At 41.5% G+C, this 487,587-nt stretch overlaps 1 protein-coding gene across 3 annotated transcripts; it reads left to right on the top strand.

Moving 5' to 3' along the window:
* Window positions 1-276: 276 nt before the first annotated feature.
* On the top strand, window positions 277-350,811 carry tusc3 (tumor suppressor candidate 3). Of its 3 annotated transcripts, none has more exons than XM_080198162.1 (10): window positions 277-403; window positions 124,670-124,839; window positions 161,915-162,032; window positions 172,648-172,788; window positions 177,325-177,465; window positions 179,428-179,517; window positions 240,488-240,551; window positions 275,976-276,050; window positions 347,022-347,112; window positions 350,525-350,811. In XM_080198162.1, the coding sequence occupies exons 1-10, from the start codon at window positions 299-301 to the stop codon at window positions 350,538-350,540; spliced, it is 1,011 nt and encodes a 336-aa protein (XP_080054288.1). In that variant the 5' UTR covers window positions 277-298; the 3' UTR covers window positions 350,541-350,811. The 3 variants fall into 3 exon arrangements, with proteins under 3 accessions (XP_080054288.1, XP_080054290.1, XP_080054289.1); XM_080198164.1 differs by having other exon boundaries at window positions 277-441; XM_080198163.1 differs by lacking the exon at window positions 347,022-347,112.
* Window positions 350,812-487,587: the final 136,776 nt, after the last annotated feature.

Here is a 487,587-nt window from a genome sequence, read left to right as displayed (position 1 = left end):
GACTACTACCTCCAGCTACTTTGTATCTCCGATTCAGTTGCACAGAAGCTCCAGCTCCCATTGCTGTATCACCAGACATCTCGCTGGATGCGCCTCAGCGCCACCAACCGGCTGGCCGTTCTTCCCCCCACCCCGGTAAGACAGGCCCTGACGCGCTGCATTCTGGGAGTTGTAGTCCGCTTCTCCCTTCGCTTCCGCCATCGGCGGCCGTCCCCTGACTACAGCCCCCAGAATGCCATTCGGTACGGCGCTCCCCAGCCAATTGGGACGCGGAGTTGGCGTTGCCCCAGTTATCGGAATGGCGTCTGGCCGGAGGTTGGTGCCGCTGCCCCTGGTAACGGTGGGCTCCTGGCTGCTGCTCCTGTCGTGTGTTCAGTTCGGAGGCGGACAGAAGAAGAAAGAGGTAAAGGGAACGGACCGCGGCTCCTCCGTAATCATTCTGTAAGTGATGGGAGAAAAGGGCCCGATTCTCCTTGGATGCTGGTGCTGATGGTGCAGATGCTGAGGGGGGCTGGAGCAGGGAGAGTGACACAGCACACAGCTGCCCAGAGTTACACACTCATTCCTCCTCATTACATAGCTCATGTTGATGGATCTCACTCTCATAGCGACAGTCTCCAAACTACATGTATGTGGGTTTGCAATCTACTGCTCAGTTCTCAGTACCACCCTGGTGTGATTGGTGTAACTGATTGGCTTTGATAGTTTTGTAAACATATGATAAGATTTCAGTAAAAGCGAACGTGTTTTAATGGAAACAAACCTTTTTTTCTAAAACATTATAATCATAATATCTTGTGCTATGAGCATTTAGCATTGGTGAGGCAATTGATATTGAGTTTATTTGGATATGGATCATCATTTGCATTGCTGTCAATTTCTGGACAGAAAAACAATATCAGATAAATTTACATAATGCCTATTACAGATTTTTAAAATAAACTAATAAACATGCAATATAAAGTAAAGGTCGTTTTTTTTTATAAATTAGCATTCCAAAAGTCATTTAACATTCAAATTCCTTGCTCCGCAGTTTATTTTGAGAAAGTAAACTATAATTGTAAACATGTAATAAGTGAAATGGTTATATCTGATTCTATGAATTGTTTTGCAGATTTGAGATTTATCGTAGATACCTGTTTTGATTCAGTGCAAAGTGTGTCCCAAGTCTCTTCTGGAATTCTGGAGTAGACTGACATTGCATAGAAATAAAATACTGCAGTTGCTGAAAACCTGAAATAGAAAAAGGAAGTGTTGGAAATACTTAACAGATCTAAAGTTTAAAGTTTATTTATTAGTTGCAAGTAAGGCTTACATTAACACTGCAATGAAGTTACTATGAAATTCCCCTGATCGCCACATTCCAGTGCCTGTTCGGTTCAATGTACTTTTTTTTGTTCTTATTCCAATTCAATCAAGTGAAGTCCAATTCAGAGTCTCAAAAAGTTGAGACACTCCTAATCCAAGCTGACAAGACAGTGCTCCCAACCCCCGCCCCAGGCCCGATCCACATGATCCAAGCCGATCGGAGCAGACACAGCCTACCACTCCCCGCAACGCCCGACCCCACCTGCATCCCAGCCAAAAGACCGAGATGCTGCTCCCAAAAACTGCCTCTGATGAAGCCAAAATGCAACCCAATGACCCCCACCAAGCACAGCACGTCGTCACCACACTTCATCCCAGCCAACCGGAGCACCTGGAGGAAACCCCACAGACATGGGGAGAACGTGCAAACTCTACACAGTGACCCAAGTCAGGAATCAAACCCAAGTCCCTGGCGCTGTGAGGCAGCAGTGCTACCCACTCTGCCGCACCTGGCAACATCTGAGGAGAAAGATACAAGAGTTAACATTTCAGGTTGAAGATCTTTCATCAGAACTCCTAACTAAAGGTCATTGACCTGAAATGTTAATTTTGTTTCTCACTCCAGAGATGCTACCAGATAGGTTGTATATTTCCAGCATTTTCTGTTTACATTTTATAGAATTTATTTAAGCAATAATGTAATCCAGGGTTGCAACACTACATTTTGTAATCAGAACTGGATATTTGTGTTCTTCACATCTACCTCACATGCCACTCCAATGCCTTTTGAAGAATTATTATAATTAGATACACTTAATTGTCTTTCACAATGCAAATAAGTGAACATTAGTGGATCAAAAGATAAAATCAAAGTACTGCAGATGCTGGATTAGTGGATCAACTTTACTTAAGGATCTGTTAAACTGTGTCAGTTTTTGGCTCAATTGGTAGAATTCTTGCAGTAAGCTTCCTGGTTCAAGTCCCACTGAGCATAAAAATTACAGCTGACACTTCACTGCAGCACTGAGGGACTGCTGCATTGTTGGTGACGCTGTTTTTTGGATGAGGCATTATACCCAGGCCCAATATATCCTCTCAGGTGGATTTTTTTTTTAATATATCCAATCCAGTAAAAGTCCAATTCAGAGTCTCAACAAGTGAGATATTCCCAATCCAAGCTGACAAGACAGGGCTCTCACGTCCTATCTTGGGTTTGATCTACATGTTTGGAGTAGGCACCGCATCCCCTCCAAGGCTTGATCTCATTTGTATCTTAGACAAAAGGCTGAGATGCTTCAAATGAAGCCACAATCTAACCTTATGACTTCAACCAAGTACAGCATGTTGATACTACACTTGATTTTAGCCAAAAGGCCGAGAAGTCATGCTCCATGTGAGGCAGCAGTGCTAACCACTGTGCCACTATGCTGCCCAACCACTTGATGTCCTGGAATGTTTTACACCCAGAGGAACACTTTGACTTTGCAACATGGGACACTCTGCAGCCAATGTATGCACAGCAAGCTCCCACAAACAACAATTGAGGAAGACATATTGGTCAGGAGACCAGGAATAATCCCCCTGATCTTCTTTGGGACAGAATCCCTACAGTGCAGAAAAAAACCCATGACCCCATGAAGAAGAGCAGGGGAGTTATTGCTGATGTCCTAGCTGATACTTACCTTTCAATCAACAAACACATTATAACACTGGTGTTTGTGGGAAATTTTTGTGCACAAATTAGTGTTTCCTGCATAACAACAGTACTTCAAGAAGTACTTCATTTGATGTAAAGTGCTTTGAGACATCTGGTGGTTATGAAAAATGCTATATAAATGCAAGTCTTTCTTTGTTTGAAATAATGCATGTAATTCTTTGAAAACTTCCCCCACAACTTCCTGTCTGAAATGTTGACTGAAAGTGTGTTTTTGTTGCTTTTTTGTCCCTTTGTTTATAAAAGTGAAGGGTCATACGAGACAAACCCTGCTCATTGATTGAGAACAGAGACTTCTCAACACAATGGGTATCAACTACTGAGACTGACAAATGAACTGTTTAATAGTTATGCAAGCAAGGAAATAATCACAACATCTAATTCAATACATTTAGATATATTTTGAATCTGTCTGTCAATACACTTTGTTTAAAAACACAGTCATTCAAGGAAACTCATTTTCTCCCAAAATCTGTCTGTGGAAAACTGGTGATAAAAGTTGCAATTTTAACTAATGTTGGTCATGTTTCCTGGGCTTCTGGCAGTCCAGATGATAAAAGGAAACGTGAATGGCTGGATCCATAAGGTAAGTATCTTTGCAGCATAGATTGTGGGCCTATTTGTTGTGATTTGGATGCATTCTTGAACTGCTGGCTTTCCACCTGACTGACAGCTAGCTTGTTTTTTTCTAAGAGCAGATTTTTTTTTGTTTTTATTCCAATTGAATCCAATCAAGTCCAATTCCGAGTCTCAACAGGTTGAGACATTCCCAATCCAAGCTGACAAGACAGCGGGCTCTTAGCTCCTGTCTTGGGCTTTATCTACATGATCCAAGCTGATTGGAATAGGCATTGCTCCTCCTCCAAGGCTTGATCTCATTTGCATCTTAGCCAAAAGGCTGAGATGCCATTTTTAAAAATTGCTTCAAATGAAGCTGAAATGTAACCTAATGACTTCAACCAAGTGCAGCATGTTGATACTACACTTGATCTTAGGGCAGTAAACTTGCAGAAAGAAATTATTGGTTTTATATTCAAAACTCTCCGCAGCTCTGAACATGTGGCCTTTTAAAAATTAGGGTCGATTTCTTACTATTTCTCTCTTAAACAATGTCTAATGGTATTTTGTTCCAAAAAAAAGGTTACTTGTATATCATCTTAATGCAAACACATTTTCTTAAATGTGGGAGAGCAATGTGGAATTTTGAGACTTTAGTGAAAAAAAACCCTGAAATTCTGCACATATATTTCAATGGCGACACGGTAGCTCAGTGGTTAGCGCTGTTGCCTCACAGCGCCAGGGACCCAGGTTCAATTCGTGGTTCGGGTCACGGAGTGTGTGGAATTTGCATGTTCTCCCTGTGTCTGTATGAGGTTCCTCTTGGTGCTCTGATTTCCTCCCACCGTCCAAAGATGTGCAGGTTAGGTTGATTGGTCATGCTAATTTGTGCCTAGTGTCAGGTGGTTAATAGGGTAAATAAGTAGGGTTATGGGGATTGTGGTTGGTGCAGACCTAATGGGCTGAATGGCCTCCTTCTGCACTGTAGGGATTTTATGGATTCTATGGCCTTATTCTTCATATACTGTACATATATAAACCTTTTAATCTCTGTGCATCTGTTTCATATGATATGTATTTCCACATCATGAAGGAATAGAATATTTTGAATATATCTGTAATTTTTGATTATCCAGAAGTCTTGGGGAAGTTTTCTGTGGAGGGTGCTCTGAATGAGGTAATATAAAACATGGAAACTTGTTGGTATACTCCAGGATCAATCATCCTTTCCTTAAGTTCAAAATAATTTACAAATGCAATCATTAAAATAATGCAATTCGAGTTATACAAATATATCAATCCTCAAACACATCCTTTTAATTGAGAAATTGCATATAATTATTACATCCTTTTTAGCTGTAATCATGGTGGTATCTGTTTACCATTCTGTTATATGTACTAATTTATATTCATATTTCTATAGGTTTCAGGTTGAAACTTATGATAAAACAAATTGCATATCAGTGTAGTGCTATGTGTCTAGGCAATGTGGAAAAAATTGAATATAGAACTGGATAGATATTCAACCAAACATATTACTGTGATAAGCAGATTCATTTGTTTTCCAGTTGAGTTGCATCACTGGCTATATCAATTTATACAATAACTTGTGATGATGCAACATGATTCTGCATGTCTGTTAATACTTGTTCCATGATAACTGAGGAAATGACTTTAGTGCATTGAAGTCCGAAGCCAATGATCCTTTCACCATCTTACATTGCTGTATGTTCCCAAAAATATGCCTATAAATCTAATTTAAAGCAATCTTAGAAGTTCTGAGAAAGCTAAAAGCAAGTGCCTGTGACCTTAGATCACAAGTTTAAGTATGTTTTATACATGCTCTATGAATTTTATTCATGTGAAACAACATTATTGTGCCTTAGTTTTTAGATAGCTTAAAGGTGGGCTTCTTATGCAGGTTTATTCAGTAGCAAATAGTTTTTGTCAGCTCATCTCACTACAGTTCAGAATTAAATATAGACACAATATGGAACCTAAATAGTCCTGAATGCAGCATCTTTCTTTGAATCCCTGAAACATATGGAGTCTCTCCAATGTTCTTCTACACAAACCATGGGTGTAGCAAAGAAGTTCATAATAAAATCTCTGTCAAGATTGTAACTAAAAATTCCTTTGAAGTTCATTCCTTAAACTCTTCTCTGGCTGATCAGCACCACAACTAACCCAGCTGGTGCTTCTCTATACTTACCTCAAGCACTTGGCCTTTTCTGTGCTTTCATCTTTCATGCTGCTTCCTTTTATTCTTCCCGTCAGGATAAATTTTGTGGCATGAGGCCGTTCTCAAATTCTAGCTGATGTTAAAATTATGATATTTCTTTCACTGGTATTCAGAATGCAAGGATAGCCACATAAAATGGCAGAAAATTTAATTGACTAAAAACAAGAACGCAGAAGTAGTGTTCTAAAGTGGCTATTATGCCCAAGCTGTTGAATGAATCATTAAAATAGCACAGAATATTGATGTGGTACCTGATGTATAAACTTTGAAGTTTTAAGGTAAGAGTTCTTACAATTAGCAATCTCTTCTACCGATGCATGTTGTATATTTAGTACACTAGGTGTTTCTTTGGAATTTATAAAGTGCCTGCAGCACCTGTTAGTCCTGCAGGTGGCACTATATTAAGCATTTTCTATATTAAAGATGTCAGATGTGTGACGCAATAGCTGCCTTTTTCGATCAACTGAGATTGTGCATTAGGTAACTGGGTACCAGAATTTACTCAAATTGCTGTGCTGTTTTTTTTCCTTCCCAGCTGCTATATTTTTCCTCAGTTATTAAAATGTATAACACCTAAAGCAAGGCAACAAAGTAAAATAATCAAAATAGAATTTTGCAATATTATTACATTTATTATTTATAGTTTTATTAATCAAAGTTGTCCTCATCCTCTCCCAAAGGCATGGACTTGACATGGTTTTTACCTCAGTAAATTGAAATTGGATTCTGCTGTCTGAGCAAATGCACTGCAGGAACTCATCAAGGCTTTCTTAGACGGCATCTTCCAAACCCATGACCACTACATCTGGAAGGACAATGGCAGCAGATACATGGGAACGCCATCACCTGGAAATTCCCCTCCAGGCCACTTATCATCCAGACTAGGAACTATACTGCTGTTCCTTCACCATCATTGGGCCAAAATCCTGGAATTCTCTCTGAACAGCCTTGTGGGTGTTCCTACATTATATGGATTGTGGTGGTTCAAGAGGCAGCTCACCACCACCTTCTCAAGAGCAATTAAGGATGGGTGATAAATGCTGGTGTAGTCAGCGATGCCCATATTCCTTGAATTAATTTTTTAAAAAGTGTACCTAATTTCTGGAATGTTTCAGTCCCATTTGGTCAGCTGCACTGAAGGCATTTCGTTCGATTTTGTAGAACTTTATGCTTGATAGCTATGTCTTCTCGTTCCAATAAGTTCAAAATAATCACATTGTTTGACTCAAATGCTGGAGATTCATCAACTTTTTACCACACTCCATGCAACCTATGGACATATGCATTGCATTGAATGCCTGACTGAGGTGCAGCAGTAATAGTGGCATCTTGGATGTCCAGTCTCCTGACAGTTAGTTCCTAATCCTTATGAATATGACATACATAACAATGTAAGAATTTAATATCCCTCTTTCTTAAAAAAAAATCCTCGAAATCAATACCACTGTTCCAATTATTAACTTTTTTAATTAAAGATTAACAATTGACTTTAACAATTTAACTGAACATTTCCAAGTCTCTTATAGCCTGTTTCCTCAACTCACGTTCATGGTTTCATTAAAGTTGCCATTCATTACTCACTGGTGAGTTCTATATTGCACAGGCGATATTGTACCTGTTTCTCCTGATGTTGTAGGACTTGTGCTTAATGCTGTTAATATTGTGTCATTTGCATATTGGTAATATTGTTGATGATGTCTCTGGTTAGTAATATCGCTGGTATAGTTGATTATATTTTCTACTATTCCAGCTCAGGTGTAAGCTAAATATGAACTCTGTTCCTTCTCTTTTGCTTACTAGTTTCAGTCTCAGTGATATATGACCTTGGAATCTCAGCTTTACTAATAATGTTTTCTGGATTCCATGTTTTTACAATTGGATCCTGTACAAGTATAGTTTGTCCTTTTAACATCTCGGGCATGCTTGTTGAAGCGTTGATCTCCTTACACTTGGCATCAGTGAGTTGTTCCTCCAAGCTACCAGGAGGAAGTATCTTGCTTGGCAGAGCTGTCTTATGCTTCCAATCAATGGCTCTGCAGATGATTTCATGTCAGCCTGGAGGTGAAGCTCAGGGCGATGAAAAGGCAAGGTTTGGGTCTTCCTTTGTCTCTTAGCATTCTGAAGGTTCTCTTAACCATCTGAATCTGTCTTTGCCCCTTGGGTAATCAGGTGATGGTTTTGAACCCAAACTGTTCAGCAAATTTCTTAAATTCTCTGGAGAGGGATTGGGTTCCATTATCCCATGTTACTACTTTGGAAGTCCCTTGCTCAGTGAACAGTGTATTGGTGAAATGATAGTTGAAGCTCGCAAATCTTTCACGTTTTGGTTAAAAGGGAATTGGAATGGAAGTCTGCAACTATGCAATATGATTTTGATTGTGCATGAATAAATCGGCTCCCGTTGTACAATTCCTCACTTCTTTAAAAGTGCAACTTTTAGTTAAACAACAATAAATAAATCAGAAAAGGAAGCGAGGCAGCAAACAGGACGTAAACGAGGCTGAGTGGTGTCGCATGCAAGGTGGGAGAGGCAGTGAACGGGATTGGAGGGAGGCAGGGTGTGGGCTGGATTGAACCTCTGAGCGGGATGGGTGCGAGACTGCAATTGCCCCAATGAGGTGAGACAGTGAGCAGACTGGGAGCAGGGCAGTGGTGAGGCTGCAAACGGGGTGAGAGCGAGGATTTCAGTGGGACAGGAGCGAGGCAGTGAGAGTAGCAGCCAGAGAGTGGGAGTGAGACTGCGAGTGGGACATGAGTGACATGGTAAACGGGATGGGAGTAATGTGTGTACAAGACACAGTGTGGCGAATGCAAAGCGACGAGTGGGTGGGTGCGTTCGAGCAAGGCAACGAGTGCAGCATCTAGTGGGATCAGAATGAGGCAGCGATTGTAGTCGTGAGTGGGATAGGGTTGAGGTTGCGAACGAAGCAGGGATAACGCAGCGAGCAGAGAGGGTGCACAGCTAGCCTGAGAGTCTGCCAAGACAACTGAGATTGTAAACAAATCTTCCGACTTCAGTGTTTCATTGCTGTGCCGATGGTGACGACGCATGCAGCCCTAAAGATCAACGAAGTAAATAAGAAAATGGTGGCACAAATTGGAAAAGCAGGCCCCGAATAATAATTAATTTAAAAAAAATGCAGGGCGCCTTAAAGCCAGGACTTGCCATATGCTGTGGTTTGAGTGATACTCTGTCGGTATGATCTCTTTCTTCTGTACTTCTGGTATAAATTGCATGTAGACATCTTTCTTTTGATGATTTGCAGATGCCTACTCAGTACACCTCTGATTTTGAGCTTACGCTTCTCCATTCCCATGTGGTGGTCTTATATCTTCTGGAGTATTCTTATTTTGGGCGTAACTATTCTGGATCCAGTCAGCGGCATGCCATCTTCCAGTGAGATGTCATTTCTGATAGATCAGTATTGCTGGCTGAATTTGCTGTATTTTGACAGGACATTCGTGAGTCACTCGCTCAAGAGAGCATTTGTAAGTCATTGTCTTTGTTGGTCTCATTTATAATTGGACTCCATTTTGGGGTGTCACGTCCACCACACATAATGAATGTCTCCTTGTATCTCAAACTTTTTAATCTTATGTTTCTTTATGGTGACAACCAAGTTGGGAATCTGCCAGCATAATTTCTCTTTTTGTCTTGTATTTCAGAGTGAAATTGTAACTCTGAAGCCTCAAGGATAATCTCTGCAGTCTCCCTGGTGCTTTACTCAGATCTTTCTTGTCAACCTGACCTAGTTCAGAGCGGAAAGTCATCTACTATCAAAAGCTCTTTCTATATTTGCATATTTGGTCTCATCAGATTTTAGAGCTTTTGTACCAGGACTACTGCTAGTTCTTTTGTAGAAATATCTACTTTCAAATTAACATGTTTCTCTCTGCTGTACTCTGTATGGTTGTGCATACTGCTTTTTGAGTTTGTAACTCCTTTCATATGTTTCTTACCACTGGCACTCAGGATTCTCTCATCGGGGAGGTAGTGGCATAATGGTATCTTCATTGGACTGGTTATCCACAGATCCAGGGTAATGCTCTGGGGACCCAGGTTCAAATATAAAATTGTTGCTGTCTCACGTGCTCCCTCATTCACTCCCTGCTCATAAAAAAAATGAAACTGGAAAGATCACCGGCATCATCCTAGGCACCAGAAACAGCAATGGGAAACCCAATCCTGTTGACCCTGGAAAGTCTCATTATTAAACTGGGGGGATTGTACCAAAATTCGGAGAGCTCTCTAACAGACTAGCAACAGACTGACATAGTCATACTCATGGAATTTTACCTGTCCCATTGGGTGAATAGTGAACACAAGATGGGAACCCTTCATGGTTCTGGAGGAAGGGGAAGGAGTGAGAGCAGAGGTGTGAGAGATGGATTAGACACAATTGAGCACTTTGTTAGCCATTGTGTGAGGAATTCTTGGTTTAGGAAAAAGACAGATATGTCAGAAGCGCTGTTTTGGAAGGTAACGTTATCTGAAACTTGGAGAATGGACTGGAGTCCTCATAGGAAGTAGGGTGTGAGGAGCTTTCGTCAAGGTAGCTGTGGAAATTGGTGGCTTTGCAATAAATATTGGTGACAGTCTATCATTGGAATGGACAGATATCAAGGAAGGGAAGTGTCAGAGATCGACCATGTGAAGGTGAAAGACGGGTGAACGTTGGAAGCAAAGTTGATAAATTTTTCCAGGTTCAGATGAGAGCAAGAAATGGCATGGATATAGTTACTGATGCAGTGGGAGGAAACCTCTCTCAGCTCAAGGAAAAAGCGGTGAGACCTCAAACCATCCTAGTAGGGGTTGGAGGTGTAGAGGGATTGGACAGCCATAGTGAAGGGGAGGAGGTCAGGACCAGGAATCTGGAAATCATTGATTATGACATAGGGCAGCAATGAAACTTTCTAATTGTGTAATTCTACTTGTGTAAAATATATATATATAATGTATGCATTTCTGATAATTCAGTTTTAAATGCTCATTTCCTAATCTTTATTTCAGTCTCTGCAAAATTTATAAGAAGTGAAGAATAATCAATACATTTTACTTTCTGGTTTGTGAGGATTCTTCAGTGTGATTGGCTGTTTACTATGCTTAATGGCACCACTGTGTCTAGATGCCTGAAATCCCATATAGTTGTTGCCAGTCGGTCTTTGTGGGCATCTCTCCTCGAGATGAGTCCGTCACTTCATCGCTGATACAAATTAGGGCCATTGTACTTTTTCATGTCAGGCAGAAGAGAGTGAGAGACAGAGAAAGACAAATGACAAGGAAGGTAAATGGATAATTTTCTCCCTCATTCTAATTTTTAAAGTTGAATTTTGTGGGGAACCAGATACAAAGGCAGGTGTGGGCTGTTGGAGAGGAGAACAGATTGAATTTGAGAGTGAGGGACTTCATAGAATCATAGAATGTCTACAGTAGAGAAGGAGCCCATTCAGCCCATCGAGCCTGTACTGACAACAATCCCACCCAGGCCCAGTCCCTGTAACCCCACATTTCTTTTTTCCTTCTATTTGTGACATGAAATCAGCAGGAAAAGAGTAGATAGAGGATTCTCCTTGAAGTGAATAACAATGAAGCATTGGGGAGACGAGTATCAAAACGTTTCTCAAAGAGGAAGAAATACTGTGAGTACTTTTACTATCAGGCTGTGTTTTGGATGAGGTCTGAAATTGCTGTCTCAAGTCGATGTTTGAGATTGCATGGCACTATTTTGAAGAAGTGTCGCATAGTTCTTTCTGATTTCCTGGCAAGTATTTATTCTTCCTGTGCAAATTGGCTGCTCTGTTTCACATGTTATAACAGTAACAACATTTCAAAAAGATACTTTATCGGTTATAACGTGCTTTGAGACATCCAGTGTTGTGAAGGTCACAACATAAATTAAAGTATTTTTATCTTTTACACAAAGACATTGAAGGCAAATAAATAGGTAACCATATTCCTTGGCTTACTACGCACAATGCCACAGGATCGCAACTGACATTTTATTCAGTCTTGCATAAATGCTCAATTTTCACTGGTGTGCATTTACTTCTCATTATAATTTCACCGCATCACTTTGTTGATTTGTTCAAATGGATGAACAATACAATAAAACTAAAATGATTAGGAATGCATGAAGCAAAAACAAAGTAGCTGGATAACATTTTACAATCCTCCCAATATCTGACATTTCGAATGTCCAAAATAAGTTAGGTAGAATGAAAATATACAAGGTACATATTTTGCAATAACATGATTAAACCTAATTAGTAACTTGTCTCTTCCATGTTTGAATACCTTTGTTAATGTTTCTAAGAGTAAAATATCTGTTAGTTTTCACTGCAAACTTAGTACTTTTGTTCAGTACTATGTCTCTGCCAGCTGAAGGAAAATTCTGCAGTTTGACCAGGTGTATTGATACAGAAGCATTCATTGAGGGTGATTTTATGAAAAATATTCTAAGTCAAGAATAAGTGTGAAAATGGGAGAATTTCTGATTTTTTTTTGGGCAAGTCCAAACCTGTTCTTCATGTAGTTAGAGCAAAAAAAGTCAAAAACTGCTCCTTATCTGTAAGGGGAGGGAGGAGGGCTTAAATCACCTGAAAGTTGGCTGAGAGCAGCAGAGCCCATTGTACGTACACAGGTTCCTCTGCTACTGAGAGCAGAGAGACCTGTCACTCAACTTCTCCCTTTCTCAACCAACCTCCATGGCTTAAAGCAGGCCTCAAACCCCTCCCCTCACCAGCTTGCAGGGGCCTGCGGCCAGTCGCCCCCTACTCTCCTCCCACAATCTCTAATGTAGAGTGGCAGCAGGTCTGCACACACCCCCCCACCCCTCATCCATGATCATATTGCAGAGTGCACAGCAGGCCCCAGTGGTAAGTTCCAGGGTGCCAGGCTGACATTGCCCAAGAGACATCGCCTCCCTTGCCCTTGACCTCTCGGTGGATCCCAGTGGCCTCCAGTTCTACTGGCGAGGCCATCGCATCTGGTATGCTTTGCTGGGGACTAGGCTGACCTCGTGAGGATATCTGGTGCAGGTAAGATTGCAAGAGGTAAGAAATTGGGACTGAACCTGATTTCTTTGCACTTCTGTGATCTTACTGGCTTGTCCCACCCATTAGCCAGTGGGGCACAATGGTAAGCTCATCCCCATAATATTTTATCAGTCAATTGAAATAATGGGCACAATTTAATTACATGCCACATTGCAAGTTTGGAGGTGGGTTTTTTCGGGTGGGAGGATGCAAAGTGGGAACCCTGCTGCCCACTCAACTCCCAGGACATGAATGGTGGAGGGCAACCATTCCATCTAGAGGCCAATTGCCACTTGAGGGCCTCATCTCACTGCTGCTGACATTCAGTGGGTGACATTGATAAAGGAGTAAGGTTTGTCAGCAACCTACCATTGGGTGTCCCTTGTTCTTGGGCACTCTAGGCTTGATTATGGGACCTGACATCAGAAAGCTTGTTACACACACACTTTTTCTGTTGATCCAAAAACCCCCCTCCCTAGCCTCTGATTGCCTGGCCACCCTTGGTGATGGGAATTCTGATTTCCTGGAGTCTTAATAAATTGGAGATCCGACACTGTCCAGTTAGGTTCCAGATTATCTGATAATTGCAATAAGTCTTCTGGAAAGAAGTGATGTAGGGATCTCGACTGTCTCCCAACATGGTCATCAGATCTTGCCCTATGTTTTTCAAAAACACCATACTAGATTATTAATTTCAGAAGCATTCATAATAACCTCAGCTGTAATAGTAACCCTTGGGAAATATCAAAGGACTGAATCAGAACTGTGAAACAAGTGGTCATGTTTTTTTTAAACATGCATCAAATATCCTGTCACTCAAAACAGTCTAGCAGATGGTACTTTTGTTCTGACTCTTACTGGTGGCTTCAACCTGTTTCTTTCAAGTTAAGAGACCTGGGGATTAAAAAAGAAGTAAATCATGACACTTAGATTGTATTCATCCTTCAAGAGCATTTATCTCTACTCCATCAATTCATGATTCCCATATTGTGGGTTAAGGACCTTGAAATAGTGAAAATGGGGTCTGTTTGAATTCAGCAGTTACTTCAAATGGCCCTCCTGAGTTTGGATTTCCCTCCTGTATGATTCATTTCCTACATCCAAGTTCTGACTACCAGTTTTATTAAAGACCTCTGAAATTGGCCTGATCACAGAAAAATCCAGCCCAAAGTTAACATTCACAATGTTATGATAATAGGTAATTGATCTGAAATGTTAACTTGCTTCTGTCACCATAGTTGTTGCCTGATGTGCAAAGTATTTCGGGCATTTTTATATTCTTATTTTGATTTCCAGCATCTGCAGTATTTGGCTTTTGATCCTAGCACATCTGCATTACATATTCTTGATGCCTTTAATATCCTTTCTGCTAAGTGATATCCAAAATTGCATGCACTAACTGGGCCTAAACAGGTATTGTGTCAATATTTATTATTACTTCTTTACGTTTGTGCTACATGATGCTCTATATAAACCCAAAGTTCAGCATCAATCTAAATGGTGACAAAATAGTAATTGAATCAGTTGATTTGCAATTTCCTCTCACCGTGCGCTTCTATCTGTCACGTTAAAAACAAAAGTTATATTTTAAGAGCCTCCTTCAGTGCATGCAGTCAGTGGAAACTCAACATGTACATTATTTTGATCTGGAGGACATGTCTAAGCTGGGTTGGACCAGCTTCCAGCATAATATTGTTTAAAACAAAATTAACGCTAATAGAAAATCAATTTATGCTTGATGTAACTTGTATTTAAACTTCCACGATCTTTTGCATATTTTGGCTGATTTCAGTTGGATTGTATTGGTAAAGTCAGCACAAACTAGTGGACATTTTTGGCCTTGCTTTTTTTTTAAGAATCTCATTTTTGATGCTTGTCTTTTTAATTACAATTCTCCTGTCTTCTTTTCATCCAAATCATGGTGTTTGTTTTCTTTTAATCCTTTTCTCATGTTTTCTTTTTAAAACTTAGCTCTTGCCAATTCTTAATTTGTACATTTCTGCTTCTTTGGTTCCCTTTCCTTTTTAAACAATGCACAAATTTGACTCCCATCCCCATTTGGACAAACAATAAGGCTGGATTTTCCCCACAGTGGAGGCTCTCCACCATGGCAAAAGTGGCTGAAAGTCTTAAGTCTCACCTCTGAACAGAGCAGTTCCCATTTTTGTGTGGGTGGGGTATGTGTGTTTTGTGGAGGCAGCTGTCCATTTAAACCATTAGCCACCTCCACGTCATTGGTAGCTTTAGATTGGGAATACATGAAGGTGAGACTTGGTATGAGCACGTCAGAACTTTGTGGAGTCATTTGGGTGCCCCTTTGAAGAAGTAAGATACCCCTGTAGATGTGGCTCCAGGCCACCTTTAGGGGGAGTAAGGTAACCTTTAGTGGATGTCAGGTGGTCTTCAGAATTGATAAAAGTAGGCATAAGTATGTGTAAAAAGTGCATAAACCCATTACTGTCAAGCTCATTGGAACTGTTGATAGACCTGTCAAAATCAGCTAGCAGAAGCACTTTTCAAGAAGGTCTGTCCAAAGTGTCCAGAGGACGTATCAAAGTGAGCTATTCATAATGTTAATAGGACCTCTCAAAAGTACCCTGCTATTGGAGCTGTTAAGGCATTTCAAGGTCTTGCTTTCTAAAACTTTGAAAGGATTATGTGTCCTTTAAAAACATGCCTGTTATTCCACTCTGTTGAGGTAAGCCTGAGAGTATCCATTACTAGATTAGTGCTGCATGACTGATTTCATAGTCATTAATTATCACAGGGTGCTTGCTATTCCACAGTTTGATTGACAGCTACACGTGATTATAAGCTCTTTGAAATAGGACTATGAATTCCAGCGCTTGTTGCTTTAAGAGATTATGTACATGAATGAAATGTTTGTTGTATCAAAGCTTTATTTAGTTGAAGGAAAGTAAATGCAATAAATGGGTTTTTGAGTTTTTTAATATGGACATTTGTAACTTTATTTGATGGAACTTTATTTTATCTCATCTCTATGTAGGCCCTGAGGTCTGCCCATGGTGGTTATTCAGTGAGTTGGCATGCTAAGGGCAAAGGGTGATGGGTGCAGGGCATGCTTTGGCATGATTTAGCACTAAACAGGCACAGAGGATATAAGAGCAGCCTGGGGCTGGTTACAGGAGCTTAGGTTGGCATGGATGGTATGAGGTACCAAGGGAGTGGGTACAGGGGTACAGGTTCACATGGAGTGTGGGTGTTATGGGGTGGGGCATGAGGTGGCATGGGTTGGCATGAATGAAGAGTGTTGGGCCATGGACTGGAGGGATGTTTCTTGTTTTATTCTTTATTTTTAAATTTTGGCCATAATACTGGATCCTCACGGTAAGTCTCCCACCCAGTTACCTCTGCACCCAGTAGCCTCTTCAGTTCTTCTGGGATGGCCTGACTTCTAATCCAATCCACCCCCTTAGACCAGTAATCCCATAACGGGACAGCTGGTTTAAAGGTCAAGTTTGTAGAACGGTGAATTCTTCCAATTCTGTGCAACTGACCGATGGCCAAAAGTCCAGGCCCAAGACTTCCATCTTCAATTGACCATAGCTATTTTCTTTCCGTTTTGTGTATTTCATGCTTTCTTACTTCAATTTACACTCCCCAATCTACACCCATCTGCCTCTCTCATAGTCTAATAGCAAACATATAAACTCCAGCATGATCCCAACCACTTTAAAATACATCTTCCAGTTGAGCATTGTATCTCAACTTCGTGTCTTGATGCATCTGCTTTTACACAGTTGCCAAAAGGAATATAACCGTTAGCATCACATGTTGACACCCATGTAAATATCCAAATCTAAATATTTTTGTTACATATACTTATTGTTCTACAAAAAAATTGAATTGAATATTTTGTAGAAAAATATTGCACAGGTTTCATCTGTACTTTACAGAGCCACTTCATATACTATTTGAATGCTTTGTGTTCATTAATTGTAAATGTGCACAATTATGTAAACCTTTCAATATATAATTAATGTGACTTCAATTACTTTGATTTCTTTCCACCATTTAATCTATAATACATTTATTTATTTAGATTTAAGCAACCTGAAATATATGAACACAGTAATGCATTATGTAATGCAACTTATAATTATTTCCTTATCAAATACATGATTGAATTTTGCATGAAGAATGCTATAACAAATGGACGACAAATACAAAAGATCCATTGGTTTATTGTTCCTTTAAAAAGAAATAAGGAAATTTATGTCTGCTAATTGAGCATTATAGTGCTGAAATTTCTATGATTTAATGACAGATGTATGTAGTCTAATAATAAATAGTGTTAAAAGCTCAAGTAATACTGACATCATGCTATAGCAGAACATCTTGCTCATTTCACAATTACTCACACAGTTTACTGGTTTGTTGGCATACAATAAAAGAGATTTATTCGGTAGCATGAACTTTCGGAGCACTGCCCCTTCATCAGGTGAGTGGAGGCTCCAAATGGGTCCACTCACCTAATGATGGGGCTGTGCTCCAAAAGCTTATGATACCAAATAAACCCTTTGGACTTTAACCTGGTGTTGTGAGACTTCGTACTGTGCCTACCGCAGTCTGACGCCGGCATCTTCACATTATAGTAAAAGAGCTTACGGTATCTAGGATAATGACTGACACACATTAGTCTGATGATAGCTAAATTGCAGTCTTTATAGCAGATATGTAGATCTCTTGGTCTGACTTTCAAACAAATTGGAATTAATGTGGAATATGACAATGTCATATAACAAACAATTATTGTTGTTGGTGTGTATAGCACACCATGGGATTGAATGGACTTGCTGCTGTTTTATATCATAGCAAATTAAACCATTTTTGCTTTTCAATTGGTTTGACCCGAGTAAAATGAATATGACTAACCCTTCAGTGTGTTTCCAAAAATAATTAATTTCTTCTTTTAATTTATTAAAGGCATGAAATAAATATATGCAAGTGTTCTGTTGGTTCTGAGTAAATTGGTGTCCTCTTTTGTCATTTTGCATTTGATCCATTATTACACATTGATCAGAATAATTGGAACATGGTTTCAGTTGCCTAAGCTCCATGCTATGAATGTCTATTCCAATTAGGCATAACTGTAAAACTTGAGCGATGCTGTTCAGGGGTTATGCCAGAAGACATTTACCGCCGAGTTCAATGTATAAATAAGGATCTGTCTCCCTCATAGAGCTATGAATTGAAAATCTCAGAAATGGGATTGATGACTTGTTGTTCGACAAGAGTATTAAGGCTTAGATTTTTAAAAATCTGTGCAAGAACACAAGAAATAGGAACAGGAGTGGAACACAGTGTTCATCCTGCCTGTTACACCATTTGACACAATCATGACTGATCTTGAGTTTCAACTCCATTTTCCTGCCCATGCCCCATAACCCTTAATTCCCCAAGAGACCAAAAATCAGAACCAAGGTGAGTAGATAAAGTGAAGCTACAGGTCAGCAGTGATGTAATTGAATGGTGAAAAAGGCTTAGGTTATTACACAGAAGGAGGTCATGTGACCCATCATGCTCATCCTGATTCCCTGCAAGAACAACATAGTTAATTCCACTCCTCTACCTTTTCCCTGTGGCCCAGCATTTTTTTTCTCTTCAGTTAATTATATAGTTCTCTTTTGTAAGCCACTAATGAATCTGCCCCTGCTGTACAATGAGCCAACACATTACAGATTCCAACACGTGTGTAAAAAAGGTTTATTCTTTGGTTCTTATACTATGCATTTTCAATCAGTCCCCTCTGGTTCTCGGTACATCAGTGAGAATAATTTCTCCCTGTGTACACTCCCTCATGATTTCTGTCAAATCTCCTTTAAATCTCCTTGAGAAAAGTTGGAGCATTTGCAATTTTTCCGGGTAGCTGAAGTCCCTCATCCCTGGAATAATAAACCTTTCTGCACCCTTTAATTCCTTCACATCCTTCTTAAGGGTATGGTGCCTAAAATTAGGTGAAATACCCCAGTTGAAGCCGAACCAACATCTTATTAAGATTCAGTAGAACTTTCTTGTACTCTGTACCTCTATTCATAGAACACTACAGCACAAACAGGCCCTTCGGCCCACAAGTTGCGCCGATCACATCTGTGCCTACCAAGCCATAGAACTATCTGTAACTCCCAATGCCGTTAGATCCCATATACTCACCCAGAAGTCTTTTAAAAGACCCCAGCGAGTTCGCCTCTACCACCACCGACAGCAGCCGATTCCACTCACTCACCACCCTCTAAGTGAAAAACTTACCCCTAACATCTCCTCTGTACTTGCTTCCCAGCACCTTAAACCTGTGTCCTCTCGTATCAATCATTTCAGCCCTGAGAAATAGCCTCCAAGAATCCACCCTATTTATTCCTCTCAACACTTTATAAACCTCTATCAGGTCGCCTCTCAACCTTCGTCTCTCCAGGGAGAAGAGACCTAGCTCCCTCAACCTATCTTCATAAGGCATGCCTCCCAATCCAGGCAACATCCTTTTAAATCTCCTCTGCACCCTCTCAATTGCTTCTACATTTTTCCTGTAGTGAGGCAACCAGAACTGCGCACAGTACTCCAAGTGGGGTCTGACAAGGGTCTTATAAAGTTGTAGCATTCCCTTCTGACTCCTAAACTCAATTCCTCGATTAATGAAGGCCAGTACACCATACGCCTTCTTGACCACATCCTCCACCTGTGAGGCCGATTTAAGAGTCCTATGGACCCGGACCCCAAGATCCCCCTGCTCTTCAAAACAGCTAAGACTCCTACCCTTGATATTGTACTCCTGCATCCCGTTGGTCCTGCCAAAATGGACCACTACACATTTATCCGCAACACCCAAGAATCCCTATGCTTTATTAACGACCTTCTCAACCTACCATTCTACCTTCAATGGATTGTCTGTGCTAAATTGCCCCTTAATGTCGAAAGATGTGTAAGTATGGTGAATTAGCCATGGTAAATGTGCAGGGTTACAGGGATAGAGCAAGAGGTTGGGCCTGGGTGAAATGCTTTTTTGGAGAGTTGCAGACTTGATGGGCTGAACAGCCTCCTGTACTATAGAGATTCTATGATCTCTGCCTTTAAGAACCTTTTTAAATCCCACAGCTATGGTTCTGCATTTAGTCCTGCTTATAATATTCTCTGCCTTAGCTTGGTAACCATTTTTCATTGCACTTCTATGTAATGTATTGAGTCACTTTCTGTGTTAAACGTGCTTACAGTAATGAATGTTATTGTCCTTTTTGATATAGATATAGTTCAAAAAATAGCTTCATAATAAAAAATTCTTCTCTCCATGTTCATACAAGGGAAAATGCTATTTGTTTTGGATAGAATATTGGTGACTTATATATGGTGTGTTTAATTAAATTTGCATAGTTTCATCTTTTAAACCATCCATTATTATGTAATGTGCACACAATGTTGTGCTGTTGATCGATTTTAAACTGCTTTCACTCGAACCTACAGTGTGACACCTCAATGTGTTTCGTCGCTACAGCAATAGGGATCAACAACAGATAAAACAGTTGAATGTTGCATGGTCAGAAGATCTTAAATCTTGTTAGAAAATTGTGAACATTGTACAAGTCTGAAAGGGACACAAATAAAGGAATTTATACAAAGCACAACAACTAAACCATATATTTCCCAAACGTTTGTACATTCTCATCCTAAGCAAATATTGTACAACTGCTACTTACAAAACAAAAAACTCTTCAATAAATATATGTATAAGATTAATTACACATTTCAGAATAGTCTCACTGTTGAGCAAGTGTAATTCAACACAGTGAAAACTAGCAAGTTATTTTCATACCCAATGTTTTATTGCTGAATTATTTACACGTAAGCACGTGAGAGATTTTTCTGGTTTGCCATGGTGCAGTGAAAATGGGAAATGTGAGCTGGTGGGAATCTCAAACCTCTTCAGAAAAAAGTCTGATTTTATTTCAAATTGAGGAAAAGTGAAACTTTGATATAGGTATAGGTTGCAGTAGGTGTGAACTTTCATCTGCCTGATTTTCCCATGTTCGTTGTGGTCAGATGGTCCACAGCACTAAGATATAAATAAGGTGAAAGCTCCCGTGTGGAATCCTGGCAGTGCTTTTAATCTGCATCACTCGCATCACAATCAATATTTAGATTCTGCTATGAATGAGCTTTCAATAAGAGAGTTTCTTGAAAAAAGCACGCAAAATAAACAGAAAAGAAAGCAAATGTAATGCTTTAATGCTACAACTCTGTATTTGCACCATTAGGAAAATTTTCCACCTTGACAACTGTGAATGCTGAAACACTTCATATTTTCAATTTTCAACAAGCTGGTTCTGTGTACAAACTTGCAGATGACACAAAAATAGGTAGTAAGTTGCAATAAGAAAATAAGAACATTACAAATGAATATAAACAGGTTAAGAGAGAGGGACAAAATGTGGCAGATAGAGTTTAATGTGGATAAGTGTGGGGTGATGTATTTTGGTTGACAGAATGGGAAGGTGACTTATTATTTAATGGGGAGAAACTTTGGGATGCTTTGGTGCAGAGGGATCTGGGTGTCCTCGTTCATGAGTCACAGAAAACTAGCATGTAGGTACAGCCACTCATAAAGAAAGCAAATGGAATGTTAGCATTTATAGCTAAATAGAATATAAAGGTAAGGAAGTATTGTTGCAACTGTACAAGGCATTGGTGAGATTGCACCTGGAGTATTGCACACAGATTTGGTCCCCTTATTTGAGGAAAGATGTAGTGGCATTGGAGGCAGTTCAGAGGAGGTTCACTAGATTGATTCCAGAGATGAGGGGTTTGTTGTATGAAGAGAGATTGAATAGTTTAGACCTATATTCTCTGGAATTTAGAAGAATGAAGGGAAATCAAATTAAAGGTATACAAAATGATAAAAGGTATGGAGAAGGGAGATGCGGAGTAGATACTTCCTCTTGTGGGGCATTCTAGGACAAGAGGCCATAGTCTTAGGGTAAGGAGTAGCAAATTTAAAAGAGTTCAGGAGAAACTACTTCTCCCAAAGGGTTGTGAGTCTGGAATTTGCTATCCTAAAGTGCGGTGGATGCTGGGACAGTGAATAAATTTAAGAAGGAGTCAGACAGATTTTTAATTGGTAATGTGTTGAAGGGGTATGGGGCAAAGGCAGGAAAATGGGAACAAGGAGCATATCAGCTCTGATCAAATGGCGGAGTGATTCAGTGGGCGGAATGACTTATTTTCTCTTATGTCTTGGAACTTTTAAACTTGAGATGTGAAAGAGGAATACCATGTTGGAGACATATTTGGAGTTGAGGAGGAAGAGGGGAAAATTCAGAGAAATGCAGTGGTATCTATAATATAGATTAACATGAAGTGTGTGACCGGGAACCAGAGGGCAACTTCTGGAATGAAGAAGAACAAATATAAAACAGTCTTTGGAATATTCAACTGAATGCCAAAGAATAGAGAACAGAACAACTCTGGCATAAAAATACAAAATCAAAATTGCAATTTATCGACAATGACTATTGGGAGCCTTTGATTTAAAGAATAGAAACATCAGTTCTCATTGAATATGTTGGAACCTGACAGCATTGCCACTCTACAACAAAGGTTGTACTTGATATAAAACTCCATCTATAGCAACAAATTATGTTTAATATGAGAAATATATGATATATTACAAATATATCCAGCACTACCTAGAAAACACATTATGAAAGATACAACTAAATTAAAATTCAAATAAACATCACATCCAGTATAACTGTGATGGTGGACAAAGCATTGATTAATAATCACAATCACAAAAAATATATCATACTTAGTCAGCAACACAACTCTCCAATGCAGAAATAAAAGTCATCTTCAAACTACAATTGAAACCCACAACCATTTCAAATTAGAAGGAAAAGGGCAGCAGATACACGGGAACACCATCACCTCCAAGTTTCTGTTCCCAAGCCACAAACCATCCTGACTTGAAAATATATTGCAGTTCCTTCACACAGGCTGGGTAAAAGCCCTGGAATTCCCTCCCACTGTGTATCAACAGACAGCACGTGAACTTCGGCATTTTAAGAAGGCAAGAGCTAAAAATGAGCCAGCCAGATCTGGTGTTGGAGAGCAGGTGGCTCAACCAGTTATCCACCAAATCATTTCAATTTTTTGTCTCTTCGACTTAGGAGAGCAAAGATACGGACAATACCACCTTCTCAAAGACTACTATGGATGGGCAATAAATGCTAGCTAGACAATGACACGCATGTCCCATGAATGTATTAATAGAAGTGACTTCTGGAGACAAAGTCCTGTTAATGACTGATTTACCCAACATACCCTCACCTCCACTGTTGGTTCCAGATTTCCATGTTCGAGACAAGAATTATGAATCAGGCTATTTGCCAGCATCATAATCTGGTTTCCTGCACAGCAGTGCCTGCTCATACTGTTTTCATTATGGGGTGGTTGGGTGGCTTGGAGTTGGGGCTGAAGCAGGGCACAAGTGAAAACAGGCAAGTGGATACCGAGATAGCCTAGAAACTTGCATCAGTTAATGTGAGACATTAACCTAGTGCTGCATTGAAGTGCAAGACACCTTAGTCTTCATCCCCCTACCTCACCATACCCACCTCCACCATGTCCACTTCATAACCCATCCCCTCACATATTCCTTCGATGCTCCTTGTATCACTCCTATCCCTCCATGCCCCTCATAACCCTATTCCACTGTATATACGTCCATGCTATTCCCTATGGAATGTTTCACTGTTTGAAAGGCTAAACAGATGACTGACCTGACAATCATTGAAAAGATCAAAGTAAGTGGTTCAATTAACAAGTTAAATCTAAAATTTCATCATTGTTCAATGCAAAAGAGCATTCGTGGACAATGTACTGTAACACATTTGAATATTTTTTTCATTTTCATAGGCTAATTTTATGTCAGTTAACTTTTCTAAACAAAAATCACTCTTATGAACCTATTTAACGCGTATTATGAAATGTGAAGTCAGCGATGTTTTTTGAACGTAGCTGTCATTATGTTCTCTATCTCATACTGAGATTTCCACATGGTTTACGACTTTGTTGAATTGCTGTGAATTATGTTGTATGCCAATTGGGTCACGTAGACTCGAAACGCCAGCTCTTTTCTCTCCTTACAGATGCTGCCAGACCTGCTGAGATTTTCCAGGATTTTCTCTTTTGGTTTCCGATTCTAGCAGCTGCAGTAATTTGCTTTTATGCTAATCACCTCAATGGAGCTAGCAAGGTTGCAAGTGCTGCACGTGAGCTTGCTCCCTGTCCCTTTAACCTCCTGCTAATAATGGCTGGTGACAAAAAATCAGCATTGGACTACTGGAACCTGGTTTTGCTGACCATTTTAAAGCCTCCATTCCTCTATTCTGACACAAACTGAGGCACAAAATCTGGCTCTTGAAGCTCTAATCTTTAATAAGATAATTATTCTTCTTCACCTTGACCATCCCTTGCTATTGTCCCTATCTCTGCTCCCCTAAGTCAAAGAGACAAAAAATTGAAACAATTTAGTGGACAACTGGTTGAGCCACCTGCCCTCCAATACCAGATCTGGCTGGATCATTTTTAGCTCTTGTTAGCCAAAATTGACCTATTTCAACATCAACAAATTTTGCAACAAATTCTAGCATTGGACTTGAACCTGGAGCTTCTGGTCCAGTGGTAGTGATGCTACCATTGTGCCATAACGCCTCATGCAATCACATTCAAGAGACAAGAAGTGAATCTTTCAATAGTTTTTTAACTGAACATCGCATGCTTTTGTTCTATTTTCTGACCACAGTGTACCATGTTAAAACATCAGATGGATTAACCAAATGCCGCATTTCATCGAATCACAGAATCTTTGCAGTGCAGATGGAAGTTATTGGCGTACCATGTCCACACTGACTCTTTGAATGAGCAATTCACCTAATCTCTCACCTTCTCCCCACATACTTTTCTGCACTCCTTTCAATGCCTTCTCATTCCTTCTAAAGTGGGGTGCCCAGAACTTAACGCATAACTCCTACTGAGGCCGAACGAGTGTCTCATACATATGCAGCATAATCTCCTTACTGTTGTACTGTATGCCTGTATTAATAAAGCCTAGGATACTGTATGCTTTATTAATGCTCTTTCAACTTGTCCTGCCACCTTTATTGACTTCTGCACATGTACACACAAATCCCTCTGCTTCTGGATTCGGTTGAGGGTTGAGAGTTGTACCCTTTAGTTTATATTATTTATGCTCTTCCTCCCAAAACAAATCACATTTTTCTGTATCAACTTTATTGGCTACCAGTCTGCCCATTTCGCCAACTTTGCTCCGTCGTCTTGAAGTACTACACTATCCTCTTTACAGTTCATAATGGTTACAAATTTTTTATTGTCTGCAAATTTTAAAATTTCACGAAGTAGCTCATGAGTTCAATTCATACTTTGTGGTTGAAAGCTGATATTAACTGTGTTCTGACTCGGAGAATGTTACCAAACAATTTCAAAGGTTGAAGCAAATTACAGCGGATGCTGGAATCCGAAACAAAATCAGAAAATGCTGTAAAATTTCAACAAGTCTGACAGCATGTGTGGAGAAAGAACAGAGCTAACATTCTGAGTCTGGCATCTCTTCTTCACAGCCATTTTGACAAATCTGAACGATTCTTTGTCAGAGCCATTTTGATGAGAGTCATCCAGACTTGAAACGTCAGCTCTGTTCTCTCCTCACATATGCTGTCAGACCTGCTGAGAGTTTACAGCATTTTCTGTTTCTTGCTTTGATTTGAAAGGTTGATCTGTTCAATAGAACAGGCTGGATTTACTGATCCTAGTGATGGGAATCTGCATGCTGGACTGCAAAATTTGGAGAGCAATCAAAAGTCCGTTGATTTTGGACGGGAATAGTGGCAGAACCAGAAAATGCTGCCCATAGTTGATTAATGGTTATTTCTTCTAAGATTCTAAACCCAACAGAGCGCTTGCCAATGAGTTATTGTTAAATGTGTTTATCAGAATACAGTGCAATTCACTGTCACTGTGCAGTACTACACTGTAATGTTGATTCTGTTTTATTATTTGCCTAATTCTGCTGTATGCTAGGAATTTATAAGAGCCATGCCAGTTGGTGATTTCATTATGAAATATGCTAACAGAGGAAAACCTTTTGTTTATTCAATTATGCTTTGCTTGGGGCTAAGGTTAAGGCAATATTAGTAAGTTAGTTCCTTTAATGAAGGAAGTAAGTAATTGTTTTACATTTTGGAATGAATGGATGAGCAGAAAATGGTCAGCAATATAGATTAAGCATGCAAAAGTTTGTGGTTATTGCTTATATGTCAGAAAGAAACAGTCATTACTTTTTAATACTTGGATGTTAAGTTCTGAAAATTTCAAGGAAGACAGGGACCATTTGAATAGGTTGAGGACTAAAAGATGTATTTAGTGCCTATAGATTTTTAACTTGAATCTGGAGATATAGCAGCTAATAATAGTTTCAGTTACTATAGAAAATCAAGTCAACTTGTGCGATGCTGGGCTCATTAATTATACAGCCTGGAGTTTCCTGATGTTTTTGGCATGGTGGGCAGGAAGTGTGTGTTCCAGCCATCATATCCAGGTGCCTAAATTAAATGATACAGCTTTATCGGACCAGGCATGGCAGGCAGACTCCAAGGACCTCTGGAATATAGATTCAGCGATTCCTCACTAGAGATTCTGGTGACTGCTTTGAAGGAGAGGAATGATGTCCTCTACCTGAGGATGGAAACAGGCAGTTTGCCCAACTCCCTTCAGGGATGGCAGTTGCCAGGTTTGTAAGTGCACCAGAAAACAATCCTGCAATGCAGGAAAAGGATGAATGACCTCTTGTGCACCACCAGAGTAAGTGAAGTTTTCACTCCATATATGCCCCTCACTGAATGGGAACAGAGACATTGGCCTCAATGGCAAGCTACCATCTGAGCTGCCCATGCATAAAAGCGCATCTCAGCATGATGCAGTGTTGTCTCATAGTCGCACTGCAATCTATGCAGTGTAGAGAGGTAAGGTTAACATCCAGTCTCCATCTAGTAAGGAACCATACTCACTATCTTGACAGAGAAGATATCTTGACGCATACGCACTATTTTGACATAGGTTTGCAAAACCTCACTAACTGTCCTGACCGGAGACAATACACATCTCTTTACCTTGTCTCAACACAAAAACCCAAATATCATTCTTGTGCCGTGTTGGAGGCAGCCCTTGCAGTCATTCACTTTCTCTTTCTTCGATTGCAAGTGCCAGCAAGAAAAAGGTGAGGCTGATCCTGAAACAGTGTCCGGCATCAGGTCCACATGCAGAGAACAGAGGGGGATAAGGATGATGAAGAACTTGCACCTGTAGAGCTGTCACCACAGTCACATGTCCCTGTCTGTGTCAATGGTGAAGAAATGGAAATGGTCAAGAGCTTAATGTTTCTAGATGTCCAGATCGCTAACAACCCATCCTGGTCTCTCCACGCTGATGCCATAGTTAAGGAAGTGCACCAATGCTTTTACTTTCTCAGTAGGTGAAGGAAGTTCGGTGTCTGCTCTGACTCGCTCCAATATTTACAGATACATCTAGAAAGGATGCTTTTTATGGTGCATCACTGCTTGTTATGGCTCCTGCTTTGACCAAAACTGCAAGAAATTATATCGGGTTGTGAAGGTAGCCCAATCCATCATGCAAACCAGCCCCCCATCCATTGACTTTGTCTGAATAGAGTGCAAGAAACAATACTTTTCACTGTATTCCAACACGTGACAATAATGAAACAAATCAAAAAATCAAAACATTACATCTGACCTAAAATTGCCAATTTTGTCAAAACATTCTGTATAATTTGTGTTTGGTCCTGAACTGAGACATAGGAATAGTTTTTGAGGTTGATGTGCCTCATGAAACTTGATTAGTTCCACGGATTATCACTGGTGTGAGATCACAGCATGCTGGTAAACCTGTGATTGCTGGATCTTTAATCTGCATGATGTAGAACATCTGTGACACCAGAAGATTGCTTGTACTTATACTTCAGGACCATGAATCCTACACTTTGAATGGCAAGGTGTTATCTATGTTTTCTACAAGATTGATTGTATAAAACATAATAATCACTCTTTGCTGTAAGGGGACTAAGACCTCACTTTTTTTTATCTGTAATATATATTTATATAGATATCCTTATGGTTATTTCTAATTTTTTAAAGAACTGAACAAAGATCTTTTGAAATAGCTGAAGCTACATGTGTCTGTGACCATTGATGAAAAGGAGTACATGGCATATTAGGAAAACTTGCACCTGATCATCTCTGAAGTGACCCTAAAGATTCCTGTGGGCTGCACAGATCAAATTAACTGTGTAAAGCCTGGGTGCATTTTAGAACACAGATTAGCTATCTGGAGTCTATTTATCTGCTACGAAAAGGGCCCTACAAAGGGGGAGATGATGGCCTCGCGGTATTATCGCTAGACTATTATTTTAGAAATTCAGCTAATGTTCTGGGAACCCAGTTTGTATTCTGCCATGGTAGATGGTGGAATTTGAATTCAATAAAAAAATCTGGATGACCATGAAACTGTCATCAATTATTGGAAAAAACCAACTGGTTCGTTAATGTCCTTTACAGAAGGATGCCTGCTGTCCTTAGCTGGTCTGGCCTACATGTGACTCCAGAGCCACAGCAATGTGGTTGACTTTGACTGCATGGTAGGTGTTGCATAAGGTTAAATCTTATGGGATCCAGGGTGAGTTATCTAAATGGATATTGTGAAGGGGAGGTCATGTCTCACGAACTTGATCAAAATAATTGATGAGGGTAGGGCAGTGAATGTTGTGTACATGGACTTCAGTAAGGCCTTTGACAAGGTCCCTCATGGCAGACTGGTACAGAAGGTGAAGTTGCATGGAATCAGAGGTGGATATAAAACTGGCTTGGTCAAAGGAGACAGAGGGTAGCAGTGGAAGGGTGCGTTTCTGAATGGAGAGTTGTGGCAAGTGGTGATCCTCAGGGATCAGTGCTGGGATCTTTGCTGTTTGTAATATATATAAATGATTTGGGGGAAAATGTAACTGGTTTGATTAGTAAGTTTGCGGACAGTACAAAGGTTGGTAGATTTGCAGAAAGTGATGAGGACCATCAGAGGACATAGGTCAGTTGGAGACTTGGGTGGAGAGATGGCAGATGGAGTTTAATCTGGCAAATGTGAGGTAATGCATTTTGGAAAGTCTAATACAGATAGGAAATATACAGTAAATGGCAGACCCTTGAGAGTATTGATAGGCAAAGGGATCTGGGTGTACAGCTACTCAGGTCACTGAAAGTGGCAATGCAGGTGGAGAAGGCAGTGAAGAAGACATATGGCATGCTTGCCTTCCTCGGCCAGGGTGCTGAGTTTAAAAATTGGCAAGCCATGCTACAGCTTTATAGAACCTTAGTTAGGCCGCATTTGCTTCAATTCTGCTTGCCTTGCTACCAGAAGAATGTGGAGGCTTTGGAGAAGGTACAGAAAAGATTTACCAGGATGTTGTCTGGTATGGAGGGCATTAGCTATGAGGAGAGGTTGGAGGAACTTGGTTTGTTCTCACTGGAACGACGGAGGTTGAGGGGCGACCTGATAGAAGTCTACAAGATTATGAGAGGCACGGACAGAGTGGATAATCAGAAGCCTTTTCCCAGGGTGGAAGGGTCAATTACTAGGGGGTTTAAGATGCGAGGGGCAAGGTTTAAAGGAGATGTACGAAGCAGATTTTTTTGCATGGAGAGTAGTGGATGCCTGGAGCTCGTTGCCAGGGAGGTAGTTTTAAAAGTAACTCAGATCTGGAAAAGGCAAGGTGTCACAGATTTTTTTAACGCAGCTGTGATGCTGTTGCTGGTGTTCAATAAATTGCCTGGTATTAATTGTGGATAAGAGTGTCTCAAGATCAGAGGACAGTTTCATTCTGTCAGTTGTCAAGGTACACGATGGTTGGCAAATGGTAGTGAAGAATGTGTTTCAGTCACAAGGTCAAAGCCACTGACATGGTGTTTCGCACTTTTTTGTGACTACTTGCTCTAAGAGCCATCTTTTGTTACATGGCAGATCTAGAGTCAGAGAGTCTGGGTGTTTATTGTTCCAGTGTTTTGAAAAGTAAGCCTTGACAGTTATAGATGTGAAATTCCACCAAAGAATGCTATTTTGGTATGTCCATTCAAGGGAGTCCCCTGCTCATTATTATCTAATTCAGAACTTTTGAGAAGACTTGCTGGACTGCTAGAGTTGAAAAGGTCAAGTGCCCTCTTGACAGTCATCTTCCAGTTCATCAGGATTCGTTCTGAAAAGGAGTACAATTTTTTTAAAAAACTTGACATCTTTATGTACATGCTAACATGACAAATAACATTAACAGGAACAAAAGCATCATGGTAACTGATGAATTGGATACTTAGACCCTTCATTTGCGGTTACTGATGATACACAGTTAGATTGGAAAGCAAGTATGGAGGATGCAAAGATGCCACTGAGAATTTTGGTCTTTTTGGATGAGTGGGCAAGGACATGACAGATGGAATAAAATGTGGTGTGAAGTTGTTCACAGTAAGAAAAATAAATACAGAATATTTTTTGAATGGTGAGAGGCTGTGAAATGCTTGCCTTGCATTCAGAGACACCTGGGTGTCCTCCTTCATGAACCATAAGAAGTTAACTAGCAATTACAGCAAATAATTTGAAAGGGAAATGGTATCTTAGTTTTAGTTATAAAATAATTAAGGTTCATGTGTAAAGGCATCTTAATACAATTACACAGGTCAGCCTGCAGTACAATGTCCATTTTTGTCTCCTTATCTAAGGAAGTACATACTTGCACTATCGAAGTGAAGCAAAGGTATAATAGACAATGTCAAATTAGGAAAGATAAGTGGATGAAGTCTCTTAAGTATATTCCGGAGGTTTAGAAGAATGAGCAGTGATGTGAATGAAGTGTACAAAATTCTTAAGGAAGATTCTTAAGGACAAGGTAGATGCTGAGAAAATGTTGAGGAATCTAAAACAGTCACAAACTCAGAATAAGAGGCCAATCATTTAGGACTGAGATGAGGAGAAATTTCTTCATTCAGAAGTCTGTGGATCTTTTGAATTCTCTACTCTCAAGAGTTGGAATACTTAGTTTTTGAGTATATTCAAAATAGTGATTCATAGATGTTTGGAAACTGATTTTCTTCAATAGTAGAGCAAGCTCACTGGTTCAATGACTGACTCTAGCTCTTCGTTTTATTTTCAAATATTTTCTTATTCTTCTTACCTTTCTCAGGAATTAGCATTGCTAAAAATAGCTGATGGTACGGAAGGTTAGTTTTTAACTAGATAGGTCCAATGTGTCTTTTATCACCCTTTTTCATGTTGTATCCCCTTCATGCATACTCTTTGTTATTGTACAAATTCTTTATAGTGTCCTACTGGTCCTAACTAAAATGTAGAGAGAGATAAGCAGGTAGTGCAGGAATCTCCTGTGACCATTCCCCTGCAAAACAGATGTACGGCATTGGATACTGTTGAGGGGATGACCTCTCGAGGGAAAGCAGCAGCAGCCAAACTTGTTGTACCATGGTTGGTTCTGCTGCAGAGGGAAAGGGTAGAAAGTGTGCCAGCGCAATAGTTATACGGGATTCAATTGTAAGGGGAATAGACAGGCGTTTCTGTGGCCGCAAGCAGGACTCCAGGATGGTATGTTGCCTCCCTGGTACTAGAGTCCAGGGTGTCTCAGAGCGGCTGTAGGACATTCTGAAGGGGGAGGGCAAACAGCCAGTGGTCATAGTACGCATTGGTACAAACAACATAGCTAAAAAAAGGATGAGATTCTAAAAGCAGAGTACAGGAAGCTAGGAAGAAAGTTAAGAAATCGGATCTTAAAGATAGTGATCTCAGGATTACTACCAGTGCCACGTGCTAGTCAGAGTAGAAATGACAGGATAAGAACATAAGAAATAGGAACAGGAGTAGGCCATCTAGCCCTTCGAGCCTGCCCCGCCATTCAATAAGATCATGGTTGATCTGTCGTGGCTCAGTTCCACATTCCCGCCCTCTCCCCATAACCCTTAATCCCCTCTCTTATCAAAAACCCATCAACCCGTGTCTTAAAAATATTTAGCGAGGTAGCCTCCACCGCTTCAACGGGCAGAGAATTCCACAGATTCACCACCCTTTGAGAGAAGAAGTTCCTCCTCAACTCCGTTCTAAACCGCCCCCCTTTTATCTTGAGGCTGTGCCCCCTAGTCCTACTGTCTTTTTTGAGCGGGAAGAGTCTCTCCACCTCTATCCTATCCATCCCATTCATCATCTTATATGTCTCAATGAGATCTCCCCTCATTCTTCTAAACTCTAACGAGTACAAGCCTAATTTATTCAGCCTCTCCTCATAGCTCAACCCCCTCAACTCCGGCATCAGCCTAGTAAACCTCCTCTGAACTCCCTCCAAGGTCAAAATATCCTTGCGTAAGTACGGCGCCCAAAACTGCACACAGTACTCCAGCTGCGGCCTCACCAATGCCCTATACAGCCGCAGCAAGACCTCCCTACTTTTATATTCAATCCCCCTTGCTATGAAGGCCAGCATCCCATTTGCCTTCCTGACCACCTGCTGCACCTGCAAGCTAGGATATATCGGATAAATATGTGACCGAAGGGTTTCAGATTCCTAGGGCATTGGGACCAGTTCTGGGGGAGGTGGAACCTGTGCAAATTAGATGGGTTACACTTGGGCAGGACTGGGACTGATGTCCATGTTGAAGTGTTTGCCAGAGCGTTTGGAGAAGGTTTAAACAAAAATGCCAGGGGGATGGCAACCTGTGTAAGGAGTCCAAGAAGGAGGGAGCAAGGACAAATATGGGGAGAAGATTCCAACTACATTAAAAATCAGGAAAAAAGTTAAAAGGAAGGAGAACTCAGGAGATGTGATTAATGGAGATATTAGAATTCAAAAAGAAGGTACAAAAGTTAGCATAAGGGCACTTTATCTAAATGCTCATAGCATTTGAAGCAAGATAAATGAGTTGACGGCGCAAATCATTGCAAGCGAGTATGATTTGGTGGCCATAACATGGTTGCAGGATGGGAGTTAAATATCCTAGGGTATCAGACTGTTTGGAGGGACCGACAGGAAGGTAAGGAAAGTGGTGTATCTCTGAAATTGAAGGATGACATCAGGGTGGTCATGAGAGATAATCTGGGTTCTATGGAAAAAAAGGTTGAATCCATTTGGCTGGAAGTTAGAAATAGTAAGGAGAAAATGTCACTGGTAGGCGTATTCTATAGGCCAAATAATAACATCGTAGCAGGATGAGAAATAAACAAAGAAGTAACTGATGCACGTAAAAATGGTACAGCAATTATCATGGGAGATTTTAATCTACATGTCAATTGGCCAAACAAAGTCAGTCAAGGCAGCCTTGAGGAGGAGTTCATAGAGTGTATCTGCGATAGCTTCCTTGAACAGTATATAATGGAACCTACGAGGGAGCAAGCTATCCTAGATCTGGTCCTGTGTAGTGGGACAGGAATAATTGATGATCTTACAGATAGGGACCCTCTCAGAAGAAGCGATCACAGTATGATTGAATTTAAAATACAGATGGAGCGTGAGAAGGTAAAATCCAATCCCAGTGTCTTGTGCTGAAACAAGGAGACTACAAAGGGATGAGGGAGGTGTTGGCTAAGGTAAACTGGGAGCAAAAACTTTATGTTAGGACAATTAAGGAACAGTGGAGGACTTTCAAAGTGATCTTCACAGTGCTCAGCAAAACTATATACCAGTGAAAAAGAAGCTCTGTAGAAAAAGATAATTAGTCATGGATATCTAAGGAAATAAAGGGTATCAAATTGAAAGAAAATGCGCACAAAGTGGCAAAGTGGGAAACTAGGGGATTGGAAAATCTTTAAAAGTCAACAGAAAGCCACGAAAAACTCTTAAAGAAAAGTAAGATGGATTATGTGCGTAAACTAGCTCAGAATATAAAAACAGATAGCAAAAGTTCCTACAAGTACATAAAATGAAAAAGAGTGGCTGAGGTAAACATTGGTCCTTTAGAGGATGAGAAGGGGGATGTAATAACTGGAAATGAGGAAATGGCTGAAGCATTGAACAAGTATTTTGTGTCAGTCTTCACAGTGGAAGACACAAATAACATGCCAAAAATTGATGACAGAAAAGCTATGGCAGGTGAGGACCTAGAAGCTATCACTATCACAAAAGAGGTAATGTTGGACAAGCTAATGGGGCTAAAGGTAGACAAGTCTCCTGGCCCTAATGGAAAACATCCCAGGGTACTAAGAGATGGTGGAGGAAATAGCAAATGCACGAGTGGTAATTTACCAAAATTCACTGGACTCTGGGGTGGTTGCCACAGATTGGAAAGCAGCAAGCGTGACGCCACTATTTAAAAAAGGAGGTAGACAAAACTATAGGCTGGTTAGCTTAACTTCTGTAATAGGAAAACTGCTTGAATCGATCATCAAGGAAGAAATAGCGAGACATCTGGATACAAATTGTCTCATTTGGAAGACGCAGCATGGGTTCATGAAGGACAGGTCATGTTTGATTAATTTGATGGACTTCTTTGAAAACATTACATGTGCATTGGACAGTGGAGAACCGATGGGTGTGGTGTTTCTGGATTTCTAGAAGGCATTTGACAAGGTGTCGCACCAAAGACTGCTACATAAGATAAAGTTGCATGGTTTATGGGTAATGTATTAGCATGGATGGAGGATTGGTTAACTAACAGAAAGCGAAGCGTGCGGGTAAATGGGTGTTTTTCTGGCTGATGATCAGTGAATAGTGGTGCACCTCAGGAATCAGTGTTGGGACCGCAACTGTTGAGGATTTACACAGATGATTTGGAGTTGGGGGCCAAGTGTAGTGTATCAAAATTCACAGATGACACTAAGATGAGTAGCAGAGCAAAGTGTGCAGAGGACGCTAAAAGTCTACAAAGGGATATACATAATCTAAGTGAGTGGGCAATGGTCTGGCAGATGGAGCACAATTTTGGGAAATGTGAGGTCACCCATCCTGGTAGGAATAACAGCAAAATGCACTATTATTTAAATAGTAAAAAATTGCAGCATGCTGCTGTGCAGAGGGACCTGGGTGTCCTTGTGCAGGAATCTCGAGGTGTTGGTTTGCAGATGCAGCAGGTGATTAAGAAGGCAAATGGAATTTTGTGCTTCATTGCTAGAGGGATGGAGTTTAAAAACAGCGAGGCTATGTTGCAGCTGTATAAGGTGCTGGTGAGGCCATCTGGAGTACTGTGTACAGTTTTGGTCCTCTTATTTGAGAAAGGATATACTGGCACTGGAGGGGATGTAGAGGAGATTCACAAAGTTGATTCTGGAGTTGAGAGGGTTGGCTTATGAGGAGAGATTGAATAGACTGGGGCATTCAGAAGAATGAGGGGAGATCTTATAGAAACATATAAGACAATGTAGAGAATAGATAAGATAGAAGCAGGAAAGTTGTTTCCACTGGCACGTGAAACTAGAACTAGGGGGCATAGCCTCAAAATAAGGAGGAGCAGATTTAGGACTGAGTTGAGGAACTTCTTCACATAAAAGGTTGTGAATCTGTGGAATTCCCTGCCCAGTGAAGCACTTGAGGCTACCTAATTAAATGTTTTTAAGGCAAGGATAGATAAATTTTTCAACAGTAAAAGAATTAAGGGTTATAGTGAGCAGGCAGGTAAATGGAGCTGAGTCCACGAAAAGATCAGCTGTGATCTTATTGAGTGGCGGAGTAGGCTCGAGGGGCGTGGCCTACTCCTGCTCCTACTACTTATGTTCTTATATGCATGAACAGCCTTCAGTAAATTATAAGATTTATCTTGCATTGGTTTTCGCTATTCAACACTGAAGCAAGTTTGATAGTAAAAAGTCAAATATTTATAGAACTTTGATATCTGCAGAGATGAAAATTTAGTGGTTTAATGGGTGGCACGGTGGTACAGTGGTTAGCGTTGCTGCCCTCACAGCGCCAGTGACCCAAATTCAATTCTGAGCTCTGGTGACTGTGGTGTCTGCATAGGTTTCCTGCAGATGCTCTTGTTTCCTCCCACACTCTAAAGATGTGCAGGTTATGTGGATTGGCTAGGCTAAATTGCCCCTTGGTGTCAGGGTGACTAACAGGATAAACTCATGGGGTTACAGGGATAGGGGTTGGGTGGGATTGTTGTTGGTGCAGGCTCAGTGAGCCAAATGGCTTCCTTCTGCACTGATCCTAAGAGCAGTAGTGAGTGGTATTTAACATTACTGATCTCACTTGGTAGTACAGGAACAAAAACTCAAAAATTTTGATTCCTCAGGGCTTTTTGTTTTAACTCACGATCTCTGCAAAGATGAATTGCAGAAACCTTTTTTTTTTACAAGCCCAACTTTGAATGTAATGAATGGAATTTGGTGTGCCTAAAGACCAAAACTCTAACCTTTAATTGCTGAGATACACCTGATGAAGTATGGGTTACCAAAGCATACACTTGAGCTGTCCAAAATGTGAGGATTATGCTAACTGACCTTGTATTTTAGCCTGAAATATATGTGAACAAAATGTACAAAAAACAAGTTTAATGAGCAGTTAGCATGGCAGTACGAAACTCATGTTTCAGGGCTAAATAACAGAGATGTTCTTACATTTAGTTTTGAGAATACTTTAATCTGAATCTTTTGATGAACTACTGATGAACTTTGAAATGTAAGCATTCCTCTTGATGCTTAAGGCATTCTGTCTTGCTTCAGTTACTTGGAAATCTGGATTACTATAGTGAACTAAAGATGAACAGTTATGTCAAGGCCTTTCACTTTACGGATGCTAACTTTGACAGAACCATTTCTTACAGGATACCTCCTGATGGAGTATCCTGTATAGATTAAGGCTATGACTGTTTCTTGCAGTGGCAAACCAAATATATTGTCGGAGGAATTAATTAGTTTTGAGCTAATAAGGGCCTGCTGCAAGTAATTAGTAGAGGTATATGAAACAAGCACATGTATATCCAGCAGTATGTGTTTGCCTCAAACCACACTCAAAAACAACAGAATTCTCTGTTAGATTGAAAAAACACAGACCAAATTGAGCTTGTCATTAATATAATTCATCTGGACAGAGGTGCTTATTTGTTTTAAGCTACAAATTGTTGGGTCTAATCTGGCTTCATAATGTACTTGGGATTCTGATCCGGGACCCTAACAGGCAGAAAAATCTTGCAAAATTGTGGAGGAGGAGGAACGATGGCAGAAACAGGAGAAACCGAGTGGTGGCAAATTGGAGCCCGGGAAGCGAAACAGAAATGCCGACAAACAAGAGGGTGGATAGGATACCACATGTGTGAATGGGAATGAATGCATGCAGGCGCTGGAATAGGAATTGAGCGGGTGTGTGTTGGCATGGCATAAAAGGTTATTAACTCCTCAAGAAGTATTTCACAAAGGGTTTTGTAGGTGGCTTTCATTTTAGGTGCCTGTACTTACTGGTCAAAAGCAAACTGCTTTAAGCCTCTGAAATCCCAGATAGGTAAGGTCAGACTGTTTTCTGGAATTTCTGATGGTATACTTTTGGCACTAACTGATGCTTGCTTAAAAATAGCCCTTTTTGCTCCCTCTTTGCTTGAGGGAGTAAACCTTGTGAGCTTTTCCTGAAAATTTACTTTGCAATAGGAGGGACCAATGTTGGACTGGCCACTTCATCTGCTGTTCTAACCATTTGAAAGAGATAATGAATGCATCCATGCTGTTTCATTAAACTATTGGTGTTTTCAAGGGACAAAATGGGGTCTTCTCAGTTCAAGATTTTTTAAATGTAAACTTGCTTTTCCTTTTCTGGAATTCTTTCTCTTTTCTCCATTCCTTTTTCTCTGTCTTGTTCTCTGTCTCTTGTTTCCCTTTCTTGAAATTCGAGTTCCAGTTTCTGCTGCTCCCAATCTTAATTTTGCTAATTCTAATTTATCCGTTCCAGTGTCCTTAGTTTCCACTGCTTTTAAAATGTCTGATTTTCTGGCTTTTGGACAAAATTCTTGCCTATTGGAAAAAAATTAAAATAATTTTTACAGAGCAATCTGGGTGATGTTGATATGTATTTATTTTCATCCTGCCTCAACTGTGACAATGCAGTCAACAGGTAATGGAATTATTTCATCCTCTGCAAAGGATTTTGATTTGATTTGATTTATTATTGTCACACATACGGTGAAAAAATGAAGTATTGTTTCTTGCTTGCGGTGCAGAAAGAGCATACCGTTTGTAGAGTTGGAAACAAGAAAGTGCACTCATAGCTGTCTTAGGAGCACCTGGCTTGTTAGCAATTTCTATTGCCTTGATAGAAGCTGATCAAAGCAATTTAATGCCTTAATTTGAAGCAACTCCCTGTTGAAGTCTACCTTGACTGTCACCAAGGTGTGAAATTCCGTGCAACAGGCCTGCAGTGCAATTTGCATAGAAATTTTGCAGAGTAGTGGTGAACTTATCAGAGATCAGGTGACATGTGGCACTCATTTTTTGATCCGTGCCTTTTCATGTTTGTTTTTAAGGTTTTATTTAATCTGTTCTGTATGTTTATGGTTAAATAATGAAGTTGTAAGTAGATTTCACTCAGTGACAATTTCCTGTCATTATGACAGTGTGTCTCATTGCTCGACACCTACATGTCTATTTTTCAACAGAGGTCACAAATGCATAGTTAATAGTGCCAAGAACCTACTTTTTATCAACTCTCCCAAGCCAAAGGTGCTGTCAACAATTGTGGTGCCTCAATTGTTGTGTGACTGATAGCAGTTAGGGTGAGTTGATAATACTGGTCTGACAGAAGTAGCTACATAATCTATTCCAATTTGGTTTCTGCTTATATGCAGACACAGAGCTGCGTTCAATGCATGTTACATTTAGAATGTTTTCAAAATGTTCAGTGAACACTTCTAAAATCCGATTTGACACTAAACCCAGGTAATATAAACTTTGAGAGCGTTCTGCACCTCTGCTCTTCTGAGTTACAGTTAGAAGTTATATGACACCAGGTTAAAGTCCTACAGGATTACTTGGCAGCACAAACTTTGTTTTGGCAGCACAAGCACAAGACTCTGAAAGCTTGTGTTACTAAATAAACCTGTTGGACTTTAACCTTAGAACATAAGAACATAAGAAATAGGAGCAGGAGTAGGCCATCTAGCCCTTCGAGCCTGCCCCGCCATTCAATAAGATCATAGCTGATCTGAAGTGGCTCAGTTCCACTTTCCCCCTTTCTCCCCATAACCCTTAATTCCCTCGTCTGTCAAAAACCTATCTACCCGTGTCTTAAATATATTTAGCGAGGTAGCCTCCACCACTTCAACGGGCAGAGAATTCCAGAGATTCACCACCCTTTGAGTGAAGAAGTTCCTCCTCAACTCCGTTCTATACTGCCCTCCCCCCGCTTATCTTAAGGCTGTGCCCTCTTGTCCTGCTGGCCTTTCTGAGCGGGAAGAATCTCTCTACCTCTACACTATCCATCCCTTTCATTATCTTATACGTCTCTATAAGATCCCCCCTCATCCTTCTAAACTCCAACGAGTGCAGACCCAGTCTATTTAGTCTCTCTTCATAGTCTAACCCCCTCATCTCCGGTATCAGCCTAGTGAACCTCCTCTGCACTCCGTCCAAGGCCAAAATATCCTTGCGCAAGTGCGGCGACCAAAACTGCACACAGTACTCCAGCTGCGGCCTCACCAATGCCCTGTACAGTTGCAGCAAGACCTCCCTGCTTTTACATTCTATGCCCCTCACTATAACGGCCAACATCCCATTCTCCTTCTTGATCACCTGCTGCACCTGCAGACTGGGTTTTTGTGACTCATGCACAAGGACCCCCAGGTCCCTCTGCACTGTAGCATGCTGCAGCTTTTCTCCCTTTAAATAGTAATCCCTCCTACTATTATTCCTGCCAAAGTGGATAACCTCACACTTGCTAACATTGTACTCCATCTGCCAGGTCCTCGTCCACTTGCTTAGCCTATCTCGATCCCTCTGCAGACTTTCCACACCCTCCACACAATTTGCTTTTCCACTCATCTTTGTGTCATCAGCAAATTTCATCACCCTACACTCAGCCCCCTCCTCCAGATCATCTATATAAATGGCAAATAGCTGAGGCCCCAGCACTGATCCCTGCGGCACTCTACTAGTTACCAACCGCCAATCAGAATAGCACCCATTGATACCAACTCTCTGCCTCCTATTAGACAACCGATCCTCTATCCACGCTAACACTTACCCCCAACTCCACGTCCCCTAACCTTCTGAAGCAACCTTTTGTGCAGCACCTTATCAAATGCCTTTTGAAAATCGAGAAACACCACATCCACCGGTTTCCCTTTGTCTACTGCACTAGTCACATCCTCATAGAATTCCAATAAATTCGTCAAACACGACTTCCCCTTAACGAATCTGTGCTGCGTCTGCTATATCAAACAATTCTTTTCTAGGTGCCTCGCTATTTCTTCTTTGATGACGGATTCAAGCATTTTTCCAACAACAGACGTTAAACTAACTGGCCTATAATTCCCTGCCTTTTGCCTGCTACCTTTTTTAAACAATGGCGTAACATTAGCTGTTTTCCAATCTTCTGACACTTCCCCGGAATCCAGCGAAGTTTGGTAAATAATCACTAAGGCATCCACTATCACCTCTGCCATTTCCTTCAGAACCCTGGGATGCATTCCATCTGGCCCTGGGGACTTGTCCACCAACAGTCCCGCTAGTCGATCAAGCACTACCTCTCTAGTGACAGTAATCGCATTCAGGCCCTCAACTCCTACCATCCTTCTATCTTTAATATCCGGCAAATTATTCGCGTCCTCCTCTGTGAAGACCGAGGCAAAAAACTTATTTAAGGCCTCAGCCATTTCCTCATCTCCCACTACTAAATCCCCCCTCTCATCCTCTAAGGGTCCAGCATTCACTCTAGAATATTGGTGTCGTGAGACACCGACACCAACCTGGTGTCGTGAGACCTCTTTCTTTGCTTACCTCAGTCCAATGCCAGTGTCTTCACGTCATGGCTTCTGAGTTACATCAAGGTCTGACTAAATTTCCCATTAGGACTATTTTGAAGCAGATCACCATTTCAAATTGATATAATTTAATGACAGACTTTATGTTTCGTTGCATCAGCTGGGCATTGGGAAAGCTTTAAACAGTAATGCTACTGTAAAGTAATGAGGGCGATCTTGAGCTCTCGTTAGCCATCAGCATAAATGGCAGTATAAATGGTGAGATTCTTACTAGTGAGATCTCGTTTCCTGATTTTTCCATGCCCTTCACCTGTGACATAGTGAGTGGGTACCTCATTTCAACAAATTTTAATAAATAAATACCATGAGTGCACTTCCCTGCAAATGTTCCCTCCTCACTGAATATTCATACCTCGCCGATGTTCATAACTGGTTTAGAAAAACTTGATGGAGGTAAGAGGAACCTGCTAGGGAAACATAAGTAAATCCAGCCATTGGGGGCGAGGGATATGCCCTAGCAGTGTGAATCTGGCAGTGTCACATGGGTGATTTCTCTGGTGAGCCTCATTGGAGAAAGGGTTACAATCTGACAAATGTTTGTATCCTTCAACACAAATCATATTTTCCATCAAGGTAATTTATGAGAAATAAGCCAACAGGTACCACTGGCCAAATACGTTTAAGGATTCACGCATTGCTATAACATAGATGAAAAAGGAACTGGCAAGGGATCTTCAAAATGGCACAATTAATCCTATGAATCAAATCATATATTTAGTACAAAATGTTTACTTTTTCAAATTCCAGTTGCTCTTTTGTATTAACTAGTTTGTAGCATTCTCACTTTGGAGTCATCAAGTACAAATTGCATTCAGAGTCATAAGTTTGTGATTTGGACAGCTATTGCATTGAAATACCACGGGCATGCTGCATTGTCCTGTCTGTCCTTTAGAAGAGGTGTTGACTTAAAACTTTAAATGCATATTCAAATGGATGTTAAAGATCAAATTTCACCATTTGTAGAAGAGCAGGTTTTTCTGTCATAGCCGACATTTATCCTTCAAGAGCAGGTTAAGTAATCAGCGTGCACTTTACTGTTAGATTTCAGCTCTCTGTATCATGCGTGCCTTGTTGCATGCATGACAGTCAATATTTGAAGCATTTTTGGAATGTTTTCAGGAAATGAAATAAGAATTCTTTCAAATAAGTATGTGAAGGTTAGAAAGTGAATTTCATTTTTCAATGCTAGAGATGTTATTAAGCAACAACAGATTGATAAAGTTTTTTTTCCTCCGATTCAGTGATCCGTTTATGAAACATGCACCGGATTCTTTGCATTTTTGTATTTGTATTCAAAGCTATGCAAGTAATATATTGGAAAAGTAGAAGTTTTTCAAATAAATTACTTCACAGATTTCTTCTGTAATATGTAGATAAAAGCTAAAGAAATGTACAGTTAAGAATGAATGTAGCTTTTTATCATCTATTTGATTTAAGAAATCAAATTATTATACTTTTTATGTAACAAAAGCTTATGAATTAAAACATCAGCAAAAAGCTGCATTTCTTTTAGTATGATCCCAGTAACAAAGTCACTTTGTGTCATGTCATGCCATATAAACACTATCCAAAGGCAGGTCCTTGGCTCACTGTTTGCTGATGCTTCATCCTGAGCTGTTTTCTTGTTAGATGGTGTTATACCATGTGTTTCACTCTCAGGGACAAGGCGAGGAGGCAGGTCTCAAGTCTACCATTGATGGAACAGGAATTGAACCCCTGCTACTCTAAGACACACGCTAACCATTGAGCCAACTGAGCTAACTGGCCCCAAATTACTTTATGTGAAGTGTAAAATTCTTCAATGACTAACGTCTAGCTGTTTCTTTTCAGAAAATTGTTGAATATTCCCTTTGTCAAATAATTTTGAGCAGGTTAGCATCCTAATACTGAAAAATTGCTTGTTCAATTTCAGAAATTGTTTCCACTGTATCTACGATGATAATTACATTAAATTACAAGAGATTCATGCTGATCTTATTGCAGGTTATTGCAGAAGGTCAGGGGACATGGAGTTGGGGGTAGGGTGTTAGCGTGGATAGAGGATTGGTTGTCAAATAGGAGGCAGAGAGTGGGGGTCAATGGGTGCTATTCGGATTGGCGGATGGTGACTAGTGGGGTGCCCCAGGGGTCGGTGCTGGGGCCTCAGCTATTTACCATTTATATAGATGATCTGGAGGAGGGAACCGAGTGCAGGGTGTCGAAATTTGCTGATGACACCAAGATTGGGGGAAAGGCAAATTGTGCGGAGGGTGTGGAGAGTCTGCAGAAGGATCTAGATAGGCTGGGCGAATGGGCCAGGAAATGGCAAATGGAATTTAATGTTGGCAAGTGTGAGGTGGTCCACTTTGGTAGGAAGAATGGTAGGAAGGACTATTACTTACGTGGCGAAAAACTGCAGCAGGCGACGGTGCAGAGGGACCTCGGGGTCCTTGTGCATGAGTCGCAAAAACCCAGCTTGCAGGTGCAGCAGGTGGTCAGGAAGGCGAATGGGATGCTGGCCTTCATAGCGAGGGGGATTGAATATAAAAGTAGGGAGGTCTTGCTGCAGCTGTATAGGGCATTGGTGAGGCCGCAGCTGGAGTACTGTGTGCAGTTTTGGGCGCCGCACCTGCGCAAGGATATTTTGGCCCTGGAGGGAGTGCAGAGGAGGTTTACTAGGCTGATGCCGGAGTTGAGGGGATTGAGCTATGAGGAGAGGCTGAATAAACTAGGCTTGTACTCGTTAGAGTTTAGAAGAATGAGGGGAGATCTCATTGAGACGTATAAGATGATGAATGGGATGGATAGGATAGAGGTGGAGAGACTCTTCCCGCTCAAAAAAGACAGTAGGACTAGGGGGCACAGCCTCAAGATAAAGGGGAGGCGGTTTAGAACGGAGTTGAGGAGGAACTTCTTCACTCAAAGGGTGGTGAATCTCTGGAATTCTCTGCCCGTTGAAGTGGTGGAGGCTGCCTCGCTAAATATTTTTAAGAAGCGGGTTGATGGGTTCTTGATAAGAGAGGGGATTAAGGGTTATGGGGAGAGGGCGGGAAAGTGGAACTGAGCCACAACAGATCAGCCATGATCTTATTGAATGGCGGGGCAGGCTCGAAGGGCTAGATGGCCTACTCCTGCTCCTATTTCTTATGTTCTTATGTTCTTATCTTACACTGAGTAAGAAGTCTGACAACACCAGGTTTAAGTCCAACCGATTTATTTGATAGTAAACTCACAAGCTTTCAAGGTTTCTCACTTCATCAGGTGAATGGAGAGCTCTGGCCTCAGACAGTGCATACAATAAAGGCCAGAGCTCTCCGTTCACCTGACAAAGAGGAAAACCTTGAAAGCTTGTGAGTTTACTGTCAAATAAATCGGTTGGACTTAAACCTGGTGTTGTCAGACTTCTTACTGTGTTTACCCCAGTCCAATGCCGGCATCTCCACATCATGATCTTAAACTGTGCAGGATATGCACAATAGTATTTTAATATTCCTGTTTTTTAAAATGTAAAAGAGCTTCATATATAATTTTCACAAGAGATTTTTATTTGCCAACAACCTACAAACATTATTACAATCAGGAGGAAAATGTATCTAAAAATTGTCAAGAAATATTTTTAGTTAAGATATCATAGGGTCCCAGCTTGTTGTTTATTATTTTGCATTGTTGTATTTTACATATCTGTACTTTTAGATGTTGAGCAATTTTAACATAGATCTGCTGAACCATTTATGATTCAATAATAATTAAGCACATTATAGAAAATAATACCAAGTATGATCTTCAATTGACATTAGTGGCATTCATTTCCCAACTCTAGATGGTACAGCACCACAAATTAGTTTTGCAGTCAGACATAGTTAAGACATTTGCATTCCATTTTCACATTAAAGTAGCATGAGTAGATGTTTTTCTGTAAAATTAATTATAAACCATTTAGTAAAATAGTTCTAAAAATCTTTTCATCTTTTTTATTTTACCTTCTGAACGTGATATTACATGAAATTTGATATTTTAAATGTTACAGAAAGGTGAGAAGGGGTAAACTGAGTCTCCTCTATTCCGTCTCCTTGGTTAGTCACAGCGAAGGTTTAAATTTTTTTCTACTTATGCAGTAAGCAATAAGGAGCCAATCAAAGAAGATTTCCTTGAGATAAAGAAAGAGCAACTTTGTTATTTTTTTTCTTGGGTTTAGTGGTTAACAAAGACATCACGTCAAAATAACAAATCTCAAAAATTGGGAAGTTAGAGCTCAACAAAAAAAAAGTTAGAAGAATATACACTTAAGTGTCTTTTGATTGTCCTTTAGGTGTAATTTTTAAACGTTGTGACCAATTTAGGTTAGCTGGTTTTGTGAATGCAGTCAGATGTAGAAGACGTTGCAATTATTACGAAATCTCACTTTACTGTTCAGATTCTCACAATATTGGCTTCTGAACCAGGTAATACATTTGCTTCAAAAGAGAGCTAGAGTCCATTTTTCAGCCCGTTTCCACTGCTGAAAGCGTTTGTACAGTCTCCATGTAGTGACTGCAGCCTGGCCTATTAAACTTCACCCATCGTGCATTTCCAAAGAACAAAAACTCAGCAGGTTTGGCAGCATTTGGGGAGTAGAGTAAAGAGAGAAATCAGGAAGGCAAAATTGCAACGGAAGATTGCTTTAGCAGATAAGGCAAAGGAGAATCCAAAGAACTTCTACAAATACATAAAGGCCAAAAGAGTAACTAGGGAGAGAGTAGGGCCTCTTAAGGATCAGCAAGGTCATCTGTATGCAGAGGCACAAGAGATGGGTGAAATCCTAAATGAATATTTCTCATCGGTACTTACTATTGAGAAAGGAATGGATGTTAGGGAACTTGGGGAAATAAACAGCAATCTCTTGAGGAGCGTATATATAACAGAGAAGGAGATCTTGGAAGTCTTAAAGCGCATCAAGGTAGATAGATCCCCAGGTCCTGATGAAGTGTATCCCAGTTCGTTATGGGAGGCTAGGAAGGAAATTGTGAGTCCCCCAGTTGAGGTATTTGAATCATCGACAGCCACAGGTATGATACCTGAAGATTAGAGGGTGGCAAATGTTGTGCCTTTATTTAAGAAGGGCTGCGGGGAAAAGCCTGGAGACTACAGGCCAGTGAGCTGTTGTTGTGAGATGGTATTCTGAGAAACAGGATCTACTGGCATTTAGAGAGGCAAGGACTGATTAGGGACAGTCAGCATGGCTTTGTGAGTGGAAAATCATGTCTCTCGAATTTGAGTTTTTTGTTGGGGAACCAAGAAGGTAGTGCAGTTGACGTTGTGTACATGGACTTTAGCGAGGCCTTTAGCAGGGTACCACATGGTAGGTTGCTGTGTAAGGTTAAATCTCACAGGATCCAGGATGAGGTGGCCAATTAGATACAAAATTGTCTTGATAACAGAAGCCTGAGTGTGGTTGTAGAAGGTTGTTCTTCAGACTGGAGGCCTGTGACCAGCGTTTGCCTCAAAGATAAATGCTGGGTCCATTGTTATTTGTCACTTCTGATTTGGATGAGAATTTAGGAGACATGGTTAGCAACCTTGCAGATGACACCAAGACTAGTGGCACAGTGGACAGTGAAGAAGGTGATCATTAGGGCCAATGGGCTGTTGAATGGCAGATGGAGTTTAATTTAGACAAATGTGAAATGATGCATTTTGATAAATCGAATTGGAGCAGGATCTACTCAGTTAATGGTAGGGTGTTGGGGAGAGTTATAGAACAAAGAAACCTAGGGGTACAGGTTCATAGCTCCTTGAAAGTGGAGTTACATGTGGACAGGGTGGTGAAGAAGGCATTCGGCATGCTTGGTTCATTTGTCAGAACATTGAATACAGGAATTGGTTCGTCTTGTTGCAGTTGTACAAGACATTGGTAAGGCCACACTTGGAATACTGTGTGCAATTCTGGTGTCCCTGTTATAGAAAAGATTTTATTAAACTAGAAAGAATGCAGAGAAGATTTGAGGATACCACCGGAACTTGATGGATTGAGTTATAAGGAGAGGCCAGATAGACTGGGACTTTTTTCTCTGGAGCTTAGGAGGCTGAGGGGTGATCTTGTAGATGTCTATAAAATAACGAAGGGCATAGATGAGGTAGATAGTCAATATCATTTGCCAAAGGTATGAGAGTCTTAAAACTAGAGGACATAGATTTAAGGTGAGAGGGGAGAAATACAGAAAGGGTCCAGAGGGGCAATTTCTTCACACACAGGGTGGTGAGTGTCTGGTACAAGCTGCCAGAGGTAGTGGTAGAGGTAGATACAATTTTGTCTTTTAAAAGCATTTAGTTACATGGGTAAGGTAGGTAGTAAAGGATATGGGCCATATATGGCCAATTGGGACTAGATTAATAGTAAAAACTGGGCGGCGTAGACAAGTTGGGCCAAAGGGACTGTTTCCATGTTGTAAACCTCTATGACTTTATAACCAAGATGTCAATGAATGCCTTATCCAAGAAAGACGAAGATAAGTTTATAAAATACTTTTCTGTGAAAACATTGTGAGCCAGGGAGGGCAGATGTGCTCTCTTGGGACCTGCACAGTCTATGGGTCTTTGGAATTTTGGTCTTGAGTCTTTCTCCCAGTCCCTGCTTCGACTGCCAAAGCTCTGCTGATTTTATGTTGGGCATTTTTTTGGGTCCACAGGCCCTGATCTTTGCTTTCATTCACTGGTCTTGATATTACGGTGAGCAATTTTGAATGAGGAACTGTCACAACTACTTCAAAACCATATGCTAAACACCTCTGAAGGGTGTCGCTCTAACCCTGCATCCCTGCTCTCTCCACTTAAATCACCTCTCATTTTCATGCAGTTTTCTTCACCAAAATCATGAAGCAAAGTAAGAATTTCCCCAAATAATTTCTGTCTCAGCATTTGTATGGTACTTTTCAAATTGCCACCACTAATAATAGTTATATAGTCATGATGGGCAGACAGTGAGATCATTGAAAGCAAAGGGAAAGCTCGCTGACTCAAATATATTTTTAACAAGTCCTTAAAGACTAATTTACTTTAAAAGTGGGCAGTAACAATGTTCATTTATGGAGTACATTTAGTAAAGAAACTGCCCCCCAGGTACTGTATGGGAGGGGAAACCAGTAACAAATAGAGATAAAGGAATGGAAACTGACATACATATGCTGACCAGCAGCTTTTCATTTTGACAGCATTTTTAGCATTAAGAATGATTTGTTCACTGGGATTGAAAGTTGCTGATATGAAGCAATTTGATCAGTGATAAGCCACAACTGCAAGCTGCCTGAACTAATCGATCAACTGGGAGGTGGAACTGAAGTTTGCTGGAACCAATTTTTATCCACTGTTGGTTGCTACAAACTTTAAGCAGAAATATTTTAGCATGAGTGATTTTTTTAGATGAGAATCTCATTTACGGGTGTTCTTAAAGAAATCCTATGAATTAGCCTGCAAAATGCGACCATAAAAATTGCAAGTCAGTATTCTGGAATTACCTGAATGCTGTCCTAATATGAAGTTTTGTTCTTTTCAGGACTTGATGCAGATGTTTCTTGAGATGAGGAGGATTTTCCAGATTGATTAGCGTTGCTGAAAATTCTATAACCGCACTGGGGATGTTTAAAAAACATACATTGAACATTTTCATTTAGATTCCAACACTTAAGATTTTACTACTGAATCATCAAATCCCTACAATGCAGAAGGAGGCTATTTGGCTCATTGAGCTTGCACTGACAGCAATCCCACCTAAGCCCTATCCACTTAACCTCGTGTATTTGTCCTTCTAACTCCCCGGACACTAAGAGGCAATATCGCGTAGCCAATAAACCTAATCTGTACATGTTTGGACTGTTGGAGGAAACAGGAGCACCTGGAGGAAACCCACACTGACATAGGGAGAACATGCAAATGCACACAGATAGTGACCCGAGACTGGAATCAAACCTGTCCCTGACACTGTGTGACAGCAGTGCTAACCACTGTGCCTACTGTTATGAGATATTGTTAGGAAATAGAGATAATTTAATAGTTCATATTTGAGGTAAATTTAAGCTTAATTTGTGTTTCTATATTTCATAGAACCATAGAATTCCTCCAGTGCAGAAGGAGGCCATTCCGTCCATTGAATCTGCACGCATTCTTTGACAGACTAGCTTACCCAGGTTCTCTCACTCGCCCTATCCCAGTAACCCCACAAATTTACCATTGTTAATCCATCGAACCTACACATCTTGGGACACCAAGGAGCAACTTACCATCACCAATCCACCTAACCTGCATACCTTTGGAGTGTGGGAGGAAACCCACACTGATAGAGGAGAACATGCGAACTCCACACAATCACCCGAGGCTGGAACTGAACCTGTGTCCCTGGCACTGTGTGCAGTGCTAATCACTCTGCCACCATGTGCACGTAGAAAGAGTTAAAACTCCAGTTAAATTCATGTTAAACAAAAGTGCCTGCATGCCTATGGGGTTTTATTTTAAACTTTGCCTGCATTGTAATTAACATTTTACCACATAAAAGCAATTATAGGGATAAAAGCTAAACTGTTGCTTAGCAACTAGAACCCATATTGAAAAGTAAAAGCATTTTGAGTTTTTCTGGAACTAGAAGCAAGGAGATATTCAAAGAGGCTGCCAGTACAGGCTGGTCAATAAATAAGACAGTAAGAAGTCTCACTTCTTACCTTCTTACAATGGGGAGCATTCCTTCAGAAATTTGCCAGATCTGCTCATGTTGATCCGAAGGCAACAGGACAGGTAAATAAAGTGGTAAAGAAGGCATATTGGATACTTGCCTTTATTAGCCGAGGTATAGAATATCAGAGCAGGGAGATTATGTTACAAAATACTCGTTAGGCCACAGCTAAAGTACTGTGTGCAGTTTTGGTCACCTCACTATGGGAAGGATGTGATTGCACTAAAGGGCATGCAGAGAAGATTCACCAGGATGTTGCCTGTGCTGGAGTGTTTCAACTTTGAAGAGAGGCTGGATAGGCTAGGATTGCTTGTGCTACCAAATAAACCTGTTGGACTTTAACCTCATGTTGTGAGACTTCTTACTGTGCTTGCCCCAGTCCAATGCTGACATCTCCACATCAATAAAATAGAAGACAGAAAGCAAGTTTCAGAAGCCAAGGAATGAAAAGAGGTTTCCCCAGGAAGACTGAAGCCAAAGGGACATAGAATTGGAGCCTGAATAAAGTACTGTTCACTGATGTTGTAGAAAAGGACAGAGTGAAGCTTCCCATTAAAGACAGAGCTGCAAGATACAGACCTGGAGAAGTCGGCTAGTGAGAAGCCAAACATACAAAGTAATTCTAAGATTGGTGACACCTTAATACAATGACAAAGCAGTAGCATTCTGTTGGTATTGTTGGGTACCAGATTGATTGTGTAGAAAATTGAATCCAGGGCAGAGGAATACTAAAAGGAGAGTTTGAAATCCTGGATGTGGTTCCTTAGCAAAGGCATCTGAGAGAGAGAGCTTGTGTGGGAGAAAATTCCAGAGTGCGTCATTCAAGAGCAGTGATTGAAAACCTTCATGTGGAAGCCAGGGTTCAGTGAAACCAGTTTACTTACAGTATGACAAGCATCTGGCAGGGTTTGATGAGAAATCCACAGAAGTTATTTTGGATGGCGCCTGTCACTTGGTTTAAGTGTGAAGTTCTGATGATATTTCACCTATCAGTTTACATGGACTGTGTAATTGCTGAGAACATTAGAGTGTAAGATATGCTTTGTGACTTGTGTTATTCTACAAACTGCATATCTGTAAAAATGATGAAGGAATAGTGTATTATAGTTAATATTTTCTTGTTTTTTTTGTTAAAAGTTAATCAGCAGTCCTGTGACTGTTCATCCATGTCTTTAAACAAATAATACAAGTTGGGATCTGTTGATGTGGGTTCTATTCTGGCACCTGACTATCCAGTAATTACATCAACTGGAATCATAAGTGTGAAATTGATTATTTGCGAGTCATATTACCTCACCGCATTTTGTAATGTAACAATTCCAAGGTTTATTTACAATGCATGGTTGAGGTTCATTTGTTCCTGTGAACTAACCAGAAAAGAGCTCACACCACTGACATTAGATCAACCAGTACTGTTATGCTATTTGTGGAAAAAAACAAAGCAAACAAAACAATTTTACTGAATGGCCTGAATGAAACAAAACAATTGACAAGATTTCAACATAAATTAAACACAATTTATCAGGCAAATCACAGGCTGGGATTTTCTAGCCTCATTATGGAAGGAGCTGCCATGGGAGATGCAGCAGCCCAGCCAAAAGTCCATTGCCTTTCAGTGGGACTGGACAATCCTGTCGGTGTGTAGGGTCAGAAAAATTTAACCACAGTCAAATGTAAAGTATAAATTAAGCGTGAAATAATAGATACAACAAAGATATATTTCACAAATCTGGCAGCTCATTCAGCATAAATTACACCAATTTCAACCAGAGTCCTTCAAGGTACCCCAGGTTGCAGCTTCTTTGCTTCAAAGATTTAGCCACTGATTCTCATCAGATAGCCCTTGAAGGACTCATGTGGGACATTGGTGACCCTGATCAGATCATTTTGTTGTGTAAATCACATAAATTTCTGAGCGGGCCTAGGGCCATCACAAAATATCCTTGGAGAACAGGATTAATGAGAATCCTAAGGCATTTTATACATATGTTAGGAACAAGAGGGTTGTCAGAGTGAGAGTCGGACCTCCCAAGAACAAAGGAGGGGAGTTATGCTTAGAACCAAGGAAGTAGGTGAGATCCTGAATGAATACTTCGCGTCAGTATTCACAAAGGATAGGGACATGTTAATTGGTAGTGTCTCAGAGGGATGTGTAGACTCATTAGAACAAATCGCAATTACAAGGGAGGAAGTGTTAGATGGTTTAGGAAGCATTAAGGTAGACAAATCCCCAGGGCCGGATGGCATCTGTCCTAAACTACTGAGAGAGACAAGAGATGAAATTGCTGGGCCTCTAACAAAAATCTTTGTTTCTTCATTGGACACAGGTGAGCTCCCAGAGGATTGGACAATAGCAAATGTGGTCCCGTTATTTAAAAAGGGTAGCAAGGATAACCTGGGTAATTATAGGCCAGTGAGCTTGATGTCCGTGGAAGGGAAATTGTTGGCAAAGATTCTGAGAGATAGGATTTATACACATTTAGAACTGAATAGTCTCATTAGCAATAGACAACATGGTTTTGTATGAGGGAGGTCATGCCTCACAGATTCAATGAGTTTTTTGAGGAGGTGACAAAAATGATTGACGAGGGAAGGGATATCGTCTACATGGATTTTAGTAAAGCATTTGACAAGGCCCCTCATGGCAGGCTGGTGCAAAAGGTTAAATCTCATGGGATCAAAGGTGAACTAGCTAGATGGGTACAGAACTGGCTTGGCCATAGAAGACAAGGTGGCAGTGGAGGGATCTTTTTCTTATTGGAGGTCAGTGACTAGTAGTGTTCCACAGGGCTCTGTACTGGGACCTCTGCTGTCTGTAATATATATAAATGATTTGGAAGAAGATGTAGCTGGTCTGATTAGTAAGTTTGTGGACGACACAAAGATTGCTGGAGCTGCGGATAGTGATGAATTTTGTCAAAGAATACAGAAGGATATAGATAGGCTGGAAAATTGGGTGGAGAAATGGCAGATGGAATTTAATCCAAATAAATGCGAAGTGATGCATTTTGGTAGATCAAATGCAGGGGGGAGCTATGCAATAAATGGCAGAACCATCAGGAGTATAGACACACATGAATGTGGGTGTGCAAGTTCACAAATCCTTGAAGGTGACAACACAGGTGGAAAAGGTGGTGAAGAAGGCGTATGACATGCTTGTCTTTATTGGACGGGGCGTAGAGTATAAACGTTGGCATATGATGTTGCAGCTATACAGAACGTTGGTTAGGCCACACTTGGAATACTGCATCCAGAAGGACTTGGAGGCTTTGGAGAGAGTGCAGAAAAAGCTTACCAGGGTGTTGCCTGATATGGAGGGTCTTAGCTATGAAGTGAGATTGAGTAAACTAGGGTTGTTCTCCCTGGAAAGATGGAGGTTGAGGGGTGTCCTAATAGAAGTTTATAAAATTATGAAGGGCTTAGATAAGGTGAACAGTTGGAAGCTTTTTACCAGGTCAGAAAAGACAAACACAAGGAGTCACAAGTTCAGTGTAAGGGTGGGGGTGGGGGGCAAGGTTGAATACAGATGTGCGGGGGACGTATTTTACACAGAGGGTGGTAGGGATCTGGAATGCAGTACCAAACAAGGTGGTTAAGACAGACTCGCTAGGATCATTTAAGACTTACCTAGATCGCTACATGAGAGTAGAGGGATATAAACGGATGGTAAACATAGGAACACATAATCGGTGTAGGCTTGGAGGGCCGAAAGGCCTGTTCCTGTGCTGTATTGTTAGTTGTTTCTTTGTTTTGTTTGTTCTTTTGGCCTCAGAAATGTGTAGTCTACCTCATATTACCCTTGAAGGGCAAGTTATCTCAAAGGTTTGAGCAACAGTTTCTAGCTGCATCATACTGCTACTATGCAGTAGCAATACCACTAAAGGGATGCTGCTATCCAGCCAAAAAATATGTTCTTTCTATCACATAAATGAATAATATGGTACATGAATTTCAGTGCCAGTGTGATGCTGGGTTTGTAGGCTGTACATCCCAAAGAGTGGTGGGGTGTACAGCCTGCATTATATCAAATGCATGTTCCAGCTGCAGTTTGTAATGGCCGTACCCAACAAGCCTATGTTTCCAAAATTCAAAACAATGTTCAACATTGAATGTGATTCCCCGATTGGACAACAGTTACTAAATAATTCTCACTGTGCTGAGAATCATGCTGACAATCACATTAAGCTTGTTAGTTAAGCCTGCAGCGTGGCACTTTGCACATACTGGAAGCTACATACTGGAAGACACTGGTCTTTGTAGATGGAAAGAACATGTACACACGTTGCACCTGTTTCAGCTAACAAAACAAGAAATATAAAAATGATTCATTTCCCAGAACAATGCCTTACCAATCTGTGCCAATCTGCCTGGTTTAAATTTCAAACAATTCTTGTCAGTTATCGGTCAGTTACAATCAACTGATACATTCTCTGCGGCAACACCTCTACCAATAAGAGTCCACTTGCCAGTCATTCAGCACTTGTTTCTTATATATAAATTGCTAAGTCGTTGTTTGCCCCTTATATTGGCAGTCTTGTGAAGTATCCTGAGTGCAAGGTGAAAAGCTTTGACACTCCTTTCTTTCAGCAACAGTAAAACGTTACTTTAAATCCCTGAGCAGACTGCTGTCGGACCAGCAGGACACCAACTCTCTGTTAAGATTAAATTGTCCAGCTACTCAGCCAGTCTGAGAAGTATCGATTTGAGGTTTTCTCAACATTATTGAGTTTTTGTGGCAAAAGCTCCTATCTTTGTACCGTATTGAGTTGAATGTGTCATCCTTAGCATGTGTTGCATCTCTGGTAAGCATCTCCTTTTACTTAAGCTCCTGTCATTCCTTATTATTGGTCAACTGTTTAATTGTTGAGGATTGCTTTATTAGAAACTAGGAGCGGGAATGGGCCATTCAGCCCTTCAAGCCTTTCTGCCATTCAATATGATCATCGCTGATCCTCTATTTCAATGCCATATTCCTGCTTTCCCCCCATACCCATTGATGGCATTAAAATCAAAAAACAATCCATCTCTTCCTTGAATACATTCAACGACTTGGCCTTTACAACTTTCTGTGGTAGAAAATTCCAGAGGTTCATTACCCTTTGAATGAAGAATGTTTTTCTCTTTTCAGTCCTAAATTGTCTATACCATATTCTAAGATTGTGTCCAGTGGTTCTAGTTTTCCCAGCCAGAGAAATCATCCTTCCTGCATTTATTCTGTCCAGTCCTGTTAGAATTTTATACATTTCAATCAAATGTCCTCTTATCCTTGTAAATTCCAGTGAATACAGGCCCAGTCGAACCAATCTCTGCTCATACAACAACTCCATTAACCCTGGTGTCAGACTAGCGAATCTTCACTCGACAGTTTTTATGTTTATGCAAGCCTACTCTTGTATTCTATTTTCCCTTTCCAAATTCAACTTTTCGCCCTCCTCTGCTGGATTTTAAATTTTTCCCACTTCTCAGGCTTGCTGCTTTTTTTCTGGCCAACCTATATGCCTCCTCTTTGGCTTTAGCACTACCCCTGATTTCCCTTGTTAGCCATGGATGAGCCACCTTCCCCATTTTACACCAACAGGTATGTACATTTGTTGAAGTTCATCCATTTGTTATTTAAATGTCTGCCATTCCTATCCATTGTCAACCACCTAAGTATCCTTTGCGAGCTTATTCTAGCCAATGCAATCCCATACCATCAAAGTTAACTTTCCTCAAGTTCAGGACCTTAGTCTCAGACTTAACTGTGTCAGTCTCCACCTTAGTGAAGAATTCTACCACATTACAATCACTCTTCCCCAAAGGATTTCACACCACAAGGTTGCTAATTAATCCTCTCAAGAAAACCATTCCTTATACATTCTAAGAAATGCTCCTCCAATGCATTGCTGCCAATTTGGTGAGCCTAATCAACGTGCAGATTGAAGTCGCCCATAATAACTGCTGTACCCTTACTGCATGCATCTCTAATTTCTTGCTTGATGCCATCCCCAACCTCACTAGTACTGATGGGTGGTCTATACACAGTTCCCACTAGTGTTTCCTGAGGCAGCAGGAACTGTAGACGGAGTCAGTGGGTGGGAGGCTGGCTTGTATGATGGATTGGGCTTTGTTCACTATCCTTTGTAGCTTCTTGCGGTCTAGGTCCGAGCAGGAGCCATATGTTGTTGTGATATTATCTGGAAAGGACCCTTTCTTAGCTTTCTGAAAAAGTAGAGGCTTTCTGAATTATAGCACTGATATTTGTTTCTTATCATCATAATCTGTGCTTTATAAAAAAAAAGTTTTTTGAACCTTAATACAAAAAGGTAATTTTTGAATGAATTAAATTAAAAAAATCTCAGTCCAAAGCCCTCTTTTTTATGGTTCAACTCAGGGTGATTCTTGTAAGAGTGATGCAGAATATTCCACTTAAGTTGACTGATTTTAAACTAGTTGATAATAGTTCAGTGGTGATGATACCATCTAGAGCTGGCTTTCAGTGAATGCCTTTTAAAATAATTTTAAAAAAGTCATCTTTTTGCAGGCAGAGGTATATGACGATACCCTTTTTTAACATTCCTTTCCTAAAGGATGTCATTTAGAATTGTAAAACAGACAGGATGTAAGTATTCCTAAAGTTTTAAAGTTTATGTATTAGTGTCATAAGTAGGCTTGCATTAACACAGCAATGAAGTTACTGTGAAAATCCCTGAGTCACCACACTCTGGGTACACTGGGAGAGAGAATTTAGCATGGCCAGTGCACCTAACCAGAATGTCTTTCAGACTGTGGGAGAAAACCAGAGCACTTGGAGGAAACCCACTCAGATACGGGCATCTAGGCATTATTTTTTCTGGACCTTAACAGGTGCTTGGGTGGCATAGTGGTTAGCACTGCTGCCTCACAGCACCAGGGATCTGGTTTCAATTCTGGCCTTGGGTCACTATCTATTTGAAGTTTGTACGTCTATGTGAGTTTCCTGTGGGTGTTCCAGTTTCCTTCCACTGTCCAGTGATGTATGGGTTAGGTTGATTGGCTGTGCTAAATTGCCGCTTTGTTTCAGGGAGACTAGCAGGGTAAATACATGAGGTTGCATGTATAGGGCTCGGATGGGATTGTTGTTGTTGAAGTCTTAATGGGCTGAATGGCTTCCTTCTGCACTGTAGGAATTTGACGATTACCAGAAAGAATGCAGAAACAAAACTATTTTGATAAGAACATAAGAATTAGGAGCAGGAGGAGGCCATCTGGCCCCTCGAGCCTGCTCCACCATTCAAAAAGATCATGGCTGATAGTTTTGTGGACTCAGCTCCACTTACCCACCTGCTTACCATAACCATTAATGCCTTTGCTGCTCAAGAATCTATCTTTGCCTTAAAAAAATTTCAACGAAGTAGCCTCAACTGCTCCACTGGGCAGGAAATTCCACAGATTCACAACCCTTTGGGTGAAGAAGTTCATCCTCAACTCAGTCCTAGATCTGTTTCCCCCTTATTTTGAGGCTATGCCCACTAGTTCTAGTTTCATCCACCAGTGAAAATAACCTCCCTGCTTCTACCTTATCTATTTGCTTCATAATCTTGGATGTTTCTATAAGATCTCATTCTTCTAATTTCCAATGATTATAGTTCCAGTCTACTCAATCTCTCCTCATAAGCCAACCCTCTCAACTCTGGAATCAACCTAGTGAATTCCCTGTCATCCCCTCCAGTGCCAGTATGGAGAAGCCAGATACTGTATGCAGTTGTCCAGATGTGACCTCACCAGCACCATTAACACCTTTATTAATAACATCTCCTGAGTCCTCCTTCCTCTGATAAAATTATATACTGCATTGAAAGTTTCTAGAGCTAATTACAAAGCTTGAATGTTAAGCATTGTCAACTATTGGTTACTCTTTGTGATATACAGAATAAAGAATATTTTCAAAGAGTAATATGATTTCCGATTTATTTAGCAATATGGCATGATAGAATCAAGGCAAAATAAGTCAAGAATAATGTCCATGATATATGATCTGAACTTGTGTAGACTTAAATAATTGATGCTGTAATAAGAATTTTTGTTTCTCAGCAGTAGATTATAAGTATCTTTGACAGAGGCTCGCCTATAGCATCATGAGTAAAGCCACAAACAGCATAGGACTAAGCCATACAGCCTAGAAGGCCTTGGGTTTAATTCAATGTGCTGACTTAGCTAATAAGGCAGTACAGTTAACCTTTATTTCCTTTTGTTGCTGGCGTTGGACTGGGGTGGGCACAGTAAGAAGTCTCACAGCACCAGTTAAAGTCCAGCAGGTTTATTCAGTGTCATGAGCTTTCGGAGCGCTGCTCCTTCATTAGACCTGTGGAGAATTGGGTTCACAAACAGGGCATATATGGATTCAATTGCAAGATAATGATTGGACTGTGAGGCTTTATAAGTAATCAAGTCTTTACAGGTACAGACAATGTGAGTGGAAAGAGGGATAAACACAGGTTAAAGAGGTGTGAATTGTCTCAAGCCAGGACAGTTAGTAGGATTTTGCAAGCCCAGGTCAAATATTGGGTGTTCCACATAGTTTAACATGAACCCAAGGTCCTGGTTGAAGCTGTCCTCATGTGTCCAGAACTTGGCTATCAGTTCTGCTTAGTAATTCTGTGTTGTGCGCCTTGAAGACTGACATGGAGAATGCTTACCCAAAGATCAGAGGCTGAATGCCCTTGACTGCTGAAGTGTTTCTCATGATGTGGATATGCTGGCGTTGGACTGGGGTAAACACAGTAAAAAGTCTGACAACACCAGGTTTCAGCCCAACCGATTTATTTGATAGTTTACTATCAAATAAATCAGTTGGATTGAAGTGTTTCTCGACAGGAAGGGAATACTCCTGCCTGTCGAGCGGTGTCCATTCATCTGTTGTCATGGTGTCTGCATGGTCTCGCTGATGCACCATGCCTCGTGATATCCTTTCCTGCAGTGCATGAGTAAACTTTGGCTAAGTAGCATATAGACTTGCACTCCAAGCATTATTTTGTAAATTGAGTTTGTGTCTTTATACGCCTTGTTTGTGAACAAAACTCCCACTTACCTGACAAAGGAGCAGTGCTCCAAAAGCTAGTACCTTTTGCTACCAAATAAACTTGTTGGACTTTAACCTGGTGTTGTGAGACTTCTTACTGTGTTTACCCCAGTCCAACACCAGCATCTCCACATAAAGTATATACAGTGTACCTGGTGGATGGTGTTCTCAAGTGTGATGACAGCATCCGTGTCAATGATCCGGCAGAGGCTGTTACGGCAGGATTGTGTTGTATCATGGTCGCTGTTCTCCTGAAGGCTGGGTGGTTTGCTGCAAACAATGGTCTGTTTGAGGTTGCGTGGTTGTTTGAAGGCAAGTAGTGAGGGTGTGGGGATGGCCTTGGTGAGATGTTCCTCTTCATCGATGACGACATTTGGAAGGCTCCAAAGAAGATGTCGTAGCTTCTCCACTTTGGGGAAGTACTGGGCGATAAAGACTGTTCTATCGGCTGTGTTCCATTTTGTCTTCTGAGGAGGTTGGTGCAGTTTGTTGCTGTGGCGCGTCGGAACTGTTGATCAATGAGTCGAGTGCCATATCCTGTTCTTATGAGAGTGCCTTTCAGTATCTTTAGGTGTCTGTTGCATTCCTCCTCGTCTGAGCCAATCCTATGTATATGGAGGGCTTGTCCATAGGGGACTTCTTTAATGTGTTTAGAGTGGAGCACTGTGAGGTTATCTGTGGGCTTGCGGTACGTTGAAGTGCTGAGTTGACCATCCTTGATGGAGATGCATATGTCCAAGAATGCATCCGATTCTGGAGAGTAGTGCATGGTGAGTCTGATGGTGGGATGGAATTTGTTGATGTCATCATGTAGTTGTTTCAATGATTCTTCGCAGTGAGTCAAAAGAAAAAATATGTCATCAATGTATCTGGTGTATAGTGTCAGTTGAAGGTCCTCTGTGGCAAAGAGGTCTTATTTGATCTTGTGCATAAAGATGTTGGTACACTGAGGTGTGAATTTGGTGGCCATGGCTGTTCTGTATGTCTGGATGAAGAGCTGGTTTCTGAAGGTGAAGATATTGTGGTCCAGAATGAAGCGAATTAGTTGCAGAATTGAATCTGGAGATTGGCAGTTGTCGATGTTGCAGCAATGCCATCATTGTGAGGGATGCTGGTGTAGAGTGTTGAGATGTCCATTTTGATGAGAAGTGTTCTTGGTTCAACTGCTCCATGGATGCTGCATTTCTGTAAGAAGTCTGTAGTGTCGCGACAGAAGCTGGGGGTTTCTTGTACAATGGGTTTCAGGATACCTTTGATGTAGCCAGAGAGGTTGTCACAAATGATCCCATTTGCTGATACAAAGAACAAAGAAAATTACTTGGAGGGTCTCCTTCGGCCCTCCAAGCCTGCACTGACCACGCTACCTGACTGAACTAAAACCCCTTACCCTTCCAAGGACCATATCACTCCATTCCCATCCTATTCATGTATTTGTCAAGATGCCCCTTAAAAGTCACCATCATATCTGTTTCCACTACCTCTCCCGGCAGCGAGTTCCAGGCACCCACCAGCCTCTGTGTAAAAAAAAAATTGCCTTGTACAACTCCTTTAAAGCTTGCCCCTCGCACCTTAAACTGGTGCCTCCTAGTAATTGACTCTTCCAACCTGGGAAGAAGGTTCTGACTATCCACTCTGTCCATGCCCCTCTATCAGGTCTCCCCTCAACCTCCGTTGGTCCAGTGAGAATAAACCAAGTTTCTCCTCACAGCTAATGCCTTCCGTATCAGGCAATATCCTGATAAATCTTTTCTGTACCCTCTCTGAAACTCCACATTTTTCTGGTAGTGTGGTGACCAGAACTGAACACCATGTTCCAAGTGCAGCCCATCCAAGGTTCTATAAACCTTCAACACGACTTGCCAGTTTTTAAACTCAGTGCCCCAGCCAATGAAGGCAAGTATGGGATACAGGTACAATAGGATGGTCGGGTGTGTTGGCCTTGTGTACCTTCGGGAGGCAGTAGAAATCTCCAATATGGGAAATAAACCTGATAGAGGTTTATAAAATGTTGAGTGGAATAGATAGGGTGGATTCTCAGAGGCTATTTCCCCAGGTTGAAATGGTCGCTACGAGAGGACACAGGTTTAAGGTGCGGGGAGGAAAGTACAGAAGTGATGTTAGGGGTAAGTTTTTCACTCAGAGGGTGGTGAGTGAATGGAATCGGCTGCCGTCAGTGGTGGTGGAGGCGAACTCGCTGGGGTCTTTTAAAAGACTTCTGGATGAGTATATGGGGTTTTATGGGATTGGGGGTTATAGATAGGTGTTGATGTGATCGGCGCAACTCGTGGGCCGAAGGGCCTGTTTGTGCCGTAGTGTTCTACGTTCTATGTTCTATATGTGGAATGACAGTGCAGAAAGCCCTTTGAAGGTCCGGATCAAAGATCTTGATCAGTCTGTTGAGTTTGCAGGTGTGTTCTTTGGTTGGAACTGCAGGTAACTGTCTGTAGTGTTCCTCGTTGTTCAGTTGTTGGTATACTTCTTTGCAGTAATCAGTTCTGTTCAGTATGACAGTGGCTCGCCCTTTGTCAGCTAGTTTGACGGTGTTGCGGTTGCTCTTGAGAGCACGGATAGAGTTGCATTGTGCTTGGGTGATGTTCGGGGCTGTCTTATTAGTACGGCTGGCATTGACGCATCTCCTGATGGCTTGAGCATACATATCGAGTTGAGGGCAGTGGCCTTCTGGAGAGGTTCAATTTGACTCTTTTCTCTTCGGTTGATGCACCATGTATCTCTCTGGCTGTCCCGGTTCGTTGGCTGTCTCATTGGGTTCGCTCCTGGCCTCTTGGGGTTTGTGGAAGAACTGCTGGAGCCTCATTTGCCTGATAAATTCCTCTGTGTCTGGCGAGAGACTGATGTCTGTACCTGTAAGGACTTGGTTGCCTGTAAAGACTCGCATTCCAACCATTATCTTGCAATTGAATCTTTGTCTATATATGCCCTGTTTGTGAACCCAACTCTTCATTCACCTGATGAAGGTGAATGAAAGCTTGTGATACCAGTTTAACCTGAGGTTGTGAGACTTCTTACTGTCCTTTAGTTGGACAGGCAAAAAACCAGTCCAGGTTCTTGATGATCATCCAGTGCTTAAAAATATGCCCTTGTATGTGTTGGGTGGAAGTAAAAAGTAGGTTGTCAGTCATCCGTTTAAGTGTAAAACCAGCTATTTTCTTGGGTAACATATAAAGAATAGCCAGTTGAGTGAGGATGGGTGCTGGTGCTCATACATGTGTGTCTGCAAAATTTAGTGACTTCAGGAGAAAAAAGTGGAAGAAAAAATATATATTGTGTGTTTCTGGTCCTCTGTATTACCCTATGCAAAATCTCCTGCCAAAATTTGAAGAAAACCATGTGACTGTTATAATAGCATTAAAAGTAATGTAAGTAGATAATCTCACCTACTTCTTTTATCATATTCTTGGATTGCATGATTTTTTTATTCATTCATAGGTCATGGGTATCATTGGCAGGCCAGCATTTATTGCCCATCCCTAGTTACCCTTAAGAAGGTGGTGGTGAGCTGCCTTCCTGAATTGTTGCAGTTCCCATGCTGTGGGTTGACCCACAATGCTGTTGGGGAGGGAATTCAAGGATTTTGACCCAGTGATTGCAAAGCAATGACAAAATATTTCCCAGCCTGGATAGTGAATGGCTTGGAGGGGAACTTGCAGGTGACAGTGTTCCCATGTTTCTGCTGCCCTTGCCCTTCTAGCTGGAAGATGGGTTTGGAAGGTGCTGTCTAAGGATCTTTAGTGAATTGTTGTAGTGCATCTTGTAGATAGTACACACTTCTGCTACTGAGCTTCGGTGATGGAGAGATTGAATGTTTGTTGATGTGGTGCCAATCAAGCGAGCTACTTTGTCCTGGATGGTGTCAAGCTTCTTGAGTGTTGTTGGAGCTGCACCCATCCAAGCAAGTGGGGAGTATTCCATCACACTCTTGACTTATGCCTTGTAGATGGTGGACAGGCTGAGGGAAGTCAGGAAGTAATTTACTTGCTGCAGTATTCCTAGCTTCTGACCTGCTCTTGTAACCATGTTTGAGAAGTAGATGGTGTGTTGTGATGTATGGCTGGAGATCAGACATAGAATGGCACTAAGTCTTGAAGGGACTAGAGCACAAGGCTAACAGACTTTCTAATTAATTTGTAGGGGTAGATGAAGTCAGTATGAAGTCATTTGTAGGGGTAGATGAAGTCAGGGGTGGGGTCTTGAGTAGCAGGGGTGAAAGTGAGGGGGGCACAGATGGGGACTGCAATGAACGGCATCGTGGGGGTGAAGTGGAGCAGGGTTTGAAATGTGTATACTTTAATGCGAGGAGTATTCACAATAAAGTGGATGAACTTGCAGCGTGGATCAGTACCTGGGACTTTGATGTTGTGGCCATTTCAGAGACATGGATAGAGCAGGGTCAGGAATGGTTGTTGCAGGTTCCGGGGTTCAAATGCTTCAGTAGGAGTAGAGAAGAAGGTAGAAGGGAGGGAGGGGTAGCATTATTAGTCAAGGATTGTATCACGGTGTCAGAGAGGAAGTTTGACGAGGACTTGTCTGTTGAGGTAGTATGGGCTGAGGTTAGAAATAGGAGAGGAGAGGTCACCCTGTTGGGAGTCTTTTATAGACCTCCTAAAAGTTCTAGAGAGGTTGAGGAAAGGATTGCGGAGACGAGGAGTGAAAGTAATAGGGTAATTGTTATGGGGGACTTTAACTTTACTAATATTGATTGGAATAGCTATAGCTCTAACTCCTTAGAGGGGTCAGTTTTTGTACAAAGCGTGCAGGAGGGTTTCTTGACTCAGTATGTTGACAGGCCAACTAGAGGTGAGGCTATATTGGATTGGGTGCTGGGAAATGAGCCAGACTAGGTGCTAGACTTGGAAGTTGGGGTGCATTTTGGTGATAGTGACCACAATTCGGTTATGTTCACCTTAGTGATGGAAAGGGATAGGCAGAAACCTCGGGTCAGTAGCTTTAGCTGGGGGAAGGGTAATTATGAGGCTATTAGGAGAGAATTAGGAAGCATAGGTTGGACTAGGAGACTACAGGGTCTCGGGACGTCCGAAATGTGGAGTTTTTTCAAGGAGCAGCTACTGCGAGTCCTTGATATGTATGTCCCTGTCAGTCAGGTATTGGTCGAGCTAGGGAACCGTGGTGAACTAGGAAAGTTGATTCGCTGGTTAAAAAGAAAAAGGAGGCTTGTGTCCGGATGAGACTTGAGGGCTCAGATAGTGCACTAGAGAGCTTTAGATTGGCTAGGAGGGAGTTAAAGAGAGAGTTAAGAAGGGCTAAAAGAGGACATGAGAAGACTTTGGCTGATAGGATTAAGGAGAATCCTAAGGCGTTCTATAGATATGTTAAGAACAAAAGGTTGGTTAGGGCAAGATTAGGGCCAGTTAGAGACAGCAGTGGGAATTTATGTGTGGAACCAGAAGAGATTGGAGAGGCATTGAACCAATATTTCTCTTCAGTGTTCACGCAGGGGCACATAAATGTAGCTGTGGAGAACTGGGTTACAGGGTTGTAAACTGGACAGTATTGCAGTTGACAAGGAGGATGTGCTCGTTATTCTTGAGGGTTTGAAAATAGATAAGTCCCCTGGGCCGGACGGGATTTACCCTAGGATTCTCTGGGAGGCAAGGGAGGAGATTGCAGAGCCTCTGGCTCTGATCTTCAGGTCGTCGTTGGTCACCGGTATAGTGCCAGAAGATTGGAGGTTAGCGAATGTTGTCCCGTTGTTTAAGAAGGGGAACAGAGACTTCCCCAGGAATTATAGACCGGTGAGTCTTACTTCTGTTGTGGGTAAGGTTTTAGAAAAAATTATTAGGGATAGGATTTATAGTTATTTGGAGAGTAATGAAATGATTAGAGATAGTCAGCATGGTTTTGTGGAGGGTAGGTCGTGCCTTACTAACCTTATTGAGTTTTTTGAGAAAGTGACCAAAGAGGTGGATGGGGGTAAGGCAGTTGACGTGGTGTATTTGGACTTTAGTAAGGCGTTTGATAAGGTTCACCATGGAAGCCTTCTGCAGAAATTGCAGATAAGAACATAAGAAATAGGAGCAGGAGTAGGCCATCTAGCCCTTCGAGCCTGCCCCGCCATTCAATAAGATCATGGCTGATCTGTCGCTGCTCAGTTCCACTTTCCCGCCCTCTCCCCATAACCCTTAATCCCCTCTCTTATCAAAAACCCATCAACCCGCGTCTTAAAAATATTTAGCGAGGCAGCCTCCACCACTTCAACGGGCAGAGAATTCCAGAGATTCACCACCCTTTGAGTGAAGAAGTTCCTCCTCAACTCTGTTCTAAACCGCCCCCCTTTTATCTTGAGGCTGTGCCCCCTAGTCCTACTGTATGGGATTGATGTATGGGATTGAGGGTGATTTAGGAAATTGGATTAGGAATTGGCTGGCGGATAGGAGACAGAGGGTAGTGGTTGATGGTAAGTATTCGACATGGAGTTCAGTTACGAGTGGTGTGCCTCAGGGATCTGTTTTGGGGCCACTGCTGTTTGTAATTTTTATAAATGATCTGGATGAGGGTATAGCTGGGTGGATTAGTAAATTTGCTGATGACACCAAAGTCGGAGGTGTGGTAGATAGTGAGGAAGGGTGTCTTAGTCTACAGGGAGACTTGGTCAAGTTGCAGAGCTGGGCCGAGAGGTGGAGGATGGAGTTTAATGCGGAAAAGTGTGAGGTAATTCACTTTGGTAGGAATAACGGATATGTAGAGTATAGGGCTAACGGTAGGACTCTGAATAGTGTGGATGAACAGAGGGATCTAGGTGTATGTGTACATAGATCCCTGAAAGTTGGGAATCAAGTAGATAGGGTTGTTAGGAAGGCATACGGTGTCTTGGTGTTTATTGGTAGGGGTATTGAATTTAAGAGCTGCAGCGTCATGTTGCAACTGTACAAAACTCTGGTGCGGCCACACTTGGAGTATTGTGTGCAGTTCTGGTCCCCACATTATAGGAAGGATGTGGAGGCTTTGGAGAGGGTGCAGAGGAGGTTTACCAGGATGTTGCCTGGTATGAAGGGGAGGTGCTATGAGGAGAAACTGAGGGATTTGAGGTTGTTTTCATTAGAAAGAAGGCGGCTGCGAGGGGACCTTATTGAAACATATAAGATGATCAGAGATTTGGATAGGGTGGACAGTGATAGCCTTTTTCCTTGGATGGAGAAAGCTAGCACGAGGGGGCATAGCTTTAAATTAAGGGGTGGTAGTTATAGGACGGATGTCAGGGGTAGGTTCTTTACCCAGAGGGTGGTGAGGGATTGGAATGCCCTGCCTGCTGCAGTTGTGGATGCGCCTAGTTTGGGGGCGTTTAAGAGATCTGTGGATAGGTTTATGGATGGAAAGGGTTTGGTTTAGGTTAGAGGGTCATTGTTTTTTAACTGGTCGGCGCAACATCGTGGGCCGAAGGGCCTGTTCTGCGCTGTAATGTTCTATGTTCTATGTATAGTTTAGAAAAGATATTGGCATGGACTTTTGGTATTTTATGTAGGAATATACAGTTTTTGATGGCAAAAAGAAAGCTCTATTAGTAGAGGCTTGAAACACAAATAGGCATGGGGATGGGTTTCTGTAGCAGTAGGAAAAAGCCCAGATGATGTAGGCAGTATTTTGGTGGTGATAGAAAATTATGTAGTGATTGTACAGATGTGGGAAAGAAGGCTCAGCTCCGTGTCAAGAATGGCTCCAAAACTTTGAGTTTGTGAAGTAAATTTGAGATAGCAGCTGGGTATGTGCACCATTCATTGGGCACTCGTCATAGTTCAAGACAATGGAATGAAAGACATGATGGGACGCAAGGAGAATAGAATCAGCTTTACTGATATTGATTTGAAGTAGCTTCAGAATCAACCAAGCTTTATTGTTAAATTGGCAGTCGAAGACAGGGGGAATAATGATGGGGTCGATGGTAGAGACGGAAAATAAACTGATACCATTAGTATACTTTTGAAAACTAACTGCTTGTTTTTGAATGATGCTGCTGAATGGTGACAAGCAAATGACGAAAAGCGTTGTATTTTGGGTTCTACGAAAATGATGGTTAAAAAGTCAGATTGGTTTATGAACAGATATAGGGAAGGATAAGGAGGCGATGGAGTGATTTTGTTCTGATAATTAGGAATAGAACAAAGAGAGAGCAATGCCAAAGAAGTGTGAGCAGGCAGCTGAAGATCAGAAGATATGTGAAGTTCATTTTTAAAGGATCTTGTTATTTTGAACAGTTCAGGGTGGAAGCTGAATTGGAGAGAATTTTGAGTGAGATGGGTGTGTGCTCGTGAGGCAGTCACATGTTCCACGGCTATGAGATGCAATTGTTAAGGAGATCTACTGATGCATTTGTTATTGCACTTGTATGAAATGACAAAACAGCTTAATAAATTGACTGATTTCATAATGATACAAAAAAAATCCAGAAAATCAAAATATGGCTTGCTATCAAATTCAGCAATGACTGGAGATCCAATTTGGCAGCTGCTTCATTGTAGTCAATGTAAAAAGATGCGGCAGAACATGTTTCTTCATGTTGTCTGGAAATATTTTCCTTTTGCTTACTCTGAATTTGTTATCTTATTGGTGCATAATTCATTGGGCACTGGTCAAGGTGTGACACATTGCCCAAAAGTGAATTTGTCATTTCAGAGTTTAGACCATGATTTTCAACTTTTGACCCAGAGAAATTGCAGGAGAAGATGAGCAAAAAATCATTCTGCTTATGTTATATGACCTCAGCCTTATAATCTTATCAGAAACTGAACGTCCCCAGAAACACCAGCTACAAAGTCTTTTGACCAACTTTTAATTTTAGTTAAGGATCATTATAATCCTACACCACTTATCATCTGGCAGTGTTTTAGATTTAACTCTTCTGTAAAAGACCCAGGGGAGTTGATTGTGTCATATATGCCAAGACTAAGATTGTGCCATGCAAAATTGCTCAGTGACATGCTGCAAGACAGGTGCGTTTGTGATATAAATGACTTAAACATACAAAAGAAACTATTGACAGAGAAAAGGATTTCCTTAGAGAAAGTCATGGAAATAGCTCAGATAATTGAGAGTGTGGGGAGAAGTATTCTCGAGTTACAGTATCTGCATGCAGGCGAGGTGAATCAGCTATGGTGTAAAGTCAGGAGGACAGAGTTAAATGCGTAGAAGACAGCGCAGAAACTCAATGAATGTAGAAGGGGGCAGAAGAAAAAGAAAACTGTTCAACAAACCAGAAATTCTGACAAATTTTGTAGGAGTTGGGGAGCTCACCCAGAAAAAATGTAAATTCTGGGATCCCGTCTGTTTTGACTCCACTGGGGAGGCCACATCCAAATCAAAGTCAAACAGAATATACCAAGTTTAAACCAAAACAAACCTGGACTCTAGCACAGAATTTAGAACATAATTCAGAAGAGGAATCTGAGATATATCATTTGAGTAATATAAAAAGGAGTAAATTGGATCCCTTAGTAATAATACCTTTGGTAAATGGGTGGCCACTAAGATGGCTGTGAATACTGATGCTTCTGTAACCATTGTAGAGGAGCAGGCATTTAAATATCTTTGAGGCAGAATTCATCCCTGAAGTTAAGTAATTCAACAGCTAGTTTGGCCACATAAGTGGGGGAAGCCCTAAAGGTGTTGAGATCTACATCTGTACCAATGACTTATCAACACCAGTCTACTGAACCACCATTCATTGTCACAAAAGGCTAAGGGCGTACTCCCATGGGATGAGACTGATTACAGCACATAAAGCTAAATTGGTTAGATATCTACAGTAGATCTGATGATAGTTTACAAGAAGTATTTACAAAAAGCGGATTTTCAAAATGAATTAAGCAAAATTTGGCGAGTAGAGGTTAAACATGACATTAATTTGGATGGTACCCCATAATGTTTTAGAGCTCGCATTGCATCAAAAAGTTGAGACAGAATTTAAACGTTTGGAAGAATTAGGAAACATTAGACCAATGTAGTTTTCTGAATGCAGTAAAATGTGACAGGACTCTCCACATTTGTGGGGCATACAAATTAACAAGCAACTTTGCAGCCATGGTTGACAGATATCCAATTCTAAAAATTGGAGATCTTTACGCAAAGCTAGCGGGTGGCCAAACTTATACAATGTCATGCCTATCAACCTCTTGAGCACCTCCTTGGGATTTGCCAAATGCTGTTCTGGGGAAACTCCATTTTGGTATATCATTACCTTTGACTATGCCTTGCAATAAACTTTCCAGGTATGTTGCAAAATAATCCTCATGTGTTGTTTTACCAGTTGGTATGGGAATAGGACTGTATTACCCAAACATTTTCAAAGTTTTGTCTATTCCTGTAAATAGTTGCTTGTTCATAAGTTTGTTTGTAAAGAACTTAAAAGGGGAGAGTGACGTGGTAGTGCAGCAGAGTGTGATAGGCAGCAGTTGAGCGTGACTTCAGGAGCGTGGAGTAGCAGTGGAACACGGGGCCGAGAGTGTGGAGAGATAGTTGAATGCAAGTCCAAACTTGTGTTCTTTGGAAGTGGAGTCCAAGCTTGCATTGCGGTTGTTAAAGGGTAGGCGGTTAGGGATCGCCGGTTATACTCTGACAGTTGACCCTCAGGAATTGAAGAGTATGGAGATCTCTGTTGTCCTCCTTTGCCCATGGCTTGCTTCAAATAAATAATTCAATTACTGTCACTTGCCAAGTCATTGGAGAACATTGCAATTATTACATGTGGCTTGGGGAATTTGGAGGTGGCGATGTCTCCTTGATCATTTTCTTTAAGTCTCTTCAAGAGGAAGATCAGGGGAACATTGTTATCCCCAGGTTATTGCAGTTGTGGTATGTCAACAGTAGAAGAAATGGATATTGATTCCAGTGGCAAACAGTTACACTATCTCGGATGGTGCCAAATTACTTGAGTGTTACAGCTGAATTTATATAGATTTGTTAATTGTGTTAATTGTTTCAAATTTTTGTTACCAGGATTGGGCTGGAATAGAGGTGGGAGACAAAATACATGGCACCATCGTCATGCACAACCTCATTTCCAATCTTGCTGGTTTTCATGAGGATTGGAGAGGGGTGGATAGGCAGAAAAGCAAAACTCATCTGCATCATTATTTGGAGTTATTTAGTAATTAAGAGCTCCTACGGTCCAGAAATTAATTTAAGACTGGGCAGCAGTTTGAAACTGAATAGTTCTGACTTATCAGGAACAAGGTTGGCAGTGTGGAAAAAATCATATTTTATTGAAAAAAGGGGAATTTTGAAAAAAATCAATTCCATACCAGTGAAATTTTAATAACATTAACATTTCCCTACCTTACCCGGGGTTCTAACTCCCATCTGCCCTACCTAATGTGAAGATTCCGATGCTTTCATTTTTTTTTAAAACCAAGAATAGACAGCAGCTACTGCGACAACTGCTAAGTCAGAGTGGAAGGTGGCCTTGATTCCCATTAGCCTGACCTCTAATTGGTGACATCTCACCCATGCCTCCATTAGAATTGGAAGATTTGTCTGTTTGGCCAGAGGTGTGCTTGCGACCAAGAAACAAACCTGACTCCCAATGCTGCCTTATCAGCCAAAATGCAGACCCTTGAGTCTTGTAAATGGTAGATTTTGAGAAGTCAGAACTAAATGTCTAACATTAGATGTAATTTCATGATTGGATAACGTTTGTTGAAAAATCCCGAGTGTGCTAAGAATTACACGAACAACCAATTTAAGATTATCAGTTGGCCTCACCATATACCCACATACTTTTTCTAGATGCTACATATATTCTTATGCAGGGGCCTTTCTCTGTAGGAAAAAGGAATATGTCCAAACATTGCAGCTTTTCTGAATAAACAGAAGTATGGAGGACAATAGATCCCCAACACATTCGCTATGACAATGACTCAACTAATTGAAGCTGACAGCACCCTTTTCTCTAGCAATATAAATTATTGTTCCCTTTGAAATTTGACATTCCTGTGTCTGTCCTGCTGAGTGCGAGATTAGAAAAAGATTTAACAACATGTCTCTTTTTCCAGCAATACTCAAAGTCTGATTGTATTTTTTCCTTAGATTTCTAAATAGTTGTCTGTAAGCTTCTGTAAGAGACTGATACACATTGAGAACAGCAGTTTCCACAATATCATAGTCACTAGACGGTATATCTGAAAGATTTTCTCTCAAACACGCTTTGCAATAAAATTGTCTGTTTTTTTGGTGTTTGCAAATTTTTATTAAGTTTCAAAAAATACAAAATACATTTGTACTTCTTCCTCACTGAATTTAGGCACTTGGCAATTATTCCTAGCTAAATTGCTGGAGTTAGATATGAATTTTTAAAAGTTCATTTATGGGATATGGGCATTGCTGGCTAAGATAGCATTTATTGTCCATCCTAAATTGCTTTTGAGAAGGTTGTGGTGGTGAGCTACATTCTTGAACTGCAGTCCCTGAAGTGTAGGTATACTGACTGTGCTTGTTTTCTTTCCAGCTATTGGATACAACTGAGTGGCTTGCTAGGCAATTTCAAAGGGCTGCTCCACCCCTTCTTTATACAGTATGTAATCCATCCTTTTTCTCCCTCTCTTTTGCTCTGAAGAAGAATCCAATAGACTCAACATTCACTCTCTTTGACCTTTCACAGATGCTGCCAGAGTTGCTGAGTTTTTCCATAATTTTCCCTTTTTAATGTATTTTCTTGGTTCTCACTATGAACATAGGTTTGTTGTCCAACTACAAGGTTTGGAGTGGGAGCACCCTATTTTTGTTCAATCGGCAGCTATCAATCTGGTAATTGAACTTTGATGCTACAACTTCAAGAAACTGTCCTTATTTTTATCAATCTACTTAGATTGCCTAATTTTGTTAAATTAAATTTTAAATATGCCTGAAATCACAAGTTTATGTCTTTGCCTGTTTTCTATTTTGCATGTTGATTTTATTCGTTTGTTTATAATTAGTTTTTCATTTTATTCTATTAATAGATACCTTGGTGGCAGGACCTCAAAATAACTTTTCTCAGCAGAATTGAGAAATTTTTTTTGTCCAAAAACAAAATTGATTCTCTCAGCAATTGTTGACTCCAGCTCTGGCCTGTAATCTTTTTTTCATGACTCTTTGCCTTCTAGGCTTAATTATATTCTAAATTGCAACAATTGTTGGACTCTGTAATGGATTTAAATACAGTTTCATGTGCCTATCAATACTTTCTCTACCCCATCAATCACTTATTCAAATTTGCTGTTTCTATTAAAACTATGTGAACATGCTTGTTCAAATATTTTAAGAACTCAGCATTGAAACTTGTTAAGTACAGTGTGTTATTGTCAATATATTAGGCATCAAAACTTTAAGAACTGTTGGACATTAATGGTCAATTTTGCATGTAAAGAATCATCTGATAAAACCTTTGTTTATCAGAGTCAGCAGTTCAGCTGAGATTGTACAGTCCCAAGAAATCTCAGACATGGTATGCCCAGTTGTCCACAACTTTTCTTATAAATAGCTTTGCTTTGTTTAGATATGTTTAGAATGAGCTACACATGGTTTGAACAATGATCTTATAGCAGCACTTTGCAGAAATGAAGCAACTCATTTTCACATGCAGCAAGATCTGGAAACCATTGAGGCTTGGGCTTAAGATGGGCAAATAACATTTGTGCCACCCAACTGTCAAGCAACGACCATCTTGAACAAGACAGAATATAATCATTTCCCATCGATATTCAGTTAGACTCTAATTGGCAAATTCCCCACTATAATCCATAGATTACTGTTGCTCAAAAACTGCACAAATTGCAGAAATGAAGTGGCCACGTTCGCAGTTCAGAACTTGAGCATCCTGCAGCAAGTGACTCACCTCCTTACTCCCTAAAACCTCTCTACCACCTTCTTGGTACAAGTGGCAGAATGTGACAGAATACTGTACGTTTATCTGAATTCATGTAACTCCCAACAACATTTAGGAAGCTCAGATCTATTCAGGATTAAACAGTCTGGTTGTTCAGCACTCCATTCACTACATTCAATATCCACTCACTTTATCATCAGTGTACTTGCACTGTGCAGCAATGCACCAAGACCTCTTTTCTAACACCTCCCAAACCACTGAATTCCATTACAAAGAAGGACAGAGCCAGCAAGTGTTAGAGAACACCATCAGCTCCATGGTCTCCTACGTGCTATTTCATATGTTGTGACGAAGAAGGCCTATGGTATGCCTGCCTTTATAGGGAGGGGTATAGAATATAAAAGTTGGCGCCTAATGTTGCAGTCGTACAGAACGTTGGTTCGCCCGCATTTGGAGTACTGCGTCCAGTTCTGGTCACCTTATTACCGGAAGGACGTGGAGACCCTGGAGAGAGTGCAGAGAAGGTTTACTAGGACGTTGCCTGGTATGGAAGGCCTGAGCTAGAGGAAAGATTGGGCAAATTGGGGCTGTTCTCCTTAGAAAGGCGGAGGATGAGGGCAGATCTAATAGAGGTGTATAAGATTATGAAAGGTATAGATAATGTGAACAGTGGTAAGCTTTTTCCTACGTTGGATACAATAATTACGAGGGGCCACGGGCTTAGGGTGAGGGGGGGAGGGCAAGGTATAACTCAGATGTTAGAGGGAGGTTTTTCACACACAGGATGGTGGGGAGCTGGAATGCACTGCCAAGTAGGGTGGTGGAGGCAGGCATGCTGGGGTTGTTTAAGGCTTACTTAGACAGGCACATGAGCGGCCTAGAGATGGAGGGATACAGGAGACTTTTCTAAATAAAGATCAAGAGCTTTGGGACGTCCTTGGGAATCAATTGATTCCTATGGACCTTCCAAAATATTTCATGGCTCACTTGCTTTATTTCTGCGCTTCTGGGGATTCCGTAAATGACTGTCTAAGTTTTACATGTTTATTGATGTCTTTTCTTTTACTTCACAGGTGATTCGGTCCGCCTTGTTGCCCAACAAGGGGCATACACGCGGTGGGTCGTGCGAGGGCTGCTCTTGGATGTTACTTCGAGAGTTGCCTAGTGCTTCACGCCGTTAGTGTACGCTTAAACTGGACCATCTGACGGGCAACATGACAGCTCAGTGACTATCACTGTTTGCTGTGCAGATACATGGAGTTGGGCCAGTGTCTGCGGGAGTTTGCACATTCTCCCCATGATTGCGTGGGTTTTCTCCGGGTGCTCCGGTTTCCTCCCACATCCCAAAAAACGTGCTCTTAGGCTGATTGGTGTAACAAATTGTCCCTAAATTAGTCTTCCTTCAATCTTCCCCAATAGGTGTAGACAAAGGTCATGGGTAGAGGAGGGCACTCATAATGTTAAAATGGCGGCGTGGGCTCGTTGGGCCGAAGGGCCTGTATCCCGTGCTGTGTTGTTCTTTGTTCTTTGTTCTTGTTCTTTGTGGTCATGAAGCCAATCTTATACTGAGTAATTTTACTCTGAATTAAATAGGTAACTTTGAACTACTTTAGTAACAATAAAACAAATTGGACTACGAAGCAGATATTGTTAAAGTATGGATCGGAAACCCCAAAGTATGTTCTGAAAACCCCCTAAATCCCAACAGTTTTTCTGTTTTGGCTTAGTGTGAGGATAAGATATTTCACTTCAGGTGTGATTCTATTGACAGACTAAGAAGCTTTTATCAAAACAAACTTTACTTTAACAATACTGCTTAACTATAACGAAAATATTAGCTTAATGTTTACCAACTGAAATTCTTAAACATGACAAGATACAATTCTTATCAGCTAACCCATCACAATTAGTTCCAATTCAAGAAATATTCCTTTTCAGCTCCTCTTCAAAATCAGTTAGCAAAACAGAGGCTTACACGCTTGTACTTGAGCTCCCAGCCCTCGAACCTCCAGAATACTTCTGGAGGGAGAGAGAAACCTATTTCTGCTAGCAGGCCCCATGCAGCAGCCTTCATAGAGGGACAGAGAGACAGACACTTGCTTTTTTCAGAACCCGGCAGTAACTGTCTACTTTTCCCTGCAGGTTTGGCTCTTCCCCTTAAGCACGTGATTGCTTTTGTCAATCAGCCTAATCACAACTCTACTCTGAAATTTCCGAGGAAAAACTAGATAAATAAAAATGCATGAACTCAGACTAAAACAAACACATTTCAAGCGAAAACCAACCATTAGCCTGCATTCTCAATGTGTGAGCTGCCTGGTAACCAGACAAATCGGCATCCTGTAGAACAGCTGAATTTTAAACATACTCGTCACAAGAAACATGAAGTGAATGCATTTCATAAAGGCACAATATCTTCACAGTATGTCTCACAAGGACAGATTGTCCGCAGATTCTCTAGCACATGACTGCTGATGTCACTGGTATATCATGATATACACCACTTGCTCATTTCTATAATTATTCTGTTAACCCGTTATACTACATCTTCCCCAAGGTAAAGTATCAACTTCTTTAGTAACAATACTCTCTTACTGTGTTCATCCCAGTCCAATCTTGGCATCTCCACATCATCTCTAATAACAATGTTAAACTATGTCTTAACCTATTTATATTACTTCTGTATAACTTCCTTTTACTATTATGGCTTCTATTCCATTCCTACTCTTAATTCTGCCCAAGTTACTTTATAAGAGATCAATTTCCCAGAGTGTTCTCGACTCTCTGGGGAAGATGTCTCTGAAACATTTGGGTTTTCCCCGTGATGAAGACATCATTCGCAAAGTGGGACAGGAGCTTTCCAGGATTGCTGAGAATTGCAGTGTGATCTTCACATTGCAGATGAACTGTAACGATTGTGACACCTTTTCAAATAAAGGCTGATCCATGAGAGAAGGTTGAAGGACATTGACACTTGTACACCCTTAAGTTGTAAGAAGATAGATTAGGACTCACTCAAGAATCTTCTGCCCCTTCGTAACATACTGGGGAAAAATCTGAAAAGATGAAGTTTCAACTCTAATATAGAATTAAACAGCTATATCATTCACTGTTGCATTGAGGATGAGAAGGTATTCAGCTGTTGAGAATTGAACAAATATGGATGATGTAGGCATCGAAGGAAGTGAAAAATGCCACAGTGACATTTCAGAAATGGCAATTACTTTCTATAGGCAGTGGTAAAATTGTCAGACATTCCTGAGTGTGAGGCTGCTCCACTGTGGACAATGGGGACACTGTGAAGATAAGAAGATAATACAGCAAGATTTTCAATGATGGAATGGACCTTCAGAGCAACAGCAAACTGAAATTCTAGAACAGGATTCTGAAACTGTAGAAGCTCTGAAGATTTGACATTCACTTCAGATCTGAAGGGCAGCTTTAGTGAGAAGATGATTTTTTGATGTGATTGAAATGTGAGCGTGAGTGTACTTTCACCCAAATTAATAGTTTGTACCAATGCTCTGGCAGCGTGATCCCTTATAGACTCATTTTTCTTCCCTGGGCAATTCTTAATATACATCAATACGCAAGGCATTGTATTGTGGATCCAGTGAGGCAAAAACACAAATACTGTTCTTCCACAGCAAAAACAGCTGATTGCTCAAAAAAAAAATGTTCTGGAAATTCAAAAAATTGCTGTAGAAACTTTGTTCCTCCAATTTGTGCTGTCCGGTGTTATGTATGCGTCTGTGCTATTATTAGAAGAATGGGGTAATACACATGTTTTCTGGTAAATTGTTGTGCTCATTAGTGAAATGCATTTGGGAAACTATTTTGGTTTGTCATGAGTACAAATTTGAATTTTTCAGTTTCCTAGTGACCAACCAGTGCTTGGAACTGATACCAAAAGAGAAAATGCTGGAAAATCTCAGCAGGCCTGGCAGCATCTAAGGAGAGAAAAGAGCTAACGTTTCGAGTCCAGATGATCATTTGCCAAAGCTTCGAATTGGTACTCGTGGTCTCTTTGTGGTTGAGATTACATGCCTTAATCAAAAGTTTGAAACCATCTGTGACAGTATGAACAAGCCAGTTTCAAATTGCTATTGTTGATTGACCAGCTTATCTAGATTATCTGTCTGTGGAACCCTCATTCTTTCCACTCATCTCAATATAGTCTTACAAGCGAATGACTTGAACAGTCTCAAAGGACAAGGACAGCAGATGCATAGAAACACCATTACCTACAAGTTGCTCTCCAAGCAAGATGTTATCCTAACTTTGAACTAAATTACATTCCTTCACCGTTGCTGGGTGAAAAACCTGGAGCTCCTCTCCTAACAGTACTGTGGGTGTACTTATACAAGATAGATTGCAGTGGTTTATGAAGGTAGTTGTATGATACTTTCTCAGAAGCAACGAGGGATTGATAACAAATGCTAACATATCAGCAGCATTTACATTGCATGAAAGAATAAAAAAATGCTGCAGAAAATTATTCCAGACACACTGTAGGAATTTCTAACCTTTCTGATATGAACTACTCTGCTTGTTTCATTTTGTATGAAGTTATACTTCCTCCCCCTCCCATCAAACATTTGCTATATTATAGAAGGGATATTATTAAACAAGAAAGAGTGCGGAAAAGACTTACTAGGAGAGGCTGAATACACTGGGACCTTTTTCTCTGGAGCGTAGGAGGCTGAGGGGTACCTTTATAATAAAATAATGAGGGGCATTGTCAAGTTAGGTTGTCAATATCTTTTCCCAAAGGTAGGGGAGTCTAAAACTAGAGGGCATAGGTTTAAGGTGAGAGGGGAAGAGATACAAAAGTGTCCAGAGGGGCAATTTTTTCACAGAGGGTGGTGAGTGTCTGGAACAAGTTGCCAGAGGTAATAGTAGAGGCGGTTACAACTTTATCTTTTAAAAAACATTTAGATAGTTACACAGGTACGATTGGTATAGAGGGATATAGGCCAAATGCGGGCAATTGTGATTAGCTTAGGGGTTTTCAAAAAAAAGGGGCGGCATGGATAAGTTGGGTCGAAGAGCCTGTTTCCATTCTGTAAACTTCTATTACCCTAATCTGTCACTATGAGGCTACTACTTTCGGCAGGATTTTCTGGCACAACTACCGGCAAGATCTTCTGGTTCTGTCGAATTTGACCTCCCTACCCCGCAGCAGGCAAAAGCTCACAGACTTCGGTGGGACCAGAAAATCCTGCTGGCAGCCACTGCAGGAAAACCTGCCATGATGGGGCCGAAAAATCCTGGACTATGTGCAGCTCCCACTACAAACTTAAATCCTTTTCTGTTTCTTAATTATACTCAAAGTCTCATTTGCCTGTTTACCTTTTGTTATTGTTGCAATGATGAGGCTTCTAAAATTGTTATGTTTTGGGACTGCGTCTTTAAGGTAAAATGAAGTAGGTTATGTGATTTGTTCTGAATGCTGCCTCATGGTAAACCTGAGTGGTTTAGTTATTCAAGGTTGAAAGAGGGCTCAAATAGTTTTACTTGGAAAGAAGATGCATGGTATTTACACTGGTAGATAAGGGAAGAAGCCTTTATGTTAACAGAGGAAATACTGAGCCTTCAAAGCATCATAAACATTTTAGTCTGTTTATTGTAGTAAAGGTCTTAAGATGTAAAATATCGTCGTGCCACACATTTCACTATTAACTGGAAGTTTTTTTTCGGTTCAGTTCAGTTGGCTGGACAGCTGGTTTGTGATGCAGAGCAATGCCAACAGTTTGGGTACAATTCCTGTAACAGTTCAGGTTATTCATGAAGTCCTGTTTTCTCACCCCTGTCGCTTGAGGTGTAGTGATCCTCAGGTTAAATCACTCTCCCCCTCAAAGAGAAGAGTAGTTTATGGTCATCTGGGACTAGGATGACTTTAGCTTTTTTACTGATCCTACAATAAAACCTTATGTTGGCAGAAGGGGTGAAATAACACTGCAAAATGTTCTTTTTTCAAATATTTAAAGTGCAAGAGATTTAAATGCCTTGACGGTTCCTTTTGGCAATTCCCTTTGATACTTCCAATGAGCTTGACAGTTCCAATTATTTTTGCATTCTTTATGCACTTTCAATTACCAATTTTAACAACACAAAGGACACCTTTTCTCCCAAAGGAGACCTGAGTTATCGTGAAGGTGTTTCAAGACCATACCTAAATGGTAGTTTAATTCTCCAAAAGGGTGTCTACTTTGCAAAGAACTCCACTAACTTCAGACTTTCATCTGCTAGATCTAAAGTGCACAAGTTGTGTTCTGAACATCCTACTAACAAAATCAGATCTGACTGAAGACAGCTGCATTTTTACATCTGCAGTCTCCACGTGAACCATAGATGTACAAACCATAACCTGACCTCATTCTCTCTCTTCCTCCCCCCCCCACCCCCCCACCCCACCCATCTCCACCTCACACACTGAATGGTGGGGGCCATGGTCAGGGTTAGGTCTTCAAGAATCAGTCCGCAAGCTCTATTTACACTATGACAGAGAGCCTCTCCATCTACTTGAACATTCAGGCTGATAAGTTTTGCATCATTGCAATAAATATTCTTTATAGTTAATTTCATTAAAGTGAACCCATTATTTCTGTTATCTGATTAAATTCCTCAGAAGTGTTTCAGTGGTCTGATTAACTCTTCTTGTCCATGTTTGGCAGGCACTTCAGATCCATTAGATTATTCAGAATGGAAATCTTTAGAACTAGCTTACATTACACTGTAGCAAGAAGAGGGTTCCAATATGGCTTATAATCCATAATTAAACTGTTTTCCATATGCACCTCTTTGAAGTATGTAATTTTCTTACCTTGTGCCAGTTTGGTAAGTTAAAAGTTGGAATAGGAAAGATTTAGAATCCACCACCATCTTCATCACCAACACTGATGCCCTGATTCTTGATCACCTTCGGTCACTTTTCTTTGTTGTTTAGACTTGAACTTATCAGATAATTCGGGAACAGAATGACAGACAAGTCTGGCTTCTTGTGTAGGCCTGCAAATTGGATTGTATGTATGTAGTAATGTAATTTTTAAAATATCTTTTTCATTGATATTGAAGCAAATAATTGTGAAGCATAATTTTGATATCGCAAGATTCTATTCTAGTAGCTGAAAACATTTTTTAACATTTGTTAAGAACTTGAATCAGCCTAAAGCTCCAAAACTTTGCAGTCATTTTTTTAAAAACAGGAACATGAGAGCTGGGGCAGATTTAGACTGTTTTGCACTGAATCTGTTCCACCATTCATTAAGACTGTGCATGATTTTCTACCTCAACGCCACGTTCTTGCAATATCCCCATATCCATTGATGCCCCTGGGATCCTAAAAAATATCAGTCTTGAACTCAAACATTCTCAACAACTGAGCACTCTTTGGAATGGAGATTTCCAAAGATTCACAACTATTTGAGTGAAAAAAAATTCTCAGTTCTAAATGCTGTATTTTAAATGAGACTATGACCTTTAGTCCTAGATTGTCCAGCCAAGGTAAACATTCAGCATCTATCCAATCAAGCCTGTTAAGAATTTATATACTTCAATGAAATCACTATATATAGGCCCAGTGTTCTCAGTTAAGAAAGTTGATACCATCCAGAGCAAAGCAGCTCACTTGATTGGCACTTCTTCACAAACATTCAGTCATCCACCACCAATAAACAGTGTAACCATGTGTACCATCTACAAGATAAACTGCAGAAATTTACCAAGGTTCCTTCGGCAGCACCTTCCATCCCATCACTGCTACTGTCTAGAAGGACAAGGGCAGCAGATACATGGAAACAGCATAAGCTGCAGTTTCCTCTGATGAGCAATAAATACTGACCCAGCTAGTGACACCGACATTCTGAGAATGAATTTTAAAAAAGTCGCCTGACAGGAAGCTTCCCTTACACCTAGAACCATTCTGATGAATGTTTCTTGCACTTGTTTAAGACAATTATATAATGATAACAAAACAGTACATAATACACCTGGCGTGGTCTCACCAATGCATAATTATAATCCTTTTTCACTTGTAGTCCAATCCCTTTATAATAAAGACTAACATACCATTTGCTTTCTTAATTACCTGCTGTAGCTGCATGTTAACTTCATGTACTAGGATATTCAAATCCCACCATTTAAAACACATTCTGCTTCTCTTTTTTTCATTTCCAAAGTGGATAAAGTCACTTTATATTCTGACTCTTTTAATCTATCCATTTTCTTTAGTAGTCTCATTGTGTCTTCCTTACAGTTAACCTTCCCTCCTAATTTTCATTGTGGGAAACAGTGGCATTGTGGTAACGTCAATGGACTGTTCATCCAAAGGCCCAAACTAATGCTCAGCTGACAAATGTTCAAATCCCACTTGTATGCTTGGTGTCCCATCCACCACCTTCAACGTTCACTCCCTCTACTACACAACTGGAGTTTTTCAGATGCAGGGTAATTTCCCGTTAGATGTACAAACCTCCCAGTTATTTCTGAGTTGTCAGTGCATGGAGACTCAAGAAGGATCTCCCAGCATATCTTGAGGGGTATCTTCAGGTTACGAGCAAGGCAAGTGTATAGATAAGTCTATTGCTGATCTTAGAAATGGAGCAGAATTTTTGTTTCGTACTTTCTTTTAGAATGCTAGTTTCAATGTACTGATAATCTTGGAAAATAAGGTAGTGTTTCTTGCTGCTTACAGAATTTTGAATATTTGCATCTACAAGCAAGAAAGAAAGCTTACCATTTAATAAAGTTATTTAATTTTACTAAAAAATTGCTGCAACAAAGCATATAAATTATGTGGGTAGAAGATTTGATATGGCCTGAATAATTTATGTTGTAAGGTCTTCATGGTTCTGAAAATGGAAACTTTATTTCTGGCATGCTTGAAGCAGAGCTGTTCATTGTTGTCATCTTACAGTCTCTTAGGTGTTCTGTTAAAACATGAGGTGAAAAAGGCTGCTGTCAGTGATTTAGTAATGTAGTACAATGAAATGTCTTAATAGCACAAGTAAATCTGTAAGCAGACTTAGTAAATTTACTCAAAAATGCTGCAGCAATTGCAATTTAAGAACATAAGAACATAAGAAATAGGAGCAGGAGTAGGCCATCCAGCCCTTCGAGCCTGCCCCGCCATTCAATAAGATCATGGCTGATCTGTCGCTGCTCAGTTCCACTTTCCCGCCCTCTCACCATAACTTGTATAATTTGTATGGATATTTCTCTTCCTTCACTTAAAACAAAATCTCCTGAGCTCAACAATAGTGAAAAAAAAACACCTTGAATAAAATTACTCAAATAATAAATAACATATTTTGCTAACCTGATAAACTGCCATCATTTTTCCAGGACACCTTTAGTTTTCACCAAATGCATATATTTTAAAATGATGATGTAAATATTTTGTTCTGCTTTCAAAGGTTTTGGACTGCTAGCTCACATTGTGGGTAATTCAGATGATTCAATTATGCTGCACTTCTAATACGTTGTTAATGTGGTAGTCTGTTACTATTTATACCATAAGTGTGAGCATGTAAAGTATGGAACAATTTTATATTATTTCAAGTCACCCAATTTGTATAATATATTCACTCATGGGAACTGAAAAGTATTTCCCACTATCTCAAGGCTATGGTTGTGCAGCTTTTAAAAATGTATTTTCAATAATCTCTCATAGAATTATTCTAAATTTGTATCACTATGATTCGTTGAGATTGTAACTGTTTAAAAAAAAATGGTATTATTGTAATCTCACTGGCATAGTGAAGCATTTACTATTTCAGTTCTTTTAGAAAAACGAAATGTGTGGGGCTGAAGAAAGATGTGGATTATATATATCAGAGCTTAGCAGTTATGTCTTAATATAAGAACCTATTCACAATTTTTGTATGTATCCTCATGGCTCTAGCCACTCAAGTTTATTTTGCTGCACTGTGTAACTGTTCCTTTGCAAGTTTGAGAGAAACGTTGTTCCCATCCTACATAGAAACAGATAAACACAGAAGATAAAATAAGAAACAATACTTTTCACTATATTATAATACGTGTGACTATAATAATAAATCAAGGAATCAATCTGGTAAACCTTCTCTGCACTTCCTCTATAGCAAGAGTGTTCTTCCTGAGATAAGGAGATCAAAACTGCACATAATATTCCAGGTATGGTGTCACCAAGGCCCTGGTTAATTGCATTGTGACATTCTTGCTCAAGTATTTGAATCCTGTTGCTATGAAGGCCAACTTACCATTTATCTTCTTTATCACCTGTTGCACCTGCATGCTTACCTTCAACCACTGTTGTACGAGCACACTAAGGTCTCGTTGTACATTCCTCTCTCTTAATTTAAAGTCATTCGGACAGTAATCTGTTTTCATGTTTTTGCTCCCAAAGTAGATAACCTCACATTTATTCACATTATACTGCATCTGCCATGCATTTGCTCACTCACTCAGCTTGTCAGGATCACACTGAGACATCTCTACACCCTCCTCACAGCTCACAACCCCCCACTTCGGCTTTGTGTCATCTGCAAATGTAGTAATATTGCATTTAGCCCCGTGATCTAAATCATTAATATATATTTTGAACAGCTGGGGTCTTACTATGGGTCCTTGCAGTACCTCACCAGTTATTGCCTGCCATTCAGAAATTGCTCTTTTATTCATATTCTTTCTTGCCCATCTGCCAACCAATTCTCTCTCCATTTCAATACAGTACCCTCAATCGCTTGCGCTTCAGTTTTACACACTGATCCCTTAGTTGGGACTTCGTCAAAAGCCTTTTGAAAGTTCAAATAAACCACATCCATTAGCTCCCCCTCTTCCAGTCTGTTAGTTACATTCAGAACTCATGTAGATTTGTCAAGCATGATTTCCCTTGTATTGGATAGTGATTCACAACCATTCTTTTAGTTCCCCAAAATCTGAACAAAACCAGCAAAGTATTGCAGTCTCAGTCATTGGCACAATGATTTTTGCTCATAATGAGAAAGGAAGGTAAAAGAAACATAATTGCACCAACAAGATTATAGAGTTCTCCAGGTTGAACTCAGGCCTCTGATTGATTGACTGGGGCTCTTGTGAGCACTATTTCCACTTCTAGGATCCTGACTTCCGAGGAAAAGCTGCATAGGCTAGTTATAACTACCTGGTGGGCACTAAGGTTTGGTGGGCTTTTCCCAGTGAAGGCTGTACGGGCTACCACCAATTTTTCCATCCCTAACATTAAATTCCTCCTCTAAGAGAAAAGAAAATTGTTCAGTGTCATTCTAAAGGTGGTACCTCTGATCGATGGAATTCCCTCTTTAAGGGTAGGGTGTTCAGACCAACAGCTGGCAGGTTGGGACCTGCAAAGGAGGTCACAGCCGTTAAATTAATGGGACATGAGCACCAGCTTAGGAGTTTTCCTGATGGGAGAAGATTTTGGTGCAGTGTGTGTATATTTGCAAGCATTGGCCCAGGTAAATTTGAATTTTTAAATCTTTTGGACTGTTTACACAGAGAGGCAAGAATTAAGGACCTTTGGCAGGGACAATACAGAATGGAATGTATTCTAAGCATAACCATGATGAAAATATGGATATGTGGAGCAAAAGACTGATAACTACCTTTCTCTCCCCATAAATGGCTCCAAGAAGGGAATCAGATGATGAGTGTCAATTTATCAGCAATGCATACTTTGGCAATTACAATGTTAAGTTAATTGGGGCGACACAGTGAAACAGTGGTTAGCACTGCTGCCTCACAGCCCCAAGTACCTGGGTTTGATTTCTAGCTTGGGTCACTGACTGTGCCTTTATGTGTCTCCGTGGGTTTCCTCTGGATGCTTTGGTTTCCCTCCACAGTCCAGAAGATGTGCTGTTTAAGTGCATTGGCCATGCTAAATTCTCCATCAGTGTACCCGGACAAGCGCCAAAGTTTGGTGACTAGGGGATTTTCACAGTAACTTCATTGCAGTGTCAATGTAAGTCGACTTGTGACACTAGTAAATAAACTTTAATTACCTTATTAAAGGCAGGTGATGATTACTGGCTCAACCTGCAAAAGAATATAAATGGACACAGCTGGAACAGTTGATGAGGGAGGAAAACCATAAGTGGTTTGTATCTCTATCGAGTTAAATGCAGAATAAACTTGCTGAAGGTAAAATATAATCCGCTGCTGGACTCCTCCACCATATACTAACACTGAAATTAACAATGTAAGGGAGAAGGACTAGGATGAACCTAAAGTTAATAGTGGCGATTCCCTCCAAGCCCTTCTCCAGGCTATAAGTAACAGGTGGGAGGTATTCATGTCTGCCAATAGAAAGAGAAGTCCTCCTGACATGACCAGAGCAGACTGGACAGAGGTTTCAGTGGAGTTCAGTAGCGTTAGGGTCACCTGGAGAACCTGGATTCACTGTCAAAAGAGGACAAATGATTTTTAAGATCTGCATGGGTAAGTCTCCACAGTGGACATCAGTGTACACAGAAAGATTGTTGCAAATGCTTCAGCCTTATCTTTTGCACTGAAGTGCTGGGCTTCCCTATCATTGAGAATTTTATTTTTAATTTGTTCAGTGGATGTGACAATACTGCAGAGCTTAGTTCTGGGATTACCTAGCTCTGTCTTATCGCATGCCGCAATTGCTGTTTGACATTCAAGTGGTCCTGAGTTGCAGTTTGGCCAGGCTGACACCTCATTTTCAGGTATACCTAGTGTTGCTCCAGGCATGTCCCCCTGCACTTTTCGAATGTGTATAGTTCCAATTAACTCACAAAAAAGTTCTCATGTATGCATCATTCTCTATACATAGGGCAGAATTTTGCAAAAAAAATGACGGTGTCACCTTGGTCAAGAAATGTAGTTCGATTCCTGCCGGCTTGGGTGACACAATCCTGTTTGTGATCTTTCAACACTTTGTCAAGGGGTGTGTTTTGCACTGTCATTGAGAGGGTGGGGCCTAAAGACCTTGGCAAGTATGGCTGCTCAACAGATCAATCTTAAATTAATGTAAAGACTCCCATCACTGGCACCATTGCCCCCCTCCTCCTCTGATGTGAGCAAACCCCCACCAATATAGTGGTGTTTGACAACTTGAGAAGGTTTAATTGCAACACAGGTAGTTTGTTATATAGAACGTTCATAGAAAAGAAAATCAATTGGAATCTACTTCACAAAAAATACAAGCAATGCTATAGAGATCAAAATGTCGTTACGGATATGGTATTACACTGATATGAAATTGGTGGTACATGGAACGATATACCCCCGGCACTGGCAGATGGTAGTGCTAGCTCACCGCCCAGCTATGCCTCTGACCACCCAGATTACACTGGCCTCCGAGCCCTGCCGGGGTCATCACGTCTGATTTCAGTCTTTGGAGATCAGTAGCGTTTCCATGGAATCTTACATAGCATCCTACAGTGCAGGAGGAGGCCATTCGGCCCATCAAATCTGCAGTAACCACAATCCCATCCAGGCCCTATTCCTGCAACCCCACATATTTACACCACTAATCCCCTGACACTAGGGTCAATTTAGCATAGCCAATTCACCTCACCCACACATCTTTGGACTGTGAGAGGAAACCAGAGCACCCAGAGGAAACCCACGCAGACACGAGAAAGTGCAGGCTCCACACAGACAGTGACCGAGGCTGGAATTGAAGCTGGGTCCCTGGCGCTGTGAGGCAGCAATGCTAACCACTGCGCCACCGTGCCGCCCCTCTAGCATTGGGTCATGCTGGGTGGGAACATTCCCAGACGATATGGCATTATTCCTAATTTTGAATTTGTAAATATATTTAAATTTATGGTAATCAAGTCATGCCTTGCAGGGTCTGAAACTGATGATGCTACTGTTTGGAGGTGGTGAGGATCTCACCTTGAGATCTTCCTGTTGCACATCCCATTATGGCCCTCTCGCGAGTGTTTTCAGCTATAATGGGATTTGCGTGTGTCAGAAGGGGTCAGAAAATTGCATGAAAAAAATAACTTCTGACATATTAAAATAATTTTAATTTCTACAGAGACACATAGCATTTTATTTTGACATTTTCTTAAAAAAATAAGGAATGCAAATATCTGCTGCAGAAGCTGTTTTCACATACTTTCCTTCAGAAGTGAATTGGAACAACATAATTTATTGGATTGTCTGTAGTGGGAAGACAAAATCTTGGGCTAAATTTTGTTGTAAAAATAATGATATGTTAATGCTGCATGACTTTATTAATGCACAACTTCTCCAGCATGTTCAGGGGATAAAGAGAAACACACTGAGTTGCAAATGTCCCAAACTTTCAGTTCAATTCACCTTGCTTCATTTGCATTGCACAAACAATATCTTGCCCTTAACTTGCCTGTTACTTTGTAATCATGCTGAGTCTTTATATTAATTGCCCATTAAACTAACTTCAGAAAGTTGAGGCTCAAAATTTATTATAAAACTGCCCTTTCAGTTACACAATAATTGTTAATGCAAGCTGATTAGTTTTTTTCAATTTAAACTGTTAAATCTATATAATAAATTGCATAGAATAATTGAGATTTTTAAAACATCAAAATGAATATATTTTCTTGCTTTTGCTTTCTATCCTTTCTTTGCTTTCTCAGTCCAGTTATTCTCTCTGTTTCTGTCCCTAATTTGAATCTAATTCACTCACTCTAATTCACTCATTTTCTCTCATTCCTCTTTTTTCTCAATCCTTAAATATCATTACTTAGGGAAATAATCTACTATCTGCATCATTCTCTCTGGTGTCAACCCTCACCATATTTATATCTGTTCACACTTCCGGCAAGCTACGGCACAAACTTTTCACAAATTGAAAGGTGCAGGAAAAAAGCATGTGCCACGTGGATGGCTGGCTCCAGCAAGATTGACACTGTAGCTTTCATTTTAAAATGACCCAGCAGTCAAAGAGTTCAATTCTGAACTGGTTTTGAAGATGATAAATTGTGTTCTTGTTTTTCAGTATGACGGTATCGTGGTGTTTGACAACCTGAGGAAAGAAATGGTTTAATTGCGACACAGGTAGTTATTTGGAGTGTTCACGGAAAAGAAAGTCAATTGACATCTACTTCACAAAAAGTACAAGCAAACACTGTAGAGATCAGAATGTTGTTATGGGTACGATATTACACAGTAATATTGTGAAATTGGTGGCACATGGAATTATATACTGAATTAATCATTGTCAAAAGCAGAAATGGGTTCAGTTTTCTGGACAGGTAATTGTTATAGTAAGCTTCAGGGAGTAGCTTTGTTACTAAAACAGTAGAATTAGGCTAGCTGTGCATTAATTTTGCTGATGCAGAACATTTTAAGACTTGCCTTGCAAGCATGCAGTACATGGTGGTACTCCAAAAGAAATTAGGCCAAGAATTGCTCAATAATTTAGGAAAAAAATAGCTATTCTGGGTAGGATACAATTATCTGGAGCATTGATTATTCCAACACCCCTGCAGGGGGTTGACCTATCAAGAAAGACTAAATAGCCTGGGCTATATTCCTTGGAGTTTAGAAGAATGAGGGGTAATCTTATTCAACATATAAGATCCTGAGGGAGATTGACAAGATAGATTGTGGGATATTTTCATTAGTGGAAAAGTCTGGAACAAGGGGCAGAGCTACATGATAAAGGGCCAGTTATTTAAAACGAAGGTGTGTAGAAATTTTTTCTGAGTGTAGTGAAGCTCTGGAATTCTTTATCCCTAAGGGTGGTGGAGACTGGATCATTAGAAGTATTTAAAGTCAAGGTGGATAAACATTTGATAGATTGTGGAATAGAGTGCAGTGGGGAAATGGCACAGAAAAGGCATTGAAGCTGGCATAGATAGCCATGACCATATTGAATGGTGGGGTGCGTGCATGCATACGTGTGTGTTCTTGTGTGCAGAGAGATACACAATTAAAAACAGATTTGATAAAAACCTCTTCCTCTTCCGTACTTCAGTGTAAGTTTCTACCAATGTGTTTGGAGTGTTTGATATTTTGTATGAAACTACTATCCAATTTTATTAACACTTTTGAAATGTAACTTCTGGGTTTAGCATATTACATGATTTAATTTTAAAAAGTGAGTGCAAAAATAGAACCGATCAATTTTTAAAAGTCCTTCATCAACCTTCTATTTTAAATGTAAGACTTAATATTTATTACCTACAGTATATCATAGCAGAATAAAATCCTTACAGTGCAGAAGAGGCCATTTAGCCCATTGAGTATGCACCGACTCTCTGACAGAGTAAGTTATCCAGATCCTCTCCCCCACCTTATCCTAGCAAACCCACATGTTTAACATGGCTAATCCATCTAACCCACACATTTTTGGACACCAAGGGGCAATTTAGCACTGCCAATCCAACTAACTTGCACACCTTTGGACTATGGGAGGAAACTGGAGCACACAGAGAAAACGCATGCAGACACAGGGAGAGTGTGCAAACTCCACACAGTAACCCAAGATGAGATATATGGGATGTATACTATGAAACATTTGGATAAATAAGCATGTAATATCAACAAGTTAACATACATTGTAGAAGAGAATGTAGACAAAAACCAACCTGTACAGATCCTCATAGCTTCAAGATAAATACAAAAAATGCAGATCCATGTTAGAGTGAGCAGGGACATACAAAACCTACAAAACTCACTGGCTACTTATAGCTGTGTAAAGTAATGAAGGCCATAAAGGAAATGACATAAGCAACGTGTTTTCCAAATAATAATCAAAGTACGATAAATGGCATTGAGAGCTGAATGGTAGAAATATATGATTGATTGCACCAAAAAAGATTAGGCGATCATCTGCTCTAACACCTTTTGTCGTTTGGTGTCTTATTTTATATTGCTCTTGCAAAGTGTCTCAGGACATTTTATTGTGTTAAAAGCTGCAAATAAATATAAATTATGGTTTTAGTGGACAAACCTTCCTAAACAATTCTCAATCTCTGATGCTGGTGTTTTGCTCATAAAATTCCATGAGATTTGTCAGAAAAACAAATCTTCTTAAATCCATAGAGTCTGATCAACTGTTATCCACATGCCCTGAGAGATGCATCAGACAGACTCTCTTTATTGAAGAACATTAATGAACCACTTGGGTTTCAAGATAATCCAGAACTTCACTGGATTTATTGAATTCAGCTTCTCAAGTTTCACAAGTTGTATGAAAATCAGTTTAAGAAGACATTCCACCACTCCCACCTTCTCAAGGCAATGGGTGATGTACAGTTACCCTTAACACCAGTGCTATGCAAACTCCTTACTATACCCCTTGTACATTTATGATTGTGTGGTCAAATTCTGCTCCAATTCCATTTTCAAGTTTGCTGATGACCTCAAAGTAGTAGATCACATCTCAAGCAATGGTAAGATAGAGTACAGGAAAGAGATAGATAATTTGGTGAACTGGTGCAACGACAATAATCTCTTAATGTCAGTAGAACAAAGGAGATAGTCATTGACTTAAGGAAGCGCAGTGGAGGGCATGCCCCTGTCTATATCAATAGGGATGAAGTGGAAATGGTCAAGTGACAATAACAAATCAAATCAAATCAGAAAGTCTTCTCCACTTCATCCATCTCCCAGGAACAATTGAAAAATGAGTTAGGTTTTTTCTCTGATAATTAAGAATGGATGAAAACTATGGCTCAGGTGTGTGAGAGGTGGAGGTTTCATGGCTCATGGAACAGTTCAAGTCTATTTTCAACAATTATTGAATAATTATTAAGTACTGTCCTGGCCGTGACAACATTGCATATATTAAAAAGAACTGCACCTGGCTGAACAGGACTCTCCTTAAGGCCAGATAGAAAGTTCCATGTTGAGATGAGAGGATTTGCTTAAAAATCTACTTGCAGTACAATTATTTAAATGATATTCTCAAAACATAAATCAGATATATGCACAATAAAATTGTAGTATTAAGTTAATAAGGAATACTGGCCAGACCACTGAAGAATGCAATTTTAGTGCACCATTAGCAATTAATTGATATCTTCTCACCAGAATGTTATCTACTGAACACATTGCTGCCAAGGTCTGTGATTTCTCTCATTATTATGCACATTTTTATTCAAAAAAGTTCTCAAATACTTCCTTTAGTTCAATTATTTATTTACTTTATAACTTACCAGATGGAAAATATAGATTGAGTTTAGTTATTTAATAGTCACAAGTAGGCTTATATTAATGCTGCAATGAAGTTACTGTGAAAATCCCATATTCCACATTTTGACTTGAGTATTTGGTTATTTATTTGTTTCAATGATACTCTCAAAACATAAATTAGATATATGCATAACAAAATTGTGGTATTAAGTTAATAAGGAATACTGGTAAATTTCTTACCATCGTATAATAATATCCTATTATATAATGAGAGCTCAGGATGCAGTAGAGTGGCCAATGCTATCATCGTTTGCTCATGTGTTGTGAGGAGAGGGTGGTGTGGGGTCTTGCCAAAGCAGCATATGATATTAGGATTGGATATCAATGTTGTGATGATGTGGAGATGCTGGCGTGGGACTGGGGTGAACACAGTAAGAAGTCGCACAACACCAGGTTAAAAGTCCAACAGGATGATTTGGTAGCAAAAGACACGAGCTTTCGGAGCACTGCCCCTTCATCAGGTGAGTGGGAATTCTATTCACAAACAGTACATATAAAGACACAAACTCAATTTACAAAATAATGGTTAGAATGCAAGTCTTTACAGGTAATCAAGTTTTAAAAGTACAGACAATGTGAGTGGAGAGAGGGTTAAGCACAGGTTATAGAGATGTGTATTGTCTCCAGCCAGGACAGTTAGTCAGATTTTGCAAGCCCAGGCAGGTCGTGGGGGTTACAGACAGTGTGACATGAACCCAAGATCCCGGTTGAGCCTTGTTTTCATGTGTGCGGAACTTGGCTATCAGTCTGTGCTCAGCGACTCTGCGCTATCATGTGTTGTGAAGGCCGCCTTGGAGAACGCTTACCCCAAGATCCTGTGAACTCCATGTTCCATGATGACCAGAGTACTGGATGGTGCACAATCATCTGAGGCATTCCCAGTCACCAATGGCGTCAAACAGGGCTGTGTGCTCGCACCTACACTGTTCAGCATGGTGTTTACTGCCATGCTGAATGATGCCTTCCAGGACAGTGTTGCTGGAATCAGCCTCAAGTACAGTGTGGATGGGAAGCTCTTCAACCTGAGGAGACTTACAGCTATTACCAAAGTGAAGGAGACTGTTCTGAGAGACTTCCTCTTTGCTGATGACTGCACCCTGTATACTGGCTCAGAAAAAAGTCTGACAGCACCAGATTTAAGTCCAACCGAATTATTTGATAGTACACTCACTAGCTTTCGGGGTTGGTCCCTTTGTCAGGTGAATGGAGAGTTCTGGCCTCAGACAGAGCATATAAAGCACAGACAGTTTACAGGTTACTGATTAGAATGCGAATCTTTACACCTAACCTGCTGTTCAAGTCTTAAAGTGGCCGCACTATCTGTAACCCCCGTGACTTGCCTGGGTTTGCAAAACCTCACTTACTGTACTGTCTGGAGACAATACATATCTCTTTAACCTGTGATCAGTGCTCCTTCCATTCACATTCTAATCAGTAATCTGTAAACTGTCTGTGCTTTATATGCTCTGTCTGAGGCCAGAACTCCATTCACCTGACGAAGGGACTAACCCCGAAAGCTAGTGAGTCTATTATCAAATAAATCGGTTGGACTTAAACCTGGTGTTGTCAGACTTTTTACTGTGTTTACCCCAGTCCAACGCCGGCATATCCACATACTGGCTCAGAGCCAGAGATGCAAGTCAGTATGGACAAATTTTCCAAGGCTTGTGACAACTTTGGACTCACCATCAACATTAAAAAGACCAAAGTCATGCACCAGCCTGTTCCTCATGCACCATACACACAACCCATAATCACAATCAAAGGGCAGAAACTACAGGCAATGGACTAGTTCACTTGGCAGCACCCTTTCCCAAGCAGTGACTATTGATGCAGAAGTTAACTGCAGAATAGCAAAAGCAAGATCTGCTTTCGGTAGACTGTGCTCTACTGTATGGGAACGTCGAAGAACCAGCCCAGCAACAAAACTGAAGGTCTACAGCGCCGTGATACTCACTACCCTCCTGTGTGTTTGTGAAAAGTGGACTGTGTATCGAAGGCATGCAAGACAGCTCAATCATTTCCACATGACTTGTCTTTGCAGAATATTACGCATCAGATGGCAAGACAAAATACCAGACACTGAAGTTCTCTAGAGCAAGTCTACCATCAGTCCACACACTGCTGATGAGAGGGCAGACCCGGTGGGCAGGTCATGCTATCCATTTGTCAGACGAGCACATACTCAAGCAGCTCCTTTTTGGGGAACTCTCTGCTGGAAGATGCTCGCATGTAGGGTAGAAGAAACATTACAAAGACACTCAAGGCCTCCCTGAAGTCGCTTGACATGGACATGACCACCAGGGAAATGCTGGCACAAAACTGCCTTACCTGGCGCTGCCTCATCCATAAGGGCTGTCAAGCTTACAAAGCAAGGTGCATTGCTGAAGCACAACTTAAGTGCGAGCTGCAGAAGTCCAGCGCCACCAGTGCAACAACTACAGTACCTACACAAGTCTGTCCAATACGTGTCAGGACATTCCTTGCCCGAATTGACCTGATCAGTCATCTTCGGACACATTGCATCCAGTCTCAAAATGACTAATGGTGTCGAGGTCCTCATTGACGACGGATGAACAATGAACCTTTAAGACTTGATTATCTGTAAAGACTCACATCCCAACCATTATTTTGTACATTGAGTTTGTGTCTTTATATGCCCTCTTTGTGAATAGAGCTCCTACTCACCTGCTGAAAGGACAGTGCTCCAAAAGCTTGTGGTTTTTGCTACCAAATCAACCTGTTGGACTTTAACCTGATGGTGTGAGACTTCTTAGTATCAATGAGCTTTGAGAGGCAGCTTCCGATAATTTACGGGTGGCACGGTAGCACAGTGGTTAGCACTGCTGCTTCACAGCTTCAGGGACCTGAGTTCGATTCCCGACTTGGGTCACTGTCTGTATGGAGTTTGCACATTCTCCTCGTGTCTGCATGTGTTTCCTCCAGACGCTCCAGTTTCCTCCCACAGTCCAAAAATGTGCGGGTTAGGTTGACTGGCCATGCTAAAATTGCCCCTTACTCCTGAGATGGTAGGTTAGAGGGATTAGCGGGTAAATATATAGGGATATGAGGGTAGGGCCTGGGTGGGATTGTGGTTGGTGCAGACTTGTTGGATCAGATGGCCTCTTTTTGCAATGTAGGGTTTCAGTGAAAGTTCTATGAATGGACAAAGCATGATCCTTAGGAGACAAATGCTAACCTTCAGGTCTCTCTCTTTGATACTGCAGTGAGGAGACACCCAGTGATCTTGCTATTGTTCTTTTTGTTTGTAGGCAGTAGAGAACAAGAAGAAAATATCAATAGTAGTGCATGGCTTGCCAAAGGCAGGAACAGAACCAACAAGTGGAAGGGGAGCAGGGCCTGCTCTGCACACAGACGATGATCCAGAGAGCCATTGCTTGGAGGCACTTCACTAGACCCAGAGTCTATAGACAGTGCCTGACATATCTACAAACGTCCAAGAATCAGTGTTCTTGAAGACCAAGTCTGTCCAGGGAAGTGGTTGGTCAAATGTATCACCTAGTGCAGGATTTGGCACCACAGATACATGGAGGGCATCTGCTGCCAGTGTTGCTGAAATTTACCGCAGAACTCAATTTTCACACCAATGGTCCTTTCTGGGACTCCACAGGTGACCTCTGGGATTTCGCCAGCACCTGCACATAAGCACATCCAGAAGTTGACGAATGCAATCTTTGCGAGGGCACACAACTTCATCCATTTCAACTGGGATCAAGCAACTTAGGACGCAAGAGCAATGGGATTTGTGCAAATTCCTGATTTTCCACAGGTGCATTGACTCCACTCATGTAGCATTCAGGGCCCCATGACATCAAGCTCTGAACAGTGTGAAGCACAAGGGCTTACACTCACTGAATGATCAGCTAGTCTATGGCCACACCTGCAGGTGTGCACAACTTCTACATCCTGAGCCACTCTTAGATCACTGACATGTGTCAGGATCCATAGAGGCTGCAGGATTGACTCCTCAGGATCAAGAGCAATGCACTGAGAAGATGGTGATGATGTCTGTGCGGTGACCAGAAGAGTGCAGTTGAGCCAAGGTACAATGGGACTCATACTGCAACTTGCACTTTGGTGGAGCAGAGGCACAGGGATGCTGAAGATGAGGTTTTGGTGTCCAGTTAGTTTGGTGGAGCCCTACAGTATAAACCCCAGAGGATGTCACACATTGTGGTCACTTGCTGTGCCCCAGCCTGGCACTGCAACATGGGGAGGAACTGCCTGAGAAGGAGGAGCAGCATGTCCTCTTCGATGAAGGGGATGAGACTGAGGAGGTCTTTGAGGGAGACAATGTTAGCCATGAGGCAATGCCAATGTCCAAACAAGGCAGATGAACTCGGGACCTGCTCGTTTCTGCCAGATTCATGGATGGTGATGAAAAAATCGATTGGGGACATTCACTTACCATGACTTCTGTGAACATTGCACTCCTGTCTCACTGATGACAGTGCACATACCCTCTGTGATAATGCTCCAAGGGGATGATGATGATTTGCAGGGAGGACAGTTGATTGACCCCCACAGAGCTTCTGTGAATGTCTGACTCCTGCCTGGCTGATGGCAGCTCGCTTGCTTTCAATGACAAGGGTATATCATGGTGGTGCAGTTTAATCTCTCCTGATCTTATGATGTTCTTGAGAGCTGCACCCTTGAGAAATGGTTTCACTGGAAGCAGAAGCAAATGGGGTGGTTGGGTGGTGGCTGAGGGGGAAGACAGCCATATCTCACTGGTACAGAGAACACACATGAACATTAACTGCAATGTGTGATGCTAGCCCTGTACTTTGTGGCAGACATCTTCATTCCCAAGGCGATAAAGTATAACTGAGATGTTCAGACATGATGAAGGGATGCCATGATTGGGGAGCTTGTACAAAGCCTTGGGGGTGAAGCCCTGGATCGAGCACCTCTGCCTTTATCTTATTCAGGGATGGGAAATTTTCACTTCAGAATTACAGGAGCCCACCTCATCTGAACAAGGAGCCATAGAAAGTGTGCAATTAGGTGGAAGTTATTTACAGAGATGAAACATTATGTACAAGTGATTAGCCCACAGTGTGCGACTAGAGTTGCTTGACCTTTCTAACCACGCCACTATATATTGGTGCATCCCAACATTCACAGTGGAGGTGGAGACAGCCTACTGTCTGCCATGCCCTGTTATATCTGATGACTCTGGTAGGCATTCTCTGGAGGACTGATATCTGGAGGGCTTTAACCTGCTTCTGGGGTCCCACTGTGTGACAGTACCGCCCACCTCAGCCTGTGGAGCTGAAGTTCATAGGGTCACCAGAAGAGGTGATTTGGATGGGCCAGACACAGCCAGAGCCATCTGGTTGGGTGTTTCCAGGGTATATATCAGATGCTCCCCATCCTTGTGGGTGTATGACGGCCCTTGGCATCTTCTGTGGGATAATGGTTTAGTAAAGTGAGCTCCAGAAACCTCTCCCTGACATTGACACTGATGGATGCCAGCAAGTGCTTGTATCATAGAGTGCATTTTCTTCAGCAGTGCAGGACAGAAGTCTTGGACTAAGATTTTCATGGTGGCCGCCGCTCTACTGTGCTGACCTTAGTGTGTTGGACCATCAGCGAAATCACCTTGGACAGAAGTTGGACGCATTTTCACTACCTTGCCTTTTGACCTCCAGCAACTGAGGCTTGACTGAGTTCAGAAGCCTGTAAGCTGACTTGGACTCAGCAGATTCCTGGCCTCCAGCAATCCCTGAGTGCTGGTACTCTGGGAAGTCCGTGGCTCTGCCTGCTGTGGTTCTGACGATGTGCTGTGATCACCAGATTGTGCCCTGAGGTGGCTCTAAATTTAGGTTCTATTGAAGTGTGTGTCTCTGCATTGGTGGAGGGTGTGGGTGACCTCTGTGATGGTTATATTTTGGGCATTGAGTCCATACTGCTGTCAGTGATGTCAAGGTTCTAGCTTGTGGCCCCCTTGGCTGCATTCCAGCAGTGTTTGCAAAGAAAAGATAGAGTTCATTGCTTGCAAAAGAAAGGACAGTTCAATAATTCATGGCAAATGCCTGAAAAACTGGAGTCATGACTCATAGTGGTGTTGTTTAATGGCTGTTCATTGCTGCCCATTTCACCATTAGCACATGAATGGTTGACATCCTCCCCGGCCAGATAAATGGACATCTTCCCAAAGTCCTTGAGGACTATCAGTTTTGGCAGCTGTCCATCCATTTGGGATCTCTCCCTCTGTTGTGAGCCAGCTTTTCCTGCATTAAGACAGATGGAGAGAGTGAGCAGGATGTGTGTCAAACAGATGATAAAAATGCCTAGCATGTGTGGACAGTGAGTTGGACCAGCGAGGTGATAAGGATGCAACCCACAGGGGAGATAAGGATGTGTGTGGGAGAGCAAGTGGTGGTGTCCGTGAGCTGGTGGTGAGTGAGGTCCCTTTAGTTATGTGATAGCTGTGTGAGTTGAGAGTGATGAGAAGTGTGATTTACGCAGGCAGATTGGAGGAGCACATTCTTTCTCTTCCTGCACTGGATGGCCCTGCTATCTGCAGGATATTGGCACTGACTACCAGTGCCACCGTTTTCCACACTGGGTTATAAATTTTTCTGCCACGTTTTCATCCTGAGCGCAAGTAGATAACCCCACAGTGGGCATCCGCAGAAGGCATTTGGAAAACTTCAAGGCAGATTTCCTGACATCTATCACTTCCCATCAACCTACGAAGTGTGGCTGCTGTGTGCTGGGCCGGCTTTTAAAAATGGTGCCCTGATCATTAAAGTGCTGAGGTAATGGGGGTCAGGCAAATCAGAGGCTGCCTCACCAGCATTACTGCATGGAATTTGCTTGAAAGGTTTTGGCACGGAGTGTGAGTACTATGTGGCCTGTTATAACTGGACAGGAAGATCCCAAAGTGGAACCCTGGTTCAGAAATCTTTCTTTTGTTTATAAAATGTGGAAGCACAAAGTCAAAGGACAATTGATTAGCTTTAATAAGAGAAATGCATTTATTAAACATTTAAAAATTGGATTATGATAAAATACTCCTTTACTCCCCTGTTAGTTTAACAATTGCACACTGATTTTAAGATTAACATGAATTACAAAGTACATCTTAAGCTACAATGGTCTCATAAGTGCATAACATCTCCATTAAGCACACAAGATCATTGTGGTAAGACATGCTGCTTTCTGAACTCAAGTGAGTATCTGGATTTCTCTTCAAAAAGAGTGAAATTGTTAAGCCTTGCGAAAGGAAATGTAATTGAGTTTTTAACAGTATACTGACTACTGCGAAACAACCTCTGTGGCCTTAGAAATTGAACTGTGTCATGTGTTGAATCTTATTCTTTCCATTCCATGCGGTGGCACAATAGTTAGCATTGCTGCCTCACAGCTTCAGGGCCCCGGTTTGATTCTCAGCTCGGACACTATGTGGAGTTTGCACGTTCTCCCCATGTCTGCGAGGATTTTTTTGCGAGTACTCCAGTTTTCTCCCACAGTCCAAAAAATGTGCTAGTTACGTACATTGGCCATGCTAAATTCTCCTTTAGTATACCCAAACAGGTGCCAGAGTGTGGCAACTAGGGGATTGTCACATTAACTTCATTGCAGTGGTAATGTAAGCTACCTGTGACACTAATAAGCTTTATAAAAAAAAATAAAATTCCATAGATTTTCCTTTTTTAAAGTTGTTTATGTTACTTCACCTTTCAATTTAAGCCCACGTGTATGTCCCAATTTTTATTTTCCTTTTCGTAAAATGGTTAAGAGAGAATGACAGTTTGTATTTTTTTACTTACTGGTTTGCTGTCTGTGAAAGTTCTTCAGTCTGGCTGCTCAACCTGCTTGATGACATCACTATTCCAAGATGACGCCGATCACCTATGGATTGCACCAGATTGAATATATCCAAATAAGACCTACTAAATCTGTATAGACAGCTTTCTTAAAGGTTAGCAGCAAGTGTTGTTCTTTCGCTGCTGATAGGAAATTCCAGGATAATATCATAAATAGGATTGTAGTTCAAAAATATTGCATTTCACAGTCTTGAATAATCCAAAAATGCATGCCCCTTTACTTAAAATGCAGCTGTTAGTTCAAAGTTTTTGTGGTTTTAGTCCAAAAGAGAATTTAATTGTACCAATAAAAAGTAGGGAAATTACAGAAGGGAACATTATCCAATTTAGTATTAACAGCAGATAGCAAAAATATCAATTCACGCTATTAGTGTGCAGTGCTACAGTAACAAATTTGATCTTATGCAACTCTGTGAACAAAGAACAACCCAGCATGGGAAACAGGCCCTTCGACCCAACGAGCCCGCACCTCTATTTCAACGAAGCATTTTCCGACACCTACCCTGCCCCGTGTGTATGTGAATGGTACCCCTAATGTAGCCAGATTCAGGGGAGAATAGTGTAGGGTCAATTTGGTACACCAATCAGTCTAACAGCTGTGCTGTTAAAATTTTTGATCTGGCTGCAAATTTTATCATAAAGTTGGTTATCTCATCACTTGTGGTTCCATTAACTGCCACAGTACACTGTGTTGTAAAACTCTTGCTATTCCCATTTGTCAACATCATAGTTTATTTCCCGTTTTACCCAGCCCTTTCTTTTTGTAGCTCATCTTTGTTTGCTCCGAGTGTTACTTTCCGTTCAGATCAATACGTTGAGATATCTGGTCGTGAGTGGTCAAAACCTTCAGTCTAAACTCAATTTAATACTTGATATTAGCTAATTTAAGAAGGATCTGGATGGAAACAACTAATTTTAATTGCATTTTTATACATGATAGATAGTAGTAAATTCTTTCAGTATAACAATGTAATGAAATCCATATAAATATCTTCAAATCTGTTTAGAATTAAATCTTTATCCTTCCTCTTAAATTATAATGGAAACATATAAAATAGAAGCAGGAGTAGATTATTCAGCCCTTTGAGCCTGTCCCGCCATTCATTTTGATCATAGCTGATCATCAAATTCAATATTCTGATCCGACTTTTCCCCCCCATGTCTCTTTAATCTCTTTAGCCCCAAGAGCTATATCTAATTTATTTTTGAAATCAGAACATTTTGGCTTCAACTACTTTCTGTGGTAGTAAATTCCATAGAGTCACACTGTCTGGGTGAAGAAATTTCTTCTTACCTTAGTTTTAAAAGGTTTATTCCTTATCCTCAAACTATGACCCCTGGCTCTTCTAATCAGTATTCTGTATACTGTATGTGTCTTTATATGCCTTTCTCTGATCAGAACCTTCTGCTCACCTGACAAAGGAGTACCGTTTCTGAAAGCTTGTGGGATTACTATCAAATAAACTGGTTGGATTTAAACCTGGTGTTGTGAGACTTCTTACTGTGTTTACCCCAGTCCAACGCCTGCATCTCTACATCTTGGCTGCCCCACCATTGGGAACAATTTTTCTGAATTTACCCTATCTAATCCTTCAAAGAACAAAGAAAATTACAGCACAGGAACAGGCCTTTTGACCCTCCAAGCCTGCATCGACCATGTCGCCCGACTGAACTAAAACCCCCTACCCTTCTGGGGACCAAATCCCTCTATTCCCATCCTATTCGTGTATTTGTCAAGACACCTTTTAAAAGTCACTACTGTATCTGCTTCCACCACCTCGCCTGGTAATGAGTTCCAAGCACCTAATACTCTGTAAAATATCTGCCTCGTACATCTCCTATAAACCTTTTCCCCTGACACCTTAAACCTGTCCCCCTTGTAATTGACTCTTCTAGCCTGGGAAAAAGTTTCTGACGATCCACTCTATCCATGCCTCCCATAATTTTCTAAACTTCTATCAGGATGCTCCTCAGCCCCTATCATTCCAGTGAGAACAAACCAAGTTTCTCCAACTTCTCATAGTTAATGCCCTCCATACCAGGCAACATCCTGGTAAATCTTTTCTGTACCCTCTCCGAAGCCTCCACATCCTTCTAGTAGTGTGGCGACCAGAATTGAACGCTATATTCCAAGTAAGGCCTAACAAACATTCTGTAAAGCTGCATTTAGGAAGCTGCACATAAAGTTTGCCTCCTTGACTACCTTCTCCACCTGCATTGCCACTTTCAGTGATCTATGTGCTTGTACACCCAGATCCCTTTGCCTGTCAATACTCTTGAGGGTTCTGCCATTTGTCCAGATTAAACTCCATCTGCCATCTCTCCATCCAAGTCTCCAACTGATCTGTATCTGCTGATGATCCTCACCGCTATCTGCAAATCCACCAACCTTTGTGTTGTCCGCACACTTACAAATCAAACCAGTTACGTTTTCCTCCAAATCATTATATATATTACAAACAGTAAAGGTCCCAGCACTGATACCTGAGGCTCGCCACTTGTCACAGCCCTCCATTCAGAAACACATCCTTTCACTGCTACCCTCTATCTTCTTTGACTGAGCCAGTTTTGTGTCCACCTTGCTAGCTCATCACTGATCCTAAGCTACTTCATCTTCTGCTTCAGTCCGCCGTGAGGGACCTTGTCAAAGGCCTTACTGAAGTCCACGTAGACAACATCCACTGCCCTACCCTCATCAATCATCTTCGTCACTTCCTCAAAAAATGCGATCAAGTTCGTGAGACACGACCTCCCCTTCACAAAACCACATTGTCTCTCACTAATACGTCCACTTATTTCCAAGTGGGAATAAATCTTGTCTCAAAGAATCCTCTCGAATAATTTCCCTACCACTATGTAAAGCTCACCGGCCTGTAATTAACATGGACTATTCTTGCTACCCTCTTAAATAAAGGAACAACATTGCCTATTCTCCAATCCTCTGGGACCTCTCCTGTCACCAGTGAGGATACAAAGATTTCTCTCAAGGCCCCAGCAATTTCCTCCCTTGCCTCTCTCAGTATTCTGGAGTATATCCGATCAGGCCCTGGGGACTTGTGTACCTTTAATGTTTTTCAAGAACACCAATATCTCCTTTTTGATCTCAACATGACCCAAACGATCTACACATCCTTTCCCAGATTGATCATCCACCAAGTCCTTCTCTTTAGTAAATACTGATGCAAAATACTGATTTGATACCTCGCCCATTTCTTCTGGCTCCACACATAGATTCCCTTCTTGTCCTTGAGTGGGCCAACCCTCTTCCTGGCTACCTTCTTGAAAATATGAAAATAGATAAGTCCCCTGGGCCGGATGGGATTTATCCTAGGATTCTCTGGGAGGCTAGGGAGGAGACTGCAGAGCCTTTGGCTTTGATCTTCATGTTGTTGTTGTCTACGGGTATAGTGCCGGAAGACTGGAGGATAGCAAATGTTGTCCCCTTGTTCAAGAAGGGGAGTAGAGACCATCCTGGGAATTACAGACCGGTGAGCCTTACTTCTGTTATGGGCAAAGTCTTGGAAAGAATTATAAGAGATAGGATTTATAATCATCTAGAAAGAAATAAACTGATTACGGATAGTCAACATGGTTTTGTGAAGGGTAGGTCATGCCTCACAAACCTTATCGAGTTCTTTGAGAAGGTGACCAAAGAGGTGGATAAGGGTAAAGCAGTTGACATGGTGTATATGGATTTTAGCAAAGCGTTTGATAACAAAGGTTCCCCATGGTAGGCTACTGCAGAAAGTACAGATGCATGGGATTGAGGGTGATTTAGCTGTTTGGATCAGGAATTGGCTAGCTGATAGAAGACAGAGGGTGGTGGTTAATGGGAAATATTCAACTTGGAGTTCAGTTACTAGTGGTGTACCGCAGGGACCTGTTTTGGGGCCACTGCTGTTTGTCATTTTTATAAACGACTTAGATGAGGGTGTAGAAGGATGGGTTAATACATTTGCTGACAACACCAAAGTCGGAGGAGTTGTAGACAGTGAGGATGGATGTTACAATTTGCAGAGGGACATAGATAAGCTGCAGAGCTGGGCAGAGAGCTGGCAAATGAAGTTTAATGCAGAAAAGTGTGAGGTGATTCACTTTGGAAAGAGTAACAGGAATACAGAATATAGGGCTAATGGAAGGACTCTTGGTAGTGTCGACGAGCGGACAGATCTTGGTGTACATGTGCATAGATCCCTGAAAGTTGGCACCCAGGTTGATAAGGTTATTAAGAAGGCGTATAGTGTGTTAACTTTTATTGGTAGAGGGATTGAATTTCGGAGCCGTGAGATCATGTTGCAACTGTACAAAACTCTGGTGCGGCCACACTTGGGGTATTGCGTACAGTTCTGGTCGCCGCATTATAAGAACAATGTGGAAGCACTGGAAAGGGTGCAGAGGAGGTTTACCAGGATGTTGCTTGATATGGTGGGAAGGTCTTATGAGGGACTTGAGGTTATTTTCATTAGAGAGAAGAAGGTTAAGAGGTGACCTAATTGAGGCATACAAGATGATCAGGGGGTTAGATAGGGTGGACAGTGAGAGCCGTTTTCCTCAGATGGTGATGGCTAACAGGAGGGGACATAGCTTTAAATTAAGGGGTGGTAATTATAGGACGGATGTCAGAGGTAGGCTCTTTACTCAGAGGGTAGTAAGGTCGTAGAATGCCCTGCCTGCTGCAGTTGTGGACTCGCCAACTTTAAGGGCATTCAAATGGTCAGTGGATAGGCATATGAATAACATTGGAATTGTTTAGGTTAGAGGGTCATTAGATTCGTTCCACTGGTCAGCGCAACATCGAGGGCCAAAGGGCCTGTACTGCGCTGTAATGTTCTATGTTCTTGCTCTTTACATATGTATAAAAAGCCTTGGGATTTTCCTTAATCCTGCTGGCCAATGCTTTCTCGTGACCACTTTTATCCCTTCTTACTCCTTGCTTAAGTTTCTTTCTACTTGTATTCCACACTTGCTTTGTGTGTTCCCAGCCACCTAGCTTTACAAATGCCTCCTAACTTTGACAACTTCCTGTTAGAATTTTATAAGTTTCAATAAGATCCCCTCTCATTACTCTAAAGTTCAGTGAATATAATCCTAATTGACTTAGTCTGTCCTCACACGATAGACCTGCTATCCCAGGAATCAGCCTGGTAAACCTTTGTTGCACTCCCTCTACAGCAATGACAATCTTCCTCAGAGAAGGACACTGAAATTGCACACACTACTCCAGATGTGGCCTCATCAACACCCTGTACAATTGTAGTAAAACATCCCTATTCCTACACTTAAATTGTCTTGCTATGAAGGCCAACATACCATCTGCCTTCTTTACTGCCTGCTGTACTTGTACACTTGCTTTCAACAACTGATGCAAAAGATACCAAAATCTTGCTGAGTATCCACCTCTCTCAATTTACACCCATTCAAATAATAATCTGCCTTCCTATTATTGCTATCAAAGTGGATAGCCTCACATTTATCCACATTATATTGCATTTGCCATGCATATGCCCACTTATTCTGTCTGACTAAATCATGCTGAAGCATCTCAGTATCCTCCTCACAGTTCACCCTCCCAACCAACTTTGAATAATCTGCAAACATGGAGATGATACATTTAGTTCCTTCTTCCAATCATTGACATATAATGTGAATAGTTGACCCCACTGCCTGTCCTATCTGCTAACCAGTTTTCTTTCCATCTCAAAGCATTATCTGCAAATCAGTGCACTTTAACTTTACATGGTAGTCTGCTATGTGAGACCTTGTTGAAAGTCTTCTAAAAGTTTAATGTATTGTTTGCTTCTTAACTTCCATCATAAGCATTCTATGGAACCTGTATTGTGAATTAATATAAGGTGACAAAGATGAAATCCAAAAATCTATGCAGACTTCTATGCCTTGTATGGCAGTAAATAAACAGTCAAAAACATGTAAAGAAACAATTCAAAATGTTCAGTAAAAATACGTTCCATAGAAAAACAAACACTCAATGAGAAACATCCATCTGTGGCTTACTAAGGAGGCTAATGATAGGGTTAGATTAAAAGAAGATCTTTTTAATGTTGCAAAGAATAGTAGTAATTCTGGGGATTCGGTGTTTTGGAAACCAAGGGCCACCAAAAAGTTGATTAACAATTAAATGAAAAGACTATGAAGAGTAAACTAGCCAGGAATATAAATACAGATTTTAAGATCTTTAGAAGTATACAAAAAAGAGAGGATCTGAAGTGAATGTTGGTCTCTTAGAAGCAGAGACAGGAAAAATTATCATGAGGAATGAGAAAATGCAGAGGTATTGAACACACGTGTTTGTCTTCACAGTCAGTCATAATTTCATGCCATAGTGGGTAACCAAAGAATAATGAGAGTGAATAAATTTAACATAATTAATTTCAGCAGAGAGAGACTACAATCTGACAAATCTCCCTGACTCTGGCCTATGTCATAGAACTCTAAAATAGACAGCTGCGCAGATAGTGGGTGTGCTGACTTTGACTTTCCAAAATTCACTAGATTCTGGAACAGTCCCAGCAGATTGGAAGGTTACAAATGTAACACTCTATTCAAGAAAGGAGGGAGAGAGAAAATAGGAACTTACAGGCTAGTTAGCCTGACATTAGTAATTGGAAAAGTACTAGAAAATATTTTATTAAGGGAGTTTTAACAGTGCAAGTAGAAACGCATCATATAATTTGAACAAATTAACATGGTTTCATGACCGGAAAATCTTGTTTGTCAGATTTATTACAAGTTTTTAAGGACATAACTAGTATGGTAGATAAAGGGAAACCAGTAGATACAGTCACCTGGTTTTTGCAAAAGGCATTTGATGTGGCATCACACAAAAGGTTATGAGGCAAAATAAAGATTTGATTTGATTGTATACTAACACGTTGCAATAATCAATGAAAAGTATTACCTCAAGTGCACTATACAAACAAAGCATACTGTTCTTAGAGAAGGAAAGGAGAAAGGCTCATGAAGTTGAGGAAGCACAGAGCAAGGATAAAGTCCTCAGACTGTGAGTAGCAAAATGCCAGGCCTCGGTTATGTACACTTAATATTAATGATTTAAACAAAGAGTATGATGTACTATATTTGCTGATGATCCAAGCTTGGTTGGGAATACAGGAATGAGGAGGACATAAAGATGCTGCAAAAAAGATATACAGGTTAAATGAGTGGACAGAAGGCAACAGATGAAGTGTAATGTGGGAAATTTTTCAGTTTCATTGCGAGAATGGAAATGCACAATATTATTCAAAAGTCATGAAACTTGTAAATGTTGATTCAGAGAGCTTTGGATTTACTTATACAAGGAATGCAAAATTACATCACAATTAAGAAACTAATGACTTTATTACAAGGGTTTTGGAATACAATGAAGTCTTTTTACATCTGTATGAAACTTTGATGAGATTGCACCAGAAATACTGAATATTTTGGCCTCTGTATTTAGGGAACAGTGTACTTGAATTGGAGGCAGTACTTTTACTAAATTGACTGCCAGGTTGAAGGAGTTGTCCAGTGATGAAAAGCTAAGTAAATTGGATCAATATTCTCTGGAGGTGAAGAAGAAGGTGAGGTGATTTCCTTGTAACATCCAAGATTATGAAAGGCCTTGACTGGATTACTGAAGGATTGTTTTGTTTGCCTGGGGAATCTAGAACAGGGGTGCACAGTTTCAGGATAAAGGGTTGATCACTTAGGACTGAAATTGGGGCAATTTTCTTCACTTAAAGGATTATGAATCTTTTGAATTCTTAACCTTAGAGGGTTGTTAATGTGACATCATTGACCACATTTAAGGCTGTGAAAGACAAATGATTGGTCTGTCAATCAATCAAGGCATATAGGGGGCAGGCGAAAAAGTGGACTTGAAGCCCAAGATCAACCATGACAGTACTGAATGGTGGAACAAGCTCAACAGGCCAGATGGTCTTCTCTTGCTCCTGATTTGTATGTTCTTATGTTGACATTTAATTGTTTTCATTGTTTCATTGCATGCAAATATGCAAGTTATTGGAAATCACTTTTAAATGGAGCTGGCACAAAGTAGAAAATGATGTAAATGCAGGATTGAGGAATTCATTTTTGTAATATGTGCAGGATGTACAGTGCATTTCATCAGTTAAAACCTGGTGTGATACTCTAAAAGGATATTTCAAATTTTGCAGTGAAAGAATAGAACTGTTTTTCATTGTGTATCAGGTTCTAATTCTGTACCCTCAACTTAAGGATTGTATTCAAGAAAATTATCATTCTTATGTTTGAACTGGCCTCTTCTACAACTTTGGATTTCCTTTGTTCCCTGAGATTTTCTTATTTTTACAGTATTTAAGTCTGGTGTCAAATGGTTGTCACAATTTTCTGGATCCCAAACTGAACAAGGATGCGGTCAAGTAGGAAATGACATAAAATTTAAGGGCCTCACAGACCAAAACGTGTGCATCCGTGAGACAGGTTGGAGGCTTTACTGTCATAGCCTGATTTATATATGGAATTTAGCTAAAAAGAGCCATCAGCCAAGAACTTTATCTTTCAATAACTGGGATATTGTGGAATTCTACAAGGTATCTTAGCTGTATTTTGGGTTAAATGCCTGATGATATTTTTGAGTTTGGATACAACCAAAATATTCATTGTTTATTATAACCATTGAGTCTCCATCTAAAATTCTGATTCCTTATGAAAAGTTATTTCCTTCAAGGGATGCCCCATATGATGTTTTGCTCTTGAGTAAGGGAAAAAGAGCAACCCAGTGAAAGCTGTGCGTTCAGACTAGCTGATGACTTTTATCCACAAAAATATATGAAAATGTAGTTCTGTCTCCCTTGATGAAGCAGCTATTCTCATCCGAATCATGCAATAGTATGGGAGCTTGGCATAACATGTCCCACATTCCCAGCCTTTTCAGACATCAATTGTAGAATTGCAATATGATTGCGGCACAGGAAATATAGATGTAACACCGTGAAAGATTGTGAACAAGAGCAATATTAAACTTGGCTGTTATCTACAAAGCAGCTATGAGACTTGTGTAACAACCTACAATATCTCAGTCATTTGAAAGATATGAAATGCTGGGATGATGGTTTTTGGAAGAATGGAACAATTTTCTGCATCTTTGACTGTTGGCTCCACTGAGAAACTCCTTAACAGTGTATTACCGTGAATTGGAAGGGTAGGCATCCATTGCATTCCATGTCTGCTGTCTTTATCTGCGTAAACAAAAACTTGTCATTTAGCTTTAGCACAATGAAAAAGTGTTTGTAAAGTGATAGTGAATGTTCACATTGCTTGTTATGGAAACTTGCCATGTCTAAGGATGCTTGAGTTCACATTGAGATTTTCTGCAATTTTTACTAGGTCCAACAATAAGTATTTTGCAAAAGCAAGAATAAAATAATTTTTATTTTCATTTTTTTTAAAGCTCAAGTAGTAATTCAAATCTGAAAAAATGAGATTCTGCACTTGTCGAAATACATTTTCAATGTCAGAGACATTCTTGTGTCATATCAAGATGTGTTTGAACAAGCTGTAACCTTTTCTGATGTATTTAATGTAAGCACCTCGACATTATGCTGTTCATGTGTTTGAATGTCACATTTCTTAGGTATTAGAGAAAAGCTTGTGGAAAAGCAAAAAAAAGCAAAGAATATCCTGTGTTTAAATGCGAATTTGCAGATCCCAGAAAATGCTATCCAATTTACTTTTGAATAACAGTGAACACTAACCTCCGAATCCATGCTATGGAGTTGGAATTAACCTTGTGGCAGGGATTATTAATAGTTTAGAAGGTAGGAGAAGAAGTGTAAAAATAAAAATGCATGTCACCTGAATGGCAAAGGTAATGATGTTTCTCAGAGATCGGTACTGAGGTCTCAGCTTTTCTAAACAGTTTAATGAATTGCATGGAGAAATAGGAAGGTGTATGTCCACATTTACAGTTGATACATAGTTTGTAGGCACAGTAAATTATAAAAGGACATTGACAGATTGAGGAAAGTGGTCAAAACTATGGCAGAAATCACAATATTTTCTTTATGGGAATAAATAAAATCAGATGCAAAAGAAATCACAATGATTTGACATATTGATCTTCCCTTGTCAAGTAGGTTGGAATGCAAAATTGAGGAAGATGATTTTATTGAATAGCGTCTTGTCCAAACCTAAACTGGAATACTTTGTTCAACATTGGACAACATAACTCTGGAAATTTATAGTGGCCTTAGAGGGGTAAGCATAGATGCCATATTGTAAATGGTTAAATTATGAGGATAGATTTAACAAACTTTGCTTGTATTCCCTTGATGTAAGAGGATTAAATAATGATCTAATTGAAAAGTTCAGATTGATAAGGGGACTTGATGGCACAGAGACAGAAAAGCTATTACTTCTGATGGAGGAATCTAGATGTAATCTTAAAATTAGAGTGAGGTGAGTGAAATCAGGAAGCAGTTGTTCACACAGAACAGTGGAAATCTGTAACACTCATCTTTAAAGATTCATGAATACTGCATCATAGAGCCATGGAAATATTTAAGCACAGAAGGAGGTCATTTGACAATCAAGCCTATGATGCCGAATGATCAATCCCCCATCCTTCCTTCATAGCCCTGCATTTTTTCTTCTGTTTGCTTATCTAATTCCTGTTTGAAAGTTATGATTGAATCTGCCTCCACTAGACTTTCAGGCAGTGCACCCGCTGCAGATAATAGTTTCCTTCATACTGCTTTTGATTATTTTCCTAATCACTTTAAAACTATGCTCCCTTGTTTTTGAGCCTCCTGCCAATATAACAGTTTCTCTCTAATTACTCTGTCAAGCATTGCTGCCAAGTGGTTAGCATTGATGCCTCAGAGCACCAGGCAATCGGGTTCAATTCTGGCCTTGGATGACTGTGTGGAGTCTGTATGTTTTCCCCATGTCTGCGTGGGTTTCCCCGCCACAACCCAAAGATACAGGTTAGGTGAATTGGCCATGCTAAATTGTCCCTTAGTGTCCAAAAATGTGTAGGTTAGGTGGATTAGCCATGATAAATGGGGGATAGGACAGAGAGGATGGCCTGGCTGGGATGCTCTTTCAGAGACCATGTGCAAACTCGATGGGTGAAATGGTCTCTCTCTTCATTGTCGGGATTCTCTGGTTCTGAGATCCCTCATGATTTGGAATGCCAATTGTAAAATCTCCTCTCACTTTTCCCTTCTCTAAGAAAATAACTCAGCTTCTCAATCTAACCCAACTGAGGTACCTCTTCCCTTGAACTATTTTCATAATTCTTTTCTGTAATCTCCTTAAAGCCTTTAAATCCTTTCCAAAGTGAGACACTCAGAATAGGACACAATCTTTATGGCTGGACCAGTGTTTTATTAAGATTCATGATAAGTTCCTTGCTTATGCATTCTATACCTCCATTTAGCCCAGGATCCCGTTTTCTGAGCACATCCTTTCTCCTTCAATTATTTTGTCCTATTTACTCATGTCCAGGTCATTAATATGTTTCAAGAAAAGTATTGACTCCTGCAAAACCCCACCCTATACCTTTCTCCAATTCAAAAAACAATTGTTAGCCACTTCTGTTTCCTTTTGCTCAACGATTCATGTTGCCACTTTCCCATTTATTGCAGAGACTCCAACTTTTCTGGCACTAATTGTGTAGACCTCACAATTGGTCGCTAACAGGCTCTCTCTCTCTCCTTTCACTTTTTTTAACTATTTATATGGCTAGAGAAAACTTTTGTGTTCCTTTTTTATTATCTGGGAGTTTAGGGGGCAGGTCTGATGGGTTAGGGCCTGGGGGGTGCGATTGGTGGAAGTGGGGGTTCTGCTGCCACTTTGCATCGAAATCATGGGGGAAGGAGTCTGCCAGGATTGGGGAGGGCGGGGGGAGGAACAGTCAGCCAGGTGTGTTGCGGGGCAGGGGTCAGCATTTAGGACGTCGTCTACTTCTATTTCTGTAATATTTCCTTGATATTATTATGCTTCTTTCTTTTGTTCCCTTTCTTTCCTAATCACCTTGCATCCAGGAATATTTGGTACCTACCATTTTTGACAGATTTCCATTATTGTCATAAAGTCATATTTCCACGTGGCCCTCTGCATTTGCAATTCATAAATGTGATACCCTTTTTTTTGTATTCGTATGGATGCAATGTACACCTAATTTAGACCTTATTGTATTCTCTCTTTGTCTTACCCTGTGTAATACACACCGTGCCTGCACACTTGATCCACACATGCACCCAAACAAGTTTACTTTGACAGCATCTCCTTCCTCTGAAACTGTGAAGGACAATTAACTTAATTCATGGTAATAGCATTCTCTCATGATAACATTGCAAATGGAATATAGTTTGGGTGCCTCTAGGTGTGGTAATAATGTTTCCTGTGATTCTAGAATGAAAGTTGTAGGTTAAAATTGGATGATACAAAAGGGCCTGTTCTAATCTATTTATTAATGATCCTGTTAACTGGGAGTGTAGGTCAAAGCAAATTTTAACCTGGATTCAAATTATTCTGGACTATGAAAAGAACCCTTTGTTTTTTTTTCACTTTTTGTAAATAATCTCATAGTCTATGTCCAGCCAACATATTGTGACAGATGTTCAGATGAAAAGTAGACCTGTCATTTGGAGCTGCAATTCTCCCCGTGTGACTTCAGATAATTTTGAAAGTCAATGCCTTAAATGTGTACCCCATTAAGCGGAGGGAGCTAATTTTTTTCTTACATTTTAAGTAGTCTCTTATCCAAAACCCAATTCCCACCTTAGATTTATTTTTATTAGAATTCTTTCATGTGGAACTTCATTAAAATATAAACAATGTACAGAGCACTATAGCAGTTTCCACCATCTAATTTATTTACAATGCCTTCAAATAAATAAAGAAGGTTTGTGAGGCAAAATATTTTCTTTGTAAATTTAGTCTGTTTCTTTTAAACTTACTAGCACACTAGTGTTCCCATAAACTTCAATTCAGAATGAATTCCATTGATTTAGCTGTTGCTCTTGTTAATAGGTATGTTTGTGAAAGATATATATGAACAAGATAGACCATTCAGCCCCTTGTGCCTGTTCTAGTATTTAACTAGATCACAGCTATGCATCTAAATTCCATTTACCTACCTCTTTTACATATTCCTTCACATTATTCCCCAATAAATATTTATCTTTATTTAGAAAATTTAAAGAGATCATAAAATTCTGACAGTGTAGGAGGAGGACGTTTGGCACCGACAATGACCCCCATCCAGCTCCTATCCCTGTAATTCCAGGTATTTACCTTGCCGATCCCCCTGAGATTAAAGACAATTCAGTATGGCCAGTCAACCTAACCTGCACATCTTGATGTGTGAGAGGAAACTGGAGCACTCAGAGGAAATCCATGCAGACGTGGGGAGAACATGCAAACTCTGCACAGTCATTTGAAGTTAAAATTGAACCCAGGTCCCTGGCGCTGTGAGATATTAGCACTCACCAGCGTGCCACCATGCTGCCTGATGGTGCAGGAGGGAGGACTTTAGAGTAATGGAACTGGAATTGGGGGAGGACAGAGCTATATACATGGTTGCAGCTCAACAGAGGGGTGACCAATGCCCTGACAAAATTACAGAGAGATGCAAAAACCATCAAGTTTGATATTGAGTCCAGTGGAAAGGGTTCAATAGGCAAAATGCTGTCTCCTGGATAGTGCCAAGTGCTTAGAATGTTGTTTTGGTTGCATTCATCCAGGCAAGTGTCTTGTAGACAGACTTTGAGGTGCCATGAGGTGAATGAATCATTACAGAGTGCCCAGCTTCAGCCATGTTCTTTGTCACAACATGATAGGATGTGATTAAAATGAATGTTTGATTTTTTTTTTGCACAAAAATCAAATTTTATAAACCATGTCTGGGCTGCAACTGTGAGAAAGAATGAATAGGGAACATGGTGTTTCTTACAATTGATACAATTACTCATCAGAGTGCTCTGAATCAAGAAGAAGCTTAGACACAGATGAGGTATTGAAGAAGCAGCAGTAAGAGAGAGAGGAAGCCATCCTCAGGAACCAGTTCAGCTGGAGATTAGGAGCTGAAGGTAGCAGAAGTGCAGGGGAGAGAGCTGCCATCCTTGGGAAACAGCTTAGTTGGAGCTGAAGTATAGAAGGCAAAAACCATTTTGTGCAAAATATCATTTCTGATGCTGAACTGATGCTTAACTATTCCCAAGTCAATTATGCTGTACGATGTGATAACCACTAGCTAGATTTGACCAATAATTTCATGATTGTTGTTTGGGAAATGGGGTCCCAGCAGAGTTTAAGATTACAGGAGAAACATACTTCTGGGTTTTCAGTCTTTCAGGGACTTAAGCATTTACTGTTACTTTGCCACACTATAAGATTGTTCTTTATCGTGTTCTATTATATTTCTTTTACTTCAATTAAATACTCTTTATTTGTTGCTTAATAAAAGAGAAGCCTAAGTTTTCATTGTTTCCGCAAATGTTTCTCACTAATATCCAAAAAATATATACAATGGAACAATCTCGCAAGTAACATTAGCAGGGTTTTGTAACATCTTGCAAAGATGGTGTGATTGATCTGATTAAGCTTCAGGCCAATGGTGATTCCCAAGGTGTTGATGGTGACTATGCCAGGGATAGTGGCACTGCTGAAATCCAAGAGTTGGTCAGTGACAGTGGGTGGAATTTTTCTATCTCACTCACCATGGGAATCAGACGGTGGGGGTAGACCATGCAATGGTCCATTGTTTTTGGGTGAGATTTTCCGGTATTGGGGTGAGTGAGGCCAGAAGGTCCTACCCATTGTGTTTTTCTCTTGAAGATGAGGTGGGAACTTGGTGAAAAGCTTTACAAAACAAATTGAAATAATAAAAGTTGACTTTTTCTTGTGCCATTTAACATTCCATGACCTTGGATAAAGTTCCAATTATTCTTGAGTGTAATAGTCTTCACACTCTATAGTTAAATGAAAAATCTTTTATATATTTCTTCATGGCTAATTTCTAAAATTTTAAAACTGGACAATAGCTTTTTAAAAATGGCTGAAACTGTTACTGTCTGTGGCCGTTGAACAATAGAAACTTATCTGGCAGTATCAGCGAAATTCATACTCCATTATCTCTAAAGCGACCCTGGTGACCTCCTCCACTCCTTGTGGGCTGCAGAGACTAAGGTCAAAGGGAACTATACGAAGGCCAAACCAGAATCCACCAGCCTACTCTGAGAAAGAGTTCTGTTACATTCCTTTCACATTCTTAGTAATTAGATCAACAATCTCAGGAACCCAGGCAAAGAAATATACACCCTTGGTCAAAGCCAAAGTGGTGAGGTGGGAGTCATGTAACATGACCCTCCTAGCTGGTGGAATCTTGAGGAGCTTCTCAAGAATCATCTATTTACCAAGCAGCAGCACCTCAAAGGGGTCCTGTCTAGGTTTGAATGCCTAACCCCCATCTACAGTATTTTTATTGGAAGTTATGTACTTCTGTACTACTGACTATAAGACTAATTCTGTGTGCATATCTCATTGTGGAGGCCATCTTTACTGGGAAAGTAAATCATCAGTTTTCAACCTGCCAACCTCTGTAAAGAAATATACCATTGGACTTTGAATCTGAATTTTGGACTTGTGAAACAGCAATTCTTCTTCCTGTGGACTTTGCCCCCTGTATCTTTCTTTCTCTATCCTTTTTTAATGTATGACTGTAAAAGAGGCAATGTTGCTACTTCCCACATTTGTGTGTGTAAATAAGCTAACCCTCTTAGTTTATCCTATCACAAGTTGTTATGGGGTTATTAATAGAAAATTTTAGGGTTGGGAAACATACTACCATTTATAAAGAGGGAAGCAAATCAAAATACTATTCTTTCTATGGTTAGGTGGTGAGCGAACAAATCAGGGTTCCTTAAACTAACCTCTCATTACTGTCTGTATCAGGAACAAATTCTAATCCGTGTAGGCTGTGTTTTTAAGATTACTCACTGAGTTTTCAAAATCATGCAATAATCCAGTTTGCAGTTCTTACACAACCTGCAAGGCTCTGAACTAAAAGCTGGAGAGTAGAATTGGATTGACTATGCTGAAATGATAGGTCTAATGGCCAATTTTTATGTAAACTTCTGTTATTTTAAGATTCTAGAATTTACTTATATGCCCTGAGGTTTGATAATCCATCTTCATATTGCCAACTAACCATTTGAAGTTTCTGGCAACGTTGAACAATGAAATTGGAAGGTAAAGGACGTGCTGTTTTATTGGTAACTAATAAGCAGTTGTTGCACCCGTATGAACTTCACACAGCTTACATAAGATACTTTGTCGAAAGGAAGTAGCTCTGCTGCTTGAGGGATTTGCACCAACTTTGAAGTCAAGGGCTGAAATATTCCAACCATCCGAATGAGCAATGGCTGCAGGATTATCAAAAGATAATGCACATGGAATGGAAAAAGTAGAAAAAGGAATAATAAGACTGATCCCAAATGTAAGTGAAGTGCTGTGAGGAAAGTACAGAGAAGCTTAAGCATTACATTCTTGAAATAAAATCATTAACAGGGATATCATTGAAGTATAACCCAGATTATTATTTCATATTCATTCTGGGAAAGTAAAATCAGAAAACATTTATCAAGTAGTCTATTATGTAAAGTAATAATGGCAAGTGTTGAAATCATTCAAAGTGTGATTGTCAACTGCAAATGCACTAAAGGTAGTGGCCGAATTTTGAAGAACGATATTTCATATCAGTGGCTGTCTTACTTAAAGCATTGAAAAAATGAATTTCGTATGAATGTAGAAGTTATTGATTATTGCTGTTGCAGTTTGGTTACAATCCTGTAGTTTTGGAGAGGATGCAAACAAAAAGGGAAGGCATTAATGGTTGATTGATATTTTGCACTTTGCACAATTTTCTGCTGGATAACCTTATTGATGTTTCTTTCTTTTCACTTATTTTCTAAATTAATTCTTCCTTATTTGTTCATCCCCCCCCCCACCCTCCCCCTGCCGACACACAAATATGCTTGTTTTATTGTCCATTTAAAAGGTTGTTTCTATAAAGGTGACATACATGTGGGCTTTTTCTCAAAGTTGTGATTATAGATTGCAGCCAATGCCCATAGAAATGATCATCTGGCAAAGGTGACTGGACAGCATTTAGAGGAGAGAATGCTGGACAATATTCTTTTGCTTTCCTACTAAGTTAACTATAGTGGCCTCTGTGAATTGTATTTGAAGTTTGCAAAATCAACACAACCTGGGGATCAACCCACATACTTTTGTCATTACGCTTTTGTATTAAAATCGTAGATTAATTTCATCTTTGAAAATCAAGACTAACAATAAAGTAGGCTTTATGAAATGAATGGCATATACACACTTCTTTATCTTGATTTCCATCGCTGAAATCAGGGTTGGGATTCTCCCCCAAAATAATCCCTCAAAATAATCCCACCCATTTTTTTAGGCATACTTACCTGCGTGAATCCCTGGCACAGAGTGCCTTAGAGAGATTCATGCTGTGGCCTCATCCTGTATGAGAGGCCAGCAGCATTGTGCTGAGTGGGCCACCGCACGTGTGCCAATAGGAGATGAGATTGGTGCATGTGCGCTGGCCTTCCAATTGCTGGCCTGTTTGTCCCTAAACCTTGATCACTGGCCTTCCTGAGCCTCCCTCCTGATCATTGGCATCCTGGACCCCCCCCACCCTCCCTCCCTCACTGCCTCTCCACCCCCCCCTTCATAGACAGCCCCAACTCCCCTCCCGCCACCCGTTCTGATGGCTTTCCTCCCTCCCTCTGCCACCAATCTTGTGGCAGCGCGTCCTCACCATCGCTGATCATTCCCCTAATAGGCCTTTCCCCCTTGGCATTGCTTGGTGGGCAGTGCCAGTGTTCCCCCGATCTCCTGGGGGGGGGCTCATTGGCTTCTGTCCCCACCAGCAGGGTGATGACGCCGGTTCTCCATTAGTGGGGAGCAGTTGTAAACCCACTGTTGGGAACACCTTGCAAAGTATGACACATACAATTCAAATGTGCATGTCCTCTGGCATCTGCACCAGATCTTCCCTTCCTGGCAATGCAACTCCAACAGATTATGTGTGGCCAACACCAAAGACCCATTATTATTCTAGGGTTTAATATGGACATGGCCTTCAACAACCCTCCAAATGTCAATGGCTTCAGCTGTCACAATCTCTGCCACTTGCTGTGGTGTGTCTGTGTTATGCTAGCTAACTTGTAACCCTGAATCTAATTGCAAATGTATACCCCCAAGGTGAGAATATCTGTGCTGGTGAAGGATAAAAGGGAATGATGTTAAACTGCACCCTTAGAAGAATACTTGGTGGCACAGTAGTTAGCACTGCTGCTTTACAGTTCCAGAGACCTGTCTTGGGTCATTGTCTGTGTGGAGTCTGTGCATTCTCCCAATGTCCCAATGGATTTCTTCCAGGTGCTCTGGTTTCCTCCCACAGTCTGAAAGACGTGCTGATTAAATGCATTGGCCATACTAAATTCTCCCTCAGTTACCTGAACAGGCACTGGGGTGTGGCCACTTATTTTTACAGTAACTTCATTGCAGTGTTAATGTAAGCCTACACACGACAATAATAAATGAACTTCAACTTTTACTCGTCCTTCTCTCATAGGTGAACAGCAGAGTCCTGATGCCCATCCTTCTGGGATATGGAAACCTGCATTGAGAGAACACAAACAATGAAAAGTCAGATCTTCATAATTCCTCTTCCAATCCATGCCTGCAGTGAATATCCTATTGTTGGTGATGGACATGTGAATACAAAGCCTCCTCGCTCCTTGTTTGGGTCTCAAGTCCTATTATCTGAGATTACTTGTCCATCCTGTGCTCCATCCAATTGGAGGGCCTTCTATTTTTCAGGCATCAATCTGTGAGTGTCAGCCACTCCATCACTATTCTTGGCCCCCTCCTTACTGTTATGGGCCTATTTCTCCTGCTGGCAGATGGAAGAATGCCAGACAAAGATCAATTGACCAAGGAGAACCAGTGGATGTGGTTTATTTAGACTTTCAGAAGGCTTGTGACAAGGTCTCGCATATGATTGCTCTGTAATGTTAAAGCACATGGGATTGCAGATAATGTTTTGAGATGGATAGAAAGCTGATTTTCAGATAGGAAGCAAAAAGTTGGCATACATGGATCTGTTTCTGATTGGTAGTCAATGACTAGTGGGGTTCTGCAGGGATCTCTGCTAGGACGCCAACTATTCACATTATATATTAATAACTTGAAAGAAGAAACAGAATGTATTATCTCCAAATTTGCAGATGCTACGAAGTTAAGTAGGAGGGTGAGCTGTGAGGAGAATGCAGAGATGCTTCAGTGTGATTTGGGCATGCTATGTGCATGGGAATATGCATGGCCGATGCAGTATACTGTGGATAAATGTGAGGTTATGCACTTTGGTCGCAATAATAGGAAGAGAGATTATTACCTGAATAGATATAAATTGAAAGTGGTGGATACTCAACGAGACCTTGGTACCCTCGTGCATCAGTTGGTGAAAGTAAGTGCGCAGGTACAGCAGGCAGTAAAGAATGCAAATTGTGTGTTGGCGGTCATAGCAAGAGGACTTGAGTATAGGGATAGTGATGTTTTGCAGCAATTGTATTGGGCACTTGTGAGGCCACATCTAAAGTATTGTGTGCAGTTTTGGTGTCATTGTCTGAGGAAGGATGTCCTTGCTATCGGAGTACAGTGAAGATTTGCCAGACTGATTCCTGGCATAGCAGGTCTGTCATATGAGGAGAAATTAAGTTGGTTAGGATTATATTCACTGGAGTTTAGAAGAGTGAGGGGGACCTCATAAAAACTTATAAAATTCTAACAGGATTAGACAGGGTAGATTCAGAAAGAATGTTCTCAATGGTGGGGGATTCCAGAACTAGGGGTCGTAGTTTGAGGATAAGGGGTAAACCTCTTAGAACTGAGGTGAGGAGAAATTTCTCCTCCCAGAGAGTGGTGAATGTGGAGAATTCACTACCATAGAATGTAGTTGAGGCCAAAATTTTGTCTGGTTCGAAGAAGAAATTTGATATAGCTCTTGGGACTAAAGGGTTAAGAGGATATGGGAGGAAGGATGGATCAGATTATTGAATTTGATTATCAGCCGTGGTCAAAATGAATGGCAGAGTATGCTCAAAGGGCTGAGTGGCCTAATAATGCTTCTAATTTCTATGAATACATGTGCTCCTGGAATCTTTCTGTAAGAAGTCTTTCAACAGCAGGTTAAAGTCCAGCAGGTTTATTTGGTATCATGAGCTTTCGGAGTGCTGCTTCTTCTTCAGGTGAAGAGCTGGTGTCACAAACTGGGCATATATAGACAAAGACACAATTGCAAGATAATGGTTGGAATGCGAGTCTTTAAAGGTAATCATGTCTTTAAAGGTACTGACAATGCAAGTGGAGAGAGGGAAAATCATAGGTTGAAGAGGTGTGAATTGTTTCAAGCCAGGACAGTTAGTAAGATTTTGCAAGCCCAGGCAAGTCGTAGGGGTTACAGAGAGTGTGACATGAACCCAAGATCCCAGTTGACCTTAAAAGAGGCCAAGGTCCCAGTTGAAGATGTCCTCATGTGTGGAACTTAGCCATCAGTTTTAGCTCTGCAATTCTGCATTGTCGTGTGTCTTGAAGGCCACCTTGGAGAATGTTGACCTGAAGATCGGAGACTGAATGCCCTTGACTGCTGAAGTGTTCCCCGACAGGAAGGGAACTCTCCTGCCCGATAATTGTTGAGCGGTGTTGGTATATCCGTTGTCTTAGCATCTGTATGGTCTCGCCGATGTACCATGCCTCGGCACATCCTTCCTTGCAGCGTATAATTAGACAACGTTGGCCATTCGCATGAGTATGTACTGTGTAACTAGTGGATGGTGTTCTCACGTGTGATGATGGCATCTGTGTCAATGACCTGGCATGTCTTGCTGAGGTTGCTATGGATGGGTTGTGTGGTCTCGTGGTCGCTGTTCTCCTGAAGGCTGGATAGCTCGCTGCGAACGGTGGTCTATTGCGGTTACGTGGTTGTTTGAAGGCAAATAATGGGGGTGTGGCGAGATGTTCATTTTCATTGATGACATGTTGAAGGCTCTGGAGAAGGTGTCATAGCTTCTCCACTCTGGGGAAGTACTGGACTACAAAGGGGAAGGATGCCTTGAGGCATTGTACACCGATGAGACCATGTAGACAGATAAGCGGATATCGCTCAACAACACAGAATCGTTGAGCAGAAATTGATAGACACACGTTTGGACGGTCTCAACTGGGATCTTGCGTTCATGTCACAATATGTGTAATCCCCACCATTTGGCCTGGGCTTGCAAAATCTTACTAACTGTCCTGACTTGAGACAATTCACACATCTTTAACCTGTGATTATCCCTCTGTCCACTTGCATTGTCTGTACCTGTAAAGACTTGATTACCTGTAAAGACTTGCATTCCAATCATTACCTTTATGTGAAAGAATAGGACCTATAAAAGGTGAAGGGGGAAAAGTTTGTGCGGAACCGGTAGAAATAGCAGAGATGTTTAATGAATACTTTATCTCGATATTTACGGTGGAAAATGACCTGGGTGGTTGTACTGTAGGTTTGTGGTGGACTGAAAAGATTGAGCATGTGGACGTTAAAAGAGTGGAGTGCTGGAAATTTTGAATAGCATCAAGATAGATAAGTCAGCGGGACCGGACAGGATGTACCCCAGATCACTGTGGAAGGCGAGGGAAGTGATTGCAGAGCCTCTGGCGATGATCTTTGCGTCATCAATGGAGACGGGAGAGGTTCCGGAGGATTGGAGGATTGCAGATGTGGTACCTATATTCAAGAAAGGGAACAGGGATAGCCCAGGAAGTTACCAACTGATGAGTCTAACCTCAGTGGTTGGTAAGTTGATGGAGAGGATCCTGAGGGACAGGATTTATGAACATTTAGAGAAGTTTAGTATGATCAAAAGTAGTCAGCTCGTGCCTTATGAGCCTGGTTGAGTTCTTTGAAAATGTGACTAAACACATTGACGAAGGAAGAGCGGTGGATGTGGTTTATATGGACTTCAGCAAGGCGTTCGATAAGGTCCCCCAGGCAAGACTTCTTAAGAAAGTGAGAGGGCATGGGATCCAAGGGGCTGTTACCTTGTGGATCCAGAACTGGCTTGCCTGCAGAAGGCAGAGAGTGGTTATGGATGGGTCTTTTTCTGCATGGAGGTCGGTCACCAGTGGAGTGCCCCAGGGATCTGTTCTGGGACCCTTGCTGTTTGTAATTTTCATAAATGACCTGGATGAGGAAGTGGAGGGATGGGGTGGTAAGTTTGCTGATGACATGAAGGTTGGTGGTGTTGTGGATAGACTGGAGGGATGTCAGAAGTTGCAGCGTGACATAGATAGGATGCAAGACTGGGAGGAGAAGTGATGGATGGACTTCAACCCGGATAAATGTGTAGTGGTCCATTTTGGCAGGTCCAATGGGATGAAGTACTATAATATCAAGGGTAAGACTCTTAGCAGTGTAGAGGATCAGAAGGACCTTGGGGTCCAGGTCCATAGGACTCTTAAATCGGCCTCGCAGGTGGAAGATGTGGTCAAGAAGGCGTATGGTGTACAAGCCTTCATCAATCGAGGGATTGAGTTTAGGAGTCGGTAGATAATGCTGCAGCTTTATAAGACCCTAGTCAGACCCCACGGAGTAGTGTGCGCAGTTCTGGTCACCTCATTACAAGAAAGATGTGGAAGCTATTGAAAGGGTGCAGAGGAGATTTACAAGGATGTTGTCTGTATTGGGTGGCATGCCTTACGAGGATAGGTTGAGGGAGCTCGGTCTTTTCTCCCTGGAGTGATGAAGGATAGGAGGTGACCTGATAGAAGTTTATAAGATGTTGAGAGGTATAGATTGGGTGGATTCTCAGAGGCTATTTCCCAGGCCTGAAATGGTTGCTACGAGAGGACACAGGCTTAAGGTGCTGGGGAGTAGGTACAGAGGAGATGTTAGGAGTTTTTCACTCAGAGGGTGGTGAGTGAGTGCAATCGGCTGTCGTCGGTGGTGGTGGAGGCGAATTTGTTGGGGTCTTTTAAGAGACTCCTGGATGAGTACGTGGGATTTAATAGGATGAGGGTTATTGGTAGGCCTAGTAGGTAGGGACATGATCAGTGCAACTTGTGGGCCGAAGGGCCTGTTTGTGTTGTAGTGTCCTATGTTCTATGTTTGTGAACCCAATTCTCTACTCACCTGATGAAGGAGCAATGCTCCAAAAGCTCGTGATACCAAACAAACGTATTGGACTTAAACCTGGCGTTGTGAGACTTGTTACTGTGCCCACCCCAATCCAGTGCTGGCATCTCCACATCATGAGAATCTCTCTGGCCCATAATGATGGGTCCTGGATTTCTCCTCCAAATGTCAACTCTCATGAGATGTGAAGGGCACTGCCAATGGTAGTTGGATGCTTGAAATCCAGATACACCAATGCATCATCAGACTGTAGGTGATGACACACTCAAATGCCAGGGTCCATCTGATCAGTCCCTCCCATGTGGTGAATCATTCTGCTTTGTTAATTATAAGCCTTAACAAGTGGAGCAGTAAGAGTGCCCCAGCAGAGCTGATGAGGTAATTGAACTGTTTGCAGCACTGTGCCAACAGTTGCAACATGTTGCACTCCACGACTATTGACCTCCACTGCTATTTCTGTCCCGTCTTGGTGGTCAGGCAGGCCAACCTTTTATTGCTGTACCTTGGGAAAATTAACTCCCATTTTTGCCATGCAAACTGGAGGAGAACTTGCAAGGAGGCATCATTAAACCATGGGATCATCCTATGTCTTCTTTTGGGCATGTTGGCAACAGTCTCCCAGTCCACTGCTTGTATTCTTAGTTGACCCAAGGATATCGAGGGGTCTTCCATGCAGCCAGAAGTGTTAAGGAATCTTTTGTGCAGCAAAAAGGATCCTCAGCACTGTTGCTGAGGCAAGTCTACAAGTTAAAACAGCCCTTCATGCAGGTTTGCCAACTTTTTAAAAATGTTGCCCACACCTGCTTTTCTGTCAGATGATGCTATAATGAGAAAGGGGACCTAGTGGTAGGGGATGGGGATATGGCTAAGGTATTGAATAACTTTTTTGTTTCTGTCTTCACGGAGGAGGACGTGAATAATTTGCCGGGTGTTAGCGATGGAAAGGTGGTAGGACTGGAGGGTCTTAATGACATTACTGTTACTAGAGAGGCGGTGCTCGACAGACTGGAGGGGCTGATTGTGGACAAGTCGCCAGGACCGGATGGAATGCATCCGAGGGTTCTGAAAGAAATGGCGGAGGTGATAGTGGATGCCTTGGTGGTTATTTTCCAGACGTCGCTGGATTCCGGGGAAGTGCCGGATGATTGGAAAACGGCTAATGTTACGCCGTTGTTTAAGAAGGGTGCCAGGCAAAAGGCGGGGAATTATAGGCCGGTTAGTTTAACGTCTGTGGTAGGTAAAATGTTAGAATCTGTCATTAAGGAGGAAATTGCGAGGCATCTTGAAGGGAATTGCTTGATAGAGCAGACGCAGCACGGTTTCATTAAAGGGAAGTTGTGTCTGACAAATTTACTGGAGTTCTATGAGGATGTGTCTAGGGCGGTGGATAGAGGAGAGCCGGTGGATGTGGTCTTTCTAGATTTTCAGAAGGCGTTTGACAAAGTACCTCACAAGAGGTTATTGCAGAAGGTCGAGGGACATGGAGTTGGGGGTAGGGTGTTAGTGTGGATAGAGGATTGGTTGTCAAATAGGAGGCAGAGAGTGGGGGTCAACGGGTGCTATTCGGATTGGCGGATCGTGACTAGTGGAGTGCCCCAGGGGTCGGTGCTGGGGCCTCAGCTTTTTACCATTTATATAGATGATCTGGAGGAGGGAACTGAGTGTAGGGTGTCGAAATTTGCTGATGACACCAAGATTGGGGGAACGGCAAATTGTGCGGAGGGTGTGGAGAGTCTGCAGAAGGATCTAGATAGGCTGGGCGAATGGGCCAGGAAATGGCAAATGGAATTTAATGTTGGCAAGTGTGAGGTGGTCCACTTTGGTAGGAAGAATGGTAGGAAGGACTATTACTTACGGGGCGAAAAACTGCAGCAGGCGACGGTGCAGAGGGACCTCGGGGTCCTTGTGCATGAGTCGCAAAAACCCAGCTTGCAGGTGCAGCAGGTGGTCAGGAAGGCAAATGGGATGCTGGCCTTCATAGCGAGGGGGATTGAATATAAAAGTAGGGAGGTCTTGCTGCAGCTGTATAGGGCATTGGTGAGGCCACAGCTGGAGTACTGTGTGCAGTTTTGGGCGCCGCACCTGCGCAAAGATATTTTGGCCTTGGAGGGAGTGCAGAGGAGGTTTACTAGGCTGATACCGGAGTTGAGGGGGTTGAGCTATGAGGAGAGGCTGAATAAACTGGGCTTGTACTCGTTAGAGTTTAGAAGAATGAGGGGAGATCTCATTGAGACGTATAAGATGATGAATGGGATGGATAGGATAGAGGTGGAGAGACTCTTCCCGCTCAAAAAAGACAGTACTAGGGGGCACAGCCTCAAGATAAAGGGGGGGCGGTTTAGAACGGAGTTGAGGAGGAACTTCTTCACTCAAAGGGTGGTGAATCTCTGGAATTCTCTGCCTGTTGAAGTGGTGGAGGCTACCTCGCTAAATATTTTTAAGACGTGGGTTGATGGGTTTTTGATAAGAGAGGGGATTAAGGGTTATGGGGAGAGGGCGGGAAAGTGGAACTGAGCAGCGACAGATCAGCCATGATCTTATTGAATGGCGGGGCAGGCTCGAAGGGCTAGATGGCCTACTCCTGCTCCTATTTCTTATGTTCTTATGAAATAAACTAACCCTTTTATTTTATCTTGAGTTTGCTATGCAAGTTATTCAGAGGGTTGAAATCCTTCAAATTTAAAGAGTTGGGGAAAGGGGAGTCAAAAATATTTTTCTCAACTACCTGGCTTGATAATGATTATTTCTCTATTGTATAGATTATAGGGTAAATATTAGATGCTTTCTAGAATTTATTTTTAACAATTATATTCATGTACATTCTCTTAAATTGTTGCTTTCAAAGTTTGACTGTAATTGCTATGAGATTTTTCTGCCTAATTGTCATCATTTCCTATTGTACTTCAGAACCTTCTGGCAGAAAAGGTGGAACAGCTAATGGAATGGAGCTCCAGACGTTCTGTCATTCGAATGAATGGTGACAAATTCCGAAGGTTTGTGAAGGCCCCTCCTCGTAATTACTCTGTAATTGTGATGTTCACCGCTCTTCAGCCCCAGAGACAATGTTCTGTCTGCAGGTAAGAAAGAGACATTGATGCCTCTTCTACAATAAAAAATGACTGGTTAGGATAGAAACATTTGTTGAGGTTTAAACTTTCAATAAACTGTATTCCATCAATGTTATGATGTCTATGTCTAACTTCATTTTACCATCTGCATAACATTTGAAAGGCTTATTATAAGAAAATGAACATTTAAAATGCTTAATTTGACTGTACCTAGTGACTGCACATCTAGAACACAAAATAAAGACAGTCCAATTGTTTCCATGTACACCTCCGTGACATGATTACAATTACCCTGTCAAATGTGATTTAGTCAGATTTTTTGATCTCGATTAATACAATATTTTTCTCATTAGAATTCAAGCTTTCTTAATATTGTAATATACTATTGAAGTAGTTTTAGTGCATGAAGTTGAATTCAAAATAATCCATTCATTACTCATAAAAACACTTCGATTTTACCTTTCTTTAGTAAACCTCAGTTAACTTACTGCTTAACATATAAATGCCTATATAAATATTATAATTTGTTCTGAACTAATAATAGTTCCTTCAAAAAAGATGAATAAAATGCAGGGTCAAATCCAACATTGTCTCTTATGCTGATTTGTTTATATCAGCCATTCTTCTTTATTATCTCTTTTTAAAACTTCTTCATTCAGTGGCATTCTTATTCATCTCAAAGAGGCAGCTTGATTGTGGATTTTAACTCAGCCTAGTTGTCAGTATCACCAGGGAGTGTACTTTCATTGTGCAAATATGGGAACATTGCCACCTCTCCCTTCTTTTTGAGATAAATGCACCAAAATCACAATGCTCTTTATCTAGCAGGGTGCCTAAGGACTGCCAAAATCTTTCTAAAAGCAAACTCAGTGTTAACATTAGCATCTCTATAGAATAAAGCACTAACATTTTGTAATATTGCATTTGAACTGAGGTGAAACAACCAACTCTTATAATTACAGATTTTAGCATTTTGAGCCCTTGGGTGAAGGAATAATAGTAACAAGTATTGTAGCAGTTTAATGCAATGAATTTGGAGTGTTGAATATTAAATTTCATATAATGGTACATTGAAAAAGGCTTCTTTCTTTTCCTTATAATATGGTAGTTTCAATCAAAAAACCTCATGATTGTTCTTTTGAGGGAATCCTAAGGATCAAAATTTCAGAACAGGTCAACATTAACAGTGTACCACAGATTAACTGCAGTATGCTTCCATCAGGTTAGTAGTTTGAGAGAATGTAGAGTAGAGCCATAAAATCTGATACTGAAAATTATCAGTATAGGCATTTGCCTTAGGAGATGAGGAGATGCTGAGCTGCACTTGGAGTTCATGTCACTTCTGTATTGAACATTGTCTTTTGTGACTGCAGAGGCCGAATAACAATTCCTTCTACAGCTGCTATGGATAAGTAGCATTGAACGAAGGTCAACTGCATTTGCCAGGGTATTTCCTTGTTAAGATTTTAGGCAATGCTCCACCCATCTTCCCAATTGCTTGCTAGGTTTAGTGCCAGGCTCGTCTCTGTTTCTCTTCTAAAGATTTGGTTGCTACTGAGCCCATTCCTTTCTTAATTCTCTAACATTCCCAGATTCAGCAGCTGTTTGCATGCTGTTGCAAGTTTTTAATCAATATTAAGTTGTGCAGTGTTGAACTGTCTGCTGAGATTTAATTCCGGCAGCTTTGTGATTTGATAACAGGGGACTTATAGCGCATGAGAGTTCTTCACTTGTTTGCAGCAAGACTCCATTTCATTCAAATAAGCCTCAAACCAGTCTGCATTCCTGTGATGTCTTCTTATAATCACCGAGTGCAGAGTTATAGTTGGTGATGCACAGATGATCCCACTTTGATATCGGACTCTAGCCTTGGGTATCATTCTCTGAAAGAGCCTGATCAAAGATCTTGATGAATTTCCAAGTCTTTTCTGGGTCAGTGGTATGGCAAGTGTCAATGTGAAGATGACCATTGTTTTTGGAACTTTCTTGGCTGCATTTTGACTTTGCTATGCTTTGACATTGCCAGGGAGTAGTTAGTGTCACAGTTAACGGTGTAACAGCTATGAATATTGAGAACATTATTGAAGGTGGTATGCCTGACTGTTAAGGTAAGGTCTAATTGGTGCGGTGGCATGATCTTGGTGTTCTCCAGGACACTTTGTGCCATGGATTAGTTTGGAAAAAGCTGTTCATCACACACAGTTCATGACAACAGCATTGCTCCAACAACCTCAGTCCATTTTTGTTCATCTTGCTGATTCCCTGATGCCCTATGCATGTTGGTCAAGCTATGTAGTTGGGACCCAACCTTGCCTTGAAGTCTCCTAGATGATACAGTACTTTGGTGATGGGAATTCTACTGATGGCTGCATCAAGTGTCTAATAGAACTGATTCTTGACATCTGAGGTGAAGTTGAGTGTTTGGGCATAGATGTGCAGGAGGTTAACTGCACCTACACATCTTGACAAGCAGAAAGTTAGAATTCTCTCTGAACCTTTTGTGGAGGGGTTCAACCATTGCAAGTAGCGTTTTTGTTTACTGTGAAACCACATATCACCTCTTGGGCGTCCTCTTCCAGAAGAAGAAGCAAGCCAACTTTTTTTTGCAGTGCAGCAATGTCCACATTGAACAAAAGACCATTAGTAAGGCCTTATGCTCTTTATGTTCTAGCATGCAATGTGAAAAACTGGTGTCTTCTTTGTTGAGTTTGTCTTGTCTGGTTCATAGTTTAGCAACCTGCCTGTCAAGAGATGACTTTCCAGGTGTTATAATCCCAGTTGATGTTGGTACCGGGAGGGAAGATCACAGAATGGAACCCTAGCTCAAAAGACCATAACTTTTACTTTTTCAGAAAAAACATAGAATCTTTACAGTGCAATTCTATTTGGCTCATTGAGTCTACACCAACTCTCCGACAGAGCTAAATATCCAGGCACACCCCCTGTCCTATCCTCGCAACTTCACACATATAACCCACTAATGCCCCTCACCTACACATGTTTAAACAGTTGGGAAATTTAGCATGGCAATCCACGTAAGCTGCATACCTTTGGACTGTAGGAAGAAACCGGAGCAGCTGGAGGAAACCCATGCATCCTAGGGAGAACATGCAAACTCCACACAGTCACCCAAGGCAAGGGGGTCCCTGATGCTTTGAGGCAGCAGTGCTAACCACAGTGTCACCATGCCACCCCCAACGTGTGGATGAACAGAGTTACTGGACTGCCAATGAGCTTTCAACAAGAAAAGCATTTATTGAACATGAAAAGTTTGACTATAATACAGTACTTCTTTATTTCCCCCCTTCACAAATATATAGATTTTAAGGATAACACAGGTTGCACAATTTATCTTACGCTATAATGTTCCCGATAAACAATCTTTAAATTCAGAGGCTGACTGTAGTCAGACACACTCGGTTCTGAAACCAAGCAGCAGACACCACCCAGTGAATATCTGTGGAATTCTCCTGAAATCCTCCCAAGTGATTATCATGCTGTGGCCCATTTATCTCACTCGACACTGGCTTCCCCGTAAGTGATTCCAAACTGCACCCTCAAGAAGACAAGTTTAGAATCTTCTTGTAAACAATGCTTTCTTTCAACTGTTCCCAACAAGGATCTGCTTCCAGGTTTTACCACCCTTCTTTCAGTATTGCTTTGTCTTGGATGCTTTCAAGCTTTCACACAAAGTCTGAGAGATTCAGCCACTGATTGCTTCACATTTGCTTCAGTTATCACTTCATGGGTTGTAGAAAGATCTCATAAACCTCAGAGTTACCTCAGCTATCGCTGGCTTCTCGCTAGCCAACATCTTCTCACTTTTTTTCAGCTGTTTTTAACTTTAATAATTGTACCTTATTCCAATTCCAGTTTCTGTTTCTTCCTTTGACTCAGACTTCCCGGAACATACCTTCTAGAACGAACATAGTTTTCCTTGGGACTTGCTTTCGTACCCATTATTCCATTGTCTTATTTCTCCTACTAGCTGAACTGAGAAAGCTACTCTCTCTCCCTCGCTTCCTAGTTCCATCTGCTATGCATTGAGCTGAAACTCAACTCAGAGAGATTTTTCTTTCAAGATGGCCCCAGTTGCAATTCTTTTCTCCAAGCTCTGCTTACTTTTTCCATTGTAAATGCTCTCTCACAATAGCTGAAACCAAAAAGCTCCATATATACATACAAATATTTTTTTTAACATGTCTTACACTTAGTTACACAAAAATACTAAATTAATTTCACTTAAGTCTATGTGGGTCCTAGTTGAGAATCAGATATCATAGATTATCTGTCAGGCAGAAAGAGCCATCTGCCCCATTTTAACCATGCTGACTTTCTGTGAGAGCAACTTAGCTAGTCCCACTCCCTCATCTTTTCCCTGCGAACCTTTTCTCTTCAGATAATTAGCCAATTAAGTTTTGAAAGCCAAGATTAAATTTGCCTCCATCACACTCTCGGTCAGTATGTTTCAGATCCTAACCATTTGCTTCATAAAATTATTTTTCCTTATGTTGCCTCTGCCTCTGGTTCTTTGCTAAGCATTGTAAATCACTATCCTCTGATATCCAATCCTTTCACCAATGGGAGTAATTTCTCCCCATCTAATCTGTCCAGATCTTTCATGATTTTGAACAACTCCTTCCAGCTTTCTCTTCAAAAAGGAGAACAGTTGCAGTTTTGCTAATCTGTCCACATAACTGAAGTCTCTCATTCCCAGAATCATCCCTGTAAATCTTCTCTGCACCCTCTTCAATGTTTTCACGTCTTTCCTAAAACATGGTGCCCAGAAATAGGTACACTACTTGAGTTGAGGTCAAGCCAGTGTTTTTTTAAAGTTCTAATATGTTAACAGGATTTTCAACAAAGTGCCAATTAAACTCAAAAATTCAATGTCATAATGCAAAAGTTAAAACTTTTCTTAAAAAAACCAGTGATCAATGGGAGAAGTTATCACAATGATCTCAGATACAGAATACCCGGACCCCTCAGACAAGTTCTGAAGTTATCAGTAAAAACAGAAGTTATACATTTTCTATGCCAGATTTCCTTTCCTTCATTAGTTTAAAATTAATTTCATTTAGTATACACACATCAATACAAATCTCTGTCAAGGACCTCAGCCAACTGCATTGTACCTACCAGCGTGATGGTATTTCATTTGTCCATAAAATCCGGACAATAACTCCCTTCTTAGCTAAAGCTACTTCTCGTTGCCTGGTTACAATAGACACTACCGTAAGGTTCAAAGTGGAGGTTCCCACTGGCTCACTGCCAAGCTGAATCGACATGTGTTCCTGCGTCCAGGGTCGTATCTATTCTGTGTCTGGGCAGTGACTGAACCTATTCATTATTGTTGTAAAATGTGTTCCTCATAAGAATCTTCCAGATGAGTTCTGCTAGCCAATTGGTTCCTTGCATTGGTCAAAGTGTACAATTGCAACAAAATGCTTGAAATATATTTAGAATATCAGCTTATGTCTTAAAATCATAATTGCTCTTTTAATTCTCTTACTGCATCTACATGTGACTAAGTTATCATTTAACTCTTTACCGTTAGCTCTGCCAATGCCTGTATGCTGTCTACAGCCTAAGAGAAATGTAAAATAATCGCTTTGGTACCCGTATTTCCTTTTATACTGTATAGGCTGGATTTTCATTATCGAAACAGGAAACTCAAGTTGGGAAATTCTTTGACTCAGCAGACCCATCATATACATAATATATATATATATATATATATATATGACCCCAGCACGCAACATTTTCATTCTGGATCAGCTTTGCTGAACCCAGAAGAAGTCAGCTATGGCCACGAAGGTGAGAGAATGTTGAGGTGGACTGGTTAAAAGGTCTAGCTTCATTCACTGTTTTGTATTAGGGTGCTCAGGGATGAAAGGGTGAATGTGTGGGATTGGAAAAAAGTTCACCCCACATGATGATGTAAGAATCATAGAATCTACAGTGCAGAAGGAGGCCATTGGTCCATCAAGTCTGCACTGACAATAATCCCAGCAGGTTGCATCCCTACAACCCCACATATTTACCCCCGATATTAAGGGCTAATTTAGTATGGCCAATCAACTTAACCCCCACATTGACATGACAATTACAAGGAAGCGCAAGGAGGAAGTTTTTTACACCAAGGGTAATGGGGACCTGGAATGCACTGCCAAGTGAGGTAGTTGAGGCAGTTATGTTAACCACATTTAAGACTTATCTTGATTGTGTATGAATAAAGGGATATAAGCGGTTGGTCTAGATAGGTAAATGTGATCAACGCAGGCTTGGAGGGTCGAAGGGCCTGTTTCTGTGTTGTACTCTTCTTTGTTCATTATCTTTGGTTATGATTACATGACTAAGAGTTGAGAAATGGAAAGCTCTTGGCTTAAACCGTATATAGTTATATTATTCCAGTAAACCAATTATTGTTCAGAAACATCTATGTCTCTGCAATTGTTCCTTAGCCAGTCACAACCAACCCCAAAATCTCCGAGAATCAACTTCCAGAAAAAAATGAAAAGCCCGACCAAGAAAAATAGATCAAAACTGATGATTTTGGTATGACAGTTGGAGCTCCAGATGTGGAGACAGAGAGGCAGAAAAGAATCAATGTTCAGCTTATTAAGGGCTACAAATCATGGCGTGTGATGGTCTATAAAAATTCCCAATCCAGTAGTAGAGTCAAAGAATCCAGTGATGATCAGGAAAGGCTGAGTGAACCTCAAGTAAAGCTCTAAATCTTCAAATTAATGGTGCAATAAGCACTCAGCTCTGGGTAAACTTAGCAAGTGTCGGTTTCAACATGTCCCACAGTCTGGATCCAAGGGTGGTACCATTACCCATGTCGGCTGTGAGGCAGCAATCGAAAAAGAAATCAGCTGCTCCAGCATGATTCCTCAGCAGGGACTATCAATTATCAAATAAGATCAGCAACTGCAGAGTGTATCAGTAAAAGGCTGATCAGGTGAGACAAATGGATATTTTATAAACAAAATAGAGCTATACTCAGAGGAAGAGGCAAATCATAATTCAGAAACCCCCAATGATGGTGCAACTTATTAAACAAAAGAATGTCAAAGACATTAGGGAACAGACAACTTATGGAACAAAAGTTCAAGATGCCATTGAACCATGCCAGCATTGTGGCAGTGGAAGTGTTATATGTTATCCTCGATCATAAGTTTTCTCTTCTGAGCTGAAATGCCTGTATAGACCATAACCTCATCAAAACACCAAAGGATGTCAATGAACAGATAGTCATCATGCCAAATCTGAGCCCTTCAAATGTCCAGCTACACTGAAGATCAGGATTGGGACTTCAGCGCTAAATCTTTGACACTTCACAGAAATCAAAAGTTCAGCCCTTTTCCAAGAAGATTCCCAGAGACTGAATTAACTGGTCCAGTGACTACATGAGTGCACTATAATGGGTTGGATCTCAGACAATGATGGGACAGAGCACAGGAATGAGATAGAGAATCTGATGAACTTGTGTGGCAACAATCTCTTTCAATGTCAACAAAACAAAGAAGATTGTCATTGAGTTCAGAAAGCATAAAGGAGAACATGCCCCCGTCTACATTAATAGGGAAAAAGTAGAAAGGGTTGAGAGCTTCGAGTTTTTCGGAGTCCAGATCACCAACAACCTGTTCTGGTCCCACTATGCCGACACTATAGGTAAGAAAGCCCACCAATGCCTCTACTTACTCAGAAGACTAAGGAAATTTGGCATGTCAGCTATGACTCTCACCAACTTTTATAAATGCACCATAGAAAGCATTCTTTCTGGTTGTACCACAGCTTGGTATGGCTCCTGCTCTGCCCAAGACTGCAAGAAACTACAAAAGGTCATGAATGTAGCCCAATCCATCATGCAAACCAGCCTCCCATCCACTGATTCTGTCTGCACAATTGGAGGCCATTGACCTTACTGCTATTTCAGGATTACCAGAAATTGAGGGAAAGCAAGATGTTGATCAACTGCTTTCCTCACAGCTTCCCATCCTACCTAAGAAATTAATCCAGAAGCTAACCATCAGGGCTCTCAGAAAGTTCCAGACCAAGAACAATCTTACAGAAAACAACAAGCTTCCAAATATAGCAGGAGGTGTATTGTACCAAAATCTGATCAGGCTGAACAAAGGAGACAAGGTACGGAAAAGAGATCAAGGTGGAGAAGGTGTCATTGTCCAAAGGGATGCCTGAACAACAATCTTACTTAGTATATACCCCGGAACGCCCGATAAGGAGACGCAGGAGAAGTCTTATCCTTGTTCATCAAAGAGAACCTTTGGAAGAACCAAATATTGAGAGTCAAACTAACCATGCATCAGATAGTGCAAATCAAATCAAAGAATTCTAAAAGGAATCTAACAAGTGATCAGGGAGAGTCATAAATCTTCCATCTGGTTAAACCTATGGAGTCAGAGACTTGGAGAGATGTGGTATTTCAGTATAAATGTAAAATGCATTCGGAAAAAGACTTGGGAGGAGATGTAGTGTTGGGGTGCTGAGGGATGTAAAGGTTAATGTGTGGGGCTGCAGAAACAGGAACAGAAACACCCACGTGACGATGTAAGAGACATTTATGACTAAGATTCAAGAAAAAGACTCATGGTTTGGACTGAGTAATACCTGTAGTTTTGTATAACTATATCATTATGTTTGGTTAAAGTCTAACAGGTTTTTTTGGTAGCACAGCTTTCGGAGCTTGCCCCTTCGTCAGGTGAGTGGAGAGTTTGGTTCACAAATGGGGCATATATAGACACAAACTCAATTACAAGATAATTGTTGGAATGCAAGTCTTAACAGATAATCAAGTCGTTACAGGTGCAGACAATGTGAGTGGAGAGAGGGTTAAGTACGGGTTAAAGAGGTGTGAATTGTCTCCAGCCAGGAGAGTTAGTGAGATTTTGCAAGCCCAGGCATAATGTGGCTGTTACAGAGAGTGTGACATGAGCCCAATATCGCGTTGAGGCCGTCCTCATTGTGTGCAGAATTTGGCTATCAGTTTCTGCTCAGCGATTCTGTGTTGTCATGTGTCATGAAGGCCACGTTGGAGAACGCTTACCCGAAGATCAGAGGCTGAATGCCCTTGAATACTGAAGTGTTCCCCGACGGGAGGGGAACACTCCTGCAGAGTGATTGTCGAGCAGTGTCCGTTCATCTGTTGTTGTAACATCTGCATGGTCTCGCTGATGTACCATGCTTCGGGACATCCTTTCCTGCAGTGTATCAGGTAGACAATGTTGGCAGAGTCATGTACTATGTACCTGATGGATGGTGTTCTCATGTGAGATGATGGCATTCGTGTTGATGATCCGGCGCATCTGGCAGACGTTGCTGTGGCAGGGTTGTGTGGTGTAGATAGCTTTTGGACTTCATTTGGCCAGTACACCCAACTCCAGTCTTCAACAACATTTCACTGATGCTTCATGTCAAATACACCCCACCTTCTTCAAATTTATCCCTGATGTGGAGACACCGGCATTGGACTGGGGTAAATACAGTAAGAAGTCTCACAACACCAGGTTAAAGTCCAGCAGGTTTATTTGAACTGAAGATTTGGGAGGACATAGCCCAAGAAAGGAGCTAAAAAGACTTATGTTTTTCTCCCACTTTTTACTAAGTGCTTCTTTTTAGCTCCCCCTGTTGGGCTATGTCCTGATAGCTAAGTTCGGCACACAATGAGGACGGCCTAAACCACGATATTGGGCTCATGTCACACTCTCTGCAACCCCCACGACTTGCCTGGGCTTGCAAAATCTCACTAACTCTCCTGGCTGGAAACAATTCACATCTCTTTAATCTGTACTTAACCCTCTCTCCACTCACATTGTCTACACCTGCAACTTTATCCCACCATGGGACTTGGAATATCTGACCTGTCTCCCCACAATCCCACTTATATCCTAATAATTGCTTTGGCACTTGCCCTATGTCACTGTGTCTGTTTCTGAGCTACTCAGCCCATCACTTCTCCTTCCACATTATTTTCTCCCACTTTTTACTAAGTGCCTCTGTTTAGCTCCCCTCTTGGGCTATGTCTTCCCAAATCTTCAGTTCTACTTAACTCTCCTTTCCTGTTGCCATTCTAATTTTCACTTCCTCTTAGATAGGTTATAGCTTCCCTCTAAGCCTCTCCTGGCATCTTCTGTCGGGTCTGTTGTGGCACTCATCGCTGCCTCCCTAAGAGTAACAATCCCAGCTGCTCCATCCTATATTTTGTTAACCTTCAAATCCAGCACTCCCACTTCTAATCTCCTCTATATCCAACTCGCCCTTCCCAATCTCAATTTTGTGGAGTGTCTTTTGTTGCTGGAGCAATCAATGCCTGCATGCAAGAAGACCTGGGCTACATCCATGTTTGGACTGATAAGTGGCAATAACATTCACACGATACAAGTGCCAAACAGTGACCGTATCCAATAAGAAAAAAACATCTAACCATCACTCCATGGTATTCAATGGCATTACGTTGTTGAATCCCCAAAATCAACATCCTGGAGTAACCATTGAGCAGAAACTTAATTTGATCAGTCACTTGATTACTGTGCAGAGATTAGGTATTCTTCCATGAGTGACTCACCATCTGATTCTGTAAGGCTTTTCCATCACCTGAGTGACACATGTAAGGAGTGTGATAGAATGCTGTCCATTTGCTTGGATGATGTGGTAGTAATGACACTGAAGAAGAACAAAACTATCCAGTACAAAGCAGCCTATTTGGTTAGCGACCCTACCATCTTAAACACACATTTTCTCCAGCACTTTTGCAGTGTGTGCTGAATGTGAGATACACTGCAGCTGCACACCAAGTTTCCCTTAACAGCACCCCCCAAACCTGAAACCTCGACCAGCTGGAGGGATAAGGCCAACTGGCACTTGGAAAAACCACTACCTGCATGTACCCCCCAAGCCAAAGATCATCCTGCCAGGATGAAATGTTGGAACTCTACCTGTTTCCACAGTGGGAGTATGTTCAGTATGCAGTCTGTAGTGGTCAACAAAGTGATTCAGCATCATTTTCTCTAGGGCATTAAATGCAGTGACACTCGTGTTCCAAAAATAAATTAATTAAAATCTCTCATGCAGAATCATGTTACTGGAACTGCTGAAAGAACAATATGTAGCTGCCAGGCTTGAGTTCTGTCCTCACACAGTTTGACAGTATCACTCTCGTTTTAATGAAAAAGAAACAATTTTTTTTTGCATTAATGACCCATTAGCAAAATTTAGTTTGCATAAATTGTCTGTTCCAATCAAACATTCCTTCAATTTCATTGGTTGTAAAGAGAAACAGTTAATCTCTTGTTTTTGTTAAGAGGAATTTCTGTTTACTGTTTATATACGTTTTGTAGTTTGTATTTTTCATTAACATTTTTAAACTTCATTTTGGATTAACTTTATCCAGATCTAGGATAGATCCAGGATAGCTTGCTCCCTCATAGGTTTGTTATGGAACCTACAAGGGAGCAAGCTATCCTAGGTCTAGTCCTGTGTAATGAGACAGGAATAATTAATGATCTTACAATTAGGGATCCTCTCGGAAGAAGCGATCACAGTATGGTTGAATTTAAAATAGAGATGGAGGGTGAGAAGGTAAAATCCAAAACTAGTGTCTTGTGCTTAGACAAAAGAGACTACAAAGGGATGAGGGAGGCATTGGCTAAGGTAGACTGGGAGCAAAAGCTTTATGATGGGACAATGAGGATTACTGGAGGACTTTCAAAGCAATCTTTCACATTGCTTAGCAAAAATAGTATGAGTGATAAGGAAGGACTGTAGGAAAAAGAGATAATTAGGTAAGGACAGAAAGGAGGGTATCAAATTGAGAAAAAAAACATACAAACTGGCAAAAATTAGTGGAAAACTAGAGGACTGGGAAATTTTTAAAGGTCAACAGAAAGCCACAAGAAAAGCAATAAAGAAAAGTAAGATGGATTGTGAGAGTAAACTAGCTCAGAATATAAGAACAGATAGCAAAAGATTCTACAAATATATAAAATGAAAAAGAGTGGCTAAACTAAACATTATCCTTTAGAGGATGAGAAGGGGGAAATAATAACTGGAAATGAGAAAATGGCTGAGGCATTGAACGTGTATTTTGTGTCAGCCTTCAGTGGAAGACTCAAATAATATGCCAAAAATTGATGACAGAAAGACTATGGCAGATGAGGACCTAGAAACTATCATTATCATGAGGGGTAGTGTTGGGCAAGCTAATGGGGCTAAAGTAGACAAGTCTCCTGGCCTTGATGGAAAGCATCCCAGGGTACTAAAAGCGATGGCGAGAGAAATAGCAAATGCACTAGTAATAATTTACCAAAATTCGCTGGACTCTGGGGTGATTCCCGCAGATTGGAAAACAGCAAATGTGACGCCGCCGTTTAAAAAAGGAGGTAGACAAAAGATGGGTAACTATAGGCTGGTTAGCTCAACTTCTGTAGTAGGGAAAATGCTTGAATCTGTCACCAAGGAAGAAATAGTGAGAGATCTGGATATAAATTGTCCCATTGGTAAGACACAGCATGGGTTTATGAAGGGCAGATCATGTTTGACCAATTTGGTGGAATTCTTTGAAAACATTACATGCACAGTGGACAATGGGGAACCTGTGGATGTGGTGTATCTGGTTTTCCAGAAGACATTTGACAAGGTGCCGCACCAAAGACTGCTACATAAGATAAAGGTGCATGGTGTTATGGGTAATGTATTAGCATGGATAGAGGATTGGTTAACTAACAGAAAGCAAAGAGTGGGGTAAATGGGTGCTTTTCTGGTTGTTGATCAGTGGCTAATGGTGTGCCTCAGGGATCAGTGTTAGGGCTGCAGTTTACGTTTTACATAGATGATTTGAAGTTGGGGACCAAGTGTAGTGTAACAAAATTCACAGATGACATTAAGATGACTGGCAGAGCAAAGCATGCAGAGGACGCTGAAAGTCTGCAAAGGGATATAGATAGTCTAAGTGAGTGGGCAAGGGTCTGGCAGATGGAGTACAATGTTGGTAAAAGTGAGATCATCCATTTTGGTAGGAATAGCAACAAATTGGACTAATATTTAAATGGTAAAAAATTGCAGCGTGCTGCTGTGCAGAGGGACCTAGGTATCCTTGTGCAAGAATCACAAGGAGTTGGTTTGCAGGTACAGCAAGTGATTAAGAAGGAAAATGGAATTTTGTCCTTCATTGCTAGAGGGATGGAGGTTAAAAACAGTGAGGTTATGTTCCAGTTGTATAAGGTGCTGGTGAGGCCACACCTGGAGTACTGTGTACAGTTTTGGTCTCCTTACTTGAAAAAGGATATACTGGCACTGGAGGGGATGCAGAGGAGATTCACAAGGTTGATTCCGGAGTTGAGAGGATTGGTTTATGAGGGGAGACTGAGTAGACTGGGGCTATACTCATTGTAATGCAGAAGAATGAGGGGAGATCTTATAGAAATGTATAAGATTATGAAAGGAGTAGTTAAGATAGAGGCAGGGAAGTTGTTTCCACTGGCGGGTGAAACTAGAACTAGGGGACATGGTCTCAAAATAAGGGGGAGCAGATATAGAACTGAGTTGAGGAGAAACTTCTTCACATAAAGGGTTGTGAATCTTTGGAATTCCCTGCCCAGTGAAGTGCTTCATTGAATGTTTTTAAGGCAAGGATAGATAAATATTTGAACAGTAAAGAAATTAAGGGTAATGGTGAGCAATCAGATAAGTGGAGCTGAGTCCACAAAAAGATCAGCAATGATTTTATTGAACCGTGGAACAGGCTCAAGGGGCCAGATAGCCTACTCCTGCACCAATTCTTATGTTCTTATTTTCATCACCTTTCACATTTTCATCCTCTTGTTCTGTAACTTAGGCACTTTTTTTCTTCTTTGCACCAGAAGCATCAAATTCTACTGGTGAATAATAACCACTGTACGTATCAATGCTCTTCCTCCTATTGAAACAAAATAGATTCGAGTATTCTGTTCTTGATTATTTGGGAACAGATTCATCATTGGCTCTTGCACATTTTGTATTAGTGCCTTAAGGGGTAGTTAAGTGCAGAAATGGTATTTGGAAAACTCATCACTTAGATTATTGGAGCCCAGAAATAGAACTGAAGTAGGAGGCTTTTAATTAAGACTTCTGAAAAAAATTATACTTGCATTCATTAATGAGGGGAAGTAATGAGGATCAGGTGGCTGTGTCAAGAAATTGTTAATTAAGCTGTTGTGAAAAATAACCTTCCCATGAATATGGAAATGTTCAACTATACCCCATCCATTGGATGTTATGCTGTTAAGTGTTTTTCAGGTGGTATTTTGCTTTGAATTATCCGGCTGCAGCTATAAGGAAATACTTGATGAAGCAAACTATCTATGATTTCTGAACAAAACTTTGATGGCAATTTTGATTTATCAGCTAAATACTATTTATTTAGATATCACCTGAATATAGCATGTGTCAGTCTTGGTTCAGTGATAAATGTTCATCTCTGAGACAGAAAATTGCTGCTTCAAGCCTCACTCCAGTGTCGTTCTGAAGGAAGGCTGCAATGGCAATGATGCCAACTGTCAGGTGAGATGTTAAACTAAGGTGCCGTCTTCCCCTCAGATGGAAGTATAAGATGTTGCAGTAGTTTTCAAAGAAAAACAGGGGATTTCTCTTGATGTTCTGGCAAAGATTTAACCCCAACATCAAGAAAAACAAATGATCAGGTTATTTAACTCTGTGGTGTTCGTGGGACTTTGCTGCACACTAATTGGTTACAATAGCTGTTGCATTTCAGATATAATTTATTGTCTGTGAAGTACCTTGGGAAATCCTGAGGTCATGAAAAGCTGTGTAAATACAAGATCTATTTGATCTTGAATGCAGTTCATGGCATATAAAAACTAAAATTGAATCACATTCTGTCATCCTTAGTGAGCCTGCATCTTATTAATCCATTCAGTGACCCTCTATTGCTCTATCTGTAGCCTCAAATTCTTCAAGTCTCTTCAAATATTGATTACTTTCTATGTGATGAGGAACTTGTGATATCGATCTTCAAGTTACTTTTTGTTAGTTTGAATCTCCGTACCTTTCTTTTCCTGCAATTAAATTTAAGGAGTAGCTTAGAGTATTTATTCCATATCATTTACAACCTTTCATATTTCCATATGTTTATTCACAGATGCTTGCGAAGCATGAGACTCCAGTCTTTCCTCATAACCCTTGCACTATGGAGCAGCCTTGTCACTCTTCTCTCCACTGACATAAGTACAAAGAACAAAGAAAATTACAGCACAGGAACAGGCCTTCAGCCCTCCAAGCCTGCACCGACCATGCTACCTGACTGAAGTAAAACCCCTTACCCCTCCGGGGACCATATCCCTCTATTCCCATCCTATTCATGTATCTCTCAAGATGCCCCTTAAAAATCACTATCGTACTGGCTTCCACTACCTCCCCCCGGCAATGAGTTCCAGACACCCACCACCCTCTGTGTAAAGAGAAAACTGGCCTAGTACATTTGTTGTAAACTTGTCCCTCACACCTTAAACGTATGCCCCTAGTGAGTGGCTCTTCCACCCTGGGGAAAAAGCTTCTGACTATCCAATCTGTCCATGCCCCTCATAATCTTGTAGATTTCTATCGGGTCGCCCCTCAACTTCCACCATTTCAATGAGAACAAACCAAGTTTCTCCAACCTCTCCTAATGTCCTCCATACCAAGCTACATCCTGATGCAGCTTTTCTGTACCTTCTCCAAAGCCTCCACTTCCTTCTGGTAACCATAATTGAACACTGTACTCCAAGTACAGCCTGACTAAGATTCTATAAAACAGCAACATGACTTGCCAATTTTTAAACTTACTGCCCCAGCTAATGAAGGCAAGCATGCTTTTAAGTGTAATCTTGACAAATACATGAAACGACCTTTAAGGGTATCTTGACAAATAGGCTGGAAATTGAGGGATATAGTCCCCAGACGAGTAAGAGGTTTTAGTTGAGTTGAGCAGCATGGCCAGTGGAGGGCTGAAGGGTCTGTTCCAGTACTGTAATTCTCTTCGTTGTGCGCCATATGCATTTTTGACTACATTCTCCACCTGTGTTGCCATTTTCAGCGACCTATGTACCTGTACTCCCAGATCACTCTGCCTATCAATACTCTAAGGGTTCTGCCATTTACTGTATATTTCCCATCTGTATTAGACCTTCTAAAATGCATTGTCTCACATTTGTCTGGATTAAACTCCATCTGCCACCTCTCTACCCAAGTCTCCAACCGATCTATATCCTGTTATATCCTCTGACAGTCCTCATCAGTATCAGCAATTCCACCAATCTTTGTGTCATCTACAAACTTGCTAATCAAACCAGTTACATTTTCCTCTAAATCATTTATATATATATTAGAAACAGCAAAGGTCCCAGCACTGATCCCTGAGGAATGCCACTTGTCACAGCCCTCCATTCAGAAAAGCACCCTTTCATTGCTACCCTCTGTCTTTTATGTCGTGCCAGTTCTGCATCCATTTTGTCAGTGCACCTCTGATCCCATGCAACTTCACTTTCTGCACCAGTCTGCCATGTCACTTGTCAAAAGCCTTACTGAAGTCCATATAAACAACATCCAGTGCCCTACCCTCATCAATCATCTTCGTCACTTTCTTAAAAAACTCAATCAAGTTAGTGAGACATGACCTCCCCTTCACAAAACCATGTCACCTCTTGCCAATACATCCACATATTTCCAAGTGGGAGTAAATCTTGCTTCGAAGAATCCCCTCCAACAATATTCCTACCACCGATGAAAGGCTCACCAGTCTGTAATTACCTGGATTATCCTTGTTACCCTTCTTAAACAAAGGAACAACACTGGCCATTCTCCGATCCCCTGGGACCTTCCCTGTAATGTGAAGATGCCGGCTTTGGACTGGGGTAAGCACAGTACGAAGTCTCACAACACCAGGTTAAAGTCCAAGAGGTTTATTTGGTTGCACAAGCCACAAGCTTGTGTGATGAAGGGGCAGTGCTCTGAAAGCTTGTGGCTTGTGCCACCAAATAAATCTGTTGTACGTCCCCTGTCATGATGTGGAGATGCCAGTGTTGGACTGGGTCGACATAGTAAGAAGTCTCAGAACACCAGGCATTTACTACCAAATAAATCTGTTGGACTTGAACCTGGTGTTGTGAGACTTCTTACTGTGTGTACCTCCCCTGTAGCCAGTGAGGGTACAAAGATTTCTTTTAAAGCCTTAGCAATTTCCTCCCTCGCCTCTCTCCGTATTCTGGGGTATATCCCATCAGGCGTTGGGTCAATCAAGATGTTTCTCAAGAACCCCTATATCCCCTTTTTGATCTCTACATGCCCTTCCCCAGATTCATCATCTGCCAAGTCCTTCTCTTTGGAGAATAGTGGCACAAAATACTCATGTAATACCTTGTCCATTTCCTCTCGCTCCACACATAGATTCCCCCCCCTGTTCTTGAGTGGGCCAACCATCTCTCTGGCTACCCTCTTGCTCTTCATATATGTATAAAAAGCCTTGGGATTTTCCTTAACCCTGCTGGCCAATGACTTTTCATGATCCCTTTTAGCCCTTCTTACTCCTTGCTTAAGTTTCTTTCTACTTCCCTTGTATTCACCCTTGCTTTGTGTTCTCAGCCTCCTAGTCTTGACAAATGCTTTTTTTCCTTCAAAACCTCCTTTGTTTCTCAGAAACTAAAACCACAGCACTGCAAACTTTCGATACACATTTACTTGTATTCTACTACTTTGGTCGTGAGTTCAAAATTTTCTTCACTTCGTTGATTGTTGCTTTATTGTTGCACTGTTAAGTTAAACAAGAACATAATAAACAGGAGCAGGAGTAGACCACTCGACCCATGGAGCCTCTTCTGCAATTCAGTATGACCATGGCTGATCTTCAGCTTCAACTCCATTTCTTGCCCACTCTCCGTATATGCCAATTCTCTAAGCGATCAAAAACTTCTGTACCATGGCCTTAAATGTATTCAATGATGGTGCATCCACAACCCCCTTGGGAAGATAATTCCAAAGATTGCCAACCCTTTGAAGTATTTGTAATAAGACACATTTCAGCGCTTATACAGCTTCATCATTACATATTTAAGCTTCAGTCATGGACTGTGAATTGCCCTTACTTTTTCTGAGATTATTATTTGATCTGCATTAAATTTCATCTGCCATTGGTCAACTCATTAACATATGGGATAGAATTTCCATTTGGGTGTGCAGCTATATCGAGCATAATTCAACCAACATTAGCCAAGCCGGCACATTTTTTTATTCAGTCATGGGATGTGAGTTTTGTGGCTAGGTCAACATTTATTGTCTGTCCCTAATTGCTTTTGAGAAAGTGATGATGGGCTGTTTTCTTGAAGTACTGCAGTCCGTGTGGTATAGGTGCACTCAATGTGTTAGGGAGAGAGTTTCAGGATTTTGACCCTGTGAATTGAGGGAATGGTGGTGACATATGTCCAAGTCAGGACAGTGTGTGGCTTGGAGGGGAACTTCCAGGTGATGGTGTTCCAATGTGTCTGTTGGCCTTGTCCTTCTAAATGGTCGGGATCGCGGGTTTGGATGATGCTTTCTTAGGAGTGTTGGTGAGATTCTGCTGTGCATCCAGTAGATTCTACACATTGTTACCACTGTGTATTGGTGGTGGAGGGAGTGAATGAGGAAAGAGCACCTATCAAGTGGGCTGCTTTGGCCTAGAAAGTATCAAGTTTCTTGAGTGCTTCTGTAGCTGCACTCATCCAAGCAAGTAGAGCATATTCCATTGCACTTCTGACCTGTGCCTTGTAAATGGTGGACAGACTTTTGGAGTCAGGAGATCAGTTTCCTGATGCATGATTCCTATCCTCTGATGTGCTCTTGTAGCCAATGTATTTATATTGATAGTCCAGTTCAGTTTCTGGTCAATGGTAACTCCCAAGATGTCAATAGTTGGGAATTCAGTGATGGTAATGCCATTGAATGTCATGTGGAGATGGTTAGTTTTTGTCTTACTGGAAATGGTCATTGCCTGATACTTGTGTGGCATAAAAAGATCACAGAACTTTAAGTGAGTTCCTTCACTCTTTTGTAATTCTTTTAAAAACATCACGCTAGAAACCAAATACACCACAAAATTAGCCTCCCACAACATCAAATTAATTACATTGGCAAGTTTCCGCTGATTACAACCATTTGTGAGCCTTTGAAGATCTAAAAATTAAGCTTTCCTTTTAGGTGCCAGTTATTAATAGACACATATAAAGCTTTTAAATATTAAAACACAATTAATGTACTAAAAGAATGACTACTGTGCACCAATGTGACTAACAAATGACTATATAGCTTTTAACATCATTTTCAGTTTTTGACAATTGATTGTTCAAGCTGGTGCACTATACTGATGAAAACTTATTTTCTGTGATAAATCCATTTTGACAGTATTAATAAACAGGTGATACTCTTAAGTGCATCATATTTTTTATAAAATAGAAACAATACAATTCCAAAGTCTTTGCTTAATTACTCTGGTCCAGGGACAATTTTATATTTGTACTTCTGCACTGAGTTTGAGTGGAAACATGGACCAGCTCATTGTTTCAGAAAATTCAGACAATTTTTACTTAAATTTGTACTCGGTTGGTGATTCCACCCAACATAGAAACGCTATTATTTATTTTGTAATCTCTGGATTCATCCTTTGACTCTACAGTACCACCTGGTTGTTTAGCCACAATTCACATCAAGTTTCTAAATCATGTTGCTGATGGAAATCAAAAACAGTGGTTTGAGAATTGCCACCAGTGGAAATAACCTTTCGTCTGCGTCGCGTTATTCTTGTAACCGTTACCTGTTTTTTTTTCTCTATCTTTCAACCAGTTTCTTGTTAGTTCCCAAGTTTTGTCTTCCATTCTTACATTTTCTTGTGGGACTTAACACAGTTGTAGAGTTTAACATTTTCGTAACAGCGAGACAATGCCAACTGGACATCTGAGACCTTGTGAACATTGGGCCAAATAGTGTATGCCTTTACCTGATGAAACTTGAGGACAAACATAGGAAAGAGAATGAATGACAACAAAGGAATAGATTCAGTTAGAGTTAAATTAAGCACAGAAAGAGAAATGATACAAAGGTTCAAAAAAGACAGTGTTACAAGACAGAAAGGAAAAATGGGAAAATTGAAGCACCTTCTCCCCCTTCCCCTGAAACTAATTAGTTAGGAGTAATATCTCTCCATGTCATAGTTCTTTTTCCTTTTCTGGACCAACAAGGTTGAGTGGCATGTCAGAATCATAATACACAAATGACTTGCCCTGACTGAACATAAGAACGTAAGAAGTAGGAGCAGGACTAGGCCATCTAGCCCTTCGAGCCTGCCCCGCCATTCAGTAAGATCATGGCTGATCTGAAGTGGCTCTGTTCCACTTTCCCGCTTTCTCCCCATAACCCTTAATTCCCTTGTCTGTCAAAAACCTATCTACCCGTGTCTTAAATATATTTAGCAAGGTAGCCTCCACCATTTCAACAGGCAGAGAATTCCAGAGATTCACCACCCTTTGAGTGAAGAAGTTCCTCCTCAACTCCGTTCTAAACCACCCCCCTCTTATCTTGAAGCTGTGCCCTCTAGTCCTGCTGTCCTTTCTGAGCGGGACTGACTGCAGTGAAATTAATTTAAATTAATACAAATGCAGCAATTTCAGCACAGAAAGCCATTCAGCCCATCAAGTCTGTGCTGGCTCCTTGCAAGAACAGCATATCAGTATTCACCTTTTTCTTGTAGACCTGCACATTGTTTTCTCCCCAGGTAGTAATCTGAATACTTTCTGAATGCCTCAGTTGAACTTGTCTCTGACCACCTTCTCAGGAGATGCTTTGCAGATTGTAACTACTTGCTGCATGAAAAAGTTTGTCCTTAGGTCAGGATTGCTTCTTTTGCCAATCACCTTAAAACGGTTCCCTCTGGTTCCAAAAGGGGAGAAACTGGCAAGAGTTGAAAAGAGGCTTGAGAAGGGAAAGAATGATGAGATATGAAAAGAGGCATGAGAGGGAAGTGACCAGAGAGACTTGAAAAGAGGCGTGGAAGGGGAGGACCTGCAGGAGGGATGAATGTGGTGAGACTGTGTCAAGTCTGTGGATTGGCCATATTCTGAAAAGAAAATCAAAGTCTGATGTCCCACGGAAAAGATTAGAGATTGGTTGGTGAAGATTTGTACTTGTTTTTCTTTGAAAATGAATCAGTAATTGGTTTTATTCGTATTGGTAAGATCCTCTGAGTATTCTGTGTCATGTTCTCAGAGGTAGACATCAGGCTTGGTTTACATAAGAACTTAAGAAATAGGAGCAGGAATAGGCCATCTAGCCCCTTGAGCCTGCCATGCCATTCAATAAGATCATGGCTGATTTGATCGTGGTTCAGTTCCACTTACCCGCCTGCTCCCCATAATCCTTAATTCCCCTATTGGTCAAAAATCTATCCATCTGTGACTTAAACATTTAACGAGGTAGTCTCCACTGCTTCAATGGGCAGAGAATTCCAAAGATTCGCTACCCTCTGGGAGAAGAAGTTCCTCCTCAACTCTGTTCTAAATTGACTCCCCCATATTTTGAGGCTGTGCCCTCTAGTTCTTGTTTCCATTCTAAGCAGAAGTAATCTCTCTGCTTCTACCCTGTCTAGCCCCTTCATTATCTTTTATGTCTCTATAAGATCTCCCCTCAACCTTCTAAACTCCAATGAATACAGGCCCAGTCTACTCCATCTCTCCTCATATGTTAACCCCCTCATCTCCGGAATCAACCTGGTGAACCTTCTCTGCACTCCCTCCAAAGCTAATATATCCTTCCTTAAATAAGGGGACCGAAATTGCACACAGTACTCTAGCACCTTGTACAACTGCAGCAAGAGCTCCCTGCTTTTATACTCTATCCCTCTCGCGATAAAGGCCAACATTCCATTCGCCTTCTTGATTACCTGCTGCACCTGTAAACTGAGTTTTTGTGATTCATGCACAAGGACCCCCAGGTTCTTCTGCACAGTAGCATGTTGTAATTTTTCACCATTTAAATAATAGTCCATTTTACTATTATTCCTTCCAAAGTGGATAACCTCACACTTGCCAACGTTATACTCCATCTGCCAGATCTTTGCTCACTCACTTAGCCTATCCAAATCTCTCTGCAGATTTTCTGTGTCCTCTACGCAATTTGCTTTCCCACTCATCTTTCTGTTATTCGCAAACTTTGTTACCCTACTAGTGACTGACTGCCAACTGGAAAAAAAAATTTATTCCGACTCTCTGCTTTCTGTTAGATAGCCAATCCTCAATCCACGCTACCACTTTACCCCCAACTCCGTGTACCTTTATCTTATGCAGCAACCTTTTGTGAGGCACCTTATCAAATGCCTTCTGGAAATCTAAATATACCATATCCACCGGTTCCCCTCTGTCAACTGCACTCGTTATATCTTCATAACATTCCAGTAAATTCATCAAATGTGACTTTCCCTTCATGAATCCATGCTGCGTCCGCTTGATTGAACCATTCTTTTCCAGGTGTCCTGCTATTTCTTCCTTAATTTAGATTACAGCATTTTCCCAACTACAGATGTTAAGCTAACCAGCCTGTAGTTACCTGCCCTTTAGAAAACCATATGGATTGGTTCTGAAGCTTCCTTAACAAACTGTAGCAATCCTTGAATCCCCATGGTCAACTTTTACTCCTCAGGAACAAAAACACAAACATTTAATTGCGCTTTGGTGTTTACCCACCAATAGTTTAGGCAAGCAACGTGAATTTCAGTTGTCCGTTCGCCAAATTTTGTCTACCTCCCTTTTTAAACAGTGGCGTAATATTAGTTGTTTTCCAATCAGCTGGCACCTCCCCAGAGTCCAGCAAACTTTGATAAATTACAACTCCTGCATCTGCTATTACTTCTGCTGTTTCTTTTAGTAGAGATGGAAAGGTGATAGGACTGGAGGGTCTCAATGACATTACTATTACTAGAGAGGCAGTGCTCGACAGACTGGAGGGGCTGATTTTGGACAAGTCCCCAGGACCAGATGGAATGCATCCGAGGGTTCTGAAAGAAATGGCGGAGGTGATAGTGGATGCCTTGGTGGTTATTTTCCAGACGTCACTGGATCCCGGGGAAGTGCCGGAAGATTGGTAAGTGGCTAATGTTACGCCGTTGTTTAAGAAGGGTGCCAGGCAAAAGGCGGGGAATTATCGGCCGGTTAGTTTAACGTCTGTTGTAGGTAAAATGTTAGAATCCATCATCAAGGAGGAAATAGCGAGGCATCTTGAGGGGAATTGCTTGATAGAGCAGACACAGCACGGTTTCGTTAAGGGGAAGTCGTGTCTGATGAATTTACTGGAGTTCTATGAGGATGTGTCTAGGGCGGTGGATAGAGGAGAGCCGGTGGATGTGGTCTTTCTTGATTTTCAGAAGGCGTTTGACAAGGTACCTCACAAGAGGTTATTGCAGAAGGTCAGGGGGCATGGAGTTGCGGGTAGGGTGTTAGCGTGGATAGAGGATTGGTTGTCAAATAGGAGGCAGAGAGTGGGGGTTAATGGGTGCTATTCGGATTGGCAGTTGGTGACTAGTGGAGTGCCTCAGGAGTCGGTGCTGGGGCCTCAGCTATTTACCATTTATATAGATGATCTGGAGGAGGGAACCGAGTGTATGGTGTCGAAATTTGCTGATGACACCAAGATTGGAGGAATGGCAAATTGCGCGGAGGGTGTGGAGAGTCTGCAGAAGGATCTAGATAGGCTGGGCGAATGGGCCAGGAACTGGCAAATGGAATTTAATGTTGGCAAGTGCGAGGTGGTCCACTTTGGTAGGAATAATGGTAGGAAGGATTATTACTTACGTGGCGAAAAACTGCAGCAGGCGACGGTGCAGAGGGACCTCGGGGTCCTTGTGCATGATTCGCAAAAACCCAGCTTGCAGGTGCAGCAGGTGGTCAGGAAGGCGAATGGGATGCTGGCCTTCATAGCGAGGGGGATTGAATATAAAAGTAGGGAGGTCTTGCTGCGGCTGTATAGGGCATTGGTGAGGCCGCAGCTGGAGTACTATGTGCAGTTTTGGGCGCCGTACTTACGCAAGGATATTTTGGCCTTGGAGGGAGTGCAGAGGAGGTTTACTAGGCTGATGCCGGAGTTGAGTGGGTTGAGCTATGAGGAGAGGCTGAATAAACTGGGCTTGTACTCGTTAGAGTTTAGAAGAATGAGGGGAGATCTCGTTGAGACGTATAAGATGATGAATGGGATGGATAGGAAAGAGGTGGAAAGACTCTTCCCGCTCAGAAAGGACAGTAGGACTAGGGGGCACAGCCTCAAGATAAAGGGGGGGCAGTTTAGAACGGAGTTGAGGAGGAACTTCTTCACTCAAAGGGTGGTGAATCTCTGGAATTCTCTGCCCGTTGAAGTGGTGGAGGCTACCTCGCTATATATTCTTAAGACGCGGGTTGATGGGTTTCTGATAAGAGAGGGGATTAAGGGTTATGGGGAGAGGGCGGGAATGTGGAACTGAGCCACGACAGATCAGCCATGATCTTATTGAATGGCGGGGCAGGCTCGAAGGGCCAGATGGCCTACTCCTGCTCCTATTTCTTATGTTCTTAAGTTCTTATGTACCCTGGGATGCATTCCCTCTGGCTCCGGGAACTTGTCTGCCTTTAGTCCCATTAGCCTACCCAGCACTACCTCTTTAGTAATAGTGATTTTAAGGCCCTTACCCCCTACAGTCCCATGACTTTCAATTATTGGTAAGCTATTTGTGTCCTCTGCTGTGAAGACCAACACAAAAAACTTGTTTAAGGCCTCGGCCATTTCCTCGTTTCCCATTATTAAATCTCCCTTCTCATCTCCTAAGGGTCCAACGTTTACCTTAGCCACTTTTTTCCATTTTATATATTTGTAAAAACTTTTCCCATCAGTTTTTATATTTTGTGCTAGTTTACTTTCATAATCTATCTTTCCTTTCTTTATTGCTTTCTTAGTAGTTCTTTGTTGTTTTTTAAAGCTTTCCCAATCTTCTAGTTCCCCACTAATTTTGACCACTCTGTATGCATTGGTTTTTAATTTGATACTCTCCTTTACTTCCTTCGTTATCCATGGCTGGCTTTCCCTTTTCTTACATTCCTTCTTTTTCACTGGAATATATTCTTGCTGAGTACTGTGAAAAATCTCCTTATAAATCCTCCACTGTTCCTCAACTGTCCCACCAACTAGTCTGTGTTCCTAGTCTACATTAGCCAACTCCGCCCTCATCCTATTGTACTCCCCCCTTGGTCAAGCAGAGGACACTGCTTTGGGACCCTACTTTCTCACCCTCCATCTGTATTAGAAATTCAACCATATTGTGATCACTATTCCAAGAGGATCATTAATTCTACCTGTCTCATTACACAGGATCAGATCCAAGATAGTTCTCTCCCTCGTAGGTTCTGTAACATACTGTTCGAGGAAACTATCTCAACAGCATTCTAAGAAGTCTTCCTCAAAGCCAAAGCGTCTGACTCGAGTTGACCAATCAATATGGAGGTTAAAATCCCCCATGATTATTGCTTGTTCCACGCATCTGCTATTTGTTTGTTTATAGCGCGCCCCGCCTCGAAGTTATTATTTGGGGGCCTATAGACTACGCCCACCAGTGTTTTTTTTCCCCTTACTGTTCCTTATCTCCATGCACATTGATTCCACATTTTGCTCTTTAGCGTCTATATCGTCTCTCAGTACCGCCCTGATGTTATCCTTAATTAACAGAGCTACCCCACCTCCATTTCTTTCCTGTCTATCCTTCCGAATTGTCTGATACCCCTGGATACTCAGTTCCCAGTCCCAGTTACCCTGCAACCACGTTTCTGTAATGGTCACAAGATCATACCTATTTGTACTGATTTGTGCTATCAATTCATTCACTTTGTTTTGAATGCTACGTGCATTCAGGTAAAGTGTCTTAATGTTAGTCTTTCTGAACTGGACCCGATTTGTTAGTGCATTCCTTTGTTTGCATGCTCTGTCCCTTCCTGTCACAGACTGGTTATTCTTCCCCAGACCTTCTCCCTGCACTGCGTTGACCACCTCCCTTCTCATTCTTGTTACCTTTTTTATTCTGCCTGAGGTTAGATTCCTGCCACCTTCTATACCCTCTGTCCTATTACGTGGTCTGGAAATGTTACTAACCTTTCCTGAGCCCTCGGCTCCTATAAATAGTTGAAAGTCCTCATCACTAACCTGCACTCCTACCCCCTCCTTTTACCTTTGATTTTGTAATTCTCCATACAACTGAACCCTCCTCCCCCACTATTTACTTTAAAGCTGTATCTACAGCCCTGGTTATACGATTCGCCAGGACTCTGGTTCCAGCACGATTCAGACGAAGACAATCCCATCGGAACAGGTCCCACCTTCCCCAGTACTGTGCCAATGTTCCATGAAATCAAACCCATTCCTCCCACATGTATCTTTGAGCCACGCATTTACCTCCTTAATCTTATTGACTAATAAGGCTGCCTCTTGCATTTCACTGGCTGCAAGTACTTGCAGAGGAGAGCACAGTGAATTAGCTGATGGTTATGCACAATCCCTTTTCCCATCATTGTATGATGTGTCTCTCCTCTATGCCCAGTTGTCAACACCAGACTGAAGGTAACCTCAGTCAGGTGACGTGAAAATCCAGCCTCTCCGTTGGCACAGGATCATCTACCTTCTTTACCTGCTAGTTCAACTTTTGAGGCAGCCAATATTCAGATGTCTGCAACATTCCCAAACAGCTTTGATGTTATGAGCTCTTTTTTCCTGACAGAAGGCACTCATAGCGCCAGGGACCTGGATTTGATTCCCAGCTTGGGTCACTATTTTGTGTGGAATTTGTACATTCTCCCCATGTTTGTCTAGGCTTCTTCCGGGTACTCCCGTTTCTTCCCACAGTCCAAAGATGTGCAGGTTAGGTGCATTGGCCACATTAAATTCTCCCTCACTGTACCCAAACAGGTGCCGCAGTGTGGCGACTAGGGCATTTTCACAGTAACCTCATTACTATGTGAATGTAAGTTTACTTGTGACTAACAAATAAATAAACTCGATAAGAATTGAGTGTCATTCCAATGGGTACACAGCCACTTTATGAGCATGCATGCCAATGACCGGACCTATCACATCCCTAGTAAGTGTTCCACGCTCACACTGTCTTGCAGCTGGTGCAACTTTCACAGCCTGATCTGGTTCCCACACTTTGGCCCGAACTCCACCACCTTGCCTGCCCCAGAATCAGCGTTGGCAAAATTCCCTTAACAGAAATTCCGTTGGCCTTGGGTATGATTTTACAATTCCACCCATTTAGTCCACATGTTCCATCTATGCTGAAACTTATAGCCCAAACTCCTGTCTGCCATTCCTCTACATTCGCATATTTATGTTGCATGATGCCCTTTTGACTGTCGCTTTGCAATGACTACAATGAGCCACTTACCATTCTAGAATGCAAAAGCATTTGCCCCAATTACAATTTTGGACCCTGGAGCTGCTAACCACTGCTGCCACCTCCATTCCTAGAGTCCGAAAGAAGTGCTGGTTAGGTGCATTGGCCATGCTGAATTCTCCTTTTGTGTATCCGAACAGGCACCCGAGTGTGGTGACAAAGGTATTTTCAAAGTGTCTTCATTGCAGTGTTAATGTAAGCCTACTTGTGACACTAATAAACTTCAACCTGATAAGCATGAAACTTCCTGCTGGCATCACTGAGAAACAGGACCTCATGCTGTTCAAGATAGGGGAAGCGAACCTACAGCCAGGCAGGTGATTGGGCTCAGTAAGTAAGCAGGCGGGTGGTGTTTAACAGCAGTTGAAGAGATGGTAGCACCACGTAATTCCAGTCTTGCATCAGAATCGACAACACAGAAAGAAGGATCTACTGTATGTGTCGGATATTCACAAAAATACAAATGCCAAAGCACCATGTAAAGTTGATTGACCCCATGGGTGCTTGAAATTGGATAGTTTATCTGTTGATAAATTCTACACACAAAAATAATTCCATTCAAAGACAATAGTAGTCATTGATCCCTGCATAGCAAGACTTTTGATGTACTAGACTCTTATGTATATTCTGTCCAGATTGTAGAAACAACTGGTGGTAACTAAATTTTACTTGGTGTGCTGAGACAAACATGAAAATATTCAAAAAGAAATCATGCTTAGACAAAATACTTCCTTTTTGTAGGACATAAGAAGTTTTAAACAAATCTCTACATTGCATCAACTCACTGACTGAGATGTATGTAGAGGTACAAGCACAATGCTTGAATAGCAGGAATGGGAAGATTTGGCTGAATATAATATTAAATTTGAAGCTTCTGAAAAGTGAAGTCTGGCTGCATTTTTTAGACTAGCCACAGGGTAAAGAAATATTGAAATGATTGGGCTGAGAAAATAATTGGAAAACAGGAACTTTTGATAGGAAGGCTACATATATAATATTTTTACTATGATAAGGTCATTATGGAATCTCTCCTGGAATATTCTTTAGAAGTTAATCAGATTAAATTGGAACATTTGACTTTCTGAAATGTGATGCTGATGGCAAAATGCTCTTTAAGACCTCTTCACTTGCTGGTGGTTGACATTAGTATATTAACAATTCTGCAAATTGTACAAGAAGAAAAATAATTTTATGATTTAGCAAAAGGCTTTTGAACTAAATATGAATAATGTAGCTTATAAAGTTGCATCAATATTCCAGAGCTCTGCATGATTAAAGAGGAGAGTTTTGTTGCAAAATTAAATTCTGTAGCAAGGCAAATCTTACATGATCTGTATAGACCCTTGCTAGACCTGAGATGAGGAGTAAGTTGATGACTTGGCCATTACCTCATGGGGTCGAAGGTCTGGGTGTTAAATTTAATGGTATTCATTCGCTGCAATCTATCTATCTGGCTGTCTGACTGGATGTTTTGAGACTACAGCTGCTGCTAGAACCATCTGATTTTTTTTATCTGTCCCGGATAACTACCACTGCGGCTACCACGTGTATTTCTGAAGTGATGTCACACGGCAAACAGTGGGTGGCTCCATGGTTTAGCATTGCCTCCCTCCAGATAGACTGGGAACAGTTGGGAACCCTCTTTCCTAGTGATGGCAGCAGAAGGCCCTCTTGCATGAAAATGAGCTCATAGAGGAGGTTAGGAGCCGTAGGCTTCATAAACGAAGGTAGATCCAGTGCAGAAAAAGAATCAAAGGGAAAAAGTGTTTGTGTTTGGAATGCAAGGGAGGTGGCAGTAGCTACCATAGGCCTGTATGCTCATTAAGGGTTTAGGAGCCCAATGAAATGATACTCAGCCCTTCTTTCAGTTGCGTAAGATTCTATTGATTGGAATGACCACTGCACAGTCCTTACAAAGACAAAATCCCATCTTCATACCTCCCATTGTTTTGCGTGGCAGTACCACCATGCTAATTATGATATATTCGGAATAAAACTGGTATCCAAGGGCTGCTGTGGGCCATCAGCAGCATCAGAATTGTATTCAACCACCTCATGACCGGGCATTTCCTTCACTCTACTGTTACAATAAAAACATTTCAACACTTTAGAATGTCCTGAAGTTGTGAAATACATAATATAAATCAAGCTACTTCCTTCTTTCTTATGTTCTTTCTTCCATTATAAATTAAATTCTATTCTTTCTTAGATTTTTACATATCATGTGACCAGGAAAAGGAACATGTTAGACCCACTGCGCATATCAGTTAGTCAGATGGTTATACCTGAAGCATCAACATTTTCCTTTATCCTTGGACGCTGCCTGCCATGTTGAATGTTTCTCACTCCCTGTTTTGCTTCAAATCTTTGGAATTTGCAGTACATTGAAGTTAAGCCCCCTTCAAGCTATTAAAAACACTCATACCCAATTAAACAAATGTGTAAGTATGTTGCACCCACACATCTTTTAAAATATATCCTCATTAGCCAAAGATAGTCTTGGATTTCTACTTCATTAGGTAGCAGGTGTTGCGCCCAGCTCAGTCCCCTGATTATAAGTTGAAACACTTTGGCTGGTTCTTGCTGCGCAAAAGGATTGGCATTGATTCAGTGTCCTGTAAAATGAATCACTTGGCAGGCCAAATGCACCATAGAATCTGTGCAGCTACTAAATTACCAGCTTCATCAGGCAATTTAAGACAGAGTACTCAGATTCAATGAGCCTGAGAAAAATCCACCATTTTCCCATTATTATCGTTATCGTCCTGCTTTAAGAAGAATGGATGGTATAGAAATTTGTTGGTCTAAGTAAGTAAATTTCAGGAACATGATTTTTCCCAATGTGCTAGATTGATCAGATTACTCATCTGTTTGGTTCAGACCTGAAACTTTCTACCTCTAGCTGCAGACAAGCTCAGCATACCACAAAACAATGCAAAAACAGTTTTCCATTGCATTTTATACATGTTTGCTTAAAGTTAATTAGCATGACATTCCTGAGACTATCATTTTACATTATGATCCAGATAGTTGTCTTTTCTTTAAACTTAAAGCTCTTGCCTTCATATTTATTTTCTATGCCCTGTGACAAATAACAGATTCCTCTGGTGGCCCGTGAAATTATGGGAAGAAAATGTAAAAATGTTTTGAAAGATGTAAAATTAGAACAGCATTTATGATGACCGTTCTTGGGTTTATTCACGAAGGATTTGTAACTGGCTGCAAGATTTGAAGTGGTGATGAGACAATGGGGACAAAAGTAGTTTTCAAAAATTAAGAATTCAGACTCTCAAATGGGTGGACTTTTCCCGAAAAATGGCCAACTGGCGGGTTCTGATTGAAAACTGGTCTGTTTCTCCCCAGAAACACAGCCAGGGTTTCATTCCAAATCTTCTGACACTTCGTTAAGCAGTAGGGTGTGTTTTGTGCCATCATTCTGGAGTAGTGATTCCCACCAGCATGACAAACAGAGGGGAACACCTGAAGTTTCTGGAAGATATGCACATTATAATTTATTTTAAATGGATGGTAACCAGGTTTGCTTTTGGGATAATCCAAAAATATTCAATCCTTTTGGTTTTGTTATTTTAGGCAAGTTTTTCACTGTCAAAATCATTAGCACAATGTACAGTTCATGCAATTTAGCTTTCCCTATTTTAAGGGTGAATGGAACAGCTTTTAAATAGCTGTTATTATATTTTTGGTTGCATGTAGTTCATCAGGTTATTTTAAGGGTCAGCCAGGTGGAAAAGATTGTATTAAAAGCTATTAGGGCTGTCAGACCAACCAATTATTGATAATTGCTGATGTGTTAAAAATCAATGAAGAGTAGCTCATCTGGATTTCAATGGATTAAAATTGCAAAAACTTTAATTAATAGAAGAAAATATCAGTACTAATGATGGGAAGTAAATAGAAATAGATGTCTAGCTAAATACGGCAATTGTTTTAGACATTGCTTCCATCTGTATGTTTTATATGGTCCGTACCATAATCACAGTAACATTGGATAGAATTCCCCTATGGCTCCACTGGTGGGCTCAGTGGTGGCGGGGCAGGAGGAGAGAATTTAGTGGGTGTGCAAAAATTGTTTTTACCCTGGTGTGAATTTCCCCTGATATCTTCCGCTGATGCCCATTCTGGCGGATTGGAAAACCTGCTTGAGGCTGGTGTGAAACTGATTTGCATCCCACTATGGGATGCTCAACCAAACAAACATTCCCAATCACTCTCCTATCTTCCACCCAACACTTCTACCCACCGGCCATAACTAAAATGCACTCAAAACAGCATTCACTTTACCACTTATATCATTTCAAGTACTTTCTCAATTCCTGTTAAGACTTATCCACATTTACTTGCATTCAGTTATTGGTTATACAAACTAATAAAAGAAATGAAAAAGTTTTGAAAAACTTAAAATAATTAAAGAAAATGCTCAAGAATTTTCAGAAACTCACCATATCACTGGCAGTCCATTAGACCTTATGGAGCATTCTTTCTAGTGCTGATATCAAATGGGGCATTGCTTGGTATCTCTGTACCTTGCTACCACTAATTGTAGCTATGTCCGTTAATGATTGAGTGCCTAAAAAGGGACAGGAAGTCCACATAACCTTCAGTGCAAAAAGGTAAAACATAGTTTTTATCATGGTCAGTGCCAAGTGCCATAACCTTGCCACTATCAAGAAGATCTAGGCAAATAAGAATAAAATTTTACGAACCAGCGATCATCAACCTGGATACGATACACAACCAAGTCAGGTCCAGGCCTGCAAAGTCCTCCTCACTAACTTCTGGGGACTGTGCCAGAATTCACAGAGATATCCCATAGATCAGTTAAGCAACCGTCTGACTCATCCATACTCATGGATTTCTCTGCCACCATTCCAGGGTATGTATGCCCTGTCACACCAACAGGACAGACCTTCCAGAGATGGTGGCACAAACACATATATTCAGGAGGATATGGTCCAGAGAATCCTCAATGTAGACTCAGGATCCCAGGAAATTTACGACCCTCTGTCCTCCCTCACCTGATGAATCAGTAGACTGGTCCTATGACAGCATTTTCCAAACCCAAGACATCTTCCACCTAGAAGGACAAGAGTAGCAGATACATGGGGAACACCACCACTACAGATTCCCCCTCCAAGGAACACACCGTCCTGATTTGGAACTATATTGCTGTTCCTTCATTACTGGGTCAAAATCCTGGCTGTCCTTTCTTTACTGTATACACCACCTGGATTGCAGATGTTCAAGAAGACAGCTCACCACTACCTTCTCAAGGGCAATAAATGCTGGTCTGGCCAGTGATGCCCACATCCTATGAATGAATAAAACAAATCAATATATTTCCATATTGAACATCACTTGGAAAAAGCACTGAGGACAGCAAGGTCACAAAATATTCACTGAGTGCAGAGCTTCAGGGACCATCACCAAGAATGATTCAGTGATGCCACTAATGACAATTCTGACTGAAACTGAAGTTGCGAGACTGGGCTGCACTTTCAGACACAGTCTGCAGCAGTTGGTGACAGATCCAGGAAGACAGAAAAAACTGCTTGACCTTGGCATCATTTATATACCAGTCACAGAAGCATCTCAGAATCCGTTGAACTCCTTTAGTGCAGAAGGAGGCCATTTGACCCATCGAGCCTACACTGACAACAATCCCACAGGCCCTATTCCTGTTACCCCATATATTTACCCTGCTAACCCTCCTGATACTAAGGGATAATTTAGCATGGCCACTCAAACTAACCTGCACATCTTTGGAGTGTGGGAGATAACTGGAGTACCCGGGAAAAACAGACATAAGAAGAATGTGCAAACTCCTCATTGCCACTGGGGCTGGAATTGAACCCAGGTCCCAGGCACTTTGAGGCAGCAATGCTAACCACTGTGCCACTATGGTGCCCTGTCTGTTCATGACTGTACTGGTAAAATGGCCACACACTTTTGTGGAAACAAAGTCCCATCTCTGCACTCTCTATCTTGCTGCGTGGTTGTACCACCTTCTAAATTAGATAGATGCAGAATAGATTGAGCAAGATATGCCAAATATTTATTGCAGTATCTGCAATTGCATAGCCCAGCTTATCCCTCATTGTACTATTGTCATTAAGCTAGGAGATCAACTCTGGCTCCATGAGAAGTATAGAAGAACATGCCAGGAGCAGCCAGGCATACTTAAAAATTAGGTGACAGCTAGTAAAGCTACAATAATTGACAATGTGCTAAATGCTAAAGAATCAGCATACTGTGGACAGAGCTAAGCCAGCAGAGCAGAAAAAAGTTCTGCACTTAAGAATGGTTGTGGTATTACGAACCCTGCTGATGTTAAATGTGAAGGTGTCCTAAAATCCGGAAGGATGACTTGGAGTTCTTAGTGGTGTATATTTTCAATTTGGTATACTGTGCGAAAACATACAAACCGGCAGGAACAGTCCAGTCGTTTTGTGATCAGATAAAAAATATCAGTTTAAAAGAAAAACACATGACAAGAAGAACTAATACAATACAATAATACACTTGACTATACTGATGGCTATACACATAGGGCGGGATAGCCAGTTGTAAACCTGTTGAGGGGGTCCTCCCTAGGGTGCAAAATTTACTATCGTCCCCAGGGAAAAGGGCCCTGGCACAGAACTGACACTGCCAAATTCTCATAAAAATTCTGCCACACAGTACCACATGAAATTACCCTTTGGTTCCCATCTACCTATATTTTCTGAACCATTTCTCTTGCAAAAAAAATCCAATATTATTGATGCTACGTGCTATATCCATCAGATATTTACCATGGACATTTGTTCACATTTGGGAAAACAGTCTTCAGTTTCAGTGGAGGCGTTATCTTCTTGGTTTGAGTTTTTGAATTTTAAACAGCAGCCTTTTATGAAAAACTTGTTTTCAGGAAAGACGGTTTCCTGCAGCTCAGGTGTGGCTGCCTCTACTGTGTCTCTACCCCCATTTATTGTATTGTGGATGTTTCATTCTTTCCAATTAATTGATGTTCCCCATGCTGTGGATCTGGCTTTATCACTTAGGTGCCAATTCCCTTATCTATTCATCTTGAAGTCATCTCTTTTACCACCCCCCCACCATTGTTTTTCTCTAGTCACATGGGTGAACACATGCTTTTCTCACTGGCATGATAATTCACAGATAAAAACACCCCTTTGGAGAGCTGCCCTTTTCAATTCCCCTTTTTATTTATCCCAATTTCATTTTTAATCTTAATTGTCTCCAATTCTTAACAGTGGACAATTAATAGGAGAAGAATCCATGAGCAATCTCATCCTAAATGACCCCAGAATCTGACTGCAAAAGCAAAATTGCACCCACCTTTAATCAGAAGTGCTGAGTGGATGATCTGTCTTCGTGATCTCTTGAGGTCCCCACCATCCCAGACACCAGTCTTCAGGCAGTTTAGTTCACTCCATTTGGTATTATGAAATATGGCAAAGCATATGTACTGAAAACTCGAGCTCCAATTGGCTTTTTCCAAGCCAAGCTATTTAAGTACAGCTACAACACTTGCTTACCCAGAAGTGTGAAAAATTATCCACATATGTCCAGTCCCAAAAGAACCAAACTAATCCAATCAGCAAATTGGTGCAATATGTTGTTAATTAGAGATTTTTTTTTTCATTTATGGGATATGGTCATTGCTGACAAGAGCAGCATCTAGTTGCCTAGTTGCCCTGGAGAAGGTGATTGTGAACTGCCTTCTTGAACCTCTGCTCTGTCAAAGTTTTAGGTCCACTCATTGTGCTGTTAGGGAGAGAATTCCAGGATTTTAACCCAGCAACATTGAAGGAATGGCAATATATTTCCAACTCAGGATCGTGAGTCATTTGATGGGGAACATCTAAGTGGTGGTGTTCCCTGGTATCTGCTGCCCTTGTCCTTCTGGATGTTAGTGATCAGGGGCAGGTGCTGTCCAAGGAGCCTTGTTGAATTTCTGCAGTGGTGGAGGGATTGAATGTTTGTGGAGGGGTAGCAATCAAGAGGGGTTCCTTTGTCTTAGATAGTATTGGGCTTCTTGAGTGTTGTTGGAGGTCTACTCATCCAGGAAGTGTATTCCATTACACTCTTGACTTGTGCCTTGCAGATGGTGGATCAGGAGGATAATTTCTTGCTGCAAGATTCCTAGCCTTTGACCTTCTCTGGTAGCCACAGTATTTATATGGCTAGTCTAGTTCAGTTTCTGATCGATGGTAACACCCAGGATGTTGATAGTGGGCGGCTTCAGCGATGGTAATGCCATTGAATGTCAAGGGGTAATCGTTAGATTCTCTCTTGTTGAACATGGTCATTGCCTGGCACTTGTGTGGTGCAAATATCTTTTGCCACTTGACAGCCCAAGCCTGGACATCGTCCAGATCTTGCTGCATTTGGACGTGAACTGTTGCAATATCTGAGGACATCAGGAATGGTGTTGAACATTGCGCAATCAACTGCAAACATCTCCCCTTGTGATGGAAGGAACATCATTGATGATGCAGCTGAAGATGGTTGGGTCTTCAGCTGCAACCATCTGAATAAGACATTATTATTAATAACTCACCATCTGATTCCCCTAAACTTATCTACAAGGTACAAGTCAGGATTGTTATGGAATTCCCTTATCTGAATGAATGCCACTCTAAGTACATTCAAGAACATGCAGAAAAAAGCAGCCTACTTGATTGATTCACCATTTTAAATGTCCACACCTTTCACCTCTACTCACAATGACTGTAGTAGTAGGGTCTGGTCCAAACAGAGTTAATGTGGGATTAAGTGCAATACTGCCCACACACTGAACTAAGAAGACATGTGACCCAGAGCCAGGGTTAGTCTACAGGTTGGTAGCTATGTAAAGACCTAGGATGGATTAACCTCTGTATTTCTCCTGTATGTATGCATGTAGTTAAAATTTGTTAATAAAGACTTTGTTAACATACTCAAGACAATGAGAACTACTTCATGGTGTCTGAAGCAAAATTCTCCAATGTCTGCTGCGTGTATAACCTACACGATGCACTGCAGTAACATTAAGGTTCCTTCAACAGCCACTTCCAAATCTGTAACTGTTACCACTTGAAAGGACAAGGAAATCCGACACATGGGAACATCACCATCAGGACGTTTTCCTCCCAGTCGCACATCGCTTTGATTTGGATATTGTTATTCTGTCAACATTGCTGGGTTAAAATCTAGAATTTCCTTTTTAACAGCACTGTGGGTGCGTGGACTACATTTGTTCAACTAGATAGAGCACCACCTTCTCTGTGGGCATATTAAGGATAAATGTTGACGATGCTAGCAAAGCTCACATCCCATGATTGAATAAAAGCATACCATAATAGAGTGACTGAAATAGTTTATAAATGTGTTTCACTCCCATTTAGGTAATTTTAACATCTATTGTTTGATGAAGTTCATATATGGCATCCTTATAGGTGCAACTGCAAATGCATTAAGTTGTTTTGACTACTGTCAAATTGCTTTGTTTGCTGAACAAATAATATGTAGCATAAGTACTCATTAGTAAATTAATTTCCTAACCCTGCAAGTTGATTTTAGTGCATTGTACTTTGTTTTCTGCAGACAGGCGAATGAAGAGTACCAGGTGCTTGCAAACTCATGGCGATATTCATCTGCCTTTTCCAATAAGTTATTTTTCACTGTGGTGGACTATGATGAGGGAGCAGATGTATTTCAACAGGTATGGATCTTGTTGTGTGTTGTATCTATCAACGAGTTTTACATTGTGAATTTAGGGCAATACATCCACTGGCTCCCTTTTATTTGCACAACTAATTCTGTTCTCAAAAAACTCTAAATATGTTCGTTAAACACAATTTTCTTTTTGTAATTTTAAATTCCCCCTACTAGCAGTTTTGTAGACAGGATGTTGGCCATAAAATTTCTTAGATGGGATGGCCTTGCCACTGGGCTGCTGCCCATCCCAACCTCTTGGCAAATTTACAGCAGAATGGGTGAACCAATGGCAGACTGGCACTTGCCCCAATAAATATGCTTAATAAGCCAATTTTTGACAACTTAAAGGTTGTTTTCTGCCCAGCCTCAACTTGCAGGGTGGTGGGAGGCATTCGTGACAGGGGGGAAGCCAAAAAAGTAATCCTGTACAGACCTCATACAGGGAATGGGAAGTGGTGTGAGACACTTCCATCAGCAGCTTCATTTTAACATCAGGCACCCCACTGCCCACTGAGAAGAACTGACCTTTGCAGATCCACTCTCCCCACTGACACCTCCACCCACCTCTGCCTACCACCTGGGTATAACCTTGCCACCCCACCCTGAGATCCCCAGATCTTACCTGGTCCTGAACATTGAGGACTTAGATTCTGGGGACTGCTTGCATTTGCAGACTTGTCATTGAAAACTGTACCCAGGTCTTCTAGTTCCAGACAAAGATTACCAATTGGGGCCTAATTGGCCTTACTCTTACCCTAGTTATTCTCTTGTTCTTTATATATTTTAAAAATCCTTTATGTTTTCCTTTATTTCTGCGCCAAAGCTTTTTCATGCACTCTCTTAGCTCTCCTCATTTCTTTTTTAAACTACTCCAATTTTTTATAATCCTGAAGGGACACTGCCGTATTGAACTTTTGCTAAAATGTCGTAAGGTTCTTTTTTTAAAAATTTAATTCTGACTTTGAAATCCCTTGACCAGAGCGCTCTGGTTTCGGTCCCACCCCTTGCCCTTACAGGCATATATTTGCCCCGTACTCTCACCATCTCCTCCTTGAAGCCTCTCACTGCTCTGACACAGTTTTATGTGCAAGTAGTTGCTCCCAGTTCACTTGGGCTAAATCCTGCCATATCTGATTAAAATTACCTTTATCCTTTTTATCAATTATCCTAAATCTAACTGAATTCTATGGTCACTGTCACCAAAATGCTTGCTTACTGAAATGTTTTTCACTTGCCCAGGTTCATTTCTGAATATCAAGCCCAGAATTGCCCCTACCTTTGGGCTTTCTACTTGCTGGCTAATAAGTTTCTCAGCTGAGAACCATGGTGCAAGCTTTCCATCGGTGCTTCATCTGTCAGTTGATAGAGGATCAGCCATAACCATACTGAATGGTGGAACAGGTTCCATGGGCCAGTTGGTATACTCTTGCTCCTAGTTTCTATGTTTCAATTTTTTATGTTTGCTGTCTCCATCTTTACAGTTCTAGAATGTTTCAATTCTAACCCTCAGATGGTCCCTTTAGTAGTGGAACAGAAACAGACCACTTCAATGTGTCACCGGGTTCACCCGCTCTAACTGATTGGGAAATCCAAAGAGGACCCATTCCAAGACCATGCTGTCCAGATGAGCTGCCTGTGAGTTGGTATTCTATCCCTAGCAGCACTGTGGGTATACCTACACCTCAAGGGCTGAAGCAATTCAAGAAGGCAGCTCACCACCATCTTCTGAAACACAGCTAGGGATGGACAATAAATGCTGGCCTAGCTAATGTGACTCACATCCTGTAAATTAATTTTTAAAAATTCCAATAACATATACAATACTGAACTATTTGCCCTAGTGCATTCCCCACCTTGTAGGTGTCTTTGCTTGGTCTACTGCTCCTATGTTATACTATTCACGTGGCTACAAGATGGTTGGTAGAAGGCTGCTGGCTTTCACTGCAGAAGATTGCACATTACCTTGCAGGATGATCATGAAGAGCCTTGAGAATTTTGGGCCTAGCTTCAGACTGTTTAATTATGGCATGAGTGACAGCAGTTGACTGAGAGAGAACAGCGAAATGAGGGTGATGGAACACAAATGCTGTCATTCTGAGAGAGGACAGCAGGTTTGTGGACCATTGTGCCAGTAACATTCTTCCGGGGCAGCACCTCAGCCATGCTAATAATCTGCTGGAGCACAGATTGCTGGACCACTTTGTGAGCCTGTTTGCCCATTTGTGTATGGCAATGGAGTTGGCCACCACTTCCATGCTGGTAAGGATAGGCTCCAAGCTCTGCTCAAAGCTATGTGCATGGTTAGTGCCAAACTCCTCCATGCTCTTTGACAGTGGCCACAGCTTTCTGGCAGGCCTACCAATGCACTACTGCTGTTTGCACACCCATCAGCTTTCTTCTTTAGGCTACACGTTGATGACTTCCTCATGTCCACTGAATCAGATATCATTTATAACCAGGCCTTCTGGTGAGCTACAGCGTGCAATATTTTTTTCCCTGACCTGGCTGGCCACTCATTCTTGCTGTATCACCACAGATCCCATGTCTAAACAGCTCCTAAAGAATGCACAGCAGCAATTTATGTACTGGTGGCTGAGAGTGAGAGACAGAGTAGCACTGTTTCTTGATCACCAATCTCTTCTTCCTCTTCTGCTTCTTGTTCCTGCACCACCAGCTGGCCACATTCCAGTTCTTGGATATCTGTAAGGAAAGGGTTGTTTTAAGGGTTGAACGAGGTACATGTTTTCCTTGCAGATCAGGAGTGTTTGTGAAATGAGGTGGTATGTGAGAAACATGAGTTGTGAGCATCCTATCACCTTTGATGGTTTGAGTGTTGCCATTATCTAGGGCCTCAGTCGTAGCCTTTCACATAATGGAAAGCATCATTTTCTCCACAATAGTGTTGACGTGTGATTTTGCTTGTTCTTCAGCAGTTAAATACTATTGTCTCTATCTATGCTACTATGTCCTGCAAGAGAGATGTAGGTGTCTCAGTGCAAATGGTACAATCTGTTTGGATGATGTGCCTATCATAGTTGAATAGCTGGCTTTCAGTGCAAGCTGGGAGGTGTGGGTGTGAGGTTTGCAGCAGGGCTATGCGTGTGCGCAAGAGGTGCAGCTATGAACGTGAAGTATGAATTATAATCAGTAGAGAATTTTGGTAGGTAAGTGAAGGATTAGGAGGTGGCGTTGTGTGTTGTGAACTGAGAGGTGTATGAAGTTAGCAGTGCTGTTAGTGGAATATAGAATTTGAAAATGCATTCCCATTGACTTTGCAGTGCCTGGAGAACCCCTGATCCCCTGTGGATAGAGGACTTCTCTCTTCCTATATGCCCCCTGTGTCAAGGCCTCCAGTGCTGTGTTGGAGAAGCTTGGAGCCTACTCCCCTCTCTGCCATGTTGTGCCAGGTCAAATTGACTTTTAGAATCATCTCCAGAATCTGTTCCAATCAAAATACTTCTACCCTTTAAGAGATGCAGGCTGGCTTTACGTAGTGCAGAGAAATGGAGCCATTCAGCAGCATGCTTTGCACTGCATACATGCCACAACACAATTATTTAAATGTGCAGCAGCAGTAACTAATTCACATGCTGCCTATATCTGGAGGAAGGGGTGGCAATTAATTGGCATTGCTATCCCTGAGCTTGTTTCAGGGGCTATCCGATTTTATGACACCCCCAATCCCCCAGAGTCTGTAATGTAGGACGAAATTAACAAAGATTTAAAAAGGTATGATCTAACAGATAGTTAACATGAATCTGTAAAGAGTAGGCAGCGCTTGCAAAGTTACCTTTTTCCTTTCACTATCTCTTACTCAACCTTGTTCAGTATTCTGTTCTCTATAAAATCTAGGCTCATGGTTTTTATAGTTTTAGTATCATTAACTTTTAATATGGTTCCCTGTTGGATATTTATCTCCATGCCCCACTCAATGCAATCTGCTTTCATTTCGCTCTGTAAAACCTAATCCAAAAATACTTGTTTCCATTTCCACCATTCAGTCACTTGACAACAGGACTATTTCCTTGTTCTCTTTATCTGTCCTAACTCTTTTCCTTTTTACCACTTGTGAATATAATGATGTGACGATGCCGGTGTTGGACTGGGTGGGCACAGCAAGAAGTTTCACAAAACCAGGTTAGAGCCCAACAGGTTTATTTGGTATCACGAGCTTTTGCAGTGCTGCTCCTTCGTCATGTGAGTCATCATCAACATTAGAGAAACATCAGGAAAGAATGTTATCATTGGTAGTTCTATCAATTACCATTTACTTGCCAATAACCTGCTCATCGGTGCTCAGTTGCATTTAGTCAGGATTGCTCGAGTCCAAACAACATTAAAGCCTTGATCCAAACAAAGATCTCTAACAAAAAATCAGTCGTCAGGAGAATCACAAGCAAGGGAGAGGTGGGTTGAGATTCTTATTTCCTTTTACCTGCGGAAGGGCAGTATGGCAGTTAGGGCAGTGGTAAGCTTCTCCTGCCAGATGTGGGAAATCAGGGAGCAATCTAGTCTCTCTGACGACGTTGTCTGCAGGAAGTATGTCCAGATGCAGCTTCTCACAGACTGCATTGTTCGCTTAGAGCAGCAGGTTGATGCACTGCGGAGTATACAGGAGGCAGACAGTGTGATGGACAGTAATTACAGGGAGGCTGTCACACCACAGATTTCAGTCAGGTAAATGGGTGACCGCCAGGAGAGGCAGGCGGGTAGTGCAGGAGTCTTCTGTGCTTATACCCCTTTCAAACAGGTATATTGTTTTGGGTACTGTTGAGGGGCATAGCCTGTCAGGGGAAGATACCAGCAACAGCCAGGCCTATGGCACCACAGCTGGCTCTGCTGTGGGACAGGGTCGAGCGAAGAGCAAGTGAGCAGCAGTGATAGAGGACTCGCTAGTTAGAGGCACAGACAGGTGTTTCTGTGGCCGCAATCGAGACTCCAGGATGGTGTGTTGTCTCCCTGGTGCCAGGATCAAGGACGTCTCTGAGTGATTGCAGGACATTCTTAAGGGAGAGGGTGAGCAGTCAGAGATCCTTGTACAAATTGGTACCAATGGCATAGGTAGGAAAAAGGATGAGGTCCTGAAGTATGAATATCGAGAGTTAGGCAGAAGGCTAAAGTGCAGAACCTCAAAGGTATTAACCTGAAGCTGAGATGACTGACTTCCAGCAATCACAACCATCTTCTTTTGTGATAGGTATGACTCAAACTAATGGATCATTTTCCCTGATTTATGGATGACTTCTATATGCTCAAGCTCCTTGATGCCACACTCAGGCAAATGCTATCTTGGTGTCACTCTCAGTTCAGCTCTTGAATTCAGCTCTTTTGTCCATTTTTGTAACAAGGCTGTTGCCTAGTGGCGCTAGCAGATCAGCATTGATCAGTAGGTTGTGTAAATGCCATTTGATAGTACTGTTAATAATAACTTTGATTGTTTTGCTGATGATGAAGAGTGCACTGGTGGGTAGTAGTTGGTGGAGTTGGATTTCTCCTGCGTTTTGTTTGCAGGACATACCTGGGCAAGTTTCCAAATTGTCTTATAGATGCCAGTGTTGTAGTTGCACTGGAACAGCTTGGATAAGGTTGCAACTAGTTCCGAAACACAATTAAGTCTTCAATTCTACTATCTGGATGTTGTCAGGACCTGTTGCCTTTGCTGTACCCAGTGCCTTGAGCCATTACTGAATGCCATAGGAAATTAATCAAGTGAAGCATTCATTTTGCAGTTCTGCTAGCAAAGCATTAGCCTTGCCTTTTGCACATGCCTGCTGGGCTCACCATCATTGAGGATGGAGATAATTTTGGGAACCTGCTGGAGTTAGCGGTTTAATTGTCCACAGTCATTCAAGACTGGACTGCAGAATTGGATCTGATCCTTTGCTTGTGGAATTATTTAGCTCTTATAGAATGCTGCTGCTGCAGTTTTGCATGGATACAATCCCACCTAATAGCTTCACGAGTTTGGGAATTCATTTTTGCACTACCTGATCTGCTCATGACAGAATGTCTCATTTCACAGGGGTCAGAGTCCTTCATGGATGATAATGAGGGATACATGAGGTAACAGATTATGGTTTAATGCAGTTTTGCTGCTGCTGATGACCCATTACACATCACAGAAGAGGTATTTTGATTGCAAGTTCTGTTCATAGTGGCAAAAGGAAGACCTAGAGGCAATAGGCATAATCTAGAACAACGGGCAAAGAGATGTGCAGGTTAAGTTGATTGACCATGCTAAATTGCCCCTTAGTGCCCCAGGAGGATTAGCAGGTTATATACATGGGGTTATGGAGATAGGGTCTGAGTAGGATGTCGTGCCAGAAAGTTGGTGAAGACTTTATGGGCTGAATTGGCCTCCTTCTGCACTGTAGGGATCTTATGATGACAAAGACCAGGACTTGAATATTCAAGTCATTTAGGAAGGCCAGGAAATGAGGAAAAGGTAGAGATGTAATTCTATTAGTATGACATTGGTACATTGGAGAGAGGTGACTCTGGGGCGCCTTCATTATGAGGTCATTAATTAATCCTGGCTCAGTCACATTATCATGTCTAGTATATTGTGCCATCTGATTATTGCTTAAATGTGCTGCCTTAAGAGATCATCCCGTAGACATTCTATTAACTCGTCATCCAGATTACCTTTGCCAATTTGATTAATCTAATCATTTGCAGTCAAATTTGCAAATCATCCATCAAAGAAAGCCATGCACCGTTGGTCTGAGGAATCGAATGATCTCCTCAGGGATTGCTTTGAGTCAGTGGCTGGCCAGTATTTAAAAACTCTGTGACCAGCCTGAACAACTATGCCGTTACAATAACTGACTTCATTTGTAAGTGTGTAGAAGACTGTGTGCCAAAAAAGCAAATCTGTGTGTTTCCCAGCCAGAAAGAGTGGATAAACAGGCATATCCACTGCTTACTGAAGTCTAGGTCTGAGGCGTTCAAGTCAGGAGACCCAGACCTATACCAGAAAGCCAGATATGAACTAAACAGATCTATCAAAAATGCCTAAAGATAGTACTGGACCAAGCTAGAGACTCAGGTTAGCCACATGAACCCCCGCCGACTATGGCAAGATCTTCAAGACGTACCAGGCTACAAGATGAAGGCATGTAAAACCGCCGGTACCAACACCCTGATGAGCTCAATGCATTCTAAGCCCATTTTGAGCAAGAGGTAAGTGAGAGTATGGCCTCCATCCCAGAAGCCTCAGACAAACCTGTATCCAAGACCACCATTACAGATGTCAGAGGAGCCTTCTAGAAGGTCAACCCACAGAAAGTAACTAACCCAGAAGGGATACCTGAACAAGCATTCAGATCCTATGCGGACCAGCTGGTGGGTATATTCACAGACATCTTCAACCTCTTGTGTAGCGTGACATTCTGCACACTCTCCATTCCTTCTCTATGAATAGCTTCTTTGACTGTATAGCGTGCAAGAAACAATACTTTTCACTACATGTTAATACTTGTAACAATAATAAATTAAGTCAAATTATGATTATCACTGATAAATTTCTCATAAGCCCCCATTATTTCTGCTTTTTATTTCCCATCCTACTGTGTTTATCATTAAGGGACCTACATAGCACTCCCAAAAGTGACTTTCCCTTTCAATTTTACCCAACTGATTCTACATCTCGATCTCTGGAAGGTTTGCCATCGCATTTTTTCCCATAACCCTGGAAATTAGTCTTCTTCAAATATATAACCATTCACCTTTTCCTGTGGTTAATTTCATTGTTATAGATAATTACACAAATTGCCTTAAATTTAAGACAGTGCCTTGTTTTAAGACGTGTTCCTTATCTTAATGTCTTGACAAACATTCCTTAATTTGATCAGAGCCTGTGCAGTCAAATTTTGTGTATTCCTGATCGAAAAAATCCTAACAGTTCATGTCTTCGCTTTCCTAGACTGTAGCACTTATCCTTCACTTACAGCGTATTTCCTGCTAATCAGGTGTTGCTAGCCTCTTATTATGTTATGGGACCCTTGAAGTGAAATAATGTGAATGAACTGAACTCCCCTAACGGAAAACATGATGGACAAAATTTCACTCCTTAAAACTTTTACTGTAACAATCAAACCCAAAATCAACATGAATTAACAAAAATGGTGATTGATTAAAAATTATAAAATATACATTAAGTGGCAAATTTAGCAGACAGATCTTGCAAATTTACTCGGTAGTCCACTCAACATATAGGCCATTAATCTCAGTCTTAAGGTCCTTCAAAACTGTCTTCTGAAGAATTCCAACTCCTCCTCTTTCAGGATCTAGCCAGATCCCCAGCTGACAGCAGCAGGCAACTGATATATGTTCCACAGATACTGTTTTCACTAAAATGGTGCATGCCTTCAGAGCCTCCTCAACTTTCATTACAACGGTCTTGATGGCATGGATCCATTAGTGCCATTTTCAAGTAACTGTGTTCTTGTCTCTTCTCAGCTCTTGGATTTAACCTCTGTCTTCTTCAGCCTGCTGTAACTGAACCACTGGGATCATCATTTGGGAATGGATTGCTCTGTGCCCTTTTATGTGGTTTGAATCAGTTTTAGTTTCCTCTGTTGTTTTGATTTCTGATTTCAGTTTAAATTTTAGCTTCCATAGAAACGAGAAGATGGTTTCCTTTTATAGTTCCCTTTTTAGTTATAGTCTGTCTTAAAAAATACAAAATTTGAAGCACAGTTTTGATGAAAAGCCTGTAAAACTTTGCACCTTTTTGAATGAGGTACAACTGGGTTTAATGCTGCATTAATGGCATACTTTCTGCTAAACACACTGGCACTGAAAATTTTACATTTATAGAATGTGAAATTCTTCCAATGATTAAACGTTCCACATTTTTAGAAAACATAAGTTTTTATTTTTTAATACTATTTCTTTTTTATTTTAGCTTCTATCTAAATACAACCATGCACATATTTAACTATCTAAAAAATTAAATTAAGAATGAGTATATTTTTTGTCTTCATCCACTTTGTGATTGGCCATTCTGGCACTTTGCCTACGTCCTAATACGATCTTCCACACTTTTTACTGCAGTTTCAAGTTCCTATCAAAGACCACAGTAACTCCAGTAGTGAAGGCCAGCAAATACCACCGCATACCTCCCCACAGCCTGAAAAATGGCCATTCACCAGCACTCTGTTTTCTATCTCTTAGCCAATTTTGTGTCCACCTTGACACTGTTGTTTTATTATGCTTCAATTTTACTGACGTTCCTAACATGTGATTCTCTCATTCACCCTCCCTGTCACTTCATCAAAATAACACAATCAAATTAGCCAAACACAATTTGACCTTAAGCTGAAAGGATGAGGTGCAAATGGAAAATATTGTGAAAAGGCCTTAGACTGACTTCCTGACAGGATACGATCGCCCATGTCCCGTGCTTCCTGCCCATTGTCAGGAACATCATTATAATACATTAGCGTATAATTAACAGGCCATACTCTGGAATCATTTGCCCACAGCAAATTAAACTTTCATGGTCGCATGATGGCAGAATGGCACAATGTACAACTGGTTTCAAAAGGCGATCAGAACTCTGAAGAGAGCTCGGTGAGTGTACTTGAGCTGGCACAGAGCGACTCCTCCTCTTCGGGGGGAGAGAAGGTGGGGTGCAGGGAGTATAGGTAAGTCTGCAGAATAGCTTTTTCGAGGCTGCTTTGTGGTGCCATGACATGGGTTTTACTTAAGGGCTGGAGAGAGGAAAGCGAAGCCTGGGGCCTGGGCTTCAGTGCGTTGTTGGGGGCTGGGGGTGGTGAGGTATGGAGACAGAATGAATATGAGAGCAAGGTAAATGGAAAAATATGCTAAGTAAAGTTTATTTATTATTCACAAATAAGGCTTACCTTAACACTGCAATGAAGTTACTGTGAAATTCCCCTCGTTGCAATGATGAGTATACTATGTTGCAGTTGAGACTGTTTAGCTTGAGCTGAATTGACATGCCTGGAAACAGACTAGTGAAAAGTGAGAGATAAAACTAGTCTTTCTGCATATGAGAGATGCAGAAGAATTACTTGGGAGACATGGTGATATCAGTCTTGCTTGTTAGGTTTGTGTTTCTGCTAGCATAATAGGCTATGTATTTGAGATTTGCTGAATTGAAAAATAATTATTTTCATTTATTTTTAATATAATTCAATCATGTTCTATATTTTTTCCCATAAATTAAACATAGGGGTGAATTGGTTGATCTTAGCAGTGCAAAACAAGCTGACAGTGAATCACCAAATGATTTTCCACCAGGTCCAATCTTCTTTCTACTGATTTCCATAGTTCTTTGTGGGAACTTTTTTCCCAGTTCTATTGTCACTTCAAGTTGATTTGAAATTAATAATCTATGCAATATTTTTCAAGTCAATGGAAGATAAAAGCAGATGGGGTGAAAAAATCACTGCCAGATTGCTGCAGGCCAGTTTTGTGTTGCTGGTTGGACCATTTTATCTCCAAAATTTGATGTGACTAAATATACATGATGGTCAAATACTTTAATGGCCCCTGTCAAGATTTTAAATGTAGGAAACATGATAGCATGATGTGCACAAAGTGAGGGAAGATTAATCAGCATTTCCAGGCAGTGTTTCTTTCTTTTGCAGCTAAATATGAACTCCGCTCCTACATTCATGCATTTTCCACCAAAAGGAAAGCCTAAGAGAGCTGACACCTTTGATCTGCAGAGAATCGGATTTGCAGCTGAGCAGCTTGCAAAGTGGATTGCTGACCGAACTGATGTGCATGTAAGTTCTTTGAAGATATTTAACAAAGCAAAAATTCCACTCGTTTCATTCCAATGGAATTACTGCTTCACATAGAATGTTAATATTTGTGAATCTTTGCTATTGCTGATTTTTATACTTTAATTGTATTGTCATCTGTTACTCTGATATGGTGCTGTCTATTGGAGTTGATAACGTAGCATTTTCCATAATTTTCTAAAACAATAATTATTCATGTGAGCATCACGGATAAGACTAGCATTTATTTCCTATCCCTAATTACCTTTAAGAAGATGGTGGTGAGTCGCCTTTCTGAATTGCTGCAGTCTAGAGAAGGCTATAGAGGTTCATCCACTTGGCACTTTTGGCTGAAGATAGTTCAGCCCTGCCTTTTGCATCGACGTGCTAGTCTCTGCCATTATTAAGGATGGAGCTTCCTTGGTTGTTTAATTGTCCACCACCATTCACAACTGGATGTTGCAGGGTTGCAGTGCTATGATCTGATCCATTGTTTGTGGAATAGCTTAGCTTCATCAACAGTATGTTTTCTTTTGCTGGTTAGCTGTGTTGCAGCTCTATCCGAATGGCCCCTTATTTTTAGAACGCCTGGTGCTTTCCTGATCTGCTCTTCTACAATCCTCATTGAAATAGGATTGGTCCCCTGGCTTGATGGTAAACAGTGGTATATGCCATGTTACCAAGTTAGATAATGTGGTGGTACATAGTTGTTCATGGTGTCTCATAGATTCTCATTTTTGAGCTGCTTGATCTCTTTTGAATATATCTCATTTAGCATGATGGTAGTACCACTCAACACAATAAGGCGCTTTTTCATTGCGAAGGTGGAACTTCAATTCCACAAGGATTGTGTGGTGATTACCAGAACAGATAGAAGTAAAGAAGTTTATTTATTAGTCACAAGTAAGGTTTACATTAACACTGCAATGCAGTAATTGTGAAATTCCCTTGGTTGCCACAGTCCGATGCCTGTTCAAGTCAATGCAGCTAACCAGCATGTCTTTCAGAATGTGGGGGGAAACCGGAGCACCCAGAGGAAATGCACGCAGACACAAGGAGAATGTGCAAACTCCATAAAGACAGTGACCCAAGCCAAGAATCGAACGTGGGTCCCTAGCACTGTGAGGCAGCAGTGCTAACCACTGTGCCACCAAGCCGCCCCAGATTAATGAAGTTGAGTTCAAGTAAGTTTTACCCTCTTGTTAGTTCTCTCATCACCTGAGACAGGATCAGTCCTGCAGCAATGTTTCTTCACCCAATTCAGCAGAAACTGATGCTCCAGAGCCATTTTTGGTGATGGGAATTGAACTCCACCTCTATGTTCTAATAATGCATCAGTTGAAGGAGGATGGTGGATGATTAACTACAAGATGCTTCCCACCCCATGTTTAATTCGATACCATGAACATTTGGCTGTCTGGATTCAATGTTCAGAATTTCCCGGGCCACTCTCTTTCACTGTACACTACTGTACTGTCACCTTTGGTGGCTTTGTTCTGCTGGTGGAACAGGTTCGCCCCAGAGATGATGATGGCGAAATCTGGGATATCAACTATAAGGTATGATTCTTTGTGTGTGACTGTGTCATGCTGTTGCTTGACTTATCTATGGGACTCAATTTTGATACAAATCTCCAGATATTAGTGAAGAGTACTTTTCAGGGTAGACTAAACGTTGTAGTACTTTTGTTATCTATGTGCTTAGGTCGATATCAGGTGGTTAGTCCATTTTTATACCTATTCAACTTTTCGTAAAAGTTTCATGAAACCGAGGTTTCATGCAATGGAGGATGTTAAAGAGTCAGTTACTTTGATATAGATCTGGAGTCACATGAAGAACAGAGTGGGTAAGGACAGCAGATTTCCTCCCTGAAAGGACATGAATGAATCACATGCATTCTTAATGACAATCCAACTATTTTCTATATATAGCTGCATTTTATGCCAAATTAATTCAATTATCTGAATTTAAATTCCCTAGTTGCCTTAGTAGGTTTTGAACTCATGTCTTTGGATCATTAGTTCTGACAAGACTACTTTGTATTGCAAGCATTCAATCATCATCATTGCAAAGCTAAGGTGTAAACGGGAACTCTCATTACTAATCTAAAAACCAAATATTAGGTTAGTATAAAATCTATATGAAGAAACAACACAGTACAAACCTGTACTCAAATTTGGCTTCAACAGTACGCAGTATTTTTTGGGAGATTCTTGAATTGTTCAGTTGTCAGATATTAAAAAATATGACACTGATTTCAAAACCAGGAATTAAATTAGGTTTGGAAGAGCTGATATAAATTATCCTCAGAAACTTGCAACAAATTTGAATTATTTTGTAGCTCTTTGCAAAGTTTTTGTGCCCTTTAATACGTTATTTTTGTTTTTGCGTCCTAACTGTAATTAACTGAAAAAGACATGTCACAGTGTTTAGCGCGGCTGCCTCACAGCACTAGGGACCTGGGTTGGATTCCAACCTTGGGTGCCTGTCTGTGTGGAGTTTTCACATTCTCTGTGTACTTGTGTGTGTTTCCTCTGGGTGCTCTAGTTTCCTCCCACAGTAAAAGGTCACACAACATCAGGTTAAAGTCCAACACTAGCTTTCAGAGTCTCAGGCTCCTTCATCAGGTGAGTGAGGACTTGTATTCATAAACAGGTCGTTTACAGACACAAATTCAATTTACAAGATAATAGTTGGAATGCGAGTCTTTACAGGTAATCAAGTCTTTACAGGTACAGACAATGTGAGCGGAAAGAGGGCCAAGCACAGGTTAAAGAGGTGTGTATTGTCTCCAGCCACGTCTGTTAGTGAGATTTTGCAGGCCATGGGGGTTACAGGTAGTGTGACATGAACCCAAGATCCCGGCTGAGGCTGTCCTCGTGTGCGGAACTTGGCTATCAGTTTCTGCTCAGCGATTCTGCGTTGTTCTGTATCATGAAGGCCGCCTTGGAGAACACTTACCCAAAGATCAGAGTCTGAATGCCCATGACTGCTGAAGTACCCCCCGACTGGAAAGGAACACTCCTGCCTGGTGATTGTCGAGCAATGTTCATTCATTTGTTGTCGTAGTATATCGTGGTCTTGCCAATGTACCATGCTTCAGGGCATCCTTTCCTGCAACATATCAGGTAGACAATGTTGGCCACGTCGCAAGAGTATGTACGGTGTACCTGGTGGTTAGTGTTCTCACCATCGACACTACAGGGGAAGCCCCAGAAGATTGGAGAATAGCCAATGTTGTTCCTTTGTTTAAGAAGGGTAGCAAGAGTAATCCAGTTAATTACAGGCTAGTGAGCCTTACATCAATTATTGGAGAGGATTCTTCATTCTTCGAGACTGGAGTTATTCCCATTTGGAAATAAGTGGATGCATTAGCTAGAGGCAGCATGGTTTTGTAAAGGAGAGGTTGTGTCACATTAACTTGACTGAGTTTTTCGAGGAAGTGACAAAGATGGGTGATGAGGATAGGGCAGTGAATATTTTCTACATGGACTTCAGGGCAGACTGGTGCAGAAGGTGAAGTTGCATGGGATCAGAGGTGAATGCCCATGACTGCTGCAGTGACTGCCCAACTGGTAGGGAACACTCTTGCCTGGTGATTGTTGAGCGGTGTTCATTCATTCGTTGTCGTAGCATCTGCTTGGTCTTCCTAATGTACCATGTCTCGGGATATGCTTTCCTGTAGCGTATCAGGTAGACAACGTTGGCCGAGTCACAAGAGTATGTACCATGTACCTGGTGGATGGTGTTCTAACATGAGGTCTTGGCATCTGTGTCGATGATCTGGCACATCTTGCAGTGGGTTGCTGTGGCAGGGTTGTGTGGTGTTGTGGTCATTGTTCTCCTAAGGCTGGATAGTTTGCTGCAGACAATGGGCTGTTTGAGGTTGTGTGGTTGTTTGAAGGCAAGAAGTAGAGGTGTGGAGATAGCCTTGGCGAGATGTTCGTCTTCATCGATGGCACGTTGAAGGCTCCGGAGAAGATGTCGTAGCTTCTCTGCTCCGGGGAAGTACTGGACGATGAAGGGTACTCAGTCCGCCGTGTTCCGTGTTTGTCTTCTGAGGAGTTTGGTGCGGTTTTTCACTGAGGCACGTGAGAACTGTTGACCAATGAGTCGAGCACCGTATCCTGTTCTCATGAGGGCGTCTTTCAGCGTCTGTAGGTGTCTGTTGTGATCCTCCCCATCTGAGCAAGTTCAGTGTATGCGGAGGGCTTGTCCATAAGGGATGGCTTCTTTAACGTGTTTCGGGTGGAAGCTGGAGAGGTGGAGCATTGTGAGGCCACAGTCCAAAGGTGTGGAGGTAAGGTGGATTGACCATGCTAAATTGTCCCTTAATGTCCCAAGATGTTTAGTTGCAGGATGTTAGTGGGGTAAATGTTTCGGGTTATGGGGATAGGGCAGGGGGTGTGCCTGGTGGAGATATTCTTCGGAGAGTTGGTAGGGATTCGGTGGACTGACTGGCCTCTTTCTGCACTGTAGGAATTCTCTGATTCTATAAATTTCAGGCTTTTTGAGTTCATTCTTATATTTATTTTTCAGATTCGTGTATTCAGGCCTCCAAACTACTCAGGAACCATTGCTCTGGCTCTTCTTGTTTCACTAGTAGGGGGATTATTGTACCTACGGAGAAATAACCTCGAATTCATTTATAACAAGACAGGATGGGCCATGGCTGCCTTGGTATGTATTCAAATGACCATGGAATTGAATTGCCACTTCAAACCTTCTGACTAGTTTAGTGATATTGACGAAGTGTTGAGTGAGAATGGGCCTACAACACAGAACTACCACACTTTGTTTGAGAATAAACGCAAGATCTCGATTAGGTGGGTGTAATGGAAATCAAAAAAAGCATCACATAGTTGCCATATTGTTTCCCTGAGGTATACTCTTAAGGCAAAGTAATATACATTGCCCACGTTTTATTTACTTTGTATTTTACCTGGTCTGGGAAAATTTGGTGCTGATATTGACACTGCTACTTAAAATGGGAAGTAATTCTGGTCCGTTCTCAATCTAGATTGTACCTCACCTGGATTAACGTAAACAAGTGTTGTAAGTGCCATTTTCATAAAAAATGGAAATTGTTTCTTTTAATGAATAAAGGACCAAATATGGATGGATTGGGTTGGTGCAGACTGCATAACCAACCTAGTGCCAGGACAAATACCACTGAATTGACATAGTTAGCAGCACTTGACTGGATGAGTATAGCTCCAACAATACTCAAGAAATTCAATACCACCCAGGGCAAAGTTTGATTGGCATCTCATCCACAAACTTTCACTCCCTCCACCAATGATGCAAAGTGTCAGCGGTGTTTACCGTTTACAGGATGCACTGCAGGAATTCACCAAACCTCCTAAGACAGCACCTTCCAAACCCACGAACATGGGTATCTAGAAGACAAGGGCAGTGAGCACATAAGAACACCAACACCTGGAAGATCCCCTCCAAGGTACTCACCATCCTGACTTGGAACAGTATTACCATTCCTTCAATGTAACTGGGTCAAAATCTGGAAATCCTTCCCAACAGCACGGTGGATGTACTTACACCACATGGCCTGCAGTGATTCAAGAAGGTAGCTCACTGCTATCTGAGGACTATTTGGGATTACAATAAATGCAAGCCTAGACAGGGATGCACACATCCCAAGAATGATTTTTCTCTTAAATGAGGGAAAAGAGAATAGACGATTATGATGGTAGATTTAGATGAGAAAGAATAGGCGGTAGCTTGTTTGGAGCATAAATGTCTGTATGAACCATTTGTGCCAAATGCCTGTATCTGTGCTGTATATTCTATGTAATGACTTCTTGCGTTAATTTAGCACAAAAATGTCAGTGTGTTTGACTCTTAGCTCCTGTTCAGAGCATGGTATGCAAATGTCAGGAAGTTATAAAAGGAGTCAATGCTGTGGCAAATTAGCAGTGACATCAGCATCACACCTTACATGAAAGAGTATTAGTGTTCTTGTGAAGACTCTTGTGCTTAATCTTGTGACATCTTTTAATGCTGCTTTTTTTTTTGTTCTCTGCACCTAGGTCCAGATTACCTTCTATTGTTGCCTAAACCCGTGCTGCCTGTGTCTGTGCCTTTAGAGTGCTTATGTGTTGGCTACGTTCAAGGCTAAGATAGACAAATAGATAGATGGATTTTTGAGCTTTGGAAGAATTAGAGATATGGGGATTAGACAGGAAAATGAAACTGAGTTCCAAGATCAGTTTTGATCTTATTGAACATCTGAGGAAGTTAGTAATGATGTATGGCCCACACCTGCTCCTATTTCTAATGTTCTCCAGCACTACCACTTCTTCTTCAGAGTAAACATTGCCATATCTTCGCTATTTCCTGCAACTCCACCTTCAAATAATTACAGCTCTCCTTTCTGCACTTTAAGGACAAGTGACTTAACAACTTGTACATGTTTACCACTTTGTTAGAAGACAATTCCGTCATTAGGATTTTTAAATTGGCAAATTGTGTCAGGCCTGTGCCATTCTTGGTTTGGAGTTGATATTCAGAGCACTAGTTTATCTGCTGAGATTGGAAAGTCAGTATTTATAAATCAGGAAAATATAACAATAAATTGGACTAAAAAAGTGGAAATTCATAATTAGTGCATACTTATTTTTTCAGTGTGTGGTATTTGCCATGACATCTGGACAAATGTGGAATCACATTCGAGGCCCTCCATATGCCCATAAGAACCCACAAAATGGTCAAGTGGTAAGTGTTTCGCAATTAAAGAATAAAATTTGATCAGCGTGAATCCAGATTATAACTTATTTGAGACTTGGGTATTATCTATGTAATGTCGTGGTTAATAATAATTGGCCGTAGGTTTTTGAAAACTTTGGGAATTGCAGATTCTAAGATTCTCCTGCCTGTATCATCAGTTATGCATCTTTCTACTCTTCCTTCTGTTTCTTTCCCTCACTGGCATGTGGCACCCAAAATAATATACATATTACTACATATGAGATACTGTTTATTAAGCCAATATCTCAACACCGCTGTAAACTTGTAAGCATTTATGCAGGGATGGCACAGTGGTTGGCTTCACAATTCCAGGGACCTGGGTTCAATTCTGGCCTTGGGCCACTGTTTGTGTGGAGTTTGCACATTCTACCCGTGTTTGCATGGGTTTCCTTTGGGTGCTCCAGTTTCCTCCCATAGTCCAAAGATATGTGAGTTAGATTGATTGGCCGTGCTAAATTGACTTTAGTGTCAGGGGATTAACGGTAAATATGTGGGGTTACGGGAATAGGGCCTGGGATTGTGGTCGATGCAGACTCGATGGGCAAAATGGGCTCCTTCTGCACTGTAGGGATGCTATGATTTCCTAAATCTGTTAAAAGGCCCTCAACCCTCTTCCTACCTATATCATTGATACGGATTGCTGTCCTCCAGCAGGATCTAGTGTAGCCACTCACTTGATGGGGGACAATTTTTGGCTCGCTGCGCTGCTTTAGCAGTGGTGCAGTGGTTGTGGGGCTGGCCAGCTGGCCAGACTGTTAGTGCGGAGCTACTGCGCATGAATGAATCTTGGCACTAACAGATCGGGGCATGCAGCAGTGACCCGCTCAGTGCCATGCTGCTGGCCTCTCCACCGGGGATAGGCTCTGCCCACAGCTTTTTAATGTGATTCTCACTAGTGCACTCAGCAGTGCAGAGTGTGGGATGTCTGTTTTGAAAAAACAGTGGGATTTACTCCAGTTTTTAAGTGAATTCAATACAGAATTCTTTTGGGAGAATCCTACCTAACATCTTTGGTCCTGGAAGCACAGAGGCACCATACCATTCTGGAATAATACTGAGGCCGCAGAAATGCCTGTCTGTTTCCCCTAACTATTGAATCCCTGACCAGTATTGGTTTTTTGACATTCTTTCTCCTTACCTGTACAGCTGCCTTTGTGTTTTGAACTTGGAACCATCTGAATAGTCAAGGAACCATCAGCCTCACTGGTATTTAGAACTTAATTGTGGTTAGAGTGCAAGACACATGCAGGGAACTTTTGCAACACCTTGGTCTTCTATGTCAATATGCAGGTTATTTCCTCTGTACCTGTATACACTTTAGAGATTATCTCCTGCAATGTGCTATCCATGTAGTTCTCAACCTCAAGGTGGTTCCAAAATGGCATTAGCTATTGCTCCAGCCCTGACAACTCAGACTCTTGCATGTGTGGGTGTCCAGGGCACAAGAAGCATTCTACAGATTCCATATAACACACAATATGCATTCAGTGGGATCAACGTGCCATGCCATGCTTCTATTTATTTGGTTACTATTAAATTGATCAGAAATAAATTTATGATTATTTCCTGAACTGGGCAAAAAAAGCTTACTAGCTACTCACCAATCAGGGGAGGTGACCCACCCTGTCCACTGCGCTACTCTGGCAGCACAGCGGGCTGGTAGATTCAAGTGGAGGCCATGTAGTGGGTTTCCTGCTGGGTGCCATGGCTTCAGCGTGTCTCTGCCTACCAGATTGTGGTGCAAAGCTGTACAAATTATACTTGTGACTGTTTGCATCCCATAAGTCTCCAGGTCTACTAGTCCCCCCCACCCTGCTAGTAGTGTTACAGTGGGATTTACAACAGCTCCCCACTAGTGGCCTGTCCCCACTGGAGTGAAGGGGAACTATGGAGGCCCACAGGAATTTGGGGGTAAGATGGGTGCCCCCCTGGGCATTCCCAGTTTAAAGTCTGACAACACCAGATTATAGTCCAACCGATTTATTTGATAGTAAACTCACAAGCTTTCGAGGGGACTCCCTCTTCGTCAGGTGAATGGAGAGTTCTGGCCTCGGACAGAGCATATAAAGCACAGACAGTTTAGAGATTACTGATTAGTAACCTGGTGTTGTCAGACTTTTTACTGTGTTTACCCCAGTCCAACGCCGGCACATCCACATCGTTCCCAGTTTGGCAGTGCCAACCTAGCCCCCTTGCACTGACCAAGGAACAAAGCAATGCCCAGGGGGCACCTTGGCACTACCAACTAGACATTGGGGAAGGGGAAGGGCCTAAATGGGCCTAAATGGGGGTGGGTGGCGGGGTCTGTGGGGGAGGTGGGAAATGGAGATTGCTGGGGACCTGTTGCTACTCTGCGTTCAGTGATGACAGAGGGATGAGGCCAGCAATCGGTGATAGCTATCAGGGATGTGGGGGATAGGTCAGCGTGCTGGGGGTTGGGGGTAGCAGGATCAGGAGATTGAGACTGCTCAGTTGCTGGCCAGTGCTCAGGAGCCCGGCTGTGTGGGGCTCCTGCGAAGCGCCGATCTTGGTGCTGACAGATTGGCACATGGTCCGCTCGGTGCTGTTCTGCCGGACACTCGAGCAGGAATAGGCCCTGCCTACAGCTTTTTATCCTGAATCTCGCTAGAGCACCCTGTGATGCACAGAGTGTGGGAGATTCATTTTGAAAATTTCGCTTGAAAAATAGTGGGATTTACTCCAATTTTACTCCAAAATTTGGCATTTTGAATTTTTTTGGGAAATCCCACCCAAATTTTTTCCTTTGCAACAGAGTCACTTTAAGTGCTTTTTTACCTCTCTCCCTGATGCTTATGCTCTGTTATCTCTAGGCTCTTTCTTACAAAGATTGAGGTATGTCATTGTTGTGGATTGTAATTATTGGATTTCTTCCTTGGTGTGTTGGATTCATTTTGAACTCTAACTCACAACTCTTCCTGAATCTCTGTTACTAGTTTTACCTGTTGGCCTCTCACACTGTTTCCCCTCAGGCTTGCATTCTCCTTGTTTACTGATCTTTCTACTTCATTAGAATATTCAACTCAATATTCAAGTTGATGATGAAAAGAAATCTAATACATTGATGTGTTGAACTTGACCTGCAGCACAAGTAATCTCTTTATGATTGATTTAGTTGACTGGGTTTACATTGAGCAGAATTTTTTAAGTCACAAATACATAAAATGCTGGAAAATCTATGTTGGCATAGGGGTATTAAGGGCCAGGGGGAGATGGGGGACATAGAGGGTATGAGTTGGCCTAGGTCAGCATGGATGAGGCACGAGAGCTGTGTAATAGAATCATAGAGTTTTACATCAGGGAAACAGGCCCTTCGGCCCAACTTGTCCATGCTGCCCTTTTTTATAAAACCCCTAAGCTAATCCCAATTGCCCACATTTGGCCCATATCCCTCTATACACATCTTACCCATGTAACTATCTAAATGCTTTTTAAAAGACAAAATTGTACCTGCCTCTACTACTACCTCTGGCAGCTTGTTCCAGACACTCATTACCCTCATGTGAAGAAATTGCCCCTCTGGCCACTTTCGTATCTCTCTCCTTTCACCTTAAACCTATGCCCCCTAGTTTTAGACTCCCTTACCTTTGGGAAAATATATTGACCTGTGCCCCTCATTATTTTCTAGACCTCTATAAGATCACCCCTCAGCCTCCTATACTCCAGAGAAAAAAGCCCCAGTCTATCCAGCCTCTCTTTATAACTCAAACCATCAAATCCCGGTAGTATCCTAGTAAATCTTTTTTGCACTCTTTCTAGTTTAATAATATCCTTTCTATAATAGGGTGACCAGAACTGCACGTAGTATTCCAAGCATGGCCTTACCAATGTCTTGTACAATGGGTATGAAAGTTGAGGGACAAGGGTTCGAGGCTGTTTATTTCAACAAAGTGCCTGAGCACAGAGACAGGTCTTTTGCTGAGTCTGCATATGCACTTGATAATTCTTGGCGTGCTTTGGGGGAGGTGAGCCTAATTTCTAACTCAGCTTGCCCTCCTGGATCAAAAGTCATGGTGATTTTTAAAAGGTCACGTTCGCAGAGCTGGGAATTCTTCCATCTCTGTGCACTAGACCTGGGAGTGAAAATCTGGGCCTAATTTATAGTTGCAGCAGCTAGTGCATGGTTAGCAGGTTTTTGCATGGCAAAGATTTCCACCCCCATCCACTCTATCTTTACTTAGGTGATGCCTATCAACACATAATTTTAGGAGCTGCCTGGCTGGAACTTGAAAGATAAATGTGGCATAACTTCAATAAAAATAGGAACTTGTTGGCTGTAGAGATTGTGTCTGGCATAAATGCTGGCACACTAATGTTGCAAATGGGTTTCATAAGTATTCATGATGTGACTGACATTCACATTTACTTATGAAACAAAGTTTTGAAGTTTATTTATTATTGTCACAAGTAGGCTTACATTAACATTGCAGTGAAGTTACTGTGAAAATCCTAGTTGCCACGCTCCGGCATCTGTTCAGGTACACTGAGGGGGAATTTAGCGTGGTGAATGCACATAACCAGCGTGACTTTTGGACAGTGGGAGGAAACTTGAGCATCCGGAGGAAACCCACACAGATATGGGGAGAATGTACAAACTCCACTCAAACAGTGAACCAAGCCGGGAACCAAACCCCGGTCCCTGGTGCTGTGAGGCAGCAGTGCTAGCCACTGAGCCAGTGCATTGAAAAAAAAGTTGAGTGATCCTTTTAAGAAAATTGAGTGCAAATCATTGGTTTGGAGACCAATAAGATTGTAACTTCTTTCAAATCATACCCAAGGGACTTTAATGTGTTCATAAATTCAGAAAGGATTTGATTGCATAGCTGAATATAGTGTTTCATAACTTCATTGTTACAAGTATATCTGCAGAGCCTCAAAATAAAAGAATAATAATATTTTGCCTTTCGGGATGAAAGAAGAAGCATTATAGATATATTAACCATATCCTGGTTATCAGTCTGCACTAATAAAATGCAAATAACGCGAACAGCAGTGTCTGATATGATTCTTTTTTCTGTGGGGTTAATGTGTTTTATCTCCATTATCTCAGTTCTTTTCGGACTTGGGAGCAGGAGGACTAAGAGCAGGCCCTTCAAGACTGATGTGCCATTCAGTAAGGTCTTAGAGCCGTAGGGCGGAATTTTACCAGCAAGTCCGGCAAGGTTCGTATGAATGCTGTTTTCCGAGCCTTGTCTGCCCCCGGAATTGAGGGCGGCATGCCGGTAAAGTTCCAGCCGTAGAGTCGTACGGTGCAGAAAATGCCCTTCGTTCCATCATGTCTGATCTGGTTGTGTCTCAATTCTACTTTGCTGTCTTCAGTTATAACCCTTGACACCTTGTCTATCAAAAATCTGTTTAACTCTGCTTTGGATAAATTCTATGACACAGTTTTTACTGTTTCCTAGAGAAGAGAATTCCACAAACGAATTATCCTTCAAAAGAAAAGAATCTCCATTTTAAACAGCAGACCACTTACTGTTAAATTGTGTCCACTGATTCTAGACTCTCCCACACGTGGAAACATCTGCCTGGTATTTACACTATCTAAACCCTTCAGGATTTCATATGTTTCAATAAGATCATGTGTCATTCTTCTGAAGTCCAGTAGGTACAGGCTCAACCTTTCTCCATAATATAAGCCTACATTAGAATCAGTGATGCAGCATTGCCTCACTATCAAACTTACTTCACCAAAGAGTATGGTAGTCTTATTAAAACTGCTTCTTTGATTAGACAAGTTAAAATGAAGCTAGGGAATTGTTATCGTTAGCGTTATTGTGTTTGCATATTAGTTACAACATTGAAACAACCACTCAATCCAGTCGGTCCGTTTGGTATTTATGCTTCACATGAGTCTCTTCTTGACATTCCTCTTTTAGCCCTATTAACATATTCTCTACTTTCTTCTTCATGTATTTATCTCATTCCCCTTTAAATGCATTTATGTTGTTTGCCTCTTTATGATGGCAAGTTCCACATTTTCACCATTCTTTGAACAAAGAAGTTTCTTTTCAATTCTCTATTGGATTTATATGTCTTTTTTGCGACCTGGATCTGATCTCATCTGCAAGTAAGAACCTCTTCTTGTTCACAATCTTAAAGAATTCTATTAGGTGCCTCCTCAGTCAGCTAGACAAAAGAGCTCTGGCATATTTAGTCTTTACTGTAGCCTCTCATTTCTGTTGTTCCTTTGTTTAAGAAGGGCAGTGAAAATAATCTGGAAAATCACAGGCCAATGAGCCTTACTTCATTGGAGAAAATTCTTAAGGACAGAATTTACTCACATTTGGAAAAATATGGACTATGTAGCAATATATAGCAAAAATATAGCAATAGGCAACATGGCTTGGTGCCAGGGAGATCATATCTCACAAACTTGATTGAGGTTTTTGAGGAAGTGACAAAAATGATTGATGAGGGCAGGGTGTAGATGTAATCTACATTAGACTTTAGCAAGGCTTTTGACCAGGTCCCTCATGGCAGGCTGATACAGAAGGTGAAGTCACATGGGATCTGCAGTGAGCTGGTAAGATGGACACAGAACTGGCTTGATCAGAAAGACAAAGGTAGCAGTGGAAAGAGGTTTTCTGACTGGAGGCCTGTAACCAGTGGTGTTCCCCGGGGTCAGTGCTGGGGCTCCTGTTGTTTGTAATATATATAAATGATTTGGAGGAGAATGTAGGTTTTTTGATAGTAAGTTTGCAGGTGACACAAAGATTGGGGGAGCTGCAGATAATGAGCAGGATTGCTCAAGGACACAACTCTGCCTTGGGCAGAGAAAAAGCAAAGCAAAAGCAAAGGGAATTTAATCTGGACAAATGGGGGGTGATGCATTTTGGGAGGCCCAGTGCAGGAGGAAAGTACACAATAAATGGCAGAGCCCTTTGGAGCATTAAGATACTGAGAGATCTAAATGTACAAGTCCACAGTTCCCTGAAAATGGCAACACAAATGGATAATGTGGTCGAGAAGGCGTGTGGCATGCTTGCCTTCATTGGTCAGGGCATAGAGTATCAAAATTGCCAAGTCATGTTGTAGCTGTGTAGAACTTTAGTTTGATCATATTTGGAATATTGCGCATGATTCGGGTCACCAAACTACAGAAGAATTTGGAGGCTTTGTACAGAAGTACAGAATTTTCTGTACAGAGTATAGAGTACAGAAAACGTCTACTTGGATGTTGTGTGGTTTAGAGGGTATCAGCTATGAGGAGAGATTAGACAAAGTTGACTTGTTTTAACTTGTCAAACCTTGTTTTAACCTTATCAAAAGTTAAGGAACGACCTGATAGAAGTTTACAAAATTATGAGACGCATGGATAGAATGGATAGTTGGAGCCTTTTTCCCAGGGTAGAAATGGGACATAAGTTGAAGGTAAAAGGGGGAAAGTTTAAAAGAGATGCAAGAGACAAGTTTTTTTTATACAAAGGATGCTAAGTGCCTGGAATGCACTACCAGAGGAATGGTAGAAGCTGATACAATAACAATGTTTAAGAAGCATCTTGACAGACACGTGAATAGGCAGGGCATGGTAAGAAGAGACTCTCCACTCAGCTGATGAAGGAGCAGCACTCCAAAAGCTCATAATTCTAAATAAACCTGTTGGGCTTTAACCTGGTGTTGTGAGACTTCTTACTGTGCCCACCTCAATCCAACGCTGGCACCTTCACATCATGAATCAGCAGAGAATAGACAAATATGGACAGCATAGAGGCAAAGAGGGTAGCTCTTATGAGGAAAGGTTGAGGGAGCTGGGGCTTTTCTCTTTAGAGCAGAGGAGGATGAGAGGTTTATAAGATGATGAGGGAGATAGATAGAGTGGACATGCAGAGACTATTTCCTTGGGTGGATGTAGCTGTTACTAGGGGGCATAACTATAAGGTTCATGGTGGGAGATATAGGAGGGATGTCTGAGGTAGATCCTTCACTCAGAGAGTGGTTGGGGTGTGGAATACACTGCCTGCTGTGATAGTGGAATTGGACACTTTAGGAACTTTCAAGTGGTTATTGGATAGGCACATAGAGCACACCAGAATGATAGGGAGTGGGATAGCTTGATCTTGGGTTTGGACGTAGCTCAGCCCAACGTTGAGGGCCAACGGGCCTCTATTGTGCTGTACTGTTCTATGTTTCTAAAACGTCTTTAGAAAGGTGACTTGTTCAGCGCAGGCTTTGTTTCCTTATGGAATGGCTTATTAACCTGCATTGTCTATTAGAAGTATTTTATGTGTGAAAATGAAATAGAAAGTTCTAGCTTTTACCAGTTGTTCCCAGCAATATTATTGTTCTTTGCACTAGAAATACAAATGATTATACACTGCATTAATTAATAAGTTTAAGTAAAGAATATGATTTAAATGATTACCGGCAGTGTTTATTTTGTGTCTCCAAGTGAATTTAACTGAAAATGCCTGTGCATATAGGTTCCCAAAAACAGTCATGTGATAATGACCAGATAATCTGTTTCTGTCACGCTGATTGAGAATGACATTGGGAATAACTCCCCTGATCATTTTCAAAATAATGTGATGAATCTTTTACATCCACCTGAGCAGATAATGGGGCCTTTGTATAAGGTCTCATTTGAAAGACAGCACGTCACTCTCTCAGTATTGCACTGGAGTGTCAGCTTTGATTTTTGTGCATGAACCCTGGAGTGTGACTTGAACCAGAACTCTGGGACTCAGAGGAGAGAGTGCTACAAACCAAGCTGCAGGTGACATTCAAATATTGGCACCACCATCCCCCATGCTCCCACCCACAACACCCGTCCAAGGAAGTGAACCTGCTTCAGTTGTATTACTGCAATCACTATTCAAAGGAAAATGGGGGAATAACGTTAATAATCAAGAATCTGGGCACACAAATTCCCAATAACAGTCATGTGATCGTATCAGATATCTGTTTTTGTCATGTTAATGTAGTTAGGGTATTACTAAAAGAACATTGGCAACAAGTTGGGATTTTGTTTTGTCGAGAACATTGAGAAAAGTTGCTAAGTAAAAAAAAAATCCTGAGTCCTCACACTTTTAATGTTGGAAAGCTGAGGAAAATCAACAACAGGATGAAAGATTGAAATGCCGTGAAGGAAGACCAAGTAAGGAAAAGAGAAAGGAAAAGAAAATCACATTGTCAATGGGAGAAGAAATAATATAGACTCCTCAAAGCTGCAGCATCCATAATCTGTTGCAATGTGTAGCAACAAACCAGGTGGCACACTATGCACTTGAAAAACGGTGCAGACCCCAGTGTGATTTAAAAGAGGAGGTTTTCTGATCAAAGAAGGATGAGATTAGTGCTATGACACCTCGGAGGGCTCATGCAGCAAGGCAATATGGGTAGAACTCAGGAATAGGAAGGGTGTATTCACAATGTTGGGAGTTTACTATAGGCTACCCAACAGCCAATAGGAGATAGAGGAACAGATATGTAGGCAGATTTTGGCAAGGTGTAAAAGTAATAGGCTTGTTGTGGTGGGTGATTTTAACTTCCCCTATATTGACTGGTACTCACTCAGCGCTAGGGGCGTGAATGGGGCAGAGTTTGTAAGGAGCATCCAGGAGGGCTTCTTGAAACCGAATACAGATAGTCCATCTAGAGAAGGGGCCGTACTAGACCTGGTATTTGGGAATGAGTCTGGCCAGGTGGTCAGTGTTTTAGTAGGGGAGCAGTTTGGGAACAGTGACCACAATTCAATAAGCTTTAAGGTATGGATGGATGAAGGTAAGTGTAATCCTCAAGTGAAGGTGTTAATTTTGAGGGAGACTAATTACAATAATATTAGGCAGGAACTGAAAAATGTAGATTGGGGGCAGATGTTTTAGGACAAATCAACATCTGGCACGTGGGAAGCTTTCCACTGTAAGTTGATAGGGATTCAGGACCAGCACGCTCCCATAAGGATGAAGGATAAGTATGACAAGTTTTGGAAACCTTGGATAACAAGACATATTGTGAGCCTAGTCAAAGAGGAAAAGGAAGCATTTGTCAAAGCTTGGAGTCTGGGAACACATGAAGCAAATGTGGAATACAAGGAAAGCTGAAAGAAACTTAATCAAGGATTGAGGAAGGCTAAAAGGTTGTCATGAGAAAACATTGGCCAGCAGGCTTTTTATACATATATAAAGAGCAAGAGGGTAGCCAGGGAGAGAGGTGGCCCACTCAAGGACAGTGGAGGGAATCTATGCATGAACTGGAGGAAATGGGTGAGGTATTAAATGAGTACTTTGGTTCAGTATTCAACAAAGAGAAGGACTTAATGGATGATTAGTCTTGGAAAGGCTATGTGGATAGTTTGAGTCATGTTGAGATCAAAAATGAGGAGGTATTGGGGTTCTGGAGAAACATTAAGGTAGACAAGTCCCCAGGGCCTGATGAGATATACCACAGAAAACTGAGAGAGGCAAGGGAGGAAATTGCAAGGGCCTTGAGATAAATCTTTATATCCTCACTGGCTACAGGGGAGGTCACAATAAGAAGTCTCACAACACCAGATTAAAGTCCAACAGGTTTATTTGGCAGCACGATCTTTCAGAGCACCGCTCCTTCATCAGGTGAGTGAGGACTTGTGTTCACAAACAGGGCATGTAAAAACACAAACTCAATTTAAAGATAATGATTGGAATGCGAGTCTTCACAGGTAATCAAGTCTTAAAGGTTCAGACAATGTGAGTGGAGAGAGGGCCAAGCACAAGTTAGGGAGGTGTGTATTGCCTCCAGCCAGGGCAGTTAGTGAGATTTTGCAAGTCCAGGCAAGTCACAGGGGTTACAAATAGTGTGATATGAACCCAAGATCCCGGTTGAGGCAGTCCTCGTGTGTGGAACTCAGCTATCAGTTTCAGCTCAGCGATTCTGCGTTGTGTGTCGTGATGGCCACCTTGGAGAACGCTTACCCAGAGATCAGATTCTGAATGCCCATGACTTTTGAAGCGTTCCCCGACTGGAAGGCAACACTCCTGCCTGATGATTGCTGAGTGGTGTTCATTCAGTCATTGTCGTAGTGTCTGCGTGTTCTCCCCAATGTACCATGCCTCGGAGCATCCTTTCCTGTAGCATATCAAGTAGATAATGTTGGCCACATCGCAAGAGTATGTACGGTGTACCTGGTGGATAGTGTTCCCACCATCGACAGTATAGGAGAGGCCCCAGAAGATTGGAGAATAGTCATGTTATTCCTTTGTTTAAGAAGGGTAGCAAGAATAATCCAGTTAATTACAGGCCGGTGAGCTTTACATCAGTAGCAGGGAAATTATTGGAGAGGATTCTTCAAGACAGGATTTCTTCCCACTTGGAAATAAGTGGATGTATTAACGAGAGGCAACATGGTTTTGTGAAGGGGAGGTCGTGTCTCACTAACTTGATCGAGTTTTTTGAGGAAGTGGCAAAGATGGTTGATGAGGGTAGGGCAGTGGATGTTGTCTACATGGACTTCAGTAAGGCCTTTGACAAGGTCCCTCATGGCAGACTGGTGCGGAAGGTGAAGTCGCATGGGTTCAGAGGTGAGCTGGCAAGGTAGATACAGAATTGGCTCAATCATAGAAGACAGAGGAACAGTGCATTTCTAAATGGAGGGCTGTGACAGGTGGTGTTCCTCAGGGAACCATGCTGGGACCTTTGCTGTTTGTAATGTATATCAATGATTTGGAGGAAAATGTAACTGGATTTATTAGTATGTTTGCAGATGACACAAGTTGGTGGAGTTGCGGGAAGTGATGAGGACCATCAGAGTCTATAGTAGGATATAGATCAATTGGATGCTTGGACGGAGAGAAGGCAGATGGAGTTTAATCCAGATAAATGTGAGGTAATGCATTTTGGAAGATCTAATGTAAACAGGAAATATGCAGTAAATGGCAGAAACCTTAAAAATATTGATAGGCAAAGGGATCTGGGTGTACAGGTACACAGGTCACTAAAAGTGGCATTACAGCTGGAGAAGGTAGTCAGAAAAGCATATAGCATGTTGCCTTCATCAGCTGCGATATTGAGTTTAAGAATTGTCAAGTCATGTTGCTGCTTTATAGAACCTTAGTTAGGCCGCACTTGGAATATAGTGTTCAATTTACTATACCAGAAGGACGTGGAGGCTTTGGAGATTTACCAGGATGTCTCCTGGTATGGAGGGCATTAGCTATGAGGAGAGGTTGGAGAAACTTGGTTTGTTCTCACTGGAATGACGGAGGTTCGGGGATGACCTGATAGAAGTTTACAAGATTATGAGAGGCATGGACAGAATGGATAGTCAGAAGCTTATTCCCAGGGTGGAAGAAGCAATTACTAGGGGGCATCGGTTTAAAGTGTGAGGGGCAATGTTTAAAGATGTACGAAGCAGATTTTTTACACAGAGGGTGATGGGTGCCCAGAACTCGTTGCTGGGGGAGGTAGTGGAAGTGGATACAGTAGTGACTTTTAAGGGACATCTTGACAAATACGTGAATAGGATGAGAATGGAGGGGTATGGCCCCTGGAAGAGTAGGGGGTTTTAGCTGAGTTGGGCAGCATGGTTGATGCAAGTTAGAGGGCTAAAGTTCCTGTTCCTGTGCTGTAATTTTCTTTGTTCTTTATTATTTATTTTCAGGCAGTATCTGGCATATTTGAAGTGAAGGAATGCTTTGCTGTACAGCTGGGGCTGTTTGAAAAAAAGAATTCATGAAGTCAATACTCTGCAGGATAAAAAAGGGAGTACTGTGAAAACAGTTTAAAAAAAAAATACTGAGCAGTCTTGAGTCACATGAGCAAAATGGTGGGTCCGTTAGGCACCACAGTTTCTTTCTATAAAGAAAATGAATCATGAAGTTCACTGGCAGAGATTTTTAGTACTTTATTCAGGCAAATAAAATTGCAAATGAATTGCTCATAACAGTTTTTCTCAGTACACTAGGAAGTAAAACATCAATCTGTTCCGGAACTTGGTTCATCCAGCAAAGCTAGGAACCAAAACCTAAGGTCACTTGAGAAAGATGCTTAGAAAGCATTACTCTACAAAACCAATGGCCATCACAATATGGTTCAGGTTCAATTGCAGAAATCAAGTGGAAAGCGGAAGCATTGGTCAGTTTGTGGTAACCTGAAAAAGGCGACCAAAACATTGTGAGGTTGGTGAATCATTAGAAGATACTCTTCAAGATCGTCTAATTTGTGGTGACCAAAATGTGGCTATTCAAAGAAGATTGCTTGTCGAACATGCTTGACATTAAAGGTAGCAGTGGAAATCACAGTGTTAATGAAACTTGTTGCTACAGCAGCAATTTTGTGTAGGAATAAAGATCCACAAGTTGGGAACTGCCCATAAGAAGAAAAAAGAGCAACAAGCATGTCGCAGATATGTAAAAATGATCCATTCAGTGAATGGATGTTGGAGCAAGGATAGTCAATGTAAGAATTATGGCTAAATGGCTCACATTGTAAGAACTGGTTGGGCTAGACCAGCATCTATTGAGAAGAATATCCAGAAGAAGAATCTGGATGCCTTCAAGAAGAAGAACAAGTTGCATTCCACAAAAATAATTTACAACATGAAATAAAAGAATTATGACTGTGAAGAAGAGACTGGCCAGGAATATGATGAAGTTTTATCCATATAGGGTGAATCACACAGATTTTGGATAATTCTGAAGTTAAATGGGCAATCTGTTAGGACAGAGGTTGATATTGGTGAAGCAATATCTTTAATTCCTGAGACTACAGACCAGCATAATCTGAAGCATTTCCCTTTAAAACCACTGAGGTAATTTTAAGGTCATACATGGAAGTGATCTTGTCATTAAAAGGTTACATCATGGTCAGCATAGAATTGAGTGGACAGATGGTGGATTTGCTCCCCTTGTGATCCATAGTAATTTTCCAGCTCTATTTAGGAGATTATGGTTGGAGAAGGTAAAGCTTAACTGGAGTGCTGTCAACAAATTGGTCGATGTCAAAACAAACCTCCAGCGCCTTCTGGATAGATAGAAGAATGCACTCAAAGAGACATTTGCTTCTAGGGCAGGCAATGGCATGGTGGTATTATCGCTGGGCTAGTAATTCAGAAGCGCAGCTAATGTTCTGGGGTTTAAATCTCACCATGACAGATGGTGGAATTTGAATTCGGTAGAAGATATCTGGAATTAAGAATCTACTGATGAGCATTAAACCATTGTTGTTGGAAAAACCCATCTGGTTCACTAATGTGAATTTTAAGTGATCTGTCTGGTATACAGTGTTACCTGGATGATATTCTATTAATAGGATCCAGTGAACAAGAGCACTTGAATAATTTAAGCATATGGTCTGCGTATCAAGAAAGTGTGACTCTTTCTAGATGTCATCGGTCCAGTATTTGGGTCACATTATTGATCATAAAGGCTTTCATAAAACACTCAAAAACACTTAAAAAGATGGGAGCTAATTTAGAAGTGCCATGTCTTTCAACTGTGACACAATTGCAGTCCTTTCTAGGATTAGTAAATTATTATGGCACATTTGTTCCTAATTCAGCTACATATTGAAGCCTGAGAATAACTTATTATGTGTTAAACAACCATGGAACTGGACACCAGAATGTGAGGAAGCACACGAGGAAGTAAGTCTGAAGTATTGGTTTATTTTAATCCAAAGTTACTATTACTGCTTTCTTCCAATGCTTCACTTTATGAAGTTCGGCAGAAGAACGACCTATAACTTCTGCTTCAGATACTCTGACTAGTGTTAAGGCTAACTGTGCTCAGAATAAGGAGCATTGAGTATAATTTTAGAGGTTTAATGTTTCATCATTATTTATGTGATCATCATTTCACATTATTGACTGATTATTGACCATTTGCTACGATTTTTGGGCTGTACTATCTTTAGCTAATAGCCGATTGCAAAGATAGTGACTGATCTTGTCTGCACACTACTACGATATAAAGTGTCATCAGCCAGAATGCCTTGCTTAGTGCTGATGCATTATCACCTTTACCTTTATCTGTTGAGAGATGACATCAACTAGTTTTGCTAATATTCCTTGTTTTTCCTTAGTAGACCATTTGCCTGTAACGGTTTCTCAACTTTAGAGATATACCAGAAATGATCCCATAATTGGGAAGGTGATGGATATGATATTGAAAGGAACAGTAGCTTGAAAGCATCGTACGCATCCTGATTTGATGCTATATCTGTCAAAGAAGCTTGAGGTGTGTGGAGATGAACATAAGAACATAAGAAATAGGAGCAGGAGTAGGCCATCTAGCCCTTCGAGCCTGCCCCGCCATTCAATAAGATCATGGCTGATCTGTCGCTGCTCAGTTCCACTTTCCCGCCCTCTCCTCATAACCCTTAATCCCCTCTCTTATCAAAAACCCATCAACCCGCGTCTTAAAAATATTTAGCGAGGCAGCCTCCACCACTTCAACGGGCAGAGAATTCCAGAGATTCACCACCCTTTGAGTGAAGAAGTTCCTCCTCAACTCCGTTCTAACCCTTTTATCTTGAGGCTGTGCCCCCTAGTCCTACTGTCTTTTTTGAGCGGGAAGAGTCTCTCCACCTCTATCCTATCCATCCCATTCATCATCTTATATGTCTCAATGAGATCTCCCCTCATTCTTCTAAACTCTAACGAGTACAAGCCCAGTTTATTCAGCCTCTCCTCATAGCTCAACCCCCTCAACTCCGGTATCAGCCTAGTAAATGCTGGTGTTGGACTGGGGTAAACACAGTAAGAAGTTTCACAACACCAGGTTAAAGTCCAACCAGTTTATTTAATAGTAAACCTACAAGCTTTCGGGGTTTGCCCCTTTGTCAGGTGACTCACCTTGAGTTGTGAGACTTCTTACTCAGCTAATAAAGGCCAGAATACCATGTACCTTCTTAACCACTTTATCCACTTGCCCTGCTACCTTAAGGGACTAATGTACATGTACTCCAAGGTATGTGTCTGATGTGGGGAATCTGAGTGATTATTCCTCTTAGCCTGCACAAAAGGGTTCAAAGCCCTCCTGGTATAGACCAGATGAAGGAATTAATATTAGTTATTTTTGGTGGCCAGTTCTGGATACTTAGACTGAAGAAAAGTGGGACAGTATCAATCCTGTGCATAAATAAGAAATGCACCACCTTTGTCGCTTCTACATCCCTGAGAATGTCCGAATATGCTGTGGTAATAATTGTTTGTAGATTTTTCTGGCACCTTTGAGTGTTGTGTAGTTATAATTCATGCACCCTCAAAGTGTCCAGAAGTTATCATGAGATTTAATACAACTGAACAAACAAATGAAATACTTGACAAAATGTTTGTAAGATTTGGTATACCAGAACAGATTGTTCATGATAATGCTTCACTGTTCACTTCATAACAGTTTGAGGATTATTTAAATGGGATTCAGCCTATAAAATCTGCAGTTTATCATCCATCAACCAGTGACTATTGGGAATATTCATACAATCCTTGAAGCATTCTTTAAAAGCTTCAAAAGAACAAAGTTGTATGAATAGCTTTTTGTCACCTTATAGAAATGCTACTCATGCGACTATCCAAAGTTCATCCGCATTACTACTCTTGAAAAGGAAGTTGAGAACTATACTTGATTTACTATTACCTCCAGAAACTTCCCAGATAGTAGAGTGTCATCAACAATCTTAAGTTGCTAGACGAGAAGTGAGAGCAAAATAATGCTCATTTCACTGCCTCCTCTCAATAGAAAACCTTTTTCCTGCAAAGTCACTGCAGCTGCTGTTCTAATTAGAAATCATTGCCCTTCCACAGTTGATATTGAACTTATCAACAACAAAAGTGAGAGAAGGATCTCTAAGAATGGATGAGCAGAAGTTTCCACTCCAACATACCTGTTAGCATTTTGAAAACTGGCTATGGCTTTGGGGGCTGCATCCGAACCTCTGATTGGACAAGCCTGCTTCAGTGATCCGAAGAATGGGAGGTAACCCGATCGAGACTTAGAAAAATTCTTGACAGTGAGTAACAGTATATATGGGGATGGGATGTTTCCCCTGGTTGGTTAGTCTAGAACCAGCAGGTACCATCTCAGAATAAGGAATGAACCATTTAGGATTGAGAAGCATTTCTTCACTCAAGGTGTGGTGAATTCTTGGAATTTTCTCTCCTTGAGGTCTGTGGAAGCTCAATTATTGAGCATGTTGAAAACAAAATTCTATAGATTTTTTGGATACTATTAACATCAAGAGATACAAAGATAGTGGTGAAATTGGTGAAGAAATAGATGATCAGTCACAATTTATTTGTAGAGCAGGCTCAATGGACTAAAATACCTACTCCTCTTAAATTTCTGTGCTCAGTTGTATTCTTCATGTGTAATGATCCTTTGAATGGAAATGTTTCCCAGCCAGTATCTCACCATTCAATTTTTCTTTTAATTTTTCTTACCAATGCGGATAAGTTCACAATTCGCCATTTTGTATTCTATTTGCCATATTCTCACCCAGCCTGTCTATATTGTTCTGCCGCCTCTTTGCATCCTCACTGATTTTTTTCCATCTAATTTTGCATCGCTAATGAACTTAGATACATTATACTCCCTACCCTTATTCAGTGTTTAATGTAGATTTTAAATAACTGAGACCTCAGTACTGACCCTTGCTATGCTGTACTATTTACACTCCACCAACCTGAAAATGCCCTACTCTCTGCTTTCTGTCCATTAACCAATCCTCACTCCATGCTGCTTTATTATCCCAACCCTATGAGTCTGAATTTTGTATAATAACCTCTTGCATGGCATCTTATCAAATCTTTTCTGAAAATCTAGATACACTACATTCGTCATTACATCCTCAAAAAATTCTTACAAATCTGTCTACCGTGGTTTCCCTTTCACAGATATGGGTTGATTATTTTATCACATAATGATTTTCTATGGGCTAAGTGCTGGCAGATGGGATGAGGTGGGTGTTTAGGTGTTTCTAATGTGTTGATGCAGACTCGATGGATCGAAGGGCCTCTTCTACACTGTATGATTTGATGATTATTCTCTGATTCTTACTCGCTCTATTATAACATCCCAAATGATAGATTTTTACATAGCAGAGCTTGTAGGTTAATTAAATGCCCCTTTCCTCTCTTTCTCTTTTAAAATAGTGGGGATATGTTTGCTATTTTATAGTCCTTGGAAACTGTCCTAAATATAAGCAATTCAGGAAGATCAGAATTAATGTGTCCACTATTTCTGCAGCTTTACCTTTCAGTCAAGGATTTGGTTTCATTTTTTTCCCCAATGGAAAGCGTTGAATGGTTTCCAGCTGCATTTCTGTCGGGAGAGGAGGTGATGATGATAAATGTATTTGGGAAGATTGTAAGTCTTCTGTTCAATTGGGAAATGGTTGTTGGGCTTTTCAGGTTTGTGTTGCTAATTTATGTTGCATGGTACAGTTGTCCTGATTTTAGGAACACTGTCCTTATTGAACAACCTTGTTCAATGTGGAGGGCCGAGTTATGAGGAGGGGGGATTTTGAGAGATTCCAACTGTGCAGCCATCTTCAGTTGATTCACTAAGGGAGCTTGAGGAGCAGGGATTTATTTTTTAGCTGGTTCATATCAATAAAAGGTGAAGGCTCATGAATTTAGACTGCAAGGTTGTTTTACACTAGGGTTTTTTCACTTGGTTGGTTTTTAGAAGACTGCAGCCACTGTTTTTTTTTGAATGAGCTGTCTTCATAAATTTGCCCAAAGATTGAACAAAGAATCATTTTTGTTTATCACAGCCACAGGCTTTGTCATTTGGTGTCTAATGATCCCCTGAGCCTTTGAAAAAGGCAGAATAATATGACACTACAACATTATGCTTTGATTTAGGCTTTGTGTCAAACATATTAAACTGCAGTAGAACAAGCAAATAGTAGCAGTAGCACAACATCTATTTTTACAACTGTTAAGCTTTCTATGTCCATGACTAGAAAAAAAAAATCTTATGACTTGTGATTCCTGTGCAACCCTAGTAATCAAGTAATATTCAGGCATTGCGGTTCTTTTCCTTTTTCACTTCATCATTGGAAGCCTGTCTTCTTTTGGAGACTTCAGAGGGACTCTGTGATTTGAACAAAACAGCATGGTAAATACTTTCAAAAAAGTGAATGGAGAAGCAAATTTAACGATTGACAGCTTTTTTGAATTTAACGGACATTCAAACACATATTTAGAACAGATGGTTGTATTTCAATTTAATGTCTCTAGCCTTCCATCAGACACTAAGCAAGCAAAGTGTTTGAATATTAAATGACAAACATGGACAAAAGAGTAAACTTAAGAGGTGTGATTGCCCTTGGCACCAAGACAGCACTTAACCATGCATGGCATCAAGGAGCCCTGGCAAAAGTGGAGTCAGTGGGAATCAGCAAATACTCTCTGGTTGGAATTATACCTGGCACAAAAGAAAATGGTTGTGGTGGTTGGAGGTCAATCATCTCAGCTCCCAGATGTCACTGCAGGAGTTCCTCAGGGCATTGTCCTAGGCCCAACCATTTTCAGTTGCTTTATCAATGACCTTCCTTCCATCATAATGTCAGAAATGTTCAGTCCTCCAGATACTTAAGAAATCCATCTCCAAATGCATCAAGACTGGACAATGTCCAAGCTTCAGGTGAGAAGTGGCAAGTCGCATTTGTGTCACACAAGAACCATGCAATGACCATGTCCAACAACAGCAGATCTAACCATTGTCCTTGACATTCAATGGCAGTACCATTGCTGAATCTCCCATTATCAAACCCTGCAGGTTACCGTTGACCAGAAACTGAACTGAAAGAGCCATTTTTTTTATTTGACATGGGTGTCACTGGCTAGCCAGCATTTATTACTCATCCCTAATTGTCCTTGAACTGAGGCCACTTCAGAGGGCAGTTGAGAGTCAACTACATTGCTCTGGAGTCACATGTAGGCCAGACCAGGTAAAGAGGATAGATTTCCTTTTCTGTGGACACTAATGAACCAGATGGGTTTTTCTAATAATTGATAATGGTTTCATTGTCATCAGTAGATTCTTAATTCCAGATTTTTTTTGATGAATTCAAATTCCACCTTCTGCTGTGATGGGATTCGAACCCAGGTCCCCAGAACATTAGCTGAGTTTCTGGATTAATAATCTAGCGATAATACCACTATGCCCTCGCCACCAATGATATAAATACCTGTTTATCAGAATATCCTGGGGACTAAATCTTACAGCTAGAACTTCCACCACAACCTCACAAGGTTATATATGCTGACTTGGACTGGAAACACCTGAACTTCATCTGTGAACATTGGATGAGTAATGAAACTGAATGGGTGAGATTTTATGGCCTCGCTCGAGTGAAACTGGAAATTCCCACCCGAGGTCAATGGACATTTCCATTGTCCGCCCCTTGCCCACTCGAATTCTGTGGCGGGCAGGGCAATAAAATCCCTGCAAATATTTCAAGTGCAGAGGCAAACTTTGTTACTTACAGCAATAAATTCATGCAATTGTCATTGTACAAAACAATGGAACACACTATATTTTTTGTGAAAACTATGCATTCTGATTTATTTGTCTTTGTACTGAATTGCACTTTATAGAACCTAGCATGTCAGCATTCACAAGCCAGCAAATACCCTGCTTCCATGACTGGATGATGCAGATTGCCAATGGCTTTGTTCTCCCATTTTGAGCAGATATGATTTGCCATAGGCTCCATGCAGGAAAGCATGCCTCTGAGTTCTGCTCTTTTAAAAAAAATCTTGTCCCAAAATTGGCCCACTAATTTAAAGTATTATACAACTTTTACTGATATGTTCTAAATGAGTGATAGCATGCTCCCAATATCTTGGCTATCTGATGAACCAAAACTCCAAACCTTCACTGATCAGATTAAAAAGAATCAGACGCACATTTCTTTCATAAGGAGTGGCACCACTGAGACCTATCAAGCTGCAGCAGTAACCATTTCCACTGCGGCCTGCATGACAAACCATCATGAAACGAGTGAATGCTTGGGCATTTCTAGTAAGTTCTAGAAGGTTCTGAAAATCAGCTTTATCCTGACAACATATAGTTCTACCAGCTAATGTGATGCCCATTCTCCTACTTTGCACCACATGGGAGAAGGCAATATTTAAGTCTTGCTTCATGTAGATGGGTTTTAACTGATTTGTACTGTCCAAGATGCCGAGCTAAGTCCATGCTGGGGTCAGGGTAAATGAATACTTTGCTTCCGTGGAAGTATAGTTGACCCATTTGCCTGGACAGGCACATAATTTGCCACTTCATTGTGGTGATGCAGTCTTAGTATTATGGGCCTAGGGGCTCACCATGTTGTGGCCACAGAGCCAAAGGACAATGAGCTCAATTCATTACCAGCAGTCAAAAACCTCCAAAAGACGTGCCTCAGTAAAAGTTGTACGATTTCACTGTTCTACACCCTCAGGTGTCGAGAGAATTCTAAAATGTTGTTTTCTGCTGCGATTTTCCAGGCCATCCACCTTCATCAGTGATTTAGTTTTTGAATTTCCTGCTTGGCGCGGCGCATCTCCAAAGCCACATTTCTGTCACTTGAGTCAGTAGTTGAGCATTCAACATCCCGTAGTCTTTGATTAAAGGAAGTGACAGAGGCTTGCAAAGTAGCAACACAGGCTTGCTGGGTAGTAACAAAAGATTGCAGTTCTAAATGAAATCCAGCAAATTCAACAAGAGCAGTGCTCTGTAAGTTAGCAAGTCTGCTGACAGAATTAAATTTAGTGTGGAAAACTGCCTTGTTATTATCAGTGATGGTATCAAATCTTGCAATTGATAACACCTCAGGCCCAGTTTCTATCTGATTTTGTTCGCCTCTGAAATTAACCATTTTGAATGTGTGTTGAGCATCAGAATTGACCTGAAAACATTGATAGTCAAAAAGCGAAACCTTTTAATCCAATGTCAGTAATTATCAGGATGGGGTGGCATGGTAGCACAGTGGTTAGCCCTGCTGACATACAGCTTTAGGGACCCAGGTTCACATCTTGGGTGACTGTGTGGTCTTTACGTATTCTCCTCTTCTCTGAGTAAGTTACCTCCCAAGATGAGTGGAAAAGCAAATTGCGTGGAAGATGCGAAAAGTCTGCAGAGAGATCTGGATAGGCTAAGTAAGTGGGTGAGGACCTGGCAGATGGAGTATAATGTTAGCAAATGTGAGGTTATCCACTTTGGTAGAAATAATAGCAGGGGGATTATTATTTAAAGGGTGAAAAGCTGCAACATGCTATAGTGCAGAGGGACCTGGGGGTCCTTGTGCACAAATTGCAAAAACCCAATCTGCAACTGCAGCAGGTGATCGAGAAGGCAAATGGAATGTTGGCCTTTATCGCGAGAGGGATGGAATATAAAAGCAGGGAAGTCTTGCTGCAACTGTACAGGACACTGGTGAGGCCGCAGCTGGAGTACTGTGTGCAGTTTTGGTCCCCGCATTTGAGAAAGGATATATTGGCCTTGGAGGAGTACAGAGGAGGTTCACCAGGCTAATACCAGAGATGAGGGGGTTAGCTTATGAAGAGAGATTAAATAGACTGTGTCTGTACTCGTTAGAGTTTAGAATGCTGAGGGGGGATCTTATCTAGCCCCTTCAATATTAAGGGGCTAGATAGGGTAGAGGTAGAGGGATTCTTCCCGCTTAGAAAGGATAGCAGAACTAGAGGGCACAGCCTCAAAATAAGGCGGGGGGGTGCAGTTTAGAACGGAGTTGAGGAGGAACTTCTTCACTCGAAGGGTGGTGAATCTCTGGAATTCTCTGCCCATTGAAGTGGTGGAGGCTGCCTTGCTGAATATATTTAAGTCATGGGTAGATGGATTTAGAACAAAGAACAAAATCAGCCCGGGAAACAGGCCCTTCGGCCCAACGAGCCCGCGCCGCCATCTCAACACCACCAGTCCACCTCTCTACCCATGACCCTTATCTAATGTTTTATGGCCATCCAGATTGAGGGAAACTGATTTAGGGACAATTTATTCCTGCCAATCAGCCTAACAGCACATCTTTGGGGTGTGGGAGGAAACCAGAGCACCCGGAGAAAACCCACGCAAGCACGGGGAGAATGCGCAAACTCCCACAGATACCAGCCCAAATCCATGTGTCTGCACAGCAATCAGCGATAGTCACTGAGCTGTCGTCTTGCCCAGTATCTTGTCCAGTTTAGGCACACACTAACGACATGAAGCACTAGGCCAATCTCGATCAACCAAGAGCAGCCTCAGTACGACCCATTGCCTGTATGCCCCTCGTTGGACACGAGGTTGACTGACTTAAAACCTGTGAATGAAAGAGAAAAAAAAACATTATTATCATACTATACCCATTTACATTACCAGGGACCCCCAATGCTAATGACCCTTACTTAAAAGGTTCTCCTATATCCACCCATCTCCAACTCAGTCATGTGCCTGTCTAAGTTACTCCTAAAGGACTCTAGCATGTTTGCCTCCACCACCTTACTTGGCAGAGCATTCCATACCCCCACTACCCTCTGTGTGAAAAACCTCCCTCTAATATCTGTGTTGTACCTCTCCCCCCTCACCTTAAGTCCATGGCCCCTTGTCCTATGTGTCTCTATCATAGGAAATAGCTTACCTCTGTTTACTCTATCTATACCCTTCATAATCTTATATACCTCTATTAGATCCCCCCTCAGTCGGCATCTTTCAAAGAGCCCCAATTTCTTCAATCTTTCCTCATACCCCAGTCCTTCCATACCAGGCAACATCCTGGTAAACCTCTGCACTCTCTCCAGAGTCTCCACGTCCTTCCGGTAGTAAGGCGACCAGAACTGTACGCAGTACTCCAAATGTGGCCGAACCAACGTTCTGTACAACTGCAACATTAGACTCCAGCTCTTATATTCTATACCCCTTCCCATAAAGGCTAACATACCATAGGCTTTCTTCACCACACTCTCCACTTGCACTGCCACCTTCAAAGACTTGTGCACTTGCACCCCCAGGTCTCGCTGCGACTCTATACTCCTTACGGGCTTACCCTTTATCATATAACTTCCCCCTACATTATTCCGGCCAAAATGCATCACCTCACATTTATCTGGATTGAACTCCGTTTGCCACGTATCTGCCCAATCAACCAGCCTATCAATATCCTGCTGTATTGCCAGACACTGCTCCTCACTGCCCGCCAATCCAGCCATCTTGGTGTCATCAGCAAATTTGCTGGTCACACCACCTATTTCTGATGGACTGATCTGCAGAGGGAGTATGATAATCTGGGAACCAAATTAAAAAGGAGAACTGGCAAGGTGGTTATCTCTGGATTACTACCTGAACCACGTGCAAATCGGCGCAGGGTAAATAGGATTAAGGAGATGAATGTGTGGCTCAAGGATTGGTGTGGAAGGAATGGGTTCGAATTTATGGGGCATTGGCACCAATATTGGAGCAGATGGGACCTGTTTAGATGGGATGGTCTTCGTCTGAGTTGTGCTGGGACCAGAGTCCTGGCGAACTGTATAACCGGGACTGTAGATCGGGCTTTAAACTAACTGGGGGGGGAGGGTGCAGCGGTGGGGGAAATTACAAAATCTAAAGTAAAGGAGAGGATACGTGTGCAGGTGAATGTTGAGGATGTTACACTAATTTAAAGGAGTAGGGGGCATGAGAGAGGTTAGTAGCGTTTCTACAAATAAGGTCCAGATAAAGGCTGATGTAAAGACACTTTACCTGAATGCACGAAGCATTCGGAACAAAGTGAATGAGCTGATGGTGCAAATCAGCACAAACGGATATGATCCAGTGGCCATTATGGAAACGTGGTTGCAGGGTGACAGGGACTGGGAACTGACTATCCAGGGGTATCAGGTGTTTAGGAAGGATAGACAGGAGGAAAAAGGGGGTGGGGTAGCTCTGTTAATTAAGGATAATATCAGGGCGGTAGTAAGAGAAGATATAGGCTCCAAAGAGGAAAACGTGGAATCATTGTGGGTAGAGAAAAGGAATAGTAAGGGGAGAAAGACGCTGGTGGGTGTGGTCTATAGGCCCCCAAATAATAACTTTGAGGCGGGGGCGGGCTATAAACAAACAAATAATTGACGCGTGCAGAAACATAACGGCGATAATTATGGGGGATTTTAATCTGCATATTGATTGGATGACCCAAGTCGAATGTGATGGGCTTGAGGAAGAGTTCTTGGAATGCTGTCGGGATAGTTTCCTTGAACAGTATGTAACGGAACCTACAAGGGAGCGAGCTATCTTAGATCTGGTACTGTGTAACGAGGCAGGTAGAATTAGGGATCTTCTTGTGAGGGATCCTCTTGGGATGAGTGATTATAGCATGGTTGAATTTCTGATGCAGATGGAGGATGAGAAAGTAGGGTCCCGAACCTGTGTCCTCTGTTTGAACAGAGGGGAGTACGATAGGATAAGAGCGGAATTGGCGAATGTAGATTGGGGGCGCAGATTGGTTGGTAGGACGGCTGAGGAACGGTGGAGGATTTTTAAGGAGATCTTTTTCGGTACTCAACAGAAATATATTCCAATGGTAAAGAAGGACTGTAGGAGAAAGGATAACCAGCTGTGGTTATCAAAGGAAATAAAGGAGAGTGTAAAATTAAAAGCTAATGCGTTCAGAGCAGCTAAAAATAGTGGGCGATTAGAAGATTGGGAAAGATTAAAAAAAAAACAAAGAATGACTAAGAGAGCGATAAAGAAAGGAGAGATAGAGTATGAAGCTAAACTAGCTCTAAATATAAAAAGTGATAGCAAAAGTTTTTACAAATATATAAAGAAGAAGAGACTGGCTAGAGTGAATGTTGGACCCTTAGAGGATGAGAGGGGGGATTTAGCGGTGGGCGACGAGAAAATGGCTGAGGCTTTAAATAAGTTTTTTGTGTCGTCTTCACAGAGGAGGACACAAATAGCTTGCCAGATATTAATGATAGAAGGATGGTAGGAGATGAGGTGCTTTATGCGATTACTGTCACTAGAGAGGTAGTGCTTGATAGACTAAAGGGACTGAAGTTAGACAAGTCCCCAGGACCGGATGTAATGCATCCCAGGGTTCTGAAAGAAATGGCAGAGGTGATAGCGGATGCCTTAGTAATTATTTTCTAAAATTCGCTGGACTCCAGGGAAGTGCTGGAAGATTGGAAAACGGCTAATGTTACGCTGCTGTTTAAAAAAGGTAGCAGACAAAAGGCAGGGAATTATAGGCCAGTTAGTTTAATGTCCTTAGTTGGAAAAATGCTAGAATCTGTCATCAAAGAAAAAATACCGTGGCACCTAGAAAAGAACGGTTTGATCAAGCAGGCACAGCATGGATTCGTTAAGGGGAAGTCATGTTTAATGAATTTATTGGATTTCTATGAGGATGTGACTAGTGCAGTAGACAGAGGGGAACTGGTGGATGTGGTGTTTTTAGATTTCTAGGAGGCGTTTGATAAGGTGCCTCACAAAAGGTTGCTGCAAAAGGTTAGGGTGCACGGAGTTGGGGGTAAGGTGTTAGCGTGGATAGAGGATTGGTTGTCTAATAGGAAGCAGAGCGTTCGAATCAATGGGTGCTATTCTGGTTGGCAGTTGGTGACTAGTGGAGTGCTGCAGGGGTTGGTGCTGGGGCCTCAACTGTTTACCATGTACATAGATGTTCTGGAGGAGGGGGCTGAGTGTAGGGTGACAAAATTTGCTGATGACACAAAGGTGAGTGGAAAAGCAAATTGCATGGAAGGTGCGGAAGGTCTGCAGAGAGATCTGGATAGGCTGAATGAGTGGGTGAGGACCTGGCAGATGGAGTATAATGTTAGAAAATGTGAGGTTATCTACTTTGATAGAAATAATAGTAGGAGGGATTATTATTTAAAAGGTGAAAAGCTGCAGCATGCTATGGTGCAGAGGGACCTGGGGGTCCTTGTGCACGAATCGCAAAAACCCAGTCTGCAGGTGCAGCAGGTGATCAAGAAGGCGAATTGGATGCTGGCCTTTATAGCGAGGGGGATAGAATATAAAAGCAGGGAGGTCTTGCTGCAACTGTACAGGGTACTGGTGAGACCGCAACTGGAGTACTGTGTGCAATTTTGGTCGCTGCATTGGCAGAAGGATATATTGGCCTTGGAGGGAGTGCAGAGGAGGTTCACTAGGCTGATTCCAGAGATGAGGAGGTTAGCCTATGAAGAGAGACTAAATAGACTGGGTCTGTACTCGGAGTTTAGAAGGCTGAGGGGGGATCTTACAGAGACATATAAGATAATGAAGGGGATAGATAAGGTAAAGGTAGAGAGATTCATCTTGCTCAGAAAGGACAGCAGAACTAGAGGGCACAGCCTCAAAATAAGGCGAGGGGGTGCAGTTTAGAACAGAGTTGAGGAGGAACTTCTTCATTCAAAAGGTGGTGAGTCTCTGGAATTCTCTGCCCATTGAAGTGGTGGAGGCTCCCTCGCTGAATATATTTAAGTCACGGGTAGATAGGCTTCTGATAGACAAGGGAATTAAGGGTTATGGGGAGAAAGCGGGAAAGTGGAACTGATCCACTTCAGATCAGCCATGATCTTATTAAATGGCGGGGCAGGCTCGAAGGGCTAGATGGCCTACTCCTGCTCCTACTTCTTATGTTCTTATGTTATGTTCAATGCTCCGGTTTTCTCCCACCGTCTAAAGATGTGCAGGTTAGGTGGATTGACCATGCTAAATTACCCCTTAGTGTCTCAAAGATGTGTAGTTTAGCCGTGGGAAAATACACCAGATAACTGGAATAAAATGGGAAGGGGACCTAGGTAAGAAACTCTGTCAGAGAGTCAATGCCAATTTGGTGGTCCTAATAGCCTCTTCTGCACTTAGGGACTGTATGATTTGATGAAATTGCAGAAATCATCGAAGTTGTCTTTGGCTATATCTTACTTGATTCCCAACAGGTGACCCAAACCAAGATGGAGTCTGAAGTAAAAACAGAAAAATCTCAGCAGGTCTGACAGTATCTGTGTAAAGAAAGGAGAGCCAACTTTTCGAATCAGGATGACCCTTTGGCAGACCCTTTCGTAGAGTCACCCAGACTCCATAAATGCTGTCAGACTGCTGAGATTTTCCAGCATTTTCTGCTTTCGCTTCAGATTCCAGCACTCTCAGTATTTTGCCTTTACCAAGATAGCGTCCTCCTGATTCAGTCTTGTAGTCCTCCCAGTGCTACGCCTTGTGAGCTTTTTTGCGTCTCTCTTCCTGTCTCTGTCCCCTGTCTGGAACTCTTCTTTTTATTCTATTCTATTTTTATTCCATTTCCCTTTGGGGCCTCCCCTGTCCCCTGCCTGGGATACCCGTCTGTCGTCTACCATGCCACTCTGCTTCTGGACTTTTTCCTTTCATACACAGGCTTGTTGGGCCTCTCCTCAGTCTGAAGAACTTAAAATGCTGAACTGCACATGTGCAGCCCACTCTTAGCCTTTGCATGCACGGAAATTCCGAGGCCTGTCAGGATCTGAAGTTTCTGACCTCCACTCTTAATGTAAAGTTTGGCCTTCATTCCACAATTGCTTGCTGAATCAAATTGAATTGATTTATTATTGTCAGATGTATTGGGATACAGTGAAAAGTACTATTTGTTGTGAACTATACAAACAAATTTTTTGGTGATCTTTCTGTACAAAGTTATCCAGTTTTCTCTGAATACTGACATCTTTCAGTCTCTCACCATTTAAAAACTACTCTGCTTTTCTATTTTTCCTTTCACTATGGATAGCTTTACCTTGCTTCATATTATATACCCTTTGCTATATTCTTGTACTTAACCTAGATCTGGCTCGATCTTTTACTTTCTCCTCAGTTTTCTTTCCCATTGAACTTTGTATCATCAGCTAACTTGGCTCCATTACACTGATTTAGATTATAAATAGCTGAGGCCCGAGCACTGATTCTTTGGAAGGCTAGTAGTTAAAACCTGCCAACCCAAAAATGATCAATTTATTTCTACTCTCCTTTGTCTGCCCATTAAAAATGTTAATATATTGCTCAAATCCCATGAGACCTATTTTTGTATAATAACCTCTAGTGTAGCACCATATGAAAACCTAAATCAGAAAGATTTACATTTACAGAGCACTTTTTATCACTACCAGACATTTTAGCATTTTACAGCCAGTGAAGTACTTCTCAAGTGTTATCACTGCTCATATGTAGAAAGCACAATAGCCAAATTATGCACAGCAAGCTCTTACAAACAGCAATGACCAGGTACATTGGGTGGGATTTTCCATGCAGCCTTCTGCATATTTTGCTGCAGCAAAGGTGCTCCGTCATTGGCTGGCGGTAGAATCTTCTGTACTCGCCATTGTCAATGTGGTCAATTTGGCCAGAACATTCCGGCCAAAGCTTTTGTTATGTCGATTGAGGATTAATATTGGCTTAGGCACTGGGGGTAGCTTCCCTGCCCTTCTTCAAAATAGTGCCATCTATTATGCCCACTTATGAAAACAGATAAGGCCTTGGTTTAACGTCTCATCAGAAAGGCACCACATCCATTGATTCCCTTGATAGTCACAACCTCAAACATCTCTAACAGATTTGTGAAGCAACTTACTTCATTTGTTTCTCAGAAGCACACTGCCTGTACTTTTTGACTTCTTCAGAGGGATACGACACAGATGCTAAACATCGTTATTTCTATTTCTTGTATAATTCTGCCCTGAATTATCAATTTGTCCCAGCCAGGGTGTCTAAATTAACAAATTGTTTTTTTTTCCAATTTATGATTTTTTTCCCAGTATTTTTCATTTTTTTTAAAATAGTACTTTTTACTTTTACTTGCTTCACACAATGAAACATCTCAAAGTGCTTCATATGAGCATTACAAACAAAGTATGACTCTGAACTACGTAAGGAATATTAGGTCAGTTGACCATAAGATGAAGGTCTTGAGAACTGTCTTAAAGAAGGAAGGTAAGGAACTAAGTGGAAGAGTGTAGGGAGGGTGTTCCAGAACCTAGGGACTAAGTAACTAAAGGCATAGCCACCGGTGATGGAACAATTACGATTGGCCACACACACAAGGCCAGAATAAAAGAAGCATAGAATCTCAATGGGTTGTAAGGTTGGAGGAGAGCAATGGGTAAGGACAAGGCCATGGTGGAATTTGAAAACAAGGAAGAGAATTTAAAAATCAAAATGTTGTTTGACTGGGAGCAATTGTAAGTCAGCGAGCACAGGGGTAAAAGGGAAACAGAACTTTCCGAGAGTTATAGAGTCATAGAGGTTTACAGTTTGGAAATGGGCATTTGGCCCATATCTCTCTATACCCATCTTACCCATGTAACTATCTAAATGCTTTTTAAAAGTTACAATTGTATCCACCTCTTCTACTACCTCTGGCAGCTTGTTCCAGACACTCATCACCCTCTGTGTGAAAAAGTTGCCCCTCTGGCCACTTTTGTATCTCTCCCCTCTCACCTTACACCTATGCCCTCTAGTTTTAGACTCCCCTACCTTTGGAAAAAGATATTGACTATCTACCTTGCTTATGCACCTCATTATTTTATAGACCTCTATAAGGTCATCCCTCAGCCTCCTACGCTACAGAGAAAAAAGTCCTAGTCTATTCAGCCTCTCCTTATAACTCAATCCATCAAGTCTCCGTAGCATCCTATTAAATCTTTTCTGCACTCTTTCTAGTCTAATAATATGCTTTCTATAATAGGATGACCAGAATTGCACACAGTATTCCAAGTGTGGCCTTACCAATGTCTTGTACATTGATTAAGACATGGGCAGCTGAGTTTTGGATGACCTCAAGTTTACAGAGGGAGGAATGTGGAAGATCAGCCAGCACGCATTGCAATAGTTGAGTTTAGAGGTAATGAAGATTTCAACTGCAGATGATAGAGACTTAGAAACTAGAAACAGGAGTAGGCCATCTGGCCCTTTGAGCCTGCTGTGCCATTCATTTTGATCATGGCTAATCATCAAATTCAATATCCTGATCACCTCCCCGCTCCCCCCCCCACCACTTATCCCTTGATCCCTTTAGCCTCTAGAACTATGTTGAATTTCAAGAAGAGATTATATAATGTTTTGACTTCAACTTCATTCTGTGGTAGTGAATTCCACATTGGGTGAAGAAATTTCTCCTCACCTCTGTTCTAAGATGTTTACTCCTTATCCTCAAACTATGACCCCTAGTTCTGGACTCCCCCACCATTGGGAATATTCTTTCTGTTTCTATCCAGTCTAATCCTCTTAGAATTTTATAAGTTTGTGTGACATCCTTTCATCCTTTCTCACTCTTCTAAACTCCAGTGAATATAATCCTAATGGGCTTAGTCTCTCCTCATATGATAGACCTGCCATCCCAAGAATCAGCCTGGTAAACCTTCGCTGTACTCCCTTTATAGCAGGGATATCTTTCCTCAGATAAAGACACCAAAGCTGCACACAATACTCTCGGCATGGCCTCACCAATGCTCTATACAATTGCAGTAAAACACCCCTATCCTTATATTCAAATCCTCCCACAATGAAGGCCAACATACCATTTGCCTCCTTAACTGCCTGCTGTACCTGCACACTTTCTTTCAGCGACTGATGCACTAGGGCACCAAGGTCTCCTGCATATCTACCCCTCTCAATTTACACCCATTCAAGTAATAATGTATCTTGTTATTGCTACCAAAGTGGATAACTTCACATTTATCCACCTTATATTGCATCTGTCATATATATGCCCACACACTCAGCCTGTCCAACTTACACTGAAGCATCTCAGCATCGTCCTCATAGCTTATCATCTTCCAAATCATTAATATATAATGTGATATAACATTTGGGGCCCTAGAAAAGATCCCTGTGGAATCCTGCTAGTCACTGACTGCCAATCAGAAGAAGAGCCATTTATGCCAACTCTGTGCTTCCTGTCTGCTAACAAGTGGTTCTTGTTAAAGCTTGAAAGAAAATATAAGCATGTCCACATCTGAAAGCTAAGCTTTGTTGTTTTGTCTATCAAATTGTCTATCAAAGCATTTTGCTTTTTGAAGATCTGTCAACATAGCCATTTAATGGAAAGTGATATTTTTATGAGTGTATGGTAGATTTTTATTTTGTAATTCTAGCAGTATACTTGTGCAATGAGATTCTAAATCTCACAAATTTGTTTTGTAGTTCCTTAGCATTGGCCTATTATGTCCAGGACACTGGAGCAGCTTATATGAGGTGGCAATTTTATAATGAGATTTTCACTTGATGTAACTAGTGAATTCAAGCTCTTGATATTAACACCATTGTCTTCATAGCAGACAACCATTTGTTACTGACACACAAAGCTTGATTAATGATGTTTTCATGTTAAAGGACAGAGAATGTCATTATAACAAGGAAATCAACACTAATCGTAAGAATCATATTGATTGATTATATCTTCACATAAGTATGAATTGTGAAGGCCAATAATGCACAACGTACATGCTGCGTAGACACTAACTAAGAGTGAGTACACATCTATTGAATTTTTTGCTGTGATGTTTTTCCCACTTACCTCATATTATAAGACATAAAAGGGTGATTTAACAATTGTCACTATTGTCTTAAGTGGCCATAGATATGAAGCACAGGAGAAATAAAAAAATGTAAGTCATTGAGTCATTCTCCCCATGTCTGTGTGAGATTCCTCTGGGTGCTTCTGTTTCCTCCCATACTCCAAAGATATGCAGGTTAGGTTGATTGGCCATGTTAAATTGCCCCTCAATGTTAGGGAGATTAGCAGGGTAAATACGTGGTGTTACAGGGATTGGACTTGGTTGGGATTGTTGTCGGTGCAGGCTTAATTGGGCCTAAAAGTGGTCTTCTGCACTGTAGGGATTTTATGATATTATTCTATGATTTGGATTTTTGCAGAGTGGGTTGCTAAAGTCAGGAAATTGAACGAAGTATTGTTCATTGAAGTTAAAGAAAGGGGCAGATAGAGGCTTCAGTTAAAGACAGAGCTGAAAGGCCCAGACCTGGTGAAAGTTAGTGAGTTAGAAGCCTGACATGTGAATCATTCGTAAGGCTAATGACCTTGGCACAGTTTGTGCAGAAATCGTATTCTGTTGATATGGCAGCTACCTAAAAGATTGTATTGAAGCTTGAATGCGTGGGGCATTCCAAGACAGAGGAATACTGAGAAGAGAGTTTGAAATCCCGAAATGGATTGTTGGTAAAGGAGCCTGAGAGAAAGTATTTGTTGGGAGAAGATTCTAAGATATGTCTTTTTAAGAGTGGAGTTTGGAAACATTTGTGTAGATTTCCTGTGAGATCACTTGGCTGACAGAGTGGGGAGAAAACCATAATCCATAGAAGTTATATTGGGTGGCATCTACTATCTGGTTTCTGAATGCAGTGTGTCTGACTACAGTTGGCTTGTTGGTTCACAGTTTTCTTAAAAAAAAAAGTAATTGATGATCTGTTGAGTCAGGGTTCCATTCTGGGAACTTCCTGTTGACCAGTTATGTCATCAGGGATCGTAACATTGTTAGGAATTTAAAACTTATAAAAGTAATATAAATTTATTAAATGCACTTATAAAAGGGACTAATGAAACTAATATGAATTTATTGCAGGCATTTATAGAAGGGACAGTGAAACTAATATGAATTTATTAAGAGGGATTTTAACCAATATTCATGCACTTGAAGTAAAAGACACCACTAGCTGCATGTTTACCTAGGCAGTCAACTTTACATCATTAAGCGGGGCAAGTATTTTACTCAGAGGGTGGCAGGGGCTGGAATGCATTGCCAAGTGAGGTTGAGGTAGCTACATTTGCCACAATTAAGACTTATCTTGATAGGCATATGACGAAACGGGGAATAGAGGGATATTAGCGGTTGGTCAAGATAGGACAACATGATTGGCGCAGGCTTGGAGGGCCAAAGGGCCTGTTCCTGTGCTGTATTGTTCTTTGTCCTTTGTAAGCCTTCACAATACAAGAAGCTCATATCAATAGAATGAGTTTCCCAGACAAGTCTTGTCCTTTTCAAAGACCTGAGACAGCAAAACATTGAATGCTGGGCCAAGACTGTTCATTGTAGCAGGAACAGGTGCTGTTTATTGCAGATGGAATAGACATCAAAAAACAGATTATGTATGGCCTCTGGGAAGAATTGAAGAGGACAGATAGTGTCTAAGCTAAAATACATCCTGCTTGTGAACCATATAATCTAAACAATGTTCCCCATATGTGATGTCTGTGTATAAAGGTTTTTACAATTCTGAAACTTGCAGAGCACTGCCTTGGAAGTCCCTTCAATGAAGCTGTCTCCCACCATACGATGGAAGAATGAACAATTGTGCTGTACCTGACACTCCTGAGATAATTTCCTACAAATTTCATGACAACAGTTATGTATATGCATTGGGTTCATTTATTGAGACAGGGCATTTAAGAGCAGTTATACAAAGGTAAAAAGCCTGAGGACATTAGCAACAGAGTTGTGTGTGTTGTGTTCTGCTCACAGTTGAAAGTTAACACGCTCACCTTCCAGTGAAAGCACTCTTGGAATAAAGGGATATAAGTGGTTGATCTAGGTAGGACAACCTGATTGGCGCAGGCTTGGAGGGTCAAAGAGCCTGTTCCTGTGCTGCACTGTTCTTTGTAAGCCTTCACTACACAAGAAGCTCATATCAGTAGAATGAGTTTCCCAGACAAGTCTTGTCCTCTTCAAAGACCTGAGACAGCAAAACATCCAATACTGGGCCAAGACTGTTTATTGTAGCAGGCACAGATGCTGTATTTTCCCGTGAAAGGCAAATTATAACAGTTTACTTCAGGGATAAAAACAGAAAATGCTGGAAATACTCCACAAGTCATGCAGCATATGAGAAGAAATATGTGAAGAAAGAAGAGTTAATAGGTGAATTTCTACCAACTTAATTTTATCCTTCAGATATTGGAAAAAATTTTGGATGGTGAATCCAATTACTGAAATATTGGACACCTTAACTGATTCACATGGAATCAGGCAAATGATCCATGCTCCAGAGCCCTGTCTGCTTTCCCAACCCCTTGGCTCACTATCCACTCTGGCGGGCTGGATTAAATTCTGCCCATTGTGCACACTCGAAAAGGGCTATTTAGCTTAATTCTACTTTCCAACTCTTGTTCCACAGTTCAATCATTTTTAACGTGATGCCTCTACCACTCTTTCAGGCAGTTAGTTTTAGCCTCTCACCACCGTCTAAGTGAAAAAAACTTTCCTCAATACGATTTTAATTTAGACTTGTCCAACCTCTTTGCAGGGGGGACAATCAGGGCAATTTTGAGCCCATATTAGCTCTGGATAGATTGCCAATGCAGGCGATCACATTTCTGATTCTCAACTTCCCTCACTAGCAGATTAGCGAGAAGAACACCCTGGAAAGTTGGAAACCTCAGTTTAATACATTACCATCTCATTAGCGAGCACTCACTCAGGGATTCCCCTCTGCACCCCCGATGTACGACTCTCTACCAACCAGAAGCATAGATGTGGCACTGATGCTATTTTGGACCTGAAACAGCACCTGAAGTGCAAAATATTTGGGCATAATTTTGAGATCATTGTCTTGTGTACTCCTGCAGAAACGTTAAACTATCTCATGTATGCAGCACATTGGGCTGTTGTTGGTCACCAGAGCAGTTCTTCCCTTCTATTAAAAATACTCAGGTGTCAAATCTGAGTTATTAAGTCTGTCATATTCTGCAGGGAAGGCTGCCAGAATTCAGTTTTGTGATGCACTCAGAACAGAGTACCTGCCAGCTGCTTGTTAAGATCAAAAAAGAAGCACCTCTCTGTGGAATACATATTGCAAACACTGCATTCTCTTTGGAGCTGGTTGTAATAAACCACTAAACAGGCTATTCTATCTCTCTTGACACTATTGACTGGTGAATGGCTTGATGGTTTTCTTCAGAGATGTCACCTGAAGTGTACTGCTGATTTAGCAGTACTGTGTACTGGAAATAATGAACTTTGTTTTCTTGCAATAACTTATCATTTCTTTGTGCCCACATACATCTGATAATTTGCAACCATTCAATGATGCAGTTGTTGTTTAACCTCATTTGTTAATGATTAGTATAAAACTGCTTTATAATTATTTACACATTTAAGTAAAAATCTGGTTCTGAAACAGCGTAATTTGATTATATAGTACAGTTTCCCAAATCCAGCTGTCCAAACACTGCAGTTACTTGAAAATCAGACAGTTTTAGAAATTGGCATGCATCAATTTTAATTGAGTAATTTTTAAAAATCTGGACAATTCAGCTAGACATTGCATTGGCCCAATGTGACACATGACGAGTTATACCTGCTTAAGTGCTTGTGCCCCAGTATATTTTTGCATTTTGAGTGACCCCACTTAACCCAGCTTGACCTAAACTTCTCAACTTAAAATCAGCAAGATCTGAAATCTGGTATGGTGTCAGTCCAATGATTGCCAGTTTCGAAACACTCTGCTTATAAATGATGATGCTACATTTCTCATGTAAGAAGATATTTAAATGCACTAATTCTATATTAAATATATAATAATGAAAAAGTTATGAATATACTATTGGAAAACTAAAGATTAACTTTTGTAAGTCCTATTTATGTTAGATTTTAGTTTTTTTTGGAAATTAAGAAAGCTGAAGCATCAAAAAAACTCCAAAAAATTTGAATGTTTTACTTGTATTTGCATTGAGCTTCTTATTTTGAAAAAATCATTAATATGTGATGACTGTCAGATCTTAAAATGTTTCTGCAAGCATTTAAAATGTCTTATTAGATTTCAATTCCTGATTTTTGAATGTATTTGACAAAACTATCTGGCTGCTTCAGTGTGATTGCTGACTCAATTTTGAATATTGGTGAAAAAATGGATATGATGTTGAAACTTTTCACCTTGCACTTATCAGGCCAAAAGAGAGAATGCCAAATTTCAAAGGGAGCAACAATGTGTATATTACATGAGAAAATAGTGTTGAATGTCTGTCAAGTCAGAGTTAACGTGCTTTTGGCTGGCACAGACTGCGATAGACCAAATAACCTCCTACTATAAATTTTCTATGTTTAACTAGGGGAGGCAGGGAGAGTTTAAATGTAGATCAAGAAAAACGGTGCTGATATTTGACTGATTGGAATCCAGAAGTGGAACAGATGTAATTCCTTCCCACTTCAAAGGCCATTTTCCAGAAATATACTTGTTACATTCATCATTCAAACTGGTCAGTACAAACAGGAAAGCTAAACATGGCTGGTCTGCAGGAGGTAAATACAAATACATTTCCCATTATAGATCTGTGAATTATTATACCATTTTTGAGGGACAAGTTTGGATTGGGAAATAATTTATTTTTCTGTAAATATTCAGGCTGGGATTTTTCATCCCACCATGGTGGGTTCCCCTGTGGTGAATGCAGCAAGTCCAAAGAACACCCGTCAACTCAACACTCTGATCAAGACCTTTGATCCTGACCCTCAGAGCACCCTCCGTGCTCTCATCCCAAGTACTCCCCGCATTGGAGATATTTATTGCCTCCTAAAAATACACAAGGCAAACACACCCGGCCATCCCATCGTATCGGGCAATGGGACCCTGTGTGAGAACCTCTCCGGCTATGTCAAGGGCATCCTGAAACCCATTGTACAAAGAACCCCCAGCTTTTGTCACAACACTACGAACTTCCTACAGAAGCTCAACACACATGGAGCAGGGGCACTCCTCGTCACAATGGATGTCTTGGCACTCTACACCAGCATCTCCCATGATAACGGCATTGTTACAACTGCCTCAGTGCTCAACGCCGACAACTGCCAGTTTCCAGATGCAATTTTACAACTCATCCGCTTCATCCTTGACCACAATGTCTTCACTTTCAACAACCAGTTCTTCATCCAGACACACGGAGCTGCCACGGGGGCCAAATTCGCACCTCAATATACCAACATCTTCATGCACAGGCGCAAACAAGACTTCTTCACCGCACAGGACCTTCAACTGATGCTATACGCTAGATACATCAATGACATTTTCTTCCTTTGGACTCATGGTGAACAATCACTGAAACAACTATATGATGACATCAACAAGTTCCATCCCATCATCAGACTCACCATGGACTATTCACCAGAATCGGTTGCGTTCTTGGACACACACATCTCCATCAAGGACGGTCACCTCAGCACCTCACTGTATCGCAAGCCGACGGATAACCTCACGATACTCCACTTCTCCAGCTTCCACCCTAAACATGTTAAAGAAGCCATCCCCTACAGACAAGCCCTCCATATACACAGGGATCTGCTCAGATGAGGAAGATCGCAACAGACACCTGCAGATGCTGAAAGTTGCCCTCATAAGAACAGGATATGGTGCTTGACTCCGATCGACAGTTCTGATACGCCACAGCGAAAAACCGCATTGACCTCCTCAGAAGACAAACACAGGACATGGTGGACAGAGTACCCTTTGTCGTTCAGTACTTCCCTGAAGCGGAGAAGTTACAACATCTTCTCCGGAGTCTTCAACATGTCCTTGATGAAGATGAGCATCTCGCCAGGACCATCCCCACAACCCCACTTCTTGCCTTCAAACAACCGCACAACCTAAAACAGACTGTTGCCTGCAGCAAACTATCCAGCCTTCAGGAGAACAGTGACCACAAAACCACACAACCCTGCCACAGCAACCTCTGCAAGACGTGCCGGATCATTGACTCGGATGCCATCACCTCACATGAGAACACCGTCCACCAGGTACACAGCACATACCCTTGCAACTTGGCCAACATTGTCTACCTAATACACTGCAGGAAAGAATGTTCCGAAGCATGGTACATTGGGAAGACCATGCAGATGCTACGACAACGGATGAATAAACACCACTCGGCAATTACCAGGCAAGACTGTTCCCTTCCTGTTGGCGAACACGTCAACGGTCACGGGCATTCAGCCTCTGATCTTCGGGTAAATGTTCTCCAAGGCAGCCTTCACGACATACAGTGCAGAGTCGCTGAGCAGAAACTGATAGCCAAGTTCCACACACATGAGGACGGCCTCAACTGGGATCTTGGGTTCATGTCACACTATCTGTAACCACCATGACTTGCCTGAACTTGCAACATCTCACTTACTGTCCTGTCTGGAGACAATACACATCTCTTTAACCTTTGCTTAATGGTATCTCCACTCACATTGTCTGCACCTTTAAGACTTGAATAGCAGATTAGCTGTAAAGACTGTCATTCTAATCAGTATTCTGTAAACTGTGTGTGCATTTATATGCCCTGTTTCTGATCAGAACTCTCCACTCACCTGACGAAGGAACAGTGTTCTGAAAGCTTGTGGCATTTGCTATCAAATAAACCTGTGGACTTTAACCTGGTGTTGTGAGACTTCTTGCCGCGAATGCAACAAGCTATTCAAACCTCCATTTATGGGACTGGAAGGTCCCACCAGCAGTAGGGGCCAGAAATTAATCTGCTTTAATCCAGCTTTAATCTGTCAAAACCCAATGACCTATTTTAAGGTTGATATTCACTCCACATCATCGTTGGCAGAATTTTCATCTTCTGTGGAGCATTCATCAGTGGCCCTTGAGTAAAACCACTTAGAAAAGATTATCTGATGAATAAACTCACAGTTGATTGTGGGATTTCACATATTGGTTGCTACACTTTCAACATCACATTTTATTGTCTGTGAAAGTTTGGGATGTGAGTACTTCATGAATGGCAGACCTTGATGGTCTTGCTGTGACTATCTTGAAGGCAGAACTGGGAAGAAATTCACAAAGCCTGGTGTCAGGTCTGCGGTCTGGATGATCTTCTCAGAGATCAATCATCATCGACAGAGGCTACCCGCCTAGCAGTGGCAAAAGGCTAGCTGCAGCCACTGTCTATTTTATGAGTAACAACACCTCTGAGGCACTCGCATTGTTCCCATCCACGCTCTCATTGTGCCCACCCGTCATGGTGAGACTGCCATTCTTCCAAGGCTCCAGGCCCATTGATTGAACCAGCCGCCTCAGGAACTTGCCTGTCATTCCCGATCGCCTCTTAATTGGCTGCTTCTGGGAAGATCTCAACATTCACTGATGACAGCAATTTTAAGATTGGATCCCAGAAATGGTGTCACCCCCAATTATTTTTAAAAGACACAAAATTCTGCTCAGGAAGTGCTGTATAAATTTAGTTGTTTCCTTCCACCCTTTTACCCTCACTTCTTCCGAATAGCTTTCTGGGCAGCCTTATTTTCCATTAATATAAATGTGGCGCTTTAGGTCATATTGTAATGATATTGATTACTGTTCATAGATCTTCATGAAGTTTTGTGGTCTTAAGTAGATTAACTATATGTGTTTATTAACTACAAGAACTATGTACATATATACAATAAAGAGTTCAAGATAAGAGCTGTCTTCATGCTTGCCTGTGCACATGGCTGTGTCCAGCACTGACACCAGGTGCAGGTCATGATGTTGCTTACATCATTCTGTGGATACTGTACTTAGTCCCATGTTAACCCTGAATGTCACACCCTTATAATACACCTACCCCCAAGTCTTTATCCAATGTGTTTCCAGTTATTCTGGTTTACCCATGCATTTACATCGTTATTAGAACCACACCTCCCTCCTTTACATTGGAATGCATCGGTTCAAGCAGTCTGGAGGCCTATAACTTCCACATTCTGTTTGTATTTGTTTGTTAGAGAAATGGTAGGCTCTGTCATTGCAGGTAAACTCTGTTGATTTGGAGGTTGTTCAAGCATCTGGGTATCTTTTTACCATCTGTTTCCATCCTTGATACTGAACTGCTGTTTGTCAATTGAGAAGTTGTGGGGTTAGGTAGTTGTTGATTTTAAAAAAAACAGCCTCCCATCCATTGACTCTGTCCACGCTTCCCGCTGCCTCAGCAAAGCAACCAGCATAGTAAAGGACTTCACACACCCTGGACATTCTCTCTTCCATAAGACATAGGAGCAGAACTAGGCCACTTGGCCCATCAAGTCTTCTCTGTCATTCATTCATGGCTGATAATTTTCTCATCCCCTGCTCCTGCCTTTTCCCCATAACCCCTGATTCCCTTATTAATCAAGAACCTATCTATCTCTGAATAAAGTCACTCAATGACCTGACCTGTACCACTGTCTGTGACAAAGAGTTCCACAGATTCATCACTCCCTGGCTGAAGAAATTCCTCCTCATTCTCTGTTCTGAAGGATCACCCCTTTAGCCTGAAGTTTTGTCCTCTGGTTCTACTTTTTTCTACTAGTGGAAACATCCTCTCCACATCCTGGCCTCGCAGTATCCTGTAAGTTTCAATAAGATCCTCCTCCCCCATCCTTCTAAACTCCAACAAGTACAAATCCAGAGTCCTCAACCGTTCCTCATAAGACAAGCTCTTCATTCCAGGGATCATTCTTGTGAACCTCCTCTGGACCCTTTCCAAGGCCAGCACATCCTTCCTTACGTATGGGATCCAGAACTGCTCACAGTACTTCAATAGGATCTGACCAGACCCTTATACAGCCTCAGAAGTACATCCTTGCTCTTGTATTCTAGCCCTCTCAACATGAATGCTAACTGCCGACTGAACCTGCACGTTAACCTTAAGAGAATCTTGAACAATGATTGGAAAGTCCCTTTGTGTTTCTGACTTTCTGAGCATTTTCCCATTCACCAAATAGTCTATGCCTCCATTCCTTCTTCCAAGTGCATAACCTCACACTTTTCCACATTGCATTCCATCTGCCACTTCTTTGCTCTCTGAATCTGTCCAAATCTTTCTGCAGCCACCCTGCTTCCCCATACTACCTGTCCCTCTATATATCTTTGTATCATCTGCAAACTTAGAAACAGGGCCTTCAGTTCCTTCCTCCAAATCGTTAATCGTTTCCGCCTTCTTCTGTCGGAAAAAGATACAAAGGTCTGAGGTCATGTACCAACTGACTGAAGAACAGCTTCTTCCCTGCTGCCACCAAACTTTTGAATGGACCTCCCTCACACTAAGTTGATCTTTCTCTGTATCCTAGCCAAGACTGTAACATTACATTCTGCACTCTCTCATTTTCTTTTCTATGAATGGTATGCTTTGCCTGTGTAGTGCGCAAGAAATAATATTTTTCACTGTGTTAATTCATGTGACAATAATAAATGACATCAAATCAAATGAACGAACACTGCGTTTGACCTCAAAGTTTTCCTCCTCTTTCATCATGTGGCTCACCAGGATGCATATGAAAGTTCATGCTTCAATTTGTATCATATTTTTAGCCAAATTATTTGGTTGCATTCTTCTTTCCCAATTGTTTTTCAAACTTATGAATCTTTTCATTAAGCTTAGAAACTACTTTGTTGAGCTGAATTGTTTAAGTTTCTGAGCTATCTGCAGAACTCTGAGTTTAATGTCTTTGCCTGAGCATTCGGTTCTTTTAAGAATTTCTCTTCCATGATCACTGACTGCTCCTTAGGCTCTTTGAATTCATTCATTAGATTTTTAATCTGCTTGGTAGAATTCACCTTTGCTGCTTTTTAAAGTCTGGGTTTGCATTCTATACTGTGCATTTACACTGCTCATATTGGACTTAAGTTAATCAGTTCTAGTTGATAAATCTGCTTTCAAGCAACTGTTCTGATTCATCAGCAATTTCTTCTCTGTTCCTCACAATTTAATGTTTACTGGAGACTTCTGATGCTTGAAGTTCATCAAGTTTTAATTGAAGCTTCATTTTTAAAAAATTGTTTCTACAAATACATCATTTACTCATTTCAAGTCCTTTTTTTAAGTATTCTGTTTCCTATTTGCAACATTCTAGTGTTCTTGTTAGTTTTTCCTGTTGAAATGGCTCTTTCGTACGTGAAAATTGATTCTCGACGCTGATCGCTGCTTTGTTGGCAGAGTATTATTCCTCTGTGCTGTTGTTCAAGCCCACACTCTATAATTATGTTATTTGTTAATTGTTTTTTGAGATTCCTCACACTCTTTTACTTAATCTTGCCGTTCTAGGTTCTTGGTTTTCATCTCATATGTTTTTCCAAGTTTTCTTCGAACGTCCAACCATTTTCTTCAGCTCTGTGGTCTCTTTGTTGTGACTCTATGACACCTCAAAAATGTGTTTGATCAGATTATAAACAGGTTGGTTCATTGACAATTTTGGTGTCTCATACATTTCCAGGGACATACACTCAGCTTGAATCCTGAGTTTCATGTCTCCCAGTTCAGTTCTAATACGGACATTTTCCAATCTTATCTTGTCTTATCTTATTTTCCACCTTATTTAATTGGTCTTTTGCAGAGTTTGTTTATTCTGGATTTCATGAGATAGCTTTCTTTCTTTCACGGCTGGCTGCTTGCTCCACACTGTCACCGGCTGTTGCAGTCAGGTAACATGTCCAGATTTCCAGAATGATATATTGTTGAGACTTCCAAAAGTTCCTTGTCTCTCAGGCACCCTTGTGTGGTTTACTCAAGTATTGACTTTTTCTCTTTCAGTGTTTTACTGTGGTTTTCTGTGACTCATTTTAAATTCTGTGCACTCCACAACTTGAAGATTAAAATATTTTTCAAAGTCTTTTAAAATTTAATCAAAACTGTTTCGGATGTCTTGTTGAAGTTGTACAAGACATTGGTGAGGCCACACTAGGAATACTGTGTGCTATTCTGGTCACCCTATTATAGAAAGGATATTATTAATCTAGAAAGAGTGCAGAAAAGATTTATTAGGATGCTACTGGGACTTGATGGATTGAGTTATAAATAGACTGGGACTTTTTTCTCTGGAGTGTAGGAGGCTGTGGGGTGACCTTATAAAGGTCTATAAAATAATGAGGGGCATAGAGAAGGTAGATAGTCATTATCTTTTCCCAAAGGTAAGGAGTCTAAAACTAGAGGTTTAAAGTGAGAAGGGAGAGATACAAAAGTGGCCAGAGGGGCAATTTTTTCACACAGAGGGTGATGAGTGTCTGGAACAAGCTGCCAGAGGTAGTAGTAGAGCTGAGTACAATTTTACCTTTTAAAAAGCATCTAGATATTTACATGGATACAATGAGTATAGCGGGATATGGGCCAAATGCGGGCAATTGGGATTAGCTTAGGGTTTTTTTTAAAAAAAAGGTGGCATGGACAAGTTGGGCCAAAGGGCCTGTTTTCATGCTGTAAACCTCTATGACTCTATGGTTGAGGATTCTTCAATCTATGGCATTCAAATTACTTAATCAGCAAGTTTGCAGAACAGCATAAAAATTATTAATCTGGACTTTTTCTCCCTTTCTATTTAAACCTGATATACCACTATAGCTTAAAAATTTTCTTCTCCAGTATGACCAATTTTCCATTTGGTTTGCTCATTGGTTGAGTCAAAACTGATCTGGCAAAGCAGAATTTTAATACAGGTTAAAAATGTTAAAGTTGTTCTAGGACATCTCAAATTTGGAAAGGGCGGAGGAAACCTAACCATATCATGTAAGACTCTGATGAGTACTTTGCTCCTTCTGGCCATATAAAACAAAGGAAACTTATTCAGCTGTGTGCTGGGACTGATCCTCTGTGTCTTGGGTCAACTGTGCAGGCCTGAATAAAAATTACAATTGGCTTCCAATGACATATAAAGAGATTCCCCCTGCTCTGCGCATTGAGTTTATACAGAAGAGCAGATTAAAATTGCAGAGGACTGGATTGTCTTGTCTCCGTAGGGTAAAGATCTCAAGGCATTTTAATTATCTATATATTGTGTTCTGCTGGAATGCTGTGGTTCTGTCTTTCTTTTCTATATTTTTCTTGTTTTCCTTTCTTTCTCCCTTCTAATTTTTCTATTTTTTGCATAACCTCCAATAATAAAATGGTATGATTTATCTCTGTATGATATAGATTCTACTGATTGTGCTGCAATATGTTACGGCAAGGAAAACCAACTAATAGTTAATTAAAATGACAAGATATGAATTTGGTTATTCAAATTAAATGGCATTCAGCAATCAACTTGCAAAGCAGAAAACAGCCAGTGTGATTTAAAACTGGAATATAGGTTGCACTTATTTTCTTAAAAAAACAAATTTACTGTTACAGCTATTTTTGATTATTGTTTTTTCAACTTTTCTATTCTTAGAATCTTTTATGTTACATGACTCTTGGTTGCTGATGGAATTGTGCTGTTAGAGGCAAATTGTTGAATATCATTACAATTTGAAATATGATGGATGGTAAAGTGCACAGCAGCAGAATATTAGAGTGAGCAAAAAAATCAAATAGCTATTGGTATACCGAAATTAATGTTATGTCAGAAAATGTTAGGACTGACAAGATATGATGCTTTGTTTTCAACTAAGTTGTCTTAGAGCTGTACAGAGACATTTACATTACCTTATGATCTAAGAAACCGTAGAAATTGAATTTGCACAGTCTAACTGATTCCTACTTGGTTAATAACTTTTTTGTTTTTTTTTTCATCTGCGATGATTGTTCAGTTAAAAAACATTCCAGGGGTAGGTGTTAGAAATAGGAAAGGTGGACAAAGAAATGTAAAGCAGGTTTTTGTTATTTTTGTTGAAATACTTGTTTCTGGAATCCTGTTTTATTCTGATGTCTCGTTTGGGGCAGGGATACTGCAGTCTGTTAGCCATCAGACCCCCTTCATTGATTTACCCAATCCCAATTTTATTTTAAGACGAACATCTGTCAAGGTTTGTGATAGGAAAGCTGCATTCTATCATTTCTTTTTCTGCGCATGCATAGTTGAAAGTGTCGATCGGAACTACAGGATTTTCGGGTGCGTTAAGCGCCACCCATGGGCTTCTGCAGCGCGATTCGGAATCGCTGATATTTTTGCAGGCAGAATACGTATGGGGGCCACTGAGAATGAGTTCAAAAGTCAGATCTGAAACACTCCCAGCTTCAAGTCTGCCCAGCACTTCAAATTAAAATGGTAAAATAGGGCCCGAAGCCTCTACACTTAAACTATCACATACCTAGGAGTTGTTAGCTGGCTAAAGAGGGAAGTAGCAACACCTCCTGTTGGTCAGTGTGCACTCTTCTTCATGTCAAAGAAACCATGTGCACATTAGATTAAAGCTGTGCTGAACATACCTATTCGATTTGCAAGGGTGACCCCACCCTTCCTCTATCTCTGTCTTTAATTTTCAACATGCTTTCAATAAAGCTTAACATATTAGCTAATGGAACAGTATCTCATTGTTTTACTCGGCACTGTGCAGCCCTTTAGCCTTAACAGTAAAATTATCAATTCGCAAATTTAATTACTACTTCAATTTTCTACCTTTATCATTGGACACTGACAACAAAGGATTGGTGTGTTGGAAAGGGGAGGGAGCAGGTTGCTATTTGGGTGGTGAACCCCTGTTGGAACACAGGGTGAGTGGATTTGTAGGAACACACAGAACTGGAATGGACCATTGTGGTCCATTTGACATCATAGGGAAGAACTCCTGTATTGCTGTTACATAAGAACATAAGAACATAAGAAATAGGAGCAGGAGTACGCCATCTAGCCCTTCGAGCCTGCCCCGCCATTCAATAAGATCATGGCTGATCTGTTGTGGCTCAGTTCCACATTCCCGCCCTCTCCCCATAACCCTTAATCCCCTCTCTTATCAAAAACCCATCAACCCGCGTCTTAAAAATATTTAGCGAGGTAGCCTCCACCACTTCAACAGGCAGAGAATTCCAGAGATTCACCACCCTTTGAGTGAAGAAGTTCCTCCTCAACTCCGTTCTAAACCGCCCCCCTTTTATCTTGAGGCTGTGCCCCCTAGTCCTACTATCCTTTCTGAGCGGGAAGAAGCTCTCCACCTCTATCCTATCCATCCCATTCATCATCTTATACGTCTCAATGAGATCTCAATGAGGTATGTTACACCATTTGGAAATGTAGCAAGCTGTAACTTCTACTGCTTTCAGTTGGTAGTGATTGTGTTCAGTTTCCACAAAGGGAGTTCTTTTAATAATAACGTCACCTATGATGCTTGAGGCAATGCGAAAAGGCATTCACCCTCAATTTCCAGCATACACTTGGACAGCCAACCTGCTGCTCTTAATAAGAGCTTTAATAACGCAAAAGGAAAGAGTACTGGTCCAGATTTTGACATCATAATTGTAGTGAGTTTAATGGTGCTCACTGTTCTTCACATGAAAACCATCCAGAAGCTTGTGGCAAGGAACAGATACCTTATGAACAGATGATACCTACACTTTTTTTTAACTGTTCATATATGGGATCAGGGCATCACTGGCTGGCCCAGCATTTATTGCCCATCCCTAACTGCCCTACATTTCAGAGAGCAGCTAAGAGTCAACCATGTTACTGTGGGTCTGGAATCACATGGAGGCCAGCCCAGGTCGGGACGGCAGATTTCCTTCCCTAAATGACAGTAGTAAACCAGATTGTTTTTTTGACAATCGACGAAAGTTCCATGGCCACCATTAGACTTTTTAATTCCATATATTTTTTATTGAATTAAAATTTCACCATCTTCCATGGTGGGATTCAAACTCAAGTCCCCAGAATATTACTCTGGATCTTTAGATTACTAGTCCAGTGACAATACCACTACAGCACCAATTCCCCTTAATGTAGCCTGGGAACCTGCCTCTACTGGCAAAATACCAGTAGCAGCAGAAAGAGTCCCACAGAGCTACTTAAGGGCCTCATTGCCCCATGGGCAAACGGGCTGTGCAACACTTCCCCTGCCACTGGTAAAATACTAGCAGTGAGGATAGACGATGGGTATCGTGCCACTGCCACAATCTTATGTCCCCTGCCGGCTCACTCCTGCAGAGGATGTAAAATTATACTTGACACGAAGACATGCTTTCAACCACATATTTGCATCATCAGTAAAACTACTTGTTTCCATCTCTGTAACAAAGATCATCCCTGCTCTACTTCATCTTCTGCTGAAATCCCCAAACATACCTTTCTTATCTGTAGACTTGACTGTTCCAGAACTTGCACCTTCCCTCCTGTGTTTTACCCTCCCTAAATAGGTATATAGGTATGTCAAGAACAGAAGGTTGGTTAGGGCAAGATTAGGGCCAGTTATAGACAGTAGAGGGAAGTTGTGTGTGGAACCGGAAGAGATTGGAGAGGCATTGAACCAATATTTCTCTTCGGTGTTCACGCAGGGGGACATGAATGTAGCTGTGGAGGACACTGGGGTGCAGGGGTGTAAAACAGAAAGTATTGCAGTTGAAACCGGGGATGTGCTGGATATTCTAGAGGGCTTGAAAATAGATAAGTCCCCTGGTCCGGATGGGATTTACCCTAGGATTCTCTGGGAGGCTAGAGAGGTGATTGCAGAGCCTCTGGCTCTGATCTTCAGGTCATCGTTGGTCTCTGGTATAGTACCGGAAGATTGGAGGACAGCGAATGTTGTCCCATTGTTTAAGAAGGGGAACAGAGACTTCCCCGGGAATTATAGACCGGTGAGTCTTACTTCTGTTGTGGGCAAGGTTTTAGAAAGAATTATTAGGGATAGGATTTATAGTTATCTGGAGAGTAATGAATTGATTAGAGACAGTCAGCATGGTTTTGTAGCAGGTAGGTCGTGCCTTACTAACCTTATTGAGTTCTTTGAGAAAGTGACCAAAGAGGTGGATAGGGGTAAGGCAGTTGACGTGGTATATATGGATTTTAGTAAGGCGTTTGATAAGGTTCACCATGGTGGGCTTCTGCAGAAAATGCAGATGTATGGGATTGGGGGTAATCTAGGTACTTGGATCAGGAATTGGCTGGCAGATAGGAGACAGAGGGTGGTGGTTGATGGTGAATATTCGTCATGGAGTTCGGTTACGAGCGGTGTGCCTCAGGGATCTGTTTTGGGGCCACTGCTGTTTGTAATTTTTATTAATGATCTGGATGAGGGTATAGTTGGGTGGATTAGTAAGTTTGCTGATGACACCAAAGTCGGTGGTGTGGTAGATTGTGAGGAAGGGTGTCATAGTTTGCAGGGTGACTTAGACAGGTTGCAGAGCTGGGCCGCGAGGTGGCGGATGGAGTTTAATGTGGAGAAGTGTGAGGTAATTCATTTCGGTAGGAGTAACAGATGTGTTCAGTATAGGGCTAACGGGAGGACTTTGAATAGTGTGGAGGAGCAGAGGGATCTAGGTGTATGTGTACATAGATCCCTGAAGGTTGGGAATCAAGTAGATAAGGTAGTTAAGAAGGCATACGGTGTCTTGGCGTTTATTGGTAGGGGGATTGAATTTAGGAGTCACAGCGTCATGTTGCAACTGTACACAACTCTGGTGCGGCCGCACTTGGAGTACTGTGTGCAGTTCTGGTCCCCACATTACAGGAAGGACGTTGAGGCTTTGGAGAGGGTGCAGAGGAGGTTTACCAGGATGTTGCCTGGTATGGAGGGGAGGTCATATGAGGAGAGACTGAGGGATTTGGGGTTGTTTTCGCTGGAAAGAAGGAGGCTAAGAGGGGATCTTATTGAAACATATAAGATGATTAGAGGTTTAGATAGGGTGGACAGTGATAGCCTTTTTCCTCGGATGGAGAATGCTAGCACGAGGGGGCATGGCTTTAAATTAAGGGGTGGTAGTTATAGGACGGATGTCAGGGGTAGGTTCTTTATCCAGAGGGTGGTGAGGGATTGGAATGCCCTGCCTGCTGCGGTTGTAAATGCGCCTAGTTTGGGGGCGTTTAAGAGATCTATGGATAGGTTTATGGACGAAAAGGGATTGGTTTAGATTAGTGGGTCAGTGTTTTTTTTTAAAAAAACTGGTCGGCGCAACATCGTGGGCCGAAGGGCCTGTTCTGCGCTGTAATGTTCTATGTTCTATGTTTAAACCTGAAATCAGTCAAAAGTATGCTGCCCATATCTTAACTCACAACATTCACCCACCACCCCTGTGTTTGCTGACCTATATTGATTCCTGACTAAGCAACACCTCAGTTATCTAACTTCATTGAGATTAGCAACACCTCAGTTATTTAAATGGTCATCTTTGTTGTCAAATGAACCAATTCTTGATTCATTCTAAAAGCCAATCCTATGGCTGGAATTCTCCAGCTATTCATGCCTTGCCGTCACTGCAAGTGAAGACAAAGAATTTGGTGCTGAGCCAAATCTCCATTCACTACAGCAGGACCAGGAATCCCCAATGGCATGAATGGCTGGCGAATTCTGGCCCATTTTCCATGCCATATGACATTGTGAACCGATTTTTGTGCAACAATTTGTAAATGCAGTTGTGCAAAGGACCTAGGTAACTACATCAAGCTGCATGGAAACATGCCTGTTGATCCAATCCATGTTGTTGTTCATCTCTGCACAAGCAATTTTCCTGTTCACTTTTAAAAGCCTTTGTGTGTTTTAATACATTTGCTGAATTTGAACTTCTAGATAATTCAGACTTTGGAGTTATAAACAACATTAAGTTATTAGGACAAAATCATATTTTCTGCAAAATGTGAATTAGGGGTGAAATTTCATGGGAGTTTTTCTGCCCATGTAATGCCACATTGGCTGTAGTGCCACAAAGGCTCTGAAAAACAAAATTTACAAAAATTACAGTGGGTGAGCAAAAAATAGCTTGTGGAAATTCACCTTCTAAGTACATTGTTAAAATAGTCACTGAACAAAAAGAAAATTCTTTCTTGCTCATTGGTGGTACAACAGAATGTGGTAACTCCTGCACAAGTCTTGAACTTGTCCACTGTTTGATAAACTTTGTATCAAAAGAAAGCGCAATAAATTGCATTTTTCAATAAAATATATTTAATTACCAACTGAGTAGAACAGCAGTTTGGAATTACACCATCCCAAAGGAAAGAGATGAATACTTCTTTCTGTTGGGTAACAGGAGCTCCTGGGAGAAATCCATTTTGGAAGTCTCAGGCAATCTCCCTGTAGACTATGGTTCACGGCACACATGGAAATAAATAACTGAAACTGTTCAGTCAGCAGGACCAAGAGTACTTTGACACATTAATCCCCATGAAGACATATACCTGTAAAATGGTTTAATTATTAATTTTTAATGAAAGCTTCAAGACAAAAGAAATAAGTTATTCAATAGGGAACTGTAAAATGCAGAATGTATTCTGTGACGAAGAATTCAATTATTGAGGTCTTCCCCAAGAGTGGAATAAATTTGAAATTTCAGTGTTATTTAGTTTACAATATGTTTTATTTAGTTTATAAAAGTAACAGTTACAATTATGTAAATATATTAAGAGATGTGCAGTAATAATACAAACATTTACTTGTGTTCATTTAATTTATCCAGATATTAAGCCGATAATTATTTAAGCTATTTGCTACCAAAATACAGAACAACAGATACGTTTTCATATATTGGATCAGAATTGTAATCAAAACATTATTTTGAATTTATGAGGAAAAATGTCTACATGCTTCATTTGTAAGTGTAAATTTTCCTCCTGAAACATGTTACTCTTGAAATTGAGAAAAGCTTATAATCTACAAAAGCTGGTTCTTGTTTTTTGCTATTGAGACAAGAGTGTTGTGTAGAATGAACATCTGATAAGTGTAATTTACAGATTTTTAAAATGTCGGGGATGATTCTCCTAGCTCGGTGCTCTGCTTTTACATTTGAACTTCAGAGAAAACAAGATTGCCCTTGATTTCAGTCGATGTACTGGTTCTCAGACATCAGTTGCAATCAAAGTAGCACACACACACACACAACTGCAATAACTTACTTCTACAATAACATTTGCATGTTGAGTATTTTAATAATGCTCCCCTATGTTACATCTTGGGGACTTGAAAAGTGAAAAATATATTGGCACAGCACAGACAAGAAAGTGAGATGAGAAGATTAAATCTGGAGTTTGAAATTTTGGTGTTTAGCTTCAGACCTCTTTAGGGAAGTGGCACAAAGATCTATCCTTGGCCCGCTCCTGTTTCCAATCTACATGCTGTTCCTCAGCAACATTAACCCTTATTAGATGGCAAGACAAAAACATGGACTGTGGATGCTTATAGCATTGAAGGTAGTCATTCTATTTGTTGTACCTTTGGCTGTTTGTGAGAGTAGTTCAAAATCAATTGTGTTGCCCTGCTTTTATCATAACCTTGTAATTTGAGTGTCAGGTTTGAGCCAGCCAAGGCAATCACTCATTCTCTCCTCTCTCCATTCATGCTAGCAGGAGGAGGGTGATAGTTCCTGCATCTGAGCTCACCCCAGCTCCCTTGGAATTGGATGAGAATGACCACGCACCAGTATAGCATTATAACGTTAATCTGTACTCTCCAGCAACCCAAGAGGCACAGGCCTCTGTGGCTCATTAATCTAGTTTAGGCTTGGGCTTACGCTCTGATGGATACCATGTGAACTCATGTCCATAGCAGGAGGAGGCACCAACACCCAAGGTCTCTGACATTCAGAGCACTACTGGAAAAGAGGCCTACGCTCCGTCTGACTCGGATGTTGAGCATCTGGAAGGGCCATGGAAGAAGTACAGGAGTATCAGAAACACAGAGGAACATTTGATAGATGTGTTGGAGGTCCTCAACAGAGTGGCATGCGAACCATCCACATGCTATCTGATGTTGTGGCTTTGACATACGAGTGCCTTGTAATCTCCAGGGGAAGAATGGCAGATGCTAGAAAGAACTTGCAGAACACACAGTTTCAGCCAGAGATTGCTGTAGCCATGGATGAGCTTTTGCAGTGGCTACGTGAAAAGGGAAAGGGCACCTCGACCTCACTCCATGTGCTCCCCTGTTGAGGGCTTTGAGTTTTGTCAAAGGACCATCCAGACTTGAAATTTTCTATTCTCTCTCTGAACATGCTGTCAGACCTGAGCTCTTCCAGCATTTTTTGTTTTTGTTTCAGATTCCAGCATTTGCGGGAATTTTGCTTTTATCTACTACTGTCTATTTTGGGACAATTAAAATCATCAAAATTAATAAGGAGGTGGAGTTTGCGCATAAGTGAAAGCTAGCTGGAATTATATAAACAGATGAGAAGAGTTGCTACAAGTATGTTAAAAGGAGAAGAGAAACCAAAGTCAGTGTGAGTCCTCCAGAGAATGTGAATTGGGAATCAAGCTTTGGAAATAAAGAAATGTAGTTGTGATGAAGAAATATTTTTCACCTGTCTTGACTGTTGAAATCACAAATAGCATCCTAGAAATACATATAAATGAAGAAGTGAAATGGGGGGAAGAAATTAAAATAAAGGCAATTATCAGGGAAAGGGGCCCGAGAAAACTATTAGAACTAACAAAAAGAACAAAAGAACAAAAACAGCCTGGGAAACAGGCCCTTCAGCCCAACAAGCCCACGCCGCCATCTCAACACCACCAGTCCCCCTCTCCACCCACGACCCTTGTCTAATGTTTTATGGCCGTCCAGATTGAGGGAAACTGATTTAGGGACAATTTATTCCTGCCAATCAGCCTAACAGCACATCTTTGGGGTGTGGGAGGAAACCGGCGCACCCAGAGAAAACCCACGCAAGCACGGGGAGAATGTGCAAACTCCCACAGACACCGGCCCAAATCCATATGTCTGCACAGCAATCAGTGATAGTCACTGAGCTGTTGTCTTGCCCAGTATCTGGTCCAGTTTAGGCACACACTAATGACATGAAGCACTAGGTCAATCTCAAACAACCAAGAGCAGCCCAATTACGACCCATCGCGTGTATGCCCCTCGTTGGACACAAGGCTGACACATCCAGGACCACATGAACATTATCCTATGACTCTCAAGTAAGTGGCTGTGGAGATATTAGCTGTGATCTTCCAAATTACGTAGATTCTGGAAAGGTCCTATCAGATTGGAAAACAGCAAATTTCAAGAAAGATGGGAGACAGACGGGAGGTAAATACAGGCCAGGTAGTCCAACATTTGTCATATGGGACATACTCGAACCTATTATTTAGGGGAATATAGCAGGACGTTTCAAATATCCTTATTCAATCAGGCAGGGTCAACATGGTTTTCTGAGAGGGAAACAAGTTTGACTAAAAGAGTTTATTGAGGAAGTAACAAACAAGGTGGATAAAGGGGAACCAATGGTTGTGGTGCACTTGGATTTGCAAAAGTATTTGATAAGGTGCCACATCAAAGCTTACTTCACAGATTAAAAGCTCATGGTATAGGAGGTAACGTATTAGCATGGATAGAGGATTAATCAGCTACAGGAAAGCAGACAGTAGGAATAAATGGATCAGTTTCCGTTTGGCAAGTTGCAACTAGTGGAGTGCCACAGGGATGAGTACTGGGGCCTCACGATCTATATCTTGGATGAAGTGATCAAATGTGTGGACACTAAACTTGCTGATGTCACAAAGGTAGATAGTAAAGTAAATTGTGAGGAAGAACTTTACTTCAAAAATCTACAAAAGGACATAGATACATCGATTGGAATTTTCCAGCAATTCATGCTGGTGGATCTTCTGGTCCCACCAACAGGTTTCCCGGTGATGAGAGATGCATTCAGTAGAAACCTCTTAGACAATGGCAGGATCAGAAGATCCCTCCACTGACCAATGGCAGGCCACCTCCTCCGCTGTGAAATACGTGGTGGGCTGCATGGAAAATCCTGCCCCTAAAGTGAGTGGGCAAAAAAAGGTACATAGAGTAAAATGTAGGAAAGTGGGAACTTGTCTATTTTGGCAGGAATACAGAAAAGCAACATATCATTTGTTTGGAGAGAGACAGCAGAGTTCTGAGGTACAGTGGGTGTGCTAGGTATCCTGGTGCATAAATCAGGAACAGTTGTTATGCAGATACAGTGATTCTGAAGGCAAATGGAAATTGGTATTTATTGGAAGGAAAAGAGAGTTTAATGGAGGGAGGTTGCAATCGCTGTACGGGCCTCAGTGAGAACAACATCTGAAGTACAGTATACAGTTTTGGTCTGCTTACTTAAGAAAGGAAAAAAAATTACATTGGAAGCTGTTCAAAGAAGGTTCACTTAACTGATTCCTGGGATGAAGGGGTTAGTTTAGAAGGAAAGATTATACCCATTGGAGTTTAAAAGAATGATAGTGAAACTTAAGATCCTGAAGGAACTTGACATGGTGGATGCTGAGAGGATGGTTTCTCCTTGTAGGGCAGTCAAGAACTAAGGACACGGTTTATAATTAGAGGTCTTCCATTTAACAGAAAATGCTGAAAAATCTTAGCAGGTCTGACAGTATATGTGGGGAGAGAATAAGGCCGACATTTTGGTCAAGCTGACCCTTTGTCAGAGCTGAGAGCAAAGAGAATCAGTAGAGATTTATTCTATGAGGGTGGGGTGGGAGGAAGTGGAATGGGACAAAGGGAATGTAAATGAGGATACAGAAGGCTGAGAAGGTGCTAAAGGTGTCCACTAAGTGATCAGAATGCGTGAATGGCAAAACGGAGGTTTAGATTATTAAAGGACTGCCTGGGGATTATGGCAGTTGCCCTGAAAGTGGGGAGGGGTGTGGAGGGGGCAAGATTTGATTTTGATTTATTATTGTCACATGTATTAATGTACAGTGAAAAGAATAATTTTTTGTGCACTGTAAGACAAAACACACCATTCATAGCAAAGGAAGTGAGAGAGTGCAGAATATAGTGCTACAGTCATAGCCAGGCCATAGAGAAAGATCAACTTAATGCAACAGGGGAGAAACTGCTCTTGAGTCAGTTAGTACATGACCTCAGACTTTTGCATCTTTTTCCCAACAGAAGAAGGTGGAAGAGAGAATGTCCGGGGTGCATGGGTTTGTTAATTATGCTGGCCGCTTTGCCGAGGCAGCGAGAAGTGTAGACAGAGTCAATTGATGGGAGGCCGGTATGCTTGATGATTTGGGCTACATTCGTGACCTTTTGTCGTTCATTGCGGTCTTGGGCAGAACAGGAGCCATACCAAGCTGTGATATGAGCAGAAAGAATACTTTCTTTGGTGCATCTGTAAAAGTTGGTGAGAGTCGTAGTTGACATGCCAAATTTCCTTCGTCTTCTGAGAAAGTAGAGGCATTGGTGGGCTTTCTTAACTATAGTGTTGGCAGGGGGGACCAGGACAGGTTGTAGGTGGTCCGAACATCTAAAAACTTGAAACTCTCAACCCTTTCTATTTCATCCCCGTTGATGTAGACAGGGGCATGTTTTCTTTTATGCTTCCTGAAGTCAATGACAATTTCCTCATTTTATTGACATTCAGGGAGAAATTATTGTTGCCGCAACAGTTCACCAGATTCTGTATCTCATTTTTGTACTCTGTCTCGTCATTGTTTGAGATCTGACCCACCACGGTGGTGTTATCAGCAAACTTGAAAATCGAATTGGAGGGGAATTTGGCCACAGAGTCATAGGTGTAAAAGCAGTATAGTAAGGGGCTGAGAACACTGCCTTGTGGGGCACTGGTGTTGAGGATGATCTTGGAGGAATGTTGTTGCCTATCTTACTGATTGTGGTCTGTGAGTTAGGAAGTTCAGGATCCAGTTGCAGAGAGAGGTGCCGAGACCCAGGCCACAAAGTTTGAGGATGAGTTTTGTGGGAATAATGGTGTTGAATGCTGAGCTGTAGTCAATAAATAGGAATCTGACATAGGTGTCCTTGTTATGTAGGCGTTCCAGGGTTGAGTCCAGGGCCAGGGAGTTGCTGTGGACCTGCTGGGGCAATAGGCAAACTGTAGTGGATCCAGGTAGTCCAGGAGGCTGGAATTGATTTGTGCTGTTCATGAAAGAGAGCTGGAATGGAGAAGTGGAAAAATGGAAGTGAAAAAGAAGGATGATAAAATGGATGAATGAGATGAAATGAAATGAAACAAATTAAATGGAAGTGGGGTGAAGGTGGAGAAGAGAGTTCATGTTCTAAAGTTGTTCAGCCCAGAAGGCTGTGAGGTGCACAATTGGAAAATGAGGTGCTATTCTTTAAGTTCGCATTGGGGTTCGCTAAGACAGTGCAAAAGGCTCTATTCTCTCCCCACAGGTGCTGTCAGACCTACTAAGATTTTCCAGCATTTTCTGTTTTTTTTTTCAGATTCCAGCATTCACAGTATTTTGCTTTCAGTTTTGGTCTTCCATTTAAGAGTGAGATGAGGACCTTTTTTTCTTAGTGGGTCGCTAGTCTGTGGAATCTCCTCCCTTAGAGAGCAATAGAGGTTGGTTTACTGAACATAATCAAGGTGAAGTAGATAGGTATTTGATCAGGAAGGAAAACAACCTTTATCATGGGAAGACAGATAAGTGGAGTTGAGGCCACAGTCAGATCAGCCATGATCTTATCAAATGGTGGAGCAGCCTCGAGGGACCAAATGACCTACTCCTGCTCTAATTGAAATGTCTGTATGTTTGTATATATGTATTTAACAGTTTTGGATTTGTCTTGCTTTTTGTGTGCGGCACACACTTGGGCAATTTTCCATTTTGCATTGTAGTTGCCAGTGTTGTAGCTGAATTCATAGGAGTACAATCAATAAGTATAAAAATCAATGAAGGGAAAGGTGATACTACAAATTAATGTGGAATGTTCAATAGCCATGATACTTTTATTATGTAACATTACTCGACAGGAATGCAGACAAAGGTGCAACTAAAAACCGTCAACAGTAAGTACAATGAGGCTTATGCTGGCACCAAAGTTCCTGTGAAGCAAACAAACTTTTCCGTTTTTTGGTCTACCAAGATGGGGTGCAAATAGTGATCCAACCAAAATGGTTGTAATCATCTATTGCATAGTCTGCAGCAACATCAATTAAAGAGGATTCTAAGTGTGTAGCATTAAGGGAATCAGGTCTGTGGGAATTATTGGCCTACAGGGAAAGGAAGAGAAAGAGGCCAGCATCAATAGAGATAGCATCTATGCAGGAAGATTGAAGCAGAGTTCTGAAAGTGAACTGCTTCCTGGTGCCTTCAACCACTGAAGAATTTTGTTTTTTTTTCCAAGAAGCTCTTACATATTTCTCCCCAAACACATGGTGCATAATCCCTCCACTCAAGCAGGTTGAAGTTAGGGTGGTCATGACCTTGAACTCAGGGTGCTGAATTATGCTTTGTCCCTCAATCAAACACCTTTGAGGTGCCAAACATCCTCTTAACCCTTTGAAGTCCTAGCTAAAGCAGGAGTGAATACAGCAAAATTTCCTTATCAGAACCTCCTTCTGTCGCACAATTGCTCGTTGACCAGTAGCATGAGTGAGGTCTGCTTGCAGAGTATTTATGATATAGGTAAAATAATAAAACTAAAAACCTTGTCAATAATTTCAGGCCATTTTTTCCAGACCCAAATCAGGGGGAGAGGCAACAAAAAAAAATGCCACCAGCAGGCTGCATACCAGCCTGCTACCTCTATTTCAGGCTCTTGACTTTCCCAAGGACAGGAATAGGGCAGGTTTGGGTGGGAAAGTGAAGTCATGCCTTTCATGAATAGAGCACATTAGTGTCTTTGGAGAGCTTGTTGAGAGCTCATCTCCTAACTTCTCAAAATTTTCACGTGAGCGAGCAGTTTTGAAAGTTTTATTTGATGGGAAAAGGAGCAAGTTTAAAAATAATCTACTGAACAACAATGAAATTTTAGTAATCAACCTTTTCCTACCCTTACCTGGGTCACAACTGTCCATTTCCCCTGGCCACTTTGAAAATGAAGGTTCACTTTTTTTTAAGAGGCCAAAGCTATGTCGATCAATTTGTGCCAGGATGTGCCCTGTTTTCCTAATGTCCCAGCTCCCTTTCCCCCTCCCTCCCTAGTCTCCAATTGCGACACATCTCTAAGATAATTAAGACCTCGGCTCCATGAAAATCCCACCACCATGCAGGCTTGAAACAGATGCATAATGGTGATAGATGTTTGTTCCCACCTCCAGTGGGATGACGCGGCCTTTAATGTCCCTAACGTGCAGAAAAAGTTTTGTGCAGGCACTATCAGGAAAGGCTTGTTAAAAAGATTATTTCTTGAAGAAAAAATGCAACTACTTTTCAGGTTTTATTTACTTGAATGTTTGTTGCATTTCAAAAAATGTTGTTTCAGTGAAAATCAATTGTTTTTTTTAATACTCATTTTATACTTCCAAATGTGCTTCCCTTTTGACTCTATGGTTGCTATTTTCCAAATTTTTTTGAATAAGCTCAGTAGTTCTGTCTTAAATCAGTAACGTAAAAGCATTTGAGGTACAATCATATGCACAATTGTCATGAATGTTGCTTCATAGTGTTTTATTTTCCAAACGTCGCTGGATTCCGGGGAAGTGCCGGAAGATTGGAAAACGGCTAATGTTACGCCGTTGTTTAAGAAGGGTGGCAGGCAAAAGGCAGGGAATTATAGGCCGGTTAGTTTAACGTCTGTTGTAGGTAAAATGTTAGAATCTGTGATCAAGGAGAAAATAGCGAGGCATCATAAGGAGAATTGTTTGATGGAGCAGATGCAGCACGGTTTTGTTAAGGGGAAGTCGTATCTGACAAATTTATTGGAGTTCTATGAGGATGTGTCTAGGACGGTGGACAGAGGAGAGCCGGTGGATGTGGTGTTTCTTGATTTTCAGAAGGCGTTTGATAAGGTGCTGCACAAGAGGTTATTACAGAAGGTAAGGGGACATGGAGTTGGGGGTAAGGTGTTAGCGTGGATAGGGGATTGGCTGTCAAATAGGAGGCAGAGAGTGGGGGTCAATGGGTGCTATTCGGATTGGCGGTTGGTGACTAGTGGAGTGCCCCAGGGGTCAGTGCTGGGGCCTCAGCTATTTACCATTTATATAGATGATCTGGAGGAGGGAACCGAGTGTATGGTGTCGAAATTTGCTGATGACACCGAGATTGGTGGAACGGCAAATTGTGCGGAGGGTGTGGAAAGTCTGCAGAAGGATCTAGATAGGCTGGGCGAATGGGCCAGGAACTGGCAAATGGAATTTAATGTTGGCAAGTGTGAAGTTGTCCACTTTGGTAGGAATAATGGTAGGGCGGACTATTACTTACATGGCGAAAAACTGCAGCATGTGACGGTGCAGAGGGACCTCGGAGTCCTTGTGCATGAGTCGCAAATACCCAGCCTGCAGGTGCAGCAGGTGGTCAGGAAGGCAAATGGGATGCTGGCCTTCATAGCGAGGGAGATTGAATATAAAAGTAGGGAGATCTTGCTGCAACTGTACAGGGCACTGGTGAGGCCGCAGCTGGAATACTGTGTGCAGTTTTGGTCGCCGTACTTACGCAAGGATATTTAGGCCTTGGAGGGAGTGCAGAGGAGGTTTACTAGGCTGATACCGGAGTTGAGGGGGTTGAACTATGAGGAGCGGCTGAATAAACTAGGCTTGTACTCGTTAGAGTTTAGAAGAATGAGGGGAGATCTCATTGAGACATATAAGATGATGAATGGGATGGATAGGATAGAGGTGGAGAGGCTCTTCCCGCTCAGAAAGGACAGTAGGACTAGAGGGCACAGCCTCAAGATAAAGGGGGGGGGGTGGTTTAGAACAGAGTTGAGGAGGAACTACTTCACTCAAAGGGTGGTGAATCTCTGGAATTCTCTGCCCGTTGAAGTGGTGGAGGCTGCCTCGCTAAATATATTTAAGACACAGGTTGATAGGTTTTTGATGGGCAAGGGGATTAAGAGTTATGGGGAGAGGGCAGGAAGGTGGAACTGAGCCACGACAGATCATTGAATGGCGGGGCAGGCTCGAAGGGCTAGATGGCCTACTCCTGCTCCTATTTCTTATGTTCTTATGACAGAAGCTGCAGTTTGTGGGGAAGAACAACTTTCTTCTCTGAGACACTGATACATCAACCCACAGAGGAAACTTGGAATTTGCTCTGACTGGATAAGCATTTCCAATGTAGTCGAACCAAGGATTTGAACCTCTGTCTCCACCGTTAGAGTCCAAAATTCTGTTGTTAGAATCTTAGATACTAATTAATTACAATTAAAAGCCCTGTTCTTGCCATTTCCATGAAAATATGGTCACTGGTGAAGATTCATACTTAATGAATCTCAGATGGCAATCTATTCATTTTTGACGTTGTAAATTATAATTAGAAGTATCAAAAATAGATAAAATGATTGTTTATTATTAATTTTTATAGGACATTCGACGCCTTATTTTTATATTGTTTAATTCATTATTTCCACAGAGTTACATCCATGGAAGCAGCCAAGCCCAATTTGTTGCAGAGTCACACATCATACTTCTACTAAGTATCCTTTGAAATATCTGACATGAAGTAAAAGGTAATCTTAAAGCACGTGAAAGCACATATATGCATTTAGAAAGAAAGTAAAAAATATGGACTTTGGAAAGTATGTCTAAATACAAATAGAAAACTGCATTCTAGAAAGATTGATCAAAATTTTTAAAAAATTGTCATGAATTATTGATATTTTAAATTAATGCTTACTAGTTATTTTAAACACACTGTTCATTTACTGCTCTGCTAACTTGGGCATCACATGTAGGACATTTTCTCAGGAAACAATATGTGAATAGCTGCAGAGAATACATCTCAGTTTCCACTAAATTCGCATTATTCAACTGTGTTCCAACCAGTGGAGGTTCCACTGTTTGTCTGAATATGCCCATTCTGTCATTTTATGCATTGTGGTTTGTTGTTTTTTTGCCTCATTGTGGGTTCAAAAATCAGTTTGTAGTGAAGTCAATGAGAACTGATTAAGTTTTGACTGAAGTTCTACCATTATGAAAAAACAAAAGTTCTGCGCAAAGTGACGGTAACAATTTTGTTGGCATCACTTGATAGAAAAGTATATTTTTTGGAACCTATTCAAAATTCAGCTGCAGATGTTTATATTTACTTCAATGACTAATGTTTTTAAATATTATTTTTTGGTAAGTGATGTAATATACGTACTTTTATTTTCTTGTGGACTCTGAGTCTCGCACTCTTTTTCTTCTTCATTTTTCTTTTACTGCTCCAAGATCACTCAGATTTTGGGCAAATATTTTAGGATAGAGAGGCCACATTTGGGCTGCGTTTTCTTGAGACCAGCGCTCCACGATGGCAGCTTTCAAAAGGTGGCTGTCTGAAACAGACAAATGCCTTGACTGTACAAATTTTAGAACCTTACTTGAAGTTTTAAGTTTATTTATTACTATAACAAGTAGCTTACATTCACACAGCAATGAAGTTACTGTGAAAATCCCCTAGTCACCATACTCTGTTCGGACACACTGAGGGAGAATTTAGCATGGCCAGTGTACCTAACCAGCACATCTTTTGGACTGTGGGAGGAAACGGGAACGCCCAGAGGAAACCCACAGGGAGAACGTGCAGACTCTACACAGACAGTGACCCTGGCAAAGAATCAAACCCAGGTCCTTGGCGCTGTGAGGTAGGAGTGATAACCACTGTGCAACTATACGGCGAAAATTCAGTATCAACTTGCCAAAACATGGACAATGCTAGTTCCAATCATTTTCCAGGTCACTCATTATAACCACTTATTTTCATCTTGGTAATGCCCTTGTGAATATACAGTGCATTTCTTCACTGCGTCCATCCTTTACCTAAGTAACAGTGTACCAGTAGTCCAACCATGCTTCCAGTGTATTTTAGAATTATCTCACTGATTTAGTACTTGGCAGTGTGGCACATGAGAATTTTAACTTCCAGAACACATCGACATGTCCCTCCATCAGTCTTCCACCAGTCCCCAGTGGGAAGCAATGTCTGACTGATCTCCACATTTAAAGAAGGGTCTCATTGGTTTCTGGTTTGTGTCCTATTACTCAGAAGAAATAATATACTTTGTGATCAGTGGTGACACTGCATGTCCCCTGGGTGATTATCAGGAAGACGAAAACTCCCCTTATGAAGCTCTCAAACCTACGTTTGGATGTTAAACTATATTTAACTATTCTGTGGATCTCCCTGTTAGCTTGTGTTCCCTTGAGTGTGGGAGATTCAGAGTTGATCAAGTTGAAATGTTTCAGATGATTAAAGCATTTGATTACAGATAGAAAATGTTCTCCACTGAGGCAGTTAAAAGCAAAGGGGTGTAACCTTAAAACTAGAGCTAAGCTGCACAAGGGTGAATATCAGGAGCACTTAACATAAAAGGTATTAAAAATTGGAACTTACCTCCCTTAAAATGTCAGTTGGGCTAACATTAAAGTAAAGGAAAAGGAGGGGCAGAAATTACTGAATTGCATTCAGGAGGACTTCTTTGATCATTATATTCTCAGTCAGATTGGAAGGAGGCATTGATTTGATGCTGGGGGCTGAGGTGGATTAAGTGACTAAATGTTCTTTGTTCTTTATTCTCAAGCGTGATCATTGAATAATAATATTTAGATTAATAACAGAGAAGAAATAGGAATAGTTTTATTTGTAACTGGAAGAGGGCTATTGCCAATTGGATGCAAAGACCATAAACCAGGGTAAATTGGAACCAAGGCTGATGGGAAAAACTGTAATGGATCCCTGGGTGATCATTAAAGAGGATGTGTTGTAAGTATCTCCCAACAAGGGGATGACAATGAAGATTGAAAAGAATGATGAAACCAAAATATATTATACATGATACGTACAATACATTGAGAGGGGAAATGAAGAGGAAAATAAGACTGGCAAATAGAGAACACATGCAAAGAGAATGGCAGTTAACATTAAAGGGAACCCTAGCATTTTCCATCAACATATAAATAGTGGATGGGTAGTAAGAGGCAGGATTGTCCTGTTAGGGCCAAAGAAGTGTAGGACAGATCTAGAACACTTAATCAGTACTCTGTATTGGTGTTTACTAAGGAACAAGATGCTTAAAAAATGAGTATGCAGAGAAATTGTGCAGGTGAAAACTGATGAGCATGTTGTACTGGAAAACATGCCTATGTTTAGGGTGGCTAAGTCAGTTGACCGAGATGCCTTGCGTCCCAGGTTGTTAAAGGTAGTGGGAGTGGAAATAATGAAAGGGCCTTCCATTGATGTGGAAAATATGCCATAGGATGGGAGAATAGCAAATGTGGCACCTTTATTCAAGAAAGGATGTACAAACATTCAACCAACTGAAGACCAGTCAGTTTAACATCAATGGTGGGAGGATTTTAGAAACAGTGGACAAATATTAAATGGAAACGATAGTCTTACCCAACACGTTGCCTCTTTTAGGGAAAGCCAACCAGATTAAGTGTCACTAAGGCGCTTAACCTTCCCAAGATCAACCGGGGTAAAGTACTGCTCGCCATAAGCTACCAGCTAATCAGAGTCTGAATGGCAGCATTAAAAGGGAAGTGGTGACTGCTGCTAGTGTTGCTTCCATCCCAGGCCTTGGATAATGATTGGGTCCCAGGCTTTAAATGAGTGATTGCAGGAAGGTAGTTGCAGCAGATGGACAGCATAAAGGGCAGGAGATAGTTCTCTGTAAACCTTCACTTCTCGGTGCCAGGTCTCTTGATCAGGCTCTCTGTGCCTTTGAACAGGGAACTCCTTTGTACTCAGTCTCGGTCTGAGCACCAGCAATGCTCTTGATAACTGGCACCCTGTGCACTCTCTGCTTCCGCTGGTTCCAGATGAGAGTTAGCAGTACCTACACCATAGTGCACTACCATCTGGGCCAACTACCTGAAGCCCACAGATGTGCTTGAATCTGTGCTAGTGCCTGCTTGCAAGAGAGGGTGTGATATGATGGACTTATCAATGGTGTCTCAGGTGCCAGTGAAGCATCCTGAGGTGGATCTGCAGGTTGGTTCACCTGAGATCAATATTCTTACTCATTGGAAGTCCACCTGTTCTGCTTTTGTCCATTTTGAAAATTTCAGAATGGAGATTGTTGCATTTTTGTTACTTAAGGCACATGGAATCATGGCAAGTGAATGGAGCTGCAGTACACATCAACCATGGTCTAACTGCATGGTGGAAAAGGCTGGAGGGCCTACCACTGTTCCTATGTTCCTTTTGAAGAGACACTAAGCATAAATTGCATCACGCAGCATCAGCATTCAACCACCTATAAGTATCTTGACCTACATTATATTTAGAGGGGAACTCCAGGAATAATGAACATTTACTGCAGTAAAAGTGCTCCACTCCAATTGTTGAGACTGATTTTATTGTTAATATGTCACTGTAAGATAAATGGTTTACATAAATATCTCATCTGCCTTGTGATTACCAGGAGTAATTGTGGTTAACAATTAGACTCGACCATACCTGCAGATCTTGTCCAGCCCCTTACATTGCAGATGGAAAAGATTGTGAACTGCGATCATTTTTTTGTTTTGAAATTTCAGAAACTGTTTAAAACATTGAAATAAAAATGTAAAATCAGCTGCAAACAAGAATGGAAGACTGCAACACTCAAGTCAGAAACAAGTCACTCACAGGAGGGATCAAAGAGATTCGCAAACGTCAATAAGAAATATTGGTGAAAGAAAGACTAAATAAAACAAACTGTTAGGAGATTGCGGACATTGAAAATACATTTCACATTTGTAAGGAACACTAAAATCATTTTATTTAGTGGACAAAAATTGTGTACAAAATATGTCAATCCAGAATGTATTCTAAACATGAGCAATGATCTACTGTTTCAATGGAAGTAAAATGAAAGGATCAGTTTTTGGATCAAAGCAAAGTGCAAAGTCAGTCAGTCTCCTAGACGTTGAAAATGTTTGCAAATTCTTTTATCTGTATAAGGGCAAAATGGCAGCTAAGGCAGTGGCATGCTCTTCTTGCCAGATATGGGCAATTAGGGAGCAATCTCGTCTTCCTGACAACTTTGTCTGCAGGAAGTGTGTCCAGTTGTAGTTCCTCACAGACCGCATTGTTCGATTGGGGTGGCAGATGGATGCAGTGCCAGCCCTGTGACACCACAGCTCGTTCTGCTGTGGGGAAGGGTCGGGCAAAGAGCAAGCGAGCAGTAGTAATGGGGATTCGCTATTAGAGGCACGGACAGGCATTTCTGTGGCCGCAATCGAGACTCCAGGATGGTGTGTTGCCTCCCTGGTGCCAGGGTCAAGGACATCTCTGAGTGATTGCAGGACATTCTTAAGGGGGAGGGTGAGCAGCCAGAGGTCATTGTACATATTGGTACCAACGATGTAGGTAGGAAAAAGGATGAGGTCTTGAAATGTGAATATAGAGAGTTAGGCAGAAGGCTAACTTGCAGGAACTCGCAGGTAGTAATTTCAGGACTGCTATCAGTACCACGTGCTACTGAGAGTAGGAATAGGAGGATCTGAACATAAGAAATAGGAGCAGGAGTAGGCCAATTAGCCCTTCAAGCCTAACCTGCCATTCAATAAGATCATGGCTGATCTGAAGTGGATCAGTTCCACTTTCCTGCTTTCTCCCCATAACCCTTAATTCCCTTGTCTATCAGAAATCTACCTACCCGTGACTTAAATATATTTAGCGAGGTAGCCTCCACCACTTCAACGGGCAGAGAATTCCAGAGATTCACCACCCTTTGAGTGAAGAAGTTCCTCCTCAACTCTTTCTAAACTGGACCCCCCCCCCCCTTATTTTGAGGCTGTGCCCTCTAGTTCTGCTATCCTTTCTAAACGGGAAGAATCTCTCCACCTCTACCCTATCTAGCCCTTTCATTATCTTGTAAGTCTCTATGAGATCCCCCCTCAGCCTTCTAAACTCTAACAAAATTAGGCAGATAACCTAATTAGGCAGATGAATGCCTGGCTTGAGAGCTGGTGCAGGGGGCAGGGATTTAGGTTTTTGGATCATTGAGATCTTCTCTAGGGAAGGGCTGATCTGTCCAAGAGGGTTGGGTTACATTTGAACTGGAGGGGAGCTAACATCCTGGCGGGGAGATTTGATAGAGCCACTCAGGAGGGTTTAAACTATTTTGGCAGGGGGGTGGGATTCAAAGCAGTAGGGAGACAGAAGTTTGAGGACAGCATGGAAGTTAAAGAGAGCACATTAATTAGTAAAGGCAGTGTCAGTAATCCTAGTCCCAGACAGATCAGACAGAAGCAAGATACAGAGCAAGGGAAGTCCAGATTAAACTGCATTTATTTCAATGCAAGAGGCCTATCGGGCAAAGCAGATGAACTCAGGGCATTGATGGGTACATGGGACTGGGATATTATAGCAATTACTGAAACATGGCTAAGGGAGGGACAGGACTGGCAGTTTAATGTTCCAGGGTATAGATGCCACAGGAAAGATAGAACAGGAGGTAAGAGAGGAGGGGAAAAGAATCACGGCCTTACTGAGAGGGGGATATATCCGAATGTTCGGCCACTGAGTCTATATGGATAGAACTGAGAAATAAGAAGGGGGAAATCACTTTGACAGGGTTGGACTATAGGCCCCCAAATAGTCAGCTGGAAATTGAGGAGTAAATATGAAAGGAGATAAGATACATCCCGTGGACCAGATGGGATACATCCTAGGATACTTGGGGAGGCAAGGGATGAAATTGCAGACCCTTTAGCTTTGATCTTTGGGTCCTCATTGTCCACAGGGATAGTGCCAGAGGACTGGAGAGTGGCAAATGTTGTTGTTCCTCTTTTCAAGAAAGGAAATAGGAATGACCCTGGTAATTATAGGCCAGTTAGTCTTAATTCAGTGGTCGGTAAGTTAATGAAAAGGGTCCTGAGAGGTAGGATTTATGACCATTTGGAAAGATTCAGTTTAATCTGGGATAGTCAGCACGGTTTCATGAGGGGTAAGTCCTGCCTCACAAATTTGACTGAATTCTTTGAGGAGGTAACTAAGTGTGCAGACAAAGGTAGAGCTGTTGATGTCGTATACATGGATTTTAGTAAGGCGTTTGATAAGGTTTCCCATGGTAAGCTCATGAAGAAGATAAGGAGGTGTGGGCTAGAAGGAAATTTAGCCAATTGGATAAGTAACTGGCTGTCTCATAGAAGCCAGAGGGTGGTGGTAGAGGGAAAATTTTCTGACTGGAGGCCAGTTACCAGTGGTATACCACAGGGGTCAGTGCTGGGTCCTCTGCTTTTTGTGATTTTTATCAATGACTTGGAAGAGGGGGCTGAAGGGTGGGTTAGTAAATTTGCTGATGACACCGAGATTGATGGAGTAGTGAATGAGGTGGAGGGCTCTTGCAGGCTGCAAAGAGACATTGATCGGATGCAGAGCTGGGCCGAAAAGTGGCAGATGGAGTTTAACCCTGATAAGTGTGAGGTGATTCATTTTGGTAGGACAAACTTGAATGCAGATTACAGAGTCAATGGCAGGGTTCTAAGGAATGTGGAGGAACAGAGAGAACTTGGGGTTCATATCCACAGATCTCTGAAAGTTGCCACTCAAGTGGATAGAGCCATGAAGAAGGCTTATAGTGTGTTGGCGTTTATTAACAGGGGGTTTGAGTTTAAATGCTGTGGGGTTATGCTGCAACTATACCGGACGTTGTTGAGACCACATTTGGAATATTGTGTTCAGTTCTGGTCACCTCTTTATAAGAAGGATGTGGAAGCATTGGAGAGAGTGCAGAGGAGATTTACCAGGATGCTGCCTGGTTTGGAGGGTAGGTCTTATGAGGAAAGGTTGAGGGAGCTGGGGCTTTTCTCTTTGGAGCTGAGGAGGATGAGAGGTGACTTAATAGAGGTTTATAAGATGATGAGAGGGATTGATAGAGTGGACGTGTGGAGACTATTTCCTCGGGTAGATGTAGCTGTTACATGGGGGCATAACTATAAGGTTCATGGTGGGAGATATGGGAGGGATGTCTGAGGTAGATTCTTTATTCAGAGAGTGGTTGGGGTGTGGAATAGACTGCCTGCTGTGATAGTGGAGTCGGACACTTTAGGAACTTTCAAGCGGTTATTAGGTAGGCGCATGGAGCACTCCAGAATTATAGGGAGGGGATAGCTTGATCTTAGGATTGGACATAGCTCGGCACAACATTGAGGGCCGAAGGGTCTGTACTGTGTTGTAATGTTCTATGTTATGTTTGTATTAGATTACAGATAGCTCCACAAAAAACAGGGTGGTAATAGTTGGAGATTTTAATTTTCCCAACATTGACTGGGACAGCCATAGTATTTGAGGGTTGGATGGAGAGAAATTTGTTGAGTGTATTCAGGAAGAATTTCTCATTCAGTATGTGGATGGCCCAACTGGAGAGGGGGCAAAACTTGACCTCCTTTTGGGAAATAAGGAAAGGCAGGTGACAGAATTGTTAGTGAGGGATCACTGAGACCACTGACCATAATTTTGTTAGTTTTAAGATAGCTATGGAGAATGATAGGTCTGTCCCAAAAGTTAATATACTTAATTGGGGCAAGGCCAATTTTGATGGTATCAGGCAAGAACTTTCAACTTTTGGGGGAGTCTGTGGGATGGAAAAGGGACATCTAGAAAATGGCATGCTTTCAAAAGTGTGTTAACCAGGGTTCAGGGTAAACACATTCCTCGTAGAGTGAAGGGCAAGTTCGGCAAAAGTCGGGAATCCTGGATGACTCGGGATATTGAAGCCCCGGTCAAGAAGAAGAAAGAGGCACGTGAAATGCGTCGGCAGCTGGGATCAAGTGAAGCTCTTGAAAAACATAGGGAGTGTAGGAATAGAATTGAGAGAGAAATCAGAAGGGCACACAAAATTGTTTTGGCAGATAAGGCAAAGGAGAATCTAAACAGCTTCTACAAATACATAAAGGGCAAATGAGTAACAAGGCAGAGAGTAGGGCCTCTTAAGGATCAGCAAGGTAATCTATGTGCGGATCCACAAGAGATGGCTGAGATCCTAAATGAATATTTCTGATCAGTATTTACTGTTGAGAAAAGCATGGATGTTAGGGAACTCGGGAATTAAATATTGATGTCTTGAGGATTGTACATATTACAGAGAAGGAGGTGCTGGAAGTCTTAAAGCGCATCAAGGTAGATAAATCTGCAGGCCCTGATGAGGTATGTCCCAGGACATTGTGAGAGGCTAGGGAGGAAATTGCGGGTGTCCTAGCCGAGATATTTGAATCATTGATAGTCACGGGTGAGGTGCCTAAAGATTGGAGTGTGGCAAATGTGTCTTTGTTTAAAAAGGGCTGCAGGGAGAAGCCTGGGAACTACAGGCCAGTGGGCCTCACATCTGTGGTGGGTAAATTGTTGGAAGGTATTTTGAGAGACAACACCTACAGGCATTTAGAGATGCAAGGACAGATTAGGGACAGTGAGCATGGCTTTGTGCATGGAAAATCATGTCTCACAAATTTAATTGTTTTTTGAAGATGTAACCAAGAAGGTAAATGAGGGCAGTGCAGTTGATGTTGTCTCCATGGACTTTAGCAAGGCCTTTGACAAGGTAGGTTGTTGCATAAAGTTAAATCTCATGGGATCCAGGGTGAGGTATCTAAATGGATACAAAATTGGCTTCTTGACAGAAGCCAGAGGGTGGTTGTAGAGAGTTGTTTTTCAAACTGGAGGCCTGTGAGCAGCGATGTGCCTCAAGGATCAGTGTTGGGCCCACTGTTATTAGTCATTTATATTGATGATTTGGATGAGTATATAGGGGGCATGGTTAGTAAGTTTGCAGATGACACCAAGATTGGTGGCATGATGGACAGTGAAGAAGGTTATCTCCAATTATGACAGGACCTTGATCAGTTGGGCCAGTGGATTGATGAATGGCAGATGGAGATTAATTTAGACAAATGTGAGGTAATGCATTTTGGTTGATTGAACCAGGGCAGGACTTACTCAGTTAATGGTTGAGCATTGGGGAGAGTTACAGAACAGAGAGAACATGTTTATAGCTCCTTGAAAGTAGAGTCACAGGTGGACAGAGTGGTGAAGAAGGCATTTGGCATGCTTGGTTTCATCGGTCAGAACATTGAATACAGGAATTGGGACGTCTCGTTGAAGTTGTACAAGACATTAGTAGGACCACACATGGGATACTGTGTGCAAAGCCGGTCACCCTATTATAGAAAGGATATTATTAAACTAGAAAGAGTGCAGAAGAGATTTACTACGATGCTAATGGGACTTGATGGATTGAGTTATAAGAAGAGGCTGAATAGATTGGGACTTTTTTCTTTGGAGCGTAGGAGGGATGACCTTAGAGGTCTACAAAATAATGAGGAACGTAGACAAGATAGATTGTTAATATCCTTCCCCAAAGGTAGGGTAGTCTAAAACTAGAGGGCATAGATTTAAGGTGGGACAGGAGAGGTACAAAAGTGTCCAGAGGGGTAGTTTTTTCGCACAGAGGATGGTGAGTGTCTGGAACAAGCTGCCAGAGGTAGTAGTAGAGGCAGGTACAATTTTATCTTTTAGAAAGCATTTAGATATTTACATTGTTACGATCGTTAGCGAGGGATGTGGGCCAAATGCGGGCAATTGGGATTAGCTTAGGGGTTTAAAAGTAATAAAGGCGGCATGGACAAGTTGGGCCGAAGGGCCTGTTTCCATGCTGTAAATCTCTATGACTCTATGACTATAAATCATTGCAGCCACTTGTGTCTGAGTTCACACAAATTAGATAATTTCAAGCTGCTTTGGCCACCATATGACTGCAACTAGAAGAAATCTAATGTTATGAACATAAAAGTGTTTTAAAAGTAATCCACTGAATTTCATATTTGCTGATTCAACAACCTGCTCTTCAGAAATGTTAAAAATGGTGCTTATATTGGAATATTTGTTCATAAAATTCAACTTAAATATACATGCAGAGACTTCTGATTTCCCTTTATTATGAACCGGTGCAGAGTTAGCAATGATAAATCGACTCACTGTGTATAGTTTATAGAACGTGTAAATTAACGACAGAACAACTCAAATTAACAGTTAAAATTTGATTTTTAACGATCATATTTCACCCCATTCAAACTGAATGAGCCTTCTGTGGATTGAGACACTGAATTAGCTTGATAAATATTGAGTATTAGTTACTGAAATTTTGCTGATCTTAATGCTTTTTACTTACATGTTGAGAACTGTAGATATACATGAACACCAAAAAAAGTATAACTAATTGTAATATTTAAATGGAATATTGCCGTAATTCAACTTTTTACAGTAAATCTGAATGCACAAGCCTTTAGTTTTCTATTCAGTAGATTTTCTTTATATTCCATGCTGCTTTACTCCCTTCATTTTCTTTGTGACTCCTTGATTTTCAGACAAACAGCGCTATTTATAAGACCAAATCAAAACAAGCCATTAATGAAACACCTAATTTATCTTCAAACGTTCAATATGCATTTAGCTTCCCAATTTTGTTGCAAAGGAAAAACTGAAAGTTGAATTACTGCCGATGGCATTTTGGGAGTTTGAGTTGCAGAATAGTAGACCACGTTTTGGAATTCATGTTGTAGAACCCGTTGCAAGCCTAATTAAAAGCCGAATTAAACCTTATAATTCCATGCAAATACTTGGTGATACTCGGGCAGCATGGTGGCACAATGGTTAGCTCTGCTGCCTCACAGCGTCAGGAACCTGGGTTTGATTCCAGGCTTGGGTCACTGCCTGTGCAGAGTCTGCATGTTCTCTCTGTGTCTGTGTGGGTTTTCTCGGAATGCTCCAGTTTCCTCTCTGTCTGAAAGACATGCTGGCTAGGTGCATTGACCCGAGCTGGAATGAGGCAACGAGGGGAATTTCACAGTAACTTCACTGCAGTGTAACGTAACGTAAGCCTATTTGTGACTAATAAATAAATTCTACACTTTTATACTTTATGATTGCCTCCATGTGCAATTTTCTGAATGATTAGTTAATTTCCAATCCTGTTCACCTATATAAACAAGCACAATAAATAATTTGATGACTGATCCTTTGAGAGTGGTCAACCTTAAAGGGAGTTGGACTTATTTTTTTCAGGGGGATAGAGGTGGGATGGGTGAATTGATAACTGAATATCTTCTAAATAAGAATGGAACAGTCATTGAGAAACAAGAGATGCAAGTGTATTTCTACTTGAGACATTAAGAGATGAATTTTCAGGTTGTGCCCTGGGCAGAAATGAAGTGACTGGTGGTCAAAAATACCAGCACTGGATGCTGGTCTACTTTCTCAATGCCATTCATAGTGTCAGCCATGTTCACCTGAACATGGGGAGTGTGGTCCCATGATCCTTCCCAAACCCTGATGAAAGCCCAATAAGCTGGTTAAGACTTGATCATTCGGGGATGTTGAGATTTTCATGCACATGGGCTGCATAAAAGCTGGGGAAGACCAGATGAAGGAAGTCTGTACACTGAGAGGAGCCTCTCTAGGGAATTACCTAGGCTTAATAAAGGGGTGAATGGTGGCAGAGAGTTTAGGTCATTGACAAACAAGCTGTCCCATATACAGTGCTTTAAATGCTAAGGCAGTGTAAATGGTTGTCACTGTCCTGGTATCATGAGGACAAGGGGCAAGGCTGTCAAGGACAACTGATGGCCACCTGACCAGAAGAAAGGCTGCAACTGGCAATAGGGGTACAACTCTCAGTCTTTGGATCTCATGGCAGTGGAGAACAACACTCTTCACAGGAAGGAAAGGCATCAGGAAAACAGGGATGGAGGAACAAAGGAAAGAAGAGACATGGGGCGCAACCATAAGATCTATCAGCGAAGATGGAGCTACATGGAAATGATTAAGAACTAATGCTATTGCAAACTGTGATTATCCAGTCAGTTGGAACCTTCATCTCCAAAGTCTTCACGCCTTGCAGCATTGTCACGACGCCCCGTCAGTATGACAGAAAAGACTTGATTCCACACAGGTGAACGTGATTTATTATCACAGAAATCAAATCACACAGATGAATCTCTGAAATGCTGATACTGTTCGCAATGCTTTCCTCCTGTGCCAGTCAGAAATCCTACTGATATTTGGAAAAAGAAGACTTGACAAAAGGCTTCCAAAGGACTAAAAGCACCCTTTGAAATCATGCTAAATGAACCTGTTAAGAAAGCATGAAAAACCTGGGAAAATAATGCAATGTAGCTGTTTCTCAACTAACATTCTGTACAACATAGCATTGGCGAGTTTAAAGAGAAATTTAATTGTTTGGGCACATTGGAAGCCCTTGTTCATTAGCTTTGCTAATGCTTCCAAGATGTTATCCAGCAAAGAAATGTAACACCACCAGAGGACCAGGCATCCAACCATAACCGTTGACACAGGGTTGGCGATTTGCAACCGTCAAGACTTGAACTGCAACTCCAACTGATCAGACATTTAGCTAACTGATTAACTCACCATGCACTAATAAGTAGTTTAGTCCTAATATGCAGTGTATTGTAAAGTTTAAAGTATTAAAGCTTATTTATTAGTGTTACAAGTAGGTATACATTTACATCACAATGAAGTTACTGTGAAAGTCCCCTAGTCATCACACTCTGGTGCCTGTTTGGGTACACTGAGGGAGAATTTAGCATGGCCAACGCACCTCACCAGCACATCTTTTTGACCATGGGAGGAAACCAGAGCGCCTGGAGGAAACCCACGCAGACAGAGGGAAAACATGCAGACTCCGCATAGACAATGACGGAATCTGGGAGTCGAACCAGGTCCTTGACATTTGTGAGGCAGCAGTGCTAACCACTATGCCACCATGCTGTGGGGAATGAGTTTTCTGACCTCCAGTATATACTTTACCTCAAATTTATGAACGCCATCCATCTATCTGCTGCTACTCAACTGCTGTAACCCAGTCTTCCTCCTTCCTTATTTCCAACCACCTGTGTGGGGAAATACTTCTGACCTTTTAAGGGGAAGTCATGACTGACCAACTTGATTGAATTTTTCAAAGTGGTGACCAAAGTGTGTAAATGAGGGCAATGCATTTGACCCAGTCTTCTTGTACTTTAGCAAGGCTTTTGACAAGATCCCACATGGGATACTGAAAGCATCGGTAACAGCCCATGGCTTACAAGGAAATTTGGCAAATTAGATCCAGAACTTGCTGAATGCCAGTCAGCAGAAGGTGATTGTCAAGGGTATATTTTGGACTTGGACTTATCCAGTGGGGCCCCGCAGGGATCAGTGTTGGGGTTGTTGCTGTGTGTGGTTTATATAAATGATTCAGACTTAATGTAGGAGGATTGATCAGGAAGTTCATGGATGATAGGAAAATTGGTAAAGTGGTAAATGGTGAGGAGGACAGCCTTCAATTACAGGAGGATATAGATGAGCCTTAGATTACAGGAGGTATAGATGAGGTTTGTATTACAGGAGGATCTAGATGAGCCTTAGATCTCAGGAGGATATAGATCAGCCTTAGATCACAGGAGGATATAGATGAGGCTTAGATTGCAGGAAGATATAGATCAGCCTTAAATTACAGGGGGATATAGATAAGCTTTAGATTACAGGAGCATGTAGATAGAACATAGAACATTACAACACAGTACAGTCCCTTCAACCCTCGATGTTTCACCGACCTGTGAAACCAACCTAAAGCCCACTTAACCTACACTGGATGGGCTGGTCAGATGGGCTGATCAGTGGCAAATGGAATTCAATCTGGATAAGTGTGGTGTGATGCACTTGGACAGAACAAACAAGACAGGGAAATATGTGATAAATGGCAGGACCCTGGGAAGCAGCGAGAATCAGAGGAACCTTAGTGTGCGCATGTAGTATCTTAAGATAGCAGGTGGATAAGTGGTTAAGAAGGCATATGGTAGACTTGCCTTTATTAACTGAGGCAAAGAGTTTAAGAGCAGGGAGGTTATGCTAGAACTATATAAAACTTTGGTTAGGCCCTATTGAGAGTATTGTGTGCAGTTCTGGAATACATATTATAGAAGGGATGTGAGAAAACCGGAAAAGGTACAGAGGCAATTTATCAGGATGTTGCCTGGTGTGGAGAGTTTTAGTTATGAAGAGAAATTGGATAGACTGAGTTTGGTTTCCTTCGAGCAGAGGAGACTAAGGAGGAACAAGGTTGAGATGTGTAAGATCATGAAGGGCATAGATAGATAGAAAGACACCTTTCCCCTTGGTGGAGGGATCAATGACTTGGGGGCATAGATTTAATGTAAGGACTAGGAGATTGAGTAGGGGTGTGGGGAAAATCTTCGTGGTGGGAGTCTGAAACTCACTTCTTGAAAGGGTGGTGGAGGTAGAGACCCTCATAACATTTAAAAAGTATTTAGAGATGTACTTGCGATGCCAAAGCATACAGGGCTATGGATCAAGTGCTGAAAAATGGGATTAGAATCGTGTGTTGTTTGTCTTTGACTGATGTAGACTCGATGGGCTGAAGTGCTTTTCTGTGCTATAAATCTCTATGACCACCTGCATGAATGTAACATCGTCTTTCATCATCACACAGTTTTCTGTAGATTGGAACCCAAAGCCTTAACAATCCGAGTTCGACCTTTCAAAAGAATTGCTATGCCTGGGCTTAGAAAACACTCCCTGTTGTGGTTTCCCCACAACAGATAATGATGGTAGAGTTGCTATAGGCTTGCTTTTAAAGTGGAGATCTGTGAATCTGTCCTGCATCACTGCTGTCCTTGGTTTTTCAGCATTGTGTACATTTCATTAAATGTGTTATGAATATTCCCAAAAGTTTAAGAGAAATACATCTGCTAAGCGATGAGCTTTGGAATGTTAGCATCAATGGGCCTTGTACTGAAACAGTATCCGGAAGGTCATGCAACCGGTTAATTCAGGTTCTTCAGCTATCAAGTCCATTCCTTTCTATCTGTCACTCAGTGCTCCTTCCTCATTGATAGTTCTCTAAATCAGCAATATCTCAGAGCAGGTACCTATACAGGTGGAGTGAGTTTGTCCTTGACATAATGCACTGTAGTCCAATGCAACTGTGGGTCCTGATTCTTTTTGGATATAATTCTACAGAAAGAAAAAAGAAACATGGGTTGAATTGCTTTTAGTTATGGGACTGCTTCTTCAAAATATGCTGTTATTAGAATTTGATATTAGCATTGTGCTGAATTATTGTACACTATATTACTATCATGCCAACATTTTAGTGGGCGAATATGCAGCAAGAATAATTGGGGAAGAAAGACACTCAATGGTGTCTTTCTGCCCACAACTTGCAGTGAAACTTCCAAATATATCTTGAGTAGACAAAGATAAGGGGTGCGAACCTGATTTCTTGTCTCTCTTGCAATCTTACCAGCTCACCCTGCCTTTCGGCCAGTAGGGCGCGATGGTAAATTCGCTCGCTTAGTCTGCAGAATGCAGAAAATGTAGTATTCAAGTAATTGCAGGTGGCACTGTGTGTTGCGGAACCATATGCCAAATTGTTTGAACAATTATATTCATAGCTCAATGCCAGCAACAAAGTGCACCATATAGCCAAGGAGGTGTCACTGTTTTCTTTGCTACTTGGCTGGTGCAGCAGCAGGCTAGGATTGAAGTGTCTGTGTCATTTTTCTGATGAACATGTAATTGAATAACACATTCTGGGCATTCTTCCCTTTCATTACGCCAGAAATTCTTAATGCATTAATGTACTATTGTAAGCAGCATTTAATTAAAAAGTACAATTGCTTCATAAGATAAACACCAGCATAAATTGTTGATTTTCATTTTTTGAAAAAAAAACTTCAGATTCTTTGAACAGCAAGAGTTGGGATATCATAACTGCACACAATATTCCTGTTGTGGTCCCGGCATGGCAAAAGGGAAGGTATGTAATACAATGAGAAATTAAATGATGAAAGGAACAATGTTGCAAAGCAAAAAGGAGGGGTGATGATTCAAGTAGGAAATAAAAGATGGTTTTGACAAATTGAAAATTGACAAATGCAAAATCATTATCAGTAGCTGCTGTCTGAAACAAATGAAAGCAATGGTTAAATCTGAAAATGTTGAGCTCAGTTCATTCCAGAAGTTTGTTCCTTTAGTTTCATTGGAACTGTGTAGATCAGAGCGGGCATGGAGTTAAGAGTTAAATTGACAAGTGTCCAGAAACTCGGGTTCACGCTGGTGGACTGAACAGAGGTGTTCTACAAAATGATCACTCAATCTGCACTTGGTCTCACTAATGTCGAGCACATTGTACTGTGAGGAAGGAGTGCAATATATTAAATTGAGAGGAATACAGGGAAATCACTGTTTCGCCTGGAAGGAATGTTTTAGGCCCTAAACAATGAGAATGGACGAGGTATCAGGATTCTGTAGGAAATTGCCCTCAGATATGGACCAAGAGTTGGGTTGGTTGAAGAGTGGGCCATTTTGCCTTCAAAAACTAGAAGAAGATCTTTATTTTTCTTTAATCATTTAATCCACCACTTAATTCCCCTGCTATGTATTTATTTTGCTCCTGCTTTGTGTGCATTTCAGTCTCAAATGTGTGAAGTACAGTGGATATCTTTCTGATGTGAGGAATGCTGTATAAGTGTAACTATTTTTATTAAGCCATTGGTTATTTGTTGAGTTGTAACAAATATCTCTACCACTTTACCTAACTGTCATTCTTTAGGTTAGTGAATGCAGTGAATTATTTAATTGTAGAGGGTATCACCAGCAAATCCAAGCTTGCCTTAATTCAGAAAACAGAATCATGCTGGATTGCATTCAACAGCATATACCCCAGCTGGGCAAATGCTTTTTCCCTCACTTGGGGTACTGAGGCAAATAGTAGGACAGTGTCAGCTGGAATTAGTGAATTCAGACATTGAGATCTGCTTAATTTGAATGGGATCAACTGCTGACTTAATTACTTGTACTGTAAGAATCTCACAACTACTAGTAATTACTTAAAAATAACTACTTAATTGCTTGTAGCCATGGAGAAATTTCTTCTAGTAAGTTTCGAGCTTATTCTGGCACAAGTGGTTCTACTGTTTATGGTTATTGATGGACTCCAATTTGAATTGAGGGCTGGGAGTTTGGGGGGAGAGGGGTTGCTGGGTTATTGGTCCCAGTCAAGCACATTGAACTGAGTGTTAAGTTTACTGTCGCTGGAGTACAATGGATGTTTATGTTGCTGCTCCAACCTTGTTGCCTTCATATTGAAGCAAGAAAAGCAATTCTTGAGCTTGATTCCCGTGCCAATGGAAGGTATAGAGTTGTCTTAAGTACATCACAGTCCATTCATGGTTAGAGTTTATATATATTACAGGTGTATTTGATATAGGGGGCGATTTTCCAGCCTCGCTGCACTTGAAGCAGATTGCGTCCCAGAAAATTGAGTGCAGGCCTAAAAACAGGTTTTGTATAACAACTAAAATTAGAGCAAAAAATCCTCATTTTGCAAAGTCCATATTCACAAAATGTACAAAAAGAGCCAGAGTAATTTTTCCCTCACCATTTTGGACCCAAATGCACACTCATCACCAATTTGTTAATCAGTTGTTTTTTGAAAATATTTTACAGGAACAGGGATGAAGATCACATGCAATTTTTATTCTCTACAGAGGCAACAAAATAAATGCTGAATTAAGATTAGTTTTTTTCATAAATGCGTTCTTTGTTTAGTAATTATAGAGATGTACTTTATTTAAATTGCTCTCAGATTTTCTGCACTCTAAAGTTTGACTCTGTTTAACAAAGACAACACAAAGCACTCAGATTTCAACCAGTGATGCTGTTGTTCACTACAGAAATATTTATTCACTTTCTGCTTTGCCAGATTGTATAATTTGTTTTAAGTTTATTAAGAAAACTAGGCAAAGGGCCAAGAACCATTGGATAAGAAAATGCAAGGTTGAAAGGAACAGGACAGGGCTGGGTTTTGACATGCAAGGCCCTAAACTATGTCAATCTAAAATGTCTCATTGCATTAACAAAAAAGTATTATTCTGACAGAAGCAACAATGAAAATAAAAATATTAAAGCTTTACATTTACATATGTACATAGGAAAGGCACACAATAAACTGAATGTAACTGAAACATACATCTTGTAATAAGCTTATCTGTATTATAAATACTTATAGATTTCTTATTTAGCATGCATGAAAACTTTTAATCTGCAGCAACACGAGCAATTACACAGATCAGCATTTGCTATAATACAACCTGCATAAAACCTCAAATAGATTTTTAAAAAATTTTTGCACAGTAAAGTCAACAATGATGTGCTCAAATGATAAGCTATCAAGTTTATCATTTTCTACACATATAATGCTTAGAGCAGGCTGCTTTTCTTGCAGCATTGTTGTTTGCAGTTTATCCTTGATGATTTTCAGCCGTGAAAATGACTTCTGTTCTGAGGAGTTTGTTGCCATCAGACTGAAAAAAAACTGCAATATTTATTCTACAATCGGTAAACCCAACTGAATTTTACCTTGGATGATGGCTTGATACAGGCCTTGATGGCATAAAGTTCTTTTATCTGAATTATTTTGTTTCCAAAAGCTTGGTGGGGTTTTATTTCTCCAACAAAGTTAACATCAAGGATCATTTTTCATCAGAAAAGTTTACATCGTCACACAGCTGTTTTGATAAGGCATCTAAGTCAACCAACATTTTCTTACGTGATTGTTCTTTTCTTCAAATTGATTTCAAATGTGTCCATCATAGGAATAAAAGATTATTTTATCTCTTGGAGAAAGCGTTCATCAGCATTTGGTTATCACCATCATTGATTTGTTTTTTCTTTTATTCCTGTAGTCTACATTAGGCAGGTTTTTGTTTCAAAAGCAATTTTATCAAGACTTTCTAGGGAATTCTTTCAAGAAGTGAAAGAGTGATGTGTAAAGGTTTGCTCATGACTAAGGTCCATCTATGGATCTCATAGGGTCTGACTGGCTTTTCAGAACAGATTTAACAAATGATCCCAAAGTTCTAACATGAACACAAACTCTCATTCCTCCATTTTCTCTTGCAGAATGCCAGCTTCTCACTTCGTATCGCATTTTTCATTGTCACCTATATAAAGATGAATAAGCATAAATAATTGAACCATAACTTGAGCTTGGTTGAAGTAGCCTTTGCATGTGCATCCCACCTCGTATCCATGAGATGTTTTGTATGGTGGAATCTGGACCCAGAAATGTCCAGCATTTTGTAGAGGTGGAGAAGAATCTGTATATTTGTTGCACAATAGTAAAGCATATTTACTGCATTTAAGCAGCAATCAATTGCATCACAGCCAACAAGATTCAGTGAATGTTCAGCACATGTAATACATACAGCATACTTATTTTCTCAAAATTTCTTTGTTTCATGCTGTGATACATTTCTGCTGTTAGCTGCATTATCATATGACTGTTCTCTACACTGAAGTCATTACCTGGATAATCCAGCAATACTTTCACTAGTGTGGTTTTCTAATTCAAGGAAAGTTAGAAAGTATTCAATGGGAAAACTATCATTGGGTGACACATATCTTACAATAAAAGTTAGTTGACCAACATGGCGTAGAGTCAATTGACAAGCTGCAGTGTCCTGCTTTTTTCAAGTCATTCAAAATCGACCCTTTTTCAGCTAGAAGCCAGATGAGTTCATCACATCTTGTTTTAAACAAGTGTGAAAGTTTCTCAGATCCATTGTTTCTAAAATGGTCTCGATGAAGTTTCTCAGATCCATTGTGTGGTGAGCCAAACTTTTCATTGTCTCCCCTAAAAATAGGTCCACGTTCTGCTAGTGTGTATACAACTGCAGTAACACATTCAAATACATTTCTCCAGTGCTTTTGCTTTTTTATCTGTCACTTCAAGTAATTATTCACGTTGTCTTGTCAGACATGGAAGCAAAACTTTTGCCTAGCATTCTATGCTTTTGAATTCCAAAAAGGTTTTACCAGTCATTAAACCCATCAGCAACCAAAGTTGTCAATAATGTCCTGAATACTTTGGAAACAAAACAATGTACACAGCCAGTTGTTGAAAAGTATATGAGCTGCTCTTGAACGCCTTTTTGGTATCCAAAGAGATTATAAACCCATCTATAGCACACTTTTGAAAGACCTGAATAATGTTTTGTAGCCTCCTGAATTTACTACACGAGTTTCCGCCCTTGACAAATCCAGTCTGGTCATCCTGGATAATCGCAGAAAGGATTTTCCCCGGCACATTGCCAGAACCTTTGACATTCAATTCAAGTAAAAATTTAACAAAGAAAGGCAAGAAGTACACTGCTCAGGATTCTTGGCTGGTTTTAGGATGAAGGAAATATAGAGTGACTGTGGTGGCAAAACTGTTTCAAATGAATGATTGCATCTATCAGTTAAAGGATCTATTCCTTGTAAGGATCTAAGCCATTAAATTCCTTGTAACATTCACATCCAAAATCATCAGGCCTGAATGCCTTGCTGGAGTGAAGCTCCTTCAGGGCAGGAGTCACCTCCTTCCCAGAGACAGGAGCATTCAAAATTGATCTCAGGTCCTCCGAGGTAGAGGGGAGCTTCAGGAAAGAAAATATTGCGTAAGTGCCAGAGTGTCATCAGCTTGGTCTGATTTATGAAGGTTAACATAAAAACTCTTGAAAGCCCCATTAACACCCTCAGCCCTCATCTTCCTACCCCCCTTGAAAGCCAACAACGAAGCCATTGCTTTAGAGTCCAACTTCTTCTGAGTAAGACAAGCCAAACATCCGCTCAGTTTATTCCCAAATTCATATAACTTCTGCTTAGAAAACTCTTAAACGCCTCTCAGCACATTGAGTTTACCCTACCCACTTAAGTTTAAGGTGCTCTCTGTCATCAAGGTGAGTTTTTTTGCAACAAAACTATGTCAATTTTCTCCTTTTTAAGAAAAGATAAAATTTCTTTTTATTAATAGAATGATGAATTCCTTGCACATTCCAGGAGAATTTTTTTTAAAGAAGCTGCTGCCATTTTTTATTTAGCAAAAAGTCTGACAACACCAGGTTTTAGTCCAACCGATTTATTTGATAGTAAACTTACTAGCTTTCGGGTTAGCCTCTTCGTCAGGTGAATGGAGAGTTCTGGCCTCAGACAGAGCATATAAAGCACAGACAGTTTAGAGATTACTGATTAGAATGCGAATCTTTACACCTAACCTGCTGTTCAAGTCCTGAAGTGGCTGACAATGTGTGTGGAAGGAGCACTGATCACAGGTTAAAGAGATGTGTATTGTCTCCAGACAGTACAGTAAGTGAGGTTTTGCGAACCCAGGCAAGTCATGGGAGTTACAGATAGTGCGACATGAACCCAAGATCCCTGTTGAGACCGTCCTCATGTGTGCGGAACTTGGCTATCAGTCTCTGCTCAGCGACTCTGCGCTGTCGTGTGTCGTGAAGGCCGCCTTGGAGAATGCTTACCCGAAGGTCAGAGGCTGAATGCCCGTGACCACATATCCACATCATTTTTTATTTAGCCACAGAGAATATAAGATATATATCACACAAGTATAAAAGCAGCTAGACTACCTAGTATTTTCATGTCATGTTTGGGTATGCAGTAAGGTGTAGTTTCCCATCTCTAGCTACACTGGAGGTGCCATTGATACAATACAATGACTTTTCCAGGATATATAGTCTATCTGTACCATAACAGGAGTCAATCAGAGATTTTATAACCCTAAAACAACAGAAACACAAGAAAAACATGAGCCTATAAGATCTAGAAGGGTTTTCCTCATCAGTTGTGAGTACTCAAATGGCTATACCCACTACTTCCATGTTAAATCACTTGCCCATCTCCCTGCTGTAGTGCTACTCATTTTAGCCATAATTAGAATAAAGGATATCAGCTAAAAAAATTCCATTATTATTAATGCAAGGATTATAAGACATGAAGGAGAATAAAATTCATACAACCCTGATACCATGCAACCTACACAACACACCTACTGAACACGTGGTACATTGTAGGATGCATTCCATTAAAGATAAACAGACGTCCCTGGATTCAAAAGAATAATAGGCGAGATACCCTCAGAACTCAGTCACAGGATGTGACAAATCATATTAAAGGATCAACAAATAGATAAGTTACAAGGATACATTCTAGGATTACTGAAGAGCTGCAGAATATAACTCAATTCGCCTCACAGCTCAGATATCGGATCACTCCCATCTATATATATTATATACTAGAAAACCCACATTACAAAATCAATACAAACGTATAGTCATTGGGGGTATAGTCCAGGGCTAACGCAGAGCTGTGGATTATGACTCCAAACCATTCTCTTCCACAGAGTCTAAAAACCTAGAGCCTCAGCAGGATTGTCAGAGGTTCTAACAGATCCTTCAAAAGTTGCCCTCAAAAAGCAGGATTAAGGAGGGCACATGGGATTCCAAAGCCTTCAGACAGTTTCTAATCTCTTTGAACCCTCTATGTCTCAGCTGTATCGCTACCAAGAAGTCTTGGAAGAATGAGAGCTTTGCTTCATCATAGAGCCAAGTCCCACCATGTCTGACAACTTCCAAAACATTTTGGCCATTTCTGAAGTTATGGAAAAGCATGATAATATGCCAGGATTGTTGTTTGTCCCTCAGCCTCAAGGATAATGTACACTGTTCCCCTTCGAGCTTGATAGGCCCACTCTTTGTGTTGCGGTTTAAAAAAAAATGGTAGCCAGCTCCCAAAATTTTTAATGGGAAGCATACCCTCAGTTCCTTCTGGAATACCGATCACCGATATTTTTTCCCGACCCTAATTTTCCAGATCCACCAAGACATCCAACATACAGTGCAACTGATTGTCTACGGATTGCGAACAAGCCTCAACTAAGGAAGCAACATTCTTGACATTAAAGATTCTACCTTCACAGAGCTTCTTACTGGTATACTGCAGTCCATCAATGTGAGCACTGGTATTCTGTGCTGAAACACCGTGTTTGTCGTCAATAACTTTAATAATATTGGCAGTCATCACCTGCAGTTCCTTCAAGAGCAGTGGACCCACAGCCTGCTTCTTAACGAGGATGCCATACTGAGGGCCCAACTCCAACATGGATGCCTCTGACTGCTCCCTTTAATTGACAATTTTCTTGACACTCCTTGGCATTTTGTCACCAAGCCTCCGCCAAGAATCTTCCAAGGACATATCAAGGAGCTTTCATTTCAGGATTAGGTGACTATGAGCTGTGCATCAGAATAAATGAAATGATTGAAAATGAGCAGCATCAGTGCTCACGAAACACAATCAATCCCACACTTGCATCACGTGACCTCCAGAATATTTTTCGGCATTTTAAAATTTTAACAAAACTTTTACTATTGTTTTAAAAAAACATAAGGCTATTTTATTTAATGATTGAAGTGTCTAAATGGATCATATGACTGTCACAAAGTGGGGTAAGAGTGGCAACATGGATATGTATTATAGTGTTATCGGACAACAAATTTTATGAAATTGGGCACACAATATGGAAGCAGACTAAAGTTACACTGAGAGCCTCTCCACTAAAAATCACAAAGTAACAGACACAGATTAGCAGGCAAGAGCATGCTTTTGGAATGCAAATGAGGGCTAGCACACAAGGGAAGCTGAACAGGTTGGCACCTACAGGAACTAAATCCCCACCCCATCAAAATCAGCACTTCTAAAACAGTCAACCCATGGAGACACCTAAAATTAGCATAGCTAAGGAAACGTTCCTGGCCCCTCAAACCTGTTTTGAGATCAATGACAACCCCAGAGATTCTAGACCATTAGTAACCAATCAGACAAAACGATTAACACACACTTAAAACAATTTCCTCAACACTTGAAAACATCGAGACAGGATGGCTAAGGTCAAATACTGTAAACAAAGTATTAGCATTTGAATCGCATACTGCACCGAAGTTCAGGTATAACTATAGCCTGCTGCGAGGGACCGTTAGAGCGCTTTCAGGACAGTCTGATTGTATGTCCTGACTGCACTTCTCTGTCAACATAAAAGAAAATAAAGCTGTGCCGTTATTGAACTTCACCCTGAGTCCATAGTGGTTGTTTTGCCCACTCGCGCTAACAATAGTTATTTTTGTACAGATTTACAAATTCAGTGTTACCAATAATTGTGTAGCCGTCTCAATACATCAAAACCAGAGTGTCAGTTTCAGAGTCTTTTTTCCCTGTCGCCTTTCTTTTTCAACCGATTATGTGAAACTTGAAATTTAATATTTTTTTCATAATTAGACACCCATCATAATGGGAGACAGTAAACTATAGCTTATTTAGCTTATCCTTGAGGGTTTTGAAGTGTAACCTGCATGCTTGATACATCTGGTTTTCTGTATTCATGTGACAATGACATGAGGGTGCCTCTGGAAGCAGACATCTTGAAACAGTTCAGTAAAACCTCACACTGAGACAAGCCACTGATGCAAACCGTTGTCCTTAAACATGCAACCTGGTGAGACAAAATATATTTTTGACCCCGGAAGTGATGCAGAGAAGACACTGAGAACACAAGAAGATATTCAAATCTGTAGAAAGGTGGCTGAAAAAAAAATGTTGCAAGTAAAATATTTGCTACAGAGAAGATGCAGCCAAGTAAGGAACACAAAAATGTTAAAATTTGCAAAAAGCTGGTGAAAATGACAAAGTGAAACAGACAAGGACTGCAGCTACTGACTGAGTGAAAAAAATGGCTGAAGTAAATTTTCTTATCCCATCTCCAATAACATTTTACTCTGCTTTGTAGCAAAACTGGCAAAAGTATGAGATTCAAGGCTCCAAGACCAGACATTCCTGTCCAAGGTCAATAGGCCTTTTGTTTGTCTGTCAAATCCTCTGTCCCAACTCTGGCATTTCCCATGGCGGGGGTGGGGGTGGTGGTGGGGAAACCAAAGAATTTAGGCCTTAATTTACAAGCCTGAACAGATAAAAACAGTCTTATTTCTAACACTGATGGGAAGGGATTGCTACAAAGTGATCACCATCCTAAATCTAAATGAGGAGCATAGACAGTAGGTGACAGATATTTTGAAGGCCTTGAATGTAGATTTTGAAGCCTGACTGAATGTCATATATTAATGTTATATATTCAGCACTAGTGTTCAAAGTGAAAACAAGTCCACTTAATGGTACGTGAATGTGAATTAGGACAGTTAAAAGATGATCTGATTAAAGACAGATTATTGTTAGGCATGCAAGACCTCTCAGCGAAAGCAAGTCTACTGAAAGATGAGGAACTGATGCTAATGAAAGAGATCAACATGTGTTGAAATGTAGAAATTGTGAAATGTCAGCTAGAGCATATGTATGGCACAGCAGACCAAGAGATACATCATTCTGAGAGACACTCCCAAATAATTACAGAGAATGGGTAAAGAGGCAAATATTATCCAGGTTAGCATACAAAAGAAGAGAAGGGTTGTCAGCATGGAGAAAGCAATGTTTTAACACTAACAAGCAAAATTATTTCAGACATAAGTGTTTGTCTGGAAAGAAGGAAAACAAACCTATATAAATGGCTACCAGAGATATATCAGCAGATGCATCTGAAGAAGTGTTGGAGGGAATGAACAAACTGAGTATTTTGAGAATAAAAACAAGGATGAGGGAGAGCAGTACTTGGAGCTGTAATTCTAGCTTGTTCCCAGGCTACTCTGTTAATCATAGGTTCTTACACATTCTTATACTTCTTCACATTACAAAGTACTACATTTCAATTAGGTCATCATTAAAGTTCTGGTTTGATTACATTATGCTGGTCCTTTGTGCTTGATCTTTTATCATGTTCTGAATATATCCTGCCTACTTGTTTGCAATATCAAAGCACTGTAGTTATCAAGCTGATTTCAGTGGTGTGTTAATTGTCCCCAAGGGGCTGTTGCTTTGTGGATCCAGAACTGGCTTGCCCGCAGAAGGCAGACAGTGGTTGTAGATGGGTCTTTTTCTGCATGAAGGTCGGTCACCAGTGGAGTGCCCCAGGGTTCTGTTCTGGGACCCTTGCTGTTTGTGATTTTTATAAATGACCTAGATGAGGAAGTGGAGGGATGGGTTGTTAAGTTTGCCGATGACACGGAGGTTGGAGGTGTTGTGGATAGTTTAGAGGGATGTCAGAAGTTGCAGCGAGACATAGATAGGATGCAAGACTGGGCAGAGAAGTGGCAGATGGTCTTCAATGCGGATAAATGTGTAGTGGTACATTTTGGCAGGTCCAGTGGGATGAAGGAATATAATATTAAGGGTAAGACTCTTAGCAGTGTGGAAGATCAGAAGGATCTTGGGATCCGGGTTCTTAGGACTCTCAAATTGGCTTCGCAGGTAGAGGATGTGGCTAAGAAGGTGTATGGTGTACTGGCCTTCATCAATTGAGGAATTGAGTTTAGGAGTTGGGAGATGATGCTGTAGCTGTATAAGACCCTGGTCAGACCCCACTTGGAATATTGTGCTCAGTTCTGGTCGCCTCATTACAGGAAGGATGTGAAGGCCATTGAAAGGGTGCAGAGGAGATTTACAAGCATATTACCTGGATTGGGTGGCATGCCTCATGAGGATAGGTTGAGAGAGCTTGATCTTTTCTCCTTGGAGAGTCAAAGGATGAGAGGGAACCTGATAGAGGTGTATAAAATGTTGAGAGGTATTGATTGGGTGGATTCTCAGAGGCTTTTTCCCAGGGCTGAAATGGCTGCCAGAAGAGGACACAGATTTAAGGTGCTCGGGATGTAAGGGATTAGTTTTTCACTCGAGGGTGGTGGGTGAGTGGAATCAGCTGCAGCTAGTGATGGTGGAAGCAAATTCGATAGGGTCTTTTAAGAGACTTCTGGATGAGTACATGGGACTTCATAAGATTGAGGGTTATCGGTAAGACTAGTAGGTAGAGATATGATTGGCGCAACTTGTGGACCGAAGGGCTTGTTTGTGCTGTAGTTTTTCTGTGATTCTATTTCTCTCATATGTGATTAGTTTTCCAGAGGCACAATGGCTCCTGTAGACATTGTGGGGTCTTGATAAATGGTATCAGTGATCTTATTGTTGCTATAACCTCGGAAAGATCTTACTTGGGGTGTGACTGTTTAGTGCCATTTGGGATGTAGTTATTTGTAATTTGTTATGTATCTGCCTGCAGTGTGTGTGGATACTACAGTCAGGCTGTCTGTTTAACCCTTTACATTCTTTACTCTCCTGCTGCAGCCCATGCTCCCTGGGTTGCCCTACCAAATGAAGAATATATTAGATTGGTTCAGGCAAGTCTATTGGTGACAAATGATCTGTGACTTTCCACAATGACTGCAAAAATGAAAATATCAAGTGAGCAATTGTCAGATAGACATTGGCATTAAGCAACATAATAACCCTCACAGATTTATGTGAAGTCATTCAACATGGGATCCAAAATGAAGCCCTCAAAACTAAAATTGAAGTGATATGATGGCATGATACTCATACTGAGAAGACAAATTAGTCTGACAACCAAATGCAGTGGCATGGAGGAAGATCTGGAGTTCCACATCACAGATTGGACACATGATCAGTAAGGAGAGCCAATAACACCTCCTCCACGATACTCCTCAACACTGGTGCCCCACAAGGCTGTGTTCTCAGCCAAATTGGCCAAATTCCCCTCCAAATCGATTTTCAAGTTTGCTGACGACACCAGTAGGTTGGATCTCAAACAATGATGAGACAGAATACAGGAATGAGATATAGAATCTGGTGAACTGATGTGGCAACAATAATCTCTTCCTCAATGTCAACAAAATGAAGGACATTGCCATCGACGTCAGGGAGCGTAAAGGAGAACATGCCCCCGTCAACATCAAAGGGGATGAAGAGAAAGAGTCGAGAGCTTCAAGCTTCTAGGTGTCCAGATCATCAACAACCTGTCCTGGTCCATCCATGCCAACACGATAGTTAAGAAAGCCCACCAATGCCTCTACTTTCTCAGAAGACTAAGGAAATTTGGCATGTCAGCTATGATTCTCACCAACTATTCCAGATGCACCATAGAAAGCATTCTTTCTGGTTGTATCACAGCTTGGTATGGTTCCTGCTCTGTCCAAGACCACAAGGAACTACAAAAGGTCGTGAATGTAGCCCAGTCCATCACACAAACCAGCCTCCCATCCACTGACTCTGTCTACACTTCCCTCTGCCTTGGCAAAGCAACCAGCATAATTAAGGACCCCATGCACCCCAGACATTCTCTCTTCCACCTTCTTCAGGAAAAATTTACAAAAATGAGGTCATGTACCGACCGACTCAAGAACAGCTTCTTCCCTGTTGCTGTCAGACTTTTGAATGGACTTACCTTGCATTAAGTTGATCTTTCTCTTCACTCTAGCTATGACTGTAACACTACATTCTGTACTCTCTCGTTTCCTTCTGTATGAGCAACTTGCTTTGTCTGTAATGCACAAGAAACAATACTTCTCACTATATTAGTACATGTGACAATAATAAATCAAATCAAAGTCATGGCCACTCATCTCAGCTGAAGCAAGTTTAAACTCTTTTGAACTGGTTTGATTAGTAAGTTTGCAGACATCACAGAAGTTGGTGGATTTGCGGATAGTAAAGAGGACCATCAGAGGATATAGCAAGATGTAGATCAAGTGGAGACTTGGATGGAGAGATGGCAGGTGGAGTTTAATCTGGACAAATGTGAGGAAATGCATTTTGGAAGGTCGAATACAGATAGGAAATATACAGTAAAAAGCAAAACCCTTAGCAGTATTGATAGGCAGTGAGATCTGGATGTACAGGTTCACTGAAAGTGGCAACACAGGTGGAGAAGGTAGTCAAGAAGGCAGACAGCATGCTTGCCTTCATCGGCCAGGGCATTGAATTTAAAAATTGGCAAGGCATGTTGCAACTTTATAGAACCTTAGTTAGGCTGTACTTGGAATATAGTGTTCAATTCTGGTTGCCACACTGCCAGAAGAATGTGGAGGTCTTGGAGAGGGTACAGAAAAGATTTACCAGGATGTTACCTGCTATGGAGGGCATTAGCTATGAGGAGCGATTGGAGAAACTTAGTTTGTTCTCACTGGAATGGCAGAGATTGAGGGGTGACCTGATAGAAGTCTACGAGATTATGAGGGGCATGGACAGAGTGGATAGTCAGAAGCTTTTACCCAGGATGGAAGAGTCACTTACTAGGGGGCATAGGTTTAAGATGCAAAGTTTAATGGAGATGCATGAGGCAAGATTTTTACACAGAGGGTGGTGGGTGCATGGAACTCGCTACTGGGGGAAGTAATGGAAGCAGATACGATGGTGACTTTTAAGGGGCATCTTGACAAATACATGAATAGGATGGGAATTGAGAGATATGGTCCCTAGTAAGGTTGGGAGGGTTTATTTCAAGTCAAGCAGCATGGTTTTTGCAGGCTTGGAGCGCCAAAGGGCTTGTTCCTATACTATAATTTTCTTTATTCTTTGTTAAAGCTTGGACTAATAACCTAAAATGTGCCAACAGAGAATGGGAAACTGAAGTCTTCAGGGTAGAGTGAGACCAAAGGCCCCAGAGAGAGAGGAAAACAATATTCAAGAGAACCCACAAGATGGTTGCCAACTACGTCAGTGCAATGAGATGCACAAGCTGAAGGTCAATCAAGCAGTTCTACAGGAAAATGTTCACATCAGAGCTTAACTGGAAGATTTGAAGGGCAAGTTTCAAACTGAGCACCTTGAAAATGCAATAAACAGAAGTTTTCAATGAACCAAGCTGCGTGAAATCTGAATAAGTAAATTTCAGAGACAGCAGGAGGAAATAATAACCTTCGATTCCATAGGTAGCAACTTAAAGCGGTAGTTGAAAACACTCAACTAGATGAACAGCCAGGCAAAATGGCAGACAGAAAACAAGTTGCAGCTTTGAAAGACTCCTTGAAGAATTATGTAGCCATAAACAAAAATGAACTAATCAGCGTACAAACCTTCAATGCTCTCAGGACTCAGCCCATGTGTAAACTTAAGACATGTGAGGAGAAATTAGCACCTCAATTGTTCATGGTGTAAGTGAATAACTAAATATTCCAACACAACCACAGGCTTTTCCAAACAACTAGCAAAGCTTCACAGCAACTGGGCAGTCAGGGGAAGAGATCTCACCAACTGTACTGAGTACTGAACACCATCAATACCAAAGGTCCATGTGTGCCCAACCACCCCAATGGAACAACAGCAACCATCAAGGTAAAACAAGGGTCACAGTAACAGCACTTTTCAGACAAGGGACATCACCCAGATGAATAGCCAATGTGGATACACACATGTTGCATGAAGAGACTGGCACTGTTTAAAGACAATGCGTACAATGCATGTGCAGAGCCTTGCTAGTGGAGCTGTTAATGAATAAGAACAGTGGGTATATAATGGATAACTTGTATAACTCACAGTCACACAGGATAGTGCATGACAAATGTATGTTTTGTTCACTGGGGAAGATGGGATGTTTGTATCCTTTGTTCGTTATGAAAAGGGGATTTTTGGGTTTTGAAATGTAACCAGTCCGATTGACGCATCTGGTTTTCTGCAGTCGGGTGACAGTGTTATGAGGCTTTCTCTAGAGGCAAACATCTTAAAATTAGTTCAATAAACCCCCTCAGTGATGAAGACTGTTGTCCTTGAACATAAAAGAGCATATATGTAAGTTGAGCTCTGGCAATATATTAACAAGTAGTTGGCCTTTTAAAAATCTATATATTCCAGAAAGAAAAAAACACTGATGGAGATGAACAGTTCCAAAGATATCTTTGGTCTGAAATTTTAGAATGGCTGGCAGTTGGGTCAAATCCAAGAGTTCCGTTTTATACTGTAATGAGCATTGATTGACATAAGATGGGATATACACCTCTCAATCAGGAGTATGTCCCGCTTTGCAGATCTGCTGGCCAATCTGATTCACTGGCAACTCTCCAGTCCCTCCAGCAACAATGCTGTAGTGGCCAGAACAGTCACTGCACAGAGCTGAGTCAGTCTAAGTCTCAGGAACTGAATGCCCACTTAAATGTTAGGGGTCTCAGATAGGGGAAGGATAAGGAAGGCCTGTGGGGCACAAGGAAGTCACTCAAAGTCTCAGTGGATCGGCCAGGGGGAAAGAGAGGTGCAGAGTTAATCCAGACCTTAAGGCCTTTGTGGCCATTAAGTGGTGAATTTGAGGCAGGTGGAAATTGTGAGAGAATCCCTTTCACACTCTCCTCCCTCTGCCTCAGGTTGGGTGTTAGAAAGTGGCAGGGGGAATGTAAAATTCTGGCCTTAGTGTTTGTCTAGGTTGAGTCTTAAACCCAGAATTTTCTTGATCAGACTTGTGGCAAAATACTACAATGGCTCGTACACTGATCTTGCTAATGACAAAGTATGCCAGAATGTTAGAACATAAGAACATAAGAAATAGGAGCAGGAGTAGGCCATCTAGCCCTTCGAGCCTGCCCCTCCATTCAATAAGATCATGGCTGATCTGTTGTGGCTCAGTTCCACTTTCCCGCCCTCTCCCCATAACCCTTAATCCCCTCTCTTATCAAAAACCCATCAACATGTTAAGTTTGGTGTAAAACCAGAGAAAATTAATGCAATATTGTATCTATGTAATATTTAAGCAACATTTAAGAAGCATCAGGATGGATAAATGAATAGGGAGGGAATAGATATGGACCGAGTAATGGCAGAAGGTTTTTTTCAGTTTAGTTAGGGCACCATAATCGGTGCAGGCTTGGAGGGCGAAAGGGCCTGTTCCTGCACTGTCCTTCTTATCGTTCTTTGTAATATAGGCTAGAAGAAAGCATGGAATGTGCTTCTTCAAGTATCTTCTTTATGATCTCTTTATCTTCTTCATAAAGGTTTGCAAATTAAAGCATGAATCCATCAATATAGGCAAAATAAAATTGTGGATTTTTAAAAATCTAACATATTCAAATGTAATTAAAAATGATTCAAAGGTATAGAAGATACAGAACTAAAACTGAAAAAAAGTTAGATTTGTTTTTTAATGACAAGTCACTGACCTGGAATGTTAACTCATTTTTTCTCTCCTCAGGTGCTGCCAACCTGCTGAGTATTTCTAGCTTTCTGTATTTTATTTCATATTTGAACTATAAGCAGTATTTTCTTTTTGCTTAGGAAATACAGTGCCATTTTGATAAGAATTAAAATGATTGCTAAAAGAAACACACAAAAAAAACACTGTAAGCGATGACCTAAAATTCTGGGTAAAATTGCACCTGCTCAGAACTGGCATAAGTATAGGAAACCCATGTTCTCAGATCTTTTGCTTGTGGGCAGTTATGTTCATGACTTAGGTGGTGGTTTGGCAGAGAGAACATGAAAGCTATGTAAATGATTGAAGAAAATCACGCACAAGAAATATTTTAACATAAAACAGCTGTAAATCAATTACTGCACACATGGGTTTCTTTGGAATAGAATGGTACAGCTCAGGTCATGCCCTATAGTTACGTTAAAATTTCTTAGGGAATTCTGGGCTTTCAGTTTAGTAGTGAAGATGCAAATTCATTGCATTATATTAGCTGGAGGGAATTTGAATGATAAATTGTTGTATACAGTTCACATAAAATAATCCAAATTGAAATATATTCTGTTTCACTACATTTCCTGAATTTCATCTTATAATATTAAACATTGACATTTTTAGATGTCATTTTTCTTCAGATCTATAATACTGGAAAATACTTTCATAAATTGAAAAAGACAACAGTCACGGGATTAGCCTAATCTGGGCATTTTATTCTTCTTCCCAAGTGATCGAAAAGATTGAACAGCTTCTCTTTATTATGCTGGCAGAACACATTTTCTGTACAATTAAACTGCAAAAGAAATGTAACTCCAATGATAATAAAACAACAATCTAGCTCTGAGTTATATTTTTTAAAGCTAGGTTTTCTATATACCAATGAAGTTAAATTTACTTGACTTCACTAATTTGACTCCAATAATTTCCACTAATTTTATGACTCCACTAATTTCCAAAGATGTGCAAGACTTCTTGCGAAGGTGAGAGGGCATGGGATCCAAGGGCATGGGATCCAAGGGCCCTTGGCCTTGTGGATCCAGAACTGGCTTGCCTGCAGAAGGCAGAGAGTGGTTGTGGATGGGTCTTCTTCGGCATGGAGGTCAGTCACCAGTGGAGTGCCCCAGGGATCTGTTCTAGGACCCTTGCTGTTTGTCATTTTCATAAATGACCTAGATGAGGAAGTGGAGGGATGGGTAAGTAAGTTCGCTGATGACACGAAGGTCGGTGGTGTTGTGGATGGTCTGGGAGGATGTCAAAAGTTGCAGCAGGACATAAATAGGATGCAGGACTGGGCGGAGAAGTGGCAGATGGACTTCAACACAGATAAATGTGTAGTCGTCCATTTTGGCAGAACCAATGGGATGAACGAGTACACTATCAAGGGCAGGAGTCTTAGTAGTGTTGAAGAGCAGAAGGATCTTGGGGTCCGGGTCCACAGGACTCTTAAATCGGCCTCGCAGGTGGAGGATGTGGTCAAGAAGGCATATGGTGTACTGGCCTTCATTAATCGAGGGATTGAGTTTAGGAATCGGGAGGTAATGCTGCAACTTTATAAGACCCTTGTCAGGCCTCATTTGGAGTACTGTGCGCAGTTCTGGTCGCCTCACTATAGGAAGGACATAGAAGCTATTGAAAGGGTACAGAGGAGATTTACAAGGATGTTGCCTGGACTGGGAGGCATGCCTTATGAAGTTAGGTTGAGGGAGCTGGGACTCTTCTCCCTGGAGAGACGATGGTTGAGAGGCGACCTGATAGAAGTTTATAAAATGTTGAGTGGAATAGATAGGGTGGATTCTCAGAGGCTATTTCCCCGGGTTGAAATGGTCGCTACGAGAGGACACAGATTGAAGGTGCGGGGAGGCAAGTACAGAAGTGATGTTAGGGGTAAGTTTTTCACTCAGAGGGTGGTGAGTGAATGGAATCGGCTGCCGTCAGTGGTGGTGGAGGCGAACTCGCTGGGGTCTTTTAAAAGACTTCTGGATGAGTATATGGAATTTAATGGGATTGGGGGTTATAGATAGGTCTATAGATTGGTAGGTGTTGATATGATCAGCGCAACTCGTGGGCCGAAGGGCCTGTTTGTGCTGTAGTGTTCTGTGTTCTATGTTCTATGTTAAGTGGATTGGCCATGTGAAATTGCCCCTGAGAGTCCCAAAATGTGTAGGTTAGGGAGATTGGCCATGTTTAATTGCCCCTTGATATCCCAAAATGTGTAGGTTAGGGGGATTAACCATGCTAAATTGCCCTTTTAGTGTCCGAAAATGCCTAGGATAGGGGGATTAGTGGGGTAAATGTGTAGGGTTATGGGCACGAGGTAGGGTGTGATATTGGATAAGGAGAGCTGGTGCGACTCAATGAGCCAAATGGCCTCCTGTACTTTAGGGATTCTATGATTCCATGAATTTGTCTGTATAGGCAGTACCATTAAAGCTTTAATCCATTTTATTGCAATTTCTATGCCATGTGAAAATGATATTTGAAAGGAAGAATTGAAAAAAAAAGTTAAATATGATGGAAGCTAGTGTAAAATGTTCTCAAAATTTACTTTGTAAATAAATGATAAATAAAGGTATGTTTATTGTGATAATGTAATGTAAAATGATTCAACAATTAATGTCAGGCTTGGTTTGCAGCTTTGAAGAACCTTTATCAAATGTATGTGCCTAATATGCATAAATTTTCATGTTGCATTGTTAACATTTCTTGATGTTAATCTTTAGAGTTTTATTTCAGTGATTCTTAGGTGATTTTTTCTCACTGTGAATTATGCATTTTAGAATTGACACTTAAAAGGGTTATTTAAATCAGTCATGATTTGCATCTAATAATTGGTGAAGTAAAATCCAAGCATTTTTGGTGAGAACGTTTGAAGAACTGAGATAAAGCTGACTTTCTTTGAAAATGCACCTATGAGGCATTATGGGAAGTGCAATTCTATTGTTTCCTTGACGACAACTGCAGATGCTGCCATCACCATGGGAATGGTTCTTTTAAATGAAGCTGCAACATCCAAAGGTGATGTGGGCAAAAGAAGAAGTAAGTTATGCCAACAGCTTATATCTCAGTGCTACTGTGTTTTTTGAATGGATGTGGCAACTGAAGCATTCAAGTGTTGCATGAGACATGAAATCAACTACTTTGTAAGTTTACCTCGTGTTGTGCGCATATTGGTTTTGCTGTTGCTATTTACCATATATCCCTTACTTGATAGAGTGGCTTCTACTAGAGATTGCCAAGGAATTACATAACTTTAACCATCTAACAGTAGTCAAAGCATCCAGGGCAATGGTCTTAATGCTTGACAGCTATGACATTAAGTGAAGATAAAAATTAATGGTCATTGGTGACAAAATTTGATAGGTACTGAAGTCAGGCACGGGGAACATAATGCAGGATTAACCCATGCTCGTTCAGATTAATGTAGACAGTACACAAACTTAAAGCTACCAGTTAATTTAACAGGCACTGAGCACATGGCTGCATTGGGTAGCTGCATGCCTTTGTAGAGGGCCCAAAGTTATGCAAGACTAGTTAAAGGCTAACCCACACTTCTCAAATCCTCTGCTTTGCTGCAGCTGAGACTGGAAGTGATGTAAGAGGCATTCATGAGCAGGAGGAATGTTTTAATATGGTGCAACAGACCAGAGGACCTGATCAAGGTTCTGAGATGTGGTACTGAAAACCTTGATGCAAGAGATAAACAAATAGATAAAGGCCCTCTGCTACAGACGGCTCAGATGAGGACTTTGATGGAGTGGCAAAAAGAAAAAGGCTGATGGGCATGCACACAGAAATGTTTGGTACATTGGCAAGCTGCTAGAGAGCCTATGGTCACACTAAAGGATGCTGGAGCAGCCAGACTTCAATATGGCTTCATAAAAAGCTTAGAACCTATTGTGGGAAAATCACCACTCGGAGTCAGATTTAAAGATTCAACATTCGGCTTATCGGACAAAGCTTTGGGAGAAGCGCTGGGCTCTCTACTAAGTTTCCTGAAGCACTAGTGTTCAGGCATGTCCAGATATTAATTATTTGTATAAGTTTATTTACTTCATTTATGGGATGTGGATTTTGCTGGCAAGGCCAGCATTTGTTGCCCAATTGTAATTGCCCTTGAACTGAGTAGTTTGCTTGGCCATTTCAGAGATAAATTAAAATTCAACCACATTGCTGTGGATCTGGATTCACATGTAGGCCAGACCAGGTAAAGATGGCAGATTTCCTTTATTAAAGAGCTTCAGTGAACAATATGGATTTTTACAATAATTGATGGTAGCTTCATGGTCACCATATCTGAGACTAGTTTTACCTTCCACATTTATTATTTGAGTTTAAATTCCACCAGCTGCTGAGTGGGATTCAAGCCTATGTCCGCAGGACATTAGTTTGGGCCTCAGGATTACTGGTTCTGTAATATTACTACTATGCCACCATCCTCCACAAGCTGGAGCTCTATCTACATCTCGTGACCTCACATTGCTGCCCTCTGAGCCCCCCCACAGCTTGATCGCTGGCCCCCAACCATTCTCAGGCCAGCCCCGAACCCTCCCATCACTCTTGTCTACCCCAATCTCCAGCCCCTGCCCCAATTGCTGGCCTCTCACCATCCCCCCACCGATCCCAATTGCAGAGTGGCAGTGGGCCGCTGATCACGCCATCAGGCCTTGCCCCCATAGGCCCTGCCCCCATGTCACTACCCTATGCCTGATGGGCAGTGCCAAGGTACCCCCAGGCATTGACACTTTGCCCCTTTGGCAGTGCTGGGGGCACAGGCTGGCAGTGCCAGGGTGCTAATGCCCAGCAGATACCCCCCATCTGACCCTTTGGGCAGCCCTGATTGCCTTCCCCTTCTGTGGGGTTGAGCTGCTAGTTCCCCAAAGTGGAGAGCCATTGTAATCGCTGCTGAAGTGAACTACTCTGGCAGGTGGGAATATGCTAGCTTTCAGTCCCAAGCCTGCTAATCTCATAATCAAATGAGATTCAAATAATTTAAAAATGATTTCCATGCCTCCTCGCTGATTTTCAGCGTGGAGCTGATGCCACCGGAAGTCCAGTGTTGGGAGACGCTGTTTGCGACAGGAACACATGTGCAAACCCTGTGAATCAGCAGACATGAGAATCTCCTGGCCCGCTGTGCTAAATAATTAGGACAGCAGGATGGGAGAATCGTGGCCACTATCAAATGGGTTCAATTTAAATGTGGAACTCAAATTCTAACTGCCAATATTTACGCAATTTTTACTCTTTCAACATGCTACCAGTATCAACAGACGCACAATTTCCCTGATTTACTGCAGCTTTTTTTCATAACTCAAATCTCTCATCTTTGGTATCATCACAGTAAATTGGGTTATTTTATCTCCTTTGGCACTGTGGGTGGATTTTTATGGCTGTTCCCACGGATGGGATTTTCTGGTGCCGCTGAGGCCAATGGACTTTTGAATGGCTTGACGTGTTTTACAGCACTGCCCCAACCATGCCGGAGCCTAAAACTGTATATAGTACCCCATGTACGACCTAATGATCATTTGTATAGTCACAACTGAATTTGGATATCTAGTAACATGAAACCAAAGTCTAATTTGCCTTCTTAATGTTTTATTTTATCTGACAAACAGCCAGAGACCACTATTTTTAGTGTTTCAAAATTATACTGCCAAGTAATTTATCCTCATCAGTAGGGTTTTCGTTTCCTGCAATGGAGTTCACACTTACCAAAGTTTAAATCTGAGATGCAGGCAATGCCAGGTTTGTATGTTGGAGTTTAACCTTCAAAACCATATACTATACATTAGCTACTTCTTCTCTTGCCAGGACTATTTTATTTATTAAGGCAATATTTTGGACCATTAATCAAAGTGGAAAAGTAACATTCCCAGTGAAAGGTTATATGAACATAAGACCATAAGAAATAGGAGCAGGAGTGGGCCATCTAGCCCTTCGAGCCTGCCCCACCATTCAATAAGATCATGGCTGATCTGAAGTGGCTCAGTTCCACTTTCCCGCTTTCTCCCCATAACCCTTAATTCCCTTGTGTGTCAAAAACCTATCTACCCGTGACTTAAATATATTTAGCGAAGTAGCCTCCACCACTTCAACGGGCAGAGGATTCCAGAGATTCACCACCCTTTGAGTGAAGAAGTTCCTCCTCAACTCCATTCTAAACTGCCCCTCCCCCCTTATCTTGAGGCTGTGCCCTCTAGTCCTGCTGTCTTTTCTGAGCGGGAAGAATCTCTCTACCTCTACACTATCCATCCCTTTCATTACCTTATACGTCTCTATAAGATCCCCCCTCATCCTTCTAAACTCCAACGAGTACAGACCCAGTCTATTTAATCTCTCATCATAGTCTAACCCCCTTATCTCCGGAATCAGCCTAGTGAACCTCCTCTGCACTCCCTCCAAGGCCAAAATATCCTTGCGCTAGTGCGGCGACCAAAACTGCACACAGTACTCCAGCTGCAGCCTCACCAGTGCCCTGTACAGTTGCAGCAAGACCTCCCTGCTTTTATATTCTATCCCCCTCGCTATAAAGGCCAGCATCCCATTCGCCGCCTTGATCACCTGCAGACTGGGTTTTTGCGACTCATTCACAAGGACCCCTAGGTCCCTCTGCACCATTGCATGCTGCAGCTTTTCGCCCTTTAAATAGTAATCCTCCTATTATTATTCCTGCCAAAGTGGATAACCTCACACTTGCTAACATTGTACTTCAGCTGCCAGGTCCTTGCCCACTCGCTCAGCCTATCTGGATCCCTCTGCAGACTTTCCACACCCTCCGCACAATTTGCTTTTCCGCTCATCTTTGTGTCATCAGCAAATTTCATTACCCTACACTCAGCCCCCTCCTCCAGATCATCTATATAAATGGTAAATAGCTGAGGCCCCAGCACCGATCCCTGCGGCACTCCACTAGTTACCAACCGCCAATCAGAATAGCACCCATTGATACCAACTCTCTGCCTCCTATTAGACAACCAATCCTTCATGCCCCCTAACCTTCTGAAGCAACCTTTCGTGCGGCACCTTATCAAACGCCTTTTGAAAATCGAGAAACACCACATCCATCGGTTTCCCTTTGTCTACCGCACTAGTCACATCCTCTTAGAAATCAATAAATTCGTCAAACACGACTTGCCCTTAATGAATCCGTGCTGCGTCTGCTCTATCAAACCATTCTTTTCTAGGTGCCTCGCTATTTCTTCTTTGATGACGGATTCAAGCATTTTTCCAACTGCAGACGTTAAACTGACCGGCCTATAACTCCCTGCCTTTTGCCTGCTACCTTTTTTAAACAGCGGTGTAACATTAGCCGTTTTCCAATCTTCCGGCATTTCCCCGGAATCCAGCAAAGTTTGGTAAATAATCACTAGGGCATCTACTATCACCTCTGCCATTTCCTTCAGAATCCTGGGATGCATTCCATCAGGTCCTGGGGACTTGTCCACCATCAGTCCCGTTAGTCTATCAAGCACTATCTCTCTAGTGACAGTAATCACATTCAGGCCCTCAACTCCTACCATCCTTCTATCTTTAATATCCAGCAAACTATTCGCGTCCTCCCCCGTGAAGAATGAGGCAAAAAACTTATTTAAGGCCTCAGCCACTTCCTCATCTCCCACCACTAAATCCCCCCTCTCATCCTCTAAGGGTCCAACATTCACTCTAGCCAGCCTCCTCTTCTTTATATATTTGTAAAAACTCTTACTGTCCTTTTTTATATTTAGTGCTAATTTAGCTTCATAGTCTATCTTTCCTTTCTTCATCAACTTCTTAGTCATTCTTTGTTGATTTTTAAACATAAGAACATAAGAAATTGGAGCAGGAGTAGGCCATCCAGCCCCTCGAGCCTGCCCCGCCATTCAATAAGATCATGGCTGATCTGTCGTGTCTCAGTTCCACATTCCCGCCCTCTCCCCATAACCCTTAATCCCCTCTCTTATCAAAAACCCATCAACCCGCGTCTTAAAAATATTTAGCGAGGCAGCCTCCACCACTTCAACGGGCAGAAACCCCTCCCAATCTTCTACTCACCCACTACTTTTAGCCACTCTAAACGCATCAGCTTTTAATTTAATACTCTATTTCCTTCGATAACCACGGTTGATTATCTCTTCTCCAACATTCCTTCTTTACCATCGGAATATATTTCTGCTGAGCACCGAAAAAGATCTCCTTAAAGATCCTCCACTGTTCCTCAGCCGTCCTACCAACCAATCTGCGCCCCCAATCTACATTTGCCAATTCCTCTCTCATCCTATCATCCTCCCCTCTGTTCAAACAGAGGACACAGGTTCGGGACCCTACTTTCTCATCCTCCATCTGCATCAAAAACTCAACCATACAAAAGGTTTGCTCTTCCTGCTTTCATTGGAAAAAACAGGCTGACCAGTGAGTGATCAAAGTGAAATGGAATTCTGTAGCTCTTACCTTTTTGAAGTGTTAAGTAATTAAGTGTGCCACAATGGTTTGATTTTAAAACAAAGAAGGATGGGATTTTCCGGACATGCTCATCCCAAAACTGGAAAATCCCACCCAAGATCAATGGACCTTCCCATGGTCCTCCCCTTGCCCGCTACGATTCCTGTAGTGGGAGAAACATGAAAATTCGCCCCATTACTTTTTCACAGGGTGTGAACATCACTGGCTAGGTCAGCATTTATTGCCCATCATTAATAGCTCTTGAACAGCTATAGTCACAGGGCGGAAATTGTATGGCCCTGGTGTGGTTGGGACGGTGCTGTAAAATGTATCAAGCCGTTCAAAAGTCCGTTGGCTTCAGCAGGATCAGAAAATCCCACCAGAGGGAGCAGCCATAAAAATCCACCCACAGTGCTGTTAGGAAGGGAATTGAAGGATTTTGACCCAGTGACAGTGAATGAACAGTGATATTGTCCCAAGCCAGGGTGTTGTTTGGCTGGGAAGAGAATTTCCATTTCTAGGTCTACCCCTTAGTTTACCTCCTTCTCTGCCCAGAAAAGCTAATTGACAAATGCAGGTTTGACTTCTTAATAGGTGGACAATAATAACAAGAGCACTCACCAGTCTTCTGGTAAGCAACACAACTGACACCATTAAAGGCATATATACCATTTCTCTAGGCTACAAAATGGTCATACCCTATATCCCACTGAATATTGCTTTCACCACTTGTTAAAGCATAACATCAACAGAATCCCCTGCAAAGCTATCAGCTCGACACCAAACCAAGGGCATAACGCAAGTGGTGAGAATGTGCTAGGGTATCAGCTACTTCTGGCAGCTGTTGTTTCTTTACTGGCTATTTAATGGGCATCTACCTTCAGTGTCTTAGAAAGACCTAGAGCACTGAACCTTGATGTTCCATAAACCCAAATTCATTGTTGCATACCATGTTTTTTGCATCAGCTACTTAATTCTGGTTCTTGTGTGAGAGGATTCAACAAACAAGCTTGTTATGCAATGGACTGCCTGTTCATGGTACACAGTGACAGCTCACTCTCTGCAACTGCTTTCTCTTTGTGCAGAAAACCCACCTCACAGCTTGGTCTCATATATAGACTCAAGGAAGACCTTTATTGTAAAAAGTGGTGCACATCTAGCTTGAAGTATGTTACTAAAGTGGGCTGAGAAGTCAAAAACCAAAGACCCATTTGTTCTCATCATGGTCCTGGATAACTGTGTTGAGTCTAAACTTAGCAAGTCTCCAACAACATGCATCTTGAACTGAAACTGTCAAGATTTCCCTTTGACATCTGCAAAGTTATAACTGTTACTGGTCTGTGGTATACCAGTTTTAAACAAACATTTATTTTATCCCAGTGTTTTTCCAATTACTATTCACATTAATTCATCCAAATTCTTCACCCGTGCATAGTTTCCTCATCTTCATCAGATTCCTAACATCTGCAGTATTTTGCTTTTGCATCAACTTTGTTATCATTGCTCTCACAAATTTTGTTTCCTTCTTTCATTGTGTTGACTTGCTCTTTAGGCCAGTATCTACTCCAGTATTAACCTTCATTGTCAGACCTCTTGTAACTGAGAAAATCAAGAGCTTCCTGGTGGCCCCATAAATTTAGCAAGTAAGATTTTTTTAAGCCGAGGCTTGGTTCCCCAGATATACTCTTGAACTGAGATTCCAACCATTCCATACAATGACACTTAACACATTACTACCCCAAATATCGTGATGACTCTGCTGAATTTCAGACATCTGGTTTATGACTCTCTCACTCGTAATGAAGAATTTAAATCATTCTGCTTCATAGCATGCTATTTATATAACTCTCAAAGGTAACTTCTCAAAGAAAATTAATTCTATTCAATGTATCACCTCTTCACAAATTCTGTAAAATAATTATTGTTAGGTTCCAAGCGAACATGAATTCCCATTTTAAGGTCACAAAGTCGTCTCTGTCGATCTGAAATTAATCTTCAGAGGATTGTACAATCTATTGCACCCCATCAAGAAATAAATGCCTGTATGAGGGAAAGTGAGGGGTGAACAACCTTGGCAAGGAGAACAAATAACGAATAGTAGAAAGTGATATAAAAAAAAGCAGCAATTACATTTCTCAGTTCAAATGCCAAATAAATCTGACTGAGCAGCAATTTCATGCATTACAACATCACTTGTACTCCTTGATTAATGAATTTTATTAGTTACCTATAATAATCCATTATTCGAACTGTAATTTTAATTTAGGCGTACACTTTTAGAGTTCAAACACGCAGTGCATTCTGTTGCCACATTTTAATTTCCCCCGTTGCAGTCTTTAAAAATGCCAATCTATTCATTGTTTATTACTATGGTTCATGTTTAAAATCTTACTAATCAGTCTAGCCAGTGGAAGTGTCATTCCTTGAGCTTCAAGTTCTAAGCAGCACGACTATTGAGAACATAAAGCAGAAGTTTTTAACTAAATTGGATTTTGTCCTGAAGCTTGCTTTGAATGCACATCTCTTCAGTGTATATTTTGTATAAATAAATCATTGTTGCAATAAATCAGTTTCTGAAAAGGAATGGTGCAGTATGTTAACAGCAGATCCACTTTAGATTGTGGCCATTGTTAGTTTTAAGGAATAATTTTAGGAGTCATGGAAGTACGATAGGAGAGAAAATCATATTTTGTATACTGTATATTTTTGAAAGGATGGCAAAACCTTGCTTCAGGTACATTGTGTTATGACAGCTTCAGTAATTGTGTTAGTTTGGCTGAAGATAACAAATATCTTATGCTATATGATAAAAAGCATTTTGATAAAGAGTAGGATTAGGGCAGATGCAATTGCACACTGCATTTGTCATGAATCACCAAATAACCTCAGAAAATTTGAACATAGTTGTTAATTGTTCGACACTCCACATCTTTTGCAATTACTTAACTACTTTTGTATGTTGGTGTGGCATTGCTTCAGGCTCTCTCTAAGTCCCAGTTGAATTCTCAGATCTGTCATATTGAATAATGTGATGTGGACCCAAATACTTTGTTGTGAAAAAATAACAGCTGACAAAACAAACTAGCAAAACAATCTAAATTAGTTTATATAAATTATATTGATGGTAATTTTACACATCAGTATTAAATGTCTAATTCTTACAAATCATGGCCAGTATTTACTGTTCTGAAATAGATTGATTTTGATTTTCAACTTAAATTTACAAATGGAGAAAATAATTTTGCAACCAAATGAGAACTAAGATGACTATGAAATTATAGTCATTTATTTTATTGAATTGTGAACATTTCTGCATTATTTATCTCACTGAATTTGTTATTGACAGATTCAATTGAAATGTTATATATCACCAATATGAATGTTTACTTGCAATGGAATTTGCTATTGTGGAATTATAGAATGTTACAGTATAGGATATCATTTGGCCCATCATGCCTCTCTGACAGTTTTAAAGGAATTGTCATCTAACTTTTCTTCTTATTTCCAGTAGCCCAGTAATTTTTTCCCCTTTGTAGATGGGTCATTAATCAAGAGGTTTAGATTTAGGGTAAAGGTCAGGAGATTAGGAAGGGATTTTACAAAAAGTTTCTTCATGCAGAGGGTGGTGAAACTCATTGTCTGAAAGGATGATAGAGGCAGAAGCTCTCACAACGTTTAAAAGCATTTAGATGAGCATTTGAAATGCCTTAGCATACAAGTTTAAGGACCAAGTGCTGAAAAATGGGATTAAAATAAATAGCTGCTCAATGGCTGGCACAGACACAACATACCAAAGGATGTCTTCTTGTGTTCATTTCTTTTGATGACTCCTCTGTGAAGCATCGTGGGATTTTTTCTACATTAAAGACACTATACAAATGCAATTTTTTGTTATTTTTGTCCTTGTAAGAGGGACTGGTTTTGATGCAACTTCACCCTTCAGCATCCACCTATAGCTTGTAAGCTTTCAATATTATTTCCTCACAGCCAGTGAATTCTCAATTTGGTTTACCTTTTCAGCTGTCCTTAGATCTCCACCAAGTCTCTTTCTAGCCTCCAAATAATGTCAAAATCACTTTGATGGTTAATCATCATGAAAAAAGTACACATTAAAATGGAAGATACTCAATCCCATGGGAAAAATAACCATCACCTGAGTAAAAACGTTTTACTATATTAAATCTTACCTTTACAAAAAAAAAGTAACTTGTATCTTTACTGCCAGCTTGGATAGAAATCCAAATATTGTTATGACTAAATAAGATGAAATAAGCGATAATGCTGTCATTCAACCATGTTGATCTCAATAAAATTTGGATAAAGCTGCAGAGATTACAGGAAAGCAAACACATCAGATCATAAGAAATATGTGTAAGAGTATGTTATTTAGCTCATCGAGCACGCTGTAATATTGAATAAAATGAAGGCTGACCTGCCCATAGTCTTAACTCCACTTTCCTGCCCTTCCCATTTAACTTCGTTTTCTGATAATCTGTATAAGTCAGCCTTGAATATATGGAATGACCCAGCCTCCACTACACTCCAAAGTACAAAATTTCAAAAACTAAAAGCCCTCTAATTAAATGGGAGACCTCTTATATTTAAGTTTTCTCCCAGGAAAAGGTATTTATAAGTTCTTGTGTTGGTAACAATTTGAAATGAGTCAAATCAAATAAGCATAACTTTCTAAGAGACTCACATCAGTAAACCCAGACCGTAGTAAAGATTCAGCACAGATTCCAGAAAGTTAGCTCATTATTTTTATACTTTCTTGTTCTATATGCTTTCAAGTCAGTCATCTGGGGTGTATGAACTCGTGGGTCAGATTTTACAGATGTTTAACAAAATTTTTTTCTTGCTTGTAAAATTTTTATATGCTACACGTTTTCAAGGTCTGGAAGGCACTGCCTGAATGAATGATGGAACTTTCAAAAGGGAATTTGTTTAACAATTGAAAAGGAAAAGTTGGTTGGTAACTGGGAAAGAACAAGAGAATAAGACTAATTAGCTAAATCTTTTGAAGAACCATCACAGGCACAGAGGGCAGAATGGCCTCCCTCAGTGCTGTATAATTCCAGAAATCCCATGACTGCTTTACACTAAAGAAAATTCCAAGGAATCAGACATAAAACTGTAAACATAATGCTATCATTATATTGGCTAGAACAGCTGAATGTATCATTATGTCTACTGCTTTTTCCTTAAATCAGCCAAGGACATTCATATTTCATGTCCAACATATCAATAGTACATTTTTTCTGAAAATGTCTGTTTCTTTGGTCAAATGTTTCAAATAGGCAGAATCATGACATAGGTAGTAAGCACTAAGGGTTAATGCTTGCAAATACGTTCTGTAGCATGAGTGATGTTAGGTGCCACTACTGTGAACAGCATGCTCACAGCAGCTGTAGCAAACCCACACAGATTATGGATATGGTCTTCCAAATACCCTGCCACTGGGAAATTAACTAGCTGGTGTTCCTTCAACTGGTAAAACACTTAGTAGTGAAGATGCACAACCCACACAGAGAAGTCCATTAAACACAAGAGACAAGCATAGCAAGAGAACACATTGCACATATCGTCTCACCCACTCTCACTGCAGAAAGGAATAATATCCATTAATCTTTACTATACTTTTCATTCTGTGATTCTTTTACTGTGCAGAAAGGTTAGTCAGTTTCTCCAAAGATATATTATTCGTGAAAGATGCAGAGACTGCAAAGTAAGAGAGAAATCAAAGAGCAAATGTCACACATACACCAGGTTAACAGCTAGACATGATCAGAAGGGCCAGTCTTTTTGTTAAAGAATGATGTGTGGCATGGAGATATCTAAAATAAAGTTAAAAAACTCTAGGAATAATAAGAAAAATAAAATATAGCATTTCAAAATAATTTAATAATACAAAATTCTGAAATGATGATATGGAGACTAAAACATGCTCTGAGTCTTTCATTTAACTCTCTTGTCTACTGTTGAGTGTTTTTTAATCAAAATATTTATTTGAAGATTTTTTTCACAGTAATGCAAAATAGATATTACCAAATCTTTATTTTATTTTAGTAGTTGGCCTTCATAGCGAGGGGGATTGAATATAAAAGTAGGGAGGTCTTGCTGCAGCTGTATAGGGCACGGGTGAGGCCGCAGCTGGAGTACTGTGTGCAGTTTTGGGCGCCGTACTTACGCAAGGATATTTTGGCCTTGGAGGGAGTGCAGAGGAGGTTTACTAGGCTGATGCCGGAGTTGAGGGGGTTAAGCTATGAGGAGAGGCTGAATAAACTAGGCTTGTACTCGTTAGAGTTTAGAAGAATGAGGGGAGATCTCATTGAGACGTATAAGATGATGAATGGGATGGATAGGATAGCGGTGGCGAGACTCTTCCCGCTCAGAAAGGATTGTAGGACTAGGGGGCACAGCCTCAAGATAAAGGGGGGGCGGTTTAGAATGGAGTTGAGGAGGAACTTCTTCACTCAAAGGGTGGTGAATCTCTGGAATTCTCTGCCCGTTGAAGTGGTGGAGGCTACCTCGCTAAATATTTTTAAGATGCGGGTTGATGGGTTCTTGATAAGAGAGGGGATTAAGGGTTATGGGGAGAGGGCGGGAATGTGGAACTGAGCCACGACAGATCAGCCATGATCTTATTGAATGGCGGGGCAGGCTCGAAGGGCTAGATGGCCTACTCCTGCTCCTATTTCTTATGTTCTTATGTTCTTATGAGGTGTTCAAATGCATCCTGATTTGACTGTAACTCAGTATTTCTCCCTACTGAATTAATATTCAGATTAATCAAGTTATCTGGTAGTTTAGCCCATTGCTGTTTGTGGAACCTTGTTAGTGCACATTTCTGCTGTGCATGTGGTGAAGACAGCGGTTGAGGGTAATTTAGACTTGGAGATATAACTCAGTTTGAGAAGATTTTATCAACACACATTCTTTCACCAGAAGAAAGTGTTGTCCTCCTGTTCCTCCTGCAGACAAAAGGGTCTACTAAGAAGATGCCAATAACTAAGCATCCAATGATCATAAAAGGTAATTAAAGTGTATAAAAGGCAAGTCTTTATTTCTTTCAGCATGGTGGCTCCAATATGATGTCCAATAAGATGATCCACTCACCTGGCGAAGGAGCAGCACTCTGAAAGCTCGTGCTACTAAATAAACCTGTTGGACTTTAACCTGGTGTTGTGAGACTTCTTGCTGTTCAGTAAGGTGGAATAGACTCTTCAAGTGAAGGAGTATGTGATGATACAGTGATAGTGAAGTTGACCAGAAAATCTACAGACGTTTTAAATAGACTCCTTCAAAGCTTCAGCAACAAGTGCACAATGAAAGATGCAATACTTTTCGGGCCCTGAAATTTTCCACAATAACTTGTTTTCTCCCAGTCAGCCAATCACTGTTAAGAAAGGATGTTATATCAGCTGCTATCTGCCAGAATACAGTGCAAACTTATTAATGAACACTGGCAAGCCATTTAAGTGGCAATCAGCCTCTTAACAATCTTCCAGGCAGCTGTCCTAAGTGCAAACTTTCCTGAGATGGTATTTCTCCCTTCATTTGGGCTAAACCTCCATATCTTATAGGTTAACTCCTCACGTTGGCTAGCTTGGGAGCTCATTCGTGCCTAAAGTATCCAGTGAAGATTCCCCCCATTAAGTCCTATGAACAAATATATACATTTGTAATGGCAGTTCTGGGGCTGAATTTTATATGCCCCCATTGATTGAAGTTGTGCCAGGGGAAAGGGGAGTGGCATGTAAAATGGAGTGGGTGCCTTACCCACCATCTTCCCGTCCACCCCTGAACAGAATGGGCAGCTGTTTCTTTAAAAAGCTTTTAAAAGAGCTGGAAGGAAAAGGGAGCATTGTCTTTATGGGGTGCCCTTTGCACATTGGGGAACAGCACCCTAAGTTAGTACCTACCCCCTCATATGTTTTTTATAACTATCTGCTCCCAAAACTCCCACTCCCCTGCTCATACCCCTCGGCTGATCAAACTTTTCACCCCCAGTACGGTGGACATACTTTACGCCAGAATCCATTGGGCCGCCTTCTTCAGATTGGTTACAGTCCGGGCAGTAGCCACAAATAAGATCTTGATGTGCCAAACATATTGGCTGCCAGGTCCTGAAGACAAAACTTATGGTGGGCTGCAAGTCCCACTGACAACCAATTTAGCTCACCTGCAGCACCTTATGGAACAGGGCAGGCTGGAGTAGAGTGAATTGGCTTCCAGCTATCCTTGGAATCAAGGATGTGAGCCATTCACATGCAATCCCTGGTTAAAATATGGGGGTATTCAGGGCTGACGGCTTCTTCTGGCATTATGAACTTGTAAGTGCCTCAGCATGTGAGCCACATACTTTCTAAATACACAATTTTCTGGTAACCAGTTGCACATTATATTTTCATAACCCACAGCAGTAGTGTAGTGCTTATTAATTCTGTTTTGTGATCATCATGGTGAGCGTACTGATGGTGGCATTATGTACTATTCAAGACCTGAAACAAAACAACAGAAGATGCTACATAAAATTGAGAGTATTCTTATAAACAGCAGGTGCCATAGAGAGAATTGCAATATCTGAGATCTGTTTGGTTGTTATTTCATATGTACGCTCAAGCATCCATTATATTTCGCATATCAGCTTCATTTCTTGTTATTTACTATGTTTAGTGCTATTTTTACACATTAAACAGATGTGACACAAATGCTAAAAGGGGAGTTAAAATTAGGCTGGGTTTATTATAAATTACTGCAAATTAGGTAATGTTTGTTTTAATCTGTAGAAGTTGCGTATCACCTCAGTAATGTTTTACAATGTTGTCATTGTATTTTGAGTTTCTTACAAATATGCTTACTAGGGAGAGTTTGAAGCATGGAACAGAATATCACTATTAATCAAAGGTCACAAAGGACATTAGGTACAATCATGGATCCTTGTATTTGTTTCTGGTGTTGGTTTTGGGCTGTTATTCAGTGTCAATATTTACTGCTTCCTTGAGCAACAAACAAACTGTACTTATTTTCTTATGATAGCTTTACAGAAGTAAAATATGATTTAAAAGCCTAGTTGCAGAAATTATACTGCAAGTTGCCACACATGTTAGGTACTCAGAGTGTAAAGAACTCATCTCTCTCATGCTGCAGCAATCACATGCTTTTAATGAAAAATGTTTACCCTGTGACCTCTATCTAGATCTCATTTTTTATTTGTGCTGCAAGAGATTTGTGTTCCAGCAGAGTTGCATTGTCACCTTGAAGCATGTTGTCACAGTACATATGAACTCTGTTAAGTCTTGGTCAAGAACAACCAAAGTTTTGTTCAAGTGCACCATTCTTGACTAAATGAAGAAAAGATAAATGTAGTTATCTTGTCACTGTCTTCCGATGAACAATGTAATGTGCTCTGATGCATGCATAATTAAACAAAATCAGTTTGGAAAAGGGCAAAGTAAATACTATGAGATGAATTTCACCATCAGAATGTTTTACTGCATATTTAGAAGTGGTTTTTAGTTGTAATGCTTTGAGTTCTAAGTTAGATTTATCTATGTTGACTTGGACAATTCCAGGTGCTTAGTTATTCCTTTCCAGAGAACAAGACTATTGGCTCACTTAATTTTAAGAAACTACATTTGAGATAATTGGAGCAGTTTATTAATGACTTAGTATGAATCTTACATCTATGTTCTTTGCTTCTAATCCCACTTCACTTAGAGATGACACTTGGACTTGGCTCCCTGTGTGATCAACTAATAACTTTAAAAACTCCAAAATTAAAAATAGAAAAAGAATACTTATATAAAACAAAAGGTGGTAGAAATATAAATAAGAGAATGTAATAAAGAACTTCTCAAATCCAAGTGAAAATTAGTTGATGCAGAAGATGAAAGGAAGTGATTGAAAAATGAAGGAGATAAAAGTTTAATTTTTTACTGGTGCCACAAGTAGGCTTACATTAACACTGCAATGAAGTAACTGTGAAAATTGCCTGGGATTAACAGAAACTTAACTGGACTTGCCACATAAACCTACAGTGGCTACAAGAACAGTAGCTGGGAATCATGCAGCGAGTAATTTACCTCCTGACTCTTCAAGCCTGTCCACAACCCATAAGGCAAATATAAGGATTATGATGGAATACTTTCCACTTGCTTGGATGAATGCAGCTCCAACAAGCCTCAAAAAGCTTGCCACCATCCAGCACAAAGCAGCCCACTTGACTGGCACTCCATCCACTCATCATCCTGACTTAGAAATATATCACCATTCTTTCACTGTCACTGGGCCAAAGTCCTGGAACTCCCTCCTGAACAGCAGTCGGAGTATTTACACCACGAGCTGTAATAGTTAAAGAAAACAGCTCACCACCAACTTCTCAAGGGCAATTAGGGTTGGGCAATTAATGTTGGCCTAGCTAGCAACATCCACATCCTGTGAATTAATTTTTAAAAACATTGAACTTGTATAAGACACTAGTTTGACCTCAGCTGGAGTATTCAGTTCTGGATGCTGGACTTTAGGAAACATGTGAAGGCCTTGGAGAGAGTCATAGAGTCGTAGAGTTTACAGCATGGAACTAGGCCCCTCGGCCCAACTGGTCCATGCTGCCCTTTTTTTTAAACCCCTAAACTAATTCCAATTGCCCGCATTTGGACCATATCCTTCTACACCCTGCAGGAAAGCTTCACCATAGTGGTGCAAGGGATGAGGAATTTCAATTATGAAGACAGATTTGAGAAATGAGAATTTTTTCCTTGGAGAAAAGAAGGCTGAGAGGAGATTTGGTAGAAGTTTTCAAAATCACGAGGGGCCTGGAAAGAGCAAATAGGGAGAAAGTACTCCTACTTGTGAAAGGATTGAGAATGAAAGGGCACACATTTAAAGAAATTGGCAAAATAAGCAGGAATGATTTAGGAAAATACTTTGCATGCAGCAAGAGGGTAAGGCCTGGGATGCATTGCTAGAGGCAGGTTCAAATGAAGCATTTAAAAAGGAATTGGACTGTTATCTGAAAAGGAAGAAAGTGCAAGGTTGAGTGGAGTTGGCTCTAACTGAATTGCTCATTTGGAGAGCCGTTGCAGACATTATGAGGCAAACAGCCTCCTTCCGTGTGTCGCTATGCTGTGATTCTGTGAATCCCTGCTTCCCCAAATCTGAATTGATGAGGTCTTCCCCCTTTGTGCTGCCCGTTTCTTTGTAAAAACTCTTGATAAAATTTACCCCTTGTTGAATGGAATGTAACTTGGATTTTAACAGCATATTAACTTCAAAATTACTTCTGAAGACTCTTACTGGCTGTAAAAAATACGTTTCTATTTGTGGAATATTAAAGTTCTCCATTCTGATTAAAAGCCAGATGTTTTAAACTATTATTAAATGTTTAGATTGATATTTTCACTTCAGTATATTCACTATCTTAAAACATGGGCAAATGTTCCTGTCCTGCCCACCACAGGAATTGTAGCGGGTGGGGGCAGACTATGCTAAGGGCTTTTGACCTCGGGCAGGATTTTCTGGTCGTGGGGGGAATGGACCCAGAAAATCCCTTCCCATGGGTGCAATTGTCCAGTCTCATCCACCCCGGGGCTGGAAATTCCTGCCCAAGGACAACAGACATTTTTGTTTGTCCATCAAATTTTCGGTCATGACCCCCGTCCCCCTGCAAATCCTATGACAGGTAGGACAGGAAGATGTAGACCAAAGTGTTTTTACCTTCCTGTCAATTTATATGGCCTTGGCATATTTACAGACATCACTGCTGTTACACACCTGAAATCCCCTTGATCTGGTGGCAGATTACACTGCTGCCAGAATAGAGGAATTCTGTGTCACAGAAATCATTTGATTTATTTTCTTCAAGCTCAACAATGAGTGTCTTTGTTGTGCCACTGACCACAAAATCTAGCTCAAATTGAAATTCGCACTCAACTACTTTTGAGATGTTTGTTCGCAGTTAAACACACTGCAGTTAATGTGCCAATCTGCCCACATTATCCTTGTGCTGAGAGGCATGCTAGGCCACTTGAGAGGGCAATTAAAAGTCATTGCTGTAGATCTGGTATCACATGTAAGTGAGACCAGGTAAGGATGGCAGGTTTCCTTCCATAAAGGAGATAAGTGAACTAGATGAGTTTTTACAATGACTGATAATGTTTTCATCATTACTAGTTTGTTTTAGATTGCAAGCAGTCTAAGAAATGTACAGATTTATGACACAAGTGAAAACATTCTACTCCCAGCTTTTGTTTTAGTTGTAATTTTACTTGTATGTTAATTGTAAAAGCAAATCCTGCACTCTGGATCCCTCTATCCCATGGAACAGCCTGCCCCATGTACCCAAAACTCTGCAGGTTAGGGATCAGCCTGTTCATTCACATGAAAATGCATAGCAGAAACTCGCAACCCTGCGTAGATGTCATCCTCAAATCAAGGAATGGATAAAGGATTGGGAGTGATGTGGAGAGGATGGGTAGTGCATGGCCTGGTTGAAGTCATGTTAGTTCCACAAAAATAAGAGTCAAATCAAGAGTCAGCTGACAACAGTGACAATGAGTTGTACCTTTGCTTTAAGCAGATCTAACTCACAAAATTGAATGCTCAGTATTAAACTGACTCACCTGGTTCTTTATAGGGCACATGTTTTGTCCCCGCAGTTGGGGCTTTTGGATTGCCTTGATACCATTTTTAATAAGCCAACCAGGATTGTATGATGTAATAGGACCCAGACTACAATTTTGAAGCATAAATGGGTATATCATAGATCACATACTGGCATTGACCGACTAATACAGTGGTGCTTAAAGGGACCACTGGAGCCTGCTGAACAAACAGCCTCACCCATTTCTATCCATTATTTTTGTGGAACTAACATGGCTTCAACTAGCCCATGCACTACTCATCCTCTCCACATCACTCCCAACCCTTCATCCATTCCCAGACAAACCTGTCACTCTCTTTCCTCATACACCCTTTCACAACTTTTAAGTGTTCATGCAGGACCCAGAGATTAACAAATCTAAGCATATTAGGCAGAGATCTCACAGTTGCAACGTTGAGTTGTTTGGCATCAAATATTAAAGTCAGCTCAAACTTTTCCAACTTCCCTCTACAAGCGTAGATTAGAACAGCAATTGAACAAAAAAGGAAAAGAGGGCAGCCCAAAGATATTTGCAAATTTTAAGAAAATGAACAACAATCTCAGAAGATGTCCAAACCAAAAGTCCTTACATCTCAGTCCTTCCTGCAACAGATTTGTTTAACAATGACTTATTGAAACTAACTAGTGACATTTGACTTTCGTTATTGACTCTATGGTGACGGGAATAATTGGCTGGAGTGACATATCCTTGTACACAAACATGATGTGTCCCAGGAGTTAGGGACACTGATGTAAGATTCCTGATGCGTTTGAGTTCTCAGCTGCAGCTACACTGCCATAAGATGGTTCAAAGAGGTGTCCATGTACACTCCCTAACAAAGTAGAGAGAAATGGATAATTAACCAAGTTATCCTTGAGACTGCGATCAGGTACATTATCAGAGGCCTTGAGTGGTTGATCATGGAAAATGGATGGATAGGGAATTATGTGAAGACAAAACAATTAACGTACATTGGAAAGCAATAGAATTTGTTAAAACACGTTGTTGCATTCCAGAATTGGTGCAGTATCAATATAAGTAATTTGCGGAAGGTTCAGATATACACCTTCCTGATAATTAAGATACCTCAAAATCCTGCCGTAAAAGTGTCATCAAAACTCTCAGATCCTCCTGCCTTATAATGTAGGAAAATAGATTTTAGTCTCCAATGAATAATTTGATTTGCTTATTGCCACATTTCTGTTATTTCTTCTAATTGTTCCCATGCTAGATGAGACACAACTATTTGTGAACTAATTAAAATAAATCATTTTACAGAGATGGGAAGACCTTTATTTTAATTTACTAGTAACAACCTGAAGGCAATGAGTTCGTATTGCTAGACCTCTTCTCTCATCATAGAACTCAAGTAGTCCCTACATAATTATATCTGAGTAAGGACATTTGACGCCTTTGTGAATGATTGGTATACATTTTTAGATATTCATTATAACACTGTCAGCTTTCTGGATTCTCTTTGAGAGCTGTATTATCAAACATAAGGTAGTCTAGAAGCACTTTGATACTGACTTTTCCTCCTGCAGGAGAAAACCATAGGGGACTAAAAAACATATCTCAAGGAGCAAAGATCTTCTGTTATGAGAGAATGTGTGATCACTAACCTCAATGTAAAACTCAAATGTCTATTACACGCAGCAAGTCACTGCTGTGACCAAGCAACCAGTGAGATGTAAGAGGGTTAACTGCTTATGACACAAAAACATGTTGCAGATCAAAAGATATGGTACGAAGCAGAATGTTGCAGAATTCTCAAATGGTTCTTGATGTATGAATCTTTCAGGCACTAGGATTCAAATTGTTTGGCTGTCAGGATTGAGACAAGTGGTCAGGATCTCTGTGGGCTATTAACTATCTGCCATACTTAATAATCAGGAGGTAAATTGTTAGGTGGAACTGCAGTCTTCATACCTGAGTTGATAGTTATTTTGATACAGTTTAAATCATTATAGAACAATTATGGCAGAGATTCTGGCATGGGAATACCATTAAAGTGAATTATGGTACTTAATTCTTATGAATTAAACACCAACATGAATTGCCACTGTTTACAAATCAGCTTACTTTCTTTCTAATAATTCAACATACATTATTTTGGACTAGAAGTTATATTGCATAGCACACTGCTTTACAGACCTGCAGCTTAAAAAAGAATGTAAATGATGATTGATCTTCCTGCTGATTTTTGTTTTAAGATATTAGGTACCTACAGCCTTATTATTACCATCAGATAAAAGTGTAAAATAATTCACAGACTTATTCAATTTCATTAAACACAAACTACCCTAGATTTTAAAGTATTTCAAATGGAAGTTCGTAACAACCATGAAGTGCCTTAATTAATTATGTATATTAAGGGAGCAGACTGTGTGAGAATGGAAAACTATTGGCTTTAAAGATTATGGGGGCGATCTTACTGTTCTGCCCCGCCAACCAATGAGAAGGTACAGCCTTCTCTTGTGCCTATTTCTTATGTTCTATTACTCCTCTGCATTTCTATAAGGATGAAGTAATATTCTCTGGCATATCTAGGACCTCATCACCTCCAAAAACACTTCAGTACTTCCAGAAACAGTGCAATATCAGTAGTTCTTAAAAATTACCTTACCTGCAAATTGGATGCCACTTAAGGAACACCAGGGCAGCACCAATCTTGCAACTTTGTGATTATTGTTTACTGGGTGATTGCACTCATCCCTAGCAAAGATTTGTGTAGAACATGATGGCGAGAAGATGGTGGTGGGGTTCTCAGCAGGGCCAGGATAGGAGGCCAAGGTGAGAGGGATGTGTCTGTGGTGCATAGGGTAAGTAGGAAGTGAAATTCAATAGGGGCATAGACCTTTGGCTGGGATCTCTGAATCACCTGGAATCTTTAAAGAAAGAAGCCCCACTTTCCCTCTAATAGCCTAAGCGGTGGCACCTGGTGAACTTTAAAACTGCACTTCCCCCCTCAACATTGCCCACCATGTGCAAAATTGAGATATGGTGAGAAAAGGCCCTTAAGTGGCAATTAATTTCCAGCATAAAGGTTTCAGTTGACCCAGGAGCAGGTGGGCTACCTTATGTCTCATGCACTGCTTGTAAAAAATTGCGTCGGGTCGGAGGCTGGCAAGTTGGTGCTCAGTAAAGCACCCATGGTATTATGCAAAATTTTATGATCCACCCATCTGTCACAATACTTCAGGCCAGCATAAAACTTTGTTCAATAAGTCATTGCCAATGAAGGTTATAAGACTACTGAGAGATTGTCAAATGACCATTCATGCATTAGCTGTGAAGAAATCAAATTACCAAGTATTTGGTTACCTGGAGAAGGAAAGATAATCCATCTTCTGCGTGGTGTATTTTAGAATTTTCATGTTAGATTTGACATGATTACACAATGTCAGCCAGTTTGCAATCCAAATGTTAATTTTCAGCTATTTTAATAATGGTTTAGTTATATTGTATTTGGGAAATTATATACACATAACATAATTTTACATGTTACTGTGTAAATTGTTTTTGAAGGGAGGAGGAAATGTAAGGGGGGAGGCAGTGGCGTAGTGGTAATATCGCTAGTCTATTAATCCAGAAATTCAGCTAATGTTCTGGGGACCCGGGTTCAAATCCCACCATGGCAGATGGTGGAATTTGAATTCAACAATAAAAAATCTGAATTAAGAGTCTACCATTGACCATGAAACCATTGTCCATTGTTGGAAAAACCCATCTGGTTCAAAAATGTTCTTTAAGAAAGGAAATCTGCCATCCTTATCTGTCTGGCCTAAATGTGACTCCAGAGCCATGGCAATGTAGTTGACTCTCAAAGAGGGATGGGCAATAATGGTGGCCCATTCATACCCCGAATGAATGAAAAAAAGCATTTTGCACTTGTTACATTGACCTCTCTATTGTGCTCTTCTGGGAAGATATTAGTTCTATATTGGCTGCTTACGGTGAATCTATGTTGTGCATTATTCTCAGTGCAATGCACAAAAACCTGAGCACCATGCAGGCTGAAGATGGAAATGTGTGCTGCATCTCCAGGAGTTGAGGCCATTTTTGATGATGAACTCCAGCCTGCACAGGAACAAGAAAGAGGGCCAAGCATTAGAAGGCCAGAGGAGAGGGACACGATGCACGAAGGAGAAGGGGACACTACAGGCAGAGGTGAAAAGATTTGTCGATGACTGAGAACCACTGTCAAAGGAAATGGTGACTCTCTAGGTAGATGGTCACAGACATCTGTACCATTGACAGTGAGGCCGTCTGTTGAATCTCTCAGACAGTACAATGATGCAGCACCTAGGTGACAATGCCTTCTTTATTGATGCTGGACAAAAGGATCATAACTGATGAGGCATCACAGGTTCAGAGGGACCTGGGTTCACTGCATGGTACAGTCAGGTAGTGTCCTGTAATAGCTTCAATCAATGGTCTTGATTATAGTAGCTCCTCTGCTGCATGACAAGATGGTCTCCTCCTGCCACCCGTCCTCTTTGTGCCATTTCTCCATCTCACCCATGCTAGCTCTGGTCTCTATGGTGCAGGGCAGACTTTGGCAAAAACTCTCTCCCTTAGGATAACCAGCCTCAGTAATCTGCCTTAGGCATCTGATACCTCTCTTTAGCAGACCAACTGTTCCCAGGTTCCCCAAGAAGTTAATACTGATCTTAGTGTGGACACTAAGACACAATCGACACAAATGACAACAGCCCAACAATCTGGACTTCAAGCAATCCCAGCAGCGGGCTTACAGGTGTGCATCACAGCACCCAGCAGACATCCGAAACCCTCATTCATTCCTGCCCCCACAAGCTTTAATTGGAAGGAAAGGCCTCATCGCGGGAATATCCGAAAGTCAGTTAGCTTCTCACTGGAGGTGGGTATCTGACACAAAAATGGACCCAGTTCATGTTTTCCTTCTCCAAGGGAAAATAATATTCCTGACATGTGTTTGCTACACAATCAACTGAAGCATAATTTTGATCGTAGTCTGTAGTCTCATTCAAATGAGGTGTATTTTAATTAATTAGTAGATGGGAAGATTATCAGAATTGGAAATTTGAAATTCAGTTCTTTTAAATGTTGTTTGTACTGAAGAATATGAATTGAGTTTGGTCTGATATATGTGTTTATCTAACTGAAAGATCACATTTAGTCCATTTATAGTGTGACAAAACAAGAAATTAGGTTGCCTCAGAAGAGAGAAAAATAAAGAAAATGAATTCAGTTTAAGACAGGACATGATATCTGCCAGCTTGTCTTTCTCCCAATAACTGTTGTGCTTCTGTTAAACAATGCAATTTTCCCAAGAGGACGGACCTTATCGTCCTACATGGAGACCATCTGTCCAAGTCCAGATGGCCTCTGCTCATTGATGTGGCTTGGCTGAATGATCTTGAATCCCTATGGTAACTAATGTTGCATCGAGAATATCATTCTATATAGAATGCAAGAATTATGTTTTGTTTTGTGCTGGTGTACTAGCTCAAGATAGTAAAATAGCTTTGTGCAATGTATGTATGTAACTTGTGCTGTCTTTTTTTATAACTATCCCAGTAGTCAAACAATTAAGACACTGGAGTCTGCATGCATAAACGTGGATATTCCTTTTATACCACTTGATAGAAAATTGGCTCAAAATCAGGAAAATTAGGGTAAATTTTAAATCGGCAACTTGTAAGCTACAACTGGCTCATGGGGAATGGATGGTAATTATGATTATCTTTAGAGAGCTTATAATTTGTATGTAAGAAAGACCCATAATAGAAAGAACTGAGTGGAGCAGGGATGGAACATATTGATCGGAAAAGAAGCAAAATGTGAGCAAAGGTATCAGCCCAATCTGCCTGCATCGAAGACAGGGTTCCGTCATGATGATAGCTGTCAGTGTGTGTGTGTGGACCTGAGTATTAGATACTATACGCGGTTAAGAGACTGGAAAGTACACACTGAACTACATGTGGGATCACCTGTTGTGGGGTGTAGGGTTGAAGGTCAGATAGCTTATGTCAGGGCGTTAGCCAGCATGGCAGATTAAGTTATGTTGTTCTTGCAGTTAAATCTGTGACTTTGAGTGTTACACCTTCCTGGATGTGACTTCGGAGATGAGGAAAAATATGGAGATATTTAGGGTTTGTTGGAGCTGATGAGTCCAGGAGATTGAGCCTTTGATCCATTCGATGATGCCAGTACCATCAGCATGAAGTTGAAAATTTGGCTGGAGAAACATATGCATCTGTTTCTGAACAGTGCCGTAGTAGCAGAAAGCACAGCAACAAGTCTTATTATTATTCGTTAAAAGCAAAATACTGTGGATGCTGGAACATAAGAACATAAGAAATAGGAGCAGGAGTAGGCCATCTAGCCCTTTGAGCCTGCCCCGCCATTCAATAAGATCATGGCTGATCTGTCGTGGCTCAGTTCCACTTTCCCGCCCTCTCCCCATAACCCTTAATCCTCTTGCCTATCAAAAACCCATCTACCCGCGTCTTAAATATATTTAGCGAGGCAGCCTCCACCATTTCAACGGGCAGAGAATTCCAGAGATTCACCACCCTTTGAGTGAAGAAGTTCCTCCTCAACTCCGTTCTAAACTGCCCCCCACCTTATCTTGAGGCTGTGCCCTCTAGTCCTATTGTCCTTTCTGAGCGGGAAGAGCCTCTCCGCCGCTATCTTATCCATCCCATTCATCATCTTATATGTCTCAATGAGATCTCCCCTCATTCTTCTAAACTCTAATGAGTACAAGCCTAGTTTATTCAGCCTCTCCTCATAGTTCAACCCCCTCAACTCCGGTATCAGCCTAGTAAACCTCCTCTGCACTCCCTCCAAGGCCAAAATATCCTTGCGTAAGTGCAGCGACCAAAACTGCACACAGTATTCCAGCTACAGCCTCACCAGTGGTCTGTACAGTTGCAGCAAGACCCCCCTACTTTTATATTCAATCCCCCTTGCTATGAAGGCCAGCATCCCATTCGCCTTCCTGACCACCTGCTGCACCTGCAGGCTGGGTATTTGCGACTCATGCACAAGGACCCCGAGGTCCCTCTGCACTGTCGCATGCTGCAGTTTTTCGCCATGTAAGTAATAGTCCTTCCTACCATTATTCTTACCAAAGTGGACAACTTCACACTTGCCAACATTAAATTCCATTTGCCAGTTCCTGGCCCATTCACCCAGCCTATCTAGATCCTTCTGCAGACTTTCCACACCCTCCGCACAATTTGCCGTTCCACCAATCTTGGTGTCATCAGCAAATTTCAACATCATACACTCGGTTCCCTCCTCCAGATCATCTATATAAATGGTAAATAGCTGAGGCCCCAGCACCGACCCCTAGGGCACTCCACTAGTCACCAACCGCCAATCCGAATAGCACCCATTGACACCCACTCTCTGCCTCCTATTTGACAACAAATCCCCTATCCATGCTAACACCCTACCCCCAACTCCATGCCCCCTAACCTTCTGTAATAACCTCTTGTGCGGCACCTTATCAAACGCCTTCTGAAAATCAAGAAACACCACATCCACCGGCTCTCCTCTATCCACCGCCCTAGACACATCCTCATAGAACTCCAATAAATTCGTCAGACACGACTTCCCCTTAATGAAACCATGCTGCGTCTGCTCTACCAAACAATTCTCCTCAAGATGCCTCGCTATTTTCTCCTTGATCACGGATTCTAACATTTTACCTACGACAGACGTTGAACTAACCGACCTATAATTCCCTGCCTTTTGCCTGCCACCCTTCTTAAACAACGGCGTAACATTAGCCATTTTCCAATCTTCTGGCACTTCCCCGGAATCCAGCGAGGTTTGGAAAATAATCATTAAGGCATCCACTATTACCTCTGCCATTTCTTTCAGAACCCTTGGATGCATTCCATCCGGTTCTGGGGACTTGTCCACAGTCAGTCCCTCCAGTCTGTCGAGCACTGCCTCTCTAGTAACAATAATGTCATTCAGGCCCTCCAGTCCTACCATCTTTCCATCGCTAACACCCGGCAAACTGTTCACGTCCTCCTCTGTGAAGACCAAAACAAAAAAGTTATTCAAGGCCTCAGCCATTTCCCCATCCCCTACCACTAAGTCCCCCCTCTCATCCTCTAAGGATCCAACATTCACCCTAGTCAGCCTCTTTTTATATATTTATAAAAACTCTTACTATCCTTTTTTATATTTAGCGCTAGCCCAGCTTCATAGTTTATCCTACCCTGCTTTATCAACTTCTTCGTCATTCTTTGTTGATATTTAAACCTCTCCCAATCCTCTTCTCGCCCACTACTCTTAGCTACTCTAAATGCATCCACTTTTAATTTAATACTCTCCTTTACCTCCTTCGTTATCCATGGCTGATTATCTCTCCTCCTACGATCTGAAACAAACACAGAAAATGCTGCAAAATGTCAGCAGGTCAGACAGAATCTATGGAGAAGGAATGTTTTGAGTCTAGATAACCCTTAGTGAGAGCTAAAGACAAAGAAAACAGGACAAGGTTTATACTGTAAGAGGAGAGGGGGCAGTCAGTAATTGACCAAGATGTCATAGACATCTATGTCATAGGTTACCAACAACCTGTCCTGGTCCCTCCATGCTGACACTTTGGCTAGGAAAACCCCACCAATGTCTCTACTTTCTCAGGAGGCTAAGGAAATTTGGCATATCTGCTACGACTCTCACCAACTTCTACAGATGCACCGCAAGAAGCATTCTTTCTGGTTGTATCAGAGCTTGGTATGGCTCCTGCTGTGCCCAAGACCACAAAAACCTACAAAGGGTCGTGAACAGTGCTCAGTCCATCACGCAAACCAACCTCCCGTCCATTGACTGTGCCTACGCTTCTCTGTGCATCGGCAAAGCAGCCAGCATAATCAATGACCCCCACACACCCAGACATTCTCTCTTCCACCTTCTTCCATCAGGAAAAAGATATAAAAGTCTGAGGACACGTACCAACCAAATCAAGAACAGCTTCTTCCCTGCTGCCATCAAACTTTTAAATTACCTCGCGCTAAGTTGATCTTTCTCTACACCATTGCTATGACTGCAACATTACATTCTGCACTCTGTCCTTTCCTTCTCTATGTATGTAATGCTTTGTACAGTGCGCAAGAAACAAAAGTTTTCACTATACTAATATATGTGATAATAATAAATCAAATCAAACAAAATGACAGGGGATGTAAGTGGTGGTTATGAAGGCTGACAATGGCACTTGTAGCACCCATTAAGAGATTGGAATGTGTAAATAGCAGAACAAAGGTACAGTTGTCAAAGGACAACCTGAGAAATGCGGCAGATGGCCTAGTGAGGTGGAGAGGAAACAAGATGAAAAGTGAGATTTAAAAGTAGATAAATGAAACAATGGAAGAAATTAAAATTTAATTAAAGTAAGTATAAAATAATAAAAATAGATTAATAAGCTAAAAATAAATGAAATAAAATAAAAGGAAATGGAGTGAGTTTGAGGAGAGAGTTCATGCTCTGAATTTGTTGAACTTGATGTAAAGCCAACACAAATGGAGGAATAGCACCTCATCTTCAGATAGGCACTTTGCAGCCTCCTAGACTGAACGTTCTCTGCTGATGGACTCACTGGTGAGCCTATCAACAGCCAAGGCCTGATTTCTCTGCACAGGGCCAGACCTCAGAAGAGGAAAGTCGTGACCTGTCCAGGAAATGTGAAGTTGCAGCTGCGCTGAAAGTGAGAAGTCGTGGCATGTTTGGGGAGGGCATGGTGCCATATGAGAATGCGGCCGTGAGTTTTTTAATTCATACATGGGATGAGGACGTCACTAGCTGGGAAAGCGTTTATCGCCCACGAAATGAATGCATCTCAGAGAATATACTGAGTCTAACATGTTGCTGTGGAACTGGTGTCACATGTAGGCCAAACCAGATAATGATGGCAGGTTTCCTTCCCTGGCAAACATTAATGCATTGGTGAACCATATGAGTCTTAATGACAATGGTTTCATGGTGTGTGTGTGTGTGTATGCGTGCGCGTGACAATTTGTGTATGTGCATGCATTCATGCACGATAGGGAGTGTGAGAGTGTGTACAAGAGGGAACGTGTCCCTGTGTGTGTATGTGCTAATGTGGAACACAGAGAAGGTGTGCATGTACAGCAATGAGGGAGTGATTGGGAGAGAGTGAGCCTTGCTCCCAGTTTCAGGATTCTCATTCACTCTTACCACCCCATACCAACTTATACCCCCACTCACAATGGCTGAGTGATTGAGAACCCTGAGACTGAGTGAGCCAGACACGTGCACACACTGAACCCTCTCACCCAGTCATTTTAATTAATTACTCTTTTTAACTTTTCGAATTGTTGCTGTGACATTGCTTTACTTTCACTCAGCATTTATTTTATTTTGATACCTCAGCATTTTTTTTTGAAATTCAGTTTATTGTTGTGCAAAATGTTATCTTTCCAAAATTTGTTCTTTGGACCCTTAAGCGAGAAAAAAATGCCGATCTGGTGCCCCCGAGCAAAAAGGTTGGACAGCCTGATTGAGAGCCTTAGATTGGGATTCTCCGGCTGCATGCACCTCAGGACTGAAAACCCCTGCCAGAGCTCAATGGACCTTTTGAAAGGTCCATTGAATTTCCTGTCTTGCCCGCAATGATTTCCACGGTGGGCAAGATGGGAGAATTTCAGTCACAGTCCCAGAAAAAGTACTTTAACAACCTAACTGGCTGCTTGGGCTGGCGTTTCAATCCAGAGTGAGGAGTTCAAATTCGGGACCAGTTCAAGGTTACGACTTGTATGATGCACATCAAACAAGCCCACTGGAACTTTTTAAAGGCTACACTGATTAATGGGAGAAAGAAGGTCCATTGTCAATTAAGGATGGTGGGCCATCTTGCAAGGCTGGAGAACCAATTGGAGGCCCTCTAGCACTGACACATTAGCAGCTCAACCAACTGAGGATGGAGCCTGATTCGTAATGGAGAGAGAGATGACGTTTCAAATATGGAGACTCCATTGTAAGCAAAAGTCAACGTTTTTCAAATTTAGAAATGCTACTGCTACCTGGCCATGATTGTGGAGAGGCAATTCCTCCATGTGAAAACTAGCTCTGCAGACGTGACTGGTGTGGGTGGGAAGGGACTCTCTTACAGGATAAAGTACAGCCTCCACCCCGACCGACCACCGCCCCCTCCCCCTCCTGATCTGAGCTTGCCATGGTTGCTGGTTGGTTAGGCATGGAGAGTCCATGTCTCTCACCGGCACTGATTAGTTCTAATTTCCCTCAATTGGCTATCTGCCATTTGTAGGCAGATAGTTGTTCTGATCCTGTGTCACCTCTTCAAAAATGGTTCAGAGGCAGAGCCTGGATTATAACATGAACTGGCACAAGAGCCAGCAGCACAGATTTATGGACCCACCCACCACTGATCCTGACCACAATATGCTTTTAAAATCTAGCTCCTTACATCTGGTGTTTCTGCTTTTCATTTGTGTTCTCAACAGCCAGAAGGACTCAAAAACATTGGGTCAAAAACAGAAAATGCTGGAAAATCTCACCAGGTCTGATTGCATCCGTGAAGCGAAAAGCAGTGGGTGTCAGGTGTTTCTGAACTGCTAGCACTGGCTAACAAGTTGCTAATTCTTTACTGTCTATGGGGAAATAACATAAATCCAGCTTATTTGTATTTTTTATTGCTTGTTTCAGAGCATTCTTAAATTAAAACATTCAGCTTAAAACCCAATGTTCAAAACCATTTTTATGAAAAAAAAAGTCAAAAGACTCGAGTCATCGACAGTGATTATTTCCTGATATAATTATTTCTTATAATATTCATCACCTTGATCTAGCAAGAAGATGCTGATCTTCAAGTGTTTCAGCTTCATTAACAAATGTTTTTACATTTCCCTTAGAACTGGTGAAAATTGTTTTTTGAATACTCTCATTGCAGTTTTTGTTTAGAGCCCATATTCTTATCTTTTTCCTGAACTTCACACCACTGGAATTGAGCACTAGTAACTACATATGGGGAAGACATTTTGTGTTTACTTCCTCACAAAGCTGAATAACTATCCTTTCAACAGTATCCTATGAAGAAACTGAAGTGAAATGATACTGTTTGAATATATTTTTGTTTTTGTTTGTTTTTCCATACTCTCAAACAAGCTTTGATTTATAACTTGGAATACTGGATATACTTTTATAAATCACATTCTGATTATGTATTACCTGAAATGTATCAAATAATATTCTAAATTAGGCAGAGGAGCAAAGAGATCAAATTGAAAAGCAGAGAAATTATGCTAATCATGTATAGAACTTTAATTTGTCATCTTGGAGAACTCTGCACTGTTTTGGTCACCATATTATTAAAAGCTTATTACAGGATACAAAAAAGATTTAGAAACATAGAAACACGGGAGCAGGAGTAGACAATTTGGCCCTTTGAGCCTGCATTCAATGTGATCATGCTGATCATATATTTTCATTATCTCACTCCTACTTTCTCTCCATACCCCTTGATTCCTTTAGCCACAGGGTCATGTCCAGCTCCCTCTTGAACATATTTAACAATGTGGCCCAACAGCTTTCTGTGGTAGACAGTTCCATAGGTTGACAACACTTTGAATGAAGAAGTTCTTCCTCATCTCAGTCCTGAATGGCATACCCTTTATTCTTGGACTGTGACTCCTAGTTCTGGTCTTCCCCAACATTCGGAACATTCTTCCTGCGTCTAGCCTGTCCAGTCGCACCAAGATTGTATATGTTAGAAGAATGAGATCATCTCTCATTCTTCTAAATTCCAGTGAGTACAAGGCCAGTTGATCCAATCTCTCTTCATATGTCAGTTCTGCCACAGCTGGTGAACCTTTGCAGGACACCCTCAATAGGAAGACTGTCCTTCCTCAGATTAGGAAAATAGAATTGCACACAGTACTCAAAGTGTGGTCTCACCAAGGCTCTGGATAACTGCAGTAAGACAACTTTACTCCAATACTCAAATCTTTTTGCTATGAAGGCCAGCATGCCATGAGCCTGCTGTACCTGCAAGTCAATCTTCAGCAACAGTTCCACCATGACACCCAGGTCACGTTGCACTTCCCTTTTTCCTGAATTGCCACCATTTAGATAATAATCTTTCTTTCTGTTTTTGCCTGGATAGAAATTGTTCCAGACGCAGATGCAGCATGGATTCATGAAAGACAGGTCATATTTAACTACTTTACTGGAATTCTCTGAGGACATTATAAGCACAGTGGACAACGGGGAACTGTTGGATGTGGTTTATCTGGACTTCCAGAAGGCATTTAACAAAAGGCTGCTATATAAGATAAAGGTGCATGATGTTACGGGAAATGTATTAGCATGGTTAGAGGATTGGTTAACTAACAGAAAGCAAAGAGTGGGCATAAATGTGTGTTTTTCTGGTTAGCAATCGGTGACTAGTGGTGTACCTCAGGGATCAGTATTAGGATTGCAATTGTTTATAATTTACATAAATGATTTTTAAATTGGGGACTGAGTATAGTGTGTCAAAGTTCGCAGATGACACTAAAATGAGTGGTAGAGCGAAGTGCGCAGAGGACACATAGTCTGCAGAGGGATATAGGGCAAGGGTCTGGCAGCAGGAGTACAATGTTTGTAAATGTGAGGTCATCCATTTTGATAGGACTAAAAGCAAGATGGACTATTATTTCAATGGTAAAAAATTGCAGCATGCTGCTGTGCGGAGGTACCTGGGTGCCTTGTGCATAAATAGCAAAAAGTTGGTTCACAGGTGCAGCAGATAATTAAGAAGGAAAATTGAATTGCTTCATTGCTAGAGGGATGGAATTTAAAAACAGGGAGGTTATGTTGCAGCTGTCTAAGGAGCTGGTGAAGCCGCACCTGGAGCACTGTGTACAGTTTTGGTCTCCTTACTAGAGAAAGGATGCACTAGCACTGGAGGGGGTGCAGAAGAGATTCATTAGGTTGATTCCAGAGTTGGAGAGGTTGGCTTATCGGAGAGACCGAGTAGGCTGGGACTATGCTTATTGGAAGTTAGAAGAATGAAGGGGTTCTTATAGAAACATATAAAATTATGAAAAGAATAGATAAGATAGAAGCAGGGAGGTTGTTTTCATTGGGTGAAAACTAGAACTAGGAGCAGAGCCTCAGAATAAGGGGGAACAAATTTAGGACTTATTTGAGGAGGAGCTTCTTCACCCAAAGGATTGTGAATCTGTGGAATTTCCTGCCCAGTAAAGCAGTTGAGGCTACCTCATTGAATGTTTTTAAGGCAAGGATAGATAGATTTGAACAAGAAAGGGTGAATGGGCGGGTAAGTGAAGCTGACTCTACAAAATGATCAGCCATGATCTTATTGAATGGCGGAGCAGGCTCGAATGGCCAGATGACCTACTCCTGCTCCTAGTTCTTATGTTCAGATTCTAGCATCCGCAGTATTTTGCATTTATCTTAAATGGCAATTTAAATGGCCCACTGCACCCAATGGGAGAGACACACCATGCTGGGGCCATGAAGTCCTGGACCCTGTTTTGTTTTCCTTCCATTTGCTAGTCTTCTTCAATACTTATTTCTTGCACTCATTTTTTTGGTCCTGTTGATACTGTTTTATCCTTCACAGGTGGCAGTGTGGCACAGTGGTTGGCACTGATGCCTCATTGCTCCAGGGGATCCAGATTCGATTCTGGCCTGAGATGACTGTCTGTGTGGAGTTTGCACATCTTCCCCGTGTCTGCATGGGTTTCCTCCAGCTGCTCCAGTTTCCTTCCATATTCCAAAAATATGCAGGTGAGGTGAATTGGCCATGCAAAATCAATCCTTAGTGTCAGGGGGATTAGCAGGGTAAATACGTGGGGTTATGAGGATAGGACTCAGGTGGAATTATTGTCAGTGCATGCTTGATGGGCCGAATGGCCTCCTCCTGCACTGTAGGGTTTGCATAATTCACGCATCGTGGAAATACCCAGGTCAGTTAGAGAAGCAAATCGGATGGGAAACATTGAAGGGTGGGAGTGGTTAGTGGGAGCTTTCAAGCTGAGAATCTATGGCCACAATTCTCTCATCCCGACTCGCTAATTTTTTGGCAAGTTGGGCCAGGAGAATCACGCGTGCGCTGATTCGCAGATGCATTCCTGATGTGCCCGCGCATTTCCCAGTGATGGATATCCAGTGCAGTTGGGACTATGCTGGAAATCAGCGGGAACAGCAGGTAAGTAATTTTAGTCTATTTTTAATGTTATTTGAAAGTGATTATCAGGCTCGGGGCTGAATTCTCCAGACTCAATAGCATCCCCCACCCTGGCAGTACAATTTCACTCTGGCAGGGTTTAGAATAGCTCCCCACTTTCGGGGAACTATCAAGAGAACTGCTGGAATGAAGGGGGGGGGGTGTAATTGGGGCCCCTCAGGGTGTCAGGCAGCAGAGGTAGTGTCCCCTGGGCATGGACCCCCAGCATTGCCCAAGGATCAAAGTGCCCATGCCCAGAGGGCAACTTGGCCCTGCCAACTGGGAATCGGACAGTGCCAAGGAGGCAGTGCCAAGGGGGCGTGGCTTAGCAGCAGAGCTTAGGGGCAATGGTTCCTGTTGCCACACTGCATTGGGATCCAGTTGAGACCGGAGGGAGACCAGCATATGGGGTGGGGTGGGGGTCTGCCGGGGAGAGGGTCTGCCATCCCTGGGGGGATCTGTCTCTTGGGGGTGGGGGGTGTCTGCCACCCATAGGGGGTGGGTTGTCATTGCTGGGTGTTGGGTGCTGAAGATCAGGATGCTCCTGGACCGGGGGAGTTCAGGACTTGCCTGGGAATGCGTGTGGAGGCCATGATCGGGCTGTGGCGGGGAGGGTGTTGGAGGGGCAGTAGTGCAGAGTTCCCAGGCTGACCAGCGATTGAGCTGGCTAGCAAACTGCAGGCTGACAGTTCAGGACCGCTCTGCATTTGCAGAGTTCTGGAACTGTAGAACTGTGGCATGACTAGGCCCTGACCGCTGAGTGTTTAATGTTATTTATGATTATGACCTTTGCATTGCACAGAGTGTGGGAGATTCAAGCCTGAACTCCCACTGAAAAAAAAAATTGTGATATACACTAATTTTCCCACAAATTCAGCACTTAGAACTTTTTTGGGAGAATTGCCCCGTATTTTCTGGATCTAATATTTTTCATCTGACTGCTTGCATGTGAGATGAAGACAGCCAGAGCGCAGAAGAAATCCAAATGCTAAGAAATATCTTGACTAGAAACAACTTACTGGAGGCTCAGATGGGACAGAGAGTACTTTATGGGTACTCTAACCATGAAGTACAGACTGGAATGAAATGGCACAAACCAGGCCAAGCTGAGCAGCAGTACAACCTGTTAGGCAGAGGAAACATGCTTAGCGGTTCTCATATGGCATTACTCAAGGTCATGTTAGGGTCAAAAAGTAGCTGGATGATGAGAACAGCCTTAACAGCAAATTCAAGCTGAGTTGTACTGACAGAAGATAGGTCTTCAGGGAACATTCCCAACAGGTTTTGAGCAAATTTAAACAAACTGCTCTTTTTGGTTAATTATTCATATTTGACATATGTTATCAAAACTGATTTGGTAGTTATGTGCCATTGGCAGGCTAAGGAATTTTTTTATAAGTAAATGGAGTGATTTTGATTGGTGGCTTATTGAGAGGTTTGAAAGGTATTCTTTAATGGATTGTTTAAGCTGTTTTGCATGCCTTGCGAGTATTTCTTTATCAATATCCATGACTTTTAAATTGATGACAGGAATAATAGCAGGAGGGACTACTACTTAAAGGGCGAAAAGCTGCAGCATGCTTCGGTGCAGAGGGACCTGGGGGTCCTTGTGCATGAGTTGCAAAAACCCAGCCTACAGGTGCAGCAGGTGATCAGGAAGGCAAATGGGATGCTGGCCTTCATAGCGAGGGGGATTGAATATAAAAGTAGGGCGGTCTTGCTGCAACTGTACAGGGCACTGGTGAGGCCGCAGCTAGAGTAATGTGTGCAGTTTTGGTCGCCCCACTTGCGCAAGGATAGTTTGGCCTTGGAGGGAGTGCAGAGGAGGTTCACTAGGCTGATACCGGAGTTGAGGCGGTTGAACTATGAAGAGAGGCTGAATAGACTGGGCTTGTACTCGTTGGAGTTTAGAAGGATGAGGGGGGATCTTATAGAGACTTATAAGATGATGAAGGGGATGGATAGGGTAGAGGTGGAGAGGTTCTTCCTGCTCAGAAGGGACAGCAGGACTAGAAGGCACAGCCTCAAGATAAGGGGGGGGGCGCAGTTTAGAACGGAGTTGAGGAGGAACTTCTTCACTCAAAGGGTGGTGAATCTGTGGAATTCTCTGCCCGTTGAAGTGGTGGAGGCTACCTCGCTAAATATATTTAAGACGCGGGTAGATAGGTTTTTGGTAGGCAAGGGGATTAAGGGTTATGGGGAGAAAGCGGGAAAGTGGAACTGAGCCACTTCAGATCAGGCATGATCTTATTGAATGGCGGGGCAGGCTCGAAGGGCTAGATGGCTCCTATTTCTTATGTTCTTATGTTCTTATGAGTCAGAGCTTTTTGTTTAAAACCGGATTGCATGAGATACAACCTCTGTATTTATGGAGCTTCTAAAAGAAAATAACTGGAATATTTATAATTGTCTCTTTTGTGGAGATCAATTTAAGCTGTTGGAGACTTTTAACTTAAACTGTGCTTGCACCTCCATCTGTTTGTTTTGAAACATCCAACTAAAGGTGTCAAGTGTAATTCTAATATTGTAATATTATAATATAACATTATAGTATATAGAATGTGTTGTGGCACAATGGATAGTGTCCCCGCCTCTGAGCCAGAAACTCCAGGTTTGAGTCCGACCCTAAGACTTGATGGCCAAGGAAGATGTATTCATAACACGGTCAAACAGGTCGATTATTGACCTGCAAATTCTTCCAACACAAAGCAGGTAATAATGGGAGATATTGTTGGTTGGCCAGATAATGGAAAGTAAAATGGAGTCTCTCGTATTACGATCCATATCCCCAGATAGCAATATGCACATGAAAAATGTTGGCCTAGCAACTTGGAATCCTTGAGTGAACTGTAACACACCATCACCAGATTATGATTTGTTCAGTATAGTTAAAACATTTGTAAAATTAGGTGGATGTATACTTTCCACCATTCATCAGAGCTGATATGCATTTTGACTTTCTGGATGAACAAAATTTCATAAAGCAGAGTGACAGGAGTGAATCTACCTGGTTTCAATCTTACCAATATCTCTGTACCTTTCACTTTGGTGCTACGAATGTCCCTGTCAGGCTAAATGTGAAGGTTTGCCACCTTAGCATTCAGATAGCAAAAAAAGACTTTAAACTCTACATTTGGCCTGCATTCAATGATGCCTTTGGTCAGTGGTGAAACACTGGCTGCTCTGTCTCACATCATTGAAACTCTTACATCTGTCCTCGTCCTGTCTTCAGATATCTTCTATGTTGGTTTCCACATATCCAGCCTTCATGGACTAGGGGGCACAGCCTCAAGATAAAGGGGGGGCGGTTTAGAACGGAGTTGAGGAGGAACTTCTTCACTCAAAGGGTGGTGAATCTCTGGAATTCTCTGCCCATTGAAGTGGTGGAGGCTGCCTCGCTAAATATTTTTAAGACGTGGGTTGATGGGTTTTTGATAAGAGAGGGGATTAAGGGTTATGGGGAGAGGGCAGGAAAGTGGAACTGAGCCACGACAGATCAGCCATGATCTTATTGAATGGCGGGGCAGGCTCGAAGGGCTAGATGGCCTAGTCCTGCTCCTATTTCTTATGTTCTTATAAAAGCAGCTTTTTCCTCCTCTGATGTTTATTATTAGGCTGTGCAAATAACTCTTGTTCCCCCATTACCTTTTATTTCTTCATATTTTTTAAACATTTTTTTATTCCATTCTTAAAATTACAAAGCCAATTTGTGGACCGGGTGGACCCTTAATCCATCTCTTTGCATGCTCCAAGAACAAATTCAAATTGAATCCAATTCATATACAAGATCCAAACAGCCAAGAAAAGGCAATCTTCATATATTCAGCAATTTTGCATGCTGTACACCAAATGGTAAGGACTATTTCATCATGACAATGAAGTTGTGCAGGTTGCAGCAAAAATAATGAATTGTGACACATGCTGTGGTGAATACTGAAGAGGTCCTCAAGATAAAGGGGGGTAGGTTTAGAATGGAGTTGAGGAGGAACTTCTTCACTCAAAGGGTGGTGAATCTCTGGAATTCTCTGCCTGTTGAAGTGGTGGAGGCTGCCTCGCTAAATATTTTTAAGACGCGGGTTGATGGGTTTTTGATAAGCGAGGGGATTAAGGGTTATGGGGAGAGGGCAGGAATGTGGAACTGAGCCATGACAGATCAGCCATGGTCTTATTGAATGGCGGGGCAGGCTCGAAGGGCTAGATGGCCTACTCCTGCTCCTATTTCTTATGTTCTTATGTCCTCCAGTGCACTCCAGCACTGGATGCATTGTTTAAGTATCTGAGTGGTCTGTTCAGCATGGAGTGCACACACACTTAGGGTGGTAGAACAGCCAGCTCTGGACTCTAAGATGCTGACAGTACAGCACGCTGATGCAAAGTAAAGACACTGTGCCAGTTGTCAGGATATCAAGCATTGAGCTGCATGATGTGCTGAGCAGGGTTGATAGAGTGGAACGCTTTGAAATTGCTGTCTATGTCTGAATTTAGATGCAGCACCTATAAAGGTGTTGCATATGTGCAGTCAATGGCACCCAGGGGAATGTCCACAATCCTGGAAAGAGAGAAGGCAGTTTAGTCCCCTCTCTTTGTGTACAGAAAGTTAATATATCACCTCCCTTATACATCTGTGGTTGACAAAATGTGAGGTAACCTGTGCTCCTGCCCTCAAATTCAAAGCCACAGTCATCTTCAAAGTTTTTGGCAGTGATCTCACCCTACTTTGAGGATGCAGCTTTGACTACAATATTTCAAAAGCAATCCCTTAGTGAAATAGAGGCATCCAGCACACTGGGACCGATTTTATCATCAAGTTGCGCCCATTTTTAGGTGCGAAAACTTGGTAAAGTTGGTGGTGAGGTGAGTTGCGCGATCCACACCCGCCTCTTCGCTGGTTTCTCCTTCACCAAGAGCCAAAAATGGCTGCTGTCAGGATCGCACCGGAAATGGTTGCAAAGTCAATTTAAATTGTCTTAGTGGCTTCACGCCCAAACTTACTGCATTTCCCCCTTTACCACCGTGTTCGCTTGTCCAGATGCGACGTGAAACAGATGTGTTTAGCAAAGGTCTAATTTGGGAACTACTTCTTCTGAGAAGATAAGTTCCGAGCATCCAGCAGCTCTCTAACTCAGATCGGTGGTGGTGTGGTGGGGGAGGGGAGGTGGGTCAGATGGCTGTCCGGTGGGGGAATGGAGGCAGGTCAGATGGCTCTCTAGTAGGGGGGGTGAGGGAGGTCAGATGGCTTTCTGGTGGGAGTGGATGGTGGGTGCAGGGGCGGGAGGCAGGGGGGTGTCTGCTACCACTCTGCGTGTGATTGGTGGGGGAAAGGGGGGTCCACTGCCACTCCATGTGTGATTGGTAGAGAGGAAGGGTGGGAGGGGCCCACAATTAGTCTGGGTGGCAGGGGGGTAGGGGGGATAAGGGCATCAGTTACATTGTGGGGATATTGCAATATCTGTGGGGGCCGTATTAACCCTGGAGCGAAGTGGCAGGGGAGCGTTTCTCTATTTTTTTTTCTGCGCATGTGCAGTTAGAGGTGCCAATCAGACCTGCAGTGTTTCAGGCATGATAGGCTCCGCCCACAGGCTTCTGCAGCACGATTCAGATTCGTTGCAATATTTTCAGGCTGAATGTGTATGGGATTGCTTGAGAACAGGTCTAAAAGTCGGATCTGAAACACTCCCAGTTCCAAGGCTGCCCAGCACTGATTATTACACAAATTACCAGAATTAAAATGGTAAAATAGGGCCCACTGTTTCATGCTAAGATTGAGAAAAATAATTGCTCCTCCCCTTGAAGACAATGGGTGGATATGGTCTCTTCCTCGCTTTACCTCTCCTTTTCCTCCAAACAGAAGCAGCATGTCTTTTGTGCTGATTTGTTCATTGTTGCTTGGCAGTTAACTGTCAGTCACCATCAATGGTCCATTTTCCATGGCAACACTTATACCAATTTGAGTCCACCTGTTAACCAAACAGCGACCTCTTCTCAGAAAGTATAAAGTTGTTTCCCCTGATATTGGCATTCATGTGATTGCCTTGATGAGTGCAAGATGAAAAGATTCAAAAGCAATTTATTTCAGCAAAACTCAAATTCTGTACTACGAAACAATTATTCACATACCTGAGACAGAGATATAACAAAGACTAAATTCAGAGTATCAACAACACAGTTCAAATCACAGGTAAGTTAAGAATTTCAAAGCAATTTATCAAATTTCTCCAAGAGTTTATTAAATCCAAGGTTTTGCAAGTTTTAGTTTCCAAATGCATTGATAATGCTAAAATGAGACACAGTCTCACAACCGAGCGAGTGTTCATGCAAGCTGAGATTGAAAAAGTTGGTAATAGAATTGTTAATTTATGCCATGCCTGACGCTTGGTCTGAGGTGTGCAAATTTTGTTGTGATCCATTTATGTCTTTACAGAAACCAGTCAATAGATGATTACATCATAAACAGTACCCACAGTATAAAGCACATCCATATCATAATCTCCCTGAAGTGGAAGCGATTTGGCTACACAATTAATGACACTAAACACCCAACAAATCTCTATGATCCATGTACTCTCAGAAAGCAAGGTATTTGTTCTTCCACATAGTTTCAATTTTGGTGTGCCTTCATTCCAAATCAAACAGGGAGAGATATTGGTTGAGTTCAAAATCCTCTACTCCCAACTTTCAGCATCCACTGAAGATACTGAATCCTTGAAAATTGGATCAACGAGCACATGCATATTGTTGGATTCTGAATGACCTGTCTAATTTTCACATGCAATGTGAATATGTTACAGTGATGGGAGACCTTAGGACCAACCAGGACATAGACATCAGTAAACTTGATGAAGGGACAGGCGTAGCCATCTTTAACAAGTGAGACTATACAAACAAAACGCATGTCATTCTTAATGTTTTAAGATGTTTCTTAAGTTTTTTGAAGGGGTAACCAAGAAGATAGATGAGGGCAATGCAGTTGATGTTGTCTATATGGACTTTAACAAGGCCTTTGACAAGGTACTACGTGGTAGGTTGTTGCATAAAGTTAAATCTCATGGGATCGAGGGTGAGGCATCTAAATGGATACAAAATTGGCTTCTTGATAGAAGCCAGAGGGTGGTTGTAGACAGTTGTTTTTCAAACTGGAGGCCTGTGACCAGCGGTATGCCTCAGGGATCAGTGCTGGGCCCACTGTTATTTGTTATTTATATTAATGATTTGGATGAGAATATAGGGGGCATAGTTAGAAAGTTTGCAGATGACACAAAATTGGTGGCATGATGCACAGTGAGGAAGGTTATCTCCAATTGCAGCGGGATCTTGATCAGGCCAATGGGCTGACGACTGGCAGATGGAGTTTACTTTAGACAAATGCGAGATGATGCATTTTGGTAGATTGAACCAGGGCAGGACTTACTCAGTTAATGGTAGGGCATTGGGAAGAGTTACAGAACAAAGAGATCTAGGGGTACATGTTCATAGCTCCTTGAAAGTGGAGTCACAGATGGACTGAGTGGTGAAGAAGGCATTTGGCATGCTTGATTTCATCAGTCAGAACATTGAGTACAGGAGTTGGGACATCTTGTTGAAGTTGTATAAGACATTGGTAAGGCCACACTTGGAATACTGTGTGCAATTCTGGTCACCCTATTATAGAAAGGATATTATTAAACTAGAAAGAGTGCAGAAAGGATTTACTAGGATGCTACCGGGACTTGATGGATTGAGTTATAAGGAGAGGCTGAATAGACTGGAACTGTTTTCTCTGGAGCACAGGAGGCTGAGGGGTGACCTTATAGAGCCTATAAAATACTGAGGGGCATAGATGAGTTAGATAGTCAACATCTTTTCCCAAAGGTTAGGGAGTCTTAAACTAGAGGGCATAGGTTTTAGGTGAGAGGGGAGAGATACGAAAGTGTCCAGAGGGGCAATTTTTTCACACAGAGGACGGTGAGTGTCTGGAACAAGCTGCTAGAGGTAGTAGTAGAGGCGGGAGATGGGGGGACATAATTTTATCTTTTAAAAAGCATTTAGATAGTTACATGGGTATGATGGGTATAGAGGGATATGGGACAAATGTGGGCAATTGGGATTAGTTCAGGGTTTTCTTTTTTAAAAAAAGGACACATTGGGTCCAAGGGCTGTAAACCTCTATGACTCTATGACGATGACTCTATGACAGGTTCAGATTTGTATCCATTGGATCTGCTGCTCAACATGAATGGAATCCTTGCTCAAAAGTAAGCTAAAAGAAACAATTGTTGGACTTGTGCAAGAGTGATGAGCTGTTGCATGATATATATGATGTGGAGATGTCAGCGTTGGACTGGGGTAAACACAGTAAGAAGTCTCACAACACCAGGTTAAAGTCCAACAGCTTTATTTGATAGCACAAGCCACTAGCTTTTGAAGCGCTGCTCCTTTATCAGTGAAATGGGATTTCAGTCACTAACAGGGCATATAAAGACACACACTCAATTTACAAAATGATGGTTGGAATGTGAGTCTTTACAGGTAATCAAGTCTCAAAGGTACAGACAATGTGAGTGGAGAGAGAGTTAAGCACAGGTTAAAGTGATGTGTGTTGCCCCCAGCCAGGGCAGTTAGTGAGATTTTGCAAGCCCAGGCAAGTCATGGGGGTTATAGATACTGTGACATGAACCCAAGATCCCGGTTGAGGCCATCCTCATGTGTGCAGAATTTGGCTATCAGTCTCTGTTCAGTGATTCTGTGTTGATAATTGTTGAGTTCGAAATCCTGTACTCCCAACTGGGTGCCATGAGTATTGTCTTTGAAGGAATGACACCTAACCACCGACACTTTGCATGTTCCTGATATATGGATGGTACTTTTGCTATATTTAAATGCGCAACAGCATTTAGTAATTTCTTTGCATGTCTTAATGGGCTCCATCCTTCGCTCAAGTTCACCTTTGAAATAGAGCATTCAAATATACACCCTTATCTTGACATTCTATGTGAGAAATTTGCCAAAATGTTTTCTACCATGGTCTACTACAAGCTGACTTTCACTGTCCAATATATATGTTGGGATTTTACAGTTCCACACATTATAAGGTTGGCCATATTGACAACTCATAAAGAAGGTCTGAGCCATTTGGTCACTATGCAGGCTTGATGTAGGATAATGGCTATCTTGATCAGATCATTTTGCACTGTATATCACACAATCTCATAAATGGCCTTAAGGTCATCTTTTGGTCTTGATTACACTGGGAGTGCAAGTTATCTCAGAAATGTGACCAACAGGCAAAGTTAGCTGTTTTATGCTACTACTATGCAATAGCAGCAAGAGTAATATTCACCTCTAACAGGATGGTGCCATCAAACCAAAATGATGCTCCACGAATCACACAAAATAATAGTGTGATATATGAATTTCATGATGCTAGCTAAAGATTGGCAGATTGTATCAAAATGCATGTCCCTCCTGCTGTTTGCAGCAGGCAAAGTACATACTGTACCAGCCTGTGTTAGGAAAATGCAAAACACAATGCCCAGTGTTCGGTGTGATTTTGCGATTGGACATCACATGTGAAATAATACTCACTTTGCTGAAAATAATGCTGACAATCAATTTAAGATTGTCATTTAGACTTGCAGTGTGGTGTTTTGCATGTACTGGAAGTTGCATATATTAATACACAGGGTCCTGTTGTTTGCAGGCACAGAAAAAGCATGTAGACACATTGAGCCTGTTTCAGTTAAACAAAATAAATGATAGCCATTCACTGGCTCATTTCTCAGGGCAACACAATCTGAGTCAAGCTAACTGGTTAAATTTTAAACAATGCTTGGCAGCTAACTGTCAATCAAAATTAACTAGTCCATTCTCCATGGCAATGCCTCTACCAATCAGAGTCCACTTGCCAACCAATCAGCATCCTCTACTCATACAATATAAAGTTGTTGTTTCCCCTGACACTGGTATTCTTGCAATTGTCTGATGAATGCAAGACAAAAAGCTTTGGCAAAATCCTTCTTCAACAATACTCTGCATATTTCTTGTGCATGCTCCAATGTCTATACTAGTGACCTACCCACAATTGATGTGACCTGTACAAGAAGTGTGCCTGCATGCACATACTGATGTTATTTTGGCTGGGCAAACATTTATTGTCCATCTGTAATTGCCCTTGAACAGAGTGGCTTGCTCGGCCGATCCACATGTGGCAGATCCACATTGTGGATCTGGACTCGCATGTAGGTAAGGATGGCAGATTTCCTTCCCTAAAGGACATTTTTACAACAATTGTTCATTAGATTAGATTTTAATTAAATTCAAATTTCACCATCTGCCATCTTGGGATTTGAACCCAAGCCCCTTGAGCATTACCCTTGGTCTCTGGATTACCAGTCCAATAACAATATAGTTCCACCTCTGTATTCCCTCTGTGAAGCATGCATAGCAAGTTTATGTCCTTAAAAAAGTATTCAGTCATGAGTGGCACTGAAGGTTAAAAGGATAAATGCAGTCATAGAAGAAAAATTACTCTGTGGATAACACAATAGTTGCTGTATTCCTGGAACCATGTATTATATCAACAGTGGAACATAGCTGGTCACTATTGAATCATATAAAATATAATCTTAGGTTAACAATGTGGAGTTTTGTTATTTTACCGTGAAGTCAGGGAGAAATGTCACAGACCAGTATGCATGCCTCCCTTATGGGATTAAGTAAGTCAGAATCTACAGTTTACACTGTATGTGATTTGTTGGAAGCACCGGCTTGGCAGGCTAAACATCCTATTCTCACTTTCATTTTCTTCTGTTTTATATCTGAATTCTGACAACAGATGAGGTAATACAAAGTGTTTGTTTTCCAGGTGGAAGATGGGTGAGAAGAGGCCTAATGTATTGGGCCAACCTTCTGCACTCAAACAATATTGGAAATATTTCTGGTGTTGTAGCGATGTCCCTGGTGGCTGTCTTAAACAGGCGTCTGGCTCCTTGAATCCAACTCCATCAGCATAATCTTTTATTTCCTTCTTGCTTGTATGCTTATCTAGTTTTCCATCAAATGCATGAATTGATCAGTGCCGGAGTCTACTGGTTCAGTTATAACAATATGACATTTGAAGATGAATTTACTGACCTTGATCACTCATGTGAGGTCATTAAACTTGTTCCTGCTTAATGTCCAGGGCTACACTGCCTCCATTGATCATTGGTTATCTATTCCCATTTCTCAAGAGAAAACTGACACAGCTGTTTACCCTCTCCGGTTAAGTACAATCTTAAAGTTCTGGTATCATTCTTGTAACAAAAACAAACTGAAACAAAAACAGAAGATGCTGGAGAAACTTGAAGGTCTGACAGCATTTATGGAGAGAGAATAGAGCCAACGTTTTGAGTCTGGATGACCAGAGCTCTGTCGAAGGGTCATCCAGATTTGAAACGTTGGATCTATTCTCTGTCCACAGATGCTATCAGACCTGCTGAGATCTTCAGCATTTCTGTAAATTGTCATTTACTTTGGCAGGACTATAATATCCCACTGGGATTGCCTTGGTGGTAAAATGCTGTTTTTATTGTTCTGTGCCTTTATATTTGTTGACCTTGATGGGATAAGTATTTTTTTCTCCAGAAGTTCTCAATCACAAATAAATGTTACTGCCAATTAGCTCTTTTCACGTATGACTCATTTTCGTGGCCCCATTCATTGTTCACCTGTTGGTGGAGCAAGCCAGATGCATATCTCATACATGAGCTTCATCAAAGGCCTGAATAATTTTTATAGTTACATTATCGTTTTATCTACCTTGATCATTTCTCAACTATCTAAATTCAAGAAAACAGAAACTAAGGCCTGAATTTTTTTGGTCTCATTACTGGCAGGACCGGAAATCCCCAACCAAAGTCAACCGATGTTTTGCTGCTCTCCCAATTTTCTGGTCCTGCCTGCACCAATTCCTGATGTGGACAGGACTGGAAAATCCCAGCCTTTGTTTATGCAATCATGTCATCGTGATTTAACCCGTCCAACCCCTGGTGTAATTGTGGTGAATTTTGTTGCAGCCCCTCCAAGGTTAATACATCTCTCCTTGTTTTCCAAAATTGAATAGATGCAGTGTGAACAAGACTTCCTCACTTTTGCATTGCTATCCCTTGAGAAAATGGCCAATATTCCACTGGCATTTTATTTATCCTTTCTCTACCAATATACTACTAACTTTTAATAACATGTTGCTTGTGCTTCCAAATCTCTTCGCTTCTCCATAATTCCTAGTCTGTCACCGATATAAAAATGTCCTGATAATGATTATCAAGTTCATAGTTTCACGTTGAACTCCATCAGTAACAATTTTTCCCCTTCATTATGTGTCCTCTTTTAATTTGCTCCTCCAGTCTAAGTTACTGTCGACCACAAACTATCCATTGATCTGAATTTCCTTTTTGACATGCTCAAAGGGGATCAAATTCTGAAGGATGAAAACATTCTTGCGAATCTTACACTGACGTGCCGAATGCTTTGATGTCACCACAAATGATCTCAGCTTCTTATGTTGAGAAAGATTTGGAAATTTCTGTAGGAACGTAGAGTCAAACAGTCACACTGGTTTACAGCATGGAAACAGGCCCTTTGGCCCAACTTGTCCATGCCACCCAGTTTTTACCACTATGCTAGTCCTAATTGCCTGCATTTGGCCCATATCTCTCTATACCCATCTTATCCATGTAACTGTCAAAATGCTTTTTAAAAGACAAAATTGTACCCATCTCAGGCATCTCATTCCAGACACTCACCACCCTCTGAGTGAAAAAATTGCCCTTCTGGACCTTTTTGTATCTCTTCTCACCTTAAAACTATGTTGTCCAGTTTCAGACTCCCCTAACTTTGGTAAACGATGTTGACTATCTACTTTTTCTATGCCCTTAATTATTTTATAGGCCTCTATAAGTTCACTTCTAAAACTCCAACGCTCCTAGTCTATCCAACCTCTCCTTATAACTCAAACCTTGTGAATGTGTGTGTGTGTGTGTGTATATATATGCGTGTGCATGTGAGTCCAAGAGTTTATGACCTCGCTCAGGCGAGTGCCAGGTGGGATGTGTCTGTTATCTGTGTGTGTGTGAATGTGTCTGAAATCTGGATGTGAATGTGTCTGTTATCAGTGTGGGTGAAAGTGTCCATTATCTATGTGTGTGTGTGTCTGTGTGTGTGTGTGTGTGTGAATGTGTGAATGTGTCTGTTTTCAGTGTGTGTGTGAATGTGTCTGTTATCAGTGTGTGTGTGAATGTGTCCAATATCAGTGTGTGTGTGAATGTGTCTGTTATCAGTGCGTATGTGAATGTGTCTGTTATCTGTGTGTGTGTGTGTGAATGTGTCTGCCATCTGTGTGTGTGTGAATGTGTCTGTTATCAGCGTGTGTGTGAATGTGTCTGTTATCAGCGTGTGTGTCAATGTGTCTGTTATCAGCGTGTGTGTCAATGTGTCTGTTATCAGTGTGTGTGTGAATGTGTCTGTTATCTGTGTGTGTGTGTGTGAATGTGTCTGCCATCTGTGTGTGTGTGAATGTGTCTGTTATCAGCGTGTGTGTCAATGTGTCTGTTATCAGCGTGTGTGTCAATGTGTCTGTTATCAGTGTGTGTGTGTGAATGTGTCTGCTATCTGTGTGTGTGTGAATGTGTCTGTTATCTGTGTGTGTGTGAATGTGTCTGCTATCTGTGTGTGTGTGAATGTGTCTGCTATCTGTGTGTGTGTGAATGTGTCTGCTATCTGTGTGTGTGTGAATGTGTCTGCCATCTGTGTGTGTGTGAATGTGTCTGCTATCTGTGTGTGTGTGTGAATGTGTCTGCTATCAGTGTGTGTGTGAATGTGTCTGTTATCTGTGTGTGTGAATGTGTCTGTTATCTGTGTGTGTGAATGTGTCTGCTACCTGTGTGTGTGTGAATGTGTCTGCTATCTGTGTGTGTGTGAATGTGTCTGCTATCTGTGTGTGTGTGAATGTGTCTGCCATCTGTGTGTGTGTGAATGTGTCTGCTATCTGTGTGTGTGTGTGAATGTGTCTGCTATCAGTGTGTGTGTGAATGTGTCTGTTATCTGTGTGTGTGTGAATGTGTCTGCCATCTGTGTGTGTGTGAATGTCTGCCATCTGTGTGTGTGTGAATGTGTCTGCTATCTGTGTGTGTGTGAATGTGTCTGTTATCAGTATGTGTGTGAATGTGTCTGCTATCTGTGTGTGTGTATGTATCCATTATCAGTGTGTGTGTGAATGTGTGTGTATTCAGTGTGCGTGTGAATGTGTCTGTTATCAGTGTGTGTGTGAATGTCTCTGTTATCAGTGTGTGTGTGTGAATGTGTCTGTTATCAGTGTGTGTGTGAATGTGTCTGCTATCTGTGTGTGTGTGTATGTATCCATTATCAGTGTGTGTGTGAATGTGTGTGTATTCAGTGTGCATGTGAATGTGTCTGTTATCAGTGTGTGTGTGAATGTGTGTGTATTCAGTGTGCGTGTGAATGTGTCTGTTATCAGTGTGTGTGTGAATGTGTCTGCTATCTGTGTGTGTGTGAATGTGTCTGCTATCTGTGTGTGTGTGAATGTGTCTGCTATCTGTGTGTGTGTGAATGTGTCTGCTATCTGTGTGTGTGTGAATGTGTCTGCTATCTGTGTGTGTGTGAATGTGTCTGCTATCTGTGTGTGTGTGAATGTGTCTGCTATCTGTGTGTGTGTATGTGTCTTATCAGTGTGTGTGTGAATGTGTCTGCTATCTGTGTGTGTATGTGTCTGTTATCAGTGTGTGTGTGAATGTGTCTGCTATCTGTGTGTGTGTGTATGTATCCATTATCAGTGTGTGTGTGTATTCAGTGTGCATGTGAATGTGTCTGTTATCAGTGTGTGTGTGTGAATGTGTCTGTTATCAGTGTGTGTGTGTGAATGTGTCTGTTACCTGTGTTTGTGTTTGAATGTGTCTGTTGTAGAGCCATAGAGATTTACAGCGTGGAAACAGGCCCTTTGGCCCAATTTGTCCATGCTGTCCAGTTTTACCACTAAGCTAGTCCCAATCACCCACATTTGGCCCATATCCCTCGATAGCCATCTACCCATGAAACTGTCTAAATGTTTTTTGAAAGATAATATTTTACCTGTCTCTACTCTGCCTCTAGCGACTTGTTCCAGACACTCACCACCCTCCGAGTGAAAAGAATTGCCCCTCTGTACTCTTTTGTGTGTTTCCACTCTCTCCTTAAACCTATGCCATCTGGTTTTAGCCTCCCCTACCTTTGGGAAAAGATGTTGACAATCTACCTTATCTATGTCCCTCATTATTTTATAGAGGCACTTTATAATGCCTCTATAAGATCACCCCTAAGCCTCCAATGCTCTAGGAAAAAATGTCCCAATCTATCCAACCTGTCTTTATAACTCAAACCATTAAGTTCCAATCGCTTCTTAGTAAATCTTTTCTACACTCTTTCTAGTTTAATGATGTCCTTCATATAATTGGGTGACCAGAACTGTACACAGTATTCCAAGTGTGGCCTCACTAATGTCTTATACAATTTCAACAAGACGTCCCAACTCCTGTATTCATTGTTCTGACTGATGAAACCAAGCATGCTGAATACCTTCTTCACTGTGTCCACCTGTGACTCCACTTTCGAGGAGCTATGAACCTGTACCTCTAGATCTCTTTGTTCCATAATTCTCCCCAACACCCTACCATTAACTGAATAGGTCCTGCTCAGATTCAATCTACCAAAATGCATCACCTTATGTTTATCTGAATTATACTCTGTCTGCCATTCATCAGCCCACTGGCTTAATTGATCAAGATCAAGATCCCATTGCAATCCTAGACAACCTTCTTCATGTCCACTATGTCCCCAATCTTGGTGTCATCTGCAAATTTACTAACCATGCCTCCTAAATTCTCATCCAAATTATTAATATAAATAACTTGCAAAATTACCTGGGTGGGATTTTATAGCCTCGCTTGTCCCAAAACCATAAAATCCTGCCTGCGGTCAATGGACATTTCCATTGTCCACTCCTCGCTTGGTCTGATTTTGTAATGGGTGGGGCAGAAAAATTCTGGCCTATTGGCATATTGCACAATAAACCTGGGTAAATCAAGCAATCCCATCATGGGATGGCTTATCTTTGCACAGTTTGATGCTCAGCAGAAGTTAGCCCAATTGTAGGCCTTAGAACAATAAGGAGTATCTTGGAAACACAATGACAATTGAAGAGAGAATCATCTTAGATGGTCAGCAAAAGCCTCCGAGTTTTTGAGTGGCATTATTCATGAACAAATTGCCTGCCCAACTCAGATGTGTGGTGTCAAAATGAGTAGAGCAATACCTTGATGTGTGCTTTCATTTTGCGCAAGCATGTTATAGTCACTCCATTGTCTAAAAGTCAAAACGCCACAGTATATTTTACAGTAAATAATTAGAAATGAATAATTTAACTTATTCAGATCAGAATTTAGCACATTCTGTTCTGCATTCTTATTCCTGCATTTTAGGAAGTCAAGGAGAGCAATTACTCTGTTCATTAGTTACATTTTGTCGGCATGATAACTTGATAGGGAAGGACCAAAAGACAATAAAGTGATTCATTTATTTCAATGTCATTCATGGGCTTAATGTAGTCAAACTCATAAAGAAAATCATGTCCTCTTTATTTCATTGTAATATTCCAACTTACTCTTTGCTGCAACTATTGGAAATAATACATGTAAAATGTGATTCTAAGCCAGTAATTACAAAATGTTTTACAGTAACTACTTTAGCAAGAACTTATTGAAATTTTATGAAAATTTGGCATCATGATAGTTTAATTAAAATCACAAATACTGATCTGAGTAAAACTGTTTCAGTTTGCAACACTGCACTTACACCTTAATTGTATCCTCATTACAACTTGTCAAGAAAGTATAATTAAGCATGAATACAAGACACAAAAATGATCTTTCTACAACATTTCACTTACCCAAAATACATTCATCCTTTGAAGTAAATAACAGTAAATATATTTATTAGTTTTTGATACAGATTCATTGTTCTCATTCCATGCTTTATTATGCTCTTGAGTGAAGGGTATAGAGTTAGAGGACAGTGAACTACTAACTTGATTCCTATATTTAAAAAGGGGGATATACAGATCCAGGGAAGTATGGCGCAATTAGCTTCACATTGGTGTTAGGAAAGGTGCTTATTGAATAAAAATTCAGAAACTGAATAAACTGAAGCCACAATAAAAAATGTCAGCACAGTTCTTCGAAGGAGTGACAGAAAGTTTCTACTGCAATATAGTAGATGTAATAAATTTGAATATTTAAAAGTCCTTTGTTAAGGTACCATATTGTAGACTCATGACTAAGGCCCAGAACTTCCAGCGTTCAACTAACTACCTCCTAACTACCTAACTATCATCTAACTAACCCCAACCCAACTTAGCCATCACCCACTTATTCCCTCACCCACCCATCTATCACTTTACCCCCGTTCCAACCATTTCCTATCCTACTACCTCTTCCATCCTACACCCTCCCCAAATTAATTTCACCCGACCACTGATCCATCTGCCCTTCCACCCCTCAGCCATCTACCTGCCACCACACCCCATAACCTATTTAACTGTCATGGTATTGCCTCACACTCCCACCTGCTCACTCTTTAATTGCATACGTTTACCACCTCTCCATAGCTTCTAAAAGTGGCTTTGGGATTTTTAACCTTACTGGAATATGGTAGCTTGTGCTAAACTTGGCACTAAAAAGGGGTGTAGCTTTGCATCCCCTGACAATCCTGCATAATGAAGAAGGACTTCCAGCGGAAGTTTGGGTAGCAATATGTGATTGCCACTCCTTGAAACATTCAGCCCTAAGAATAGAGCATATGAAGTCATGATAACTAGCAGAATTGAGAGGAGGTTGGCTGTGAAGCAGAAAACAAAGAGTAGGAGTTTTGGGCCCCATATCTCGGGAAGGAGGTGCTAACCTTGGAAAGGGTCCAGAGGAGATTCACAAGATTGATCCCTGGAATGAAGAGCTTGTCATTGAGGTCTCTGGGTCTGTACTCATTGGCGTTTAAAAGGATGAAGAGGGATCTTATTGAAATTTACAGGTTACTGCGAGGCCTGGATAAAGTGGACGTGGAGAGGATATTTCCACTAGTAGGAAAAACTAGAACCAGAGGGCACAAACTCAGGCTGAAGGGACGATCCTTTAAAACAGAAATGAGAAGGAATTTCTTCAGTCGGAGAGTGGTGAATCTGTGGAACTCTTTACGCAGAAGGCTGTAGAGGTCAGGTCATTGAGTGTCTTTAAGACAGAGATAGATAGGTTCTTGATTAATAAGGAGGTCAAAGGTTTAAGGAAAAAGACAGGAGAATGGGGATGAGACAAATTTCAGCCATGACTGAATGGCAGAGCAGACTGGGTCAAGTGGCCTAATTCTGCTCCTGTGTCTTATGGTCTAAAGATAGTTAGTCAGTCTCAACAATTTGCATTTATATAGCACCTTTGATGTTGCAATATATTCCTAAGTACTTTACAAAAGCATTATCAATTAAGTTTCAGCACCGATCCAAAGAAAGCAGTGTCAATATAGATGACTAAAAACATGTTCAAAGAGGTAGGTTTCAATGTCTTAAAAAGAAGACAGAGAAGTAGAAAGATGAAGGGATGTAGGTAGAGGATTGCAAAGTTTAAGGCCTAGGCTGCTGAAGGCAGAGCAACTAATGATGGAGTTTAATCGAGTGAGTAAAAACAGGTGTATGCAAGATGCCAGAATTAAATGAGCATACCAAAGGTTTGAAGGGCTGAAGAGTTTGCAGAGAAAGGGAGAATTGATCATGGAAGGGTTTGAAAACAAGATGAGAATTTTCAAATTGAAGCATTACTGGACCAAAAACCAATGTAGATCTCCAAGCACAAAGTTGATGGGTGAACTGGACCTGGTGTAATGTAAGATGCAGCAAAATTTTTAATGAACACAAGTTTATGTCTGCTGGAGATGGTAGGCCAACCATTGAAATAGTCAAGTCCAGCAGTAATAAAGGCTTATATAAAAACTTCACTGGCAGATAAGCTGAAGTAGGTTGAAGCTCTCTCGAGCTCTCCATTTATCTTTAATATTTATCTTCAATGCTTCAATACGATCCAGTGTTGAAAGAGCAGAAATTTTCTCCAATGTTTGGAAGACCAAAGCCAATGTCTTTGGACTCTACCAGAGTGATTCCAGGGATGAAAGGGTTACCATATGAAAAGAGATTAAATAGTTTGGGATTATGCTCACTGAAGTTTAGAAGGATGAGAGGGGATCTGATCAAGGAGACAAAATACTAAAAGGGATTGATAAAGTAAACGTAGACCAAATGTTTCCCTTTATGGGTCAATCTGGAACAGGTCACAAGTACAGGTTGAGAGTTGGTAGATTTAAAACTGAGATGAAGAGGAACTACTCCTTCCCCTCCCAATGCAGGTTCCTTTCCAGTCCAGAACAGATGTCCCAAACACTGGCATTTAGCAAGCAACACAGTCATCTGGACTGTCATTCTTTGATGTAAAGAATAGTGTCAATTCCCTTCACAATATTGTTCCCTATCACCACTGCATTCCTTTTTCCTCCCCCCACTTGAATGATTTCCTGTATCATGGCATCATGGTCAGTTTGCCCATTCACCCTGCAGCTCCCAGTTGCATCCAAAAAAGCTGATAGAATCTCAGCCCTATTGCTGAATAGCCATGGCTAAGGTTCCTTCAGTTCTGCCTTCTGGATCCCCTTACCTGCCTTGTTCACAGTCACAGTCCTGTCCCTGACCACTGACCAAATCAGAAGACCCTATCCTGAAGGGTGTGACAGTCTCTTGGTATAGAGCATCCAGGATATGTTCTCCTTTCCTTCTGGATTGCATTGTCTGCAGCTCGGCCTCCAGCTCTCAGTTGAAGGTCCTCAAGCCACGAACATTTAATGTAGAACTGTTTGCTGTGAATCACACTGACATTCAGGAGTTCTCACATGTTGTAACTGCCATCCTTCATGTGTTTTAGTTATTCAATTATTTATTTCCCTTTTTTAATATATCATTAACTTTACCACCAGTTTCTATACTATTTTAAACCTTAGAAATAGAATAGACTTTAACCACTTACCTGATGCTCACCAAACAATGAGCTTATTTCTTTGTATTTGAGTAAGAACCAATTCCTACAGGATGAACAAGTTAGAGAAAGTAAAGCAGGACCTCATTCCCCTTTTACTTACTTGTACCATTTTATTTATTTTCACAATACTTTCCAATTACTGGCAAAGTTAGATTTTTCAAGAACAAGACCAATACTTTAATCTCTCCCACTCACCAAACTCCCAGGTGTAATATGGGCCTTAACCCTTCATTTGAGCTTTTTAATAACAAAATGTTAATATGTCTCTTGCACCCACAGTTACATGCCAAGTTCCATGCTAAAATCACCCATAATGAGCTATTAACATATGGAAATTAATAACTCACATCTGCTGAAGTGGCTGTTCACACACAATCTAACACATTGCAGTTAAAAGCAGAAGTCACTGATTGGGAACCTGTTTCCTAATGCGCTGCCATTTTCAGCAATTTAACCCCCACCTCACCCACTCACAACTCACTTGTTCCCATGCCTATCAATTCTTCCCTGACTGTCTGGTCTGTGAATCCTACGCTTCATGATCTATTTGTAATAATGATAGTTTTACCTATTTCTTCTATGAAATTAATCCTTCAAATTCTTCACAGTAAGACTCTGAAGTGAGTCTTTATTATGTTCCTTTCATAGATCTGTCATGGTGTTTTTTTTCTTCTTAAGTACAGGCCACTGTCAATGTGTCAAACTGCATACTTGCTACTGATCTCTACTTTCTCTTTTTACATTAGCTTTATTGCATCTGATTAAATTTCATTTCTCCATCTGCTCTCCTGCTCATGATGGTTTTAAATTTACCTACAAAACAAGAAGTTGTCTTTGATGGTAAAACTCTGCATTTCCATGATTTTTCCTCCTATCCGTTGTAACTGATCTACAAATTTATCTTGATGAAAATGAACTCAGTTGTGTTGAGCTTTTTTGTATACAACAAGGTCCAAACAACTTTAATACCCATGGGAGGTTGTCAAGAACATCAACTATACATTGTAATCTTGTTATATTTTACTTGCAGCCTTCGTCAGGAGTTCCAAATCTTGGACTCTGAAATTTCTAACAAACTAAAAAACCCTTTGTGTCCTCTGAGCTGAATTCTAGTTTAGTTAGAATGAAAATTTGCACTACCTGCAGATCACATACTTTCTATTTAATGAGGCCAATTGGGCTCATTCACCATGCTGGAAAAAATCCTCAAACTTCAAGCTGGTTTCTCAGCAATAAGGAACCTTTATCTCCACAGCTCAAAAATACAACTTTGTCAAATGTGTAATCAAGGAGGGATCTCAATATATTTGCTGGGAAGTGAGGCTTAATTTGTCAGAAATCTCATATTTCCACCTGTAATGAACCTAAAGAAAAATAAAATCAAGTGGAGTCAGGGACACTGAGGCCAGTTAGTCAGGCCTCAGAAATGGGAAAGATTAGGGGAGTGTTGCTGCAGGGATGGCCATTACAACGAAGAAGTTCCTCCATGGGCCACAGGATGCCTGATCAGAAGGTCACCACCACCACCCCACTGCCACCTGAGCCCAGAGGGGGATCACTGGGCAGCCTCCTCACAGAGCATAGAATTCACTGTCAGTGGTGAAGTGGCAGGCGTGGCAGTAAGAGGTCCTGAAATGGCCTTTAATTCACAATTTAATTACCTCAATTGGCTTTTTGGCAAAAGACAATCCTCCATTCTCCTTGCCCCCGACAGAATTGTATGGCCATTTTATTTGCCATTTTATGACCCACTCTGACTGCCAACCTGCTCCCAAGGAGCCTATTAAATTCTGCCCTTTGTTGGCACATTAAAGTCCTTTCTACCCTCAGGTGTGTTATAGATTGACATCTTGACCTTACAATCTTCGACTGGAGAAGGGAAAAGAAAAGTTCCCTGACACTAGGAATTGGGAGGAAGCTGCTTCTGAGGGGTTTCATCCTATTTGCAGAGCCCTTTTAAATCCCAGCTAACTTCTGGAATTCTCTGCCCGTTGAAGTGGTGGAGGCTGCCTCGCTAAATATTTTTAAGACGCGGGTTGATGGGTTTTTGATAAGAGAGGGGATTAAGGGTTATGGGGAGAGGGCGGGAAAGTGGAACTGAGCCACGACAGATCAGCCATGATCTTGTTGAATGGCGGGGCAGGCTCGAAGGGCTAGATGGCCTATTCCTGCTCCTATTTCTTATGTTCTTATTCCCATCGCACCTTGACTGCATTTCTTCCCACTCTCTCCTGTAAGAACTCTATTGCGTTCTTCCAGTTTCAAAAATTCATTCACGGGGTATGGGCATTGCTGGATAGGGCAGCATTTATTGCCCATCCCTAGTTGCCCTTGAGAAGGTGAACTGCCTTCTCAAACCACTGCAGTCACTGGGGTGTAGGTACACCCACAATGATGTTAGGGAGGGAGCTGCAGGACTTTGACCCAACAACAGTGAAAGAACTGCGATATATTTCCAAGTCAGGACGGTGAGTGGCTTGGAGGGGAACTTGCAGGTGGTGTGTTCCCAGGTATCTGCCACCCTTGTCTTTCTAAGTGGTCAAGGTCGTGGGTTTGGAAAGTGCTGCCTAAGGAATGTTGGTGAATTCCTGCAGTGCATCTTGTAGATAGTACACACTGCTGCTACTGTGTGTCAGTGATGGAGGGAGTGGATGTTTGTAGGCCACTTCATCATAGATGGTGTTAAGCTTCTCAAGTGGTGTTAGAGCTGCACGCATCCAGGCAAGTGGAGAATATTCCATCACACTCCTGAATTGTGCCTTGTTGATGGTGGACAAGATTTGTGGAATTTGGAGTTGAGTTTCTCAGCTCAGGTTTCATAGCCTTGACCTGCTCCAGTAGCCACAATACTCACCTGGTTGGTGCTGCTCAGCTTCTGGTCTATGGTAACCCCCAAGATGTTGATAGTGGGGCATTCAGTGATGGCAATGCTATTGAATATCAAGAGGCAATGGTTAGATTCTCTTTTGTTGGAGCTAGCCATTGCCTAGCACTCTTGTGGCATGCATGTTATTTGCCACTTGTCAGCCCAAGCCTGGATATTGTCCAAATCTTATTGCATTTCGACACGAATTGCACATCAGTATCTGAGGCGTCATGAATGGTATTGAACATTGTGCAATAATCAGTGAATATCCCCACTCCTGATCTTAGAAAGAAGGTAATTGATGAAGCAGCTGAAGATGATTGGGCTAGGGACAATATATGGAGGAACTCCTAATATGATGGCCTGGACTCAGTCTGACAGCTATGTCTTTTAGCACAAACCTTTAGGTTTCTGATAGACAAGGGAATTAAGGGTTATGGGGAGAAAGCGGGAAAGTGGAACTGATCCACTTCAGATCAGCCATGATCTTGTTGAATGGCGGGGCAGGCTCGAAGGGCTAGATGGCCTACTCCTGCTCCTATTTCTTATGTTCTTAAAGCATGAAAGAGACACCAGGCTTTTCAAGCTATTATCCATTATTATGGTGACTGCTTGGCCAGTTACCGATGATTTTTAGCAGATGGATAATTGTACTTATGTATAGTCTACACATGTATATCTACATAACAAAAAGTGTTAGCAATTTGCTCAGCATTTCCACTTGGAATATAATATTTGTCTTGACATTTTATTCAGTTGTTTCAAAATGTTCTTCCCCTAGATTCAGACAACATGAAGAAATTGCACAGTACATTCCTTTCAGTGAATGTTCCTTTCAGCAACTAAATCCACCACTTTATTTATCAGCTTGCTGAAAATAAGTAGCTCAAATGAAAATCCATGAAAGAAGATTGAAACTAGCAACTTCTCACTCATATGCACCTTTTGCTCCAGGGGTCCTTAAGTTGGATGTGGTTTCACCTGCTAATTACTTCACCATTTGCAGGTTAGGTGGATTGCCCATGCTAAGTTGTCCCTTAGTATCCATGATGTGTAGGTTAAGGGCATTAGTGGGGTAAATCCATGGGGTTATGAAGTTAGGGCCTGAGTGGGATTGTTGTTGGTACAGGCTTGATGGGCTGAATGGCCTCCTCCTCGACTGTAAGGATTCTATGATTCTAAAATGTTACAGGAGGTTGGTGGGTGATGACCTGCCATCTTCCTGCCATCTTGCCATTTTGGAAGTTGCAGGAAAGATGACAGATAGTCTGCTTGTCCAGAGCAATGCCTTTTTCTGTCCCCACTGGCATTTTAGCAGCACTTGGGGTCCCTCCATCATGGAGAAATACAGTTCATTAAACTTGACTGGGCTCCCAGCCCTCCTTTACAAAGTGTGCCTCCTTTACAGGCACACTTTGCAGCCCACTCCCACCACCTCCCCTCCATCCTCGCAGCAATGGCTAACGTTAATGGAACAGCACCCCTACTTTAAGAGCCACCCTTCACTGAAACACACTTGACTGGTGCCAATGACCCCAGACCCCCTACTTGATTTTGAAGCTGCACATGCAGCGATTTACCTTCATCCTCCAGGTGCATATATAGTAATATTTATCACTAGTGGTAGATGCTGCTGAGCTCTAGTCCTCTGATTGGGCTGCCAACTCTTAGGGGTGGGGCATTCTCCTTTATAGGGAAGGAAGATCTGTTAGAAGCCATTAAACTGGTAGCCAAAGACAAGATGTGGCCATAGGTCCTATTGCTTGCTGAAGTAAAGTCACCCAGCTTTTGGTCTTAACAGCAGTGGTCCTGTCATCTAAATCAGTTTCAGCCTGTCCTATTTGAGACCCGTATTATATTTTCTGGAATATCAGTGTGTATCAGTGTGAATCTCATTAAAAATGTAGAAAGTCCATAATTGCAAATTCTTAAACGTACTATGCCTAATGTGCATGAATAATAGTTAGATGGGTTGAAAGTCTTAAGTTTAATACTAAAAAGATAGTGTGAGTTTTGTGCTTTCTTCAAGCTTGATTGTTTAATATCAATTTTATGGTATAAATAAGATTGGCAGGAATTGACCGCAACAAAATAGACACAAAAGTGGGAGTAATTATGCCCCCACAGAACTTCTATACCTTCATTTTAATTCTGTCCATTTGCAACTTCATCTTATTCTGTTGTATGATGATGTGTTAGTACTAGGATTGTTGCAGCAACAGAATCACTTCCTTATCGGTCATTATCATCTTCATACTAATGTTTATTAGCTCCCTTGGGCAGGTGGGGTTTGAATGATCGCTCAAATCCTATTGTGCAGAATATATAAAGAGTTTGATAAAAACTAATACACTGATGACATTCCACAAGTTATTGCCTCCATTGTGCAGGATGAGTTATTTATTTTGTTGAAGTAATATATAGTTAGAACTTCAATTCAAAATTTTAGGTAATTTCAACAAACACTAAACCAGAGAAAAATATCTACATTAAGAGATGGGGGCAACTTTCCAATGTTTTACTCCCACAGAACACATATTGGAAATTTGGACATGCGGTGCTTTTGATTTCAGACCGTTATTGTGGGTAGTGAAAACCGAATTTCTGATTATGCACTCTGTATGTATGATCCCTGCCAGCAATGCAAAGTCAGAAAATTAACCCCTCCACACTATTCTAAACCATCACTAATCAGACTTACACATTGCAATTTGACAGCTTTTTGTTTCCACTGAATATTGTGGCCAATTTTGCTTTTTTGCATGAAGTTGCTTACAACAAATGCTGGCTTATTTTTTGCTTTCAATTCAAACCCAAACAACATTTCAGAGTTTCACCTGTGATACATTTACTTGACAAGTAATCTTATCAGACTTCTTGAAACTTATTTCATTCAATTCTAATCCTTCCAGCTCAATTGAGTCAGGTGACTTTGACTGATGAAAGCCAATTTTATTGTCATTATGGGGAAAAGTGAATTAATAAAGATAATAGGTATATCAAAACATTATGGACTATATTTTTGAATACTTCCTCTTTAAGTTAAAATTTGGTGTAAGCAATTGAAGAGTAGACTATTCACATAGGATGAACTAAATCTTGATTATAAAAATAAAACAGGAAGTTAAGACCTCAAGGCCCCAATAATATTTCTCAGTTCAGACCACAAAACATTAGTTGCATGACTCCTTTGCTTCTAATGATTCAATTCAGCTTTTTACTGAAGAGAATTTTCTCTGTTCCCATCTTTTAAAAACAATCCAGTTGGGGAAATATTGCCTCACTTTAAACTAAATGGAAAAACTCTTTTTAATGACAAGCCTATTACTGTTCTGTATTTTCTCTGTGGGTTTTGCATAATTATAGGTGCTTGCCACAAATTGAAATACCCATATAGATCATCATGACCGATGAGATACAGTTGGCTTTATTTTGTCTATCATTTACTCATACTATTTGAAAACATCTACACCAATAGACCTTGAAGACAACTGAATTCTGTTGCTTCAAAAAGTCACACACCAATAAATGAGTACAATCAAGGAAGACATTTGACCCATTCTAGCTTAAACACCTAGCAAAATCTTCATATTATCGTCATAGCATTCAATGGTCCCTGCAGTGACTATAAAGATTTTACCCCCACTATCCAACATATGAAGTGTGTTATAACTCTAGCCCAGTGGGGACTGCCCTAGATTTGGAGCACTCTCCATTTGAGTTCAAAGCAGTCATTTCACACAAGCACTTATTTTGGACCTGAGAAAGTGAACAACATCTCCCCCCTCCCTGGAAGATGACTATCAAGAGATATTGGTTGGAATTTTCCAGCTGTTCACACTGGTGATATCTTCTGGTTCTGCTGATGGTGCATTCTGCTAGCTTCCCAGCAGCATAGAATGCAGTCAGTGGGAAATCTCATTGACAGAATAGGGAGCAGAAGATCTCGCTGATGGCTGAAAGTGCACCGCTTTCAAACCACAAAAGACACACTTTGGGAGGCCAGAGAATTTTCTCCATTACCTACTTCTAGCTAGCTTGTTAAATAATTTGTCAACCGAGTTACAACTACCTGGATGTTACAAGAGTCCGGGGTCTCTCTTTAAAAAATGTATCTTCTGACTTGCAGAAAATAAAAGAGAGGCGTGTTCTAATACTGTGTACAGAAGACTATATGAGATGTGATACTATACTAACTTATTTACAAGTTTATTACAGAATTATGTAAAACGTAATACACTTTAAAGTACATTGCAACATTAATGACTATAAGAAGATAAAAAGCATACGGCAAGATTTAAGTTCTAAGGTCATTTTCTTAATAGATAAGGGGAATATTACCAATCTGTGTCATCATGAATTTTCCTTAAAATTCCTTTGCTAAGTGGTAAGGGCTATTAAGCGTGAGCCCAGTGGTACTGAGTGCATGGCACAAGTTAGTTTTGTCTAATGCCTGTCAGAAGCACAGCTGTAAGGCCAGTGCTGCCCATGTATATGTTTGAAGGCTTCAGGGTACAAAATAGTTATCCATGAATTTATGTCCATTTTCTCAATTTTAAAGTGTAATGTCATTAACATATATGAATTTTACCTATTCATTTATGCATTTCCTTCAAACATACGGGCGGCATGGTAGCACAGTAGTTAGCACTGCTACTTCACAGCTCCAGGGACCTGGGTTCAATTCCCGGCTTGGGTCACTGTCTGCGTGGAGTTTGCACATTCTCCTTGTGTCTGCATGGGTTTCCTCCAGGTGCTCCAGTTTCATCCCACCGTCCAGAGATGTGCGGGTTAGGTTGATTGACCATGCTAAAATTGTCCTTAGTATCCTGAGATGCATAGGTTAGTGGGATTAGTGGGTAAAGATATAGGGATATGGGGGTAGGGCCTGGGTGGGATTGTGGTCAGTGCAGACTCGATGGGCTGAATGGCCTCTTTCTGTGCTGTAGAGTTTCTATGATTCTAAACCTAGACCATCCAATGTTTGAAGAACTTTCTGACTTTGAGTCTAATTAGGCTTAAACCAGTACATCCCTGACTTGAAGACAATACACTGAATTTGTTTTTCTTTCTTAACATTCTGATACTGTTTTCAATACAAAATTAATCTTCATGCTTTAGTCATACACGGTGAAACAATTAATTTGAATCATGAAGCTGGATTTTACGATTGCCCACCAGTATGTTTTCAGCACGGTGAGATGACATGTGAAATATGTTGGTGTTCATGCCGCTTACTTCTCTTCTACACCCCCCCCACCCCCCTCACTTGTGCTCTATACTACTGGGCATGGGTAAGATGCCAACTAGGGCCAATCATCTTTGTACCTAATAAGGCCCCTACCTAACTAATTTAGTGGTAATTCCAGCTGATCAGTGATGTCTTTGATTGCTATTACCTTGTTCCTTCCTCCCCATACAACCACCTAACCTTCTGGGAAAAGTAAATACAAGCAAAAAAACACTTTGTCGGAACTCAGTTCTTCCAATGCAGAAAATGAATACACTGTGATTTGTCAGAATTTATATATTTCACACATTTTATTGCAAGAGGATGGAGTATAAAAGTAGAGAAAGTTTACTACAACAGTACAGAGCATCTGCTTCCACTGACATAAAATGCTGAGCAGTGGCAGCGGGGCCAGAGTGTGAGAGTGCAAAGGACGGAACGGAGAGTGGGGTAGGGTGCAGGGGGTTATCAATTGAGGGGTGAGCCCTGTGCACAACAGGACACCTTCCTTCAAGATGTTCTCCCCTCCAACCCCGGCCCATTTTGCTCCTCTCCAACTGCCTTCCAAACTCTATGGAGACTGCACATTCTCCCAGTGTCCGTGTGGGTTCCCTCCACATGCTCCGGTTTCCTCCCACAATCCAAAGATGTGCAGGTAAGGTGGATTAGCCATGTTAAATTGTCCCTGAGTGTCAAAAGATGTGTAGTTAGGTGCATTAGTCATAGTAAATGTGTATGTAAATGAGGTTATGGGGATAGGATGGAGGGAGGCCTGGGGAAGATACTCTTTTGGAGAGTCAGTGTAGACTCGATGGGCTGAATAGTCTCTTTCTGCACTGTAGTGATTCTACCAGATTTCCTGTTCACTGAGGGGCTGACATCGATCAGTTAGCTACTATAGCTGCGGGAGAGGCTCATTAGAAGTTAGTCTGTTTGGGGCCAACTTTTAATGTCACATAATGTGACCTAGCAAGCCACTAGGTATTACAAAGCACTGGATTAAAGTTCACAACCACCTTCTCAGGGCAATAAATCCAATAAAAATTGTATTTATAATTGAATTGGTCACTGTCTACTTATTTCATACCAAATCATCCAAAAATAGTACCCTATAGTATTTGCAATTAAATTACCCCAGCATCACTGAATCAGATTTTTCAAGGGACTATGTCTGATTTTTACATCAAGTATGTGAGATGTGAAAAAATCCAATCAAGCGAAATAACTTAGCAGTTGTGATTAATGGTCTATCCCCAACTGAGCAGGAACAATTTATGATTAAATTGTGTGACATGTTTTTGCAATATTTTCAATTTTATTTATTTAATAATTAAATATTTTACTGATGATGAAAACACGTGGCATCTTTTTAAATGAGCATAAAATCTCCACGCATGAAAAAGTCCAGATAAAGACCAGCTGATCAATGATGTCATTCCTCCCTCCTCATATAACCACCTAACCTTCTGGGAAAAGTAAATATATAAAAAAAAGCCTTTGTCAGAACTCAGTTCTCCCAATGCAGAAAATGAATACACTGTTATTTGTCAGAATTTAAGCAAACTATATTTCACACATTTTATTGCAAGAGGATGGAGTATAAAAGTAGAGAAAGTTTGCTTCAACAGTACAGAGCATTAGTGAGACCATATCTGAAGTGCTGCATGCAGTTTTGTTCTTGTTATTTAAGGAGGGATGGTTGCACTGGAAACATCTCAGGAAAAGTTTATTAGGTAGATTCCTGGGTTTAATGAGTCATCTTTCAGGAAATGTTGAGCAACTTAGGCCTCTTCCTGTTGGAGTTTTGAAGAATAAGAGGTGATTTTATGTAAGATCCTGAGGGCTCAGTGAGGTAGATGCTGAGATAATGTTTCCTGTCATGGGAAATTGAGAAAAAGAGTGCAAAGTTTCGGACTATGTGAGCCCCCATTTAAGATATGGCACGATGGCACAGTGATTAGCACTGCTGCCTCATGGTGAAAGGGACCTGGGTTCAATTCCGGGTCACTGTATGTGTGAAGTCTGCACGTTCTCCCATGTCTGCATGGATTTCCTCTGGGTGCTCCAGTTTCCTCCCACATTCCGAAAAACATGCTGGTTAGGTACATTGGCTGCGCTAAATCCTCCCTCGGTGTACCTGGACAGGCACCAGAGTGTGGCGACCTGGGGATTTTCACAGTAACTTCGTTGCAGTGTTAATGTAAGCTACTTGTGACTTTAAAGATGGAGATGAGGTGTAATATTTTCTCTCAGAGGGTTGTTGACCTTTGGAATCCTCTCCAGAGAGCAGTGAGGTTGTTTTATTCAAGGCTGAGTTAGACAGATTTTTGAGACAGTTTCAAGGTAGGAAAATATAAATCTTGAAAGCTGATACATCAACCAACTCTATACTTTAAAAGCATTACATTTGAGCATACCTTATAATACCATGCTTTACAGGCTGGCTCTGGTTATTTTAAACAATTTATATTCCTACAATTGTACTAAATTGATAGTAGTTTATTGGTTAGGTTAAAGCATTTCATGTAGCTTGACTGTGATACATTTCCAGTTGTCTACCAGAAACAAACTATTAGCTTCTGTATGATGCACTGTTTTATTATTAACGTATTTACAGCATAATGAAGTATTCCTCACTCTCTTTTAATGAGGATGCTTACAATTATGACTACACCAGAAAGGAATAAGACACATGACTGTTGTTATTGATGGGGAAAATATAATATATTAGAAAAATGTCACAAATGCATCAGAAAAAAATTAATTGGCTTATTTTAATTGTATACATCGTATTCAAATGAATGTGTGCAGATTTTGTAATGTAATGTTGGTGGTCTTTGTTCCAAATATTTTGTAATATGGAATGTCAAATTACTGAAGCTGTCAGCTGTGAGATGGCCTTTTAGAGCATATCACATAAACTGACAAGTAGAGTTTAAATTATATGTAGAATATTGCTATATATTGGTTTGGATTCAATTGAGAATAATTTTAATTGCCAGATTTTTTTTACTTGTTTAAAATGGCTTATTGAGCTTGTCTCCAATTGATTATACAGTGCACAGTCATCTTGAGTGCGTGTAGGGTAAAAAGTATTTAAACCTCATCAGATGAATTTCAAATGGGGGTAATGAGGCAGGTAGAATTAGGGACCTTGCGGTGAAGGATCCTCTTGGGGAGAGTGATCATTGTGTGGTGGAGTTTCTGGTGCAGATGGAGGAGGAGAAAGTGGGTTCCCGGACACACGTCCTTTGTTTGAACAGAGGGGAGTACGGTAGGATGAGAGAGGAATTGGCGACTGTGGACTGGGGGAGCGCGTTGGAAGGTAGGTCTGCTGAGGAGCAGTGGAGGATCTTTAAGGAGATCTTTCTTGGTGCTCAGCAGAAATTTATTCCGATGGTCAAAAAGGACCGTAGGAGGAGAGGTAATAAGCCGTGGATAACGAAGGAGGTGAAGGAAAGTGTTAAATTAAAAGCGGAGGCGTTTAGAGTAGCTAAGGGTAGTGGGCAAGAAGAGGATTGGGAGAGGTTTAAATGTCGACAAAGATTGACAAAGAAGTTGATAAAGAAGGGTAGGAGAAACTATGAAGCTGGGCTAGCGCTTAATATAAAAAAGGATAGCAAGAGTTTTTATAAATATATAAAAAGGAGGAGGCTGGCTAGGGTGAACGTTGGGCCCTTAGAGGATGAGAGGGGGGACTTAGTGGTAGGGGATGGGGAAATGGCTGAGGTCTTGAATAACTTTTTTGTTTCGGTCTTCACGGAGGAGGACGTGAATAATTTGCCGGGTGTTAGAGATGGAAAGGTGGTAGGACTGGAGGGTCTCAATGACATTATTGTTACTAGAGAGGCAGTGCTCGACAGACTGGAGGGGCTGATTGTGGACAAGTCCCCAGGACCGGATGGAATGCATCCAAGGGTTCTGAAAGAAATGGCGGAGGTGATAGTGGATGCCTTGGTGGTTATTTTCCAGACGTCGCTGGATTCCGGGGAAGTACCGGAAGATTGGAAAGCGGCTAATGTTACGCCGTTGTTTAAGAAGGGTGCCAGGCAAAAGGCAGGGAATTATAGGCCAGTTAGTTTAACATCTGTTGTAGGTAAAGTGTTAGAATCCGTCATCAAGGAGGAAATAGCGAGGCATCTTGAGGGGAATTGCTTGATAGAGCAGACGCAGCACGGTTTCGTTAAGGGGAAGTCGTGTCTGACAAATTTACTGGAGTTCTATGAGGATGTGTCTAGGGCGGTGGATAGAGGAGAGCCGGTAGATGTGGTCTTTCTTGATTTTCAGAAGGCGTTTGACAAGGTACCTCACAAGAGGTTATTGCAGAAGGTTAGGGGACATGGAGTTGGGGGTAGGGTGTTAGCGTGGATAGAGGATTGTTTGTCAAATAGGAGGCAGAGAGTGGGGGTCAATGGGTGCTATTCAGATTGGCGGATGGTGACTAGTGGAGTGCCCCAGGGGTCGGTGCTGGGGCCTCAGCTATTTACCATTTATATAGATGATCTGGAGGAGGGAACCGAGTGTATGGTGTCGAAATTTGCTGATGACACCAAGATTGGTGGAACGGCAAATTGCGCGGAGGGTGTGGAGAGTCTGCAGAAGGATCTAGACAGGCTGGGCGAATGGGCCAGGAACTGGCAAATGGAATTTAATGTTGGCAAGTGCGAGGTGGTCCACTTTGGTAGGAATAATAGTAGGAAGGATTATTACTTGGCGAAAAACTGCAGAAGGCGACGGTGCAGAGGGACCTCGGGGTCCTTGTGCATGAGTCGCAAAAACCCAGCTTGCAGGTGCAGCAGGTGGTCAGGAAGGCGAGTGGGATGCTGACCTTCATAGCGAGGGGGATTGAATATAAAAGTAGGGAGGTCTTGCTGCGGCTATATAGGGCATTGGTGAGGCCGCAGCTGGAGTACTGTGTGCAGTTTTGGGCGCCGTACTTACGCAAGGACATTTTGGCCTTGGAGGGAGTGCAGAGGAGGTTTACTAGGCTGATGCCGGAGTTGAGGGGGTTGAGCTATGAGGAGAGGCTGAATAAACTGGGCTTGTACTCGTTAGAGTTTAGAAGAATGAGGGGAGATCTCGTTGAGACATATAAGATGATGAATGGGATGGATAGGATAGAGGTGGAGAGACTCTTCCTGCTCAGAAAGGACAGTAGGACTAGGAGACACAGCCTCAAGATAAAGGGGGGGCGGTTTAGAACGGAGTTGAGGAAGAACTTCTTCAGTCAAAGGGTGGTGAATCTCTGGAATTCTCTGCCTGTTGAAGTGGTGGAGGCTGCCTCGCTAAATATTTTTAAGATGCGGGTTGATGGGTTTTTGATAAGAGAGGGGATTAAGGGTTATGGGGAGAGGGCGGGAATGTGGAACTGAGCCACGACAGATCAGCCATGATCTTATTGAATGGCGGGGCAGGCTTGAAGGGCTAGATGGCCTACTCCTGCTCCTATTTCTTATGTTCTTATGTAACTGTAGTTTTGTTACTTTTCATCCCTTAACGAGATGCGATGTGTTAAGTGGAATGCAAACCTGTGTTTGCATAATGTTTCAGCTCAAATGATTGCCCCATTTCAGGAACTACCTCATACTTATTTTTATTGAGAAGTTCAGATGAAGGATCATGGCCCAAGTTAAAGGCATCATCGAGTTTTGAATAAGGCAAAAAGGAAATAATTCAGAAGTCATTGTTGGGTGATTTTTTAAAAGTTCATTCTTGGGACAAGGGCGTCGCTGGCTGGCCAGCATTTTTTGTCCATCCCTTGTTGCCCTTAAGAATATCAGCTGTCAAAAGCTATATTTGTGACACTGCGATTCCCAGTAGGATCTGGTGTGCATTATTAGATGGATTCTTAATACTACATGTTACCATTAAGAATATCGGTTGAATTTTATCTGCTTTTCCCTGCTAAACTGGACTAATTCACGTTGGGAACCTATCAGACTAATTAGTTAGTTTTGCAGAGCCTTGGGGTTATCATCCATCTGTGTTTCCTGAGTAATCGTGGAGTGTGGAGGGTGGAGGGTGACATGTCTAACCAAAGAAGGATATATGTTTGTATTTCCTCCTGGGATGTGAGCATCACTGGCAAATGTGACATTTATTGCCTAACCTTATTGCCCTTGAGAAGGTGATTTTGAGCCACCTTCTTAAATAGCTGCAACTTAACAGTCTTCAGCCAATACGAATCACTCCATATGATATCAAGAAACAGCTGATGGCAAAAACATTAAAAACTTGCTTGAGAACTAGCCACATCCTAGCCAAACTATTCCAATACAGCAACAACACTGGCATCTACTTGACAATGTGGAAAATTGTCCAGATAGGTTAAAGTTTATTTATTAGCGTCACAAGTAGATTTACATTAACATTACAATGAAGTTACTGTGAAAATTCTGTAGTCACCACACTTTGGTGCCTGTTCGAGTATCCTGAGGGAGAATTTGGCATGGCCAATGCTCCTAACTAGCATGTCTTTCAGACTGTGAGAGGAAACCAGAGCACCTGGAGGAAACCCATGCAGACACAGGAAGAACATGCAAACTCGCACAAATAGTGACCCAAGCTGGGAATCGAACCTCGGTCAGTAGCGCTATGAGGCAGCAGGCTCACCACTATGCCACCGATATGTCCTATACATAAAAAGTAGGACAAATCTGACTGATTACTGCCCCATCAGTCTACTCTCAATCTCAGTGAAGTGATGGAAAGTTTTGACGGTGGCAGCAAGCACCATTTAATAACCTGCTCACCGATGCTCAGTTTGGGTTCTGCCAGGACCACTCTGCTCCTCACCTGATTACAGCCTTGGTCCAAACACAGATAAAAAAGCTAAACTCATGAGTGAGATGTGAGTGACATCAAGACATTGTTTGGCCAATGTGGCATCAAGAAGCCCCACCAAACTGGAATCAATGGGAATCAGAGCGAAAGCTCTCCACTGGTTGGAGTCACACCTAGCACATAGGAAGGTAGTTGTGGTTGTTAGAGATCAATCACCTCAGCTTCAGGATATTACTGCAGAACTTCCTCAGCGTTCTTCTGTCTAACCATCTTCAGATGCTTCATCAATGGCCTTCCCTCTATCAAAAGGTCATAAGAGGAGAATTTCACTGATCGTTGCACAACGTTCAACACTGTTTGTGACTCCTGAGATACTGACGTGATCCATGCCCAAATGCAAAGTTTTGACAATATTTAAGCTTAGGCTACTAAATGATAAGTAACATTTGTGCAACATAATTGACAGACAATTATATATCCAACAAGAGAGAATGCAGTCATCCCCCAATGACATTCAATGGCACTGTTGCTGAATCCCCCACTATCAACATCCCAGGGGCTACCATTGACCGGAAACTGAACAGGACTGGCCATATACATAAGATGGCTACAAGAGCAGATTAGGGGCTGAGAATTGTGCTGTGAGTGACTCATTCCCTGATTCCCAAAACCTGTCAACAGGGTACAAGTCAGGTGTGTAATGGAATACTCTCCATTTGCTTGGATGAGTGCAGCTCCAACATCACTCAAGGTGCTCAACAGTATCCAAGACAAAGTGGCCTTCTTGATTGGCACCTGTCCACCGCCTTTTCTCCCTCCACCACTGACATACAGTGGCAGCACCAGACCTGAAAAACGGAAGATGTGTCCTCCAGTTGAAGGACACAGAACACTTCAATCTCTACATAGATGAGCACAGAGTAAATCAGAAATAAAAAAGAACTATTTCCAATGATGGAAGTAACCATTAGACACAGATTTAAGGTAATTAGCAGAAATCAAAAAAAAGACCTTTAGTTAACAAATTGTTATAGTCTGGAATGGTGAAGGAAGATTCAGTTATAAATTTCAAAAGAAGATTAGAGAATTGCTTGAGGGCAAACTAATTTAAGGGCTACAGGGAAAGAACAGGGGATTGGTATTAATTGGATGACTCAAGGAACTAACACGATAGATTGAATGACCTCCTGATCTAGTTTTATAAATGCACAACCATGTGTGTAACACCAGTTAGAATGTAAACAGGACTCTCTGTGCTACTTGTGTTTCAATACAAGTTATCAGTCTCACTCAGGAATGCTCATGGAACAATTTCTACTATTGTAGTAAGGAATGCTTTCCTAGGGAGTTAAATTGGCTGAGCAAAGCAACATGCAAATTGTGATATGAAAGAGGATTGCATAATATTTATGGAAGGTGTAGGCAGTGCCCTGCCCCTCTGCTTTGTTAGCTTCCTTTCAAACCCTCCTCAACACCTACCTTTTTGACAAAACATTTGGTCTTCCTAGTATTTCCTTCTTTGGTTCAGCTTTATGAAATAGAACAGCTTAGAATCATAGAGGTCTCGAGCACAAAGAAAGGCTCTTCAGCCCATCAAGTTTGCATTGGTTAAAGATGAACCACCCAACTATTCTAATCCCATTTTCCAGCACTTGATCCATAGCCTTGTAGTAAGGAATGCTTTCCTAGGGAGTTAAATTGGCTGAGCAAAGCAACATGCAAATTGTGATATGAAAGAGGATTGCATAATATTTATGGAAGGTGTAGGCAGTGCCCTGCCCCTCTGCTTTGTTAGCTTCCTTTCAAACCCTCCTCAACACCTACCTTTTTGACAAAACATTTGGTCTTCCTAGTATTTCCTTCTTTGGTTCAGCTTTATGAAATAGAACAGCTTAGAATCATAGAGGTCTCGAGCACAAAGAAAGGCTCTTCAGCCCATCAAGTTTGCATTGGTTAAAGATGAACCACCCAACTATTCTAATCCCATTTTCCAGCACTTGATCCATAGCCTTGTATGCCTTGGCATTGCAAGTGAACATCTAAATACTTCTTAAATGTTATGAGGGTCTCTGCCTCCACCACACTTTCAGTAGTGAGTTCGAGATTTCCAGCACCCTCTAAGTGAAAATGTTTTCCTCAAATACCATTTCAACCTCCTACCCATTACCTTAAATTTGTGCCCCCGGTCATTGATCCCTCCACCAAGGGTCCAACTCCTCATTTGGTAAACTCATGAGTTGCGTACTGCAATAAAACCAAAACAATTGTTGTAGAAATAGTTGTTACTGAAAAATGAAACAACATTGCTGACTTGGATGTGTATCAATTTGTTCTTCAGCCCTTTTCCCCCACTGAACAAAATAATTTTGTGGATTTTGAATGGAGGAGCTGCACCACCAACAAATTGAAATTAAGCAATTGCAATGTCTTGAATAATTCCAGTTAAAATGGTGGCACAGAAACTTCCAAAAAGTTTCTTGTAACAATGCTAGAAGTTGCAAATGGTTTGCCACCATCCCATTTCATTTGAAAAGCACTTTTTGACATTAAGTCTTCCACAGCACTGAAAATTGTGGTTAATTGAATATTGAGTAGGGCTGCTAAAGAAAAACAGCAGCATTGTCACCAAGTTGCACTTGAACGAACACTTTTGAATTTGCATTGAGTTACTTTGATGAATTCTGATGCATTTCTCGGTCTGTTTCCTACAGTAATCTGCCTGGTGGGATTAGGTTTGGTGGTTTTTTTCTTCAGTTTGCTGCTGTCAATATTCCGCTCCAAGTATCATGGGTATCCCTACAGGTAGGCACAGTCAAGTCTTTTGATCTTAATCAACTCACTTTGAGGTAGTTGCAGATAATGATGAATGAACACAACATTTATTATTCATTCTTGTTAAAGAAGCTGTAATTCCTTAACTCTAACATTCAACAATGCAACAGAATTCCAAATAAAAGATGGCATAGAGAAAATATGACTAACACTTTGTATCATGGGAGATTCACTAAGCTTCAAAATGCTTCTGAATGAATATACATCATCTGAAATTCACTGTGTTGCAAAACAAAAATATTTTTTGGGGTAAAGGTGAAGATCCAAGTCTTTGCTGGCTGGAGATGAATTCTAGGAAAGTATTACAGGACTGATTTTTCTTTCTTGGCGCTTGGCAGTAAAGGGCCAAATTGTTATTTTTAAAAATGGACTGATTTGAGTCAGATGTAGAGGAAGAGGCTAGTGTTTCAGTAGATGGCATGGTGGCACAGTGGTTAGCACTGCTGCTTCACAGCACTAGGGGCCCAGGTTTGATTGGGTCAATGTCGATGCCAAGTCTGCATGTTCTCCCTGTGTCTGGGTGGATTTCCTCCAGGTGCTCCAGTTCGACCCATAGTCTGAAAGATGTGCTGGTTAGGTGCATTGGCCATGCTAAATTCTCCCTCAGTGTACCCAAACAGATGCTGGAGTCTGGCGACTAGGAGATTTTCACAGTAACTTCATTGCAGTGTTAATGTAAGCCTGCTTGTGACACTAATAAATGAACTTCAAAAAAAATTTTTTCCATGTCCAAATTGCTTCTAATCTGCCCATTTCCATCTTTATCTGAGAGCAGGTAGTGGCTGATCGGCTAGCCTGATTCAGTGAGGGGTTGGAACTTTTCATATGCTAATAAGGCTCATGGTTTTGTAGTTTAACAGCTGCCAGGTTTCCTGAGTGTTATGGACTCTCTAAATCACAATCCTCCATTTATTCTTATCCAAACTGATCACAGTGTAACCTGAACTGCAGAGTTCACGGCCCTGAGTGCTGATTACCAGACAATAGAGCTACCTGGTGATCACCCAGCACATCAAATGAACTGAACCTGCCTTAAAACAGCCAGGTTCCGTGGCAATAATGTCAAGATGCCTACTTGCCATCCAGCATTGCTGAAATAAGGAAAGGGGGAGGATGGAAAATTATCCCATTGCTTTATATAATGTTGTTTGTGAAAGGATTCAGGATATGTGAATAGCATTTTTTCTGTTTAATTACTACTGTTAGGGCTTTGCAATTGCATTCCCTAATCCATCATGGCCACACAATAATATGCATGAGTAACATAACTATTAAAAAGCTGCTATCTAGGCATTCAACCTGCTATATGTCAAAACAACTGTCTGTTTAAATGCAAGCACTTCAAAAGGTCATTCTACAAAAACACCACAGGTTTTCTCTTTTTTGCATTCATTTTAGTTAATGATAGTCATCATCTATTATCATTTTCATAACCCTGATGCCTTTTACACTGCAGAACTGAAGTCTTGAACTTAATTTGATTTTTTTTTCAGCCTTTAGTTCCACATGTCAGTAAGTTAAGCATCCTCAGAATGATTAAGATGGAAACTGCTATATTTCTCACAGACTAAACCCCAAAAGTGGTTCATTTGAAGTAACTGAAAAGTTAGAGAAGGAAAACAGAGACATGTGTCATGTTTCAGCTGCCCTTTTTTCACGAGCTGTACCAGCTGCGGCCTGTACTTGAAAGAACAGAATTTTATAATGATGCTGAAAACAGCAATATCTAGAGATTTCACAGACATAACCTGCCTCATTGTAACTTGCACAGACTTTAAATAGTGTGAAAGACCATAGGCCATGATTTAGACAAGTATTACTGGAAGAAGGTTAAAATGTTACTCTCAAAATGCGTAGACATGTCCAGCAGAGGTATGATGATGAGTATATCAGAGATTTTATAATTCTTAAAAAAAATGCAATACCTTACAACCTATCCCCCGGACCTCAGCAGAATGGAAAATTAGCTCTCACCTCCTACCTGAAGCTGGTGCCAGATCAGAGATAAAAATCTTGCTGCACAGCAAGATCAGAACTCCTGCAGCAAATGTCTATCTCCCAGTGGATCAGAATCCTGGAAGTCCCTCTCTAACAGTGCTGTGGATGTTCATTAAACACATGGGCAGTACTGGTTAAAAGAGGCAGAAGACCACCCCCTTCTCAAGGGAAATTAGGAATTGGCAATAAATGTTGGCCTATGAAGCGATGGCAACATCCCATCAAATAAATGGGAAAAACAACCACCCCAGAGAATAGTGGCAAGTTTGAAGTTTGAGATGGGATTGGCAGGTGAGGCAAGAGGGAAATGGTGCTGATGTAAACTTGGAAAACACGGGGGGGCGTGGAAGGGGGGCAGCATAATCTGAATCAAAAACTGATTGACGTTTTTTAACAGTAACTTGAAAGAGAAGACAGTGTCTTTGTGATCTTTGAAAGACAGGTAGTAAGATGTCAACTGCAGTGGAGGCATCGTTAGGAAGAGGGAGTGTTGGTGGGTGGCTGGAGATAAGTGTCAATTTTAACACCATGAGAAAAAGAAAGAAGACTATCTTGAACAGCAGCTGCAGACCGGGAGTGGTGTCAGCATTAGTGATAGAAAGAATGTCAGTAGAAACCGATGAACCAAGGAGATGAAGGAAAAATGAGCCAGCAAAAGCTGAGGGGAAAGGGGAGAGAGTGTGAGTGTAAATAGAGAGGAGAGGAGCTCCTGCATATATTAGGGGAAGAGGGGGTTGAGTACTTCCTTACTACTGTAACAACCATATAAATTATTTTAATGTAAATTAGCATTTAGATTTAGAAAATATCATTACAGATCCTCAATTGACTGTAATTTCACTTCAAGAATGGAGGGAAAAGCAATGTGCAGAATCTTCTGATAAATTGTGTTGGTTTCAGCATCAAAACCAGTGTATAGCTGTACAGCCATGTTTTCTCACCAAATTCCCTGGTGCTCTGTGCACAGAGAGTCTGTTGGCTTAGTTTTTGCCATCAGCCTGGTGGGGTGGGGCCTGGGGACCCACCTTTAAAAGCCACACAGATCTGTGTTGAAGAAAAACTGCCTCAAGCCCCCCACCACCATAAGCTTCTGCTCTCCTCACCCCCCTGCCCCCCACTCGTTTAAATGACAAAGTCTTGGGTAAACCTACAAGTAAAGTTATAGCAACTGCATATCTCACTGCACTTTCAGAGCAACTAAAAATCGCAGCCCTGTACTCAGATGGTTTTGTTTCTTTGAAGCTGTTGATCTCATTAGTTTGGGTGTGTGCATAAAGAATACTTCACAATTTGCTCTCCTTTAAATGTTGCATTCAATGGGCAGCGAGATCTGTGACCTATAAAAAATAGTATATTGCCATTTAAAAATGTTCTTCTCTTCCAGCTTTTTGATAAAGTAACAAATGGAATCACACAGAAAGACCCACGGATGTCCATGAATATATCGACCAACTGAGGAGAAAATACTTGATAGTTGGGTTAGCCAGACAATGTTAAAAAATGTTAACAGTTCACTGCTACACTTGTGGAATTGTAAAAGTGCCATTTAGATGTGAGTCTGTGTTTTTGCTTTCACTTTGTCTTTCTTATCTATAGATTGATTTATTAGTTTGAATTGCTGTGAAAGATGGTGTACAAATGATCATAAATATAACAAATTGCAAGAACCTCTGTTAGACTTTGTGTAAATTTCTTGGCACAACACAACACATTTCACAAAAGCGTTTAATGTTCTTGTCAGGTTTTTGAAGAGGCACTGAAACGTGTTTTATCAAGTGGAGCCTGGGGACAAGATTATGTGTGCGACACAGGAAATTAACTCAAGCTTAACGAAAAGTAACTTCATTCATCCTCTGCATTTAAAGTTTCAGTGCCGCTCCAAACAAGGATTTGTTAGGAAAGATTTAATCATACATCTTGTCGGTATGAGTTGGCAAATTTTATTTTTCAAAAATAATTTTCTTGGTGGTGGGGTCACATTTAGAATTTGTAGCATTATATAACACATAGCAGCAAGACTGTCAGCTGCAAGCTTTCACTTAGGTTTTGAACTCTTTAAATCATAACCTAACAGTGAACTTAGAATTGTTCACAGATCAGTAAATGATACTCCATCGTCCCAAACACTCATTCAACATGCATTTCTAGCAGATTTGAGATTGAATGTTTAAAATTACAGCTGCTGCAACTATATATTGTTTTCAACAATCTTACTTCACAATTAGTGTCTTTTCACAGTTGATAAATTTGCTGGCCAGTTCAGTATCCTTCATCTGCAATGCACATCATTAGCCCAAGTTTGTAAGCCAAAATCATTTATATTTTCAGGGTTGGAAAGCCTCAGGAGACCTATAGAATGGTGGTTTGGATACAGATGGGGAAAATACGCCCTCATTTGTGACATACCTTATTTTTGCGGCAGTGAAAGGGCCGAGGCATGAATCACACAGGCAAGAAAACTGACCATCAGGGCAATTGGAAATTAGTGCTGAGTTCAAACTGACCTCATTTTCATTGTTCCAAGTATCTTAACCGACAGTGTGGGTGTTACAGTTTTATGGAGTATAAGTAAACTTTTGTGAAGGGTGGAGAAGATTTATTTAAATGTCATAATCTGAAGTTTTAAAAAAATATACAGCCCTTTAAACATGGAAAAAAAAACAGGTTTAAATGGTTTGAGTTAAACACCTATTGGACTAGTATGACTGATAGGCCAGATTAGAAAAACAACATGACCATTTATCATCATGACTATCTATACATCCGCAGATGTAAGTTATTTGTTAACATTTCCCTAGGACTGTTATTAAAGCTAAGGTTGTTTTGAATGCTTGGCTGACTTTCAAAGGTACAAAACCTTTGTGGATGAATGAATTCACATTTTGATTGACAGTTTGAAGACCTGTTAAAGGTTTTCTTATCTTTGATGTGGTTATTGAATAGAAGTTCTTTTAAAAAACACAGAACAATTGAGATGAATTAAAATCTTTGAATGCGCTTCATGAAACAGTTTTTTTAAGTATAAAATGTGTGTGTGTGAAAGTTCTATTAAATTAGAACCATAGAATCACTACAGTATAGAAGGAGGCCATTCAGCCCATCAAATCTGCACCAGCCCTCTGAATGACCATCCTACTCAGACTCTCCATTCTGCCCTACCCCTGTAACCCTGTGCATTTACCATTGCTAATCCACCTAATTTACCCATTTTTAGACACTAAGGAACAATTCAGCATGGCCAATCCACCTAACCTGCACATCTTTAGACTATGGGGGGAAACACCTAGAGGAAACCCATGCAGGCAGGAGGGAAATATGCAAGTTCCACAATGACAGTTACCCAAGGCTGGATTCAAACCCAGGTCTCTGGCACTAAGAAGCAGCAGTGCTAACCACTATGCCAACATTAGATTTTAATTCATTTCTACTTAGCTCTTGATATCTATCCACAGTAAATAGTGGAAGAATGGCCAGGAAGATGGCATGGTGACATGAGTGCTCATGGGGGTGAGTGGGGAATGAGCTGAGATAGAGGAGGACATAGGGACTGATTGGAAAGGTGAGGGCTGGAGGGCCTAACAGCTTCTAAAACAACTGGGAAAAAGTCTTAGAATTGAGGTGAAACTTCTAACCAATCCACCTTAGCATTCAGCCACTAAGCTACCCAACTTGGTATTGAAAATCTTAGAGTATGCTATTCATGCACTCTCCACACCACTTTGTTTCTTCCATGCCCCCACACATCTTTGATACCCCCATGCTTCCACTGCATATGCATTATGTACAGAGATTGTGAGCCTTTAATGACACTGGGATGTCTTTGAAATGCTCAGGAAGTGGAGGAAAAACAAATATTCAAACTCCAGTTGAAATAAAGTATTCCTCTTTAGGGGAGGTGATGCCTAGTGGTATTATCACTAGACTGTGAATTCAGAAGCACAGTTAATGCTCTGGGGACCTGGGTTTGAATCCCACCACAGCAGTTGGTGGAATTTGAAAGCAGTAAAAAATATCTGGAATTAAGAACCTACTGCCGATTGTTGGAAAAACCTATCTGGTTCACTAATGTGCTTTAGGGAAGGAAATCTGCTGTCCTTACCAGGTCTGGGCTATATGTGACTCCAGACCACAACAATGTGGTTGATTTTTAACTGCTTTCCGAGAGCAACTAGGCATGGTCAATAAATGCTGAACAGCCACCAATGTCTATGTCCCATGAATGAATAATAAAAAGTTCATAAAATTGCCATTCAAACACACAGCCACTTAAATACTCCATGAACAAACTATCTTGACTCAAGTGCTGATTAATTTGTCCAAATTAACAAAAAGCCATTCAAAAACTTCTTCAAAATATTAAACCCATAAAACTGGCAATCAAACAAACTATACAAGCCCTATCACAGCTGTGACAATATCCTGAGTTGAACCTTAGGTGGAATTCTCCAACCTCACCCGCGGCTGGGATTATCTAGGTCCCACTGCTAAGCGACAAATTCTCCATTCTTGCTGGTAGTGGTGATGGCATAAGCAAGATTAAAAAATTCCAGCCCATGTATTCATTATGGGCCTATACTGTACAGCTAAATAAAGAAACTCAATGGAGCTCAATGCAATACAGTGTTTGAAGTTACATAAGAACATAAGAAATAGGAGCAGGAGTAGGCCATCTAGCCCTTCGAGCCTGCCCCGCCATTCAATAAGATCATGGCTGATCTGTTGTGGCTCAGTTCCACTTTCCCGCCCTCTCCCCATAACCCTTAATCCCCTCTCTTATCAAGAACCCATCAACCCGCTTCTTAAAAATATTTAGCGAGGCAGCCTCCACCACTTCAACGGGCAGAGAATTCCAGAGATTCACCACCCTTTGAGTGAAGAAGTTCCTCCTCAACTCCGTTCTAAACCGCCTCCCCTTTATCTTGAGGCTGTGCCCCCTAGTCCTACTGTCTTTTTTGAGCGGGAAGAGTCTCTCCACCTCTATCCTATCCATCCCATTCATCATCTTATACGTCTCAATGAGATCTCCCCTCATTCTTCTAAACTCTAACGAGTACAAGCCTAGTTTATTCAGCCTCTCCTCATAGCTCAATCCCCTCAACTCCGGTATCAGCCTAGTAAACCTCCTCTGCACTCCCTCCAGGGCCAAAATATCCTTGCGCAGGTGCGGCGCCCAAAACTGCACACAGTACTCCAGCTGCGGCCTCACCAATGCCCTATACAGCCGCAGCAAGACCTCCCTACTTTTATATTCAATCCCCCTCGCTATGAAGGCCAGCATCCCATTCGCCTTCCTGACCACCTGCTGCACCTGCAAGCTGGGTTTTTGCGACTCATGCACAAGTTGCCTGACCAGTTGTCCAGCCATCTGTTTCTTTTTCCTTTGAAAGGCTAACCCTTTGGAATTTCAAAGATCTCTGGCATCTGTTCAGTATTTTTCTCAAAGTCTTGAATCATAGAATCCACAGGGCAGAAGAAGGCCATTTGGCCCATCAAGCCTGCACTGACTACAATCCCATCCAGGTCCCAACCTACAATCCCATATATTTAAGAACGTAAGAAATAGGAGCAGGAGTAGGCCATCTAGCCCTTTTACCCTGCTAATTCCCCTGGCACTAAGGGGCAATTTTCCATCACCAATCAACCTAACCCAGACATCTTTGGAGAGTGGGAGGAAACTGGAGCATCCGGAGGAAACTCACACAGACAAGGGGAGAATGTGCAAACTCCACACAGTGAACCAAAGCCAGAACTGAACCCATGTCCCTGGCACTGTGAGGCAACAGTGTTAACCACTGTGCCACCGAACCACCCTGGATCTCTGGACTTTAAAACAATATAAATCTCAAACCACAGAATCCAGATGACCCATTAAAATTATGATGTGGAGATGCCGGCATTGGATTGGGGTGGGTACAGTAAGAAGTCTCACACCACCAGGTTAAAGCCCAATGGTTTATTTGGAATCACAAGCTTTTGGAGCGCAGCTCCTTCATTTGGTGAGTGACCTGAATGAGTGAACGACTCATCTGATGAAGGAGCAGTGCTCCAAAAGCTCATGATTCCAAATAAACCTGTTGTGAGACTTCTTACTGTATCCATTCAAATTAGATTCTCAATACTGTTGAACGCAAAAGAGCATTTTACCCAGCACTAACTTCACAGTGCTTGTCAATTTAATGGTCACATCCTTTAAGGACAGAACGTTATGATCAATCACAGCATTAAAAACATATTGGGAAGTAACTTACTCTGCGTGGCAATCGGCTTCAGATTGTTATCCGCACCCACTTACCTGTTCTGTTTCCTCAGTGCCTGTCTTGCCCAGCATTCCTGTTTACAGGCAGTGTAGCAGGTCTCTTTGCCCACAATCAGAGTCCAAAAGAATCATAACAAAAGAGGACATACACCTTTGTTTTACAGCTTCCGTACAGCAGTTTAAAGGTTCTTTTGAAAATAATAGGCGAAAGTAAGTAATATAAATGGATGGGATTTGGGGGTGAAGGGGTTGGACATCAAAGGGGGACAGCGGAGTTGGACATTGGGGAGGGGGAAGGCTTAGCATGGGAGGGTGTGGGCGTCAGACATGCAATGGTGGCAGGGTCGGACATAAGTTGTTTAGGAAGTTGGGTTGGGAGATATCAGCTCAGGTTGGGAGGGGGTTCAGCTGGGTTGGGTGGGACAATGGGGGAATCCTATGCACATGGGGAATAGAAGGTGGGAACTCCATGGGGGGGGCAGCGGTCAAGGAGTTATTATAGGGTGTGCTTTGAGAGTGATGGATGTGGGAGTCTCCTGAGGATTGGGAGTGTTGAGTCCTGTGCAGGTTCTGGTCTGGGTATTTAAAATAGTTACACGGAAGATGAAGTTATGAGCAGTTTTATTCTAACATTTTCAGAATAATTAGAGTAACACTGGCAAAACCATCCAAAGTTAGCAACTTATATCGCTTTGTCAGATGGTTCCCAGTGCAGTGCAAAAGGGAAGTCAGTGCTTCTGGATAATTGCTGCATAAAACCTTATCTGGAGCATCTGAGAGGGAATCTCAACTGTATCTGTGGGGTACCCTCCAAATTCAATGTTGGGAAGCCAGGAAGTTACTGGACCGTTAACTCATCACTATGCATCATATGTTATGACATTTGAAGTTGGCAAGACTTTTTAAACTTCCCTATCAAAAGCTTCTGGATTCCACGCCAAGCTTCCTTCAAGGTTCATGAATTGACTTACCTGTTGTTGTTCCTCCAGCCATCAGGAAACCACCCACATCAAAGAAAATAGTGATGTCAGGGAAAATTGACTTGCAGCAGGCATATCAATGGCAACCCTGATGTCATTTGCATTGGATTCCCTGCATGGGAAAAATAATGTCTATTGGGAAGGGTTTGTTAAGTTTAAAATTATGTCCACCCACTAAACCTCAAGGTTGAGTGGGTTTTTTCAGTGTCGGAAGAGGGATCATTTGGACCTTAGAATGTGTACGATGTCTTCCCATTGAGCAGCAGGGTCATTCTAATCAATGGTATAGTCAATGAAAGTGCTGCTGAGGCTGATAAGTGGATCATTCACTTTTCTGCATTAATTTGAGCAGCACATTGGAATTGCAGTGATGCCTGGGAATGAGTAATAGACACAAAAGGAAAGATTTGGTGGGCCGAAGGGCCTGTTGCTGTGCTGCACTTTTCTTTGTTCTTTGTATATCACACTTCAGATCCTTGCAGAGTGCTTCTGATCCAATGAAATATTTTCGAAATGTAGTCATTGCTGTACCAAAGGAGAGATGGCAGCAATTTGCAAATATAAGTTTTCAAAAAAAACAATAAAATAACTGGATAAATGACCAATGAACAGTTTTAAGTATCGGTTGAAGGATAAATATAGGTAAGGGTGTCAGGGTGAATTTCCCAACTCATTTTTAAAATGATATTATAGGATCTTTTATAGCCACCTGAGAGGACAAATGAAGTCTTTGTCTAGCAGCTAACCAGAAGGGCGTTGCACCTAACGGGGCAGCGCTTCTTCAGTACTACATTGGAGTGTCAGAATGAACTTTGTACTCAGTTACCTGGAGTGTGAATTGAACCCATAACCTTTTGGCTCAGGTGGGAATGTTACCAATGAATGAGTGCTGGCACCTTTCTTGAGAGTAGTGATGAACCTGCCAACCACAACTGTTGGTGCATTCATCAGTTGGCTTTGATTATATGTGGCCTTACATGAGAAAACACATAAATCCAGTTCTGAGAGATTTTAAAAGTCCCAGCATTTCAATTTTAGTATTTAGCTTTCATTTCCATTATTGCTACCTCATGGATATTCATAGAATCCCTTCAGTGCTGAAGGAGGTCATTTGGCCCATCAAGTCTGCTCCGACTCTCTGATGGAGCATCTTATCCAGGCCCTTTCCCAGTAACTCCACACATTTACTATCTCTCATTCTTAATCCAGTCTTTTTTTCCCTTGCTTTATTTTTCCTTTCAGTGCCGAATTTGACATTGAATTTACCCATTTTACTGCACCCTCTTTAATCTTTCTGCTGTTTAGGCAAATAGACAGTATTCCACCACACTTGTAGAGGGTGAACAGGGTTTGGGGAGTCAGGAGGTGAGTTATTTGTTGCAGAATTCCCAGCCCCTGACCTGCTCTTGTAACCACTGTATTTATATGGCTGGTCCAGTTCAGTTTCTGGTCAATGATAACTTCCCAAGATGTTGATAGTGGGTGGTCAGCAACTGTCGAAGAGTGCAAAAGTCCTCATGATCTCAATGGCAGGACTTTCTGTCTCCTGTCCAGAAACAGCCACCCTGGCAAGCAGGAAGGCAGCAGAATGGCGACAACAAGGGAACCTCCTTGGTAATCGGGAGGGAAAAGAGATCTACAAAAGGGAAGACTGAGAATTGGTTTGGAGAAGTTTGGCAATCAGGTGGGTGCTTTCTTGAGGAGCCGGGGCAGGAGGGAGTACTTTGCTTTCTCTTGGTCCACATGGAGTACTAAAAGTGTCAGTTTGTATTAATTAAGCTCATGTTGAGCTGGCTTCTCCTACGTTTGTTTCACTGACATTTCCCCACCCCTAAGAAACCCCCATAGCAGCAATAAGTTTCAAATTGGGCTCCTAATGGACTGTGGGGTTGGGGGAGGTGTGGAAATTTATTTGCCAAGTATTGCTGTACAGACTTTGTTCCCAGGGGCAAATAGCACTTTAAGCTGCTATTGCATAGGTAACATAGCTTTCATCAAACATGTTATTGAAGAATTCCCCTGCCTCGAGGAATCGATTTAAAACTACGTAACACCATTATGCAATAAGCATAATGCAAATGAATTTCTGGCCCAAGAGTCCATTTAAATATGTTAATCAAGGGTCATGAAGTGTTGAGATTCACATTTTGTGCATTTAACTTTTTAACTCCCCCACACATCCTACACCCTTTCTGTCTCCGTACCATTCATAAAGGATGTAGATTTCGTAGTGAGGCCATTCTCATTTTGCATTTTCATTCATGCACTGACTACAATTTCAGCCGAACCTTTCTTAGAATCTTAGAATCCCTACAGTGCTGAAGGAGGCCACTCAGCGCCGACAACAATTCCACTCAGGCCCTATCCTACAACCCCACATATTTACCTCACTAGTCCCTCTAACCTACACACCCTGGGACACTAAGGGGCAATTTCACATAGCCAATCAATCTAACCCGCACATCTTTGGACCATAGGAGGAAACTGGCGCACCTGGAGGAAACCCATGCAGACATGGGGAGAATATGCAAACTCCACATGGACAGTGACCTAAGCCAGGAATTGAACCCGGATCCCAAGTGCTATGAGGCAGTAACGCTAATCACTGTGCCACCATGCACTGTTCTGTTGCACCCTGCGGACAAACTCTTCATTGAAGAATGGATGTCTGATCCATTGATATTTCCAGGAATTCCTGATGGCAGCCAAGAATCTGATCCCCAAGTGAAGCAACTGGGATTTGTTGCCAAGAGATTAAAAAGCGTACAGATTTGCATGCCATGTGATGCCTGATTTTGGTCCAGCTTTAAACACCACTGCTTACCAGAAGCAAAGCAACAATTATCAATATGCTCTGACGAAGGGTCATCAAAACATTGGCTCTATTCTTTCTCTACAGATGCTGTCAGAACTGCTGAAATCTTCCAGCATTTTCTGCTTTTGTTTCAGATTCCAGCATCCACAGTATTTTGCTTTTATCTTAATTATCAATAGGTATTACTTGCTACTGATTTGCCATCTTAATGTAATTTATTGTTGCAGATCATTGACAGCTCTCCTATCTTCCAAAAACTCCTAAAGCTTAATATTCTACTTTGCTTATAGTTTTAAATTTTATATCTGTGCATCCCAAAAAATTTAACCCTTGAAAATTAACATGACTTTAGATAGCAACAAAGACAAAACAGCAATAAATCAGAAAAGTAACCTCAGCCCAAAACAAAGTTTGTGAATTATAGATTCACATATATAAATATGAAAATCTGTGACTTCAATGGTGGTGGAGACAAATTCGATAGGGTCTTTTAAGAGTCTTCTGGATGAGTACATGGGACTTAACAGGATTGAGGGTTATAGGTGAACCTAGTAGGTAGGGATATCATCAGCGCAACTTGTGGGCCAAAAGGCCTGTTTGTGCTGTAGTTTTTCTATGTTCTATGTTCTATTAATGTACTCACCAGTCCATTGCTTCATCTGAGCTGCTCCAACACATGGACATTGGCAAGGAAGCAGTGAAGGCAGTTGAAAGTCTTGAAGTGGTTGATGTTGGAGTCTCGGCTGTTCCACAGCTCAAAAATGACATGGTTAGACTCAGACATGCTCAGCATTGAAGTATTATCACTGGCTTCATGATTGGGGCCAGATGTTATGAGGTGAGTAGTTCAGAATAGGCATCAAACATAATGTTTGTCAGTTATTAGCCACTGAGATTTCAGCCAAGCTCTTCATATACCCCCAGTGATCAGTAAAGCATCCAAAGACAGGGGACCAAAGACCAGAGAGGGAGAGACTGAGAGATGAACAGGGCAAGGGCACCTCCTGGACCCCATTGCCAGTGCAGGGCACAGTCTCCACTGAGGGTGAGCTCGTAGCCCCTTTTGTTGTTTTGAGGACCCCAGTAGAGGTTATGACTCATAGTTTTGGAACTGCTGTTTAATACAATGAATAAGAGCTTCTCCTTTACCCCCTGAGTCTTGGGGGTGAAATTGACTTGGGTGCTAATACAAAAGGGGCATTAGCAAACCAGTCAATCCTTTTCAGCTGTAAATATTCTACATTTCATTTTGAAACTAGTGTTTTCAGTCTGGGTGTGTGTAGAGTACACTTGTATTCTCCAGCAGTGCACCAATCAGAATGCTCTATTAATTGGGATTTCTGATATCCCCCAATGTAAACCGTCACTTTAGCAACCAGAAGCCATTCAGAAATGATCCAACACCAGATCTCTGAGTGCTGTCAGGTCACATGGGTATGGCTAGTCAAATTTCTGGTAGCGGTGCTGCTACTCCTTTCTGGTAGACGTCACTACTTTGTGCATTTGGTATTGCGCTGTGCATTATCATGAATTATAAACCAAATCCTCTGAATCTCTAAAGAATGATTAGAGTTTTTAGGGTACTGTATTTTGTTTCTTGATCGGTGAGGACTTGTAAATTACTTTATATTTTATATGTTTTAATGTACAGTGCTTTAATTCTTTGAAAATGTACGCTACAAGTGCCGCACTGTATTCCATCAGTAAATGTAACTCCCTGCTAACCAATATTTTTGATTAGTCTGCACCACTCATTTCACACAGCATGTTAGATAACAAAAAAATCCTGTAGATATTTCTAGTTTGAAAATGACTCCCAATTTTGCAGTCTGCTCACTTTGCATTTTATGTCTTTGTTAAATCTCCATCTCTTTTCACTGTATTGTTTATTGACCAGTTTCAAATTGTTCCTGCTTTCACAACAGGTAGAATTTCTATCAAGATCTAGCCCCTGGCTTGCTATTCAGAATGCAGCTTAAATGTTAATGCATTAAAAACAGCAACTGACAGAATGACTGTTTCATCCTGTTAGCTGCTGGGAAGCAGCTGTATCAGTGACATCTCACTGTCGGCTCAAATTGGATTTTTTTTCCTCCCTGGCTTCTTTTTTGCAACTTTCATTAACATCACCCAAGTTAGAAACAGCTGACAGCTATACTGATTCCTTTGTAATGTGCTTTAAATTCCTATTCTGTAGTTGCCCTTTCCAATGGGCACTATTAAGACTTCATAAATTCCTGCTGCTTTTGTGGTCGCTTACAGCAGATGGTGGTCCTGTATTATTTGGAAAGTTTGACTGCAGGATTTTATTACATTCTGGGTGGGAATGAGAAAGGATTTGCCTCGTCACAATTCTCTCTCCATTATGCTCTTTTTCTGCCCGACATTTAATTTGAGATTAGTGCTGAAGGCATGGGGGCAGACACATTTCTCCTTTGTGCCAGAGGCGAAAATCAGTTCCAAGATGCATATGGGAGGGGTAAAAGAGCAGATCTCTATTTCCTGTGGATTACCAGGGCTTTCCTGAAGATCCGCAAGAGGGAAGGTGGTGAATTGCTAGTCCCTGGAACACATCCAAAGGGTAGGACAGCTTTGTAAATAAAGCAGGAAAGCTTTCTGCCTCATTATCACATATATATGCCAGGTCTCCATTAAGAAAGGCATTCAGGAAAGGCAGATGTCAAGCATTGTAACTAACCCTGATTAGATTAGAGAATCAGAGCTGTGATTCTGGGCAGCAGCTTGAAGAGTTACAGCTTGCAGCTGCTCCCCAGCCTAGGGTACAGGTGCAAACCAAAAAGACAACCTGTGTCTGGGGAATGTTGGGCCACTTGCTAATTACCTGCACTCTTAAATCCAGTTGTGTTCAGGTCATTTCTGAATAAACTTTGCGTGTGCCCTGTTTGATCTCTGCAGGAAGGGAATACAAAATAGGGACCCTATTGTTTTGCTTTGAAGTGTATTAAACATAATTATTAGATATGGTAGTATCTGAAATAGTGTAGCAACCGAGTTTATTTTGCTGTTAAAGGCAAGTCCAGTGCAGATTTGTTGAGTTCAGCAATAAACACTGCATATTTAAACAGCTTTTGATATTCGGTTCTATAAAGGATCAAAGCTTTTGAAGTTTCAGAAGAAGGATAAGTTTGTATTTTGTATTAGTTTGTTTAAAGAGTGAGATATTTATATCAAGGGAGCCAAGATGTGCGTCATTAGTAAAGGTTACAGCAAGTAAAACTAATTTGTAGAAAAATTGATTTTGGAAAAAAAAATCATGGGATGTGGGTGTCGCTGGCTAGGCCAGCATTTATTGGTTATCCTTAATTGCCCTTGAGAAGATGGTGTTGTACTCTCTTTTGGAACAGCTGCGTTCCCTGAGGTGCAGGTACACTCACAGTGCTGTTATGGAGGGAGTTCCAGGATTATGATCCAGTGACAGTGAAGGAATGCTCACATATTTCCAAGTTAGCATACTGCGTGACTTGGAGGGGAAATAGCTGGTGGTGGTTTTTTATCCTAAATTGGGCAATTGATCATTGCCTTGATGTCAATGGCAGTCACTCTCACCTCACCTCTTGAGTTCCTTTGTGTTTTTGTCCTGTCTAGACTAAGGCTGTAATGAGAAGCTGAGTGGCCCTGGCAAAACCCTGTACAAACGCCACACAGTCAGTCATCTAAGGCCAGGATTAAACCCAGGCTCCAGATGCTGTGAGGCAGCAGTGCTAACCACTGTGCCACCATGTTGCCCCTGATGAATAAATGTTGTTTGACAGTACCGTCACTGTCACCTTCCATCACTTTGCTGATGATCGAGAGCAGACTGATGGAGTGTTAATTAGTTTTGTTTGATTCGTCCTGCTTTTTGTGTGCAAGACAAAGGTGGACAATTTTCCACAAAGGCAAGCAGTGTTGTTGCTGTGCAGGAGCAGCTTGGCTAGGTGTGTAGCCAGTTCTGGAGCAGGTACTACTGTGGGGCCTATAACCTTCCCAGTATCCACTGCCTTCAACTGTTTCCTGTTGCCATATGGAGTGAATCAAACTGGCTGAAGACTGGCATCTGAGATGCTGGGGTCCATTGGAAGAGGCCGAGATGGATCATCCACTCGGCAAATGCTTCAGCCTTATCTTTTTCATTGATCTTTTGGGCTCCCCCAAAATAGAATGGGATATTTGTGGAGTTTCCTCCGCCAGTGAGTTGCTTAATTGTCCACCACCATTCACGACTGGATGTGGCAGGACTACTGAGCTTAGAGCTGATCGTTGGGAATGGGATTGGCTAGCTCTGACTATCCCATGCTGCTTATGCTATTTTGCACACAAGTAGTCCTGTGTTATGGCTTTATCAGGATGATACCTGATTTTTATGTATGCCTGGAGTTGCTTCTGACAGATCCTCCTTCACTTTTCATTGAGCCAGGGTTGATCACCTCGTTTAATGGTAATTGCCGAATGGGAAAGATGCTGGGCCATTAGCCTAAATACAATTTCTCAATTTGCAGTGGTCACTCCTACCAATACTGTCATGGACAAATGAATCTGCAATAGATCTCGTGGTGAGGACAAGGTCAAATCAGTTTTTCCTTCTTGCTTGTTCCCTCACCAGCTGCCCTGTCCTTTAGCAGATATGTCCTTTATGTAGTTACCCAGCTATTAAAGTCCCCAACTCAGAGAACATTCTGTGTCCTTGCCACACATAATGATTCTTCCAATTGGTGTTCAACATGGGAAAGTACTGATTCATCAGCTGAGATGGGAGGTTGGGAGCAATGGGAGCAGGGGAGGGGAGGGGACAGGGCATGGTAGGAGATTTCCTTGACTGATACCGTGAGACTTCATAGGGTCTAGAGTCAATGTATACTGTATACCAAGGCGCTGCCACTTCTGGTGGAACAGAACATAGTAAGAAGTCTCATAACACCAGGTTAAAGTCCGGTAGGTTTATTTGGTAGCACAAGCCACAAGCTTTCGGAACAATGCCCCTTCATCAGATGAGTAGGAGTTGTGTTCACAAGCAGGGCATATAAAGACACAAACTCAATTTACAAGATAATGGTTGGAATGTGAGTCTTTACAGGTAATCAGATCTCAAAGGTACAGACAATGTGAATGGAGAGAGGGTTAAGCACAGATTAAAGAGATGTGTACTGTCTCCAGCCAGGACTGCTAGTGAGATTTTGCAAGCCCAGGCAAGTTGAGGAGGTTACAAATAGTGTGACATGAACCCAAGATCTCGGTTGAGGCCGTCCTCATGTGTGCGGAACTTGGCTATCAGAGTCTGCTCAGCGATTCTGCATTGTCATGTATCGTGGAGGCTGCCTTGAAGAACGCTTACTGAAGATCAATGGCTGAATGCCCATGACTGCTGAAGTGTTCCCCAACAGGAAGAGAACAGTCCTGCCTGGTGATTGTCGAGCGGTGTTCATTCATCTGTTGTTGTAGTGTCTGCATGGTCTCCCCAATGTACCATGCCTCTGGACATCCTTTCCTGCAGCATATCAGGTAGACAATGTTGGCCGAGTTGCAAGAGCATGTGCCATGTAACTGGCGGATGGTGTTCTCACGTGAGATGATGGCATCCATTTTGATGATCCGTCTTGCAGAGGTTGCTGTGGCAGGGTTGTGTGGTGTGGTGCTCACTGTTCTCCTGAAGGCTGGGTAGTTTGCTGTGGACAATGGTCTGTTTGAGGTTGTGCGGTTGTTTGAAAGCAAGAAGTGTGGGGGTGGCCTTGGAGAGATGTTCATCTTCATCATGTTGAAGATTCTGGAGAAGATGTCATAACTTCTCCGCTCTGGGGAAGTATAGTACTTCCCTGGAGCGGAGAAGCTACAACACCTTCTCCGGACACAAGTTCTGCACACATGAGGATGGCCTCAACCAGCACCTTGGGTTCATGTCACACTATGTGTAACATCCATGACTTGCCTGGGCTTGCAAAATCTCACTAACTGTCCTGGCTGGAGACAATACACATCTCTTTAACCTGTGCTTAACCCTCTCTCTGCTCACATTGCCTGTACCTTTAAGACTTGATTATTTGTAAAGACTCGCGTTCCAACCATTATTTTGTAGATTGAGTTTGTATCTTTATATGACCTGTTTGTGAACACAACTCCCACTCACCTGATGAAGGTGTAGCGCTCTGAAAGCTTGTGGTTTGTGCTACCAAATCAACCTGTTGGACTTTAACCTGGTGTTGTGAGACTTCTTACTGTGTTTACCCCAGTCAACACCGGCATCTCCACATCATAGAATAAAACGTACCCAGGGATTGGTGATTGTTTTTCCTGAGACAATGGATGGAGTTTCATCAAAAAATGACAGTGTTGGTTCCAGCATGAAAAATGGAGTGATTCCTGCTGGCTACGCCAAGATAATTACAAACAAAATTTTAAGGCTAATGAGTGAAAGTTTTTATGCACATGAGAATCTGATTCACCCACCCTGCCACAACTGAATCACTGCAATTCTGGGGAGCTCCATATACATGGCTCCCCAGCACTTGTTTCAGAACTATTGCAGGAGATGGCAGCCAAGAAGGCTGCACCTCACTTTTCAAAGGAAGTTCTCATGAGGATGCTGGATGGAGTGCATCAGACAGAGCCCAGTCTATCCGCATTCCAGGAGATGGCTTTCCAGCAGGGTAACTGCGGTCCCCCTCCTCCCACTCCCGGTCAGTGCAAGAAGAGGACAGGACAGCAGTGTTGAACGAAGGTAACCGCTCTTCACTCAGCCAGCGTAAGCGAACAACCTCCAGTCACTCTCTCTCCATCTCTCACCCAGCCACCTCAGGGTTTCCAGCACCAGGTATGAGGTCCTCCTCACCCTCCCCCAATGACTGTATTCCCACCAATAGCTGCTATGCTCCTCAAACTGCAGCACCCACTCAATCTCACACCTGCCACACCTCACCACCATCCTCAATCTCACAACTCCCACTACACTTTCCCATCTGTGTCATTGCAGGGCAAACGCAACCCCTCCCACCCGCAACAAGCATGAGTGGGCACAGTCAGCTGGGGTAATGCTGGAGATCAGAAAACTCACACCTTTCAAGAAGACAGCCCTCGAGTTGGTCAGAGAGGAGGAAGAGCATGAAGTGCAGTGCGGTGGAGGAGATGGGGGAGTGGGGACAGTCAAAATCCTCACGAGATGTTTTGATTTCTTCAATCTCAAATCAGTAATCAATGTTCCCTCCTTTATCCCCAGTAATGCACTGATACCAAGTCCCTTCTCTTACAGGTCAATCAGCTGAACAGGCTGGACCATTCTTGTGCCACTTGGACTCACTGGACATGATTGACCCTGAGGGAGATTTCTCCAATCCCATTGTGGAAGTTAAGTCATAGCTGTTACCTGCATCCTGCACTACCACAGATACTCACCCTCGGATGGTTCACTAAGTGAACTTCCTAACTCACAGACCACAATCAATAAGGAAAGGCAACAAGACCACCTCCACGGTCATCCTCAACACTGGTGTCGCAAGGCTGTGTTCTCAACCTCCCACTATACTCCTTATGCACCTGTGACTTTGCAGCCAACTTCCCCTCCAATTCAATTTTCAGTTTTGCTGATGAAATGACTGTAGTGGGTCAGATCTCAAACGATGACAAGAAAGAGTACAGGAATGAGATAGAGAATCTGGTGAACTGGTGCAGCAAAATAATCTCCCCCTTAATGTCAACAAAATGAAGGAGATTGTCATTAACTTCAGGAAGCATAAAGGAGAACATGCCCCTGTCTACATCAATGGGGACGAAGTAGAAAGGATTGAGAGCTTCAAGTTTTTAGGTGTCCAAATCACCAACAACCTGTCCTGGTGCTACTATGCCAACACTATAGTTAAGAAAGCCCACCAATGCCTCTACTTTCTCAGAAGACTAAGGAAATTTGGCATGTCAGCGATAACTTTCACCAACTTTTACAGATGTAGCATAGAAAGCATTCTTTCTGGTTATATAACAGCTTGGTATGGCTTCCGCCCTGCCCAAGACCGCAAGGAATTACAAAAGGTCATGAAAGTAACCCAATCCATCATGCAAACCAGCCTCCAATCCATTGACTCTGTTGACATTTCCCACTGCCTCAGCAAAGCAGCCAGCATAATTAAGGACCCCACGCACCCCGGACATTTTCTTTTCCACCTTCTTCCCTCAGGAAAAATACACAAAAGTCTGAGGTCACGAACCAACTGACTTAAGGATAGCTTCTTCCCTGCAGCTGTCAGACTTTTGAATGGACTTACCTTACATTAAGTTGATCTTTCTCTACACCCAAGCTATGACTGTAACACCACATTCTGCACTCTCTCATTTCCTTCTCTATGCACAGTATGTTTTGTCTGTATAGCACGCAAGAACCAATACTTTTCACTGTATTTTATTACATGTGACAATAATAAATCAAATCAAATTGATGAAGTAGGTTTCTACATCACTCGTTTTCTAAGCCTCTCCAGATTTTGAGCACATAAAAATTTAAGAATTAGGAGCAGAAGTAGGCCATCTAGCCCCTCGAGCCTGTTCCGCCATTCAATAAGGTCTTGGCTGATCTTTTCGTGAACTCAGCTCCATTTACCCGCCAGCTCACCACAACCCTTAATTCCTTTACTGTTCAAAAATCTATCTATACTTGCCTTAAAAACGTTCAATGAGGTAGCCTCAATTGTTTCACTGGGCAGGGAATTCCACAGACTCACAACCCTTTGTGTGAAGAAGTTCCTCCTCAACTCAGTCCTAAATCTGCTTCCCCTCATTTTGAGGCCATGCCCCCTAGTTCCAGTTTCATCCACCGATGGAAACAACCTCCCTTCTTCTATCTTATCTATTTCCTTCATAATCTTATATATTTCTGTAAGATCTCCCCTCATTCCTCTAAATTCCAATGAATATTGGGACTACCATTGCCACAGACTGAAAGCATGGGCTCAAAATCACCCCATAGTCCGTGAGGTCTGGTTCTGTAAATATTACCATTTCAGACTGTTACTGAACTGGTCTCTACAGGGGATGGCCCTCCCAATTTTGGGACAAGGTATAAGGAAGGAGGACTTTGAAGAGTTGATAGGAGTCATTCCTGGTGCCAAGGTTAACGCTGGGTGGTCTGTCTGGTTTCATTTCCTTTTGACTTTGTAGCAGTTGGATATAATTCAATACCTTATTAGGGCATTTCAGAGGACATCAAAGAACCAAATATAGATTAAAACAGGTTAAGATTTGTGGACCAGATGGGTTTTAATGATAATTAAGAATGGTTTTATGGTTACCATTCAATTTGCTTTTAATTACAGATTTATTATTCAAATTTAAATCCCACCAGTTGCTGTGGTGGGATTTGAACCCATCTTGCCAAAACATTCGCCTGGGACATGACATATAGGTTGCACTTGGCAAAATCTTACAAATAGCAAATGTGATAAAGAGGCAGTGATTTGGTTTCTGGTTTTGTTGGTTTGATTGCGAAATGCTGGGCGAAACATCAAGAGAGACCCCTGCTCTTCTTTGAATAGGGTGATGAGATCTTTCACATCCATCTAAGCAGCTTCATTATTGAATCTAGATGATGGCACCTCTGTTCTACACAAAAGTGCTCAGCCTGGATCAGCTGCATGTGTTTGGGAGAGGGACTTGAACACAACCTCTTGGCTCAAATTAAAAGTGCCACTCATTTAGTCAAGCTAACCAGAAGAGCTGTTACTGCCTGAAAAGTTCGACAGTAGCCAGTGTAAATAATTTCATGAACAATCATTTCCAGTGGTATACTCAGCTGGAATATGTATTAAAGCTGTCAGTATATGCTGTCGAAGTTTGCTCCTTAGTGATATAATCGTACTGTCTAGATATTTGAAGTGGAATTTTAGTAAACAGGAACTTCCTGTTGCAATAAATTCTACTCCAGCTGTCAACTTAAAAAAAAAGACTAGAATTTTATACAGTCACTTGATGATATAGAATTTGAGTACTGCTGAGAAAAAAGACTTTGGGTGGGATTTTATTGCCTCACTCATCCTCAAACTCTAAAATCTTGCCCGATGTCAGCGGATCTTTCAATGGTTCGCCCTTCACATATCAGTAAGGAAGCTCCAGATGCATCATTGCCCAAAGTGGCAGCAGTTGTGCACCATGAACAAGAGGAACTGCATTTAAGCACTAATGATGCACTCACAGCCTGCCATGCCAGGAAGGTGGCACCTCACAGAGCAGCTCCACAGTCTACGGAAGGAGAGTTAGAATAGCAGCTGGATGCTGTGGAGGAAAAGAAGGCCATCTTCTTCCCCTAAGATGGTCATGACCCAGGAGTCGCGCCAACAATCTGATCTGATCTGGGTAACGGTGGAAAAGTGCCCATGAGGATTGGAGGATCGGCGCTCACTTCCAATCAGAAATGAATGACCTCATTTGGGGAGCAAGGGTGAGTGACAATTCTGTCCTGGCATCAGTCCCATCTATCGCACCTAGAATGTTCACATTGAGCCACTTTCCAACACCCCATGGCCTTCCTTGTTTGCTAATTCTCTAACAGCTTCCTTCAACCCTTCTGGCACTCCTCGTCACAACCCCTGCCTGCCGAGGTATGGTCACAACATATGCCAAATAATTGCCCCCACTCCTAACATCCTCGACACCCCAGTAGTCCAGACACCCTGACCCCTTCCAGCTATCAGGCTTTCAATCCCCCTTCCTGTTCCAGCAGGAGAAGATAACCCATAACAGGAAGGAGCGGGAAAAGACCAGTGGTGGGGTCCCCGAACTGCATCTCCTGACTCTCTTTGAGGAGCATGTGATAGAGCTGCCAGGGGAGGAGTGGATAGAGCAGTGACTGACAGCCAGATTGGCGTGCACCACAGAAATAAGGAGCCACAAAGCCTTCATTCATCTGATCTACCTCAGGTGAAATCTGCCCAGATACTTGTCCCTCCCTTTCGCTGAACCATGCGTCCTCTTTTTCAGAAGATGACCCAGATGAGTCTGGGTCATCTCCTGCGACCCCCGTTGAGACCCCTGTCAATACCTCAGAGAAAAGCTCCCAGGAAACCTTGGTGGGAAGCACTCAGCAATCGAGGCAAACATCACGTTCACCATCCACATGTGCAAATACAGTACATTGGTGAGATATATTAATGGCGAGGCTTCTGGGACACATTTTGGAGAACACCACACAGCTGTTGATGCACATCAGGTGAAGGTGGCAACATCTGAGGGCTTGGGCAGCCAAAGGTCTCCAGCTGTCCCCAAGCCAGTTGTTGGGCTGCTTGGATTAGTCCTCCTGAAGCTGCTGGAGGTGCAGATGTGGAACTGGAGATTGCAGGAGGGGCTGTCAGCAACATTCCAGTGACTGCAAGGCTATTTGGAGAAGTCCCACAGTCTCAGGTGCAGGAGGCCGTGCTGGCATTGCGTGGTGCCCAGGCCAAGACTGCAAAGTGGTGACCACTGGAAATGTAAGAAGGCCTCTTTCAAGTCCTCTGACTGACAGAAGTCGTCACTTTCACTGGGATGGGGAGGGACGGGGTGAAATTCCCTTCTCCACTGTTGCTTACTCAGCCGCATTATTTTAATGCAGCATTTATTTCAAGTCTTTGAACCTTCATAGAAAGAATTTGAAATTCCTTCAAACCCTTTGAAAAGTCGTGTTTCCATTCAATTTCAGACCAATCCTTTTAACTCTCTTCTAATTAACAGCTTAATGGTTTTTAGCGAGCATGCAGTCAGCTTTGTTTGTTTACTTTTTCCTTCACTGTCGAATGCATCTCATGCGCCTCCCCCTGCCCCCTTCTCCCAACAACCCCTCCATTGTTGCTAACTCCAATGTTTATGCAGAAGAGGAATTGAAAATCATAGAATCCTACAGTGCTGAAGGAGGTCATTTGGCCCATCGAGTATGCACTGACCACAATCCCACCTAGGCCCTATCCCCAAAACCCCATGTATATACCCTAGCTAGTCCCCCTGACATTAAGGGACAATTTAGTATTGCCAATCCACCTAACATGCACACCTTTGGACTGTGGGAGGAAATTGGAGCACCTGGAGGTAACCCTTGCAGACATGATGAGAACATGCAGACTCTGCACAGGTAGTGACCTAAGCAGGAATTTAACCCACGTCCCTGGCACTGTGAGGCAACAGTGCTAACCAACGTGCCACCATGCCACCCACTGTCACTGAACTGTTTTGAAGCGGCCTGGACCTGTTTGTGATCAGGTGAAAGCAGACTGGCTGGCGTGCCTCCCATTATGCACGGTTTGCACAGGAAAGGTGGGTGAATTCCACCAAAGAGGTGCTACCAGTGCCACTCCGATTTTCCTGCTGGCATGGGAAGTTAATATTTTATGGAGAATCACAGCAATCTGTGTCCTCAGCAAACTGTCTCAAACAACAATGTATTCACAACCAGATATCCTGTTTTGTTTGTGTGTTTTATGTTGAATGACAATTGAATATTGTCCAGCACAGCATTGATCACTGCTTTTCAAAACAGTGTTATGTAATGTTTTACATTCACCCAGCAGGCATATGGAGGCCTGGTTTTAACATCTCATCCTCATGACAGCATCTCCCTTCATACTGCACACAAATGTCAGCCTTGATTCTTGTGCTCAAGCCTGAGACTTGAACCAAAAGCCTGTAACTCAGAGGCAAGTGTGCTACCATCTGAGCCACAGGAAATTATCTCAAAAACAGGGAGGAATTGTAACAGGAGATTCTTATGTTAATTCCGTTCTCAATTCTTAAACAGAAGTATTGTAAGTGCACCTAAAATGCTGACTTGCATACAAACTTACACAGCACGGCAACAAAAATAATGGTAAGTGGATACTTCAATTCAAAAGTGTTAAGATCAATCTGAATCCAAACTGAATCAGTGTGGCAGATTTTGCAAAAGGAAATTTCTGAAGTTTTACAGAATGGAAACATGAGTTGAAGCAACACAGATCAGTGTAGTTGATTCACATCATTCCTAATTTTTCAGTGATGATAATTCACATATATGAATGGACACAAGTACATTCTATCCAGTTTACTGTTTGGCAAACCATCAAATATATCCATTTTGCTAAAGATTTTTTTGAAAACTACCCCACAAGAAAGAAGTATTCAGTGAACTGAGATCAAAACTCAGTGTGACCTCAGAACTATCTTTCCTCTCCAAACTTTGCACTTTATAGATGATCCTTGAATTGCAAAAATGCAAGCTTTCATCAAACAACTGCTTCACCGTGTAGTTTGTGGCAAACCCAATCAGAATGTGACAAGGTCAGATTGTAGAGGGCATCACATATCAAGAACTTGTCAAATAACAGGACTTTATAGAGAAAGTGCCAAACGGTCCGCGTAGCAGTTTTCAGAAGGAACATTTTTGATTTGCTCAACTTCAAATAAGGGTCCTGAGATTCAAATAAAATCCATTTATCAGATTTCCCAACTGCTTTTCACAGCTTTGACTCAAAGTCTCTCAATTTCATAATGCACAGATCACATCCAAAGGTTTGATGCACCCTTACATTTACGTGCTTAATGCCCTTTACTAATGTGGAGGAATAGGAGGTCAGTTACTTTGGATCTAAGAAAGATAGATCCAATTCAAAAGGACAAGATGCTGGATTGTGGAGGAGCAGAGAGGTTTAGGGGTTCAGACACTAAATAACTAAAAACTAGTGAATAGATACAAAAATAATCATAGAATCCTACAGTGCATTTGGCTCACTGAGTCTGTGCCAACCACAACCCCACCCAAGCCCTATCCCCACAACCCCATTAATTTACCCCAGCTAGTCCTCCTGACACTAAGGGGCAATTCAGCATGGCCAATCCATCCAACCCGCACGTCTTCGGACTGTGGGAAGAAACCAGAGCACTTGGAGGAAACCCATGCAGACATGGAGAGAATGTGCAAACTCCACACAGACAGTGACCCAAGGTGGGAATTGAACCCGGGTCCCTGATGCTGTGAGGCAGCAGTGCTAACCACTGTGCCACCCAGTATTAAAATATGCAATTGGAATTTTAGCTTTAACTGCTAGTGAGCTGGAATACAAAGGGGTGTAAGTTACATTACACTTATCTAAAGATCTGGTTAGATCACTTTTAAAGTAATGCATTCAGTTCTTGTCAATCTAACTCAGGAAGGATAAAAGATAGGATTTAGCGTTAGTGGTGGTGCAGTGAAGGTGCTCCATAATTATATAAGGAATAGAAAGAGAAGTTAGTGGAGCTAAACTTGTGTTCCATTGAGTTAAGATGATCTCATTGAGTTGTTTATAATTAAAGAAATCGATAAAGTAGATAAGAGGAAAATGATTTTCTCTGGAGGGACTGTCCAGTCCAAGGTGCAATAACCTTAAATTGTATCTAGTCCACTCAGAGATGATAAGGGAAAGGTTTCTTCACCCAGTTGGTGGAAATCCAGAATTCCCTTTCCCAAAATCCTGTTGAGGCTAGGTTAATTTAGAAGTTCAGAATGATGTTGACATATTTTCATTTAATGGAGTTTAGAAGAATTAGAAATGATCTGATTAATAAGTCTCTGAGGAGACTTGGCACTTTGGATGCTGACAGGATGTAAAGTTTATTTATTAATCACAAGTAAGGCTTACATTAACACTGCAATGAAGTTACTGTGAAATTCCCCTAGTCACCACAGCCTGGCACGTGTTCAGGCCAATGCACCTAACCAGCACTTCTTTCAGAATGTGGGGGGAAACCCACGCAGACATAGGGAGAGTGAATGCAAACTCCACATAGACAGTGACTCAAGCTAGGAATCAAACCCAGGTCTCTGGTACAGTGAGGCAGCAGTGCTAACCACTGTGCTACTGTGCTGCCACATGTTTCTCCCTGTGGGAGAGCTTAGAACTAGAGAACATAGCTTCAAAATAAGGAGTTCCCATACGGAGATGAGGAGAATTTTCTTCTCTCAATGGGTTGCTGGTCTGTGGAATTCAGTAGATGAAACACACTGAAGGCTGCTCTCTCTCTCTCTCTCTCTTTCTCTTTCTCTTTCTCTCCCTCGTTTGGAATAAGATTGTCACTTGATTCAAGACAACTCTACCAGAAACCTACCAGCAAGCCCAAAATCTTGTAATAATTGCATCTTACATCTAACCACATCCAAGAAATTAACTAAGCCAAGTTGACTAAAATGATTAAAATCTGTGCCTTATTGCACCTTGGACTGGACAGTCCCCCCAGAGAAAATCATTTTCCTCTTATCTACCTTATCAATTTCTTTAATTATAAACAACTCAATGAGATCATCTTAACTCAATGGAACACAAGTTTAGCTCCACTAACTTCTCTTTCTATTCCTTATATAATTATGGAGCACCTTCACTGCACCACCACTAAGGCTAAAGCCTACCTTTTATCCTTCCTAAGTTAGATTGACAAGAACTGAATGCATTACTTTATTTTACCTTTTTTTATTGGACTGTAGCTTCCTTTATTTCTGATATTGATGTTTGTGTGTGCGTGTGTGTATCCAAATGACTGTATGAGGATCAAATGCTTGATGTTGCGCTTTTATTATTTTTATTAGGTTTAGCAGTAAATAAATTTGCACTTTCTTTGACTCAAGAAAACCTTGACAGGCTTTTTATTGCTCACAGTTTAAATGGTTAAATCCATTCTGATTTTGAAAACTTAAACCTTTGCAGTGAGGAGCTGAGGAGGTTGAATAGAGGGAGCCAGTTTCTCAGCTGGTTATAATGCTTTTTACATTCATGTAATACCCACAACAGCAGCTTGTACTGAAAGCATCTTTAATAAAATCCTGAAACCACTTCACAGGAGCGTTATAATGCACAATGTAACACCGAGACACGTGAAGCGGTTTTTGATCAGGTGACAATCAGTTTAGTCAAACTGATAAGTTTTAAAGACCGATTTGAAGGACGAAAGAAAGTTACAGATGCAGGGCGGTTTAGAGAGGGAATATGAGAGCTTAGGACTGTCTGTGCCACTTGCAATCTCTCTCAAGTTGTTGGCAGCTTTGCTTTGAAATACTGATCCAGTTGTGTATTTCCAAGTGGTTTTAGTGGGTTTGTCTGTGGTAGCCATTACTTTAATGTCCAGTACTTTGCATTTTTAACATCTCTTTCTCAGACTGTTATATGTTTTAATGGATGTGACATGCCCACTACTGGTAATATAACTAAAATTGAGGATGCCCACAAGGCTAAAATTCAAGGGCACATATATCTTGTGGGGTTGAGATGGGGCAGAAGGATTTGCAAACAAGGATGAAAATTTTAAAACAGAGGCATTGTTTAACCAGGAACCAGTGTAGATCAAGCTCATTTATTTGTGTCACAAGTAGGCTTACATTAATGCAATGAAGGGACAGTGAAAATCCTCTACTCGCCACCCTTCGGTATCTGTTTAGGTACACTGAGGGAGAATTTAGTAAGGACAATGCACCTAACCAGCACATCTTTCATGTGTGGGAGGAAACTGGAGCATCTAGAGGAAACCATGCAGATACAGGGAGAACATGCAGACTCCACACAGATGGTGACCCAGGCCAGGAATCAAACTCATGTCCCTGGCGCTGTGAGGCAGCAATGCTAACCACTGTGCCACCATGGCACCTATGCGCACAAGTGAGCATTGGAGTGGTGGATGAATAGAGGAACACGGCAGCAGAGGATGACTTCAAGTTATGGAAGATAGACTGTTTTAGGTCTGACAGCAGTGTGTGGGAATAGTCAAGTCTAAGAGAACAAAGTCACAGAAGAGAGTTTCAGCAGCAGATCAGCTGAGGCAGAGATGGAGTCAAACACTGTTATGGAGATGGAAATAAGCAATTTTAGAAATGGTTCAGATATGACAAAGAAGTTTCCATGTTCCTGGTCATTTACTAATATTTTTCTTGAAGGATACTTGGACTATACACAGATTCTCAGGTGCTGTGATATTGCAAAAACATTGTACATCTCAAAACATTGACAGAAAATGATGTTCTGACTGTGTCATGTTTTCTTAACATGGAAGACCATTAAATCAGAGAAGGATGTAATTTTTGTCTTCTCAAAAGTAGTGAAATGAGCTTCTTGTGCTTTCAAATCCTTTGTGCTGCAGGCTATCTGGTTGTAAAATGCATTATTGCATGGAACTGCTGAACCACAGAGTGATAGGACAAGAATTTATGTCAGTGATTTCCTACAAAGAGAGCATGTACTTTCAGCAAAGCTTCCAGTATAAAGGGATGGCAGAAGCATGCAAGATTCTTGCCTTGGAGGGCAGATCAGCTCTACTACAAATTCATGTCTTCTGGCAGTTCTACATTAGGAAATGGTACATGGTGTTCATGGAATTTAAACAGAAATCAAAGGTACATGTGTATTTAAAGAACACTTTTCATGGCCACATGATATCCCAAGGCGATTTACAGCCAATTTTAAGAATTGGAGTCACTGTTGTAAGGTGGAGAAATAAGCCTGTCAGATTGTGTACAGCATGGCCTCACAAACTACAGTGTGATCACCCCTGGATAATTGGTTGTTTGTGATTTTAGTGAAGGTGTAAATATTGACTAGACATCCAGGAGAGTGGCCCAGCTGTATTTTCCAAGAGTAAAAAGTCTGACTTTTCCAAGAGTGTCATGGGACCTTTTGCATCCACCTGAGAAGGCAGGTGGGGTCCTGGTTTGACTAACATCTCAGCTAGATTCTCCCCACAGCTGGCATTCTCCAGTCCCACTGCAGTAAATGGCATTTTGGCTGAATACCAAATTCTTCATTCTCACTGGCGGCAACGGCAGGGTGTGAACAGCCGGAGAACTCTGGCCCTCATTTGAATGACAGGAAAGCTTTTTTGATTTGATTTATTATTGTCACATGGATTAGCATACAGTGAAAAGTATTGCTTCCTGCATGCTTTACAGCCAAAACATACCATTCATACAGAAAAAAACTAGAGAATGCAGAATGTAAAGTTACAGTCATAGCTAGGGTGTAGAGAAAGATCAACTGAATGCAAGGTAGGCCCATTCAAAAGTCTGACAGCAGCAGAGAAGAAGCTGTTCTTGAGTTGGTTGGTAGGTGACCTCAGACTTTTGTATCTTTTTCTCGAAGGAAGAAGGTGGAAGAGACCATGTCTGGGGTGCGTGGGGTCCTTAATTGTGCTGGCTGCTTTGCCGAGGCAGCGACAAGTGTAGACCGAGTCAATGGATGGGAGGATGGCTTGCGTGATGGATTGGGCTACATTCAAGATCTTTTGTAGCTTCTTGCAGAGCTGGGCAGAGCAGGAGCCATTTCAAGCTGTGGTACAATCAGGAAGAATGCTTTCTATGGTGCACCTGTAAAAGTTGGTGAGAGTTGTAACTGACATGCCAAATTTCCTTTGTCTTCTGAGAAAGTGGAGGCGTTGGTGGACTTTCTTAGCTATAGTGTTGGCATGGGATGACTAGGACAAGTTGTTGGTAATCTGGACACTTAGAAACTTGAAGTTCTCGACCTTTTTTACTTCATCCCCGGTAATGTAGACAGGAACATGTTCTCCTCTACGCTTCCTGAAGTCAATGACAATCTCCTTCATTTTGTTGACATTGAGGGAGAGATTATTGTCATCACACCACTTCACCAGATTCTCTATCTCAATCCTGTATACTGTCTCATCATTGTTTGAGATCCAACCTACTACAGTGGTGTCATCAGCAAACTTGAGAATCGAGTTGGAGGGGAATTTGGCCACACAGTCATCAGTGTATAAGGAATATTGTAGAGGGCTGAGAACATAGCCTTGTGGGTCTCCGGTGTTGAGGATGATTGTGGAGGAGGTGTTGTTACCTATCCTCACTGATTGTGGTCTGTGAGTTAGAAAGTTCAGGATCCAGTTGCAGAGGGAGGAGCCGAAGCCCAGGCCATGGAGTTTGGAGATGAGTTTCGTAGGAATAATGGTGTTGAAGGCTGAGCTGTAGTTGATAAATAGGAGTCTGACGTAGATGTCTTTGTTATCTAAGTGTTCCAGTGTTGAGAGCAGAGCCAGGGAGATGGCATCTGCTGTGGACCTGTTGCAGCAGTAAGCAAACTGTAGTGGATCCAGGCAGTCTGGAAGGCTGGAATTGTTGCATGTTATGAATAACCTTTCGAAGCAATTCATAATGATGGACTTCAGAGCCACTGCCAATAGTCATGAAGGCATACTGCTTGGCTTTTCTTTGGTACCGGGATGATGGTCCTGAAACTTTTGAAACTCAGCCAAACATTCAGAATGAACACAGCTGTTGCAACAATCCATCCCAGCTCACAGAAAATAGACCCTATTTAAATTACAACAATTGCTGATAAAGGATCTTTTAAGCTGCACCAGATTGTCTGTCAATCTAGCAGTCAAGGAAGAGATGGAGACTTTTTCCATTCGCTGACAGCTGCTGAAGACTTTTTTTTGGTTTTAACAAGTGTCCAGGCATTTAAAACACTTCAGATTATGACACTAGTATAACTTTTCTGTAATAACTTTCCTTTAGGGAAGGAAATCTTCTATCCTTACCTAGTCTGGCATATATGTGACTCCAGAGCCACAGCAACGTTGTTGACTCTCATCTGCCCTCCAAGGGCAATTAGGGATGGGCAATAAATTCTGGCCAACCAGTGATGCCTATGTCCCACAAATGAATAAAAAACACATTTAACTTACACATCAAAATATTGAAACTGAAAAAACATGTAAAAACTTGTCAGTGACAGAAAGGTGTGAGTGCTGCATGTGGACTGACTACCTACACCTTGGCTAGTGCAGGCAAAAATTGCTGGAAATGGGAATCGGGGCAGAAATCCCAGAATCAGGTCCTGCCCAATACTTTAAAGAGCTGCCAAGTCAACCTGATTCAACAAAAATCCAGGCCATGTAATTTAAAGCAAAGTTAATTTGATGGAAAAGGATTCCCTACTTTATCCTCAGCTGGATTATTTCAATGAAGTTAAAACGTGTAATTTCTAACAAGCCACTCCTTTCACCAGGAATGTTACGGGAACAAAAACAGAAAAAGCTGGTAAACCTCAGCAGGTCTGACAGCATCTGCAGAGACAGAATAGGACCAACATTTCGAGTCCATATGACCCTTTGTTAGAGCTGCTGAGATTTTCCAGCTTTTTCTGTTTTTTGTTTCAGGTTCCAGCATCTGCAGTATTTTGCTTTTATCTTAATATTACGGAAACAGTTAAATTAATGATCTTCACTCCTACAATGTCGCTAGGCAATAAAGACAGCTTCCATCTATCGTAAAATAGTATAAAGTATTATCATCCTAGTATACTGAATGACTGAGTGATAGGCTATCCCATATTCCTATATGTGTAAGTGTTGGAACACACAAGAAGTCAATTAGAAAGGTTACAAAATGAAATGACTGCAAGCAGCACTGACCTTAACAGCAAGACACCGTTCAATATAAATTCTCCCACTGGGAGACGGATTAGGATTTTTAAGTAAAAAAAAAGCCCAATATTAACTATACAACCATTTTCATTCAGAGAAGAACTATTTACATCTAAATGGTATTGACCTGTTTCCTGACATTATTGATTGAAGCAGGCATGCTGAGATTATGCTGCCAGTAGACAATGAGTTGCAAGGACAGAAGTTGCAGAAACGCCTTTTTGAGTCAGTGAGAATTCTGATGTGAGTCCAGATTGAAACATTTGAGAGCATCCCTGCGAACAAAATGGGTATGTCACTATATCATCCAGCTGAGAAATATATGCTTTACATAGCACATCACAGAATGAACTGATTTACTGTATTTGCTAACAAAATGAATAGTAATTGAATTCTAGTAATTGATGATTGCATTTCAAATCATTTGCAAAGTTGCATTATTGTTATTTTTAATATGTTAATACACTTTGCCATTATGCAAAAATAGAAAAACAGTAAGATGGCTTAGCACTTTTTGTACACACTTCTGACTTCAAGACACTCCAGGCTTAATTAGGAAAAAAGGTATTTATTGAATAAGAGAAATAAGGTATAGAAGTTGGTAGCCCAAGGCTGCCTTGGAGCAGCCTTCCCAACTGCTCCATTCCTTACATGCCTACTACATGGTTTCCTGATGTATTCTGCTCGAGGGCAGCATGTTGGCACAATGGTTAGCACACTTTTGCCTCACAGCGCCAGGGACCCAGGTTCAATTCTGACCTTGGGTCTATGTGGAAACATAGAAAATTGGTGCAGGAGTAGGCCAATTGACCCTTCAAGCCTGCACCACCATTTAATATGATCATGGTTGATCATGCACTTTCAGTATCCCACTCCTGCTTTTTCTCTATAGCCCTTGATATCTTTAGCCACAAGGGCCACATCAGCTCCCTCTTGAACATATCTAACAAACTGGCCCCAACAGTTTTCTGTGGTAGAGAATTCCATTGGTTCACAACTCTTTGAGCGAAGAAATTCTTCCTCATCTCAGTCCTGAATGGCTTACCCCTTATTCTTAGACTGTGACCTCTAGTTATGGACTTTCCCAACATCAAGAACATCCTTCCTGTATCTAGCCTGTCGAGTCCCATCAGGATTTTATATGTTTCTGTGTGATCCCCTCTCATTCTTCAAAATTCCACTGAGTACAAGCCCAGTTGATCCAATCTCTCTTCTAATGTCAGTCCTGTCATTCCAGGAATCACTCTGGTGAATTTCATTGGATTCTCTCAATAGCAAGACTGTCCTTCCTCAGACGAGGAGACCAAAACTGCACACAATATTCAAAGTGCAGCCTCATCAAGGCCCTGCAGCAAGACATGTTTACTCCTATACTCACATCCTCTTGCTCTGAAAGACTAACATACCATTAGCTTTCCTCACTGCCTGCTGTACCTGCATGCCAATGTTCAGTGACTGTCCCACCATGTCAGACAGGTCACATTGCACTTTCCTTCTTCCTAAACTGCCATTATTCGGATAATAATCTTCTTTCCTGTTTTTGCCACCAAAGTGGATAGCCTCACATTTATCCATGTTATATTGCATTTGTCAAATATTTGCCCATTCAGCCAGCCTATCCATATCACCTTTTAGCATCCTTCTCACAGCACACACTACCACCCAGCTGTATGTTGTGGACAGCTGGAGTCTCTGGACTGAACCCTGTGGTACCCCACCAGTCACTGCCTGCCACTCTGAAAATGACCCATTTATTCCCACTCTCTGCTTCCTACTTGGCAACCAGTTCTCCATCCACGCTAATGCATTACCCCCAATACCATGAATTTTAATTTTGCTCACTAATCTTTTGTGTGGGATTTTGTCAAAAGCCTTTTGAAAGTCCAGATACATAACTTCCACTGGTTCATTCTTGTCCATTCTACTGGTCACATCTTCAAAAAATTCCAGAAGATTTGTCAAGCTGATGTCCTTTTAGTGAATCCATGCTAATTTTGATTGATCCTGTCGCCACTTTACAAATCCTCAGTTATTACATCCCTAATAATTGACTCTGACATTTTCCTCAGCACTACTATCAGGCTAACCGATCCATAATTCCCCTCTCCCTCCTTTTTTAAAAAGTGGGATTACGTTAGCTTCCCTCTGGAACTCTTCCAGAGTCTATAGAGTGCATCCACTATTTCTAAAGCCACTTTCTTAAGTACTCTGGGATGCAGAGTATCAGGTCCTGGGGACTTATCAGGTTTTAATCCCAGCAATTTTCCCAATATAATTTCCTGACTAATAAGGATTTCCCTCTGTCCTGAAGTATTTCTGGAAGGTTATTTGTGTCATCCTCAGTGAAGACAGATCCAGCTTGCACATTCTCCCCATGTCTGCGTGGGTTTCCTTTGAGTGCTCCGGTTTCCTCCTACAGTCCAAAGATGTGCATGTTACGTGGATTGGCCATGCTAAATTGTCCCTCAGTGTCCCAAGATGCATAGGTTTGGACCAGACTCAATGGACCAAATGGTCTTCTTCTGTGGGGATTCTATAGGAGAGGATTCCATTCTCTGGGATGATCACTCACTCTGGGTTCCCATTGGTCCCTCAAGCCAGGTGACCCTCTTCTGCTGTTCACACCACCGTGTTAAAGTGCAGCAGGTTTATTTGGAATCTTGAGCTTTTGGAGCGCTGCTCCTTCATCAGGCCGAGCAAAAACTGATAGCCAAGTTCCACACACATGAGGATGGCCTCAACCGGGATCTTGAGTTCATGTCACACTACATTTAACCCCCATCATTTGGCCCGGGCTTGCAAATTCCTACTAACTTTCCCAGCTTGAGACAATTCACACCTCTAATCTGTGATTATCCCTCTCTCAACTCGCATTTTTGTAGCTGTAAAGACTTGATCACTCGAAAAGACTTGCATTCCAACCATTATCTTGCAATTGTTTATCTGCCTATGTATGCCATGTTCATGAAAATTACCCCTCCAGTCACCTGATGCTCCAAAAGCTCGTGATTCCAAATAGACCTGTTGGAATTTAACCTGGTGTTGTGGGACTTCTTATTATGCTCACCTCAGTCCAATGCCGGCATCTCTACATTCTGTTTTAAAGACACAGGCACCAACACCGCTACAATTTTGTAATTAAACTGGTAATGTTTTCAAACCTGAATATCCTGAAGTACTTAAGTTAAAGCAAAGTAACTTTGTAGGGCTATGAATACTTACTGCCCTGTCATATCCTTTTTAAAATACCACATGACACAGACGAAGTGGATATAAACTGCAAAACTAAAACATACTTTTCATTTGTGAGGTGTCCTGCCCAAGGTAAGATTAAGAGAGTCGGAGAGAAAATGGAAAGTGTGGATTTTCATATTTCAAGAGGTGATGGTACAAGGAAAGACAAAAATTGACATTGAGTTCCAAAACAATTAAATTATCTTTCATAACAAATTCTTCAGTGCACCTATTCCTTATCTCACAACTGTGACTACAATTTCAAAAATGTCTAATTAGCTGCATGGTACTTTGAAATGTCCCGAGGTAAGGAATTATACGATATAAATGTAAACTTTTCTTTCTTTATATGATCCAAGGAAATCAATATGACATTTTATATAAGATTGTCATACTTGATAATATTAATCATTATCTCTTAGAAAATGCACAATAACAGTGGCAGTAGTGTGTCCCATGTACAAGATGCACTGCAGGAACGCACCATGGCTATTTAGGCAGCACCTTCCAAACACATGACCACTACCATCTAGAAGGACAAAAGCAGTGGATACCTGGGAACACGATCATCTAGTGGTTCCCCTCCAATCCACAAGCCATCCTAACTTGGAAGTAGATCACCATTCCTTCACTGCCACTGGGTCAAAATTCTGGAAATCCCTTCCTAACAGCACTGGGGGTGTACCTATACCATAGGGACTGCGGCGATTCAAGAAGGCAGCTCAGCACCACCTTCTAAAGGCAACTAGAGATGGGCAATAAATGCTGGTTTAGCCAGTGAAACCCACATTCCACAAATGAATAAATAAAATAAAATTGAAGTGACGTGTATAATTTTAGACTAAAACTCCTGTCAGAGTGTGGATCGCAGAGTAATTGTGAAAGATTGCTTTGCTAACAAGGTTAAATGAATATGGTGGGACATGTACTGTGCCATAACTGCACTTTTATGAATTTGGGTTTTTTACTTGTTCACAAGATGTGGGTGTTGCTGGCTAGGTCAGCATTTATTGCCCATCCCTAATTGCCCTACAGAAGGCACTGGAGTACCACTTTCCTGAAATGCTGCAGCCTATTTGATGTAGGTATACCCAAAATGCAGTTAGGGAAGGCGTTTTACGATGTTGATCCAGTGACAGTGAAGGATGGGCCCCAGGGATGTCTCAAAGGCAAGACTCTACAACAACCACAGCAGGATTAAGGTGGAGTGGCTTTTACTGTCACCTCAAGGGAAGGGCTCCATTGGGAAAAGGGCCAGGCAGGAGTAAGGGAAGGAAAGGGGCTGCAGGCCAAGGGCTCCACTATGAGCAATGAATGGACAAGATTGTACCGAGACACATAACTGGGGCTGTGGGTGTTCAGCAAAGGCCCACCCAACGGGATTGATAGTTCCAAGAAAAGGCCAGAGGCAGGTTGGCAGCTGTACAATTGACATGCAGAGAATCAGGCAAGTGAAGCGATAATGCCCATTCAAATGATGCAACTCAGTGATTGTTCCCGAGCTTTAACTTCTCGTTTTAAGTTCACCAGAGTATTATGGAACTGCACAACTACTGGGTGACTGGACACATTTGAGAACCACCTTGGAAATCTGAACATGCACTCCTCATAGAGGAGAAACCTTTGTACCTCCTAAATTAATCTCATGTATTCATTGAACACAGACCCTGAGTGCAGGTAATGATGATCCCAGTGCCTGGACTAAAAGCAGAATATCCTGTCACCTGGCTGAAACTGTCAAGAGTCAATCATGTGGGCCTGTGGGGGCTGTTGTGGTGAACGTTTATGCATACCCTGCACTGGGCATCATTTCAGGGGCCAATTCTCTCTGGCATGTGTGAAAGACCTTGAATCCAAAATCACAAACAGAGGCCCTGATTTTTACCATTTTCACTCTGGGCATAATGCAGATCCAACTTAGAAATCTGCTTCCAGGCACCCCATATGCACTCAAGCTGAAAAAATATCTCCAGCCCCATTTCCGCTCTAGGCGGGGCTTAGTGCTGCCAAAATGATTGGAACTCTGAACTGCGCATGCGCAGTTGGAAACAAAGTTTGAAAAACCGCAACGGTGTCAGATCGCTCCCAGGCTACAGAAAGTGGAGAAAGTGGCCCGGAAGCGAAAAGCAGGAACAATGGCCCCCACAGACATCACTATTCCCCTTATTCACTCCCCTCTATTACCCACACACATCACTGTCCCCCTTATCCATCCCTCCACTACCCACACACATCACTGTCCCCCTTATCCCCCCCCCAACTACCCACACACATTACTGTTCCCTTTATCTGCCCCCCACTACTCAGACCGATCACCACCCATGTCCCTTCCTCCACCGATTGCCCACAGATTGGCAGCAGACACTCTGCCCCTGCCCCCAACCCACCACCACCCCCCCCACCCCACCCCCCACCACTGGAGATCCATCTCCCCCCGCATCAGTGAGCGTTCAGGACTCCCTCCTCCACCTCCAGGCAACAATATTGCCTCACTCACCCGCTCCCTCCCAGACAATGATTTGGTCTCACTCATCCCCCCTTCCTCCCAGAGAATGGTCTGGCCTCACTTCCTCCCCCGAGGAACATTTGACCCGCCTCCTCCTCCCTCCCTACCAGAGAATGATCAGTCCTCTCCCCCCCAGCACTAGACAATGATCAGCCCTCCCATCCACCACCAGAGATCCATCTCACCCACGTCCTCCTCCTCCTCCCCCCAACCAGACAATGATCTGGCCTCACTCCCCCTTCCCCCCCAACCAGAGAATGATCTCTCCTGCCTCCCCCTGCCCCTCCACCACTAATCTGAGCCAGAGAGCTGTTGGAAGCTCTGAACACGCTCTCCAGCATCTGGAGCGCCCGATTCAGACTTCTATTTAGCAGGTCCATTACGGCGTGGTTCCACATTGGCAAATCTGGTGGTAAAGGGGGAAATGCTGATAAAGTTAGGCAGGCAGTTCATTAATTCAATTTAAATGCGTGCAAATACATTTAAATCACCGTTGCACCCATTTTGGGCGCAAATCGAATTGCCGCCATTCTGTATTTCACTAAAGTGGCAATCTGCGCGGACGCAGGCCCGGATTGCATTAATGGCCTCACACCTGACTTTACTACATTTTTGCGCCTGTTTTCAGGTGCAATGCAATGGTAAAATCGGGCCCAGAGAGTGGATCTTTAATAACAAATTACTTGATTTGATTGATTTATTATTGTCACATGTAAACATTGAAAACTATTGTTTCTGGAGCGCTATACAGACAAAACATAGAAAAGGAAATGAGAGAGTGCAGAATGTAGTGTTATAGTCATGGCTAGGGTGGAGAGAGAAATCAACTTAATGTGAGGTAGGTCTATTCAAAAGTCTGATGGCAGCAGAGAAGAAGCTGTTCCTGAGTCTGTTGAGTCAATGACCTCAGACTTTTGTATCTTTTTGACTGCTTTATCGAGGCAACAGGAAGTTTAGTCATGTCAATGGGTGGGAGGCTGGTTTGAGTGATGGACTGGGCTTTATTCATGACACTTTGTACTTCCTTGTGGTCTTGGACAGAGCAGGAGCCTTACCAAACTGTGATACAACCAGAAAGAATGCTTTCTGTGGTGCATCTGTAAAAGTTGGCGAGAATTGTAGCAGACATGCCAGATTTCCTTAGTCTTCTGATAAAGTAGAGGCGTTGGTGGGCTTCCTTAATTATTGTGTCAGCATGAGGGAACCAAGACAGGTTAATGGTGATCTGGGCACCTAGAAACTTAAAGCTCTTGACCATTTCTACTTCATTCCCATTAACGTGGATGGGTGAATGTCCTCCACTACGCTTCCTGAAGTTGATGACAATCTCCTTCATTTTGTTGACATTGAGGGAGAGATTATTGTCGTCGCACCAGATTCTCTTTGTTTTTCTTGTACTCTGAGTCGTCATTGTTTGAGATCCGACCCATTACGGTGGTGTCGTCAGCAAACTTGAAAATTGAATTGGTGAGGAATTGCTGACTCTTGTGTGTTTCTCATTGATACTGCAATGAGGAGGATGGAGCCTGGTGCTATCATTGCTTGCATTATTACTTATATGCAGCAGAGAAGAACAAGATGAAGGTGATGGAGGCGCCTGAATTATCAAAATGAGGAGCAGAACCTTCAACCAAGGGGCAGCAGGTTATACTCTGGACACAGAGGATGGTCCTCAGAGAGCTGTCATTCATAGATGCCTCAGTAGACTTTGGGTTAACATGTGCAGATGAATGAGACCCAGCGCCACTGGTGCCTTTGCGTATCAAGGGATCTGGTGACTCACATTTGCCACATTTTTTGCAATTTGGTACCATGAGGAATTAGAAGGCTTCCATTGCCAGTGGCTGTGAAAATAACAACTACACTCAACTTCCACACCAGTGGATCCATCCAGAACTCCACTGGGGACCTCTGTGACATCTCCTAAATGTCACTCACAAGTGGATCATGGAGGTCACAGAAGGCCTTTCTGCAAAGGCCCACAATTTTGTCCACAATGACAGAAATCAAGCAAGCCAGGACACAAGAACACTGGGCTTTACTGAGATTTCCAGTTTCCCACAGATGGAAGGTGTCATCAATTGCACTCACATAGCTGTAAAACTTCCTGGCAATAAGTATTGCAATACACAAACCAGAAAAGCTGCAACTTTCTCAATGAGTAGCTGGTCTGTGACCATTAGAAACTCTCCATCCAGTGACTCCGGGAGTCTGTGGTCGATCCCATTCCTCTCTTCCTGTCACCACCAGTTCCAGCTCAACTTGCTGAGGTAGGTGCACTGGTCCCACAGCAGGATGCACAACACAGGGAAGGGCCCACCAGGAGTCAGCCTTCCAGAGAATGCCTGCCAAGGTCAACACAGCAACCAACAATCTGACAGTGTGGACCACAGTGCATTGACATGGCAGCACTATCACCTCAGACTGAAGGTGGACGGACTCTTCCATCATGCATTGCAATCTGAAAGGTGCAGCTGACAAACCTTCCAGATGTTTCCATGATAGTTACTGCAGCTCTAGCAACTGATTTTGGACCAGATCTGAAGGCTCAACATTGGAGAAGTTCTCAGCAGGTATATGGTCTCCAGTAGTCCTCAGAGTACTGGTGACCTCTGATGTCACTGCTTCCACCTGCTTGTTTCCCAGAGGTGTCTGCGAAGGAAAGGAGAGATAATGGTTCGTGGCAGGGGATTGTGAAACAGGAATCATCACACACAGCAATGTTGTCGGATGGATGTTATCGTGCAGAATCCTCACATGGATTTCCATCATCGACCTTACCATCAGCACATTGCTTTGCTCATTAATCCATGAGAACCTTCATCTCAAGAAGTCCACTCCCAGTCTGTGACCTCCCTTTCTTATTGTGAACCAGCTTGGCCTGTATGAAGAGAGTGTGTGTGACGCATGTGAGGGCAGATGATAAGGCTGCCTGATAACTTAGGTGGCGACTGGAGCCCTGGACATGATTAGGGTGCAACTCCCAAGGAGATGAGACAAGATAGAGATATAAAGTTGTGTGAGACTGAATGGTGATGTCCCATGAAGTGGCAGCGAGGGAGATCCTTGTGAATGTGGGATGGGCTTGTGACAGTATACATTGGAAGTGATGAGATGATTGACTTACCATGACATAATGGAGAAGATCATTCATCCTCTTCCTCCACTGAATGGATGACCTCTTTTGCACTCCATTTGCACTGACTACCACTGCAACAACTCCCCAAGCAAGGCTGGTCACCATGGTGGGAGGCCTGCAGTCATAGAAGGCATAGAGAACATTATGGTGAGCCCTGACTGTGTTCAACAGGCACTTCTGTGAGGAATCGCTGAATCTGGGCACAGCATGTTTTCTGCCTTTGGGAGCCATGCCTTCACTGGAGCTGCTGCAGCAAGTGTGATTGCAAAACAGTGGCACCATTTAAATGTGGCAGAGTTAGGGAGTGCTAGGGTCATCGTGTGGTGAGAAAATCAGCTGCTGCCCATCAGTGAGATAGTATGTTCCCCAAGGATACTTAATCAGCTATGATGTCAACAATTTGATGCAAAAAGGTGTCATTGCGGTAAATGGGCGGAACGCCATTTTTCCCATCCTCTAATGGCCTTTGCGCATTTTAGGGAAAATCTCAGCTTCTGATTAATGGTATCTTACCCCACTCAATCAGGACATTGGAGAGACCACACCTGGAGCATTGTCTTCTTACCAAAGGAAGGACATACATGCCTTTGAGAGAGTAAAATTAGACTGAAGTAATTGAGGAAGCTGGATCCATTTTCCTTGAAGAAGAATGTGAGGTGGCCTCTTTGAAATAAAGCTGTTTCCCTGGCTGGGTGTCTACCATTCTCCAAGGTGGCCTTCACAGCACATAATAATGCAGATTACTGAACAGAAATTATGTTTCTCACACATGAGGACGGCCTCAACTGAGATCTTGGATTTGTGTCACACTATTTGTAATCCCCACAACTTGCCTGGGCTTGCAAAATCTCACTAACTGTCCTGGCTGGAAACAATACACATCTCTTTAACCTGTGCTTAACCCTCTCTCCACTCACATTGCCTGTACCTTCAAGACTTGATTACCTGTAAAGACTCGCATTCTAACCATTATCTTGTAAATTGAGTTTGTGTCTTTATATGCCTTGTTTGTGAACATGACTCCCACTCACCTGATGAAGTAGCAGCATTCCGAAAGCTTGTGGCTTGTGCTACCAAATAAACCTGTTGTACTTAAACCTGGTGTCGTGAGACTTTTTATTGGGATGTCTAGAACATGGTCTCGGAATAAGAGGCCAGATATTTAGGACTGAGATGAGAAAAAATGTTTGAATTCAAGGGATTGTGAATCTTTACAATTCAGCAGAAAACCATGCGCCCTCAATGGTTGAGTATATTCAAGACACAGTTTTGTTTGGAACTGAGGGCTATGGGGATAATGCAAAAGGGTGGGTTTAAGTAGAAGTCAGCCATGATCTTATTAAATGGTGAAGCAGGCTTGAGGGCCAATTGTCCCCATTCTTTTATGTTCTAATACATAGACGCATCGAATCGCTACAGTGTAGAAAGAGGCCATTTGGCCCAATGAAACTTCACCCCGCTTCCAAAAGACCATCTTACCCAGACCCTTCCCACTGTCCTATCCCCATGGCTCAGTGCATTTGCCATGGCTAATTCACCTAACCTGCTCATCATTGCGCTGTGGGAGAAAACCGGAGCACCCGGAAGAAACCACACAGACACAGAGAGCATGCAAACTCTATACAATCAACCAAGGCTGGAATCAAACCCAGATCCCTGGTGCTGGCAGGCAGCAGTGCTAACCACTGTGCCACCATACCACACATAAGCCTCCATGCACAATCACTCCCCACCCAGTGTAAATAATTATATCTCAATACTGCAGTAATTCATTCAATATGCAAGCTTTGTCAGATAAGAATATAATAATTAGCTGATTAAATGTAACATGCATAAGAGCATGATAATCATAACATGGAAAAACGTATTTTGGTTCAATTCCAAATTTACTTTAATTATTGTTGAAAATTTTGATGAAGTAAGTGAACAAACATCCATTAACTTCAAGTTAAGGCATTGCACTTGAAGACTAATATACTATAAGGAATACATTATTTCCTAATGTAGAAATGAAGCATCATTTTGAATGATTTAAATCAAAAAGATTTTGCAAGCAAGTGTTATAAATTCTGTAAAAGACGTGGATTATTCATTGGAAAATGGTTATTGAGAAGTAATGTATCATTGGAGAGCTATTTCCATTAAATTTAAATTATCTTGCCCCAACTAGACTTTGATTCAAATCCATTGAAAAAGGAAATCTAACAGTTCCAAATGTTTTTCCCAGGTCATTAGTTCTAAAATGAATAACTTCTTATGACATTAGGACTGATTATTGCAAGACAGCATAGACAGATTGCCTGAAATTGGAACGTTTAATTTCACTGGACCATGCTCCTGTTATGAAGCCTTGCAACCCAAGGGTTGAGTAATAGATTCTCCAACTCCTGGCCATGTCTATTGAAATTCCATTCCTGAAGCACAACAATAAAAGGAAAGACTTCCCTTATACTCATGACCTCAGGACAACCAAAGTATTTGACAACAGTTGAAGTACTTTGAGATGTTATCACTGTCGTGAGTGAGGATGTGCAGTGTCATGTCACACATAGCAGGGAAAATTTTCCCATCCCGCCTGCAATGGCAATCAGGGTGGACTATTGTGATGTTAGTGTACCTTTAAAGAAGTTTTTTTTTTAAATCATGATTTCTGCAGTTCACATCTTCAGTGGTTTCTTAGCTCACAGCTTCAGTGATGTCACTGGTGCCGGCTTGACTGGAAATGTCCTTTTATTGCAATTTCAGAGGTTTAAGTGGGGTTGTTTGTGTTTTCTCTGAGATTAGTTTTATGATCCTGCATTGTTTTGAGGATGGTCATGTGTTTTTGGACAGTTTTTTCATTTTCAGCTTGGAGCTGCAAGTTTGAGTTTTAGTTTTAGAGTAAAAAATAAATGTTTTCCCTCTCCCTGTTGTTTCGAAAATTCTGTTGGTCAGCTGAAAATAAGATTGCTTTCCTGAAGGATGATAATCTGCTGCTGTTGGGGACTGGAAGAGAGTCTCTCTGGTGTTTTGGGAAGTTGCCTTGTGTTTAAGGTGTTCAGAGTGAATCCAGAGAACTGCAAACTTCAACCAAAGGAGTCAATTTCCATTGTCATGCGAGGAGTAGACTTTGCTGCATTGAACCCTTTTTAAAGATTTTTGTCTATGGCAAGAGTTTTGATTTGATTGGAACACATGAGATAGCTTTGTTAAGGGTTATACATTATACAAGCAGGTTGTTGGCTGCAGTGATGCAGAGCAATGCCAACAGCGGGTTCAATTCTGAGGTTATTCATAAAGGCCTGCCTTCTCAACTTTGTCCCTGGCCTAAGGTGTGGTGGTCCTCAGGTTAAATCACCACCAGTCACAGCCTATGGTCACCTGGGACTTTGGTGACTTTACTCTAATTACCAGGTAATCTGTGTTTTTTTATGTAATGCTAATTGAAGGATAAGTTGTGGTCAGGACACCAGGGATAAATAGTGTCATGAGACCTTTTATATCCACCTGAGAGTACAGTTTAACTGATCATCGGGAGATGGCATTTCCAACACCAAAGCCCTCCCTCATTACTACTTTGGAGGGTCAGTCAAGATTTTTGTGCATTATGTCTCCACATTGTTCATGAACGAGCAGCGTTCTATGTAGAATTCCACCAACTAAGCCATAATTGTTGAAAGATGCTTTCAATTTTTTTAATAAAACAAAGTGCAAAAGATTAATCAAGCTTTGTATTTCAGCAGGATAGGCTGAAAATATGTTGATAATATTGATACTATGCTGACAGCTTTTTTATTATTCAGCAGGATCAATATAGTATTAAGTTTTGAGTGAAAAGTATTTTAAAGATAATAAACATATACATGAATTCTAAAGAGAAATTAAAATATTGTGGTAATGGTTTGCCTTCGCCTGGAATGATGTTATGGGTTTCCAACCATCGATATAAAATAAACTTGTGACATGCAAGCGAGGGCGGATGGGGACTCAGTTTCAATCAGGAATTTTGGCACCTTCAATACCACATTGTTAGGCTGATTTGTTTGTGCCAGATCTGCGATGTTATGGCCAGAATTATAATATAATTTATTCACATTGAATTCTGGGGGTATATTTTGTCTTCATCATCTGCAGATTGTTCCTCCTTGCACCTCCCATCCAACCCACCACCACTGCATATTATAGAATGAATAGAATAAAATCAGGCAGGTTCGAGAATATATGTGGGTTATCACTGTGACACTGTCGCCCGTGTGAAGATTAAAATCTCTCCCAGTGTGTGCACCCCTTGAGTGCTCAAATGCAAAAAACAGAGAAAGCAAAGATTGAAAATAGCATTTAATAAGAGTTTGCCTGGGAAGATGGTCAAAATTAAATGTCTCATCCATAAAACATGTACCAGGTTCCATGGAAAAATGCAAAAAAAAAACATTATTGACCTCCTCTGAAGGAGAATAAATAAGTAGGTTCGGAAAATGTCTCAAAAATGCTTTAAGACACAAGTAGGGTGGCACGGTGGCACAGTGGTTAGCATTGATGCCCCACAGTGCTAGGGACCTGGGTTCAATTCCTGACTTTAGTCACTGTCTGTGTGGAGTTTGCACATTCTTCCCATGTCTGCGTGGGTTTCCTCTTGGTGCTCCTATTTCCTCCCGCAGTCCAGAGATGTGCAGGTTAGGTGGATTGGCCATGCTAAATTGCCCCTTAGTGTCAGGGGGATTAGCTAGGGCAAATGCTAGAGGCTATGGGGATAGGGCCTGGCTGTGATTGTGATCAGTGCAAACCCGATGGGCCAAATGGCCTCCTTCTGCACTGTGGGATTCTATGATGTATAATATAGTCTATTTTTGGAAAAGAATAATAAATAGTAATTTATTTGAATCTGTAAAAGTTTTAACTGAACGGAGAAGCAGTAAGACCTAGAGGTGTAGTTCACATATATTTAAAGGCATGATTGCACATGGAGTGGTTATAAAAAGAATAGATGAGTCTGTTGCGTGTACGGCATTAAGTACAAAAGTAAGGAAGTGTGATGAGTATGTATAAGGAATTGATTAGCCACAGCTGAAGTGCTTTGAACAGCTCAATTACAGCCGAAAGTTGGAGTCATGGAATAGTGTAGATTAGCTGGGATGAGACCAGACAGGAGAAGACTGTGATAGAAGTGGAACTCTGCCTCACTTCAAATCATGAATAGATCTATTTTTATTACTTTCTTCACATGAGATTTTTGACAGACTAGCATATTGTGAATTGAAAATGAAATTCTGTTAGCTGCTTCCTGGAAGGAATTATTTTGTGTTTTGAGTGGGCAGAAGTGAATTCAAGCAACACTGAGATACTCTCGAGGGGCAAATGTATTTTTGTGGGGCCTAACAAGCCTGTATCTCTCCTGCAATCTGGTTGAAGGTCTTTGCTTACAATCTGATTGCATCAGCAATTGAACCAGACTTTTTTTAAATGCTAATTTTTTTTATCATGGTCACAAGTAGGCTTACATTAACACTGCAATGAAGATACTGTGAAAATCCCCCTGTCGCCACATTCTGGTGCAGTTACACTGAGGGAGGATTTAGTATGGCCAATGCACCTAACCAGCATGTCATTTGGACTGTGGGAGGAAACCAGAGCACGTGGGGGAAACCCGCGCAGACACGGGGAAAATGTGCAGACTCCATACAGACAGTGATCAAGGTGGGAATCAAACCCAGGTCCCTGGCGCTGAGAGGCAGCAGTGCTAACCACTGTGCCACTGTGATGCCCCTGCATAAATACCTGCATGCTTATAGCTTTACAGCAATGCCAAGATATTGGCTCTCAGGACTAATATATTGTTATACAAGTTGATGCCATCAGCAAAACACAAAAACCAATCGAGACTGCAGTTTCCATTCTTCAATCAAAAGTTAAAATTGATTCGTAAGAAAGAAGCAGGAAAAGCTACACATGCTAGAAATGAGGGTTAGCAGTTAAGAACTTAGTCATGTTTTTACATGAAGTTCCATGAATAGTGCAAATTTTAAAGTTATAAAATGAGCAGCTCCTCCTCTTTATAATTTGGTGCCAGTAGAGCATCAGCATGTATTCAGGCTGGAAGCTAGAAAGAGCTGGTGAAAAGGATGAATAATGCATCAGCTGGTGGGGCAAAATATGTCATAGGGTGAAATATAATAATCAATATTAAGGAATTACTTGCTGGAAGTGGCTCCATGTGATTTAAGGGCATAGATGCTTGTCCAAGGTCATATGATTCTGAATCAGATGGTTGACAAGTTCAGGGAGTTAATAAATGATTAAAAAAAGAGATGTGCCACAGAGACTCAACAACATAGAAGTAAAATGCTGCAGCTTCTGGAAGTAAGAAAAGAAAACAGAAGATGTTGGAAATATACAGGTCAGGCAGCATTTGTGGAGAGAAAAATGGAGTTAGTGTTTCAAACCTGTTCACCTGAACTCTGGGCAGGCAATGAGCATCTCCAGCAAGAGGGAATCAGGCCATCTCCCCTTGACAATCAAAGATATTGAATTCCCCATAATCAACAGAGAATCATAGAATCCCTACAGTGCTGAAGAAGGCCATTCGGACCATCAAGCCTGCACTTACAACCATCCCACCAAGCCCTATAATGATAACCACATGTATTCATCCTGCTAATCCCACCAAGGGGCAATTTAACATGGCCAGTACACCTAACCCGCACATCTTTGGAGTGTGGGAGGAAACTGGAGCTTCTGGAAGAAACCCATGCAAACACAGGGAGATTGAGCAAATTTCATACTGACAGTCACCCGAGGTCGGAATTGAACCCAGGTCCCTGGCACTATGAGGCAGTGAAGCAGAAGTGTTAACCACTGTGCCATCATGCCACCTGAGGTAGAAACTTAATTAGATCAGCCAAATAAATACTGTATCTACAAGAATAGGTCAGGGAATAGGCATTCTGATGTGACTGATTCACCTTTTGGCTTTCTATGATCTGCAAATCAGGAGTGCGATGGGATAGTCTCTACTCCCTGGATGAACGCAGCTCCAACAACAGTCAAGAAATCTGAAGCCAAGCAGGATAGTGCCACCCACTTCATTGGCACTGCATTCATTTCCATAAATAAATATTTCCTCTGCCACAAGTATCTGTTGGCTGCAATGTGTACCAGGTACAGGACGCACTGCAGCAATTCAAAATTCTTCAGCAGCACCTCTGTGATCTTGGCACTGGGAAGAACAAGAGCAACAGGTACATGGGAACAGCACCACCAAGTTTGCCTCCAAGTCCTGACTTGCAAACACAATAGCCTCCATTTAAATTATACAATAAGTTGGTCCATTATACTTGTGCCAGTTCTTTGAGAGAGCTTTCCAATTAGTCCATTAATTTGCTGTTTCCCTATAGCTCTATTAATGGTTTCTTTTGAAGTACTTATCCAATTCCCTTTAGAAAGTTATTACTGAGTCTGCCATCATCAACCTTCAGGTGACAAATTCCAGACTACAACTCATTGACTGAAATCTTGCTCTCCTGCCTGCCACGGAAATCGGAGCTTGCGAGAGGTGAACTGTGGAAAGATCCGTTGGCCTTGGGATTTTCTAGTTTCGGGAACAGCAAGGCTGAAAATTTCCACCCCTAGTGTAAAACTTGCTCTCTTGTGTTAATTTTGGTTTTCTTACCTTTCATAATTGTTAGCTCAGGGGAATATGAGAGGTGCAGATGTATCCCTCCCACCCCACTCTGCTGGTAAGGTTAGGAACACTGATGATGGCAACAGCGATTATCAGGGAAAATGGAACTGAGACTTGGTATAATGCATTCCCCCTCCAACCTCAACACACCTTTTCTTTTGTCCTGTACTGGTGGAATGAGGCAGAAGAAAATCTGGGATAATGATTAGAAGCACTGGGTCTTATAACTGCTATGTTCAATGAGACCTTGGTGTTTTCTTGCATCAATCACTAATTTACCAGACTGATTACTGGGATGGCAGGGCTGACATACAAAGAGAGATTGAGTCAGTTAGGATTGTATTCATTGGAGTACAGAAGAATGAGGGGGGATCTTATAGCTATTTCCTATAATAGAGACATGTAGGACAAGGGGCCATGGACTTAAGGTGAGGGGGGAGCGGTACAACACAGATATTAGAGGGAGGTTTTTCACACAGAGGGTAGTGGGGGTATGGAATGCTCTGCCAAGTAAGGTGGTGGAAGCAAACACGCTAGAGTCCTTTAAGAGTAACTTAGACAGGCACATGACTGAGTTGGAGATGGGTGGATATAGGAGAACCTTTTAAATAAGGGTCATTAGCATTGGGGCGTCCCTGGTAATGTAAATGGGTATAGTATGATAATAATGATTTTTTTTCTCTTTCATTCACAGGTTTTAAGTCGGTCCACCTCGTGTCCAACGAGGGGCATACAGGCGATGGGTCGTACTGGGGCTGCTCTTGGTTGTTCGAGATTGGCCTAGTGCTTCATGTCGTTAGTGTGTGCCTAAACTGGACCAGATACTGGGCAAGACGACAGCTCAGTGACTATCGCTGATTGCTGTGCAGACACATGGATTTGGGCCGGTGTCTGTGGGAGTTTGCGCATTCTCCCCGTGCTTGCGTGGGTTTTCTCCGGGTGCTCTGGTTTCCTCCCACACCCCAAAGATGTGCTGTTAGGCTGATTGGCAGGAATAAATTGTCCCTAAATCAGTTTCCCTCAATCTGGATGGCCATAAAACATTAGATAGGGGTCATGGGTAGAGAGGTGGACTGGTGGTGTTGAGATGGCGGTGCGGGCTCGTTGGGCCGAAGGGCCTGTTTCCTGGGCTGATTTTGTTCTTTGTTCTTTATAGAAACCTATAAAATTCTAACAGGACTAGACAGGATAGATGTAAGAAGAATGTTCCCAATGTAGGGATCTCCGGAAACAGGTGACACAGTCTGAGGATATAGGGTATCTACAGTGTCACCCACTTCAGTAGCACTGCATTCATTTCCATAAATAAATATTTCCTCTACTACAAGTATCTGTTGGCTGCAATGTTTAGGACAGAGAGGAGGAGAAGTTTCTTCACCTAGAGTGTGGCCAGCTTATGGAATTTACTACCACAGAAAGTTATTGAGGCCAGAAGATTGAATGTTTTCAAGCGACAGTTAGATATTGTACTTGAGGCAAAGGAGATCAAAGGATTTTGGGGGAAAGGTAGGATCAAGCTATTGAGTTGGATAATCAGTCATGAACATAATGAATGGTGGAGCAGGCTCAAAAGGCCAAACCGCCTCTTCCTTCTTCTAGTATCTATGTTTCTTTCTAACTGACCAGGATAATGATCAGAAAGAAAATCTCAGATCCTTGGGATTATTTTATAGCATGTTCTAACTATCGTTGAGAAACTGGTAGTGAGCTGCCTTCACATTGACCACACTGCAGTCCATAAAGTGATCAAATTCCTGGATAGAGAGTTTTTATTTTAATTCATTCATGGGGGGTGGGCGTCGCTAGCCGGGCCAGTAATTATTAGCCTGCTAGTCCATTTTGGAGGGCACTTTTAAGAGTGAACCATAATGTTATGGATCTAGATTCATATATAGGCCAGATCAGATAGGTGACAGATTTCCTTCCCAGAAGGACATTGGCTTTTTACAATAATCAACATTTAATTCCAGAAGTTTATTGACTTCAAATTTCACCAGCTGCCGTAGTGGCATTCAAAGCCCCCCAGCAGTCAGTACCAGCACCTGTCCCCTGCTTTCTCTCGAACATGGGATCCCTTTCTCCTCTAACAGCCATCACCTGCATCCCCAACTCTCACATCTACTGCCTTATATTACCACATTAAAATGAATCCCTGTCCCCCATGAGGCTCCCACTGGAGTTCATACCTGGCACTGTCCCTTAGCACAGCTTTACACTGCCAAGTTGGCATAGTGCCAATTTGTGCCATGGGGAAATGCCAGGTGGCATTGCCAGGCCACTGCCTGACTATGTCCCTCTCCCCAGGGGCTATACTCACTTTTCCCCTGGGGGAAATCTCTATGACAGGTTCACATCTGGGTGAACTTATTGTAAAACACACTGATGGGATGCCTCATTGGCATGGTTTGAAAATATGCCTTGGTCTCAATATATGGCGTGTCGGGTCCTTAATAGTACAGTAATGTAGTAAAATGTCAAATTCATGTTAGAATCATAGAATCATTGAATCCCTACAGTAAGAAGGAACCCATTCGGTCCATCGAGCCTGCACCAATAACAATCCCACCCTATCCCCGTAACCCCACATATTTACCCTGCTATATCCCTCCAAAACTTGGGTCAATTTAGCAAGGCAATCAACCTAACCTGCACATTTTTGGACTTTGGGAGGAAACTGGAGCACCCAGAGGAAACCCATGCAGACACGGGAAGAACATGCAACAGTGATCCAAACCAGGAATTGTTCCCCAGCAATTCAATCAGGAAACTCATGAGGTTCCATCAGAAGCATTGATATGGCACCTAAATGTACCCATCTGTATTTAGAGTAAAGCTTTACTTTATTTCAAATATAACAATATCTTTATTATTTCTTAACATGACATTTTATTTATGATGTATTGTGAATTTCAGATAAAACTGATAGCTGTTTTGTGAAAATATCTATTTCATTTTTTTTAAGTTCCAGGAGAATAAGTTAAAATAATGTAAGCAAACAGATTGTCTCTAAAATATTTGTTAATATTATATCAGTTTCTTGCCCTAACTGCACCAAAAAGCTATCAGAACCACCAGGGAAATAGTGCAACAATTGAAACAGCTGTGGACTGGCATATAATGATAGGAGATTGGTTGGAGCCCAGTGAAATTTCATGACTATACTTCCAGAAAAAATACATATTTCTCTGCGAATGTGTTCTCCTGAATCAATGTCTGGTTGACGGCCTTTGCTGTTTGCATTAACAAATAAGTTAAGTCTTAAAAACATTAAATGCAGGTGCGCTTGCAGACTTTCTTTGGTGTCAAGTTGGTTGGTTCCCAGGCTCAAACTACTTGATATGCAACTTGATGTCAAAAACATATACAGCCAATCAAAGTCAGAAGTTTACAATTTCCCCCATTGATCCAAAAAGGAAAATTGATTTATAACAAGTTGCTTCAGGCAAAGCACTCCTTGAAATTTGTGTCTTTGAGGCTGAGAAGAAAGGTACTAAATGAACAGATTTTCCTCTTTCCATCGGCTGTCCATTCTCTGACGTCAATCATTTGTTTTCAATGTTGTGGTGGTGATTTGGAACTCCCCAAGGAGATGATACTAATTGGTATTACAAAGCTTAAAGATTCAAAGTCCTTTCCTGAATGTTTTTTTTAAGATTTTGGGCACTTGCTTTTAGGCAAATGAAATGGTGTGTGCATTGAACATTTGCACTGCTGATGTATCATTTTCACATCTGTAGAATAAAATTCGCTAAGAATTCTGAGAGCTATTTTTAGCCTGAATTATATGGTCTGGCGACATGATCATTAATCTGTCTGAATGTAGCCAGTGCACCTCCAGTAATGGCTTTTATCACAATACTGTATTGCCAGAGGGGTCATAATTGACCTGCTCTTTTTCTTATCTACATGTTGCCCCAAGAGACTTCATCTGCAGGTAGAAACATGTATCAATAACACATGATTCTGTCACCAGATTGCCTTTCTTGATCTCAGCCCTATCTTGTCAGACTGCCTCTTGGTTTCAAGTCATGGAAGAGTCACAGCATCCTCCAGATGAACAAAGGAATACTGAAGGCATCATTGTTGGTTCCTGATATCAAGGCTCTTGGCACCAACAGATTTCCCCTTTGGCCACTCACTCAGACTGAATCAGATCTTATGAAAAAATGATATCCTGTTTGATCCAAAGGAAAGTTTTGAACTCTATGTCTTATTTATTGCAAACAATGTTTATTTCCACTTCTCCAACATTGCTTCTCTCTGTCTCTTTCTTAGTGCAACGTGGTTCAAACCCCTGAATATCCAACTTCTTTGCAATCACGTGTTTTGCAGCTCTGTCCAGTTTCCTAGCAATAGGTGTGATTCAGTTTCAATCCTCTGTACCGTTATTATTCTAAACAAGCGAGTGACAGGCAGCAAAAGAGAATGTTGCAGTACAGCCCCCTCTACAACAGTTACTAAGGATTACTGTGATGCTGAGTAACTTTTCTCCACATGGATATAGCCTCTGATGAGCAGAATGTTACAGCCACAAATGAATCTGACAGTCACAACAAGTTGTAAAACATTATTTCAAGCACCCATATTACTGAAATATCTTGTCCAGATCTACAAAATAAACTATATCTAGGTACCTCTTCTATCTCTTGATGTGCCTCCTTAACTACCACTGCTGTTTGGCATTGTGCTATATAACTCTAAACAATAACACAAATACTCTATACAGTATATAAGAACATAAGAACATAAGAAATAGGAGCAGGAGTAGGCCATCTGGCCCTTCGAGCCTGCCCCGCCATTCAATAAGATCATGGCTGATCTGTCGTGGCTCAGTTCCACTTTCCCGCCCTCTCCCCATAACCCTTAATCCCCTCTCTTATCAAAAACCCATCAACCCGCTTCTTAAAAATATTTAGCGAGGCAGCCTCCACCACTTCAACGGGCAGAGAATTCCAGAGATTCACCACCCTTTGAGTGAAGAAGTTCCTCCTCAACTCCGTTCTGAACCGCCCCCCCTTTATCTTGAGGCTGTGCCCCCTAGTCCTACTGTCTTTTTTGAGCGGGAAGAGTCTTTCCACCTCTATCCTATCCATCCCATTCATCATCTTATACGTCTCAATGAGATCTCCCCTCATTCTTCTAAACTCTAACGAGTACAAGCCTAGTTTATTCAGCCTCTCCTCATAGCTCAACCCCCTCAACTCCGGTATCAGCCTAGTAAACCTCCTCTGCACTCCCTCCAAGGCCAAAATATCCTTGCGCAGGTGCGGCGCCCAAAACTGCACACAGTACTCCAGCTGCGGCCTCACCAATGCCCTATACAGCTGCAGCAAGACCTCCCTACTTTTATATTCAATCCCCCTCGCTATGAAGGCCAGCATCCCATTCGCCTTCCTGACCACCTGCTGCACCTGCAGGCTGGGTTTTTGCGACTCATGCACAAGGACCCCGATGGAAAAAGTGCAGTTCATTTATTGAATCTATTTTATAATTGGTGACTTGGCAATGCAATTTATGGTAGTAGTTTCCTCTCTTTACTGCAGGAATGTTAAAGATAATGCTACGGACTCTTGCTCCCAGCAAGATGCACACAAGGTGATCCATCCCCCTTGCAAATCTGACTTCTGATCGAAGAGTTTAATTGTTGAAATAGTTCTCTGGTCATTTAGTCCCGCAAAGTGTTTCCTTGGGGAAATACAGGAGGAATTCACCAGAATTCAGTGTGATACTGATTGAACTTTACATTCTTGCAGTGCACGTTGCGATGGTCTTGTGTAAAGTACTTGCGTAGAAATACTTGATAATCTGATAATTGCTACAGGTGTATCAGGCTAGGAGTTCGCCTATCACGTCACTTATTTTTGTGAAAGCAAAACTGTTGGCAGCTCCAAGTTCTGTGTTGCTTAAAAATGCTGCCTAAAAATCATTCCTCCCTGAACTTTGAGCATGCTAAAACTAGTTACAAAAGACTTTTTTAAGATTGACACCCCAGACCTCTTTAGCAGCCCTGTAAGCATTCACAAGAGAAGGTAGCACTATGACTATGAGCTATGCCTATATAGGCACATGCCACAAGAACTGCTCCCTAACAAATTGCACTGCAGATCACTGCTTATTCAATGCTGCACAGATTAGGTAGGTAAATTCCTCACCAAAATATGCATTGTATTATGCATTGATACAACTGAATTATTAAGCAACAAATTCTGCTTGGACAGCAATCTCTATTTGCCACTGTGATTTGTAAATTATCAAGGGCTGTAGAAACAGAAACTGCGCTAAATCTTCATCAGGTACCTCATCTTGCTCTTCCTTGTCTGTGCACTGTAGCCATAGAATCCATAGAATCCTTACAATGCGGAATGAGGCCATCCTTCCCATCAATTCTGCCCCAACTCTCTGAAAGAGCATCCCGCTCAGGCCCTCCCTGCTACCCTACCCCTGTAACCCCCTGCATTTGTAATGTAGAGAAGCTGGCGTTGGACTGGGGTAAACACAGTAAGAAGTCTCACAACACCAGGTTAAAGTCCAACCAGTTTATTTGATAGTAATCCCACAAGCTTCCGGAAACAGTGTTCCTTCGTCAGGTGTAGAACCTTCCACACACCTGACAAAGGAACACCGTTTCCGAAAGCTTGTGGGATTACTATCAAATAAACTGGGTGGATTTTAACCTGGTGTCGTGAGACTTCTTACTGTGTTTACCCCCTGCATTTACCATGGCTAATCCATCTAACCTACACATCTTGGGACAATTACTGGACCAATTTAGCATGGTTAATTCACCCCAGTTGCTATCTTTGGACTGTGGGAGGAAACCAGAACACCTGTCAGAAACCCACACAGACATGGGGAGAACATGCAAACTCCACACAGACAGTCACCCAAGGTCGGAATTGAACCAGGGTCTCTGGCATTGTGAGGCAGCAGTGCTAATCACTGTGCCACCATCATGCTCTCCCTCCCCCTTGACTTTCTATCTAGATCTTGTGGAACATGTACTGCTGTGCTAGTAGTAGACAGAATGGTGATGCAGGGTGAAGTAAGGTGATTAATTGATCCTGAATGTTCTGTGTAACTGTAGTTCTTTCTGAGAAAGAAAATCAAAATTTTGCTTTAGCAAGTACCATCAAATATTACTCCACATATCAATAATAAATTATCCCCCTCAATCTATCTTTGATTGTTCCTTCTAAACTTACTTCTAGAAACTGTGGCTGGAATTCTCTGGCCATGCACACCCTGCCTCAGCTGCCATTAAGAATGGAGAATTTGGCGCTCAACCAAATCTCCATTTTGCAGTTTTTGCAGACCTCATCTACAGTTGGAGCAGAGATTCCCAACTGCAGATGAGGTCGGAGAATCCAGCCCCAAAAGGGACATGAATCTGTGGTTATACACTCTCATGTACAGATCATGTTGGGGCCATGCGCGGCTGAAGAATTGTGGGGGAAGGGCCATGACATGCCCCACACCCTATCAGTTTTAAGCTGGATTCTCCCTACTCCTGGGATTTTCCAACTCTCAGGACAATGGACACCCAACTTGAATCGCTAAAAATGAAAACCAGTTGTGATGGCCGTGCCAGGGGACTCAGGGGTCATTGAAACTCTCGGGTGGTTGAGGAATGGATTGGGCAGTGCCATGGCACTGCAAATTTGCACTGCTGGGGTGCCAGGGTGGTACTAGCAAGGGGTGGGACCTAATGGGGGGCTTGAAGCGGGTGGGGTCTGAGGCAACCCCATAGCAGGGCATTGCTCACATGATGGGGTGGGGAGGGGATGTTCCAGTGTTTGATGCCTGTAAGGATGGATATAGGGAGCCCGATCACCATCAGTGTTTCATGCCTAATCTTCCACTTTTCCCATTTGTTCCTGAAGTCTCCAATCAGATAAATTCCTCATCCAGGTCACTAAAATCACCACCAGTGAGCTTTCTAATGGCTTCTGTCTATCTCCCATGAGCTTGATATCCCTCCTTATCCTCCTCAACCATTGCCTTGCCTTTTACTAATTATTACTTTATCTTTGTGTTTTTCTGCACCATTTTCTACTTTTAGGGCATTGCTCCCCCTTGGTCCTATTTTTAGTTAGACAGGATTCTCTGACACCAGAAAGGAGCTCAATTAAGATGGTGATGGGCGCCAATGGGGGAGAAAAAAATTTTGCATTGTCATTATGAATGTACACATGCCCTGTTCCCAATGGATGGCATGAGCTAAAATTTCCCCCTTCATATTTATCCAGTCTGTATTTTCATTGCTTCCCTCTAGATGTTAAGTGTTTATTTTTTAATTTCAGATTTGAACTTACCTCCCATGTTATTTATTGACCTTTAATACTTATTTCTTTCTCTCAGCAATCTCACATTTAAATATATCACAGCTAATGTTTGATTCTATTTGCAATGTTTCTTCTGTCAGATACATTTATCTTTTTCAATCAAGTATCTGTGCCCTTCACTTTTGCTTTTTTTTGCAGTACTTGCTCTAAGCTTTACCATTTTCTCAATATTGTGCTAACTTTAGGTTAATATTTGCCCTGGTTAATTACCCCAAACCAGATCAAATTGTGTCTCCTTCCTTTTTGAAGTCATAACATACTGATTGAGAAAAGAGTCCTGGATATATGTACAAATATAAATGTTCTCCTTTCTCACGATTAACAATTTCCAGTCTATCTCTGCATAATTAAAATCTACAGTATATAACTCTATTATTAACTTAAGCCTTTCTAATTTGACTACAGATTTCACATTTAAATTCCTTTTTGCTGTTCAACAATTCGTGGTTTACTCTCAGAAATGAGACCAATCCCTGACTATCCCTCAACTCAAACTGAACGGTTCTGAAGAATAGTCATATGGACTTGAAATGCTAACTCTGTGGCTCTCGCCATGGACACTGCCACCCCTGCTGAGTCTTCCCAGTCTGTTCTGCATTTATGTCAAACTGAAGGGATTCTATTTGGCTTGACTGTTATTTTGTTTACGGCATCCTGGTGCTGAGATACGGTTTGGAGGTGCACACATCCACACTTCACAACTTGCAGTAAACACTTTTATAAAATATATCTGCTTTCAAGCCTTAAATGATTCATAAAAATTCAGAGCTTGCTTTGCAGCCTCTGGGGAGGGGAGTTAGGATAGGGAGATGAAACAAAAAAGAAAGGAAACTGAAAATTGAAAAGATCTGACTACTGCCAGCAGATCAGAGGAAGGCAGAGGCAGACAGAATGCCCATAGGAAAGCAAAAACACTGAAGGAATGATAAAAAAAAGTTCTAAAGAGCCAAGAAGGTGTTAAATGAACTGGATTGCCTAGACTTCATTCTCATCCACCAAATAGGCGGCCTTCTACATTCAACGGCAATGTTAGATGTAAATAGGTGGCAGGTCTTATTGCACCACAAGTGGGTTGGACCAGATTTCCCCTTGGAGGACAAGGCCTGTGTAATTTGATCCCACCTGCTGTGAGTAACTCAGTGTTCTCTGCAATGTGCAAATTGTGAGACTTCTTACTATGTGTAAGATTGTCCAGTCATTGTCAGGCAGGCAAGCAGGCTTCAGAGCTCATAGTGATTGAACAGTATGGGCAGAATTTTACCAAGATTTGTCTGTGTCAGGTTCTATGTAAAAACCAGATTGCATCTCTCTAGCTGCATAGCCGAGTTTTCAGATCAGATTTTCTGGCACTCAGTGCACAGAAAATCTAGAGAAGTGGTTGCACTGTCACTTCAGCAGAGTGAGCCTGATAGAGCCAACAAGGCCGGTTCCACAGAGGTCAGTGAGTCATCTTTAAAGGGTGCCCCAACCCGCATTGGAATTAAACTCCACCCCCCCTCCCCACCACCACAAGCAGTAGGATAACACTCCCCTACCATGGAAGTATCAGGGCACTCTTGCCCAACTTCCCCACAGACAGCAAATCTACCCCCCAACACACATCAGGAAGCCCCAGTGAGCTCCCTATAGTGCACACCTGTGGCACTGCCAACTTGGCACTGCCCCAGCACAGTTTGCAAAAAGACAGTCCAAATCTGTGCCAGGTCAATGCCAGGGGCCTGTGCCTACAAATTCCAGTGTACAGTGCCAAGGGATAGTGCCAACCTGTGCTGGAGGTAATACCTGGGCACTACACAGGCATGTCCCTCTCCCTCTGGGGGCTATACTTACCTTGGCGCTCCTGGCAGGTTCTGCTTGACTGATTCCTGTTTTTTTATAGAACAAAGAATAGTACAGCACAGGAGCAGACCCTTCAGCCCACCAAGTCTGTGCTGATACAGTTGCCTCTCTAATCTAATACAGCTGCTCTGAACCTTGCCTACGTGACGTCCAATCCACGGGGTATGAATATTCAGTGAGGGAGAACCACGTGGCTGGGAAACCCTTTAATGAAATTAAAATATATTGAAAAATTGAACTGAGATTCCTGCTGCACTGACAAGGCGTGTGTGTATATATATATATATATATGTATATATATATATATATATATATAGTGTGTGTGTGTATATGTCTGTGTGTGCATGTTTGTGCGTGTGTGTGTGTTTGTGTGTATATGTGTGTGTGTGCGTGTTTGTGTGTGTGTGTGCGTACGCGCGAGGAGTTTGGGCGGGTTTGAGGGGGTTGTGGTGGTGGGAATTGGGGAACAAGATCTCGCTGGCAAGTATCTCGTTTCCTGACTCTTGCAGGTATTTTGGCCAGCATCCCCATTTAGGTTGACGGAGAATATGGGCTGAAAACGTTCCCCTATGACTTAAGAACATAAGAAATAGGAGTAGGAGTAGGCCATCTAACCTTTCGAACCTGCCCCGCCATTCAATAAGATCATAGCTGATCTGAAGTAATCAGTTCCACTTTCCCGCTTTCTCCCGATAACCCTTAATTCCCTTGTCTATCAGAAATCTATCTACCTGTGACTTAAATATATTTAGCGAGGTAGCCTCCACCACTTCAACGGGCGGAGAATTCCAAAGATTCACCACCCTTTGAGTGAAGAAGCTCCTCCTCAACTCTGTTCTAAACTGCGCCCCCCGCCCCCCCCCCCCCCCGCCTTATTTTGAGACTGTGCCCTCTAGTTCTGGTTTCCTTTCTAAGTGGAAAGAATCTCCCTACCTCTACCCTATCTAGCCCCTTCATTATCTTGTAAGTCTCTATAAGATCCCCCCTCAGCCTTCTAAACTCTAACGAGTACAGGCCCAGTCTATTCAATCTCTCTTCATAAGCTAACCCCCTCATCTCCGGTATCAGCCTAGTGAACCTTCTCTGTACTCCCTCCAAGGCCAATATATCCTTCCGCAAATAAGGGGACCAAAACTGCACACAGTACTCCAGTTGCAGCCTCACCAATACCTTGTACAATTGCAGCAAGACCTCCCTGCTTTTATGTTCCATCCCCCTCGCGATAAAGGCTTACATTCCATTCGCCTTCTGGATCACCTGCTGCACCTGCAGACTGGGTTTTTGCGATTTGGGAAGTTGCAATTCATGTGAGAACGGTGATATTGTAGAATGCGTAGGGTGAAGCTGTAATGAAGCATGTGAATGTTCTCTGTTATCCAGATTCCTGTGATTGTAGTCAGAGTTCTCCTTGGCTGGTAAAGTAAAACATTTCAGGGAAGGAAGGTTGTCCAATTAGCAATGTTTCCAGTAGCATTTCACTTATGTTGATTCCTCAGGGAATCATGGAGCTTGGCCTGTATAGTTTATGCAGCATTCTGCTGGTATTGCTGTCTGCCCCGAGGGAATCAATGTGGTCTCTGTAGCACCATGGTTACAGAAACAAGTAGATGAACTTAGCCCAGTTTTATACCCAAATTAGTGTTTTTGTTACCTTTTTTTATTTTTATTTCCTAAAATTATTTAATCAGAGATAAGGGACAAAGGCCATGACTGCAACTTTAAGACAGAAACAGTCATAAAATCACAGAACTTTTTTACAGTTTTTTGCACAGAGGGTGGTGGGTGCCTGGAACTCACTGCAGCTGGAGATAGTGGAAGCAGATATGATAGTGACTTTTAAGGGGTGTCTGGACAGATACATGAGTAGGATGAGAATAGAGGGATATGGTCCCCAGAAGGGGAGTGGTTTTAATTCAGATGGGCAGCATGGTCAGTGCAGGCTGGAGGGCTGAAGGGTCTGTTCCTATGCTGTAATTTCTTTTGCTCTTTGTTCTTCTGAAAAAAGTTTAAAGTTTATTTGTTAGTGTCACAAGTAGGCTTACATTCACACTGCAATGAAGTTACTGTGAAAATCCTCAACAGAGAATTTAGCATTGCCAATTCACCTACTCTGCACATCTTTGGAGTGTGGGAGGAAACTGGAGTACCCAGAGGAAACCCACATAGACAGAGGGAGAACTTGCAAATTCCAGACACATAGTGACCTAAACTGAGAATCAAACCTGGGTCCCTGGCGCAGTGAGGCAACAGTGCTAAACATTGTGTCACTGTGAATGAGCAACTCATCTAGTTCCACTCTCCTACCTTCTAACTGTGACCCTACACATTCTTTCTTTTCAACTAACAGTCTAATTCCCTTTCAAATATTTTAATTGAATCTGTCTCCGTCACACTCTTAGATAGAGCATTCCAAACCTTAACAACTTGCTACATGAAGCTTTTTCCTCATATCATTTTTGCTTCTTTCACCAATTATTTTAAATTTGTGCCCTTTCATTCTTGACCATTTCATGACTTGGAACAGTTTCTTCCTCTGTACTCTGTACAGACCCATTATGGTTTTGAGTACCTCTACCAAATGTCCTCTGAGCCTTCTTTACTATGAGGAAAATAGTCATAATTGAAGTTCCTCATTCCAGGAACCATTGTTGGCAATATTTTTCTGCACACTCCCCAATATCTTCACATTCTTCCTAATTTGCAGAACTTAGAAGTAGTTGCAATACTGCAGCTGAGACCGGATAAGCAATTTACACAAGTTCAACATAACTTCCCTGCCCTTCTACACAATGTCCCATTAATAAAGCCTAGGATGCTGTATGCACTGTTAGCTGCACTCTGAATCTATCTAGCCACATTCAATGACTTATTCACATATATGTCTGCTCCTGCACCTGCTTTAGAATGGTTTTTGCTGCTTCTCCAAATTGAATCACTTCACATTCCTGCATTGAACTTCATCAGCCACATATCCACCTGTTTCACCAACTTCTCTATGTCCTTTTTGAAGTTCTACACTATCCTCCTCACTGTTCACAATGTTTCTGGATCGTCTGCATGCTTTGAAATTGTGCCTTGGACACCAAGGCCTAAGTGGTTCATATACATATATATTTATCAGATCTCAAGTAAGGAATTACAAGTTAACAAACCAATTGGTATGTGTGAATTGTGTGCATGTGAGGAACGTGTGTGTGTGCATGTAGATGTGTGTGGGGTGGGTGTGTGTATACTTGGGTTTGCATATGAAATGTGCGCGTGTATATGTGTTTGAGAGCTGCTAATGACCTGGGTAGCAGAGTGGCGAAATTGTGCAGCTACATTGTGTTACTGCTGCTAGTAAGTGGAAAGGAGATTTGGCCCTGCTATCCAATGTTTGGTTTATGTGTAGGCAGCATATCCGCAGACACTGTGACTGATCTTTATGTCAGCCTGAAAGGATGTGAAGGCAGAGAAGTTGAGAGCAGTGCCAATTTTACCCGTTGCTGACAATGCCAAACCTGTTTTGGAAGTTGGCAACAGTTGTTTGTGTAGCAGATGGCATAACTATCTGTACACTGACCCTGTGGAGGGAGTTTCTTCGGCCATTTCCAAGCAGCATATCAAAGCTTGTCGCTGTTGTCGGCATGATGTTGCATTGGCTTTGCTATTTGCTGACCTCACCATTATACCTCAATTATTTCGCCTTGTCTAAAGTTTAAAGTATATTTAGTATTGTCACGAGTAGATTTATATTAGCTCTGCAATGAAGTTACTGTGAAAATCCCCAAGTCGCCACACTTGGTGCCGATTCGGATACACTGAGGGAGAATTTAGCATGGCTAATGTGCTGAAGGCATTTTGTATCTCTTCAGTCATGAAATAAGGAAATTGATGTGCTTCATAAACAAACCAACTGATATGAAAGTCTGTAGTCTGCATGACATGGTACATTGCTCTCTGAGCCATGGTGCATATTTGTTTTGTAACAGCCTTTTTTTAAGCAGCTTTTTACCATATTCTTCCTATGCTTTACTGTTTTAACTCCCTCAATCACACTTGGCTTCCTGTGGATTCAGTATGTTAATTTTGGTTGCTTTCATTCTACAGCAATGTTTCAAATGTCCTCAGGAAGATTTTTTTTCAAGTGTATGGCAAGGAACAAAACAAACCACAAAAGAGTAATGTTCATAATGTTCATGAAAAAATGCCTTTGTCCTTTCAAGGGCTCATATACAGAAAAAAGGCTAAAATTAATGGGGGCGATTCTTCCATCTTGCCGCCTGTGGGCCAGGAGAATTGTGTGTGGGCTGATACGCAGGATTCGCACATGCATCCCGCCACACGCCCATCTCCAAACACTGGATCCAGCGCAGTCGGGACCACGCTTGAAACCGGTGGGAACAGCAGGTAAGTCATTTAATTCTATTCTTAATCTTATTTTAATGTGATTAATAGGCCCAGGACTGAAGTATCTGCATGCTAGCATCTCCCACCTTGTAAGTACAATTTCATCTGGCAGGGCTTAGAATAGCTTTCCACTTTCAGGTAACTAGTGGGAGAAACTGCTGGAGTGAAGGGGGGTGCAATCAGGGCCTCCCAGGTGGTCAGGTGGCAGGGAGTGATGCCCTCTGGGCATGGGCACCTTGTCAGTGCCAACCTGTGCCCTCGGCATTGCCCAAGGGGCAAAATGCCCATGGCCAAAGGTCACCTTTGCACTGCCCACAGAGTATGGGGCAGTGCCTAGGGGGCAAGGCCTCGAGGCAGGGTCTGCTGGGAGCTGGACATGGGGGGGGGGTGGCGATTGATGGGTGGGGGTCCTGCTGCCACTCTGCATTGGGATTGGTTGGGACTGGAGGGAGGCCAGTGATTGGGACGGGCTGGAGTGTGGTCTGCCAGGAGATTCTGCCTACCTCCCATGGAGGGGGCCTGCTGGAGTGGGGAGGGAATGGAAGGATTGTCACTGCTGGGGGTGTGGGCTGGAGATTGAAGCACTCTTGGAGGTGGGGGACAGTTGGGGCTGGCCCAGGAATGGTCGGGTGGGCTGTAATTGGGCCATGATGAGGGGTGATGGGGCAGCACTGCGAGTATCTCGGGTTGGCTAGCAATTGTGCTGGCCAGCAATCTGCAGAGTTCGGAACTCCAGCGTGAGTAGACCCTGCCTCCCTGAGCTTTTAATAGTATTCACGATTGTGACCTCTGCATTGTACAGTGTGGGAGATTCAAGTCTGAACTCCCACTGAGAAAACAATTGTGAAGTACACCATTTTTTCCACAAATTCAGCGCTTAGAACTTTTTTGGGAGAATCGCCCCAATGTTTCTATAGGTTCCACAGTTTAAAATTTAATTTTTTTTAATTTTAGTCACAAGTAGGCTTACATTAAGAACATAAGAACATTGAAATGACTGTGAAAATCCCCTAGTCGCTACACTCCAGCACTTGTTCAGGTATACTGAAGAGAATTTAGCATGGCCAATGCATCTAACCAGCACATCTTTTGGATTGTGGGAGGAAACCAGAGCACCCGGAGGAAATCCATGTAGGCACGGGAAGAACCTGCCGACTCTGCACAGACAATGACTCAAAGCCGGGTATCGAACCTGGGTCCCTAGCATGTGAAGAAGCAGTGCTAACCACTGTGCCACCCCTGAATAGTTTTCATGGGAGGAGGCCCAACTAAATTCAGTGCTGAAAGACATTTTATTGGCTGTCCTTGGATTTAGCAATGGGAATTTTCACTGCAGACAGCGCCACTGGGAGCGGTAGCTGTTGCTAGTGGTGTAGCAGGCTCTTCACCAGGGATTGTCATTGGATCACTCACACAGGTGAATGAAAGTGGGATGGAGATCGCAGGAAGTGATTTGCTTGAAGGGGGAAGGAATTAGAGGCAAGCGGGGTGTGGCATTCTATGCCCTCTCCTCCTTTTTTACTGTTGATGATGTCATTGAATCCCTACAGTGTAAAGAGAGGCCATTCGACCCTTTGAGCCTGCCTGACAATAATCCCATCCAACCCCTATCCCTGTAACCCCATCTTTTTACCCTACTAATCCCCCTGACACTAATAATTAATTTAGCATGGCCAGTCAATCTAACGCACACATCTTTGGACTGTGGAAGTAAACTGGAGTGCCCAAAGGAAACCCGCGCAGACACGTGGAGAATGCGCAAATGCCATGCATACCGTCACCCAAGGCCGGATTTGAACCCAGGTCCCTGGCATGGTGGGGAAGCAGTGCTAACCACTGTGCCACCATACTACCTGTTCTTCCCAATGGTGGATCCATAGATCTGGCACTAAACGTCTGCCACCAGAGCAGGGGCAACAGAAGACAAAAGGTGACAGAAGACCCCAGAGCAGGGGTAAAAGAAGAGCCAGAGCAGGTGTGACAAAATACCCCGAACAGCAGTGAAAGACCACAAAAGGCCCCCTCATAGGCTGCTTGCAAACATGACTATGTTTGCTGGGTGGCCCCCAGGAGGAGTGAAAAATAGTTCAGCTCCCATTTAATGTCTGAGTCACCATTAAATTGTGGTGGGCTCAGGGAGGACTGGTGTCAATTGGCTCATTAATGAGCCTCAGTGACATCTCTGCTACATGCAGGTAAGTTCCTTGCACTAGCATCTTCCTGTCTTGGTTTAATCACGGTGAGAATTCCCTCTGAACCCGATGAAGCACTGGCTAAAGCTGAAAGAAAAAGTGGCAGCGGGGGCACAATCTCGCAGTGAGTAGAGAGAAAACACCACTCACTGCACAGACTTTCTAAACAGGCAATGACATTTAAAGTAGTAGTTATTAGGAAAACAAAAGCCATGGATAAAAAAGTAAACTAGTTTAGACTAAAACAAGGGCCAAAGCAGACCCAAGGTTGGGTGTCTTTGAGAAGAAAATTCTCAGATTACAGCATTAAGAAAGAAATCAGGAGAATTACAAGGGAATATGTTATATTTGTTGGGTATTGCAGATAAAGTAATCCTAAATGGAGGCATAGATGAATATTTAACCACATTTGGTGAGATATTAAAATCTTTGGCAAATCTTTAAACTCCAAGTCATGGAAAGCACAGATCTTAAAAGATGGTCCAGAATAATTCAAATAAAGCAGCAAAGGGGTGAGAAGAAGCCAGGCGAGAGAAACAAAAAAAACCCAGAACCTACAGTACAAAAAACTCCTGAGCAACAGTAACTAAAGACTAGACTAGGGTCAACGGAAGGCAACGAAGTAAGAGCAACAAAAGACCCAGAGCAGGCATGAAAGAAGACCCCAGCGTTAGATTATCAGAAGACCCCAGGATGAATGAGACCCCAGAATGAGATTAATAGAAGACCTCAGGATGAAGGAGACAAGTGGATCAAGGCTGAGGAAGTCATTACTCAGGCAAATCACTGATTGGCTGCAGACCATCCCAGCGCAATGAATAGCATGAGCCTAAGTGTTTAGGACAGAAGAAAGAAGTGGCTGAGAAGTATCTGAAGAGCTTAGTTAATATGCTGACGCATTACCCAAACTGTAGCAGCAGGTGGAAGTTCAGAGTGAGCAGTTGTCTGTGAATGAAGGAAAGCTATCTGGCATAACCCAAAGGAAACAAAACCTGCAAAAGAAAAGCTACTCCACAGAATAATATTTGTATCAAAGCTGAGTTGAAGGCACTCTATCAGAAGTACAGCCAGACACAATAGCTGGCAGAACAAGTATTCACAGAAGGCAGAACAGACGTTAACAGAAGGACTGATTAGGGACAATCAGCATGGCTTTCTGAATGGAAAATCATGTCTCATGAATTTGGTTGAGTTTTTTGAAGAGGTACCCAAGAAGGTAGATGAAGGCAGAGCAGTCGATGTTGTCGACATGGACTTTAGCAAGGCTTTTGACAAGGTACAGAATGGTAGGTTGTTTCATAAGGTTAGACCTCATGGGACCCAGGGTGAGGTAGCCAATTGGATACAAAATTGTCTTGATGACAGAAGACAGTGAGTTATTGTAGAGGGTTGTTTTTCAAACTGGAGGCCTGTGACAAGTGGTGTGCTTCAGGGATTGGTGCTGGGTCCACTGTTATTTGTCATTTACATTAATGATTAAGATGAGAATTTAGGAGGCATTGGTTCGTATATTTGCAGATGACATCAAGATTGATGGCATAGTGGACAATGAAGAAGGTTATCTAGGATTTCAATGGGATCTTGATTAAGTGTGTCAGTGGGCTGATGAATGGCAGATGGAGTTTCATTTAGATAAATGCAAAATGATGCATTTTGGTAGATGAACCAGGACAGGACTTACTCAGATAATGGTAGGGCACTGGGGAAGGTTATAGAACAAAGCAATGTAGGGGTATAGGTTCATAGCTCCTTGAAAGTGAAGTCACAGGTGGACAGGTGGTGAAGAAGGCATTCGGCATGCTTGGTTTCATTGGTCAGAACACAAAATATAGGAATTGGGATGTCTTGTTGAAGTTGTACAAGACATTGGGAAGGCCACACTTGGAATAATGTGCATAGTTTTGGTCACCCTATTATAGAAAGGATATTATTAAACTAGAAAGAGTGCATAAAATAGGATGCTACCGGGGTTTGATGATTTAAGTTATAAGAGAGGCTGGATAGACTGGGATTTTTTTTCCTGGAACATTGAAGACTTCGGGATGATCCTGTAGAGGTCTATAAAATAATAAGGGTAGATAGTCGACATCTTTTCCCAAAGGTAACAGACTTTAAAACTAGAGGGCATAGGTTTAAGGTGAGAGGGGAGAAATACTAAAGGGTCTAGAGGGGCATTTTTTTCACATAGAGGGTGTTGAGTGTCTGGAACTGCTGCTGGAGGCAGTAGTAGAGACAGGTTCAATTTTGTATTCTAAAAATATTTAGACAGTTACATGGATAAGATTGGTATAGAGGGATATGGGCCAAATGTGAGCAGTTGGGATTAGTTTAATGGTACAAACTTGGCTGCATGGACAATTTGAGCCGAAGACCCTTTTTCCGTGCTGTAAACCTTTATGCCTCTATGACTCTGAGTCACTATTCTGAAAGATTCTTTGATGACTAAGTACATAGTAGCCTTGGAAAATCTAGATGAGCTAATAAATGCTGAATTCTACTTCCGCAGAAGCTGCATTGGAGCTATCAGCAGCAACAAAGCAATGCACTGAAGCAAATGTGAATTGGCAAGAGATCAACATGTTGAAATATAACTAATTTTCCTTCAAGAGAAAATGCAAAAGGAATATGTCACACTTTAGCAGCGAGAAGAAACGAAAGAACAGCAGAAGCAACTCGGGAAATTTGGGTAAATTACAAGAAAACTCAAAACAAGGCAATTCTGCTTTACAAAGAAAAGGGAAACCAAATGAAGGGTCTTCACAGGCTACAATGATTCCTGAGTTCAAAGTTTGTTCCTCTGGAAAATTATGAAGAGAAGCAAAATAAATTTCATGTCACTCAAAAAAAACTGAAGAACCAGTTAGTGGAAAAAACTCATCAATGTTCAATCTTCCAAGTGGTACAAGAAAGAGACTGAACAACTGAAGAACCAGCTGACTAGAAAAGAAAAGGCATTGAAAGGAAAAGCTGTGGAACTTTCCAAGTTGTGATCGAATAATGAAGACATGAGTAGCACAATTGGAATTGAAACAAGTTACTGGAGACAACCTGGCCAACAGTGAAACCAAAATGAAAGCCTAGGATGAAGTTTTCTAGCAGACAGAGAAAGAAAAGACAGAAAATGTAAATCTGACACTGAAGTTTAAGGAACTAAAAGAAAAATCAATGGATATTTCAAACCTACTGAGAATCATTGCATTGTTGGAAAACAAAATTGCTGAAATTGTGAAACAAGTAGAAACGAAGACTCCTTTTTTAAAAATGTAAATGTCCAGTAAGAACATGACAGACTCCATGGAAAACGAAAATCTGAGCCTACTCTAGGAATGAACAGAGTAAATATTCCCTTCCGAAGAAGCTGGAAAAATCCAGTGTTTGAACACAGCAAACATATATTGATAAAGAGAAATGTAATTCAAAGGACTGCAAAAAGTGAATCAAACAGAAATTACCAAGTAACTGGAACACAGAGTACTACCACATCAATTCCAAGCCAATAAAGTTAACCCCAAGCAACTGAGACTACCATTCTTCCAAACACAACAGAATGAGACCTGTAAGAATTGTCAAACTTCCAGACCATCTGAATTTATAAAGTCAGAGACTTGAGAGATGTGGGGGTGTGACTGGGGATGGGGTGGGGGGGTGTAGTTCAGTTGGAGAAAGGGTAGCAAGTAATGATTGTATTGTAAATATATTTGGAAATGGACTTGGGAGGAGGTTTGGGATAAGCATGTTCGGGCAGAGTAAGGGTTATTGGGACAGAGAACAGTTCAGCCCGCAGTATGATGTAGAGACACATGATAGCAGATTCTCTGTGGAGTAGAGTCTGGAAGGAGTAAGCATGGAGACAGCACCCGTGCGTGGCAGTACCTTAGATATGTACATAATTAATGATTAATTAGGACGCTATCCTGAGGAACTCCTGCAGCGCTGTCCCATGACTGAGGTGACTGATTTCTATTTGCACTCCTAGAAGTGCAATCTTATCACTGATAGCTCTTAGGGTTAAAGGGATAAAGGGATATGGGGGGAAGGCAGGATCAGGATGTTGAATATGATGATCAGCCATGTTTAAAATGAATGATGAAGCAGGTTTGAAGGACCGAATGGCCCACCCTGCTATTTTCTACGTTTCTTTGTTTCTAACTGACAAAGAAGAGATTGAAAATAATTCGTATATTTTTCCAGAAAACACGTTCTTAATCAACTAAGATTTGCAATGTACTTTTTGGACATGTGTCGGAGCATGACTGTGTAGCTTCAAATCAGTAGGTGATGGGAAATAGTTTCTCAATGCTCAAAGCAATTGAAAGGCATGTCGCAATTCAGCAACAGTGCAAAGGAAACACAACAAAGCATGAAAACACTCATTCATTTCTATTGTATTACTCATCATTTTTGTTAATAACTCAAGGTGGTTTTTAAACCAAATTTTCCCAAAAGCGCCAAAGAAATAGATAATATGGTAGGTTTTGTGTTGCTGAACTCTCACTGCAATTTTGAGATTTTTGAAGAAGGATGGAAAAATAATTCCAAGAAATCATAGCTCCTGGAGAGAGATTGACTTATTCTCCAAAGATACCAGTATGTTTTTCTGTTTATAGCAGTTTATAAATCTGATAAAGTAGCAAGTTCAACATTTTGCTATTGGTTTATTACCAAGCTACAAAGCAGTCAATGTGGCTAAATGTGTATTGACTTGCATAACAGTAAGTCAACGATCTGGATTTACTGGGGATAAAAGATCTCTACTATACTGTAATACAAATTTATTTGCTCTAAATGTGAAGTTACATGCAGCATAAAGCTGCATTGTACGTTTTTGGGAACATACTTGAGATTCGCAACTGCACTTGAAAAATCACTTGAAAATTTTCCAATTTTATAAGTTCTTCCCATCGATTCATACATTCTCTGCCAGAGAATGAGTAATAATCACAATTAATTATGAAGCTGAGTTTACGTTTATAAACTGTTTGATAGTCATTGTCATGGGTCGAGAAATTTCACATTAGATTAAGTCAAATAATTAATCCACAGTTCTATTTTTATTCAAGCCACTACCAGTGTCTGCTTATATATCATTAAAAAGTGATTATATAATGAGCATACTGAATTTCTACTGATCAAAGGGATATGTTAGAATTTTGAACATTATGGCTGCTATCAAAAATATTTTGGTTGTGAACAGGATCATACATATGAGCAATCTATATTTGTTTCACAATATTTAGTTAAAAATGTTTGCATTGGATAAGTTCCGAAACACTACAGTTTACTGATAACCACTGTAAAGCCTGTTAGAAAATACCATGCTTATTTTGAGATAGTGCGATAGGTTCCAGCGGCGGTTGAAAAGAAAGCGGTGCATATTTAATAACGTTACCACTGGCAAAATTGAAGCAGAGTTGCTATGGTTTCTTCAAAGCCTTACGATGTCTTGTCGAATTTCGATCAACCACAGTGTTATTCAGTCAGATATAAACAAAAGTAGTACATGACCTTTTATCCTAGTCATGCTATTCACTGTTTTTCATTTGGAAAGAACAGGAAATTAAATTAGTTTTACTTGAAATCCATAATGCCACTTTAATCAATAGGTCTAATTAAGGTTTAGTAGCACAAAGAACTGCAATAACCAAAACAGGAGATGAATAATGGTGCATTTGTGGTAATAAACATATATAATTCAATGATAATGATCCATTAAAAATCTTCAGCATTAACGGCGGATGCTTAGTTGCATGCCTGAGTTATCTAATAATAATTATTATTCTATGGGAACAATCTAGATCATTAGAGATTCTGAATTAAAAAATCACTCTTTGATTCGCAATGGAACCTCTGCTACCTGCCTTCCATTATCGACCTCTGATGGTGTCAGAGTTGTTGTAGGGTGAAGTTTTGCAAACATTATGAAAACTAAATATTGTTTCTTTTATTATTGGCATTTTATTTCATTAAAAGGGAGAGGAATTTCCTACCAGGAATGTATGTGAACAATTTCAATGCTATAGTTACAACGATGGAACAGAGAAAATCTACTCACCGGATAGTACTTTTGTTATTTGTATTTCTTATTCGTGCTAGGTATGTGAGCATCACTGGCAAGGCTGGCTTTAATTGTCCATCTCAAGCTGCTGTAAGTGACATATTAGCATTTCAGAGAGCAGGTTAAAAGTTAGTTTGGGCTGCTGTGACATTTAGGTGAGGTCAGGTAAATAGAACATAGTTCTTCCTCTATATTAACAGCAGGTGCTGACAAACATGGCTGACGACTGTCGGTGTGAGGGGAACATTCTGAATCATTAATGATTCTAAATTCAAACTCATTCTTTGCTTTACAACTTGCATTATCTGAATCGAATGTTCTGACAATCCATAAACTTTACGGTACTTTTATCAGTACCAGCCTTTTTGCTTTTTTTAATTCTCAAACTGCCATTGAGGGATTTGAACTGTCTTTCTCTGGATTACTGGTTCAGCCACATAATCACCAACGTATCACAAAGTATTGCTATTGCTGTATTTCTCTTTATTACCATGCCTATTTTCAACTGCAACAAAATTTGGGGATTCTCATCAAGCTAATAAGCAGAGAAGGATTTTTCCAATTCTACAAATATTTCAAAGAATATGGTATAAAGAAAAATGTTTCATTTCTTAATGTTTATAAAGAGCATTCGAAAAGTAAAACAAAACATTCAGCTGCTGGTATTGAGTCAGTATGGAGGAATTTGAAGTATAAATGTAAGTTGTGCTGTAAAATATTCATGATGTGGATGTGCCAGCGTTGGACTGGGGTAAACACAGTAAAAAGTTGGTGTTGTCAGACTTTTTACTGTAAAATATTAGCAGAGATAATAGGATATATTTTCCGATCCTGGTCTTTGAGTGGGATTTATGGTCTTTGCCTTGTGGTTTTTTTCACCATTGGCCACCAGCGAGATCTTCTGGCTAATGTCTACATCATTTTGTGTGCCTTTCCCTCCCTTTACCATGGAAACCGCCGAAAGGGATTGTTTTCAGCGGGACTGGAAGATCCCACCAGCAAGAAGGGCTGGAAAATCCCACTCTAGCATTTAAAAGTGCACCTGTCATGCCCATTGGATTTGTAATACAGATGATTTTCACCTAGGTGGAAGAAAGGTTGCTGTTCAGTCCACAAGGCTTCCTTCACCTAGAACAAAAACTAAATAGATATTAATGTTAAGATAGAAAACAAAATATGATGGGAATTGTTTTCCAATTAATTCCAAAATCCATAACACAATTATAAATGGATCAAGCCAACTGCAGAAAAAAGTCCCAATGATTTATTGCTGAAAATGTTAAACTATCTTCTTACTGCTTGTGACAGCATTCATAATCCTCATAATGTCTAATTTGAAACTGGAAAATTATTGAATGAATTGTTCAACTAACTGGTTCATAACATTACACAAATTACAGAATGGCTTCAATTGTGCAATTTTTCCAGAGGATAATAGATACCTTTCAGCAAATTGCAGTTTTGATTTAAGTAATTGTTGAGATGATGCCATGAACCATAAGTATGAAAAATGCCTATTATCTGAATTTCTGAACTTCAAGACTACCTTAAACCCTCCAATAAATGTCTATCTTTTGATGGCATTCATATGTTTAAATGTCCTATTCAATCATTCTATTTAGTTATTGTGTTACCGTATTTATAATTCGCATGCTTCGCCATTCTATTTGACAGAGAATATGTGCAAACATAGATTATAATTTGGATCTGAAGAAGCATTGGATTTGTTACATAACCTGAAGGAGTATTGAATTTATGAGAGAAACAGTATATTAGTTTTGGCAGAGGCTAACAGTAACATGCACTATCTTTCGTGCATTATAAACCACATTATTTCAAATATATCTTTAGTATTTCATATGCAGCAGGGAAAAAAAATCACGATTTGGCGGATCCTGTGTTCCAAGTGGCATTTGCTCCAGAGTCAATAATCTGACCTGCCCTCACTCTGCTCCAGCTTTACCCTGCCCCAGCTGTAAATTGTATGGTGGCAATGGAAATATCAGCTGCTTCCAACCTCTTGCAACACAGCTGGGGCTCACATGTTGAACAATGTGCAATGCACAAAGCCCTGCCAATGAAAGCCCAGCTCACCATCTTAATTAAGAAGAATGTCTAGATCAAAAGCTGGTAGTGTTTCCCAATATACTCATGATGCCAGTACTGCCCGCAGCATTCTGTCCAGCATTATTCACTTCAATTTAGCCTGAACCATCGTCTCTTTCACGTGAATTAAGGCACCGTGTCGTTAAAGCACAAGCCAGTGAATATGTTTGCAATGAGCGTCTGTGCTGTTACAGCATAGACTAAATATATCTGTTCAGAGAACACCTCTGTGATCAGGTTTCATGCCAGTCCTGACTGCAGGTGGCTTTGCTCATTAAGGTGAACATCTTATTGTTCTATTATTTTTTTCTCTATCATTTTCACAGCACTGCAGGAAGAGTTGTCTGGAACCATACAAGTGTAAATCAAAATGTGGTGCATGGTTTTAAACAATGGCGTAAAGCAGATGTAGTTATACTTATATGTAGGTTTCTGTGGCAAAGCTGGAATGGATAACTAACTATAGAGAGGGGATGCAGATGTTTTTGCACCGTAGTAGATGTGACTGCGGCTGTTTTATGTAATGTTACTATCACAGGAGTTTCAGGTGGCTGATGCTGTAAAGGCCATCTTTTCCACTGTGTCGTAAAATCACCAAATCGCAACATGTTAAGAACATAAAAGATGGAAAATTAGAATCCTTAAGGCATTTGTCTTAGCTTGTTTTGAACAGGATAGACTCTTAATTAATCTTACTTGTGGGGAAATTATTTGGTTCACAACTGTTCAGAGGCAGCATGGTGGCACAGTAGTTAGAACTGCTGCCTCACAGCACCAGAGACCTGGTTTCAATTCCATTCTTGGGTGACTGTGTGGAGTCTGTACATTCTCCCCATGTCTGCGTGGGTTTCTTCCGGGTGCTCCGGTTTCCTGCCACAGTCCGAAAATGTGCAAGTTAGATGGATGGACCATGGTAAACTGCCCCTTAATGTCAGGGGGACTAGCAGGGTAAATATGTGAGATTACAAGAATAGGGCCTGGGTAGGTTTGTTGTCAGGCTCAATGGGCCAAATGGCCTCCTTCTGCACTGTAGGGATTCTATGAAACTACATTATTGAATTAATGGCCATCATACAGAAGCACAGTGGAAGTGGAAATGTAGATATAAATTTTCAAATGAGTCATAGCACACAATTCATATAGAACAAAATACATTTTTTAAGTCTAAAATTGGCAATTGATGTCATACCACGGCCACTAATGCACTGCTTCCTGAATTTGCTATGCTATTCAAAAATAACCAGTTTATAAGCAGTTCAGAACAGCAAAGGGTAAATTACGGAAATCAGTGATTTCATTACAGTTCCCAAATGTTTCATATGCCAAAGTCTTAAACTTGGTCACAGCTGACAGCTTGTTACAAATAACCTGCTGGCTAAGCTATCTCGGTGACCCACATAGGGTCTTGTTAATTATTCATCAATGCTTCTGCCTTATGCAGAGCAAAGATACAGGCATATTACGATTATCTGCAAGGGAACCATTTCAATGTAACAAAGTCTATTTATTGCCTACTTCAGCCAGGAATAAAAATGCCGTGCTTTGTCTGCCATCTCAACTGCACATGGATTTACTTCATGCTGTTTTAAAAGTAAATTGTCATCCTGCAAGACGTTCATTTTGTGCTTTGGCATTGGTGCTATCTGAGCAATGGGTAAATCATTGATGATGGGTGGACATGTTCATCATCATGCAACTGAAAACTGGGTACAAAAGGAAAGATAAGGTCAGAGTCACTTTCATTAATCTTTCAGCCTTTTTTTCAATTTATTAGGACAGTGCACAGGCTACGTTATTGAAATTTTTATGGACTTTTAATTTTTTTTCCAAATGTGATTTTTATTTGTTCACAGCCCCATAACCAAACAAGGATGAATCCAATTTCCCAACTGCAGTTTGATGATCAAATTCAGCGAATCTCATTCAATGAGTCAAGGGAGCCATCACTCACTCTGTTTTTCAGTTTTCAAACAAAGGATGTTAAAATTCCCATTTGACGAGTGGATCCTGCAGCTTCATATGGATCAGGCTCACACTTCCATGATGTAGATGGTAGCTCAGACCTAGATTGATGTAGCCAAATAATTTTAGGCTGGATGCCCAAAAATGTACAGGCATCAGAATTTTTGGAGTGGGAGAGAGAAAGAGAAACCTGAGCTGGAGGCTGCAGTAGATCATAGAATCCCTACAGTGTAGAAGGAGGCCATTCAGCCCATCAAGTCTGCCCAACAACAATTCCACCCCAGGCCCTATCCCCACAACCCACACATTTACCCCACTAAACCCTCTAACCTACATATCCCAGGACAGTATGGGCAATTTAGCACAACCAATCAACATAACCTGCACATCTTTGGGCTGTGGGCGGAAACCAAAATACCTGGAGAAAACCCATGCATAAATGGGGAGAATGTGCAAACTCCTTCAACAGTACTGCTGGTGAAGCTCAAAGTTGCTGAAATGTAGATGCACCAGAAAAGAACTCCAAAATCCTGATCAGTGAGAAAATGGTTGCATTTTCTGCCCACTCCACTTATGTAAAAGAAGAAAAGAAATTATTCAGAATTACAGAGTAATTAGAGCATAGAAACAGATAATGTCAGCCCAAGTGTTCCATGCTAGTTTTTATAATTCACAAGATCAGCATAACTTCCTAATGTTCTTCCTTATGTACTTATCCAGCTTCTCCTTCAGTATATTCTATTCTATTAAATTCAACTACTTCCTATGGTAGCAACCATCACATTTGCAATATATCCTTGGTAAAGAAGTTTCTCCCGAATATTAATCTTATATTTACAGTCCCTAGTTTTGGATTCTCCACAAGTGAAAACTTATTCACATGATTAATGTTACATTGATATTATATATAAGTATCATTTATAAAGAGTGCAGAACAAATTGTTATGAGAATGTGCAGCCATGGTGCCCCATTTTATACTGTACTGGAGCCATGTGGTGAGCAGCAATGCATCAGCCTTTTAGTCCACAAGCTGGGGGAAACCATCCCGAGCACAAAGGATGATGATTGTGGTGGTTGCAGGCCAATTATTTCAGTCCCAGGACATCACTGGAACAGTTTCCTAAGCTCAACCACCTTTAACTGCTTCATCAATGACCTTCCTTCCGCCATTAGGTTAGAAGTGGGGATATTTGCTAACATCTGCACAATGTTCAGCACCACTTTTGATTCCTCAGATACTGCAGCAGTCTGTGTTCAAATGCAACAAGACCTGGACAATATTCAGGCTTAGGTTGACGAGTGTCAAGTAACAGTCACACCACATAAATGCCAGACAATGACCATCTCTAACCTTAACCTCTTGATATTCAAAGGCATTCCCCTCACTGAATCTACTATCAACATCCTTGGAATAATCATTAACCAGAAGCTGCTCTGGGCCAGGCAAATAAATACAGTATTTATTGGCCTTCTTCTCTTCTGACTGTTGTAAGGAGCCAAGCCCCCAGTTGAAATAATAATCAGGATTTGGCAGAGTTGGTTTCACTGCATGTTTCTCTCCAGGGAAACCAGTTGGTTTTTTCTCCAGATCTTACCACACTCAAAATTGGCACTGCTCCTCCCATCAGAATTGGGACTTCACCTCCCATCAGAGCTGATACTTCTCCCCCCTGCCATGCAGGAGATAGGATCATGATGCTGAAAATTTCCTGACTGGCCATTTCCACCTCAAAAGGGGAAGCTTGGGTCCTGGACTCAGCTTAAAGTTTCACCCAAAACCATGTGCCTTTACACAATTATCTCAATATAGTATTGGGGGATCAAGTTTGATTTTTGTAGTTAAGTGTTAAATTTCTGAATCCATAACCTTCTGATTCTGAATCTAAATTGCTACTAGCTGAGCCATGGCTGACAAAAGAACAATCCTAAGAGGGAGCTGATAGGTGAGAATTCCAGATCTTCTGGTCTAAACAACTGAAGACATGGGTGTGTCAATCCTGGAGCAAAGTTAGTGGGTGGGTGACATGCACAAGGATTACTGAAATGAGATCAGTAGAGGGTGACTGGGGGTGGAGGAAGAGCAGTGATGTTGGGGGATGGCAGGGTGGAGAAAGTTACTGAGATACGAAGGTGCAAGGGATTTATGTACAAGGATGAGAATTTTAAATTTGAAAGAAGGAAGGTCAAAGCGCCAATACAGGTGTGTGAGGATTTGGGTGATGGTTGAGTAGGATTTGATGTAGGATAGGATATCAACAGAAGAATATTGGAAGTGCTGGAGTGAAGGATGGAGGATGGAGTTTGGCAAAGTTGCCAAGATAGTTAAGTCGGGAGGTGGAAACGGCACAGATAAGTATCAGTGGTTACCTATGTAACAGTCTGATTGGTCCAATGGAATATTTTATTGATCATTGCTTTTGTAGTTATTGGATTCAATTACTATACATTCACTTGAAGCATTGTGCCAACATAATCGTTACCTATTTTTTATTGCTGGTGCTTTATTATTTTGCCACTGTCATTGGTTTATGGCTTGTAGGAGCTAGGCAATGAAAGACAATTCTGCAGGAATTTAGTGGGGCAGTGAAGTGACAGCTAAGTTTGAGTAGGCTATTTGTAGTTTGATCTGACTCAATGGGCCCGAATTTACCATTTTCATTCTACGTGCTGAATCTGTGCACAATTCAGATCTGACTTGGAAAACTGCTCTCAAGTGCTCCCATACGCACTTAGCCTGAAAAAAATCGTGAGTCTGAATCGCGCTGTGTGTGGGGCTTATTGCGTCTGAAAAGATCGAAACTTCAAACTGCACATGCACGGTGGAAAAAGTTTTGGAAAAATGAGCTACTGTCACATTGCTCCCAGGCTGCAAAAAGCAGATAAAGTGGCCTGGGAGCGATGGCCCCCACACACATTGCCCCACCCCCACAACACAACTGCCCCCTTTATCCACACCCTCCCCCGCTAGCCAGACAGATCACAACCCTCTGCCCCCCTTCTCCAAGACTGATCACCTGTAGAGTGACAGTAGTTCCCCCTTGCACCCCCACCCCGCCCAGCAGTGATCCATCTAGTCCTCCCTCTCCCACACCAGAGAATGCTCGGGCTTCCCTCCTCCCCCCCACCAGAGATAGAACTGACCTGCCTCCATCTCCCCCACTCCCACCAGAGAATGATCTCACCCACCTACCCTGCCCTGCCCCCACTCCTCCCCCCACCACTGATCTGAGTCAGAGAGTCGCTGGAAACTCTGAACTTACCTCTTCAGAAGCTGGAGTGCCCAAAACAGATCTTTGCTGAGCATGTCTGTTTTGCACCGAATCTGGATGCGTGAATGTGATGGTAAAGGGGGAAATGGTTATAAAGTTGGGTGGGCAGCCCATTAATTCAATTTAAATCATGCAAATACATTTAAATAGCCGTTGCGCCCGTTTCGGGTGCTATTTGGATTGTGGACATTTCTGTGCCTTGATAAAGTGGGTATCTGCGTGGACGCGGGTGTGGATCATGCTAATGGCCTCATAACCGACTTTACCAAGTTTTTGTGCCCAAAAATGGGCACGATGCCCATGATGCAACGATTGGAGTAAAAAATTTGAATCTGCTTTTGCTGGCTGAAAGTAAAGGTGTGGCTGCACAGAGGTTGGTAAACTCACAGCAAAGCATGTGCTGAATTCATTAGTTTGTAAGCTTTGATGAAGCACGATCATTTGTAAGTGAATTCTTATTGGCATTGTTGCACTCTTTCCAACTGATGAAACCAAGACAATTCAGAATATGCAGTTTTTTGGAATTAAATCAGTCAGCAAATTTCCACTTTAGCTCAATTATGGCTGAGTGAGCAAAAGGCTGCATTTTCTTTTATCATATTTACCAAGCCAGGCAACAGCAGTGGTTAAACAGAGCTCTCTGTGGAATTTTTTCAGGGGGCAGTCGTCAATGATGTGTGTCATTGATTGGGGTGCACCACAGCTGCGGTTTGAGTTCCCTACAAAGCCAAATTTGTGTCAATTTGTTGGCCAGGGTAGAAATGGTTGAGGAGTGCTCAATGTCGGTGTGGCAGGGTGACGGCAGATGGGTCGGCTATGGGATCTGTGATGAGGAAATGGTTTTTAATGGTGGCATGTTGTTTCCATTGCTGCTGCCATTGAGCCTCTGCTGTTATTGGCATGGTGGTCTTACGTGGCATGATGGGAGGTGAGCAGGAGGTGGATTGGGAAGGTCCTTGTGTCACAGCAGGTTTGGGTTGATGTAAACCTTCCCCAGGAGCTTTCTTGTTGCAATTTCCCTCCTTTTGTGAGGGGTGGGATGTTGCTCAGGACTGGAAGCCAGGGAGGTTGAATTGATTGGGTGGTACCTGAGATGATTTACATTACTGTGTTGAGCAGGGTATCTACAAGACTGGTGTGCGGTGAGTTCTACAAACTGGTTTACAGCATCCTACAGTCGAGTAGATAATGGCAAGAGTTGAGGTTTGAGCATCTGCACCTTATGAAGAGCCAGCAAGTTTGCTGAGGAGGTTGTTTCACATTTTGATCTTCGTTGCTGTCTTGCTCAGATGTTTTTTGTATGAGTTTTTGGTCAAGGGTAACACCGAGCTAAATAGGATGTTGCTTGTGACTCAGTCTCTCGACATTTACGATATTGAGCTTCCTCTTAGCGCTGGCATTGTGGAAGTAGGGTATACTGGACATTGTTCTGTTGCTGCTGGGCTGACAGTGCCACGTCTTTCAATAATTGGCCAGTTTTGCGACATCGTCGGTTAGTGTTGCCTCTAGTTTAGAAAATGTCTGAGGTTGAGAGGCACAGCAGATATGGTCAGCATTGATAAACTTCTGAGACAGGGTTGGAGATATAGAGACATTGATAAAGAGATTGAAAAGTTAGGGTTAGGGTTAGGGTTAGGGTGAGGACAGGGGAAGACCGTTTTACTTTTTCCTCCAAGTCCATCACCCCTTTGCACCCTGGCCTGTCTATCTTGGAGCAATAATTCAATGGCATCAATAACACAATGAGGACTCTTGAGATTTTGACAAATAGACCAATATGCCAGTGCAATTGAGAAAGGCAGTGTCTGTTTTGAGGTTTGAAGTAATTTTCAATGAAATTGGTTAGGGGAAGAACCTGGTCATATGTGCATCATCCTCATCAAACATCAGCTTGTTCAACTTTCAAGGTTTTATCCAAATCTGGCTTGATCCTTTGGAGAATGAGACATTCCAAGACTTTGCAGCACACAGAGAGCAAAGATATTAATCAATAGCTTAAAGATAAGTTTAGGTCTTTGCCTGGTTTTGGGAGGCTGATGACTTTGTTGTGTCAGGCTTTAGATAGTTTTCCTTTGCAGGTAACTGTTGTGAGGAATTGACCCAATCAGCAGTGGGCATGTGGGCCAAGGTGTTTGAGTAACTCGGGAAGAATATTGTCCTAGCTGGCAGCGGTGCTGGGCTTGATTTATGGTAGCAAGTTGTCCACCTCCACTGCAGTGAAGCGTTCAGAGCAAGATCTGAAATTGTAATGCCTTCCAAAGACTCTGATCAGCTAAATCTGCATCACCAACTTTCTTGTAGTTTTAAGGAAAGAAGCACATTCCCCTTTGAGGTGGGGAGATGTACCCTGAGCAGTAATTTAGTGGCTGCTTTGTAGATGGCTTTGCAGAAGCAGCTCAATGCCCACTCTGTAGGGATACAGCAAGGTGGTATCATTACCACACTCCCATCATGTGTTCAAACGCTGCATCGTAACAAAGAAAAGAAAGGGACAGGACAAGACAGTTTGTCCCCCATTGTGTTTCCACATGAAACCAGAGAAGGAGGCAATGGCCTAATGTTATTATCACCAGACAATTAATCCAGAAACTCAGCTAATATTCTGAGGACCCAAGTTTGAATCCCGTCACAGCAGATGGTGGAATTTGAATTTAAAAAAAAATCTGGAATTAGGGATCTACAGATGACCATGAAACCATTGTCAATTGTCAGAGAAACCCATCTGGTCCTTTAGGGAAAGAAATCTGCCGTCATTACCTGGTCCAGTCTACATGTGGCTCCAGAGCCATGGTTTTGTGAAGGGTAGGTCGTGCCTCACAAACATTATCGAGTTTTTTGAAAAGGTGACCAAAGAGGTGGATAAGGGTAAGGCAGTTGACGTGGTGTATATGGATTTTGGCAAAGCGTTTGATAAGGTTCCCCATGGTAGGCTATTGCAGAAAATGCAGATGCATGGGATTGAGGGTGATTTAGCAGTTTGGATCAGGAATTGGCTAGCTGATAGAACACAGAGGGTGGTAGTTGATGGGAAATATTCAACCTGGAGTTCAGTTACAAGTGGTGTACCTCAAGGATCTGTTTTGGGGCCACTGCTGTTTGTCATTTTTATAAATGACCTAGATGAGGGTGTAGAAGGATGGATTAGTAAATTTGCTGACGACACCAAAGTCGGAGGAGTTGTAGACAGTGAGGATGGATGTTACAGTTTGCAGAGGGACATAGATAAGCTGCAGAGCTGGGCCGAGAGGTGGCAGATGGAGTTTAATACGGAAAAGTGTGAGGTGATTCACTTTGGTAAGAGTAACAGGAGTACAGAATATAGGGCTAATGGAAGGACTCTTAGTAGTGTTGACGAGCACAGAGATCTCGGGGTACATGTGCATAGCTCCCTGAAAGTTGGCACCCAGGTTGATAAGATTGTTAAGAAGGCGTACGGTGCGTTAGCTTTTACTGGTAGAGGGATTGAATTTCGGAGCCGTGAGGTCACGTTACAACTGTACAAAACTCTGGTGCGGCCATACTTTGAGTATTGCGTACAGTTCTGGTCGCCGCATTATAAGGAAGATGTGAAGGCATTGGAAAGGATGCAGAGGAGGTTTACCAGGATGTTGCCTGGTATGGTGGGAAGGTCTTATGAGGAAAGGCTGAGGGACTTGAGATTATTTTCATTGGAGAGAAGAAAGTTACGCGGTGACCCGATTGAGGCATACAAGATGATCAAAGGATTGGATAATGGACGGAGAGAGCCTTTTACCTCGGATGGTGATGGCTAACACAAGGGGACATAGCTTTAAATTAAGGGGTGGTAATTATAGGACGGATGTCAGAGGTAGGTTCTTTACTCAGAGGGTAGTAAGGTCGTAGAATGCCCTGCCTGCAGCAGTTGTGGACTCGCCAATTTTAAGGGCGTTCAAATGGTCAGTGGATAGGCATATGGATAGCATTGGAATAGTTTAGGTTAGAGGGTCATTAGATTGGTTCCACTGGTCGGCGCAACATCGAGGGCTGAAGGTCCTGTACTGCGCTGTAATGTTCTATGTTCTATGTGGTTGACTCTTAACTGCCCTTTGGGTAATTAGGGATGGGCAATAAATTCTGGCCAGCCAGCAACACCCATATGCCACGAATGAAAAAAAAATTATACAGGCCCTTCAGGCCTGTGCTGGCATGGCATGCTGTGGCCTACTGGGGTTCTACTTAACCCATTTAATAACTTGAGTGCAGATTCTGCGTAAATATATCCTGATCCTAAAGTTAATCAAGTCGCAATGCCAGTGGGCTTTTACTATCTTGCAATTCTGCCATGCAAGTTTTGCTGGCTGCCCTCCACATATGATAAGAAGTATACTTATAATTGTCATATGCATAGTTGGAGTATACTGATCACAATAGCTATGTTTAGTAACAAACAGAAAGTAGCACTAGATGCAATAAACTGGGAACATATACCAGCGGTGTGGCCATGCATGTCAGATCTCCTGTCAATTACAACCAATGAACAGGAAATCCTATAATGTGCACTGACCTTTGCGCATGAATTCCTAAAATGCTGTTTGCTTGCAAAGTTCTATGGTGTGATCTGAGTGCAAATTTGTAAAATCTACCTTGACATATGAAGATTAGGTGGATCAGCCATGTTAATTTTCCCCTGAGTGTCCAGAGATGTATAAATTTGGTGGATTAACCATGGTAAATGCTTGGAGTTATGGGGATAGAGCGAGAGGTGGGCCTGGGTAGGATGCTTTTTCAGAGAGTCACTGCAGATTCGATGGGCCAGCTAGCCTCCTTCTGCACTTCAATGTTTCAGCCCATCTGTAACATTAATTTGCCTGTTAGTATTACTAATGGTCTATACATATTTGCTGCAACTCTTGATCTGTATCAATGTTCATGTGATCAATTAATTTGCATTATCAGAATATGTTATTTGAGCCAAAGTGGCTGAGCATTTGAACAAATATGAGATGATCAGAGAGAGAGATCACATGGGTTTGTAAAGTGTATATCATATCCAACAAAACTTGGTTGAATTTCTGAGGAAGAAACAAACATGACAGGTAGGAAGTGTCAATGCAGGTTACCTACAAATACTCCCAGAAGACGTTTGACAAGGTTTCACAAAGATGATGAACAAAAATGAGAGTGCTTAGAATTGATGGCAATCTGTTTGGATAGGAAATTTGTTAGGAGGTAAGTGATGAAAGTCGGGACAACTCAAGTTAGCGGGATGTCACTAATCGTGTATGTAGTTGGATCTGTGTTTTTCTAAAATCCTTTCATGGAATGTAAACACCCCTGTGAAAGTCAAACATTTGTTACTCATCCTAATTGCACTTAAGAAAGTGATGGTGAGCTGCCTTATTAAACCACTGAGTCCATCTGATATATGTACAGGAAGGAATGTAATCCCAGGAATTTGATCCAACAAAAGTTAAAGAACAGAAAATAGTTCTAAGTCAGGATGATGTGTGGTTTGGTGGGAAACCTGGTGTTGTTGGTATCCCCATGGGTCTGCAGACTTTGTCTTTCTTGGTGGTAGAGATTGCAGGCTTGAAATGTGCTGTCAAAAGAGTGTTGGTGAGTTGTTACAGTGTAGATGATACATACTGCTGCCTCTGTGTGTCAGTGGTGGAGAGGCTGAATGTTTAAGGTGCTGGATGGGATGCCAATCAAGCTTTATCCTGATTGTGTTGAGTTTCTTGAATATTGGAGCCATGTTCATCTGAGCAACAGGAGACTATTCACACTCTTGTCATGTTTTGTACATGGTGGGCAGCCTTTTGGGAGTTAGGAGGTGAGTTACTAGTTGCAGAATACTCAACTTCTGACCTGCTCTTGTAGCCACAGTATTTATATGGCCCAGTTCAGATTCTGGTCAATTGTAACTCCTGTAATAGTTGAAAATGGTTGGGCCTAGGATACAACCCTGAGGAATACCTGGAGCAATGTGCTTGGATTGGGATGATTGGCTACTGATAACTCCACCACCTTACTTTGTGCGTGATACGAGTGAAGCCAGTATAGGGTTTTCCCCCCATTCCCAATGACTTCAATTTCACCAAAGTTCCCTGATGCCACATTCAAATGCCACTGTGCTATGTTAGGCAGTCACTCACTTCACTTCTTGAGTCCAGCTCTTTTGTTCATGTTTAGACCATGGCTAAAACTAGATCAGGAATTGAGTTGCCACAGCAGAACATGGCAGGCTAAGTATTACTGAATCAGTTACTGCTGTATAAGTATGTTTGATAGCACTGTCATTGACCCCTTCCATCATTTTGCTGATGATAAAGAGTAATCTTTGGGCAATAATTGGCCAGGTTGAATTTGTCTTGCTTTTTAGAGGACAGAATCTCTCTGGCCAACTTTCCATTTTGCAAGGTAAATGCTAGTGTTATGTTGACTGAAGGCATGGTTAATTCTGGAGCACATGTTTACAGGAAGTCATCTGGGCTCCACAGCCTTTTCTGTATCCATTGCCTTCAGCAATTTCTTGATATCATTTGGAGTGAATCAAATTGGCTAAAGATTGGAATTGGTGAAGGTGGAGACCTCAAGAGGAGGCCAAAATGGTTCATTTACTCAGGACTTCTGTCTGAAGGTGGTTGCTAATGCTTCAGGTTTATCCTTTGCACTGATATGCTGGACACTCCCATCATTGAGAATGGGGATATTTGTGGAACCTCCTCCTTCTGTCAGTTGTATAATCATTCACCACCATTCACCAACTGGATGTGGTAGGAATCCAGAGCTTAGATCTGATCCATTGGTTGAGCATTAGCTTTTTACTCAATGTATAAGTGACTTGAAAGAAAAGTATATCTCATTTTGCCGATAATACTAAGTTAGAGAACATTTTAAACAGTGCAGATGGGAGCAAGAGATTGGAAAGGAATATTATGATAAAGGCAAAATACTGCAGATGGTGGAATTTGAAATAAAAAAGGGAAATGCTTGAAAATCTCAGCAGGCCTGACAGCATCTGAGAAAGAATATAGCCAACATTTTGAGTCAGTTCATCAGAGCTGAATGTAAAGAAAATCAGACAAGATTTATATGGTGAAGGTGATTTGATTTGATTTGCTTTATTATTGTCACATGTATTAACATACAGTGAAAAGTATTGTTTCTTGCGCACTATACAGACAAAGCATACTGTCCATAGAGAAAGAAATGAGAATGTGTTACAGTCATAGCTAGGGTGTAGCGAAAGATCAACTTAATGCAGTGTAAGTTCATTCAAAAATCTGGCAGCAGCAGGGAAGTGCCAAATCTGTAAGAAATTGAATTAAAGCATTGTTAGAGAGTTTAAAAGAATTATAACTAAGTTTTAGAAGCATAGAATGAGAGTAAAAGATAGAAATGGAAAGTATGCTAGGCACAGCTTGCAAGAAATCACCTCGCTCTGGAGTCATCTGGGGTTGTGGGGGTGGGGGAGCAATGGTAGTGGTGCTGTAATTGGGCAAAGAAAATTTAAATAGTGACAATGAAGGCTGAAAAAGGTACTAGAATTATCCATTAAGTGAAAGTGGAGTGGAAGAGGCCAAACACAGACTGGGTGACCGCTTTGCTGAACACTTTAGTCTGTCCGCAAGTAGGACTCAGAACTTCCTGTTGCTTGCCAGTTCATCACACCACCCTGTTCTCTTGTCCACATGTCCATCCTTGGCCTTTTGCAATGTTCTAGTGAACCCCAAGTGGAGGAACAGCATCTCATCTTCCAACCAGGAACTCTACAGCCTTTCAGATTGAACATTGAGTTCAACAACTTCAGAGCACGAACTCATGCCTCCACCTCCACTCCACCTCTATTTATTTAATTTCATTCCTTTTTTTATCTCATTCATCCATTTCTATTGCTTTTTAGTCATACTCCTATTTTTCCACCTCTCTAATCCTGCTCCCCATCTTGTCTCCAAACTATCCACTGTCCCCCTCCCCCTGAGCAACTGTCATATTCCTCAGGTAGTTCCTTAACTGTTCCTTTGCTCTGCCATTTACACATACCGATCACTTAATGAGTTTGATAGATTTTTCTTAGATTTAGTTGCAGTTAACATACAAAATCAGTCATGATTTAACTTAATAGGTGAACAGGCTCAAGGGGCTGAATGACTTACTCCTGTTCCTACATCAACTGCACACTGGAATTGGCCTCAACAGCTGTGTAATTCAATAAAGACATTTATTCTATTCAATGTACGAGAATGTTTTTGTGGTGCCGTTCGGAAATCTATTGCCTGCTTGTTTTATCCTTTGCCTACCTGTTGTGGATAATGTAGAGGGATGTCAGAAGTTGCAGCGAGACATTGATAGGATGCAAGACTAAGCGGAGAAGTGGCAGATGGAGTTCAACCCAGATAAGTGTGAAACGGTTCATTTTGGCAAGTCGGATAGGATGGCAGAATATAATATTAATGGTAGGACTCTTGGCAGTGTGGAAGATCAGAAGGATCTTGGGGTCCAAGTTCATAGGACGCTCAAAGCAGCTGCACAGGTTGAAGCTGTGGTTAAGAAGGCGTGTGGTTTTGCCTTCTTCAATCATGGAATTGAGTTTAGGAGTTTCAAGATAATGTTGCAGCTATGTAGAGCTCTGGTCAGGCCCCACTTGGAGTACTGTGCTGAGTTCTGGTCGCCTCATTACAGGAAGGATGTGGAAGCCATAGAAAGGGTGCAGAGGAGATATACAAGGATGTTGCCTGGATTGGGGAGCACACCTTATGAGGGTAGGTTGAGGGAGTTCGGCCTTTTCTCCTTGGAGAGATGAAGGATGAGGGGTGACTTGATAAAGTTATATAAGCTGTTGAGAGGTATTGATCGAGTGGATAGTCAGAGGCTTTTTCCCAGGGCCAAAATGGTTGCCACAAGAGGACACAGATTTAAGGTGCTGGGGAGCAGGTACAGAGGAGATGTAAGGGGTAAGTTTTTCACTCAGAGAGTTGTGGGTATGTGGAATGGGCTGCCAGCAACGGTGGTGGAGGTGGATTTGATAGGGTCTTTCAAGAGACTTTTAGATAAGTACATGGAACTTAGTAAGATAGAGAGTTATAGGTAACCCTAGTGATCTCTAAGGTAGGGACATGTTCGGCACAACTTGGTGGGCCAAAGGGCCTGTATTGTGCTGTAATTTTTCTATGTTTCTATGTTTCCCAATCAAGCAGAGTCTAAAATGTGCTGCCAATATACTATCTCTCATTTTGCCCCAGCACTAAAGATGTAACGTGTCCTGAGATTTTCTGTTTAGGACGGACTGTAGATATACTCTAGTATCTGTTTAACACTTAGTCATTAGTGCTACTTTTAGGTATGTTACAAGTCCATTACTCCCAGGATAACATTCCAACCTCTCTTTCTCTTGAGAATCAAACACATGGCAGACAGTGATACATCGTCATCTACTTCATGTATTAGCATATCCAATTTTTCATCTGTTAACCATTACACTATAAAATGTCCATTCCCATCTTACTAATGTTATTTACTTAGGCCAGTTTATTCTGCTGTGATTCCAGTTTGTCTCATAAAATACCATTCATGACTCAGATGCTCATTCTTACTTTATGTCCTTGGAAAGGCAGAGATATGTAGATATCTCTGACTTTCCATCAAAATAATAACAATAAAAGAGGGTAGTGATTTATGTAAGTTGTTTTCTAATCAGTCTTTTACAAGCCATCAGTCTCTGTGCTGATAGTAATAAAAATATCAGCTTGATGTATGGATCTGACTGTAACAAGCATTTCATGTCCACAGAGCCCAACTAACTCACTCAAGGCAAAGCCTTGATGTATTATTAAGTTAAGCTGACTGCTGGACATGGTTGAGTAAACAGAAAAGTTGATGAAGATATAGGCACAGATTCGTAGTTGGTATAGTAGGTTCACGTTATTGTACTTTGAAATGCATGTAATTATATTCATTTCAACAGACTTTACAGGGGACACATCCAGCAAGTTTCAATAATGTCGAACTAAACAGACAATGTTATATATCCAATAACATAAGAAATGGAATCTGCTCTCTACACAGTTACATTTCATTACACCTGTATACAATCTTCTGGTATGGTATAGACAGAGAAAGAAACAAAGAAAGAGAGGCCTCATTAATTAGAATTAAAGGAAAAAGACAAAAAGAAGTCAAGTAAATATCTACACATTTACATTACTCCAACAATTGTAGATGGTGAAGGAATCAATCTGAAGCTAATATATTATCTTAAACAAATTTATTCTCATAACAGCTCAGCATAGCATAGCATAGCATAGCCCTGCCTTTAGCAACTCAATTGGTTTTGCAATGTAATTGTCAAAGGATGCATTTGCTCAGACAATGATATTTACATGCTAGAGATAACATTTTTCCCAATTAAGGATAAATTATCAAAGTATGAGAGGATACCCATTAATATTTAAAACTGTCTTCAGCAGGAGAATGCTGAGAGTAAAATTTTTGGTTAAAAATTTAAATCATTGAAAAATTATTTAAGTCCTGAAGACTGATTCTATTGGGGCCCATGAAAATGATTGGCTATGATTTGACAGTGCTGTAACTTGTGCCATTGATCTTCTTCCCAATTTCCGTTCAGGACTGGCTTCATGGGTGTTACATAGGTGGTGCTAAGCCTTTCAATTGAACCCGGTTATAAGAAACTTGAAGTGCTGCTGCAAGCTTTAAAAGCTTGTAGCTGTTTAAGAAACTAAATCATGTGCAAGAGCTAGGAGAATCTATTTTAAGCAGTGACATACTGACTCCCTTGTGCGTTTTATCACTCAATACAATCAGTCACTTAAAGTGGCATTTTATAAGAGTTTCTACAGTCTCATGCACATTAAGGGCAGGTGACACAGTGGTTAGCACTGTTGCCTTACAATGTCAGGGACCAGGTTCAATTCTGGCCTGGGTGACTTGCTCTGTATAGTTTGCATGTTCTCTCTCTGTCTGTGTGGGTTTTTGCCTGGTGTTGTGGTTTCCTCCCATAGTCAGAAGACGTGCAGGTTAGGTGGATTAGCCATGCCAAATTGCCCCTTTGTTTATCTATGTGTGTAAGTGTGAATGGGGTTATGCTTGATGTGGTGTAGTACCCCTTAAGCTAAAATTCCCCCAGTGACAGACTAGCGACCTGTCTGAGGACTAATTAGGTACGGAAACAGACAAAAGTCTGACCTAAGCACCATCAGGGTGTGGAAAGATTGAGAGAGAGATGCACAGTAAGGATTGGCTTATAGGTGACAAGTTACATTCACTCCATACATGTAAAGGTAAGAATCAAATGTATGCAGAAAAGCAGAGGCACACCACAGTAATGACTACTCCAGAATGTGAGGGGAAACTTCACTGCTGAAGTCACAGAGGAAAGTTACTTAAATCAGAAAAGTTTTATATGTATACAAAAGATAAGATGGCCTTGGCCAGAGAAAACAGGCCCTAGTCACTGGAGGAAGATGTGTTATAGTTTAAATAGTGACCCTGATCAAGGACAGGATGATAGACCTGCCATGACACAACTTGGAAGAGGTGGCAGGTGATGGTAAAACAGTTGGATATGTTCCCACTAAAGGTTTGTTATTCTCTTTCCTTTTATTGGTGGGATTTTCCAGCCACATTTACCCTGAAACCAGAATATCCCACCTAAGGTCAACGAACCTTTCCATGGTTCGCCCCTTGCTCTGATTCCCATGGGAGGGCAGGATGGTAACACTTGTCCCTATGTGCGTGAAAATGTTATCTTCAGGAACTTTCCACGCAAGTGAGGTGACAGTGAACTTCATCAGAACACATTCATTGATTACATTATCTGCATGTTTATGCATTCCATATGTCCTCGCAGGAACATCAGAGTAATTTCAGGCTAGAAGGGCCAAGGGACCTTCAAGAATCAGGTACCCATCTCAATTTTGTAGCCCAGTTACATCCCCCGGGGAGAATATGATTATTGGGATGAGATATTTCATCGAGCATTGGGAAATACTGCCTGCTTTAATTCATGTGAAACGTAATGATAGAAATTGACTTTAATTGAAATCAATGGATATGAAATAATAACATTTGGGAGTGATATAAACATTCACTATTCACTGGGTTTCACTTCACACACAATTAAAATGATCCCAAATGGCTTGTATTTATTATGATTCCTTTAATGAGCTCTGTAATCTATTGAAGCTTTCAAATCTGCTAAATCATATCCTCTACAAATATTGCTTCTCCGAGTGTTCAGGAATGACTCTTGTTTTGCATATTTTCGAATCAGCCTCTTCTTCCTCTGGCATCTCACTGCCCTCACATCAGGCATCATTTCTTGAGAATCCCCTTTATTTTCCATACAATGCATGTTAGGCAGAATGTTCTGGGAGTCACGCTGCAGGAAGGATGTGAGTGCATTGGAGAGAGTGTGGAAGAGGTTTACAAGAATGGCTTCAGGGATGAGAAACTTAATGAGGTTAGACTGGAGCGGTTGGGATTGTTCTCCTCAGAATGAAGAAGGCTAAGAGAAGATTTGAAAGGGATGTTCAGAATCATTTGAATTGGACATAGAGAGAAGCTGCTCCCACCATCAAAAGGATCAATAATATAAAGGCACAGATTTAAAGTGATTTGCAAAAGAAGCAAATATGGTGTGGGAAAAAACTTCACACGAGATGTTCGGGTCTGCCTTTCAGTGTGGTGGAGGCAAGTTCAATCAAGGCATTCAAGGGAACATTAGATGACTAGAATTAATGTGCAGGTTACAAGGACAAGGAAGGACAATAGCATTAAGTTGTGATGTTTGTTTGGAGAGCTGGTGCAGACACAATGGACCAAATGGCTTCCTTCTGTGCCATAGCAATTCTCTGATTCCCAAAGGACAAATACATCACAAATCTCTCACTTGTATTTCCAGCAACTATAAATAGCAAGATAAGATAGACAAACCAAATACATATTGTATTAATAACATAAAATTCCTGCTTTAGAAGTGTTACTTTGCCTCACAGCCTGCTGAGTCAGCCCTCACTGTACCTATACAGTTCCTATCTATGGAATAAACCTGTCCACAATCTGTGATGAGATCTGGGCACAGAAATCAGTTGCAGCTGCCTGCATTATGAAAAACATGACAAAAATAAAATATCTCTCAGGCAACACTTCCCTGAAGCGTATCAGTACAAGAGTCAGGTCCAGGAACTTTGTGGACAATGCTATGGAAAGCTTCTATCTATATTTATGGCTCCATTCTTTGGCCTTATATTCATGCGGTAGTAAAACCAAGAAAATTGAACTAATGGAACTCCACTTGCCGACATGAGACACATTAAAATAGCTTATCAAATTAAACCAAAATTAATAATATTATAAATGAATGAAACTTGAAGGACGTGGCATCTCTTAAGGTCCATAGCTCTTTCATTCTTCAAATGCTTTTCATTAGCTTCTCAATACCTTTTTGAAGTACATGACAATGGCCTTCTGTGCTTAAAGTTGTATATCACTCTAGCATTCAAATGACCGAAATACTGCTGAAAAAAAGAGGCATTTTGTAAAGGCTTTTCATCTTACACACATCTGGACGATTGCAGGAATACCACTATTAGGGGAACAACAACTTTATACTGGATGAGAAGAGGGTATTGATTGGTTGGCAAGTAACACTGATTGGTAGAGACATTGCCATGGAGAATACAACAATTGATAGTAACTGACAGTTAACTGCCTAGCATTGTTTTAAACTTAAACCAGGCGATACTTAAATTCTGAACTAGCAAACAACTATTTTAATAACAAATATAAAAATCTCACGCCATAGGTTAGTTGACTAAAAATGCCTATTTCCAGAGCGTATAAATACCTCAACTATTCTGTTGTTTTAGATTTCGCATTTACATCACATTGCTTTGTGCTATGTTCAGCTTAATGGGCAAGATTTGCAAGTCAGTGATCTGAGTGTAAAGCCTTGCTCATAACAGGACAGATTTGATAATCAGGCACATAGTTCAATGCATTTTATTTGCTACCATTCTGTCCTCCATTTACCCCGAACCAGAGTTCAAAATGAAATTCTGTGATCTCCAGTCCAAGCGAGCAAATCTCTGCTCTGGGATTCTATTATGTGGGCCTATTTCAGCAGCTGCATTGAATAGATTTTGTATCATAGACATGAAATGTCTACTGGGGGTTCAGTGCAAAGTTTACAATACCTATCTTGCACGTTTCACTGATCACTGTGTATGGATTATTGATATGCACTCCCAGTGGGAAAAGTTCTATATCGGGAGTACAAATAACCTAGGTTATTCAAATCCAAAAATGCACCAATGGTTGCACCCACCAAATTGCCTCATTCAGTATCTCTCATGCAGACATAGTGGGCGTTCTGCACTGTAACCTTTTTATGATTCTATATGGGCAAAGTGTAAAATGTGCTGTTGATATCTTTCAGTTGTTTTACACTACTTTCTGAGAGAGGTTTCACCCTCAGTATGTTTGAGGTTAGATTTTTTTGAAATCTTGTCTGTTAGTTCAGCAGCCAAAGGAATTGATAGCAATAACTTCAAGATGAGGAGAATCTAAATTTAAAATGGGAACTCAGAATTTCGCTTGATCCAATATTAAAAAAAGTGGGGATTGGGCTGTTGTCAGTCTCTTTGCACCAAATAGTTGCAGAAAAGATAAGATAAACTAGCATAATGATAAAGGCCCTCAGATGTTTCAGGCTCAGTATGAATATGTGCCTCAGGAAATAAAACTTGTATTATATTTGGTATCTTACAGAGAAATATGAGTAAGCAGACAAGAATCTATCTCTAGATACCAGACAGTCGAACAGCATCATGATCGAAGACTATTGTGCTATATTTTTCAAACTCAGGATTTAGGATCGTTAATGAAGAATTGATAGCAGTCTGCATCTCTAAGATATTTTTGACAAGGTGATATTGCAAAACTGATGATTACATGGAAATCTGGACAATGTTTACAGAGAAATGCAATCAATTAAATTAAATTTGATAGATAAAAAAGTGTTCCAAATATTTATCTCTGCAAAGGAGTTCAGGTTGGGTCACTGACTTCAGATTACTGTTGTTGGTTTTGGATTGGAGAGAACATTGAAGATTAAAATGTGTTTTGAAAATGTGTACAATTTTTCTGCTTAGAAGATCACTGTTATTATATGGAGTTATTTTTTATAATTGAGCACTATTTTTAATAGCGTGGTTCCATGCAATGGAAATGCATTTTGGAATTCCAGGAAAAAGGTCAACATGCAAATATTAACCTGCGTAAGTTTCCATTCATTATCTTTCTCGACGACATGCAGCCGCACATCAGAAGCACTGGAGCTTCACATCTGAGTTCTTGCTCTTTGTTCCTGTCATGTGAAGTCCTATTGCCAGAAACACTAAATCATTGGGAGCAATTTGAACTTTCATCACTGGGTGGAAATATGGATGATAAAGAAGGACAGCTTCTTTTACACCTCCCCTAATTTCCGTCATAATAAATCACTGTGACTTGTCTGATCAGTGCTAAACTTTAAAATTATCCCCATAAATGTATCTCAGGAATTAAAATGATTGGCTCCTTTGAGTCATAGAGATGCACAGAGCAAAAAAGGCCCTTCACCCCATCAAGTCTGTACCAACAATAACTCCCATTAAAGTCACTCTGATCCTGTTTTCCATATCCTCAAATTTTATGATATTTCAAGTGCTCATCCAAATACTTTTTAAAGGTTGTAAGGTTTCCAGCCTCTATTACCTTCCCAGGTGGTCATTCCAGATTCTCACCACACTCTGACTAAAAAATGTTTTCCTCAAATCTCCTCAGAATCTTCTGCCTCTGACCCTAAAATTATGTCCTCTCGTGATTGACCCATCAACTAAGAGAAGCAACAGCTTCCTATTCATCAGGCTGAACCCCTCATAGTCTTATACATCTCAATCATGTACCCCCTCAGTCAGCTCTGTTCTAAAGAAAACAATCCAAACCTATCCAGTCTCTCTTTATAGCTCAAATACTCCATCCCATGCAACATTCTGGTGACTCCCCTCTGTACTCTCTCTGGTGCAAGCACATCCTTCCAATAGTGAGGTAACCAGAAGTACACACAGTACTCCAGCTGTGGCCTAACAAATTTCTGTACAGTCCAACATAACGTCCCTGCTCTCATACTCTATGCCAGGGCTGATAAAAGCAAATGTCCCATATGCCGTCTTAACTACCTTTTTCACCTGCTCTGCCACCTTCAGGAATCTGTGAATAAGTAACCCAAGATCCATCTGTTCCTCTGAGCTTCCTAGTGTCCTGCGATTCATTAAATACTTCTTTGTCTTGTTACTTCTTGTAGTTTGCTTGCCTTTTTTCCCCTGAAAATTTGCCACAGCTGTCTTATTTTCCTTCCCAAGAATTCCATCACCTTGGGAATTTATGGGACAATATTATCTTTTGAATCCTTGTAGCTCATTTGCCTCATCATTTGGAACTAATCCTAGCACTTTCTTCTCAACAGCAATACTCTGAACTTCGAGTTCAGATTTTCCTGCTGACTGAGCAATGGGTGTAATGCCAAGATAAAATGGACATTAAACCACTGGTGATGGCTGGCACAATGGTTAGTGCCAGCCATCACCAGTGCCAGGGACCCGGGTTTGATTTCCAGCTTGGGTCACTGTGCAGAGTCAGCCACTCACAGTGCCAGGGACCCGGGTTTGATTTCCAGCTTGGGTCACTGTGCAGAGTCTGCACGTTCTCCCTGTGGCTGCATGGGTTTCCTCCAGATGCTCCGGTTTCCTCCCACAGTATGAAAGACGTGCTGGTTAGGTGCATTGGCCATGCTAAATTCTCCCTGTGTACCTGAACATGTGCCTAAGTGTGGCAACTAGGAGATTTTCACAGTAACTTCAGCCTACTTGTGACACAAATAAAAAATAAAATAAAATTGATCGACAGTCCTTTCAGGATATTGCACGCACAATCCTTGTGTGTGCCTGGAGAAGGTGCAGCAACGTGCAATTCTTGAAGATCTACGTCAAATGGACTTACATTCACCAGGTTCGAGGAAGAAGAGTCACACTAAAAGTTGGCACTTTTGCTGCCTGAACTGCTAGTAAGATACTGAAGTGTCAAAGTGGAGTTGTCAAATGAGAAGGTAATTTATCTCTTTTTTATTTTAAGAAATGGCTCTGTTGTTTCTGAACTTGTTGCGTTGATCTCTGGGAGCTGGGATGGAGTCATCAAATGTGGGAATAGATAAGATAGAAACAAGGAAGTTGTTTCCATGGGTGGGTGAGACTAGAACTAGGCGGCATAGCCTCAAAATAAGGGCAAGCAGATTTAGGACTGAGTTGAGGGGGGGAGTTCCACAGATTCACAACCCAGTGAAGCAGTTGAAGCTACCTCATTGAATGTTTTTAAGGCAAGGGTAGATAAATTTTTGAACAGTAAAGGAATTAAGGGTTATGGTGAACGGGCAGGTAAGTGGAGCTGAGACTAGAAAAAGATCAGCCACGATCTTATTGAATGGCGGAACAGACTTGAGGGGCCAGATGGCCTATTCCTGCTCCTAGTTCTTATGTTCTTATGACACAGGGGAGATGGAGGTCACATTTTGGAAGGGGATAACCAAAGGCTGGGGTATCGAATTCCAAGGAGTGCTGAGAAAGGCCTTTTGCAATCTCTCTTTCGCTATCTAATTTCATGACCCCTGGGAAGTCTGTCCATTAACATCAAATCTTAAATCAAACCCCCATGAGCATGTTTAAATACCTACACAGTAGAACAGTCTGAGACCCTGACGTCCACCACCATTTAAAATTTGGCAGGTACCCAGTGTTATGTTGGGGAATGAATTGCAGTACATAAATATTTAACTGTCCGCTCTTGCACAACCATCTCTGGCTTGTTATGGTGGAGTTAATACAGAGGCGCAGATTAGAGATTTTGCCACTCCCCCACCCCTCCAACCCCTTGTCAGCTTGCCCCCACCCTTGTGGTGGTGGAGGCATCCTGCCAAAGGCCAGGGGCAGGATTTTCCAGTCCTGCTGCTGTCAACAGGTTTTCATGTTGTTTGCACCTCCATCCACCAGGAAAGCTGTGGTGGGGACTCGCTGTCTGGGGCTAGATGATCCTGCTGGCAGGAATGGCCAGAATATTCTGCCCAATGTTGTTTTTAATGAAATGAAACTTCAAAAGATTTGACACATCATAGACAGAGGAACGTGAATCATCACCATCTGCTTATCATGACCGTCTCAAGGACAATTAAGAATGGGTAATACACACAGGCTTAGCCAACAATGCCCACATCCTGTGACCAAGTGAAACAGAAATCCTCCTGCTCAATCATTGCAGGTGGGCAAGGAACACACAGAGAATAGATTCCTATCCAGCAGTTTGACATTGACTTGAAGTATCTCAAAATACCCTGACAGCCAATATTCTGGGAGACTAATTTTCAAGATGTTTTCCCTTTGAGCACTGCTTTTTTGTCACTTCATGGAGATTACATATCTACAATGGAGGAGATGAGGAGGGTGATACAGGATAGGCTAAGGAAATAAGATGTAGGGAGGATCTGGTGATGATAGTCCTGTCATTGTAATTGTGGAATAGAACTGCTGGACCCGTCAGTATTTTCTTACTTGGCATTTTTGTATGTTTGTTGCTTTTGTTACACTGCCACAATCCCTTACTAAGTATTAATTTTACGTGTGACCTCTTCAGTGGTCAGAGCATCATTATTGTAATAAGTCTTTGGAGGCAGAAGTCCTTTCACCAAGATCCCTTGATTTACAAACTATAACACCAGTATATAGAGGGCTAGTAGTAAGCATTCTATTTCCGGGGGTGTCAGAGGAACTAACACACTCAGTTAAGTACAAGGCAAAGACTCCCTGACTGGCCCATCAATTGGATCCTTAATCAGAGACATCTTTTGGTGCGATCCTTAATCGGGGATATCTTTTTGTGTTGAACCAAATAAACAAAATCAAACTAACTTAAGGACAACTCAAAAAGGGTAAAGCCCTAAAAGGAGAGGAACCACCCAAAACAAAAGACAACGCGGAAAGGAAACTTAAAACATCAAATTAAAATGTGATTGAAGAGGTCAATAATACACCCCAGACCCTGCTGTGGCCAGTAGGCAATCCTTAATCAGGGACTTCGTACTCCAGTAGGCCAAACTCAAAGGCCTGATTGAAGTCATTACAATTACCAAAAGGGTTTAGATAGCAAAGCACAGATGTTCACAAACAATTCAACCTTGCACTGCCCTGCACTTTCAGACAGCAGTCTGGATAATTTACATTTGTTTTAAAATTCTGAGTGCTAAAAATTAAATTCAATCTGTTAGTGAATGCAGAGATGGTGATGCATGATTACCCCATGCCTAGTTAAAGTGATTTAGATATCACATAAACTTCTTGTTGCCTGCTCATCACCTTGATTGTGGTGTGCAGCCTAATGCTAAATATGCTGTTGACTGACTGCTCCCTCAGTAGGAGGCCCAAGTGAGTGCTTGGTTAGAAGGTTTACAGTTAGCCTGTATCTCTTGAAGGCAGCCTGCAGCTCCTAAAGGGGACGTGCACTCAGATTGCAGCAGTTAGTGGAACTGTGGTGGAAGTGTTTCATAATTAATTAACTGTTAATGAAGCAGTAGGTGAGAGAGAGAGAGAGAGAGAGACAGTGAGCTCCAGATTCTCAGATATGGTACTGGGAATCTTAATCCAGAAGGTGGAATAGAGGAGAGAGGTCACGTTTCCTCAGGGGACCAGGAGGCCTTCGTAAAATCATAAGATCATAAGAAATAAGAATGGGAGTTGGCCAGTTAACAAACTGAGATTGCTCTGCCATTCGATAAGATCTGGCTAATCAGATTGTGCCCTTAACTCCAGTTTCTTGCCTGACCCACATAATCCTTAACTCTGGACCTTCTGGGTGCATGATGAGAAGGAAATGGGAGCAGGTGGCCACACAGGTCAACAACAACAACGACATATTTATGTCGTGCCTTCGTATACTGGAGTGGCATGGTGACACAGTGGTTAGCACTGCTGTCTCACAGTGCCAGGGACCTGGATTCGATTCTAGCCTTGGGTGACTGTATGAACTTTGTACATTCTCCCTGGCTGCACTGGATTCCTCCCACAATGCAAAGATCAGCAGGTTAGGTGGATTGGCCACAGTAAATGGTCCCTCAGTGTCCAAGTTAGGTGGATTAGCTCTGGTAAATGTGAGAAGTCAGAGATAGGGTGGAGGGGAGGGCCTGGGTGGAATTCTGTTTCAGAGAGTTGATGCAGACTCAATGGGATGAACGGTCTCTTTCTGTAGGGATTCTATGGGGGCGATTCTCCCAGCCCACTGTGCTGGAAGACTCAAGTGGAGGCCATGTAGCAGGCTTCCTGCTGGTGAATCTGGCTGATGGTTATCCAGCGCTATCGGCTTCTTGCCAGATATTGGCACAAAAATGTTTAATGTATTCCAATGCTCATTTAAATCTCATTAGTGAGCCTGGTGGCCCAAGGTGGGGGTGGGGTGAGATGTGGGGGAAGATGGGGGTGGAATGAGGTGGGTAGGCCGGGGGTGGGAGGGGTGTGGTTGGGACTGATGGGAGAAATCAGCACAGTAGGTGGAAGCGAGGGGAAAAAATCGAGGCGGGGAGGGGTCAAGGCTGGCCCGGACATATCCGGGGGGGGGGCCAGCAATCAGTATGTGGGAAGTCTGGGTGCCACCGATGCAGGGGTTGCTGGGCTGGCCAGTGCAGGGCTACTGCGCATGTGTTGATCTTGGCGCTGACAGATTGGCAAATGCGCAGTGATCCGCTCAGCGCTATGCTGCCAGTCTCTCCGGTGTGACTAGGCCCTGCCCACTGATTTATCGTGAAATTCATGCCAGTGCACGCTGCAGTGTGGGAGATTCATTTTAAAACCCCTGCTGGAAAAACCAGCAGGATTTACTCCAGTTTTTATGCCAATTTGGCACGTAGAATTTTTCTGGGAGAATCACACCTTCCGGTTCTGCGGTTTAGTATAATGCAATGTCCCAAAGTGCTTCACAGATGTATTATAACAAAGCATGACACTGAGCAACGTAAGAAGATATTACGTCAGGTGACTAAAAGTTTGGTTAAAGCGGTAGGTTTTAGGGAATGTCTTAAAGGAAGAAAGTGAGTTACTGAGTCCAGTAGGTGCAGGGACGGAATTGCAGAACAAGTGACTGCATGGCCAGCAATGATGGAGAAATTAAAATTGGGGATGCAAACTGCCAAAATTGGAGGGAAACAGGTATCTCAGAGGGTTGGGGTGGATTCGAGGGAATCACAGAGGTAAAGTGAGGGGTAAGGACATGGAGGGATTTGAGAGCAGGGATAAGAACTTTTCAGTCCAGATGTTGCTTGTCTGAGAGCCAATGTAGGTCAGCGAGCACAAAATTGAAAGTTGAATGGAACCTGGTGGGGACTGTTTCCCTGGAACTTTAGGTGGATGTGGCCTTCTATTCTTGCACAGCTTCCCCTCTCTGCTGTTTGTGCTCCATCTACTGTGTAGCCCAAGAAGGACTGCAACTGACCTCCTCAATAGAGTATGTAGCTTTCTGCTGACATGCCTTCAAACTCTTCTGAACTTCTTGCAAAATTCAGCACTGCTCTCTTTTAATTCCATCAACTTTTCAGAACTCCTCACTGCTTAACTTCCCAGAGCCTGCCCACTGACTACAAGGCACTGCGATGGAATTCTCTACACTTTACTGGATGAGTGTAGCTCCAACAACACTCAAAAAGCTCGACACCATCCATCACAAAGCTGCCCACTTGATTGCTACCCCCTCCACAAACATTCAATCCCACCACTACATTCAAACAGTGGCAGCCATGTGTACCATCCACAAGATGCATTGCAGGAACTCACTAAGGTTCCTTAGGCAGCACCTTCTAAACCCATGACCATCATCCTCTAGAAGGATAAGGGCAGCCGATACCTGGAATGCCATCACCTGGAGTTTCTCCTCCAAGTCACTCACCACCCTGACATGGAAATATATTACCATTACTTCATTGTTGCTGGGTCAAAATCCTGGAATTGTCTCCCTAACAGCATTGTGCATATGCCTGCATTGTATGAAGAACATATCAAGAATATAGCTCGTCAAGGGCACCTTGGAATGGGACAATAAATTCTGACCCAACCAGTGGAACCCACATCCCACAAGTGAATAATAAGAAAAAATAAAATCTTACAAACTGAATTTGTTGGTGAGTAATCAGGCTTACCTCTTGTTCAAGAATTGAAATGGTTTAAATCAAAACAACTAACATGGGTTACAGTATGGTAATATTTATATCGTACTGTTAACATGCTGCTTCCTTTCTGATTTCTGATTTTTTATCACCACCAAATTAGATGCTCTGTAAGTTTTTTTGTTTTGCCTTGATTTATTTCATCACCAAAGAGAACATGTAAACAGGCAAACTGATTAAATCCAAATGGAGTTTAAAAAAAAAGTGTGACTTGATGTCCCAGTTATAGGGACAAATGGTAAAATTACTGAGAACAGTGTGAATAGGCTGTAGTGATTATATCCCCAGATCTTAATGTTCTTTTTAAATGAGAAAGAGTGAAATTTTGCCTGTGCAAACTTTAAATATACACGGATGGCCTCGAAAGTTTCCACCGCTGATTTCATAAAGCCTGTGGTATTATTAAAGTCAGAAAAGAATTGACTTTGCTGTCAGGTCCTTTCCACCATCAGAAACTGGAAGATGATTTAATAGACTTAAAGCTTTCAAATCAACTTGGCAACAACTGCAGGTATATTGCTACCATTGTGCAACACTCACAGTGAGACATTCGTTCTCACAGGTGGTCCTGCTGCTGATTCCAACTGCCAATTTCTCAGGAGTTGCCAACATTTTATTGCAAGTAATTCTGGTGAGGAAAAAGTAAAAGTAGATGGATCAATGCCAAATATACAGCATTACCTGGGCACCAGCCTGCAGGAGAATTACTTTCTTCTTTCTTCAGATAAGTTCGTTAGCCTTTCTCACAGAAAATAATCATCTCAAGGTAGCAAGTTGCACAATAACGATGCGAACGTTTCAATGAGATTTGAATGAGTTTACAGGAATGAAAGAAAATTGGGCAACCTCTAAGTGAGTGGGGGTCAGAGAATCAACACTGAGACATGAACCCCTGGCTGGAGGTAATGGCTCCACCCCTGGCTGTAAAGTCTGATACCATCCCACCTCTGTGTGCCCAGAAAATCCTGACCTGCCCAACCTAATTTTACAGCTATTGGTCTGTTAATTGGCTCAGGTCAAGACATCTAGCCCATGTGTGGGAGGGTGTCCTGCCTCAAAAAGCCTCCAGTTAATCAGATGGTCTGAAGTTCTCCAGTCCCAGCAGCACCATTGGGAGTGATGGCCACTGCTGGGACTGCAGCAATTCCCCAACAAAGAGTGTTCTGGAGTTGGATATCAAGGTGATTCAAGGCTGTTATTGGGCATGCCCTGGCAAAGCAGGGGGTGGGGGGAGGGTGGGGCGGCGGGGGGGAAGACAAGGCATGACTGGGAAGGTGGGGAGGAGGACGAAGCAGTGGGAGCACATAACATGGAAGGGCTTCTATTGGGAACAGGGACATCATCCCAGTCCATTGCCATGTGGCCAGGGCTCAGACGCAGCCTCACCACTTGGTATGGGCACCTCCAGTCATTGTGAAAATTCCAATTACAACTGGAAAAGGCGCTTAATTGATCTTTAATGGCCTCAGTTGGCCAGAGGGTGTGAGGGCCAACCAATGTTTCCCCATTGATAGAATTTCAGTGGGAGTGGGTAGGCAATGGGCATAGTAGCCCCACACCATGTCACATGATTTTGCGTACTTCCCTACTTGCCACCTATCCTTGGGTAGGAGCTGTAAAGTTCTGGCCCCTGTATCCGTGCTGGTTCCCATCAAGCTTGGCTTATTGTGGGAGTGCTGTGAATGCAGAATTAGCGAATTTGTCATTATACTGTATCTGATGGATGAATGAGGTTGAATGACTTGCTGTTCTTTAACACAAATGTAATATAATTCAATTTTTAGTTAACTTGATTCCTTTATTCTGTTATTGTTGAACTGTATTGTAAACAACTCTTACACAGTGAGAATTTCTCTTTATTATGTTGTTAGAAGAAAGAAGAAAGTCAGGGGAATCAATAAATTTGCATTTGTTAATCTATTGTGCTTGCTGGAGTGTTTGATGTAACAATCAAGTTTTACAGGAGTACACAATCACATTCTTATACCTTGTATAGGTAGACTTTATTCTCTTCTTCTGATATATCCTTTGAAGCAGAGATAAAGCATCATTGATACAAAACATTCCTTGTTCCAAAGCTTTTGATTGAAAAACAATCCACAAAAAAACCTTGAGTATTTCTGAAAGAAGACATGTTGCTGAAGCGTTTCTTCTTGCACTCATCAAGACAATTTGTACAAATTGTTAATATGTTGCTACTGTGCAGTTGTAACATGAGTGATATTTGCCACTAAAAGGAAGCTGCAAAACACAATGCCCAACATTAGATATGAGGTGGGATTCTTCAATCTCACTTGTACCCACCTCGCTGTAAGTGAGAACGAAGGATGCGGCATTCCAGCCAAAACTACATTCACTTTCAACGGCACCGGAGAACCTCAGCTGTGAACGAGGATGGAGATTTTCACATGGTGATTCCGTGATTGGACAATATTTGCTAATCTATTTAATCCTAATTATACTAAAAAATATGCTGACAATTCAAGGTTATCAGTCAGGCTCATAGCATGGTTCACTTATGCAAGGTGGAAGGTATATATTAAGACACTTGGCCCTGTTCTTTGCAGACAGGAAGGGCAAGTGTACACATTGTGCCTGTCTCAACTAAAATAGGTGACAGAAATTCTGTCACTCCCATTCTGTCATTCCCAATCACAATTCTTTGACCAATCAAAGTAACCTGCTTAGTTTGAATTTTAAAAGTTTGGCAGTTAACTGTCAGTTAGCTGGTGTATACTCCATGGTGATACCTCTATCAATCTGAGTCTAATTGCAAACCAACGAGCGTTCTCTTCTCATGAAATATACATTGTTTTTCCTTTTACATTTGGTACTCTTTCAAATTGTCCTGAGCAGTGCAAGACAAAAAGCTTCGACAACACATGTTTTCATCACTACTCAAATTCTGTACTACTAAATATCTAAAAATTAATTTGAAAACAGGTTTTCTGAGAAAAAAAACATATTATTCAGCTAGATATTGATTGTTGTGGTGGAAAAACTCAATTCAATTGTATGAGCACTTGGCATATCATAACGTTCAAGGCTATGAGCCAAGTGCTGGTAAATGGGATTAGGTGGGAAGTCAGGTGTTTTTCATGTGTTGGTGTAGACTCAATAGGCTGAGGGGCCTTTTCTGTACTGTATGATTCTATGACAGCCCTCCATGAACATGGTTAATAGAGGCACCAATTCAGTGAAAGGAGATGGGTTAAAAACTTCCTTAAACCAGTAGAAAGAGAAATGTTGCATCATATGCCGTTCACTTTTTCGTAATAATAATTTTGTAGCTTTTTGCATCTGAATTAATAATAATGGAAGTATAAAACAGCATGTACAGGGTAGGTGAATAACCCAGTATACAACCAATAGATTCCAAATACACCCAGTAGAAGAATGTTTAGATGATTAAGACGCACAAAGTATAACTATATACTTGAACTGTGTGGCTAGCTAGGCCATGTTAAGAATCAACCACATTGTTGTGGGCATGGAGTGACATTGCAGATTCCCTTCTCTAAAGTACATTATTGAAGCAGTGGGATTTTTACAATGATGGTTTTATGGTTAGCATTTCACTTCTAATTCCAGAATTTTTATTGAATTCAAATTTCACCAGGATTTGAACAGCAGTCCCCAAGCATTACCCTGGGTCTCTGCATTACTAGTCCAGTGGCAATAGTACTGAGCCATGGTTTTAAATAACAGCAAATAGAAACAAAATGGAAAACACTTTCATATACAGCTGGTATAGTATATAATGCTCTATGCCATTACAAGAGAGGAAAATCTTGCTTATCCAATTGCCTAAATCATGTTGATGAGGTGATGCCTCAAATTAGCAAGGATAAACAATGAGGTCCTCTGCGGCTTGTTTCTCGGGGTGGGAGGCAGTGTACTGCTGGCTGGTGATAGGATGTTCTGGTCCTGTCGCTGTTAATGGAATTTCCCATTGACTCCACCCCATACCACGGGAAACCCATGGTGAGGGCATGAACAGCTGGAAAGTTCCAACCATAGAGTACATTGATTTTCAAAAGACCTTTAATAAAATATCACACAAAAAGCTCCAATAAAAACAGGAATTGCTAGGGTTTTTGAGGCAAGATATGTGTTACTAAAAAGAGGGAAGCAGTAGAAAGAAGATCCAGCTTACAATGGAAGACGTTATTAAATGGGTTATCTGAAGGATCCATGCAGGTCTCCCCCTTTCCCAGCATAAATAAATCGCCTGGAATTACAGGCTTAATATAACGTAGTTAAAGTCACTTAGTACAAAAATTCACGTAAAGTATTATGCCTGGAGAATTGCATAAAAGTTTATGCAAGGGACAGTTGAGGCTTCTGAAAGATCATCTAGAAAATAGTCTCAAGATGAAATATTCAATACTAATGGGGAGCGGGGAGGGGGGGACAACATGCTAAGGGAGAGCTATCAGCTTTGAAAAGAAAAACACCAAAGGGCACCATATAAAATGAATATATTTGCTTAATGGGAAAGAAAAAGCTCTCATCCAACACAATGCTTTATAAGGTGCCAGGACACCAGGATAAGTGTTGGAGTTTAATTGTAATGAAGGATAAATTTAGAACATCCATAGAAACATAGAAAATAGAAGCAGGAGTAGGACATTTGGCCTTCTGAGTCTGCTTCGCCATTCATTTTAGTCATGATTGATCATTGAATTCAATATCCTGATCACCCCTTCCCCCATATCCCTGGATTCCTTTAGCCCCAGGCACTGCATCTAATTTCTTCTTGAAATCAAACAATGTTTTGGCTTCCATCAGGGAGTGTTCAACTGATGGAATGGACATTGAAACCAGGGCGCTGTTTTCATTTAAGAAACAGCTGAATGTTAAAATTGAGACAATGCTCTGTTTGATAGTCTGGAAAATTAAGCTGAAATAGTCTGAAGAGTCTTCACCTTAACTTATCTGAAGAAGTACATTTTCCATTTTTGTTTAACTCAAAACTTTGTTATTCAAGTGGCTCTCCATTTAATTAACTTACAATAATGTGTTCCTTTACTTCCATTGGGTTTGTGCCCTTGACCTTCTTACATCACACCATCTCTCTTGGTAACAATATATTGGATATGCTAAATCAACAACAAATCTTGGGTACAGAAATTGGAGCTTGAAATTAAAATTAAAATGATACTCAGAATAGTTTTTAAAATAGTTTTTGATGTAACTTTTCATGGTGTTCTCTTAAGCAGTCTGCTATAATCATCAGCCTAAATTTGAGATGATAAGAGAAATATGATTGCTTTGAGCTTTGAGGTATGTCAGCAGACATTCCTATATGCTATTGGTTATGGTAGTGTACCAGGTTTTGTTATTGGACAAGTAATTCAGAGACTTGGACTAATGATCCAAAGCTATGAGTTAATCCCCTCATGGTATGCTGGGGGCATTTAAATTTGATTCATTAAATGAATCTGGAATATAAAGTTAGTATCAATGATGGAGACCATTTAACTGCTGGTTTGAGGAAAGGAAATCTGCCATCCTTGCCCAGGCTAGCCCTTATGAAGCTCCAGACATACAGAACTCTGACTGATTCTTGACCACCCTCTGAAATAGCCGAACAAACCACTCAGTTTTACAAAACCAATATACTTGCAAGATTTCCAGAATTATTACCCTCTCAAGGGCAATTATTGGTGAACAATAAATGTCGGCTGGGGCAGCAAGGTCCATGTCCTGAAAATGATGAAAGAAAATGGGTCACTAAGACTCTTGGTCATAGCCATGTAATGAAACAGGATAGAAACAAAAACTTATGAAACAACCATGATCATGAAAGACCATAAGCCCATAAGATAAAGGAGCAGAATTAGGCCTTTTGGCCCATCGAGTCTGCTCCAACATTCAATCTTGGCTGAATAGTTTCTCAATCCCATTCTCCTACCTTTTTCCCGTAACATTTGATCTCCTTCCCAACTAAGAACCTATCTATCTGTCTTAAATGTATTCAGTGACCTAGCCTCCACAGCCTTTAGTGACAATGAATTCCATAGATTTACCACCCTCTGGCTGAAGAACTTCCTCCTCATCTTGGTTGTAAATAATTGTTCCTTTACTCTGAGGCTATGCCCTTGGATCCTAGTCTCTCCTACTAGAACATAGAACATTACAGCGCAGAACAGGCCCTTCGGCCCACGATGTTGCGCCGACCAGTTAAAAAACAATGACCCACTAACCTAAACCAATCCCTTTTCGTCCATAAACCTATCCACAGATCTCTTAAACGCCCCCAAACTAGGCGCATTTACAACCTCAGCAGGCAGGGCATTCCAATCCCTCACCACCCTCTGGGTAAAGAACCTACCCCTGACATCCGTCCTATAACTACCCCCCCTTAATTTAAAGCCATGCCCCCTCGTGCTAGCTTTCTCCATCCGAGGAAAAAGGCTATCACTGTCCACCCTATCTAAACCTCTAATCATCTTATATGTTTCAATAAGATCCCCTGTTAGCCGCCTTCTTTCCAGCGAAAACAACCCCAAATCCCTCAGTCTCTCCTCATAGGACCTCCCCTCCATACCAGGCAACATCCTGGTAAACCTCCTCTGCACCCTCTCCAAAGCCTCCACATCCTTCCTGTAATGTGGGGACCAGAACTGCACACAGTACTCCAAGTGCGGCCAGAGTTGTGTACAGTTGCAACATGACGTTGCGACTCCTAAATTCCATCCCCCTACCAATTAACGCCAAGACACCGTATGCCTTCTTAACAACCCTATCTACCTGATTCCCAACTTTCAGGGATCTATGTACACATACACCTAGATCCCTCTGTTCATCCACACTATTCAAAGTCCTCCCGTTAGCCCTATACTCAACACATCTGTTATTCCTACCAAAGTGAATCACCTCACACTTCTCCGCATTAAACTCTATCCGCCACCTCTTGGCCCAGCGCTGCAACCTGTCCAAGTCTTCCTGCAAACTATGACACCCTTCCTCACAATCTACCACACCTCCGACTTTGGTGTCATCAGCAAATTTACTAATCCACCCAACTATACCTTCATCCAGATCATTAATAAAAATTACAAACAGCAGTGGCCCCAAAACAGATCCCTGAGGCACACCACTCGTAACCGAACTCCATGACGAATATTTACCATCAACCACCACCCTCTGTCTCCTACTAATGGAAACATTTTCCCCACATCCACTCTATTCAAGCCTTTCAGTATTCTGTAAGTTTCATTGAGATCCCCCCCTCATCCTACTAACTCTATCGACCACAGACCCAGGGTCCTCAAATGCTACTCATACGTCAAGCTTTTCATTCCTGGGATCATATTAGTGTACCTGGTCTGGACCCTCTCCAGGTCCAGTACATTCTTTCATCCATTATGGAGCCCAAAATTGCTCACAATGTTCCAAACATGATCTGACCAGAGCCTTATAAAGTCTCAACAGTACACCCCTGCATTTGTATTCTAGTCCTCTCGAAATAAATACCAACATTGCATTTGCCTTCCTAATTGACTGCAAGTGATTCATGGTTGTGCAAAATAATATTTTGCACCTATAATTATTTGATATTTTACCCTCAATTATCTTGCTACCTCAACAACAACAAAGCTTTCAGTACACCTCTCTTTGGAAATTTGATTTCAACATCTAACTGAACTGTGACCAGATTTTCTTCCTTTTTGATCAGCAGCTTATACACACAATATATTTGCATTTTCTAAAAGGGGAAACTGGATGCATGCACATAAAAACCTTTCAATCTGCTGATAGCTGAAGAGACACTTGATGTAGAATGTGTCAAGTTGTATTTACAAGGAAGTGCTCTTAAAATTTACTTGTTGAACACTGCAATTTAGGTAGGCGATGGGCAGAAAATCCAGAGAAATGGCATACAGGGCTGCATATACTGTTTGTTCAATGTATTTGTCAGTCTTTCACTGAAGTTGCAGTGAATGGGTTGGAGAATCCTAGCCGAAATTCCAGGTATGTCATCTTTGGAACCAAAAAACATAGACCATTCTTCATTAAATTTATGAAAAAGATACAACTATTCAAATAAACTACTTATTTCAATGTTTTTTGATTCAAATGCTTCAAACTATCCGCTAAATAATTGGAAAATTTAATTAATCAGATGATTGGTATTCTGGGACATTTTCCTGAAAGTTACAAGGACACATTCCTGAAATACCAATCTTATCAGACCTCCATAATGCCAGGTACTTCCTCATATAGCTTTGGGGCTCCTTTCCTAACTCTGCTGAACACCAGGACTAAGACTATTCCCAACTGTAGGGATCTCCCCTCATTGGCTGGCATCCTATTGGTGGCATTCCCTATGACACCAATTTCTAGGACCATTCCCAGTGCTCCAACCTCAGACAACTCAGAATGTTTCTAGATCTCTGAACCTATCTCACAGACATCAGGAGCTGCACTGATTTCCTGATCCTTTCAAGCTAATGTCCTTATTTAGCAAGGGTTTCATACCCCAAATTCACTATGAGTAATGCTATCTGTGAGAGAGCAGCATATGTTAACATAAATATCTTCAAGCACCTGATTTATCAGCCAGCTTTTTTTTAGTGTGAACCTGTGAACTTTCAGAGGGTGTTAAATGCTCTGTAAGTCAAACTGATGACTCAAGAAAATGCCTGAACCACTAATCTGGTTGTTGCACTGTTGAATCTTGGAAAAAATATCAGACTGCAGTTCTGCATTGCAACTTACATATGGAGAAATTTCTCATCCCTCCTGCCATGGAATCATAGTGAGTGGGTGTCAGACCATGCTAAGGGCTGTTGGCCTCGGGCAGGATTTTCTGGTTTTGGGGCGAGCACAGTTGGAAAATCCCACCTAAACTTCATTTAGATTAATAAATTAATGACAAAACTTTTCAATGAAGAAAGAACTATTATTTGGGTAATATACTTAATTCAAAGTAGAACTGCAAATATCTACAGGATGGTATAATTTTCACACGTATTCACCAATGGTAAACCACAGGTACAGTGAGGTTGACAAGTGGGGTAAAATAAACCCACTACGCATCAAAATAGGAGTGTGAGCATTTCATGGTTTTCCTCTAAGTTAATACCAATTTTGAAAGAAACTTAAGAAGCAAAATACTGTGAATACTGGAAATCACAGATTCATAGAATTTACAGTGACGAAAGAGGCCATTTGGCCCATCGAATCTGCACTGACAACAATCTCACTCAGGTCTCGTCCTATCCCTGTAACCCAACATATTTACCGTCGTAATCCCCCTGACATTAAGGGGTAATTTATCGTGGCCAAACCTGCACATTTTTGGACTGTGGGAGGAAACTGGAGCACCCAAAGGAAACTCTTACAGACACAGGGAGAATCTGCAAACTCCACACAGTCACCTGAAGCCAAAATTGAACCTGGGTCCTTGGCGCTGTGAGGCAGCAGTGCTAATGACTGTGTCATCGTGTCGCCCTATGCCAAAACAAAAACTGAAAATGTTGGAAATACTCAACAGTTCGGGCAGTATCTGTGGAGCAAGAAACATAGCAGACTGTGATCTTTCATCAGAAAGACTACGGCTAAAATTGTCTGGCCTCACCCGTGCTGGGATTCTCTTGTCCCATTGCAGTGAACGGAACTTTAGCTGAATGCCAAATTCTTTGTTTTCGCTGGTAATGGTCGTGAGATGTATGAGACTGGAGAATTCTGTCTTATTTCTTTTAGTTAGGAATCAAGGATAAGAATGTCACAAGAGATTGAGGAGAGACGTTGGGCTAGAAATTTGACCTTGCAGTGTTTATTTTTAGAACACTCATTGACCTACTTATCACCCAATATAATGGGTGGAAGGTGCTTATACATTTCTGACAAAAGATTGGGACGGCACTGGAAAATGTAGCAAGCGGTTTGTAGCAAATGTAGCAACATGGCATGTTGTCATTAGATTTTCACTTTTATTCTGCTAGATATGGCATAGTCTGAATCAGATTGTGTGCAAGGTAGCACCTGTGTTGGTGTGGATCTCAGGAGCCAGCTGAGATGGACCAGCTGCCTGGTCTCCTGGTGGAGATTGGTTGCAAATAATGTTCCTTGTGAGCTGTGTGGGTTCACTCCCAGGAAATCCAACATTTAAAGTAAAAAGTGACATGCTACCCTTTAAATGGGTAGGCAGTGGCCGAGTGAAATTGTCACCAGACTATTAACTCAGAAACTCAACTAATGTTCTGGGCACAGGGTATGAATCCCATCACGGCAGATGGTAGAATTTGAATTCAATAAAAAAGAACTCTGGAATTAAGAATCTACTGATGACCATGAAACCACTGTTGATTGTCAGAAAAACACATCTGGTTCACTAATGTCTTTTAGGGAAGGAAATCTGCCAACCTTACCTGGACTGGCCTACATCTGACTCAAGATTCACAGCAATGTGGTTAACTCTGAACTGCCCTTGGGCAAATAGGGATGGGCAGTAAATGCTGGCCTGACAGAGACGTCTGTGTCCCATGAATGAATTAAAAAAAAAATTGCCCTTCAATCGTCTTTTCCTAATTACTGTGATAACGTACTGGGAGTTAGAAACTCTAGTCAGAGTCAGAAGAACCCAATCATGAAAATCTCTATTCAAATCTGCACCCACACAAAATTCATCCAGAGGATTGGTTTATATTGGAGATTGCTTGGGTTATGGAAGGGAAGAAAACTCTGTGCCATTGCCATTCCACAGATGAAATGCATCTCATACGTTATGACTGGCAGGAATGCAATGGCCATCCACATAATAAAATCAACCCATATTACTGCAGAATTGCTGCTAGGCAAAACCACCTTGCACCAATGCTACAGTTGTAGTCTGATACAAGCTACAAGTTGGGTCTGGAGCACCACACCACTGTGCTGCTTTGAAGTGACTTTACTTAAGAGAAATAATTTTCGTCTCCACAAAAAGTTTCATTAAATGAGACAGAGCATGAGCAAAAATCAATTGTTATACACAGACCAGTTTCTAATAACTAATGAGAAACATAAACCATTTCTCAAAGGGGCTCTGAAGATTCTATAGGAAGGCATGCCTAGAACCAATAAGAACATGAAAGAGAAATGTGACAGGTGGGTTTCAGCTTCAGTTATGATAGGACCAAAGAAGGCAGTGAATAGTGGTATTGTAACTGGACTAGTATTCCAGAGACCTTGAATAATGCTCTGGGGACCTGAGTTCATCACTGCAGATGATGAAATTTAAAATCAATAAAAATCTGTAATTAAAAGTTTAATGATAACCGTGAAACCATTGTCATAAAACGACATTAATGGAAGGAAATCTGTTGTCCTTACCTAGTCTGGCCTACTCAAGACTCTAGATTCACAGCAATGTGATTGATTCTTAAATACTCTCAGGGTTGGGTAATAAATACTGGGTACCAGTCAGTGACACCTACATCCCATGAACAAAAAAGAAATTGAGATATTCACCATGAATTTAAAAGTATGCTGATTACTTTCTAAGAATTAAATGAAATACGCAAACTTATCATCCTTAGGCAAGCAAAATTCCTATTGGCATGCAACTTTTTCTTCTCTCGTTTTGATCTAATTAGAGAAAACTTTGTTCATTTGTTCCTCTGAAAGCGAAAATAATAAATCAGAATTAAAGATATCATCACCATAAGTCTACCAACTACAGAGATATTTGCTTTTATTTGTTTGGCTTTTCTATTGACAGTAAAAATAAATTTTTAATCTCTGAAACTGACTGGACAATAAATCAACATTCAGTGGAACTAAAACCCAATAAAATAAGGAATTAGATCTTGTCAGGCCATTTTACTCAAACAGAAGGCAGTACATAAAACATAAATCCTAATAACACCACTGCACATTTCACAGCCAAGTCAGACATTACTAGATTCAGTTTTGAAGAAATGTTCCCAAATATCATGAATTTGAAAAAGGAAATTCAAAACTGATCATTTATAGACTTTTCAATTTGTCACTGTAATAATCTGCACTGAATAATCTTTCCATCACAAAGGATAATAAAAGTGAAAGCTGTTTCACATGGGTGCCTAATTTGAGTTCATCCCAAAAGAAATTTTAAGTCATTTATTTTGAATTTGTTTCATGAGTCTCTGGCCTGGATTTCAGTCTGAAGATGAAGTTCTGTGCAGGCTGAGGTGAAAAGGATTGGGATGAGTGGTGGGAGCTGTGGGTGGGGGGATGGGATGGTGATTGGGAAGGTTTCCTGGATTTTGTGGGATGAATGTCCTGCTGAATTTAACTACAGGACCCCCTTAAGTGGTGTTCTTGCCCTCAGTGGGTGAACCTGATTAACAGGATGGAGGTCACAAGGCCATAACTACGATAACAGGTAGGTGAACTTGGGAAGTGAAATAACTGGGGCCAGTCCTGAGGGCTGGAGAAGGGGAGGATGTGGGGTAGGGAGGTAGCGTGGCACAGGGTGGGTGCTGAGTTTAATGGTGCTCTGGTAGACCAATTGAGAGGCATGGGATTGTTTTGTGTCTGATGGTGGTGTGAAATGTCTGAAGCTGGTAGGGAATCTGATAGTATTCAGAGTGGGGAACAGGCAGATCAGAGAGCACAGGAGATTGCTAGGAAACTCATCAGGCCTTGGGGAAACACTTCTGCACCTCCTGTCATGTAGGTGCTTAACTTATGTATTCAGGCCTTCTCATTTTCTTAAAGGTGCCTAGCCATCAAGTGGTTTTTACAATAAGGTGAGGAGAGTTAAAACAGCTCCCCTCTTTCCCAACTCCTCATCTGATTGCAGCAAGTTTTATTTTAAGGATACACTTGCCGAATCATAAGTGTTAGCTATTTACATGCTGTGACTACGTAGGACTCAGACTAGCCTCCTTGAAGTTTCTTGTAAAAAATGAGGAGAGTATTTATTTATTTAAAAAAAGAAGCCCCGACTTTAACACACACGCACTCACTTGGGGAGGGAATATTCCTGTCCCACCTGCCATGGGAAATGGAGAATTGTAGCAGGTGGGGAAGAGGGATAGGAAGTGGTGGACCGTGCAAAGGTCTGTTGACCACAGGCAGGATTTTTCAGTTGTGGGCGAGCACGGCCAGAAAATCCCACCCTTGGTGTTCACACACGTACAACAATAATTTACAGAGTGACAGGATAGGTGAGGTGATATTTAAAACCCCAATAAAGATTGAAGTTACACAGATCTTATTGCTGATGGCTTGGATGGATCCAGACTGAGTTTGGTGGTTCTTCTGAACTCAGTATTGAAGTAGCTTAAAGATGTTGGTCGAATCATCTTTTCTTCCAGTTGCTGTGATGATGTTTTAAAATATCTCTGCCTGTGGCATGTGAACAGTCAAACAGCAGACAAGCTTTCAGATTACAGGATTGTTGGAGAGGGAAAAGGTGTTCACTCAAAGACCTTCCGCCCTTGAAATACTCAGCAGGTCAGACAGCATCTATAGAGTGAGAAATAGAGTTCCGTTTCAGGTCAGTGAAATTCTCTTTCCACTGATACTGCCTGAACTGCTGAGTTTTTCCAGCTATTTCATGCCTGTGCTTGTGCAAATTTAAGACTTAATAAATTCTTCTTTACTTAAGCTGTAATAAGCCAAAATAATTAACTCTTATACAGAAAAGAATTGTATTGTGGTAAAGGGGATCCATCGAGATTTTAAAATGTGGGAGAGAGAACTCGGGTACAAAATTGTTGAGAAACTTTGATCTATTCAGCTAAACGTCTTTACAGCCAGGACGCAGGAGATCAGATTGACTGACCTGGCAAGACGGCTGGTATGGGACTGATGGATAATTCCTTATGTGATGAACATAGGAACAGTTCACACACAGATTGTGTGAATGTACTCTTCCAAAAGCTCTGGAGCCATGGGGAAGAAGACTGTTGTCTTGAAGAAAGCCATTTGGAATGTCCAGTAACTGATTCAAGGAGCCACATTACAAGGTTTATCCTCGAACCTGTAAATCCTTTGTGCTGGATCATGTTAGCCAGAAATAAAAACTTAACTTTCACAGCACCACTATGAATGTATACTTATAGCAGCATAGAAGAAATACAGTGAGCAACAATAGTAAACTAATAAATTGAAGGTTATTCAATGTGGCTCAAAGATTTATTGCTAATAATAAATAGGTGTTTACACAAAAGTGTCAGACAGAATTAACCAACACGCCTCCCAGGCTCTAACTGAAGATCCTGCCCAACCCAGGATACACACCCTTGCATCCTATTGGCTCAGCTTCCCATTTCAACACCCCATAGGGTCTGGCCCGATCAGATTACACCCTTCTAAAGGGGTCATGCTACCACATAAACAAACTGTGAGCATCAAAAAGTCTTAAAGGGGTTCATCACACGAAATACTTGTGAGGCATGTTACCTGCATGATGCATGCAAACTTAGCATCACACAAGATATTCACATGAATGAATAACTGCACAACACTGCCTACATAAGAAATAGGAACAAAAATGCCATTTGGCTGTTTGAAATGCTCAATCATTCAAGAAGGTCATGGATGATATGACTGTGATCTTAACTCCACTTTCCTACCTGTCCCTGTCATGCTTGACTCCCTTACAGATCAAAAATCTGTCTAAGAACATAAGAACATAAGAAATAGGAGCAGGAGTAGGCCATCTAGCCCTTCGAGCCTGCCCCGCCATTCAATAAGATCATGGCTGATCTGTCGTGGCTCAGTTCCACTTTCCCGCCCTCTCCCCATAACCCTTAATCCCTTCTCTTATCAAAAACCCATCAACCCGCTTCTTAAAAATATTTAGCGAGGCAGCCTCCACCACTTCAACGGGCAGAGAATTCCAGAGATTCACCACCCTTTGAGTGAAGAAGTTCCTCCTCAACTCCGTTCTAAACCGCCTCCCCTTTATCTTGAGGCTGTGCCCCCTAGTCCTACTGTCTTTTTTGAGCGGGAAGAGTCTCTCCACCTCTATCCTATCCATCCCATTCATCATCTTATACGTCTCAATGAGATCTCCCCTCATTCTTCTAAACTCTAACGAGTACAAGCCTAGTTTATTCAGCCTCTCCTCATAGCTCAATCCCCTCAACTCCGGTATCAGCCTAGTAAACCTCCTCTGCACTCCCTCCAGGGCCAAAATATCCTTGCGCAGGTGCGGCGCCCAAAACTGCACACAGTACTCCAGCTGCGGCCTCACCAATGCCCTATACAGCTGCAGCAAGACCTCCCTACTTTTATATTCAATCCCCCTCGCTATGAAGGCCAGCATCCCATTCGCCTTCCTGACCACCTGCTGCACCTGCAAGCTGGGCTTTTGCGATTCATGCACAAGGACCCCGAGGTCCCTCTGCACCGTCGCCTGCTGCAGTTTTTCGCCACGTAAGTAATAGTCCTTCCTACCATTCTTCCTACCAAAGTGGACCACCTCACACTTGCCAACATTAAATTCCATTTGCCATTTCCTGGCCCATTCGCCCAGCCTATCTAGATCCTTCTGCAGACTCTCCACACCCTCCGCACAATTTGCCGTTCCCCCAATCTTGGTGTCATCAGCAAATTTCGACACCCTGCACTCGGTTCCCTCCTCCAGATCATCTATATAAATGGTAAATAGCTGAGGCCCCAGCACCGACCCCTGGGGCACCCCACTAGTCACCATCCGCCAATCCGAATAGCACCCATTGACCCCCACTCTCTGCCTCCTATTTGACAACCAATCCTCTATCCACGCTAACACCCTACCCCCAACTCCATGTCCCCTGACCTTCTGCAATAACCTCTTGTGAGGTACCTTGTCAAACGCCTTCTGAAAATCCAGAAAGACCACATCCACCGGCTCTCCTCTATCCACTGCCCTAGACACATCCTCATAGAACTCCAGTAAATTTGTCAGACACGACTTCCCTTTAATGAAACCGTGTTGCGTCCGCCCTATCAAGCAATTCCCTTCAAGATGCCTCGCAATTTCCTGCTTAATGATGGATTCTAACATTTTACCTACCACAGACGTTAAACTAACCTTGACGTTAAACTAACTTAGCCTTGAATATATTCAATGACCTTGCTTCTATTGCTTTCTGGTCTATATTGTGAAAACTTGCAATATGTCAAGGCTACTTAACTGCTTGCAGGACTAGAGGTAATCCTGGAAATCATAGGATACCAGAAGAAGAGACGGCAGGAGCAGTGAACTCAGAGGCTATTCCAAACATAGGATCTGTGCCTATGGATACCTGTGTTTAAATTAAAAAAACATACTGGCCTTGATTTTTGCCATCTTTGCACTCTCAATTGGGGCATAAGCAGGATATTAGAATGATAGAACCCCAATGATAGGACTCCAATTTAAATTAATTTACAGATGGGTGAACAACTCTGCGTGAGCAGAAATCAGTTTTGCCAGATTCACCATGGCCCAATCTACTGGATTGACTTGGGTGGAAAGAATTTGATTTGAAAAGTAGAAGTAATTTTCTGAATTCTATTTTTCCTTTGTAGTATTTGTTTATTTCTATATAGCAGTGATGAAAATGAGGTCAGATTCAGTGAAAGAAAGAGGGCTGCAAAATGTCAGGCATTTTATTATTTACACGACCATGTAAAGTAATACGTAAATCCAGTGATATATTGTTGATTATCTGCTGTGCCACGTTTGTTTTTATGTAAGTAAAATCAATCACTACCTTGTATCTGTACTCCACAATGTGTCAGTGTAATATTTTCCACCTTTTCAATAGGACAGGAATGCACAGTGGGCAGCCTGTGTAATTTACACTGTGAAATAACTTGGTAATAGTTAATTATGTGGGAAGCTATTCCAATTTATAGCACCTCTGGCCGCAAGATTGAGATGATAGGAAATATGGGTCAGCCTTTAGAAACTGTGCTTTACTGTGAATGTGAATTAGAAGATAAGCAAAGTCTGAACTGTAAAGCTGACCAAACATCTGAAATGTAGTTTCACTCTGCCATTAGTATGCTCAATGTTGCCCTGGTGGTTGCATGTGATATGCTACATTGGCACTCAGATTCTGCTCATAGCAACTTCAAGGGCCTCATTAGCAAGCCTGAAGGTGATTTCCTTGGTCTCCTAAGACCACTTCTTCAAATCTCCTTGCTCCTTAAAGTAAGTCTAGTATAGATGATTAGTGCAAAATGAGAATGTTGTAGGGCCTGCATGGGAAGTAGGCATTGATCTCAAAACCACATTTCTAGTGGTCACAGAATAGCTGAGAGAGTAGAGTCTGCTTCCTTTCATGCAGGTTACTGTGCAGTGGACAGGGACCAGAAGAGCCACAGGGTATTATAAGCACTCGCTGCACTTTAGGAAAGAAAGCAGTACACTGAATTTAACACCTCTTTAATGTGCTGTTGTTCAGGGACAGAACAATCAGCAGTGTTGGCTTTTCTCAATAAAGTATCAGTCACCTCAACAAACTGTCTGGTACCATAGATGTCCCACTTACTATCATAAAGGGAGCTGAAGACATAAAAATATGACCTGAACAGCCATACCGAGGTTCACTATCATCAGCAGATCTTTCTCAAACAGAAAGTACAGCAATCTGTAATTGCCACCCATTAAGCTTCTGCCCTCAGAGGCAGATATTTGTGATTTAAATTGGACCCCAAGCTTTCTGGTTTCTCTTTATGGCTTCTGCTTTCTTCACTTTCCCCCCTCTAAAGAACTATTGTAACATTTTTGCGCATAAGGAGTGTTATAGAAATGATTGTCATTATTACTAACTCCGAATATGACATTGTGGTTTCTTTACCTAATCTCTAACTTATAAAACAGTGGTCTGTCTGAGCAAAATAGAATTTGTGATATTATAATTACGAAATTAGCATAATGCAGTGTAGGAATGAGTAAATCTGATAAAAAATAAAATCTTTCAATCAATGTAAAAGTTAGTATTTAAATGTGAAGGAACAGTAACAAAATATTATGATTGAAAATATAGTTAGTCACAGAGGTTTTGGGGCAAGTTGTCATGTTTTCTTCAGAACCCTTCAAATTCTTTTCATTCCTGGGCGGGATTTTCTAGCCAAACTCATCCCAAAACCGGAAAATCCTGCCCAAGGTCAACAGACCATTGCGTGGTCCACACCCTGCCCACTACGATTCCCATGGCGGGCAGGGTGGGAAAATTCAATCTTATATTTTCTTCTCTGGCCATTTTTAATGTAGAAACTGTCCAACCAGAGGAAAGAATTTTTAAAAATTCTTTTTCACACATTATGAAATATACTCTATTGGGGCAAATCTTCCCATTTAGCACACCATGGGAATCCATTGACCTTGGGTGTTTTGGGGTTTTGGGGAGAATGCAGTCGGATTCATCAACAACTACTCTCTCTCGGTTACACAAGGGACTCTATTTTACATGGTAAAAAATCTTCCATTTGTCTTTATGAACCAGGCATTATATTCTAATAGATCTAATCAACGCAGAAGCTGAAACTAAACATCTATTTGTTATAAATGAGTGTATGGCATGGTAGCTATGTTACTACAACAATAATCCATAGGCCTGGGCTAATGATCCAGAAACCTGAGTTCAAATCTCACCATGATAACTGGAGAATTTAATTTAAAAAGTTAATATCAGTCATGTCACTATTGAATTGTCATAAAATCCATCAGGTTCATGATAATGTTCTTTGGGGAAGGAAGAAGATCTGCCATCTTTTTACCTGGTCTGGTCTATGTGTGATTTCAAACCCTCAGCAATGCAATTAACTCTTAACTGTCCTCTGAAATGGTGCAGCAAGCACTCAGTAGCTATTAGGGATGGGCAATAAATGCTGGCCTAGGCAGCAACACATGCATTCCATGAATGAATTTTTTTAAAAAAATCACAGACCAATGAATCTTACTGTCCAATACTTGATTAAACAAAATCAGGCTGTGTCAAAGACATACATCAGAAATAGATACCTGCAAATTCATACATTTAGTGCTTTTTACCTTCATATAAACATGACAGTACTTTGATAAAATCAACATCAATGCTAAACAATAAATTAAGTTTATAATCTTCATTAAAATGCAGTTTAAGCAAAGCTGGACAGTAGATATTATTCTGACACTTGACTATTTTTAGGGAGTTTTACGTTATATTTGCTGTTGCAATCTAATGAGGTCAAGGCACTCTTTTAACACTGGGCTAAGGAGGCAATTTTGTATTTTGCCCTTTATAATCCTTCAGAGGTAATTAATCAAGAATTAATATATAATTAGTAAATAGCTGTAAACAAAAGATTAAACAAGTAGTGAACACCACTGCATTGTTGAAGAGTAAGTAATTAATCAAGTAATTATTAAGGCTGGGTAATATTTTAATATTTTAAATTTAATTTTTTGCTGCTGTAACCACCCTCTTTGAGAACAAGGAGCACTTAGCTACTGTCCTTTACTGTCTACATCATGTACAAGAAAATGAATGAAGATTTGAAAAACTTAGATAAAGAAAGGTCATGAACCATCTCATTGTTTTGCTCCATGGTACAATGTGCATAAATAGCTAAATCCAATAAGATTAAGGCAGTAACAGTAATCTCAAATTAGATAATTACAACAGAACTGATTGGAGATGAAATAATAAAAGCATGGAAACTAGAAGCAGGAGTAGGCCCTTCGAGCCTGTTCCATCATTCACTATGATAATGGCTGATCATCGAATTCTATATCTTGATTTCCCTTTCCCCCCATATCCCTTGATCCCTTTATCCCCAAGAGCTAAATCTAATTCCTTTTTGAAATCACACACTGTGTTTGCCTCAAAATGATGTGCAAATGTTAAAGATGGGTTTTGAGAACCACCTTGTGCTTTCAAGTTAAACTATAGTTGTGGCAGTACCGAGTGCTCCCTCGGGCATAATTCAAGGAAATCACTCTCAGTTCAGTAACTTTAAGAAGATTCTCATGTTTATCTGGGGTGATCACCCAAATGAGGTGGTGAAAGTCTGTTTTATATTTTATTAATATATTTTTTTCTTTTAAATAACCTTTGACATTATTTGCTATTGCAGAGCTATGACTTACCTCATGGTTAGTCTCATTCTAACTAAAGCATCTTAGAGGGTCAATTTAGAACCTAATAATTGGGCACATGCAATGAAACTAAACTGAATCCACATTTTAATTATGTAGCCTGTTAATCCTGACAGTTCTTGGTGACTCTGACTAGACTAAATGGTTAGATATCTGATTAGTAAAAATATCAAAAAAGGATGTTAAGTCTCGTAAGGTTAACAGCTCTGGCTAGGAAAGATACAAGCATGACAATAGTCATAATAGTCACAATACATAGATAAGCTTGAAAGCACATCTGGAGAAGAGTTCCAAACATTACAGGCTGTATGTTTAGCAAAAGGAAGCAATGCTTACTTGCAGGAAGTTGGCGCTTTTATCGAGGATAAAGTGAACAGCAAAGTGGGGAAGCCAACGCAAGGTAAAGACTTTCTGCCACACAATTCAAATATGTTTCTGTAAAAAAGGCAAAGGGTGGGAACAAGTCCAGAGAACCCTGGATGTCAAGGGATATAAAGGTCAAGATTAAGAAAAAAATGTCTTTTGGCAGGTACCGAGAGCTCAATATGGCAGAATCCATTGAGGGCGACAAAAAGTGCAGGAACTTCAAAAGGAAATTAGAAAAGCTCAGAGAGTGCATGAAAAACCTTTAGCAAGTAGAATAAAGGAAACCCCAAAGGGGATTTTTAATTACACAAAAAGCAAGAGAGTAACTAGGGAAAGAGCAGGATCAATTCACAATCATTTAGGTAATCTGTGTGTGGACCCGAAAGACATAGGTACAGTCCTCAATGAGAATTTTACTGGCTGCCCCAGATTCGGGGCAGGTGACGTTTGTGGAATGGCGTTCTCCGTTGGCCTCGGGTGGAATTTTACAAGACTTGCCCAAGCGAGGCCGTAAAATTCTTGTCCCGTGTCAGTCTTCACAATGATGTGAAGATGCCAGTGTTGGACTGGGGTGGGCACAGTAAGAGATCTCACAACACCAGGTGAGTCACCAGGTAAAGGAGCAGCGCTTTGAAAGCTTGTGATTCCAAATAAACCTGTTGGACTTTAACCCAGTCTTCACAATGGAAAAGGACAACACAGGTATAGACATCAGAATGTTGGACTGTGACACATTAGAGGAAATTAACATAGAGGGAGAGGAGGTACTAGCAGGTTTAGCAGCTTTGAAAGTGGATACATTTGCAGACCTGGATGAGATGTGTCACAGCTGTTGAGGGAGGCTGTTGAAGGAGGCAAGGGAAGAGCTATCAGGGGCAGTAATTTTCAAATCCTCTCTGACCACAGGTGAGGTGCCAAATGACTGGAGAACTGCTAATATTGTCCTATCATTAAAAAAGGGAGGTTGGGATAGAGTAGGAAATTATAAGCCAGTCAGTCTAATCTTGGTGGTGTTGAAATTCCTAGAAAGAATTCTGAGGGACAGAATATATCTGTACTTGGATAAACATGGATTGATCAGGGATAGTCAGAATGGATCTATTAAGAAAAGGTTGTGTTTAACAAATTTAATCAAATTTTTGAGGAGGTAACCAAAAGTGTTGATGAGGGTATTGCATTTGATGTGGTCTGTATGAACTTTAGCAAGGCTTTTGTTAAGGCCCTTCATAGGAAACTGGTCAAGAAAGTAAGGGCTTATAGGGTATAAGGCAAAATGGCCATTGGATTCAGCATTGGCTGAGAGGCAAGAAACAGAGAAAGATGGTAGAGGGATATTTCTATTGTTGTTTCCAGTGAGGTTCTGTAGGCTTCGGTGCTGGAGACCTTGCTATTTGGGGTGTACATTAATGATTTGGATTTAAATGTTGGGGGTATTGTCAGTATTATCTCTGATGACATGAAAATTGGTAGGGTTATAAATACTAAGGAGAACAGCCATAGACTGCAGGAAATCATCAATGGATTGGGCAGGTGGGCAAATCTGTGACAAATGGGATTCAACCCAGAAAAGTATGAAGTAATGCACTTGGGTAGGGGTAACAAAGTAAAGGATTACACTATTAATGCCAGCACGCTGGAAAGTACTGAAGATCAGAGGGACCTCGGAGTGCATATCCACAGATCCCTCAAGGCCAAGTAAATAAGATGGTTAAGATTGCTTATGGGATACTTGTCTTTATTAGCTGAGGCATTGGGTACAATAGCAGGGACGTTATGATGGAGCTGTATAACATGCTGGTTAGACCACAACTGGAGGTTGCCACATTATAGGAAGGATGTGATTATATTGGAGAAGGTGCAGAGGAGATTTACCAGGATGCTGTCTGGGCTGGAGATTCTGAGTTATGAGGAAAGGTTGAATAAGCTGGGACTGTTTTCTTTGAAGCAGCAAAGGTTAGGAGTGGATCTGATAGAGGTGTATAGGATTATGAGGGCCATAGATAGGGTGGATAGGAAGGTACTTTTTCCACTGGTAAAGGGTCACTAACCAGGGGCATAGATTTACAATAAGAGGTAGAAAGGTAAGATGAGATTGAGGACAAACTTTTTCAGCCAGGGGATAGTGGGGTTCTGGAACTCACTGTCTGGAAGGGTAGTTCTGAGAATCAGAAACTCTCATAACAGATAAGAAGAATTTAGATACTCACTTGTGCCGTACTGTAACCCCCAGCACTAGGAAATGGGAACCAAAAGCGAAAATGCTGGAAAATCTCAGCAGGTTTGGCAGCATCTGTAAGGAGAGAAAAGAGCTGATGTTTCAAGTCCAAATGACCCTTCGTCAAAGCTTTGATAAAGGGTTGTCTGGACTCAAAATGTCAGCTCTTTTCTCTCCTCACAGATGCTGCCAAACCTGCTGAGATTTTCCAGGATTTTCTCTTTTGGTTTTGGATTCCAGCATCCGCAGTAATTTACTTTTATTAATGGAAAATGGGATTAGTTCAGTCATATCTTTGTTGACCAATATGGTCATGATAGGCTGAATGGTCTCTTTCTGTGCTGTAAATTTCTATGAATTGAAAATATTCACACTTCTATGCACTGCCTGACAGTGGCATTATCTGTGAAAGGGATCATGAGGTCCTTGGCTTAAAACAAGTGTTAGAGAAAGAGAAGAAGCTTCAAGTTTTATAGAAACAACTGATCTGAGATCTCATGATGGACCTGCCCCCATACCAAGAACCAGACCTATGTCTACAAGAGATGTATATGTTGGATTGGAAGTGACCTGTTCCACCCTCCCTCACTGCTAGAATGGGTTGAAGAAGACAGGGATCTTCCCTCTGCACCAACTTTTGTATTCCCTCCAACTCCCCCCGCCGCCCCCCCACCCCCCGCCCCCCCCAGAGCCTCCAACCATTTGTTCCCCACTTTCTTCTGAGAATGCATCAGCTCCCACCTTGGCAATATCGTGAATGACTCTCTGAGATGTGCGGGGGAGATTTGTAAATGGAGAAGAGTGGACTGCTCCTCTCCCAAAACTGAAGTGAAGGTTTGTTTTAGGGAGTTAGGAACAATCAAGGACAGGGATGATTCCGTTGAAGAGAATAGACGACGTGAAGCCACTGAGATCTGGAGGACAGTAACCTTTTGGCTGCTTCTACAAGAGCTGAAAGAAATCACTGACTGCAAACATCCACACAAATAACTTAAAATTTTGCACATCCTTCTTATTGCAAGTATAAATTTGAATGAAAAAATAAATGCGACTGAACAATATCCAGATGAATTAGCCTGCAGCTTTGATAATAAATTGCATGGTTTGTATAAATGCTCACAGCATGTAACCCCCAGAACACCAGTGATAGAAAATAATTAAATTCATTTTAAGAGTGTGATCTTCAGGCAGTTACACCCAAAGCTTTGAAGCACTTTGGGGATCTCAACGTGAGTGAAAAACCCCTGGCAACAAGGAGATGGAGACATGGATGTCTATTAGAGATGCATTATGAGAAAATTCAGAAAAATCTAAACTATCCCTGTGAAGCAGGATGTCTGCATTATAAAGGTCAAAGCAACAGTCCCAACAATTGCAAAAAGTAATGACAAACCTGTGAACGTTGCAACAGATGTGATACTGAGTGAGTAAACCACCATCGTAATAGGCCCCTCAGTGAGGCCTAAGACCATTCCAACAAATGCCCCAACACCAAGCCCCTCAACAAAATCCTGGATAAGTATTTTCTAACATGGAGGAGCAATGTAAAGAAATGATCAGGAAGAGCAAGTCTGATGCGATGCTTTCCTTCTTCAAAACCAGTTGCCAATGGCCAGGCAGCAGGTCCTTGATCAAATGTATTGGCAGCAAATGGATTCCAGGTAGGTTCCCAATGAATACGATTGGCCTCCCTTTGAATGGTTGGTAGTGGACCCTACAATTCTTGACAATTTTGAATGGCAGCAGTTTTAAAATCTAGATCAGAGTGCTTGTTGCATTATGTGAACAATTTAATTCTGTTAACTGATTCTGTGAGGAGACTTTTGTTTCTATTAGACAAACCGTTAACCATCCTGATTCAAGCTGGTCTGAATGTTAATCTGTGAAAAGCTCAGTTGTTCAAACAACAAGTAACTACTAATTGGGAGTTGTAATTTCCCCAGAGAGAACTAGTCTGGATTTCCAGAAAATAGAGGTCAATCCGAGATGACTTCTTTCTACAACTAAAACTGCCCTCTGATTATTTGTGGCTCTGCTCAGTTATTGAAGAAACGTCACTCTAAATTGTGGTCAAATGGCAAACAGTATGAACATTTGAAAGTCCTGGGCAGTAATATTCAGCTTGATTGGAAAGAGTGTCACACTGAGGCTGTAAAAAATCTTCAGAAAGCAGTCATGGGAGCTGTGAGTCTAATTGTAGCTGATCCTACTTTACTTTAACACCTAGGTTTACAGAGCAAAGTCTAAACTCTATATTTTGTCAGGAACACACTGGGAAGTTGCAACCTATTGCAGATGTGTTGTGCATCTTGTAAGGGTCAGAGAATATCCTTTCTGCGCGTGAAAGGCATCTACGAGCTATGTTCTAGGAGGTATAACATTTTATGTGTATCACAGGTTTGCACCACATCCTTTTATACTCACCACTGAATTTGCTGATGAAGTCTGGAGATTCTTTAGTCTCCTCATAATGATGTTATGTGTGAACTTTGGAGTTCCTACATAGAGAAATTGCTATCACAACAAAAAAGAATATAACTGCCTTATTTATTGGCTTATGAGGGAGGTGCTCCTATCTGTCCACTACATTTAATTGACTTTAAATCACATCCAGTTATGAAGGAACCCATCAAGGATGTTATAGGCATGTATGTGTGATCTGCTATTAGATTTCAGGATTACCACATACAGGCTGTGCTTTGATACTGTCAGGAAAACCCAGTGGGCCTGATTTTACTATTACATTGTACCCATTTTGCATGCATTTAAATTGACTTAGTGGGCTGCACGCCCAACTTTACTGGCACTCTGTCCATACCTCTCATAATTTTGTAGACTTCTATCAGGTCTCCCCTCAACCTCCATCGCTCCAGTGAGAACAAACCAAGTTTCTGCAATCTCTCCTCATAGCTAATGCCCTCCATACCAGACAACACCCTGATAAATCTTTTCTCTACTCTCTCCAAAGCCTCCACGTGCTCTGATAATGTGGCAATCAGAATTGAGCATTATATTCCAAGTGTGGCCTAACTAAGGTTCTATAAAGCTCCAACATGATTTGTCAATTTTTAAACTCAGTGCCCCGACCGATGAAGGCTGTATGCCTTTTTGACTACCTTCTCCACCTGCATTGCCAGTTTCAGTGACCTACATACCTGCACACCCAGATCCCTCTGCCTATCAATGCACTTAAGGTTCTGCCATTTACTGTAAATTTTGTATTTGTATTAGATCTCCCAAAATGCATTACCTCACATTTGTCCAGATTAAACTCCATCTGCCACCTCTCTGTCCAAGTCTCCAACAGGTCAATATTGTGTTGTATCCTCTGATGGTCCTCAACACTATCTGCAAATCCATCAACCTTTGTGCCGTCCGCACACTTACTAACCAATCCAGTTACATTTTCCTCAAAATCATTTATATATATTACAAACAGCAAAGGTCCCAGCACTGATCCCTGAGGAATACCACTTATCACAGCCCGCCATTCAGAAACACACCCTTCCACTGCTACCCTCTGTCTTCTTTGACCAATTCAGTTTTGTATCCACTTTGCCAGCTCATCTCTGATCCCATGCAACTTCATCTTCTGCACCAATCTGCCATGAGGCACCTTGTCAAAGGCCTTACTGAAGTCCATGTAGACAACATCCACTGCCCTATCCTCATCAATCATCTTCGCCACTTCCTCAAAAAACTCGATCATGTTCATGAGACACGACTTCCCCTTCACAAAACCATGTTGCCTCTCACTAATACATTCACTTATTTCTAAGTGGGAATAAATCCTGTCTCAAAGAAGCTTCTCCAATAATTTCCCTACCGCTGATGTAAGGCTCACCAGCCTGTAACTACCTGGATTATTCTTCCTACCCTTCTTAAACAAAGGAACAACATTGGCTATTTTGCGTTTACCGCTGCATTTGCCCATCCAAAACCGGAGTGAAACGAACATGCTCCATGGAAGCCCTATTTGGGTGCTTCAGTTAGTGAGGAGTTAAGTTAGGGGGAGAGCGTCCTACGGCTCTCTGCTTGAGATCAGTGGGGGTGTCAGCGAGCCCTCTGCCTCTCTGCCTGAGATTGGTGGGGGGGAGGGGGTTCTGCAGGCACTTTGCCTGAGATCAGTGGGAGGGGAAGGGGGTCCACTGCCACTCTGCCTGAGATCAGTGGGGGGGAAGTGGGGTCCGCTGCCACTCTGCCTGATATCAGTGGGGGGGAAGGAGTGTCCGCTACCACTCTGCCTGAGATCAGTGAGGAGGAAAGAAGTCCACTGCCAGTCTGCCTGAGATCAGTAGGGGGGGGGAAAGGGGGTCCGCTGCCACTCTGCCTGAGATCTGTGGGGGCAAGGGGGAGGCATTATCCGACCCGGGAGCGATGTGGCAAGGGAACAGCATTCTATAATTTTTTTATGCATGTGCAGTTGGAGGCACCGATGGGAGCTGCAGGATTTCAGCCATGTTATGCCCTGCCCACAGGCTTTTACAACACGATTCAGAATTGCTGATATTTTTTCAGGCAGAGTGCATATGGTGGCGCCTCAGAATGGGTCTAAAAGTCAGATCTGACACACTCCCAGTTTCGAGTCCACCCCAGCACTTAGAATCAAAATGGCAAAACAGGGCCCAGTGTGCCAAACACTCTTCCCGGAATACACTTCCCCAATAACAGCCTTTGGAGAAACCCTGAATCAAACAGCCATTGCTTGGTCTGACAGTGTCTATGATATCAATACCACATTAGCGCTCTCTTTATGTCACAAAAATGCATGTTATGCCAGTAAAGGAACATCTTTTATTTATGGTACCTTGTGAAGAAAGGCATGGGAAGCACTCCACAATCATAGTGAACACTGCTACTTACAAAGAACAAAGAACAAAGAACAAAGAACAACCCAGCACGGGAAACAGGCCCTTCGGCCCAACGAGCCCGCGCCGCCGCATCACCCTACACCTATTCTACCCTGCATGTCTACGAATGGGACCCTACTCAGTCAGATTCAGGGAAGAAATAGTGTCAATTTGGTAGAAACCGATTAGCCTAAGAGCACATCTTTGGGGTGTGGGAGGAAACCGGAGCGCCCGGAGGAAACCCACGCAACCACAGGGAGAATGCGCAAACTCCCACAGACACAGGCCCAAATCCATGTGTCTGCACAGCTAGCAGTGCTAGTCACTGAGCTGTTGCGGCGCCCGTCTACCGGTCCAGGATCAAGCACACACACCGACATGAAGTACTAGGCCACTCCTGGACTTTCAAGAGCAGCCCACGCACGACCCGCCGTGTGCATGCCCCTCGCTTGACACGAGGTGGACCTCCACCTGTGGAATAAAGACAAGAAATATTAATCATACAGCCTGCCCTTCCGGTGTCTCCCGAGGTTTAACCCTATTTAATAGCCCCTACCATATCCCTCCATTCTCGTTTCACTCATGTGCCTATCTAACTGCATCTTAAACGAGTCCAACGTTCCTGCCTCCACCACCCTACTCGGTAGCGCATTCCAGACCCCCACAACTCTCTGCGTAAAGAACCTTCTTCTCACCTCCAAATTATACCTCCCCCCCCTCACCCTTAAGTGATGACCTCTCGTGTTCGTACCCAGTCTAGGGAGCAGTCTCTCACTATTAACTCTATCTATTCCCTTCAGTATCTTATATACCTCTATCATGTCCCCTCTCAATCTCCGTCTTTCCAAGGAGAATAGCCCCAGCCTCTTCAATCTCTCCTCGTAACCCAGTCCCCCCATGCCAGGCAACATCCTGGTAAACCTCCTCTGCACCCTTTCCAGAGACTCCACGTCCTTCCGGTAGTAAGGTGACCAGAACTGGACGCAGTACTCCAAATGTGGTCTAACCAACGTTCTGTATAACTGAAGCATTAGACGGCAGCTTTTATACTCTAAGCCCCTTCCTATAAAGGCTAACATCCCATAAGCCTTCCTAACAACGTTCTCCACTTGTGACGCAACCTTCATGGATTTGTGAACCTGCACTCCCAGGTCCCTCTGTACGTCTATACTCCTAATCGGCCTACCTTTTATCACATAGCTCCTCTCTGCATTATTCCGTCCAAAATGCATCACCTCGCATTTGTCAGGATTAAATGCCATCTGCCACCTATCTGCCCAATGTATCAACCTATCTATATCCTGTTGTATCACCTGACAATCCAGTTCCGTACCCGCCAACCCTGCCATCTTGGTGTCATCAGCAAACTTGCTGATCACACCACCTACGCCCTCTTCCAAGTCATTTATGTAGACTACAAAGAGGAGAGGTCCCAGTACTGAGCCCTGCGGCACACCACTGGTCACTGGCCTCCAGCCCGACAAGGTACCCTCCACAACTACCCTCTGTCTCCTATCTCCCAGCCAGTTCTCAATCCACCTAGCTACCTGGCCTCGTATCCCATGCGCCTTAACCTTTTCTACCAGCCTACCGTGAGGGACTTTGTCAAACGCCTTACTGAAATCCATATAGATGACATCAACGGCTCTCCCATCGTCAACCGTTTTTGTCACCTCCTCTAAGAATTCCACCAGATTCGTAAGGCAAGACCTCCCTCTAACAAAGCCATGTTGCGTATCCCTAATCAGATCGCAACGCTCCAAATGCTCATACATCCTACCCCTAAGTATTTTTTCCATTAACTTCCCTACCACCGACGTCAAACTCACCGGCCTATAATTCCCAGGGTTATCCCTACTACCTTTTTTGAACAACGGGACCACATTTGCTACCCTCCAGTCTTCTGGGACCTCACCTGTGTCCAAAGAAGAGACAAAGATGTGCGCCAGAGGCCCAGCAATTTCATCTTTCGCCTCCCTAAGCAGCCTGGGATAAATACCATCAGGCCCTGGAGCTTTATCCGTCCTCACGCTACCTAAAAGCCCTAGCACTTCCTCTCTCGTAATAACTATATCCTGCAACTAACCTCCGCTCCCTCCAAGAGACCGCACGATTCCAAACCCCTCTCCTTCGTGAATACCGACGCAAAGTATTCATTCAGGAGCTCCCCCATTCCCTCCGACTCAATACACAACTCTCCACTCTTGTCCCTAAGAGGACCAATTTTCCCTCTAACTACTCTCTTGCCTCTAATATAGGAATAAAATGCCTTAGGATTTTCCTTAATCCTACCAGCCAAAGCCATCTCATGCCCTCTCTTCGCCCTTCTAATTCCCCTTTTTAGCTCCCTCCTACTCTCTCTATATTCCTCCAGCGCACACTCTGTACCCATTTGTTTTGACCTAACACAAAGTGGCTGCCCCTAACCCCAGATGACCTAATTGTGAAGGTAATACAGAAGCAGCCAAAGATCTTACAGCTTTAAGGAGAATTACACTCAGGAACGTCAGAGGAATCTGCTGAAGTAGCAAAATCACGTATACTGATTCAATTGATTTAGTTATCCTGCGACAACAGTATGAACTTTATTCCATTGCCACTGAGTGGCACAAGCAGAATAAAGCACTTCCTCAACCAAACCTTTGCGCTGCAGATACCACCCTGTCTCAAGTATTGAAGTGCCACAAGGAATGCTACCCGTACTCTGCTCACATCCAATGGGTGGCCACAAATTAGGTGGTGTCACTAATCAAAATAATCCAAGCTGGCCAGGTATGGAAACATTCACTCCGTATGCATTGTGTCATCTGCCATTTTTCAGCAGAACCCTCCTGCCACTCCTCAGAAGGACCATGGACACATTTATAAATTGATTCCACTGAGCCACTATCAAAGACTCAAAGCAATTATTAATATTCATTGGTTGTGAATTCAGCAAGACAGAAGCTTTTCTTTTCTAGGATTGACGCTGCTCTTATATCTGTGAACTTTTTATTGAGTGATGTAATCCATAATCTGCTGTTGCAGGCAGATAGTGACTAAGGTTCGCATTTTACAGGAGAAACTTTTACTCAAGTGCACAAAATATCGGGGAAAATACACAAATTCCACATTGGTCGCCACCCACAGTCTTCTGGAATAGTGGGAAGAAGAAACTTTGAAAACAATATTGAAAAAATTGTGTGTACATCACCCCATTCAAAGGGCTAACATGTTACCAGTGTGTCTCATGACTAGAAAATAACATCTTACAGAATTTCCCTTTATCAGGCAATGACAGAGTGACTCATGAGAGCCCCAGGCCATTTCAAATTGACAGCAACAAGTCCTATAGCACAGGAACCATGTCGTTCTAAATGCCTGGGATAGCTAATAGAACAGACAGCCTTATTAACTCAGTATGTAGCAAAGAATTCGGGAGTTTTGAAAAAAAGAGGATCAAATGGTACTTTGATGCGAAAGTAAGAAATCCTGACTATGAAATGGGAAATTCAGTCTTGGCACTCAATTATGCTCAAGAGAGAAAATGTGTTTGATCCAGAATGGAGAGAAACCCTTCCTCTAGCTGATAGCTGAGTCCAGCAATGTAGCTGGTACAGATCAGAAAGTAAAAGAAAGATAAAGAAAAAGTCAGAAAGTGGATCACATTAATTGTTAAAACTGTGAAAGTAAAATACTCTGGCTGTGATTTTACCATGGCCATTGTATTTAACTTTCACAGTTTTAACAAGTAATGTGATCCACTTTCTGACTTTTTCTTTATCTTTCTTTTACTTTCTGATCTGTACCAGCTACATTTCCAGACTCATCTATCAACTAGAGGAAGGGTTTCTCTCCATTGTCACCCCACCCCCCAGGGGAAAATCGCGCAAGAACCGAGAAATCAGGTTCACGCCCAATTTCTTGTGATCTTAGTGGCACCGGGTATCTGGTGCAATCAAACTCTCACCTATTTCTGGTGAGAGTTTGAATAATTTATTTAAATTTATTTTAAATGTCACCAACATTGAGTTAAAGAACCCATCGTTCTGGTTCCCTTGCCTTTGTCAGAGGTTCTTACAGGTGGGGAAAACACCTTGCCTCCACGAATGGGAGTCATCTTAGCCTCGCTGGTAAAACCGGAGGCCACTGAGGTCTACCCGTGGGGGAAGTTGAGGTCAAAGGTGGGAGTACCCCTTTGGCAGTGCCAGCCTGGCAGCTTGGCATTGCCCACTGAGCATCTTGGCATTGCCCACCAGGATTGGGGCCTGAAGGGATGTGGACAGATAAGGGCGGCCAGATCAGGGAGGAAGGCGGACACTGCTGCCACTCTGTGGAAGATCGGTAGGGAAGGGAGGGGGGCCCACTGCCACTGTGTGGGAGATCAGTGGGGGAGAGAGGGGAGCGCGGTCAGTCTGGGTGGCTGGAGGGGCAGGGCCATGAAAACTGGGAGAGGGCTGGGGTGAGGTCAGCTGCAACAGCAGAAGCCTGACAGGCCTCTCTCTCTCTCAAACCTGTCAGGCCTCTGCTGTTGCAATTGTGCATGTGCAGCCACAGAAGTCTACACATGTACAGTAGCTCCCTCTGCTGCAAAAGCAGGCTGGCTGGCAATGCAAGCCCCACCCCCTTCCCATACAGGCAAGGAATGGTTTAGGCCATTTTTAATGGACTAAGTGCATAAAATTTGAGATTTGAACTCGCCCAAAAAATGGGTGAGCAGCTCTCCCATTTTCCCATCCATCCTGGACTGTTTTTGGTAAGATCACTCCTGTATTTTTACACTTTGTTTTCTTATAAATGAATCTCATGAGGGAATAATTTTTGATGTCTATGGTTAGCCTGGGCATCTCTCCATATTGTACCAATAGGAATGGACAAATTGGAGCCAATACCACCTCCTTAGAAACTGGATGAATCAAGTAAGCAGGGACAGGCAGCAGGTATTAATCTGGCTCTTGACCATTTTAGGGAATTTCACATTTTTACCGTAGAATAAGATAAAGACACCATTTCGTACGAACACTGAGATAAAGATCCATTTTGCATTCTGTACTTTATAATCATTCACACATAATTAATCAAGAATTAGTGCATAATTAGTAACTGGCTAGAAAGAGATGATTAAATAAGTAGTGAATCTCAAGGTACAGTTGAAGAATAATTAATTAATTAAGCAGTTATTAAGACTAGGTAATATTCTAAAATTTCACATTTAAAATATTAATTTGCTGCTGTATGCATTGGCCATGAGAACAGAGCAGTTAGCTATAGTTCTTGACTGTCTAGGGCAGTTGTGAAAGGTTTAATTAAGGCATGTCCAACTTCACATAAATGTCATGTACCTCTCTTTGTTTTGCTTTGTGGTACAATGTATGTAAATAGCTAAATCCAGTAAAATTACTGCAGTAACAGCAATGTCCACTAGGATAATTACAATACAACTGATTGGAGATGAAGGCCCCACTCCTGTGTACCCCATCATCTGGTACTGCCAGGGTGCTAGCGGGCGGCTTGACCACCTGGGACTTCACTGGACTTTGAGCTCCCAGAGTGGTTTGATTTGATTTGATTTATCGTTGTCACATGTATTAAAAAACAGTGAAAATGATTGTTTCTTGCATCCTATACAAACAAAACATACCTTCCATAGAGAAGGAAACGAAAGAGTGCAGAATGTAGTGTTATAGTCATAGCTAGGGTGTAGAGAAAGATCAAATTAATGCAAGGTCAGTCCATTCAAAAGTCTGACAGCAGCAGGGAAGAAGCTGTTCTTGAGTCGTATGGTATGTGACCTCAAACTTTTGTATGAGGCAGAAGAAGGTGGAAGAGAGAATGTCCAGGGTGTGGGGGGTTGTTAATTATGCTGGATGCTTTACCAAGGCAGTGGGAAGTGTAGACAGAGTCAATGGATGGGAGGCTGGTTTGTGTGATGGATTGGGCTACATTCATGACCTTTTGTAGTTCCTTGTAGCCTTGGGCAGGGCAGGAGTCATACCAAGCTGTGATACAACCAGAAAGGATGCTTTCTATGGTACATCTGTAAAAGTTGGTGAGAGTCATAGCTGACATGTCAAATTTCCTTAGTCTTCTGAGAAAATAGAAGTGTTGGTGGGCTTTCTTAATTATAGTGTCGCATGGGGGAACCGAGACAGGTTGTTGGTGGCCTGAACACCTAAAAACTTGAAGCTGTCAACCCATTCTACTTCATCCCCGTTGATGTAGACAGGGGCATGTTCTCCTTTATGTTTCCTGAAGTGAATGACAATCTCCTTCATTTGTTGACATTAGGAAGAGATTATTGTTGCCTCACCAGTTCCCCAGATTCTCTATCTTATTCCTGTACTCTGTCTCATTATTGTTTGAGACCAGATCCACTACAGTCATCACATCTGGCCTCCATTTTGGTGACATTTTGTTGCGTCATGCTGGTGGGTGGGAACATGTGACATTCCCTGTAGATACGATATTAAGCTGATTTTGAATATTTAAATACATTTAAATGAATGGTGAATAGGTTCAGACCCTCGGTGGGCATAAGCCTGGATACCTTGCCAGTGGCGGGAAGGATGGAGAAGTTCTCATTCTGAAATCTTCCTGGCACAAATCCCATTATAACCCTCTGCCAGAGTTTCCAACCGTAATGACACTTGTGCTTGCATCTAACAGGAGAGGGAAATCACCATCTAAAGTTCTGGCAGTACTGAGTGCTCCTGGGGCAGGATTTCAGAAAATCATGGTCCATTCAGGTGCCTGAGGAAGATTCAAATGTTTATCTGGGTTGATCATCCAAGAGAGTTGGTGAAAGTTCATTGTGTATTTCCTAAGTGTACCTTTCTGTGTTAAATAAACTTAATATTATTTGCTATTTCAGAATCCTGAAATGCCACATAGTTAAAGTCTCCTTTGAACTAAAGCATCTTAGAAGGTCAACTTGGAACTGTGTAATTAGGCATGCGTCAAACAAAACTGAGCCCAAATTTTAATGATAACGCCCTTTAAAACTGATACCAGCAAAATTATTTAGTTTTGGGTCCCTTTTGGAAGATGGTGAGCAACAAATGGGACATTACTGGCCCTGTCAGAGTTACTCGATACCATCTGGAGGTACGACAAAAATTATTAAAGAAGTTTCACATCCCTTCCATCATTTCATCCACAAGCAAAGGTTTATTAATTCCCAAAGTTTCTTCATGATCATACAAGTTGGTTCTCGAGAGACATCCTGCCACCAAAAGATGAAAATGATTCCTGATCCTGGGAACCCTCGCTTTGACGGTGGCTGAATAAATTTTCAGTCTAATAAATCTCTGGCCAGGAAGCTTGTTCACTTGGGGTCTTCTTGATGAATCTTTTTTTAATGATTAGGATGCACCATTGCTTCAGCAACACTGTAAACCCAAAGAAGGAAATGACTAAAAATGTTGGTAAATTTGATCTTGTGATCCATAAGGGTGATTTCAGTTAGAGTAATTTTAAAAATACAAAATCACATGAATAACAATAAAACTAACGTTTGAAAGCACAGCTAATGGAAGAGTGACATCCTCCATAAAACATTCTTAAATATTGAAATTCACTCCTAATCAAAAGCATCACTGTTACAGTTACTGAGAATTTCCACACAATAGCTTCATATGTTAAGATAAAATATTGGATATGTATAGTGATATCAGGCAGTATCTGAGAAAAAGGAGCATATCATTCCAGATCAGCTCCCTGCAGAGGAATGACCAGCATATTTTGGGTTGCATCGTTCCTTGGAATGAACATGGGCAGATGAAAGATGGCTGCTATGAATAGAAGAACAGGACAAAATGGATTGGATTCAACAAAGTGGAGAGACTGAAGTGTGGGCTTCCTGGCTATCCCCAATAATTTTTCATTTCATCATACCTATACAGGCATGAATATATTACGAATTTTAAAGCTATATTTTAAAAAGTGAACGCAAGAACTGTTGAGGTGGTTGTAGCATACCATGAGACTTTTGGCGTTTGAACTGTAGACAGTAGAACCTGCAGCCAATAACTGATTAAATATGGACCAAAACCTAGAGTTTGCAGACAACGCATTTCTGTTTCATCAGAGATATTGAAACTCAGTGGGTATTACACAAATTGACCTTTCATTGCATTGTGATAGCTCTTCTACCAAACATAAAGATCTTGGGCAGGTTTCTCCAGCTGTTCACACCAGTGTGTTTCTCTAGCTTCTTTGAGTGCCAAGTCTCCATCCTTGTTTGCAGCGGCAGCGGAGCGCGAATCATAGAATGCCTAGAATTGCTACAGTGCAGAAAGAGGCCATTTGGCTCATCAAATGTACATTGACAACAATTCCACCTCGGCCTATCCTTGTAATCCCACATATTTACTGCACTAATCCCTCTAACCTATGCCTCCCAGGACACTAAGGGACAATTTAGCATGGCCAATGCACCTAACCCACACATTTTGGACTGTGGGAGAAAACCGGAGCACCTGGAGGAAACCCACTCAGACATGGGGAGAATGTGCAAACTCCTCACAGACAGTGACCCAAGCTAGGATTCAAACCCAGGTCCCTGGAGCTGTGAGGCAGCAGTACTAACCACTGTGCACTGTACTGCCCTGAATGACCAGAGAATTCTGGCCGTTGGCTGTCTCAAACTCTTAAAATGTGAAAAATCACAACGCAAGCTGTTTATTAATTGAGTACACCACCTTACTTTGAAAAGGACTTTGGACTTGTAACATGTAACAGGTCACATGGATAAGACAGCCATGAATGTCGCCTGCTTTTAAAACAGCTGGAAACAGCTCTGCAGAAACAGACTGACTAGCAGAAAACCACCATACAAGCTACAATCAAGTAGCAGCCAAGAGAATAAACAGCCATGTTTTGAAAGTGAGAAAAGAGCGTTCTCCAACTGTTTCAACTTCAACTTTATCTGAGAAAAATCTGTTGGCAATTCAACTTCATGAAGCCTCGCAGCTTACTGAGAATCCTCTGCATTTCAAGACATTCTCTCCAGTCAAAGCATCATTCAAGAAACTACAGGACTGTCATGATAGGGACCGAGACAGTTCCAAGTTTTAATTGTATTATTTTTTCTTCATCTGCATCTAATTTTTGTGTGAATGATTGTATGTGCGTGTGAGATGAGTGAGTGGGACAAATGTAGAGAGCTTGTTCAAGCATTCTTAGGGAACTCCCACTGTGTATAAATACAGCAACATGTCTTCACCTTGCCATTTGTACAATGCACTGACCTTCACCAATATGGCTGTGTCTTGTCTGTCAATGACTCAGGTGCTGCAAATACGGCTGTCTGCTACAGGGCACATTGAGGTAGTCAGGAAGTCCCAACTTGGAATAATGTATCCTAATGAAAGGATAGCAAAAAGCCTAGCCCTACTATTTCTGATTTCACAAAGAGACAGTTAATAGATTTAATAGTCCATTGGTGGATTTTAACATATTCTTCAAAATAGATAAAAAATTCTGCACGCTACTCTCATGATTGTTGGCTGGCATGGATTAAATGAAGTCAGACACGTCTATATAATTTACAGTTTTCAAAACTGCAGTTTAATGTTAAAGAAAGCAAGCTTTTCTCGAGAACAGATTTGTGGGATTGAAGAAAATTTAAGGTAAATGCTTCATTTTATAACTTTTATATGCATTAAATGGCAAATCAATTATCTTAAAAACTGAATTATGTAAACTGTACACATTCCTTATGCAAATTTCAATCTTCTATTAGTAATAGCAATGGAAAGTGTGTGGAAGAGTAAGGGATATCTACTGTTATATACAAGCTTGACATCTCCTTTTTCTTATTAATACTACCCTTTGAACAATCCAAGTTAAACACAAAACAAGGCCACATGGTGTGTCTTTCATTTCCTCAATTCGAGCTTCTTTTAGAACCTACTTCTTAAACCTTCCCTTATACTTTCCTGGCTGAGGACAATCATTTTCCACATTAAAGTAAGGGAAATATTTACATTTAAGTGTAGATTCCACAACCGCCGGATCTCCCCAACACTTTGCAACCAAGTGATGTTTTATCATGCCGCCATTGTTCTAATGTAGGAAACACAGCAGCCAATTTGTATGAAGGAAGCTTCAAACATATTTTTTGTTGTGTTGGATGAGGGATAAATACTGGCCAGGACACAAGGAATAAACTTTCCCGGACTTCTCTGTAACAGTCTTACGCAGTGTTCAAACTTCTTTACCTAGTTTTACAAACTTGCCATCCCTCGCGACCCATGTCACGTGGGATGTGCAATGAAATATGATCTTTCTACTTTGTACTAACATCATACAGTTTATTAAACGTCAGGGGGTCCATTTCTTATCCGTTTTCCAATTTAATCTGGCGCAAAGGAAATTGGTGTCAGTATTTTGCAAACTCATCTCGTCAACATATACTTTCATAATAAATATTTGAAATCAGACAATGCACTCATTAACTGTGCATCAGCCATCCACAGAAAATTGACTACTCTTTATTTGTGACAGATTTCTCATTTAAGATGTCCTTTTAGAATGCAGAGCTCACCAGGTCAATGTGCTGCTTTTAGGTGGAAATTTAATAGGGCAGTCACCAATTATCTCTATTTGTTACCATCCCATCCAGAAACCTCCCTGGTAGATGTGATATGTCATATTAATAACTACATTTTGCTGCATCCTTTGAAGTCTGTGGTTAATATGTCGATTCTTCTTTCTCACATACAGCCATAATCTTTTAAAAAATAAAGCGTTTCAATGGTTTTCCGTTTTTCAGTTATCATCTTATTTTGAAATTGATTCAACAGCAAAATATTATTATGTATATAAGAGAAAAATGATGAGTTGGATTGTGAGATAATGACCATACTTGTCAAACTCTGAAGTTATAGTCTGCTTTCATGATGGGAATTTTAAGACTCAGGCAGACTGCACTGACTAGGAGAGCTGTAATGCTGCTGTTACAGTCACAATCTAAACAGGATTTACTGTACATTTAAAATACATCTCTCCAAATTTTTACTGTCATAAAGTACACAGAACTTGAATTGTATCAGGCAATGCTGAGCTTTTTCTTCACATCAAAGGTCCTCATGCTGGCTTTGTCATTGTCTTAGAGGTCCTCATTGTCATACTGTCTTCTACAAAACATGCGCTCCGAACTCTGTGAGGAAACAGGATCACAGAACACCCTGGGTGGGAACTTACGGCCTCACTTGTCCCTTCCCATTCTCTGCCCCTCACCCCCTCTGATTGCCATGGCAGGTGGGGTGGTAAAATTCCGACGACAGATTTTTTGAAAGTCCCAGTTTGTGGGGGAGTGAGGATTTACCCTGTGACCCATCTTCGGGTTGTGACCAACATTTTGAAAAAGCCTGGTCTTATGGGATCTTTTACATCTACCTGAGAGGATAGGCAGGGCTTTGGTTTGGTATCTCATCCAAGAGACAGCACTTCCAACACTGCAGCACTCTCTCAGGGCTGTACTGAAGCATCAGTTTGTATTGTACATTATTGAACAAGCACAATATTGAACCTGCAACCTTCTCATTCAAAGCTGAGAGTACTACCTACTGAGCCATAGTTGGCACACTCTAGCAATAGATAG

Source organism: Carcharhinus amblyrhynchos, chromosome 1 (assembly GCF_965287045.1).
Source record: "Carcharhinus amblyrhynchos chromosome 1, sCarAmb.v2.hapA, whole genome shotgun sequence".
Taxonomy (NCBI): domain Eukaryota; kingdom Metazoa; phylum Chordata; class Chondrichthyes; order Carcharhiniformes; family Carcharhinidae; genus Carcharhinus; species Carcharhinus amblyrhynchos.
This window is presented reverse-complemented; position numbering and strand designations above follow the sequence as displayed.

What these genes read in the sequence shown, in the direction of transcription:
- tusc3 (XM_080198162.1), top strand. Translation starts at nt 299, where the DNA reads ATGGCGTCTGGCCGGAGGTTGGTGCCGCTGCCCCTGGTAACGGTGGGC. An exon ending in AGACAATGTTCTGTCTGCAG is followed by an intron (nt 124,840 to 161,914) that starts GTAAGAAAGAGA and finishes TGTTTTCTGCAG; the next exon opens with ACAGGCGAATGAAGAGTACC. An exon ending in CTGACCGAACTGATGTGCAT is followed by an intron (nt 172,789 to 177,324) that starts GTAAGTTCTTTG and finishes TTTATTTTTCAG; the next exon opens with ATTCGTGTATTCAGGCCTCC.